Source organism: Tauraco erythrolophus, chromosome 22 (genome assembly GCF_009769465.1).
Source record: "Tauraco erythrolophus isolate bTauEry1 chromosome 22, bTauEry1.pri, whole genome shotgun sequence".
NCBI lineage: Eukaryota > Metazoa > Chordata > Aves > Musophagiformes > Musophagidae > Tauraco > Tauraco erythrolophus.
Window position 1 is genome coordinate 3,720,931 of NC_141486.1, and position 576,716 is coordinate 4,297,646.

Consider the following 576,716-nt stretch of genomic DNA (forward strand, 5'->3'; position numbering starts at 1 on the left):
CCCTTGTAGCCTGCCTGGAAGCTGCAGGGCTGCTGGGACGTTTCTGTGTGGAGGTGGGCAGGTGGTCCCATGGTGGAGTCAGGGAACGGTGAGTCTAAGGACTGGCATCGAGGAACGTGAATGATTGCTTCTGAGGAGCAGAGAGGGTAACTCGCCCCTGCACTTGTCATTTGAGCATGTCTGCTGCTGCTACTCTTGCTGCTATGTCCCATACAACTCGTTTCCTTACTGTGTCAGGACAGGGTGAAAACAACCCCATGCAACCAAACAGTCTGCCTTAAAGCTTACCTACAACCTGCCTTTCAAACCCTCTGGTCTCTTCCTCAGCATTGGGGCAAGAAAACAGGACATCAGCCAGCCAAAGGAATCTGCTTTCTGGTCTCCACCTAGCCAAGTGGCTCTCTGGAACTCCTCCACCCCTCTTATGGTGGTATATATCTAACAACCGCTTCATGCTTCTGTTCTCTCAGAAGAAGGAAAGAGGAGGAGAAGGGATATGCTATGAGGAAGGGACTGTAGGAGACAGTATTAGAATTTTGGCCATATTTGTCAGTATTAAGCTGCCAGGCCAGTGGGTTGGACACCTTTGAAAGACCAGGAGCTTAGCTGCTTGTAATCTTCCAGAAGGAAGGACATTAGCTGCAGCAGACCTCATATTCCCTGTTGTATAGCTCCATCCTCCTGTTTCAGTCCAGGGGGGCACATGTTGTGCCACACCCTTGGGCACTCATTTCATCATAGGGTTCATCACGCTGAATCACTGAGGTGCCCAGTGCATCTAGTGCTGCTGCTACAACTCATCCCATGTAAATCCCAGTGCGGCTTGGGCTGGTCTCCTGCTGCTTCATGCTCCTGCTAGGAAGAACACACATTCCAAAGAGTGTCCTTCCAAGTGTTAAGTCTATCTGTTCCTTGGGACTCTCCTGACTTGTACGATCTACTGGGTAAAGACAGGTTGCAAGGATTTCTTCCTGCTCCTGCTTGATTGAATATTGAGGCACTGAAGCAAGGCAGAAGGGTGAGGGGGTCATTTAGCTCATGGAGATGGATGTAAAAATGGGTAGGAGAACTAGAAATGGAAAACTGATGGAGTTGTACGTGCAAGGAGTCAGGCTCTTGTCACCCACTGTTGGGGTGGTTTCTGTTAGAATAAGCCAGAGATGAATCTCAAGAACTAAAATTTAGAGGCCTGGAGAGGTGATTGTCATAAGAAGATGAGGAGCTCTCTGTTGTGAAGCTCCTAGTTCTTCCTGGAGAAGTCCTGGCTGTGGGAGCTGTGCAGATGACTCTGCCCCCACCACGCAGGGGGGTACAGGAAAGGGAGGTGCTGTGAGGACTCCTTCCATGGAGATAGGCTGAATGTCCTCCGGAGTAGAGAATGTGGGCAACAACACGGCCTGGGCAAAATTTCTGCTTTTGCCTCTTGCCCTCTGATTAATAATGGAAGTAAATAATTGTGAAGAGGTTGCTTCTTTCAGGTCCCTTTGTCCTCCCCTTTTGTGCTGGCAGTTTGTTGATGTGCCATCCAGCCCATCAGAAGAGCTCACAACTTCCAAAGCCTTCCAGACTGCCAACATGTCATGTCCTCAATGCATGAGGCATCTTGGCGTGATCTCCCCGATCTACCCCACCTGGGTTTCGCCCCAGCAGGGAGCCCCAGTTCAGGTCCTGCCTGTATCCTGATGGCAGCTCAGTTTGCAAAATCCCCTTCTCAGTTACACAGCTCAGCACAGAGGTTTTCCCACGTAGGACATTGTCCAGGAGATACAGGTCTGGATAAGCATTATTGCCACTTGCTGCTGTGGGCTCCCACAGTGATCTCAGTGAGCCCTGAGCTCCTCTTCCTGGCCAAGGGAGCCTCTGCTTGTCTAGTAGGAGTCCTCAGTTCGAGGGAGATGACGGCCTCTTGCCAGCACAGCCTCACACCTCAGTGTCACTCCCGCAGTCTAGGGCTGACCCAACTCCCTTTCCCACAGGCAGGCTTTCCATGCTGCTATTTGATTTTTTTTCCAACTTATGTGTTGGCACTATCCATCTTCTCCAACAGGGCTGACAGAACCAGGAGCAGAAGTTCTGCTCTGAGTCATATTAAATCCAATGGCGCTTTTTTTTTTTTCCATTGGGAAAAGATTGCATTGGAGCAAAACTTTGCCCTCTGCTTTTCAGGTGCTGTACTGTGCTCCCAGGGAATGCAGGGAAGGGAGCTGTGGAGCATGGACACCCGTCCACCTCCTGTCCCCTGTGCCCTCACCTTGGGGCAAGGCCAGCTGGATGGCCTTGCAGCATCTACCACTTGTAAGGGCCTTGAATGCCTGGTGGAGTCCCTAGGAAAGACCCTTCATGACTGTGATGGTCATTGGGTGGGAGGTGAGAGGGACATTACCCACCACATCCACCCACCAAGCCAGCGGTGTAGGAGAAAATCAAACAAGAAGCTTCCACGCTCCAGGCCAGTGGTGTAGGACAACATCATCGAGAAGCTTGGGGGAACAGGAGAGGGTACCCATGCTGATTAAATTTAGCTGCTCATAAAGTCCAGATCACATTAGTGCCAAGATCTTCTCTGTCACAGATAGTGAGCCAAGGCTGCACCCTACCTGGGGCCACCAGCCGTCCTCCTGGCTATGGGTGGTGTCCATGGCCATTGGGAGGGAAAGCTGGAGCAGAAAGCAGTGAATGGTGCACGGTGGGGTGGGAAACTCCTATCAGCTGCTACCCCTCTCCCTCCCCACCCTCTCGCAGCTGGGCTGAGCTGGTGTCCTGCTTTTCTTGCATCTTCCGCTGTCCCTCCACCCAGGCTGAGAAAGGAGGATGGCACCAGAGGACTCTTGGAGTCGGGTTCCAGCTACCTCCCTTCCGGTTTCAGTTTCACTTGGTTGTAACTGTCGGTTTGTTCTAGGTTTTACCTGTGTTTAAGAAAAAAAAAAATTAAAAAAAAGGGGAAAAAAAGAAAAAGAGAGAGAGAAAAAGAAAAGCCAACAGCCAACAAAAGTTTCTTGCTGCAACCTATTCAAGTGGGGGAAAAAATAACAAGTGAGGCTTTACAGAGAGGAAGAAAAGAAAAAAAAAACACAAAAAAACCCACATAATCCAAATCCAAGAAGAGCAAAGCCTATTTTTGTGTGTTTGAAAGGAAAACATGGATTCTGCCAGCTGAGTAGAGAGCTAGATCCTTCAGTGTAGATTTCCCTAGAAGTACCGTGAGGTTTTATAACATTGTCTGGTTTTGTTTTCCTTGTGCTTTGTGAGAAGTCCAGGAACTAAGGCGAAGGTATTTTTTCCCCTGGTATATTGTTGTTTGTGGGGGGAGGGAGAGGGGGGTGGACTTTATTATTATGATTATTTTTTTTCCAGATTATTTTTTTAAGTGTGTATTTGTGCTTATTTTTACGTTATCCGACTGTACATACGCATCTAACCAGTATTTCACTGTGCTCTAATTACTGCACTCAGAAGCACTGCACAGTCTGAATCCCGAAGAGCTGCGAGAGACTGGGGGGGTGGGGGGGGGAAGGAGAAAGCTGCTACGTGAGCAGACAGGTGATGCCCAGGAGCGGGAAGCGGGGTGCCGACCGTCCCCTTCCCGCGCTCCAGCCCGTTGTTTCCATTCGAGGCCAAGCTAGAAGACAGGAGGGGACGAGGTTAAGCCAGGCAAGGTCGAGATGCTCCAAGGGGTTTCCAAGCTGGCGATTTGGCCTTTGAGCTTTTTTTGGATGCCATGGAAGTTCCCAGCCTTTCGGCAGCGTCTTGCCCTCCCCTGCCCGATCCCTGGATGCCCCAGTGTGACTTAATGAGTGTGTTTGTATCACTGGGAGAGGACCGTATGCCCAGCTTAGATACGCTCTTGATATCTTCATGGTTGTAGGCTCCATTTTGGTCTCAGTGGTGCAGCTGAGCTGATTTGCTTTGTGTTTCTTTCATGTCATCCCATCCTCTGGGGAAAGCCATCTCCCTGCTGGGGACGCAGAAACCCTCGTGCCTCCAGCTGACCTCATGTCTTGTGTGTACTGGGGCCCTGAGGATGGTCCCCTTCGCTGGAGGACCTTGAGCACTGAGTTCAGTGGGAGCATGACCAAGACATCAGCAGGAGCAGGTCCAGGTGGCCCAAGATGTATGTCCTTGGATCTATGATCCATTTGGGCAATAGCGGTTTGGTGTTGGGCTGTTCCTGCCACCCGGGGAACTGGTGTTCAAAACCCCCGGTCGTTGTAGCAGGAGCAAAGTAGGGCTTGAGGTTTTGTTTCTGTCTTAGTTTGGCAATCTGAATTTTCCCCTTTTCACCTGATCTACACATCCAAGATTCATTAAGAAGAAGAATTGCTTCCTCTGAGGCCCGAAACAAGAGCTTGTGTTGGCTTCACGTGTCAGATGAGGAGTCTTGGTGCTACTTGTTGGTGGTGTTAGTCCTGTTAGGTCGAGCTGCGGAGCTAATGAGTCCAAGTTGTCTTTGGTTCCCATTCTGGTTTGGTCTTTTGGTTTTTCATTCGTTTGGTGAGGCCACAATTCAGCCACCAGTTTCCATCTTCTGAGTGCAAAGAACCAGGGCTTTAACGAAACATTTCACCAGCAATTAAAGAGGGAATTGGAACCGTTGCGGAGTTTGCATTGTACGGCCTCTGTAATTACTTACCTGTCTGCAGATGATAGGCTGAATTTTGCTCCCATCAAGTCAACGGGGGTTTTTGTTGTTGTGGTTGACTTCACTGGGAGCAGGATTGAGCCGTACTATATATATAAATATATATATAAATATATATATGATATATATAATATTATATGTGTAATATTATATATATATATATCAGTGTAATATTTACAAATAAAACTGTGATCTCGTCTAGAGAAAAATGTATTCATATTACCAACTGCTCTTCCATATTTATGTATCATATTGTATCTTTTTATTATTGTTATAATTATTATGATTATTATGGTTATTATTATTATTATTATGGAATCTTTCTTGGCACCTTTTGGAAGCCACGTCAACCAATACTCCAATGAAGTGCTGAGGATCTATTTTCACAAGAATTCTACTGGTCTACTGTATAAAAGAGAAAAGAAAAAAAAAAAAAAGAAACAAGCAAAATACAGTTCAACCCTTAATTCTGTACCTCACGCCTGTACGTTTGCTGCTCCGATTTTGGGTTTTATTTTGCGTTCGTTTGTTTTTAACGGATCTAATTTAAGTCTCCAAGCAATATATAAAGATGTAAATAGTAAAGCTTATTTATTAAGATTGTCATCTTTTTTAATTTATATTTACACAATTGTTCATCTAATTTATTTTTTTTTCAATACAGTTTTTAACAGTTGTCCTTTTTTTGGTTCATGAGGTTTTTTAAAGCATTTTCACAGAATTTCTTTATACAGGTTTTTCTCTTTCTTTTAATAAACAGCAACTTCCTCTGGTCTTTCAAAAACCGGTCATGTTTCACTCAAAAAAAAGTTATGTCAGATTCATCAGAAATATTTTGCCATTGTTGATTCCTATACCCTAAAGTTCTATATTATATAAATATATAATACCTTGTATGCTTAAATATTTAACTGTGTGATTTTGTATATATCTTCATACACATGCTCACACACATATGAGGGTTAATGTCCCCAGATGTTGGGAGAACAGAGAATCAGAAACACAAACAATATAAGCTTGTATTAAAGAGTTCTGAACTGGACCTCTTGCTCTTGCCATGTCTCCTTTGCTTTCGGTCGAGCTGGCCCCGAGCATCGCCAGGTACCCCGGGGTGGGGTGAGCGCAGCTGCGGGGTCCCACATCTGGCTGCACAGCTGCACGGGCCACCCTGTCCAGGTACTCCCGCTGAGCTCCAGCGCCTTGGTTTTGGGCAGGGGTTTGAAAAATCACGGTGTTTTGGCAGAGCCCTGATGGGAGAGGGCTGCGGTGGGTGGAGGGAGGCAGCGCCGGCCGGAGCCACGTGTCAGCCCAAGAGCCCATTTCACCTCCAGCAAGTTTGGTTCTGCCAAGGCGGTTCAGGTCCTGTTTCTCTCGGGGCAGACTGATGCCCAGTGGGAGGTTTTGGTGCGAGAGATGCTTGAAAATGTGAAGGTTGAATGTTTTTAATTTTAAAAAGATTTTTTTTCTTTTAAGTTGTCCATGGTCTCTGCTCACCCATCACGTGCAGAATATGGTCATCCAGAAAATGAGTCCCAATGAGAATATTACCTAGGAGGGAAGGATGGCTGAAAGCGAACTGTGTGCAGCCATGGAGCTGAATGTGCCGATGCACAGAGCCTTGGGACATGCAAGAAAACACAGCTAAAGACAAGGCAGTCTCCAATGGTCGAGAGAGAGCTGGGCTTGCAGTCCCTCCATGCCAGACCAAGGTCTTGTAAGATACACACAGTGAGCCTGTCCCTGCTCAGAGCTGACTCACCTGCAATGAAGATGCTTCTCCTCCTCCTCCTGGAGAGCGCGGTTCTGCAACTCCGTAACATCCTTCTGGTCGGCCCAGTGATAGACATGTCTCAGTTGCATGCCCACAGGTCCAAAAGGGGTGGACTCAAATCACAGGGCTCTTGGTTCTTGCCAATGTGTGAAACAATCTGAATGAGATTAAGAAATTTTTGGTCCTTCATTACCAAAAGCGTGACTTTTTGTTGCCATGGCAGGTGTTTGTGGAGAAGAGAGTGGGCTGGAGGAGCTGCAGCTCCAGCAAAGCCTGCAGCACCCAAGGGCTCAGCCCTGCCTCCCGCTGAGAGCAGCTTCCCTGGGCAATTAAGTTGATGATCATTAGTGGAAAAGTCCTTTGGCCTCGCTCTGGCCCAGTAGCTTTGCAGAGTTTTCTCCCTCTGAGGCTCTGCCTCCCCTTGGTCCCAGCCACGCTGGTCCTGCCGCACTGCTCCACTTTGCTGATGCCATTCCTGTACTGCTGCTGCTCCAGCGGGACCCCCACGCTGGGGCCATGGGGCAGGTCCCATCCCAGCCTGTCACCCACTCGGAGCCTGCTGTGACAGGCAAGGACAGAGACTTTGTGCTTTTGTACTGAGAAATCTGTATTGATTTAGCTTCCAAATGTGAATTGATTCAGCATCGACATCTCCAAAGGCTGAGGACGCACGTGCAGTCAGGATAGGTGCCATTTAGCCCTGACAGTTATTGACCCCTGATCCTAAAGCGTCATTTTTTAACCCAGTTAACTCCCAAACTCATTAATGATTTAACTCCGCAGGAAAGCCCTGATAAGACACGGAGGCTGGGAGCGTGGGCAGAAGACAAGGAGGGGGTGTGTGGGGGCAGGAGTGGGAAATACCAGCTCTGCTTTCCCTGCTATACATTTCCCTTTGCATCTGCTTTAGTTGGCACTGGGCTATATTGCCAGGCAGCTCCATTTGCCATCCCAAGGCGGTCATGGTACTGGCTGGTACCACCTTGGCCCCCTTTAAAAGTGCAGCAGTAATACTACAGCGCATGAACGGTCTGTGGATTGAACAATAACTGAATTCCACACCACACAATCCACGGGACGCTTGGGGACAACAGACTGAAGGATGAGAATAAACTAATTTTTTTAATTTTTTTTTTACAATGACATAAGTGAGTCAGTAAAAAGCTGTTTTACATTTCAACTATCAAAATCCACTGCAATATATTGTGCAGAGAGAGAGAGACACAAAGAGCACGAGGGAGATCGCATTGTGCTTTCTATAGCATCCTTGTCTATGGCCCATGCATTATGAATAGGGTATAAGCACATCACGGACAGCCGTATCATTACAACATGCTGTAGATAAAAAGGCCCATAAACAATGTATTAAATGGGTTGTGTCTATAGCAATAGACAAATCAATTGCCTGTGTATTGAACTGTCTATTAAGCATTAATAAGGACCTCAAGATGGGAGCAGTCCCTAAAGGCAGCTCGCTCCTGCTGGGCTGCCTTTGCTGAGCTCTGCTCCTCCTGCACGTGTGCAATCACCCGAGCGCGATCAATCGCAACGCACCGTGGAAAAAAAAAAACACAAAACCCCACAAACTCACAGTTTTTATGTTCATTTTACGTGTCTGTTTGGAAATCAATCACTAATGAGAGGGAGGGGAAAAAAGAAATCAATGCACGCATTGAGCATGGTCTGAAGCTGCTGTCCTGTGAGATGGTGATAGGGCTCGTGGCCACCAGCAGACGATGCTGACAGCCCCAGCAAGGCAGCGGTGCTGCTCTCAGCCCCTTAGCAGTAACTCTGGTCCCCTTGCTGTGCTGTGACCAGACCAGAGACTCATCACACACTCAAAGTCACCCAGACTGGGCAACCAGCCTCTCCACGAGCTCCACGTGTTGAAGTGACTGCGAGGCCCTGGTGACACCAGCTGCGGTTCCTGTTGGCTGCATTAAATCAAAAGGAGCTGACTGCATTAATTATATATGAAAGCCAGGGAAATTGCTCTGAATTCATACAGCAAAGTCCTCTCCCGGCTGAAAGCCACAGCTTCTCAAAACAAGCACGGCATTGGTAATTGTGGTAATGGGCAAATGGAGCTGTTTTAGCAACTTTGAACAAGTTGGACAAAAAGGCTTAAAAAAAGCCTCTGTAGAAAGACTGGAATATAAAAGAAACTACTCCCAAATATAAATGAAAACTTCTTTCCATGTAAGCAAGGGCATCTGAAGATCAAATGAATGTTCAGGTGCATACGCTGGCAGATACGTGCCCATGTGCTCACTCACTTAAACACACAGACACCCCCCACCCAGCAAACTGTTGTGGTCCAGCACTACCTTTTCTTGGGCTTTTCCATCCCACTTCCTCAGTTTCTTGGTTTCAAAGGCACAAACCTGGGAGATGAAGAAAAGTGACCAGTTCCCAGGCCAGAATTCTCCTTTTTTGCTGCTCATTAACTACCACAACACTACGATGGCCCCAAATTTTCCCTCTGCCCTGAATTGCAATAATGGCTGCCTGCATCATTCAAATCAACAACTGGCCTAAGTTCTCTGATAAAATGCAGCCAAAAGGCCAGAATCTTAAATATTTTTTTAAGTACAAGTGAGGCAATACTGTGTCAAAACAGTTTTAAAGGTCTTGAGAATCTTTTGGCCGATTTCTCTCGGGCCTGGGGAGGATCGTTAGTGGTTAAAAACAGCTTCCACAAAATTAATATATTTTTGCAGTCAGATAAAAAGTTATTCACAACTTTTTGATCACTTTAATCATGATGAATGAACCAGTCCAAACAGGAACACGGTTACGTCTCATCACCCCCTGCCCTGCTTTCTGATGTTACCTGCCAGTTCAGTCATATATAAAATACTCCCTCACTCATATAGCTTTTTAAAGCAGCAGAAGAGCCCCATGCCTGAGCTCGCTGCTTCTCTCCTTTATCATCACCTGGCTCACGGGGATGAGCTGACTGTTTTGCTGGCATTTTTGAAGAAAGAGCTGAAATACGGGACTGGTTCTGGCTGAAATTCAGAGCACAGCACTGTCTTTGGGCAGCCACTTAGTAGCACAGACGTGCTCAAAATAAGCAGGTTCTTTTCAAAACATCACCCTAATTACACGGTCTTTCCCAAGCCGCTGTGTTTCTGCAAGGTGTGAAGGTTCCACAGCGGCTGCTAAACGGGCTTGGAGAGACGAAAGGGTGGGCAGGAGCAGAGAAGGGAAAGGGAATCCTTTTTATTGCACATTTTTTAACACTGCAATGGTCAGACTTTCCACCCAAGCATTTAAAGCCTTCCGACCCCGCAGCACCATATGATGAGCCAAAGCTGAAGCCCACCATACCGGCTCAATCTGTTCCTCAACGCCTTTGCAGCTCCTGGTGCCTGGGAGCTGCTGAGACCCCTTGGGTGCAGCCTTGTTCCGCCCCCCCCAGCCCAACGCTGCGAATGGCACTTGCAAGGCCAGAGCTGCCCAGGGCATGTCCCCCGGCTCCCACGGTGGGACTATGAGCCATGGTCCCTCCTGGCTTAATGTCATGGCCACCAACAGTGGGGGAGGCAGACAGGCCAAGCGTGTTTAGAAAAGAAAAAAACACAGAAACATTTTCCTTTGTGTCTTGCAGGGCACAAATTGATTCATGTTGGTGATGCTCAGCTTCTGGAGAGCTAATCCTGCCTCTGGCCCAGCAGGTACAACGTGCTGTTTATATCCTCCCAGTGTGACAAGATGTGAGCTTGCAAGCCACCGAGGCAGCCACAGGGCAGTGTCATGGCTAAACATCCATGTGGCTGCAAGGCTTTGTCCATCCCAGGCACCCCCCGGTGATGGAGGGGACCTGGACTGGCCATGCTGAGCAGCACCCCCTTGGCTTCTTCCCCAACCTCAGCAGAGCCTGCCCCAGCTGACCAGAGCAAAATAAAAATAAAAATAAAAATAAAAAAAAAAAAAGGAAGAAAAGCAGAAACCAAACAAATAAATAAAGGAGCAAATGCAGCGCCTGACTCCGGAGGCCTCTGCCGTGGGAAGAAGCTGTCCCAAAGCGGTGTGTCATCGGTGGCACAGCAACCCAAACAATCAGCCCCTCTGTGCACCGTGCCAGCTGTGCCCAGCCGGGGGTGCGGCGGTGGGGAACAATGGCCGTGGGGACAATGGGGATTGTTCAGGGCCACTGTGCTCCGCAGGAGGGGCAGTCCCACACGGGGCCCTGCGGCTGTCACCAGCTCTGAGCTGCCAAACAACTGGCAGATTTGGGGTGTCCTTAGGAAAGGCATGTGCCCGCCGCACCGCACAAGGGATGTGGAAAGTGGCACTGAGTAGAAGGAAGAGTGTGAACACACACGGTGAAGTGTGAGTGCCCTCTGCAGAGAAATCACCTCCTGGTGCTGAGCTGGAGGTCATGGGGTGCTGAGGGGGTGCAGGAACGGTGGGGGTCAGGCCAGGCTGTGCAGGGAGCAGCGAACACCATGCACAGACCCAAAACTGCTGACACTGATGCACCCACTGCATGGACACACAGAGATGGCTTCTTCTGACCTGAACTCATCCCAACTCTGGTGACCTCATCCCGGAGCCGTTGGTGCCAGATTACCTGTGTTCCGCTTCATGCCGTCAGGCAAATCATTTCAGATTTGCAAAGGCATGTGGGTAGTTTATCTATTAAAGCTGGCTGATGGCATCTTTTTGTCCCTGTCCCCACTCGCTTTTCATGTTTCATCCACCCCTTGGTGCTCTCCCTGCCAGGACAGTGCTATTGCTCCAGCCCAGCTGGCGGTAGAGCAAAGTCGGGGTACGGGTTGGCAAGAGGAACCAGGGCAGCAGCAACTTGCTTTGGAGCAGGGATCCCTTTTCCCTGAGGGAGCCAGGAGAATGGCAGAGCGTGTGTGTGTGTGCACACGATGGGGCAGGGGTCCCTCTGCCAGCGTTGCTAGGCTGTGACTACAACTGTTTATCTTGAAAGCCAGAGAGTTACATTCTCCAAAGTTTCCAGGGAGAAAATACAGACCCTTCCTTTCAGCTGCGCGCCGGAGGATGTGTAACCTCGACAAATTCCTCGGTTTTGTTTGGCTTGGGTACACCATGCCTGGTAGCATCACTGGCCAGAGGCTCTTCTGGCTTTGATCTGGGAGCTCGGTGTGCTGCTCAGCAGGTTAATAGCTGTCAAACTCCACAGCCTTCCTGCCCAGGAGTCTAGACTCTTCCACCTGCTGTGTACATATTAGCACAGGCGTACTCAAAACTTGCTCCCTACACATACCCGTACACAACAGCCAGCCTCACCAAGGATGCAGAGCGAAGCTCCTCAGCAGCCTCCCAAGGTAAGCAGCAAGGATGAAGCCCCTGGTCTCTGCCACACGGGGCCAGTGGGGACAACCAGCCTGTTCATGTGCTGCTCGGGCTTTGGTCCCAGCAGAAGTGAGGGCCACCGGAGCTGAAGGTCTCCTCTCCATCACCATCATCTTCAGCAAAATGGACCCGTGCTGTGGGCTTTGCCCTTTCCCTCCGAGCTCTGCCAAGGGAGGCTGCTGGGATGGGCATCCCAGGTTCAAAAAACACCATTTTGGGTTTTTGATGCTCACTGTATCAGAGTGAAGAAAAACATCCATATGGCCAGCCAGCCGCCCCATATTTTGGCTGCTGTCTCCTATTCCCAACTCCTAGCACCACACTCATGCTGTCAGGAATCCCACGAGAAGCATTAGCCCCATCACACCTACGACTGCCTCCAGTCCGGCCAGTGGCGTTACGGAAAACACAAGCAATTTGTCCGTCAGCTCAGTCAACACCAGCTTTCACCTTCACTGAAACCGCAGAGCTGCTCCCCGTCGCAGCACACCCTGCACGGGGCTTTCAAGAGAAACGAATCATCTCGGAGCGAAAACAAACAAAAAACAAAATAAAACACCACGTTTGAAAAACACAGGGAAAGGCACAGCTGCAGGCCAGAGTCTTGAGAAAACAAGACGGCTTCAAAGCACCTGGAGCTGCACCGTGAGCAACACCACGCTGCGGGGCCAGGACCCGCCGGGCGCTGCGCGGTTGCTGCCGGTCCTGGCAGTCCCAGCGTGTGCCGCATCCTGCTCAGCGTCTCAGGGGACCTGTCCTGCGGGGCCATGGAGCCACTGCTCGCTCTGCAGCTGCCAGGATGGAAGGATCGGTCCCAGTCAATCCACATCAGTGGCTCCGAAGGGAGGTCTGGGGATTTTTCCACCCCCAGCAGTGCATCTAGTGTCTTGTGGCAGGACGTGAAGCAAGCAGCTCGGTGTACAACACCCGGGCACCGGCTGGGCCACCGGCACATCTGCACTTGATGGGTTTCGCTGTGTTTTGTTTTACCCAACAGGAAGCTGAACAAATATCGTCTCACCTCCTCCAGCGCCAGCGACCCCCATTTCGAGAGCTGGAACATCTGTGCGCTCCGCTCTCACAGCCCTGCTCCAAGCCGGCAGGTGCAGGGGGTGCTGGATGGGTTGCTGAGAGCTGTGCTGGGGCTCAGCAGCTCCGGCCAAGGAAGTGCAAAGTCTACATTCATCTGCAGCAAGTCATGGTCATCTCCTTCATCACCACAACCAAACTCTGTGGCCACCAGCCACCTCCAAAGGGCAAAGGGATGGTTAACGGGCAGCAGCAGTGCTGGGGGCTGAGAGAGGTTTTTAACACCTGTGGCATCATGGTCTCTCCATGGCCCTCGTGCTCGGTGCTGTACAAGCCTCAGTGACACAGCAGCCACAGCCCAGATCCCTCAGTGTCACTGTCTTCTCCTTCTCCATCGGAAAACCAGATTTAGCTTAAAAATAGAGACCTCAGGCACCCTGCAAGGCTTTGGCACTCGCTCCACAGGCTGCTACATCAAGGCAAAGTTTTCTGTGAACTCCAGTGGGACTTTGAGCAGGTACTGGAGATCTTCCCAACGTGCAACACCAACGTGGCTCAAGACAAATGAAGAGCCATAATCAAAGCGGGAGAAAAGAAGAGCAGTTTGGGAGAAACGATGAGAATTATTTGAGCGGGTGCAAGTCAGGCAAATAGGTTTAGCTCAAGAAGACAAAATCTCTGGCTGAACTTCCTCCACATGAAATCCTGCACCTTTGTTTGGTTTCAAAACATTTTCATTTTGAAGCTCACCTCCTGCTTGTTTGCTTTATGTTAAAGGGTTAAACAACCTGAAAAACTAAACAAAATTATTTGCTTTGAGCTGACTAAACTGATTCATTCAGCCCACACTGTTCCCTTTTTCCCCCTTCACGTTGGTCGCTTTGCTTTAAAAAGAAAAAGCAATAGCTTTGGGCTGATCTGATTTTTGTGGTTTTTTTTCATCTCTCTGACCCTCTCGCACTTTTCAGTTTGGCTACCAGGCTGAGAAATGCATTACCCACCGGGATCCCAGGCCAGCCTAACCCACATCTGACAGTAAAAGAAACCAGATTCTCCATGTCTTTTTAGCCCCTGGCTTCCTTCTTGGGCTTTCCCACATGCCTCCAGTTCCCACCGGGGCTGGTGGCCGAGCTGGGTGTTGGGGAGGGAGAGGACCCTACGCAAAGCGGCTGCACTTTCCCCTCCTCTCCATGCGTCCAGCTCCCGGGGTCGGCACTTTCCAGATATGGTCCCTCATCTCAGTCACATCCCGGCATGGGGACAGCCGTTGGTGCCGCCATCTCCGCTCCCAAAATCCTATGAACACCCAAGCAGCGGTGAGACGGAGTCGGGAAGAACCACCACGGAGGCAGCGAAGATGGACTTAATATGAATCTTTAATGCACAGCACGAGCTGCCGGGAGCCTTGCGAACGAAGGCCGCGCACGGAGCCGGTCCGTCGCCTCGGAGCGGGACAAAAGCCCAGCTTTCCTGCAGCGTCCCGCCACCTGCCCGCCATCCCCCGCCGGGACCTTCGCCGGCAGCGCGGTGCCGCCAGCCGCCCGCGTCACCTCCGCCGGGCGTCCTCGGCCACCGCGGCACCAGGGCCTCTTGGCCTCAGCCCCTGCCCGGCGGCAGGGCAGGCAGGGACGGGGTCGCCCTGTGCCCAACAGCTCCCCTCTGCCTGGCCCTGGCCTCCAGCGGGTATCTCCTCCTCCCAGGGGTTTTGGAGAGTGTAGTCCAGGAAATTCAGTAAGAAAATATTAAAAAGGAGAGGCTTTTATGCTGAGTCAAATTAGGTGATTTCTTTTTTTTTCTTCCTCTTGAAAAATTAAAAAAAAAAAAAGGAAAAGAAATTAAAGTCCAACTTGCTGATTTCTTATTTCTCCACCGTCTGTGTGAGAAAGTCCTGTTTGGCCTCGCTGTCCCCTTCCACCCCCTCCAAACACCACCCGACCCCCACCAGCCACTCAGCACATCACGAGTCCTCGACTCCTCGGAGTCCCTTTGCCTCCCACAGCTCCAGGCCCGCACCTTCCCTCACCGCCCCTTGGACTCCCCGTACGTGTTGCGCAGCATGGAGACCATCTTCTCCTCGCACGTCACTTTGGTGTCCTTTAGGATGCTGTACCAGACCATGCCGGGCGGCCGGACTTCTTCGCTGCGGCAGAACAAGTAGGGCATGGTCTCGGTGCGGCTCTGGATATAGGCACTGCGCAGCAGGGTCGAGCAGTGACTGCTGACCTTCTCCAGCCTCCTGAGGATCAGGTGTGCCTTCCTGGAGGGGACAAACAGAGATAGAGACAGAGCAGGGTGGACAACGCTAAGAGGAGACCAGGAGCCAGGACTTCTATGTTCCACCACCAGCTCTGTCTTGCGACAAGGACGGACAAGACCTGTTGCTTAAGAGAATGTCTTTCCCGTTTTAGGTGGAGAGCAGCTCTGTTTCGCCCAAAAGTTCTAGGTGTATCTACTATTTCACAGCACCAGGTCAATGAGGCTGGAGGGACCTCAGGTCTGACCCACTAGAGCAGCTCAGCTGCCCTGGGGACGCTGTCTGCCCCTGGCTAGATGGTCACCACCATCACCGTGTGCTCCTGGCAGGCTCCAGCATGCGTCCGGGCTCCCTTGGACCCTAGTGAGACCCCCAGCACCTTACTGCTCCGGACTGATGAGCCCAGCCCTCCCTTTCCTGTTTTCCCAAGTCTCCAGGAGGCAAATGGCCCAGAAGGACTGACACTAGAAGAGCGAGGAATAAAAGCACAACACATTAAGACAAAACAAAATAAACCCGTAAGAAACCAAGAATCCCCTCGTGGGAGTCGGCAAAGCACTAAATCAAACAAAGGGAGGGGAAGAGGGTTTACTTCAGTGGTCTGAAAGTCTCAAGATCACAGATTATTTCCTCTCCCTCTGGTGCCACAGGAAAGCTCTGGATTTGGGGGCAGAGGATTTCGCAGCTCCTGCAGGAATGTAAATTCCCGATAATGATATGTCAGGGGCAGCGCCGTCAGTCAGCGCGGCGTAAACACGGGGATTATTTGATTATGAAAGCTGAGTGGTGGCTCAGCCTGGGCTGAGAGCTCCCAGCCAGGGGTGGGGAGCGCTGGGAGCCCGACGCGGCCACACGCCCGCAGGCACCCAGGGACGGAATGTCAGGGAGGGCTGGACACAGTCACCCCTGCGCCAGAGCAGAGGGCAGAGACGGTGGCAGGAGGCAAGAGGGCATCTCAGCATCTCCAGCCGGCTCCAGACCTCTCCCTCCGGAGCGGGAAGACTGGATGAAAGGCTGTAGGAAACCACTGCTCCTCTGGGCTGCCGGCGGAAAACTTCCCCGCTCCTCCCCGAGGGTGCCAGGCTCAGGGTTGGCTTTCCAGGGGAAGGGAAGAGCAAGGGGAGCTGGTCCTTCTTGGACACCACATGGCATCCTTGTATCGATTTAATCTATAAGGACAAGCCCGACTAGGCAACTGGAGCCTCGTTAGCTACACATACACACACATACAATAATGACATCATGGGCTGAGCAGTGCCCAGCTCTGACAGAGCATCTCCACTCACGCTACTCTCCATAGCAGCCACCTGACCTTCTACAGCATCTGGTGCTCCCACTGCGCGTCAAGACCCGACACGCTGCCAAAAACAGGTCCTTGGCTGCTGGATGCCTGCCGCTAAGAACTTACAACATTCAAAGATGGCATTAGATGGCATCTAAGGCCATCTTCAGTGAAGACTGATTGATTTGAAGCTCAGCAGCAAATCAAAGTCTGTAGTGACTGTCACTACAGTTAAGAAACTTCAGCAAATCACAGTTACTGGTGCTAGAAGGGACCAAAAGGCACAATCTGTGCCATTTCCTTGCTGGGATCAACCTGCCCTGATGAATATCTGTCAAACCTGTTCTTAAAACCAAGAGTTGGTGGCCCTTCCAGTGTTCACCTGCCCTAATGCTGAGAATTTGTTCCTTAACGTCTCTGCTGATTCTCTCTTCTTTTCCAGGGAAGGCTGAGCAAGCGCAGAGCCCACCATCAGGTCCTAGGACGGACTTTCACGTGAGTTGACAGTGCTCAGGAGGAAAGTGTTTAGCCAGAACAACCTCCTCCTCACCAAGGGTAACAATCAGCTTTCTAAAGCCGCAGCTCCACGGTCACTCTTACTTATCATAAATCAACTCTGCTGCCAAAACGGGGTATTACCCCTTCTCCAGCTTATCCCTGGTCGTTTGCTTATGCTGGGGACAACATGGGGAAGTTGTCCATCTGCAGGCCAACCAAGCAACCCCACGGATTTTCCCCCAGATTGGTTCCCACTCCAGCTCCCCACAAGGTCTTTCCCAGCCATAGCAAGAGGGGAGCACCAAGTGGCCATGAGCAGCCCTTGAGGCAAACCCCAGTGGTGAGTAACCATGACTTGGCCCTAGCAACACAAGAAGGAGACTCCTCAGCACGCACCTATGCACGTCTGCTGGCTGAACTCTTCCTCTCCTCCCTTCTCACCACCTTATCTTTCTCCTCCACTCCATAGCTTTCTTCACCATCTCTCACTTCTCTCCTGCACAACCCGCTTTTTCCTCCATTTTCCTTGGCCTTCTCTACCTTTCCATTTTTACTGCTAGCTCCACCATACTTCCATGATCTTCTGGACTTTGTTAAAAATGACTATGTTGTCCTTTCTTCCTGAGACGTACTCAGGTCTCTTATCCAAGCAAACATTCCTACATGTGAGATGCAGCTCAAGGTTGGCAAGAAGTCCAGGGGTCAAACCATCCAGACCTGATGATGTCTCTCACGTGCTGGAGGCTGTGCTCCTCATGGAGATGATCTCCACACACCTGCAGTTGTACTTGATGCAGTTGGCCCCAGGAAAGTATCGATGTTTATGGGTGGGATGGAGCCCACGATGGGTTGGCCCTATGAGGATGCTGGAAACACACTGCACCGTGGTCAAGGAGGAGACAGGGTGATGGGGAGGGAGGGAATCGGGCCCCTCGCTTTCGGTGTCTGGTGCCAAAGCCCCACTTTTGACGGGTTTCACCGCTTTGAGTCATTTATTTTAGTGGAATAATGAAGTCATGTGTAAATGTTAGATTTAGCTTTCGGCTGTCAGCTGTTCCCTCTTAAAAAAAAAAAAATAAGGAGAAAGAGAGACAGAGCGGGCGAGGGGAGGGGTGAGAAAGAGAGAGAGGCTCTCTGGTGGAGGCTGGGTAATAAATTACAGGAGCAGTTCTTGGGCTGCCAATTTAACACCATAAATCAAGCCTTGGGTATTACCCAAGTGCTCCCTGCGGAGGGCTGGCGGGTCAGAACGACCACCTTTTCAAATACTGGAAACGAAATCTTCCTAAACGCTGACCAACCTCATCCCTGCCAGCAACGGCGATTTATTGCCTTATTACAGGGCAGGAATCGGGAGAGGACAGCAGGGGAGCGAGCGAGGGGGGGGGCACTCGTGGCTGCCTGCGGCCGCACCCCAAGCTCGCAGCCCCCGGAGGGATGAAGCAGTCCTCCTCCTCCTCACCCCACGAGCTTGCAGCCCCCGGAGGGATGAAGCAGCCCTCCTCCTCCTCACCCCACAGCCCGGACAGGGGGGTGCCCCCAGGTTGGCACGAGTCAGCGGTGCCATCCCACCTGCCACGTGCCCACCACCGAGACAGTTGTTTTAAGCTGGCGCCAGCCAGGGACTGATCCTGGTCTCCACTGAAGTGACGGATTTCGGAGGTCACAGCCGCAGTCATAAATGATGAAGAGGGGGATTTAAAAATAGTGAGAGCTCTACGCGGCTGCTTCCCTCTGCGGTACCTCATGGTGGAGGAGAGGAAACGGGAGGGGGAATGGGTGTCTGCTGCCAGGGCACCTTCCGAGGGCTCGTGCATCAACCAGTGCAAGGGAGTGCAGTGCCATGATTGTGCAGGGGACAGGGCACCGAGGTGCCTGGTTGCCAGCCCCAGCTCTGCAAGGACGTTCCCAAGAGCAGGAGATACGTTCCCTCCTGCTCTGCCCAGCCCCGGGGGTGCTGCCACAGGGACATTTGTCCCCCGGGTGCACAGGGAACAGCGATTACTCACCGCGATGGCTGGCGTGGGACGGGAGCACATCCAGAGCCAGCAGAACACTGCCCTGTCTCACCTCGGAGGATGGTGCTAAAGCAGAACGAACCAGCATGAAGAAGAAATGGTACCTGGGCTGGAGGGAAGAATGAGATTCCCAGGACTGCTGCAGGGAGAGGGGGCTGCCTGGCTGCTGTGTTCCCAGCTGGGGCAATTGTGTCATAAATTCAGATTTTTCCACTCTACTGAGAACTGACCTGGGTCTGTCAGACCCGCGGCTGAGAGGACGAGTCCAGGACTCGATGGCCTCTTATCACAGGCTCCCATCAGTACATCGCATTCCTCTTGGGACCAGAGGCAGCTGCTCCGGCGATCGGCGCGGCTGCCTGCCTGCACGGCTCGCTCCAAGGAGCGGCTGCAAGCCCTGGGCTGGTGCCACATCCTGACCCCACTGCTGCTGGTGGCCACAAGTAGGGGCACAGAAAAAAGATTTTAACTTCATTATTCGTCCCCGCCTCCTCCTAAAAGCCAGGCTCTGTTTGCAGTGGGCAAAATAATTGTCCCGAAAATACAGTAAGAGAAAATAACAGGGAAATCTCCCCGTCGCTGTGTCAGGAAGCACTCTTGCTGCACAGATCCAAAGGCTTGAACGCACAGTAGCATTAAACCTTCAGTGGTTTAGACAGATCCTTCTGTTTTGTTGGAACAAATTAACTCTATGAGATTCGCTTGGTGCCTGTAAGAGGAACAGGGGGAGCAGGAATGGGGTTGCTGTTGATAAAGGAGGCTAGCAGGATGAGGCAAGCCAGGTGCCAAGATGCTGCTGACCACAGAAAGTCCTGGTTTAGGGCCACCTATGAGCTAAGTTTGTAATGTCTCCTTAATGTAAACCGTCTGGCTGGGACATCTGGCTGTCAGTGCGTCTTCTTGCAAGCAGCTGTTTGCAGTAACCTGTGGCTTTCATGGAAACTGGGCTCACGAGGACTCCAGTGTGATGTATTTATTACACAGAGGCAATCAACTTCCCTCTTGTCGCTCAGTTTTATGAGTGAACATTTACTGTGAAGCTGAGGCTCATCTGATAAACATTTCAAGGTACGAAAAGGAATGTCCCCCTGGGAAGGAGAACAGTCCGTCAATTAAAATCGTGTTACGAGGTGGCCTCCCTTGGCAAAGCCTCACTCACCTCCCGCTACGTCAGTGCCTCTGTTTCTGTCCAAGCTCCCTGAGAAGCAAGGCTGGACAGCAGAGCTCCGCTCTCGTCACGAGTCTGACACTGACTGCCACCTTTATAGGTGCTTCTCCTTGGCTGTGAGTCATGTATTTCTCAAGTACAGGACAGGGGCATATGAGCACTGCGAGGAGCTCATCCAGCTCAGCAAGGAAGGCAGACAGCGACTGAATCGACCACTGGCTCCAGATGTATAGGATATAGCATATTGGTCAGGCAACATGGGCAATTTAAATGTCATCTTGCAGATCTCATGGCTCCAGGCGGGTATCAGGCTGGAGAGCATCCTTCAGTAAGTGTGTTGGATCTCAAGTAACAGAGGAAATAAGGATGTGTAAGAAGAGGCTGATGGTTCCCAGGGATTTATAGAGAGAGTAGCAATTGAAAAGGACAAACAAGTCTGCAGTGTCATCAAAGGAGGAGGAAGGCAGTGGGAAGGGTGAGAATGGCTCTGTGCCAGAAGCTAACAAAGTACCGAAGAGACTATGACCAAGGTCATCTCTGGAGGAGGGCAAGACCCAGGCCAGCTTGGATTTATGTCCAGGAGGGGAGTAAACTGTTGTGAGGAGCTGTCATCCTGGTATTATGGACAGATCCTCAGCCGTGTCCAACGAGCAGGCGGGGAGACAAAGAACAACTTTTCCAATTACTCAGGGACTGCAAGACCCTGCTCTTTCGCCTTCCTCTGCTTCAGCTTCTCAGAGAACAACATGTTAGATGATGCTGGATGAATTGCCTCTCTAAAAGCTTCGAAGCAGGTCAAGGCTATTTGAATCCTAGAAGAGATCTCAATATGTCCAGAGGGATATGGCTACTTCTGAGTGTTTCTTGCTGAGCATTTCCCAAGGGGCTGGGTGGCAGTCTGGCCTTGCTGGGACACTGCCAGGACACTGCCAGCCCCCTGGATGCAATGTAGGCCATGGACCTGTTATTCCTGAGCAGTCATCTCTCAGAATGTTAGCACCCCTTCCACTGTACACTGGGGTTTGCAGACACAGTCCCTCTGGAAAGTTTGCTTTTTATACTCCCAGGAACAATCCTCTCCCAGCCCTCCTCAGAGCATCAAACATATAGTATAGAGAAAATGTTTCTAGCAAAAAGCTGTACACAGGTAACAGAAGAGGTGCTGTGTGCTCTCTGGCATCCTTCACTTTGTCCCAGGCCTAATTTACACCCTTTGCCCCTCATCCCCCCCAGTCTTTCCAACACACTCAGATCATCTGCAGTATCCCTCGCCTGGTTCAGGCTGGTTGCTAGATGCCCCCCAAGCATTCATCCAAAGACCACCCAGCTGCTAGATGTCCCATAAACATGTCTCCGAAGACCGACTGGGACCTGGCAGTCCCGGGGATGGCAAGACAGCTTGGTGAACACCAGAAGGGAACTCCTCTCAGCTACAAGGAGAAGGCAGTGAGGTTCCCTTCCGCAGTGGCCACGCAGAGGGATGCCCCAGGAGGTGGGGCAAGGGAGGACGCAGGGAAGGGACAGGTACCTGGGCCCCAGCTCGTCCTCACTGCGCCAGACAAAGTCTCCAAACTTCTCGTAGTGGGAGTTGTAGTGGTGCTGGACTCGGAAGAGCATGGAAGCGGAGACCTCCATCAGCGTGTTATATGCTGTCTGCTGCTCCTTCCCACTGGTGTAGCCGTTGTAGAGGTTGTAGATTTTGTCAGCTATCTCTGGAAAGGATCAGGGGGATGGGATCAATGAACAGCCAGAAGGTGCTAAGAGAGGAGGAGCAGGAGGAGCGAAGGCCTTGGCAGGACTGACAGAGGGGCAGGCATCTGGGACAGCTGCCAGCCCCTGGGGCTGCCTGCAGTGGGCTGTGACCTGGGCAACGTTTAGCAATTCCTCAGGCTGATCCTGTGGCGAGTGCCCTGCCAGAGCGGAGCAGCCCTGAAGACTCCAGCAATATTCCGTGAAGGAATGGGAGAAGGAGCGGAGGAGGAGGGCTGCCAGCACAGGCAGACGCAGCCTCAGCCTCCCAGGTAAGGCAGGCAAGCTCTTCCCTAATTCACCCAAACAAAAGCAATTGCAGGGCTATGATGCTGAAGGATAGGAAGAATATGACGCTGTTGATAATGAGATGGTGCTGGACCCAGCAATACAGCACATCAGCATTGTGGGTAACTACCAGAGCAGCTCAGATGTATTAAACAAGAGGGTGCACACTCTGCTGAAGAAAAGGATTTGTTTTGGAAATGAAAAATGCACAAAATGCCATTTCCTTCCCTTTCTTTAGGCTCCTGTATGCTCATTTTTTCCTGGGAATGCTTAGCAATAACATGAAACAAAGCATCAATGAAAACTTTCTTCGGTCTGCTTTTCAGAATAGAAAGCAAAGAAGAAAGAAAACAGATCACCCGCCTTTGATTGAGAGGAATCTTTTTAAATTTAAAAGCAGCAAAGCACTCTGGGTGTGAGAACAAATGAGATATTAGTTTCACAGAATCACAGAATGGTTTGGGTTGGAAGGGACCTCAAAGATCATCCAGTTCCAACCCCCCCTGCCATGGACAGGGACACCCTCCACTACACCAGGTTGCTCAAATCCTCATCCAACCTGGCCTTGAACACTTCCAGGGATGGGGCAGCCACAGCTTCTCTGGACAACCTGTTCCAGTGCCTCACCACCCCCTGAGTGAAAAATTTCTTCCTTAGATCTAATCTAAATCTCCCCTCTTTCAGTTTAAAGCCATTGCCCCTTGTCCTGTCACTACACACCCTTGTCCAAAGCCCCTCTCCAGCTTTCTTGTAGCCCCTTTAGGTACTAGAAGGCTGCTGGAAAGTCTCCCTGGAGCCTTCTCTTCTCCAGGCTGAACAGCCCCAACTCTCTTAGCCTGTCTCCATAGCAGAGGTGCTCCAGCCCACAGATCAGCTTTGTGTCCTCCTCTGGACCCGCTTCAACAGCTCCATGTCCTTCTTGTGTTGGGGACCCCAGAGCTGAACGCAGCACTGCAGGGGGGGATCTCATGAGAGCAGAGGGGCAGAATCCCCTCCCTCGACCTGCTGGCCAATCTGCTCTTGATGTAGCCCAGGACACGGTTGGCTTTCTAGGCTGCCAGTGCACATTGCCGGCTCATGTTGAGCTTCTCATCAACCAACACCCCCAAGTCCTTCTCCTCCGGGCTGCTCTCAATCCATTCTCCACTCAGCCTGTATTTGTGCTTGGGATTGCCCTGACCCATATGCAAAACTGGAAAATGCAAATGTGCAAAAGTAGTTGGACTTTTATCAGTGTTTTTGTTTCAGAAACAAACCAGATGCCACCAGGATCCTTTGAAACACCTGGAGCTGACAGTGCCCACACCACTCACTGCCCTGGCACGGCGAGGGCTGCCTCTCTGGCTTCTGCAAGAAGAGATTGCTCTTGTTCCAGGGGATGTGTGTCAAACGCATGTTATCGGCTCCCACGGCTGTGCACGGGGAAGGGTGCCGTGGCGCTGAGTGGCACAGGACCACGGAGCCACCAGCTGCTCAGCTGAGGGGACTTTGCTACTGGACACTCTTGCAATCTGTCACTCCTCCCCAGATTAACGTCCCTGTGCCTGTGGGTGAACTTACAGGAGCCTTCACGCTGGGAGAGGAGGGACTGGAGGAGCTTTCAGGAGTACAATGAATACAGGAAAAGCAAAATTAGCAGGAAATGTCTCCTGTTGTGGAAAACGAGGCGCCTGAACACTGACCTTCTGCCTTGCTGTCATCTACCAGCGGGCAGGCTGTCCTCAGGGTGACCGTACTCAGCTCTGAGTGTCTCCCTCGTGTATCCACCGCGTAGAGGGTAAATCTGGAAGGCAGGAAGGAAAAGTAAAATAATGTCTCAGTCCCACATCTCCAGGTTGTTATGGGAACTGGCCTTCACAAGAGAAGGGAAAAACATGGTCCAGGCTCCCTTCGGTCAGTTTTGGCATCTCAAGTTGACATGAGACAATCTCGAGCTTAGACCAGGAGAGCACCCAGGGAAAGGAGCCAGGACAGGGGGACAGGCCACCACGTCCCCACGGAGCATCTGCCGCCATCCCTGGGAGCCTCGCGGGGCTGCACCCTGCAGCCACCCGACTGTGGACGGATGCAAACATCCATGGAGCTGCTTTGCCATGCACCAATGCGAGCGTTGTAACGCTGCGGCATCTGCAAGCTGGGCTGCTCTCTGGCCCTCCCGAGAGTGGAGCAGTTAATTCCTGCTGTAAGCGGGCTCTGTGCTGACAAGTGACAGCTCGTACACATCCCATGAACGGCCCTCGAGGTTGTTTCTCCCTCATTTCCTCACCAGGGTGGGGTTGGTGAAGGGGTGGGAATGACAATTTCACACTTGAAGCTAATGGAGAGCATCTGACAGTAAAACATGGCTTTTGTGGCGGATGAAGCATTGAATAAGCAGGCTGCGGCTACATGGGACGTCCCGGGATGCTGAGCTCAGAGTCCTGCTCAGAATATCAAAGCTCCAAAATGAGAATGGTTCTTCGCAGCGGGGGTGACAATCTCCCGTCCACTCTTCCAAAAGGCATCGGCTCATATTTATTCGTGCCGAGCCAGGCATGGAAACTCCAGCTGGCTTTGACAAAGCACAGGAGCTGGCTCCAACCCCTCGGAGGTCTGAGATGCCTGGTGGAGGGGTATCCAGCTCCCGAGAAATAACACAGCCCCGCTCCTTATCCTACGGCAAAACCGAGCAGCTCTTGCAAGTGAGTGCAGAGAGTCCCATAAAAGCAGCTGGAGCTTAAATGGGATTGAGACCCAGATGTTTACTTAAGGAATGGTTCGAACTCCTCAGCACCCTTCCCAGGGACAGAAGCAATGTCTCCCTTTCCCTCACCCCACACTCGAGCACCGCCAGCCACCCCTGCTCACCCCACACGCGGCTGATAAGAGCTGACATTTGCACAGTAGCAATTCCCAGCACAGGACATATTCTCTCCGAGCAATTGGCATTAGGTCTTTAACAATACTTGCTGTCTGAAAGGATGCCAGCAGACTGCCAAGGAACCCACTTGTGTGCAGGGACAACTCCCATTTTCACAACGCTGGGGCATGCAGGGGATGCACACGCTGAGCTCACCCAAGGAGATGCTATTTAATTCTTTGGCATGGCATCATTTTCCTTAATTTACAAGGAACATTGCTCAGAGTGGAAGCATCTCAGGAAGGACGTCCGCACTGTGCAACTTCACAAGTACCACACACAGGCTGTTCTCCCGCTATAATTAAGGGATGGCAACAGAGCAACAGGGTAATATCGAGTTCAGGGCAGGAGTCTAACTGCAGGGCTTTGCATCCTATCCCAGAGGTGCCACCAACCCTCCTCCTCCCTTCAACAGCCAAGTGGTTCAAGGTGAGTAAGGAGGCTCCTGCTCTGAGCAGGTAAGGTACGTGTCTCTGCAGCTTGGCAGCATGAATCCCCCTCTTTCCAAGTCACAGAATCACAGACTCATAGAATGGTTTGGGTTGGAAGGGACCTCAAAGATCATCTAGTTCCAATCCCCCTGCCATGGGCAGGGACACCTGCCACTACACCAGGTTGCTCAAAGCCTCATCCAGCCTGAACACTTCCAGAGATGGGGCAGCCACAACTTCTCTGAGCAACCTGTTCCAGTGCCTCACCATCCTCACTGTAAAAAATTTTTTCCTTACATCCAGTCTAAATCTCCCCTCTTTCAGTTTAAAGTCATTGCCTCTTGTCCTGTCACTACACACCCTTGTCCAAAGCCCCTCTCCAGCTTTCTTGTAGCCCCTTTAGGTACTGGAAGGCTGCTAGAAGGTCTCCCCAGAGCCTTGGACTCATCTTGGACTAGATGACCTTTGAAGGTCCCTTCCAGCCCTAACCATTCTATGATTCTATGATTCTATGATTCTCTTCTCCAGGCTGAACAACCCCAACTCTCTCAGTCTGTCTCCATAGCAGAGGTGCTCCAGCCCTCGGATCATCTTTGTGTCCTCCTCTGGACCCGCTCCAACAGCTCCATGTCCTTCTTGTGTTGGGGACCCCAGAGCTGAACGCAGCACTGCAGGGGGGCAAGAAAGCAACAGCAACTAGGGCACTCAGATTTGGGTGAGGGGACCTCGGCCCCACTGAGATGAGCAACTCTGCAGTGGCAGACCCGGGCAGAGACCCCAGGAGCCCTGCTGCCCGTGCAGGTGCTCAGCAGCAGAAACGCTCTTCTTGTTCATCAGCATAAGCACAACAAGCAGCAAAAGGGCTTGATGAGCAGGTTACTGCTGCGAGCTCCATCTCCGTCCCCATCCTGGGGTCACTCGCTCAGTCACAGCAGCCGTGGTGATGTGTTTTATTTTTGAAATGGGCAAGCACAGCTAATGCACAACCTCTGCTCTGCCCTGAGTGGCTCAGTCAGTAAAGCTCCATTAGCTCCGAGGCAATCAGTGCCAGAGCACTTTCCTTGAAAAACAGCTGAATTTTATCAAAATACAATTGTAATATTTGGCAATTAGTGCCCACATTCACCTATTGCATCGCCAGTGAGGTCAGGAGGAAGCATCTCAGCTTGGCAGGGGGTTAAACACATCCACCCCTTTGGGCGACGTTAAAGACCCATGTTAGGCCTTCGACTGCCCAGCATACATGGAAGCAAAGTCACTCAGCTGCCAAGAGCAAGAGCATCTGTGCTGGTCAGGCTTGGGTTAAAAAATATGTATCAACAAACAAGCTGTTCACTTCATCGTTTTTTTTCAGACGATATAAGAAAAAAACCCCAAAATGTAAATAGAAAAACATCAGAGTCAAAGCGATTTTGATCTGGTCAAAAATTCTTTTTTGAGAAAAAAAATAATTGCTTTACCTCACCTGAAACCAGTCCTCTTTCAAGAACCTTAGAGGAAAATTTTTCATTTCCATTCACTCTGAGCGAGACGTTTTGGAATCAGCACCAATAAATTCAGCTCTGGTGGAAGCTGGCAGCCCCGGCAGTAAGCAGCCCTCTGCACCTCTCTAGCTCCTTCCAGTGAGTGATCTCAGAAGGTTTTAACATTAATTATGGTCCAAAAGATCACCCCGAAGTACAGCAGTATTAATAGCTCTGTTTTATCGATGGTAAACAGAGACATATGGGTGAAGCACCGTGCCCTGGAGAGGCTCAGTGACACGAACAGTTTGGAAACTCGGGAGATGACGGTTTCCAATCTTGTTCTCAAAGCACTTGACCACCCAGCCTCTCTGCGGCAAAACACTTTTACGGCCAGTTAATGGCACTGCGCAGAGCGCTGGCGTTTATTTTTTTCCTTTATTCCCGGAAACAGACAATTAAGAGAAGAGAGTGCAAAGATCTGCAGCTCAGTGTAAACCCAGCACTAACAGGTGGCTCCTGCTCACCACATCCAAGAGAAACCTCCAGCAGATGCAGGCGAGGAGCCATCAGCAGGATGAGACCAGCCTGGGACCCCACAGGGCACGGAGAGGACAGCTGGTGGGAGGAGAGGGACCACCACCACACCAGAGGGATGGGAATGTCTTCACAGCAAATCAAGGGGAAAACCAAAGCGACCACAACCGAGAGAAGGAGCGACTCAGAGCACGTGGCAGGCTGGAGTCCGGCTCTGCTGTGCTACATGGAGATCCTCCTGCCATGCTTACATCTACATACAGTGTTTTGGGCCAAGGACCAAAACAGGCAGCATCTCCACCAACAATGGAGCTGCACCTGATTATGCCAACCCTGATAATTTGTTAAAAAAAAAAGGAGGCCAAAGATGGGTTTTAAGTGTTTTGCTCAAGGCAGAGGATCTCTGGGGTAAAGTCAAAGCCAGAAACAAAACAGTCCCTGACCCACACTCAGTGCATGAAACCACGTCAGACAACCTGGAATGCCATATGGTAGCTACGATCTGGCAGAGCCTCCTTGATAACCTGGAGGTGTTCTGTTCAGCAATAAACTTTCCCCACAACGTTTTCTCATGTTCTCCCTGTGCTTTCCAAAGGTGCTCGGGGCTACCAGCTACTGTCTCACACCTGAGCCTCTTTTTATCCCATGCCTTCTGTAAGACTGTACATGAACACTTGGTTTTCTAGAAACACTAAGATGTATTTTGCCCAAAGAGGTTCCAAAGAGCGTTTCACCGCGGGAAGCACATATGCTCTTGGCCAAGATCAGCCCCTCCATGCCCGGAAACGTGGCCACTTCTTCAGCAAAACACAGCACATGAAGTCCTATAAAGTAATGCCACTTAAATGTTTACTACTAAATTCAAACCTATTGGGACCCGAAGGAACTTTTAGAGAGAGATAGAAAGCAATTAACATGTGGCCTCATGAAATTTCAACACCACCTTCCTCGTAGATACCCCACCCAACGTTGGCTGAAGCCTGGATTTTATCACTAGGCTCGAGATGCTTCTTGAGGGAGGAAGAGAAAGCAGAGGGGGGTGTTAAAGCTCCGGTTCCTGGAATCCAATGATTGCAGAAGATTGTCAATTGCATCAAAAAAAAAAAAAAGTACAAAAATATGTTTCTATCCTTTCTCAATGAAGAGGAAAAAAGAACCCAAACCACAAAGATCTAAAGGCATGAAACTGTAAGGCTGAGAATAAAACCTCAGAACCTGTTATTTATTTACAGACAACGTCAGCTCATGTTTTCTTAACTCCCTCTCATGATGCTCATGATGTTTGAGTGCTTTACTTATGATCCTTATTTGCGGGAAGGGAGATAACGACTTCTGCGTCTGACCTTCCTTAGCTCGGCAGCTCATTTCTCTATATCCTACAGAGATCCCACAGGCGTTTCTGCCCTGTCTTGTGCATGGCTCTTCCCGAAGCCTTTGGGCTTGTGCAGCTGCTCAACGAGCTGCTGTACCACAAATGGGCTGCCTGGGCTGCGGAGAAAAGGGTCCGACAAAGAGTCCAATAAACACTCCTGCAGCTGCCAAACACCCACACTAAGGAACTGGGTGCCTACGAGTAGCTGACTGCATTCAAAAGCAACGGCTGGGTGGCAAACCCGGGCTGTGCTGCGGACATCCCTGCACCACGTCAACGGGGGACAGGGCAGAGATGCTGCTGCAGAGTCCTGCGTCATGCAGAAATATGCTCTCATGCTTTCCGAAGTGGTGCAACCCCAAGATGCTCTTGCCAGTAGGGCTTGGCCTGAGCTTGGCTGGTAAGTCCAGGCTTGGCACCTTGCTCCTGCGGCCACGAGACTGTTTTGCTGCCAGCTCCAGGAGCTCAGTGCAGGGCAGACCTGGCTGGTGTCACACAGACGGTGCAAAGGATTCTCTCCCCTGACAGTGTGGGTGCCACCACCCATGATGCTAAGCACAAGAACTCAAATCCTGACCTGGCAGAGGTTTCATCACCTCGGTGTTATGTGCCTTCATCCTGCCTTCACCCTCTGGTCGGTCACAGCTTATCCGTGCCTTCCGCACAGCCCGGGGTCTCTGGGCTCACACGCAACCAGCGCTGACACATGCACATCACACCCCGGCTTTGCCAGCCCTTCTCGCTTCCTGTTCCAGCTGAAAAACAATTCGGAGGCCTCCGTTTAAAAGCTCTCAATGGACCAGCTCTTGGCAATCCCTGCCTCCCCCCTCCCTGGTGATCTCAACATGGGGACCAGGCACAACGGACCCGGAGCCAGCAGGGCTGGGGCTGTGCCTGGGCTCAGGCATGTGCAGAATAGAGGATCAAGAATGGTGCCACCAGCACACACGGGTGTGAACACACTCCTCGCACCCAGCACTACACACGTCCTCATGCTCAGGGCACCCACGAGCAAACACTGTCCTCTCCCAGTCTTTTAGTACCTTCAGCTCCCAGACACCAAGGTGAGGGGCTCACTGGAGGCAGCCCGGAGGTGGGGCGGCTGAGAGGGTGTGTGTGTTTCTTTGTCCTGACGCTCACAGCAGAGCATCAGTCTGGGGAGCAGCAAGAGACCTTCATCTCAGCATCTCCTGCCTGCTAAAATCATCAATAAATTTACACAAACTGTTTCTCTGAAAGGCTCTTCTCACGAGGTGGAGGAGCCCAGGGGTGCTGCGGGGTGGAGCAGAGCTCTGGGTGTTTTACCCCCAGCCATATGCCATGGGATGAGCGTGGTTCATAGGGTCACTGGGCACTCACCTACCCCTGTCCCCTGGACTCATACATCTGCCAAGCCTCCCGGCCGCTTTCATTGATGGCACTGGAGCAGGAGCAGGGCTCGCCTGCCAGCAGCAGCCTGGGCAAGCACGGAAAGGGGCAGGGAGTGTTCAGTGCAAGCATTCCCAATTCAGAAACCATTACAATTTAAAAAGAAATCAAATGAAATACAAAGCAGTCGTTCACACAAGCTATGGGAAAGCAGCTTGGCTTATTGGCGATCCGTGATTTGAAATAATTAAGAAAGGTAAATGAGAACAACCATCCCCCTTGGACTCTGTGGCAAATACTAAGCAGACAATGGGCAGGGAGTGGTTTCTGGAAGGAGAGGATTTCTTGTTCTGTTTGTTGCACCCTGACTTTGGGTGCTGATTGCTCATGCCGTGCCTGTGTCCAGGGTGCCGGGTAGCAAGGTGGGCTGGTACCCTGGCACAGGACTGATCATGCTTCATCCCTACCAGAGCCCTTACTGGAAGCTTGGGATTTGGGCTGAGCTTTACAGGGCAGTGGATGTCCTCATGCTGTCACCCTGGGGCTGGCACTGTCACAGGTGTTCCAGCAAGCAGATGCTCGTGTTAGGGCATTTGAAGCCTGGCAGGAATGAAGGGCAGGGCTGGGTACACAGGGATGTGCTGTAACCTCTGGCTGTGTCACCACACATGGTGGAAGAGGATTTTTTGAGCAGCCCAGTGCCTGCTGCATGCTGAGGAGAGGCACTGAAGGAGATGACGCCAATCTGCTACCACCACCTAGCGAACTGCTGCTTATGTATCACACCTCTTCTGCAAAAGGACCATTGTCTTCTGTTTTGCATTGCCACCATTTTTGGCTTTGTCCTTCCACAGAGCCTATACTGCAATAAGGAAACAGTGGATGGTGTCATCTTGAACAAAACCATCTTTTAGAAAGCTCTCCTCACAGTTCTAGCACCCAAGAAAAGCACCTTTTCTAACTAGGCCTCTTTCAACCACCGGTGCCAACTGATCTCGTTCCCATCAGTGTGATGGAGGAACAGGTTAGCAGCAACGCTGGTGCCACACCAGCACACTGAAGCTTTGCCATTACATGGATACATGAGGTTGTCAGTAAGCCGTTCTCACAATTCACACCGTTTTTCCCAGGACAGAAAATGCTGTGAGACTAATCATTTTCCTTCAACAGATGCCTCCCAACAATACCAGACCATAGCTGTCAGATGGAGGGAAATAAATGTACCTGCCACAACATGTCTCAAGTGTCTGATACCTTTTGGAAGAGTTTACAACAGTGCTCATCCAATATTCCTGGCAGGAGGAAGAGCACAGGCTGCTCTGCAGAGTAAAAAAATGCTTGTTCAAAGAGACCTCGGGAATCACAGAATCACAGAACATTAGGGATTGGAAGGGACCTCAAAGGATCATCTAGTCCAATCCCCCTGCTGGAGCAGGACCACCTAGATTAGATCACACAAGAACGCGTCCAGGTGAGTTTTGAACGTCTCCAGAGATGGAGACTCCACAACCTCTCTGGGCAGCCTGTTCCAGTGTTCTGGTACCCTTACTGGGAAGAAGTTCTTCCTCATGTTTAAGTGGAATCTCCTATGTTCCAGCTTATATCCATTTTCCCTTGTCCTATCATTGGATGGCAGTGAGAAAAGCCTGGCTCCATCCTCATGACAGTCACCCTTTACATATTTATAAACATTAATGATGTCCCCCCTCAGTCTCCTCTTCTTCAAGCTAAAGAGACCCAGCTCCCTCAGCTTTTCCTCATAAGGGAAATGCTCCACTCCCTTCATCATCTTTGTGGCCCTGCGCTGGACTCTCTCCAGCAGTTCCTTGTCCTTCTTGAACTGAGGGGCCCAGAACTGGACACAATATTCCAGACGTGGCCTCACCAGGGCAGAGTAGAGGGGGAGGAGAACCTCTCTCGACCTACTAACCACACCCCTTCTAATACACCCCAGGATGCCATTGGCCTTCTTGGCCACAAGGGAAAAGGACAGAGACAGATTTCTGAGACAGTGAGGGCAGGAGGAGCAGCTGTGCGGCTGGGGACAGGCTTGCACAGCCATGGGACCACCTCCGCTCTGTGGCAACCCTGGGAAAGTCACTCAAGGTTATCTGCACCACAAGGTTACCCGGAGTTGCAGCTGATGCCATGTCTGTGCTCAAAACCACAGAGTTGAGAGAGTGGTACTTCTCACGGGAGCTGCCAGGGAGGACAGGGCCACTTAATGCTGCTGCGTCACAGGGATGCAGTGTGGGCCAGTGCCACTTTGGTGTCACGGCATCCCACCGCTGTGCTTGTAGAGGTGTTCTGCAGCACCCACTGCACGTACCGCAAACCCCTCGGCTGCCACACACCCCGGTGCGACGGGAGGCACAGAAACTAAAGCAGCATCAGACGCCTTCTTCCCCGGCACACGGAGCTGTCTGAGGTGGTGGCTGTCCCCTGGAAGCTGGGTGGCACTGACGAGATGCCAAGAGGGAGGAGAGGTTCATAGGACAGCACTGAGCATGGCTACAGGCATGGGCAATCCCCAGGGAGCACGACCGAGGCAGCTCGGCTACGGTCATATCAGCTCGAGAGCTGCGGAATGGGAAAATGCCGCCTCATGACTTTTGGCACCGAAATGCTGTCTCCGCATGGCACTGAGGCAGCGTGCCACGCTGCTCCTGGTCTCCCAGGCTTGCCCTCTGCCTCTGAGCTACGAGGCCATGGAGAGCCAAAATCTGCAAGGGGTGAGCACCAGCCCCCAAGCCCCTCGGCAGACGCCGCACGCCTGAGCCGAGCTATGGCGTGGATCCGCTCAGCTCTCACTCCTTACAGCACCTTGTCCATCTTTTTTTGATTCAGATCCAGCTTGAACAAGATCCAAAAAAAGGGCGAAAGGAAATGAAAGAAATTAATTAAAATATTGAGCACTTCTTGCTACTGCCTGGTAGTAGGTAGTCCCATTGCCTCCCTGCTAGGACATTCACCTTCCCAGTCTCAGCTGCAACATCTCAAGATCCCCACTGGAAATGAGGGAAAAACGCCAGCCCCTTGCCCCTTTTGCTGTCTTACAGATTTCCTCCTTTGTCACCCCTGCTCCTTGCAACCACTGGTAAGGAGCAGATAATTCCTCCCTTGTCCCTCACCCTTTATAACGCTTTATTTCCCCAGTGCGTGGCTCATCCTTTCAGGAGCAGCTTTACACCACTGAGGAAGAGCAGAGCAAGCTCCTCTGGCGAGATGGGTCGCTGTGATGCACAAACCTTCTGACGGAGACGAGACGTGGATGAGAGAAGAGCTCCTTGACGTGGCAGCTGGACAGCACACCCAAAAAAAGCTGCCCTGACATGAGATAATGTTAACACAGCCTATGTTGCAACCATGGGGCTTTAGCTTCTTGACCTGCTCCAAGGAGCAAGAAGTCTTGGTGTTTTATTAGCTTGAAGGTGTCCAGTAGACCCTCAGGGTGTCCCACAGCGATGGTCCCTGAACTCTGGGAACAGGACAATGGCAGAAAAAGCAGGATCACTATGGAATCGCTAACTTTGGGGAGGAGGGCTCCATATTTCTTGCCAGTTGTGTCCTTGCTTTTGTCCTGCTGGCTGTGAGGACAAAGACCTGCAGATGTGTTTATAAAGGCAACGCAGCGAGAACTGGCCTGGCTCTTTGCAGTCTTCACTGGCTGTCTCAGGGCTTGGGGCAAGCTGCTCTCCACCTCTGCCTGGCAAGGCCAGAGAAGGTCCCAGGTCACCCAGGACGCGAATTCTAACGTCTTTTGGTGGAGCAAAGAACCAGAAGGAGGTGGTGCTGAGCCTCTACGGGCTGGTGCTCTTGTCTCCAGTGAAGCAAAAGCAGCTCATAGCAGTCTGTTGTGTGCCGGAGTCCTTGTTCTGCTGGGACTCACCAGGAGATCCCAAACAAAGCCCTTGGACAAAGATCAAATAAGTTGCCTCCGACCCACCCCATGCTGCTGGAACAATGTCCCACACGTCCCTCAGGTCCTGCCGCAGCCTTTACCGGCACCACAATGCCCACCAACCCCTCCAGCTCTCCACAACCCCCCAGGGCCTGGCTATCCCCAGGCAGCACCCACATCCTCTCTTCCTCCCACTGCCACACCTTCTGCTCTCCCCTTAGGTCTAGGACAGCCCTGCTCCTCTTCCCTTAGCCACAGACTCCTCGAAGCCTCCAGCTCCACAGAGGTTACATGTTGTGGGGTAAGTCATTACTCTGAGGTTTTGTTTGCCCTCTTCGCACACACCTATGGGTGGGTGGCTTTCAGCCTTATCTGAAAGCATTAGTCCTGCCTGTCGAGTGGATCTCCCAAGAGAGACACATCATTAAAAGGTACTAACTAATACCTTCCTTGGGCTACTCCTGGGATGGCTGCTATCCTCCTCCGTGAAGAGACAGCAGAGCTCGGGGAGGCTGCGGTTGCAGGAGATGAGAAGGCTGCTCAGAAGGAGAGAGGGAATAAATCAAACTCTTTCTCCAGTTGTGCCAGGGAGAAAGGCAAGACGAGCAAGGCCCTGGACCCCTGCAGTGAGCTCCACAATGGAAATGTTCACAGCTAAACATACCAGCTGTTCAACCTACTAATGCTCTGCAAAGCTTGGCCATCGCCAGCCCTGGGGAGATGAAGGGAGAGGAAAGTTGTGACCCTTGGCAAATTTGGAAATATTTGCCCCTCCCAACCTCACAGTCACTCTAAACAAGAACCAGACACTCCACAGTTTGCTACCCCAGGAGAACCCCTTGGTAGGGCTTCTTCTCATCTTCACGGGGACTTGGCTTCCATCTGGGCTGCTGGTTGACTTCCAGTCCAGGCTGGTAGCAACTTCAAAAGACAGTGTCATCTGAGAAGTAGTGGGTGGTCCACGTCGAGTGAGTTGATGGTTGACTGTTCTTATATAAGCCACCACAATAGGGCCTTCCTGCTCGAGAGCCTCAGAAGAAAGGTGAAGGTCTGCATCGACCGCAGGGAGCGGAGCCTGTCCTTGGCCCCGAGGGTGGTCCCTCTGGGGCAAGGAGAGTCACCATAGTAGGTTGGCATGGGGTTCTGCACCCCTATAAGCAGAGGCTGTCCATCTATCAACGTTGGGTTTGGCCCCAGCACCGTTGCTCAGCCCTGGCTTCACCCTCAGCATGAAACAAAGCAAAACAAAGCATGACAACAGTAACAGCACACAAGGGAACAGCTCCGAAGAGGGGGACGCCTCCACTCGCCGTGCTCACAGCGTCCCAGGCAGGATCCAAATGTGCCAGTCTCCGAGTGAGAGGCATCCGTAGCCTGCGCCGGGCTGCGGGAGCAGCAAGGGCAGCCAACGGGTCCCCGCAACGGCCCGCAATGTCGGCACGGGGATGGCGTGGGGAGGACAATGGCAAGGCAGGGATGCTGCGTGCCAGCAAGCCCCGGCAGAAGGACACCAGCCAGAACTGTGGTTGCTGCTGCCTGCTGCCTGCTCCCCCCGAGCCCCGAGGCCCCCGAATCGAGGCGGGATAGGGCGAGGGGCTGGCAGCGGGAGGGAGATTCTCACAGCTCCGACAGGCAGACAGGGAGGGTGGAGGGTAGGACGAGGAGGGGGGGCCTGAAACAAAATAATAAAAACAAAATCCCAGTAAGCACGTTAGAATTCGTTTGAAGTGCAGAGGAGCTTTCAGGCAGGGTTATGTACATCTCTCAGCCCGGCGTGATTTACACATTCCTTGCAAGCAAAGGAATCTTCCCTGATTTGAAGTAAAACAGATGTTTTGGGTTTTTCTTCTCCCTCTCCCACCCCCTTTTAATCATTTCATTATTGAAATGATGGCTCTACAGCCGACCAGCCTGGAGCGAGAGCCCCGCTACCCCCAGCAGGCCTCTGCCAGGAGTGGAGCGCCGCTGCCCCATCTGTCGGGAGAACGTCTCATCACTGCGGCGGCCGTGCTCGCGAGTGTCCGGAGGTGCAGAGCCATTCCGCTGTCCTGCAAATGCTGCTTCGGAAGCATTGCTCCCTGCAGGTTTCTCCCTTTGCTTTTCCCTCTGCGTGGAAGGATTGCAACTCCCAGCACCTTTTCCTCCTCTGCAGCTAGAGCTAACACATGGCTCCTCCATCCCTGCTCCACCAGCCCAGGTCCAGGAGACCTTCTAACATCTGCTACTGGTCCAAGAGGCTTGTTGTGTCGCAGTGGGACTTGCCCTTGCTCCTACACCCTAGCATCACCCCGGCTGTGCTCTACCCTAGCAGTATTGGTTCAGAAGGGCAGGTTGGCTGATGACCATGGGCTGGCAGGAGGGCAGCAGCTGCGCTGCTCACATATCCCAAGGGAAACAACCCAGAGCAGGGGACAATGTTGGGCAGGGAGCTGGAGCTGGGACTGTCTCTTGGTTTGAGCACTGCATGATCTCAACCAAGTTGCTTTGCCCCTATTTTTGTCCCATGTTTTTCACCCAGGAAAGCTGTTTTGGGAAGGAACTTCCTTTTCCCAGAGGGATGCAGAGCACTGAGCGCAGTGAGGGCTTCTGAGTGCTGCCCGATGCCGCAGGCTGCCAGTGCAGCCATGCCCTTGAGTTTACACTCATTACCCACGGCCAGCAGCAAATCCATCCAGCTCCCCATCTTTGTTTTCTTTCTCTTTTTTTACTTTAAACCCTGTTGTTATCCCTCAGTACTTCGTTGGTGGCAGGGTGGGAAGGTTTTTTGTAACGCATCCACGTACCATTGGGACTCACTCCCATTCCCGTCTGGTACAAGAGATTGCACAAGAGAGAGAAACAAACGGGGATGAGGAAACGCGTGTTTATGAGAGGCAGCGCTGTCATCATGAGCAAGAGACCCCCCGCAAGAGAGCCAGGCCTGGGAGCCAGTGGAGAGTTTCCATTCTCTCCTAAAACTCCATTCATGCTTCATTCCACACACCCCCCCCGGAGGCTCCGTGACTGGCGCGGGACTCGCACCCCCCGTGTGCCGCCTTCTAGTTGTCGTCGTGGGGAAGAGAGAGAAGTGGTTGTCTCGTAAAGATAATGAACTGAGAAAGAGCAGTGCCCTTTGCTGTCGCATGAGCTCCATGTTTTCCTCCCACAGCAGCGGAGCGGGTTCTCCCTCTCCACCGAGCACCTCACCTCTACCCGCTGCCCTCGCCCACCCTTGCTGCACATCCTCGCGGGGCTCTTCGTTAACGCCCGTCGCGGAGGCTCGCACAGGCCATCGCCGCGATGAGCATCCTGCCCAGGAGCCCTCCGTATAATCCAAACCACATTGCAGCCTGATCGGATGTGGCCGCTGGTAAATAACCTTGACTGCAGTGGTCTGGAGGAGCGAGGGATCCTGTGTCACCACTGGTAATATGATTTAGGGTCATACATCGCTTGCAGATGACACAACGAGGGTCTCAGCGCGCTGCTCCCTGCCCAGGCACCTTCCCCAGGACGGTCCCTGCCCCACCCCACGTCAGATGGCTCCAAGCTAAAGTCATGCCAGTGACAATTCCTCTTGCACGCAAGGAATGGCGATGGCTGATCTCTGCATTCCCTCATGTGTTGCAGAGCTCCCAGCGACGGGGCTGGGGTCCCCCCGCAAACAGGTGGGCTATTAATAAAACCAAAAGCACTTGCCCATGCACACATACCAGAACCCCCTTGGGTCCCTCTCCCTTCTGCTCCTGCAAGCCCCCTGCCTCCTTCCCCCTCACTCCACACACCTCAATTTCATTATCTCTGATCTTGAGCTGCCTATTACACACTTCTTGCCAACATAAATATTTAATCCCGGTGCATTGCACAGAAAGCCCCTGGTGTTTCCACTTGGAAAACAATTCAGCATGTGGCAGCATGGCAGGTACACCCCGGGGACAGAGGCGAGACCGGGCGGTGGCCTCCAAGAGCTTGGGAGCTGTGGGGGGTGACACAGGTGGGCTTCATGCCATGGGGTGGGCTGCACTGAGGCAGCTCTGCCACAGCAGCGATCAGGCAGGTTTGGAGAGGCAATGGAAGAGCCCCAGGGATGTCACTGGGACGGGGTACACTGCCGAGGAGAACACGGGGTGCAGCATTTTGCTGGGCTGCAGTAGCAGGTTGAGCAAGGGGATTCTGCCCCTCTGCTGTGCTCTCGCGAGACCTCCTGCAGTGCTGCATTCAGCTCTGAGGTCCCCAACACAAGAAGGACATGGAGCTGTTGGAGCGGGTCCAGAGGAGGACACAAGATGATCCGAGGGCTGGAGCACCTCTGCTATGGAGACAGGCTGAGAGAGTTGGGGCTGTTCAGCCTGGAGAAGAGAAGGCTCCGGGGAGACCTTCTAGCACCTTCCAGTGCCTAAAGGGGCTACAAGAAAGCTGGGGAGGGGTTTTGGACAAGGGTGTGTAGTGACAGGACACGGGGAAATGGCTTTAAACTGAAAGAGGGGAGATTTAGATTAGATATAAAGAAGAAATTCTTCTCTGCGAGGGTGTTGAGGCACTGGAACAGATTGCCCAGAGAAGCTGTGGCTGCCCCATCCCTGGAAGTGTTCAAGGCCAGGTTGGATGAGGCTTTGAGCAACCTGGTGTAGTGGCAGGTGTCCCTGCCCATAGCATGGGGGTTAGAACTAGATGAACTTTGAGGTCCCTTCCTGTCACAGCTGGAAGGCTTCAGGCAGCTCCAAGCAGACCAATGTTCTAATGCGAAGGCTTTAGGCTCTACTCTAAGGAAGGCCCACACTCCTCCAAGGCTCAGGAGGAAATGCCTCCCCTTAGGAGTAAACGCCCTGCCTTAAATAGTCAGGAGTCACATGGATTTGCTAGATGGGTCAAGGCTATTGGTCACTTGACCATCCATCTCCCAGAGTGATTGGCTGAATGCTACAGCACCTGTTTCAAGGTAACTTTCCCAGTGTAACGAGCTACAGGTGTTTCTTAGTTAGCCTGCATAGGGAAAGAACTTTCACAGGATGCTGCAGCAGCCAAAAGGTTTCTCCACGATTCCCCCTTTTTGTTTTAAGATTAGTTTAAATCAAGCAGGGAGATTTTTCAGCAATACCATGGGAGATACATCTATCAAACCAGTCATACATTTAGTTATTAATTCTAACATTCTGACTCCGACGGAGACTTGAAATTTAGTCTCTACTCGTGGAAGGAACAGGTTGATGGCCGATGTCATTATTTCCATTAGAAGGGTCATTTGATGGATGATCTCCATTCTGGCCATCGTTCAGATGTTGCCTGTTCTGTTTCTGATGTTGCAGGTCAGGGCGGACGCATCTTGCGGGTAGCCATCGTATCCCAGTATCTGTGGAAACGCAAGCATACCCACGACCACAAGCAATAAGCTCATATGGGCCTTCCCACGTCTTAGTGAGTAGGTCCCGTATCCAGACTTTTGCTCGGGGCAGGTGCGTCTCGCCTGAAGACTGCAACAAAAGAAAGTGATTCAAAATAATGGGATTATTTGAATTTGATGGCACCGTAAGATGGTTAATTGTGTATAACGCTTTTTCTAGGCGACTCTGTGGGGTTTCTCCATGCATTCCCCCTTTTTGTTTTTCTAAAACACGCTTCAAGGTGCCATGAGCGCGTTCAACAATGGCTTGGCCAGTAGGAGAATGCGGAATACCCAAGGTATGATTTACACCCCATAGTTGTAAAAACTGCCCGCGTCTTCTGTGAGACGTAGGCCGGGCCATTATCGGTTTTTATAGAAAAAGGCACGCCCAAGACCGCAAAAGCGAGTTTCCAATGGGCAATGGCATCGCGACTTTTCTCCCCAGTATGAGCAGTTGCCCACATAGCTGAGGAGAAAGTGTCAATAGACACGTGCACATACTTAAACCTGCCAAATTCAGGAACATGCGTTACATCCGTCTGCCAAAGCTGCAGGGCCTTTAGGCCTCTGGGGTTTACCCCCGATGGCAGAGGTGCCGCAAGTCCGTGGCAGTCAGCGCAAGCGCTGACAATGTCCCGAGCCTCAGTGGGCGTTAAGTGGAACTGTTTCTGCAGGGTATGTGCACTTTGATGGAAGAAATTATGCGATGCCTTGGCTTGTGCGATCTTATCGGGCTGAGGTGCTACCCATGCGGGGTTAGCTAGCATGTCAGCCCTGGCGTTGCCTTCCGTTATAAAGCCTGGCAAATTAGTATGACTATGGATATGCAGGACGTAATATGGGTGAACTCGATCTTGAATTGCACACCATAAGGTTTTTAACAGAGAAAACAGAGCCGCATTATTCACTTCTTTCAGAAGTGAACAATCTAAGCGTTGTGTTATATCAGCCACATAAGCAGAATCGGTGACCAAATTCAAAGGTACCTGCGAGAACCGTTGAAAGGCCATGGCAACAGCCCTCAGTTCAACCAACTGGGCTGAGCCTGACTCATGGCCTTCCAGCACCTGCCACTCAGATTCCTCCTTCCAGGTAACAATAGCTTTCCCAGTTTTCCCAGACCCATCAGTGAAGACGGTGGGTCCTTGTACTGGCACTCGGCTATTTTTTGGCCGCAAGGTAAAGCTTGTCGATCTTGCCAATTGCAGCAATTTATGGCTAGGCAGATGGTATGCAATTTGTCCTGAGAAATTTTCCAGCGCACTTTGGAGAGGAGCACTGTTAGTAAGGCTCCACTCAAAGTATTCCTGCTGTACTGGCAGAACAATTATTGCAGGATCTGCTGCCACCAATTGTAGACAGCGCTGACGGCATTTGATTATCAGACAAGCAATTAATTCAAATAACATAGATGCTGTCTTTTTTGGTTGGTGCGGCAAAAAGACCCATTCCAGAATATGCAAGGGGTCAGACCACTGTTTGTTCCATTGGCCAATGATACCTGTTGGATGAGAATCTGGAGTGGTAATAAAAACGGTAATATCAATGGAGGGATCTATTCGGTAAACCTGACGAGCAGAAATGGCCTGTTGAACCTCCTCTAGTGCCCGTCGCGCTTCAGGAGTCAATTTTCGAGGTGAATTCAACTCAGGGTCCCCCTTTAAAATATTGAAGAGCGGCGCAAGTTGCGCCGTGGTTAGCCCTAGATAGGGACGTAACCAATTGATGACGCCCAACAGTTTCTGAGCGTCATTCAAGGTCTTAATAGAACTCGAGAATTGCACCTCTTGGTGTTGTATAGTTTGGTCCAAAATTTTGACTCCTAAATATCTCCAAGGAGGATGCTGTTGAACTTTCTCCGGAGCCACTTGCAATCCATAAGAATGCAGAGCAGTGAGTAGCCGAGGCTGTATCTTCAGCAGCTCGTCCTGGGTGGATGCTGCTACCAGGATATCATCCATGTAATGGTAGCAGTATGCTTCAGGGAACTGCTTACGGATTCCGGACAAAGCTTGAGCAACGTACCATTGACAGATAGTCGGGCTGTTCTTCATGCCCTGAGGTAGGACCTTCCATTGATATCTCTTTGCAGGTTCAGCGTTGTTAACCGCAGGTACAGTAAAGGCAAATTTTGGTTTGTCATTAGGATGTAAGGGGATCGTGAAAAAACAGTCCTTCAAATCAATGATCAAGATTTCCCACCCTGCTGGAATCATGGTGGGTGAGGGCATACCAGGCTGCAATGCCCCCATGCTTTCCATTACTGCATTGATTTTTCGGAGATCTTGTAGCAATCTCCATTTTCCTGATTTCTTCTTAATTACGAAGACAGGCGTATTCCAGGGACTGGTAGAAGGTTCAAGGTGTCCCTGTTGTAATTGTTCCTTAACTAGTTGATGAAGGGCGACTAATTTTTCTTTTGGTAGGGGCCACTGGGGTTGCCAGATGGGTTTGTTTGCTAACCATCGCAAAGGCAACGTAGGATATTGTGCGCCCTTCAGTACAGTGGCCCCCATCAAAAATTTGTCCCGATACGTACTCCCCAGGCTGCCAAGACATCCCGCCCCCAGAGGTTGAGGGGAGCTGTAGTGACATAGGGCCGAATTGTAGCTGTTTGACCCTCTGCGTTCTTTACCACCACAGGTCGTTCGCTTCGATAACTCTGTGTGGTTCCTCCCAGTCCTGCAATGGCTGACCCCGCGGGGGCTAAAGGCCATGTAGGAGGCCATGCGGAGAAGGAGATGATTGTCACATCAGCCCCTGTGTCAATCAAACCTCGGAGCTGAATCCTGGACGGCTGGGCATCTGGCAATATTAAGGTGCAAGTCTTCTGTGGCTTTTGGCTGGAGATATCCGCAGTCCAGTAAACTTGCGGAAGTCCTGTGGAACCAAAAGCCACCACCTTCACGACTCTGTCGTTTTGCCTTAGGGACACTTGATTTGAAGGGTACAAGTTGAGCGATCCGAGTCTTTTCCGGTATTGTGACAGGGGGGGTGGGCGTGGAAATCATCGCACAAATTTGTCCTGTGAAGTCAGCGTCAATAACTCCTGGGTGAACAAAGATCCCTTGAATGGTGGTACTAGATCTGCCCACCAATAATGCACTTAGCCCATGTCCTAGAGGCCCAAACGCATCCAAGGGAACCTTATAGACCTGACAGGATTCTAAGACGACTGTTGTTGCGGTGCATACATCCACCCCGGCTGATCCCTTTGTGCTGGCTGAAAGCTGGCTGAGTAAGCCTGGGTTGGTATCATGCTCTGGGGAAACATTTCTGTCTGAGCGCACATCCCCATTGCGCTCCTGGGGAAGTTTCCCGAACGAGTCAGGGGTCGGCCATTGGCATGGTATAACGATTCACAATATCTCGCAGAATGGCCTGGCTTATCGCATCTTATGCAGCGAGCAGGTCTCCTGTTATCCTTGTTTCTTCTTTGTCTTGTCTGTCTTTGTCTATTGTCCCTCTTAGGTTGTCTTTTCAGTTCCGGGTCAGCATTTTTGGGTTGAATAGGCCGTAGAATTGTGGCCAGAGCAGACTTATAGCTTTCAGATTCTAGCTTAGAGCATGCTTCGATCATTTCTGTTAGTGTAGGCTCCCCTGGCATGGAATTTATGATTTTTCTACATTCTTCATTGGCATTGTCTTTTGCCAGCTGCTTACATAGTAGTTGTCTCAGGTTTTCATCTTCAGACCTGTTTTTCAAGGGCTGCAGCAACTTTCTCTACGAAAGATAAAAGTGTTCTTTCTGCCCCTGATAAATCTTCACATACCGTGTTTTTGGGGCAGCCATATCTATGCCCTTTAATAGAGCTCCCACGCCGATCTTTTGGGCTTGCTCAAGAACTTGGGGGTGCCATGTAGCTTGAAAATCAGGGTCAGCGAAAGCATTGGCTCCCAGTAGAGCATCTGCTGGAGCTCCGTATCTGGGGTCAGTTGGGGGTAATTGCATATTTCCGGCTGCAGCTCTCTCAGCCATTCTTCTCCAATTGGCCTCAAAGACCGTATATTGTACTGGTTGAAATAATACCTGACCTAGATGTTTAATGTCGAATGGGGAGAGTAGGTCAGTATTTAATATCCTGATGATCTGCATGACCTGAGGAGAGTCTAAGCCGTATTGTGCTACCTTGGTTTGCAGGTCTTGGACTACCTTCCAGGCGATGGTTTCGTGTTTGTCAATTCGACCTGAGTTAGGAAGCGCCTTTTGTACTGGGAAGGCTTGGATAAGATCCTCTGTTCGTTCATTACTTCCCTGAACAATCTGCTCAGACCCCTTTTCAGGCAACCCAACTTTTTCTATTAGATCCCAGTCGCCAGCCTCCAGAGCCCACCTCTTGACTTCTTCCCAGAACCGTTTTGAATTTTTTGGACGCACAGTCACCTTGCATTCGGGAAGCGTCCAGGGACGGTTGTGGGCTGGCCATGTTTGTTGTTGTCTGACTGTCGCCACGGCTTCCTGCAGTGATGAAACATTATCAGGCAGGGGTGTGTCCAATGGCTTCTGACAGGATGCAGACGCTGGGCCAACGGGTCGTGTAAAGGCGGAGGCTGTGGCCGGTTGTGGAACAGTCCATGGAGATGCAGTCTGGGTTGCAGAAACTTGTGTCGCACCACTGTCTGTGAAGGTGCCACTGCTGTTGTCAGTGGCATACTTGGCGCCACTTCCGGGGTCGTTGCTGGGCCGGTTGGCACGGCCAGCCCAGGTTGTCCCGGTACAGATTCGGCAGCAGTAACCTGCCGCAACATTCCATCAATGCCGTTAGTTGTTGCGACATTCCTTGCAAGCCTGCCATAACCTGCTGTATTATGAAATGCGTTGTTCGGGGTTGCTCCATTTGTGCCCGTGGCAGATAGCCGGGCGCTATGGATGATGCTGCAGGACATGAAGTTGCGGTAAACCAGGGTGCCATGCCCGGGAACTGTCCTTGTGGTGCCTGGTCTGGTTGAGGGGCCAATGGCGAAGCAGTAGGAAGAACATGTTCTGCTGTAATGGCTGAAGTAGCCGGTTGAGATGCAGAAGAAGCGGAGGCTGTTGGGGCGAAGGGTGGGGGACGCTCCGATGCTTTGTCTTGTCCGGAGGAGTATTCCCGCAAAAAATCACAAGGAGGACACTTGGGTTGGACATAATCTCGCAGGGAGGGGTAAAGCTTCTGTGCAGTCCCCACAACTTTCTCCATATCTGAGGACAGCGGGGGCACAACTGGTGCACTACCCGTGGTCAGTCCCCTTTCAGATAATTCATCGTCTCCTTCAGAAACTTCACTTGTGGATTCATCAGAATCTGGCAATACTTTTTCCTTCCTTTCTACCGTCCATGTCTCCATTACATCATATACAGTTCCCCAAATACGTAGCAGACCAGTCAGGTTCTTTCGTCCAAATACTGTTTCATAGATTAGCTTATCCCCTAGCTGCTTCCACGCTTCTGAGCTAAAGGGGGTGTTGAGGTCGGTCAGGCATTCATGCTCTGCCGCCCAATCTAACAGCTCACAGAGAGCTTCATCACTTATTTTAGCCCCTGCGACTGTCATTGCAGGTTTGAGAATGGAAAACATCATGCTTTCTTTTGTGGAGCTTTGTCCCATCATTCTAATTTGCAGTTCGTCCCTTGGAGCCCCGTGTACGGAAGCACGTACCTTCAGATCTTAGTTGTGGCTGGATCACGTCGGGTCACCAGTTGTCAGCAGCTGGAAGGCTTCAGGCAGCTCCAAGCAGACCAATGTTCTAATGCAAAGGCTTTAGGCTCTACTCTAAGGAAGGCCCACACTCCTCCAAGGCTCAGGAGGAAATGCCTCACCCTTAGGAGTAAACGCCCTGCCTTAAATAGTCAGGAGTCACATGATTTGCTAGATGGGTCAAGGCTATTGGTCACTTGACCATCCATCTCCCAGAGTGATTGGCTGAATGCTACAGCACCTGTTTCAAGGTAACTTTCCCAGTGTAACGAGCTACAGGTGTTTCTTAGTTAGCCTGCATAGGGAAAGAACTTTCACAGGATGCTGCAGCAGCCAAAAGGTTTCTCCACACCTTCCAACCCAAACCATTCTATGATTCTATGACTTTCTGTTCTTTGCAGTGCCCTTGTGGAAAGCCCTCCGTAAAGGGTTGGCTTCACCTGCCAAGCATGGGGCTAACCAGCCGCACAACCACATGCTGCTCCACGCGTGCACCATCACAGGTATCCCCACCAAACACTTCAAAATACACCTGCAGAACCACAGGTTATTTAGAGCAGAATCCAGCCATGATTTCACCTCAGACGGCTACGGGATAAGGGTTATGGGATGGTGGGTATATGGGGCTATTGGGTAGTGCTAAGGTCCATACATTCCATGCACTCAGGCCAGCACCAACAAAGGGCAGCACCCACCAGGACACAGCACCACAAAACATACACAAACCCTAACAAAACCCCAAACCCAGTGGGGAGAAGAACAAGAGGCAGAGAGGACAGAGATGACACTGATAGTGCTGATGCTCCCCCGGGCAGCCTATGGCTCCCAGTAAATACATGACAGCCTGCAGCAGTGCCACAAAGGTTGGAGTTCAGGATCATCCTGAGCAGCTTCAGGTCCCCACCAGTTCCCTACATACTGCCTTGAAGGGTATGAGGCCAACTGGGCAGGTAGGACAGAGGGTCGGATGAGACTGAGTCCTTGTTTCTGTCTCAGTCTACTTACGGGCACAAAGTAGAGAGTGGCACATTGATGCAACTCTTGGGCATTATCCAGACTCACTCTGGGACAACTAAGCTCACAATTAAGCAAGAAGATGCTGTTATTAAGACAGCAACTTCCACTGGAGAACAGACTGCTCAAGCCGAGTACACACATCAGTCCCTGCCCATAAGGACGGGTGCTCCTGCAAGAAGCGGGATGCAGCGTAGGAACAGGACAACTGTGGCAGCTGTAATGGCTTGACATCCTTTCCTTACATCTGCGGTGCCATGTCAAAGGGCACTAAAGAAGGGTGGGTGTCACGGAGAGCAAGAGCCATATCTGAGCATCCCCCACCCTGTGCAAGAAACTGGCATTGGCACATGTAGAGCCTTGGTGTGCAGGATACGTTACCGTCCTGCACCCTGTCACAGAAGGGCTGGAGGACTCTGATGTGCAATGACGCAAACCAGATAAAAAGAAATAAGAAAGTACCCCAGCCCGGTGGCAGGTCCTTCTGATTGGGGTTGTGCAATGAGATTAAGAGTTCAGGCTATTTCCATAACTGAAGGGTGGTGGTTGATGATCAGAAGGAAGGAGAGAATGATGCCAGGGGCTGGCATGCTCCAGACATTGCTCAGGTTGCTGCTGCCCTGCAGTTTCCCCAGCAGAAACCAGGAGGAAAAAAGATGAAAGAAAATCAACAGGCCCTGATTCAGGAGCATGACGGCCCAGAGCTGAGTCAAGGTAAGCATCCGAGTCCACCTTGCTGAACTGACCGGCTGTCCCAGCCAGTGGCCCAGGAGTTTGAGTAAACATCTGCCAGTGGCCTCAGGAGTTTGAGTAAACATCTACCAGCGACCCAGCACCGAGCTCCTGGAATACAGACTCCCTTCGCACCCCTTCCTGTCATGGCAGTGGGTCCCCACACCCAGCTCCACCAGCTCATCTAGTGAAGGCAGGACCCTGCCCCCACCACCGCCTCCATCCACCATCCTCTGAGCAAAACGCAACCCTCACCCCTACTTCCTTTTTTAGAAACATTTAAATTACGACACAAGCTCCGAGGGTTCTCAGTGAAAGCCAGGGTATTTTCTTTCCCCTTTTCATAACAGAAACCACATTGCTCTGTAATCAAATTTATCTCATTCCTGATGAGGGAAGGGAGTGTGTGTGTGAGGTGACCAGGAGCAATGAGGATGTGTGTGCTGGGAGCAACCACTCTGAAGGTACTCAAGGCAAATATCCTTGGTGGTATGAGGTGGCATCAGATTGGGGAGACCAAGCAAAGACCAAGCAGGCCATAGCTCCAACAGGGAGCACCAGCCACGGCAAGTCCCACCTCACCACGTAGAATGCCACCTGTGCAAGCAAGCAGCTGCTTCTCCCATCTTATTATGCTCTTCTCCTCACTGTACAGGAAACCCAGCAAAGGGCGTGGCTCAGTTTTAACAAATGTTTTACAGGTGGGAAAATTCAGGAGGAAGCAGCTACTTCCTCCTGAATTGGAACCTCCTTTGAGGTTACTTGCTAACCTTGAGTGTCCCTGTTTTACACCAACCTACTGTGGTGCAAATTCAGCTGAAGCCAATGGAGCTGCGGCTCTGCCAGTAAAATCTTGAAGATGATGCTCCCAAAATGGAGATGCCTGAATTCACTGGTTCCTTCACAAACACGGCTTCTGCAGCAGGGACTTGGCCACCTAAGCACTAACGTAACTTGAGACACGCAATGAGGACTGTGACCTGTGAGGCTGAGGGGTTTCTAAAGCCTCAGGGCTTAGAACTGAAAAAGGTCTCAAAATGTGGGTGGTCCTGACTTGTCCTGCGACCTTGACGGGCAGAAGGGGTGGCAGAGCTGGAGGGCTCGCGTATGCTGATAAAAGCCAGGGTGGCACTGCCAGGAGGTGGGTGCTTACAGATGTGATGCTCTGCACAAGCCAAAGATAAAAGAGGAAATGTATTTTTTTAAAATACATAGCCAAGCCAAAAAAAAAAAAACGGAAAATGAAGATAACGAAGTGTTCTCTGGGAGACAAGGCTGGTGAGAGACACTCTGGGCTGCTGCTATTACAAGAAAAGGATGGAGTGGGATATGCTGCAGGTGTCCTTTGGAAAAACGAAACAAACAAAATGTTTAATTAGTTTTATGGACTTGCAGGCCATATATGAGATATATGCACATTGTTGGTCTGAGCTGGGACAGATCTTGCAGATAATGGCATCGAAACTACGCCTCTAGAGTAGGAATGAAAAGGATGGGCAGGTAGGATTAGCTTGTGATTTATCCACTTTTTGGGCCAAATATCTCCGGCTTTCGGGACCGGAGGTCCCATCCAGAGTCTGTCTGAGCTGATTTACTCCATGGGCTGTGGGTACGGCTCTAGCTTCAGATAAGACCTGCAGGTGCAGTAGTATCTGAACACCTGGACCCCAGAGCAGTTAGTCACATCCTTCCCCAGGCATATTTATGGATACAGCTGAGCAGCTTTTGGCCACTCCAGGCTAGAATTTGCCTAGCAAAAAGTTGAGTTGTCTGCATATATCAGGTTAAGCTGCTACTGGGTGCAGGGAAGAAGTCAAAGGAGGAGGCAGAAACTTCCCACCCAAACATCAAAGCGTTGGCTAGCGATGCATGAACCCACATGTGGCAAATCTGACCATCATTTGCAGAGACAAAGTCTGCCTGGGCTGTACAAGAGCCATCCAGGCACGAAACAACGTAATGCACAGTGAGGGATAATCACCCTAACAGAGACCTGAGCAGGAAAACATCACCAGCACCATAGCACATAAGGCACCAGCTCCATTCCTGCTGCAGACCAGCCCTGCCAGCCCAGCATCCGTCCGATACCTCCTTGCTCTACTCTTGGCTTGGCAGGGCAGGTGTGAAGTCATGGCACGCCAAGGGAACGCAGTCGTGCCACATTTGGCTTGGGCTGGCTCGCACGCAGCGTGCTCGGATCCCTCTGCATCACGCTTGTCTATAATTTAAATTCCAGGACGAGCATGGGCAGAGCTTGTTTGGGCTGCGTGCACCCCAGCAGGACCTCGAGCAGGACCTGGAGCTGCAGCCATGATGCATCTCTGCCTCTTGGTGTCAAAGCCCTGGTGCTGCTCCCCGCAAGGCGAGTCAGCATCGCTCCTGCTGAGTGCCCGGGATGGAGGTGTGGAGGCAGAAACTTCATCTGGGGTCTGGCAACAGAGAGGGAAACTCCAGCTGGCAAAGCGTCATCGCCCGCTGTCTCTGGTACTGTGCAAGAAAGTCATTTTGCTGTCAGACTGGTTTTACTGGGACAAAAACCCACCAACACGCTAAGAACAAGAACAAGAGAGAGGGGAGAGCGTGGAGACACCAAGCCAGCCAGAAGCATTTTCGAGGGCATGCAACAGCATCCTTGATGTGACCTCGTGGGTTCCTGGGCCCCAGACTGCATGAGGAAATTAGGAAAAGGAGACCCTATTTTTGTGCAGGAGGCATCGCTTCCTCTCCTGACCAAAAAAGCAATTCTCTTAAGTGCTCTGGTGTGGGACTTATGTGAAGCGTGAGCAAGGGCATCCTTTGACTCTGCTCAGCTCCAGCCCACTGACGACCTTCAGGCATGTCACATGGCCTCTCCCTGCCTCAGTTTCCCTGGTTAGGACATGGCCAACAAGAACAAAAACATCTGCCCTTCTCCCGACCCATTTCTCCCATACAAGATAAAAGAAACACTGACTCCAAGCAGTGAATTCCTTGTGTCCTGGAAGGGGAGAGGGTTCAAACCCCACTGTAAGAATCAAATCAACATGACCCTCAGCTTTCCAGCCTCCTCAGGAAAAGGTGCTGTATACCACGGACAACTGACGAACGAAACAAATGACTCCAACGTAGTAGCACGGCGCAGCTTTTGCTGGCTTAGAGGCAAAGCCAAGCCAGCAGCGGCTGTGTTGATACTTATATCACATCTCTTGCACTCACTCTCCCATTAGTCAATGAGATAAGACTTGGCCGGATCTATGTTAGTGGGATTAGGTTTCTACACACTCAGAAATTAGCATACTCCCCAAGTCCATAACCATAAGGGTTGGTGATAGGGATTTGGTGATGGGGAAAGGGCGGAATTGCAAAGGTCCATTTGTCTACTAACCGACAAAGAGGCCAAACTCCTCCTCTCCACCCCATTACCATTTCCAGGAAGAATCCTATATTCGCACACTCCCCCAGCTGCAACACCCTACACGATGACCTGTCATACCTCCTCCTCCTCCTCGCTCCCCTCCGCCAGCCTTCCTCCAGCCACCCCTAAAGAAGCAACGCGAACGGGCCTGGACCCAGCCAGGTCTTGGGCTCGGGTGCCAGGAGTTTTTAGAACAAAACCACCAGGAATGTTATTTCAATCTGGACGTCCTGAGGAAAGGGTGGGGAGGAGTCGGTCACCAGAGGCAACAAAGGCTGTTCTGTTTCTCTTTGTGACACGAGGCATGAGCAAAACCAGAGAATTTGGGGAGGATAACTTGGTCTTTCCAGTGAAAAGGAGAGAGATGCTCACACGCTTGGCAGATATAGGGAAGACGGTTCCACTGAGGTCAGTGGAAAGGTACCTCCTGACTCCAGATCTGTCCCAGGTGGCTGAATACTGGTGGCAGGGACAGACCTGGATCTGGAATGAGGAGTCAGGCACAGATCCAACTTTGAGAAGGGTGATGGCAAATGGCTGGTATAGCAATATTGCAGCAGCACCTGGAGGCCCTGATCTGTCCCAGACAGAGGTAGTGAGAAAGAGCTTAAACCCTGAGCCTACAAGGGAACAGGCACACAGATGAGGACGAAAGGAAGACAAAGTGATCTGCTTACATCACTCAGTAGTGCAAATGGCAAAGTTGGGAAGAGCCTCCAGCACCTTGACTGGCCATGAAGAAAGCATGAATGTCTTTTCCATGGCTTCTATACGTGTACTCTCCTAATGTTGGAAACTGCAACAAGAGCCCAAACTTCCTTCATGCACAGGACTTCATTAATATCAGCAGAAAGACAGACGACCTCCAGCTGAGCCCCTGACCTCCCTGTATAGACCATCTTTCCTGGGGCGATTCCACCCCCACTGTAGTGATCTGCACGTAGCCCAGATGGGCCCAGACAGCTCGGTGCTGGACTGACTTCAGCAAAACCACATCCAAGCCAGCATTTGGGCAGCCTGGTTCTCAAGCAACCCTAAAGTGCTGAGGAAGGATGAGCCTGCATTTAGAGCACAAGCCTGGGATTTAGCAAACACTTGTTCAACTCCTGACTTGCCTTGTTTGAGCTTCCACAAGCCAGAAATGCCTGAGAAGAAACTACAGCCATACACTGCTTGACTTCAGGAAGCTGGAGAGCATGCGGAATAGAAGAGGTGGATTCAATGAAGCAGCACAGCTCCTGTGCACACAGGGGACCCAGCCAAGGGCTGGAACAGATGTGTTTTAACCCATCCCACTGAGCTATTTGGGATCTGCCTCAGATTGCTCCAGCGCTCATTCACGTGTCTTCCTGACGGAAGACCAACAATAACAATTAGTATCATATAAGGAGCAGCGGACTGCTGCCAGCATTAGCACACTCTTGAGCACCAAGGGTTTCCATCCCACTTTTCATCCCAGCTATGCATAAGGCAGAGGTCAGTCAACATTAATCACCCTCGTTCTGCGCCAGCTCCTTTAGCATATTCAGCTTGCTCAACTGCAATCGCTGTCTCGCCGTGCTACGATGGGTTCCCCCTACTCCATGCCTTTGCCTCTTTCCTTAAGCTCACCAAAACAAGGTACGCTCGCTGTTAGCCAGCATGTGATGACAGAGGCCAAGCCTGCCCATGCTGGCGATGGCCTCCAGACCCTGCAGGGGATGACACTGGCCAGGCAGGTCTTGGTGGGTATTGGCTGCGGGTGGGAGCCTTGTGTTGTCATTCTGAGTCTGACTGAATCCCCTTCTATTCGATGGCAGTGCCCGATCTTCATCCCCTAGGAAGGAGTTTCCACTGTTCCAACGCTCCTGAACGCGTCCTCCCAGAGCGTTTGGGCTGGGTCAGGATCACCCTGGGGAAACCCTCTCTGAACCAGCGAAAGGAATGCAAATTCGAGGCTCCTTCTCAGCACATGAACACACTCCAAGGAAAGGCTCTGGAAGGGATCCTGATGACTTCCATATTATTTCCAGTAAATTTTGTGCTGATTCTTGGCACAAACACCGGAAATGAATAGGCTAGGTCAGGAATGTAAATAAAGTGAAACATTGGGATTTAATCTAATCTATAATTATAGTATCTGTGGTGCAGGGAAGAAGTTGGTGTGTGTGTGCACTGCAGCCCCATTGAGGAGCTGGAAGGGTTTTTAATTTCTCTTTCCAAAATTTCCCTTTTTGGCTGAGGGATACTTGGTGTCTCCCCAAGTATCCGAACGAACACGCTGGGCTGGCAAAGCTGCTTTCCAGCAGCCGATCAGGTACAGCTCAGCAAAGAGGCATCCCCAGGCACTCAGGGAATGACGGGGTGAGAAGCTGAGATGGATGAGTTGGGCTGAAGGCTCAGGAAGGCTGTGGGATGCACAGGGGAAGCTCCTGTCTCTGCAGCAAAGAGATCGGTTGGGTTTGTAGAGTGCTGAGCTATGTATGGGCCATGAGCAATGTAAGTGCAGTCTTCGAGGCTGAGTTTGACCTCTGAGACAAGCAGAGTTTTTTCTCTCGAGTGGTGTTTGGTGCATCACGAGTTGCCTGTCACAGCATGGTGCTCCCAAGCTCCCAAACCACCAGTCTGACTGGTGTTAACCACTGTCCTGACTGGCTGATCCATGCAAGACAAGCACTTAACAGATACGTAGACATCTCTCCCTCTGCCTTCCTCACCCCATCCTCTTCCAAATGCACTGAGAGGGAAGCTTGATGGACTGCTCTGGTCTACCTGACCTTGGAGAAGAACAATCCCCTTTCCTTTGATGCATTTTTGCAAGAATGATAAGACTTTTGGGTTTTAACAGCTTAAACCAAACTTGACAGTCTTCAAGGACCATCCTCAGTGTCCCTGTGTGTGCGCACGCGAGCACGTTCACATGACTGCAGCATGGATTCCCACCACTGGCACATGTCTGACACACACCGGCAGGAGTGACCACGCACGTACGTGAGCGTATGGAGCACACCATCTTCGTTGACATGAACTATCTTCCCTCTGAAAACCCTCTGGGCACAGACTGGCAGCTCAATCCCAGTGTACTACAGGCGGGGGAAAGAACAGGGCTGACAGGCAACATGTTTTTGTCAGGCTGAAATTGCAAAGGACAAAGAAATTAGTTCTCCTTTTGTTAGTTTATGTTTTGAAATTACAGAAGTCTCAAAAGCAGTGGAATCAATCAGACTTTGTTTCTTTGTTTGCTTGTAGAGCATTCTTTGGGTTTGTTTTTCATACTCAAGGTGCAGCTTTGATCTCAGGCTGGTAACACTCCAAACAAATGGTCAACAGCAGAGTGTAACTGCCATAGGTACAACAGAAGAAAAGGGACAGGATGTCTGACACATTTACAGAGCAGAAGAGACTTCCACGATCTCATAGTCCCTTCTCTCGCTTTACGTGATACCCTCAGACTCCTGAACAAGCAAAAGCATTTCCTTCTGAAGAGCTCTGATGCTGCAGACTCTGCACTCACCTAATAGAATCATAGAATCATAGAATGGCACAGGCTGGAAGGGACCTTAAAGATCATCTAATCCAACCTCCCTGTCATGGACAGGGATGCCTCTCACTAGACCAGGCTACTCAAGGCTCCGTCCAACCTGGCCTTGAACACCTCCAGGGAGGAGGCATCCACAACCTCTCTGGGCAATTTATTCCAAAGTCTCACCACCTCGTACTGAAGAATTTCTTCCTAAGATCTAATCTAAATCTTTCCTCTTTCAACCTAAACCCATTTCACCTTGTCCTATCAGTGGACACTCTTGTAAAAAGTCCCTCCCCAGCCTTCCTTTAGGTTCCCTTCAGGTATTGGAAGGCAGCTATTAGGTCCCCCCAAAGTCTTCTCTTTTCAAGCCTGGAAAAAAGCACAGGACCCTGCCGAGGGCTACAATCAGGGCTGTAACCAGGCCAGAGCCTTCCAACATAGCTATTTTTCCACAGAAACAAATGAACGAGCAGAAGAAATTCAATTTAAGAAATGACCCCGAGCCCGTGTTTCTGTTGTTGTTACATCTGCGCGGGCTCAGAACAGAGTGTTAGCCTCACATTTCACTGTTCTGGCATTCTTCATGCTGTGTTGCAACTGCATGGACATCTGAGCAGAGGAATATTTAAAGTGTGTGCCTATATAGCACAGGTGCTAGGTAAACACGTGCTGGTTCAGTCCCGGGTTGGAGCACACGTGTGCGTGCGCTGGACACACATGCCACCATGACAGTGCATGTGGACACAGGGAGCGGTGGCTGTGTTGGTCCGTGCAGCAGCAGATGCTGAGGAGGGTGCACTGCAATGTGTGTGCATGCCCATTTTTTGGATGCCCAGGAGTGTGGGTCCACGCCCCACAGGTGCCATCGTGAACACATGCCCATAGACGTCCACTTTGGTGTGCACACCCTGGGAACCGCGTGCCAAGCCCTGCTGAGCATTAGCTGTAGGACGAAGCCAACACTTTGCGTCACCTCAGGGCCTGTCCCTGCAGAAGGACGAGGTCCAAAGCTTCTCAATGTCAGGGGACTGATGCCTGCAGCCATGGCTCCCCACAAAAAGCTACTGCCCCTGTGGGTCCCAGGGGCACCCACAGAGAGGAGGAGCTGCCCGTAGCCACCACCGGGACACGGGGCATCACGGACCTCTGCTTACTCCTTCCACAGCAATGTGCCTCATGACTGTGAAGCAGAAGCCTGGCTTTGACCAAAGGGACAATACAACTCTGGACAAAGCCTTACGTCTTCCACCCAAGGCTCTCCCAGCCCTTTGCAGCCATCAGGAATTAGATCAGAGAGCCCCTAAAGCGACGGGTGAGTGCAATTATCCCTGCCTGGCAGATGAGGAAGATGATTTGGCAGCCCAGGCTAACAAAGAGACAGACCTTCTGGCTCCTGGCTCCGTGTGTTCACCTCAGCAGCAGCCTCCCCATCACACCTGGCAGCTCTTCCCTCTCCCACTGCCCCTGGCAGCAGTAAGCTGGACGGCTGGGAGCTCACAACCAGCTGATTTACAGGCGGCGGGTTATTAGCAAGCTCTGCGGTTGCTCCAGCCTCTCCCTGGCACCTTGTCAGAGCAGCCCAGGTCCCGGAGACACTAATAATTACATTGATGCGTTACGTATATTTAACAGGAAAACATTTAAAATGATTAAATGGCACGAGGTATCACTTGGAGCCTGCTCCTGGACACAGCCCTACTCAAGAGATGCGCAATAACAGCTTCTCCTTCTTCGGAGGCTGTCAATGTACTTAACTGGGGGTGGTGGAGGGGGCGGCAAAGGGAAAGTATTAATCAAGATCTTTAAAAGTTCTCGCTGACAGACCATTTGCCAGCTCTCGCTTTAAATGCTTTTGTGGTCCCATAAAAAGTTTCATTACTCACTACAAAATGTGTTTTAATTATTACAGTCACTCTGACATTAAGCCCTGGGTGTTTCTCTCTTGCTTACTCTGTCTCTCCTCCATCTCCTGGCCTTTTTTCTCTCTTTTTTTCGCTCTTTCTCTCCTGACTCCTGCTGTCCCCCACAAGACAGAGGATGCCCTGGCTAACAAGCCAGGTTGAAAAGCCCAGACCCCCTCCAAACGACACTGAAGGAGAAGTTAATATTTAGATTCTGAAATTATCCCTTTGCTTCAGACACTAATTACTCCACGGAATTCAAACAGAAAATCCAATCCCATGTGCTCACAGGATATCCCAAAATAGTCAAGTAAGTGAACAAAAACATCAGCACAGGCATGGGGAAGCATCCCTGTAGAAGTGACTGGGTGGTGGGGAGGTGGATTTGGTGTGTCTCTGATCTGGTATACGTGCCCTACTGATATAAACAGCAACTTACATAAAAAACACCTGCCTCCCTTTTGACATCTGGCTATTTTGGTCCACCAAGCATCTGGCAACTTGCTTCAGTCTGACCACGTTAGCTCAGCTCATCCATGAGAGACAGCCCTATCCCACCTGGAAGCTCAGCATACTGCAAATTTAAGTTATTCCAGCGGAGTCTCCCACAGACTCCCAGTGCCTCCCATGCCATACCGGCAGACACTGGTTTTCCATTTCCATAGCTGAGCCTAACGCTCAAAGCAACAGAAAGAGCCTCATCAGTTCTCCAGTGTCTGGTGAAACATGGTGCGAACCAAAAAGGTTAATAACAATTAAATAATGACATTGGAGATCCCGCCTTGCCCCCAACACCTCCCCACATGCCTCTCCTTACTTGTACAGACCATCTGGTTCCAGGCACTTGAAAATGACTGAATAGAGGCTGGTTTCAGGGACATCTCCGTGGCTCCTACCCGCTGCCACACATGATGTTGCCAGGCCAGAAAGCAAATCATCCGCAAAGCTCAAGGATTCTCCTGGAGAGCAAAGAGATGAGCAAGACCAAACATCAATAAAAGTGCAAAATTATTGCTGACCATTTAAAAAACTCTACAGGAACACACCTACATCTAGCTGGCTGTGGCTGCCAGGAGTGGCCCCAAGTCTACACGGAGAATATCGCCTTTGGACAAAGGAAGTAGAAAACACACCTGGGCCACCAGCTGTGGAGGGACCCACTGCAGAACCAGGGCCAGTGCTGTCATCCCTTGGAAGCAGACGAGTGCTCAGAGCATACAGGCAATGTGTGGGCTCACTGCAAACACCACATGCAAGACCATCATCCAAGGGTGGGCTCCAGGTCCCCAGAAGAGCTGGAAGCCTGGCTAACCAGGGGTCTGCTGCCCTAATTGTACATTTAGATCTTTAAGGGAACATGGTCTTTTTCAAAAATCACCTGTGTTTCTGCCATGTTAGATTATCAGGAAGGAGACATTTTTAGAACTTCGATGGAACTGATCATGACCCAGCTGACATGGAAAACGCTCCATTTATTAAGCATTTTTGGGTCTGATGATTATCCACTGCTGTGCAACCTGTCTCCTTGCAGCAGGCAGGCTATCAGTTAGCACTCATGGCAGTCAATTCCCATTTTAACCGAAAGCCCCAGGTATCAAGCAGTAAAAAACCAGAGCAGCTGCCCTGGTTGTTCCCCATTCCCACTGATGCGAATCGGAGAAAGGGCTGCTGCAGCTGATGGAGTTATGCTGGTATAAGCAAACCTGGCCCCAGACTGCCGTGGCGGGTACCTAATGTGTGTGTAAATGTCAAGGCACCGCAGCAGAGGGAGGAGGAGAATTTGCTTCTCAGCACTTTTCTTTATTTATTTTTCTAAAAGCAAAAGTGACTGAGGACTACTGAAATGAAACACAAGTTTAGGCTCTTCATATAGACAGGAAGAAGTCACCCAGTGGTACAACCAACCCAGAACATCTCTGCATGATGGGATTACTCAGGTAGAAGAAAAAATCCCCTCCTCCCCAGTCCCTCCAGCCGCTTTTGCGTCTTGTCTCAAAACACACAACTTACTAACAAATGTCCCCCTTGGCTACAGAAAAGAGCAGCAATAAATTCTTTTCCTCCCTAAAGGAATCCAAGCCTTAATTATTCATTTTAATGCTCCCAGCACGACTTGTTCTTTCCAAACTTCTTTCAGGCAGCTCTGTCACCGGTCTCCGCAGCTTAAGCCAGTTCCCAGCCCCGGGTCCGTACCAAACCCCAACTCAACTCAATGGGCAGGTTGGGTTGGCAGCAGTAAAATCACTGCTTGCAAGTCAGGAGGGCTGAATGGCCTTGAGCAAGCCCCTTAGCTCTGGGTTTATGGTTTAAACAACCAACCAAACAAAACCCTGTTGCTCATTTCCAACTTTCATTTCCGCCCCTTTTCACACGACGTGGGGCTGGGTTGGGGAACTCCCTGTCACCAGAAGTCATTGAGAACAAACACTGCCGCCAATTACAAACCAGATGAATCACAAACACATAATGAAGAAGCAGGACCAGATTGTATTGCTAGACCGAGGGCTTTTAAATCTCTTCAGACCTAAAGCAACCCAACTTCTGACCAGGAAGCAGCTTCATGGGGGGACAAATCATCCCATGAGAGCCTGCTGTGGGATCTCACGCAGGGTTGAGAGGCAGTCGATGAGGGGTAGCAAAGAAAACAGCTGGGCAGAGAGACTGTGATGAGCAACTGGGCAAGACCAACTGGAGATTTGGACCGGCAGCACACGGGCACAGTCAGGACATCTGTGCCAGGGAGCAAAAAACATGAGATGGAAGAGAAAACCACAGGGCTGAGACAGGGAGTGCAGATTTGCAGGAGACTGGAAATGGGATGGAAAATGTCCTGAGCAACCAATGATTAAAGTGTGTATTACAATCACACAGGTATCTCTCCTTAAGGCACTCGCTAACTTCTGAGTGTTCGTCTTTCATGGTCTTTCTGGGTAGCTTTGAGGGAAGAGGAGCAGGCTGGCAGTGAGCAATGCCTCAAAACACAGTGGTGGCCATGTCACACGCTGGTCTGGTTTGCCACAGAGTCCAGTCAGACCTGCCTAAGTTGTGGAGTGTGTTTCTGTCCCCCTGTACAGGAGGAAACGAAGCTCTCGGGGTCTGCCAATGCAGTGTCAACTTGGGTTAAGCCAAAACCCTTGCAATTAAATCCCTACAGCAAGAGGATGCTTTGTGTTCAATCTTGAGCCTCAGGGGAACATTTTCCTCTCACTGGCCCTGCTACAGTCAAACAAAAGCAAAGAGCTTGCTATGAAAACAGCAAAACAGACGCTAGCAAAGGTGCTGAAACCTCAGTCCCAAGGCTGGGAGCCTTTCTGCACCTGTATAAGCAGCAGCGAGATTGCTGGTGGTGCCACACTGCACGGACCATGGAGCAAAGATGGGGTCAGGTAAGGGACGTCCCAGGGACAAACCACCTACCCAGAGCTGTTGATGCCCAGTGAACGCTGGGAGCTGCTCTTCCGTGCTCAACCCAGCGTGAAGTGGAGCATGCAGCAACTGCACTCGTTCATCTCACGCAAGAGAAATCTCTCTTCATTCAGTCCGTGGTGCTCTGAGAGCAGCTGAAATGAAACTTCCTAAGCCTTCCCTAGGGCCAGAAAACCAGTTATTCCCTAGATTTAGATTGGGATCTCGCCAGTGGAATGTAACTAAGGCGACAGGTGCATTTGCTGGCATTGCAAGAGGATGATGGACCACTAATGCTGCCCTACCAAGGAAAAGTGGTCTTGGGATGTTGTAGCAATAGAGGAATACTGACCCAAATGCACAAGTGCATGGTGAGAGCTCAGTGTATGGTCCTGCTCGTCTGTGCTTATGAACAAGGCACAGGGAAAGCAGGAGAGAAGACTTCACAGGGAAATAACAAAAAGCACGAGTTTACCATACAAGCAGAGACAGAAAAAGGCCCCACAGAAATCTATGACTCCATGAATACATCAACAGGCAGGCACTCAGATGGAAAATAAATATTTAGGCTAATGGGCAGTAATGGAAAGAGAAAGTAAATTGGGTATGAATAAATGGTCTACTCCTGAGAAGGGCAAATAACCTAACTATCTTTTAAGAAGGAGTTTGATCACTTTATAAAAGGGATTATATGGATAAGTAGCTTGTGATGGAAAGCAAAGGGCTTCTCTTTCCCGTCTGGACCTGTGTTCTCACACACTCTGCCAGCAAATATAAAGAAGGATTTCAGCCTCCCAAAGCAGCCCTGAAGCACAAACCTTCTAGATTGCTGTAGTATCTTTGCTCGCCTTATTAAATTTCAGAAAGAATCCAAAGGTTCTCTGCAGAGTAAATGATAGCTAAGTAGATCATCTCTGTGGAGTAGGAGATATTTTATTGACCAGACAGCCATCTGTGTCCTTCATTAATAGTAATAATAATTGATGTCATGCTAAATAAAGCAATAAGCTGTTACAGATATCAAGGACAAATGACCAGCTCCTGTGAGGATGCCTCACCTGGGTTCACTTCTCAGTAGTAAAAAATCCAGATCAGAGCTTAACATCACTATGGAAAGTGCTGTGCGTGGAGCAAAAGATGGTACCTGCTGCACGCCGATTACAGGTAACAGAGCAATCGTGCTCAGCAAAGGGATGCAATACTCCCAACTGCACACCAAATTCCTGCGAAACTCTCTTCCCCCTCATTTCCATGCCACTGCCCTCCCAGGACTCATCTGCCCCAAACCATCCAATTCCCCAAGCAGCTTTTGGAAATCCATCTCTGCTCTTCTAATGACCGCCGGGCACATGCAGCTCCCTCCAGGTAGCATTTTCCTTCTCTCTCCACTGCTCCCTTCTCTACTGCCTCGTCCCCTTCCACAGACACATCTGTGGAGTTTGGCAAACCTCCTCTTTTTGGTTCTGTAAATACCTATCTTATACTGATTCTGGTGGTGTGGTGAGCCAGAGCTCTCCCTAAACCAGAGGAAAGTAACAGCATGCTTGGAGCTCACAGGGGGGTTAGCCCCATTTTGTGAAGATTTGCAAACTTCTCCTGGCCACACCAAGGCATATAGGTCAACCCACCGGTGACGGCTCTGGAATAGCCACCTGGGAACTCAACTTGATGGTCTGGAGGACACCAACGGACCCAGTTGCCTGTGTGCAAGGCTGAGCTAGTAACCTGCTCTCCAGTGAGCACGTTTCTAGTGGCAGGAGGCTCGGATGGGCAGGAATGGGGATTGAGGAACGAAAATGGATGGGGGCAGGCTCAGACGGCTCACTCGCAGCATCCAACAGTCTTAGTCGGCCTCAGTCCTTCTACTGTGACCCGTGCCAGCACCCAGCAGTTGGGGACAGCAGGCAGGATGAATCACCTGCCAACCATCCTACTGAAGACAACAAGAGTTACAGCATCGAGTTCAACCAGACCAAAGAAGAGAGGGAGGCCAGGAGCCTCCAGGAGGTTAACGGAGCACAAGGAAGCTCTGGGACCCTCACAGGCGTCCCCACACCTTCAGCCCGTGTCCCTGTGCCAAGAGCCGCACGGACAAACCCAGATGGTGCAAACCAAAGTGGAAACGAAGACGAGAGGAGATGTCCCTGCTGTGATTCACCTTCGAGATTCCTAGAAAGAGCACAAAGGGAAAAGTAGGAAGGCACCAACATCTCTGTCTTGACAGCTTCTTTACTAGACTGGATGAAACCAACCCTGCAACATTACCAATCACTTTCTTCTGATTGTGGTTTTCCTCTCTCCGTCTTTCTCCCTTTTGCTTTTTTTCAACCTGTTTTCAATTTACTCTTGTGGCATCTCTGACTGTGACCTCATTCTGGTACTTAAGGAGAGGGGGGAAAAAAAGGGAGAGACTGTCCTTTAAAAAAGAAATGAAAGAAATCATATTTTATTTAGCTTGGTTGGTTTTGAAGCTTTAGCAGAAGAAAGATTAACCTTTTTGCCTAACTTAATGAAAACAAGGAGAAAGCCTGTACGGATAAATAAATATCTGTGTGGGTATGGAGCAGGCACGATCGTGTTACAGGCCCGGTGGAGCTGTAATGGGGAACAGACGTGTTCCTGCGCAGCGGCTCGCAATTCGTGATCCATTTTCAAGGAAAGAAAAACAGAGTAGAATGTCAGAGGCCCAAGTGGGCATAAATGAGGGAGTCCGGGGAAGGCAGATGGGGCCCAGCGAGGACCTCCGTCCCCAGCAGTGACTTCCGAAGCAATGCCAATGAAGCAGATGGAAAAAAGAGACCTTTCTGCACTTTGCTCTTGCCAGGATCTGGTTCCTGAAATGAGGAAACAAATGGTATGCTCAGTGCTCCAAGTTTGTCTTGTTTTGGGGGTCTTCATCCCATCCTCCTCTTCCTCCAGGGCTCTGCCTCCAATGAAGGGCAAGTTCAGAGGAGGGCTGTGAGCAGAAGGCTTGGACTCGGTTTTGGATGGGTAGATGGAGTGCCCAGGCTTGCAGGGTGGTTCCTCCACAAGGAGGTTGTACCTGGGTTTAATGTGCTTCAGATCTGGCGCTTGGTGGGGAAGGCAGCGAAAGGCGGTTTGTCTTGGAGATGGTGGGCTGATTTAAATGAATGTAACATAACTTTAGGTGACAGAGCTGTTCCGATTTACATCAGCAGATGGTCTGTCCTCGCTGCCTAGATCATTAAAAGCAAACAGTCCCTACTGGTCCTGGTGGAAGGATGTCAAAACTCCCTCTCTACCTGGCTTGCCAGATTACAAAAGAAAGAAAAAGCCAAGTTATTACTAAAAAATCTTCTGCCCACATTCTGGGATCATCCATGCATGCCAGCTTCTCGTGTTAGATGGGAGCCTAAGCCCTGTGCCCAAAAAGCCTGCAGCCTCTGAAATACTTTCATATGAGTTTTCTCAAAGACACATCCACTGAGAATCCCTCCGGCTGGGCACAGGTTCTCTAGGCTGCAACTGAAAAGCCAGTGATTACACGGTGCAACTTTGGGCACAGTTTGTGCCTCACTTGCCAACCTGCACAAAGGTGCAAATCGCAGCACTTCTCTGAATGACTTCACCTTGCCTAAGTTATGAATTTTGGGGGAATTTGCTTCCTACATCTACTAGACACATTAATAATGATGAAGAGCTCTCCTCTGGGCTTCCCAGTTCCTCTGCTGAAGGAAGACTGCATTTGTAGATGGCTAAATTTAAGGGGCAATGCTTTAGCTGAGCTAAGAGCAAAAGTTACATTGCAGTGCCACAAAAGTCCCTCAATCACTTCGCTGGTGCTCTCCAGGCTAGAACTTGCTGCATACAAGTGACCACACGGAACTGAAGCATGGGCTATCTTTACTGTTCTTATGAAGAGCAGCCAGTCAAACGGAAAGAAATGGTCTTAATTTGGATAAGCTGCAATGTTCTAAAAACACGATGCACAAGGCTAATCATGAGTGTATTCTTCTTTTAGGGTCATCAATAGGACTCACTGCTCCTTCACCTGAGCTGTCCACAGACTGCTTATCACAGTTCTTTCAAAGTCAATATCTAAGACCTCAGAAGAGTTGTTTCAGCTCATGTAAAATGCATCACCTCCTCTATCTCCCCCAAGGCAGTATGCTGCTGGAAGACAGCGAGAATTAATGCATTTCATTCTGTGCTGTGAGCCCTCCAGTATTTCTCAAGGTTCACTGGGTTGCTAAGGGTCAACCATAGCCAGACACAAGCTGACTCTGCTATGCTAGGAGCCATCCAGGCATGAGCCAGTTCCAATCTCAAAGCCACGTATTCACATTAGCATGGTGGAGAGTCCAAGTGAATTTATCTATTCCCTTGGAGTTTGTTTTGGGCTCTGCAGCATGTTAAAATAGTTACTTGATTTCAAGGCAAAGTGGGAACCTGTTTGTGCTGGGACTTGTGCAGACACAATGCAAATACATGAGCTTTGTCCTCAGATACTTCTTGTCTGGCAGAAGATTTTGTCCATTACCACAGACATAGTTCTCACTCTCATCACCACAGATCTAGTTCCCACTCTCATTCTTGCTTTCCTTTCATTTTTAGCTTCTCTTAAATTAGAGATTTCTAAACAATGGACCAGTGGTCCAGACCACTTGGTGGTCCCAAGGCCCACAGTCAGCAGTCTGTAGCAGATCCAGGGACCGCACAGAGCCGTACGTTCATTGGGAATCCCACCAGTCCTGCTACAGCCCAGAGCCACTCTCTTACAGCATAAACCGATGTGTCAGATACTTCAGTGATAGCAACAAAACCTGTGTCATAACCTCTTTCTTCTTAAATGCAGAAAGCTACTGCACTCTTGCGGTTCCAAGGGAACGAGCTACTGTCTGAAAATGACTCCAAATTTTGGATGCAAAGGTGGCACCAAGGATCTGGGCTTGACCAGTCCAGAGCATTGGGACGTTCCATCTTCTGCCGAGATTAAGATGACTGAACTTGAAAGGGAGCAGCTTTCACCATGAGATATGTCAGAGGACAAATCCTGGGATCCTTCCTAAAGAAAGATCAATGACAAGGCAATTCTGGCCAGTCCATGTGGGCCCTGGTGACATACCTACAACGTGTCTCACTTACAAACACCTAATACACAAACTGCCTCACCTGCCTAGTACATGATGGTCTACGAAGAAAGCAGGGAGACCCACCAAACAGCAGGGTCAGGTCCTTCATTTCCAGCTCTACTGAGCAGTCTCTTACCTTTATTTTCAGCTCTTTATGATCAAATACTCCAGTAGTTTAATGCCCACAGAACCCCACTGGCTTACTTGCAGCCACTGGAGATGCAGCCTCACACATAGGCAAATACCAGAGAGCAGCAGGGGGAGAGAAGGTTTCCTGGAAAGAAACTCAGCATGCAATTAATCGCTAAAACCATAATTATCTCAGCTGATTTGTCAAATCAAATTAATGTAAACCTATGATGAAAAGCCATCAGCTTGTCTGCGCTTCACTTATCCTTGCACTTATTGGGAAGTGGAACTTTTGGACTTCTTAGAATGTCCAATTTCTTCCATACTGCCACTGTTGCCTGACCCTGCTGCCGGTCCCTTCTTACACTTCATGGATCAGTACTGGAAAGTGGACCAAACCACTACCTGTAGTGGCAACCAACTTAAAGAAAATATTCTTTCTTTGGTCCCATTTATTCTAAATCAAGGTAATACGTGTAGATGCTGATGAATTAGCGATAAGACTTTGGACCAGTATATCCCAAAGGGTTGAGCACACACAACTGCAGCCAGATCTGCAGCCTGTTAGCCAACAACACTTGGAAAAATTGGTCCTGATGGAGGCACTCGCATGGAAGCAGATCTCTATTTGGCCCTGACATGCAGTTCTGGACATTTGAGAATGTGGGGGCAGATCCTCAGTTCATAAAATCTCCTGTAGTTCCCTTGAAGTCAATGGAACAATAACAATTTACACTAGTTGAGTTCCTGCATCCTGGCTGTGAGCTATTTGGAACAACTACCCATAATGATTATTACAGATATTTCAGATCACTTGTCTTAAGACAGATAGGAGAATATCCCTGCATAAGAAAACAGACAGTTGATTGCTATGATTTCCAAAGAATTATTGACCCGTATCTTGCAAACTTTACACATGTTTAGCTTTATTCATGTAAGTTGTTCCATTACACTCGTGTGCCAGATAAACTAATGTACATGCTCGCAGGACCAAGGTTAAAACTGGTGCAAACATAGCGAGTTCTAAATATTTTTGTAGATATGTTCAGCTACCTCGAATTCAAACTAGAAAGTGTGTTATTTCACTGTGCCTCTTTTTGTAACTCTCCATTTATTCAAGCAGGTATCACAGAGAAGCCAAACGCGATATCAGAATAAAACTGAGAAAAGAAGCAATTATCTGACCAAACTCAGAAACCAGAAAGCATCCACTCGGTCAGAACTAATGTATGCAAGAGTTGACATCAGTTCTTGAACAAAGAATTACCTGGGTCACTAGAGCATATTCATAACAGCTTTCTTAACGCAGCTAATGAATCATTCACTTATTGATTTCCCCATAATGAAGTTCACATTCTTCTTCACAGTTTTGATTCATTAGAAGACACAAGTCAGTGAAAAGGAGAAAGAGCTGGAATCTCTGGGTCATGAGGAGTCTACTTCAGCATCCATCATCATATCAGCAATCACTCCAGCTTTTCCACTAAGCCTACAAGGCGAGACAGGATCTCCTGCCCCACTGCACAGCCCTGCTGCTCACAAGGACAGAATACAATCTCTAATTTTGTAAATTGAGCTGCTTTTGTCTCCTGGAGGATAAAACATGTGTCAACAAGGCACCTGGCACCCAGAGGCTTCAATGTGCTTCACAAAGGCCATTAATAGCTCCAAGTATGTGGTGGCATTTACATCCCTCAGCCAAGACATGACCTCCCTTACGGTACACACCTGCATCACAGAAGGCTGCAGCGCCGGGAGAGGCGGCAGGCAAAGGAGCAGGGATGCAAAGAAAGGAATTACTTTTTCAAGATAGCAGGCAAAAGGCAAATTTGAGGCTATAACCCAGAGCCCAGTCCAGATCTCCAACCACTAATAGCTGGCTTTCATCTCTGAAAGACTATTAACCCTTTTCACGAGCAAGCAGACTCCAGGCACTGAGGATACCTGCCATAAGCACACAGCAGGACGCTGGTACAGAAGAAATGCCTTCTGCTCTGAATTTTAAGTCACATTTCCTAGAAACCAAGACAAATCAAACCTGGCATCCACAGGAAAGGGGAGTTGTTATTAGCCAGGACAGCTCTGATGGATGCTGTCCCCTGGGAACACATCTCACCAAAAGCTCTCTATGGTGGGAACAGTTGTTTGACTCCCAGATGTCCTTGGCAAAGCAAGGTATCCGGGAACACTTCCCATCCCCAGGATCACTGATCGCTCTACGGTGGTTAGTTGGAGACACGTCATCGCCAGCAACTGTACAATATCTTACCACTCAGACGACAAAACACAGATTCCCAGAACGAGCAGAGAAGGATTAAGCCAAGTGGTAAATGGATTCCAGGGCTGTTCCAGGATCCATGCTGACGAGGGAAGCCAATGCCAGGTAGCCAACCCAGAGCTCATACGGTGAGGTTATCACTTCCCTCCTTTCTTCAAATCCGTAAATAGAACCCAAACATCACTTGGGCCATGTTAGAGAGATAAGGTGAGTTTCTCTCATCCCTTGCAATGCCTGAAATAGAAGCCTTGCTACTCCTTATCCTAAGCATCAAGGGTAGGATGCTGACATTTAGCAGTAGGGAAAACTACCCAAACAATGAACCCTCTCAGGTCTCTCTTCTCTCCTCCCTTCCCTGTCTTCTGGAAAATGCTCATAAAGTGAAGCGGAAAAAAAAACCACAACCAAACCAACCCAAACTCCAACAACCAAAACCCAACCTTCCTAAGGCTGGTGGAAATAACATGTAGAGGAGAAGAGTGAGTCAGGCTCTGCTAACTGCGCACAGGTCAGCAGTCCTGAAGGCAGAGATGATTCACCAAGGCAGCAAGAACTAGAGGGTAGAAGACACCAAAAAGCGGGTGGAGAAAGAAAGTTGTATCTAAGAAGGGGAGGAAATAAGGAATGAAATGGTTCTAGGTTGCATGCACCTGGCTTTTTATCGACCACCACCCAACTGGAACTGATTCGGGAGGAGTCACTTGATAATGGTGAGATTATTCGCTTGGTGCTTTGTCCAGTCTTTCTTATGAGAAGGAGGGGCAAACAGGCTGTAAGACCTTAATCCATCCCCTGCTCCTCCCTCTCTTCTTCCCTGCCTGAGATGCTCAGTGGAGCCTCACCTCCCTGCTTCCTCTGCTTCCAACGCTCCTTTCCCGCACCCATTCCCTTAACTGTGGCAGCATTATGGATTTTGTTTTCCCCATAAAAGATGGTCTTCGAAGAAGATGAGAAAAGGCAGGGCCTGCTTAGGAGCACGGCATGTTGTGGGGAGGCCCTCCTGGGCACCACTGGCACAGAAAGTACGTTGTCCCAAGAGATGGAGAGAAGGATGGGGCTCAGGTGCAGGGGGAGAGCTCTGCCTGTCAGAATGCTCTCCTGCTATTCCTCCATTCATCCTTCCTCCTCAGCCATCCTTCACCCCCTTTTATCAAATACCCCAAAAAAATTCAAACACAAAAAACTTGCTCTGAAAAAACTCTAAATACAAAAATAGAAATCCTCCCTCCCAAGTTCACAATGAGAGCTGTAAAACTTCTTCTGCTTGGAAAATTCTCCCGTTCAGTTTTTTCCTACTGTTTAATCCCCGCTTTGAGTTACACAGAATGAGTAAACACATTTTATAAGGTTCTAATTCATACCTAACCCATACAGTTTATAGCTTAACATAGTAAAATATACGCACACACACTTTTTATACATATATATATACACACACACATATGCATAAACAGCCTTGGTCCCACTCCTGTGAGCCTCCCACCAGCAGGTCTGATCGCTCCGGCATGGGCTGTGCTATGAAGCAGCCTGGTGTGCTTAGGTGTGAGTGAGCTGGCCTGGAGAGTAGTTTCTGCTCCAGATTCCTGCAGCCTCCTTTGTAATAAATAATTAATCAGTCTCATTAAGGGAATGGCAGGACCCACTGCTCCATCCTTGGAAGACTAAGGAACGCCACTGCGTGATCATTCAAGCCATCCTGGCCACTTCTGTGATAACTTGTCACTTGAACGCAGAGACAAAAGCCATTCTTCAAGCTGGTGATTTGAAGGTGCTTCCAGACACACAAAATGTGAGATGTGGGCTTCAGGCCCAATAATGCTATTTTCATTTTCCTCCTCCTCCAAGAAAATAAACCGCGTGTTTATTTCCTGAATGCTCTGGTCTGAGAAAGGGCAAAACTTCCCTCCGGGAGCCAGGTTGCTGGAATGGGAAGGCAGAGGCAAATATTTGCCGAATTTGTCAATGAGCTCTTATTCCATTTTCCTTATTAATATTTATTCAGACATAATGTGAGAGAAACCTGCTCAGACCACAGCAACGTGGAGATTCCACTGTTATTCTCCTCATGCCAGCTACTGGTGGGGAGGGGGAAGAGAAGGAAAAACAGAGACAAAGAGAGAGTGTCAGGGAGTTCACAAGTAATTTAGAGACAGTTGTGGGCTTTCGTCTTGACTTAGCAGAAGACGAGATGCCTTGAGAAAGTCAATGCATCTATGGACCATGTGATGGGTCAAAGAGGTTGGATAGCTCAGTCTTGCTGGTATTCAAGGCACAGGTGTAGCTTTGAGAGAGAAAATGATCTCATTACAGAGTTCTCTTTTTTCTTTTTTTTTTCCTTTTAAAGGAAGGAATCATTAATGACATGGAGCCAAGCAGAATAAACTGTAACCCCAGGTTTTGTAAATTGTGTGAGACGAACCCGATGTACTTCTTCAATGAGACAATTCATTCCCTAGACACGAGAAGCGTGGTACAATCTAATTTATCTGGGTATCAAGAGGCACTATCCATAACACGACATGGGTAATTATGAGGCAAGCATGAAAAGATGGGAATTAGCAGAACAATTATACAGCAGGCAAGGAACTGAGTAACGGACAAATGAAAACAGGCTATGCTGAGAAGAGAGTGATGGGAACTGAGTTATAACTAGCAGAGTTCCTCAATGGTAAGGCTTGTAATCAATCTTATTTCTCCCTGGAAATACAGAGATGACTTTAGCACCAATGAAGCGGAAGTTATTATCAGTGCACAGGAGATCAGAGGATCAGACAAAAGAAATTAAAAGATCTTGAGGGCTATAGAAATACAAGTGGAATGAATTTAATATCTAAAAATGCAAATGAACTTAAAGATGGACAGTAAAATTATTCTTTTGTTAGCCGGAACCTCTGCAGATAGAAACAAAGGAGGAAGAGACATGCCTGGATTCACCAGCTGGTCACAGCACAACGACATGTTGCTGCTGGATGAGAGCTGAAGAAAAGGAAAGGAAATTTTGGATCAGCTTAGAAGGGTCTTCCAGTTGAAATAGAGAAGAATCAAATCTTTTGATAGCGAAAGGCTGAATGTGGTGGCCACTATCTGCCTCGCCTTCAGAGAATGACACAGAGTCTCCAGTCCAGCCTCTTCAAAACGGGGCCAACTTCACAGCCGGACAATGGTTTCTTGGGGCTTCATCCAACCGAGTTTTGAGCATCTCCAGGGACTCCTCCGAGAGCCACACAGCTGGTGTATAAACAATCACTGCCTGGTAGCAGAAATCCCATTGGACTGTGGTGTCCAGGGGGAAAGACCTGGATTGCATTTCGGCAGGGTTCCGCCAGCCCCAGCACTGCTGCTCCCCAAAGCGGTCGGCAGGCACATGGCTGGGAGTGTGTCCCCTGTTGCCCTCCACTGGATAGAAGCAGAATGTCACACTGCTGTGTCACCTCTGGGGACAGCACATCCTACAAGCATCTCCTCTTTCAGCGGGGGTAATAGTCTGTGCTCCGGGAACAGAGCAGCTGGACCCCAGCTCTGTTTTTGCTCTGACTGTGTCTCGTGTAGCAACAGCTGGGGAACATAGGTTTGCTCAAACCACAGCCAGACGATTGTAAATAAAAACGATATTCATATATTAATTAACATCTGGTACTCGTCTAATTACACGATACAATGTGCATGAGTTTTTTTGTTCCCTCCATATTTTATGCATTGAACGAAAACTAAACAAATGTTGCAAAAGCAACACTGCAAAAGAAAAAAAACAAACACTACCCGAGTTTGTACTTATAATACTCACTGACACATCAGTTTAATTAACATGTAAAGGAGGACATGACTAAACCATGATGACGAAGATGGTGGCAACACCAAACTGGAATTAACATCCAGCCTGATCCAACTTGGCCATTTTTCATTAAGTTGGGCTTCTCTTTACGTATATTATCTTTTTTTTTAAAAAAAAAAAAAAAAGTAATAATTGTTACATTGAGCAGTTCAGGGCCTGATTTAGCAAATTATGATTTACCCACTTTCAAAGCCACTTTTAATAAAAATTGGCCCTAAAAATTTCAGCCAGACTGTAAAGCACCATCCCAAAGGGAAGGACCAGATATCACCCTGCACCACACATCTGACAGCGTCTGGTGTCTTCTGTCACACCTCAGGGATGAAAATACAAGAGAATGAGTGGGAAAATAAGTCTAATTAATCCAGAAAAGTCATCACTCAGGTTGTCTGGCGGTAACACGGTACCCCCGTGCGCGTGGCTGTCCCCACGTAGCTGCCAGGGGCGGGTGACACGATGCCCCGTGGCTATCAGGGAGGTGCTGGGGACACCGCGCATCCTCAGGTGGGGGAAAAGCAAATCCGAAGGCTGGGCTGGGCACGCGGTTTCCACGGTTCTGTGATTGCAGGCTATGTTTGAGGTTTTTTGAGACTGGGGTGTTGAGAGGGGAGGCAGGGGGGAGAGTAGAGCCCCTCTTCCTGCCCACCACAGAGGACCCCCAACTGGGGGAAATAAATGCCCAATGTGTGTTGTCCCCGCTGAGAAATCCAAACGGGGCTCCTTACCTGATCAGCCACTTCCTCAAAAAGGCTGGAGGCTTCACTAAACACACAACAACAACAGGAAAAACAGCCCTAGGCTCACAAACTCCTGTCTGAACCCAACAGCCAGAGTGGAGTAAGGGGAGTCTTGGGGCTGGCAGAGGTGAAAGAGCACTGAGTTTTGGGGAGCAGCTCACGCAGAAGCGGGGCTCCCCAGCACTCGCTCCCCAGCGCCTGTCCTGCTCAGGCACTGGTACAAAACCACAGCTCTGATTGATGCTGATGCCATGGAGGGGATATAAAGCAACAGCTGACCTTTTGGGTGGACCGGTCCCCATGCTGGAAGCCTCTTGCCAGCACAGCAGACACGTACAGGTACAACTGTGCTACGAGCACACATTGAGGGTTAATACCACCAGCCAGCAGCTGGTGTCACCCACAGTTTGCTAAGAGGGACCAGAGGCAGGAGAGGATTCCTCTCCTCATCAAAGTCACCCATCCTTCACGCTGACCACCCCAACCGCCCAGCCCTGCCCCAACGCTGTGATCCAGCTCCCCTGGATCGTCTCACTGTAGCATCTCTATGAAGGTGACTGGGCAGAGTCCCAGCATGAACAGCGGTTTTATGGTCATCACACAGACTCCCAGAACCAATACAGACGTTTCTACCCCTTACGGCATCTCTGCATGAGGTCAGATCCATGCTCAGTTACCCGAGAAGAGGACGCCCACGAAGACACCCCCCCAAGCAGAGCAGGTAGCGTGGCCTCAACACGCTGGTCCAGCACTTTCCGTATGTTCCGCTCCTACAACACAGCCAAACTTTAACTGTTTGAGTTGAAATTTTCCACGCTGGGCATCTGCCTCAGGCTGAATTGTTTTGGAAAGTTTCAGATAAAACAAGGCCAGCCAATCCCAACAAGGCAGCTCGGGAAAAATATAGTTTTTCCTCATGTTCAAAAAAGAAAAAAAGTTAAAAAAACAACACCAACTTACAACTTTTGTTGTGAAGCCCCAGTGTTCAGAGCAGGGACTGAAATACATCATTTACCATTTCCAACTGCCTGGTGCCTGCAGCTGCAGAGGAGAGGCAACTCCTGCATGGTAGCTAACCAAGGTAGGTTGGTTAGGCAACTGACGCAATGGTAATGCCGAAAGGGCAGAGGGCCATCAGGGGCTGCAGATGATGCTGTGCTGGGAGTTGGAGAGGGCTCTGCAAGACCTCCCAGGTAAACCTACAGAGAGATCTCACTGCATAGAGAAATGCCTGAATGAAAGGGCTTCACCCATCACCCCTGGAAGTGTTCAAGGCCAGGTTGGATGAGGCTTTGAGCAAGCTGGTGCAGTGGAAGGTGTCCCTGCTGTCATGGTTTGATGTGGAGGGGGGGTTGGTTCTGGTGGCAGGAGAGGGTTTTGGTCCCTGTGACCTCCCCGGTTTGGAACCGGGTTAGGCTTAGTTCTGGCCACCAGATCAGACTGCCATCCCCCTCGGGGTTGAGTCAATAGGGCGCCTCTGCGAATTGCCCTATTTAAGTCAGGACAAAGGGACCGGAAAAGGTGCTTCGCCCAGGATCGAGCAGAGAAGGGAGGAGGGCACTGCCCCCGCTCCCTGGCTCCCGGCCGGGCAGCTGCCTGTGTCGGGCCGGTGCCGCCCACGGAGAATGGCGGCGGCGGAGCCAGCTGGGGAACTCGGGGGCACCCCACTCCCGGGGTGCCCACTGGGCTGAGTTCACCTGGAGAGGACTGAGATCTGAGAGAAACAGCTGCATCGACAGCAGGTCAGTGAGGATGGAGCGGGAGGAGGTGTGCCGGAGCCGAGTTTCCCCCTGCGGCTGATGGTGAGATAGCAGGCGGCCCCCCTGCAACCAGGACGGCCTCGGTGGAGCAGTGACCCACTCGCAGCCCGTGGGGAGAAGATGCCTGAGCCTGAGGATGGTCGTGTTGGGGTGCACGGCAAGGCAGAGAGGCATCTGGAGTCTGAGTGACGACCCACGCTGGAGCGAGTGGCTACAGCTCCCTAAGTACCCGAGACTGTGGTAAAGCCCACACCGGAGCAATCTGTGGGGAAGGATTGTTTCCAGTGGGCTGGACTCACGCTGGAGAAGTTTGTGGATTTTTTCCTCGTGGGTAGGGGATCCATTGGAGCAGGGGAAAAGGGTGTAAGGACTCCTTCTCCTTTAAGAAAGAGGCAGCAGTAACAGCACGGAATGAACTGACCTGCACTCCCCCAGTCCCTGCCCCCTGTGCTGCTGGGGGGAGGAGGTAGAGTCGGAAGGAAAAGGAAGGGGGGGTGGGGGGGGGGGGGGGGGGGGGGGGGGAAGGTGTCAATTTTAAGATCTGGTTTTGTTTCTTTCTGTCCTCTCAAGTAATCGGTTTTTGTTTCCCTTTGTTCCTTCTAAGTATCATTAATAAACTGTTTTGCTTTGAGAAAAGCTCTGCCTGTTTTGCCCAGGACCATGGTTGGTGGGTGCTCCCTCTGTTCTTGCCTCAACCCTCAGTCCCTTTGGTTTTTTTTTTCTTTCCTCTGTACTTACTGGAGAAGGAGAGACTGTGTGAGTTTTAGTTGCTGGATCAGCCTAAAACCACGACACCTGCCCATGGCAGGGGGGTTGGAACTGGATGGTCTTTAAGGTCCCTTCCAACCCAAACCAGTCTATGATTCTATAGTCTCCTGCTGAAACAGGCTGGGGAACATCAGTGACTCCTGTGGGGCAGGATTCAGCTCTTATGAAGAAAAAACAGACAGAAGAAAATAATGAACTCCAGTAACAAAGTGATATAGAGGTGTCCTGCCAATTATGACCTGCATGAACAGGCCTCGCTGCTTTGGTTGTTTTAGTGCACTGAGGTTTCTCTTCTATTATTTTTTTTTAATTGCAAGTGGTAACAACAATCACACACTGTCGTTTGCTCGGCAGGTAACCCCGCTGGCATGGTGTGCAGGCAGAAAGCTGGGCAGCTCTTAGGCTGCAAAAATAAATCACTTTGGCTGGGATTTACCTCCCATTAGCCCTCTGCAAACCAGGCATCTAGTTAGGTTCTTCCTTTAGTCGCCAGAATGTGAGGGTATCTTGACAGTGATTCCTCACATCCTGACAACGACAACACAACGAAGACATGCAAGGGCGGATTTCCTGTAGGGGAAACCTGTGCAGCTCCACTGACCACGGCGGGGGCCTGGCAATACACGTTAGGCAGATGACACTAACGAGGATGTGTCCAGGGCTAAGGACACAATTAAACCATCATGGAAACCACCAGTCTCATAGTCAGACTCTTCTATCGTACATGCTGTCAAGGAAGCACAACTGAGATGTGGATGCAGGCTGAGCTTCAGGAAGGAGGACTGTGAGACGCCATCCGACAGGTCCACATTTCCATCCACGTAGTCTCGACTACTTGATCAAAATCACAGCCAACACAAACCACCAGTACATCTCCTGCAGAGCCACATGGACATTGGTACATGGGAGCTTGTACCCACAGACTAAGAGCCCAGTCAGTGGGCACCAACCGAGATGGAAAGCCCAGGCAACTAGCAATGCTCAAGTCAACTCTTATCTCCAGGGCTGCATGCTTCGACTCTACCTTCCCAAAACAGGAATAGCAAGAGTTCCCCATCCCAGAGACGGTTGGTGAGAAAAAAATTCACAAGATAAAAAATACTGATGGAATAACATCTCAAGTAGAGCAAAAAAAGTCAGACCTTCATCTGCTAGAGTATCCCACTTCCCTTACCCAAATTCTTAACATCATCTAGCACTGAGCAGGGCTTACATCTCACTCCCACTTGGTAGGTAAAAACTTGTCCTGTATCTCTCCCTGCTTTATGTTTCAATAGATGACTCCAGTCTTCAGGAATACTACCCTCTGATCCCTCACTAGCATCAGGAAATATGCCAGGAGGAAGGAACAGAAAGAAATCCGGAGGAGATGACTGTCATGTGAAAATCTGGTGTGAATGGCGCAACCGGTTGCATGTCAGGGGCTTGGGAAGGGGTGGTGGGAGCTGGCAGGGGTGGGCAGTTGCTCAAAGGAAACCACAGAGGACCAAGCACTTGAAAGATTCCATGCATACCTCCTAGATATGTCGACGCGGTTACAAAATCCCTGCCTGGCACTTGGGGTGGCGGCTTGCACTTGGGAAAAAGAAAAAAAAAAGGGGGGGGGAAAGAAGAAAAGGAAAGGAAAAAAAAACCAAAACCCCACACAACCATTCATGGGACACATGGAGGGCTGCAAGACCTCTGTCTTAACGAGACGCCACGCCGCAGGCATCGCTGCCTTGGAATGTGGGCTATGCTTGCGGTCCACGAGGCGACTCGCCGAAGCCTTTGGTCACATTAAGCAACAGTACATGATAATGCTGCAGCACTTGCAGGCTGAGGGAGAAGGAAAACAAAACAGATGACTCTGGATGGAAAGGCACTGCTGTAAACCTGGGAGGGAGAAGAACATTCCTTCTGATACTTTTTTTGGCTGGTTGTGTCCTTCCCTCCCGCCTCCCACCTCTCTCTCCCTTTCCCCCCTCCTCCTCTTGGAGGAATGGTGACAGCGAGTTTTTTACTAATATTTCCATATTAAATAGAAAGGAAGAGTGTGAAAGGCCATGCGGAGCAGTGGCAGCTAGACAGTGGAATCTGCAACTGAAGGGTGGAGTTGGAGCACTGGAGAGGTGCCGGTTATTTATAGGGTATGAGAGAACACAAAAAATGTCTGGCCCCTTTAAGGCCCCTTAATCCAAACAACCAATGGAAAGAAAAAAAAGGAAATTAAAAAAAAAAAAAAGGGAAGGGAAATAAAATTAGGAGAAAAGGCATCTCTGCACCAGACTGCAAAGTGTGAAGGAAGACTGGGCGATGGCCTGGCATGGTCCTGCCTAGTCCCTCCGGCCAGCCCTGCACCCATGGCCCCATCACACTCGGGCAGTGGGACCAGCGCCGGGTGAGGAGCCCTGTGCTCCCCAGGCAGCCCCGAGATGCAGCTGCCTCGAGGGTGGGACGTGGCAGCTGTTTAAACCATGATACAGCAGCGTTGGACGGGAAGCGGAGACGAACGGCGCGTTCAAGAGAAATCAAAAGGGAGAAACTGAGAGCGTTGGGAATACGGGCTGGAAATTCCCTTTCTTAGGTCGGCATTTGTGGAGTAACTGGGGATCTTTGCACTCCAATCTGAGAAGAAGAGTCCATGAGATGGAACCGTTCACTGTCCTCACTCATCTGGGGATACATAAACTGAAGGGTCATCTTGAAGGCTTTCATGGCCAGGTATTTCCGCACAGATGTGGATGCTCTGGGAAGGCTGCTGGTCAGACCCTTGTCACAGCTGGTTTAAGCAGTGTTATTTGGCTCCAGGCCTGGAAGACCATTGCTTCCAGCCCTTTACTAGGATTCCTGACAGATTTTAGCCCGGCTGAGTAGTGTCTTTCCTCTACAAGATGTCCCTTCCTGAAGAGGAGTGAGAGGGACCATGGTGCAAAGAGGGGCCACGCAAACCACAGCAGTTCTGTGCTCTAAGTAAAACTTCTTTTCCTTCTTTACAAAAGAAATGCATGAGGTTACGCCTATCTTTTCTAAGCAGACATAAGGGAATTGTGAAGAGGTCCTGAAGGACACTCAGCACTTGGTGATTTAGTGTACAACAAAGTGGGTGAGTCATCAGCTTCGATGAATATACACCTGGAACAAGGGAAACTGAAGAAGACAATTCTGTGGATAGAAAGGGGTCAGTAAAGAGATTCAAGAGCTCGAGTGGATGACAGTGACACTAAATCCTCAGGTCTTTTCACAAGCCCTGCTCTTATTCCCTAGGATCCTGTTGAACCCATAAGCCTCCACTAATAGGTTTCATTCTCCTCTGCCAGTATCAAATAACAAATGTCAGATCTCATGTGGGAACCACTAACAACATAAAAATAAGATTTATATGGAAAGACGAAGTTCAAAAGAACAGTTACAAAACCCAGAAAGGTTTTGTTTGTACCCAGGCACACACAAACAAAATCAAAGTCAAAACACTGCTGTTGAGGATTGCGATCACCATCGCCTGTGATCTTCTCTCATCATCACAGTAATTTTGAAAGCTGGACACTGGCTACAAATTAATTTGCTGAAACTGAGGAAAATGCTTCCCTGATGTGTAAATAAAAAAAGGCTAAACATGCATTAGGTAATCCCAAACTTCATTTGACCACTTCCAGTTCATGCAAACCGCATGCTAATACTCCCTCTAGCTCTCTCTTCATCTAAGACAGGAGCTCCAGAGCTCTACATCTGCTCCCTACCTTCCACCCTCACGAAAAGGACGACAGCACTATAATGTCAAAATCCTTAACTCCCAGTTGGTGACGCTGGTTTAGTTTTTCTGGTGACCACAGAAATGCCTAAAGCATCGTAGGTCTGGAAAAAATGGAGGCATGGAGAGGTGAAAAGTCTTTGCCACAGAAGGGAGAGGCAAGTCCTCAAGAGGTGTAAATCATCACAGCTCTTCTGATGTCGGCACCCCAGGGAGGCTGCATCGGCATCAAGCAGAGCACTGAGGAAGAGGAGGGCTGAGCCTCTTCCTGCTTGTCACAACACGATTCCAGGAAACTGGGACCTCGGCTCTCCTCCTGCTCTGGACTTCAGCCACCGGCTCATCCTGATCCGAGGATCTGTCAGCACACCTCAACCCTCGAAAACTGGGGCTTGAGCCAAGGCCCTCAAAAGGGAGCAAAGGAAGGATGGGAGACAGAGTCCAAAAGCGTCTTTTTCCGCCCTGAAGGTGAGCCCTTTGGAAGAGGCTCGAGTCCCACTCGCTCGGCCTGGGGACCACCTGCCAGTGGCTGCTTGATATGTGGAGTGAATGAAAACGTTACCCCTGCGCGATGATGTTCCAGCACCTTTCAGCACCAACTTGTCTTTTCCTTCATCTTTTTTTTGTTTTAAATGCAGACTCTCGGGAAAGCAACTTAGCAGACCAAGCTGCAAAGCAGAGACAGAATAGAATTGTCTTTTTTTTTTTTTTTGGCTTCCAATACAAGAATGCAAAGTATTGTCTCTCTGGGAGGAGAATTAAGTATGGGCAAGTGTTTTGGCAAGAGAGCCACAGAGGAGAATGGAAGGCGAGGATGAGGCGGGGGGGAAGAGGACGGGAGGGAGAGCTGGGGGTCAGATCGATGGTTTAGTCTTTTATAAATCTTGGATGGGGAAGAGGCACACAGATGGCTTTGTGTTTTAAAATGATTCTAATAAATCAACTCCGCAATCATAATCAAAATGCCCTTGTCTCACTCTTTCCCCCCTTGTTCCATGGATCGCAGCTGAGCAACGAGGCCGGAGCACAGGTCTGGCGAGGGAATGGCAAGTCCTCGAGACGAGGCCGGACTGCGGCAAACGAGCGTGGGGACGCGTGCGGGCGAGCGTGCGAACCCGCGGGGCTGTGTGCGCGCGTGTGCCCGCAGCTGGGTGCGGGAGTCAGCGAGCGCCCACCACGCCAGGCTGCAGGTGGACAAACGACATCAGCAGGGGAAGGCACGAGCAAGGGGGGCTTTGCGGCACGCAACGGGCAGGCACTTTTCAGGGCAAGCGTGGGCACATCCCCGCAGGAGCTTGGACCGTTTCTAAGCAGGAATGTGCCCACATGTGCAGGAAGAGGGTCCGAGCGTGAGAGCGAGCCTGCAGCTATCCGCAAAGAGAGGAGTTATCCCAATGGTGGGGAAGGAGTGGGAAAAGGCAGGGTCTTGTCTCTCCCAGGAGGGAGCAGACGTGCCGGGGAGGAATGCTGAGTCCCCGTTCCAGTGCTCGGTCTTGGCTGCAAGGAAGGTGCAGCTTCTCCTCCTCCAGCAAGAGCCACTGGGCCTGGATCGCGGGGGGAGCAGAGGCTCTTGTTGTCCGGGTTTTCCGTTTGGAGCTCCACGTGGCACGAAATCCCATCGGTTTCTTTGCCAGAGGGAGCCAGGTGGAGAGAACAATAAAAAGCAGAAGGCGCGGGGCGGGGCGAGATGGTCCAGAGCGGATGCAGAGGATGGAATTAATCAGCTGTCCGGGAGGAATATTAGAGCTCTTCAGCTTGTCGTCAACGCCTTCTCCTCCTTCCCAAAGACAGACACAATGAGAGACCAAGGAACATTTCCTATTGTTACAGGGGATTTGTCCACAAGGTCCAGCCCCATGTGGAAGTCATTACCGGCTGGGAGTGGTAGGTATCTCGCACAGAACACGCAGTTAAATGGGATGGGGGAGGGCAACAGGGAAAAAGTTGGGAGACCAGAGATGATGTGTCCCTGTCTAATTGATTTAGGCACCTCAAGGGAGACTGTCACCATAGCAGCCCGGCTCCAAGTCAAGGGATCGCTATGGGCTGAGGTACGAAGTGTTTTGATTGATATCACCCCTTGGACTGAGTCAAAGTCCTGAGTGCTCCTGTGAGAAGCCATCAAGGGTAGCTCCGCGCCAACAGGAATGGATTATGAATTTCACTGCTGCTACCGAACAGGGAAGGGAGGGACAGTGACGTCAAAGTTTTCTTTTCCCTATCTCCAATCCTCCCTAGATAGAAACTGAAGAGTACAACAGCTGTACGAAGCACAAGGTGAAGAGCTGACCACTGCCCACCTGCAAGTTCTCCCGCTCCAGCAGAACTTGGCCTTCAGGATTATCCATGGAAGGACGTAATTATCCATGGGTGAGAGCCCAGGACTGAGTGATCAGAGAGAGTCAACACCTCCAGGCTCCCAGGGGAAAGCAGATCCTTTTAGACACGTTACATCTAAGCTCAGTCATTTCACGCTAAATCATACTTAAGTCAGCAGCATCTCCAGAAATGGTGATGTCAACGTCCCCAGGACAGTCGGAGGAAAGGGGCACCTCAGAAATCAACGGGAAATCAACACTGTAACTCATTTGCTGCCGTTTCTTGGTCTCCCTGCTCTCAAACTGTTGGGCACTGAATAGATTGAGTCAAACAGATGTTGCTGCAGGTAAAACACAGTCCGGTGTATGACAAAGCTGCCTCCCCAGGTCCCCAAGGTCACTCATGACTTCCCCAGTCGAGAAGGAGCAGATAGAAACAAAGTCAGTCATGCTGACTGGGGTAAAAAACAGCTGTATGAAGCCTAGGTTGGCCATCTGGTCTGAGAGAAACCAGGCAATGCACTGCAAAGAGAAGTGAGAGTGCTGGGGTCCCAGGGAACAAACGATGGGCAATAGGCAGCTCGACATTACCTCGCCAGCAGAGCTGCTATGGAAAGTGGGCCCAGAGGACACTTTTGGGCTGTGTGCTAAACATCACCTGTCCCTATTGGTACCTTTAATGCAGAAATGTTTCTCTCAAGGATCTCAAGCCACATTGAATGAGCAGCCTTTAGGCTCCCAGGAAGAGAAGGTACCACTTTTACCTGGGTGACACTGGAGCAGTCACACAGCTCCTTTAAATGCTTGCCTCTTCTCAATCAGGCTCTCAAAAAACACTCAACATATAAATACACAAATGAGAAGCAATACCAACACTAAAGCTTGTCTAACCATAACCTAACCAGTTGCCTTCCACATAGCAGGGTTTTTCTTTCCCACAGCTGACTTTTGTCAAGTTTCTACCATGGTCAGGGCCATGGCTTGGACAGAGCTGATCTGCAAGGCTGCACCTGGGTAGGAAGAGGAGCTCATCTCTAGAAGACGCAAAACCCAGTCTCATGAAATTGCCTTCGCAAAGCAGTCACATCTAGGGGGAAAGGATTTGAGAGAGAAAGTAGGGCAGGCACATAGTCAATGGGAGAAACAGTGTCTTCTGGGGTTTTCAGAAGCTCCAAGAACGTCAGCTGCAACTAACACACACAACTGTCTCAGACCATCAGTGTCTCAGACCACTGATGGGCACACACAACTGTCTCAGACCACATGTCCTCTAACAGCACCAGGGGAGCTGGAGAGCACCACTGTGGGGGCGGACCAGGAGAAACAAGGACTCTCAGCCACCCTCATGTGTTATAGGACATCTAGGACAACTGCCCCCCCAAGCCTCTCTTGCACTGGAGATTAAGCAGATTTCTCCAAACTTCTGCCTTCACTGCATGGCCCCACCACACCGTATTTCTTGCCTGTATTGAGTTTGGTGCACACAGAAGTCCTCACATAAGCAAGCATGGAGCTACAATGCTGTGCTACTCTTTTTTAAAAAGTAATCAAAATAAAATAAAAACATATGTTATATTTCCATGGAAATTATCACCAGAGAGCTCAAGATGCTCAGCTCATTTATCTCCAAGGAATTTTTTCTCAGTTGAGCAGGACATCCTTCCCCACAGGACAGCGTTCAGTTGGGTACTTTTACCAACATGAACACTGTGGCTTTTTCTTGTAAACAGTGTGAATGTTCTCGTCTATTTATGTCTTACAAGAACTCATTTTTACCAACATTTATGCATCATAACACATAGCCCTGATCCTGCAAAATCTCGACATGGGCACAGCTTTGTGTATGCCTGAGATCTCCTTGGTTTCAATGAGCTATTCAGCAGCAGCTTGCTGAAGAGGCTGAAGCTGTACTTATGCTTTATACATGTGAAAAAATTATTATATAGCAATAGGGTTCAAACAGGAGTTCCCAGATTCATCAGATATTTGAGTCACTTGGTACATGCAGTCTAAAATGGAAACAAGGGGATGTGAAACATAATAAAATGTAATAAAAATATCTTTAAACATTTCAGGTTATTGAAAAAAATCTTTTTGTAAGTTATCTAACTTTTGAAATCATGAACATGTATTCTCGCAAAGTTAGACTTAGAAGTAGCCCATATTTAATTTAAAATTGCATTGTTCGAATTATACCTACAGAATACACACATCTACATGTATAAAACACATTAATGCACTATAAAATATATATTTACATTATTTAAATTAAATTTAACATTAAAATCAGACTCAAACTAAATGTATTTGCTTGCCATATGTCTTTGGAGGACATGCTATCCTCAGTCTGTAATACCAAAGAGTATGAAAATAAAAGCTAGGTATTGAACTCATGTAGTTCTCTCTTTAAACTCTTTTAAATCTTTCTGACATTAGGTACATGTTCTCCACAGAGGTACTGAAGATGATATGAATACGGTACAGATTTGTCCTGCCTGGTGGGGCAAACCCCTCTGCCCAGCACCCATGTCACCAGGGCCCAGCAGGACGAAGCAACCCCAGAGCTGCCTCGTTGGCATCAGCATCATCTCCTCCGACAGCGAAGAGGCAATGGCCACCGTCCCCATCGTCACCAGCCCACGATGCAGTGGCCTCCCAGGGCTTCTCTCCGCACAAACGCCGCTCAGAGCAGCCCATCCGCAGCACCACCTCTCTCCCACCTCCCCTCCCGCCGCTCCCCCCGCGCACCGAGCTTTCCTTCTCCTTGCCTCTCTCTCTCTTTCACTCTCCCACCACAGCTGGTTAAAATTACGCTGGAATTTTGTTTTTCTGTCAAGTGAATTTGGACCTGGTAAATCCCTCCCAGCCATTCCAGTGGCCTCCCAACGAACATCGAGGCTGTGTGTAATACACATGATTTAAGAAAGGTGCTGCTGGAGCTATTTCTGAGCACATGGACCATACAGGGCTCAGGGCAGCCAAGAGGGGCTCCTGCAGCTTGCGGACACCCGGGGAGGGATGGCAGGGTTTCCACATGAGGAATGGGTGGGAGAAGGAGGAGAGGTCTGCAGACATGTCATGTCAGCTGGAGCAGCTCACCTTGTAAGGACAATGAAAAAAAAAAAAAAACCCAAACACAATCCAAACCAAAAACATCCCAGCCTTTTTGTCTTACGAGACCACAGGAGCAAACACGAAAACCCTTGGGTGAGCCAATCCAACGGGGAGCTGTGGTACAGAAGGAGAAGGACACTTTCCTGGCTGACCTGGGGAAGCTAAGGGCTTGCAAAAACATGTAATAGTAAGTCGAGGCTACAAGCATGCACCTGCACACGTGCTCATGCCTGGCTCAGAGAGGGGGGCTCCCAGTTTGTGCCCGGGGGCCCATCAGCTCTCAGTGGTGGTTGACCCACCTCTGCCTCAAGCTGACAAAGCACAGTGCAGGGAAGCTCTGTGTGCATGGGGCAGCGGTGGTGGGACCCAGCCAGGGGATGTGCCCAAGCCCAAGAGCCTCCACCACTCACCTCTGCTGCTTCCCTGGGCAAGGCAAAGGGTCCCAAAATTGGTGCTCCCCTCAAGGGGGAAAGGCTTCACCTCCAATGAACCACAGGATCTCCCAAGAGACCAGGCTGCAGTTATGAGTGGGGGCCGGTCAGGAATATGAGGTCAAAACCCGCTGTCCAGCAAAAATGTCCTTCTGGTTAAAAAGAACAGGTTTAGAAACAGGCATGCAGGTCAAAGAAATGTTGGGTTGGGGAAACAAAGCGAGGCAATCCCTTTGCTAGTGTTGCAAATGCCCCATTACGACATTTTTGGAACGGAACAATGCAACTTTACTTTCCAAAGTGACTTTTTAAAGACAATCACCGATGGTTAAAAATACTAAGTTTTTAAAAGGTCAGGAATAAAGTTTTGCTTTTGCACAACAAAGCCTCTAAATTAACCCTAAGCAGGTTTTATGAGGGGGCAGGGAGGGGAGGTAGGACACTGTAAAGGAGAGATTTTATTTAATGGAATATTTCAAATGATTGTAGGAGGGAAGGAAGGGGAATTGTTCCCTTTTGTCATAATTAAATACATGCATATTGCGTATATATACACACACATATGCATATACACCTCTTCCCTTCAGACCAAATATCCAGGCCATCTCCGGGTTTAATCAGCATCTGTTTGTGCTGGGCATGTAGACATGATCCCTGTCCTGGACAATCCCCGATCCCATTCACTGTGTTATGGACTTGGCCAAGTACGTGAAGGAAAAGCTATTTGGAAGGTGACAACTGAACGGTTGAAGAGCCGTCTACGTAGGCTGGGTTGGACGTGAGCATGAAAGAGAGGAGAGAGATTGTGTGTGCACGTGTGTGTGCCCACAGGCACGTCTATGCCCACCTCCCGGACGGGGCTAGCAACTGGCACTGGAATTACCGCGAGGCGGTGTAAGGAAAGAAATAAAATCAAAGACCGAATCTTGGTACTAGACCACATTTCTCCCCCCACCGCCTCTAACACAGCAATAAAAAATGGTAAATTGACTTTAAGGCATTTTTTCTCTCTCTTAGCCTAGTGTAAGCTTCAGATGATATGAGAAGTTTTTATATACAATCTAGATTTACGGCTTTTTTTTGTTTTTCAGTTAAATGCTGGGTTATGAAAGAAAAGGAAGTCATGTTTTGGTCATAAACAGAAAGCACGCAAACAGAAAATCACGTAGATATTAATTTTGCAAACCTGATGCCTGCGTTTTTATATGTATATAAATATATATATACACACATACAACAAAGAGGTAGAACTAACCCCGTGCTTATACATCATGTTTATACACTATATCTATGTGTACTTATGGAGAATCCACTTACAGTCTTTTTTTAGTGTTTGAAAACATGCCAGTAAAAAGCCAAAATGTCAGTAAACACAGTGGATGCCGTCACTGTTTTCCCTTTTCAGGTTGGTTTCCCTGGTGTACAAAGGTCAGCTCCAGCTCCAGCATAAATTATTACTGCCTATTTAACTCATAACAGCATAGCCAAATAATAACCAACACATGCTGGATGCTTTATGGATGAATAATTCCTATCCCAAAGAACTGGCAATTTAAATAGCTTAGATGTAGCAAAACTGGGAGAAAAGTCTCATTGTCCCTGTTCAGCAAGGGGGCTGAATAGATCCCATGCCCGAGGTATCTCGGAAGGTTTCCTGGACTGAACTGCCACTGCCAGCACCTCGGCACCCACCCTTGCTGGACCCAAGGTGGGAGAAGCTTGTGATGGTCAAAGCTCTGCTAAAACCCAGCAAACCTTTGGATGGTTTGACAGCTGAGCGAGTGTAGAGGAGCAGCACGAGCGCGGATGGACAGGACGCTGTCTGCCCTTTGCAGGACAGGGTTGGGCTTCCACCCATCCCCGCTCTGTGGGACCTGCTCCAGTAAAACACGTGGCTGAGACCCCACCAGCCTCCGTGATGTCCCACGTCTCTCCCACACGTGGTGAGCACGAGCACAAACCCAGACTGTTCCTACGAGCCCATCCTCAGGCTTTGCTGGCTCCGTCCCTGACATGTAAATAATGACATACCATTTCCAGGGCTTTCCAGCCTATTACGCTGCTCTTTGGACCTTGCCTCCCATCAGAACAGAAAACCTGTGTCCCTGCGTGACCCTCCTGGCGCAGCCAAAGCAAACCAACGTGCTATATTTGTTTTTCAAGCCCCGGCCAGGAACGATTCCCGTAAGGCTCAGCCTGGCTTAATGGAGCCGTGTCTGGGCTGTGCCTCTAAGCCTACATTTGGCCACGGGGCCGGAGCTGCTTTTTCGCCTGGCTCGGGTAGGACACAGCGGTGTTTGCTGAAGGTAACTCCAAAGTGGGAAGGAGCAGCAGAAAGCGATGATGGGGCAGGAGAAGGGGAGGAAAAAAAAAGGGAGATGAGGGAAAACGAGGAGGAGGAGCAGCCGGAGGGTGCTCCCAACCTTCCCAATGCATCGCGGTTGTTCGGAGACAAACTTGGCTGGACAGCAGGTTTCCAGTGAGGAGTGCAGCAAGAGGAGAGCCGGGGCTGCAGCCCCGCATGTGCCATCGCCGGGACCTCCTCGCCATGCCCGCATCACGCCGCCGCACTCGCCTCCTCCAGCCACTTGCTGAACCGTGACGGAAGCAGGGATGTTTTTCTTGGAGGAGGCGGCTGCTGCAGTTGTTCGGAGGCTGGCTGCACGGCTGGGGGTGCCACGGAGAGTGGTTCAGTGCCGGGGGGCTGGTGGTGGGACTTGCAGCCCCACTGCTTCACCCCTCTGTGTCACGGCAGCCCTCAGCTCCCTTATGCAAACGGGGCCATCCCCAGACCTGCCACCAGCTGCCGAGCTGCTGCCATGGCCAAACACAGCGTGGTGTGCACCAAAGACACTGCAGGGCTGCATTGCTTTTGCCCACCAGCCCTTTCACCCCATGTCATGCTCTTGGGCCATTGCTAGTCAACCTCCTCCCAAAGGAGCATCCTCAGGGCTGCACACAGCATCACGGCATGAAACATGCAGAAATCACTTCTGGGTCCTTCTTCATCACACGCCTACCCCCAGCCAGCCACTTATTTCAATCGCTCCGAAGAGTGATGAAAGAAATCTTGCCTTAAGATAGATGAGATTCTGAGCTTATTTTATCATAATATAGCCCTGTCCTCCGTGTCTATGAAGCCTCTTTCAGCCTGCATGGGTACCTGCTTTATTGCAGAAGTATTTGGTCCACGGTACAGAGAGTCCTGGATACTACCAGAGTGCCACATGCAGTGTCCTGCACACAGACCCTCCCAATATCAGGGCACAGAGGATTTTTTTTTTTTTCCAGGAGATACCTTTTCCTAGCAGGATTTCCCCACTGTCAGCACTCAGCAGAGGAACGAGCAAGTTCGTCAAAACAACGACCTTTGCAGCCGGTTCCGTACATGGTTGTAGCCTGCACTTAGTGGTCAATAAGATACTAATTGAGAGTTTCACAGCATCAGAGAAGTGCAATTGTCCCCCTACACCGGTGTCTGCAGCCTGGGGCACCAGCAGCCCTGCACACCAGCGCGGAGCAAAGGAGTTAAACTGAGCTCAGTACGCAAAACCTGAGTGGTTCGACGGCTGCCGGACAGGAAAAGCTTTGGAGAGGATGAGGAAAGCACAGCTGTTGGACCCAGATCTTCTACTTAGTGCTGAAACATGTCCAGAGCAAAGCAGGAGAAAGAAAGAGAGAGACTGAATCTGCAAAGCTTGGCTTAAGAGCCAGAGCAGAAGCTGAGCTCACTCAAAATTTGGATGTATTCATATCAGGAAAAGATTCAATTCCATAGGAAGAGAATGGCCATGAAGTTTGGACTCAGAACTAAATTTGTATTGAGATTGTACTGTTTGAATATAAGTTTTTTTTATTGAACTCATAAATGCTGCTGTCCCTGTGCTCAGAGGAAGCACTCATTGCAGCTCACAGGTGGGACCCCGGGGCAGCTGCACCCTCCACACTTGCAACGCAGCCCAGCAGAAATGCAGCTACTTCAACATATGGGGGAAGCAGACGAGCTTCACGTCCAGGACATGGGAGAGTAATCAAATGCCATCGCCCTGTGGCCAGCAGTACTCTGCATTCTCCAAACAAGCAACCTCCGAGCCCAGCAAACCTCATCAAGTCCGGCCAGAAAGATGATGAGACACATCCTCCTCTGAACGTCCTCAAAACCAACAAACAAGCTACCCAGAAAATCACGGAAGAAACATGTCCAAGAGGCCTGGGTGCATCTCAGCCTCCCTCGCTGATGAAGTAGGGGAGATCAGCACCCCAAGATCAACTCTCAACCACAGTGCTGAGGGCTGGTAAAGTCCCACTCACCCCCACCGTGCAGGCACAGTAGGCAGAGGTTTGAAGAGCAGCTCCAGTGCCGTGAGGCTGCTGGGATTCTCCATCCCTGGGCGGTGCAGAAAGAGGCAAATGACTTTTAACAGTAAATTCAAACTGTTTCAACTAAACCAGAACCTCCACCCAGAGGGTATCGACCAAGTCAGTTGTGCGTAAGGAGTCCTTCACCCCCAGGAAGTGTTTCAGGCCAGCCTGGGCACGCGGGATCACAAGTCAAGGCAGCAATTAGGACCACTGAGTCAAATTCCTGACCACGGCCACAGCCACCCGTGGGCAGTGGCTCCAAGGGGGCTGTAGTGCCTACAGCAGCACCTCAGAAATGTCACGTCTGGCCGAGAGTTCCCCCCTGACTCCCCACCAGCACCCAGCAACTATGTCGGCATCTCCCACAGCTTCGCCATAAACAGGACATGAGGCTCCAGCCGGGACACACTGGCAGCTTTCCCAAGCACAGTGTTCAGCAACCTAAAATGACACCCCTGTCACCTACACCCTGGCGGGGTGGCGAGGGGCCACAGGGCACAGCACCAGAGGTGCCGCTCTTGCTCTGAACGCCTGGATGGGCAGGAGCATAGCTAGAGCTGCAACTCCACCTCGGCACTGCCCGTTCCTGTCTACCTGCCTTAGGGACGGAGGAGGTGACGGCCACTCGTGCCCCTTGGGATGGTCAAGAGGCAGCTGATGCTGCACCGCTGCCCAGCGGGCACCATGGCATCCTGCCCGCAGGGCACGGCCGGGTGCGTGCGGTGAATGGCAGGGCTGGGGCTGCCTGAGCGCAGCGCGACCCAGATGGGGCCCCCTCGGCTTCCCGGCCAAGGCAGGACGGAGCAGCTGGGCTTGGCTTCTCCTTGCATGGCAGCTGGGAGGGAGAGCCAAGCGCGGGGAGAGACGGGGAGCGCCTGCGTGCACGGGGGCTGCGGGCGGCCTCCCCTTGGCTAGGGGAAAACAAACCCCCCCCCCCCCCCCAAAAAAAAGAAAGAAGGAATTAGTAATTAGAAGGTGAAATCAGGACATGAAAGAAGCAGAAAATCATCTCAAAGGGTGCTTTTTCTTTTTAAAGGTTTCACCAAGATTTTTGCTTTTCCCCAGGGTGTCCTTTGCAAATCAGGCCTCACTGCAAAGGCTATTGGATACGACTCTGACGTCAGCAGGGAAAAGGTCCCCAGACTCTCATTAGAAAGGGGAAGAAAAGAAGAAAAAAAAAACCCTATCCTTTTTTTTTTCCCCTGACCAATTTAACCTTTTCAGAACAATAAACAGGCTGGTTTCAGGACAAACCCAAACAAGCACAAGGGCTGTGGGCTCTGCTTCCCAGGGACGAGGGAATGCGTGCGGTGGGCAAATGCCAAGGGCTTGAGCTGGCACTGTGGCCAGGCAGCCCCCGCGCTCCCCATCCTGCCCAGCTCAGCACCAGGAGGCTCCTGGGCAGCAGTGCTGTGCCCATGCACAGGGTTGTTTTTGACCCTTTGCTAGACTAGAAACTGACACTCGTTTCAGCACCTGAGCCGGTGTGTTGGCGTTAGAAAGGGGTCCCGTGACGGTGTGGGATACAGGGGAGGCTGCCCTGGACAGGGAGCTGGAGCAGCCAGCGGTACCCAAAGGCAGCCGTGAGTTTTGGTTCCGGCTCCGCTGACGATACAGCCCGCAGTGCTGCACAAACCAGGGAGCGGGGGGAAACGCTGCTCTGCCTTTCCGCAGCACCCGTTCCCCAAACGTGCAGTGCCAAACCGATTTACCGTAACCCTGTCCTGCTGAAGGGGGTCAAAGGGTGAAGTGCCGCGGCTGGGGGTCCCAGCAGCTCCCCAAATGCCCCTTGCAGACCTCCTACCCACTTCAGAGGATGCTTGGATGTGACGTTTTGCATGACCCTTGCACACGGGTGCCGTGCAGCAGTAGCGTATGGTTACCAGCAGCTACACATGCTGGAAGGGGAGATGCTCCTCACTATGAAAGTAAAACATTAGTGTTTAGAGCCCTTGGTTGCCATTTCAGGGAACGACAGAGCTGTAAAAGAGGCCCTACAGGGCCAGGCTTGATCAAGAAGGGTCCCAGCCATAGGGATTGCGCCCAAGTCTCTGGAAAATAAGAAATTTAACTTTTAAGATGGTGAAGGGTCACACCTAAAGGAAACAGGATTATCCAGATTATAAAACCGAGGCTTGTCAGCCTGCAGTGCATGGGTCAGTGCTGATGGAGCCTGGCCTGCGATACGTGGGACGGGCGGTAACCCAAAGGGAACATCTGCTCAGCGCATGGTATTCTGGGCCTGGTTTTCCCAGCCTGGGATGGGCAGGTCTCAGCGAGCAGATCTGGCAGGGCTGCTCATGAGAACTGGGCCGCTGCCCTCCCGCAGGAAGCAAAGGACAAATCGCTTCGAGGTGGGAAAAAAAATGCCGCAAGTGGCAGATCCGGCTGACGGAGGAGGGAGGACCAAAGGGCTGGGCGGTTTCTCCAGCCTCCCCGCTCCATCGGCTGCCCACGCAGCCCCACTGCTCCTCATCCCCTGGGCAGGCTCGCTCTCCTCTGCTGTGTGCCCATGGCTCCCCTTTCCTCTTCCTGGGCATCCTTCTGCCCCGAGCAGCACCTTTCCCTTTGCCCTGTACCATTTCCCATGCTGTCCATGCAATGAGAAGATAACATCCCACTTGACGTAGTGGGACTCTGCTTTAAACCCTGCCCTGCACATCCTAAAGCCACAGCACACCCATCCCATGCACCCTCCCATCCCATTCAAGCATTGGCCCCTATTACACCATAGGGATGCATGGCACTTCTCCCTGCTGCTGGTGTCAGAACCACGCCGGTGCTAGATACCAGTTGCCCCAGCTCAGCTGCGCTGGCGAGCAAGAGGACAAGAGGTTTGGCCAGATCTCCACCCAGCCACAGCCCTCCAGGGTGGGGAGGGAGGAAGCGAAGAGGCTGCTCACTCCTGGCTGCCTGGCCCCAAGCTTGGCTGGCCTGCTGCAGGGGTGTGTGTGCAAACCGGGCTCTTCCCTCCCACTTTTCCTTTCCGTTTTGTGCTTCGCCATCCAGGGCAGTGAACGCGGAGCCCGTCAGCCCAAAAAGCTGGGATTGCTTTCCCATCGCTCCCTTGTCAGCAGCATCGTCACGTCTGTCCTGCGGCGCTGCCACCCACACTCAGGCTGAAGCCTCAGCCCTTCTCTGAGGTTTGACAGGGCTGGACTAGCTTTTGGATGGGCTATAGGGACCTTTCTGGGACAGACAGATGGTAACTCCTTGGGAACAGGGCCAACACCTCTACAGGTCATGTCCTGGACATTTTCTCAGCCACCACAGGACGCAGGGGGAAGTGGAGCTCAGCAGCAGCAGACAGGGAGAGCGGTGTTGTTATTTTGGGGATTAGGATGCAATCTCCTCCAGTTGCCTTTCTCTGCCCCTGCCGTAGTCCCTCCTGGCCTGGCCATGGCTCAGGACCTCCTCAAATCCCCCAGGTTTGCCAAAGGGCATCAAAAGGTGCTGAACTTTGTCAAAGCAGAGGGGACAGAAAACAACAAGAAGGTTCCCGGCTCCTATTGCTTGCCTGATCTCTAGCCTGCATCTTTGCAGACACTCATCCCTGCTTCCCCTGAGCTCTGTTCTCCCCTTTCATCTCCCTGCCCCAGCTAAGCCCCCAGCCCAGCAAGGCCAGTCCAACTCAGACATCACCTTGATTTTACCCCAACAAGACTCCCGGGGGAATGCCCACCCGCCAGCATCGAAAGCGGCTTTGTGCTGCACAGGCTAACACTGCGGGGTGGTGATAAGCATCTCCTCATCCCCATGGAAATGGAGCCATGTTCCTCACATACCTCCACTAATTCAATTTTACACTGTATGAATAGACCTGCCAAATCTTTATTATTCTTTCTTCTTGAGAAGTTCGCAGCAGAGGGGTACGGCAGGCGGAGGGGAGGGGGCCGGCACGAGGGAGGGGTGGGCTCCCTCCTGCCTCTCCTGAGCCTGATCTCTGCAATTCATGGTCATGCTTGGTGTTCTTCCGGCATCTTTCATTACTCTCCTTTCAAAACAGGGGGCTGAGGATGGAAAGGCAGAGAAGTCTGGGGTAAATATGTAATTGCTTAGAAATACCTGGAGCAGGAGGCAGTGAATCTGGGATTTAGGTGAGTGTAAGGGAGAAAATCACCCAGGGAGCATCCTCTGCAGTTCTGCTAACATAGCTTAGCCTGGCCTGGACCACAGCTTGTCCCATTCTTAGTCTCCACTCCTGAGATGCCCCAGTCAGGACCCCCAGCCTCCCCACAGCCCCTACCACACAGGTCTAAGACCTCCCCCACACCAGGAACCCCCCAGCACACCTCGGTCCTGCCCTGCACTGCCCGCAGCCTTGCCAGTGCTCAGCCAGGGTCACGCCTGGTCACCCCAACCCCCTCCAACCCAACCCAGAGCAGTGGGAACACACCACTGCTGCGAGTGCCGGTTCCGTGGCAGGGACCCGGATCCACGGGCAATGCTCAGGAGCAATAAAACCGCTGCAAAAAGTCCTTGTGATGTTCTATAGCTACTTGTGGTTTGCAATAGCATCTGCAGCTAAATTGCTTGGTAAAACCCTGATTGATCATGCAACGTCTTACATAACACAGGGACTGGTTGCAATTGCAACGCGCGGGTGCAAGAAAACCAAAGAGGTATCTTTAAATAGTAGTCATCTTTTAAAGTCCATACGTGAGAAGAACCATTCAGAAGATATGCACAAATACTTGCACAAGCAAATGGGTTTTCCCAGGAGACGTGGTCTGCTGGAGCCCTAGGTCTGGTCTAGCACCCCTGGCTGACACTGGAAAGCAGATGGGAGGTGGCTGTTGAGCCATTGGAATTGGAAATCCAAGGCTTTAATTGCAGCTTTCCTCCTCCCAAGCCCCTTGAACGTGGTCTCCTGCACGTGGTGCAGGACGCACAAGAAAGTAGATCATGATCTAGAACAAAAATCAGGTACTCAGTTTCCAAAGGGAACGTGACTGAGCCCTTTCTCACAGCAATTTATCCCAAATGGAATACGGATTAATGAGTTCTGCTGGCAACAAAATGCAACCATTCAACTGGAGTTGGAAAAAACGTGAACCAAGACACACAAACTACAAGACATCTTGACGAAGCTGCTAGTGAGGGTGTGCAAATCTCGAGTTCCCAGTCAGAGACGAGAGGCAGGAGGGGGATGAAATTAGGAAACTAATACATAAATACCATTGTTAGATATATAAACACACAGAAAATACGGAATTGAGTATTATTTGCAAGATTAAAAAAAAGCTATATGGAAAAACTGATTAGGTCTAACATGCACAAAAAGGCTAAACTTGGGGGCATTTAAAATTTAATTATTTTACGTGTTACTGAAGGTTTGAGGTATTTTATAGCTTCAAATGGCAGGACCTACACTAAGTAATTGTAATATTTGCAGCCAAACCAGCTACTTGAAATGCAAATTAACAACACGTTCAAGTCTGATTTAACTTTCACATTCAATAACTCAGGCTTTTCCTTTCTCTTTGCCCTTTTTTTCTAATTTTCTTGCGAGATTACCCACTAGTTTTCTTTTAAACCTTAAATTACTCTCACGCGTTCTTTACATTAGTTCCACACTGAAGCTATTTGTTTGGGATTAGTTAGACTTACCTAACTCAAGGGGTGCGGGGAGGATTACTGGGAGTTTGCAAAGGGCTCTGACGGTGGAAAGCACTATCTAAATGCTAAGTATTACGAAGTCAGATGAACTATTTACTGATCCCGACAGGTAATACCTCCCCCTCCAAATTGGACGCAGAAATTGAAAGAGCAGAATCCTTTTTTCGGAGAGACAAATAGCGGCAGAAGGCCAAGCCCAGGTCCACAAATAAAAGAAATCCTAAAACATCACTTAAGGTCAAAAAAGGGCTGGGTTTATTCCTGGTATGAATAAGAGCGGAGCAAGCGGCAGGACCCAGAGCGCGGGCAGGGAGGCTGCAGGAGGCAAACCCACACCTTGTGGGATCTCTCCAGCCTTCTGCAGCGCTTCCATCATCCGTTGCACAAACCAAATACCCAAACAGCTCATCTGGCAACAACTTGCAGCCTGGCTCTTAAACAGAGAGGTAGACCGAGTTCCTCTTCTTTACAAAGACGAGTTTTACCGATGCAACGTGACCTTTTGCTGGGCAACGGTATTCGATCGTTTCATCTTACAGTACGGCCTTGAGGTCCTGACAGACACCAGGGTCTTGCTGGGAGAGATTTTATGCACAGACACGAACAGACAACTCTTGCTTCAAATACTGTCACCATCGTAGCCCCACATCAGTTCTGGACAAACACACATGGCAAAAAACCACCCAAATCAACCCATGTCTTCACAAATTTGCCATGACCACATGTATTGAGGTGGGAGGGTTAATGGGAGCATGGCTCCTTCCCTTCCCTGGTGCAGACATTGCACCCTGCACCTAGAACAGAATCCCTCCCAGACATGGCCGGGAGAATCCAGACAGAGATGGAGGAATGAGGGAGAGTGGCACAAGGATGAGGAGAAAACCAGCTGTCTGTACACATGGCAGCTTTTGGTTAAAGTTTTGAGAAGAGCTTTGAGCGAACATGATGAGGGGATAGAGACAGTGCAAGGATCCTTGTTTAAAAGTCTGTTGTAGAGACAATAAAATTTGAAGTACTGGGAAGAAACTCAAGAAACATTCAAGAGGTCAACAACAAAGCTAAAAAGTGATGGAACAACACTTTAGGGTTGAATACTAGACCCAAGGCCTCTCATTCCCAGGTTCTCAGCTCCTGGCGTGGGTAGAGAGGGAGCAGGCACCTGAACTCTACCAGTGAGAGCCTCTATGGCTAGGCACATGCCAGGATAGCCCCACATCACAGGACTGAAAAGCAGGATAAAGACAGATTATTTAGTGTCTTCCTTCATTTTGCTACAGTGACTTTTCCCATTGTGTTGGCACTTGGTCCTCAAGTTGGAGTAAGGGATCACAAATCACCAACATCTCGCAGTTGGTGTGGCCGTAGCAATTTTGGTGTTGGTTTGCTTGCCAGCGCGAACAAAGAGCTTGAACTGCCTCATCGGGGAAGCGTTTAGATCCATTGAAGATTATTGTCTAATAAGAGCCACGAAGGTTGTCAGGCCTGGCTCGAGACTCTGGCTACTCTCTGCTGGATGCTTTGACAAGCCGGCAGAAAGCAGCACCATTTTTGCAACCCAGCTACCTGCAGGGCTTGTGCTCAGGGCCAAAACCAGAGTGGAGAAGCACTGACCAAGAAAACCATGGCAAACGGTTGACGTCTGCTCTGAGGATGAGCTCGTTCCCAAAAACAGGACAAACGCTGCAGTTGCGTTACACAACCTCCCAAGCAGAGGGAAGCAAAGACGAGCTAGGGAAAAAACTGTCTGCAGTCAAATGTAACCGCACAGGGAACCAAAAAGTGATGTCCCAAGTGTATTTTGCACTGTCACCCACAGAAGGCTTGCAGGCTCCTGGCTGGAGCTATTTCTACTCGGCAGCGCAGTGGGGGATCCCTGAGAAGATGTGAAGAAGATCCCAGGCTGCTGCTCTGCACGTGGGATGGGGTGGGGGGAGCTCACTGCGAGGGGCACGAAGATGCAAATGGGGGAAAAGAATCTCAGAAATGGAAATTTGTGCAGAAAGAAAACAGGACAACGAGCTCAGTGGGATGCGAGGGGGACATGCAGGAGGATGGATCAGAGGAGGGTTGTGTGGAGAGCCAGAGGGGTATGACAGTGCGTGAGGAGACAGGCAAAATGGGCAGAGGTCTTACACCTCCCAAATGACCCATCAGACCAGGAGGAGGGTAGGGGGACAGTTATTGGGATTACCTGGTGACTACTGGAGGACTGTGTGTCCAAAAGCTGGTCCTTTCTCCTCTGTTTCCTTCTCCAGGTATATCAATTGGCCTAACAAGAGATACTACTTCCTTTAACAAACCATATCTCACCAAGTGTTTCTCCAAAGCAGAATTCAGCAGGAAAAAGAGAGCACAAGCAAAGTGCATCCTCTCAAACAGCCTCCACCCCACGGCTGCACACTGCCACCCGGACGGGAAACCCTCATCCACAACCGGCGGAAAGAGAGGAGACAGCATCCTCCAGCCCCCACGCTTCACCCACCGGGGACCAACTCATCTATATTGTTCTTTTCCCCAGCCAAAACTATTCCATGAATTTGACCTTAACTTTTGTAACAGTTTGAGGGTGACGAACATGGCATTCTTGACGTAGCTAATGTTTGTGAAAAAAACAAATGAAAAAAAAAATAATCAAACACCCAGCCGCAGACTGCTCTTGGCTTCGCTGTGGTTGATGTCTAGAGGCTGCAGTAGCTGTGGTGAGAATGACGAACTGGGGCGGGCAGTGGCGCTGCCAGGCCGGGCGCCGTGGGCAGGGCTGCGGGGCCAGTGCGGGGCTGGGTGGGCGCCCACCCCGCGGGCACCCCTCCCAGCCCACAGCATCACTGCAAACACTAACAGGATCTTTTCCTGGAACAGGCATCGTGTCTCTCCAGGTCATCACAGTGGTGGGAGCTGCTTGCCTAGAAATTCTTCTGGAAAGGCATGGAGGCTAATTTGTGGGGGTAACAGCTCTGTTCAGCCTTTAATTCCCTCTGGCAGAGCTAAAGTCATGTTTGTCCAGTCTGCCTGACTTCCTACCCGACCTCAGGCAGGTCCCTACATCTGCTCAGATCATGGGTAAGCAGCTGCTGCAAGACACATCATGCCTGGTACAACGGCGATGTCACCCCAGCAGGGACAATCAGCCCCTAACAGAGCCACGACACTGGGTGAAGGACTCTCGGGAAGAGGTGCCTTGAATCAAGACAAGCTTCCTAACTGGGAAGAGAAAAAGTCTTGCTGGAGATCAGCTGCTCAAGACGCATTTTGCTGATCGCTCCTAAGAGCAGAGAGAAGGGGTATGCTCCTCGCTTCTTCTGCAAGCTTTAAGAGCGTGCAGAACAGCATTTGCGAGATAATTTGGTGGTCACAGAGGACTGGGTTTTATTCCTGAATTGAAAACTGGCTATTAAACATCATTTAAAGAACAAAATAAAAATAAAACAGCAATTTCTTTTTTTATTCTCTTCCTATCATCATCATTAACCTTCTATCTGCATAATATGCCTCTGCCAAGGATCTTCAACTGAGTAATAAAATTTTACTACTTAAACCTTATCAGCGCTCTGGAAGGGAGTCGTCTTCTCATTTCAGAGAGAGGGAAACCAAGGCACAAAGAACTCAAATGACCCGCTCAAAGTCACACTGAAAACTATTAGCCGAGCCAGGAATAGATTCCCCAAGTCCCAAAGGCCGGGAAGCAGCGGCTCACAGGTACACAGCTCTTACAGGCCAATTAGTTTTTATGGAAACGTTTAAGGAAACATTTCCTTTCACAGACTCTGCCTGCTAATTTACTCCCAAGCTTTGTCATCCGTGAGTGAGACTGTCTTAGTTTTAGGCTGTCATGGAGCAACTCGGCCCCTTCCCTTGCTTGAGACAAACGCGCTTTCAACAAGTAAAGCTCTGGCAGCACGGAGCGCCTTGCTACATGCTGCTTAAAAAGGGGCTGGAAGACGTTTTCCTGTGGGTCCCTGCCTACTAATTAAGTCTGATTACAGAGACTTCATCAAAGAAGAGGGCTTTGCATGGAGACATGGCCGCGGGGACCGCCGTGGCACGCTTTGCTTCCCAGCACGCTGCTCTGAGTAGGTCTGCTTAGCCTGCTGAGGAAAAGCTGATTTTTCACCTAAATCCTCAATGTCACTACCAAGGTCCTGCCTTTGTGGGAGCCAGGAGAGAAAGGCAGGTAGGGGCAGAAGAGAGAAGGGCAGAAAGGATGGGAGTTGGGCGAGCACGGCGCAGAACAGCAGACCCTTGTTTGCTTTCCATCTCTCTCCGCTGAGAAATGGTTAACGGGTTGCAAGGTTCCCACCCTTCCAGGACTGGAGTCTTTTCCTCCCCTTTCGAGTGCCCCCTGCCTTCCTCCTCCAGCGACTGGGAAGCTGTGACTGCTCCACACCGCTGACACCTCGGCTGCTCTGGAAACCCATGAACTGTTTGAGAAAGGTCAGCTGGCAGCCGCTGCATCCCTTCTCCTGCCTTCCCAGCCCGGATGGCCTTGGGCAGTGCAGGAGCCCCCTCTGTAGGCAAGGACCCACATTTACCAGCATCCCCTGCTTCTTGACATGCTTTTTCGGCGACACCCTTTCTTCGTCCACCCCAATCCAAGCCGTGGGGCCAGAGGGAGAGCGGGACGCGGGTCTCTGTGCCAGCCAGGGACTGGGTCTCTGCTCCACTGCTCGTTAATAGCTGGCCTCATTACATGCAACGTGAACCAAGGCTGGACATCCAGCAGGACAGCAGATTTGCCACCAGAACAGCCGATGTCTTGCCAGCTTGCTGTTGGCAAAATGAAACAAGCACGCCTCTGTACAGCTCTGGGCTTCGGTACATCTCTTAGGTCCAGAGCTGCCCTCTCTCCAACCTCTCCAAGGCAGTCACCTACTTTTCTCTGGTCTCTTGCCAAACTCATGCTCCCCGGAGCTGCACAAGCACTTTCCCAGCCCATGTTACGGAGGCCTCGGTGCACTCCTTTGCAGAACAACAGGAGGAAACCGCCCACCCTCAGTGCTCCTTTTCCATCCTCTCTCCTGCACCTCCACACTGCACATCATCCAGGTGAGGCTCTCCAGCATGGCCACAGCTCCCCCAAACCACAGCCTTAAACCCAGCTTGGTTCAAAATGACCCCGTTTGGTCTATTAGATACGCTGCAAATTCCCCCCCCCAGGCACTTGCTGGGGCCAGCACTGAATTAAGGGCAGGTGAACAACAGACTGGAAGTAGCTGAGGCAAAATTCCTGCCTGGATGCAAACGAGCTCTGTCCTTCCCAAAAGAGGAGCCTTTCTGGGAGTGGGAGGTTAGCAGCTGAGTCAAGGGCTTCTGGCAGCTGTTATCAGCGACTACTCCTACAAAACAGTTTGACCACAGCTTTTGAGAAAATATGTGAACTCGCCTGTGTTTACGGCGCTCTGTCCTCACCAGTTACAGTGCCTCCTCCTCGGAGATGCTCAGCCTGTGTTCACTACATCCTTTTCTGGACGGCCAGCCCTTCCGCACCCCTCCCCTGCAGCCTCACACCCAGTGTGTTCACCAGCAGCCTTGTAAGGATTTGCTGATGCTGAGCAAGAACCCCAGTTTGCATGGTCTCTAGCTGGGAGAAACATCTACTCTTACCCACTCCCAGCCCCCCTCGTACGCAGCTCCAAGATGTGCTATCGCTCACGCAGACACGTACCCCGTGAAAAACAGGGGGGGCAAAGTTAGGAAGGAAGGTGATGAAGATCTAAAGCCAATTTGTAGGCACCCTGAAATAACTTGATTTCTCTAGTGTCCCGGGAGCGCTTCTGTCCGAGACATAACATTATTCATTTTCATTTGGAGAAGTTTCAGCATGGAACAAAAATATCTCAGGCTCAGTAATGAGGCAAGAAATCGTGCTTACGTAGCTGAGCAAGTAACATCACTCAACTTGCCTGTCCTTGCGGTGGGAGAAAAATGACTGGAGAATAAATTGATCCTAATAAATGTAGGATTCTGATCAGGCATACATAACCAGCAGTGCGTCTGTGGGATAAGCAATTGATGAAGTCATTGCTTCAAAGGTGCCTTGATGCAATTAGTCACTTGTAAAACACGTAGCAGAGGAGAAAATCCCGCTCCTTTTGTTAAGAAGCATGAAAATGCTCCGTGGATCCGAGTGATTTATGGGTTACAGTGCAGCAAAATTAGAGCGTGCCGCAATTAGGGTCGTTCTCTCGGACATGAAAGGCTGGGGGAGATGAGTGAAAGGATGGACAGGACGCAGAGGGAGATGGAGGCAAAACGCTAACGCCACGTTTCTGTGCTGTTGGTTTTTAACAGGGATTATTTCCCCTTTGCGCAAACCGTTGCGGGGGGAAAGCCAGCTTCACATGTAAAACTGGTGCCACTGAAGATGAATCAAGTCATTAATCACCAGCGTGAGTATCTGTAATTAGAGCTGCCAGGAGTCACAGGAGCAAGAGTCAAAGGCTCTAACAGAATTATGGACAGAGCTGGATTGTTTTATGACTAATGTTAGCAGATAAAGGGGATCTATCACGTGCTTGAGGAGGACAGCCGATGAGCACGGGGGGCAGGGAGGAAGGCATTTCCCATCCCCAGCCCCGCTGCCTGGCTTCAGTGCCCACCACCCCATCTTCCCACTGCCGTACATGCAGAAAGGAAGGCAGAGGTTTACCCCAGCCCCCTTCTAGTGGGGTACCCCAGGGGGAGAGGATCCCACTAGCAGGCACCTCAGCACCCAGGGCGCAGAATCCACCATGGTCAAAGGGCACCAGCTGACCCGGCTGTGCCAAAGCGGGGTCAGTCCCGGTGCAGCTCAACACGTTCCCCGCGAAGCCAGCAGCTGCCTGCGGCTGGCAGCGGGTGGCAGAAGCCGAGCAGCTGGCCCTCCCGGCGCCCACCTCCCACCTCGCCCAATCAACCAGATGACTCTCTCGCATCCCCCTCCATCACACACCGTCTCTCCGGCTCACACATTCCCTTCTCCAGCCCTGCTCCCAGCAAGCCCAGGCATGCCCCTCTGCACCCACTGCTTGAGCTGTGCCCCAGGATGGAGCAGACCTGTCAGCTTCTTTTAGCCATGGCTCCCACTTGCCTTCGCCCCTGGCAGGATGGGCACCTCAGCCCGGGTTTGACACTCTCTCCATCCACCAAAACGACACCGACATTGTCTAGAGGAACTGGAAATTGAGACCTGAAAGCAATCTGAAGCCAGGTGTGAACTTTTGAGGCTTGTGAGAAGGCGTCACAGTAAGTATTAACTGCACATGAATTTAGACCGCTTGCTCTTAACTGGCTCTTCTGGATTTAGAGTCCACATGCCATTTGGGCCGTTCCTGCTGGGTGCCTCAATTTCCCAGGCTGCACAATGAGACTTACCGATTTCCACAGACAAAAGCACAGGATAAAGGAAAGCCCAGTAGTATATGTGACCGTGTCCAAGCTCTCCTCTCCCAGCACAGCCCCGCTGCTAACACCTGCACCCCTGTCTTCAGTGTCCTTACGAGCATGCACATGTGTGAGTGTGCCAGAGGGGCAGATGGAGAGTGGGGTCCCTCAATCATACCTCAACACTCCGGACCCCACTGTCACCCTGGGCAGGTGCTCAGGGCCAGCACCAGGGAAACAAAGAGTGAGCGTCACTAAAGCCAGCAAATTGACCTAGCTGCAGAAGATCACGGGTGTCTCTGGAGTTGAAATTCAGCTCTTCTCAGTGGGGGCAATGCTCATACTGGTGAGGCCAGTCCCAAGGCCAGCCCAGCCAGGGACGGCAGAATGACTGTAGGAGCTGGGCTGCTATGCAGGAAGAGACATTGCCAGGCTCCGAGCTCCAGCGAGGTATTTCCTATCCCAGCGTCACCTTATTTCATCAGGGTGAGTCACCAGACCACCACGAAAAACCTCAGGACTTTGCTTCTGTAGTCGTGATCAGAAACTTCCTTTATTAAATTAATGACCATCCCCTATCTGTCATCTCACTGTTAATAAAAAGAAACGAGGGCTGGAAGGAGTGCTGCAGACTGGTGCCTGGAGCCAGGCTTGTATCAGCAGAACTCGTGTCCAGGAGCGCCGCAGAGCTGCTCCCAGACACAGCACGCAGGAACAGGAGGACGTATTAACCCACACACCAAACGGGTCTCCAGCATAAACACGGTGGTTCCCCTTCTCCAATATCCCTTGGGATGCTGCTTCAGCGCAGCATTCCTCAACAGTACAGCTCTGAAACACTCATTTGGCCACAGGGACAAGCTCATCTCACCGGCTCTCACTGGACCAACACGACATCCTTCCTCAAATACATCTCTCACATGGGATGGATGAAAGCACGCACTTCCACTGTATGCACACTCACTGCTCTAGATGATCCCCCCTGGGATGTATCAACCCCTTTCCCACGATTGGCATGACACATGTTAGCAAGGAGGAAGACCTTATTTGGTCCAAACAACACCAGTTCAGAACATGAAGCTTTTTCTCTCCCAGGGTTTCTGGAGATACGATGTCTATTTGAAAGAAAGATGTTCTCTCATCTGCAAACAAGCTTCAGCAGCAGGTCAGCATCATCCACCCCTCTCTCTGGCAAAGGAGAGGTCACAGTCCTCTCTGGAAGAGCAGGATTACAGGGGTGGAAGGAGTTCAGAGACAGTCGCTTACAGCAAAGACCAAGTCAACCCAATGCTGAGATAAGACCGCTCCTTGACCCCACCATGCAGGCTCCATCAGTGGGATCCCAGCAGGGAAAAGCTGCAGAATATCCACTCTATCCCCAGTAACCCAAACTAGCCACAGCGGTATTTCCTATTATGTCTCCATAACCTAATCTGACCCCCTCTAGGGTCTCCAGATTCATATCTGAGAAGGTTCACAAGTCCAGTCACCCAATTACAGGGAGGAAAGGTTTAGCCTATCTAAACAGCATGAAATGTAACTTAGACCCAGCTGCCCCCTCGCTCCTAAGAGCCAGATCTCAATCCCCAGCAAGCTGAACAAACTGGGAAGGGGTCACAGGGGAGATGGGGAGGGTCTCTCCCTGCTCTTGTATCATATGAAACCTGCAGGAGGAGCAGCTATTTTAATTGACAAATCCCCTGACTCAAGGTTTAATCCCTCTACGTTTTTGCTTAACTTCTCTCACACCACAGCAACATGGGGAACAGATGACGTGTCCCACCCTGAGCCACTGCCCAACAAGAGGAGCCGCCATCGTCTCAGTGAACAGGGAGCCAGGGGACGATGGTCCTCAGGACACAGAGCGTACACAGGCCAGCCTGGGAGATGCAGGGACAAAGGGCTGGTACCACCATGTGCCATCTTAGACAGATGCACCTGGGGAATGGTGTGGGGTAGAGCAGCCTTGATGCTGGCAGGGCAGAGCAGGCAACGGGCAGGATCACAGCCCAGAACAACTGCAAGGTCCCCAGAGTACCTCCTGCACTGGGCTTGAGAGGTTTCAAATTGGACAGAATAGGCTGTCCCAAGGCAGCCTTCGTGCCTCCTTGGATCCCTTTCCCATCCTCATTTCCTTCCAGAGGAGCGTGGAGGGACGCTGTCTAACTTTTTGGATTGTATTTCAGCCACCTGACAAAGCTCAGTGCATGGGAAACCTCAACAGCAGCCAGAAGAGTGGAAAGCAGATTCCCCACCCCGTTCAGCATCTCATCTCAGGCTTTGGCTAGAACGAAAGGAACATGAAAAATCTCCAGAAAGATCCTAACCTGGCAGGGAATCCCAGTCTGGACATCATTTAGAGCCCATCCAAAGGGAAGACCTATGTTTTTTTGCTCAGCAAGCAGTCCAAGTTTCCTCCCAGAGCAGGGTTGTGTTGCATCCACGGATGCCCCACAGCCTGAATTTTCCAAGTAGCTCAGGGCTGTGTTGCCAAGCGCCAGCTTTGCAAACGCAGACTGAGCTTCCCTCCAAATTCCAGCCACAATTTATTGGGTAGAAAAGCCTGTCTAGTCAATAAAGGCTCCTATGAAAAGGTTCCACTGAACTGCACTCACATGCCATGATCCGTCTGACTGTGTTAGCAGCTTTTGCTTTTGATGCTTTCTGACAAGACGGATTTGTGGCCTTGACTTTTCCAGATCAGGAGAAACTTAATCCTAGAGGGTAAAATTACAGACCAGTAAAAAAAAACAACTCCATGACTGGCCTCATTAACTGCCATTTAAGAAGTTCAGAGCCTTCTTAGCTAGACAGGAGCATCCACAGCTGTCCTTTGCCTTGAGGGAGAGGTAGCTCTGCACAGACAGCACAAAGCCCTTGGCAAACACTGTGCTCTTAAAGTGCATGACGGACTCGTGGCACCATCCAGGCTGCTCCGTCCTCTGCAGTCAGCGGGGAACGGGCAGACAGACCCAGCTCTCCACCTACGAAGTGTTTTGGGAGAAGATAATGCCCAGTTCTGTCCAAAAGGTGTCTGGGCAGATAAAAATAAAAACCTGGAACAACCATATGGAAATGTGAATTAATGAAACATCTCAGCAACTGACTCAATCCTAATTGAGAGCTGAGAACCCTCCACCTCCCTTCTGCTTTCCAGGACACAAAAACGACACCGGTAGGTGGAAATAACTACAGCTGTCCCAGTGGGAGAGAAACCAGTGCTTCACAGTGAGCATAACAGCCAAAATTAAGCACTTGCTTGGTGTGCACAACACATCCCAGGAAGCAGCTTCCAAAAACTTGACCTTCTCTTCAAAGGCTTCTTTTTGAATCATCTTTCCTTTTGCTAACAAGTGAAGCGGATTCAGCACTCAAGAAGGGTACTCTGGGTGTTGAAAACATCTTCACCCGTGTGCTGGTTACAGGGAAGGCAGCAGCAAAGGCAGCTTCCACACAGCAGCCCTGTCCTGCCCGGGCTCCCCGCACACAGGCGTTCACAGATGAAGCTCTGCTGCATTTCCATCCCCAACACATAACCAAGCTAGTCCTCGCCGAGTGGTGGTTGTGATCCGCTAAACACCTGCCCACCGAGAATCCAGCTGAGATCCACCAGGCAGATCACCAAGTAATGAGCAGGTAAAGGCAACCAAGCAGCGAGAACAAGACTGGCAATGGTGGGTCACCAGCTCCTGACCACCATCAGGTTCTCCTCTACTTCAGTGATGTTCAAGGTTCTCTTTCGAACACAAGTCAAATACAGACACCCCCTGAAGGAGCTGCCTATCGCTCTCAGGCTGAGCACTAACCTTCCTGACCACCAGTACCACTGTGCTGAGAGCACAATCTGGTATCATAGATAGGGAGAGAAGAACCACTCTCCTGAGACCAACAGAGGCTGTGGTCTCTTTTCTAAGTCTCAGTTTGTGATCCACCACCTCCAGTGCCTGCGTCTCTTGGTTCAACTTACAAATCAAAAATCGTCTTCAAAAATGGCACCTACGTTAATACAGGTGCTGTAGCTCTCTCTATAGACAGAGCTTTGCCTTCACGGGGCTTTACAGAGGTAGTCAATACCATCACCCCCACGCAAGATCATTAGCATCTTTAGCAACTGGTTTAAACACTCATGCTTTAACATCCTCCACACTTCATTGGCACAAATTAAAACTCTGGATGTTCAGACTCTGGATGGTCACATAATTACCCAACTTCTGGCTGGATCTGAAGCTCGTACAGCTTTCTAAGGGCAGCATCATCTCCTACTACTCTCTCTGGTGTCCAGCCTGTTTGGAAGTCAGGACTCTAAAGATTATTTCCAGGCATGTAATAGCAGCGCAACCTGGTTGGACAGAGACTGCACTGACTCCTTCCTGACAGGCACAGTATTTGTTCTGGCCAGATGATATTTTTTTCTCTTCTTCCCCCAGCCTATCGCTGGTTCTCACATGACAGCAGCAGCACAGCTTGCACAGAGGGTGTACCGGAAGGGACGGTTGCCATAGCTATATCTGTACAGCCCCAGCCACCCAGAACCATGCTCTACAGAACAGAGTTAAGTTATAAATAAGATACTCTCAAGCCTCAATTCGGAGCACAACTTGTGAGTGTACAAAACACTAAGCCTTCCGGTTTGACCTCTTTCACTGTCTTTTACAGACATCATGCACATTCCAAGACTCCTCTGCAGAACAGCATTGCTCCAGAGAGGACTGTAATGCCGGTGTGGTGATAGGCACAGATTTATATAACCATACCCTCAACTTCTGCACATGGTTCTGCCCAGCCTCTTCTCCAGACACCCTCCCCAGCTCATCTGCCAGCTCTTCTCCATCCCACAGTCCCGTATATGCAGGGCTCTAGTGCACTAGAAGACTCTGACCAAGCTGCCAAAATCTGATTCTCCTGCTCTGAGGTCTATGTGATCCCAAACAAGCTCATGCAGCAGGCTGGGTTTCCGTTCTCCTCCTTTCTTTGAAGATTACAAGCTGCTCAGGATGAGGGCTACCTCTTCTTACAAACGTGATTGCTGCCCAGCCACAGAGACCCAGGAGCAGCCAGGATCCCTTGATGCTGTGAGAAATAACAAAGTTTGGGATTGTCTGCTTAGACCTCACCTGTCCTTCTGGGATGCGGCATCTCATGACCCACAGCAGCACTGCTGTATAAAAACAAATGAGTGGTGTACCTTTTTTGTTGTATACTTTATTCCACTAACACCCCACAATATCCCCCACTGCACTGACCCAGATGTTGACACACACTGGGCTGTAGAAGCAGTACCACAGGAAAGGCAGGACATCCCAGTGTAAGAGCCTATGCAGAGCAGGACAGAAGACGAGGGGCTGGGAGAGAGGTAGAACCTCACGATCCTTCCGTGATCTGCTAGCAGCAGCACAGAGCGAGCAGCGCTTTGTGGCAACGTCACATTCACACTCGCTGTCACCCTCAACCATCGTGACAACAAGTGAGGCTTCATTTCTCAGCATCTTCCCAGTTCTACCCACTTTGATGCTGAAGCACAAGCTGGAGGAGATGGCTTCACACTCGAGGGGCACAGTGCTTTGCGTGGGCACCGGGCTGACCACCTCGGTGGTGGGGAATGACCGGGCGGTGCAGCGTAGTTCAGTGGTCAGCACATGGGTCCTGACAGAGGAGTGAGCGCAGGGCAGGGCACAAAGCTGGGGGGTTCCAGGACCTGTAGCCCTCTCTGCCCTCGGAGGCGAGTATCATTCCATGCTGAGGATCTTGTGTTGAGGTTAATTCACTGCCCAGCTCTCATGACCTCAGGAAGGCATTTTATCTGTGTCTTGGGCTTTTTTTTCCTCCATCTACACTGGCCCCCAGGTAGGTCCGACCTCCCAGGTGGGCCCCAGAGATGGTCCAGGTGGTGTTAAACCATGCACAGGTCTGCCTGTTCCCACCCAAGGATTTCACCCTTCATCTTCCAGATGAAGCCTCCCCACCTTAGCTCCTCAGCTTCCGACCCTAAAACCAGGGCAAAGATCCTTCTGTCCTTGCACCCATCACGGGCTGGAGGATGCAGTGCTGCCCATGCAGGGCTGCCTCAGGTGGTGGGGTTCAGTTCCTCCAGGGGACCTTCTAAGCCCGGGCCACCACAACGAGCAACGGTGATACCCCAGGTCTCCCACCCAACTCAGGCAGGGACACGGCCTGGCTACAGCAACCAGAACTGAGACATAAAAAGCACTTTACGCCACGGTCATGTTATCCCCTCGTCCCTCCCCCTCATCCCCTTCGGAGCTTCTTAACTTCAGAAACCTTCCTCCAGAGGAGTGTTGGAGTGACAGAAAACATTTTCCAAGCCTAATATCAGTTCCAGATGTTCACAGCCATTTCAGTTTGTACCTCACCCTGTAAAACACATTTCTCCCTCTCCCTCTCTCAAGTGCAGCGCCTGCTTCGTCCATGACATAATGCGCTGGCGGGCTCAGCCACGCAAACACACACACGCTCGCGCCCTCTGCGAGAGCCCCATGTTCAAACAAAGAGCATCACTCAACTACAAAGTTGTTGCACACATGGAGTTATGAGTAATTTCCACAAGTTTTAATAAACAGTTTGGGATGTAATTGCTCTCCATCTTCTCCGCTGGCTCCCGAGCGCAGAGCCGCTCGCTCCCTGCGCGCTGGTGTTGAAAGTGTGGTTTGTTTCGCGCACAAGTTCACCTCTTATTAGCCTCGGATGGTCCAAGGGCTGTGTTTTTCTAAGCACCAGCAATAAACCTCTTTAAAAAGCACATACAGCCGGGGGCAGCCGACTCACACAAGCTCCCAGCTCCTGCCCCATCCTGCAGCATTGCCGAGGGGATGCACATTATACCAGTCTCAAAACTCCCTCCTTACCCTGATCCAAGAAGAAGAGGAGCAAATACTTTCTGGCTCAAGAGAAAGGCTAGATATTCCAGTTGCAAAGCATGATGGAGGCCAAGCAGTTTTGCAAGGGTGAGAGACTGGAGGCTTTTGGGGGCAGGAGGAAGGCAGAAGGCATGGTAGGCAGGGGCCAGGTACCATCTACCTTGCCATGGAGTTGAAGAGCAGGTTGGCACAGCTCTAGCCCCAGCCAACGCCAGAAATTTGAATAAGAAATGGCTACAACTGCAATAAATCAAACAAACACCCTGTACAAGGACAAACAACCCATACATTTAAACTGAAGAGATCCAAGGGATGAATGGCAGCAGCCTCGAGCCCTCAAACCTTGTGGGATCCATCCATCCCAGCACTGCCACGCTCTACAAATATCCATGGTGCACCTCCCAGCAACGGGAGCAACCTGCTCCTACCTGCCAGCAGCCAGGAGACCGAGGGAGAAGGAAGATCTGGCGATATCCACCACAAATAACCCAAATATCCTATCTCACACCCCCTTCCCTAAGCTTCCCCCTTCTGGGGTTGACATTGATTTTGTGGATGCTGCTCAGATGTGATGGAGATGTGATGCAGCGTGTTGGGTGAGTGATGGTCGTGAGGGGATACCCATGGCAGGATTTTTGGCCAGGTGAAGCATGGCACCAAGAGAAGCCTTTGAGAGCTGTAGCAGTCAGCGTCTCTGCAAACCTACACAAGGTGTTTGCAAGAATCAAGTTATCTGGCATTAGGGGCCTGTAGGGTAAGAAAAGAACGAAGGCAGGAATGTTGTTTGGTTATAAACAACACAGAAACAAAGGAGAGATTTAGGATTGGCTTTTCCCTTTAATTGTTAATGGGGTCATTCTGTCCCAAACAGCCTCCCAGAGCAGGGAGACGGGAAGGCAGCTCCCCACAACGAATTCAATCACCTGTCAAACACATGGCAGTCATAAAAGGAAAATAATAATAATAATCTGTATTTCCTACTCTGGCTGCCAGGCAAAGATCCAGCCACTTCAAAGGAGAAACCCCACGTTTCCCCAGTCTGGCCTCACCTGACCGATGTGTGAGCAATCTGGAATCCCCATCCAAAACAAAACCCCTCCTTTGGTGGCTTGTTTTCTTTCTCCGTTACTGGAGGGTGCCCCTCCAAGATAAAGAACAAGCCTTCTTCCACGCTGCGAAGCTAGAGACATAACGCAGGGGCCATAGCCACATCGTGTAGCTTGAAGTGGATGCTGGCAAGGTGCAGGAGAAAGTTTCTGCGGGACAGGACTGGTGTATGAGCCAGGAAGCAGAGCTCCTTCTCATGGGGGTCTCCACAAACAGCCAGTGCCCCCCAGAACGTGGGGCTCTGGCTCTCTCCCAGAAGGAAAAGTCCAGCTCTTGCAGAACAAAAAATTTTGGATATGGTGTCAAGAGAGGCTGCAGAAGACAAATAGATGGGCCTGAGATGAACAGAGAGGGTGAAAATCTTCCCCGCGGCTGTGAGCTGGCGCAGTTCGCTCTGTGGCAGAGGGTTTGGCTCAGAGGGTCTTACAAAATTAGCGAAGAGAAGAAAAATGCCACCACCACAAGCTGAGAAAGCTTCTGACCAAGACCTAAGGACTGTATGTAACTCCCGATCTGGCTCCAAATGATCTTCCTGAGCTCACCTTCCCAACAGAGAAACACAGACAACACTTGCCAGGATGCCAGGGAAGCCTCTGCAAGCCTGCAGGATCGCAGCGAGGTTCCCCCCTCCAACACCGGCCCTGTCTCCTCCTCCAGCCCGTTCCTTGTCCTCGCAGGCAGCCTGGACACGCGCCTCTCAAAAGCTGACCAGGCTCCACCTTACAGCAAATGAGGTTTTTAATCACCCAAAGCAGCCGTTGCAGAGCCTTGCTCCAATAATGAGTGGGAACACTCTTCTTATGTTCCTGTAGCTGGCAGAGGCTGAAATTCGGTACTGCCAGTGTCTGGGGGAAGTGACCCTTTGCACAAAGGTAAATCTCTGCTTTGGTCAACAACATCAGCTGTCCCTGCCATGTCACCTGAGCTTTTTAACAAACTACATCCAAAATCTTGAAGCAAAAAGCAGTAGGAGGTTCTGCCTGGTTTTCCATGCAGCAGCAGCATCACTCAAAGACCCAAGTGCTTTCTTCTGAAATACATCTTTGATTCACCCAAATCAAACCCCATCCTTCACATCCCTCCACCTTGCCCAGCAGCTCCTGGAGTATGGCTTGAATTGCTGACACAGCCTTTGCAAGGCACAGAGCGCTCAGTCCAAGCCTGAGTTGAGCACCAAACTCCAACTCAAGGAAGTTTCAGGTTCCCCTGGAGATGTTTTGTGCTGCTTAAGTGATCCCTCTAAATATTGCAGGCTTCAAGTTACTTTGACAGGTTTGCAAGGCAACTTAGAGAGTCCTTTCAAAGGCTGGCATGCACTGCAATATTCACTGGAATGGACCAGTAAAGCTCTTGAGTTTTTGAGGGCTGACCTTTCTCCCACACCTACCATCCTGCAGCATTTCAGACTGATCAGACCAGTCGCTTCAGTCAGAAACTCCAACTCACAGCTCTCCTACCCTTTTGGTAGGAGGGCAAATCGTTTCCTTCCACCATGCTGTGTTTTCATATTGCCCCTTCCCCATAAATACCCACATCTGCAGAAGCCTTCAGAAACCTCTCTTGAATGAAGTGGTTTTGATAAATTATGTAACACCTCAGCTCTAGGCATCATTCTCCACAAAAGTAGCATCTCCCAGCCAGGTGAGATGCAAGATGCATCACCACGCAGCCTCTGCACCAAGAGGAGCTTGCCCTCAGCACCCACACCTACCTGTGTAGAGATCCGTGTCCGTGTACTCATCCACCTTCTTGTGATGCAGGACGTAGTCAGACACCTTCGTCCCAATGGCAGGCTGCACGTCCAGCCACTCCAGAGAGACCACTGTGCTGGAGGGCTCCACGCTGGGGGAGAGCCGCAGGCTGGGCAGGAGACAGGACAGAAACCAAAGAAGACGTCAGCTCCCTGCCTGGGGAGGAACCCATCTCTACAAGCAGCACAACCCCTGGCAGGGCTCACGCTCACATAGACTCCCCAGCACAGGGAGCTCAAGGGGAGAACGGGTAGTTGAGCACTGAAGAACTTCCAGTTGAAGGTCAGTTGGGTGCAGCCTGTGCAATGCGTGGCCTTTCCTCCCCCTGCTCCCGTTAGAGCCAAGGTCACGCAACTGCAACCATGCAACCCCAAACATCCTGTCTAAAGGAACCTTCATCTCTTGGGAGAACTACTGACCTTCAGCAACCCTGGGGGAAACGGAGAGCCAGCTGCCCAGGAGCAAAAGAGAAGGGGATGATCCAGCTTGACCTTTGTGCAACTCAACATAGCAGAGTCTGCAGGAGGGGAGGGTCTGGTCTGCGTTGCCAGCAAGCAAAGGTGAGGGAGAGAGAAGGGGTAGGTGTGGCTGCAAATTTACCCAGCTGCAAATGAGCAACACCCTGATGGGTGTGAGCAAAAGCCAAAGCAGGGCAGCTATGCATGAGCTCCTGCCCGGAGCAGGCGGGATGAGGTGAAGGCAGAGCAGCTTTGTGCTCCTGCTGTGCTGGCACAAAGGTGTCCACTGCTCTTTGCACTGGGGTAAATGGCAACACAAAGCACGGGGCTACAGAGAGTCTGTCTCCAAACATATGAGCATGTTTGTGGAACTCAGAGTGGGAAATGAATCTCCTCTGAGGACACTGGCTCACTAAGAAGGTGTTTTTGCTCCTTTTGGATCGCTGGAGCCAGTCTTCCTGCTTTCTCAGCTAATTTCCCATCAGTTTGCTCCTGATTTGCTCTTGCTTGACAAGCCACAATGAATTGCACTGTAATTCCATTTCTTTCAGCGTTTGAAATCCCATTTTACAAGCCCTGCTAATCAGGTGATGAAAATCTATAAGGAAACCTTCCAGGGCCACAGCCAGAGCCAGGATATCCTAAAGGCATCAGTCACACAGTGAGGAGGGCTGGGCTGGGGCTCAAAGGCTCAGCCCGCGGGAAAGGGGCTGGTGTGGGGGGCTGTGACCCGCGGGGGGGGCTCGCACCGATACGTACACAGGCGGAGGGAGAGGGCTGCAGTTTGGGAGTCCGTTCTCATCGAAGGCGTTGAGGTCACACCTGCACCAGTCTTCGATAACATCGCCTTTCCCCGAGCACCAGTATGAGCTCATCAGGGCTCCCTTGAAAGCCTGACGTGAGAACAAAAAGCGTGAACACGTGTGCTAAAGACTCGGTGAGATCCAGCCAGCGGCTCGGCCGCGTGTCCAGTGCTGAGCGCCAGAGGTGCATGTGCACAGAAACTGGGATTGGGAAAGGGATGAGGGGTCTTCTCTAGCTCTGCTACTGACTCTCTGCATAGCCCTGGGAAAGATCCTTCACTTCCCTGTGCATTAGCTCCCATGTAACAAGTAAGGCTGGTTCATCCCCCGGTGCTGCTTTTGCTGTGGGAATGGCAAGGGTCTGCACGATGCCTCGTACAGAGGGGATCTCCTGTGACGGAGGACAGAGCTGCCTGAAGAAGCACAAATAAGCCCATTTGTGACACTGGACATCGTACGTAAGGTATCTTTACACTGTTGCCATGAAACTCCTCCAGGTGCCCGTCCCATAGCGGTTTCTGTCCCCACTAAGAATAAATTCCTACATCCCCAACAACACAGACCACTTTCAACCTTCTCATAGGTTTGTTATTCATATGAGCCGCCCTCTTGCAAGCAAACTACTGCTTTATTCACTTGCACAAGGAATACTCCCAAGCAAAACAGCAGTGTCTGGAAGAAAAAAATAAAGCCCTGTAAAATACTTGCAGGGTGTTCCCCAGCCAGGCAGCCTTCCTTTCACAGGCTGTCCTCAGCTTGACCAGGAGCCCTCCTGACCGCTCCTAATAATGCCAGTGGATCCCCAGAATAACAGCTGTCCATCTGCTGGGATCAGAGGCTGGAACACTTTGACCGAATGCCTGAAGCTCTCCAGGTCTAACCCTGCGACGTCCTCCCTGTGCTCATCTCGCAGCTCAGGGTGCTCCGTGTTGGTCCCCACGCTGCAGGACAGGGCATTTCTCACTCTGTACCCTGCTGTAGTTCAGAGCTGATGGATTCACGGTGATTTCTCCTACTACCTTTGCCTGTCGTGCCTAATTAAACCTCCAGCTTGAAGACGGCGTCTCTCCCTGCACACACACAAGGCCAACGGTTACCCAGACTCTCTGGGAAGCCACCAACGCCCTGCCAGAATAATCCTACCACCAAAACCTCATCCACTAAAACAAACCTCTTTGTAATGCTTTTGACCTTTTAAAAGGCACATTTAGGGGATGAAACACCTTCACGGGTCTTCATCCATGTAGAGCAGCCTCGCTGCCAGCCTCCACGCGCCCGGCTCGCCGCGGCACTATTCCGCCCATTGAAAAGCCGCCTGCGGACGCCTGGCCCCGGCGATACCGCCCGCGCCACCAGGTTACGCCTTCGAGATAAAAACGTGCCCTTTGAGGAGGACAGGGACGGCTCCAGCGGCTGCGGCATTTAGCAGAAAACTCTAGGAAAAGCGCCGTCCTGGGGTGGTTTCTGAAAAGAGGAGGTATAAATAGAGCCTGACGTCAGGGCTCCCATTGTCCGGGGTTTTGTTGCTCTCCCCGAACACCCCGAGCACCTTTTAACAAGGCGTCTCGAGGCTCTCATGGCTGAAACATTTTCTGCTTCCAGGCATTTATGAAATGGGACTGTTTCAGAAGGTTGGAAAAAAAAAAAAGAAAGGAAAAAAAAAAAGAAGGAAAAAACGTGAAAGAGAAAATGTGACGTAATTTTATTTTGTTCTTTAGAATGTAATTGAAGTGCTGGGCTGGGAAAGGCATCGCAAAGTCATTGGAGAGCAGGGAAGACAGGAGTTTATCTGACACGGGGCTAAATGGGTGCAGACACATGGCTGTGGGGAGCAGCGGGTCTGTGCAGGATAGGGACACAAAGTGATGCACGTAGATGGATGTGTGCTCTCCCTGGGAAGCAGCATAAATCCGTAGGCTGTGGGTACATGTGTGCACAGACACGCACTGTGGGTGCAGACGGATGTTGGGCGATCCCTGGAAGAGCTGCACCATCACACTGATGGCACTGCTCCGCCACCACCCTGTCCCCAGCTCCAACCCCCACCACTCTGCCCAGCCCCTCAGCTCCTTCCTGAACATCCCCAACCCAAGGAAGAAATCTCCCCCCGCCTCATCCATGCCCTTTAGCCAAATCAATTCCTTCCTTCTATTTTCTTTTTTCCGATGGTAAGTGCAAGGCTGGATGAGCAATCCCCTCAGCTCTGCCTGCCCGGCCTCGTGCTCGTTTTAATTAGATCCTGCAGGTACTCAGCCGTCATCTGCCTTGTGTCAGCCCTCACACAAACGAGGTTAGCTAATCGATGCGTCCTTCCATTGCGCTCATTAAGGCGCAGCACCTACGCGCGCTGACCGGCTTACCGGGAGCACGGCTTGTCCCTGGAGCTGGCTGCTGCCTCCGGCCCATTTCCAGCAGCCGCCTGATGTCAGGGATGGGCAGGGGTGGCTGGGAAGGCAGGACTCACCTTCCCTCAATTTCCAGTGGGATTTCTAGCCAGTGGTTTCCAGGATTTTCCCACTGGTGCCCGGAAGCGTGAGCTGAAGGGTGGGGAAGTGGCGAGAGCCAACTGACAGGGGGGAAATGGGTGAGATTGTGCAGAGAGAAAGGATGAAGCTCTTTGCATGAGGATGTTCACCCTTGCTTTAGGAGGCTCTATGCTCTCCCTGGAGACATGCACTTGCTCCACAGAAACTCCAGCACAAACGGAGGGTCTCAGAGGAGCTTCAAGGACTCTGTGGTCCTCCCATCCCTAAGGCCAGGTACAGCTTTTGCTGTAGGTCGCACACAACCCTCCCCTCACCTCCCCCAGCCTGGCCCAGGCTCTGGCTGCAGTGGCAGGGGCTGCTCTCAGGCCCTGGCAGAGATCAGTGGTCCAAGCCGCCTTCCCTTGCAAAAGCCATCAATTTAACCAGCCCAGCCCCAAATCCACGCTGCAGGTCTGTGCTCCTCCATAGGTAGCAACCACATGAAAACCTCTCCTTCCCTTCCTCCTCCTGACAGTACGGCTCGGGAGGCACAGGACCGCTCACACAAACCCAGGGGAATGGCAGCTGCCACCTAAACCAGGAGACCAACGGCACAGGAAGACCAAGAGCAACGGACAAAGGACGCAATGAAGGTGCTGAGACCCATCCCATGGGCAGCTGCGGCCTTTGGGAGAGCTGCAGATGCGAACACACAGGGACCTCCCTAGTCTGTGGTGGCCAAGGACAACCTTCCCCTTCTGCCTTGGAGTGGGCACCTCCACATCTCCTGTCCTTCCCTGCTGCCATGCATGGAAACACGCAGCAAACTCTCCTTCCTGTCAGGAGGCAGCACGTACAACAAGACGGCCACCTCCAAAGCAATCATCTCCTCTTCGGACACTGCCATGGTGGCCACACCAAGCTACCAAGTTGGGAAAACTCAACAGGTTCTGGAAGTATGAAGGGCTTCCCAGGAGCAGCCCTGTCTGCTGCAGATGGCAGAGCAGCCCCCAACACACCAGCCTGCGTTTGCCAACCACTCCCTGGGATCTCAACGCCCCTCTGTGCCCTCAGGCAATTTTATCTTTCATTTAAAAGTATCCAAATTGTATTGTTTCCCTGTGAGTCAGCCCATTTAGTTTACGTCCTTCAGTGCCAGAGGGGAAATTTATGAGATGAGAAACTGGCTCGAAACGTTTATTTTCTAGATGACGAGTCATGCCATTAGATATATAGCATTATGAATCATAGGAACAGCATCTAATTTGCTCTTAAAGGTATAATAGGTCTGACTTCCCACACCCATACACACACATATATTGGATTGATAGTTTCCCCCACAGGATGGCTAGTTCATTTGTTTTGACACGAGCAAGACTTACAGGACCATAAAGTCCCATCTTACCATAAGTTAAGCCTATTCATAAAAAAAATATTAGGGAAACGAATGATCAGCTAAGCACATTTATCCTACACTCGATCGCATATGGATCTTTCTCCTGTTGTTATTTGTGCTCAGGGGGAGGCCATTTGGCCCCGTTTTATAGCTTAGACGCTCTGCAACAGAATATAGAAGAACATTTCCTGTGTCCTCTGTTAGACCTGGCTGATGGAAGGAGAAGCATTAAGTTATTTCTGACCATGGGTTTTCTGTTGACATCCCTGGAGAGGTAAGTTAGAGGACATCAGGGAACCTTTCAGATCAGCATTTGCAGGACTCAGCACACACCACAGAGGCTGGTGTTTCCAGATGGAGTACTGGAAAGGGCATGTGTTGGGTGCTCATCTGTGAACATCTGGTCTTTGTGGCTGACAGGGATATGAAAATCTGGCTCAATTATTTCTCTGAGTCTAGGTTTCTTTGTGGTTGGTACACACAGCTCAATTTCTGGAAAAATTAAAAAGGAGATACAGGGCAACAAAAAAATAACCACAAGTGAGCATGTGGGCTGGACAGAGATATGCTGGAGTTATCAGAGAGGACCTAAAAGCTGGCAATTTAGTACATTTTGGGTTCTGCACTAGTTTCCCTGGTCTTTGTTTGTTTGTTTTTCTTCTTCTAAATGTAGAAGGAAGGGAAGAAGAGCAGAAGCAGGCCGGGTCATGCCAGCGGACAGGCTCAGCCCCATGTCCAGGGACACGGCAGCCAATGGAGACATTCAGTCCCTTCCTGTTTGCAGCATGGAGACGGTGCCTGCACACCACCACCTCCTTCCCCCGAGCGCAGGCAGGTGCCACCCGAGGAGGTGCAGCCCTGTCCCACCTAACAGCAAATCCAACTGCCCAGCGATGCTGACCCAGGCAGAAGCCGACACAACCCGGCCGCTGACCAGAGCTCCCAGACGCCGCCATGCTCCAAGCAGTCTGCAGACAGCAATAGCAACACTGACTGGTCGTCGAGGGGAAGAAGACTAAGGGATGCAGGCTCGAGCAAGGATTTCGCAGCCTGAACGGGGTGCTACCATGATGATAGGGTGGCTGGAGAAAAAGCTTTCCATGCCCTTACAGTAAAGCTCAGTGCTTTTCACAGGAGATAAATGCTGCTCCTTAGTCTAGACATCTCTGCGAGGAGGGGGTGGAGGGCAAGAGGAGGAGGAAAACTAAGGATTTCCCAGGCCAGAGACTCTTTCCAGGATCATGCAGTTCGCGTCTGAAAGTCTGCTCCAGGTTCACAGCAAAGGAGGATGAAGTTTCCCTACTGCTGTTGGCAGGTGATCTCATCTTGTGCTGCTCACACCCTCCCTGCCTCCGGCTGCCTGTCCCCCGGGAGTGGGATCACCAGCACTTCATCCAGGGAAGGCACATCAGTGGTTCGCCGGAAAGGTCAGGGTGCTGGAAGGGACCCAGGGTGGGCAGCATCCTGGTTTCTGTTATTTATGGGATCCAAGGGAGCAGCAGAGGACACTGTAAAACCTGGCAGCAGGGGAAATAAAAGCCTTCGTGCTGCAGTGAGAGTCCCGTCCCGGGGAACGGGCTCCGCTTCCACACCTCGGCTACAAAGCTCCCCATTATAGCAGGACCGGGGCGGTTACAATGCAGCTATTCTTCTCCTGGTAACTCGAGTCGGATGTGGGCTAGAGCTGCAGCAGGATGCTCAAGTGCGTGAGGAGGAGGAGGACAAGGGCCAATTAGCAGATATTAAACCAAAGCAAAACCAAACAAAAAAAAAACCCCACACCCCAGACCAAAACAGAAACATTCACCTCAACAATACAAACGCTGTCCCCATTCGCCCTGGCTCCTTTTCGGCTTTGGCAATGGAAAAAGAAATCCCTGGCACCGGCTCCCCACGCCTTCAGGGGCGCCGCGGATGTGCAGGGAAGATCATTGTCCTGCAGCAGCTCTGCCGTTGGGTGCTATGTGGGGACCAAAGTGAGCCCCTGGCCTCGGGGACATCTCTCGCCCTGTCCCCATAGCATCCTGCAGAGCTTCACTCTCCTCCTGCCGGGCCCAGATGGGCAGAGGACATCAGAAGAATCAGCCCGGAGATACAAGGCAATGGGAAGAGCCCAGATGTCTGCTCTCCTGAGCGGGATTCAAGGGGTATGGCCAAACGCTTCCCTAAGAAATGAGTCCCAGACTTCTCCGGCCTCTGCCTCGATCCCTCTGTCCCTCCTCCTCAGGCGCATGTTTCTCCCAGCCCTGCTCAAGCCCAGGACCGATCTCCTCCAGGCACGTCTCTGGTCTCCACTTACAGAGGTTTGCTTCCCTACAGGCTGAACCTGCATGGCCACACAGACCATGTTCACCCAACGGAGTTAAGGGCTCCTCGCCAAGGCACAGTTGTGATTTCAAAGCCAGCAGCAGAGCCCAAACGATGCCTGACAAGGCTATCTCCTGCTGTGGGAGCATGGAGTCTCAGGGCAACAGCACTGGGCTCCTGGGGTGTCTCAGGTGTGCTCTTTTTCATCTGCTCTGCCCTTTGAGGGCAACATGAACACCAAAGGGGAGGTCACAGCACCAGCAATACACTTGGATAGCCCAGCTTCTTGCCCAGGGGCTGGAAAGCCACAATGGTGAGCCCAGTCCGCACAAACAAGGGTGGGTTCCCCGCTGCCCCGAGGGACAGTGATGGAGGTACAATGGACGCGTTTCCCCCTGTTGTGGGCCCTTTAGATGGTCCATGCTGATAATTCAGAATTGGTATAACTGCATAGAAAGGCTCCAAGTACACAACCAGTGCTCAGCTCCATTGCACTGTGCCCTACAACAGTGAGTGAGAAGAGATGACCTTGACCCCAAAACCTGACCAAGAATCACCAACAGAAGACATCCAAACCAGCTATGCTTTGCACTCCTGCTGAAATACAGCCATCGGAGCAGTGAGTGCATGGAGATCAGCTGGACCCAGGAGGAAAAGCCACATCAGTTTGTGCAGCTCCCTCTGAAACTGCCACCACCACTTTGCCATCGTCTGTGCGAGCAGCTAGCCCACTCCGGGAGGAAGAAGGACACGTGCTCCATCATCATCAGTGCATCCTCAGAGGAGCTGAGAGTAAGTAGTTTGGAGGATGGGATGGACGAAAGAGGTGCTTTCCCCTCTCTTTGCCCCAGTTTGCCTTCTGGTCCATGATCGCTCAGTTGCCCATCTAGCTGGGCTTGGGCAGTCACTGGTGCAGCCCTCCACTGGGACACAAGCACAGGCTGGGCACGCTCACTGCCTGCAGCTCCCCAGCTCCTCACTCCCAGCACCCTGGCCGAGGCCACCCTGCAGACACCGAAGTGGCCAGCGGTGGCCGTGCCCTGCTCAGCAAGAGATGGCTTCTTAGGGCCAGCAGGTGCTCGTGGGCAAGGGGTGGAAGGAGAGATGGGGAGCTTTTGCTCCATCCTCGAGGGCTGTGGTCGGAGCCCGTGACCCAGCAGGGGCTCTGCAGTCCTCGGCACTGCTGGCACAACCACACTGTCATCCATGCACGGGCAGTGAACTGGCTCTCACCAAGAGCCCTGCCAGGGTCCCAGCCATGTGCTGAGCTCCTGCCGAGGCCGATGGGGCTGGCAGCATGGGGGTGTGCCCGCCAGCAAGCCTCCACACCACGGGCTGGGTCATGTGTGCTGCGAGGAGGCCGTGGCTGCTGGAAAACGCTGACATTACTCAATTTTCAAATTAAATGACAGTCCTAGGAGTCTTCTAAAAATCCAGGCTCCACGTCCATTTGTCTCCTTAAATACCAACAACAGGGGTTCGAGTCCATTTCCCACTAGAAGCGACACTGATCTCTCCTGCTCCCCTTCCCTGCACCCCCCTTGCCACACCACCCCTTAAGCACTTCTGCAGCTGGCCGAGCTGCTCCGCGGGAACAGTGCTTGTTTCAGGATTTTTGGGGGGGAAAGGAACAGCCTGCAAACGGGAGGGACCACACTGCCGAACACGCCTGCCCCTTTCCTCCCCACCACTGGCCATGGCTGTCCTGTGGCTCCAGCCCTGCACACGTGTGCCCCTGTCAAAGGTGCTCCTGGGTGCACCAAATCTTCCAGGTCTCAATGCTGCTCCCTGGGACAGTGCTGGCAGTGGGAGGGATGGGAGAAGCTGGGCACCCCTGCTCCTCCCAGTGCCTCTCAGGGTTAACTGCCTGGCAAAGAGAAGAGAAAACCCACTCCCTGCGTCCTGCTGCAGCAAGGATGGGGATGGCCTTGGATGGGCTGCAGGGCCGGTGGGGGATGAGAGAGCCCACAGCCAAAACAACGAGACCCAGTTCAGCTCTGTGTGGAGGGGTCAGACAGGACAACGTGCACTGACCTGCCTCCCACTCCAGGACCCTCCGCTGTGGATGGGACAAGGTGATCTGTCTTGGCAATGCTGCTTGCTGCCAGCTCCAGCCCTTAGCATCTGCTCCAGCTGCATCCTCTGTCCTGCAGCCACCCGAATCCCTCACCCTGCCACCTCTAACCCCAGCACCGCTGACCAAGAGCATCCTGGGGTGAAGGGGGAGAAGACTCACACACAGCACCCTTGCACAGACAGGCTCCCTGGGGTGCCCCTCCACCTCTGCGTGAGCAGGTGGAAGAAGGAGAAGGAGGAAGAGGAGGAGGAAGAGGAGGAGGGATGCATGAACGCAGCCCTCTGGAAGATGGCTGGGGCTTCTCTTCTTTGGTTGCTTCATCACAGTTTTGTTTCTTTGCTGGTTTTCCCGGCGCCTCAGCAGAAAGCACAACACGGGTTGTCCTCCAGATGGGGAGAGGGAAAGAGGCTGCTGCTGGTGAAGCACAAGCTCCAGCTCCCCAGGACAAGGAGGCATCCCAAGTGAGCCCAGCAGGGCAGGCAGTGCTGGCAGGGCTAAGGGGGACAGGTGAGGAGGAGGAGGGGACCTTGCAGCCAGGGCCAGAGAGGCAGGATGGCATTGCCACCTGGGTGCTGGGCAAGGAAGGAGAGCTGGTGGGGAGCAGAGTCCATGGAGATGCCCCAGATCCTGCTGGGCTCTGCTTGCTTTTGCTGTTACCCTTTTCCCACTGGCTCACCTGCCTCTTCTACCCCAAGAGAAATTGTCTTCTTGCAGATTGCTGCTGGGAAGTGCATCTTTCTTACCTGAAGGAAACTGACTTTCCCACTGCTTTTCCTGTACCCGTAATGCTGCATCCCAGCACTGCCTTGGACATGCTGGTAACAGAAGGTCAATGCCTACACAAGAATTGCCCAGTGGGAAGAGCAGGCGTGGGTGGGGAAAGGGTGCAAGATGAGGAAAATAGCGGGAGAACGGGCATTTGGGGAAGAGAGCTGCAAAGAGAGAGGAACTGAGGTAGGGAAGTCAGGTACGGCTGCGTGGAAGAACCAGGAGGGCTGACAGATGGGAAAGCAGGAACGAGATCAAGAGGCAGGCAAGGAGCTACAGGCCCCATAAGGGACTTGGGTGCCGGGAGAGCATGAGGGCTCTTTTGCCGTGGATCTGGTAAGGGGATGAAGCATCACTCCTGGTGGTCACACCTCCACGTGCTAAAACTGTTCCCCGACCTGCAGCCCTCTGCGTCCCACCCACAGCTGCTGCACGCTGGCTCGCTCCAGGCATCTTAATCAAGTGCAGGCTCAGCACGAATAAGTGACTTTAAGCAGGTCTGTCAGTTTTGGACTTGAGATTGGGGTCAGAGGCTGCGGAGTGGGGTGGGGGGCGGCAGCGAACCAGGAAAGTGGGAAATCAATCTCCGTAGGATTAACACTGAAGTTCTTGCAGGAGGCAGAGGAGCCCAGCCCCAGGGAAAGGTGACCTCCAGCTTGGCTGGTTCCTCCTGGAGTAACAGTGACCTCCTGTGGCTGCAGGACTGTCCCGAGGGGCTAGTTATTGCCTCCCTCTGCACCACGCTTGGCAAAGCCATGTCGGAGCCCTGCAGGGCTTTGGTCACCCCTGGCACAGCTACGGCTGACATGCCAGAACCAGGAGCAAAAGACCGACCCGACACCTGGCTCCTGACACATCCTGCACACTGGTGTCTGCTGCAGGTGGACACCAGGAATGACCGTGGCCCCGGCTGCTTGTGGTATTGCCTTCACCATCCTGAAGGCAGGGAGACACAGGTGTGTGAGGGCTGCCAGTGGTGGGCAGCAGAATCTGCCAGCTCCAGCACTGACACCATATTGAAGTGTTCCCCATCAAACATGCACACAAAAACACCACCCCGCTCCACGGAACCCAACATTCATGCAAAGACTGAGGAAGGCAGACTTGAGAGGAGACTAAGGCAGGATCACAGTGGTGGAGCTGGTCCACCACGGGCTCACTCACCTCTCTGGTATCGTTGTCCTGGATCAGAGCATACAGAGGCACCACTCGGTTGATCTCCAGCAGAACGGGCGTAGGGCTGAGCTGCTCTTTGCCGGGGCGCCGGCACAAATGGCAAGTGGATGGGCAGCGCCCTTTCTCCTCGCAGTGAATCTCCACACCTGAGATGAGGTGGTCATCAGACAGCATCTGTGCTGTCAGCAGGCCCGAGAGATACGTGATGAAGGGCATGGATTTCAACTCCTTCTTGTTCCCAAGCTCAGTTGTTTCTGGTTTAGGGAGAGAGAAGAAACCAAACAACATTAAATAAATCTCAGCACAGTCATCTTCCCAAACCCAAACTTTGCTGCTGCCAGGATAAACGGAGCTACTGAAGGTGTAAGCCAGGTGGGAGCAGGAAACCAGAAAGGTCAAGGAGAGAAGGAGAAAAACAGGACTTGCAGGTCACTGCTTGGGAGGGGGTAGTGAGAGCATTTCCAGACAATAGAGTGACAGAACTGACCGTGTTCTTTTTTGTAACTTGCATATTCACTTTCTGCACTTCAGAATGAAACAAAACCACCCAAGTATATCTTCCGTCCCAAACACAAACGTCTTCAAAGGGACCAGGTCAAAGAGCTGAGCACCCTCACTCCTGCCCCAACGCCAGCCCTCTCTAGTTCCTGTGGTGCTTAGCTGTCTCTTTTGGGTGACACATTATCCAGAGCACTGAGACAGACCCTAAGGAGGCTGCAAAAAGACCACACTGTGGGATGAAGCCCCTTGGCAGAGGGAGTAAGTGGGTACCAGAACAAACTCACAGCACTGGGAATAGACGGAGGCATTATCAAAATCAAGCTATCAACACTCTGCTTTGAGGAAACATCCAGATCTTTGAAACTCATTGTTGAACTTCCTGGTGGTCTTAAGCACAAGACGACAAACCTGGACAGCCTTACTTTGTTCTGTCTTGGTCCAAACGCTTGCTAAGGACAAGGAAAGTATTGCACCTGGTGATACCCTGAGCAAAGGAGACAGAACGCCCACCTTTGTCCAGTACACTTAAATTTAAACTCTTCATAGATGCTTCTCTTTGCTTGATCCAATAAGGAAGGCCAACCTTCACAGCCTGGTGATGGGCCTACAGAAGAAAAGCAAAGCCTGAATGAGGCTCCCAACACCATGAGCTGGATGGCTGATGCCTCCAGCAACAACTTCCCAGTCCGAAGAAGGAGCTGTAGAGGAACAAGGATTGTCTCAATGCCCTCGGCTTGTAGTGACATGTGGCTGATCTGACAAGGCATCAGTCAATTAGAAATACAAGGAAGCACAGTATGCATTCATAACTGCCAAAGCCCTCCAGGCTAGAGACAGCCCTTCCCTGCTGTCCGGTTGTCAGGGAACACTTGTGTGCACAGGATCAAAGCTGTCATGGGAAGAATGAGCAAATTCCAATCAACTTGTCTTCAGTGGGACAAAAGGAGGGCAGTCCCTAAGATAAATTAAAACAAGGCTGTGAGGAGAATACTCAACATCTAGGAAGACATTGGTGTACGCACACATGGAAAACGAGAGTTGGAGCTGGCTCTTGGAGAGATTATTTCTGGAAGAGCAGCTCCAGGCAACTTCAAGCCTCGTAAAGGAAAGCCATGAAGCCATGATAAACTGAGTGTCTCAGGAAGAATGAAGCTACAAGACCATATCATGAGCCTTGGCTCACTTCTGGGTACAAGGCTCATGATATGGTCTTGTAGCTTCATTCTTCCTGAGACACTCAGTTTATCATGGCTTCATGGAGTGACCTTTTTTTTTAACATTGCTGCTAAACTACACTTAGAAAAGAGAGAAGGAGATGACAATGACTCCTTTCTCCTGAAGGAAACCCAGATGGAGCAAAGCCATTTCAGGAGCAGCAGTCACCAAACGGAGCTGCACAGGGGGAAGAGGAGAAGTCTGCAAATAAAGTGAGATAAAAAACTCTGTGAGCACGCAGCTCCCCTTCCAGAGCTGCCACGTTCTCAGCAACAGAAGATCAACCATGGAGCCTGGTGGCTCTCAGCAGAGCAGACTTCACGGGTGAGGTGGAAGCGGCTGTTTGCATTTAATCCTCTTTGTAACAGTGGAAGCCCCAGACACTTTGGGGAAAAGGATGGCTTTGCTGAATAGCTTCCTGGGGACATAAGGGGTTACTGCAGCCAAGCTTACTGGTTCAGCATGCTGGCAAGGGATCCACGGTGCTCCCTTGTACCAAAAAGGCTCTGGGTACAACTCCAAAGGAGGAAAATGAAATAGGACGCGGCTCAGCAGAGGGAGACGGGCTTCACTGCCAAACTGCCAGCTCTCATCCAGACGAGCACTTGGAAGTCATCAGCACTGGATAGCAATTCATGGTAGCTTTTGAGGAACGAGTTTTGGGGGCTTAAGTACAGTCCTAACAAAATAATCACCGCGTTTCTCCTCTTAAAACCTATCTGAGAGTGCCAGCTGCACACCCTCCAGAGCCAGGGAGAGGCAACAAGGAGGACGGTTGTTTCTCATCTGCTTGCTTGGAGGTGAGGCACCAGCTCCAAGTGCCTTCAGGGCCACTCATCCTAGAAAGCTGGCCATTTCCCTGATGGAGACCGTGCTTCCTTCCCACCCACATCACTCACCACTCGCAGCATCTCCCAGAAGGGTTATTCAGATCTGGGAGGTATCTTCCCCCCAAACACACTCCTTTATTCCAGGGCCTACCATAGCAACTGTAGGCCAGGGAGAAGGGAGCTGGGTCCCTCTATCTCGCTCTGTCCTACCTCTGAGATGAGTTTTGGTTACCTGCTCAGCTGCCTGCACATGAGGAGGGGAGCACAGGGGCCAGCCCGCTCTCCCCACCGCAAACCCAACAGTGAAGTGGAGAAACCCTGGCCAACTTTCCAGAGCACTTGGATTGTTCCTGCAAAGTCTCTGCTTCACTCCTAGGGAAGGGCTTTGCAGGTGATCACTGCTCGAGTGCTCCAAAGGTCCTGTTCCGGCAGGAGGATCAGGCTTGGCTGCATGGGCTGCAGAACAACAGCAGCAGCGAGAACAGAGGGATTCCTTATCAGCCTTTGCATCTAAACATGCTTTCCTAACACTGCCAGCAACTCAGTTGAATCCTGGCAACATCTGTTTGGAAGCACAGCGCCACGGATGTGGTTAGACGCTTCACAGCAACTGGTGGGAGTTATTAGCTTGTTCGTTTGTCTGAAATATGTATTTAAAAAAAAAAACAAAACAACACAACAAAACAAATAAAATAACAGCCTTCCGCCAAGCGTCACGCCTTGTGTAAGAAAGGGAGGATGAGCAGCGCGGGGTGCGCAGAGGTACCGCTCGCCTGTCAGGGTGCCTGGATCTGTCTCTGTGTTCCACCAGGATTTAATAACCCCCCAGCACGGGGTGACTGCCTGCACAGCGTACGGGGATCCCTGCTCGGGATGCGGCAGTTGCAGGTGTGGGGAAATGCTTCCAGTGTTACCAGCAGCACGTCCTAGTGCTTGGACAAGAGGGAAACACCATAACACCACTGCAATAACAATAACAGCAGCATAATACCTAATCCTTTTGTACTGGCGTGCTGTTTTGTCCTGAGAGCTCCCAGGAGGTTTTGCTAGTGGTCCAGCATTTTATATAGCACCTCTTCCAAAAGATCCCAAGTCATTCCAAAACTGGGAATCACTCCGTTTACCACAAGAATGCAGCAACATCAGGGGTAGGATGTTGAAGCTCTTCAACAGCAGAAAAGCTTGGAACAAGGAGAAGAGAAGGCTTCCGGCTGAAGCTGTAGAGGGAAGGTCAGGAACAGACCCAGGTAGGGATTCTCCAGACTCAGCAGGTTAATCCCGCCTACTCACATGGGCCTGATTTAGGACCTGGATTTTGCATTTCATGCAAAGAATCACAGAATCACAGGATGTTAGAGATTGGAAGGGACCTCAAAGGATCATGTAGTCCAATCCCCCTGCCAGAGCAGGACCACCTAGATCAGATCACACAAGAACACGTCCAGGCAGGTTTTGAACATCTCCAGAGAAGGAGACTCCAAGGAAGATGTAACTCTGGTCCACTTTTGCTTTACACCACCCCCCAGCTGAACAGACCTAACACCACCGTGGGCAGGGCAGCGGGGATTTATGGCTAATGCACATCCGCTAGCACAGGCTGCCCGTTTATTACCTGGTGGAATAATACCTTGTTTGTCGGCAAATCCATCGAAAGGGAGTTAGAAAGAAAACCAACAGATGTGTTTGCCTGGGAATTTCTCTTCCAGTGAGGTATTGTCAGAGCAGTAACCAAGAGGTCTATGAAGAGTCTGGACAGGTTTAACGCTGCCCACAGTTAGTGAGGAGCAAACACTGCTCGGGGCTGCGAGGAAGGTGTGAGAGCAATGTCCGAGGGAGCCAGCAGTGCCACTCTGTCACACGCATCACATGTGCCAGAAACGCAGTGCCAGCCCTTGCCACTGCCCAGGAAACGCCGTACCAGCAGCAGCTCAGGCTGGCTGTGCCAAACCACCAAGCAGCCAGCGATGCCCGCGTCCCCGGGGGTCCACGCACGGGCTGGGGCAAGGGAGGGCTCACCCGGGAACCACTGCCCGTCGGTGCCCGGTGACACGGCACCCGTGTGGGAAGCCCGGGTGCAGGCATGACCCTAGCGTGTCTGGGGGGGACTCGGCACACGAGTGCGCACCCCAGAAACGTGCGTGCTGGGGCCTGCGAGCAACCCTCGGTGCGCACCCACGGGGCACCTCGCCGAGCCCCCGGAGCGGCCGGCGGGGGGGTGCCGCGGCCCGGCCCCGGGGCAGTTGCGGCCACGGCGGTCCGTGAGCCCCTGCTGCCCTCTCGTGGCATCGCGGGGGCACGGCTCCGGGGCCGGGCATCCCGCTCCGCCGCTGTCACCCCACCGCCCCTCTGCGGGCACCTCCCGGGCTCACCCCTCGGGGAGCCCCGCACCTCGGCACGCTGCGCCTGGCAGCGTGTAACACAACACCCCTGACTGCCAACGTGACACAATCTCCTGAACGGGACGGTTCGTCACCCCCTTTTCTCCCTCTATTCTGTCCAGAGAGCCCCACGCTGCAGCTGCCTGCCTGCCTCTGCCCCCTGCTGCAAACCCCCTCCCTGCTCCCTGCTTGATGCTCTGACCGCCGCTCCCAGCTGATTAACCAAATCCAATTAATCACAGAACCCTGTGGGCTTTGAGTACCCCAACACCCAAATGCAAGGAGTGGCCAGAGAGCTGCACTGCGGGGCTTGTGGCTCAGCGGCACGCAGGACCCCTGCCCGCCCATGGGAGCCCCCCTGCCCTGGGGATGGTCCCCAAGGCACCGGCAAGGAGCACGCAGAGGCAGAGCATCTCCTCTGCCTGCAGCTTGGCCAGGCAGTAACCTCAGCTTCAGATGAGACATTTATAGACTTGCAAGCCTGTGGTATTAAGAAGAAAAGCCAGGAGGGCTTTTATATAAAAGGGGATGGTGCAGGCATCACCAGTGAGCTCGCTTTGTTGAAGGAAACGGCACTGCAGAGCCCTGCACGGTCCCCTCTGCCACCCCACTGCCTGTGCCAGCTCTCTCAGGAAGAGCAATCAAAACCCTGCTCTGCTCATCCAACCCTCAGCAGCATCTCAGCGCTCACCCTCCTGCCTCTGAGCCACTACAGCCCCACAAGGATGGCTCCATGATCCCCCAAATCACTGCTGCCACCCTTCATGGGCTGCTGTGTAAGACCCATATCAGCAGCTGGCTCCCGCCCTGCTCCAATGCACTCTCACACCCATTTCCCATGGCATATCCAAGACCTACTAAGCCCTCTCAGCTGGACGGCCGTCAGCATGGGGCAGCCCCCTGGGACATGCCACTCTGCTGGTGGTTGGGGTTCACAGCCTCCTCATCCTTCCTCGTCATGGCACAGCCCCCATACTTCAACATACTGAGTAACATCATCGGCCCATCGTCATCACCTCTAAGCAAATCCAGAGTCTCCGTTGTTTTCTCCCCAGGATGCATTAAAAGCTTATTTTCTTATTCCTACTGTTGTCTTTCCCTCATACTGTTCATTTTCAGGTGTGCTCTCACAAAATCTGCCAGACCACCCTGATTCAATGTTAACATCCACTTTTACTCACTGGAAAATACATCAGGGGCCAAAAGAATATTTTCCTGGTGATGCCAGGAGCAGGGAGTAAACCTCGTGTTCCCTCCCCAGGCACAGTAACTTCCTCAGGGAACCTAGAAGACCATAAATCTCACTCATTTTCTTTTGCAACCCTAGTCAGGCTTTGTGTCTGTTCTCTCTACCTTTGAGTGCATCCGCTGCTCACGTTGTTGATCCTGCTGCTCCTGATAGTTAACTGAGCGTAGATCTCTTCCAATTGAACTATTCTATTCTATTCTAAATAGAAAAAAAGTAGAAAAAAAATGCCAAAAACAGGAGGTGGCAAGAATTGCTGCATTATGCTAGTGCTTTCCTCAGTCCTGGTTGGTAGCTGCTGGAGTGGGTGAGCAAGCAACACTGGAAATGTGCTGCAGATTTTGCTGAAAGGTCTGGGCACGGCCCCACAGCTGCTGGCACAGCACCAGCTGTGCCACACTCCCATCCGGCATGAAGGCAGCGAGGCCACAGGCAGGGTTTACCAGAAATGCCTAAATTGAGGGCTTAGCTCCTGCCCAGGCAGCAAACTCCTCCGAGTCTTTGGACCTCGACCTGCATATCAGCCCGCAAACAGGGCTGACTGTGGGACACCACCTGGATGCCACTGCAACCAGCAGTAAACTTGGCAGCACCGGAGCCGCAGCACTGGTGGTGTGGGAAGGACACGGCTCCCCTGGACCTGCCTGCCCAGGCCTGAGCTTCTCCCTACTCCCACAGAGGAAGCCCCAAACACCAGTATTTCCTGATCTGCTGTGCAGCTCCACGAGGTCACAGTAAAACTGATCTCTCGGCCACCCGTAAAGGCATTTCACAGTGGCCACATGAAAGCCAAGCTGGAACAGCACCGGCGTCACTGAGGGCCCTTACAGCAGTGTGACCCCAAGGAACGCCAGGGCAGAGCAGAGCCAGGGTCCAGCAGGGAAACCCTGCATCTGGCTGCCGCTGCCAGCCTGCAGGCAGCGTGAGGGCCCGTCCGACAGGCAGAGAGGCCAGAAATAAAGGCTGGAGGAACTAAGAGGAGGGAAGAGGCAGGAGGGAAATAACTGATTTTGTGATTAATGACTCAGGTCATTAGTCCTGCACGGCTGCAGGAGATGCCATCCTTTGCCACTTCCCAGGCGTAAATGGAAAAGTTGAATGAGGGGGCAACACAAGCTGTCCTCTGATCCAGAGGAAACCTTGTAACTGCTCAATTCCCCATGAACCCATGATTTCCTGCCTGCACCACAGCAGCTGCACCGACTGCAGCCAACAGTGCAGAATTGGGCCCACTGTGGGAAAGGAGTGGATATGGATGAGGACGCACCCTGAGCACGCCCCCGCACGAGCAGCTGCAGCTGCCTGTCTGTTCACCGATGGTGTTTGTGCCCATCACCCCATCAACTGATTACATTTGCTATTCGCTGCCTAAAAATAGTCCTTTTTGTCCCGAGACTCCACGCGCTGCTCCAGCGCAGCTCTTGAAACCAACCGGGTCAGACACGTTATCCAGGGGTGACGCAAAACCCGACCGGGCCCGTCCGAGGGTCAGCGGGGAGAGGGAAGGGGCCGCTCCGGCGGCAGAACTGACCTGGGAAGGCGCACGGAGTGACCTGCGTGTGCTGGAACGGGCGAAACGAAACGAAATAAAGAAAAGCAACGCGCTTGTGTCTCCCTTTTATCTTTTGACTTTCCTCCACACAAACAGCTGCAGCCCCGGCGCAGCGGAGGGAGCCCGGCCGGCCCGGGAGCTCCGCGGGCGCATCCCTGCTCCTGCTCCAGCCCCAGGCCGGGGCGGCCCGGGACCAGCCCGCGGGCCTCCGCCTGCCCGTACCGACCCGCCTGCCCAACAGACGGGACCGCGCGAAGTCGCCCCTCCTCCTCCGGCCCCGGTGCCTGCCCCGGCCCTGGGACTCCATCATCTCCCGGGACTCTTTCTCCCGGACTCCACCATCTCCCAGACTCCATCTCTCGGACTCCAACTCCCGGCAGGCCCCGCGGCCGGTCTCATACGTCACGCCGGCGCGGCGGCGCGAGGCATGCTGGGAGCTCGCGCGCCCCGGGAGCGGCGGGCAGGTAGGGCGCGCCCCGGGCCGGGAGGCGGAGCGGGGGCGGCGGGCGGGACCCCCGGGCAGCCCCTGCGGCGGCCCCGGCGGGCGGGGGAGGGGGCGGCCGGGCCGGGCAGCTCCGCCCAGGCCCCCGGTGGGCCGCGGCTCAGCCTGCGCGGGGCGGGCGCGGCCGGCCGGCGGGTCACCGGAGCCCCTCGGCGGCCGCGCCGGGGGAATCCGCCCCGCCTGAGCCCCGTCGTGCCGCGGCCGCCGCGGGCCCTGCCCGGGCATCTGCTGGAGCTGGCGGAGGCCACGGCGCGGGTGGGGGAGGCGGGAAGGGGCTCGCTCTGCCGTTAGACCGGCCGCTGTTTGGAACCGAGCGTCCCGTCAGCCCGAGCGCCCGGTACAGCCGCGGGTCTCCCGCCTGAGAGGCTGCACGGTGCCCCGGGCCCGGGGCCGAGACGCGGCTTGACCCCATTACCTTAACGCGTCAATGACACAGGCTGAGCAGCACGGTGCAGCGTGGCAGAGGTGAATGAAATACACCAGCATAAAACCTTTGCTGTGTGTTTTCAGTACGCACAGTCGTTCCCAACGAGTGGCAAACCTTCTAGTTCCACGTTCGAACAAACGTATGAAACCTGGAAAATTCCTTTTGGTTCTCTAGAAAGGTGGAGAACAACCACCACGTGTGTTTCGTTTGTGTCCGACGGCACGTGTGAACGCAGGTCTCCAGAGGTGATGCCATGATGCCCTAAAGCGCTGCACCACCTGGTTCCTCTGTTGGTGCACCACAGCTGGAATTCTTGGTTTAATCTCCCTGGGCTCTAGTAAATTGTGTGAGCTCGTAGGCTTGGCAGCAGTAGGTGAGCACCGCGAGGAGACGATTCAGTCATCAATATCTACGGGGCTTCCTTTTTGCTGCCATTACGCTTCTTCCAGTTCTGCGTATAAATTCTGCAAGGGAATAATTCATCGCACCAGGAGCTGCATGCTAGTTTTGGAATGTGCCCACTCTGCGATTAGCTATGACTACTCCATCCTTTCCAAATGGGGAAAAGCTAACTGGGCTTCTTTTTTCCAGGGCTGGCTGATAAATCAGAAATAAATTGCATGTATATGTAACTGCTGGTGATGACATAAATCACGTTTCCTTTTTTCTTTCTGAACAGAATCGGAGCACCTTGGAATAGATGTGAGAACGAGGCTTTGCACTGGCTCAAGTTGCCTCGGAAAGCCATGGCTGCTGCACCTCATCTCAACTTGGATGCTCTCCGAGAGGTCTTGGAGTGCCCCATTTGCACGGAGTCCTTCACCGAGGAGCACCTGAGACCCAAGCTCTTGCACTGCGGGCACACCATCTGCAAAGAGTGCTTGGAGAGACTTCTAGCGAACAGCATTAATGGGATACGGTGCCCCTTTTGCAGGAAAATCACACAGATCACAAGCTTATCTCAGCTGACTGACAATCTTACTGTGCTGAAGATCATAGACACCACGGAAGAACAGGAGGAGGACGAGGAAGAGGATGAACTCGTAAACGAGGTGATAACAAACTTAACCCTGAGTGACCTGCGAGGTGTGCACAGAGATTTCGTCCGTCGTCCAAGGGAGCACATTGTCACCTGGCTGCTCCGGTGCTGGGATGAAGGGGCCGATATCGTGAAATTGGACGGTCGGGAAGCCAAGCTGCTGGGATCCCTCTCCAGGGACGACGTCATTGACAAAGCGATTGCAAGACGGGCACAAGTCCGCAACCTCTGGAGAAGGCTCCTGTCAGGCGTGAGGGAAAGGTATCCCTTTAAGGAAGATCTTACATGTACGTCAGACTTTTGGAAAACTGTGGAGAGAGGTGTCCACTACCTGAGGGAATTAGCCACGCTGGAGTTGATTTACAGCGACTCGGAAAACGAAGATCCCGATGACGTGCAGTGCACACAGAAGATGTGGCAGAAGGTTTTACAGGCCGCACCACTGGCATATTTCACCTCACTGCAAGTAATCAATTTAGGAAAAGACACGCCATCCGTGCGTGTGCTGTCTACCCGGCTCCGGGCATACGAAGAGAGTATAACTGCGGAACGTGACGCGCTGGCCCAGAAACTGTCTGAGAGCGTCCGGGTTTTGGAGAAAATGTCGTTGGAGTTCCAGCAACTTAGACATGATATGTCCTACTCCCCACCTGTACGGAGAAGTATTCCACCTGCTAGGAGCAAGCATGCTTCTGCTCAAGAGAAACGGTATACACCACGGGGCAAGCTGTGGTTTTACCTGAGCGATCTTGGAGAAGACATGAGAAGGTGGGATGGAAAACCTACCTCAGTGCTAGAAGCACGGGTACGTGAGTTGCAAGGAAGACCAATCACAAGTGGAGATCGTTCCGTTTTTTCCAGGGAAGCTGCTGCTCCAGTCTCCCGTGGGCAATTTCCCAGACCGAGTGGGAGAGCTAATCATACCCGTAATCCTTTCCTTGCTCCAGTCTCCAATGAGCAGTTTCCCAGACCAAGCAGGAGAGCTAATCCGTTCCTTAATACTTTTGATTATTACGCACAAGAAGAGAGCGACGGATATGATGACTAGGACTAGAGAGGCCCTGCCTCCAGCCAGGTGGAGGAAGGAAACAATGGAGTTTACTGGACTGTGTGGATTCGACTGGCACATCAGACCCCCGGAAGTATAAGGCTCTAGTGTAAACTGGTGCCCAGTGCACCCTGATGCCATCAAACTTTAGAGGGGCAGAACTCATCTGTAATATCCACATGTATTGACTGCTGTGGATACAGTGTCTGGGCTGGTTTTTACTAAACCCACCAGATACACTAATGAACATAACCCATGTGAAGCACTAGAACAACTCATTCATCAATGTGGACCTCCTCACCAAATACAGACTCACCAAGGAACACGCTTGAGTGGATATCGTGTCCAAACTGGGCTCAGGGGCTAGGGATAGATTAGATATTCCACGCTGTGTACCATCCCCAAGCTAATGGCTTGACTGAAAGAATGAATGGGATGCTGAGGGAACAATTAAAAAAGCTAATGAGTACTAAAACTTCACAACATTGGACTTCACATCTTACTAAAGCAGCTTTTTTGTTAAATAGCCATAACATTCATAATCAAACACCTTATGATCATATTACAACATCTCCATGGTAAGGACTGAAATTCTTCTAGATGCTGTCTCTCTCAAAATATGAACTACAGGGGAAATGGAATTGTTCACACCGATTGGATTGTGTGGTGGGACTACAATCTATTAGTCTAGATGTGAGGATTCATATAGTAACCCCCGAGAACACCGTGTGGTTTTGTACCCCAACTTCTCTTACTTTCCATCCTTTGTTGATACCAGATTCTTGAGTTCCTTTGTTTCAGGTATCTCCAGCGAATGCCTGTGCTTTATCTAGAGGAGACAGCACTGGAACAGTGTGAACTGGTACCGCGAACCCAACATGGAATTGAAGCTTGATCTGAAAAAGTGGAATCCATCGCTGTTCCATCTGTGTGGACAATTACCCCACACTGGGTTATCAAACCTGGAGTAATTAGCTGGAGGAGCTGGAGCAACGTCGTGTGTATTCCAGGGAGGAGATCACACCCTTGTTTTCCTCCCCTGTCACAGGTTGGCTCGTTGTGTGCTACAAGCACACGCCGTGGATATGTTTCTGCAAGATCAGCGTGTAAATACTTAGATTTGGTTAGCTCTGCTGTAACTAACTCATCTCTCTTTCGTATTAAGGGGAGACTTAACAGCTGCAGATCTTTAGACAACGTGCTCCATTGGTGTGCCAACCCCAGTAGCTGTATTGCAGAATTATACTGTACCAAGTGATGTTGATGTCGATGTTCCTCATGGCTGTTTTTTCTGAGTAGGTGATGGCCGTGCGCCAGTGAACATGACAAAATTGATGGACGGTGGACTGCGTCTCCTCTGACCACAAACACTGCTTCCAATTTGAAGGCACGTGTTGCTACAACACAACTGATGAATCAGCCAGTGCAGAGGACGACATTCAACATCTCCAGAACTTATTGCATCAAACAAAACAGTGTGCCGATGGTGCCTGGCTGGCTGAGTGGTTTAACTCCCTGACAGGATTAATGGGATACTGATTCAAAGTACTATGTAGAGATATGTTTATTCCTTTTTCTAGATGTGTTTTACTGCATGCCTCTGTAAATGACTCTTGGCTACAGCCCACAAGCCCAAATGGACACCTCCCGCTTTGCCAGCCCCAGCAGAAGTGGTCTCTTGAGCGAGGGGGTGGAATGTGGGAAAATAACAGAAGATTGGCAAGGAGGATGGTAAACATGCTCAAGTGATCTGCAGCTGGGGTGTAGAAAAATGCATATATCATACTAGTCATTGTTTAGCCTTGCATGTTGGACAAGTAGAACATCTGTGTTTAGATAATGTAGGCCTGTGATAGAACATCTGTGTTTAGATAACGGAGGCATCTTGTCGAACGTGCTTGAGATTCCTGCCTTGCTGTGGGACAGATCAAAGCACGCTGGTGAACTGCGGCTCCTAGAATCCCTGATAAACAGCAGGTTTGGCGATCTTCCAGCATGGACCCAGCTCTGTGGTGCCTGCGTCCCCACTTGCAAAATAAATCTAGACGTTGCTTATTGTATCTGTGGTTCTGTGGTGGTTCCTGCATCCTGCCTGGGTTGGCTCACACACAATCTGTATGGCTGGAGTGATGGGGATCCCAACAGCTAACTGTGTTGGAGCCCACGGTGAGCCCAACTGGGAATGAGTGGCAAAAGCACCCCATTGAGACTGGCCCAGAGGCTCTGTGCATCCTTGGCATGGATTACGTCAGGAGAGGGTACCTCAAGGACCCTAAAGGGTATGGGTGGGCTTTTGGTATAGCTGCCCTGGAGACAGAGGAAACTGAACAGCTGTCCACCTTCCCTGGTCTCTCAGAGAGAGTGAGAGACCCTTCTGTTGTGGGGTTGCTGAGGGTCGAAGAATAACACGTGCCGACAGGTACCACAATGGTGCTTGGGTGGCAGTATGGCACCAACCAAGCAAGACTCCCTGATGCCCATCCATAAGCTGATTTGTTGATGGGAGAGCCAAGGAGTGATTGGCAACAACCACTGACTCTCTAACAGGCCCACAAGGCCACTGTAGAGGTCTAATGGAGAGCGGAGGCTAACAATGGACTGTGCTGGCCTGAATGAGCTCACAGTGGTGGTCGCAACCACCAGATGGCTGGAAACATCCTGTGCCCCCATGCCACTGCCCAGAACGCTATCCTGGCCCTTGAAAAGCCAGTCTTGAGGTGGCATGGCACCCCAAAAAGAATTGAGTCAGACTCATTTCTGACACAACCTCATAGACACCTGGGCCAAAGAGCATGGCACTGACTGGGTGTACTACATCCCCTGTCACGCACCAGCCTCTGGGAAAACCAAACGATACAATGGAATGTTAAAGACTACACCGAGAACAATGGAGAGTGGGACATTCCAACATCTGGATACACATTTAGCAAAAAACACCGGCTCAGTCAACACTAGGTTCACCGACCGTCTGTTGATGAACGCCTGCGCACACAGTGAGTCATTCCTGAAACACGAAAAGGGACGTTTTAATCAGGTTAACCTCTGTGTGTGTGTGTGTGCAATTTGGTTCAGAACCATGTGCCTGTCAGTGTGTGCAATCTGATTCAGAATTCTTTCTCTGCTTCTCTACATGATTTGATTTAACGTCCACCTGTGTACGAACCCCGCTGCGAGTTTCGGGTGACCCTTGCCATTCTTGAACCTTTAACTAAGTCCCTATTTTGATTGTAACAAATTCCATTGAATCGTTCTGTTAAATTGGCTGATGATTAAGCGCTGTTAATAATTACACAAGCTAATCTTGCGATGTATCTCAAAAATATTACTAAATCCTACACTGCTGCTAAGTCGAAGCTGTGTAACAAAACAGTATTCGTGGCAGCGGCGCCCCGCTGCCTGGGGGGCTGGCTGGGCATTGCTCAGTGAATGGTGAGCAACTGTACTGTGCATCACTTGTTTTTTATATTCTTTTATCATTATTATTATTTTCCCTTCCTTTTCTGTCCTATTGAACCATCTTTATCTAAACCCCCAAGTTTTACCTTTTTTTTTTTCTCCTCAATTTTTTCTCCCATCCCACTGGGGAGGGAGGGAGGGAGGAAGCAAATGCCGTGTGGTGTTTAGCTGCCTGTGGGGTTAAACCACAGCAGCTAAGAATTATAGAACACAAGCATCGTGTTGTGGTTTAGATTTAGCTCAGGCAGCAACTAAACGCAACACAGCCACTCGCTCACCCTCCCCCACCTCCAGGGAATGGGGAGAAGAATTAAAGGAGAAAAGGGAAGGAGACCCATGGGTTCAGATAAGAACAATTTAATAATAACAATAATATATGAATATATATATTATAGCAATATATATGATCCAGTGATGCACAGTGTAATTAATTGCTCAACACCCGCTGGCCAGTGCCTGTCCTGTCCTGGTAAACGATTCCAAAACAGTTAAGTCTCGACACCGCAATCCCAGACGAGTGAGAGACCTGAAAAGAGAGAGAGCCCTCCCAAGAGAGTTCCCAGAAAAGCTAAAGTCCTTCTTTCTGGTCAACACTTATCTATACACTGGGCATGATGCTGCATGACATGGAATACTTCATCGGCCAGTTTAGCCCTCAATCCTAACTCTCAGTTCAAATCCGAAGGGCAGCTGTGGCCCCTGTGTCCCGGCCATGCTCCCCTCAGCCCCTTGTGCCCCTGTACACTGGCAAGAACGCAGCAAGCTGAAAAGTCCTTGAGGTCGCAGTGCCAATTATAAACATCAGTGCGCTATCAACGTTCTTCTCATAGCGAGTGCCAGGCTAAAAGCAAAACACAGAGCTCTTCTAGCTGCTAAAAAGAGAAATTAACTCTGTCCCAGCCAAACCAGGACATATCGAATGCCTGATGTCCCTTTAACACCCTTAAAACCTATCTGAGAGTGCCAGCTGCACACCCTGCTTGAGAGCCAGCTCCTCCAAAGCCAGGGAGAGGCAGCGAGGAGGATGGCTGTTCCTCATCTGCTTGCTTGGAGGGTGGACAGCACCAGCTCCAGGTGCCTTCAGGGCCACTCATCCCTAGAAAGCTGGCCATTTCCCTGATGGAGACTGTGCTTCCTTCCCACCCACATCACTCACCACTCGCAGCATCTCCCAGAGGGGTTATTCAGATCTGGGAGGTATCTTCCCCCCAAATACACTCCTTTATTCCAGGGCCTACCATAGCAACTGTAGGCCAGGGAGAAGGGAGCTGGGTCCCTCTATCTCCCTCTGTCCTACCTCTGAGTTTTGGTTACCTGCCTGCACACGAGGAGGGGGCACGGGGGCCAGCCCGCTCTCCCCACCGCAAACCCAACGGTGGAGAAATCCCATGTGCTCTTGGAGGCTCGTTCTGGCTTTCCTCACCTCATCACTGTGCAGTTCGTCAGCTCTTATTAGTATCACCCAGGAGGTGATGTGAGCACGCCCCCGCACGAGCAGCTGCAGCTGCCTGTCTGTTCACCGATGGTGTTTGTGCCCATCACCCCATCAACTGATTACATTTGCTATTCGCTGCCTAAAAATAGTCCTTTTTGTCCCGAGACTCCACGCGCTGCTCCAGCGCAGCTCTTGAAACCAACCGGGTCAGACACGTTTTCCGGGGGTGACGCAAAACCCGACCGGGCCCGTCCGAGGGTCAGCGGGGAGAGGGAAGGGGCCGCTCCAGCGGCAGAACTGACCTGGGAACGCGCACGGAGTGACCTGCGTGTGCTGGAACGGGCGAAACGAAACGAAATAAAGAAAAGCAACGCGCTTGTGTCTCCCTTTTATCTTTTGACTTTCCTCCACACAAACAGCTGCAGCCCCGGCGTGGCGGAGGGAGCCCGGCCGGCCCGGGAGCTCCGCGGGCGCGTCCCTGCTCCTGCTCCAGCCCCTGGCCGGGGCGGCCCGGGACCAGCCCGCGGGCCTCCGCCTGCCCGTACCGACCCGCCTGCCCAACAGACGGGACCGCGCGAAGTCGCCCCTCCTCCTCCGGCCCCGGTGCCTGCCCCGGCCCTGGGACTCCATCTCCTGGACTCCATCATCTCCCAGACTCCATCTCCCGGGACTCCATCTCCCGGACTCCATCTCCCGGAATTCCACGTCCTGGGACTCCACCATCTCCCAAGACTCCTCCATCTCCCGGGACTCCATCTCCCGGGACTCCTACATCTCCCGGACTCCATCTCCCGGGACTGCATCATCTCTCAGACTCCATCTCCCGGGACTCCATCATCTCCCGGACTCCATCTCCTGGGACTCCATCTCCCAGACTCCATCATCTCCCAGACTCCATCTCCCGGGACTCCATCTCCCGGACTCCATTTCCTGGAATTCCATGTCCTGGGACTCCTCCATCTCCCGGGACTCCTACATCTCCCATACTCCATCTCCTGAGACTCCATCATCTCCCGGACCCCATCTCCGGGACTCCATCATCTCCCAGACGCCATCATCTCCCTGGACTCCATCTCTCGGACTCCAACTCCCGGCAGGCCCCGCGGCCCGTCGCATACATCACGCCGGCGCGGCGGCGCGGGGCATGCTGGGAGCTCGCGCGCCCCGGGAGCGGCGGGCAGGTAGGGCGCGCCCCGGGCCGGGAGGCGGAGCGGGGGCGGCGGGCGGGACCCCCGGGCAGCCCCGCGGCGGCCCGGGTAGGCGGGGGAGGCGGCGGCCAGGCCGGGCAGCTCCGCCCAGGCCCCCGGTGGGCCGCGGCTCAGCCTGCGCGGGGCGGGCGCGGCCGGCCGGCGGGTCACCGGAGCCCCTCGGCGGCCGCGCCGGGGGAATCCGCCCCGCCTGAGCCCCGTCGTGCCGCGGCCGCCGCGGGCCCTGCCCGGGCATCTGCTGGAGCTGGCGGAGGCCACGGCGCGGGTGGGGGAGGCGGGAAGGGGCTCGCTCTGCCGTTAGACCGGCCGCTGTTTGGAACCGAGCGTCCCGTCAGCCCGAGCGCCCGGTACAGCCGCGGGTCTCCCGCCTGAGAGGCTGCACGGTGCCCCGGGCCCGGGGCCGAGACGCGGCAGCGTTTGCTCTGAGCAGAGAACAGCCCCGGCCCCTGCGTTGCCGTGCCGGTTTTGTAGCCGTCCCGAAATCCGCTCACAAGCGCTGGGGGAGGAATCGCCGCGAAGGTTTGGCAGCCTGACCCCGTTGCCTTACCGCGTCAGTGAGACAGGCTGAGAATTACCACTGGAACTCGTTGTCTCACCGCCCACTAACCGAAAACTACACAGTGAGGAGAGAAACTCTGGCAGGAAACCTTTTTGACCGTAAGGAAACCAAACTCACATAATTTAGAGTTTTGTAACCAAATCCTCAGCTGAAGGTTTCTCCAAACCCTGCTCTGCGTCAGAGCAGCCTTGGCAGGGGCTGGCACAGAAAACAACTCCCTGGCAAGGAAACTTTCATGAAGGCGCGGCCGAGTGTGAGATAAAAGAGCAGCAGTTCCCGTTACTAAGGCGCATGCTGGTGTTCCGATAAAAGGGGATTATTTATGACAAGAATGTCGTACAAATCATCTTTCTAAAAACCGAGCCTAATTTACAACTAAACAGAATCCCCGCCACCATTGTCCTTTAATGAAAACTCTTGTTTTAAAGGTGGCTTTTCATGTTAGTCTCTGATGCATCTGGTGTCTGTGCTGCTTCCTCGTTCTTCCCTAAGCAAGTCTTTTGACTTATTTCCAAGGAAAATAAGAATAACAGATCTAGTACTCTGTGTTTCATTTTTAAAAATCATTTTAAAATTCAGAATTTTCATCCCTCAGGGGAAGGTTTCTGGTCTGCATGGCAGTCCCCAGGATTCTGCTTCCCCAGCCAAGATACACACGAAAAATAAAGAGAAGTGCATCCAGTGCCAGCGGCAGCAGGTGCCTGCAGTGCCACTGCTCCCTGGTGCTGGGGATGTGACATTCATCCTGCCACCATTGAGGCGAGGATCAGATCCCAGCTTGGTACTTGGAGATTGTGCTACACCACCGAATCCCTTCCTGAAATGTGGGCTCTAACGGACTGTGACCTGCAGCTGGTAAATTAAAATGATTTTTTTTTCTTCTCTGTGTGAACATAAAGAACTTTTCTTCACTGCAGTTTTCTTCTTCCGCTGGAGCAAACGGCAAACTGAAACGCAGTGAACCCTTCTGTCTCAAATGCTGCCGAGGATGAAGCAGGCAAACCCAGCAGGGAAGCGAGAGTGCTGCAAGCGTGCAGCCATTATTCAGCAAAAGCTGTCTGTTCACATCCCTCTGTGACCGTCTGTTCATGTTAAAGACTAACTGCTTCCTTCTCCTCCTCTCCTCCTAGAAGAAACGTTTGCTTCCCCATTTCTCTTAATGGCTGAGCCACACAATAGCAAAGGTATTGAGACCCAGTCTCCTGAATGATAACGTAATGATGTGAAGCCTCTTCTGTTCCTTTTGAACGGATGGCTGCTTTAGCAAGGGAGCTGCTGGGATCTGCGCCCTGCTGTGAGGGATGTGAGGCTGGAGAAACCTGGGTTGAAGCTGAACGGCAACCAGCGTGGTCTAAAACTGAACCAGAACACAAGAGCGAGGTCAATACTGCAAGGCTGTGAAATAAGAGGAAGTTACATGCAATTAAGCTAAGTTCAAGAACTAACCGTGAACAATTGTAGTTCGTATTAACGAACGTTTGGAGTTGTCTGCTAACTGCTCATGCCTGTCAGGATGCTGAAACATGGAGCTGTGTTTAATTTGCATGCCGAAGCATGGTGCAGCGTGGCAGAGGTGAATGAAATACACCAGCATAAAACCTTTGCTGTGTGTTTTCAGTACGCACAGTCGTTCCCAACGAGTGGCAAACCTTCTAGTTCCACGTTCAGGCAAACATATGAAACCCAGAAAATTCCTTTTGGTTCTCTAGAAAGGTGGAAAACAACCACCACGTGTGTTTCGTTTGTGTCCGACGGCACGTGTGAACGCAGGTCTCCAGAGGTGATGCCATGATGCCCTAAAGCGCTGCACCACCTGGTTCCTCTGTTGGTGCACCACAGTTGGAATTCTTGGTTTAATCTCCCTGGGCTCTAGTAAATTGTGTGAGCTCGGAGGCTTGGCAGCAGTAGGTGAGCACCGCGAGGAGACGATTCAGTCATCAATATCTACGGGGCTTCCTTTTTGCTGCCATTACGCTTCTTCCAGTTCTGCTTATAAATTCTGCAAGGGAATAATTCATCACACCAGGAACTGCACGCTAGTTTTGGAATGTGCCCACTCTGTGATTAGCTATGACTACTCCATCCTTTCCAAATGGGGAAAAGCTAACTGGGCTTCTTTTTTCCAGGGCTGGCTGATAAATCAGAAATAAATTGCATGTATATGTAACTGCTGGTGATGACATAAATCACGTTTCCTTTTTTCTTTCTGGACAGAATCGGAGCACCTTGGAATAGATGTGAGAACGAGGCTTTGCACTGGCTCAAGTTGCCTCAGAAAACCATGGCTGCTGCACCTCATCTCAACTCGGATGCTCTCCGAGAGGTCCTGGAGTGCCCCATTTGCATGGAGTCCTTCACCGAGGAGCACCTGAGACCCAAGCTCTTGCACTGCGGGCACACCATCTGCAAACAGTGCTTGGAGAAACTCCTAGCAAACAGCATTAATGGGATACGGTGCCCCTTTTGCAGCAAAATCACACGGATCACAAGCTTAGCCCAGCTGACTGACAATCTTACTGTGCTGAAGATCATAGACACCGCCGGACTGGGGGAAGTGGTGGGTCTTCTCATGTGTAAGGTCTGTGGGAGAAGGTTGCCAAGACACTTTTGCAAGAGTTGTAGCTTGGTTTTATGCGAGCCGTGCAAGGAGACATCGCACATGCCCCAAGGGCACAGAGTCATTGCTATCAAAGAGGCTGCTGAAGAACGTAGGAGGGAATTTGGGACGAGGCTTGCCAGACTTCGGGAGCTCATGGGTGATCTCCAGAAAAGAAAAGCATCTCTGGAGGGTGTTTCGAGAGACCTACAATCTAGATATAAAGCAGTTCTGCAAGATTACAGCAGGGAAGAGCGCAAGATCCAAGAAGAACTGGCCAGGTCACGCAAGTTCTTCACCACTTCTTTGTCTGAAGTGGAGAAGGTAAATAATCAGGTAATGGAGGAGCAAGCTTATCTGCTGAATCTAGCAGAAGTGCAGATAATGTCTCGCTGTGACTATTTCCTTGCCAAAATAAAGCAGGGAGATATAGCTCTCCTGGAGGAGGCAGCAGATGAGGAAGAACCGGAACTAACAAACAGTCTCCCAAGGGAGCTGACTCTTCAAGAGGTTGAACTCCTTAAGGTGAGCCACGTGGGACCACTGCAGATCGGGCAGGTGGTGAAGAAACCCCGGACCGTTAACATGGAGGAATCGCTCATGGAAACTGCAGCATCCTCATCGACATCATTTAGGGAGCCTGACTTGGTGCAAGAAGAGGCCAGCTGCACTCCAAATTCCTCACCAGCCAAGCCAAGGATGCCTGAAGCCGCCACGAGCATCCAGCAGTGTCACTTCATCAAGAAGATGGGCTCCAAGGGCAGCCTGCCAGGGATGTTTAATCTTCCTGTCAGCCTCCACGTCACCCTGCAAGGCGAGGTGCTTGTGGCAGACCGAGGCAATTTCCGCATCCAGGTTTTTACCCGCAAGGGTTTCCTGAAGGAGATCCGCCGGAGCCCTAGTGGAATCGATAGTTTTGTATTGAGTTTCCTTGGAGCAGACTTGCCCAATTTGACTCCCCTTTCTGTCACCATGAACTGCCACGGCCTGATAGGCGTGACTGACAGCTACGATAACTCCGTCAAGGTCTACACCATGGATGGTCACTGTGTGGCGTGTCACCGGAGCCAGCTGAGCAAGCCCTGGGGCATCACTGCCCTGCCCTCGGGGCAGTTCGTGGTGACTGATGTGGAAGGGGGAAAACTCTGGTGCTTCACGGTGGACCGTGGCGTGGGGGTAGTGAAGTACAGTTGCTTATGTAGTGCGGTGCGCCCGAAGTTTGTCACCTGCGATGCCGAAGGGACCATATACTTTACTCAAGGGCTGGGGCTGAACCTGGAAAACCGGCAGTACGAACACCATTTGGAAGGAGGCTTCTCAATAGGCTCTGTCGGCCCAGATGGACAGCTGGGACGCCAGATTAGCCACTTCTTCTCTGAGAATGAGGATTTCAGGTGCATTGCTGGAATGTGTGTCGACGCCAGGGGAGACCTCATTGTTGCTGACAGCAGCCGTAGAGAAATCCTGCATTTTCCTAAAGGAGGTGGCTACAACATCCTAATCCGGGAGGGACTCACGTGCCCAGTCGGTATCGCCATTACTCCCAAAGGGCAGCTGCTGGTGCTGGACTGTTGGGATCATTGCATTAAGATCTACAGTTACCATCTGAGAAGATATTCCACCCCTTAAAGGCATGTCTCTAAGCAAAGCCTCTTTTGGCAGGAGAGGTTCTTCCAGCCTCGTTGCAATCTTATGGGAAGCAGTGTCAAGCATTCAGGAAGACTGTGCCATAACGGAAGGGGGTTTGGCATAGAGGCCCTCATGGTTTGTGTTTAGAAACAAAATAGCTCACGTGGTGGTTTGCTGCTGCTTCTTTTTCATATAAAATCCATACAATAAAAAAAAAACAAGCATGAGGGAAAGGATTGATCCTTCTGGAGTATTGGTTCCTTGCCAAATGACTGGTCACTCCATAAACTTCTCACCTCCTTTTGTCACATCTCCTGTGCTTCCAGCTTCAACCATTGTATCTTTATTTGTGCCATAAACACTGACTGACGGCTCTAAATCACCTTCCCTTGGAGGACTAGAGAGGCAATCCTCTGCTCGCGGTGCTACTCACAAGGAACTGGGTAGCAGTTGTCTGGGCAACTACTAGAGAAAGCAATTTCTGATTGCAGCACTGCATAAAATGAAATAGCCCTCTTAAACTGTGGGGAGATGGAGCTTTACTTTCAGACTGACGAGGGAGGGTTTTCTCTCCCTGTTTGTCTGGTATTCAGTAGATGGCCCCTGTCGTGCCATTTGTGAACCGTGTCTGTTCCATGTGAAGTGAGTACTGTGCAATCATGGGAGACTGAGCTGAGCCAGAAAACTGCCCTCTGATGGCAACAGGGGTTTTATTACTACTAAGGGTTCTGCTGGGTAAAAGGGAGGGGGCTGGAGGATAAAAAACAAAATGGGAAACCTAAGTTTGATATTCACTGTTGTTTTATTATTAAATGTATCCTGGAAACTGTCTTTGGAAGGTATGTCTGGTATCTCAAGCTTCATGAGGGAGGAGGGAAGGGCTGGGGGAATAAGACTGGGAGGTTGTAGTAAATGAGATTAAATGCAGCATGCTCTGTGTTCACCTGCACTTCACTATCCCGCATTCCAGGCCATTCCATGTAGCGACAGGTTTCCACCCATCTGCACTTTGTCTGTGCAGGCTGCTCGCTGCTGGGATGGGGATGGAGGGGAGGAGGCTGCTTCGCTTTTGTTTTTTTAATACGTGGAAGCACGTCCATTGCCTTTTTTCCCTTGCACAGCAAAACACTACATTCCTCAGAATTTTTTTTTTTTTTCACAGCACCAGCAGGCACCAGAGTTCATCTTCATCACGGCTTTGGGCCAAACGAAGCACAAAACTGCAGCTGTGTGAACCAGGGCCCCCACAGTGCTACTCTCCTGGCTGATAAATGTGTACCTCAGTGTGGTGCTGCTCGCCTAGAATAGTTTATTGAAGGAAAGATGCATTTAAATAGGGCACAGTGGTGGCATGTTAATCTGCCACAGATAATAGTTACACTGCAGTGCATTTATTTGTTGCTATCAACAACCTAGTTGCAAATTTGGGGGCACGACAGACAATATAAAGGCTGATTTTATGGTGGTTGCCATGCCACAGCAAATTGCTACTTGTGTTACAGCATGCATGCAACAGGTGATTTTTTTTTTAAGATCCCATATACTTTTCCCTAGTGAAATAGCAAATTAAAACAGGCTTCAGAGCCATTGCTGCTCCATCCAGTTGTTTGGCAGTTACAGGGTTTGCAGAAGAAGCGCTGGGAGCAGATTTAGTGGGATTTGGTGGGTTTTTTTTTTTCTCTCCCTGTTCTGCTCAGCCAAAGCACTGAAGAGGGCCAGCGCAGCAATCACCCAGCTGTGTGATGGAGGTGCCCCTGACCAGGGCAACTTCCTATTTCTCTCATTGCAATTCACTGGAAAAAGCTTTTGGAGAAGGGAGTAGGAGCTCAGGCACTGGCATGGCAGATGGTGCTGAGGGAGCCCAAGGGAACTGAACCCCTTTCGCTCCTGACCTGCTCCGTGTGTTTGCCGAGGCTACCAACTTGCACATAATTATTTCTATTCTCTTTTTTTTTTTTTTTTGGGTGGGAGGGGGCAGTCGCCTACGGTATGGAAAAGCAATTTGGGGAGCCGATCTCATCTAGCATGTATGTTTTTGGGAGATGACGACTATTACTGGGCTGTTCGCAGTTAATTCCATTGTAACTCAAGGCATTTTTTCCAGTATTATGGTAATGGCAGTTCCTCTCCTACTGATCTCTTTTAAACGTTTCTCCTGTTTCTAAGAACTGCTCCAAGCAGGAAGCTACCATGGACTTGAATAATTGAAGCAATATTATCTATGATAATATGTACCTCTGCCAGTTTCTGTTCTGATGGATTTTTTTTTTTTTTTTTGCAATAAACATCACACTAGTAGCAATAACATTTCCTGGAGTGCTTGAAGGGACATAAAAGCTCGTCCAGTAAACTGAGCAGTTGGTTACCCCAACCTGTTCCTGGTTACGCAGTTCAAACAAAGCATCTGTCATCTGTTTCTCACTCGGAGATTCAAGAAAAATAACACTACCCTGCGACGCACTGGTGGGCCAGGACACTGCCATCAGCGCCTGCGGGTGTGCGGCACCCGCGGCAGCTCTTCTGGTCTTGGCTTTCAGGCAGAAAAGGGAAAAAGCAAACCTGCTGTCCCTTGCCCAGGGTACATGTCCCCTGACAAGCCCTGGCAGTGACTGCAAGATGATTTTGCGGAGCTGTATTTCTTGCTGTGGTGCCCCCCCCCCCCAATGTTGTGATCGTCTGCCAAACGAGATGAAACGGAGTAATTAAGGATTGTGATGAAATAGTTTGGCTTCTGCTCTCTACCTGGAGAAAGAGCTTGTCTGGTTATATGTATGTGTTTGGTTTTTAAAGACTGTGTAATAAAGGAAAAATTGATCCAATTAAAAGTGCATTGCAAACGGCTCATTTTCTTATTAAAACCACTTCATCTCCTCCCTTTGGTGGCAGATTGGTTTTTACGGCCAGTGGGGATTAGACTTGGGAACACAATGGCTACGAGGCCCCTTTTATACCGTCGGGTTGCGGAGGATAAATCTGATCTCCTTGGCAGATCTCGTGTAACTTTATCTGATGCTTCCCTACCCGCCTCACAAACAAATACTGGAGTTTCGAACCTTAATGCACGCCGACACTCCCACAAGGGCAATATCTTACTTTTCACCGTAGCTGAAGACACCTGATGTTTTACAGGTCTGGTCCGAATTCCCTGGCACCGAGCGCTCAGGGACGGGATGTGCCCCTGGCTCATTGAGGGGTTTTCTGGCTCAGCTCTGCCCCGTTGCAGAGGTGATTTATTTGCTGGGGCTGGTAGGAGGGCTGCTGTGAGGGTTCACCTATTTATTATTCTGGATAATTTTGATAAACACTGCCAAAAATCATATTAGAAACAGCGTATTTAGGTGGAGCCAAAGGAATGCTAAGCAATTTGCCACTCAGCTTTCCAAGGCATCAGCAGCACGTGCAGGTCCTCCCCTGGTCCTGTAACCCAGCTGGGTTTGCGGAGCTGCGTGAAGGTTTTTACCACTTGGGCTCATCTCAGATGATATGAAGCAGCTCTTTAAACAGATACAAGTTGCTGGTTTATCAGACATACACGATCCTTGCAGAACAACTGCTGTGCTGGTGGTGTTAGCCTTATCCTGCCCTTCTATGAGAAGTTATGTTTCTTACGGAAGTGGCAACTAAAGCACAAACATTTGTTCTGGGCAGCACCCAACAGCCAGGGTGTCTAAGCGATGAGGGGGAGAGCCTGTTCTTAATCAAAGGGGGCAGAGCTACAAAAGTGAAAATAAAGCCAGATGCTTTGAGTCTTTTCTATTGTATAGCTTAAGTGATTTCTCTGGGTCATTACTCAATGCGAGGACTTAAAGTTATTTCATTTTGCACAACTAATTACTCTACTTGCCTGGCAATTTTGGATTACAACGAGCAGTGCGTAAGGTCACTTAGCAGACTGAGTCACAGCACATATTTTAGTCTAAACTAAATTTCATGGCAACCAGCTAGATTGTTTTTCCCTCCTCCGAACAAAATGTCAAAAGCTGAGGTTTTGAAATAAATATAATGACACAAACCGCAAGCAGTAAGAGTGTTACAAAGGTAGGAGAGTGGTTGTTTATGGGAACAGATCTCAAAGACAAGGAAATTCTGTACACTTTACTTCTGACCAAGCAGGTATAAGGGAAAGCCGTTATCTCCTTTAACAGATGCAAAGCTTGTCTTACAGCTTTCTTAATGCACCTGATTGTGCCCAGGAAATGAAAACTAAAGGTTCCCATGGACTAGTTCAGTCTCAATTATGTTACGGCAGTACCAGACCTGAAGGGAGGTGAATGAGACCTTGAGAGGACAGAAGGCATCCTCAGACCCTACGCAGAAGAATATGGACTGCTATTTTAGCAGAGCTCAAGGCTCTATGTTGTAGCTTATATTTTAAGAAGATTTTTGTCTAAACTGCTAAGTTAACAAGAAGGCATGAAAACTGTAACCTCTTAAAGGTAAATAAAATCAACTGCATACGGTCCAAGAGAAGCAGGTGCTGGAGAGGCTGGTGGGCAGAAAGCCTTAGGGAGTGTGATAGGACGTATCAGGGCTGAGCCCCTCCCTGGACTGTTTTAATAAATGATCTGTTACTGAGAGAGAACATCTTTTTTACATCTGTAGCAGCCACTTTCAAAGCTCAGCTTGCTAAGCGCCCAGCATGGCCAGGTAACCTCCGCCAAGGAAGCTGTATCCAGAGATCACAGGAAATGCAAGAAAAACAAACATGTCACCACTGCAGCCATAAAGCACTATTGCAACCCAACAGCTGGGTAGAGAAACCCTCTGAATCTCCTTCACCCTTGCACACCAGCACCCTTCCTGCTCCCCAGCTCTCCCTCTCCCAGGTCCTCAGTGCACGGCAGCCAGCCTGCCTGCTCCTCCATGGCAGCAGGCCACCGACACACCGTTTCTTTTTCCAGCTTTTCCCAGCTGGAGAACAGAAGTCTCCCACGCTGAGGCTCAACTAGTCTGCACTGTGTGAAGGAAAAGAGTTGTCACTCAAATGCTTGACAAGACGAGACCCTCAGCATTACTGCTGATAACGTCTCCATTTTCTCTAAGTGCCGCAGCACTTAGAGGCATTTGTTCTGCAGTTTGTGTATCGCAGTGGGAAGGAGCAAGCTAGAACAGCTCTTGGGGAAATCCCACCAGGGCTGTTGGATTTTGTTATCAGCACAGCTCTTCCCTTTTTCTAACCAAGCTCTCCTCCTCCTCCTCGACCAGCCAGACCGAGGGGCCGCAGAGCAACCAGGTCTGTGATAAACCTTTAGCAGGGACTGAAGCAGTCCCTGGCAGGTGGATTTGCTGGATGGAGGGATCACTCTCTTCCTGTACATCTTGTGAGTGCCTTTGTGGTGGGCTGACCCCATCCTCTACCTCCAGTTTTATCGCTGAGCATGGCATTATACACTGTGGAATAGCCCAACTTGGGTCAGCTATCCTAGTTGTGTCTCCTCCTAACCTCTTGCACACCCCAGCTTATTCACCGCAGGGATGGAGTGGGAAAGAGAGGAAGCCCGGACGCTTTGCAAGCACTGCTCAGCAGCAGCCAACACGCTGGGGTGTTATCAACAGTGGTTTAGTCACCAGTCCAAAGCACAGCACCACAGGGGCTGCCACGAAGCCAGTTCACTCCATCCCAGCCAGACCCAGCACGTTCGTACACACAACAGGAGGTGGCCAAGGGCGTTGTGTTTGCCCCAGCTGCCAAACGAAGATGCTCACACAATTGGTATGACCTTAATGAGGTGCTGTCAGTGTTAAATGCTGCCTTTGACAGAGGAGAAAAACCTATGCAGGCTCCTGTGGCACAGATCAATGGCCAGGTCCTTCTCAAGGTCCCTGCTTGGAGGCCACTCCCATGAGTTAAGGCACTGCTTGGCCAAACAGAGCCAGAGCAAGCAGCCCAAAAACTGGGCTTTAATCACTCTGAATGAAACAAAATTGGAGTTTGGTTTGCTTTGCTCACACGCTAATGCGATTCCGACGGGGAGAGCCTGGGGGATGTTTCCATGTCTGTTCTGGAAGCAGCGAGGTGCTCGGTGTGCCGCAGCCGCGCGGGCAGGCAGCCATGCCTCCGTGCCTCTCCGGCTCTCGTTTGCATGATTCACTCCTGCAAATCCTTAGGAACAAGGGTGAGAGGCTTCTCTGCCTCCTCCCAGCACACACCTTATCTACTTGCAGGACAAAGCCAACATTTGGCATTTCTACAGGCAGAGCAGCCTGCAGACGGTGGGGCGGTGGGTCCAGGCAGTGAGAAGGCACCAACTTTCTGCCGTCCCTGGTGAGAGCTGGAGCCCTTTCTCCTCCATTTGGCTGAAGGAAGCATTCCGCAGACACTGACCCACGTCACGGGCTGCTGTGCCGGTTGCGAGCGCGGCGTTCCGGCTGCTCCAGTCTCGGCAGAGCCAGCACCCGGCCCGGCGCTTTGCAGGGAGTCGGGCTGTCAGCGGCGCGGTCTCCTCTTCGAGTCCGTGTTTTCAATTAGGGCTCAACGCACAGATCGTGAGCTTTATTGGCGGAGGCCTCCTCCCGAGGCCTGCCGATTGATTTATGGAGCGGATTAAAATATTAAAATAATGTTGTGCGACGCTGCAAACACGCCGCAATGTGCATTTCTGTCATGGTTGGTGCCGTGCCAATTAGCTCGAGACTCTCCTCTCCCCCTCCCCTTCTGACCTGCTTTGCTCGCTAACGAATTACAGTTACCCTGCCCTTACTTTTGTATTTGGGAGCGATGATGCATATGGGCGCTCTCTGAGCAGTTCGGAAATGGGCTGGCTAGCAGCGGGGAGGCCGACAGGCCAGAGCTGTTTCCGAGTGGAGAAGGCATCCAGCACTGTCTAGCTGGAGCTATTTATTCCAATCCTCCTTATGTCACTAGCAAAATGAGAGTAAATCAGTGGAGGAGCTGGGAATAAAATCCGTCTACCATAAACAGCAAGCTCTTTCTCTTAGCTAACAGGGGTTTATCCGGGAGAGAGCCCTGGGTTCCTGTGACACCTGCTCTGTCCACAGAGCTGATCTCCCCCGGTATTGGCAAGAGCCCTGAACATCCTCGATGTCCTTCCAAGAGCATTTTCTGACCATCCAAGAGCTAATTACAACACTTGTCCCCTCTGACGGCCTCCAAGTCCAACCTCACTGACCCCACCAGCTACCGAAGTCACAGACGGAGCCACTCGCACAGAACGAGGTCGGAGCCAGCACCCACTGCCCAAATGCCGCACGATCAGAAATTAAATGCTTATCTCCAAGCATTACATGCAAAACCCCCGGGAGATCCCTGGGGTCCCACGAGTGCTGTGGTGCTCCACAGGTGGTGGGGAGGGATGCCCCAACGCCCCTCGCGCCCTGGGACAGCCCTGCGAGCGGCACAAGGTGGGCACGGCTCCAGGGGCGTGGGCAGGAGCCGGATGGGGAGCAAGGGAGCCCGCCTCAGCTGGCTGCATACCATGGACTAAAAAGGAAATTATTTTGCCAGCGAGGCACTGCTCGCCTTCACGCCCTGTGCCTCCGCGGGGCTTTGTGGTCCAGCCCCGGGAAGCACCGCTGTGCCCGGATGGGGGGAAGGTGGGGGCTCAGAAACAGGAGATATTTCACCACCAGGTCAGGCGTTGCCACCATCCATCTCCCCTCTGGCCCTGGCACCACAAACCAGCGGCGATGCTCGTGCCGGGCTCAGACTGCAGCGGCTGCCTCTCATTCCCAGCTGGCATCTCTGCAGAAACCTGTGTCTGGGGTGCCGGTGCTGGGGCCAAGGAGCCACTCCGGGTCCGCTCCCCACCGACGCGTTTGCCTGGGGACTGCAGAGAACGCACCCGAATGATTAACAACATCGTGAATACATAAACGATGCCCCCCCCGGCACCTTCTCCTGCGGAACAGGGGCACTGCTATGGCAAACGTCATTTATCACTATTTAAAACCCAAACAAACGAGTACAGGGTGTTATAAATACGCTTACAAGCGGCGCTGCACTGGGAAGACAGAGGGAAAAAAGGAGCAGAAAGCGGCGGAGGACCCCACCTCCGTCCCCTGCCTGGCACCCAACGAGGCCACTCTGGGCAGTGCCCACAGGGCAGGACACAAGTGACTTTCCGACCTCCATTACCATCAGCCCTACAATGGGCCCTGCGAAACACCACACGTGTTTTTCCACAGAAAAATATCAGGCCCCAGGAATATCCCCAGTTTCTTGGAGGAGAGAGAGATAAATTGGCAAATGGAAGGCTACGGCGATAAGGGAGTTTTTATAAACATAACCTAATTGTATTACTTCAAAGTCCTGAAGTTTATTGCCCTGTTTAATGATGTGTCTCGTTATTTATGGTGTAGCACAATGAGTCTGCTATTGATTTAAAACACTTCCTTAAAGACTATCATTGTCACAAGCAATAAAACGAAGCCGCTCTGAGACAGCTCAATTATGTCACATCTCCATCACCCGACCCCCAGCACCCCCAGCACGCGGGGGCCGCCGCGGCGGGCACGGGCGGTGAAGCAGGTCTCTCTTGACAAAGGCTGGAACCGGAGTGCGGCTGCTGAAGGGCAGGAGCAGGCAGGGGGATGTGCCTGGCTCAGGGATGCTGCCCACAGACACGTGCCACTGGGCACCCAGTTTGGTACAGGTCTCCTGTCTGCGCCCGCTCACCAGCGCGGTGATGGTGTGTGCATGGGGAAGATGGATGGAAAACAGCACGAATGATAACCGGCGTTTGTGCCCCTGCCCGTTCCCGCCGCCCTCCTCACCTTTCTGGTACTGGAGCCAGAGCTGCTGCTGGACCTTCTTGCTGGGGAAGTGGATGGTACAGCTGAACTCGGAGCCGTACAGAGCCTCCGCGATGTAGTGGGAGCCAAACTGCTGGATGAAGGAGAGCAGTTCCTCCCGGCTGCTGTCCTTGGTCAGGATCTTCAGGATGTTTGCAAAGCCTGTGGGAGGGAGGCAGGGGATGGGCAGGTTGGCCAGGCAGGGCTGCTAGCTACAGCCGGGGGAGAAGGAGGCCCAGAAGATCCCCTGCTCAAGACATACACGTCCCTCCATGGGTGCAAAGTGCAGTTCCTCCTCTCTTGCCTCCATAGTCTACATGATCCTTTGGAATCCACAACCTGCTCTTTACCTGGGCTGCCGCTCTCACATCCTTCTATGATTCCTCCCCCTAAGAGATCTCTCAGATCGTTTTACAGGGATGTGCATGTGAGCACACGTGTGAGCACACGTGTGCACACACACCTCCCCCAAGACGCACAGCCTCCCACCAGCTCCAGCCTGTTTTTCAGGCTGCTGGGACATCATGAACGCTCTCCCCAAAGGACGCACTTGGCCTTTGCTTTGCAGTAACCACAACCTGAGCTGTTCTCCTGGTGCAATTTATTACAAATTGCACTGCAGACCATCCCCAGTGTAAATACCTTGCACAACCATAACTATTTTTAAGAAAGCTGGAGACAGCCCAGATGGACGCATGGGGCTGGGCTGATGGCAGCTCCGTGGATGCACAAGGGTTGGGGCAAGTCTTGAGCAACACCGTGCAGCGCCAGTGCAGGCAGCGGGGACTGCTGGCATGGCACAAGGACATGGACCCTTGCTGTTCTATGGGGAGGAAATATCGTGGAGGCATTGGTGACTACATGGTGCCTTGGCATCATTTAGAGCTGGCTGATATCCTCGTTTTGGTTCAGGGGTGGAACTGAAAAAATACTGCAAAAAAATCTGTTGTAACTGTCACCAAAATGAGGTTATCTGGCTGGTTGGTTGGTTGGTTTATTGAAGGAGAAGGTTGGTTTAATAAAAAAGGTAGAAGAATTCATTCTGAGGTGAACTCAAAATATTTTGTTCAGCTCCGAGCAGGTTATTTTGTTCTGGGGCTGTGCAGCCTGTCTGAACTAAATCTTTTTTTTTTTTCTTTCCCCATTTAAGAACAGGTTGATTTTTAAATAAAAAATGCTCGTTTGAAATGAAAAGGCAAAACATTTCAGGTCGCAACAAAATGTTTCAGCATTTCTGAAACAAAATGTGTAGCTATAAAAACGTGGAAGTGAAATGTTTTGACATTTGCAGGATCCTCCTGCCCGCCCCTTCTTCATCTGCAACTCCCTGCTTTATATCACTTGCATTTACAAGCGCTTTGGGTCCTTTTGAAACTGCATTTTTTCAAGAACTTACTGTTTGTCATAAATACACATATACACAGCCACCCCCACGCAAATCCTCCCCCCAGTGTCACTTATTAGCTTGATCCCAGCTCTCACCCCAGCTCTTGGTTTGTGTGCCTGAGCTACACAAACTCCCTGCCTCAGTTTCCCCCCTATAAAAGGAGGAAAATCTCTCTGCCTGCCTCTTTGGCAGCGCTGGGAGTGCGACCTACTGCCCGAGCAGGGCCTGGGGGTGGGAAATGCTGGTGAGATGCTCGGCATGACTGTGCCTTGAGGCAGAAGACCACCACCCACCTGTACGCCCACATAGACGTGCAGTCTCCCCCCTAACAGAAACCCTCACCTGCAGAGAGGGTGATGGAGCTGAGCTTCACCCTGTAGAGGTTGCTCCTGACCCTCCAGTGCTGCACCATGGGGTAGCCCATTGCCTCGTCGTACTTGATGTCTCCTGCAAAGGAAGAGCCAGTGCTCAGCCCCTGCCGACCTGGCGGCTACACTCCGGGAAATGCCTCGTGCTTATGCTCACACTGAGCAATTGCTTTGCTCCATGTCACAGAGGTGACAAACGGGATGGCAGGAGGGGTGGTGACCTCCTCTGGTGGTCACGCCATGGGGTCTCCAGGCTGCTGGCAGGACCAGCACTGCGATGGCTGCGGCTGCCTGGGGCTCACGGGGATGGAGATGCTGCCTTGCCGTGCCGGGGTGGACTCGCACAGCCCGGGCGCTGTTTCTGCCCCAGGAGCACAGGAAGGATGCTGAGAAGGACCCTCAGACACTGGAGGTGCTGATGCTCCTTGGGGACCATGCTGGGATCCAGGGGGGGAGAAGGGGTTCTTGCTCCTGCGCTTGCCCCAGCGGGGGCTGAGCCCGGGGGCTGCTCATACCAGTGAGAAGCTGGAGGTCGGGCAGGGGCTCCGAGAGGACGCCTCGGCACTGCTCCTCCACAGGCAGCGGGATCACCATGAGGCCGTCGGCCAGCTGGGGGAAGTCCTTGATGAAGTTATTCTCCCTGCAGAGAGAAAAAGACAACTGCAAAGCAACGATGCAGGCCACAGCTGGGCAGGGGGGCTGAGCCGCCCCAGCAGCAGGGGGACGGATGACTTGGGAGGGTGAGGGACATCTCCGAGCAGGAGACCTAACATGGGATGGGGGTTTGCAGCCCCCACCACCAGCCGCCCGTGGCTGTGCAGCCCTCCAAGGTGATGCTTAATGAGCTCCCTCGGGACCACGGCTCTCCGGCAACATGGGACCGCTCTCAGCCTGGGGAGCCAGCGACTGGTTTTGGCCCCGATTTTCAAAGTGTGTCATTGGAGAGGGGACAAACAGCAGTGAGGAGAGAGTGAAGGCTGCTGTGTCCCAAAACTGCCCCTTTCCACTGCCTGCAGCACCTTCCCAGGACAGGACCGTGACCAAGCATCAGACCAAGCCTGCTGGGGCTCTCCGCCCTAGGCAGCACCATCGCCCCCATGGCTTTGCCCCCAGATGACCCGCTCTCCAAAAGGAGAAAAAGGTACATTTAGAGATAGGCACCGAAACCAAAAAAAGCCGGCGCGTGCAGCTCACAGCGCGATTTTACCACACATGCAGGATCTTTTCTAACCTTGGCAGGTATAACATTGTATAATAGGCCCCTAATGAATTGTTTCTAGAACAACGATACCGGGGGAAATTATTTGAAATGGTGAACAGACAGGTCTCTGGGAGACAAGCCTCCCCCGGCAAGTGAAATGCCTCGCGCCTGTGCAAAGGGAAACGGGAGGGGGGATTTTAAATATTGATCTTAGAGTCAAAATATAGGCCAGGAGGCTCTGCATTCTCCGGGTGCAGAGACAAAAGGGCAGTGGAGAAGAAAAAAGGGAGGTTCCTGCAAAATCAGGTCAGCCCCAGGAGCTGGGGGGAGGAGGCTCAGGCTGGCACCGCCTGCCCCAGCCGCATTTTTCTGAACAGATTTTCCTTTACACAGCTGCTGGGTTGACCCTCCTTCCCTGGTGTCACCCCTCACAGCCCGTCCCTGAGCAGGGATGCTCTGTCATCCCACGAGCATCTTGCAAGCCAGGACACCTTGGCCACCTCTGAGGGTCCACTGCAGGGAGATGCTGAGCTGCTGGAGCACTTCACCAGGGCCCTCCCACTGCTCCAGGATCAGGACACAGCCACTGCAACCGTGGTGAGCAGGAGGCCATAGACCTGTGCAACCAGCCTGGGGATGCTCGCAGCCCCGCAGCGGGTGAGGAGCACTGGGATGAGCAGCTGCAGGTGGGGACACAGGAGCAGGGCTGAGCGTGGCCACACAGGCAGCCCTGGCACCAGGCAGCAGCCTGCCTTCATGCTGCACCCCCATCGCAAAGCCGCCAGCACCTGATTGCCTCTCAGGAGCTTCACTTTTAGGCACTGCTGGAGAAAAAGTGGTTCGTTTGTTGAGGGCAAAAGCCTCTGGCTCACACATGTGCTCACAAATCTCCTATCGATCCCGCTGGGCACGGGATCCCCGCAGCGGAGCGGTGCTTCGCTGTTCGGAGCCCTGAGCGATGCAAATGGGGAACTGCAATCATTGCTGGAGCTGTGTGGGTGGTAGGAAGCAGGGGCTGCAAAATCAGGCAAGTCAGTAGGGAACATGGGAAGGAGTGTGTCGGTGTCTCTGCTGCTCTGTCTCAGCAGAAAAGGGAGAAAAGCATCAGCGCTACCAAATCCCAAAGCCCCGGCAAGGCGCGATGCCTCACTGGGGAAGCATGATGGAGCACTTGGGACCACGGGGACTGTCCCCTCCCTGATGGGTCAGCCCCACACCCTGCACCCAGGGGTGAGCACAAGGGACAGGTAGGTCATGCCAGAGGCCTGCCCAGCCCCGCAACCCACCTCCGAGAGGACCAGGAGGACAATGACACTGGCTGGTGGCACCTTCCCAAGCGCTCTCCCACCGCCCCGCACAAGGGGACAGACCTGACAGTGCCAAAAGAGCTCAGTCACAGGGGACACACGGCATGGCAGACACCAGAACGCCATGTTAACCCAGCGCCTTGTGCCCAAGCACAGGGCAGAGAAGATGCAAAGAAGCAGCATCTCCTCCTCCCCCATGCAAATGCACCCACACCATCTCACCGACACCCACCTGTACCACGAGCCTGCAGACCGGCTGGCCCTGGGCACAAGCCCAGCTCATCCAGGTGGCAGGACAGTGTCCCTGCAGGCTGGTGGTCCATGCACAGGCACTAAGGAGGGAGAAGCTGGAGGAGACGCACACCAGCACAAGGGGAACCTGCACGCAGCAGCTGCTGCTCTGAGCTGACGCCTCTGTGAAAAGGTATTTACTGAAAAGCCACGCTCTGCGGTGCTGCTCGCTGTAATGCTGTTTGCTTTAACTGCTCCGCAGCCGAAAGGTTGAGGAAAAACAAGGGGCAAGTGTGAGTCAAGACGTGGGCGCAAACACCGGTGTGTGCCCGCAACGTGCTCCCATAACGGGAGAGCGCAGCGGTACAAGGCAAGACTTCAGGAGCTGTTTGATGATGCATTTTTGCTACCAAACCCTTCCTGCATCTCCTCCCTCCCTCCAGCCCCCCGCTCCCTGCCACCCCAAAGCAGGGATGAGCCGAAGCCCTGCGGTGGGGGAAGCACCCTCAGGGAGTAGGGTCTGAGCACGGTGCAGCCCTGCTGCAGGACCCTGCCAGCCTGCACCACGCCGAGCCCTTGCTGCTTCTGCGGGTGCAGGAGGGCAAACCGGGAGGGCAGACGATGGGGACACCGACACCTGCTTGTGTCAGGTGGCTGCTGCCCGTGGCGTGCCCGGGTGGCACAGAGGGCCATGTGTCGTGAAGCCAGAGCTGGCAGAGGGCTGCAGCTCCTCTTCCACTGCACCTTATTAATAACCCTGCGGCTCGCAGCGCTGCTCCCTGTACAGGCACAAAAAAGAGTTTCTGCCAGGCTTTTGTGCTCTCTGGAAGCTCTGAGCAAAGGTTCTGTGTGAGGGGCGGGGACACAGACGAGGGGAGGGATGTGACAGCATTCCTGTGCACATGCCGCCGCACGTGCCACCGTCTGGGGCACGGCCGAGCCACTGGCACCTCCGCATCGGTTCACGCCTGGGTGTCCATGCTGTTTCCAAGAGGCACCGTGGTGCCTTCATGATCTCACGGTTCCTGCCAGCCCTGAAGCTGGGTTTATTCCAATGCGATCAGGAGAGAGCCCAGCAAATCCACCTGCTCCCAGCACCTGCTAGCCCTGCAACATCCTCTGTCTCTTGTTCTCACCCCAGCATCTCCCCGACACTCATGAAGAGGATGCCCGATACTGGCAGGAGCAGCGAGAGCGCTGCCCTCTCCACCACGATGTAGGCTGAATCCACTCGCCGACTCGCAGCACTCTCCTGGTGGGAATCTGAACGTCTCTCGGTGCGTTTTGTGGGTACTGAGTCATTATATAAGGAAATGCCATTTCTCCCTCGCAGCCTCAGTCCCCAGCAGCATCTGCCCCAGAGTGTGCTCCTGCCTTGGGATGGAGCTGACTCCCAGATAAACAAGTCTCAATGCTGGGAAAGGTCAAATGGCCAAAGGCTTTACTGAGCTCTTGTATGGGCAGAGTGGGCTGAGGTGGGGGGCAGTTGCCTGGATTAAACTGAGTTCAAAATCCTGGCTTTCATGGATACTTCGTGTAACCTTGGCCGAGTCATAAAATGCACCACAGGTAACAGACAGCAGCTCCCTCCGTCTCAGGGTGCTGGTGGGGTAAAGGCAATTAACAGCTGCTCAGGTACCAGGAGGAAGACTCAGGCAGCAAGAGCCTGTGTTCTCCTGTCCTGAAACCAGATACGCAAATGAGAAATGTTTTCAGGGAACATGACCTTAAATAATACAGCCAAGGTCAAGCAGTACAGCCGTGGTGTGGTGCAGCGTAGGGCTGCGTTGCTGTGCTCCGCAGTGATGGGACCATCTCAGGCAGTCAACGGGAAGCCTCCAAAAAGGACCAGCATCCCACAACATCCCTGAACGAAAGGGGGTTTTTAGGGAGCAGGAAAGCCCAATGCAGGCATTGCAGAGCAGCCAGAGTGCTGTGGTCCTCCTGGACGAGGCCACGGCTGCCAGGTCCTGGTCCATGGCATGATTCTGCTCAGCCCTGGCACGCCTCGTCCCCTTGCTGAGCACTGAAAGCCAGGGCCAAGCTCGCAGTGGAATTTTGGCCCACAGTAGTGAAACATCAGCTGGTGACTCACATTCATTTCATTTTCCTGTTAGCAACACTGTTGGGTGAAGGAGCTGCTTCTTGTTCTCGACTTGGCCAGCTGTGGCTTTCTCCCTTCGCTCCTGAAGGACATGGCATCAAGGTCAGACTCTGCCTGCTGACCCTTTCGGAGACCCTCCTTGCTCCTGTACATCTCCGACAGCAAATCCAAGCATCAGCTGGCGTGGATCTTGCTGCTTCCATCCGCCACCGAATGCGCACCCTGCATCGCCGCGACCGGGCAAATATATTCATGAAGGGGTAAAAAAAAATAAATAATAAAATGACCCCACAAGTGATTAGCTGATGCCCTGAAGCGTGAGATTTAATTACCCTTATCTGAGCCGGCACAGCTACAAATGTTAATCACATTATCACCCAGCCTGCTTATGTTCAGCAAAGTGACGACACGAGGACTGCGCTTTCTGCTAGGCAAGTCTGAGAGGACGCCTTCTCTGGCAAGAATAATTTATTAATCTTACTTCTTTCTGTCCTGAAATGGCTTGGGAAGAACAAGATGGATTTGAGGTTATTTAGCGCCAGCTTTTGATCCAACTTTTCCTCGGAGGAGCTTTTGCGCTGCGGTGGGTGCGGGCTCGCAAGAGCCCAGCCTGCATCTGACATGGGGACATTCAGAAAAGCTTCTTTTTGGCTTGTCATCACCAAAAAAAAAGTGATCTAGAGTCACTGGAAGACAGAAAAGAGGGTGTCCTGTTTCCACAGCCACTTCGGAGAAGGTAAGCACGCCGTAAATCTCCCCCCACGTGTCTCCATGACCTCAGGCACCAGTGAATTATAAGGGCTTAATGCAAACCCTCTGAAGCAGCAGTTACTTACGCCAAATTTACTGGTCATTAATTTCAGCGAGGCCCCATCCTGTATAATGAGGCAGGATTAAAAATGGTGAGACCAAACAGGTTTTGCAGGGCCCTGGAGCCCCCTCCAGCTCCCCAACTTTCGGCTCTAAACACCATTTGCAACGATGCCCGGCTGGACTGGGCTGCAGGGAGAGGAGAACACTAACACAGAGCTGCCCGTGCCCCCTGGACCTCCCCACTGTGCCCAAGCCATCACCCCATCCCTCCACTGGTCCCAGTGCTGCGGTAATGCTTGTCCCCACACTGCCTGTCCCTCCCCACCGCATCCCCAGCGTGTCCCACTTCAGCGCCAGCAATAAACAGCCTGACAATACTCAATAGCTGCCTCACCCCTCGGTTCAGGGAGAATTAGCATTTAAATTGAGGTGTTTCGGGAAGGTAAATCACACCAGCACGCACGGTGCTCCTCGGGGCCAGCACCATGTACCTACAAGCACAGAGCTCAGCACCATCCCCTCCACATGCCCTTGGACCGAGCCCCAAAACCCTCCATGGGGCTGGGAGCAACCAGGACCCCCCTTCCCACACACCCCACTCTTCCTGTCCCGTGGGGCTGCGCAGTGGTGAAGCCACCTGCTCTGTACTGGGGACGTGTTGAAAAGGGCTCAGCCAACACCAATGAAATGCCGTGGGCTCTGCCTCAGTGGCTCTTTGATCCCGGCACTGGAATACTAATGACGGTGTCATGGCAGTATGGCTGCAGGAGGCCCTTAGGGGCACTGCCAGGGCTCCTCTTCCCTCACCGTGCCCAATCGGGGGACACTGAAGCATGGGAGGGGACAAGGAAAGCCGTGAGATCAGGCAGAGGGTGGTGGCTCTCACCAGAGACCGTGGCTGGGAGCGGGAGCTGCAAATCCCACTAGTGCCTGTGCCATGCAGGGACCCCAGCCATGGCATGACGATGGTGACAGCCAGCAAATGACATCTGGACATGGGACTTTAAGACCTGAGACAGCAGCAACAGCCGGACAGGAGGACATGGGCAGTGGGAGCAGTGCTGGTTCCAGGGATTCCTTCCCAGTGAATAGTTTATTCACTGTAAAACAGGAATTCAGTTGATCCCAAACTATTTGTCAACTCTGCTTGAACCTGTTGCAGAACCTGAGCACAGATGATTTTTTGGTGGTTGTTGCTTTTAAGTACAAAACAGATGAAGATGAATAGAAGCCACCACTGCTCTGCCACCACCTCCGTGCCTCGCGGGGGTCTCGTGCCTCCCTGGGAGCTAAAGACGAGTCTCAACAGAGACTGCACCTGCTCTTCCATTCTCCGTTAGCACACCAGAACATCACACTCACTTCATGGTAATCCAAACATACCGCTGCTGGTGTTTTAGTTCAGCTGTTGAACTGACAACTCAACTCTCTGCACCGCTCATGCCCAAGCTGAGGTCAGCAGCCCTCTGTCTGGCACCCTGGGGGTCGTGTGCTGCCCATCAGCATCGTGCTCCACCAACACTGGATCATTCCAACTTGATTGTCCTACAAATCATCTCCATACATCCCCCAAATGCTAAAGACCTTCTCTGGATACCACCAAGCACTTGGGGAAATCCAGCTAGCGGTGCCCACCACCATGGCAGAAAAAGCACATCCTCCCCTGAAGCTATTTCTAAAGGAATGACACAGGAATCTGCTTTGAGATGGGGAGATGGAGAAGTCGTGAGTGACAGGAGAAGAGATCTCCCTCCTGCGCCCTGGTGAGTCCCGGAGGAGGCAGCTGGTGGGGGGACATGCTGCTGGAGGAGGAGGTTCACCACCGGCACATGGCTCTGGACAGCCAAAGCAACACAGCTCAAGGTGGGGTGCCCATGGCCATGCAGAGGGATCCCAAGAGGCTGCTCCCCAGCCTCTCCCAGCTGCTGGCTCTGGAGATGCCAGGTCCCAGTGACATCTTCGGTGCCCATTTATCACCTTTTGTTATCCTCCCTACCCCGCTGCCCATTATAGAGCTATTTATTTATTCCCGTAAAGCATGTCTCCCATGGGTGAAGCCCTGCGGTAGGCTGTGGATCTTTTTTCCTCCGGTGTGCCTGTTGGGAACAGGCTGAAATGGAGTGCTGAGTAAAAACAAATTTGGAAAGTTATGGTTCCCACAGCAACGCCTGGTGCCGGTGCAGCAGGCAGCACACAGACCCGGATTTATGCCTTAATTACGGAGTCGGGGCTGCAAGAGGAATCCCATGCAAAGCTCTAGTTTTCAGCCCCTTAAACAACTTTGCAAATGTACGGATTATTCCCTTTGGGATTGAAATTTCCTGTGCTTAACCTAAGCTTAAGGGTGATTTCTGCAAGAAGGTTTAAGAAAAGTCAAAAATACCCATTTTAGAGTGAGAGGGTGAGGATGAAAAACCAACACATCCTCAGCTGGAGAAAACGAAGATAGTGACAACCTGTCTCTTGTTTGCCTGTAACTCTGGCACAACTTGCTCCTGGAAGCCCACACTTACAGAGAGCAAATCCCTCAGGAGGTGAATGCATGTGAATTAGGAGACACGACTTGGTGCAGAAGCTGCCATCGCCAACTCTTGAACCCAGATAACATTTCCTCGCTTCACCAGTATCAGAGCCTAAAAAAGAGCCCAGAGTCCACTGACAGTGCCTTCCCTCTGACAGACCAGGACCCAAGCTCTGCGCTTTTACTGCCAGAGACGTCCTCATTTGATGAACTCCTCACATCAATGACAAGCAGCAAGGAAGCTGATGAAATACAACCCAGCATATGTCTGACCCAACACTTTCCATCTTTAAGTTGCTATCTCCTACTACTGTCCTGCTCAAGTCACATCACACAGGTGCATCTTGTCACTTACGTACAACACTTAGGTGCTGGAGTGGGTCCAGAGGAGGCCATGAAGATGATCCAAGGGCTGGAGCACCTCTGCTATGGAGACAGGCTGAGAGAGTTGGGGCTGTTCAGCCTGGAGAAGAGAAGGCTCCGGGGAGACCTTCCAGCTGCCTTCCAGTACCTAAAGGGGCTACAGAAAAGCTGGAGAGAGGCTTTGGACAAGGATGTGTAGTGACAGGACATGAGATAATGGCTTTAAAGAGGAGAGATTCAGATTAGATCTAAGGAAGAAATTCTTCCCTCTGAGGGTGGTGAGGCACTGGAACAGGTTGTCCAGACAAGTTGTGGCTGCCCCATCCCTGCAAGTGTTCAAGGCCAGGTTGGATGAGGCTTTGAGCAACCTGGTGTAGTGGAGGGTTTCCCTGCCCAAGGCAGGGGGGTTGGAACTAGATGATCTTTAAGGTTCCTTCCAACCCAAACCACTCTATTATTGTATGATCATCACCAAGAACAAGCCCTTCCACACACACCTCTCTGCTCCTCTCCTCCTTGCACAAGGGAAAAGCAAACAAAAGCATTTAGCCCAAACCTCTCTCCCTGAATGGCTCTGCGTTAAGCGTTTGGCTGATCTCACCAGTGAGATAGGCAGTGGCTCCACCACTGCCCACAGGCAGACAGGTTTTGATCTCAGCAGCCTTGTCCTGAGCCTGCAACCTGGTGGCAGGGCCAGGAGGACACATCTGAGCCATGTGCCATCCCTCCTCGATGGAAAGGTCCAGGAATTACCCAACAGCTGATGTGGCTGATGAGAAATCTGCCCGTTTGCAAAGGACTGGTGCTGCATAGTGTTTGCCAGGAGGATCTGTGTCTTGCTCCATGTATCTGCTCTTCAAGGTGTCTCCCTCCATTAGCTTCGGCATCGCTAACAGCCAAAGGCTCTGACCTTGCCAGCTTCCATAAGCTCCGCAGCTTTCAGCTTTTCACTGATTTGGATGGGGAAGTGCCGTGCAGACAGTCAGACCTCCTGGAGCTGCTCATGAAGCTTCTGCCCACCAGGCTGTAGCTGCTGCAAGATGATCTGGGGACGGTTTCTCTATGGGACAGTTTTTCTGTGCTGGGCTGGACACCTCCTCTGAATGATCATTTCAACAGTGAGCTAAGCCAAGGCTGCCGGTCCTCTTGCACAGGTTGTTTGGGTGCTGTTTGCAATCATTTCCACAGTGTTGCTCAAGCAGCTCCGTGCCTGGCGCTTCCATCAGCATCATTTGTAACGAGGCAGCAAATACAAAACTCCCACTGACTTCAGAGGAGCCAGGACCGCACGCTGGGACTTCCTAAGGAGCTGGCGCGAGGCTGGTGACTGATTTGCATCCAGTTCCTACGGGATGGGGGCATGGCGACGTGAAGCCAGTGGCCTCTCCACACACCAGCAGCTCTTCCTGGGAAACCCACCCCCCCAGCTGCAACGCCCTGGGAAGCACGAGCACTGCCTTTTAAATAATATTTGTCTTTCCAATGTAAATGCAGACGCAGCTCTCTGCTCAGCACACACGTCCATTCTCTTTTCACAATTTAGGATCTTAAGCTTTTTTTTTTTTCCCCCTCTCCTAAGCTTCATCGTTAACCTTTAAGATGGAGATAAGGCGTAAGAGTTTGGAAGGGAATCAGGAGGGACCTTGGAAATGAGCCAGGAGCAGTGTTAATACCAGTCTGCACATCATATCTCTTTGGTTCTTCTTTCCCCCCAGGGTGATTCGGACTGCTCTTGACTACCACGACGGTATTACAAACTCTAATGAGGTTTGGAAAATAAGAAACCCACTGCGGCGTGTGAGAAACGAACAAAAATTGTTTTGTCTTCTCTCTATTAGTCATTAGAAGCAGAGGAAAAACAGCCACAGGCACTGGCAGGGCTGCAATATCACCACACATCTCATATGCTAGCGCTCCGACAAAGTCATTCCAACGCAGTTAACGCTCCCACTCCCTCCCTGTGCAAGGCATGCTGTACGCCAGCATCCCCACGCAGGGCTCGACCAAGCCTGGGGCAGCCCCAGTGGTGCCCAGTGCCCACCAGCCAGGGCTGCAGCACCCAGGCAGCCCATCCAAGATGCCCACACAGGATGCTCAGCCGGCCCCTGGCTCTGCCCAGCAGCAAACCCGCCAGCACAGACTATGGCAGCTGCTCCGCAGCAAGCTGCTGTGCAGAGCCTGGCATCCCTGAGGGCCAGGGCCAGGCAGGGAAGGCGAAGGCAGCCCCAGGCAGGGCAGCTCTTGGGGACGCATCCGTACGCGGCAGCTCCCCAGCACTGTCAGGCAGCCAGAGCATATGGTGAATTAGCTGGGATTTGCGACCGCATCTGCAAAGCCGTGTTTCTGCCCGTGAAGTTAATTACGGAAGCCACGAAATGATGTGCGCAGCAAGCTGGGGAGGGGTGACAGCACCTGCAGTGAACTCACCCCTTGCCACCCTCCCAGGACAAGGCAGGTGCCCAGAGCCACCCCCACTCCTTGGACAACCTTCCGCTTTGCTTCCCTCCTCCCAGCTCTGCGGGCCACCGCACTCAGACCGTGTGGCTGCCTGATGACACGTGGCAGTGCCATCACACCTTCCAGATGTTCGCCAGCTGGCAAGCGGCACTGCCCCACGGCAAGCCAGGGTGCAGGCACGCAGGCTGCTCTACACGCATCAGGCTCCTTCGGCCCATGCTGGGGGAGAAATGAACTGGCACAAGCACCCTGAGCTTTCATCTCAAGAAAATTGTTATTGAAGGCAACAGCCCGTGGGAGACTCCTTCTTGCCTGGCTGCAGTCTGGGCAGGGTGACAGCAGGACAGCAAGGGAGCATCACTGGGGGACGGTGAGGAGGGCAAGTGACGCTGGATCAGTCCTTACCGCCTGCTCCTGCGTTCCTCTGCACGGCTCCAGCATCCGAACCAGGTCCCATTGCCCAGGGACTGGGTATGGTAGAAGATTTAGGAGATCTCCTGGGTGGTCATACGTGCCCTATGGGTAAGATGTGGCAGGGGATGGCAGGGCTCCCCGTACAGCTTGTCCATCACCTTTGACGGACAGTAGGTTCAACTGATGGGGCCCCAGCCCAAATGTTTAAAATGCATGTTTAAAATGCAACATGCAGAAGGGCAAATCCTCCATCTCTGGAGGGATCACTTGGGATGGGAAAGAGCAAGAGAAGATTTTCTGCTGCACGGAGGACTATATCCAAGCCCTGCTGCTAACTGGGAAGCAGGTATGGCTCGACAGCTGGCATAGCTGCAGAGCGCTCAGATATCCCCATGCCAGTGCCTGCTTGCGACTGCATTGCCTGGAGCAAGGATTCGCATCGCTGAGTCAATGTCAAGCCGATTTAGTCTGTGGATGGGGAATCTCTGTCGACCAACACTGGCACTAGCGAGGAAGAGCAGTGATGGGTTGGTAAGTGTCAGCCTCATCCCCGGAGGTACCGCTGGAGTGGTGTCCATGGTGCAAGTGGCATGAACCCACAGCTCGTGCTAATGGGGACCACCAAGGATATGCCCACAGGATGCTGGAAACCTCCTGCTATCATGGTTTAAAGCTGGGTGGTTACAGTTCGCTGCCTCAAACCCTTCTGCCTCACTCTCTTCTTTCTTTTCAGCTGAACATAACCCTTATTTTCACACGTCCCGAGTAGGTGCAGAGCCCCCGTGCCCCAGGAGTGGCTGCACCCCCGCATCGGAGGAGCAAAGTAGGAGAAGGAATTCCTGTCTGCAAGCCTGTACACAACTGCAAGGCTATAAAGCAAATAAGGACCCCCTGGGATAAAAGGTACTCTATAAATCTGAGCTGTTATTATTATAAAACCAATCTCCACCGCATCTCTTAATAATGCAGATTAACTATGCAATAACACCAGCTATAATTAGTATCATAAAAGTCAGAGATGGGAAAGGCTAGCAGGTCAGCCAGGCGGTCTGCTCCCCACAGCGTGGTGGAAGGCAGGAACCTCCCGGTGCCCTGGGAGCTCAGAAAAGCGAAGGCAGTATTGGGCGCCACGAAGGATGCAGTGACAAGGAGGGGATGGCACAAATCAAAGGCAGGAGTGGAGCAGAGGCCCACTCTTGTTCTGCAAGTGTTGAGACTGACCTCCCATCCTTCCTCTCCTGGGTGGGTCCATGTCCCCTCTCTCAAACCTTTATCCTTTCCTCACGCTCAGGACTGGAGACAAGGATGTCACCATCAGCTTTTCACAAGCTGGACCCTGAAGACCTCACAGAGCCCCTGAGAGCTGTGGGGGGGACATGGATGTCCCCTGAGGGCCACAGGCTGATGGCAGCAGGGCAGGCTCCTTGCAGGAGGGGCCTGTGTCCCAGACCAGCTCCCCAAGGAACGAGCATCCTCTGGAACCTTCACCTCCCATCCCACAAGAAGCTCCCAGCCCCTGCTCTAGGAGACACAACCTTTCCCTGTGCACACATGCAAGCCTTTCCCAGCAGCGTTGCCAAACTGAGATCCCACTGCCGGCTCCCATCCAGCCCAGGAACAAACACTCCTCCTTACTGGTTGACCAACCCAGCCAACGCACGCAGCCCAAGCCCCGACACTCACTGCCTTCCTCCACCTCCCGCTCCCAGAAACCCTGGCATCCTCCTCACCTCCATGGTGCACCCATGTGGCCCTGGCACTTCTCGCCCACCGTCCCCACTGGCACGGCAGCGCTGGCGGTGGGAAGGGCAGGGAGGAGGGCTCCCTGCCCGGGCACAGCACTGCTCTGCCCAATTAGTGCTGCTGGGTGACAGGCTCTGTTTGCGCTGTGTGATTAGCTGTGGAAATGCAAATCTCAACTTCCTCCGCCGCAGCAGCTAACAAGATAATGAATATTTTCATCAGCTGCAGAGAATACAAACATCTGCACAGGCACAAATGCGCTGCCAGGGCCGGGGAGGGGAGCAGGGGCATGAGGTGGGGGAGCAGCTCCCCGACATCCCTCGCCAGCGGGGCAGCTGCCAGAGGAAAGGAAAACTCCGCCACCGCTGGCTGGTCCCTGAGCCCAGAAAAAGCCTGTGGGTGACTCTCCATCACCTTCGGTGGGTGCCAGTACCATCTCCAAGAGCAGTACCTCTGCTCTGGATTGCACCTGTGTCTGCCACAGCGAGTTTGGGGTGCGGAACCGTGGTACCCACATCTCCCAGGGCACTGCGCCGGCTCAGCCCCCTCACTGCCCATCTCCATGGCCCAAGTTCCCCTTGGAAACATCAGCTCACCAATTCGCAGGGCTGCAAAGCCTGCTTCTGGGGCACACACCGAGGTGAAAGCTCCTTGGCTTTTCCTCAGCCTCACGATAAAGGTTGGCAGTTTGGCTGCGCTTTTTAACACCCACTTATTTCTTTGCAGCAGCACATCTTCACACACTGCCTGGCACCGCTGGGGCTCATGGAGGGCTGGGGATGGAGCCCAAGCCCTACGTCACGGATGTGCAATTGGTTTTGGGCTCTGGCTGTGCCAGCTGCTTCCACCGTGCTTCTCCCTCCAGCTGCCCAGGGCTCAGGCACAGGCAGGAGCCATGGGGCTCTCGTGGGAAACGGCCGAACAGTTGAGACCGACCTTGTGTGAGGTTATCCTGCTGCCTGCACAGTCTGGAATGAAACAGAGCAGCTCAGGGGCACATCTGGAGCAGGGATGGGGAAGCAAGAGCAAGAGGCAGGTGTGACAGCTGTGCCCACACTCGCTGAGAATGTCCTGGCCCACTCCTTAAATCCTACCCACACTGGGCACAGAACGGATCTGAAAACCTCTAGCACTTAAAATACTTCTATTACTAACAACTCAATCGGCATATTTTAAAAAACATCTCTTCTGCCCTGGACACCTGCGTTGTCTTGAGGATATCGCTGGCACTAGACGTGCTTTTGTTTTGCTCCAAGAATAAAAAACCACCACCGATCCGGTGCAAAAGCATGTGGCTGCAGACTGTCAGAAACACCAGCTCAAAGCTGCACAATCTGTTCTCCTTCTCGGTGGGATGCTAACTTTGAAACGGAGCGGGGCTGATGCACGCAGGATGCAATAGCAACCTAACTGACAGGGTGCTGTGCTAATTGCATTAGTCATTTGTGCACTGGATTGATAAAATCTCAATGCTTAGCCTGGCCAGCAAAGATGCACTCAAAATACACGGCATATGTCTATGTGAAACTTGTTGTAGGCTCTGAAAAGAGCTCGACAGACTCAAGGAAACAGCCAGGATGTCCCTGACACTAGATTGAGGGGTAGAAAAACCAGGATTGAGTTAACATGGCTCAGTTTTTTGGGAGCTCTTATGGGGATTGAGGAAAAACAGCTCAGATGAGGGCCCTTTTGGGGCTGCAAAGCCATTGCATGTGGCATGGCCACAGCAGGTACCAGGACAGCTCTGCTCTGCAGGCAGCATCCCCAGCTGGGAGCAGGCACAGCTTCCGCAGGGTGTGTATGAGGAACGGGGTGGAGAGCGGAGCATCACATCCCAGATCAGCTCCACAGAGCTGCTAAACCACTAACGACCCCCTTGCCTGCTACTGAGGACCAAGGCCTGCGGCATTAGCCTGGCTTAGAAAGACATCATTGCTTCCAACTAGTGTGTCTGAGGCTTCCGAGCTGTGAACAGGTAATAGAATTGCAGCAACAAATAATAAAAAGAGGAATGAAATGGAAGGCAGCCACTGGAAAAGAGATCCATCTGTTATCCCAGCCTGAAGGGTAATAGGTAAACAAGGCGTTGGGGTACCGGCTGGCGCCGAGCTTGCCGGCACAGGAATAATAAACAGCACAATTATAACTTCTGTGCTCAGAGGTTTCAAAGAGAGGGAAAAATATATGAAAAAATCAATAGTGTTCATTTAACTAGTTACAGACGTTACGTTTGTGATGCCACGGGGGAGGCAGGACATCCTCGCTGGGGCTGGCCTGCAAGCTCCAAGCTGGGTGACACCAGCGAAGCACCCACCAAACCCCCTGCGCCCGGACATGATGCTGCACCCGGCTGAGCACCCATCCTCACCCCCGGCAGCACCCACGGCCAGGGCAGCCATCAGGTGCAGCTCACACGAGGCCTCTCCCCATGCAGGGGGAGCGATGGGGTGGGGACGTTTCCCACAGCAGCCCCCCAGCGAGGATGGTGCCAAGCTGTCAGCATGCCCTGCCGGTTTATTAAGGGCTGAGAAGCGGCGAGAGGAAAGAGTGACAGATTTAAAATTAACTTGCCAAACTCCCCATCAATATTATGACAATTCCCCGCATCGGCTCAGCGACCCGGCGCGCTGCCTGACAGCACAACGCTGCTGCGTGGAGGCAGAGTGGCTGCTGGGCTGGCAGCGCTCAGGGCAAGTGGGTGCCCGTCCCTCCCCGCAGCACCCCGGCCACCTCGGTGCTGTGCTTGGCAGCACCGGCCGGCACTCAGCACCACCTCCAACCCGACCTTTCCCTTCCCCAAGGCTGTCAATAAGCAGCAGCCCTGTTTTACAGGTGGGGATGCGAGGAACAGCATCCTCCAAGGACCATTTGCAGAGTGAAGGGTGCTTCCAATTTGCAGGAAGGTGCTTAGCATGGCACAGCAGCCTTGCATCCACCGGAGCCATCCTCCCTGGTTACAGAGACGGGAAAACACTTGGTGTTCAGCGGGTTTTTTTGCAGTGAGGAACTGCCAACAATAAACCTCTCCCCGCTCCAGCCACCAAACCATTTTGGCTGCTTATCTGCCCCCAACACCCAGAAACAGGCTGGACTCATTGCATCTCTGCTGGGGAGGGGATCAAACAGGGGCCGTGCAGGTGAGTGAGGTGCTTCCCGTGTCTCGGGGCTGTGCCAAGCCGGAGCAAGAGCCAGGATGACAGGCAGAGACAGGGGCAGGGGTGGGAAGGGACCCCAGTTAGGGCAGACAGCTGCTCCCCAGGGAATGCTCTGCTGCATTGCTCTGACATCCTGTTTGCCATGCAGTAATAATCCAGCCAGTGAAGTTGGCTCCGTGGGTAGTAATTTGGGTTTTCTCCATATTAATGACATAAAAGCAACAGTCTGAAACTGCAAACAGCTCTTAAACAAAAATCTCTGTTCCCTCGTGGCAAAGCGATGGCACAAAACAGATAAGGAACGAACAAACAACCCATTTGGAAAATAATCCCCCGGTGATTTGGGGATGGTGCGGAGTTTGGGCTCTGCCCCACCGTGAGGCAACGGGGGGAAAATCACTTTAATCTAGTCTTTAGCGAGCTGGATCCACTGCTGAGCCTCCCGGCTAGACCGAGAGGTGTGAGCGGAATAGATCAGCCCCAATCCCAGCTATTTATGAACACCGCACGGCATCTCGCCAAAGCGAAGAACCTGTTTCAAAAGAGAGAGGGATGCCCAGAAGAAGGTGGCGGCTCTGAATGCGCTTTCAGCTCAACGGTGGAAGGAGGAAGAGGGGGTTTCTGGTGTGTGATGAAAGATCCCTCCTCTGCCCTCCACCAAAGTGCCTGGCGAGGGACCACGCAGCAGAAGCGTGGCTGGAGGAGTGCTGTAATTTAAATGCTTGCAACAAAACAGCAGCAGCAGCAATGACGTGGAACACTCCTCCGAGCAGGAACCTTGATGTTGGCTTGTCCAACAGCTCAGCTGAGCACCCCAACCACCACAGCAATAATCAGCGGTTATTAAGACACCTCAGTACAGAAAAAGCCAACAACAGATCTCCTAACTCATGACGGCTCGAGCTGAGCTGCAGGGCTGCTGTGGTGCTCATGTCCCGCTGCGCTGCGGCTTCCCTGTCACTGATGGATGGGGAAAGGGTCCTTGGCACCAGCATGAAGGGACGTGTGAGCAGAGACAGGCTCCATGCAACACAACGAGGAGTTGCACCAGTGCTGATGCACACATGAAGCACATGTAGTGCAGTATGAACCGTCCTGGCTGCTGCCCATCCCTGTTGTGGGTACATGTGTTGCAGCAGCCCGTATTTGCTTGCTCCATGCTTCCCTTGGGTGTTACCATCTCCTCATGGCAGTGGCATGACGCCACCGAAGTGTTAAGTGCTGCCTGACTCTCCTGGATAAAACAATGCAGAATAAAGGGGAAAACCAAAATCTGAGCCAACACTGACTGGAATCGTAGGCTGGTCTCAGGTCTGGGACCTCCAAGCTGTGCAGCTCTCCCACTTCCTTACCAGCCTGCCGTGCCACGTGCTTACATCAAACATCCTCTTTACTCTGCGTCCTAAAGGTACCCGCTGCACATCCCCATCCTTTTGAGCCAGACAAAAGAGAACCATCAGCCACCATCTCCATCCCAGTGCTGTGCCAAGCCGCAGTGAGGAGGACCACACAGCTGTCAGAGAAGGGCAGAGGCTTTAATCAGTGCTGCAGACCATTGGGTGGCAAAGAGACCACCCCAAGCCCAACAGGATGGAAATACTGCTCTAACTGATAGGTGTTGCCCAGGCCAGGGTGTGAGAGACGGCTTTTCCCAGCACAAAGGCTTCCTCCCAGCACCATGCTGACATGCCTGGCAGATTGAGAATATCCTATTTATTAAAGGCACTGAAGATGCAGCGACATGGGAAGCAGACACCATTCAAAGGACTGTCACATCTGCATAGCTAAAGGATCCCAGCAGTTATAAATCCTTCTAAAATACTCAGCCCCTTGTTCTGATAGCAGGTTCTTGCTCCTACTTTGCAGAAACAGGCTTTTAATCCCTGGTATTAGGCAGCTTCCTGCTATGTTTCAAATGTACCAAATTAAGGGCTTCTCTAACAGCTGGTGTCTTAATGCGCAGAGAGGTTCTTGAATATCTATGAAAATCAGAGGTAAATTACATCTTTTAGTTAATAATTTCTTCTCCATTAACCTCCTTCTCTTCCCTTGTTAGGAGATGATGTAATGGTGCTTCTACGGCGTAACCCTGCGACATGCCAGGCAGCCTGGCTGCGGGGAAGGACGCTGGGCACGGAGACGTGTGCCCTTCTCATCACTGCCCGGCGCTTCTGGAGCCAACAGGCTACATTCAAATGGGAAAGGGCGGCCATGCTGACCTTCCAGGCTGCCGAAAGCATTTCTGGAGGAAAACAAGCTGCCTCCCACCAGGCTCCGAGCTCTGCCCAGCCACAGCATCGCACGCTACAGTGGGCACGCTTCGCGGGTTGCTCTTGTTTCAGACCTGCTTTCTCCTGTTCCTCACGGCTGTTAGAGCTGGGACTAGTCCTCCTGCTGATGCTGAGCACTGAAAACCCTGTTTGTGATGGTGAGGTGGTGCAGAGGATCTGGGTCCCGCTGCGCAGACCCTCACTGGGAAAAGCCTCCCTGCACTGGCACTGCAGGAGCGGTGCCAGCCATGGGAAGAAGGACGGATCACTAACCTGACAACCTGTCAGCTGTGAGCCCCAGGGAGTGCTTTGGGCTCTGACCCCTCGAAGATGCAATCCCAGCACCGCAGGTGTTTTATCCTGAGAGCAAAGAGGCCGAAGCAGCCCCAGCAAGAACCGCTCCTATTCCAGCCTGGGACTGCTGAAACCCACCATCCCCTGGATGCTCCTGGACAGCATGACTTGGAGAAGCCACAAATCCCAGGATAAACCAGACCCACAACCAACCTTGTGTGCTTTCTGGCTGGAATTTAGCCCCAAGGACAGGAGACATGTTTGCTTTCTGGCAGCTACAAAGCAGCCTTTAGACCCCAGCCCTGCCTGAGGCAGCGGAAGGATGGCTTTCCAACCCTCCTGCCTTGCAGTGCAAGCAAAAGGCACGCTACGGACAAGCTGGAGAGGAAATTAAAGCCCCTGAAAAGGAGGTTTGGTACCTTGGGGCTGATGGCACAAGCTGGGGCTGGACCTCATTCAAGGGGAGCCCATCCAGATCTGGCATTTCCAGACGATGGGCCTGAAGAGTTTATGAAGCCCCCAGACCTCCTCGACCCACCAGTTCACGGAAAATTTCAGCTCTGCAGCGCTGGCTCTGTTCTGATGGACCCACTGACACTTGTAACATGGGAGGGAGAGAAAGCAAAGAGGAGCCCACTGGGAAAATTGCCTTCGCATACTGTCAGTTCTCACTTCCAGCAAAGGCTGTGGATTCGTTGGCTCCAAGAGCTCCGCTGGCTGTGGCATTCTGAGTGCCTTTGTGCTGGTGGAGCTCGTAATTCATCTGCCATCAAGAGAGCAGAAGGCCAGAGTTCAGCATGAATTCATGGCTAGGAAGGCTTTGCACTCAGCTGGGGAAAAAGTGCCCAGAAAAACAGCATGGCCAACAGGGATGAGCACCCACAAGTGCAGCGAAAATTGGAGGCAGCAATGAGGTCTTGGTGCCTTAAGATGAAAAATATCCTCTCTGTGCACTGGCAGATGCTGGCCAAGGAAGAGTGGTGTTTGGGTGGGATGTGGGCTGGATCCTCGCTGTGACCAGCGCTGCTGCTTTGAAACTCATAGGCCCACCTTGGTTTACACCAGATCAAAATTCAGAAGAACTGATGAAAATTAAATAAATCAACTCATTTTCCAGCCCTGAATTCAACAACTATCAGCACGCTCTCCTCTGTGAGCGCTGAGAGGCAAAGACTCAGGCAGCCCAGACCCCACTCTCTCCACCCATATCTGACCCTTGACACTCCCCATAGACCCAGGGCAGCCCACAAGCACCCCCTGCTATCTCCTACTTGCACTCTGGTGGGGGATTTACCTTCAGCTTATTGACATTATTTCTTATTATGCTATATTCACAGCTCCTCCCAGTACGGTAACTGGGGGCACTGAATAAAACCAGCTCACGTGGGTTGAAAACACACCAAAGGAAATGCTCTTTCACACTACACACGATCAACGGCGGAACTCTCTGTCGCAGGGTATCGTGGAGATGAAAGACATCAGTGTTCAGAAGAAGATGGGGCAACACCACCGAGAATAGTCCCTCAAAGGCAATTAAACACTCATCTGATGAGACACACAGCAGCCCAAGTTGATCCTATGCTGCTGCATGCAGGAAGGATGAGCAAGTAGGAAAACCACAGATACTTATCCTTTTGCTCTCTTCCCCTAGTGAACGTGTCAGAGATGCTGGCTCTGCATCAAGGGATCTTGGTTCCATCTCACCATCCCCATGTTCCCAAAACTAGGAGCAGAACCGGGCCTTACCTGAAAGTCATCTGGAACACCTGCCCCTGGTTGACGTGCTGGCTCCTGTTGTTATAGCCATGAAGCATCTCCCCAAAGAGGGTGTCGTTGAACTTGGCATCCGACTTCAGGCACTTGGGGCCCTCACAGATGTCAGACAGCATCAGACAGGACTTCCCATCCGGGGCCAGCTTGTACTCCTCCACGCACCTATGGAGCACCATGAGCTGTGTCAGACGGGCCAGGCGCAGAGCACCCTGTCCAGCCCAGCCCAGCTGAGCATCACCAAGGCCCAGGAAGGCGCAGAGGTTGCAGAGACCACATGCTCTGTGGTAGCTCAGTTGGGCAACCAGCAAACGAGCACTTGGCTCCCAACAGCCATCCTTCCTGCAGTAGCACTGCCCTGTCTGCCTGCAGCCACCCTCTCCTGCCTGGGAGCTGCCCCCACGCTGGAGAGCCGAGCTGAGCCCGCTGTGCGTTGGCTGCTCAACCGTCACCGACAGCCCCTGCCACCCATTGCCCTCTGACGTTGCTGTGATGCAGGTACAAAAGTTCCCAGGCAATTGCAAAGAAAAATCAAGGTCCTGCCCTTATTTTCACCCGGCAGTGCCCTCCTGCAAGGAAGCAGCTCCAGCGTGGCTGCTCCTTTGTTCTTTGGTCCCACTTTCAAGCACATTATGGGTAAGAATGCTGGAGAGGGGCTTTTTACAAGGGCATGGAGTGACAGGACATGGGGCAATGGCTCTAAACTGAAAAAGCGGAGATTTAGATGAGATATAAGGAAGAAATTCTTCCCTCTGAGGGTGGTGAGGCACTGGAACAGGTTGCCCAGATAAGCTGTGGCTGCCCCGTCCCTGGAAGTGTTCAAGGCCAGGTTGGATGAGGCTTTGAGCAACCTGGTGTAGTGGAGGGTGTCCCTGCCTATGGCAGGGGGGAGAGAACTAGATGATCCTTAAGGTCCCTTCCAACTCAAACCATTCTATGGCTCTATGATTCTAAAATGCATATGCTCATCTTCAACACAGCAAGGGAAACTGAGGCAGGCAGCAAGGATGTGATTTAGCTACAAACACAGGAGACATCAGTGGCATCTTTTGCATATATGCTCATCCTGCCTCCGCTCCTTCTCTTCTCCTTCCTCTGGCCTCTTCCCCAGCATTGCAGCTCCCAGCTGACAAGAAAACCTCCACTCTCTGCCTGTCCCATCCTCCTGGTAGCCACAGCGCTCTGCTAACATCAATCCAGCTCCATCCAGGCTCGCTCCACTCTCTCATTCCCCTACTGCGTTTTACTGCTTCAAGCGAAACTCCCACCCATCTGTCACACTTTTCCTTGCCTGTTCCCAAAGTGCAGCTTTGCCTTGAAAAAAGATTATTAAAAAAAAAAAAAGGAAACAGTCTCTGTCCTTGGGGACAGAAGATTGAAATGCAGATACCCTGCGTGTGTGCGGACGGAGACCACGTAAGGTGCCAAGATTTTCTAGACCCTCCCCAGAAAGGTTGCTTGTGCCTATATGGATTTCCAACCCCTTTTGCAGGCACGGCGGAGACAACGTGACTCAACTGCTCTGTGCTGCTAAACAATAATAAAAAAAGAATGTGGAGGGGAGAAAACCAACAAACTAGCAAAAAAGATTTAAAAAAAAAAAGACAGAAGCAGAGATGGGCAGAGCTCCCTTGGCTGTTCTTCCCCGGGGCTGCATGAGGTCTCTGCTGCACCTGCAGCATTGGGACTCAATGGATGCTCCTTGAAGGAAGTGTTAGGAATTTGTGGGCATTTCCTTCCCAAAAGGGCTCCTTTTCCCCTCCTTCACCCTGATCTTTCCCACTGGGACGTGAAGTAGGTTCCTCATGTGCCTGAGAGCGTGAACCAGCCGAGGGCTACAATCCACAGAGCCCGGGGCGGGTGACGGCTGGCTGCAGCTGTACAGCATAGAGCCAGAGAATCACTGAGCTCCTTTTAGAACACACTGCAGCGGGGAGATTTTCCTCAGAGCACATGCTAAATTGGGTAGGATTACAGGATCCTGGCCAAAATCAGGGATGAAACTCTATTTTAAGAGTGGCACAGGGGAGGAAAAAAAAAAAAATTAAAAAGTAGTATTTTTTAAACAAATCCTCCACTTTCCCCCTCCAACACGCAATGTGCAATTTTTGGGTCCCTTCCCGGTGAGTCACAGATCAAACCATACTGTCACACAGCGGGGGACAGGAGGAAGGCGCATCTGCTCACATTGCCCTCGCACTCCCATACGCTTTTGCCCGCAGGGAAACCAGGTGCCTCTATTCCCTGCAGGAAGTCGGCTCCACAAACAGCCTTTTTCTTCGACACCCAGCACCCTCGCTGCGTATGCTGGTTTGGGGACAGGTGGCACAGGAGGAGGGTTGGCAGGGATGGCAATGGGCACAGGTTATATAGCTGCTAGCGGGAGATGCAGAAGCGTTGGAGGGGACTCACCCGCAGAACATGAAGATGGTGCTGGACGAGGGGTCGTGGGGCAAAGGGAGGGTCTGCTGGAGACAGAGCTGCTCGCAGCCTCCATTGAAGCCATCTGAGCAGTCGATCCCTTTGGAGTAGTCGTAGCAACCAGTGCCATCCTTCATGGGTCGGAGGTCCTCAGGGCACTGCAGCAAGAGAGAGGACATGGTAAGGTCACCCATGGGTCCCCACCTACCCTGGAGCTGCAGCCCAGTGAGTGCCCTCCCATGAGCCAGAAGGAATTGTGCATCAAGCTGTTGAACTCCGTCTACATCTAAAGAAGATGAGTTTATCCTGAGTGATGGACAGGGCAGCCCCAAAGGCCCTGCCCCACTTCACACAGCCTTTGGGGAAAGGGCAAGGATCACAGGGCAAGGACCAGGTCTGCTGCAAAAGCCACGCTCTCCATCCTCCCTCTGGAGGAGATTGAAATCCCGGAGGTAGAAAAATTATCTAGTAAGGAAGCCTCAAGGCAGCATGGGCCAAAGCATGACAACCAGCTCCGTAACGTGCTGGAGAAACCCCCTGCATTTGTTACCTGTTCCTCTGAGAGGCAGAGAAGTCTGGTGCGACCCAGAAAAATCATCTTGACACCTGGGACCAACCCAGAAAAAACATCTCCATGCTTGGGAGTGACCCAGAAAACAATCCCAACCCATGCCAGGCAGGCCAATGAACATGGCCTTGGCATCATCTCCAAAAGCATCTCATGCTTCCCATGGCAGGAGGCAGCCATGGGCAGGACCAGCCCATGGCGGAGGAAGGACAGGATCACAGCCCAGGCTCATCAGCACAGTTTTCCACAGCCGAGGGAACCATGCTGATTCACACAAGCTGAGGATCTGGCTCTGGGTTTTAATTTCAGTTCCCCAGCTGGCTTTCCTTGTCCCAAAAGATAAAAGCCAGCAGGCAGCAAATGCCATCAATAAACTGTCACCCAGATTAAAGCGCTCTTCTATTCCACTCGCGTTATTTATCCCTTTTCACCAAACACGCACGCACACAAACAACAACAAAAAGGCCAATCCTTGAAAAAATAAATAAATCTTGCCTAGAAGCAGCTCGCAATTAAAAATGCATTATGGAATTTCTTGAAGATGAGTTACTCTGGAGGTTGTACAGGTAGTGATGAAGGCGGGTTATAAATGGCCTCTGTCAAGCAGAAGAAAGGTTATAAAACCGCTATACTTCGTGCTTAAAAAAGAAAATCAATTTTCCGTGTGAGCAAAATGCTGTACATATTAATAAAAGTTCAGGAGACCCTGGACCCTGCGCTTGCTGTCACAGACTGGGTCCCGACAGGAGACGGGCTGCAGAACCCTGCTCACTCTTGGCTGCTCAAGAAGCAAACAGCCCTCAGGGGACATCAGAAAGATGCTTTAGGGGGTCCTGGTCCACTCTGTCCGAGCCATGAGAAGTTTCTTTTCACCTCCTAGAAACCCTCAGCCATTCCAGTACTTCCAGTACCCTAGTCTTCCAGTACTTAAAGGGGGCCTACAGAAAAGCTGGAGAGGGACTTTTTACAAGGGCATGGAGTGATAGGACAAGGGGCAATGGCTTTAAACTGAAAGAAGGGAGATTTAGGTTAGATGTAAGGAAGAAACTTTTCACTCAGAGGGTGGTGAGGCACTGGAACAGGTTGCCCAGAGAAGTTGTGGCTGCCCCATCCCTGGATGTGTTCAAGGCCAGGTTGGATGAGGCTTTGAGCAACCTGGTGTAGTGGAGGGTTTCCCTGCCCATGGCAGGGGAGTTGGAACTAGATGATCTTTGAGGTCTCTTCCAACCCAAACCATGCTTTGATTCTACGATTTTTCGACAGCATCAAAGCTGCTTCTGTCCTGTCTGCAGCAACCGCGATGTCTCGGGCATCCCTGTGCCTGATGTCCTCCAGGAGCCAGCGAAGCGTGGACCATGTGAACCTCAGTACCTTCCCTGAAGGCACCGGATAAGGTGGGAAGGGGCAGCAAGGGATGGCTGAAAGGCATGAGGCTTTTCTAGCCAAAGGATGCTGGCAGCAAAGGGCTCTGGAACAGGATGCTGCCTGTCCCTGCAGAGCAGGCAGGGCGCAGGCAGCCCTGCCTAGGCACGAAGCAGCAGAAGACAGGGGAGCAGGAAGCTTTCTAGCTGCATACACAGAATAAATATGAAGGAGGAGAGGACACTCAGAACAATCTGTGCCTTTCACTGCTGAGCTGCCTGGGAAATAGGATGAGGATAAGTGTGTTTGTGAATCCGTAGATACAACACTTATCTCCTGCGGTCTCCTCCGCGCCTGCCGGCCCCGCTGTAAGAATAAGAGCTGTGCAAATTGGCAGAAGCGCATCTCCCTGGAGGACACGGAGGGCTGACTGCGAACAGCATCGTCTGCTCCACGGCACCGCAGCCGCCTCTCTGCTGCTCTCCCCGCACCGACGGGGATGGGGAGGTCTGGGTCTCTGCCCGAGTCCCCTCTGGAGCTCCCAAGGGACCTTTCAGGGTGCTGAAGGTAACCGGATGGGACCTTAAGTGAGAAGAAGCTACAGGATCACAGCCAGAGGATCAGTCACGGCTTTTCTGAGCTGTCACTTGGGACTCTCATCCTGGCACTGATCCGTGTGCTGAGCTCAGCATCGTCCCCAGCCTGGTGAGGAAGATGATGACTCTTTAGGGGAAGGTACCTTTAGGGAGGTAGGGGAAGGGCTCTTTACATTAGTGATGGGAGATAGAACAAGAGGAAATGGGCATAAGCTTAGTCAGGGGAGATTCAGGTTGGATGTTAGGAAGTATTTCTTCTCTGAAAGGGTTGTCAGCCACTGGAATAAGCTGCCCAGGGAAGTGGTTGAGTCCCCATCCCTGGATGTGTTTAAGAATAGGGTGGATGAGCTACTTGAGGATATGGTTTAATGGGGATTAGGGATGGTTGGACTCGATGATCTCTAAGGTCTTTTCCAACCTAGAAATCTATGAATCTATGAATCTATGAATCTTTCCGCAGGATTGTGTTAGTGGGTCACCAAAGCCCTCCCTCCCTTAGCCCCACTCTGCTCAAGGCCACCCTTGGGATATCCCTCCAGTTTTGGCTTTTAATCACCAGGAAATGTGTTTCCTTTCTGTTTGTAATTATGCACCCTAACGTGCATTAATTACAGCAGGCAAATAGCTCAGCACAAAATTTACAAAAGCAAGCACCCCCTCCCCTCTGCACCCACCCCCGGCACGGAGCCGGCTCTCCAGCCAGCTGTAGTGTTACATCGAGAAGCTCTCCAGGGACAGAAAGCTTTGGGAGCCAACACACAAACACAGGAGGTGTCCCGGCTCGGTGGGGGGAAAAGAGCCCAGGGACAGCGAGCCGGGGCACCGGCGAGCCCTGCAGGTAGTGGCAGCAGCAAAACAAACAGGCAGATGGCAGGAAAGGTAACGGCAGCGTCCTGTGCAGGGGGTTTCACAGGGATGAAGAGGTGGATGGAGCAACTGTCGGGCACAATAAAACTTCACTAGACATCTCCCTGCCCCCGGAGCAGAGGATTTGTGATCACGATGTCCCACCAATAAATCAGAGCAGGGAGAAAACTAAAGCCCATTTGGGTGCAAATGTGTTCTTGCCCACAGGCTGAGCGTGGTCAGAAATGACCCAGGAAAAAGTCAGCTTGTGCTAATCCCGACTCCTCAAGCTGTGCTGAAGGGTTGGTCTGGGCTCCTGGGTGGGCTCACAAAACCAGAGGTTGCTCTGCTTTTGCTGGGCTTTTATAAAGGACCAAATCTGTTATTGCCGACATTGATTTGTCTGGCTCAGGCAGCAGAGAACCAATAATTACGGTGAGTTTTAATCAATCCCCCATCAATTCAGCTGCAGTTCAATTTGCGATTTGCCTCGGCAGTGACACAGGATGGGGGGCTGTGTCAGAAAATGATTAGAAAATCAATAAGCAACTCGGCCAATAACTCTGTCTGGGTGATCACGGGTGACACATCCCTCCCCGATGGGAGGAAAGCTGGTGAAACATGGTGCCCCAGCAACCTCTGGCCAACCACCCCTGTGCAAAGCTCATCTGGATACAGGATGGATCCATTTATCCAGGGAGGCAAAGGGAGCCTACAAACCATTAGTCAACCATTCAAAGAAAAAAGCTGTTTGTGGTTTGCCATGTTAGACCCGCACAGCTTGGGAACTCGCTTTAAAGTCCCAGACCATCCTTCACCCATGGATCTGACAAGTGACAATACCTCAGAGCTTGGAAAGAGGGTTTGGTACTTAAATCCACACTACAGAGAGGAAAAGGGAGGGAGGGGAAGACTCCAGCTCCTAGTCTGCTCCAAAACGCCAGGGAGAAGCTGTTATTCTACAAATGTAATTCCACTGCCTTGCAAATCCACCCTGTTTACACAGGAGTGAATTGGTTTCTCTGTGACCACCAGCCCTGAAAACTGCTCTCAGGATTGCAAAAGAAAACTTAGTTTCTTGTCATCTTCTGCATTAGCACTGATGATACAGCTTCTGCCGGCTAAACACGACCCACAGCTGCAATGCCCCAACCCTGCTGCTACCGGTCGGTTTGGGAAGGCAGAACCACCAGCTCAGCAGGGGTTTGGCTGTCAGCACAACCAGACATCAGCTCATCCCCTCCCAACTGTGCCGGCAGCGCCAGGCAGAGCACTCAGGTCTTGATTTTTATCATTGCAGTCGGCAAATGAACTCCGAGTACACGCAGGGAATTGATATGCTGAATAAGGAAGTGCTATTTTTACTCATTTTTTTGAGAAACAGGCTTTTTTTCCGTTTAAAATGACATTTCTGAGGTGAGATGGAGTGGCAGAGCTGCCAGGACCTGCTGCCACATGCCCACTGCCACCCCTGGGACGCCACCAGTGCCAGCCTCGCCAATGTACGGGGCCGTGGTTTGGAACAAATTGGGATGCCCGTGCCCACCACCATCACCCCAGCACAGTGTGTGACAACATGTGGCTTCCTGCCACCGGATCTCAGCACGGCTCCTCCGCCCACCACCACCATCCTCAGCACGGCCAGAGCAAACGCAACAGGAGGAGGATCGTCTTCAAGGGAAAGGAAGTATCCGCCAAAACCTGTATGAGAGTGTGTCTTAGGAAATAAGTATCTGGACGAGTCCCTTTTTGTGTTAGTGAGCAAAAGCCTCTTTTTTTCCCCCTTTCTCGTTTACAAAGCTCATTAGCAATGAGATGGGTGAGAGGGTCACTGGAAACAAAATCCGAGTCTCATTACTGACATGGATCCCCCAGACGAGAGGACAGCAGCTCTCCGTCTGAGCTGCCTGCCAGGGTTTCTCAGCTCAGCTCCTCTCTTCTGTTATTAAGTTTAAAAAAAGAATATTTAATAAAATGTTTCTGTAGAGAGTAAACTGCCCTTTTTATTATTCTGCTCTGTTTTCCCAACAATAGCAGCCTTTTTGTCAGAGATAAAAGCCCAGACTTCTCCCATGCTGGGGTGTTGGAGGTGATGCTCTGGGTGCAGACGAGCCCGGCTCCTCCAAACCTCATGGGGAAGGTACCATGAACCCCCTGCTCCCAGTGCCACCCTGGGAACCACACCCCCACGTCTGGATGTGTCCAGCAGTGAGACCCAGGCTCCCAATCCTATGCCCAGAGCAGGTTCCCCAGGCTGCATCCCCAGCGCTGCTGGCCTGAGGCTGCGGAACGGGCTGGGGCTGAGCGCTGCAGCGGCACCGACTGCAATGTCCAAAGGCCCTAATGACCCCCCGTTGTTCAGAGGCATCCTTGCTCCTCACCGAGGAACCTCATCAGCTTGAGACAAAAAACATTAATCTGAGGCACTGCTGAGGTACAAGCAAGTGCCAGCATTTTAATGAGCTCCAACCTATGCGCTGGCATGTATTTTATTTGCTTGTTGGAGCTCAGAAATGATACAAATACAGTAAACTCCTCTATGTTCATATATATATAGGGACAACTTTGGCTTATTCTGCCTTCACTTTCTTGGCTCAGAAGGCCCTAGGCGAGCAATGCTCCTCAGCAGCAGCAGGACCAGAGTCTGGCTGCATACAACCCAGTCTCTACGGAGAAAATTTCTCTCTCCTGTTCTAATATTTTGGTAAAACTTGCCAAAAAAACGATCACTAAAGCAGCCCTTAGTTCCAGCATCTTCTCTCCAAGGCCACCCCTGCCTTGACTCCTCGGGGCAGCGATGTCCCCACCACCACCTCGGCTGCGGCAGCCCCCTCCCTGGCACCCTGCTCTGGGGGAGCATCCTTCCCAGAAGGAAACATTACAACTCTTTTCTGAAATAGCAGTCATTATCTTCCCACTCTTTTTCCCCCCTCCCTCCCTTCCCTCTGCTTCCTTTTCCCTTTCAAGATCATCAATCATTATTTAGCCTCAGAAAAATCAAACCCATCTGTCTTCCAGGATCCCGAGCACACACTGATAGCTCACGCTCCTCGGTTCCGTCCCCCCATGACAGCAGACTGGGGGCTCCGTGGAGGAACTGAAGCTCAGGGCAATGAGGCTGTGTCTCCTCGCCTTTGGCCACTGCACAGCTCTCATGTGGACTCTCTTGGGCAAGTCACTGTGTGTATTTTTTGCATCTCAATTCAAAGTGGGATGGCCTTGTTCCAAGCAGCTGGTGGGATGCTATGTACATAGCTGTAAGTGCTCAGAGCTCCTGGAGCAAGGAAATCAAGCTAGTGGAAACCCTCCAGCTACCTTCCTTCCATGAGTCATCAACAGTCTATTTTGGGATACACTGGCATCTCCTGCCCATCACAGCACTTCCCTTCCCAGCCACAGCAGGGGCTGGCACCTCCAAAAACCTTCAGGAAACCAGACACTCAACTCCCACTCCACCTGACATCCAGGGTGCAGTCCAACCACAACACTACACACCAAATCCTATAACCCAAACCAAACACGAAGACCCGACCCAGCTGTGACCACAACACACAACGCACCCAGTCTGCTGGGGAGCAGAGGGCAAGGGCTGGTGCCAGCCAAGCCGCCTGAGAAATGCCACTGAAAAAGCCAACACTGGAGAAAATGCAGCTTTTATCACCCAAACTAGCTCTCCCCAGAGCAGGCAGAGACCTCCAGCTCACCTCAGTGCTCCCTGAGCTATTCCACTTGCTTCTAAATTTGGCCACCACTTGCTGACATGGTGCAAACCCCTTTTGCAGCACTGAAAGCAAAGGCAGGCGGGCAGTGGGCTCCTCACCTGCCCCTCCGCTCCCTGCCATGGCCGGCTACCAATCCCAGCAGCTTTTGCCACTCTTGGCTTCTCTCTCTTCCTTAAATCCCATTTTCATCACAAGTAGTTACCTGGTTTGATGAGATAAATCCGAAACAGCAGGATCCTTGGGAGGGGGGTCTGCTGCCGAGCTCAGGGGGCTTCTGCTTCCAACCATAACATGCGTAAGGAGTCACCTTCTGCTTCAAGGAGCCAGCTAAACTTTAAAGGGATTAGAAGAGATGGTTTCCTTCCTCCCTTGTGTGTGCATCTCCAACATAATTAGCTAGGTGCCTCGTAAGGCAGGGACAGATGAGTTTTTATTTTTCAATGAACAATTGCCTGTCAGAAAAACACAGATTTGATGAAGCTTAAGTGCATTGTGGGATTCCATCAACTACATCTCAAAATTCATTGGGAAATTAGGAGAGCATTTAATTTTGACAAGGCTGAAATGTTTTGGTTTCCACTGCCTAATTTTGTTTTTATTTCAGTCTGTACACTGGGATAACGCAATACATAGCATAAAACTCCAGATGATAATGTTGGAATTAAACGTTTCCCCATTCTTCATAGAAAGGGGATGTTTTGAACTAAAACATTTTGGAATTTTCACATACGTGGGGGATTTCTGCACAGCATTTTGGTTTGGGCTAAAACTCCCAAATACCCAATTTCCCCTCAAGAACACCAGTTCTCAGCATCATCCATTTCATTTTGAAGTACCTCCCGACTCCCGTTGGTCCACAAGCCATCCTTAGGTGACCTGTGCTGCAAGGAGGAGACCTGACCAGTAGCCACTGTTCTGTTCCTTCATTTCTAATCCCATATTCCCCTGAAACAGTTACAGCCTTAAATTAAGTCATTTCTCTGCCCTGCTCTGCAGCAGCTAAGAAACAGCCCATCGTTTCGATGTGGAAGAGAGCAAAAGAGAAGGATTAGCTCCAGAGAGGCCGTGCTAAGGCTTATACACCCGTGTGGACCATGCCAAAATTCTCTTCCTTCTCTAAAGAGGATGGGACTGACACCACACTGCTATCACCATGGGCCACAACTTCACCAAGAGATGCTCTGGTAGATGCTCTCCCTCTGCACATTGCTGAGTCAGACAAATTCCCTCCTGCCTGACACCGTGATCACAGAAAAGAACAGTTCACATTGTCCTTGTACGCAAGCTATACTTTTTTTTTTCTCACTCAAATTAGAAATAAAGCTGTGCTAGAGGAACCCCAGGCTGCGAGCAGGGAGATGGTGATGATCAGCAGGATTCCATATCTGTGCAGAACAGCAGCACCCTCTGCTGGGCTCAGTGGGCTCTCCTGCCTCTTGCCAACATCTCTCCTAAGGTGGGACGGATCCATGCTGTGAGCCCTTCCACATCTATCTGCAACATCTTTGACCTCCATGGCACAAGTCTCCTGACTTAGAAGACTAGCTCACCAACATCTGCAGGCATCACAGGTGTTGCAGAACCATCAGACCCCACCACCTGCACCAGCTAAGTTGCTCACACAGCAAGGAAACAAGGGGCCTAATTCTGCTGCTTCCTCAGTGTGGGACCCCAAGCTGCCTTCCCCACCACTGGCTGGGCACCTCATGCCTTCCTGCATCTCTAGGAGGTCCACACAGTGGTGAGATCCCATCTCGAGAGGCATCGCAGGGCTCAGCCACAGACACACACACACCCCTCCCTTCATCTCCACACCACATGGCTGTACATACCACTGCCTTTTCCCACAGCAATGCCGAGGATGCCCAACAGGCACTGGAAGGGAACCATCCACCTTCTCACCCAGCTCACATGCTAAGACCAAAGCTCAATTTCCTTGGCAAAAAAACCTCACCTCTCTTATTCTCCAGGGCTGCAGTCCTGGCTCACTGGGCTGTCCTGCCATGGGGCAGCAGATGCAAGCAACCCCCCTTCTCCTTGGGCAGATAGGAGCACTGGCATCTGTGACTGAAGCCAATCCAAGAGACAGGTGGGGAAATCTGAATTTAAGCCACATTACAGGTGTTTCCTTCAGTCCCTCAGGGCCAATTCACAGGTTTTCGTCTCAAATTATAAATCACCAACACATGAGGGTCAAATACTTTCCCTTCTTCAGCATCCTCCCTCCTGGCTGAGCAGCTACCGCTGTGCTGGTAGAAGGGAATAGTAATATCCATATTCCTGTATTGGCAATAATCTGATTTACTGATTCCTGCAAGACGGTACAAAACACACACCGGACTCAATGTGCAGAGCAGAGCCACCAGATTTAGAGAAGCTCACTGGGAATTTTGTTTTTTTGGGAAATATCCATGGTTTTCCCAGACCTGACAGCAATTCTAGGATGCAACAGGGAAAAGCAGCACAGAAACAGGTTTTCTAGAGCTTGGGGATTGTTTTGTTGTGTTGCAAGGTAGGGCTTAAAGGAAAGGCTCCAGTTAGCAACACCAAGGTCTTAGCAAGGTTGCAGCTCATACTTAAAATTATGCAAACAAAAAAAGCCTCCGATAAGAAAAAAAAACTGCAGAAAACCTTTATGCACTAATGCCATCTACTGGGTACAGGTAAAACAACAGAAAAGCCACACGAAGAGTGGTAAAAAGGGCCCCAGGGGAAGTGCGGGATGGGGAAGGTGGGGAGCTGTCATCCCTCTGGGTGGGGATCCCACTGCAGAGCCTTTGGAGTCTTCCAAGTGAGACCTGGCAAATGGGATTTAAACTTAAAGCGACGTGCCCGTTTCTCCTTTGTAAGCCCAAGGAGACCAACCTGAGAGAGGCTCCACCACGAGCTGCAAGCAAACAGCTCTCGACATTTTAACCAAGTCCTTTTAAGGCCAAACAATCAGGTAATGGCAGAGCCCACGCTGCTGAGAAGCCCGAAGATAAGTGCATCCCCAGTCCTTGCAGAATTACTGGAAGCTGTATTAAGGGTGCGAAGGCACTGGGAACAGATGATGATTATATATAAAAGGAGTAAGAAATCTTTGAGATTTGTGCTGTTCCCTGGTTGAGCTGCTGGGCTCCGGCTCTGCTGCGTATTAATTGCTTACAAGGCTGCATGTATATTTTATGCTCAGTACCTGCCTGGAACATTTGTTGGATTTAGCCTTGATTGATGAACCACTGATTATATACTTCTGTGGTACTCGGCAAATTAATAAACTGTTGACTGGTAAAGATTAACAACGTGTCACGATTTGCGAAACAGCGTCCAGAGTAAAGCTGAAGCAAACCCAGTGCTAAAATTAGTCCGCGAATGCTCCCTGAACTCTATAAAAAGGGGATAACTTAATTTAATTACATCCCGATATTGCCCATAGCACTTACCAAATTGGCAAATTGAGTTCACTGCAGTTCAGCTTTATAACTAACTGACATCCCTGCAAATTTGCAGCAAAGGACCCCATCCCTGCTTGCACTGGGAGCCTGGCTCATGCCTGGCAAACTCTGGGAGCAGGGGTGGCATGAGGAGGGGATGTATCGCCCAGCGCAGGCACTCGTGCAGAAGGTGCCACAAAGTTGCATGTCAGGGCTGCGGCTAGCTCTGAAACTCAGCGTCCATCACCTGCGACCCCACTCGGTGCCATAAGCATGAGCCAGGGCTGGGGGCTGCCTGCCCACCCATTGAGCTTTCCCCTAGACAACAGCCATAGACCATGGTCAGAAACACAGGACAGTGTCCTCCAGACCACTGCTCACACCCCTGCCATTGCTGGGGACCTACAAGCAGGTGAGGGGTGTAAAACATTGCACGGCATTGGGCGAGCTGGGAGGGATGGAGCCCTGCGGCCCTGGTGTGAATCCAACGGGAAGCAGGGAGAGACGTGTACCTCAGGCAGGATGCAGCAGTCACCTCCAAACTGCCCCTGGGGAGCTCAGCTCTGCTGTGAACTGGGACTGGGGAGCTGGGGGAGCTTCACCCATAACCAGGGGCTGTGGCAAGGGGCAGAGCAGCCTCACAGTCCTACAGCGGGGACAAAAAGGGGTGAAGAGCAGAGGGGGGAGAGACGGGCTTCTCTGCTGCTGTCTCCTGCCCCCATGGGAGGCACGGCCCCGGTAGCCCAGCGTGACGCGGGGGGATGGGGGGGTCCCACAGTCCCCACGTGTCACCTCTCGCCCACAGCTTGCGGGGAGGGGATGAGCTCAAGGAGACCAGCTCCCACCGCTTCTCCTTTCTGCCCCCCTGCCCGCTGTACCATTCGTTCTCGTTACATAAAGCCTCCGTTAGGCATTACAGAAGCGGGGCAGTTATTGTCCCTGAGTGACAGAGTTTTCAATTTCTGCCTCTCCACGTGCCAGCGTGGCAAGTTCTAGGCCTGCAATTTATTGACGATTTCTATCCTAATATATCCTGACTTTTAAAAAGAGGCATCCCTTCCCCGTGGCACGGGGTGATCAGAGCCCCGATTGCTTCTGACAGCATCTGGGAGGCACGTTGGTGTTCAGAGCAGAATAACACCCAGAAAAAGAGGGAAAATCCCGCAAAAGACTAAAAAGGCAGCTGCTCCCTGGAAAAAGGAACAAAGGAAAATGACAATGGGAAAAGAAAGCAGGAAAGGGAGAGGAGTGGTGAGGGAGAGATGGCACCAGGCGCTGCTGGTGACACACCAGGCTGTCATGCTAAATGGCCTTAACAAGCAATCGGAGAAGGGGATAATGAAAATGCCACCCCCGGGATGGCACCGCTCCAGCCTGACCTTTCCCGGCTGCCGTGTATAAACATCTTCAATAAATAAAGAGACGCTTAACTCCCGCCTCTGCTAAGACGGGAAGGATGGGGCGACGGGGGCTCTGCCTGCGGCAAGAGGGCAGGGGCAGAGGGGTTTTGGGAGGCGTTGAAGCAGCGGGCATGTGTCTGCAGGACTGGTGGAGCAGCTGACGAGCTCCGGACCCCCTTGGAGTCAGCACCCGCTGCCTGGCGGGCATACGGCTCTGACAACAGACAGATGAGAAGGGATGCTCCAGGTTTCCCCCATTTCCCAAGGCTGTGCCCCCGTGTTGCACCAGACTCGCACAAGCTCCGCACGCAGGGAAGCGGTGACTTTGCTGTCAAGGTGAGACAGGTTCGAGCCGGGAGAGGTGCGGAGCTCTGCTGCAGCCCACATGGAAGAACGGCAAAACCCCTCTGTGCATCGATAGCTGGGAGTGATTCAAAGCATCTGCCCAAAACTAATGGTCACTAATGTTCAGAAACAAATCAAAACTCTGAGGATGTTGGAGGAGCCCAGAGTGGGAGAGGTTGGGGAGATGCTTCATCTTTCTCCCACGCTGGGAAGCACAAGGCAGGAGAAAAAGTGAGACTGCTTTCAGCCCCTGCTTTCTCGACAAGCAGGAAAATGACCATCAGCCTCCAGCGTTTTTCTTTTGCTCATCTGAGCCGCTGGGCTCATTCCCTGAGGTCCTTAAGGTATATGCCATTTGCCGTAAGGCCCAGGGGTGGGAGGAATCCACCAGCAGCACACACATCCCCTCAACCGCATCCCCGGAGAGGGAGCAGGCAATGTCCCCCTCCGGCTTGTCCCCAAAGCAGATGCCAGCCCAGGGGCCAGCAGCCGCGGTACCTACCACGCAGCCCGTCGAGTCCACCTTGCGATCCGAAATGCACTTGAAGTTGCGGGTACAGCCGCCGTTGTTGCGGGAGCAGTCTCGGACCGGCCCGAAGGACGAGAGCAAGTCATTGATGGTTTCGAAGTAGGTGGACAACATTGCTTCTTCCCTTGGAGAGAAAAGGCACCGTTAGGACTGGCAGGGAGCTGGCAGCACGTGGCACAGGCAGGACAACCCACCAAGAGAGCTGCTCTCCCAGAATCATGGCATTTCAATTAGCAAAACCAAGTCAAAGGAAGCTTCCCAAGAAAATTAAGGATTTGTGATTACACTGTATATAAGAAATTTGCTGTATAACTCACATTCTTGATGAAACCCAACCAGTTATGGGGTTTCAAAGACACTATCTACTGTTTTCATGCAAACTAGCAACTAAGAGATACTTTCTTAGTAGCCTGGAGTTGTGTGTGAATCCAACCCTACAGCAGCCAGCAGTGAATCCACGACAGTGAAACTCCTCCTGAACATTTCAGAGCTGGGCCAAGCCTCCCTGAGCACCCACACCTTATCCATCCCCTGGGGACACTGCCAAAGCTGGAAAGCCATATGAAACTTGGCTTTGCACTTGGGATGTGGAGGCTCATCCCTGCGCTTGGCTCTGGGGGACCTGGAGCAGGGAACACAGGGAGGGATGCGGGCACAGCTCTCCGCTGCGCTGCTCCAGCTCGCAAAGCCCTGGGCACGGCCACGTTGTGTCACGGCTCTCTTAAGCAAGTGAGAAGCATGAACACCTCCGAATTCAGCGGCCACATAAAGCCTTGGGAAGCTGCTCCCAGCCCTGCCTCTCCGAGCTGCGCACACAGCAGATTTTGTCTGTGACAAAGTATTCAGCCACTTTGCTTTTTGCTGGGTTCCCGCAAACAGAACACAGATGCGTGTCGAAAGCTTTAAGCATCTCCAAGGTATCTTTCATCTTCAAAGCACGTTTGATATATTTAACAATACCTGTAAACCATCTCGAGCAACAGATCTGGTCACTCTCTAACCAACAGAGAGACAGAGAGATTTACCCAAGGTCACAGGACAAGTCACTGATGGTGAGGAAGTTGACTTCCACAGGTTATTTATTAGATCTTTATACACAAGTGGCTGCAAATAAACACTGACCCTTCTGACCTTAAAACACCCCCTGAGGCAATGCTGCAGTCACAGGGAGGTTTACTCCCCTTTATCATCGCCTCTGCTCTCCCATCAGCACCTAAAAAGCTGCACAATGACTCAACACCCAGCGCTCCTCTCCCTTTTTTGGCTTTTTTTTAAATTTGAAAACCGTGTGCTTGGCAATGAAACAGTGTTGGAGGAATATTCAGCAGCCCTTGAAGACCACGGCACTGCTGTCTCCAACTAGCACTGCGTTATCTATCAGCGGAGGGTCCCTGCGCACACACCCGCCGTCACACTCACGCACACATCCCTGCCAACACCAAACGCTTGGAAAAAATCATGAGTCAGGCATTCAAAAAAAATATAATGAGATGGGCATAAAAATGATGACATTTTAAAAATAAATCAATCACTGCATGGTGGGTTTGCTCCCTCCCTTAAATTTGCCTTCTGCTTTCTGAGCCTTTAGGGCGCAATCCAGCTTTTCCCTGCAAACTTGAGGGCTAGAAACTACCTAGAGACCAAACCCAAAGAAATAAAACCCTACGCAGTACTGAAGCCACGATTTTGCAGATTCTAGTTTTCCAGGCAATCACAGGATTTCAAAAGCTGAGACTTTCAACAACAAAAACATCATAAAACCAGTAAGAACTGGTAAATTGGCACGTCAGACAGGTGGAGGGCAGCTTCTCCGCTACCGTGGGTCGGGGCAGACGAGTTACTCCAGCACCAGGGTAACTCTGTGCCCACTGCAGTGTCTCCGGCTGCATCGCTGCCCTGCATAGCAAACTCCTGTCTGCACTGCCTGCTTTCACCCCAGTTAATGCTTCCCCATTAATTTTTCCCTCTTGGCGATCATGCTTCCGATATTCCCTCTTTCCTGGCCCATCTCCTAGATTTTCCAGCATATTTGGAGCTGAATCTCCCTCTGTCCTTTCTTGGTCATGTTTCAAATATCTTCAGAGGCCCTTTTCTATTAACACTCTGTTCCCACCAGAATTTGCAGCTCCTCCGAAGTGAGGGAGTGAGAAAGGCAGAATATATTAGATCAGGGTGCGTATTTCTGCTGAAGACACATAGGGAGAGAAAAGGCATATTATTTACTAACCGAAAACGCTGTTTATTAACATAGAGAGAATTATTTAAATAAAAAAAAAAAAAAACAAAAACAAACCATGACAACTCCTCCACTGCCCACCCAGGAACTCAGCCCCATCTGGTCATCCTGGGGCGTTTCTCATCGCAGGTGAACTGCAAGGAGAACCGTGGCCCTGTACTCCCTCTTGGTTTTTCCATTTGGTCAAACAACCAGACATTTGGTCAACCAGACACTTTTCCATTTGGTCAGACAACAACATTTGCAAACAACCAGGCCCTACTGAAGCTCCCACATCCCTGGAGGGAGAAGGCGAGGAGCTACAGCTGCCTTGGGTGGTGAAAAGGAGACCCTGGGGCTGGATCCTCAGCTGGGGTAGCTCTGGAGAGCCGGAGTGCTGCCAGGAGAAGCCGGCTCATCCTGCACAGTGCCGTGCTCCTGGGCTGGGATGCTTTTAATTAAAACCTAGAAGCCCAACTGCCCTTCTGCCCACAGGAGGGCAGAGGATGGGAACAGGAACCTCTCTCTCCGCAGTCATGCCTGGCATAACGGATGACCCCCGACAAAACACGGGCAGGGGCTGCCGAGCTGGAATGAGCCATTAAGCATATTAAAATATTAACCTCGCTGAAGGTGGGGAAGCAGAGCTGGAGGGAAGTGTTCAAATGTCACCCAGGAGAGGAGCAGGGTGATGGTGCTGCCTGCAGACGGAGGGAGGTTGCTCGGCCGGATTGCTCCGGCATCGGCTGTCGTTGGATTAGAGGAGCGGCGTTTCTGCGCGGCGCCCAGACAAGGGCGATGTCAGCAGATGAGAGGGGCTGATGCGATGCTCGGAGCGAGCTGGGAGCAAACTTCGCTTTCGTCTGTCTCCGGAGAGGCCAGCAGAGCCCAGCTCGGTGAGGGCAGGCGCTGCCAAGCCTTTGGCACTGCCAGCCTCAGCGGCTCCTTTTAATGTTAAGGGGCAAAGAGCAATAATTAATTATCCGCCTCCCCCAGTGACAATAGGACAGATGACACCTGGCACAGAGCAGATGACTTCCCACCCACGCAGCTCTGGCAGTGACCCCTGCCAGTCCCACCCTGTCCGCTATCTGAGATCGCAGCCCCCAGCCCCGAAATCCCAGAGCTGGCCGGAGAGCCGGCAGTGCCGCAAAGCAGGGGACACCTGAGGAGCGATGGCAGCGCCTGGCCGCCACTGCATGGTGCCCACCACGGGCAGCCATTGGTCCCCACCGCCAGGGCATGCCGGATTAGACCAGCCCTGATGGATGAATCACTTTGCCTGCAGTAACAAGCTGCCTGCAAAAGAACAGCTCTTTTCTCTTGTTCTCCATCTATCTGTACTGAACTTCACCGAGTGACCCCTGGATGTGTTCTGATGAGGCAGGACGAAGAAGATGAGCTCCGCAGTTCATGCCATGCCCGGAGCACACCGGAGAGCCGGGAGCAGCTGCCAGTGGCCCTGGCCGGACCCAGGCACCAAAGGTGCAAGGACCAGGCAGGGCTCAGCCCCCGCTGTGCTGGGAGGATGGGGCAATTCCCCACTGCCCTGAAGCAGATCCTAGGTCCTGTCAAAACGGGCATTTTGGAGCGAGCGACCTAATTTCTGGTGCTAGAATTGTTCCACAAGCACGTGAATGCCTATGAACACGCACATGCTCTTTCTCTAACTCTCCAGCCCTCCCAAAGACACATACAGACACCCAAATGATACATTTATAAATGAAACACACTCCTCTCCCTGCCAGAAGCCACCAATGACACACAGCCTCAGTAAAAGCCCCTTTTCTAACAACTTCTGTTGCCACGAATGGTCAGTGCAATGCACAGCAGCAGGGCACAGCAGACCAGGCACAGCTCCTGTGGTGCAGACCACAGCACCCATCCTCACCCAGCCTCATGCCACCTCCCATTGCCCGTGCTTGCCTCAATTCCCTTGAAAATACTTTTCTCCACCCTCCAACTTTGTTCCAGGTCTTCATTAACGAAGCAAATTCAGTGACAAATATCGCTGGGGGTTATTTATTCATGAAATACCAACATCATGCAATTCTCAAAGCCTCCAAAGCACTCATCTCAGACTAAGCTCCTGAGCTTCACAGTGGCTCTTCTCTCCAGCTCATCCTGGAAGGGGATTAGTGGGTGTTATCCAACTTAGCTGCCCCTTTTTTTTGCTGCTAACGGTTAAAAACTTCAATGTCTTACAAAGTTAACCATCACAGAGAAAAACAAAGAAAAGGAGATGAGCTGAGGACTAAGCCAGCACTGCTCTACCATCTGCTCCCTGAGCTGTGTATGGAGCAGGATTGGGAGGGAGAAGATTTGAGGTTCATGACAGGGCCCACTAGCAGCAAAAGCCATGATGCTGTGTAACCTGGAGCTTCATCCCAAAGGAGGGACTGGTACAGAGCGAAGATCCAAAACCACCCAGCACAGCCCAGCCAGGATGCTTCCGCTCCTTTTCTCTTCTCCTTCACAGTTCTTTCTCCTGTCCAGCACCTCATGCTGCTTCCTACTTCCATTGGCAAGACCCCACTCAACAGGCAACTTAAGAGTTGATGCACTTGCAAACTGGTACGGAGCAATTTACACCCTGATTCTGAATTTTTCAGCCCAACAGCTTCTTGCCTGAGCAATTTTGACTAGCTCTGGCCACAAAACTTCTGTGCTGCGAGGCTGGAGAAAGGGCTGGTCTCCTCACTGCCAGGAGCCCACCAGAGAGGTGTCTCCCTGTGCATGATTTACCCCCCTTTTCCCATTATGTCCAGCCATGGGTTAAACCTGGATGTCCTCTGCCTTTCACCCTTCTTCCCTGCCCCATCAGGTCATCTCACCCGGAGCTGGCTCTACCCAGAGGGACCCTCAGCCTTTGCCCTGTGGATGCTCATGTGGGAGCCGTGGCTGCTTCCCCCTTCTAGTACCCATTACAGCCCCATCCAGCCCCGAAAGCTCAAGCTGAGCACCCATTCCTCTGGGGCAGTTTCCAGGAGGAGCTGAATGCCCACCTTGGGGGGAAATTGCCTCCAAGGAGACCCTAAACACAACACCAGACCTGCAAAAGCCAAAGTCCCCATTGCATGGCAGGTAGGTTATTTCTTCCCCGGCAAATGCTCTGTCTGAGCATCACCCGTGCTCTCACCCATTCCACTCCTATTTTCCTCCGCTCCTTTTCTCTTCTCCTTCACAGTTCTTTCTCCTCCACTAAACCCTCACCTTCCTCTGCTAATCCAGCCAGCGCTGAGAGTGCCTAACTCCTCCTCGAGTTTCAGAGTAAACCGCTCAAAGATATTAATGGGATTGGTGGAAGTGGGACCTGCACGAGCCTTTTTGCTGTGCAAACGGTTCTGCCTCTGTTTGTCTGCAGCCACGTGGGCTGGAAACTTCTTCACCAGCCACGAATTGTGAATGCTGGGTGGCAGACAGTGAGCTGGGAAAGGTAGGTGCTCTCAGCTGCAAGCCTGACATATCAGATTGGAAGGGGAATTATAGACCGTAGCAGAAGCAAAGTTAACCCAGCCCTTTGTCCTTGGCTTCCCGCACTGCAGCGCTTGGCTGTGCTAAGGCTGGGAAGAGCCCAGGGTGTTCACACAATGCCCAGCAAAATTCATCACAGAAATGGGCACAAAGGGTCTTCCTGCCTGATGGACACATGTACCTCAACACGCCCCAGCTGAGGGTACACTGCAAAACTTTTTTTTCATGTAAGCATTACATATAACCAGTATAAACTCAAATCGCATCTGCAAAGCGCAGCACTCAGAAGTGAATTGTGGGGATGTGACCAGCCCGCGGGGCTGGGACCCTGGCTGCAGGCAGACCCCTCAGAACCCCCACCCGCATCCCAGCCCTTCTCTCAGCTCCTGGCATTCCTGCTCACCTGCAAAGGCAGAGCCATCCCTTCCCCTGGGGGTCTTCCCTCCTGGGGACTCACCACTCGGGACCCCCAGGCATCTCACAAACGTTAGTTTATTCCCACAGCTTCGGTACACGGGGTATTATTTTCTTCATGCTTAAGACGAGGAGCCAGGGCAACAAAAGATCAGGATTAAAGGTGCTCGCCACTGTTGGATGTCCAATCAGAGATGCTTTCAAGATTATTTTTAGTACTTTTAGCACTGTACGCACTCACAGTACAATTCCAATCCGGTCTGACTGCACCACAGGCTCAGCTGGCCTACGTAGAGGGCCATGCAGTTCAACACTCAAGTTATGATAAAGGTATGGTCACCTCAAAAAAGCGATCTCTGATTTAAAGACAACAGAATATGTTTTTTCCAGAATTTCAACTCTTTTCTTCTTTTATTCTGCCGGCAACAAGAGACCGTTCTCTCTGCAACCCTCTCCTGCGTCCACGACACCATTTATCACGTTTGTAGCAAATTCAGCAACCATCTCCCGCAGCACCTAACCATGAGCTATCTCCTGTGCAAGTTCTTCCATGCACTGACCAAGCTGGGATGCTCTGGAAAAGTTAAATCTCCAGCCCCAGCGTTGGACTACCCGACAAGGTGGTGGCAGTTTCCAACTCGGGGACTTCACAGTCTGAAACTTTGGCACGTTTAAGCTCATGTCTTCAACCAGGTTTCTCAGCGTGGTGCCTAAAGATGTGTGTGTACGGAGTTGGTTTATTATTTTACGCAGAAAAACTGAGTTTCTGCCCAGTGCACCCATAGACCCTTTGCAGGCACTTTAACAGTGCTGGGAGGTTTCAAGAAAAACCATCATCCAGGTTGGGAGAAACCATCCTTACTTGAGTGACGTTGGAGAAGGCACTTCAATGGAGCTACACTGACATACCACAACTGATGAGCTGCTTACTATAAATTTTATGGGTAGTCTCACTTCTTGTGGTAATACTAATAAAACACTTGCAAAAAACGCTTCCCAAAAACCTCGAGGTTGAAAGTGTGAAAAAATTCCCTACCATGCTTCAATAATTTGCTAGAGATTCAATAAAACCATCGCTCTGCCAGAGCATTTTGAAGCTCACCTTGGCAACCAGAAGGGCCAGAAATTTAATTACAGCAAAGCAAAGCAAAAACAAACACATCGGAATAAAAGTGAGCTCGGAAAGTCCATCGCACAGAGCACATGTCCCAGGGGATGCCGGGGCTTGCCAGGAACCCCCGCCCTGCTGCAGCCCCCTCAGAGGCAGCATGGCTCTGCCATATGAAGGACCAGGATGTCACAGCCAAGGTAAACAAGATAATTTTAATTCTGAGCATTTTTTCCCATTTCAGGGAAGCATCATGGTTGCAGCTTCAACCCTGTGCAAGCCAAAGGCAAGCGCAGGCAGTGCTGGCTCAGTCTCCCAGGCAACCTCGGCGCCAGAAGGTTTAAGAAAAGGTGCACGAGCCTTAATAGGGACGATAAACCAGGGTCAGTAAGTGTGCTGGAAATTACACGCGTCAGCGCCCGCTTCACCGCGGCTCATAATTAATCCCAAATTCAGCAGGTTGCATTTCACATGCGGTGATGCTATAGCCGGGATACTTCTGTGCGTCAGGCTCCTCGACAGCAAAACGTGGGACAGGATGTGATGAGACGGGACGAGACGAGACGAGAGGAGACGAGACGAGATGAGATGAGACGAGACGAGACGAGACGGGACGAGACGGGATGCGATGTGGGCTTGGAGCACAGCAAGTGCCCTTGGTGGGACAGAAAACCCATCCTCACCTGGGGCTACCAGCCAGAAGGTGAAACGGCACTGCTGAGCCTCCTGTCCCACCCCGGCACGTCATGGCAAAGGGGACGGCGTTGCCCTACATCCCCACCATCCCGGTCTGCTTTTATTTAAGATAAGCAGAGCACTGTCTCCCTGCTGCTATTACCACACCGCTCCTATCATCCCAGCTGATGGTTTCAGCTTTCAAGGAATCCATTTCCTTCTGTTGACTATATCACCAGCCAGAGCCAGACATACCTAATTCAGCTTTATTAACTTTAATAACTAAAGTTATTTACCTATGAAGCATGCAAAGTTATCTGAGATGAGCCTGACCTGCCCCTTTCCCTACGCTGCTCCTCCAAACTTCAGCTTCAAAGAAAAACTTTGCAATGTGAAATTGAAAAATTCAAAAACTGGCAGCGAATCAGAAGCATGGGAAAAGCACAGTTTCAACATCTTAAGACATTAAATAATAAACAAATACAGCATTTAGACCACGAGGAACAGAAAGCTCCAGGCTCAGTGAGGAGCCACCTGGCCCCTCACACCACTGCATTTACCAATAAACGTCTTTTGCTGAAGGGTTCTAGGCAGCTCCAAATATTACTAATTTAAACAGTTAATAGTAGTGGAATCTGCTTGTTCAACATGGAATCAGTAGTAGCAGTACATATTAATTGATAGTAATTGAACACTAATTAACTCACAAAGTAATATGTTTATCTAGCAAAATGGATCACACTATTGGCGCGGGGGTTATCAGTAAAGGCTGCAACGCATAATTAAAAAATACATAAATGAAAATTATCAAATGATTTCTCTATGCTAATTAATATTTTCACTAGCTCAGTTCGCCCAGCAATTCCTTCCATCCCATCCCCTCAAAACATTCATTACCAAATAGTGAACTTGTAAATACATTTCTGGCTTCAATTTAGAAAAAAAAAATAACTGGAGGGTATTTTTCATGCTCAGAGATAACCTGGTGGTAACAAGGAAGGAAAAAATCTGCGCAGGAGAAGAAACTAGAGACCACAAGGAGGGCTCGTGGCTCGCCACGGCCGAGCTGCTCTGAGCCGAGCAGACACTGCTGGAAAGACCTTCTGCAGGCTCCTGTGAAAGGAGGTCTCCAAAAATACTTCTAAGGCCCCTACCAATTAAACACTGACCCCAGCACCACGCAGGTGGATGGCCAGGAGTCCCGTGGGCTTACCCGGAGGGATGGAGAAAAACACATTGTCCTGTAGAAGAGACCGTGGTGGTGGTGGGAGAAAGCTGGTTTCATGTTGATTAAACCCCCAGTTCTGACTCCAGAACCACGTGTCATGACCAAGGGCAGGGACCCAGGAGGACAAGAGAGGCTGGCACGGTGCCAGATCCTCCATGGGGATCATAATTCTGCAGCAGTGCCGCAGAGAAGCGGCGTAGGCTCTGCTACTAGCCCCGCTTTTCTCCTGCAACTGACTGCTTGGGTGTAAGCCAGCCCTTCCTGCAGCCCTGCCACCCAAATCCAGAGAAGCTGCCAAGAACAGTACTCCATCATTAAATTTACAGGGAGCAAAGCCCTCTGTGGGAGATGCCACATCCAGGCTAGCTCTGCCTGGATGGTGGGATTTCCGCTGGGGTCTCCGCCAGCAAAGGCATCCTGCAGAGCATCTGCTCTGCAATGTAGACCCAGACCAAACGTCCAAGGAAAGCCCATGTTAGCAAGGCTGAAGATACGACAGGCATTGCAAAGCTGGTGAGACATTGAGGTCCGTCAGGCATCCCGTGAACAGGAGCCACTGCCACACGACGCAGGTACACGCGTCTGCGCATGCAGAAAAAGTGTAATAAAGGAAATTATAAAGGTTGCAATGTCACGTACTCAAAACCTAAGCAAATGTGAGAACTAAGGTTGCCAAGGCAACCTTAATTCAGTCTCTGGTAATTATGCACTTTGATGAAGGTGTTGATTGCAAGACCACATACAGGAGGGTTATCTGGAAGACCTATCTCTCCCCAGACACCAAAAGTGACGGTGCTGAGCTGTAGCCAGGTGTTTGGGTGCCTGAAACAGTCCAAAAGCTCAGCATTTACGCATCCCAAAACCCACCCCCAAGTACCTATGAACATCTGCAGGCTTCTCTGCACCCTACAACATCATCTGCAGCTTCTCAGCACCTTGTTTTCTCTTCACTGGAGGACCCACAGCTCCTACGTTATCGTAGTCTATTCAGACGCTGTTCTGCATGCACAATTACTCAGCTCCTCATGGGTTGCTGCTTCTTTGCTCAACACCAAAAAGCAGCAGCATTTCGCAACCAATGAAGTGACTAAGTTCCCAGTCTCCCTGTTACCATTTCCATTTACAGACAGGGAGCTAAGGCCCAGGAACAGTAATGTAAAAAACATCCACTACATTACATGCACCAAATCGGAGACATTTAGACTTGATTTTTCAGAGTGCTCAGCATTAAATGACACTTCCCCTGCTCAAAGCACAGCTCTCATTGACTTTGGCTGAAGTTTTTACAGCTTCACATTAATGCAGATCATTCCCAGAGCAGGTACATCGGCTGTGCTGAGCGAGACAAAGGTGAAAAACTGGGAGATGATCACGCTGTTAAAGATGGTTTCATCATGCACATGCATGGAGGGGCTGCCTGAAGCAGCATATGCACAGCAAACCGACCTTGGCACCTCCCAGCTTTGGAGTTTTGCAACTTGATAATTCTGCTAAAGAGGGGCCTAAGTGGGTTTTTTATCTTGGCACGGAGGAGGGGGAAGGCATTCAGTCTGGAAAAGAGAACGTTTTTTAGCAGCAGTTGCAGGACGCAGCGTTTGGCAGGCAGAGCCTTTGCCGGGGCAAAATCACCTGGGCAGGCTCCTACCCACCCGCTCACCGTCCTCTTCCCCTCCTATGGCAGCATAGTCCATTCCTCTCATCCATTCCCCCAGTTCCCTTTCCCCTGCTAGACCCAAACTCGGGATTTTTGGAGAGCTGCTGCCCTCGCGCCCTCAGCCAGCGTTTCAGAGCGGGGATGCTCAGCCGTGCCCGGGCACGGAGGATTGCTGCCGAATCATGCTGCTAAAATCAAATGAGACTTCACGCCGTGTGCAGCCATTTGAGTTTTTCAAAAGCACTTTTAAGCTGGCCAAATTAAGGCGTTTCTTCGCCTGTAAAAGAGAGACCCTCCACAAAACGTCTGCCTCAATCCTCTGCAACAGTTTTGCCTGAGGGAGAAAAAGAAATCTGAGAAAAACAAGCAAACGAGCAAAAGCCTAGACAGAAGGCCTGGGATCTCTCATCTTAAATTATTAAAGACTGAAAACATCATGAGATGGGTCAGGCCACCTGTGATAGTTTGATGGGGGGGTGTTCTGGTGGCAGGGGAGGGGATTTGCTCCCTGTGCCACCAGATCTGAGCCCCATCCCCCCCCCGGGGGAGGCTGAGCCAAATCGGCGCCTCTGCGAATTGCCCTATTTAAGTTGGGACAAAGGGGCGGGAAAAGGGGCTTTTTGCTCAGGAGCGAGGAGAGAGCAGGAGGGCGCTGCCCTCGCTCCTGGCTCCCGGCCAGGCGGCTGCCCGGGCCCGGGCCGGCGCCATGTGCTCAAGATGGCGCCGGGGGAGCCGCATGGGGGGCTCGGGAAGCGCCCCGCTCCCGGGGTGCCCGCCGGGCCGAGCTCCTCCAGAGGAGATTAACATCTAAGAGAAAACAACCACAGCGACCAGGTCAGTTAAGGATGGAGCAGGAGGAGGGGTGCTGGAGCTGAGGCTTCCCTTGCAATCGGTGTGAAGATGGCAGGCGGCCCCCTTGCAGCCAAGCTGCACTCGGCGGAGCAGAGACCCACTCGTGGCCCGTGGAGAAACCCACGTCGGGAAGGAGATGCCTGAGCAGGGGATGCACGACCAGGTACTGTTAATAATGGGGCATGGAATGCACGACGAGGTCGTGGAGGCATCTGGAATCCATGGGACAACCCACGCCGACGCGAGTGGCAGCAGCTCCCTAAGAGGCCGAGACTGGTAAAGCCCGAACTGGTACAATCCATGGGGAAGGATTGCAATCCTGCGGGCAGGACTCACGTTGGAAAAGTTTGGGGACTTTTTTCTTCGTGAGTAGGGGATCCACCAAAGCAAGGGAAAAATGGTGTAAAGGCTCCTCCTCCTTTAAGAAAGGAGCGGCAGTTAACAACACAGATGAACTGACCTGCACTTCCCCATTCCCTGTCCCCCTGCGCCACTGCGGGGGAGGTAGAGCCAGGAACGGAAGAAAATAGGGGGGTGGGGAGGTTGTTGTTTTAAGATCTGGCCTTGTTTTCTCTTTTCCTCCTCTCAAGTAACCGGTTTCGTTCCCTTGTGTCTCCTGTTTAGTAACTGTTAATAAATTGTTTTGTTTTATGAAGAAAGCCTGAGTCATGTTTTGCCCGGGACCATGTTTGGTGGGTGCTCCCTTTCGGTTCTTGTCTCAACCCTCAGTCCAAAAACCACGACACCACCCCAGTACCAGGCAGCGATTGCAGCCCTGCCTGGGCTGGTTCAGATAAAACATGGATCCACGTAGACTCTATGTGACACGGTGAAAATGCCATTAATCACTGCCATGATGAGCTCTGGGCGTCTCCTCGCTAACTCGCCCGTACCCGCTCCTGACACGGACCCCATCAGATGCCGGAGAAGAACTGAGCATCCAGCCACCTTCCCCTTGTCCCTGCCCTTCAAAATCATCAGCCACCAGCAAACCAAGATTTCAGGCCACTGCTCGTTCGTCATCTCAAAGGGATGAGCCTGGGACGAGCTAAAGGATTTTCCCATTTGAAATAGATATATATTCTAGCCCAAAAATATCTTCTAGCTTGGCTGTGGCAGATCCCACCTCTCCACTCTGCTTTCCTTGCCTAGAAATTGGGAATTTGCTTGCTGGAGGGGCCAGAAAGGCAGAGAGGAGCTAGAAGGACCCCAGCCCATGTGCCAGCTCTGTCTCCTGCTCCTGTGCCCCAGCTCCTGGGGCTGCACAGCCTCCCATGCTGCAGCTTGTCCTCCAGTCCTGCGGAGGCGGAGATGCCCCATGGGCACCAGGGACTGACCCGGCACAGGGTATGGCACAGAGGGCTGTGTTTGCCTTCGGTCATCATGAGCGTTTTGCAGTGGTGAGCTTGCAAATCCCAGTTTGAGGCTCAGGCTTCAGCATCTGCTTAGGCACAAATGAGTCACTGGGGTTTTCCTTCCCTTTTATAGCCTTCCAGGGTATTTTGGGCAAGTTTTCTGTTTCTGCTCTTCTGGATCTGACTTTGCAGCAATTCCTGAGAGTCACCAGGAAAAGTTGGACTTTGCAAAGAAACTGGGAGAGGGTTATCGTTTAGCCCGCTGTTTGCCTGCGCCCAGGCACCAGGACCAGCCACATCCCAGACTTGACCACTCTCATTACACAGCGATTGGGATTTTTTTTCCTCAAGAAACGTATGAAGTGCTTAGATGTGATGGTGACAAGGACTTTAGAAATGCCGATAGAATTAGATTAGATAAATAGGACAGGGACAGGGCTGCAGGATCAGACATCCATGCCCTGATTTTTCACACATGCTCCTATCGATCTGCTGGGAACAGACAGCGTCAAGCCTGTGGGAAACCAAGTACCAGGGATCGGCATTCGGAGTGGAGATCCCTGTCCTGATAAGATGCTCACTTCAGATGGGATGGCCCGTGGAGGAGTGAGCTCCATATCGCTTCAGCAGCTCAGCATCCCAGGCAGCTCCAGGGGCAACACTAGGCTCTGCAATGAAGCTCCATCCAGCTGACCATCCCCTAAAAGCTGCTGGCGACCTTTACCAAGCCCTCCACATCCCAGGGATCACCAGACCCCGTCCACCCGCCCTGCACTCTGCAGACCTGGGAAGCGGCACCAGGTGAGCAAGCATCCCGTGGCACGGGGGTGGGTATGGCTGCATGGAGAGAGGGGTAAGAGCCCATGAGAAACATAACTAGAGCTTTTTGGAGAATCAAATCCATTAGCTGCATTTCAGAAAATGCTACTCGCCTGGGTCAGTTACCAGAGATGCACTTATGCATAAGTATACATATATGCATAGCTTTGCTGCTATATATAGCACCTTCTATCAGCAACGCTCACTGGCTTTGAAAACGCAAGGTAAATGTCCGCAGACAGAGGAACTGAGGCACAACTAGATTATTTACAGCTCGTTTCCAGAGTAGTCTTTGAAGTTGGAATCCAATTAATTTTATACCTGGGGAGAGATTTGCATAGGGATTTTCCGTCCATATGGGCAGATTTTTCAAAAGGACTCGGCTCTTATTTAGGTACCCAATGCAGACCGTGTTTTCCAAGGTGCCCAGCATCCATCAGCAGCTCCTCGGAGTACAGCCGGGTTTGTCACAAGGGCAGCACCCTCCTTGGGAAGCCACCGGTCACAGAGCCTTTTCGAGGACACCACCTCCATGGGTCTGGTCTCCAGAGGTGAGGAGCACCTTGATCTGGCGCTGCCTTTGGTAGGGACCCATCTCACACCTGCCTGGAGATGTGGGCACTTGAGGGCAAATAATTGCCTAGCACAGAGAAAGAGAGGGGTTTTCTGCTGGTTTAAATCCCTGAATAAGCTCAGTCCAGGATCAGAGAGATGCCACCGCTGGCACGGAGGAAGCGATGGGCATCGGTGGCTGAGGGAGGACCAGGACCATCCTGTGTGGTGGCCACAACCCACTAGATCACCTTGGCTACGTCTTAAAACTGTTCCCACACTGCCAGGAGGGTTCGTCTTGTATCTGCCCTGCAGAGGAGCCACACGCCCCATGCTCCTCTCACCACCACGTCAGCGAGCGCTGCCTGGACAGACACCAAAGCAGCCACACGCTGTCCCCAACTTGCAAACTCTTTGGAACTCAAAGCTATATTTAGACCTGTGCATGGGACAGGTCTCTTCAATGCACTTCAATGAACCTTTCCTGGTTTGCAGCTTTACGAATACCCCAGTGCAGACACGAGCAAGCCTTTCCCCATCCCCTTTCACACCCCCACCACAAACCACATACCCCGGAGAGCCCCTGGCATGGTGCCTGAAAATCTCTGATCCAGGCAACGGCTGCAAAGCATCCCCTTCAGACTTTTGAGGAGAAGACAGAGCTTCAAACGCACATGAAAGCCCCAGAGGCCAAGCTTTCACAAACAAACAGCACCCACCGGGAGGGAGCGGGCAGTCCTGGCCACAGCAACATCTGCCTGTAATGAGCTGACCCGCGGGCTTCCTCCTGGCTTTCCGATTTACGGGGTAATTGCTGTACGTTTTTAGCCTTGCCTGCAGCCATATCACACAGAAAAGGCTGCCAAGCTCTGTCCAGGGCTGGGTTTGTTCAGAAAAAAGGATAATCAGCATTTAAAAAAAAAAAAAAAAAAAAAAGAGAGAGAGAAAAATCTGGCACCGAATCCTGTTGCATCCAGTTTTGTTCCTGCTGAACCAAATTGGCTGCCATCAAAGCAAATGGCAGATGAAGAAAACATTGACTTTCTGCTTGGGTCGATAAACAAGATAAATTGAGCGGGGAGTTGAACATGGAACAGGGAACATCATCATTTACCTGAGGAAGAGAGAGGGTTAAAGGCAGAGAGGCTGAAGCAGGGTGCATGTCCGTATCTCATGTAAGGGTGTTTCACTCAGGAGCGCAGTGCTGGGAGGCAGGAATCACGCCAGCTCCGCCAAGGCTTGGGATTACACTGTGGGACTGGGTCTTATGTGCTTAAAACAGAAGACCCTGGACCCAAATCCCAAGCAATGACTACAGGGGATTGCATTCCTGCACCTGAGCATCTGCTGGTGCCAACGGCATCTGCCCTGAGTGGGTGCACAGCCTGCGCAGGGCTGAGACCTGACTGCTGCTGGTCCAGGAGTGGCCAGACCAAACCTTCCCTGGGTCTCAGAGACACCAAGGATGGGATTCAGCTCTCCCATCCCAAGATAACCTGACACACGCATAGGACTGGTCACTTTGGGCTTCCTCCAAACTCACTCGGAGAGACAGACTCGTTTTGGGGATGATCCCCCCGACCTAAGGTGGTCAAGGATTGCAGCAGGAGCTGGTTGGTGCCCTGAGCTCCATGGACCGGAGCTCCACTGATTATAAAAGTTAGCCTGAGGGACTAGCTTAGATACTGATCTAGGGATGGTCTAAGCTACTCCTAAGTGCAGTCAAATCAGTCCCAGCCTACGGCCCTTGGGACTACTTAGAGCAGATGCCAAGGAGAGAAGAAGGAGTCTGTTGTTGACCTTCCTGAGGAAAGGGAAGGTCTTGAGCTCACCCGTGGCAATAGATGGCTTAAACACCATTCGCGAGAGAGACAGAAAGCCTTGTTTTTGGAAAAAACTCCTTCCACTTCGCACTGTCTTAGACACCACGCATCTACCATGAGGCACAAACCTGCAAGATGCCAAAACCCCAATGCCCACAGCAGGATTTATTGTACTTGCTGTGCGGTCCAGTCTTTTAGCCTCTTGCCATCGTAGATACCCTGGTCTCGATGTGCAGAGCAGGGTTATTAGTGGTGCGTGCAGGCGGAAATACCGAGGGCTGAGGAGACTCCCAGGGCTGCTCACTAGTCCCAGACTCAGGTTTCCAAAGGAGACATCACTTTGGAAGATCTACTGCTCTGTTTTGTTGGGTTATATTTTTTTATTCACAAGCCTACCTCCTCTCAAAATAACCCACAACCTGAAGCACCTCTGAAGAACAGACTACGGCGTTACACCAACGGCAGCAACATGCTTACACACAAGCACACACTGATTTTGAAGTCTAACTGGGAGCTCCTCTGGCCTCACTCTGATACCAAGCATCCCAGAACAGACATCCTCCCTTTATCTGCAAACCTTTGCTCTGTTGCATTATTAAGTGGAACATAAAGAATATGTGCATTTATTAAAGGCAGAAAAGACTACACCTCCCAGCAGATTCTTCCCTGACATCAGTTATTGGCATTAAGTGTCCCACACCAAAGGCGTTTAGAAGAGCTGTGCCATGGCAGAGGTTGCGAGGGATGCACCGGGGGCCCAAGCCCGCGGGCAGCGATGGGAGCTGCGGGCAGGCGCGCACGGGATGGGAGCATCCCTCCCCTCGGGCCAACCACATCTCAGCCATCAGGTTCGTTTCAGTTGCCAGTGTCACAGTGAAGGATATTCAGTTTGAACCGCAATTCACAGGAGCACAGGACATGGTTGTCGCTACTCCTGCCTGATTAGGTCTGTCAAAACCTATCAGGGGGATGTTTGCCTGGGAACACGCTCTCCAGCTGCACATTTAACAACAGGAGACTAATGAGAGGAGAAGAGGAAGGGGAGAAAAAAAAAAGACAAGAAGAGAATTTGCACACTGCAGGACCACCCTCCGTCTCCTGCCCACAACATTCTACTCACCGCCTTTATTTTAATATCTATCTTAATTAAGGAGATGAAATGCTAATCCAAGGTCTGCCCCGCAGGGCCAAGGAGGATGCTCAGAATATAATTTGCTTCCTGTGAAAGGCACCAGAGACAGACATGCAGAGACATGCGGAGCCCAGGCTCCCACCACAGACCCCACGGACCCCCCTCTGCCAGGGCAGGGAGCGACAGGTGAAGATCTGACAAGTGCCAGGAGCATCCATCAGAGCCCGCAGCAGCTGGTGCCTCTGGGTAGAAGGGGGAGCTGTGAGCATCACATGGGCTCTCGGAGGCGGCAGAGGATGAGGGTCAGGGAGGGCTGATCCCACCCTGACACCCCGCTCCTCTTCCTGGGGTGACCTGGCAGGCTGACCCATTTCACACTGCAGCTGCAGAAAGAGCGATGCTGACCCGATGCCATGTGCAAGGAGAGATGAGGGTCACCCAAAGCCTCTCAGACAAACGCTCTCCCAAATACAGGCCAAGACCCCTCTTTGATTACACACACAAGGGCCCGAACATTCATTTTGCAGCCAACAAGCAGCAGCAGAAGCAAGCCTCTGCGAAGCGACCCTTGGAAAAACAGTCAAGTTTTTGAGGTTTTTGGAGGCAGAGCTCACCAGAGAGGCAAACCTGGGGGTTTACGAGCAAGAAAACAGTCGGTGGTTGTGTTTTTACCATTTCACCCAACCAGGCTTTTCTGTACGTGTTTGCAAAAGCAGAGATCATAACAAAGACTGAGCTTAGCTTGTTTCTCCACGTTTTTCTCTTGACGGAAGGAGCATCGCAAAGCTGAAACACTGCCTGCCCACTGGCCCCAGTGCAATGAATTTGCTTTCAGCATTTGGCCTAATTCACATCAGAAGACAATAAACTGAATTCAGCAATATATGCCTCTCTCTACCCAACCCCAAACTCGGCTGGAAGAAATAAAGGTGACCTCAATACTCCTGAGAGGCTGCTCTGCCACACGAGATGAGCGGAGAGCCTTGCCAGGAATAAAGCCCCGAGCAGGAGCTGGCATTTCGGAATCAGCTGCAGACTCGGATGGTGAATTACTGCACAACCGCGGGCAACTCACAGGATATGTCAACACTCCAGACTCCTCATCTGTAAAACAGGGACAACAACAGCTACCTACCTCCCACCGTGCCGCGCAGTTAATTAATGGTCCTTTGAGTTGTGAAGATGAAAAGCAGCCTGTAACTGCAAAATAGTGGTTTATTATTATTATGAATGAAGCCTCCGCTCATTCCATCAGAGTGCACCTTAAAGCAGTGCTACTGTAGACACTGGGAGCTGTTCCAGCAGCTGCACTACTGCTGGCATTCGCAGGATTTTGACTGTAGACTTGCAAGTAAGAGCTTTGAACACGTCAGGGAAAAAGAAAGAGAGAGAGAACAAACGAATAAGAATTCCATCAAATTTTGTGCTTATCACCTAGAAACGATGCTCCCACCCTCCTGGGGAGCTGGAACTAAACAAACCAGAGACAACAGCATCTCTTCACCTCCCGTCTGTGGCTGTGTTCTACCTTCACGGGCTGCCGTAGCCCTGCACGTGTAACCTCGGGACAGATTGTACTGCAAGGGCACTTAGACAGCAGATTCAGATCACACGGCCGCTTTAGGAAGCGATTAATATATCGTCTTTATCTGACAGGTGGGAGAAACGTAGCAAGAGACACTGAAATCACCTGCTTACAGACACACAGCAAGCTGGGGCAGAACATGAAAAGGCATGAAGAGACTCCCCTGCTCCAGCCAGGGCAGCACCAGCTGTGCCCAGCTGTTGGCACCACTCAAACCATATCCCCATCCTCCCAGGTGCACTGGCAGGAGGGACCACAGGAGCATTCCTCACCTACCCACCCACCCCGAGGGCTCTCGGCCCCTACCAGCCCTCCTTACCCTGCCATGAGCATCAAACCCAGTGGAGCACGTCCACAGGGTCCTCAACACCAACCACAGCCCCTGAGCTGTTTGCAAGCTCAGTCCCTCTCCAGCCACGGACGGTTTTGAGTTGCTAACACCCAGCTAGCACATAGCAAAAGGAAGTTCACATCCTGGCTCGAGTACTTCAGGCAAGTCACCTTTTGGTATGTGTATTATTTAACATTATTTCCTTCACTCCACCTTGCGTATCTAGCCCTCATCTCTCCGAGGCAGAAACCTCCTCCTTCGATGCCCGCGCAGCACCTGGCACTCTGCTCTCCCCACCCTGCAGCCAGCCTCTCCATGCCCTGGCAATGCAACTCCAACCCGGTGGAGCAGCTTGCGTCTCTCCATGCCCCCAGCATCGCTGCTTCTCCTCTCCAGGCCACCTCTGCCATGCCCAGCTGAAGGACTCGGAAGCCTGCAGCGCACGGCGGCCACGCCGCTCCCAATAGGCACCTTTCATGTTTAATTCAGTGGCTAGTTTAGTTAATCTATTTTTTAATAATTCATCCCTTCCATCTTAATTTTGGTAGTTGTTGAAAATCCCTAATAAAACATTTAGGGGCTCTTTTACTGAAGCAATGGCATGATTTACTTGACAGAATCCAGTCTTTGATGTCCTGTCTTAATTCCCTCCCTCCCACCGTGCCCCAATCCTGTTTATCACTGTGCCGGAGGTAAGAGGCTCTTGTTGAGTTTTGTAGCACTTAGACGCTTGGTCAGCGTTAATAATTCAGCTGCCCTGCACGGCTTGGACAAATCACATAGCACACCAGCCTCTTCCTTTTATCAACGATTCCCTCTGCCACCATGGATCTGGGCATCATTCGGGAGCGGTGCAGTGGAAACAGGTGGAGCATCCCAACCAACGCAGGTCGGAAGCTTGAGCAAAGTACCGCAGGTGCCAACTACATTGTTGAGAGAATATACACCCTTTTACAGCGCTTATATTTCATTCTCTACTGCCGGAATGGGGAAACATGCTGGGTTTTTGCATCCATAATTGGGGAAGAACAGATGGTGGAGGCACAGTTGGAAGTAATAGGGCCATTAAAATAATCTATACGGCTTGTAATTCTCCAACACGTGAGAAAGAGGAGGCCCTGCCTTCGCCCGAGGGCCCAGCCTGGCCACTCACCCGGCTGCAATATGGGCAGGACCTTTTTTTTTTTTTGCAGTTGTTGGGATATTGAGGTGGTTTGGAGGGTTTGATGGGTTTTATCATTCCCCTTCTCCCGGGATTCTCCCCTTGAAGTGATTTGAGAAGCCAGCAGCTGAACCACAGCTGCTGCCACTGGCTATTTATTTGACTCCCGCGTGCCATGTGGAGCACATTTTCCCCCCAGATCATCCTGTTAAAGCAACTGCTAGCTTTACATCTATCCTAACGATATAAAAAGAGGAGCAGAAAGTCCCAAGCAGGTAGGGGTGAATCTGTAGTTAACTTAAATTTTAAATGAGGGTTTTGGGAGGAAGAATTACACAAAAAAAACCCCATTGATTCATGAAAATTGATACTTTTCAGGGGAACACACAGATTTTACCATCACCTCTATCACTTTCAAATCTCAAGAGCAAGAAAATCCAAAATCAGAGCAAGAAAATTGCCCAAAAAAGCCCAGGCATTTAGCCAATATGTAGAAATTTATACCCTTGCTCTGCATGATTTAGGCCATGGTTTCAGAGACCTCTAACACCCTCCAAACACCCCAACCGCCACGTTTGGTACCTCTTGATGGGTGAGAGGAGGAGAAAATACAACAAAAACCTCATGAGTCGAGATGAGGACTGGGAGGGATCACTCACCGATTACGGTCACAGGCAAAACAGAACTGACTTGGGGAAAAAATCAACTTAATTTGTTACCAATTGAATCAGAGTAGGATAATGAGAAATAAAACCACATCTTAAAAACACCTTCCTCCCACCCCTCCCTTCTCCCCGGCTCTACCTCCTCTCTCCAAGCAGTGCTGTGAGATGGGGAACGGGGGTTGTGGTCAGTGCATCACATGTCGTTTCTGCCACTCCTTCCTCCTCAGGAGGAGAACTCCTCACACTCTTCACCGGCTCCCATGTGGAGTCCCTGCCATGGGAGACAGTTCTCCACAAGCTTCTTCATGTGAGTCCTTCCCACGGGCTGCAGTTCTTCACAAATGAACTGCTCCCACAGAGCTGACTTCCAGGGAGTCACAGCCTTCTTCAGGCACAGCCACCTGCTCCGACATGGGGTTCTCCACGTGCTGCGGGTGGGTCTCTGCTCCACTGTTAACCTCCCCGGGGTTAGGGGGGCCGCCAGCTGCCTCCCCATGGGCTGCAGGGGAATCTCAGCTCTGGCACAGCTCCTCCCGCTCCATCTTCGCTGGCCTGGGTGACTGCAGAGTTGTTTCTCCCACATCCCACTCCTCTCTCCCCATTGCTGTGCTGGGCCCAACAAACTTTGGCAGCTTCAGCAGGATGAGTCCTGCCCAACAGGTGCTCCAGGGGTGAGGAGCAGCATCCCCTGACCAGGAACCCAAGCGCCCTAGGTTCCCCGGGCACCGTGCTTCCCACAAACACCTCCCCGGGCTGGACACAAGGATTTTCTCAGTCAGAAACCTATCTGTTGGGCTTAGAATTTTCACCGCGATCACACAAGCATGTACCTCCCCAAATCCTTATCCTCCACCCTGAACACACGGGAGCCAGCAGGACGTTACCTTGACAGCTGGCTTTGCTTTATGGAGCTGTAAATACATTTTTTAATAGGCTGGCGGCAAGAAAGATGTGTTTTCAGGCTCGACAACATCCAAAATTAACTGTGATTCATTTCAAAAGGGGCAAAGAGGTGGAGGAAGGGGGAACGTGAGCCTGAAACCCGCAGAATATAAAAGCCTTGAAAGCAACTGCCAAAAAGCCCCTGCACAGCTGCCTTCTGGCCCTCGGAAAGAGATTAAAAACCTGAGCAGCATCAGGCTGAAGCAGACGTCACAGAGGCCACCCTGGGCCATGCTCATGCTCAGATAAGGCTCTTTCTTATTATTACTTTCCCAGAGAAAACCCAGTCTCTGCCAATGCGTGGCTTTGCCCCACTCCTCACATCACCCGGGTTCATCTAAACCAAGGAGAGCAGACGTCAGACGCCGGTGCTCGGGACAGCCAGGGGCTCCCCTGGCATGGTCCCCGGGGATCTCAGAGGGATCCTTGCATGGACGTCAGCATCTCATCCTCCTTCAGCATCTCATCCTCCCTCATGCGCCAGAGCATTAAGCCTGACGTGCCTTCGTTAGCCCTGGCGCTGCTCTCCGACGCCTAATTTGACTAACCCTTTAGTGACTAATTTAATTACCCCGGCCCACAAACTGACAGACAGCTGTTAAAAATGGTTATTGCATTATTAATACGCTCCAGTAATTTCCCATTAAAACTATACTGTTAATAATTTTTTTCTCTGTATTTCTTCCCTCTTAATTAGTCTATTTAAAACTTTGAAGGAATATTCTCTTTATGGTAAATGGAAGCGTCGAGCAAATTACATTTTTGATTGAATACTTCTGTGATAGGCCAGCAAATAAGACCGTTGAGTTGTTAATTATTGTCAGAGTTTCACACGATGCCTGCTAATGAGGCAGTCAATCTTCTCTGCCATTCGTGGAATATTAATGGAGGCCTTTGGTATTGATTTTGTCACTGGGAGAAGGAAGGAACCCCTCCTTCTCGGGTAGTTCCAGGGAGGGAAAGGGGGCTCTGCACTGGGAGGGGACATGGAGGGTACCAGAAACCTTTGGGATGGGCTGAGCCAAGGAAGGCTTTAAGCTGGATGAAGCTTAGGAAGCTCTTGGATGTGCCAACGGGGGCTTGCACAGCTCATGGACCCGGTGGGGGAGCTGGCACATCCCCCCAGGGATCACCCCCATGGGGATCACCCCTATCGCCTGGCATCGATGCACAACAGCCTCACCCAGGCAGGACATCAAGGGGGTGGGTCAGCTCCTGCCAGACACACTGGTCCCTGCCACCTCTCTCTGTGTCTGCCTGTTGACTCTGAAGTGCATCTGATTTGCCTCTTATCTTTCTGTGACAAGAGAATATGTATTGTTTCTTTTAAGGAAAGGGAAATACCTGATCTGTCTGGACTTCAACAGATAATTTGATAGATTGATGTGGGGAAATTATTAGCAAAGTGACCGTGGATAAGGATTCACATGGAATTGCGAGGTGGCTAAGAGACCGTACAAAAGCAGCCTTTGAGTTGTGCTGGAAGATGTCACAGGGAGCTTTCAGTGCTGTTTGGGGATTCATCCTATTTGATATTTGCACTAGTGATGTCATCAGGGGACGGAGGAGTTTGGCAGCAAAGTCTGTCAGTGTCAAAGTCATAGGACTTGATGACTCTGTGGAGCAAGAGCAAGTCTTGCGGGACAGGGAGGCCCATGCCCAGTGCCAGCCCCAATGCCAAAGCCATCTCCCTGCAAACAGTGTCTTGGCCAAGCCAGAAGTGATTTTACTGAAAAAAGACCTGATTTTATAACAGAGGAACTGAGACATACAGAGGCAGCAGCCGCCCAGGAGGTCTATGGATCTACGATATCCCAGCTGTCCTGTTAATGCCACCTCCCCGGTGCAGGCAGGGACCTGCACTTCCCTGAGGGAGAGGTTGCACGCACATGCATGCAATTAAAAGATGATGCACATATCCCTGCTTCAGCCCCAGAAATCGAAGGTGGACACATAGAAACTATGGCACCAATCATTCTTACCCAGCTGGACTGAGTTGAGATAATGAACTACTAATTAACTACTCAACTCAAGGTACCTATCCTGCCTACAAGAGGCAGGCCATTTCCTCCTGGCTGCGAAGGATGCAACAGCGTCCTTGGTGCCGCAGCCCAGGCTGGTGAGCGACAACTGGTGACCCTGACGTGATACATCCGTGAGACCCTGGGAAGCCCCGACTCCCTCGCCGAGCCGAGAGCCCGAGCAAAAGGAGCCCGAGCCAAAAGAGCCGGAGCCAGCACCGGAGCCGGGAGCTCGAGCGAGAGTCCTTCGGAGAAGAAGGTAAAGCCGCAAGCCCCGACGTGGTATTCGCAGGAGGGAAGCGTGCTGGAGTTGGATGAATGGGCCGGGTCTCTGCTCACCCATAAAGCCTTTGTGAAAACAAAAAATGGTAAAACAAAAAGGGGGAATTATGGCACCAATCATTCTTACCCAGCTGGACTGAGTTGAGATAATGAACTACTAATTAACTACTCAACTCAAGGTACCTATCCTGCCTACAAGAGGCAGGCCATTTCCTCCTGGCTGCGGAGGATGCAACAGTGTCCTTGGTGCTGCAGCCCAGGCTGGTGAGCGACAAGAAACTCTTCCACTTGAGCCGTGAAGGCTGTTCAAGTGGCATAGCCCCACCGCGCAAGCATGTCCTCCTCTGCCTTCTGCACCCAGAGCATCTGTGGGGACAGTCCCAACTCTCTGCCTGCCTCTGTCACCCACAGCTGCACAGTTGGAATGACGCCAAGGGACAGGGACAGATGAAGGACAGCAGCCTCCGCAGCAACAGCCACTCATCCAAGCTGGAAGCAGCAGTAGGGTCAGAACCACCGTCTCTAAAGCAAAGGGACAGTAAAGCTGCTGCCACCTCCCCATCTCTGCCTTGAACCTGAGCACCCGTGGTGCTCTCCAAGTAGGCTGCCAAAATACTAGGGAGTCAGATGTTTAGCAGGAAATCTTTTCATGCTCCCATAAATTCTTGCAAAGCCCCAGCTGATGAATCCACAAGGTACACAACAACCAGGGCTTCTCCGGTTGGCACCACTCACCAGATTTCCACTCGATCCCACCCGTTTCTTGGCCCTTTGCGAGGCCAGGCGAGGGGACCGCAGAAATTTCTCTGGTTTCTTTTCCAGCCTGGAGCCGGGCAGCAGATGAACATGGCTGTTATGCAAGTACAGGCAGTGTCCACCCAGCCCGGTCACTCCTGCTGCTTGAGAGCCCATCTGCTGCCCACTGGTCCTTGATAAGCAAGCCAGGCACTATTTTTACTGCAATTAAGTCTTTCAGACTCATACTGAAGACTACATGTTTTTTTTTTTATAAGCCAGGCTTCAACAAAAGAGGAGGTTTCAGTTCATAATTACTTGCCTGTGATGCAGCATATCCTGTTTTTACCAGGGAAAGCAGGGAGGGGAGGTCTGTAACTCTCCCTTAGCTCCAAATGAGATGCCATGAAAAGCCCTTGAGGTCAATGGCAGCTATTTCTGACTCTCCTCCTCTATCAAGATCATGTATCACTATGTTCGGGCACAAATTATGGCTTTCACCACCAAAAACCCCCATGTCATCCCACTGGTTTGGCACCAAGTCAAACTAACAAAAACCCAGGAGGGCTCCTTCACCAGGACCCAGCACCCACTGCCCAGGCAGGAGGGTGGGAAGGGTGTGCTCAGCTTTGCCTACAGTCACATCAGGTAGGGATGATCTGCTCCTGCCTTAAGTCCTCAAAAAGCTCCTATAAGGGAGAGAAGAAGCCAGGTCTCATAACACACCTACTACTGGCTTCTTGGCTCAAATAAGCCAAGTACCACACCCTGCCTCCCCCAGGTCTCCTTTCCCATGAGGAGACCCAGGATGATAACTGGAGCCATCAACAGCTCCCCAGAGAAATGGGGAACATGAGCCACCTGTTCAAAAAGGGCAAGGAAGAACTAAGGAGACAGATATCCTGGAATAGTCCATCCATAATAAATATTGTCTTGGCTTGCAGTGGTGCCCATCCCAACTACTTGGAGCAGGTCTAACAGAGCTCAACAGTCATTGACAACAGTCAGCGTCCTTTGGACTCAAACAGAAGCTAAATACCAACTTACAGGTAAAATGCCACCACAAAGGTTGGCTGCGGGCAGGAGGTGAGCAGAAACCCACAGCTTCCCCAAAGGGAAGCTCCTCCATGGAACAAAAGGAGGAAACTGGGTACCAACACTCTACACCTACCAAGCCCCTACGCAGGGACTTGGTCACGGCCAAGGCAGTGAGCCGGGCTGGCAGCCGCTGCCAGTGCTCGTGGGCAAGAGGCAGTGCGGCCCAGCCCACCTGTCCAGATGTCACCAAGTCCCTGCAGACACTGACGCCTGGGAAAACAGCCTCGGTGCTATCGAGCTTAAAGGTCACACTAAGAAATATGGACAGGCTTTGAGTTAATAACGACAGATTATGGGCTGTCAGCATGGGCACATATGGAATAAAAGGGAGGCTGAGTTCAAGAGTCTCAAGTCTCCATCCCTTCCCACAGGGTTTTCAGAGTACCCCCTGGAGAGGTGGTGCAGAAGAGCTGCTCCACAGCATTTACTTCGGTAGAACGGCCCTAACACATATGAGGGACCTGTTACAGGTCTGGTATGGCTGGTCACAAGCAACGTATTCACCCCTTGGACTCTGTGGGTCAAGGAGCCCTTTACTGAACCATCCACAGCTGTACTGTTAGCCCCAAGCTGTATCCAGCTCCAGAGTATCCACATTTCAGAGTCACCATCTCCAGCTCTGGCCCATCTGTGTTTGATACACACTGATAGAAAAAAAAAAAAAAAGAAATGTGGACTGAGCTGAATAAAGAGACTTCTCACTGCAAAAGCTCAGTGCATATTTACACAGCATCCTGCCTTAATTCTCACCTTCTTCATTTATGTCATTTTAAGCCCTCGGCAGTAGCAGGGAAGTATTAGCTGGTGTTTAATTGCGTGCTGCTGAGTTCAGCAGGGGTCCCGACGATGTGCTGCCACCGGGAGAGAGCTCCATGCCAGGGCTGGGGTGGACACGGCGCAGCAGTGACAGGGGGACAGCCATGGCAGAGCCACCAGCCGGGAAGGGCGAGTGCTGTCTGTACAGCATCAGGAGACGCTACCCCAGCCTGAGCCAGTTTCGCCTTATATATAAGGCGAGAAAACATCAGCCAGGGCTGAACGACCTGGCTATGTGATGCCTGGGACAAACCCCTGCGTGCAACACCAGACCCCCTGTTTGCAGGAGATATGAATACGTTCTCTCCCAAAACCCATCCAGCCACAGTGCCAACAGACTCCAACGTGCCCTATGTGCACCTGGGGGCTCTTCACCCCTCCACGTGCCTCCCCTCCAAAGCCAGCTCGATACCAGCCGCTTTTGGTTCCTCCAGTGGAGAAGAAACACACGCTAGATGAAATATATGTGGACTGTGTGGTCCATCAACATCCCCATCCCTCCCAGCGCTGCCTGCCCTGCCTCCACCCCAGCCACCACCAGCACTGCTCAGCCCCACCAGAACCCGGCCCCGAGTGCGGCGCAGCCTGCGGCGCGGCGCGGCAGCGGGTCCCTAACTGCACCCATCCACGTTATGATAAAAAGCACTCAGTTGCAGCCAATAGCACCTCATTATATCAAAAACACCACAGGAAACGTCTAGAGCTGAATTGATTATGGCACAGTAATTCTTCAGGCAGTGAAAGCAGGGCAATTCCCAAGATGGGATTATTTTTTTGCAAGGCTTCACCTAATTTTCTTGATTTTATTTTCCCTTGCTTGCTCCCCAGGCCTCCTTCCAAACCTCTCCAGCTTTGCAACGCTCTTTGATTTAGTTCCTCAAAACAATATTCTGCTTAATGCACTCTAGCGTACTGCCCAGGAAAGCACCACCGCCCACTGGACCTTGGGGCTTTAAACAAGGAGCAGCAGGAAAAAGTCAAGAAAGCTTTTGCTTTTCAGTCTGTAGTCAGCAGCCAGATTTAAGGAGACTGGAGAAAGACCTGACAGCTGCTTATAAACATCTAAATCAGAAAAGGAGAAGCTGAGTAAGCAGCAAATAAACAGATGAAAAGGGGCAATGATGCAAAAGCTGGGCAGAGCAGAGGCAAAGGGCAGAGGATTTGCAGCTGATGCACAGTCTGGTCCAGCTGCGGTCCCGTCACCCAGCTGTGGCAAAGCACGGAAAGGTTTTCTGAGCCAACGGGCAACACCAGCCAGGGTGCCCCGTGCAACGCTGATGCTGTCTCTAAATCACACACTGAGATTTTTGGGGCTTCTAACCTCATTTTGAGCTGCTTTTGCTCCTTTGCCTGGAGATCAGGGGGCCAGGGAAAGCCTGCAGAGCATCCCTCCTGCATCTGGAAACTGCGGGAGTGAGAAGCACCAGCACAGCACAGGTAAAGTTACTCTGAGCTGCTTGGAAAGTGCTGCACCGATGGCTCCCTCAGCTGCTTCGAGGCTGGCAGGAGGAACAGAGGGCATTTTGCCCTAATAAATCACCCCGAGAGCTGGGATGACATCCCAGAGTGGAGCGAATCCCTCGGGGGCAGCAGCCGTGGTGGTGGGGCACCGTACCAAGTCCAACATCACCCCGGCCCTGGCTGCTCAGAACAGGAGCCGAAACTAATTAAGTTCATTTGTCTTTAGAGAGCGTGGGGGTCCTGGTTCGCCGCCTGCGGCTGCCCCCGTGCCCAGCCCTGATTGCCCACCCGGTTTGGCAGCGGCAGTGCCTGCACGGTCGCTGCCTGCCCTGGGGTGAAAGCTGAACAGGAGCTTTCCCCCTCGCTTTTGCCTGGTTTGCACAGAGCTGCCTTCCCTTGTCCCTCCACAGCAACGACGACGTTCCTCTGCAGCAACATGTGCATCCCCTCCTTCCCTTCAGTGATTGAAAAACCCCTGTAAAAATAAACCTAAGGGTCCATCTTCCCCAACAGCCCTTTCCATGCCTACCAGGGACAGTGTCTTCTCACGGTGCCCTTGAAGCAGAAGGACAAAGCTCCCCTGTTCACGTCCGCCCCCATTCCCATCGTCTCTGCCAAGATGATTTCTCCTCTCTGCGTTGGCTGCGGAGCCCATTGCAGGCCCCTGGTGCGCTCCCAGGAACATTTCGGTTTGGTTGAATTTTATTAGTTTTGTCCTTTGGATGAAGTGATCCAAGGGAGATAAGATGAGAAAGAAGGAGCAGATATGGTCCACACCGGGCAAGCTGAAGGCAACTGAAATCTCCTCAGAGCTGGTTGGTGCCAGCTCTTTCTACTAAGTTGTATTCAGAATTAGCTGAAGAAAAGATATTAAAACCTTCCCAATGTCACTGCCCCACCCAGAAGAGCTGCACACCCCGACAGGACCAGGGCCATCGTCCCACCTTGCCCTGAAGCATCTTAAGGACAAAATTGCTGAGGAGAGCTGAGATAGGGACAGGGACTGAGAGCATCCTTTCCCTGGCACCTAGGAAATCCTATCCCTCCTGCTGCTGTCACCATCCTTGCTCCTCTGCTGTCCCTCTCCTGCTCCCTGCGAGCGCAGCTCCCAGTCCCAGCCCGCCGCCCAGGCAGTCGTGCGTTCCTGGCTGGCACCGTGTGAAGGCAACCTGGGTCAGCTCGCTGTGGAACAGGAGACGGTGGAGCAGACCCCAAATACTCTGCACTCGCTGGGGCTCAAGTACTTGCACTACAAACTGGCCCTGCAGCGCTGGCCTGGCACCGCTGTGTCCATCACCAGCTCCCTCCCCAGCACGGGGGGAAGAAGAGGAGGAGGAGGAGGAGGAGGAGGCAGAGAGCAGAGGTTCCGTGTCCCATGCCTGGTGCAGGTCCCCGCTGCCCCAGCACAGCACTGGGTCCCTGGTCCCTCTCCCACCTGCAAACTTTTTAGTCCCCTTCACAGGCAGGAGATGCACACAAAGGCAATAAAACTCAGATGGGGGGGAAATATGTAATTCAGGAGAAATAGTACAGCCAGGCTGTACGAACAGAGAGGCCGTGGGCTGCGCTTTGAACAGGCAGCTACAAAGCACACTCCGGCCGATGTTTAACAAGAAGCAAAGGCAGGGACAGAAAAACAAATAACACCATCAAACAGGGATGGGAGAGCTCCTTTCATTGAAGAAACCCAAGGTCTGATTTCGTCGCCTTCCATCACCCTTTCAGCTAAGCACACCCATCAGCACCGTGTTTTAGAGCAGCTGCCTCCCCCTCCAAACTCCCTGCACTCACTGCTCGTCTTAGCGCTGGCAGGATCCTGCTCCTTCAACTTTCTATGCTGAGCATGACGTCATAGAGTCTGGAATATCCCTTGGGTCAGTTGGGGTCAGCTGTCCCAGCTGGGTCCCCTCCCAACTCCTTGTGCCCCTCCCGCCTCACTGGTGGGGTGGGGTGAGGAGCAGAAAAGGCCGTGACTGTGTGTGAGCTCTGCTCAGCAATAACGAAACCATCCCGGTGTGACCAACGCTGTTTCCAGCACAAACCCAAACCACAGCCCCGTACCAGCTGCTGTGAAGGGAATTAACCCTACCCCAGCCAAACCAGCACATATATAAACAAAATCAGTTTGCTCGTTGGGTGGATTTTCCCTCCTGGGCTCTGCAGCGCCATGGATGAGAGGATCAGCAACCACTCAGCTGCCAAACTTGTAGTTCTTGCTGGTGCTCCCACCATCACCCCCTACGACGGATTCGAGCCAGGTCCAAATTTACATCCACTATCTCTAAGAGGTTTGATCATTTTCCGTGCAGTGTTACAGCCCAGCATCAAGACCTCAAACAGTTCACACAAAGGACTGGAATGTAAAGAGAGTGAAACTCAGCACTGGTGTAGCAGGAGTTAGGAAAAGCCCCTGCCGAGGCAGGGCTGAGGTGTCCCTCTGCTCTGGGCATGAAAGACCCCACAGCTGGTGATGGATCAGGAGACAGGCTGAGGACGGTGAGGTCCCTGCACCCTCCCTCCCCGAGGTGCTGAGTGACCCGCGTTTCAATTCTGACCAACTACAGATACTCCCTGGGTGATTTTGGCTCAAATTTGGGGATTTCCCCCCCCCCGCTTCCTCTCTGCCCCTATTTCCCCATCTCACCACTCCCTCAATTCCTCTCTCGTTTTGCCACTCATGCCCTTCGGTGGCTGCCGCAAGGTTACGTCTCCATTTAGTCACCCTGTAACCAACTGAGACGTACCTGACTCTTCTAACCTGCTCTCATAAATCAAAGTGGGAGGCAGGGAGTAGACAAAATCCCAGTAAGCAGCCAGGATGATGCTAAGTTGACAGATGCAGGGCAGAGGCTGGTGGCTGCCTCTATGTAAAGTATCTGTCCGTTCCCTGCTGAGGATGAGGCCAAAGGCTGCCGTTATCCTCATGTTAAGCACTGTGAGCTGCTTCTCCACCGCCTTTGCGAAACGACGGCATGTTGGGGTGATAAGAGGCCCAGGCCAGAGCGCTGGGGATGTTATTTGGGGGCTGACGGTGTCCCTGTGACGTGCACGGTGATGAATTGTCCTCTTTGCAGAAACAAGTTGTGCCTGGTGATGCAATGATCAATTTGCTCCATCACGTGAAGCCATCCATTCATCATGGGTACCTGCTGACAGCCGCTCATGGCCACTTTATTGGCACCAATGGAGCAAGAGTCCCTGCAGGCAGCTCCTCGGGGTCCCTGCTGATGAACAGCCTGAAAACGGCATTTCCCCTCTCCCCTGACCTCCTGGCTGAGAGTCCCTCCAGCACCGAGCATCCAGAAATCACAGCCCGCTCTGTTGCAGGAGACACAAAAGGGGGAAAAAAAGACCGAGTTCCCATGGCATCTCCTGCACCAAATGGCAAGAAGAGCTGGCAGGGTGCTCTCTGCCTGCTCCCGCCCATACTCCACCAGCACACTGCCCACGGGCACCAGCCCAGCCCACCTCCTGAGCCTCAGTGGTGTCTGCCTGCAGCAGCACCCATTTTCCTGCGCTCCTGCAGACGAGGCACAACGCTAAAGCACAGGGAAGATGAGCTCTGCTGCTGCTGTGACAGCGTGGCCACAGCAAAGCTGTTTCCCCTCTCCTGGCCCAGGTTCCCTTTGCCTTTCTCATCCACTTCACTTTTCCTCCTTCTCCGCTCTCAGCGAGCCTCACACCGCAGCGCTCGGTGCTAACTTGCAAAATCACAAGTGCCCAAATCACTGCAAAAGCCCTGCAAGGCTGGGGCAGCAGCGATGTCACAAGCTCACAGCACGGCTGAGCCAGAGAAAGTCACAGGCAGGGACCCAGCTCCCGTCCTCGACATGAGATGGGAGATGGATGTGGGCGCAGAGCTGGGGAGCAGAGCTCTCTGCCATTGAGAGAACTGAAAATAAAATAACGAACAAAAAACAAAATAAAAAAAATCCAGTTGATTGTACTTTGGCAAAGAACTCAGAGAGCAAAGGGGCTCACTTGGGAGCAAAACGAAGATGAATCGACAGCGAGTTCAAGAGAATTCATTCTGCCGCTGAACACTTGTCTCTCCATCAGGACATCTCAAAGGCTCGTCAAGCGAAGGCAAGGCTTTTATTTGTTTCTATGGTTGCCATAACGATAGAGCTATATGTCATGTCAGGTGGCAGCCTCTGATTTATAGCCGCTCACCAGAAATTATCAACTTTTCTGCAGAGCAGGTGGCACAGTGAACCAGGACCACCAGGCATCTGTCAGCGCCATGCCCTGGGTTAGCTTTCCTCTTGGTGCCTTACAAGGGCTGTGTCCCAAGGGATGCTTTTATTGTCCTCCGCAGGGGTGCTCGGTGCTGACAGTGGTGGGACCCCAGGGCCGCGGGTGCGGGTCCTCCCCGGGAGCTGCTGATGGGGCAGAGCAGCGTACGCTGCCACAATTATAAGAATTCCTGGTCCCACAGGACAAGTGGTACCTCCTAAAGGGCCAAAAAGAGACGGCAAGGTGTCTAGGTGTCGGGGGAGTTCCTGGCTGCTACATGGGAAGCACCTGTGCCTTGTCGAGACAGGTGCTGCGAGTCACGGTGGTCAGCTGGAGACCACGTGACCTATGGGAGGCTTAAAGACGGGGCACTCCCAAGAGGGAGTGGGGCAGTTCCCTCCTGGAGACTGGAGTGGTAGGAGCCCCTGGAGAGCGGTGAGTTGGAGCTCTCTGTTGGAGATTAGAAGAGCGTTCTGACTGTGAGATACGTTGTGGTTGCAACAGCCGTTTGGTTGCGACCCACTGTGAGAAGATACAGGCAGTCCGCGACATCTAGGGAAGGTCAGCGGAAGGGGTTAAACATTTAATAGCAATTTGTTTAAAAAAAAATAGGGACCACTGTGTTCATCACCAGGTTATGGGAGAAAACCAGATGTCATCACTGTTAGCGTGGCTGCCACCACGCCAGACGTGTGAGTGATGCCATTGCCGTGCGGAGGACCGGGCTCTGGGGTGAGGAGGGCACGCTCGGTACGGTTGCTGATGAATTATACATATAAGATTCATCAGCTCTAAGCCCCCTCGTGTTTAAGTAACCATGCACAGCCCTAAAACCTCCAGCACTGAGTTGTGCATGCAAAGCCCTGTCCCCGCTCATGCCCCAGCACGTGGGAACATGCCCGATGGGATGTTTGCACGGAGACCTTTGGCTCCCGTCTATAGGAAGTTTCTCTAAGGACGTGGCCACGGCAGCAGGCGGGAGCATGGCTCCCCGTTCTCGGCCACCAAAGCACTCACTCAGCGGTGGAACAAATGGAGAGCAGCATCCCTCCGGAGAAGCAGCAAGGAATCAGCATTTCTCCGGAGAGCCACCGAAAGGCAGAGCCCCACCCGTCCCTTCCGCAGCCTGGAGCATCTTCATAAAAACACAAGGCCACGTTTGAACCTTTAACCCTCTGAGTTGTAAAGACTTCATCACTTGTTTTCTCCAAACCAGGCTTTCTGCAATTTCCCTCCATTAAACTCTTCAAGACAAGTGACCCCGGAGCCAAAAGGCATCAGACTAATGAAAGGTCTGGAGGAAGGGAGCACGTTCGTTATTAAAAACACAGATGAAACACAGGACTGAGCTGCCATCACAGCGTTGCAGGACAGCGAACAGGGCATGCCAGGTGCTGAGACGCGGCCGTGTTGCAGCTGGTGTGATACAGCCCAGGAGCTGCCCCTTGGCATGGGGACGTGACTGTATTAGAGCTCGAGCGCTGCAGGACCACTCGCAGGAGCTGCCAGCATGGAGGACGGTGCCACCATGGTCCCACAGCCCGGGAAACAGGTGCCTCCTCCTGCAGAGGGATGGCTGCATTTGACACCTACGCAATGGACAGCACATGTTCACCTCTAATGGCAGGTCTGACATTATAGGTCACCATCTGTACATCTGAACCACCAAAACTGCTGCATTACTGCTCCCTGGAGAAGCTACCAATGCTTGTCTCAGTCCAGAGGGACAAAGCAAAGAGGCTGCAAGACAAACAGCTCTGAAAGCACCTTTCTCATTATGTGAAAGCACCCAAGAACCTCAGGGAAGGTTCCTGGAGACAGGCCAATGTGATGCCCATGAGCACCAAACACAGCAACGTCCCTGCTCACCAACTGCAGGGGACCTGAACAGCCCCACCATTAGCTTCTTCACACCATCATGCTCCGCTCAGGAGGTATCATCTTGGTTTCCACGCACCCCAGGGTGCTCAGGAGCCCGAGCTTGCTGCCTGATCCCTGTTTGAGAAGTATTTTAAGTTCTAGTGCAGAAATAATAGATTGCTTTTTGGTTTTCACTGTATCTGTAAAACATTCCATAATTCGACATCAAATATTTATTATTACGTTTATTAAAGTTTTAATAATTTAGCATCTCCTGTATGTAAGATACAAGCGCCGTGAACTCACCTCCCTTACTCTACCTGGGTCACTCCAATATTTATACCTGGAATTCTCAGTTCAGGTTTCATTTATAAGGGGAGCAGGCAACAGTCTCCATGCCAGAAACTCCCCTCCTCCTAGCTGGCATTCATCCATCCCAACTGAGACTTTTCCGCGAGGATCAGTGCCCAGAGACAATTACTGCACTGGAGCAGAAAGCAAGCTTCCGAGCCTCTACTTTCACTAAGGTACTTTTAATGAAGATGTGAGGAGGCAAGAAAGAAATAATGTTCTCCTGGCATTTTGGCTCGGAAAACGTTAACGTACAACAAGGTGACCCTTCACCTTCTCAGATGAAAGGCAGTAGTCTTCTGCAGACAAGAAAAACAATGCTCCGAGGAGAGCCAAATTGTGATAGATTATGTACCATCAGTCTCTTTTCGTAGGAGAGGGAACAAGCACTAATTAGCAACAAAACCACACTTGGAAGTGAGGACCTCTTGGATGCCAGTCCTGGCTCTGCCGTAGGTTTTGTAGGCACTTGCTCCAAGCACAGCACTGCCAAGACTCATGATGATGGGACAGAAGAATGGAAATCCACCATCCTATTGCTCTGGGATAAGAAAAGACAGAAAGGGCTGGGAGATATCAGGATCCTACTAATGCCCAGGAACATGCTTCTCAACACGGACAAGAATTTGCAGGTCAGGAAATTGTGTCATGAGTCAACAGGAGAAGGCAGCAAGAAGGAAGGGAGGGATGGATCACGGAGCCTCCCTGACACCCAAAAATCAAATATTCAATCTTAATATAATGAGGGAGAGGGGAACACACACTAAATACCTTAGGAGTTAAACAGTTAAACCCTTGTAAACCAGGCACAGGAGGACAATCACCACCATTGCTCTCCTCCGAGGCAGAGGCTGCTGCTCCCTTTCCAGCTAGGGCACAGGACAACCATTCTACCTGGCTCCTTTTCCAAAGGACCTCCCTTTGCTCACCCTCAGCCCAGTCTCCCAGCAAACAGGCTCTCCTTCTACCAAAGCAATTCTCCTCCTGCAAAGCCCTCTTAGGTCCCACTTCTGACCTAGACTACCACAAGTCCAATGACATCTGCTTAAAATACCAGCTAGCCAAAATGGGGGAGCCAGAGAAATATCCAGGTGTTACTGAACTCAAGGAAGGAAAAAAACCACCTTTACTGGTCTAATACTTGGACAAGCAACATTGGCCTTTCACCAGAGTCTGAACCTGGCCCTTCATGAGCACGATAGACTCTCAAGGGCTGTGTGGATGTGGTATACGTATGAGTTTCTGAAAGATGAAAGCACCTCCGTACAGGTAAATGCATCAGTTTAAGCTACGTAATCTGACATTAGATTTAAGTCACTTTAAAATCACCTTGGCACAGGTTCATACCAATTCACCCAACTGGAGTGGCAGACTTCAGAGCTATATACACAGGCCTGGCCTAGACCCATCAGGACCAAAAGAGGCTGGAGCCACTACCACATCAGATTTCTTATTGGAAGAAAATTAATCAAACTCATCGTCATAGAAATCACTGCATCCTCCATAACAATTTAAAGGCAGCGTAGTCACTCAAGCATGAGGAAAACGAGAAATCGGCTTCCTACCTTACATCTGCTGGATCTTCTGTCACCAGAACATCAGTCTTACAGCTGGCAAGAGGATTGATGGAAAGCTCCACCGGGGGCACCACAAAGCTCTTACTGACAGGCAGCCACAGACCTTGACCCAAACTATAGGTGGACCTGGAATGAGGACAAACGTGTCATACAGGAACAGTGTCCACAGCAAACGGTGGCCCTCTATTGCACCTGGCTGCCCGAAAGTCAGTGCAGTGGTGGCACCACGAGGTAACTTAGTCATTTGGTCTTGTCCTGAAAGCCAAATGAGAGGAATAGCTAGAGATGTGACAGGGAGAACATGGGGATGCTCAAGCTCTTCTTTTGAGTCCAGAGGGACTTTCTGTGCACACTGTCCTCGCTTTTACTGAGCAGTGTCGAGCCAAGGACACAAGAGGGAAATCCTGCCCTGTCTGCAGAACATGGACAAATCTTTCAGGTCTGTCAAAGGCAAATGACCCTCATGTTCCCCAGCCAGCACAAGATGACGGGCTGAGAGTGACCAAGAGGCAGCCTTTGCTGACACGTCCTCACCAGCTCTCCCCTGTCGAATGTCCAAGTTCAACACTCCTTTGACTCACCTGAGAATCTTCTCCGGTGCCTGCTCTCCTGTGACCAAGTCGTATCCCCGCTCGAGCGTCGTGTAGGGCCACGGCCTGGGAGGCAGAAAGGGAAAGAGCAGCTGCAGCATGTCACTCGGCAGGGACAACCCAGTCCCAGGTCTCTGGTGCTGGTGATGGCCAGTGGGGAGGAGAACTGGGCTCCCCACCAACGCGGGAGCCAGGACAGAGCAAACACACCGTCATGTCACCACTCACCCTTCGCTGTGTCCCCAGTCGCTGCGCACACACAGGTGGCGATTGACAGGGTCCGGGGCATAGCCTTCATGGCAGCTACACTCTCCTAAAAGAGAAGAGGGGAAGATGAGACGTCCATGCCTCAGAGGCATGTCAGCGACCGCAGAGCTGGGCTCTCCTCCCCTGCTGCCCATCTCGGTTTGTTCATGGCCATTCCTGGTCCCCACCATGGATCTGGAGCACTTCGGACTCTTCTGAAATCTCCAGGAGATGCGGAGGAGGAGAGGAGGAGATATGGAAAGCTGCAAGAATACTGCAGCTCTTCTGGAAAGGGTTACATGATGTATCACCCACAGTAGCTGGGGATGGGATTTCATGATGCGAAAAGTCTGTCCTTGACTTGTGTCCCTGTGCAGCCCTGCAGCTCTCCAGGCTCAGCAAACCTCTGCCTGATGGGCCCCCAAGAACACCTCACATTTCCCATAGACACGTGCTTGCATGGATCTGGGCCCTGCCCTGGTCCACACCCCTGGCAGAGGGGCTGCTCTGGGGCCAGCGGTTCACTCCTCAGCAGGGATCGCGACCTCGCTTGAGGAGAGCCAGCATCCACCTCCATGCACCTCCTGGGTGCAGGGACGCTCCCGACCCATCCTGGCCACATCCCCTTCCCACCTCTGCTCCTGATGCTTGCACGGCGATGGGACAGCAGAGTCTCCTGTAGCCCAAACTCCCGCAGGAGGATGCAGATGCCCCCAACCTCCACCCTGCACGGGCAGTGCCCACACCGTGCCCCATCCCGCAGCTGAGGGGCTCTCGGCCCAGCTCCTCTCCCGCTCCCATGCGCTCTCTGCGTGCCGGCTCACCCTGTTACACCCCTTTGGCAGCAGGAGAAGACATTTCCCGCACCAGAAACCTGACCACGTTTGGCCCACATTGATTCCATGTTTGGTAGAAATATATAACCCGGAGCAAGAAACAGCAAAATCAAAGATTAATTGGATTTGCACGTGGAGTTTCTGTTACAAGCTACTGCCAATGGGTTTTTTTTGCCCCCCTTCTCCCCTCCGCTCCTCAACGTGCCCAACGGCTCGGCAGGCTGAGCTGTAAACAGCGGCGGAGGTGGGACCCCGGGAGGATGCTGGGGGGAAGCGGGGAGGGGCACCCCCACGACAGCAGTAACGCAGACTGGCAGGTACCTGCGAGCTCATCGGGATCCTAAGCAAGTTCTGAAAATGCCTTGCAGGGATTACAGTAAAGAGCTTTATTGTCGGGAGGGAGTGAGGTGGGGGTTCAACTGCTGAGATTTTTCGGGAACAACCGCCTGGAAAAAGGGAGGCAGCAAAAAAAGAAGGGGGGGGGGCGGGGAAGAAAGAGACAGCTAATGATGTGCTAAAATGCAACAGCACCTTCATGAAATATTCACTGCCTTAAACACGTCTAATATTAAAGATTAAATGTCCTGGGATTTGTCCTAGCGACTTCGAAGCACTGATTTATGATCTGTCAAAAGCTGCTAACCTCATGATTCATAACGGGAGCGGCAGGAACATTGCTTCTCCAAAGGGAAAGAGTTGGGAGAGAGACGACGGCACTAGCCCCCGCGCCGGCTCAGCCGTGCCCGGGGGTTGGGGCAGTCTCATTGCAAGAAAACTCAGGTCCTAATGGCTCCATCAGTGATTTTATAAAAAGAAAAGTTATTTTTTCCTTGGGTGCTTAGTACGCAAGTTTCCCCAGCCGCGGCGCGGATCATTAATTCCTGGCGCTTATTACATAACAAATATATGCTCTGCAAACGAGAGACGTCTCAAAGTGCTGGCGAAGCAGAGCTGGGAGTCTTGGGGCACCGGCTCGCACTCAGCTCCTGCCACGGAAATCAGAGCAAGGAGAGAAAAAACACCTCCAGAGGCTGGCATCAAACAGCCCAGCCACCTCCCTCCTTATTGATGGCTGGAGGTGCCAGGGCGGTGAACCCCTTTCCCGCAGGCGCAGGAGAGTTTATTTTGTTCGGCGGTTTGTTTACTGCTCCATCAGTTTGGCATCAGAAGGAGAAACTCTATCAACCTGCAGAAATATTGATTTTATCGACTCCAATCCTGGAGTTTCAACAGCTCCAGCTGGTGCTGGAGGCTTTATTGGGAGGTTTATTGGGAGGTTTGTTTCAGTACGCGAGAGGGCAAATGGTGGCACCAGTTGGGGAGGAGATCCAGGGCGGCAGAGAGGTGGGACACCGGAAAAGCAACCTATGGCATGGAGACCGCGGATGCCTGCCCCTCACCAGGACCAGCTTTCCCCAGATTTTCCAGGGAGATCCGCACCCCCTTGGCAGAATTTTAGCAATCGGCTAGGACAGCTCCCAGGACGGGATTGGCAGAGCGCTGCAGGCTGCTGGAGGAGCAGGGACTCCATCTCTTCAAGCCAGACGGTTTAGGATCTATTTGTGTATCCAGAACCACAAACACGCAATTGGTGGGATTTCCAAAAAACCTCAGCAGAACCTGCTGTGCTCCTACAGTTTTTCATGAGCTTTTGCTCTCTCCCCATCAGCATCCACCCTCTTTCTTTGTTCCCCTGAGCTACTCCATTATTTTCCCCCTGTCTCCATCCTCCCCAGGAACGATGCTGAGCCAGGGAGGACGCTGAGCCAGCCAGGCTGATCCCCACGGACTGAGAAACACACTGTGAAGTCCCCAGAGCAGCAGGAACGGGGGTTGCCATACCCTAACTCCTCTTCAAACCACCCAAAGCCAAAACAACGCCCTTGTTCAGAGCTGCGACATCCCGCGTGCTTCTGAGATGAGCGGAATTACCCGCTCAGCATCACTCAGGCTAAGCCAGGATTCAACCTGATCTTAAAGTCAAAGTCAACCAAATAACCAAGTGATTTGTCAAAGTAACCGCACCTGAAGCCAGATGCAATTTCCACAGGTCCTGCACACGCCTCCGCACAGCGTTCAGCTGCTGCGGGAGGACAAATGGATCAGGATCTACGGATCGCTGTGCCAAGCAGCCTATTTCCGCAGCCACCAACCCGCACCCTTCCCATGGTAAAACCAGTGGCACACGCGGTCCTTCCTTTTCCTTCAGGTTCATAACCCACACATCGGGTCAGATAATTCATGGCAAATTGTGAGCTGTTATAGCAAAAGGAAGGATTGCTGCTCACTCGGTTTTAGCAAGAGTAAGTCCTGGTGCTCGGCTCTGGAGGTCCCATGTTGTATTTCTAGTATGTCGTCAAACAAAATACTGGTAAGGGGGGGAACACCTCCGCCGTTGCAGAGCGAAGATGCAGAAACCAGGAAATGCAACACCGTGGCTCTAGCAAGAGGCTCAGAAAACATGTTATACATGCGACACGTGCAGCTACGTGGAAGAGTGAGGGGAGACCGGAGGCTATGAGAACGCAGCAGCACCCATGGCACCACTCTGCATCCTCCCCTGCTCCCCACTTCCACAAAATCCCATCAAAGACCGCGCTGTCATGGCTAACTTCAGGTGACACAGAGTCTCCATGCTGGTTTCTGCTTGGGGAGGATGAACCTGAACCTCTCTCTGAGCCAGCGGGACACACTCTCAGACACTGCAGGCACGTCTCACCAGCAGCCTCCCTCCTGCTGTGCCCTCATCGCCGTGGAGGCGGCTGGAAGAGGTGCCAGGCAGCGCAGACAGAGGCGCCATGCAGAGCCACACGCAGCACGGCAACGGGCTGCCGCGGGGGTGGGAGTGGGGAGTCTCAGCTGCGGCACCCAGAGAAGCGGCCGTGCAGCTCCAGCCGCTCCATCCCCACACCGCTACAGGCATCGCCCCTGCCTTCAGCTGGGAGGTGAGAAGGAGCTGGAATCCCAGCTGGAGGAACGGCGCAAGCTGAGGACACATGGACTTGGTTTCCACGTGCAGACATGAGCTGTTTCTGCCTGTTTCCGAGCAAAGGGCTTCTCGCATCACCTGGGCTTCACACCGGCTTCAGCGCTGGAGGTGCAGAAGGCCAGGGCTGGAGCAGTCTGCAGCCATTGTTAGCATCCGTGGCTTTTGGCTCAGGGTTGGCCCATGCCAAGGCTCGCTCATCCCTGAAGGAAATGAGTCTGACACAAGCGACATCCGAGCTCATCACGTCCACTGGCACAGGCACGGAGCAAAGCCAAGTACGTGGAGGAAAACAGTCCTCCGGCCCCTGCTGTGTCTCGACCAGCACAGCTGGAGGCTTCAGCTCTCTGTTTTTTTTTATACCTAAGCTGGAAGTTGCAGAACTACTCTTCCATTTTGCCCACCGCACCGTGCTGCTGCTGCTCCTGAAAGGGGAAACAGTCTCATGCTGCACCCACGTCCTCCCCGGCCGTCCCCGCACTCTGCCCGGGTTGCAGCAGAGCCAGGCTGTGGGACAGGCCACCGGCGTGCCAGGGTAATCCTGGCAGCCTTGTCATGAGAGGGGCCATCGCGGCGACAATGCTGCAAGATCCCCCTAACCCACCCACCCAGCGCACAGCGCAACGCAGCAGCGCCCCAAGTCCCTCTGCTCCCAGGGAAGCTGCTTTTTGCTGTTATTGGCATTCTTATTTAAGGAGCCAGAGGGGGGTTGGGAGCGCTGGAGCAGACCTGTGGCTCGTCAACCCTCTCCTGGCACTGTCAGTGTCCGTGATACTCTCCTCTGCAGCAGCACCTCCACCCCTGGCATTTGCCTTCATCCCGGAGGGATGCCCTGCTGTGCTGCGGCAATGTCCCTGCCACGAAAGGACGGTCCTGTGGACAAGTCCCAGCCCCAGTGGGGGTGACAGTTTGTTCCTGGAGGCTGCAGGACTACAAACAAGTGCCTTTTGACCTGTGTGAGCATTATGTGTACGTGCTCACGTCTGCTTCAGGGCTATCTCTCCCACCCCACAAGATGCACAACTCGGACCCGGCTTTCCAGGTCAGCACCCAAGGGTGGACCCTCCTCTCTGGGGACACACACCAGGGGACATGTCCCAGCAAAGCACCCTCAGTGCCAGCAAGCCAGGGAGCTGCAGCACCACTTCCCCAGCCACCCTCTGCTCCACAGCCCCACGGGACCATCCTCCCAGCACAGTCCCCATCCCAGCAGTGGGGCGAGCTCCAGGACAGCTGTCCCTCCAACACCACCTCTTGCTTCTCCTCCTTCCACCCACCGCAGCACGGGAGGAGAAAGGGTCTGCAGAGGGAGGTGGGCACCAGGCAGCAAGCCGAGATTGAGCATTTTTCCGAGAACAGAGGCAGCCGTTGAGCGCGGCGGCTGCCGGCCCCGCCAGCCCTGACTGCGCCAGTGTTCACTGCGGGGCCGCAGCACAAAGCCCCTCTCTTCTGGACTAGCACTCAGCCATCTCCAGGGTTACCCGCCTGCTCCGAGGCAGGAGGACTGGAGGGTCCCCCCTCCTTCCCTGCTGCCAGGATGCAAAGCTTGAACTGCATGGCCCGAATCCCCTCGCCAGGAGCAAAGGTGGCCGCAAACACCATCTCCTCCCCAGGCACTGCTGTCCCAGCCACCAGCTCGGTGCTCGGTGCGGGCTATATCCCCTTGTCACCACTGCTCACAGCAGTAGCTGCTGCCCAGGAGCCCCCGCTGGGGCAGAGGGGATCTGGGTGCTCCCATGTTTGGCTCACGGGCTGCCTCCTGCCACCAGGCAGGACCCCTCATGCTGGCCCCAGCTCTGCTGTCCCCCAACATGTCCCCTCCAAGGTGGTGGTAATGCCCAGGACCACTGGCAGCAGCCCTGAGCACCAGCTGTGCAGCACAAGCCACCAACAGATCAACACTCCTCCCTGCTGCCAGCCCTCCTGCCAAGGGGTGACAACTCTGCTGGGGAACTGCACCATAAATCTGAGCCACTGAGTCCTCCCGCAGATGGAAGTTTCTCTGCCTGCGGTCTGGCCTAAATAAAACCAATAAACCACCAAACTACCTGCTGGCAGCTCTCCCTATGCCGGCCTCAAGCTGGGTGCTGGGGTGCCAATGGGGTGCCCCGGGGCATCTCCCGGGGAGGAGCGTCTCCCAGCCCTGCAGTGCCAAGGGCGAGCTGGCCAGGGATGGGGCTGGACACACGTTTGCACAAGAGCTGGCACCGGCCTTTCCCATCGGGAGAGGAATGGATGAGAGGAAGGTTCAAAAGCCCTGCAGCAAAACCATTCTTCACGGAGCGCGCTGTGCTGCAGCGGGATGGCAGAACCAGGGCCTCTTTTGAGAAAGAGCTTTGGAGAAAAACAGACTTGGGTGAGGACAAAAAAGTGTCTTAACAGTTCATGAAATTCCCAACTCCAATGAACAAGTGAAGCATCTCAGAGCTGCTCCTGGAGTCGGGATGGCCCCTGGCCGAGGCCGAGGCTCCACCAACAACCGAGGTGGCAGCACCAGCTCCCAGTAAAGCTCTCTGAGAACCTTCTCTTCCTGCCCTTGCCATTTGCTGGCCCTGGCCTTCGGAAACAGCACTTTCCAAACCTGGGTCTCTGCTTCATCCTGATGAGAAATGCAGTTTGAGTAAAAGCAGTTTAGCTCTTGAGGAACGACACAGGGAAAGTGGCTCCTGCCCAGCCGACCTGGCACGGAGTATGAAGAGAAAATCTGGAGTTAATTTGACAGTTATCCCTCCTCTCCCCCTGCTGCAAGTCCCCCTCTTCAACCAGATCCATCAGAGCACTTGAGTACAAGCTTAACTTCCAAGGATTGCGTCTGGATTTACGCTCTGCACGGATTTTATTCTCATTATCATCTGCTCAGCCACCGAGGAAGCTCTCCCTGGGCACACACACGCGGCTGACACAAGGAAGCAGCGAGGGTGGCCCAAGGGTGGCCCACAGTGCCACGGATGCCACCTTCTGGGGTGACCACTGTCCCAGAGCTGACCACGGCGGGTGAGAAACCACCCCCTGCAGTGCTGGTGGGCCGGGTGAAGCCGGGGAGACAGGCCCAGGAGCAACTCCATAGAGCAAAACTCATTCCTCTCCTCTCCCCTCCTCTCCGTGGCCTTTAGACGGGCACAGAAATGCCATTACAAGAACATTAGCAGCTGCAGAATTAAACACTCTAATGGCAGAAAATGAGAGTGTAAAGACAGCACAGATAACCTTAACTCAGCCCCCTTGCAGGCACGCATTTTGATTGCTGTTTATGTATAACACTTCGGCCTGGAGCTAAATTACCTTGGGAGTTAACTGCCTCCTGCCCTGCTTGGTGCACGAAGCAAGCTGTGCCGCCACACGAAAAGAAATCGTATATTACACAGTTTTTGACCAAGTTATTAAACTACATACCTTCGAGAGACAGAACCTCATCTTATAAAAGTCTAAGTCAATAAAGACACTAGGATTCTCCAACAGCGAAAACAGCAGAAGTGCACGAGAACAAACAAATATTACCTGATGCGCACAAAAGCTGCGTGATATTAAATTGAACCATCAGAGAAAATGGCTGTTTTCATAAACACAAATACCCCCTCACCAAGGTTGGTCATCTCCTGATTTACATGCTGAGGTCTGCAGCCTCCAAATCCCCTTACCAGGTTGCCTTTTAAAAATGGCTCTGTTTAAAAATGACTTTCATCTGTCTGCTGCCCACAAGACCCCCGTCCTACCTGGACAGGAGCACCAACTGCGGCTCTGGTGACAAAATAGCCCATTTGGAAGATGGTGGAAACCTTTTTTTTTCCTGCCCATTTCCAGAAAAGACTCATCACAACCACGACTCATTTGGTCCCCATGATAGCCCGTGCCTATCGCTTTGGGGGTGCCATCAACTGGGGATGCAAAGGAGAGAATTTCAATGGAGAAGTGCCTGATTTATAGATGGGGGAAAAAAAAAAATCAACGCATTTGCACCTGCTAATCAAGGTAGCTCTCCATCTCATTTATGCCACTGCTCCGGCGAACCTGACAGCACAAAAATCAGAGGCTGCTTTTTCCAGCATTTGGCCCTCGGGGACCGATTCTCCAGCAGGTCTCTTAAACGATGCCCGCGGAATGTGCAAGTGAATCAGTTTTGTGCATACAAAGCAGGTAATTGTGCTCACAAATCAGAATCTGCATATGCTGCTGAAAACAGCTGCTCTCATAAATGCTACCAGTGCCAGTGAGGGAGGCCAGAGAAAATCAAGCACTCCTGCATCTTACGGGGAGGTGTTCCGGTGCGTGGTACCAGCAAAGGCGCTGGCAACGTGCATCACATCTGTCCAAAATACAGAGAGCGAGGAGAGTTGACTGCAAGACCCAGAAGACGACAACAAACCGTCCCTGTTCTCGTTTCAATCAGCACAGTCAGCACCTGCCGAGAGGATAGGGTGTTTGGGCTGAACCTCTTCAGCCAAGGACCACATCCTGACCCTGCCAAGGTACCTGTCCCATCCGATGTGGCGGCTGGGGCAAAGCCACTGTGGCATGTCTGCAAGGGGAAGACCTCAGCAGCATCCATTTATTTATGTAAATTATGTATTTATGCCCCTTTTACAAGGGCATATAGTGATAGGACAAGGGGCAATGGCTTTAAACTGGAAGCGGGGGGATTTCCATTAGATTTAAGGAAGAAATTCTTCCCTCTGAGAGTGTGAAGCACTGGAACACTGGAACAGAGTTGTGGCTGCTCCATCCCTGGAAGTGTTCAACGCCAGGTTGGATGAGGCTTTGAGCAAACTGTTTTAGTGGAAGGTGTCCCTGACCATGGCAGGGGGTTGGAACTAGATGATCTTGAAGGTCCCTTCCAACCCAAACCATTCTAGGATTCTATGTATGTGTGGTCCTGTCAGACCAACTGGTTTGGCTGTCTCCAAGGCAGGTGGGAAGGAGAAAGACAGTATTTTGCTCATGGGCAGATGTTGGTGCTCCTTCTGAAAAGCCCTGATGAGCAAGTGCTTTGCAACGAGGTTTTGAAATTTGTCAGAGGGCAGCAATCATTTAATTAAAGAGTGAGTCACACGGCAGAGACACCAGGGAAGGCAAATTAAGGTCAGGCAAGCAAAATGTATTTTGGCATTTCTTACTGTTTCAGAGCCTCCGTTTTCACTGCGGATTATTATTCATACTGAAGTGGCACTTGGTGGCTGGAGACATGAGTCAGCACATTGTACGGACAGATCTTATATAAAATTCCAGCCTAGAAGAAGTTTTCAGTGCTGGAAAGGGGTAGGTAAGAGCTCTAGTCTCACCAGACGGAGCACACATGACCTGGGGGCCTCTGTCCAAACGTGGGCCAGGAGCCCGTGGCACTGCCACCGAGGATGAGTCCTGCCCACAGTGGTCTGCCTGCCCTTGGAGCAAGGAAACTTTGGGACAAGGCTGTACCCACCCTGCCACGGAGAATGGCTCCAAGGGGAAAGCTGAAGCCAGATTAGCTGTAAACATGCTGGAGGACCTCAAAGCTGGCTCTGCTGCTCTTCACAGGGGAAACCTTCAATGCTTTCATCCTCCAGACAGGACAAACCTCACTCCATCCTCCTTATGGACACTCTGGCCAGCTCAAGAGGACAGAGGGCAGGAGAAACCCCCAGGACCCATAGCTTGGACGCTCACAGAGATGATAAAATCCTTGACCTGAAAAGGTTGAAATCTAGACAGGATTTATGTTCCATAGTAAAATCACAGGCCTGCCTCTTTCATGGTGATAAAAATAAATCACCCTTAAAAATAGAATGACACTAATAAAAATAAATCTAAAAATACATGAGTGCATCACGGAGTTACAATCTCCTCCCAGCCTGGCATGGAAACTTCTCATCACCTACAGGCTGGTCAATGGTGATGAAGTGATGATGAAGTCGTGCCCGGGGCTATATCCTGCGGTAGGGTCTCAAATAGGTTCTTCCAAAGGCCTAATTTTCAGTGGGTGGTTGCTCAGTTCTCACAAAGTTTGGACCTCTTAAGGGGGTCCCAGATTTAGGCTCTGCAAATCAGCAGCCCCACCAGCTGCTCCTGCCCTACCCCTACTGATCCAACTGGCACGGACTGGAGAAAGCTTCTGCTTCATCCACGTGCAAACTCCCAGGCTGGAGAGAGAGGGAAGAAGCCTATCGACAGATATTGGGTGAAGAACCTGAAGGTTCAGGTCAAGGCTGTTCTGCCCTCACCTCCCACCATGGGAACAGCAGGGAAGATGGGAACCAGGGCCAGGAGCTGCAGAGCAGCTGGCGAGGTTCAGATCCAGCACGGTGCTGGAGCAGAGCAGCTTCCGGGCTAACGAGCATCGCTCCCGTCCCCACAAATGTGATCTAACACATCCTGCTCAAGCATGGGGCATCCAGCGAGAGTGACAAGCTGCTGCGGCGAGCTGGGGAGCAGCAGCCGGGCCAGCTGGGGAGGACAGCTGCTCCTCACAGCAGAGGCCATGCAAGGATTAAATCAGCCCTGCTCGGTGCCAAGGACAGCATGGGCTGGCGAGTGGAGCCACGGGGCTCCTCCAACCGGGAAGTCATGGTCTGGCTCCATACGGTCTCCCCGCGGTTTCTGCTGGAGGCAGAGGTTTGGTTTTTTCTCTCCTCCTGCCCTGAAGCAGAGGACAGCTGGATGCGTCTTCCCTCTCCCGCAGAGGTGGCTGCATTTCGCTGATGCCTGAAATGATCCTTCTGCTCAGTGACATCTGGATGAGAAGAGCCTCCTCCTGCACCATCTCCATCTGCCGAGGTGGCTGCTGTCACCTCCCAGCCCTTCCTGGGACAGTAAGTGATGCACAGGGCTCGTCTACATGGGGAATTCATCCAGCGTAACTATTCTGCTGCAGCGATGCCTGGCAGCACCTCCGTGCAGACGAGCCTTGAGGAGCAGGAGTACTAAGAAGAGAACATTGTCTTGACCAGGAAAATGGATTTATGAAACCAAGTTCAGTATTTGCATCTCAGCTAAGCAGGGAGGGATGAAGACAGCATCACCCCACCAGTGATCAACACCTCTACTCATAGAATCATAGAATGGTTTGGGTTGGGAAGGACTTTAAAGACCATCTAGTTCCAATCTCCCTGCCATGGGCAGGGACACCTTCCACTATACCAGGTTGCTCAAAGCCCCATCCAACCTGGCCTTGAACACTTCCAGGGATGGGGCAGCCACAACTCCTCTGGGCAACCTGTTCCAGTGTTCGTTACTCGCAGCCACGAGTCTCATACACAACACACAGTGAAGAAACCCTCCTGGCTACGAGAGAAGTGGCTCACGCAGAGGGCCAGGGCTAACCTGGGAACGGTACTTGTCTGCAAGGAGACGGGGGGGTTGTGTGCTCTTTCGATGCAGAACATGCCAGGAGCAATAGGGCCACTGGTCTCCATGCCACCAGGAATGCATCCCACCTGAGGCGAGGCATTGGGGAGCAGAAGCAATGCTGACTGCTGCAGAGGGCACGGCACACCCTGACATACGAAAAGCCAGCATGGTCCCACACCAGCTGAGATGTCACCTCCCGAGGGCCAGCCATCAGCTGGGGTCACGGACTTACTTCCCACCCACGCAGACCCCTGCCTTCATTCACTAGTTGCACATTTGCTGTTTTCTGTGTTCCTGGCTCACTGCAGACTCCAGATCCCCGTTTGTCACCCAGGAGCACTCAAGCCAGAAGGAAAGGTGACACTTCTTTGTGTGGCCCCACATCTCAGAGTCCCAGCAGGGCTGGCTGCTGCTTCACAGGGGCAGCCTTTGTGTTCAAGCAGAACATGCTCAGCGAAAAGGTTATTTACAGATGAGAAAAGATGGCAGGGTCCACAACTCCATGAGGAAGGGTTGAAGGAGAGATCTGACCTAGGTGACCATCAGGCAGGAGCACTAATGGAGCGCTAAATGGTGCTCTGCAGTGGAACGGTCAAAAAAACAGGGATGGAGATGGGGCAAGCTCATGAGCAGGTTTTCCAGACTGGACAGCAAAATAACACAATTTAGAAGCAGATAAACTCCACATTCCTGCAGTTGTCACACCAAAGAACTGATAGGTCCACCATTTCAAATTCCCATCCTTGTGCCCACCTTCTTTATACTTTGCTGATGGGGTTCACCACTGTGTGATCCTGCTGGTACCTCTCAGCCCTCCTTCAGCTCACCTCTGCGTTAGCCTGAGTGGGCATCAAAATATCCAGAGACAAACCTTCTCCCTCCCATCTCTGAACTTTGCAAGGTCTTCACTCTTCCCCCACCTCCTTACCTGTCTCTTGGTCACACAGTTGTTCACAGGCATCGGTGGTCCTCTGTCCACAGAGGTCTCTCACCCAGGGGGACGTGGCATTGATCTGATAGTACAGGGACAGCTTGGCTGGATTAAGCCAGTCGGAGATGTCCAAGTAGCTGCCCTCACTCACAACAAAGCTGCTGCCTGGAGGGTGGAAAAAAAGTATGTTAGAGGAACTTAAAAGAAAAAAGAAAAAAAAATAATATGCAATTTGATCAAATACCGAAACACTCTACTCTTCAGAAGCTGCTGCGATGCCGAGATCAGCAAAATAATACTGAGTTCACTAATGCTTGAACCCAAAGAACTTCATTTGACCATTCGTCTCCATACGAACATGCCCCAATGAATGTTCCACCAGCTGGGAGACTCCTCTGCCCAGACACTCCCCCACCCCTGCTCAGCATCACGAGATACTGGACTTGATTCCCAGATGTCTGCAGAAATATGGACCAGTGTAATTATTTGGATCCGTCAGATCGGAGCATCACTTCCCCAGCTCACGCAGACGGTGTCCACAGACGCCTGGGTGCCAGGCTCCAGGCAGGGATGGGCAGGGGCAGCACGGGCTGTTCCCACTTCAGTTCTTTGGTCGAAGGTGAGTGAATTGGCCCAACGCACAACTTCTCGTATGAGCAGTCCCATATCAGAGACGCTCCTTCACCCTCTCCCTCCGGAGAGTCAGCAGTGAATTCCTGCCAAAAATCTTTTCTTACAAAATCTTACGTTTCTTTATTTTGTGAAAAGTATTTTTCCCCACTGGCATCTGGGAATATGCATCATCTAATTAGCCAAATAGATTTTCAGTTCAGCCCAATCATTTCCTTATCTAACATCTGAGGCCCAGCATCGCTCGGGGGATTTTGCAGACACAGAGGTCCTCATTAACTCTGATCTTCAATTACATTGATTATAAGACTGCCTCCATAACAGTGCTGCACAGATCAGAGGGGAGCCAAAAAACCTCTGCCATTAAGTGGTGTTTTGCAAAAGTTACCAGGGTAAAAGCCTCTTAAAACAGGGGAGAAGAAACCCTCAAGTAGGAGTGGGCAAGGGGAACTCCAGGTAACGCAGGAACCAGCAGCCATCCTCCCACTAAGCACTAGGACTGGCAAACGTGAACAAAATCCACAACCACTATCTGAAGATTCAAATCTTTCTTAGCAGTCACCCAAGGATGGCAAGTCTATAGATCCATGGTGTATTTTCATGTAACTTCAGGGCTTGTATCACTTAGTAACTGACTGGAACATAATTTTTCTAAGCACTGCTGAAGATCCTAGCTCAAGGAAAGCCAAGAGATTAAAAAAGTGTCACCAGAAAACCGTAGCAGCAACCACCCCACGTGAACCTGCTTGAACACAAACTCCTAATTTCCTTTAGAAGAGCATCACTGATGCTTTAGCAAGAAGAAGCCCTTCTAAACCTCATCCCATGCCACATTATCCATGCAGAGAACAAGTATCCCGGTGAGCAACACCGTTTTCAGGCATCCTGAGATCTCAGCACCATACAAATCTGGGCTCTAATTCCACGTGAATTCAAATCTTCTACACTTACACTGTTTATACACCATGAACATATTCACAGACGCATCTCTACGCTCAAAGCCGATGGAGGCTGCCAAGCTTCCGACTGTTCAAGCAAATGAAAATTAGACATCCAGGATCCAGCTGCTCTGGAGACACAGCAAGGCAGGAGCTGCCTCACCAGGGCTGCAGGATACGTCTCAATCAGACACACGGCAGCAGCAAATCGCCGGGTAAACTCCACGGCACCAGTGGAAAGCATCGAAACACTGACCACAAAGAAGTACCTGAAAGCCACTTAATTTTATTTCTAATGATCATTCTTTTCCAGGAATATTTAAAGATAACTTTAAATACCGACGATAACTAGTGCTGCTTTATTTTACCAAACAGAAATGCATCACACACCCACTGGTGTGACGTAGTAACCTGCCAATCTTGCTTTCTTCCTTATTTTTGTAGTTCCCTAATACAGAGCGAGGCTTGGGAGGCACGTAAGCACGTTTGGAGGCTCAGCTACAGACAACTCCCTCTGCACCCAAAGACTGAATAGCGAAACCACCAGCTCTCCATTAAATCCCTACCTAATGAACCCCACTTCTACTTAAAATACAGCCAGTCAGAAAGTGCCAGAAGTAAATCAGACATTAAAAAGTCATATAAATAATTAGTAATCATAAAGACAAAGGTGACTTGAGCTGGCAGAGCGTCCTGGGCCAGGGGCTGCTACATGAAGGGGACCCCATGGTGGGGGTGGGCGATGGAGGGGTGACCTCAGGAGCTCCCCACCAGCCCCAAATACTGAGCTCCTCCAGGAGAAGGAAGCACATTCATGGCCCTGCTGCCAAATTTTCATTTCCTTCGGAAAACCCAGCCTGCTTGCTGCTGGGAGTACAAAAACCCCAACAAATACCTATTTACGGAAGTACCTCCTAAATCAATACCAAAATGTGATATCCAGCCAGGAGCCAATAACTTCTCTTTCAGCAGAAGTTTGGTGTCCTTGTAAAACCACAAATTTGGGAAGCCTGAAATAATTTGCAGATTGATCGAGTTTTGCCATATTCTGTATACAGAATAACCTTCCCAAATATAATGTAACTGTAACTTAAATAAAAAAGAAAAGTCCTCTATTGGTTTTAGTAAGTCTGATTGAGAAATCATCCTCAATATCAAAAGTCTAAAAAAATATAAGGAGAAGTGAAAACATTTGAATCCAAAATCCCTGAATTCAAGTTCAGTTTAAATTGAAGGTTTTTCTATTTCAGTTAAAAAAAAAAAAAAAAAGAAAAACCTGGGGAAATGAAAGGGTTTAGTTAATTGTAAACACTTTATTTCCTTCCTAGGAGGAAGGAGAGACAACTTCCAGCAAGGAAACTTCTCACATCTTGGAAGCTGAGCGTGTTGCAGCTCAGCTGGGTATGGTTTTGAGAGGTGTTCTCAGACACTCTCATCCCCTTCACTCCCATTGAAAACACAAACAAACATCCCAACCTTGATCCCTTCATAACTTGCCTGAGAAAAAAAATAACAGGAAAAGGCATTTTACAAATATTTTGAAAGCTAAAATTCTGAAGATTTCAAAGCCTTTTCACACAGTTTTTCTCTTTATTTTCAAAGAATCCACACACAGAAAACGCTTTTCAAAAGCCACTAGCATGCACTTATCAAAACCATCTTGAAAAGCTCGGAAAGGGCAGGTCAAATATCAAATCCTTTCAGAAACTACCAAGAACAAACATTTTCTAACCCAGAGCCATTTCAAACATCTTTAGCTTGCCAAGAACATCAGCCAGGTTTGCTTTCACCAACGTGCCGTCTGCCAACAGAGAGAAATCGAGGAGGAGGGAAGGGGGGTGATAGGGAACCCCAGGGGCTCACGCCACCGGGGCAGTGCGGGGTAGACCCCCCTCCAAACCACCCTCTGAAAACCTGTCTTGAGGACCTCAGACCCCACCAAATCGCCCTACACCTGCACCAAGCCTACAGTTTGGTGCACACCTACACTTGCTGCCTGTGGAACCCAGGAGCAGATCCCAGCAGAGACACTTTCCAAAAACACCCAGAGAGACTGCCCACCCCACTGTCCTCTGCTGCTAACCCCGTTCCCTCCCAGAGGTCCTCCTGGACACAAGTTTTGAGCCTCCCACTCATAAGCTCTGTGAAATCCTCCTTAAACAGAGACATGCAGGCCCCAGGGTAAAGCAACCATCAGGATAAAGCACCCATCAACCAAACAAGGGAATACAATGATGAAACGGCAGCTCTCCACCCACCATCACCACCTCCTCCCAGGAATCCCCATTGTAGGACATGTCCTTTGAGCACTGTTGACTTCCCAAGCCAGTCTACGGGATAGAGCAGCATTGCAGTGCCATGGAGAACATTGCTACACAGCTACACCACCACTCCCCGCTCCACAAGGTCCACCAGCACTTCGGGGGATTGATTTTTTTGCGGTTTTGTATGCATTTGTTTTTCACACACCCCCCTTCCTTCTCCAATGCTGATCAAAGCCAGATTAGTTAAGGCAGCATCAAAAGTTCATGTCTCTCATACTGGGGTCTCCTTCAAAGTTCAGTGGAACTACTTAAGCCTTGACAAAAGAGGCTTGAAGTTTTGACATTTCAAAAATCATTTTCCGTAACACAACAGGATAAAACAGCTCAGAAGAAATATCTAACAAGGGAAAAGAACAAAGCATACGAAAGGCAGCTGAAAGGGTTTGGTTTTTCCTTTCACTCTCTCTCTTGTTTTCAAGGGAAGAGATCAAAAACTAATTTTTTTGAAGAATTTCTGTTTCTTTCTCCCTCCGCTCTTTTTGTCTTCTTTGGTCCATTTGCTGTATCTTGGCCAGTGAAACTCCCTTTCATCTAAAATTAGTATTTAGTGTTGGAAATCCAAAGGAGGTCATGTTACACGTTGCTATTAATGCATCCATCCCTATACTATCCTTCAATTATAATCCTGTTATAGAATTATTTTTTTAAATGCTAGAGGAAGGATTATCTCTCTTGCTCCATTGTATAGGTACAAAGAATAACCCCATTTGATTTCTTTAGAGACCTTTTCTTTTACCCTTGTTAAACTTGAAAGAATATTTCCCAAAGAGACAACTCCTCCCCTATCAGCTCTTTCCATTGATCAGCTCTTGCCCTCCTGTCCTGGCCCTAGGGAATGAAATATTCTGCTTCTTAAATTTCTTTCAGAAAATGCAGAAGAGCCAACCAGACGTTGGATTTTCATCCAAGACACACATATATTGACTTAAGGAAGCAAACAGGGCTTGGTGCAGGATTGCTCCCATAGACTAACGCGGTGCTCAGCTTTACCACCCCTCTCCTGCTTAGCACAAAACTAGGTAATTTTGGAATAATTTAAATTCTTCAAAGTTTAATTCTTAATTTTACATTCTAATTTGAATCCAGGGATAGCATCATACCAGGTTAAAATCCAAGCTATCCACTTCATCTTGTTTTTCAAACGGTTCCTCTCTTGAACAAGATGAGATGCTTAAACAGAAAGTTACAATAGCAAGTTTTTAAAACAAGAAAAGCCTACAGACATGCCTTTCGTTTACTCTTCCATCAGCCAATGTGCGTACAGTTGGTATCGCACACAGTGCTTGACTCACGGGTGTTTTTTCAGCACACGAACTACTTGTGCGGCCGTGGGCAGCTCACACCAGCGCTCCCCAACCCGCTGATGATCAAACCCAGAGACCCCCATCCCTCAGAAATACTGTTGATCCTGCCAGAGCTTTTTCACTCTGGCAAAGCAGAAGCAAATTAGTGATACAAATTTATATGTAATTACAGCTCAGACTAGAAGCATCTTTCCTGTGGGAGGAGCAGGGTTACATTTTAATTGTTAAATTGCACTTTCTTGATCATTCTGACAGACTCTTTCTTTGTGGGTTTTTTTGGCAGTCAGTCTTAATTTTGCCAGGGTGAGCTGCTGACAAGCAACGCACATACTTAACATTATATGGCAAGTGATGACTTGGTCACCTTCTCCCAAACCAAGCGAGATGGTGTCTTCCCATCCCTGCCTTGTGGTCAAGCTCATGCTGCAACGAGATCTCCCATGGCGTTATTAGACAATATAATAGCACAGGTGTCAGTAACAGCACATCTCCAACCTTCGTAGGCATCTGGGCCAGCAATGGCTGAGACGGAAATCAGACTCCTAAAGAAAATCTTCTTCTTAATGCTCCATATCTCCCAACTTCCACACTCCAGCCTGAGGCTCCTTCTCAGTGCTCTCGAGATATTGGACAAGGGTTCAGGGAAATCCAGCGTAAATCTAATCACATCGCCAAGTGTATGACAGATGAGTTATGATAAGCTTCAAAAAACATAAAATGCTTGTGAACGGAGATTTTTCAGCCAGCACCAAGACCAAACATCCTCCCAGGATGGCAGAAAACACAACCAAGAGGCAGCACATGCAAAACTAATATGCCACAGGACCGGGGTGAGCTACCACCCACTCCCTGAGAGATTGCACATCAGCAATGCCACTTGTTAGGAGAACAACAGAGTCAAATAGATTCAGACCAGATATAAGGAAGACATTTTTTATGATGAGTATAGTGAAACACTGGCACAGGTTCCCAGAGAGGTGGTGGATGCCCCATCCCTGGAAACACTGATGGTCAGGTTGGACGGGGCTCTCAGTAACCTGATTAAGTTGAAGATAATCCCTGCTCACTGCAGGGTCATTGGACTAGATGGTCTTTAAAGGTCCCTTCCCACCCAAACTATTCTATGATTCCATGAAGTAGCACATTTCCAGCTACACAGGCTCCAAAAACCCTCACTGTGTGAATTCTTGTGCAAAAGCCTAAGCCAGCTCCCTAGAACCAATCCACCACCACGCTGCAATCAGGCAGGACCTCATCCTGCAGATGCAGAAGCCAATGTTTGCATCTCTCCATCTAGGAAGGGAGCAGGTTAGTTGGTCAAAGACGTGCCTTACTGCAGTTTCCCTCACTATCTCGCTAAACTAGAGGGTAAATAGTGCCTTGCACATTTGCCTTCCCGGGCAAACTGAGCTGCCCAGCAGCTGGGCACGCTGGTGGCAGGCACACGGCTGGGGGAGCCGGGCCGGCACCGGGAACAGCCAAGCACCGGATCACAAGCCTGTCAAAGGCACGATAAAAACATGATGTACTTCAGCCTCCAGAATCTTATTAGTTCTTCATGCAAAGAGCGTTCACGCTGTAAAACCGTCTTGGAATCCCTTTGATCCATGCTGATACAGTTTATAAATTGATGTTAATATTTAGAGTTCATGTCTGGTAACGCTGCAGCCATTTGCTCACATTTTCTTGCCAGCCAAAGAGGCGCGGGAACGGGAGCGGGCTGTACGGCAGACACAGAGGTGACCCAGCAATTAAGAGCTGATGGAATTAAATGCAATCTGCAAAGCTGTCCCCCAAACACGGCCACCTCACCAGAAACACGCGGGGTCCGGGGCAGCCAGATCTGGCACCGAGTCTGCAATGGGGAAGTATTTTTTCTGCATAAGCCCTGACTCGGGTCTCTGTACAGCAGAACAGGCACCTCTGGCAGAACAACTCTGAGGGGAGAAAATAGCACAAGGAAATTCTGATTTCAAGCTAGAAAATTCCCTCTATGGATTTCAGTTGGGGCTGATGGGGCTGGGACCAGCTGGAGACCATGGTGGACCCCAACGGCAGCATCGCTCTGAAAACTAAGATACCTTTGAGATCAGATGCCCTTCTCCATCCTTCTGGTATAAACCTGGGGTGCTCCATGTGTAAACTAAAGAGCATCTCCAGCTTTTTCTTGCTGTAAAAAGGAATGAGGAAGCAGTCGGTCTCCCACTTCCCGCTGCTCACTTCTCTGAGACCACATGCACAGCATGTGCTGAGCACCCACGTGAGCGAGTGCCTGAGGACACAAGCTAATGCCTGGTCACCTTTGAGGGCTGCAGAAGATTGAGCAGGAGATGTCAAAAGTAAACAATTTAAAGCGATGCATTTAATTAAAACCAAAATGAGAAGTTTTAGAGAGCCCAACAACTGCAATCTGCAGAGCTCCGGCAATCTTTGCGGAAAATCAACACAAGCTGCTAACAGCAGCAGGGGTTCCAGCGGGGTCTTGGAGGAAACGGTCATGGGAGGAAAGTAGGAAAGAAGCTTCAGGTGAAACAATTACTGATCAGGTGCATGACAATCCCAGAACATCATCGTTCAGACGGGAAGACGCACGATGCTTAAAAGCAAAAATAAAAGAAGGCACGAAGAGCTTCCCCCAACCCTGCCACCCTGTCAGATGCTCAAGTCCAGCAGCAATCTCACCTCCCACTGCTCTCCTGGCTTTGCACGGGTGGGACCGGACCACGTTTGCCTTCCTCCCCCTCCCGCTGCTTGCAGGACAATGTTCATCCGGGGAGGTTCCATCCCAATTTGCAGGAGGGCTGAAGCAGCAGCGCGGGTGGATCAGAGCAGAGCCCACGGCAAGGACAGCACCCACCACGCAGAGCCTCTGCTCCTGACCCCCATAAACCACCCAGTGCATGGTCCAGCGAGGATTCAGACAGGGATTGCCACATCTCCTCTGGCACACATCTCAGGAGAGGAGGGAGGGAGGTAGCGAATGCCCTGAGATGTCTCTGAAGTCACAGAAACCTGCTTTATGCCCTTTACTTTATTCCCACGTATAAAACGAGGCCCTACGAGCCCCCAGCTAAACGTAGCTCCTGCTTCCTTCTGTACGCACGGCAGGATCTCACCTGCCCCTCCCGCCATATCCAGATACAAACATCCACCCACACCGTATATAACCTCTTTGCAGGCTGTAAAACCGGGAAGCTTTAATTGATACTATATTTCAAACTGTTGTGCAGCAAGGACATACTCCAGGCTGAGTCCTCCAGGGTACCTTTCTCCAGCCCTGCCTTCCCTGCAAGCCGCTCCCATCGCTATACTTCTACTTTTTGAATGATTACTTACGAGAAAGAAAAAAAAAAGAACAAAAAACAATCAACTACTGAATGTACAGAGCTGATTGGCTCACATATTCATGAGGAGTTTTATTACTGAGATGGAGGGGTTCTCCTTCCTTTCTTCCCCCCTTTGACACTGCTAAAGGGTCCTTTAAATAATGTTTTGCATTTCCATATCCTCATAAAAGCCACCACGAGCCTTCCTATAAATCCAAGCCATCTCCGAACGATGCCTTCTGCTCAGCGCGGGCAGAGAGGTTGCCCGAAACCACGATGCCCCGGAGAAGCAGAAGGAAGGAGAGGATGCTCCCACCATCCTAAGAGCAGATTCAGAGGCACGGAGCCGCTTCCCGGAGGCAGGAGGACCCTGCCAGTCCCAGCAGCTCCTGCCAGGCTCTCCTGGATGTGGTCTTCTCGTGAAACGGAGGAAGAGCAGCTGTACAAACCAGGCAGTGATTGCTCAGAGGGGAGAGGAGCCGGGGCGGGGGGGGGAACTCCATCAAATGAACAAAAGGAAGAAAATGAATGGAGAGAGAGAAATCAGGGCAACGGAGACAGGCTGGTTATTAATACCGCTGCTGGAATACATTCTCCCAGCCTTTGCTGCCAGTTGGCTTCTGGTCCCAGTCCTTCCCTCCCCATTCCCATCCTGCCACTCCAGCAGGCTCGGGAGCTTCTTCTCTACTGCCGTTGCTTGCTGCAGCGGGGAAAGCTGCTTTCCTCTGAGGTTGGAGACATTTGGTGGGGCTTTTTCTCCCCTCCTTCTTTTCCCAACTTGGCTTTGGCTCCTGGCGCGCTGGAGCTGGCTGGCGTCTATTTAAAGTTTCCTTCAAAGATGAGTTTTCATCTGCTAGGAGAGGGATTTCTTGCAGCCTCTGTCTTTGTTTTTCCTGCAGAGGTGCTGGTAGCTTCTCCACTTCATGATTTTCCTTGGCTACTGGCACCTATTTTAATACCACGTTTCAAAAAGGACCCTGAGGGCACTCTTCTCTCACGCAGGAACATCTCCCATGAATAAACTGTCCCTCCATCTTGCAGAGCCGTCATGCAAAACACAAAAGAGAACAGCTTCAGGAACCAAACTACTTAGAATCATGGAATGGTTTGGGTTGGAAGGGACCTTTAAAGGTCATCTAGTCCAATCCCCCACGCCACAGTGATCAGTGACGTCCTCAACCAGATCAGGTCGCTCAGAGCCCCGTCCGAACTGACCTTGAATGTCACCAGGGATGGGGCATCTACCACCTCTGTGAGCGCATGGAGACGTTTAGGAGACACGGTGCCCACTATCGGGTGCCACGCCAGGGGCAGGTGTAAGACTGAGCAAAGCTCCCAGCCTCAGCCAGGCCAAAGACATCAGCTCTACTGTGGCTTTGCTCACGTGGGGATGCCCACGCCAACCCACCCAGGCCAAAACCAGGTTTAAACCCACCCAGAAGCTCAGCAGGGAGGAGCAAGTCCTCCGTTCTCCATCAGCATACGGCTCTGGGTGGCAAGGCTCCGCAAACAGCCAGCCTTGCTTGGTGTTTCCTGGGTATCAATAAAATTTCCCAACTCGGCTCAGTTCTGTGATGTCTTTAAATGTTTTATATTTTGCTGCCAGTTGGGTGCCGCCTGGGGATTTGTTGTTATTCAAAAAGAAGGGACAACTTTAAGAGCTTTTCTCGTCCCAGGCAAGGGACTCCGCCATCGCATTAAATGATGAGATTTCAGTAAAAGTGATCGCCACTGCAAAATGTCTTGGCTGCTTCTGTGTGAAGAATTTGACTGTTTCTCATAAAAAATATTAAAAAAGTTTTTGCAGTTTGTAATTATATTTTACAGTTTCATTACAAAGCTCATTTTAATTCTTCTCCAAACTGTTTTTACCAGTCCTTTTGCCGCTTTCTCTTTAGAAAAGTCATTAAGTCGGGACTGGAGATCATCCCATTTCCCCCAGTTTCAAGGATATTAATCTGTTTTATTGGTATTTCATTGTCATTTGCATTCGAGTGTTCTCCGTATTTGCATAATTTGCGTTGCCACCCCCTTCCCGGTGACAAGCACAGGCTCAGCTTTTCACTTTCATTCCACAGAGTCATGTTGCATTTTGGTTTATTTTCTTTTTTGAAGACACACTGTCTTCCCTGGGCCTGAACTGCAGGCCAGGAGCAGGATGTCAAGGTCCTATGTCCATGACCACCTTCCTGGCCAACCTTCAGCAAGTACCAAACCAGCTGTGAACTCCCAGTCCAAGCGATGAACTGGACAGTGCCCATCTCAAAGGGACAATGGATTAACACTGGAGCAACCTCATTTCCCAAGCGCAAAAAGAGTTTCTGTTTTCCAGCTACTTGGAATAACGATCTGTGAAGACTTCAGAACATTTATGTGCATCCTGGACAATCCTTAAAGCCTTTTGGAAACAGGTCAAGGCGCAGATAAGTCCCTTGTTTCAAGTTATGTATTTTCATGTCTCCACTGATGTCCAGTTCCTCCAACCTGAGACCACAAAGTAGACGCTCTCCTCCTCTTTCCTTTAAGGACCAAGCTTTGACCATTGGGATGTTCCATGTACCTGGAGATTAGGTTGCAATCTCCAGATTCAGCAGCTAAGAAGCATCCTTAGGGACCAGCGCAGAGGCAGCCTCGCATGCCAGCAACCTGCTGCACCCAACACCCATCCCATAAGCATAATGAGGTGCAGATGCAGAAGCGGGATTAAGGAGGCAGCGAGGGCCAGTGGTGGAGCTGGGGAGAGCATGTGCTCCGTCAGTGTTGCAGTGCAGGTAACATCCTATGAACGCGTATCAAGGCCAAGAAGAAACCACTCTGAATCCCACTTCAAACATGCTGGTGAGTCCCTCCCTGCCGCGGGGTGATGGTTGAAGCCCCTCTCCATCACTCCCTGTTGCTGCCATGCTGCTGCACCTCTTAAACCATCTACCTCTCCCCAAAATATTAATCACCCTCAAGAGCTGCTCTCCATCCTGGCCCCTAAAGTGGAGGCTCTACAGGAGTTGGCCGCACCGGGACACCCCATCAACACACCGGCTCTGTGCAGCACATTTCTGGCAGAGAAAAAGTGCCCCCCCCGCACGCCCCAAGCAGCGAGACGAGCATAGGAGCTGAGGAATTGGAACCGACTGAATAATGGATCCCGTCTGCTGGAAGAAAATGAAATTTGCCCTCGTGTTACCGAAAACTTGCACTCGATGCTCACTGCACATTATAAAGAAAAGGTCAGTGAAACACAACAAACACAAGGAGCCCAGTTGGAGAAAGCAACAAATAGTGACAGCAGCCCGCGTCTAATTTTTCAAAGCATCTCTGCTTTTGCTCAAATCCTAGCAATTTCCCTCAGCACCGCTGCAAGGGGCTGGGACAAGCAGCTTTGCTGCTGCAGGACAGGAGGACGTCTGTCTGTGCAGGCTCCCAGGGCTCGTCAGGGAGTTCGGGAGAAACTCAGGAATGTCCAGACACCATTAGTAGTAGTAGTAATAATAATAATAGGTGCAATTAAGACTATTTCAGCCTCAGGCTCGCAGCAAGACGCACTTTGCTCCTCTGGGAAGGGGGATCCCTGCAGCCGAGTGCAGCCAGGGCAATTCCCAAAGACAAAGACTTGCATGTCCCAAACACACCCAATGAGGCAGAGAGTTCTGACTCCCCGGAGGGTCTTACCGTCCGCGATGAAGTGCTCGGGTACATGAAGTGTCACCTTGACGGTCAGCGGGCAGGAGAGCTGGGAGCCGCACACCACGGCCAGGATGCAGGAGCTGACGGCGATCAAGGTCAGCGCTGTCTTGTTGACGGGGCTCTTCATTGAACCTGGAAGGCAGAAAGAGGGGTAGGTGGCCAAAAGGCAAAGCTGCCTCCCCCCTTCCCTACGTGGATGCAGGAGAGTCCCAAAACCCCAGGGACGGGCAGGTATTGAAAACAAAGACAGTTCAGTAGCACTGGAAGAGCTCTCGAGGTCTGCAAACTCCATCATTCCCATCACACCTCGTTTGGCTGGGTTTTTAACGTTCGTGTTGTTTCACTCACTAAGTTACATCCGTCTTGGGGACTATATTTTCCTAGAGGAGGGAGAAAACCTGCTCAGAGCCCTGTACAGACCCTCTCCCTGGGAACTCCCCATTCCTGGAGCTGTTCACCACCCCTGCCACGCTCCCTCGGCAAAGCCACCATGACTCCTCAGCCTTGGTAAATAAACCAAGGCTAATCTTGCCAAGTCACAAAAAAATAAGCAAGCCAAATCTGAGGGCTGCCTGGGCCATGAAATCGTTTGCTTTCCTTTAACACCAGGAGAAATCTACACCTCTAGATGTTATATAGCACCAATGAGTATTAATTATTTACCCAAATATACATAAATATTCAGTCATCACAGGGCGACTACACCAAACAACAGAGTCAGTTGCTTTTGACAGGCAGAAGATATTACAAAACAAGTTTTATTTTGTCAGGCGCAGAAGCTCACAGTGTCTCCTGCTAAGCAGCTCCACATTTTCCGACACACGAACGCCAGCCACCGAAGCAGGCACGCATCCTGCCCGGCCCCCACACAGCATGTGGGTCACTCCCAAACCACCATCCCTAGACTCGAGGGCCACATGCCTGGCACAAGGGCTAAGGGATGCCAGCACTGAGAAATAATCCTGCGAGGCTGCGGGGATCCCATCGCTCCATGGCTCCGCTCACCTGCATGCTCCACCAGGCTTCACTGGTGGCTTCTGGTTTATTTGGATTTGTTCTGAAGCATCAGGTGAAAGCCAACAAGCCAATGACGAGCACAAGCATCCGCAGGCCTAGGGAGGCCGGCACCAGGTACAACACCGGGAAACCCTCATGGAGCGCTGCGGCATGAAGGTGACCGAATCATTGCCAACTATAGTGAAGCGAGACAGAGCAACCCCCAGACTCCGCAGGGAAGGAGGTAAAGCTGGACAATACAGAGTCATCGGGAGAGACTTGGTTGCCCCAAGAGACTCGGATGCTCTTGTTGGGTGCACACCAGGAGCACACGTGTCCAGATGAGACACCCTCCACTGATGGAGGTGACCGGAAGAAACTGTCCCCTGGCCACCGCTATCGCACGAACAGCTCCCCAGTGCCCAAGAATGGAGCAGCCCTGAAGCCTGCATCCATGGGGCACTGCTGGTCCCCTCCCCACCCATGGGGCACCGCTGGCCCCCTCCTCACCCAGCCCCACTGGAGCTGGGGGCTGCCCCACCACTGCTCTGACTGCACCGCATCCCCCACGGCCACCTGGTCTGACACCTCGCACCAGCGCTCTGCTTTGCTCAAAGCTGACGACAGACACCCCACGGAGCGGCCAGTTCCCTCCTCCGGTGTTTCGGATGCTGATTAAAACTCACTTGGGGAGCTGGCAAAGTCGAACGACTGGCCCAGCCCAGTAGCCCACCCCAGCCGCCACACAGGCTGGCATGGTGCAACTGGTGGGACCTGACGGTGCCCCTGCTCAGGATCCAGGAAAGGACACCTTCTTGGTTTGAAAGTCAACCCAGCCTCTCCCTCCTCACTCCCCAGCCCTCACAATCTTATCAGCGAGGCGAGATTTAAAAAGCACCAGTTTGAAAATTGAAGGGGAAACACATCCAGGGAGTTGGCACTCGCACACCCTGTGATCTGACCGACGCCACTGGTAGAGATGCTGGTGCCAGGGCAGGGACCTCGTGCTCGGGCTGAGCCCACAGCACCACCTGCGTTTTCCAGGCAGGGCAGCATGTCCCACCAAAGCATCACCTGCGGCAGGATGGAGCCTCCACAGTGGACGCTCCAAAAAGCATTTGCAGGACAAGAGAAGCAGCTGATTTGCTGGAAAATACCCCCACCACTGCGACCATCAGGAGGCTGCAAACTGATTGCTTATGAAGCACCTTTCACTTTTCTTATGCACGCATCATCCAGACAGCCTTCCCATCCCTATTTCACAGCTTTATCACCGATCCCCTGCACCCTTCGCCTCGTGATCTCGTTTTTTTTCTTCCCCATCTGTATTCATATCATCAGCGTAAGTTAGCACCTCCTTGGGAGGGAAACTCATCCTCTCGCCGGGCACACTGTGCCTGCCACAAACCCTGTGCTTGCTTGGAGTTACGATGAATGCAAAAGAAAAAAGAGAAGAAAAAAAAAAGAGAACAGAAGGAGAAAAGCCTCCATCAGGGTAACTGGACACAGCCAAGTATACAATAGACCAGAGAACACTGGATTTTACCATTATAAATCACCTTTCAAGCCAGGGTCTTAAAGTGCTTTGCAAACATTAAATCACAAATCCCTCCTGAGTTAGAGGAGTATTATCCTCTTCTCACAAAGAGCCTCAATCACGGGTATGACGGCAGCTCTCACCAGCCTGCAGCCGGAGTGGAGCTGCAGGAATTTGGATCTGGGAGTTCCCATCTCCATCAGTCCACGTAGCTGCTTCCTTCCCCATGACTAAGAGGAGGGAGGCACAGGAGCTTGAAACAGCAAAAAGCCCATTACAGCTCGATGAGTTTGAGCTTGGGTGCCCAAGGAAAGGGACAATGTGCTACGAGTCTCCTGTAACCACCTTTCCCACTCACCTGCCTCATGCTCCCCACTTGTTTCCATCACGGCACTAATTACTGACCTCTAGAACTGCCTGACATTGGTTCTGACCAACTGAACAAAAACCACAGGTCTTCTGCTTCGGCAGGAATTGGATTTCCAGCTCAGCTCTTTATTGCTCACAGCCAGTTTGCTGCCAGGTTTGAAAGGAGGCTGCTGGAAAAGCAGATTCTTCCCTCGTTCTTTGAAGAGAGGGATATGGCTCCTGTTTTCCATCCCATCGCCTGCTCTTCAGACCACTGATGCTCCAGCAGAAGCACTCCTGTGCTGTGTTTAAACACTCATCAGGAAGTAAACAATTTCATGTCTGGCCTCTAGAACCACAAGCAAATGTATTCTTAGCAAGCCACTGCTAAGCAAACCAACCTCAACGGCCTCACCGAGGCTTCATGCTCATGTTCAAGAAGTGAGACAAAATGATCCATTCCTTCCTCAGCCCGCAGAGGGGATCCAAACCCAGCTCAGTAACTCAGGAAGCACCACATAAACCACAGCGTTGCAGGTGGGAGCTCTACTTGGTTGAAACCTGCTCTTTCCTGCTCTCACTGTCATCTCTAGGCTTCCAGGAGTGTTTAAAGTACAGATTCACAAACCCAGGTCCACCAAACAAGCTGGTATCAACCTCCTTGACCAAGAGAGGGAGTTTGTGGGGAAAATGCAAGACCTTCATGGATGGCTGATGGCACTCAGGAGCCCCGAGAGCCTCAGCACCAAACACAAGTCTTCCTTTGGGTCTTGTGGGGTCCAAAAAGCCCAAGAGAAAGATGGTGACCAGGCATGGCTGAGACCAAACTCGCTCTCCAGATTCCTCCACCCTAATAAATCCTTTGCATATTGAGATGACCTCTCTAAACTTTTAATTAAACATGTTTCTGTTGTGTTTTTGATGGTTGCAAGCAAGTGGGCAGGTGCCCGGGTGCTCAACCAGGCTGTTCTGGGGGGAAAGCAATGGCCCATGGGGGTCTCAGGGGAGACAGACCCAGGGAGGCTGGACCCAAGGAGCAGGCAGAGCAGCAGGCAGGACACATGACGGGGATGAAGAATAAGAAGAAATTACTTCTTCCCCAGTGACAAGAAATAACCTCTTCGCACAGCCCATGAGAGCAAAGGAGAGAGAAGTAGAAAGGAAAGGCAAACCGCTGCTTCGGGGCGGAATCGTACCTGAGATGCCTCCTGCTAGTGATCCAATTAACGGCACCTTAGTTAGACTGGAAGACAAGAGGAGCAGCCAGGGCTGTGGTCAGTGGGGCTCCTGCCACCACCACTTTTCCCATCCAGGATTTTTTTCCCCTTTAAACACCGGTGCCAATCAGCCCGGCCCCAGCCTCCCACAGAAGACGTGGGTCCCTCTGCAGACAGCTCCCAAACAGCTCCCCAAGCACCACGTTCCCCTGAAGATTCTGCACCTGCTGCAAGATGAAAATAAATTCAAAGCCACCGGTGTAAACACTCTGCAAACAGCCCCTCCAAACGCACCGTGTCTCCTCTGAAATATCATTTCCTCAAACAGTTAATTACTCGCTGCTTTGTACACTTTTCCTTGCCCACCTAAAGGACAAGGGGGGAAAAAAAAGCCCAACAAAACTCCGAGCTCATTTCTTTTCAATATTGGCTGTGCTGCCTAAATTTAAGAAAAAAAAACACACAAAAAAAAAGGTATGTTCGAACACATATGGATTTATGAGCAACACAAATATCCCGCGCTCTTGGTAATATGATGTTTCTAAATCAGGCTCATAAATACATGCTTGGGAGATTAGTCTATAAAAAAATAAACTTTAATTACCCCATCTTTATCAGCACACAGCCCATGGTGTTAGCCATATGTGGGTGTTAAACGCCAAGTGCTTTGCAATCTTCACCGCCCCCCCAGAGATAATAGCATAATACAGAATGTTTTGCGGCTACTCGGATATTAAAATGTATTTCTACCACCGGAGGAAGGCAGGGCTGGGGAAACCAAGCGGGAGAACGGCGAGTGCCTGAACTGCTTAGCAACGCGTGGCACAGCCACCAGTGCCCAGCCGCTATGCCGTGCCGCGTGCAGAAGTGCCAAGTGCCATGGCGTGCCGAAGTGCCCAGTGCCGTGCCATGCCACATGCCGAAGTGCCCAGCACTGTACCGTGTGCCGAAGTGCCCGGCGCTGGGTGAGCTGCTGCCCTAGCACCCCCAGGAGCTGCGAGCCCACCACAGCCCATGTCGCACCCCCAGCATCCCCGCACCATGCCCAACGCATGCTGCTGCTGCTGCCGGAGTTGGGCACCTCTAATGAGCCTTCTTCGTGTTCTGGCAGAGGCTCGTTATTACAGTACAACAGCGTTTCCAGGACACTCACACACAGAAACACCTCGAGGTGTTTTACAAGCAGGAGATCATGTCGAATCAAATCAAACGCCAATTAAGATGAGCGGCAGTGCTGGCAGGCAGCTCTTGCCATGGAGCAGCCCTGCACCGGGGAGCAGCGCTGCCCGTCTCCCCTCCCCGTCCCACCCCTTCCACATCAGAATGGTCCCTCTTCCTCCAGCACATCAGATACATGAGATGGGATGGGATGGGATGGGACATCCTACTTCCAGCCAGACACAGCTCTCTCACACCATGGTCACCACCAAGCTTTCACGGACCACTCTGTCCCAGAGCCACTTCCCTTAGAAGGGGATGGATGTTGATGCAATGAACCCCCCAGGCAGCATCTGAGCAGCGGGGTGAGAGCTCGAGTAGGGGTTTCATTACACACCCTCTCTACAACGCCTGGCCTCAGCCTCTCCTCCACCACACACCTTCTCCATCACTGCCCTGGACAAACCCCAAGTGCAGGTGCCCACAGCATGTGGAGGTGGGGGTCGGGCTGCAGACCCCATGGCGAGGCCAAGGGGCCGGTGGTTGAGCTCCGGGGTGCATGGCAGCCCGCACCACTCACCCCAAGCAGCTCCAGCAGCCTGAACTGCGGCTCTTTACGTGCTCCTGGAGCTTTAATGCCTCAAGTACTGAATAAATGTATTTACGTCCTATTTATACAGTTGCTGCTGGTGCTCCCCCTTCGCTCTAAAACACCGTGCCTGCAGCTCGCAGGGAGATGCAGCTAGCAAATTTCAATCTTGAGGAGGAGGAGGAAGAGGGGAAGAGGAGGGAAAGGAAAAGACTCGAAGGCTGGGTGAGGAAGGGGCAGTGGAGGGCAGGGGGGAAACAGAGTGGACTGAGGCGGCACAGGTTGAGATGCTCGTCTTTGCTGACCCACCAGCCCCACCGCCACCAAGGTCACCACCACCAGCCCCGTCACCATGGGCAGGGTCACCACCACAGGCAGAGGTTCCCGCCCACCCGTCACTCTGGCATGGCAAAGCGGGCAGGATTTGTGCAAACCCAATTCGCTCTCCTGGCGCCGTTAGGTTTTTTTCGTTTCTCCGGGCATGGACAATTAAAATCAATGAAGTCAGCTTTGCTTTCATGTGCTGAATTGGTTGAGATAAAATCACATTAAAGAAACAGTTACATATTTAAAGGCAAAGATTGCCTGCATTGGAATTCTCTTGCACGCAAATCAATGGAAACACTTCTCCTGGAATTAAGGACAGATTTTCTTTTGTTTTGAACTCCAAATGAGTCCAAATTTCACCATATATAAACACAAAGGCAAATCTGACTGTAGGCTTCATTTTAAGGAGGAGGGAAAGCAATTTTCAATATAGCGTAAGGAAAACATTATTCCTACAGGAAAAGAGAAGAAAAAAAAGTAATCATTATCTCTGAAACAGCTCGTGTTGAGTCACAGCCCAGGGAGGATCACACTCGGCAAGCAAAGGGCTGGTCAGACAGCAGGATTGATTTTGGGAGACCGGGAGGGAGCGGGGATGGAGGCAGGTTGCCAGGGAGGGCTCAGGACCTAGCAGGAGATGCCCTAGCACCCAACAAGCTGTCCATCGCTGCTGGACCTCTGCCGTGCTGCCCATCCCGCTCTCCCGCAGGCAGAACTGGGCAGTTGCCAGGGATGTGGGAACTGGGCTGGGAACTCCAAAGCCAGCCATATAAAAAAAATAAAAAAACCCACAAACCATCCTTTCTCTCTCTCCATTATTTTTGGAACAGATGCAAAACAGCCCAGTAAGGTGGGACTAAAAATCTGTGCTCTGCAACAGCTCCCCGGGGGTTGGGGCACATCCCCTCCGTGCCTCAGTTTCCCCCACAGCCAAGCACTGCGCTGGGGTGAGCTTCACCAGCACAGCGTGACGTCCACCATCCTCTGCCTCCTCCCGCTCCTCCCCCTGCTCCAGCCAGGAGACGAATCCATCACGTCACGGACGCGCCGCGCATCAGTGCCGAAACGCGTCTTCATTTTCCCAGCCCGCGCTAACCCTCGCCCTCCTCCCGCCCGCATCCAGTGCCGGCTTTATGTTCTGCTTCCCGGGAAACAAGAGACTCGTTACCATGCGGAGGGCGACAGCTGAGCGATTAGTGAAATTTGTTACCCACATGCTCTGAACAAAATTAAATTAAAGTGCTGCTTTGCTGTCAAGATAAGGGCCAAGCCGGAGAGATAATTTTTCACTCTCAAACACTCAATTACTCGCTGAGGCTGTATCAGATACAACCCGAAAATAAATAAATAAACAGGAAGACCCACACTGCCTCCAGGAACAGATGTAACCGCTGTTATCTCTAGCGCAGTCCAGGGAAGTTAAAGAGCCTGCGGCTGCCGCAGCACCGCAACCGCTTTCATTGCAGACCCCTCTGCCCCCCAGCTCATGCTGCCTGCGGCAGCCCCTCTCCCCAAAAGCTTTGTACCCCTGGCATGGGCGGGAGCGTGTGCACCCCCGTACCTACAGCCACCAGGGATCTACGGGACCAAAGAAGCTGCTGGAGCGACCCCATCCCAGCATCCCTGCCCAGACGGAGTCAAACAAGGACGGAGAGGGGCTGCGGGTGGGTGGTACGTGCCGGTGCAGCGCCCGCTGGCTCTGCGAGCAGAACGAGCCATCGTGCAAAAGCACCACGTTTGTTCGCTCACTGGAAAAGCAGCATTGTTGGCAGAGCTTGTGAGAGCATGGAAAGGTTGGAATTTCGCGGCGCAGCGTCCCTCATCGCCCTGACACACAGCGGAGGCTGCGCCACGGGGGTGCAGCCCAGGGCTGGATGGACCCCAGCGCTCCATGACATAATGACAAGACTTGTATCACGAAGGTATCTCATCCCTGGGGATTTGGGGATGCATGTCCAGGTCGCATGGGACTCGGGTTGTCCCCTCTGGGGTGCTCTCCCCTGGCCTCACAGAGGGCAGCACAGATCCAGGTGCCCCAGACCAGCCAGGTGTGCACCAGGCACCCACACTGACCCGTCCATCTGTCCCTGCAGCGAGCGGCTCTGCGGCCCCTTCCCAGGGAAGCTGTGCCATGGCCGGTGTGCCACGGGCTGACCGCACACAAGGGGATGGGCAGCAGCCAAGCCGGCACAGGGCTGCCCAAGCACAGACAGACAGACAGCACACGGCACGGACAGACCCATCGCTCCCTCTGACTAGTGCCAGCAACCAAACCCATGTTTGCTTTACTGCCTTTCGTCTCCCATTTGATCCCCGACACCTTCTCCCCCAGTTCGAAGGCTGCCAGAGTGGCGAGCCGAACCCGGAGCAGACCCGGGGGGCGATTCCCCGAGGACCACAGCAGAGACGGGGCAACGCAGCCTTCACTCAGCCCCAGCAGGGCCGGGGAAACCGGCAGAGCTCGGAGAACGGTACCCAAATTTCATTCTGCATTTCGTTTAGTTCCCCATGAAATAATAAGTGTCTGCTGCCTCCGGAGACAGGAGAGGATCAAAGCGAAGCTTCCTCATATGTAACAGACTCCGAATACCTAATATTCCCTTATAAAAGGCCTTGTTTGAAACACCAAATACAGAAGCAGATCAAAGCTCAGCTTCTCGTTTCTCTAAGAGCCCTCAGAAGACTTCACCAGCCGGCACGGCACAGAGATGCGCGCACACACGCGCGCTGACACCAATCCAAGGCACATAATTGGACTCTGCTAATCTGTCTAAACCATCACTGCATGCTATGGAAACAGCCAGGTGTCTTGTTCATGGAGACCTCAGTCGAGGAGCATCCCAAAACCACGTCCTCCCTTCCCTGGGGTGGCGGGGAGCTCTCCTGGGATGGCAACAGGTTGCTGAGATAGGCAGGTACCACCCGCACAAAAGCTACACACGAAATCAGGGGGGGATATTCCCCGCTCCTCTTTTAACGGGCTGCAATAGAGGCGATGCCAGGGGGTGAAGCGATCCCAGGCTGGAGCACGGAGGAGCGGGCTCAGGGTGGTCTGGTTCAGGCTGAGGCAGATGCCAGAGCCTGCTGAAGAGCAGCAGCCAGCTGAGGACACTTGATGAGAGCTCCCAGCTGCATCACTGTGCCGGGCACCTCCAGTACACCTCGACCACCATGGAACCAACAGCATCACTTTGCGCTCACACCCAGCGCTCCGCTTTGTATCCAGATTTCCAGCATCTCTGTACCCGACCTCTCTGTCTGATGGGGAGAGTGAGATCAGCCCAAGACCCAGTCCCAAGGGCTCGCCAGCAGCCATGCAACTCCCAGCAGGTCCCAGGGGCTCACACGCAGGACCCCTGGCAGGTCCCAGGGGCTCAGACATGGGATCCCCAACAGGTCCCAGGGGCTCAGACATGAGATCCCCAACAGGTCCCAGGGGCTCAGACACGGGATCCCCGGCAGGTTCCAGGGGCTCAGACAACGGCCAGGCTGCAGGAGGGGCCAGAGGCTCCCTGGGTCTCCAAGACAAATGAGGTCAGGATGCTCAGCCCCTCGCAGGGTCTCCGTACAATGCCATCACTTTCCCTGCCTCAGTTTCCCCTAGCCCAGGAAGCTGCACAGCATCTGCCCTGCAGACCCGCCACAATGCTGATTTACTCTTTATTTATCTTAGAAACCTTCTCCTAGAAGGGGCTTTAAAAGAGCAAGGATGTTTCCGTGTCACAGAGCAGCTGCTCCGGGGCCAACAAAGCAGACAGAGGCGGGGGAGGCTCACTCCCCTTCCCCCCTCCCCCCCGGCAAGCCGGAGGGGCTCATTAGACTCCCCAAGTCCTTGCCAAAGAGGCCAGCACAGAGCAGAGGGGCCAGCCCACTGCTGCATGGAGCCTAGTACGGCCTTGGAGTTACGATGCTGCTTCTTTTCCCACCTCCCATCTTTCCCTCCCTTTGCTGCTGCGAGCAGCCCGGGGCTGCACAACCAGACCTGGAGCTGAATATATTTTGCTGGGCAGGAGACAATCGCTGCCCCGGAGCAAGAGGGATGGAGCGGGAGCGATGCACCGTGCAAGGTGAGGTTTGTGCATGGGGCTCTGCCTCCCTGTTTCAGGGATTTTTGCTTCTAGGATTTTCCTCTCGAACTCAGAGGGGACCTGGCTGAACACAGCCCACGCTGCTCAGGAGAAGAGAGGAATTGAGCAAGTATCAAAGCTTGATATGGCCCATGATGGGCAGCTGGGGATGCGTATTAGCATCTCCACAAGGCTGGCAGGTTCTCTCTCGTGGAGATGTCAGTGCTGGTGAAAGGTGAGAGCCCTCCACGTACCGCAGTCAGCAGGCGAGGAGGGTCCCACGGTTCTTAGTTCTCCCAGGGGAATGAGGAAGAGGAGAGTCAGCCCCTCAGCAAGCAGAGCCCTGGCGTGAACAAACCTTGCAAGAAAATCTCACTTCTGGAGAATCTCATGGAGTCAGTAACGAGGGTCAGCAGGAAGGAGCAAACCAGTCATCCCCAGCCCCAGCGGAGGGTCCCTCCAGCCTCTGAGCGCAGAGCTCTGCAGGCTTGACAGCCTCTCTCAGGACTTGTCTCACTTGGAAACACAGGACATGAAGTCCAAATCCCAGCTCCCTTGGGACTGCACCCAGCTCTACCATCCAGAACAAGGTCACGCTGACCCATCAGCAAGAAGCAGGGGATGGCGTGGGCACAGACACGGGGCCGTGGTGATGAAAAGGGATGCCTTGCTGAAGACGGATACAAACAGAGCACTCCTTGGCATGAGCCAGCTCCTCAGGGACACTGGCAACCAGCATCGCCTCTCCCAGCTCAAACCCCAGAGACGGGGCTGAGCCCACCAGCAGACAAGGACCAAGCCTCCATAGGAAAGTCTATTCTGCATTATTTCTTATGCTCTCCTCACCTCTAACTTCTCTGGAGACTTTCTGAAGACAGGGGAACATAAGTACAAGGGGATCCCACAAACCTAGAAGCTGGGACAATGCATGTTGTGGCATACTGGGACCACAGAAGGTGATGGCTTGGCCATCCCTGCCTCTGCGCCCAGATTGATCAGATTTACTTCTCTGTGTATTCCAGCATTGAAAACCAGATATCAACATCTCTGCTGCTCCTGAGCTACCAGAATGAGTTCTCTCTTGCTCAGTATTTATCCATTGAAACATCTCTCTAATTTACCTTGCCAAGGCACTGGGAAACCTGCAGTCTTTCTTCTGCAGGAGACAGACAAAGCCCACGGCCACTTAACCAGCTGAATTCAACAAAGCTCAAAGTAAAACCGAACCTATGTGCTACTTAAGTGGAAACATCACATTGCGTTGGCTGGGATCAATGACTCGACACTATCAGTAATTAGGCTCAATCCCGTAAAACCTAATCCAAGGAGAAAAACCCTGAGGAATCTCTCTCCTTGGACCTGGTAACTATCTCACAGCACCTGCAATGACACGCAACCGTGGCGAAATCGATACGGGAACATCATTGTAAGAATTAACTGTATCTGACGACACATCCTTCTCTATTAGAGTTATGATCTCGTCCAATTATGGATCTTTCCTGAACTTGTAATTATGAGTTTGGTTCTGTGACTTCCCACTAAGCTATTGCTTTCCTTCCACGAGGGAGAGAAGAGTCGATGAAAAGATAATGGAAAACTCCTTTCAAGGACACAGCGATGGCAAAATTTAGCTAGACGGGGGGGGAAATACAATGGGGACTTTCTGCAAGACAATTCCCTCGGTTAGGCACTGCCGAACACGAACAAACCGGGTTCTCGCAGCATCGCTCAAACGCTGGCGCAGATCTAACAGCCGGCTCCACGCAACCGCGCCAGGCAGCTCTTCCTCCTGAATTCCCTTCAAAGCTGCCCAGGTGAACAACAGCTTATTCAGAGGAAAAGAAAGGAATTCTTCCCATTTATCTATTCCTTTATATTTACCCTACAAGGAAGCTTAAACAAACAACCCAAAGCCAACGTATACGTCAATAAGAATCTCTTTGTACCCGGCATCAAGCACGAGCGTGTTTCAAGAGCCTGGCAGAGCACTTGACCTCCCAGGGAATGGCGTCAAGGCAGTGGGAGCGCAAAGATTTATCTGCTTGCCATTAAAACACGGTTTTCTCCACCTTGCTCGTGCACCGTCTCCCCCTCCCCTTGTGGTAGCTGAAAAAAAAAAAACAACTTCCGCGACTTTTCCAAAGTACCCAAGGACTTTGACACCCAGCTCAGTGTTTCACAATAACTCATGGAAAAAAACTACTTTAGCATGTGGGAATTTTTCCTCCTGCATCAGTGACTTTTTGGGACCCTTTCTTTTGTCTCTGTTTGCAATGCAACCAATTTCTTCCTTCTCTCACGCATCATTTTCCCCTTAACGCAGCTACGTTCGTACTGCAGGCAACTTGAACTCCTGCTTTCCATCAAAAGCTCATTTTAAACTCGGTGAGAATTTCTCGTGGTTCTGAAACACACGGAAATTAAAAAAAAGAGACAAAAATGGAACGCCCTGCCTTTCGGCAGGAACAAACGCGATACACCCCTGTGCACGCGTGTGCTTTTTCCCATGCGTGACCATCAAGCTGATCAGAGGTGCCGAGGTAATTTCACGTTCAAATAACCACGTTGTGAGCATTTATCAGAATGCCTAATCACTGAAACAACTGGGGCCGCGCGTGCCGCGGTGGGCACCGGCGTGTATCCGGCATGCTGCACTCCGCCGCTGCCCGGCTTAATGCAGGAACAAACGGAGGGAGCAGCCCCACTGTGCAATTTTCAAATTGCTTCCCGATGTAGTTATTTCCCAACAGTGATTTTTCAAATGCAGCCACAAGGCTCACCCTGTCCCCCGCCAAAGAGCTTAGTCCGAGGGTCCCGAACAAAAACGATCCAGCATGATGTGACCGGAGGAAACGTGGATGCTGATTTGAAACTGCGTCTGATGTTTCAGTTTCTCAGCTCCTCTAAGTCACAAAAATGCCTGAAGGGACTCTGGTCTACAAATCCCTGCCCCAATCCTCATTTTGAATTTTTTCCTTTTAATTGCCTTTGTGCCGAGAGGAAGACCAGGAAATTTCCGTCCAACAGACGCTTTGCATGGGAAATAAAGGGCAGAAAACAGAAGTTTGGAGCAAGGAATTGCCAAGGTGACCATCCCCAACAGCTGCACGTGATGGTGACAGACACAGTCACCACGCACTAGTGTGGCTTTAGGGAAGTGTCAGAGCATGGGTAATGGAACTGGTACTAGAAACCATCAAAGAAACCCAGAACCTCAGCAACATCACTGGGAAATGCTATTTATAGCTCCCGCATGGCGCTGCATCACACAACCGGCACATCTTGGGATATCCTTACCACTACAGACTGGTATCGTGATCCTTACCTAGACTCCTGCAGTATCAGACAGCATCACCCATTGAAACAGTCAAGATGCTCAACCATTTTTTCCTCTTACACCCGCGTGCATCACCACTGCCTGGGTCATTTCGTACCTTTGCTTCGTCTCCGGCTCCGATATTGCTCAGTGTAGAAGGTTAGCTGTGTTTCATCATCCGCCTCTGAGCCAGAGTTTCCTTTGGCACGTCCAAACCCGATCCCACCTGCAAGCAATAGAGAGGAAAAAATCAGCTGGGACGCGTGGCAGCAGGAGGGAGCTGGGAGAAACTTGGCAGAGCTACCGGATTTGGCTGGCATCTACCGCTCCCAGCCCAGGTGCTCTGCTCAGGGTCACTAGAAGCAACCAGGGACTTTTTTGCCACCTGTGATTTCATTGATTCCTTATTGCCCTCACCAAGAATCAAGACCAATTGTGAAGCGAATGTAAAAAGATTCTCTCTACCCCCAGGAACGTATTTTGCAAATTTATTGCAATGTATTTACAAAGAAAACCTCTGAACGTAGAAGTTGCCCTCCTCGAGGACACCTACATGGTGAAGAACAGTGAAATTTAGGTGTTTGCTTCAAAGAAAACCCAGCAGCATGGGGCGGGGGATACAGCACTCGGGGGCACTCAGGACCCCGCTGCACGGCGAGGGTCCAGCTTCCGTTACTCAGCACCCACTTTGGCTCACCTGCTCCACCAGCTCGCCGTGACGGCCAGCAGCACGTGTCCCGGCAGCGGCTGGTACCGACAACCGTGGCCAGGAGCCGGGCCAGCCCACGGGTCACCCCCAGCATCTCCCTCCTGGGGCTGGAGACGGCGCAGGGTACTGGAGGAGCCCGGGTCGCTCGGCTGCCAGACCCACTTGGGAGTGATGGACACTTAAAAAGTGACACAGGCTCTAACTGGCAGAAGTCCTTCAATCTTTGCAGAGTTTAAAGCAAAGAGGCCTCTGGGGGTTGACAGTGGCCCTTTAAACTGCCATTAAAATATTTTACTGTTTTTAAAAAATCCTTTATTCTAGGCAGAAGCACAATTTCCTCATTTCTTGGCAAGAGAACAGAAAACGAGCGGTGCCTTCTGCCCTCCGAAATCCTTAATCACTGTGATGAGAGGTAGCTGGCAGGAGCCAGAGGGACGCCAGGAGCTTGGCACGTGGCTCCTGCCCCGTCTGTGGCCACGCAGTGCCCACAGCGGAGTCTTAACAAGGGGGTAGGAAGAGGCTCCGCCAGCTCCTTTCCTCCTGAAAGCAGCAGGAGGGGTCAGCGCTCGCAGACAACAGCGCTTAGTGCTTGGACATGGGATCTGGGGGTTACAGACTTGCACCCCAAACCACAACCCACCATCAGCCCCTCCTCAGACCCCCGTATCACAGCGAACATCTGATGTCATGATACACCCGCACCCAGGGACTGGGGTTTTGAAGGCCACAGCAGAGTGGTAAAACCAATAAGGCTTATTCGCATCAGCAAGGAAAATCTTAATTAACCTGGGCTTCTACTCAGGCCCTTGGGTGACCAGCCAGGGCTGCAGCTCTGCTGCACATCCCCTTCTGAGGGGTCGGCAACGAGCCGGCAATGTGTGCTGGCAGCCCACAAAGCCAACCCTGTCCTGGGCTGGGCCCAAAGCAGCATGGCCAGCAGGTCCAGGGAGGGGATTCAAGAAGAGAAGGCTCCGGGGAGACCTTCTAGCAGCCTTCCAGTACCCTAAAGGAGCTACAAGGAAGCTGGAGAGGGGTTTTGGACAAGGGTGTGTAGTGACAGGACAAGGGGCAATGGCTTTAAACTGAAAGACGGGAGATTTAGATGAGATAGACGGAAGAAATTTTTTACAATCAGGATGGTGAAGCACTGGAACAGATTGCCCAGAGAAGTCGTGGCTGCCCCATCCCTGGAAGCATTCAAGGCCAGGTTGGATGAGGCTTTGAGCAACCTGGTGTAGTGGAAGATGGCTGGGGGTTGAAACTAGATGATCTTGAAGGTCCCTTCCAACCCAAACCATTCTATGGTTCTATGATTCTCCACTGAGTACGGGCTGCCCTGTGCTCTTACGGTGCTGGCGGTGCCCAGGGCTGGGAGACAGACACCAGCCACAGGAGGGTTTTTCCCCTCCAGGAGCCCAGCAGAGCAACCTCCTCTGCCCAGGTGAGGGACCTGGACACTGCCTGCACTGGCATGTCCCTCTGCCACCTTCCCATCTTCCAGATCTGGTCCTTTTTGCACAGGCAGATGGCCGGGGACGGACAGAAGCAGCGACCTCAGAGATCCCCGGTGCTCGCTTCGCTCTCACACCCCACCGAGGGGAGCAGGCAGCCGGTGCAGGCAGCGGGCAGCAGCCGCTCCACCAGCCACCGTCCCAGCCTCCTCCGGCCGCTCCGTGTTTGTTTGCCGGCTGTGTCTCCGTGATGGATGGCGCTGACATGTTAAATTACTCAGGCTGGATGTCTTCAGAGAGCTGGTGACAGCGATATTGCATTTTCTGATTACCCAGCACTGCGCAGGATGTATAAATACAGGAGTCGGGAGACCTGGCGCAGGTCCCCAGCCCACAGCGGAAACGTCTCCTCTGACCCAACACGAAGTGGCAGAGGTCAGCCTGGAAACACGAGCCCGTGGCACAGGAACGGCTGAGAGGGATGCACTTCCATTTCTTTATTTTCTCAGGAATGCTCGAAGGTAGCTCAGCTGTGGTTCTGGGCATCCCGGAGCCCAGTTGAGGCAACCTGTAGGATGCAGGAGCGCTGATCCTCAACTGATCCTGCCGTGAACTTGATTTCATGTTTAATCAGTCCCAAAATCTTGCCGAAACAATCCTATGAGATGTTCGTGCTTGGGGCAATATGCACACACCGGCTCCGCCAGCCAGTCTCAGTGGCAAGGTGCTCATTGGGGCATGGGGCTGAGGATGCTGGTGGCAGAGCCAAGGATGCTGACAATGGAGCCAAGGATGCTGACGATGGGGCTGAGGACACTCACATGCAGCTGCTGATAAGGATGACAAGGGAGAGCACCCAATAAAAGCCCACCAGCCCTGCTCAGTCACCACTCCTTTTCTCTTTAAAAAGCAGGAGAAAAAAATGCCAAGGAACAGAAAAAATGATCCTCATCACTGCAGCCGATGGCAAAGCGGAGCAAGACACTTAAAAGAGAGAGGAGAGAGGAAGCAGCAACTTCACAGGTCTAGGTACCCGTAATGCACCGGCAACTCTGCAGCAGCTCCCTTGAGGAGCTACACCCCCTTTACACCTAGTTTACTCCTGCTACTTAGATTTGAGAATAAAACCAAAGCTCCCCCTCCTCGCGATGGGGCAGGAGGTGGAGGGGAGGCCCGCGGGAGAGGAGGGGGGAGCCCAAGGAAGATGCTCTGGCTTCTAATCCTGTTTGCAGATTTACAAGCTCGTTAATCCGTTCAAATAGATCACAGCTCAGCCACGCGCTGGGGCAGGGCGCTCGTTTGGAGCCCGGCATTAATTTAGCGGGGAGCAGGGGGGAGCAAGGCAGGGTGCCAAGGCAAACACCTCTCATTGCGGTGTAATTAAAGACAGTAGAGTTAATGCTAAACTGAGACTAAGGAAATAAAATTTGGGAATTAGAGGCTCTGTTATCCCCAAAGACTTTTTCGTTAGTCAAAGCCATGTGTGTTTTTTAAAGGCGTGTTTCTGTCACTAAAATAAAAAAAAGCGCAAACCTGGTATTTTAAATGCCTTCCCCAAAGCCAGGAGGTTACAGAGTGTCTCAGGGGAGCAAAATGGATGTGAAACAAATCAGAAATAAGACAGAATAAAGTAATAGGAACTCTTTAGATAACTCCTGTTTGAGGTCGGGTTGACCTCAGATACTTAATCCCTCCAAGCTGGGTGTTAGAATAGAAGTGGGTGCTCGTATTTGTCCCCAACAGTGTCACCCTGGGTGACACTCATGTCTGTGCATCCCCCTGCCCCATTGCCAACGCAAAAGGATTTTCTGCATCCCTCCCCTCCCAAAAAAGGGCCAAACCCTGTACATACCCCAGCACTCAAGACCCAAGACCTCCCTGCTTGGCTGTGATCGGTTCACTCCACCTCCACCCTCGCTCGCCCCATGCAACACCGTCTCCCGGGTGCTCAACAAGCCCCTCTGCTCCCAGGCTTCCCAGTAAAAACCAGCTGACGACTCCCCCTTCGCCACCTCCCTGGAACCACTGCGAGGCTCGTGCACTGAGGGCTGACAGGGCGATGTGGAGCCATGCAATTAGCTGAGTGGAAATTTTCAGTTTAATTAATTTGCTCCCAAAAAGCCCACCAGTGCACCAGCCAACAGGAGAAAAAAAAAAAACAAACGCCACCAAACACAAACAAAAAAAACGTAGCCAGAGAAAGGTAAATTAGATACAGGTTTAGGGAGGGGGGAAAAAACATGCAAATGTTTTCTTTTGAAATTTATCAACACAAAAAAAAAAAGCATAAAGAAAAAAAATCCTTAAAAAACGAGGCGCTTTGCTCAGGTCTGTCACTGCAGCAGGGATGCACACACACCACCTTCAACTGATGGAAATTCTTCCTCATCATCCATCGCCTCTTTTCTTTCTGCCTATGCCCAAAAAACCACACCAGGGCTGGTGGTGCCAAAGCCAGGTGCCAGCCCCACCACTTCCACCGTGGAAATCTAGGATCAGCTCACAGAGTGCAGCCTCCACACAGCTGCGAAGGGTTTTATTTTCACCAAGGACCAACTCTCAGAGCTGGACATGATGCTCTGACCCAGATGAGGTGAAAGCTCCCGGGTGAACCCCCAAAAAACCCCGCCAGGAGAACGCGATGGCACGGTGGGACAGAGCAGTGTCTCTGCTCTCTGGGCAACTTGGGGTACCCCAGGGCACAGCCAGGACCTCTAAACCACCAGAAGCCGCTGCCCTGCTCAACTATGCATCCCAATTCAGCCAGAGGGATCTATTAATCACTTATTTATCCTCAAAGCCAGAGTGCTTTTAAAGGGCTGCCCCAGGAGAGGGCACCAGACCCCCTCTCTGTGCAAACCGGCCTCCCCCAAGGCCACCTCCCAGCCCTGCACCCTGACACCCCAGCCTCTCACCCCGACACCTCAGTCCCGCACCCCGACACCCCAGCCCCACACCCCGACATCCCAGCCAGCCCTCAGGGCGGGGGTGCAGGGTGGTCCATCAGCCAACCCCACAGCCTCGAGCTCGGCTCCGCTGCCTCTCCCAGGGCATCGCTTCCTGGTTTAAGTCGCACTCTGACACAGACAGGTTGGGATGCTCCGGATACCAGCCTGGGCTGAGTTTTGGGAAGCAGTAAACCCAGCCCCTCTGGGATGCAGCATACTTCCCTCCAGTGCCGCCAGTCCTCGGTGGAGATATCCACCTTCCAGCCCAGCCCTCCTGCCCCTCGGCTCTCACCATCCTCCCTTGCCCTCTATTATTTATAAACTCTAAACACACTTCACTTGTTAAAAGTGTTTGGGGAGAAAGTTCATATGAAAAAGGCATGACACAAGACAAAGTTCTCCGGTGCTGTAAATGGAGAGGGTGGTGTGATTCCATCCATCCTCTTGGCAAAATCCGACCTTTGCCAGAGCCCTTAGAAACTCTCAGCGCAGAATCAGGTTTAATGACCAGCAATAGGCAGCAGCTTAAAGGCATTTGGTGCAGGAATCAAGCAAGGTGAAGCTGACCCCAGATTTATTTGTGTTGGGTTGGTTGTTTTCTGGTTTGGTTTCTCCCATCCTCGTGCAGGAGCAGCACTCGGAGCCCTTCCAGAGCCTTTGCGTAAAGGAGAAAATCCTTTCACTCAGCAGGGCTCCTGCAGGGAGAGCGCTCCAGCTGCAGGGCTCTGATGAGGTTAAGCATTAATTAAATCGAACCACGAGAAAATAATTACACACGTGCATCCGTCAGGCCGGCTTGTCACTACCCAGTAACAAAGTTGGATGCAAACTCCATCAGCGGAACTGTCACGCGGCCTTTAGAAGGAAATAAATGCATCCCAAATGGACAATTTCATTCAGGGGGAGGGGAAGAAAAAAAAAAACCAACCCCACGGATTGTAAAGGATTAATGAAGCGAAGGGTTTGTGTTTGCAATGGATGTAAAATGCAAACATCGTGAGCTGTGATATCATCGTTTAGCCTTACCGTTCGATAGCAGCCCCACCGCCCGCCTGCCCGAGAGATAACTGTAAAAACAAAACCTCCGACACGAGAGAGGAGCAGGGAAAGGTGGGGATACGGTCTCAGCAACAGCACCCGGCCACGGCTTTGGCCAGCGCCAAGAAATTTAAATTAAAAGAAACGGAGGATGGGATGGGGCTTTGGGGAGGGAGATGTGCACTGGAGACACTGGAACTGGCTTGATTTTTGGGGCTGTTGACTGATTTTTGATGATTGTTTTTCTAGGGTGGGCTGGTGAGGGCTCACATGAGCAGAAACACCCAAAGTCACCGTCCCCTCCCGAAGCCCCCGGGTTATGTCACGCCTCAGGCAACCGAGGGCAGCCCCAGCTCCGCATCATCTCCAGAGCACACACAGCCATCCATTGAGGAGCTGCTGGGAGGGACAGAGAGCCAGGGAAACCACGGGAGAGTGGGCACCGACATCGTGGGGACCCATCCTGCTCCAGGCGCAGACAAGGGAACTGCCACGGCAGCACTTCCCGGCTAATCCGGGCCCTTCCAGCCACCCTCTTCACCTCCACTGGAGCTGAGCCCCGCAGCACTGGGATGCAGCAGGACATCCCCACCCATCTCGCAGCACCTTTGGGTCCATTGTGACCAGCTGAGGACCAGAGCAGCTCGAGGTGCCGGTGCCCAGCTCATCCTCCTCACCTCCTCTCACCCACATCCTGCCCCCAAAGCCGCTCCCCAGCCCCACTACTCGAGCACCTGCCCGGTGCAGGTTTGCTGGACTGGACACCCCACCATACCTGAGATACAAACCCAGTATCCCGGGAGACAGACAGACAGCAAGACACAGTGTCAGGCATGGCAGGGAGATCTGTGGCCAGGCAGCTGGGCACGCAGGCTCCCGAGGGATCCCTTCCCTGCCGCTGGCACAGGGAATGACACAAGAGCCTCAAGGGAGACAATTTGTTTTGTCCAACATGGGTCTGGCTGAGTCTGCTGCTGGGGACCCGCTGGGCAGCCCTGCCTGAACCGCACGTGGCTGAGGACTGATGGTGCTGGTGGCTGTGGTGGGAAGGGAGGGATGGAGGGTGACCTTGCCGAGCACCACGAGCGGGTTGCCAAGCAGGGCACAGCAGCTGGAGGAAAAATTCAGCTCCCCATCCCAAGCAGAGATTCTGGGCACAAGTCAGGCTCCAACTTTTCTATGGAGGAAACACAAGCCTGGGCAGAAACAAAGGGCAATCAAGGGCTCTTCTGCCCTGGTATCCACTGACTATTCCCATGGCCTCTGATGGGTAGAGGGTCTGGGGGCAGCAGTGATGGGGCGAGGGCTAGGAAGAGGTCCCGGTGCCCTGGCGTGTGCTCTGGCACAGACAGAGGTTTGTGGGGAGGCTGGGGAGCACCAACCCGGGGAGGTGGGAGATGGCGGGTGTTTGTCCCCAGAGGTGAGGGACTGGCCAGGCTGGCTGGGAGCCACACTGCACTGCCATGCTGCCAGGGGCTCTGCCAGCAACCAGGCATCGTGTCTCCTCCTAAGACTAGCTGAAAGGATTAATTGATTCATTCCATTAGTGACCAAAAAAACTCTTGCCTTCAGGCAGTTTAAAAGTGAAATAAAACAACAATAAACAAAAAAAAAAATGAGGTTGGAGCAAGGAGTCAGGGAACCTTCAGCAGACAGTCACTGTGGACCCCAAAGCACCCACACACATGCACGCTAAAATCCAGATATACTATTTGAGTAACTACTAGAAAACAAACCAAATAATTTAAACCAGTTAAAGAGTCAGAACATTTTCTTCACACTAAGTGAATAATTTATGGGCAGAGCTATAATAAAAAAAGCCCTCTCCAGGCCCGTATTGCAGGAAAATGCATCCAGAATAAAAGATCACATTTCAGACTCATAAATAAATGAAAAACAAAATAAACAGTAAACAGAAAGAAAAGCATTTCCTTCCCGGTTCCTGGCACTGCCAGAAAGCCGCAGTGTCCAGGGCAGACTGTGGCCAAGGGACCTCCCTGCCCATCATCCCTGGAGGGACCCTGACGCCTCCTCCTCCTCCTCCCCAGCTGGAAACCTGGACCCAAACCCTCCACCCAGCCTCGGCACTCACCACTTATCCCACAGCCGTTACCGTTTTAAGCAGCGATAGCAAGAGGAGGAGGCGGTTTCCCTGTCGAGAGGCATCGCAAGGACTGATCCTGCTCACGAGGCTGCTCCAGCCACCCTCCTCCTGCTGCTCCGCAGTGGCTGGCAACGGCCATCAAGGCTCCAAAGAAAACCCAGCATCCCCCCAGCGCACTTCTGCACGGCGCAGCCTTTAGGGCCACGAAACGCTGCTCCCACCCTCCGTGTGGTCCCAAAAACAATAGTCCAAAAAAACCCAAGCACTGGGAAAGTGCAATGAAGAGAGGTCCCCGTGATGCGAGTCATAGCCAAAATGAACTTTACCCCTTCCTCTAAAATTAAAAATTGCCAAGAAACCACGTTTCACTCCCACCACACAGTGAGCCGGGGCAGCTGGCAGGGACTCCAGCATTGCAGCAAACCTGGATAATGAGGTGACCCCATTCCCAAGCACCTCCACTGGACCATCCAGAGGACACTGTGTGAGGTTTGCACCTCTTCACCCGGTCACAGAGGAGCTCCAGGGTCCCCATGCTCAGCAGTGAGGGTGAGGAGCTCCTGCCCTCCTCCCCAGTTGAAATCCTCTGGCCATGGCCAAATCCAGGGCACCGGAGGAAGAGCTGGTGACCACGGCAGCCTACCTCGGGGCCGGCTCCGGCGTTTCCGTCTCCCCATGGACGTGCTGCGCAGCGCGGGCTGGAGCTGCCCGATCTCAATGGGCGTGTTGGTGCGGAAGCTCTCCTTGAACTTCTGCATCAGGGACTCCACTGTCTCCTGCGTCACCTCGGGAGCTGCAACAGCGGCAAAAGGACTGTGGTTAAAAGCGGACTGGGATACCACATCCCCACTGCTCGTACAACCCCCTCCTAGCAGAGCACAGCAGGAGCTGGAGCTGGGACCTGGGGCAGGAGCTCTGACAAGACCCTCCAAAGCCACCCACAGGGACCCATCCAGCACTTTCTAAGTTTTACCAAAGCCACAAACATTAGAAAATTGTGAGTTTACAGAAATTGCATTTTTCATGCTGTTTTCCAGCGTTTCGGATTATTCCTTGCCTCTTTCTCTCACGTGCACTTGGAAGCATCATGCCCTTACCCAGGTTACAGCCTGGAGGGTTCCAAACACACAGGAACTCCCCAGCACTGAGCTCCCTTTGCGTTGGGTTTAACTCTGCCCCGGGAGCTCAGGGTGAACCCCTGCCTTGGCAGCATTTAGCGGGGTCGGGTACTCCCCAGCAGGCAAATTTGGGGTTACGGAGCGCTGGGCAGGGCTGGGGTGAGAGCTGGGTGAACGGCATACAGCTGGTCTGGGCACATTCTGAGCCATGGCAGGAACCCCTGGGGTCTCCCAGAGGCTGTACTCAAGCACTGGGCAGCAGTACCCAAGCTCAGGAAACAGCTTGTTGCAGCCCCCCACGGCACATCGCAGCTTGCTGGTATTTAAGCAACTCCTCTCCTTGCTCTCACACCCCCGCCCCCAGAATTGTCCTACAAAACTCACCACCCACCCGCACAACGGGCGGTTACGGGAAATCATGAAACTGCTCGCAAAGATGAAAATCCCGGATCAAAAGGTTTGTCCTCCTGCACTCCACAGAGGTCTCGCAGGTTTATCAAACGGTTTGGCCTCTGTCAGCTCCTTGAATAAACTCATCAGCAGAACATAACCTCTGTCCTGTCCCCATTTTGAGAGTCATCAAGTCCCTCCGATCGGCTCCTGAAGCCCCCACTGCCCGCAGCGTGCCCGTGTGGGGCTGGCAGGGATCACTGGCATCCCACACAGATAAGGCAGCACCTTGGAGCTCCCCAGCCAACCAGGAGCTGCAGGCTGACACATCTCTCAGGTCCAGAGACACATCAGATCCGTACGGAGCTCCTCGGGCACCCGGCGAGCTCAGGGTGTGGAACTGCTCCAGACTACGGACTCTCATTCCCTCCGCTGCGTGGTGCAGGGGCCATTTCAGCGCGGAATGAGAAGCTGGCCAGGCAGGACAAGGCATTTGTAATCCTAGACAAGAATTTGACTTAAATGTGGAGTCTGCAGCAGGCTCCTCCAGCAGCCACCCACGCTGCAGCGCCACACCAGCCCATGGAGCATCCTCTCTTCCTTCTCCCCAGATCCCAAAGGCGATGTCCTTGGCCTCCCCAGGGACAAGAGGCTTTAGACCACCCCAGAGTGCTTTTTTACCCCTGAAATCTGCCAGGGCCATTGGGATGGGAGTGCCGGAGGAGAGCAGACAGGCTGCTGTACCCATGGACACATAGTGCGCTGTGGGCAGGCGCGTCGGGAGGGCTTGGGAGAGGATCCAGCCAGCCAGTGCTGCCACATCGGCGATGGAGGGACAAGGATCAAACGCGCTGCCTGCATACACACCAAAGGTGGGAATCGTTTTGGGAGACCTCCGGAGAGAGGGTGGCCTAAGGGACCAGCTATGTTACACCTCCCACTCATTGAGCACCAGGCTCCCCCGGGCACCAGAGATCAAAGGCAGAGCTCCCCAAAGCCCCTCTGTTTATGGCTGGCGCAACCGGATCCGGGGCTGCCGGATGCCGCAGCATCGACAAGGGGAAAGCAGCAACATTGCAGGGAAAAAAAAAATAAATCAAGAGCAGGGAAAGGTCTCCAAAGAGCATCTAGTCCCAGCCCTGACACCCAAATCCCTCTTGCAGGTCTCCAGGAAAGGACGCTGTGGCAGCACCGGTGCGGCTCAGCACCCCGCTGCCACGTTGGCAGGGGGATGCCCGTCCCCGCAGCTCCTTCGCCCGGGAGCAAGTGTAGCGGGGCCTCCCCAGGAACAGATGGCGAGTTGTTTGAACCTCAGGGCCGTGCAATACAAAACGGGCACAAAGTGGAGCACGGAGCTCGGGAGCTGCGCAGCTGAGGCTTATTTACTGAAAGGAGGCCAGAAGGAGAGGGCGGGAGGGGAGGAGGAGGGGGCTGTGCCTTCGGCGAGCAACGGAACGCGGGGAGCTTGCGGCTCCTTCGCAGTGCCTGCTCGGCTGATGGGGGCAATCAGTGCCGTGGTGATTGTAGCCCATCTGGCCACCGCGGTCACCACGTCCATCCAGAGGCATCCGCTCGCATGCTCAGCGGTGGAGCGAACGCCAAAAGCAGGGGGGGAGTGTTACCTTCGCGGAGAGAGAGTCCCTGCAGTCACCAGCGCTTTGTAAGGATGTTATAAATACTTATTCCAGGAAGGGGAGCAAAAAGCTGATGCATCTCACTGCTCCGTGCAGCTCGTGCGCCCCAGCACAGTGTCAGCCTCTCCGTGCCCCTGAGCTCCGGGGTTTGGAGCAATGAGGGGAGAAAAAAAAGAAAAGAAGAAAAGAAAAAAAAAATAGAAAAAATCCTTGTCGATGTGATCTCAGCAAGTGGAGTTCCACATGGCCAGCATGGAGCAAACCCTTGCTGACAAATGAAAGGTAGCTGGGCTTCATCTGACCGAGCAGCAGGGGTCAAGGATGAAGGAAGGACCCTTCACGCGCTGCCAACCGTGACAAAAGGGACAGAGAAGAAACCAACACACCGTAAAGTAACGAGGCAGGGCACTCACTGAGACTGTGGGGACCCTGTTGACTATGGGGCGTCCACCACATCCATAAAAGAGACACAGTCCACTGCAAGCTGCCACCCAGGTGTGCCCACAGTCAGTCATCCGAGCCTGGACAGCCAGGGCAGGATCCCGCCACCCGGCCCGATGCCTCCACGGGCATCACAACCCCACAGCAAACATGAGTTCGGCTGCGTGTGTCAAACACGGGCTCAGCCGGCGGCTCCCGGCGCTGCCACACAACCCGCACGTCGCTCCCATCCCCAGCATGACACAGCCGCGTTGCCAGTGCCCAGCACCGGCTCCTCCCAACACGGCACAGTTTTAGAGGCGACAGGATCATCCTTTCCTAGGGAGAAGCTTGTCAAACCGCCTTCTCTCCCAGCCCTGGTTTCCAGGAGATAAATCCACCAGGGCTACTGAGCTCATGTCTTCATCACCGCATTGAGGGTTTCTCCAGCCGGGCAGAGGTGGGGAGACCCACCACGAGGTTTGGCACAACGCTGTGATCTCAATCTCCCCCGTCCTACAGCGAGGGCTTCGGCAGCATAACAGCCCCAGGAAGGAGCTGAAGCAGAGGGAGCACGAGGCTCCGCAGCCTCCGCAAAATCAGCTTCCATCTCCGGCAGCGATCTGAGGACGCAGCTGAAGGTCACCGTACCTTCGTAAAGCACAGTACATGTTCCCGACACACACCTCCCTCCTGTCCACCCCCATACGCTATTTTGAAAGTGATTTGCTCTCCTTATGGCTCCCCTCTTCGTTTGCCCGTCCCCCACGAAACAATTCACACCGATAGCTTTTCTTCCTTCCTTCCTTCTTGCTGGCACAAATCGTGGTGGGAAAATATGTTGTTTCGCTTAAAAATTACAACAACAACAACAAAGTCATCAACTGAATAATATGAGCGATGTTTGGGTAAAAGAAAAAAAAAAAAACAGAGATGGGAAGCAGCAGCACTCGTTCCAGCCCTCACACAACTCCCGGTGCAGCCAGGAGAGCTGTACCTGTCCCAGACCCACAGGCCGGGTATGGGTGGCTGTTCTGGGGAGATACCAAAACTAATATCTCACCAGCTTCAGTGGCCAGGAGGGATTCTCCAAAACACAGTCCCAGGCTCGGATCAGCACAACCACCCACAACCCTTATTTGAGAGACGCACTCATTGCACATCTCCACCTCCACCGGTTGCACTCGAGTGGTGTCTCCACCATCCCAGGACATCCTCGAGGGTCCAGCACAAGGGATAAGGAACTGTAAAACCCCTTCAACTGTGCAACCTGCTTTCTGCCAGCAGAGACTGGGAAGGTGAGATGGAGCTGGTGGCAATGGAAGTACCCCAAAGCCCTTGGAAACAAGCCCTCAACCTTGCTGAGATATCTTAGGGTCTTCAGATGTGGCCTTGGAGGACCCCAATTGAGCAACTGGGCCACACACTGGAGAACTGCCCTCAGCCTAAGCCAAGGCTCCTGCAGCCCACCATACATCCATCCAGAACCTAGCAGCCCTGCTGGACACTGTGTCAGACACCAGTGGAGCAGGGGAAGGGCAGCATCTCCTCACCAAACCAGGCTCAATGCCTCATACTGCCCTGGAGCAGTTAGGCCAGCTGGTCAGCCCCAGGGCTCAGGTTTTGCAGCGTATTAGAACAGAGTGGTGAGGCTTAAGGTCTGCAAAGGTGCCACCTTCCCCGAGTCTCCCAGACTTTGGTGTTTGCCTTAAAGTTTCAGTCCCTGGAGCCATGACGGTCCCTGTGCTCCTCACACAACATCCGCACTCCTACAGCTGCAAGGAGAAGACTGGGAAGGCAACAGCAGCTTCTATCAGAGCTTCTCGTGCTAGTTATTGAGTAAAAATACATTTTAATAAATGCAGTTTTTTAAGCACCTGATTTTCCCATCCCTCTCTGATTTCTGAGTGTCAGAGGGCAAGTTATCGATTCCTCAACATTACCAGTGGTTAAAATGCTCCTGGAGTTTTGGAGAGAGAAGTAACTTGCAGAGCAGCTGCTCACCTGCGCATGCTGCTTCGCTGGAATAAAAGCGTTTTGCAAGAACACGTCAAACTCAATCAAGGATTAAATGGAAAAGTTTGGGCATAATTGGAAGTCGAGGCTGGTGGGATTTTTACCTCCTGACCTGTGCACGCATTCATGACGACACCCGTGGCCACGTGGAGGACGCAGCCCCCTCATCTCAGACACCAGCTCTTCTCCATGCCCATCTCCTGTCCTCTCACTGCTGCTTCCAGGATTTTACAAGTAATCCCCTTTTTCTAGGCACAGGGGAGGGTGCTCTCCTGGGAATCACTAACACTGGCTCAAAAGGTCTAACGCGTCATCGCATCCGTAACACACGATGTCAACACCAGCTATGTGTAACATGGTTTAATAACAGTATCACTGTTCCCTCCAAATCAAGCCCCTGAGTTTCAACAAGCGCATTTTGATGTTTCTGGATCAGTATTTTGGAAATTTCTATTCTACAAAGTATTTCAAAAATCAACTTTCCAATTCTACTTGGGATGAGCATAAATTTCACAATACTGGAAGTTTTCCACATGGTGGAAAGCCTGTTTTCTCACCAGCTCTAAATAATGGGTGTTTGTTGCTTTTCCAAGCATGAAATAAGCAACGGTGTTTGTTCTGAAGCTGGGATGTGGACTGATTTTCAACAGTGCCACCCTGAAGGTACTAAGCTCCAGAAAGCAGAGAGCTTTACTAGCATAAAATTAGCTAATTACACCGATGCCTACGTGATGACGGTGGTAGAGTTTGTACAACAGCTTCACACACTGGGAAGAAAACACATCTGAAGAGCAACGTCCTGCCACAGAGCGTGGTGGATACGACAAAGACGTGAAACACAGAGAACTTTAGCTCTCCATCTCTTTCTCCAGCCACCGAACACCTCCACCACCTCTTGAGCAAGAGTCCCCATCGGTCCCCTGCTCTCCATTAGTCCACGTCATATGTCACAGGAAGGCACACCATGTCCAAGAATGCCAGAACACGACCAACTCAGGAGATAGATACAGATATCTATAGCTGATTTAAAAAAAAAAAAAAAATATTTACTTTAAAAAATCAAAACTAAGCACAAATACCCACACACCCCCATACATCAGGGGACCATCCACCTCCTCCAGTGCACACATCTTCAGGTCATCCTTAGGAGAACCCACCAGGAGGAATGACACCTGTGGCACCACACGCTTTGCCAGAGCTGGCCCCCAGCCCAGCCCGCCAACACAGCACAAGGGATGATCCATCTCTCTCCGTGATGCTCTTTTACGCAAAGGAGTTTTCAAATGCAGCAACACAGGGATATGGGAAGCTGGGAGCATTTTGGAAACAACCTTCTTTCCATCTCGACTTTTTCTTTCTTTTCTCTACCAGCCTCTTTTGTTGAGTTTTAAAATAGAAAACATATACATTTTTTTCACATAGGTATTAATAACTTAATAGATTATTATATACATTAATAAATCTCTTGCTATAAAAATAGATTTTTATACGTAAAAGTCTGATTTTAATTGCAAATTGGGTGGAGGGGGGTAGCAGAAGAAAGATAAAGTTTTATTTAAGATATCTCCTTTGAAGGAAACTGAACAAATGTACTTTCCTCCTTCATATATTCATGAGATGACTGCCTCCCTACCCCGTTCTCCACCACCCTCGGCTCCGGGCTCTGAGCCAGCACAGTACTTATCTGGTACGAGGCAGAGAAAAAAAAACCCTGATAGAATCAGAAGTTTTCAGTAGTTTAACAAATCTGGAGTAAAAAAAAAAAGTCTCCATTGGTTTTTAATAAAGCTTGGGGCATGTGACGGGGAAGGGGGAGACACCGGGGGAGGCATGGGAGGAGGATGGAGACCTGCAGTGGCTTAGTGTCCCGCAATGGGGACCCCGGGGAGCACCAGGGCACCCCACAACCCCTCTGACCAGGTACCCACTCTTTGCTTTCCCTCTTTGTTGCAAAGCTTTGCTGCAGGAGATAAGAAGATAATACCTGCAGCTCCTGTCTTTGCTGCAGCCCGGTGAGCTGCTCCTCAAACCCACAGGACCTGGGGGAATGCCCAGCCCGCCGGGAAGGGGCATCCAGAGCCAGAGCCCACAGCAGCACCCTCCCAGCACCAGCTGCCCTGACCCTTCTTCATCCTCTCTCCAGTCACGGCGTTCAATCGCTTCCCAGCTAATTGCCTCCACTCATGTGTGCAAACTAACCGTTTACTGGAAAATGCCACGGAATGTTAATTTCATTCGGAATTGGGTAATTGCAAAGCACTTCCATTTTTTTTTATTATAGGAAATGAATAAGCATTGTATTAATAGCATCGTTTCCAACTCCGACCCACAATCGCGGCCCCACCGGCAGCGGCTGCGAGTTATTTGTCACCCCGCACCTTCCCTGCCTCCCTCCCTTCCCTTCCCCCCGCCACGCTCCCGACTTCCCGTGCTGGTAATTGAGATAATGCGAGATAATTATAAACACATCGCGAAGGATCAAACGCTTAAGAGCCGCGGTCCAACACTCCCCGCCTCTGCCTCGCGCTTTGCACCGCGAGCATCCGTCAAAAGCAGATGGGTCTCTGCGCTCCTTGGGCTGTCAGCAGCTGCGTTTGGCCATCCCAGGAGCTGGTTCTGATGAGGAAACCCTCGGCTCTTCCATGGGGCAAAGACTTTTCTAGTGTATCCCTCCCCTGACATGCACAGGGCATTTATCTCTTTAACCCATTTCTCCTTCTGCAATGAAAAGTCTTTGGCCATGGGATGCTGCCCCATGAAGCCTACCTCATCTCCTCCTTCCCCAGCACTGAGAAGGTCCAGGCCACCAGAGACTCTGCTTCTCACCTTCTCCACTCTAATAAAACTCTTAACTTACCTCTTTTTATGAGACACCACAACTTCTTCGCTTATAAGGTGAGCAGAGAGGAGCGGGGAAGATTGGCAGACCCTCGGCAGCAGCTAATGCTCTTCAACTTATAAAATAATTGAAAAGTTAAATAAGACGACTCTGGAGGAAGCTTCTCGATTTGGTGCTAATGGGCGCACAGAGCAGCCCAGGCTAATGTTGCGTGGAGGAGAGCCAGCAGCTCGAGAGCACAGCGCTGACCTCCAGCTCCCTCCCTCTACCCCACATCTCCTACAGCTCCACAAAACCAGGGGAAAAACTGCTCCGGGAGCCAGCTGGGGTGGAGACACACCAAGGGCAGGAGAAAGCCCCATCCCCACCTGCCTGAGGAACCTCCACTGGAGGATGAACCTGGAGGCAGCAGCACTTTGGCATCGGTAAAGTAGGAGGGGAGTGAGTGTGAGCAAGTGCCAGCACCCCCAGGGATGGGCATGGGCAGGGCTCCAGGAACAGCAACGGCCGGCAAATGCAGGTGGGAAGGGTGGCACTGTGGCCCCTCTCCAGTCTCAACCACTGCTCAACTCCCTGCTCGGCAGCACAGTGCAGAACGGATTTGCTAGTTGGAAACTCCATTTCCATTGCCCAACAGGCAGGTGATACCCTTTCCTGGTACCAGCAACTACACGCCACATGCCAGGGAGAGCAAGGGAGTAACGTTACCCTGGAGAAAAAGGGCAAACCACCAAAAACCCACATAGCAACGGGGCCAGGAAGTTTCAGTCATGCAGGCATGGCACAATCGCCACCAAAAGGACCAACCATCATCCATACCGGGAAGCACATGGATGCAGGCAGTGGGCAGGAAAGGAGTTGAGAACCAGTTTGTTGGCTCAGGAGAAGACCTGGATCTTAGGGAACACCTGGAGAGCCCCGGCTATCAAAAGCAAACGACTTCCAAGTCACGCGGGCAAAGCGAGGCCGAGCACAGCCAGACCCTGCAGGACCCGGTGGGTGAGTCACAGCAGACGCTGTAACTCAGCGGGGCCATCAGAAAGGATTGATTTGAAGCACCTCGTTAATAAGTTTCCTCTCCCGACGGTCCTTCAGGTAGGTCACTGCCTAATGATGAATGGGTCTGGAAGGTGCCTGCAGACCTAATATCAGTGCAAGTGCCCGGCCTCGATCCATCTTCCTTAGGAGCCAGCTGACAAAACTAACTGTCTCGGCGCTGTAGCCAGGTAAAACACAACCGATAAGAAGAGGACATGCAAACAGAGCGAAGAGCTGGTGCTGCAGCTGCCCTCCCTGCTCCCCTCCCCATAAAACCCACAAGCGCGGGATGGACCGATGGCGAGAACATCTTGCACACGTCAACCGGCGCAGCGGCAATGCCGCTAAAACCCAAGGTGGAGAAGTGCTGAGCATCGTGGACTGAGAGGAACCCATCACTCTGATGCAGGTGACAGCATCTGGAGCAGCCTCATCTCCAAGTCACGCATCCCAGAGACCGCCTGAGTGCTCACCAGCGTCTATATATTACCAGCAGAAATAAAAACATTGTGGGGTTGTTCTCCTTCATCCCAGACCCCATGTCCTCTTCTCCTGGTCAGCCTGACTTCAGAAACCAGTGGCAAGTTTTTCCTCCATGCCGACACCATGGAAGGACAGCCCTGGGCAGAGCTGAAGTTCTCCCAGGTCCTCTGCATGGGACACAAGGTAGTTGCAAGATGCAACGCAGCACAGAAACCCAAGACAGGGGAGGACACTTGAGACCCCTCAAGGGCTCCCAAGGGGAATATACAGCCAAGATATTTTTTTTTTTTTTAGATTTTGCATCAGGAAAAAAATAAATTTAAAAACAAAAGTCATCTTGAAGCTAATCTTGGCCAACAACGGCCTACAACCCAGCTACACCTTAAATAATGTAGTGCCTTATCAAACATTCATAGTGATGCACAAAGTGATGAACAGCGTGTGCCTGGCATTTATACAAACACAGCTCCTGACGGCTTGTTTTCCTTGGACAGCCAAAACTTCACAGCTCATCTTCTGTGATTTCACCTGGACAAAAAGCCCTCTGGACACCTGGGGAATCAGGGCAACCGCACACAAAGCCGCCACAACATCTCTGCCAGGCACCAGCGGCCCCACAGAACCCAACAAAAGCCCACATTAAAAGAGCTGTTGCTGAGTTGAGGAGCCACAAGTCACTCAGCTGTTGGCAGCAGGGGATGACCAAGGGCATTTCTTCTCACATGGGATGTTGTGTAGCGTTGGGGTGAGCCTCGCAAAGCAGGGACGCTCCAGCAGGACTTCACGAAACCACGATCCCTTCGGAACACTCAGCAAAATACTGACATACCAAAACACACCTTTTCTCTTCCATTTCCTACGGCATCATCAGAAGCCACTTTTCCATCTGCTTCTTCCCTCCTCTGTCTGACGAAATTAATGAGTGGGGATGTAGCAAAGGCAAAGGGAGGGGAGAAAAACAAGAAAACCATATCAGGAAATCCAACCTACCAGTCTTTTCTCAGCCGTGGGCCAGGAGGAGCCTTGACCAGTCCAAGGGATGTTTAAGCCTTAATTAAGTTATTAAGCACATGGCAACACCGCATCTCCCTTGGCCAGCGGGGATGCAGGACCAGAAGAGGCCACCAACCTCTGGGAAATTCCTCATCCCTTCTGACCTGCTGCTGGGAAGCAGGAGGGACAACGTACAAGAGTCTCATTTGGGGAGACCTCCTTGGCGTGGTCCTGTGCATCCATGATGGTGCCTTAGGCCACTTTCTTGGGGGGTGTTAGAGAGGGGGAGCATGTCCTGCAGGACCATCAGGCCAAGAGACCACCATTCCCTCCCCTATGTTGGTGAGGACAACCCAAATTTGGGATGGAGGCAGCCAGTTCAATGTGATGGAGTGACTGAAACAAACCTACAACTCCAGCCTGGCAGCTCTCTGTTCAGAGCTCAAAAAGCAATTAATATATTAATTATGACTGTGTTTATCTCTCTGGAAAGCAAAGCTTTCCCCTGGCAGATACAGACATTTCCAAATCAATGTGAAAGTCAGAGCTGGTGTCACCATAAAAGTGAAGGACCCAATGGCGTATCCATTGTAACCTCTGCAACTGGGGCCCCTATTCTCTTCATTAATGCACTCAAATCAGTTGGAATTAAGCGTGTTTGACTTAAAGACATGCTTAATTTCTCTAATAACTAGAGACACCAGCTAAGCACATGCTTAAATGCTTTCCTGAACTGGGACCTCATTTATTTTGATTTCTTTCAAGTTGAAATTTGCAGCCGGATTTTTCAGCCAGGAATAGTGGCTGCAAAAAAAACCCACTTTCCATGGGCAGGCTGCACAAATATACATTTTCAAAGGTCTCCATAAATTACACAAGGAGTTGGCAGGGATTAGAGTTGGGAAAAGCTGATCACGTACAAAGAGGGTCATGATCCCATCAGGTCACTGGAAAGAAGACGGAGCCCCAAGACACATCCGACGCCGGCCTGACGTACTGTCCCATTTTAGCTTCCAGCCCCAGCAAACGTTAAGCCATCGTTTTATTTATTAAAGGCTCAGAAAGCCTCTGGTTAATGCTTGGATTGCGGGTGGCACTGAGCCCGCCCGAGCGAACGGCAGCTGCAGACGGTGGCTCCCAGCCCCGGCACAGCGGCACAGGCACCGCCGATAGCACAGTGCGGCATCGCAGTGACCTCCCTGCCGGCAGCCGGCCACGAGCCCAGCCAGGTGTGGACATCCTCTCAAGGATGGCAACATCAGGCTGGTTCTCCCCTCTCCTGTTGCCCACAGGCTCTCCCTTCTCCATCACAGAGAACACCATCCCCTGCCTGTTACGAGGGCATCGCCTCTGACTCGCCCTGGCTTTAAATCTCACCTCCACGACGCTGCAGATCTCATGGATTTGTTAGGAATAACACCTCTGCGGCACAGCTTGGCTACCTGTCCTCCTCTTCCGCATCTTGGCCCCCAGAAACATCCCTTTCCCAGCCCTGGCAGCATGAGCTCGGGCTGGAGCACTGCCCTCCCTCTCCCACTGAGAGATGAAGATGACAACTGGCCACCAACACAGCTGCTCTAGTGCGGTGGGTGGCACAGGAAGCTCCTTCTCCTCATCACCAGGACCCTTCCCCTGCCTGCCACTTGCTGTTATCTCAGACCTGAGCCATTTGTCTCCCCTGCCAAAAAGCCTTCTCCTGCAGCTGTCCTGGACCACACCACCTGGAGCGGTTTAGCTGGGAGGCTGTTGGGACCACAGCCCCTTTCCTTAGCAGTTCTCAACGTTTCTTTGTGCTGCCCAGTCTGCTGCTTGGCTTGGTCCCCTCTCCAACTCACAGATGAGGACTGGACCATTGAGTGACATGACCAGGGTTACCAAAACAGTCGGTGGCAGAGTGGAGCTGGATCTACCTCCCCAGGTTCTTGCTAGCTGCCAGACCATCTTTCAGGCATGCTCAAAAGCCTCTCACTACAGAGAAAAGCATCCATGGATTAAGAAAGAGAAACTTCAGAGGTTAACACAGCAGGTGAGAAGAAAGTCCAGGAGATATGAATTCAAGATGACTGCACAAGCACACCTTTGATATGCCTACAGTATTAATCATCGGTACCATCGGTAATAAGTCCTGTCTCCTGTCTACTCTTGGAGGCCATACCCAGACTGCATAGCCTGTGAAGCCAGCATGCAGGCCCGCTTGAAAAGTTCTTTTTTTGAACATGAAAGAAACTGAGAAAATAAAGATGGATTCTTTGTTGCAAGACTGGAATTGCAGATACTCCATTTTCAAGTCTGACATCTATTTTTTGCTCAGCTTTCACCAGGTAGAAGTTTTGCTTCTCCCTGATCCTTAGGAGATCCAATTTGGCAAAATCTTCTTGTCAGGGAACTTGTGGGTAACCTCACATCCGGGCTTGCTGGACTTTTATCTGCCTTCATTTACTAACTCCATCTCTGTGCATCCAATGAGTCCCACCTGGGAACACAGCAGTGCTGCCTGCGATGGACGGGGGCCAAACCCCTCAGGTAGCACTTGATGGACAGAGGCAAAGGGCTCCTGCTGCTGTAGGATGAAACCACATTGGTAAAGAAGAGAGCCAGGTATACTGAAAGATAAAAACAACTTAGGAATTCCCAAAGGGCTGGAGCTTGAGGCCATCTGCTCAGGAAAGGCAGGGGAGCAGAAACCATCAGCAGCGTGGACTGGAAACTACCTGGAGAAGTGAGGACACTGACAGCACCTGCACAAATTTACCCAAATCCCCTTAATCACAGAACGCTGCGTACACACGAGGACACAGGAGTCTCCCCAGCAAAGGCCAAGACCCCAGGAACTGCACCCCACACCAGCAGATTCCACTTGACACCATGCACACCCACAGGGCACGAAACCTCTGGAGACCTAATTGCCAGGGATAACTCAAACCCGTGAGGAGGTGGCACAGTCCCCTTTCCACACCAGCACAAAGGGATCCTTTTGGCTAACTAGAACTGCCTGGCTGTTGCCTCCTTGCTCACTCCATTCCTTCTTCTCCCTCAGGAGGACAACTTGGGAGCACTGGTTGATGAGAAGCTCAACATGAGCTGGCGATGTGCACTTGCAGCCCAGAAAGCCAACCGTGTCCTGGGCTGCATCCAAAGCAGCGTGGCCAGCAGGTCCAGGGAGGGGATTCTGCCCCTCTACTCTGCTCTCGGGAGACCCCCCCCTGCAGTGCTGCGTTCAGCTCTGGCGCCCCCAGCATAAGGAGGACATGGAGCTGTTGGAGCAGGTCCAGAGGAGGCCACACAGCTGATCCGAGGGCTGGAGCACCTCTGCTATGGAGACAGACTGAGAGAGTTGGGGTTGTTCAGCCTGGAGAAGAGAAGGCTCCGGGGAGACCTTCTAGCAGCCTTCCAGTGCCTAAAGGGGCTACAAGAAAGCTGGAGAGGGGTTTTGGACAAGGGTGTGTAGTGACAGGACAAGGGGCAATGGCTTTAAACTGAAAGAGGGGAGATTTAGATTGGATTTAAGGAAGAAATTCTTCCCTCTGAGGGTGGGGAGGCACTGGACCAGGTTGCCCAGAGAAGCTGTGGCTGCCCCATCCCTTGAAATGTTCAAGGCCAGGTTGGATGAGGCTTTGAGCAACCTGGTGTAGTGGAAGGTGTCCCTGTCCATGGCAGGGGGGTTGGAACTGCATGATCTTGAAGGTCTCTTCCAACTCAAACCATTCTATGATTTCATTTTATTATACTCATTTAAAAAATACTACTTTTCTTCTTAAACTGCCTTGGATTTTTCTTCTGTCTGAATTCATCTGGGTTCTGTGCAATGTCACCAGGTCAGTTTGTGCTCCTGCTGCAATTCTAATTGTGTCAGCTTTCCGTTTTCCAGGAAGTTGGGAGATTTTTCTTTTTCTTTCCTTCTTTTTTTTTTTTCCCTTTTTTATTTTCCCTTTTTTTTTCCCCCAAGTCAAAAATTATTTTGCATAACAGTAATAATGTTAATGGCCCTGCACAGCACATCCAGATTACAGCTGCAGCTAGGGAGAAATAAACATCTCATCTTTGCCCTGCTGTTTATCTCCCCACAGCAGAGCCCTGTATCAGGTCAGAACCTGTAATTTCATTAACTTTATCACTCAGACACGCTTGTTGCTCGATGTCATTATTCAGCACATCGCTCCCGCAGTTTGTTTGTGCTGGGCTTCACTTCGGATACTCCGGCACCGCGCGGGAGCAGCCCTCCCCACCGTATTGCTGCTGAGTGCTGCAGGAGATTTGGGGGGAAAGTTTGGCTCGCCGATTCGTGCTCTGCAAAACAGACATTTGTGCTGCTCACCCTCCTGGGCAGGGACTTCTCTCCCATTTTGCGAGGCTGTACGCAGCAGAGTCATCCAGTGCAATTCCCTGCCCAACCTGAGATATCCAGAAGCTCCACGTGGGGGATAAAAAACCCCACACTCTTCCTCGTGAAAAGGTCAAGGGAGCCCAAGAGCCGCACGGTGCGGGGTGCACCGATCCCAACGGATGGAAAGTGCCCGCCACCAGCACGACCTGGTACCTGCATATCAATCATGTTGGGGAAAGCACAGAGCGCAGGCAGGTGGAGGGCAAGCCGAGACGCTCCATCTTCATCGGATTTGCCATCCCTGGTAATTAACACCGGGAAGTGACACTTGAAAGAGCCTCTAGTGACAGCCCCAGCGCTGATACCGTTTGGAGTCCGCTGACAAGTCCCAGCTGATGTCTTATCATGATGCTACGCTGCGAGAGCGGCCAGGAGAGCTTTTCCCTTGGCGCTGATGGACTGCTCGGGATGTGGGCACAGCTCCTCGCCCAGCTCTGGTGATAGCACCAAAACCTGGCGGCTCCAGCCATGCAGCCGGGCACCCGGGGCAAGGCCAACCCCATCCTCGAGCTAGGACCATGCTCCAGCTGGGTTTCCCTTGCCGCATCCATCTTCAATCCAGCTGTAAAACCGTGGTCGAGCAGAACTGATTTTCCAGCCCTTGGGGATCTCCATGTACGCAGTGTCTGCTCACACCAACTGCAGTTTCTCCACCTCACCTGCCACACCCCCGCAGGAATTGCGGCTGCATCTGCCACTTGCTGGCAGGTCGCGGCGCCCATGCATGCAGCACGTCCAACGCCTCCCGAATCACCGCGTTTCCCAAATGCATGCAAACCGAGTCAGAGCACAAAGCCCACAGCACATATATTTATCTTTCTAGTCTAGAAATCCTAGATCCGACCTACAGACACCCCATCATCCTTGGCAATCCAAGCCCTGATCAGCTTCAGCAGAGAGGAGGAACGAGCATGTACCATAGCCTGACTCCTTAGGCAAAGCCTCATCCAAGAGGAAAAAGTGCCCATCTGGGAGGAAACACAGGATGAACTGGCACGGTTTGGAAGGATCAGACCAGGCAAGGCACAAACCTGCCTCGATCCAAGGATCAAAGCCCAACGGCATCGCGAGCTGAGCTGGTGGGAGCGTTTTGAACATATCGCACAGCCTGGGGTGGGTCCCGGCCCCGCAGGCAGCTTGCAGCTGCGGCTTGGGGGGATTTTTCAGTCAGTATAAGAAGTTCTTTATTGCCAATTCCTGAAGCCCTCGGATAGTTTAATATTCTGCCCTAGATCTTGTTTACTATTATGTTTTGAAGAGAACTGAAATGCAGTTACTGCTGTCTTCCCCACTCACACAACTCTAAATAATTTATGGAAAAGCAAAACAAAGAAGAGAGTATGAAAGAATAAAAAAGGTGGCTCAGTTACGATATATGAAGGCTTTCATTTGTTCATGAGGGTTGGGGAAACATCTCTTAACACCACGGGCCGGTAACAGCCAGCCATACACAAAGCGAGATGCCACCAGGGACGCTCAGACCAGCACTTGAGGATGGCAGGTGGACCCCCAGGCACCTCCGTGTGTGTTTGAGCAATGATAACCATCACCGCTGCAATAACCTTGTTTACAAGAGGGAAGAGTAAAAAGCACTTTAAGTGTGGAAGAAACACAACCTCAGCCACCACTTAATGACTGTGGCAAGCGCAGGGACCTGCTTTCCAGACATGATGCATCATCTGGGTTCTCCCTGGCTCCCTTGCTGTGGTCTCCTCTGCGGAGCCGAGGAAAGTTTTCATCCCCATCCCTGTCCCCCAGCACCACCAACGTGGGCGCTCCAACAGAGACCACTCTGTCTGTATGGGAATCCCACACACTCATCAGAAGAAGGGAGGGATGGTCCAGCGTCACCCCAAGAGCCCATTCCCCGCGCAGAGTGAGCCAGTGCATCTGTTCCTGGCTCCCGCTGGAGTCACTCAGCAATTAGCACTAATGTACTTTGCTTTTGTTTTTTCAAACGCATTTCACTGTGTGTTGCAGGTGAACAATATTAAATGGCTTCTAATGACATTTCAATAAGCAGAGGTGGGTGTTGCAGCTTCTGAGAGACAGACTTTAAAAACGCAGGCAATCAGGCGTGCATTAGCCGAAACACTCTGGGGAAAGCACTGCTCTTCGTGCAGGAGCAACATCCCCCCGAGTCACGCAGCTGTACCCATGCAGCCGGCAGTCCCTCTGTCCCTGTGCGCGGGCAGCGCCCAGACCCTGCCTGGCCCTCTCGGTGACAGTTCTCCAAACGCAGAGAGCAGAACAAGGTTCAGCAGCACAAGTTCTATTTGCAGTTAAGAGAACAACTAAACAAAGGGCAGTCAGTCTAGACTGCTTTATATAGGCTCTCCCACTGGCCTCCGCCTAGAGCTCCTGAGTGCCTTCCAGTAGGGCAGAGACACAACCAGCGTCTGTCACCCATGGCTTGGTCTCTCCTCCTCTCCCAGAGGAAGCCATACAGGCTGATAGCAGGTAAGCTGCCTCCCCAGCTGCTCAGCCTGCAGAAGTGCTGCCAAGCCCTTTCCATATGGGCTCCCCTCTGCTCCCTCGTACCTGGTAGAGACACCAACAGGTACCATCATGTACACCGTGAACGCAGAGGACCTGCCTGCTTGTCCTATTGCATCCAGCCTTTGGCTACTCACTGTGCCAATGCCGGAGTGCTTTACACAGAGGGACCCCATCACTACTTTCTTTCTGAGCTGGGCAGAGCAAACTCCAAAGGGACCAGAGCTCCTCCAAATCCCAGCCCACCACCTTTGGGGAAGGCACAAAGCACCCGCAGCACCTTGTCTGCTCAGGAATGGGCATCCCAGCCCAGCACTGGCTGCTCAGCTCCCCAGGGCTACTCACGGGGGATTTACACCTCATAACAGCACTGTCATCTGATATTATACCTTACAAGCAGGCAGCACCACAGGGACAGGCAGCAGCCAGAACCCACACTTACAGAATTGCATAGGCTTCTTTCTGATCTGACCTACAGGTGCTATATAGCACCCTACCCGCCATGCCAAACACCCTGGGCAGGTAACAGTTCACATTCAAGGTCTGCATCTCTCCATCGGACCCACACGGATTCAGCTCTGAGCCTCTTCCCGCAAAGACAATCTTCTCATCTGTGGCTTCCGACTCCGTGCAGGGCTCCCACGCGCTGGCCCTAAATCCACAGCCCTGATGATTTTGCTGGCGGGTGACTGCAGGATCATTTGTCTGATTGCTCAGAGAATAAAGCACAGGGGATGTTTTGCCACTAGTGGAAAATACGGCTTTATGGAGCAGCTCTCCGAGGAGCACGAGGGCTCAGCACGCCGACACAGGCACTCACTACAGCTGATGCCCTACTCGACAGGCAGGCAGTGAACATTTCTGCCACCTGGAGAGTAAGGACCAGCCTGACTGATGCCCAGTGCTAGCACTCACTCACAGCAAGAAGTCAGGATAAATCCCAGCACCCCCATCCTGTTGACGAGACGAGTTCCAGCAGAAACGACTCCTCTGCTCTGTCCCATGCAAGGCGCTGCACAAAGCCATGGAAAAAAAAGCGACCCCCTGCCCTGGGACAAAGCCAGCTCTGCTCCACCAGCCTGGCAGCCCCTAACCTGCCAGGGGTTCCACTGCAGTCTCTGTCCTTGCTAGGACCAGATACACCACCGAGCCTGAAAGCACGGCCGTCAGCCTCCCACCTCATCACACTAGGCACGCTCGCACTGAAACAGGAGACTGGTTTTGTAAGAGAATGTTGGCAAAGGAGACGGGTCAAATCCTATGAATCCACATTCACGGGAGCTCCCAACACTCAGTTCACACTCTCCTACAGCACCTAAACCACCAGCAAAGCACAGTCAGGGAGTGCTGCAAGACCAGGAGAGCTGGTCCTCGAGGCTGGCAATGACAGTCGAGCACTCACAGCTACTGTGCCTCAGTTTCCCCAATACCATCTAAAGGTGATTCCTCTCTCAAGAAGAGCAGCTCCAGGACAAGGTCTGCAACCCACCTTGTAGATGACCCCTGAGGGCCAAAGCCTAGAGAGTCAAGCACTAGGCACAGGGTCTATGTAAGGATGAGCCATCCTCCCTGGGTGGCTCTGTCCAAGACAGACACCTCAGTGAAGCACAGAGAGGGGGAAAGAGGAGAGAGAAAAGCCACGAACCTTTCTTCTCGTAGTCAGGCTTCTCCTCCCCGCCCCGACCCAGGCTCTCCAGCGTCCGTGTCACCTGGCTGCCAAACTCATCCTCCCTGGTGCTGGGCTCTGCCCGCCGCGGCGTCTCCTCCTCCTCCTCATCCTCATAGTCGTCCAGGATGGGTGTCTCACGGATGGGCACCCCGATGACCGAGTTGTGGGCCTGGAGGCGGGAGTTGCGGAAGCTCTCGCGGGCCTGGGGGCCCAGCAGCACCGAGGGGATGTAGTGGATCTCGTGGGTGGCCTCTGTGCTGGCACTCTTCTGCGGGATGCGGCGACGCTTGTGCCAGCGGCGCTGCGCGTACAGAGCCACCGTGAAGACCAAGAGAAGCAGGAGCAGCGCGATCAGCCCACCCTGCGGAGAAGAGCAAAGGGCACGTGTCAGGAGATGCATGGGGCATGCGGATGGGTCAGGAGATGCACAAGGCACAGGGATGGGTCAGGGGATGCATGGGACACACGGAAAGCTCCGGGGTTGCACGGGGCACACAGATGGCTCCAGGGATGAAGGAGGCGCAGGGATGGTTCAGGGGATGCTGTGGCCAGCACCCATGGACCCTCTCCCTCTTCCACCCCCAGAGCACCCTGACATCAATGCTCCATGCACTGCACACGGTGGGTGCACAGAGCAGCCATCCCTGGGGCGGGATGTCCCGGGCAAGAGCAGCAGGGCACTGGAGGTGGCTTTTGGCTGGAGACAGCACAGTGACACCCCCAGCTCAGCTCTGCCCGTGTTATTTTGCCCACTCTCCCAAGGACTTTGTTCTTACCACAGACCCCGTGGGTCCCCCAGCCCCACCAGGCGCATGGGGGCTGAGCTGGGCAAGTCTCTCTCCCCTTCCTGCCCTGCACAGGGAGATGGGAAAGGAGGGACCACGTCCCACCACTTAGGAGAAAAAAAAAAATCATTAAAACAATGCAGCCACTGACACGGGAGCAGGAAAGCCCCAGCAGAGACAGAGGACATTTCACACAAACAACAGTGCGGCAAACGACACCGTGCAACCACTGCTCCTGAGGCACAGCCACTCCGGCTCCGTCATTGCTGGTTGTCATTTGCTTATGGCTCCAACTAGACTTCAGCTGCAGACCTGGGGGCACCACACATCATATTCCAGATCGAGACCTCCTCTGCCAAGCCATCCTCTTTCCCTCACCTCCAAACTTTCTTCAGTGCAGCTCCCAACTATGTTACCACCCAAAATAATTAAAAAAAAAATCTTTACTGAAAAGAAAATAAGCTTCCTAAATATCGATAGGTCCAGGGAAGTGGCCTCTCTTCCCGAGGGAGCCAGCCCTACCACTGGCTGCTCTGGAGCTTAATTCCACCCCAGTTGCTCAGCCCCATGCAGGCGAGAGCTCTGCAGGTACCAACTTCCAGCCTCTTCATCTCCACAGCACCGGAGCAATTTCATCCCATGGCAGCCAAGTAAAGCAGGGCATGGAAATCAGGAGTGGTGAGAGCAACTGGGGCTTAGCAGCACGACGTGGAGCAGGCGGGGGAGGGCAGGCGTTGCTTTGGGACAGCGGATGCCACAGCCCTGAGCTCCACAGAACGTGCAAAAACAACATGAACACACGCGAATGTTTCATCCACATTCGACACAACGCACCGCGCTGTGCCCGGAGCACGGCTCCGACTCGTAAACAGGATCGGCTGTAAAAAGGCGGCGGGGAAAATCGCAGCTCATGGGATGTGTTAGCTGGGCGAGAGGCCTCGGGAGCAAGAACAGAGGGGAGACGCTTCCCTGGTGCACCCCAGCACCATGACCTGCTGCAGAGAGGAGCCTGGCATCTCCCATCAGGTACCCCCACCTCTCCCCCCAAACTGGCAGCAATGGGAGAAGGGCTCAGCGATTCTGGAGGACACTGCTCAGCTTGACTTCCCTAATTTAGGTGACTAGTGCCATCAGGAAAGGCGGTTTAGGGTCCAGGAGATGCTTGGGATCTCCATGTGAGAGAAGGGCAGGGCTCGCTGAGCTGACTGGGTTCATGCCCCACAGCACTGGAGGACCTGAAGGACCAGTGGGATGAGGATCCTACCTGGCCTTCCTCATTCAGAAGAAAGAATCAGCATGGACACCTCAACCTGGAAGAGCAGAAATGTGTTTCCTCAAGTTTGTGCAGCACCTGATGCACAGAGACCTCGGAGCATCACAGGAGCTCCCAGTGTGAGCCACCTGCATGCCCTGGCACCACACTGGGGCCATTCTCTTGGAAGTCTGGTTTGCTGGAGAGAAACCACAGCACATCAGACCTTCCAAAAGGGAGGCCCAGTGACAAGGACACTGCAGGGCCATGAACTTCAACACAACAAACCATACCGCAAAATCATCTGGTTTGTATGCTGGTGTCCTTCTGGCAAAGGGAGGGCTCTCGCCTTACAGAAGGGTTTCAGAACAACGTGGACATGACTACTGGGAAAAACCTTCTCCACGGCCTCACCAACCAAATCCTCGAGTTGCCCGGCTGGATGTCGCTCATGCCTGGGTGCTCTCTGCAAACTGTACCCACAGGCACAGGGGCACCTGCCCACCCTGGTAAAGCAAAACTGGAGACAACCCAGAGCCTTGGAAAACTCCAGGGTGACCAGGAAAGCCCTGCACGAGGAGCAGGTTTGCTGGCTGGACCCCAGGAAGGGGTATGGGTATCTGCCAGGGCCGTGTACCAGCCTGGCTGGGATCACCTCGCAACTGCCCCCAGGGAATGGCTTGAAGCTGATAAACCTGTCAACTTATTAAATTAAAGATCTCTCTGCTCGGGAGAAATTAAAAAAAGGCATAAAGGCACAGAGGGCACCAGCGTGCCGTTCTGCCCCCGCTTCGGGAATGACTTCCAAGGGCTCCCAGCCCAGCCCATCTGCAGGTCCCCCATCCTTTGGGGACAAGCTGGAGGTCTCTGCTCCACCAGCCTCTGAGACAAGGGCCCCTCTCTGCTCGGGAAAGGCCAGGGGCGCCCGTGCCAGCCCCCCGGATGAGCACTCCTGGGCTCACCGCGGGCAGCTTGGCTTCAACACGCTCCTTCAGTCCCTGACCCCGCGCCGGCAGCTGCTTGTTTAACCGCACCATGCACGCTGGGAGAGCTTCCCAGGGAAAAGGGAAAAAGAAAAAAAGAGTCAAACTTCGGAGGCATTCAAGCCAGCCTCATTTTAATCTATTTTTCATGTTAAATTATCCAACTGAGGGAGCGGGAGAGAGAAAGGGGAAGGAAGGGATAATGTGAGAAATGTTTTATTTGACAACGTGTCATTCGGAAACTGATTATTTCTGTCTCCGAGCTTTTTAATATTCCCAAACAATGGCCAAGCCGCGTGGGGATTTGGTATTCTAAGGCTGGATTTATAATACTCTGTTCTGCAGTGATAAGAACACGGGCCTTTAATCCTCTGAGCTGTGAACATGCGTATTCTCCCACATAATGTCCTTCCCGCCACGCTCTCGCATGCCCCACGCCGGCCGAGCGGGAGCTGGGGGGCACTGGCGGATTGCTGAGACCCACAGGAGAGGAAGAGGGACAGGAAAAGGATGGGAGAGAAGAGGGCTGGTGGGGACAACCCATGCGTGTGCAGAACTGCAGGGCATGTGGCACTGGAGCAAACCTCTGCTGAAGCTGGAAAGCAGCAAGAGTGGGACTTACTGGAAGCACCAAAGGAAAGAAATCGATGGAAGAAGCCACCTCGAAGCCCAAGAGACTGGGTGCTCATATAAATTATATAAATTATGCCAAGCTGCCAACCCGCAGAGCAATCACTCTTTGGGCATCCATCCGAGATGCTGAACCATTTCTGAGCAGCAAGAAGATGGATGCGCTGCTTTGAACACGAGCCACCACTCTGCCCTACTGAAGCGGTGAAAGGTGAGGAAGAGTCCGGCTGCTCCTCTGGGGTCTGGACAAACCTCCTCACAACAGTCTCCGGCCTCTCCCGACTCTGCCTGGTTAGCTCTGCTCCCCAACGTGGGGTGGACATGGGGTGGTTCCCCGCAGGAACCCTCCAGCTTTGCAGTCAAACCCAGCGCAGCCACAGCGACGCAGCCCGGCCGTTACAAAAGCAAAGCCCTAACCCTCTGCCAGCCACCACACCAAAAAGGGCTGAAGTCACAGCAGAAGGGCCTAGGCTGGAGGAGCATCATCATTTGGGCTGCGTAGACCTGTTACACCAAAGCATCCGTTCCATGGGTCAAAGCAAAATCAGTGCAAATCAGTGCAGCGTTCAGCCCAGCGCTGACCGGAACCCCTTCTGCTGCTTCCTCAGAACACCGAGACAAAGTTTTGCCCTGGGAGAAAATATCCTTATTTCTTTCCTAACTTTGAAGCCACTATTGCTCCCACACGACATCCAAAACCAGTTATTGTTCCCCGCTGCTGGGTGAAGCAGGACTCTGGCAGCCCGGGGCCGTCGCTCCAAGGACAGTCCTCGAGGACAGCCGGGCTCTGCCTAGTACAAACCCTGCACAAAGACCCCCCCCATAGCACCCTGCAGCTTCAGAGAGCTGGAGTGAGTGGGACCCCAATGCCAGAGCATGACATCACCCTGTGCCATCCCAGCAGGAGAACCACGATAAGCAAGTGGGTACCGGCAATAATCACACAATCCTCAGAGCTCTTCGCACTGGGCACTTTTTCCTTTCTTCCCTTTTTTGGCCGTGAAGGTAATTAAACACTAGAACAATTTACCAAGGGTTGTAGTGGATTATCCATCACTGTCAATTTTTTTATTTATTTCTTTAAAATCAAGCCTGGGTGCTTTTAGAAAAGTTATGCTTTATTTCAAATGAGAAATAAAGGCTCCAGGAAGTTCCTGCACCCTGTGCAACACTGGAGCACAGAGCAGATGATCCCACAGTCCCTCTTCATCTTCCACTCACCCAACTTTGTCCTCCCCACGTTTCTTAACGAGTCCCAGCATTCAGCTCTACAGCATCTTCTCTCTCTTTTAAACACTTCATTCCCTCCCAGGTCAACCCAGACACAGAAAGCACCACCAGACACAAGCTAGCAGGTAACGCACGTCCACCTAATGCAGACCAAAGGAGGAGATGCCACCAGCAAGGACCAAGCCTCGGACCTCCGCAGCTCAGCACACAAACCCCTCCTGGCTCATCTCTGCCCAGGGCTGTAATAAAGCAGTGCTCAATAAGCAGGTGGAGCAAACATTTGCATTAGGTTTTAGCCATGCTGTAATTTGAGCTAACGGATTTCTAATTAATTTAACTAAAAGCGATGGCCAACGGCAGCACAGAGACCCTATAAATGCCACTTCACCAGGCAGAGGCTTGCTCCTGGGCACAGATCCTCTGAGGCCACATCCCCAGGTGAACCACGACCAGAGCTGGGATTATCCACGTTAGCCTTTATAACGGTGACTGTTAATTGGCAATCAACCTGCTCCACCAAACCCTCTGCTGCAGCTGAACTTGGAGAAGACACTCATCAGTGCCCAGGCCAGCTGGGGCAGCCCCGGGTCTGTTCATCCTCTCCCTCCCAGCTCTATCAGCAGGTCCCTTTGCCAGGACAACCGCTGCACCAGGACTCCCACGCCCCAACTGAGCTGCGCTCAGGACAACTTTGGAAGAAAAATAAGATATTTAACATGTTAAGTTGCACAGCATCTGCATCTTCCCATTCCAGATGGGACCTCCACACCACACCAGCCTCTCCCTAGGACTCCTTTGCCTTATTGCTCTTTCTCTCTTTGCTGCACCTCTCAATTTAAATATTTCTTCTGCAAATCTTAATTAACATGCTGTTTGCACCTTCTTTCAGATCATTAACGATGAAAAATAAGGCTGATCTCTGCAGACATCTCTCGGAGTCTTCCCTCTCCCCGCTCTGCCGTTTATCATGACCTGCTCTGCACCGTGCTGCTTCCTCACCCTCCCGTGGCGCAGGACAGACCTGCAGACGGCACACGGTCCCGTCGGCTTTAAAGGAAGAGCAGGGATGGGGAAAAGATGTTATATAGTGTGTTCTTCCCTAGAGTGGGGGGCTAACATCAGCCTCCGGCTGTTGTCCCAGTAATGGGGGAGTTTGGGCTGTTTCCTGCAGGATCGAGGTTTCCACACCCCCGTCTGCCTCTCCGTCCTCCCCCTCTTGTATCCATCCACACCAGCCCACGTCAACCCAGTCTGAAAAGGCAGAAAAGGTCTCAGAAATACTGACATCCCTTCAGCTTTGTGATAGAGAGAAAGGCAAGAGAAAGAGGCCCCAGCTCACCCCATCCACTATCGCAGACGGTACAGGAGGGCAGGGGGTTGTCAGAGCGCAGCCAACGCACATGGGAGGGAGAGGACAGGATGCTTCGCAAGAAGCAGCCGCATCCACAAGAGGAAACCAGGGCTCACGGATAGAAATGGAGCAGCAGCACCTGGAGCTCGGGAAAGAGCTGGAACCTGCCTCGGGAGATGCTCCTGTGGGCACAGACCTGACCAAGCCTCTACCAGCAGAAGGGAAGACACAACATATGCCAAGGATGGAAGGATGCTGACTCTCCTGCACCCACAGTGGATGGCACGAGAAGTTGTGAGGTTGATGTGCAGTGAGGACCACTCCAGAAGAAACACAGCTGCAAGAAGCACGATGCTCCCAGGAGAGCTGGGACACCTTGGTCACTGGAGAACACCTGCCCAAAACACGGAGCAGTGCTGGCACGCCTCGGGGCTATGGGGGTCCTGCCAACTCCCTTCTCTTCCAGCTGCCCTTCCTAACAGCTGGCAGCTTCTGGCTGGAGGACACATTGCCCCCACCCCTGTTCATGAATCACAGCCATCCTCTGACAGCAGCCACCAGGGGGGGGCCCAAATGGGCCCATAGGCAGGTGAGCATCAGGCAGGGAAACTGAGGCACAGCATGAGGCGGCGACCAGGGACAGAAAGCAAGCCAGCACAAAGACTAGAGAGGAGGAGATGGATCCAGTCCTGAGCTTAACCTGACCTCACCTCTCCATAAAAGACAGCCACGATACAGGGCAAATCTACTAAGAAATACAGCATTTCCTCCCTGCACGCTTCAAATCCCCATTCGAGCATCGCCTCGCCAAGGTGCTTAACCACATGCTTAACTTTAAATACGTGTTTAATTCCCATTACAGTCCATGAGACTAAAGCACACGCCTCAGCGCTTTGCTGAGCAGGGATGCTTGAATTGGGGCCCAAAGAGAATTGTATTAGGTCTCTCTTTTCCCCTCTTTCCATGGCTCTTACAACATCACCGATCTCCAGCGACGATGGGACACTGTCTCCCGTTATTGCAACCATGTCACCCCACCCTGCCCAGGGCCAACAGCGCCTACCAACCACCCTCTCAAAAAGGGCTTATACTGGTGCAAGGGAGTGCAGCATCAAGCCCAGGGGTTTAAAAGGAAGGATTCCCACAGAATTGCTCCGTCAGGCCCAGGCAGATCCTCAAAGACGGCTGCTCTGCTTGCCATGCCGTACATACATGCATCTGGCATAAATTAATAACATATACGGTCCTGCAAAGTACAACACACGCACAAGAGATGAGAGTTACAGTTGCTGTGGGAACCATAACTTTAAAATCTCTGACTCTTCCATGTTAAAAAAAAATAACAAGTCAGACAAAAAGTCACATTTCCATATAATTTTATCTTTTCTTTGAGCCACGCTGAATTTTGTTTTGCTGTTTCATCCAAGAAGGGAAACAAAAAGGAGGAGTGAACCTGCCAATCAGCCTTTCTGCGCCGTTCCGACATGCAGGGTGATGTTCCAGTAAATGTTTATTTGAATGGTCTCCCAGGCGCCGGCTGTGTGCAAGCACCAAAATACACAAACCTCAATCACATCGAACATGCCTGCGTATCCCGAGCTGCACATCTTGCTAGGATAACAATTCAAAATGACTCCTAATCCATTTTTATGATGTTAAAAAAAAAAAGGCAGGCGGCATTTATTTGCAGTGAACGGAAAGGGGAGGGCTGGAGGTGATTTTATTAAGCACCTGACTGCTAACTCTTTCTAAAGCCAGAGCGTAGATTGCATAAATTGCGATTTTAATGCACGCTGAACGGTTCACCTAAATCGGCTGCCCCGCTAACCCGGAGCTTGCCCTCAGAGAGGGAAGATTTTAAAATGCATAAGGTCTCATGTCATGTTTCCCTAATGTGAAAAGGCCGAGAGCAAAGCTGACACAAAACCAAAACCTCTGCTTCTTTTTCACCAAGGAGTTTCGGTGATGGAGCCCCATCCCTCCTCCCCACCGCGCCTGCCAGAGGTGCCTCCACGTGTTCCTCCCGCTCCGCTCATTTACACCCGGTGCTGGAATTGCATTTTAGCAGTATTCCAAACAGGAGGAAAAATCCACTCTTGTTAAGAATAAGCAACTTCTAAAAAAAGTCATGGCACCCGCAATAAGCCTCTCCCAGGGCATGAGGTCTCAGAGGCTCAGAGTGCCCAGGGTGGTGCCAGCACACGAAGCACCTCACCAGTAAGCATGGGGCTAAGGGTGAGTCCCTCAAAACACCAGCAAGTGCAGAGCTCCCATCTGTGCAGTGTCCCACTGTGCACCCTCCTCTCCAGACCGGAGTCCAAACCCCAACCACCCATGGGGACCTGGCTCCGGCAAGGAGCATCCCAAGGGTTGCATCCCAGCAAAGGGCACATGGGAATCCACTCAATATGAAGGAGGACCGAAGAGACCATGATCCTAATACCTTCCCACATGGAAGAGAAGAGCAATGAAGCCCTCCAAGGCTCAGTCCAGGCATGGTTTCTCTGAAATCACCAGCAAGAGCAGTTTGGCCATGGCTGTTTTGCCAGATGCTAGTGGGGAGCATGTCCCTGTCCCACCTCTCCTCCCTCTGGAGCTTCCTGTCTTCAAGCAGAGATGGTCACCTGGGGGATGCTCTTCATCAGACACCTCCAACAGACCTGCAGAACTGCACCTTGTGCCCGCACACCCCTGGGATGGACAGCTGGTCCCACAGGAGCCCAAAACCACCCTGCACTTCACTCCTCCCGTTCCAGGGCCAGACAGTGCTGCCCAGGGGCACATCTCACGGGGTTTGTCCACCCTTTCTTGCCCTGAGCTGCGGACGAAGCTCTGCTCGTGCCCCATCCAACAGCAGAGCATCCGGCACGGTGTGCTTGGCTGTGCCAAGTCACATCACGCTCTGTGTTTCTGGAGCCACTCGTATCACATTCCTGCTTCAGCAACTGCCCATCAGATGACACAAACACCTCCACAGCTCCTGCCCGAGCTGGTGCCTTCTCCTCCAGAAAATAAAAAAGCAGAATATTCATTTTAGTATCTGATGGAGAAGCCAACCTGCTGCTCAGCCGGCCCCAAGGGACGGCACAGGACGGCATTAGCCACAGCAAAAGGTGCTTAAGGTGGCACAAGGAAGGAAGGATGCAGTTAACTGCACTAATTAAAAAAAGAGACAGAACTCAGAGAAGCTGCACATCTTTTAGGAGCTTTTTCCTCAACCCCAGGCTGATTTCAGACCCCCTCAGGGACCACCCCCAAACCTCAGCACCTCCACCGCCCAGTGCCCCCCCGCCCAAAACACAGCGCAGGTCCTGCCTTCGCTCCCGCTCCATGCTGACCTGCTTTGTTCGGACAGCGAGGGCACAAGAGCATCTCCCAGAGCAGGGGCAGGTGGCTCCGTGGCATACCCACCCTCAGCTGGGGACCTCCCGAAATCACAGCCACTGCAGTACACCCCACCAAACAAAGCTTTAACAAGTGCTCCAGCAAGGTCTGAAATTACTGGGATTATTACAGTATCTACCAGCAGAGCATCTGCTAGCAAATGATGAAATATAATTAAGAGTAAAGAACGCTCGTCAGACAAATGAGTAACACGTACCGCTGTTGCAAAACTACCTTTCTTGGTTTTTTTAATAATTGTGTTTATCCACTTCCTTACTAATTTACAAAAAATGCAGTTAATTCTCAGTGGATCTCACAACCATTAGTGTGAATTAATGCTGTTCCCACTGTATATTCTGCATATATTAAAAAAAAATAAAATGAATCTAATAAGAGACGCGCATCTCCGGATGAGGGAACACGAACACAATTCACATCGTGCCCCCGGCTTCCAAGTGCTGCTGAGCGACATGGTACAACATCCTCTGCGCTCAATTAAGCGCCCAGCTTCTGGGGGCTGCCAGATCTTGGACAGGCATCCAAAAAAGGTGGTGAAACACAGAGGAAAATTCACCGCAGTGTTAAGGAACAGGGACTTTCTGGAGTAGCCCAACACCTGCAAGCCCCGTTGATGGAGCGGGTCTCCCCGGCGTGGGTGCATGCAGCTGCTCTGCGCAGGCTGGAGAGACTGGAGAAGGGGTTCAGGGTTTATTTATGGGCATCTGTAAACAATTTATGGAACAAGGAGTTGATGGGAAGGTGCTATTGCACACACAAGGACGGAGGGAAAGAGCTCTTCTTGTTGCTGGGATTATTTTAAAGGTTTATTACTGAGCCCGTATCTGGCAGCTGCTTTGGGAACGATTCAGTTTATTGCGTAAAAAAAAAAAACTTACCGTATTTAAAGTGCAACTATTTCAGCATAATGAACATCTTCCTGAAAAGCAGCAACACAAACACCTACTTTCCAGGGCGGGAGGGAGGGTACACAAACACAATAACAGGGATAAAAGCTCCACGCACGTGTCTACATAGTGTCTGGCATCTTTGCAATTCTGGCATCGTAACTCACACCACCGGAGCCACATGCAGCCCTGCCATGCCACAGAGCCTCTACCGGTACCCGGGGCACTGCACCCCAGGGAAAGAAAAAAGAGTTTATCAATTTGCACATAGGCCATCTGAAAAACGCACCGACCCTCCTGAGCATCGCAGAGCAGAAAAATCCCAGGCTTTGATGTAAAGGAAAGATCAAAAAGCTCAGCAAGTCCACAAACCTCCTCCTCCTCCCCCGAAACACCACAGCTATTCCCATCGGGTTATTATGACTCCAGTTAAGCACAGCACTTAACCACACACTTAACTCCCATTAACTTCACCAGGACTTTGCACGTACATAAAATTTATCAAGCGTTTCAGGGCTTTTTTGTCTTCTTGCCCAAGAACACAGAGCTCCCGAGACCCAGCCCTCAGTGCGATGCCTCCAAACGTCCCTGGGGCTTGGCGCAGTGGAAAAGCAAATCCATGGGAACAGTAGTTTTGCTGCCGTACAGCTCCCATGCTCAAGGCTTACACACCCATGGGTCCACGTTCCGTGGCACGTCAGACCAAGCTGAGCCATCTCGCTGCAGCCCTGCTACTCCTCCGCCCAGTCCTCCCGCTGCAGAGATCGAAAGCCGACAATACAAGAGGATGGGAATGCACCAGCTTTCGTTCTCTTGCTTGTTTTCAGGTGGCTCTGAAGGGCACGAGGCCAGCATCTCCCTGATGCAATCAGGGAACACAGGGTATCCCGCTGCCGGGCTGGGATGGGGAAAAGTCAAGTTTGCTTCTGTCAAGGGGCCCTTTGCACCCCTGGGGTGCAGCCAGAGCAACCTCAGCTCCGGAGAGCTCAGCACACCCAGGGGACAGTCCTCATCCCGAAGCACTTGCAGCTCAAGTCATCTGCAATTCAGGTTCCTCTTTTTTCTGTATGGATACAGGACATCAAAGATGATGGGAGGAGAGTAAAGGAGGGAGAAACCAGGGCTTCTACATCTCTTCCCCGCAGGATGCTACAGGAGGGAGGCTCACAGGTACCCAAGATGTTGGCACTTCCAAAAGAACAGGTACCTGCACATTTTTACTTTTCACTTACTGTGACTTTTTACAAGGGAGTGCAGTGATAGACAATGGATTTAAGCTGAAAGAGGGGAGATTTAGATCAGATATAAGAAAGAAATTTTTTACAATGAGAGTGGTGAGGCCCTGTGACAGGTTGCCCAGAGAAGCTGTGGTTGTCCCATCCCTGGCAGTGTTCAAGGCCAGTTGGATGGGGCTTTGAGCAACCTGGTGTAGGGGAAGGTGTCCCTGCCCATGGCAGGGGGGTTGGAACTAGATGGTCTTTGAGGTCCCTTCCAACTCAAACCATTCTATGATACTATGATTTTGAGGGAGGACCAGCGATTTGGGGCAGACCAGCCCAGCCCTCCTCAACAGCTTGAATTTCAAGCCTGTGACTATTTCTGATCCCACCACCAAGCTAACCCGCGCCCTTGGTAGAGCAGGGCTTGGGAAGAGGGAACCTGGATGGACTCCCTGGGGCCCACCCCAGCGCAGCCCGCCCCGAGGCAGGGCTCGGACCTGCATCCCTGCTATCCAAAGAGACCTTTGCAGAGCCATGAGCTTTTGCTTTTGCTCCCACGGAGCAAGAAGCAGTCCTCACACCCAGCTCTAATTACAGCCATGTCCTTGCAAAAAGGAGACAGACCTTTAATTAAGAGAAGCTGGCAGCAGAGCAGACAGAGCCCAGCGGGCATCAGCGAAGGCTGAGAGGAGCAGGAAGGTCTGAGGGAGCTGGTGGGCTCCTCAGTGCGCCCATCAGGGTGCTGGGTTTTCTCTCCCTGCATCCTCGCAGGCAGGATCAATGCCATCCCCTGCAGGACAGGTCACCGGCTGCCACCCCTTCCAGCTCTGCTTGGGCTGCAGGACACTGCACAGCCCCCTGAATCAGAGCCCACCCACCATGGACATCTCTGTGCCAGCTCAGCAGCCTGCCTGGTGCTGCAGGAAAGCCTGGGTGACACCGGGAGCAGAGTAAGCAGGAGTAGGGGTACAGAATGGTTTTATTCCAGGCACACAGCTCACAATGGCCCTGAGCATCCTACACCCAGGCAAGACATGCCCACTCAGTCCTGGAGACCCCTATCTCCTGACTCCATGCCCCAGCTGCACCTCTTGCGCACAGAAAGCAGCCAGCATCACAGTGATATCACCCGTATGCCATCACGATGACGTGTCAAACTGCCCGGCACACACCGCTCTAGAGGGACTGAGACAATTTGGGACACGCGTTCCCCAGCCTTGCTCTCAGTAGAGGGTTTAGAGCACGTCCGAGCAGGACGTGAGGACAGAGGAACCAGAGCTGCCTCCCAGATGGAGGGAGGACAGACAGGCTCTGCTACCACAGCTGGTTCACCACAGCTGCGCTGCGCCGCGCCATCAGGGTCCATGGTGGGAACACTGCAGCCCCCCTGCCCCCATCCCCATCCAACAGCGGCGGAGAAAGTGCACATTTGGAAACGGGAGAGAATTCATTTCAATTACATGTGCCTGGTGCTCCAAATGAAACCAATTAATTCTCTCCATCTGAAAGCTGATTAGCCAGGATATCTGGGTAAATGGATAATAACAGGCTAATAACCCCCTCCCGCCCCCGTGCGCGCGCCGATGCCACCGTGAGGGTTCTGACACGGTGTCACCAATGTAATTGCAGCATCTGTGAGTAATCGTGGCGCGAATTCAGCCGCCGATGGCAGGCGGCACCGTCCCCAGAGCGGGGAACTGGGCAGAGATGGCCACTCTGGGGCCAGCTTGACCCCCAGAACCCCCCCAGCCCTCTGCTCTCCATGGCAGTATCGACTGCAGCACGAGCCCCGTGGCACGGGGGTCGCTGCTCTCTGCCCACCCACCGCCAAGTGGCACCAGTGGGGGCTTGTTAGGGCCAACCACAGCTGTACAAGTCGGGTGTTGGCTTCAAAGGGGGCTCCGTACAAAGAAAGCTGCTTGCCTCTCAATCCCCAAAATCCCCTTCATCCCTCTCCGGCCCTGCAGCCCGACCCTCCAGGTCCCTGCCGAGGGGCAGCCGCTGGCTGAGGAGCCACTGGCAGGAATTTTCCAGCTCCACTCTCTTCCCCACCCGTTTGAAAGTGTTAATTAGCTAAAAAAGACTTTCCAATAGGGTATTTTTGGTTTAAGAGTGATCTCCCAGCCAAGTTGCGCGTGGAGAGAAACAAAGATCTCAATCCTGCTGCCGTTTTCTAATCAAATTTCCTTTTACTAATTTGACAGGCCTGTTTTGAAAATCTAAATTTAAAGCTAAAATAAAGTTAGATTCCACAGCTAAACAGGAATTGAGATGAAATATTTCAAAAAGAGCTAATAAAGCCCTTCTACCCACACTTCTGGGCTCACGAAGCGCCACTCTGCTCCTTATTTGCCGCTCCTGATGCGGACGGTGGGTGTTGTTGCCCCCTCCCGATGCACACGCACTCCCCAACAGTTTGTTTTTAACTTCTCAGAGGCAGAAGAACCACCTCCTGCTCCATCACCAGCTCCAGCACAGCTCGCCCTGCCACAGCGCCCGATCCGCCGGCCGGGCTGACTCCCCGAGCGCACTTCTCATCTCAATTAAGTCCATACAACGCTCCCGGCTCCAGAGGAGGCCTGGCCTCCTGCAGAAAAAACAGCTTTGCCTGAGGGGAATGCATGAACGGGAGATGAAGATCCAGCCGTATGTTCCTACAGAAGCTCACCAGGGCAACACAGCAAAGGCGGGCGGCGAGGAGAGGAGAGCAGAGCCCGCGGGGAAAGAGAATCTGCACGGGATCCTCCATCAAACCCTCCCCTGGCTCCAAACAAAAAGAACCTCTTGGTCCCCAGGCTGACATCCTCAGCATCCGACCTCCTTTTGGGCTTTCCTCACAAAAAAGTAACTTCCAACAGGACAAAGGAAGCCAAAAAAAGAAGCGTCCTGAGTATTTTGTACAGACAGAGTGCTGGAAACTTGGTTCAACCTTTCCGCTCTATGCCTGCGCGGTCCTTGTACAAGTCCCTGACTCAGGGAGCCCAGGACACCCAGCCAGGATGCAAAACACCGAGATGAAGGCAACCTTCCAGTCCATGCTTGGAGAGCACCTGAATGCCAGACCTGGTGATATCGATGCCCCACGTGCTGCCACAGCAGAGCGGTACCCAGGAGGACAAGGCAGCCACTGAGCTCTTTGGTGGCCACCACCCCACACAACGGCACCCTGCGCCAGGACACCATTCACCATGGAGACGTGGTCTTCCTCCCCTCACTCCCACTGCACAGCCCCATCCCAGCCTTCCCTGGAGTTTTGTGGCCCGGCTTTCCATGCCAGCAGGGATCTTCCAGGATGGCAGATGCCTCTGCAGGGCTAATCCACCCACCCAAGCCCCGGATCTGAAACACTGCCCACTGAAACAGAGGAAACCCTCTTTCCGAGACAGGCAAACATTCTCCATCAAGGAGTTTTCAAACAAGTTCTCTCCTGGCAGCCTCAGCAGAGTGCTGGGATGGGCTCCAGCACACAAACAGGACCTCAGGAGCCCAAACGGGCCAGAGTCACTACATGAAAGAAAACAATTAAGAACACAGGGCCCAGCCAGGGCTCCATGTCCTCTCCTGTATCCCCGTTTCACACAGCAGAACACCCTTCCCTCTGCCCTACCAAGTCCTGCTTCCACCACTGCCCCTCTCCCTAACTCATCCTAGAGTCCTGAGTCACCTCCAGCCACCAGCAGAGCTTGGCCATGCCAAAGCAGACATGCCAGTCCCCTCCCATCCCTCAGAGATGCTCATCCCTCCAGAGAAGAGGAGGCAGGGCTGCCCGCACACAGCAACGCAGAGCCTGTCACAAGCCCTAAAGCTGTTCCTTCCCATCACCAGGTGCAAAAATTGTTTTAACATTCCCAGCAACAGCTCAGGGCTCCCTTTCCAAAGGACACTCAAGATAAAAATCTATGTGACAGCCAAGCAATTGCAGCAGGCAATTTAATGCGATAGCCCTGGATAGCACAAGGCGAGGAAAAGCCTGTCCCAAGAGCATCTGGTGAGTAAAGTTACACACTCGGTGACTGCATCCCTGCCTGGCCCGTAAACGTTCACCAGGGAACGAGGCCAGTCTGTTAAGGTAGGGGGTAAATACCCCCTTTGGGTATTTAAAGCATGGGTGCACCCCCAAAAAGGAGGGCTGGTGGGGTCAGCAGCAGGAGCAGATGCTCCAGGGAGGTTTATCGCAGAGCCCCGAGTCACAGCACCACACACCCACCACGGATGGGTCTTGCCAGAACAGGATCTCAAGGTTTAGGGAATCTGGAGATAGTTTCCCACGACTTCTCATTTCCACCCTTGTTTTCCTCCTCCTCCTCCTCATACACCTCGGTGATGCTCTTTAACAGCACAACCAAGCTCAAAGGATCCTCCCCAGCCAACAACTCAATCCTTAACTTCTGCTACGAGCAGTTACTCTGTGCCACAAAGCAGTTTCCACCCTTACACCAGAGAGGGGACACGTAGCACCAGTAGGGAACAAAGGACCCCACAACATTCACAAGCCGCAAACACACAAGGACAAAACCAGCAAGCCCGACAGCCCCACATGAGGGTTAAGAACCTGCACAGGGCTTCAGCTTCCCACTCTTCTCCCTGGTGTCCACTCCACCATGCTGTCCATGCTCTCTGGGCTCCCGCAGGGCAAGTTGACCCCCGCAGCAGCACGACGCTGAGCACCAGCTCTGCCCTGCACACAGCAGATCTCCTGCTATATGGTGACCTGCCACCACCCATCAGAACCAGCTCAGGGCAGGGGGACAGCAGCTTCTACAGCAATCTCAAGTGAGTCCTTACTCCTAGCTAGGGCTGCCAGACATGATACCAAGTGATCCATCACAAGGACCTTCCTATGCACTGAGATCCCATGGGACAAAGGCTAACAGCACACCTAGGAGGCTGCCTGGAGTCACCCCTTGCCCAAAGCACTGCCAAAGCTCATGGCTCTCTGCTCGCCCAGGCACAGGGAGGGCACCCAGGGTGGGACAGGTTGCTGCATGGCCGGGGAGATGCTGTGTTCAGCTCCCAGCTCCTGCTACAGCTCTAGCTGGCCTGAAAATCCCTAAATCCCGGCAACCCTGTGTCCTTTCAGCAACCCAAGAACAGACCTACCCCTGTTTTGTGAGACTGGGACAAGGATAAATCCATAAATCCAAGGACAGATCTGTGCTGGGGATCACAGAAGAGCAGCTCGGTTACTTATCCAAGACCAGGTGTCCCCCCTGGTCAGGGGGGTTTATTTTAAAACCAGATGCCAAACGTGTCTTGCACAAACCAAAAAAGAGCCCCAGGGAATGACAGCCCGGACCGAGGGCCTCAGCAAGGGCAGAGGTCTCCACCAGCCCTGCTGCAGGTCCAAATGTCCTGGTCCCTGCAAGGACTGGCTGCTGGAGCAAGAGGAATGGATGTGGCTACCTGGAGCACAGGCATGTCATGTTTTTCATGGGACAACTTGGAAAGAAAAACACAAGTGCTTAGAACCCTCGTCTTAAAAAGCAGATTTTCGTCCTTCACACGCACATGTGTCCACAACCTCTGGCCAAGGAGCTGCAGGCAATGCTGGGGCAGGAGGAGGATGCCAACCTGTGGCCCTGCTCCAGATGGTAGTAAGATACTTGAAGCTAAATCCTCCGCACAAAACATCTACAGGAAAAAGATTTCCATCGCTCACTCCAAACCACCTGCTTATTTAAATCAGTCCAAACATCGCAAAAGTTATTTCAAATATTAGGCTGTTGCAAAGTGGGGCTGCAGGCAGCCTGCTGGAAGGGAGGGGTGTTTTGGTGGGGGTTGTAGGGCTGCTCCTCCTGGAATCAGCTGCAGTCCAAGCCCCAATCCATGTCTGATAGCGCAGGCTGGAACAACTGCCCGGGGGTACAGGGGAGTCTTGCAGAACAGGATGGAGAAACATCCACCACCAGTGACAAAGGGTTATTGATCCTGCCCGGGGGCAAAGAGATGAATTTAATGACCTCTCCAAATCCCTTCCACTCCAGAGATCCTATAGAAAAGTAATCCTCATCCTGTGAAATCCTTGAGAAAGCCAGCATCACTGGAGTAGCCCAACTGATGCCAGTGTTATCGACAGGGTAGGCACGCCTGGGAGGTCTGGGGTACTGAACAAGCAACTCTCCCTCAAAAAAAAATCCACCTTCCAAAGCAAAACCACTTCAGCATGAACCAGAAAAACTTGTTGAAGAAAACAACAATGAAAAACTAGCACAAGCCAACACTCCACAACACTCACGGCTACACTCGTGCAGCCTGGGGCGTGCAGGTGAAGCTTCCACCCACACCCACGTCTCACCAACCTCCAAACCACAGGGACTGAAGGCGCTTTCCAGGGAGGTTCAGGGTAGTGAAAGACACAGATGGGTGCAAAGACAGCAAAGGGTCATTTGTTTATCCACTTCATGTTCGAGTTCTCAATGTTTGCCGTGTCAGCATGCTTTCCAGAACAGATCATTGTTTGCACCTGAAACTTCTCAGAAAAAAACACGTACAATTAGCAATTCTCCCACCAATTAGGAAAGGAAGAAGGAAGTCCAAGGCAAAATTTAAGTCTGTATAAAATGGAAGAGAACAAAGAACTAGCTATATATGAATGCAGTTAAATTGAAAAATAAAGAAGTCACGGTTCCTATTTCTGTACATTACATCCTTCAGATCCCAGCTCAGTAAAAAAAAATACATATATGAAGTTTACATTTCACACATACAGAGCCATACAACATGCATAAAGTGCTTTTGGTCATCCATCAGGTCTCCTTATTTGCCTGAAGAGTCCTGGTGGGACACCCAGATCCGCAATGCCAAAGCTGGCATGGGAGCTCGCATTGACTGTGCTATGGAGAAGGTCAGGGAGGCATATGGGATGCACACCAGGTGCTGGAAGAAAACGACGATCTCCTCCTCATCCTCCTCAGCAATTTCTAGGGCCTCGTGCACAGTGAGCCAGGTCTCCCTGGTCCAAGGGGACAAGAGGAACAAGGGCATTTTTCTCTGCCATCAAACAAGAAGTGAGGCTGGCGCGCACCCTCTGTTGTAAGACAGCTTCGAGGCTATGGGGTTACGTGTTCGGGGCTCATCTCAGCCTCGAGCCGCAGCCCCAGAGCCTTTCCCTGGGACAGTCACACTGCTGTCACCCTGCAGAGCCCCACACCGGGGTCGGCCCTTTCAGCTGGTGAGACGTACCAAGACGCATGAGCAGCCATGGAGGAGACAACCCACCTTTCCAATCGAGGTGGCCCCATAGAGAAGGTAAGCTGGTTCCAAAATCAGGGGAGTGTTGCTCCCAGCCCTCCAGCTTCTCGGTGTATTCACCCCTCCTCGTGACGTACCCCTTCTCCTGCACCCAGCCTTGTCTCCCTCCTACATTCACACAGAGCCTGAAACCCCTTCCCAAAGTGAGCTCTTGTTTTACTGAGCATCATGATGATCTACAAGGGGGGATGGCAAGAGACCCCTTTCACCTCCCTTCTCTGCAGAAACCCCTCTCTGCCTCTTCATCTCCTCATTTTTGGCTCTTCATCCCTCCCCACGTGAAACAACCTTGCTGAGTGTGATGGGAAGTGCCCAAAGGACCAAAGAACAACTCCTGAAGAATGACTTGGTACCGGTTACCAGCTGCTCTCCTAACCAACATCCCAGTGCTGCTGCCTGTTACCTGAAGGACATGGGAAGCCACAAACCAGACGTGGAGAACAGAAGGAGAAATATCTGCCGATTGCCAGCTTCTCAGCCCTGGGAACCAGCAGAGCTTGATGACAGAAACAGCTCTGGCCCCACAGAGGGGGGCCCTCTCAAAAGGGGGAGCAGGGGGTGAGCAGAACCCTCCCTTATAATGTAGGGGCTCTACCCACTCTGGGAGAGGACCAGCTTTTTGACGACATATTGCTCCTCTCCATATTTCAAGCAACAACTCCACCATACTTCCCAATTCCAGCTGCCTAAGCGTTTTTTGCAGATATTTCCTCTTTCTTTGCAATCATTTGGCTAATAAGATGAGCGGGTTGGGCTCATTTATTTTGGACACTGTTCTTGGGTCATTAGCGGAAAGGCTAATCATTGCATTGGCAGAAAATATCACTTCTGCTTCAGAGATGGCTGCATAGCATGGGGAGGGGGAGAGAGAGCAGGAGCTTGACAGAGCCTTTTAAAAAAAAATACAAAAACCAAGTTACACGCCTTTAGCAGTGGAATTTTCTTCTGCTGCTTCCCAAGGTACCCAGTGCTAGGATGAAGCGGGCAGACTTCAACGCCCGAGGCTGCTCGGCAGAGCTCGTACTCTCTCCCATGCATGTGCCACCTCTGAGGATCCGGAGATGGTCCGAGGGTGTCGGCAGCAGCCCGACCTCGCCACCTCCCTCACTGAGCCACAGCAACGTGCCTCGGCGATGCCGAGCCCTCTGGGGAAGGATCTCCCCCTTCCTCAGCCGCAGGCAAAGCCGGGTGGGCCACCGAGAGCCCAAAGCACAGGAGCCCTTTCTGGGATGGTTTGGGGTTAGAAGAACACATCAGAGGCAATACCTGCGCTCTGTTCGCAGCACCTGAGCACCAAAAACTACTAAAGCTACCTACAGAGAGTCATTGGAGACATTTAACCAACAATTTGTATGCAGTGGTGAAGGCTGGATTGTCAGTGGGGATGCTGAACATTTGCAGGCGTTTGCAGAGCTGAAGCCTGAATTTCCAGGAGAGATGGCAAAGCTGAGCCCTTTCCGCTTCTCCCTCCAGAGAGGGGAAAGCAGAAGCAAAAGACAAAGTCCTTACAACACAGCCGTGCCGAAACACAGTGGCACCGTCGAGCAAAGCTGCTCCCCAGGCTCAGCCACTGCAAAACCACTTCTCACTAAGAGCCCAGGGAAAAAAGGTCCGTGCAGCCACCCTCCGTGCTGCTACGGCAGAGCGTGGGGACGCAGAGCTGCTGCCCGCTTCCGTCTTGCACTGCAACAGAAGCAGCTGCTGCCTTCACCAACTGACCCAGCAAGGGCAGAAACCAGGTGCTGGGAGGGAACAGCTGGACCCAGCACGGGCCGTCCACTCCTCCACCAGCCCGGCAGCCAGCACACCTACACCTCCCGCTCCACTCCTCCGGCTTCACTGGGCCCCAGATGTCCTGGCCGCGGGCGCTGCCAGTGATGCCATGACCTTGGCCGCTCTCAGCAGCATCCTTGGGGCAAGCACAGGCTGGGCCACCCGCCTCCCCGGGGAGGCTCTCAGTAGCCACTCGTGCTTCCTTCCTGCTCTCTCCAGCTCCAGCGCGCTTGCGGAGTGAGCACTGCAAAGTGGTTATATGGGGAGGGAGCTGGGAAGGGCAATGGTGCAGCAAAGGCTGTGGCCAGCAGGGATACCAGAAATTTGTCCCCCACCTCTCCCCAGGTGCTCCAGCTTGCCTCGAGCCACACTATGCCGAGGATCTTCCCAGTATCCCCATGGGACCATCGCACTGTGCTCTACCAGCAAAGCCCTCCCGGCAGTGCTGCAGAGCTGGGGACAGAACAGGGAGCTCAGCCTTGCTCCGCAGGGCTCCTTACCCAGAGAAAGGGAAGATGATGATTTGGGAGCTAATTTAGAGCTTGGATTTCCTAAGCCTTTTCAGACACCGAGGTTATTGGCAGGCAGCATCCCGGCCCCTGCCAGTCTCAGCAGCTGTACAATGTCCTTCCCTTGGCAAGGGCAGTGGTGGGGAAAAAATAACACACAAAAAACAAGGGACATGTGATGGAGAGCTTGGCTGAAGGCTCCCTCCTCCCGCCGACCTGCATGCCAAGGAGGAAGAGCATGAGGGGAAAAAAAACTGAAAAGTGGTCATTTAAAAAGGAAAGGAAAAAAACCCACATCACTTGTTTTGCTAAGGGAGACGAGGTTGAGTCGAGAGGATGGAGCTGTGTGGCAGGAGGTGAGCGGACGTAAGCCGGGGCCATCGCCCTGCCCATATGCCCCGGTCAGCACAGGGGAAGCAGGGCTGCCACTGCCTCCTACACCCCACGCTGCTGTACTGAGCCCCCAAAAGCACCATTGGGGTCTCCCGGGGAGGCATCGCACCCACCCCAGCGAACAGGGATAGATGAGCACTGCGGGGTGCACAGCTCTGCTGACCAGCTTCAGCGCACAGGGGAGGAAAAAGAGAGATTTTTTTCCTCAAAATTCCCTGACCCAAAAAAGCACAGTGGCTGGCAGAGGGGCACGAGCCTGCTCTCTCCTCCCCGGCACACACACAGTGCCCAGGAGGTGATGGCTGTGCCAAGGGGACTGCAGTGGGAAGGAGCTCACCAGTGCCCACGGGGCACGGAGGGGAAACCCTCCGCCACCAGAGGAGCATCGCGGCCGGAAGCAGCGGCCTCCCGGGGAAAGGCGGGTGGATGGGTCCAATGTTTAATGGCTTTTTTCAAAAGGGGAAGAAAGGAAGTAGACTGATGGGGAGAGCCAGGGGACAACCCCAGCACAGCACACACACATGGACCCCCCCCATCCCACTGACAGCTCTGCCCAGCTGCAGGGCAGCACTGACGTTAACCCAGGTGTGCTCACCCAGGGAGGGAGGTGTGACCCCCACCCAGCCACTGCAGCAGAACGGGCAGTGGAAAAGCACTCCGGCATGGAAAGGGAGCACAGCAAGAGACCGTTTGTCAGCAGAGACACCCAGATGACATGGTCAGCTGAAGTGTGACCGCTTTAAAACAGTGGTTGGCAAAGAGACACACAGCGCATGACTTCATCATTAGAGCCGCTCTTCCCATCGCTGTGCATAGTGTTGGGGAGCTGGGCACCACAAACCTCCACAGGCTCAGCTGCCCCATGCAACGGATGGAAACACCAAGCCAGCCTCAGGAGCAGAGCAACCTGCCCACGTGTACATAGTGCTCCCTCCACAAAGACCTGCTTGGTTGCCAAGACCAGGATCTCCATATGGCAGTGCCCTGTAGAGCACAAGTGGCCCAAAGCCGATGTGGGTCATCTCCACCCACAACTACCTCCTGCCATGTGGCACCAGCCGTGAAGCCAAGGCGCACACAGGCAAGGACACATACCCTTCAGGGGTCTGCAGCTGCCAAGGTCAATGTCTCACCCCAACCCATCTCAGCTAGGGAAGGGCACTTCCATGCCACTGGAAACAGCTCATCCTACACCATTGCCAGGCAGAGCCTTCCCTGGAGGGGTCTGGGGGTGAGCTGGGGAGGGGTACGAGGTCCAGGGTGGGGCATACAGAGACTGTGGTAACACAATCCAAAGCAGTCAGTATCCTAAGGTAGGAGCAGCTTGGTTGAAAAATACCTCCATGTCCATGTCCCTGCCTCACTCCAGCCTCTCCCCACCATCCCTGCAGCCTGTCGCAGGCTGTCGAAAAGCTCACGCAGACCCCCAGCTCCCCACTGTAGGGAGGGCAGAAGGAACACAAGGCAGGCAAGAGCCATGCTACCTCCTGCCTCCCAGAGAGCACAGGGTGGAAGAGGGAGAAGAAGCAGGTCGCTTCACTCCTCTGGTCTGGCAAGGTTATTTCCCAGCTCCCAGGACCACGCAGCAGCTGCTAGAACAACCCGGCTGACAACTCCTCCTCCCCTCGGCCCCCAACAAGGCAGTTCAAGCATGGCAGAGGCAGTTCAAGTACATGGAAAGGAAGAGGAGGATCAAAAATAGCTTCACACTACAGCTAGAGCTGCTGTGCTCATTGTGGCACAAGCCACGAGCATCCCGGGGGATGCAGGAAAGGGCGGTCCCAAAACAGTGCTGAGGATGCCTCGAGACAAGGTCAAGGCAGCCCCCAAAGAAGGAGCTGAGGTCTGTCAGCCCAACCAGCACCTCCAGGTAACTGGTTCTCAAGATGTTTGGTGTGAAGCAGGACCGGTGACCAGCTGTATGCGTCACCCATGCTCCGAGAGCTACAGGCAGTGACAGCACCAGCCCTTCCAGGGATCAAGTGAGGAAGGCTAAAGCCCTAAAGGAATTGAATTTGGCAAGGGATATAAAAAGCAACAAGAAATGCTTCTATAGGTATGTAGGGGACAAAAGGAAGTCCAAGGAGAACATAGGCCCCCTCCGGAAGGATACTGGTGCTCTGGTTACCCGGGACATAGAGAAGGCTGAGGTACTCAATGAATTTTTTGCCTCAGTCTTCACTGGTAAAGCCTCTTGTCTTACCACCCAAGCTGTGGAAAGAACTAGCAGGGACTGTGAGGATGAACCACCGCCCACTGTACTTGAAGACCAGGTTCGAGAACATCTGAGGAACTTGAAGGTGCACAAGTCCATGGGACCTGATGAGATCCATCCGCGGGTCCTGAAGGAACTGGCGGATGAAGTTGCCAAGCCACTGGCTATTGTATTTGAGAAGTCGTGGCGGTCTGGCGAGGTCCCCGATGACTGGAAGAGAGGGAACATAACCCCCATTTTTAAAAAGGGGAACAAGGAGGACCCGGGCAACTACAGACCGGTCAGCCTCACCTCTGTGCCTGGCAAGGTCATGGAGCAGATTCTCCTGGGAACCATGCTAAGGCACATGGAGAGCAAGGAGGTGGTGGGTGACAGCCAACATGGCTTCACCAAAGGCAGATCGTGCCTGACCAACTTGGTGGCCTTTTACGATGGGGTGACAACATCGGTGGACAAGGGTCGACCAACGGATGTCATCTACCTGGACTTGTGCAAAGCTTTTGACACTGTCCCGCACGACATTCTTCTCTCTAAACTAGAGAGTCATGGGTTTGATGGATGGACCACTCGGTGGATAAGGAATTGGCTCAATGGCCGCACTCAGAGAGTAGTGGTCAACGGCTCAATGTCCAAGTGGAGACCGGTCACGAGTGGCGTCCCTCAGGGGTCCGTGTTGGGCCCGGCCCTCTTCAACATCTTTGTCGGTGACGTGGACAGTGGCATGGAGTGCACCCTCAGCAAGTTCGCCGATGACACCAAGCTGTGTGGTGCCGTCGACACGCTGGAAGGGAGGGATGCCATCCAGAGGGACCTCGACAGGCTGGAGAGGTGGGCCCGTACCAACCTCATGAAGTTTAACCAGGCCAAATGCAAGGTCCTACATCTGGGTCGTGGCAATCCCAGGCATAAATACAGACTGGGTGGTGAATGGATCGACAGCAGCCCTGAGGAGAAGGACTTGGGAGTACTGGTGGACGAGAAGCTCAATATGAGCCGGCAATGTGCTCTTGCGGCCCAGAAGGCCAACCGCGTCCTGGGCTGCATCAAGAGGAGCGTGGCCAGCAGGTCGAGGGAGGTGATTCTCCCCCTCTACTCTGCCCTCGTGAGACCTCACTTGGAGTACTGCGTCCAGTTCTGGAGTCCCCAACATAAGAAGGACATGGACCAGTTGGAGAGGGTCCAGAGGAGGGCCACGAAGATGATAAGAGGGCTGGAGCACCTTTCCTATGAGGACAGGCTGAAAGAGTTGGGGCTGTTCAGCCTGGAGAAGAGGAGGCTCCGGGGTGACCTTATAGCGGTCTTCCAGTACCTCAAGGGGGCCTACAGGAAAGATGGGGAGAGGCTGTTCAGGAGGGCCAGTTATGATAGGACAAGGGGTAACGGTTTTAAAATAGAGGGAGGTAGGTTCAGGTTGGATATTAGGAAAAAATTTTTTACCATGAGAGTGGTAGAACACTGGAACAGGTTGCCCAGAGAGGTGGTGGATGCTCCATCCCTGGAGACGTTCAAGGCCAGGTTGGACAAGGCCCTGAGCAACCTGATCTAGTTGGAGATATCCCTGTTCCTTGCAGGGGGGTTGGACTAGATGACCTTTGAAGGTCCCTTCCAGCCCTAACCATTCTATGATTCTATGATTCCTCACAGGGCACCCAAGATGGGCACAAAAGCCTTCGTTGGCTACTTACACTCTTGCCAGCCGGGGAGGGCACAGCCACGGCCACGGCACAGCCACGGCCACATCCACCCCCGTAACCTCAGCCTAAGGACACAAACCTCACTTGATAACCGATTCCTCAGCCACGAAGTGAAGAGGCATCTCACAGCTCATCAGCTGGATGCTGGGGGGGCAAGAGGAATCCTTGGCACTAACTCAAGGAACAGGTGGACATACTTGGAGCTGTTGCCTCATTTCTGCTTGTTCCTATGAGCCTTGCAGCAATCAGTGCTTTTGTTTGCAGTTTGCAAACAAGCCTCTTCCTCACCTAACGCCGCACCATGGAGGGCTGGCAGCACACCACTCCGTCCGCACAGTGCTCTCCAAAACCAGCACCCCAATAGCCATCCCCCATCACCTCCCAATGGCACGAGGCTGTGTGCAGCTGGAAAACCATTTTTGAGGGGGTTGCAGATGTGCCTGAATCCACAGGGTTCTGAGAGGGTACGGGGAACAGTGTCTAAACAGCCACGCAGCCCGAGCCCTCACCACAAGAACGGGTGGTGGGAACCACCCTGCCCTCGCCATCCCTGAGGTCCCAGACACCCCTGGGATGCAGGGTGGGAGCAGGTCCCAGTATCTTGCTCCACTGGTGCCCCGCAAAGCCCTCGCCTGTCTCGCCAAGCCGCATCCCGGTGCACGAGCTGGTCGGCGAGTACAAATCATTAATTTCTGCGGCAGAGGAAGTCTGACAGGCCCGGTGCTGGCATGAATAATGATGGATCTCTGGGAGAGGCCAAGCAAAACCTCCAGCTTAATCCCACCGAGTCAGTCCCTTCGGATATTAACCAGTGCCCTCCGTCCAGTCCTTTCCCCCATTGCAGTTTCACGTGGCCGCTGCAGCTCCCAGCACCCTTTATTTCTGCCTTCTCAAACCCACCTCCCCACCACAGACCTCTGCAGAACGAAGCTCCCAAAACGCTCCAACATTTGCAGAAGCAGCAGCAAATTCAACACTGGTGCTGCTCTCCGCTCCCCCAGCAATCGCTGCCGTCACCACCTGGGTTTCACTCTGAGCTCGTGAGTTCAGTGCAATGAGGAAAACCACGGCAAGGAGGGCAGGAAAGCTTAATGCCTACGGGGCTGATGATGATGGGTTCGTAACCAGGGATGCCTCCGGGAAGGGAAGTGGAGATCCCTGACATTGCTAAAGCATCAGCTGGTTTTGCTGCCATCTTCCCACGGGCAGGTTTCTCACCTCCCCATCTGAAAAAAAATAAAAATAAGTGGGCTCCTCCGTCCTGAGGACCTAGAGAGAAAGGAGGTAGAAGGGCAAACAACCAGGTTCCCTGTTAGATAGAGAGCAACTCAACAAATAAAGTGCTAAATCCCTAAAAAACGAGCATTTCCCAGCAGACCCAGGGCTGATGCTCTGCTCGCTCCCTCTCCAGCCACTGTCGTAACGAATCCAGCCCAGCCCCGGGGAGCTCCCACTCAGGGCAAAGCCTAGCCGGTCTGAACAGCTCCCTTCAAAAATAATTATTTTCCTGCAGTTTTGATAATTGGATTTTAAAAATAAGGACAATTACTTTTTTTTTTTGCCTCACCCCTCTCCCTTTGCCTTTGCTGCACATCGTGAACATAAGGCTGCTGCTCCAAGCTGGCAGAGACCTTTTGAAGGCTGAAAGGGAGCTCGGTCCCTCTTGTCTGGGAGGACGGAGGCTGGAGGGAGGAGGCAGAGCGGGAGCAGTGACAGGTAAAAATAACCACACTTGGCCTGATGTTGCTCCCAATTAAGCCAGCGGGAATTTTGCCCAACTTCCTACAGCAGCAAGATCCAGACGCGCACATAAAAAAAAAGTTCTCTGCTATATGAGCAGCCTGATGATGATCAGAGAAAAAAAAAAAAAAATCACGTACACATGAGCTTCTTCCCCCTATTTCATGCTGGCAGTATTTGAGCATCCCCTTCACCGGGGCCAGACGCTGCAGGGGCTGGGGATGCGCAATGGGTGACCACCAGACCCTCCCGGCCAACCCATCTCCTCCGGTTTAGGCACAGTTACTCCACAGAGAGCTTGGCAAGGGTTTTCGAGGAACGGTTTATCTGCTTAGATTGTTTCACATCAGCTGAAATTAAAGCGTAAGTGGTTTCAGGGAGGATATAGGAAGTGTTGAGAAGTAGAAACATTTCATTCTGACACCTTCCTGAACAAAAAGCGCTCTGCCTTTTCACAGTGTAATGCTGCCTTGGGAAACTAAGGAGTCCAATTTATTTTTAAATCAGGGAGAGTGGGGTGGAAAAGGAGCCCAAACTGAAAGCAAATGCCATATTTTTTGGGACAAATATTATATTGCATTTCATCCTGTCGTTAATACTTACTCCCATCTTCGGGATCTGCCAATCAAACAAAAATTCAGTCTTTTGTGGTGCTGTAACGTAAAATCTTTCACAGCCACCTTTAAGCTATTCTGCGTCAGGATCATCACAGTTCACCTTCACATGAGCCACCGTCTGATACCGACAACATTTAACTGACGCAAACGTTTCTAACTCACAGTCAAACAAGAATAACTACCAAGAGGAACGAGATCCTCAGATAACACAAGATTTGAAGGAAAAAAGTAACATACTTTGCTCCTTGTCTGAAGAACAGGCTCTCCCTTGCAGCTGAAATGGAAAGAGCAAACCCCAGGGTGAGGAACATCACCCAGGTGTCCACGTCCCCAGGGTCAGAGCCCACACTGAACCAACTGAAAGCCAAAGATGATGCTGAGTGTCCCTTGCCGTGCCCCAGTATGGCCCAGCCTCACCGGCAAGGGGACAGCACCCTACACCCTGCCAGCATCCCCGTCACCCGGTGATGAGCACCCAAGACAGGCGGTGTGGGGTCTACAGCCCGGGAAAACACTCTCCATCACAAATAATTACCCTGGAGCCAGGAGGCAGCCACCCCCAGCCACCACTGCACCTCCCACACAACTCAGCATCTACCAGAGTTTTCCTGGATGAAAGTTCTGTGACAATTTTAATGCCACACGTAGTTCTGAGCCTGGCAGTTTAAAGCAATTAGATCCAGGCTGGTAGCTGCAACGCATTTCTGTGTTTACGTCAACGTTTCAAAGGCACCGATCAAACGCTCCCGGCGCTTTACACACAGGATTAGCACGTTGCTGCTCCCACATGGAACTGCTCTCTCCAGGAGCCCCGCGGCTTGGCGAGACCTCCGGCACCAGGATACCCGACCTGCGTGGGACAGGGATGCTCCTTCCTCCCCACGCGTGCTGCAAAGCAGGAGCCGAGGCAGAGGTTTCCCACCAAAGCCCGACTTCTCCATCTGCTTGGCCCACGTTGAGAGAAAAACGCACCGAGAAAAGGTCAAGCTACCAGCTACATCCCGTGGTGCCAAACACACGCGTGTTTCTCCCAGACAGATGGCAGGAAGGGGAAGAGTGAGGAGGAAGAGGAAGGAAACAAGTTCCTTCCTAAACAAGAATCTGAAATCAGCAAACTCCCCGTGCAGCCGTCACCAGCAGCATGGAGGGACCTGTCACAGGGCCGAGGCAGACAGACATGACAACTCGCCGCATGTCCCACCTCGAGCAGGAGCTAACACTGCCCCAGGGCTCCTCACCTCATTCCCAAAACCTTCCTTCTCCAGCTTTTCTCCATCTCACCACTTCAGCATCCCCATTCCAGCTCTGGCACCCCCTGACTACACCAGCCACCTTTCTGAAGTATACAATGAAACATAAAATGGTTTGGGTTGGAAGGGACCTCAAAGATTATCAAGTTCCAACCCCCCTGCCATGGGCAGGGACACCCTCCACTACACCAGGTTGCCCAAAGCCTCATCCAACCTGGCCTCGAACACTTCCAGGGATGGGGCATCCACAACTTCTCTGGGCAGCCTGTTCCAGTGCCTCACCACCTAAGTAACGGAATTCTTTTCCCCCTCCAGCCATTCTCTTTTCTCAGTGCATGGAAGCTGGGAATTTTCTATGGCTGCAGACCCCTTCCACACGTTCAATGCCTCCTGCAAACAGTCCACCCTTCCCAAACACTTCCTGAGGACGCTTTTCCCCCAGCACCGACTTGGATCACTCTGGGGATGACACGAGAAAGTCAGTTCGCAGCTCGGTTTGGATAAACTACGAGTATTTATTCAGCTTCGCTTTATCAGAGATGCAAATCAAACACTCCAGTTACATATTTTAACACAGCGAGGAGAAAAGAAAAAGTCTGCTAGATAGAAAGTCATAAAGCATCTGATGTATTCACAGGGGCTAAGGTAGGAAACAGAGATTAGTGAAAAATTATTAACATAACAGGTGTCATTGTCACTAAAGTGACACTTTTAAGACAAATCCCCCCAAAATGAATTCCCTAAACACAAGAGCACATCGTTAACTACATTTAGTCGCTGGTTTGTATCGTCTCTGCAAAGGAGAAGAGGGGGAGGTTGAACAAAGGAGGCTGCTTCTCCCAGCCTACAAAAGTTGGTTAACAGACATGTTATGGACATGAAACTTGAGGCCAAAGGACACCCTCATCCTGGGGAAAGAAGAGATGTCATCACCAGCATCAGGACAAGAGGACCAGGAGGTTTGCTTCCAGTTTCACCCACCAGCAACCCCCACCCCGGTTCAAGCACATGCACACGACTTGATCTCCATCTCCAAGGTGCCTGGACAGCACCTGGCAGGTCACGGTTACATGGGTGAAGTTCAGCTTCCAGCCATGCTGAGCTCCAGCCCCCGAATCGACGGGGTCTGCAAGCACTCGGCCCCACCACCTCAGGCCAGTAGACCCAGCAAAGGTCCCACCAGCCCCTTGGGCCACCCCAAAGCAGCTCAGGGCCACCTTCAGCACACAGCAGAGGAACGCTGATGGGACACTGCTCAGGGCAAGGTGCCAACGACGCGGTCTGTCACCGGCACGGAACCCATGGTTCCCACCCGCCTCCCGGGGACCTGGGGTGCTCGGCCCATCTGCACCTTGGGGTGGGTACCTCCTTTTCCTCTCCCCACACACGAGGTGCGGAGATGGGATTCTCACACAGGGACACACCGAGCCCAACTCCTGGAGTTGTGGGGCTTTTCTTGGTGGTTTTGTTTTTGATTTTTTAGTAAAAAGAGCTCATCGGAGATCAATTTAGCTTTTTAATACCTTTCAGATAAGGAAATCTGCTGCAGCAGCAATTCTCTCCCTACCTTAATTAATTCCTAAACATATCACAAGCTGGAAGCGCATGTTTTATGAATCTGGTTGACCTCCTGGTGCAGAAATGATGACACAGATGTTGTGCCTTCTTCACTACCTCATTACTCATGCTACACCATTTTTTTCCCCCCCAGTTGAGCTGACTGACAGGAGCCCCAGTGCTGCCATCAGCAAGACACTGCAAGGAGCCAGAGTAAGGCTCAAGCAACGTTTTGCATCCGTCAGAGCATCCGGCTCGAACGGAGCACCCAGCTATCCCGCAGGACATGCCGCCATGCAAGCTGCAAGCATGTCCTCAGGAGGGAAGTACATCCATTGGGAGGTTCTGCACCAAGAAGGACAAAATGCAGTGGGGTCAGAAAATGAGGTGCCACTCAAACGACAGCCAAGCAGAGGGGAACGCTGGAGCCAAAGGAGCCCACGCATGGACACGTTTGAAGCCCAGGGGACCTGGAGCGATCCCTCGGAGAGCTGCTTGATGAGGAGGATGGAATCGCCGCAGCTCTGCAAAGGGTTTCAGCCTCCCATACACACTGACATAAGCCCAGTTGCACTGGTATGCCATCATACCCATCTATGGGAAGGAGAATAAACTCTGCTGGCATGAGAAGCCATGTTCGTCGGGACCCACCGGCGCAGTGCATGGGGCGCACAGGACCCCTCCCTGGCCCCACTTCAGAGCAGGACACTAAATCAGAGCGCAACGCTTACGAGCAGAGTTTATACCCATCTCAGAAGTGGCCAGAGCACAGCACCGATGGCTGATCGCTAGGGAAACATCAGGATGCACAAGGACAAGAAAAAAGGAAACTGGTATAAATAAGAGCCAAAAAAATCCACTGGGAGACCTAGAAACCAGCAGCAAACTCGTCTACTGCCAGTAACGGCCGGCAGAAAGTAGGCATTAAAAATAAAAAATAATAAAATAAAAGCGAAGCAGCCTGATGAGGTCTGGTCACCTTTTATTCCAGACACTGAAATGTTCTCTTGCAGGGCAATGGAATGAGATGAAACAAGGCTTTTGCTTGTTACCGTTCTCAAAAAAACCCACCTTATTTCTGCCAGAACGGAGGCGATGCGCAGCAGGGCCACACACCCACACCACACGGGCACGGCCCCGGCTCGGAGCTCCCACAGCCGGGGCTTTCACCAGCATCACTCACACCAAGATCAAGGGAGCAAAATCCATCCCTTGGCCAGCGGGATGGGGTGCACCTTTGCATCCTCTTCCCAACCCACGTCCCAGGTACCCACAGGGCTGGGAGGAGCTGCTGGGTGTGATGGTCCTACCAAAGGTGTGTTAGTGGGTCAACGCACGGGTAAAACGTGCCTGTGCTACCTGTGCCCACACCTCCACCTCCCCAGAGCCCGGCAAATAAGCCCCCATCTACAGCGAACGCTGCTGGACGGGTCTCAGGTCTGAATTCACCACGATACAGAGCACTAATTAAACAGGGACACAAGACGGTGGCGAACAACAACAAAAAAAATAAGTATCTCTTATGTTTTGTTAAATTCAACAATTTACAAGGCTAGAATAATTAGTGGTTTAAAATGTTTTGACACAAACAGTCCAAATAATCATGATAAATCATATCAGGCATATGCCCAGACCCTCAAAGTGACAGATGACAAACAGAGCAGTGACAAGATGCTCCATCACATGGGGAATCATTGAGTTAATGGAAGAACTACTGCTTCTGAAATCCACTCCAGTCCTATTGTGGGGAACATTCCAATTTATCAAAGCCAAATGAACATTAATTGCTGCAGCCTGGTAAGTTTCCGAGCTGCTGTGACCTTCATTGAATTTTAATCCCAAACAGATAAGATTTACTTCCACACAAGAGGAAACAACACAATTAAACCCAAATGATAGCTAAGATTACGGGGAAAAACACAACAGGTGTAATGACAAAAATATTGATTCCTTTCTACTTGACGCTGCACAAAAAAAAAGGTAAATAAATAAAATCTAGCATTTGCATATTTGTTTTTTCCCCTTCCTCCCTTCTTTTCATTTGGGAGACAAATTTCAGATGCTCATGCCAAGAGGAAAGGGGTGGCAGACAGTAATGGAGACTGAATTCCCTTTAACTGCAGTAATTAATGTTATGTCTCATTGGGGAGAGATTAAGAAAAAATAGTGAGAAAAAAAAACAATAAAAATCAAGTATTAGTTTGCTGTCAAAGATGCCCTTGAGCTGGGGGAGGGAGGTGTGACGATAGCCACAGCCCATGGCTTTTGCAGGGGCAGTTGGTGGCCCCAGAGACCGGGGGTCATGGCCACCAGTGGCCCCTTTCCTGCAGCACTGGAAGCAAACCCACCCCAAACCAGAAAGCCACACACCGACAGCCAAAACCACTGGAAGAAGCAGCAAACCCCGAATTTCCAGCCCGGCCAGAGCCCCCACACAGCGCAGAGGGCTCGGCTTTCCAGGCAGAGCAGGAGAGACCGAATCAAACATCTACAGAAATCCAAACCAACATTCCCATCAGAGATGGGAACTCGGCTCAGAGATGTCTCGCTGCCCGACAAAGCTTTGCCACAGCACTCCCGGAGTGGGGGACGAGCGAGATCCCCCAAGTAAACCTTCCCCAGCTTCCATAACTCAGCTGGAGGATGAGGAGACAGGTATAAGTAAATGTTACAGTCACTTAAAGGTGATGGACGGAAGCACTTTCCCATGTCTCCTCCCGTCCCCCGCAGTGAGATGCCAGGTGGATGATGAACAGGGAGCACCAAGGCAGCACTGGGGTGGGCTGGAATTCCTCCTGCACAGCAGAAATGGTGTTTTAGTCTATCGAGAGCACACAGGAGCCAGGAGCCGTCGGGCTTCACGGCAGGAAGCAGGAAGAAAGGTATTTGAGGAACTGGAAAGGATGATCCAGGGATGTCCAGCTGCATCTCAAGGCTGGGGAAGGGATACAGATACAGGAGGGGAGGAGAGGAGGGCTGGAGTGATGGGGGCTCTCTGGGATGCCATTTAGCTGGGGGCAGGGGGGAAAGCAAAGGCGTGAGAAAGCAGCCTGAGCAGAGACCAGGGACTTGGATTAAACATTTCACCCAAGAAAACGACTTTCGCCTCATTTTACTTTAGCTACAGAACTCCACATGGTCTTGAGGCAAGGGGGAAACCCAACAAAACATACATTTATCTTCTGTCAGTCGCTCAGAACTTGGCTCGGGTTCACTTAAAAAGTCAATGAATCTTCCAGAAAAAGCGGAAAACTGGGCAAAGTTTCAAGTCTGTGCTGCAATCCCGACCCAGGGAAGAGACACTCAGGGCTTCTGCCTCCCCAGGGACACGTGTGCAGCCCAAACCTCGTCCCGGACCCACAGCCCTGCCTGGGACCTCAGCTCCTGTCAAGAGGAGCACCAGGATTTGTAAAGAGACTGAGATTATAGCTCATTCTGTGCAGGAGGAACATTTGTTCCTCTCCTGCTTTTGCAGAAGGGAAGGAGAAGCTCAGGGCACGAGTCAAATCTCGCAGCAAAGCCAGGGATGCTCCCATGCTATCAGCTTCAGTGAGATGCAGCAAAGCAGCTCACCCAGGATTAGAGCCCAAAAACATTGCTGCTGCGACACGCAGGGTGATGCCTTCAGCTCCAGCCCACCAGCATCGCCACTCTGGTGCTGCAAGGTACAGCGGAGGAAGGCTCTGGGCAGGAATTGCTCAAAGGAAACTTCCTCTCTCTAAAGCATCAATCCATCACAGTCATCGCGTTGTTTTTCAGAAAGATCAGCTTCAGCAAGGTCTGAGGGCCAGGACTGGATCTCTCCCTACTGAAGAAAAACTGTGTTTCACACAGCTGCACCGGCCACCAGGCTCCAGTGTCCCCCCGCAGCCACGGGGCCCTCCTCCACGGTGCAGGTTTGCCCACGACAGCCGAGCAATCCCGCATTCAAACCAGGGATCGAGCTTCTCACACCCCAGACCTGGGATTTGCTGTCTTCACTCCTTGCTCTGTCTCTCACTTCTATTTTCAGGCTCATTTTCCAAGTATACCAGTTATACTTTTTTTTTCCCCACCAAAACTCCATCACACTGACATTTTTAGCAGGACATAAGAAACGTTCGTTACCCAACCCCGTAAGCTGCAGTCCCCAATTCCTCTCCCTCCTGCCATCCTGCTGTCATACTGCATCTTATCTTGCCCAACAGCCTTAACACAAAGCCTCTCTCCGTGTTCACATGCACTCAGTGCCCAATATAAAGCCTCATCAACAAGGGCTGAGACACTCAAAAAAATAAGATTTAAGTTGTAAAAGCCAAATAGCTGCTTGTTCAGAGCAGCCATCACCTCTGTCCCTTCTTCCAAAACGAAGAACAGAACGCACGTAGATCACATACAGCTCTCAAGATAGGAACAGATGCACCTTTTGCAGAGGGTTGCTGTAATGGGATCCCCAACCCTATAAAAGATTTTCTTTGGGCAAATAGGTGACATGCATATACACAGGATCTACAAGCCTAACTTCTTTTTTTCTTTTTCTTTCATTGCCAGGATCATCTGTCTCAATGGGAGTTAAGTCCCATTTTACAGATGGAGCTCTAAAGCACGGAGGGATGATGGACCAGATCCAAATATGTAGGCAACCACCTCGTAAGATACTGAAATAAGCATTTTTAAAGGCAACAGAGCACATACACAATACGTTAAGAAAAGGTCACATAAATACCCGAGATGGAGATATTCATAGCATCTGGATCATCTTTTCACTTTTAGGTCTGGCTTGTCCTTTGCAAGAGAAGGGTATCACACCATAGCCCATACTGTTTCATAGGCAAAATTCAGTTTCAGAAACCTTCAAGAAGAAATGACCAAGCCCAAAATCTCACCTTGGCACATGCTCAAACACAAGACCAAGGAGAAACACTCCACTAACACACCTCGCCAGCTGCCCGCAGAGGCAGGAGGAACCATGAGCCTCCTTGTCACCATCCCAACAGCTTCTTCCCTATGATACGTCATTTTATTTCATTTTCTTAAAAGACCGGTCACTGTTGTTTTTTTCTCCCTGGACCACTCAAACACATCTGATCCTCTCTGGAGGCCTGACCAAGAAGGAACATGGACAACTGCAAACCAGCCTGCTCCTAATCGTCACCCTCCCACCGATCTGGTCTCCAGCCGCTGTCCCCTCCCACACTGTCTTTTGTCCCCTCAGATGCCATTGGCAGCTTCCACTCACCATGACCGAGATATGAAGAATGTGCATCTGCTCCTCCACTATCTCCGAAGGCTCCTGGAGGCTGGGGGGGGTGGCTCGGGAGAGCTGCTCAGCGCTGCTCATGGAGACGTGGAAGTAGAGGGTGCCATTCTCCAGCCACTGCTGCTTCCAGTGCACCAGCGAAATGTCAGCCACAGTCCCCGACATCTCTGCAGGAACAAAACATGCAACTGAGCAACAGATTTCTCCACAGTGCTAAAAGGTGGTATTCTGAGCAGTCCTGAATATTAGGACTTCTGAGTCTCATCCCTAGTATTGCTTCCAGTATTCTAGTATTGAGATCCAACCCCCTGCAGTACTGTGTTCAGTTCTGGACATGGATAGAAGGACATGGACCTGTTGGAGCGGGTCCAGAGAAGGCCACAAAGGTGATCCGGGGTCTGGAGCACCTCTGCTATGGAGCCAGGCTGAGAGAGTTTTAGGCTGCCCAGGGAGGTGGTTGAGTCCCCATCCCTGGGTGTGTTTAAGAATAGGGTGGATGATCTACTTAGGGATATGGTTTAATGGGGATTAGGGACAGTTGGACTCGATGATCTCCAAGGTCTTTTCCAACCTAGAAATCTATGAAATCTATGAGTTGGGGCTGTTCAGCCTGGAGAAGAAAAGGCTCCAGGGGAGACCTTCTAGCAGCCTTCCAGTACCTAAAGGAGCTACAAGAAAGCTGGAGAGGGGCTTTGGACAAGGGTGTGGAGTGACAGGACACAGGGCAATGGCTTCAAACTGAAAAAGGGGAGATTTAAAGTAGATACACGGAAGAAATTTTTTACAATGAAGGTGGTGAGGCACTGTACCAGGTTGCCCAGAGAAGCTGTGGCTGCCCGTTGAATTTGAAATGGATCTCTGCAAAGAACAGATTTGGTAGTTTGGCAGACGAATCAAAACCAAAAAAAAAAAATTAAAAAAAAATACTAGCACAAAATAAGCCAAAATATTTCTCCTTCCACCACCTCCTTTTTCATTTGGTTTTCTGTTTTGTTTTGGTTTTTTCCCCATTTGCAATACAAGCAATGGGAAGCGAGTCAGGTCCTCTTCATCACCGGGCCCACAGCTTCAGCAATCACTCGCTTTGTGGGAGACCCAAATTCAATTTCCTCCTGTTTGGGGACAGCAAACGGCTATCACAGACCGAGACCTGCAGTCTGTTTGGTGCGTCTGCTCCGGAAAGGCTGACAGCACAGTTCCCCTGGCACCACGGTGGGAATGGAGACAAGATCCTCCCCGCACCTCGTCCGCAGTGCATCACCCACGAGAGGGTCAGCAGGGAGCACAGGGCTGGTTCCCCTGCAGGCAAAGCGGCCAGGGAACAGCGGTGGCATTTTGCATTGCATTTTCCTGAACCCAGCTGGGGAAAAGCACATCCAGTTCCAGCTCCTGGGGGAGACAAAGGAAGGAACAAGCTCGGCTGAGGCTGTCCCAAGGGGTTATCCACACCTTCCAGGACATGACGCTTCAAGACACTTGGGTGCTGGCTCATGAGCAGCCACACAGGCTACAAGACCAGGTGCTTCCACTTCTACAGACCCAAGTCTCAACCCAGGGGAAAAAAAAAGACACACATAAAACTCTTGATCCTTCAGGAAAAATTTTTCTTACCCCTGAAATCAAGACATTTCCCAGCAGCAAGCTCATGGCTTTCCATTGTGGATTAAGACAGAGCTGACCACTCCCTGCTCCCAGAGAGGTCCCCATCACACCCCTGGTCCTGCAGGACTCCCCTCGCTGCACAGCCCAGCTGAGGGTAGGGACAAGTTCACCTCGTTACTGCCAACTCCCTGATTCAGCACCTCCCTAATTACCCACTGACACACCTGAGCCCACTGAACTGCCTCCTGAACCTAATCACAGGGCTGTGACCATCATCATCATCACTGCCACCCCAGCATAGCACCGAGCATTGTCCCACACCTCTGTGCACATCTGAGCACCCAAAGGAGAAAAACCAAACTGCTGCTGACCACACATGGGATCCATCCCCAGCCTGTGCTTGCACTTTGGAGGGGACACACAAACTCCCTTGTCATACATCTGTCATTGCAATGAGATCACTCCTAATAATCCCTCTTCTCCTTTAACAGAAATAGCTGTTTGCTGGAGCAAATCAGCAGCAAGAGGTGTTCCTGCACTATTTACCCCGTAAATCAAGCCAGCCCTGTGGCTCACGCTGCATGACAGCAGCCTGCACCCGACCTGAGAACCTAATGAAACAAGCTTTGTGCCTCTCACCTCCGAGGAGGCTAAAGCAGAAGGTTTCTCACAGTGGTAAAAGTAAAAACAAAACAAGAGGAATATCAGGGCTGCTTAATTGCAGTCATCTTCCCAGCAATACTTCAAAGGTTTGTACTAAAAAGCATCTCCTTGCCTAATTAAAATTGCAACAAATGCTACTTTTAGGACTAAAAGCAGTAACCCAGCACAGCAGCATCAGGAGACAGGACTCTGGTTATGCAAAGCCATCTGAGTTCTGTTCAGAGGGACAGTCACCCCTGGGAGAGGACGATTTACAGTATTGCACACTCCTCCCATGCATCCCCTGCGGCAGACTTCCCCCAAAGTAGCTCAGGAAAGGAGGTTCTATCACCCAGACCCAATGTAGGTGCCACCAGCACCCCACTGCTATGGTTCCCAAAGGCTACATCGTATTAGGGAAGCAGAGGAAAACACCCGCAGGGTCAACCTTTCTCCAAATTTTTTCCCTTGCGCACACATTTTTGCATGGGATGTTTAAAAGGATCACAGAGAACATTTCTGGGGAGTTGTGAGATATAGGCAATTTTTTGGATTTTAGCCTAGACTGAAGATAAGCCTGTTTCATTTTCAAAAGGTCTCTTCCAAAAGTAGAAACTTCAATTTAGCATTCATTTCACAATTTTAAGCAAACCCAGCAGCGAGGCAATTTCTGACGAAAGCTGACTTGCCAAGCCTGGGCAGCATTTATGATATATTCGTAAATACCTGTGTGCTCTTCACCCCTGCAGCCCGTGGTGCTGGCAACTCGGCCGTTACTCCCAGCATCGCCAGGACACCATGAGCCTTCCATCAGATTGCAAAAAATAAAAGCCTTTTCAAGCCCTGTTAGCTGCTGAACCCTTCAATATCCAAACACAGGGAAGTTTCTTGGCCTCGTGGACTTGACATGAATATTATACCACCTGTGTTTCACTGGACACGCATTGTCACTCCGCTATCTACACAGTAGTTACAGCAGCGATAGCCCGTCCATCACAAAGGATGCAATAGTCTGCAGCAAGATTGCCTGTTATCAGAGCTTTCAAATGCTTTTGGAGCAAATTAAGGGCATTCCTGCATCAAAACAGAACGAGCTCCAGTTAAGATTTTAAATGGGGAGCAATGGAAAAGCACTTGTAGTCTATAGCTATTTAAAATCTCAGCATCCAGCAGACAGGCAATTCTCAGACTGGATTCAAATACAGCTTCGTGGGTAAAACACCAAGTAAAACCACCAAACAGACCACAAAACATCTGCCATGCCACCTTCCTACCTGCTCACCACGCCTGGCAGAGAAGGGACGATGAGGGTACTCCTTCCCCACAGCAGCCAGCACCCTTCTCCTCATCCAAGACCCATGGGTGATGATGATCCTCTGCCACAGAGCAGAGGGTCTGAGGAGCCCCTTCCCCCTGTGACTCCTCCCCGGCCCCTACTGCAGCCCCAACTCTCCCCACCTGTGCCCCATCTCCCATCACGCAGATCAGCTGTGCCCAAGGGCAGCTCTGCACCCCCACGCCCTGCCAGCCTTGGCATCACCTAACCATGGGCTGAATTTAAGAAAAGGGCACACAGAGCACTTTCTTCTTTTTTTGCTCTTCCTCTGGGTCTCATAAAACTGTAATTTCCATGTTTTCCTTGGAAATGGAACCAGCCATCCAAACAAAACCCTTCCCAGGGCTCAGACCCCAAACTTGGTCTCGTGCCCATCAGAAGGTCACCTGCCCAGGGGGAGGCAGGGGACAGCAATGACCACAGCAACATCCCTTCCAACTGATTCTCTAATTCCATTTTTCCCTTCGCTGTCGCTACAATCCTCGCACACAAACACTTCACTGAAGTCTTCAACTCGTATTACAATCAAACTGAAAAGCAAAAAGGGCCTAAATGCATTTGGTTTGGAACCAAGACGATTCCCATAAAAGCAGATTATGCTGACATGATGAATATAAAATGAAACAGCAGATATTAAAGTTAGAGAATTGTTACTCCATGCCTCGGGGCTCCTGGCCACCCTACCCACCTCCTCCCTCCCTTCCACCCCCTCCCACGCTGTTTGACGGAAGGCAGAGCGCAGGCAGCGATCGCCTTTTCCTCTCCGCCTGCTCCGAGGCAGCTTCCCAGGCTTCAAATATTCCATAGCCTCCCCCAGTTCCCCCCCCCCGACCTTATGCAATGCTTCACCGTTCATCAGTTATTCGGGAGGTTGCAGCCCGGCTTTATCTGTCACGGCGTTTTACAAAGCCTGTTTTGTATTTAATTGGCTTGTTCTCGCTAATCTGCCATGATTATTGTATTTTTATTTAATTCTTGAAGGTCGTTATTAAAATAAGCCACTTTGCTTACAGCGGTTCATCCCTGCACGGTTCCCCACCCCCAGATAACCAAATCCTCCTGGTGCTTCCCAGCGCTGCTCGGACCTGCCAGACACCTCCACAATCAGGACCAAACCCTTGGGGTGACAGGTGGGAAGCCTGTGAGTCATTTCCACATATGGATCCCGGCTTCTCCTGCCTTTTTCCTCACCACCTGCTTCATCCCAGCAGGACCCACAGCCAGGTTCCACCGGCTCACCTGCACAACTTAAATCTGTTGGCAGGGGGAAAGCTGGAGATCTCTTTAGCCATCACGTTTCCTTTCACAGCAGGCTCAGAAACACCATCCCAGCTCGCACAAAAAGCCAGTGCCAACAACCGCGTCCTCCTCTTCCTCCCCGTGCATCACCTCTAATCCCGCAGCCCCATTTCTCCTGCTGTCAGCCCAGGGGCTCGGCTGAGTTAATGTTCTCCAGAGGCACCAACCTCCGGCGAAGTGTTAGTTTATAGATCCTTCGGCGCGAGCTACCACTTATGCTAATAAACCAAATTTATGCAGAAAGTCATAAACAGAGAGCTCTCCCCAGTGCCCTTGCCAGCACAGGATTGCTCCCTGCGGAATAGATTATCGCTCTCCGTGCAGACTAACTCCAAAATGGCTCTAGTAATGGGGCTTCCCCCATGCTCCCCGGGGGACTACTCTGCAGTCAAACAGGCCCTAAGAGTTCCAAGGGTTTGGGTCTTTTGGTGTCAATGTGGTGGGTGTTTTTATCCCAATCATTAGCTCGGTTCATTTATTATTTTTTTTCCCTTCTGCTCATTTTTTAACATGTTCCTTCCCTTCTCCATCTACTTCCCTGCCCCCCCAGTACTCCCTAGGGCAACACAAACACAGCTGCAGATCGTAAAAAGTAATGGAGAAGCTCAGAAGTTTAAGAAGGGGGGAAAAAAAAAAGACGACAAGCTTCCCCTGATCATCTCTTTTTCAAAGCTCCTGTGGGGAACACAGGGCTGCAGCTGCGGGGCGTTCCAGGAGTGGCTTCAGCATGGTGCATGTCTGCTGGGATGCAGCGCATGTCCAGGGATGGTGCGGGGTGGAGAAGGGCTGCAGGGAGCCTTGGTTTTGGAGTGGCTCATGGGGCACCCTACCAAGGCTGTTTGCAAAGCACCTCTGTAGTTCCTTGGCCAAAAATCCTGCCCAGAGACTTTCCAGAGAACACTGAGAAGGACTTTGCATGGACTGTGCCCATGCAGGGGTGACTCCCGGGCTGAACGCATCGATGCTTCCAGCAACGGCGAGGAGCCACCAAGCACCCCAGCAGCTCTTCCCACATGAACACCAGCACTTCTGGTTTCTCCAAGAGCTGGATGCCTACCACGTACATCCCAGCTTGTAGGCTTGAAGATTTATACCCGTTTACCAGTAAAACTCTCCCCACAGGCTGTGATTTGGTGGGAGCAACGTTTGTGGGTACAGCCACACCCACAATACATGGGTACATGGCACCCCTTCACTTGGTGCTCTTCCCAAGCCCCTTCACCTTTGCAGGAAAATGGATCCTCGTCCTACACGTGGCACAAAGCAGGACACGCACAGCCCATGGCGGCTGAGAGGGCGGTGAGGGATAAATGCATTGAGCTGGTAAATTCAGCCACTGGCATCTGAAGTCAGACAGTGAGTCCTGCCACAGTAATGGCTCTCCTTGCTGCCATCACGTTCCACCATCAGGCTATTAGAGCTATGCAGCTGCGCCAGCTGTGCCAAGGGTGGCCCACGGCATCTGCCCAGCTTCAACAGGCACCAACGCCAGCCCTCACGCTTCCCTGCCCAACCCTCTGCCCCAGCTCCTGACCTCCTGGGGCAGCCTCTGCGATTTGCCATGAGCTGGTGTTACACTCACAGGCCCCGTGATGGCACTGGATTTAGTCCGGTTAACATCAGGAACCGTGAACTCAGCCAGGACATTTGGATTCTTCTCATCCTCCCACCAACCTTATTCATAAACATGGGTTTTGTTGTTTGGTTTGTTGGTGATTTTTTAAAGAGAATATTTCAGGTAGATGTAATTATTGTGAAATGCAGCAAGAGGTCAGCAGAATGCATCATCACACAGATGGTCCAGATGAGACAGGGAGAGCAGGGAGGACAGAGACAGCCTCTGCCACCGCTCAGCCCCGGGAAATATTTCGAGACAACTGGAGGGTCAGGCTGCTCCAGTACAGCTCTCGCTCCTGGCTCTGGAGCCCTTTGCACCGTCCCTGCATCCCTTTGGCTTTTCTAATCGCAGCTTCAGGGTCCCTGTGCCCGTCAGTGAGCAGCTATCGATGTGCCTGCACTGCCTACAGATCACAATCTGACTCCACGCACCTTGAGGAAGCTCAGCGCACGCTCCACATTCTTCCAGCTGCTTTGATTGCAATTCAGTCCCTAGTACATTACCCTTGTTTAGAATGCCAGGGCTTCAGCGCGGCACCTCGGGCGCTCTAAAATTATTACAGGGCCCTTTTGACTTTCAATTCCCTTCCATTCAATTCCATTTTTATTTGTCAGCAGAGACTCCCGTTGCCCAGCGGTGGAAGCCGACCGCGCGAGCAGACGTCGCCGCCGCACGTTGAGCCGATCCTATCGAAACCGCTAGCACGCAGCCCAACGTGACGGGTCATCTCGGTTCGAAGGAGAAGCGCCGGGTTCGGAAGAGCCGCTGGCAGAGCGCTCCTGAGTGCAGCTTCCTCGGAGAGACGAGACATCCAGGCTCGGAGCAGCACCAGGGGGGCTCAGACGCAGCCCCTCGACATTTCCATCCACCTCACTGATGCAGCCTTCATCCAAAAAAAAAGTCAAAGGAAAGCGGCTTAAAGTGCCAAAGCCCCTCCTGCGTACCCTGCAGAGATGAAGGCGCAGGCCTGCAGGGAGGATGAGTGTGAAAGCAGGGCTTGAAAGAGCCTTGACGCAGAGGTTTTCCTTAGCAGCCCTCTCCCCTTCCTCCATCCCCAGTTAAGGCACAGGAGTTTGCTTTGGAAGCGTTTGGGGGTTCTACTGAAAAGTTGAAGCTTTTCTCACCCCGGAGAGACACAGGGTTGACTTTTGAAAGAGCATGTGAAGGTGTGAGGAAGAAGGAAGAGCCAAGTCGTTCCTCTTGTCGTAGAAGAACAAGCTGCTGGTTGATGCAAGTTGCTGCTGCAGAGATGCACAAGGAAAGCTTCAACGGTCTCCTGATCCCCAATTAATCCAGATCCTCAAAGCCAACAAGAGACAGACCTGATAAATGAGGAGGGAAAAGTCTATCTAAAAGGCACAAGCACCAGTTTTTGATGGTCCAACTATTAATCCCTGTTAAAGAAATTAGTGACTTTGAGGAAGCTTTTCTGCAGGCAACGGGCACACCAAACTGCCAGTCCTGGCCCATCGTTGTTGTAAGGATGGATTAAACGAGACAGGTTTTTATGAAGGCAGTAGGGATGTCCTGGCTCAGAAAATACAGCGATTTTTCAGCAGATCTGCTGCATCAGGGCAGGCAGTTCTGCTCAGCCCTGAGCCCCACAGAGTCCTGGTCTGCCCAGCTCCAGGTGCCAGCCTGCACCCACTGCCACACAGGACATCTTTCCATCCTTGCAGATGATTCCAGCACACCTGAAAACCCTGGCTTGGCTCCTGCAGGACCACTACAGGCATTAGAGGGTGTATTCCCACCGCGCTTGGGCAAGAAAAACAAAACCCCTCTTTAATCCTCAAACCCAGGCACAGCTTGGCTGAGCCGAGGTGCCGGCGCTCAGGGTGCCATCGCCTGCGGCTGCGGATGGCTGCCTGCGTGGTGACACCGGAGCTTCGCTTGGAGCCTGAATGGACCTGAAGTGTCTAATGACACAACCGGAGGCTCCTGAGCGAGAGATGAGAGCTGCTGCGTGCGATAACCACTCGCTGCTTTTTTTGCAGCAGCTGACGGAGGCAGGCGAGCAGCGGGCAAGGCGCGGGCGAGCAGTGGGCAATGCGTGGGCATTGGAAGCACACGGTCCCGGAGCAGGTAGCAAACACTGGCACATAGAGGTGGAGCCAGGTGGGTTCTGCTGATATTTTAACCCAAGTCCCACCGCAAAAGAGAGCCGGTGCTCGGCTGTCCACGTCCCTCCTGCTTTCTTTCCCTTGGCACAGGCGCGAGGCCAGGGTGGTGATGCCTCATTCCAGGACAGCCAGCAGCACCTCAAAGGCAGACGCCATGGTAGCGGAGCGGTCCCAGGAGTCATTAAGGCTCATGCAAAGAGAAAACATTAAATTTTTTGAAAACTACCCCTACGGCCTCTTCCCTGTGCAGGTGACAGCGGCGACTGCAACTTTACCTTTGGCTCCGAGTTTCTGTGGGAGCTGAGGGCTGCGAGCAGGGGAGGGATGGGGCCCGCAGCAGGGAGCCCGCTGCTCGTAGCTGCGAGCTGCGGCAGCAGCAGAAGGGCAAAGTGACCTACCCAGGTGACAGGAAGAGCACTGCAAAGCCAGGCGGGCTTCACAACAAAGCAGAGCACTACTGTCGTGTTACAGCATCCGCCATCCCGCACCGCGCACGGTGAGCAGCGAGCGCGCCGTGCCGGCCTCGAGGGGCGAGCACCGCTCACAGCTTGATTAAAACTAGCCAAGTGCTTTATAACCTCTATGCATTTTTAAATGTCTCTCTTTGGGAAACATACCTCTTCAAATTATAAGGTAGTCTGATAGCTCAGGGCACTGCTCGAACTGGGAAGCAAAGTAATTTTTCTAGCACGGTTCCTCCACGGACCTCCCCTCCCAATAAGCTCTTGAGCACTGGGGGGGCCCAGCAGAAACTCCTCATGTGCTGGGGTGGGATGGGGAGAGGAGGAGAAGTAAGTAGGGAAGGAGAGAGGGGGTCTCGCCACTTTCTAGAGAGACAAACACTAGGACGAATATACCTCCGGAGAGATGGACGTCCTTTTCCAAGGAGAAGGAATCAATGGTGCAAAGGAGAGGAGCTGGCGGCTGGCTGGGCATTTTCAGGAAAAAAATAGGTAGTGGAGAACTTGGGTTTTTCAGCCTATGTGTCACCTGGAGCAGCAGGCAGGTGCATCAAAAGCCAAGCAGCCTGAAAATTCTGAGCATACTCTCACCCCAAAAGGCAAAAACATCAGTTAATGGGAATGAACATTTGCTGGAGCCCCTCCTTATGGATCGTGATGGGGCTCCTACACTAACAGGGTCCCTTCCCTTGCTGTCAAGGCAGTCATCCACCATGGTTAAAGAGGATTAAGGGAGAGGCTTAAGTGGATTAAGGGAACCTCTGGGAGAGGCTCTTGAGTGCTCACTCCCCGGAAAGTCTCCAATGATAGGACAGGGGGCACTGGCTTTAAACTGAAAGAGGGGAGATTTAGATGAGATCTAAGGAAGAAATTCTTCCCTCTGAGGGTGGGGAAGCACTGGAACAGGTTGCCCAGAGAAGTTGTGGCTGCCCCATCCCTGCAAGTGTTCAAGGCCAAGTTGGATGAGGCTTTGGGAAACCTGGTGTAGTGGAGGGTGTCCCTGCCCATGGCAGGGGGGTTGGAACTAGATGATCTTTGGTGTCCCTCCTAACCCAAACCATTCTATGACCCCCAAAGTCTCCCAGGTACCACTCAAGCACCCAGGTTCTGTCTTGGCTACTCATAAACCTCAAATTCAGCTTTTACTTACAGAAACAAGTTCTTGCAACCTCACAGAAAATTCATGTCTCTCAGAGTCCAGCATTACACCTTAACCTGGGAGCCACCTGCACATTTATCCAGCCCTAAGGGATGCCATCAGCCCAGGACACACTGACAGCTTCCCGTGGGCCCAGCATCTCCAGGTTTCTGCAGGAAAGGAGAGAAGCACAGCAAGGGCTATGTCAGAACAGCGTGCAGCTGCCCAAGGATGCCATCTGGGGATGCCAGACCCCCTCCGAGCAGGACAGACCACCTGGGCAGCTCAACCCTGGAGCACGGGGCTGTGGTGGGCACATAACAAGCTGTCAGGCTGCCAGAAGCAAAAGGGTTTACTGAGACGTGGCTGTGAAAATCTTCACCTCTCTGTGGACCAACTAGCACTGAAATGAACCGGACTCAAGGCAGCTGATCTCAGAGCACAGAGAAGGCGCTGGAGGGCTCAGACAGTGGTATTGTAAGACGAGGAAACATTAAACTCCAAAACAATAAAAGCAACGAAATTTATTAAGGCTTCTCGGAGCCTGTGGGCAAAATAATTTTTTCCCTGTTTAAAAGTGAGTAAGGCAAAAGAGAAGAGAAGCTAAGCAATTTGTCAGAGATTGGAAGTGACAAAGTGGCAGAGACCGCAGCCCGGAGCAGCAACGTCCTCGTAGACACGATCCCCACCCCGGCTCGGCACAGGCAGGGTCCCTTCTCCAGCAGTGCAAGTGGAGATGCCAGCGTGATGGCCATGGCTGGCAGCAAGTGTCTCACCTCCTGAAATAACAGAGCAATCCTGGGTCACTAGAAAACTCCGGGGTGCTGCTGGAAGGGGCCAGGCAGTACAACACCCCTGTCACCGCGCCGGGGTGCCAGCCCTCGTGCGAGGGTCAGGGAAAGGCCCGTGATGGTGCCGGGTGTGATGCTGCAGGATGCCAGCCTCAGTCAGGCACCGGGACATCTTCGGCCATTGCGCTCGCCCAGAGCTTCCCCCGGCTCTGGCGGTCACTGGGGCCTGTCGGTGCCACATCTCCCCAAGAGGCAGAGGACAGCCAGCTCTACTGTCACTGCAGCCCTATGCTTCATGAGGCTCTTGCTGCCCCCTCATCCTTCCCTCCCATCGTAACAACGGGGCTACCACCCCGTTCCAGCCTTTCATCCTTATTTTCCCCTTTCTTTCTTCCCAACAAATTCAGATTGCTTCCCATCCCCTGCCACAGTAGGAGAGACTAATCCATGTCTCCATTAACAGTGGACCTGGTGGCCCCATCGGTATCGCACCATTAGATCCAAAAGCAGCATGGGTTCACATTTGTGTCCCCATTTGCTGTCCCAACAGAGTCTTGGGGAAAGCTGTACAGCACCTGCCCAAAAAGGGCCACCTACATTGAGAAAGGAGAGCCACGGAGCGTTTCCACACTTGATCTGCACACACAAAGGTCATGGGAGAGAGGCGGAGGGGGACGAATCCTTGCAGCCTCATTAGAGGGAAAGAAACTGTTTCTGCAAATAATAATTGATTTCTAAATTTATCCCCTAATTAAATAGGTTCCCTGGATGAATCTGCATGCAAGCTGCAAGGTGATGATTTAGTGCCTGGCTTCCTACGGGAACGCATCAACACATGTTTGCAAATTGTCCCTCTCCTGGATTCAAAGGTTGAGTGATTGTCTCCCCATGCCAGCGCAACCGGAGCAGACGGGTCCCTCTTGCCACCCGGAGATCTCAGCAAGTGGAGCCGCGTGGAGCCGAGCTGAGCCTTCCTCAGCACCGGGTTTATCATATCCTCATGCAGAAGAGAAGGGTGTTTCTCACGTGGCGTGTCACTGTCCCTGTGCTCCAACCCAGCAAGGGCTGTCCCACAGACCAGAGCAGGGGACCCATCACGTCCAGAGCACACAACCCGCTCCCTGCCAAGGCAGGAAGATTTTTTTGGCAGCAGCTGTAAAACTACAGCCGAACTGCGAACGCAATGCCTAAATTCTGCACGTAGCAACGGCGAGAATGAGAAACATTATCTCCGAAACATGCTCTTGCTTCCTACATCAATTCCACGGCTGTTCCTGTCTAGTCACTTTGGCTTTTTCCTACAGACACCATCAGCTAATAAAACCTCCAGAGACGGATCCTGGGATAAAACCAGGCTACAAGCTCTGCAAAAATTAAACACATTTTTCACTCTTCTGCGGAGAGCTCCTGTTGGAAACCAGAGAGCCCTGATACTCTCAGACAAGCATCAAAGGACCTCAGACGTGAGAACACCGCGTTAGCTTGAAAAGGCACCGGCGCCGAGCAGCCCTGCCATGTTAAAGCCCACGTTAATTAACTCCTGCTGCCCGTGACCGTAAGCACGGGGCCCATGTCCCATCCATACGCAGCGCTGGCACAAAGCTGTCCTCTCCCAAGAAGGGACTTGCCCCCATCTCCACACCATCTTCTGCTTGTCAGCAGCAACAACACCTTCCATCTCCTCCTCTTCCCTCCCTGCCAACTTTCCCCCTCCCAGTACTGTTTGAGTCCACCTTCCTTTAGGGCTCCAGCTCTTTGATGTTGAGGCTTTGGGATCTACAGACATAGATCATCCTTCATGATGCCCCACACGTTGGGGTCCTGCTCCTGGCACATGGTGCGTGCAAGGATGAGCTGTAAGTGCAGCATAGAGATCCTTCACGGTGCCCATCTCTGCTGCACTGGGCAGAGACTGAGGAGCCCTCTGTTCAACCGTTGGCTCTGCCACTCACCCTAGAGAAATCCATAAATATAAAAGATATTTATGAAGCTGCTTGTCTCTGTTGGGGCTTTTGGAAGGCAGAGACACAGCCTGCATGTCCAACTCACACCACGCTGAAACCAAACAAATAGAGAAGCTGCTCCCATCAAGATCTAACTGGCTTTTCTGAGGTTTCAAACCTTATCCTGGTCTGCGGTGGAAAAACAACAAATCGTTTAGAAGGTTCCCCATGAGATGGAGGGGAAAATAACCTTTCCCCCTATCCCTCCCAGAAACAGTGAATGTAGATTGCAGCCAAAGGGTGAAAGACAAGCACCTGGCATGATCCCGCCAAGCTCATGGCCATTTGGTGTGCCAGGGTGACTGCAGCACACATGGGCACCTACTCACCCTGTCACGCACTCTTCTTCAAAGAAATGCCAAAAGATGGAATTTTCTCCCCGACACACACACCAAAAAGTACTGAAAACTGGAGCATCTCCACGGTATTTTTTGATTTCTCAACACTTCTGGATGAAAACTGTCTTGTTAAGTGAGTTCTCAATCAAAAAATCACTACCACAGACCAAGCTCAGGTCCTAACCTACTTCTGCACTTAAAAATAAAAAATCTATTAGGTGGCTAAATACTTCAGGAACTTCGTCCCTTCATCTCCCCGCTTCAGTTCTCCGTCTGTAGTAGAGCATCCTCCTTTATAAATTGCCCCTGAGAGCCTCAGATCTCTTCTAAAAGAAAACAGTACTATTCACAGGACAGGGAAGAGATGCAAGAAAGCTAATTAGTCCTCGTGCAGAGGAGTCTGGAACATACAGCATTTAAATGAAGCCTGATTTTCAGATCGCGGTGCTAAAATCTTCGCATTGCGTCACTGGCTTTCTCTTCCAGAGGCGCCTTTTTCGCTCACCTTGAGCATTTTTAAAGGCAAAGAAAATTCCTTTAGGTACCAAAGCAAATTCATAATCTAGCCCTCCACCACTTACCAACTTGAGCACATTAAAACTCTGTTAAAAGCAGAGCAAGATGAGTCCTTAAGGCCCTGTTCCCCAAGGATGTGTGCACATAAAGCAAGGAAAATGTGTGGTTATTAGAGTTTAGCTTTATTGTTTTCATAAAACACACTGAAGATTGTGTTTATGATTCTGGAGAAAATAAAACCCTCTCTCCAATTGTTAAAATAATGAACACAAGATACTCCAGTGACTTCTAAACAATCAAACACTTTGGACTTGCACAGCACCCTCTACTCAGATTTCAGAAAAGTCTGTACAAGAACGAAAATAAGCCTGGATGAGTGTGGGATCAATCCAGCATCTCACCTCTCAGCAAGAGAAGCAGAACAATTTCTACAGTCATGGGAAGGGAACTGTTCAAAACTCATTGCGAAACTCCGTAAGAGCCAGTTTTGCTGGTTTTCAGTAACATTCCAGTCTCCGAATGATCCAATCCCATCTGAAAACCAGGCTTGAGGATGACAATCATTTAAACACTCAAAACCAAACCAAACCATAAGATGTTGGCCGGCACTTTCTCTCTGATCCCTGCATAGGTCACTTGCAAACCCTTCTCCAACGTAACGTTTGCACCTTTAGAGGGCTTTTTCCTGCCCCACATCCCTATCACCCTGAAGGTCTTCTGCATCTGGCTGCAAGGAGACACTTCTATCCATCACTGCATCCCATCAAACAGCATTGCCCAAGGAACCCAACAGCCTCCATCGCTTCTGCTCCTCTATCTCCAGCCCGGAGGAAGGAAAACCCAAAGGGTTTTTTTTCCCCCCTCCTTTAAATACTACAAAGACTATGTGAGGTTATGAATTATTGAATGGAGCTGTCTCTTCAGCTTAACATGATCATGATGGAAGCGAAACGTAGACCACAGAGAGGCCATGTCCCCAGCACGGGAGCAGGGCAAGGAGCCAAGGGGCACGACCAAGCAGGACCCTTACCCAACTGCTTAGTGCCTCTGCCCACCCGTCAGACCTTGACACCTGCCTGGCACCGCTCGCATGGCTGGGATTGGATTAATCTCGGAAGAAGCCAAGGAAAATACAGCAATGTCCTGGGAAGGGAGGGACGCTCAAGTGACCCTTTTATATCCCTGCACCCCTCTTTGAAAACCTGGGCTGAACCAGGACCTGAGACCCTCTTGGCCACGTCCACTGGTTAACCCAGGTGGGCTGACCTGGCAGAAGCAGGTCTTCTTTGGTGCTCCAGCACAAGGGAACAGACCAGGAGTAGGGCTGGAAAAAGCCAACGAGGATGGAGATGCTAAGAAGGTGGTGGCAGAACCTTGTCTTCAGAGAGCTTTGCAGAGGCTTTCTGGAAGGTATTACTGTCAGCTCTAAACCAACCTATTAGTATGAGCCTTTGGGACTTGTAATAAAAACCAAGTTGGTTTGTTTTTTTTTTCCCAGAGTCAGGTTAGATAGAAGATGTCTGAAAATTAAAGGATCAGTCTAAAAAAAGATTTCAATTCCATCCCTCCCTTTGCATACATTTACTCGCAGGTTCCTCAGAGACGGAGGTCAGCTCCGGAGCAGCGGTGCCACAGCTGCATTCATCCCCAGAACTGGCATGGCATGCCAAAGCATTTTCTGCTACTCGGACCCACCTTGCTGATTAACAGCTTCATTCCAAGAAGCACATAACAAGACTGAATTGAGACTTAACCAATTGGAAAGAAACATCAAATTCGATAATCACAGCCAGATCTTCAGGCTGAGGCAGCACCGAGTGTCCAAACAAATGACAGTCTCTGTGCATCCTGCCCCACCAATATGTCCTCAAATTGATGAGGACAGAGGAGTTCCCAGGGCGCCGCTTTTCCCTCTCCTGCAAACTTCTGTGAGCCTCCTTCTGAAAAAGGACACAACCAAAACCAACACACTGCCCTAAAGAGATTTGATTTTCACAAACAGAAGCCCTTCTATTTGGAAAAAGCTGAGAATCGAGTTCTCCTGCAAGAAATCTGCCACCGTGGCTGCCCTTGCTCACCCCATCCCACTCAATGTTGCTACCTGTTCTTGGGGTTAAGATCCTCATTGAAACACCAGAAATGAAAACCAGTGTCTTCCCAGAGAAGCTTGCAGGGGTCCCACGAGCTCCAGTCCTGCCCTTTGCCTCCATAAAACGCAACTCATGCCCAGCCTGCAGTGGCTGCTGGGCTGCTCACCGCCTGCCCTCAGAACCCAGCCTTTTATTTTTTTAACTCTGGATGTTAATGGAAAGAAATCTCTGGATCCATTCGAAATGAATTATACTACAGTAATTGCAGCTGCTATAGGGCAGTATTAGGTCAAACTGCCCTTTTCTGTGCTGCGTCTCCAACACTAGAGATGATGAATGGGCTCATTTTCAGCAGAGCTGGATGCTCGTGGCTCCAGGTGAAGCCCGTGCAAACCGCAGATGCTCACCGCTCCGATGCCGCATCACCGGTGCCTGCCAAGCGCTTCCTTTAATAAAACATCCAAACTCACACTATATAAACACAACTTTGGCTCGCACTGCTTGCTACTTGTTGTCATGGTCCCGCAGGTCCTCAGCACGTGCCACCCCCAAGGCTGGCTGTCCTCTCCGGGCTGCATTTGATTGCTTAAGAAATCTATGCTGCTCTCCCTGAAGAAGGACCTTTTAAGCCCAAAACAGAGATTCTCCCCCTCCATTCTAACTCTATGTTAATTATTCAGATAGGGTGGGATTGAAGAAACTAATTACCAATGTAAAGTTACTCTCCTGAAGGCTGATAAGGGAAGTAATTAGGATGGTCAAGCATGGATTACAGAGCTCTAAATCTCTCTCTCGTCAAGATAATGCTGCTGCCCAACGTCACAAACGATAAAGGAGGCCGTAGGCAAACACAAAGCAGTTGTGGGGACTGAACAACGGGTTGGACCGTCACAGAGCACAGACCCTTCATGATGCAGCACAAAGGGATCCCTTCTCCAGCAGCTCCAGACAGCGACCAGCCTCCAACACGCAACCCCAAGGACCTCAACAGGCACCCTGCCCTGGACTGGGTGACAGGTCATACTTGCACCCGTGTTGCTTGCCTTCCAGGGTGGGTTCACCTTGGCTGGCTGCCATACACCCACCAAGCCACACTTATATTTCTTTGCTCCCAACTCTTTTACCTCCAGTGCAGTGGGGATGAGGAACGGGGGTTGCCACATAACCCCAATGCAGTTTCACATCAGTGAGATGATATGTTCCTTCAAGTCAACACACCCAACACCTTCCCCGCTCCGGACACAGCACTTTTGGCTGCTTTGCCTTCATCTAGTCTCTTTTCACCTCCCCAGACATCAGCTCAGACAAGGAGCATGCTCAAGCAGTAGACAGAAGATGACAGCTATTCCATTGGGCTGTCATGGGACACGCGTCCCCTTGACGCGAGGCCAAGGGTGACACTTCAAGGTGTCACGGCAGCGCGTGACTGCCCTGGGAACGTGGCTGCTTCAAGTGAAAGCCCAGGGCCTGGGAAATCCCAAGAGGATCAACCCCGCGCACATCTCCAGCCACCTTCCATCCCACGTCTGTCAGCTCCAGCTTGTTTGTCCATATGGAAGAGGCCTCCCGGGCGAGATACAGCAGTGGCAGCTCAGGGGATCTGGACCAAAGCACGACACTCACGAGGACCCATGCGAGCCATCTCCTGCTTCACGGCTACTGGAACAGAGACTCCCGTTGCCACGTCCCCTCGCCCCGCCGGCTGCAGACCCCCGCAGCTCCCTGCATCTGCGTGAGACACAGCAGAAGCGAGGGTGAGCGCGGGCAGAGCAGCCAGCACCACTGAAATAAATCTTCATATAGACAGCAGCTGCCCGAGCTCCCTGGCCAGCAAGCGTGGCCGCTCGGCTCCGGCTCCTTCCCAGCTGCGGGAATGCCGGATCCAGGGTCACATCTGTCACAGCTGCGCACACCTCGCCCGCATCCCTCACACATGCAGATTATTTTCCTATAACAATTTCAGGCACCCTGTGCTAGAGCATTTATAACTAATACATATTCTAATGTTCGCGTTCACCTGAGACACATGAAACTTTCCTGGCTCATTTGTCAGAATTTTTTTTTTTTTTTTAAATACCTTCTTCCCCTCAGGCCAGTCAAATCAGTCCAGTTAATGTTCATTTCCACGGACATGGAAAGTCATCTCAAGGTCATTTTTGGGTTATTTTCTGGTTTCAAGTCTGGAGGATTTTGCAGGATTTGCAATTCAAGTTTCTGATTATCTCCTACACATGGAAAGGAAAAGGAACCAGCTGAGGAGAGACAGTGATGAAGCACCTCATTGACACCCAGGTAATTAAGGAGAAACAAACATGTTTGTTGGCTGAAACAAGGGGGGAAATGATGCAAACCACTTTATTTTAGCAAGGAAGAGAGGAGGGAGGAAAGAAAAAGCAGCAGCTAATGGGTTTCTGCCAGAAGAGCGAGCTTTGCCTAAGCCAAAACCTTGCTGGGGTGTTTGCATCTCAGCGGGAAGGTTGTCGGGTGCCACGGGGAGGCTTTTGTCACTTTTGATCAGAAAGACAGCGGAAAAAAAAAAAGAAACCCACTAGATTGCAAAACACCACCTTTGCAATGCACAAGATGGGTGGATCGATACGGCTCCATTCTTGAAGGTGGAAAAAAACATATATATGTATTTCTATATGAAAACTATATATATATATATTCAGAACCCTCCGAAGCATTGAAGCCTGGAGATCTGCCCTGGGACTGCCCTATCTGCTCTTGGCCAGCCTCAGCATTAATGTCCAGGCAATTATTCCCTTGGGGAACCAGTGACTTGCACGGCCAAGACGCACACATGCTGGACGGCACCAGCGTGGCACAGCAAGAACCAGCTTTCCCAGTGCACTCCAGCACTTGGCTCCCAAAGCAAGCCCAAAGCAGGCACGCCAATCCGCGCTCCGAACGTGTTTATTAGATGTTTTTAATATTACGGTGGCAGACAGAACGATGCAATCAAGCCTGAGTCACACGTCTCCCCGCGTCTGTGGGGACCATGGGTACAAGCCTGTTTTTGTTTCTTTCCCAGGGAATGATCAAGATACAGGACTCGCAGCTCAAATCACACACGCTCTCCAGGGGCAGGCGACAGTAATTAGTTTGTGTGCACTTGGAGGCATTTTCGGTTTCAAGCCCTGCTTGGGGAGCCTGGCAGGAATACTCAAGCTGCCGGAGTAGCGAGCGCTCCAGAGAGACCCAGTCCTGATGGTGGGTGCTGAGCAGGTACAATGGTGGCCTCAGGCTCTCCAAAACTGGCCTTATCCCACCAATTATTTGCTACCTAAAAAGCACTGTACTCAAGGCGGTTTTGTTTTCCCATGGGCAAGCACCTCCCAGAGAAGGAACAGCTATGAGAAATAGCTTATTTATTCTCCCTAAAACAAGCAAATCCTATTATTCCGGGAGTGCTTCATCCCGCTCCCCCAGCCCCAGCAGATCATGTCCCCACCCAAGGCAGAGCTCACCTGGTCCAAGGTACCATCACCACCTCCCATAGCCTGAAGACACGGGGCAGGGGGCAAACCCACAGACCCCAACAGCACCCAGGGCTCAGAACACGGTGAGGAACATCAGCAAGGGCCGCGCTGGACCACTGGACCCTCAACCTCAGTTTCAGCTCTACTCTAAACTAGACTCAGACTGCCTCGGAGGGGTTTGGGCATGGCAGTCCAGTGCTACAGAACCTTCTATCAACAGCAAGTCCTTTCCCCTGGTAGTGCAGGAAACCTTGAAAACCATGGGACACACTCGGATGCAGCCGTGGGCGAGCACACGGGCTGCCCGGAGCAGCAACCCGCACACCTCCAGCTGCTCAGGTCAGGTGCTTGCACGATGCTAATCCTGTAACGGTACAGCTGAAGTCAGGACTATTTTTCTGCTGACTGCGAAATCGGGGGGGGGGGGGGGGGGGAAGGGAAAAAAAAAGAGATAAATTCATTGCTATGTACATTTGTCCAGATATAGCACTACCAAAGGCAGATTGGACATCAGGGCACAGCCATGAGATTAAGTCCTTTTTCTGTTTGCTGAAAGCATTAAGGAAAAAAAAAAACAACCACCCTTAAAATGTTTTGCTGCGAACTTCGTTTGACAATTAGTTCTGAAATAGTAAATGCTTGAAACAAAGCAAAAAAAGTTAAATTTTAGAAAAAGATCATTAAGTCACTGTTGGGATGAACCTATTTTAAAAAATAAAAAATAAAAAAAACCCGCTTGAGTCAGAAACATCCTGGCTTGGCATCAGGATCAGCCTCATCCCTGGGAATGACTCTGGGACACCACAAAGGAGAGCGAGAGGGAAACCCACCTGAGCTTGGCCACTGGATCGAACGGTGCTGCCCTCGCCCTTCCTGGAGCACGACTCTGACCCCTCCACGTCCCTACGTCGGCATCGATCCGGCAGCATTTTCACACCAAGATCCGGGCAAAGCGAACGCTAACAGCGAGCGCCAGCCACGCACAGCAGCCCCGTCACCCGCAGGTCAGGATGGATGAGGTGGGTGCCCTGCCCAGGGCGAGGGGACACGGAGGGCTCCCCACTACTCCATGCCCATCGGCTACGGTGCTTGGCAATCAAAATCAAACCACAGGACAGCTCTTGGCAAAGCCAGGGTAGAAATGCTGGTGGAGAATATTAAGGGAGAAAAGAAAAAGTTAACATTTACATCTGAATCCACCTTCCATGTGTTGTTTAAGGGGGTTGACTGCTGCCAGCCCTGCTGGGAGGGGGTCCCAGCTCCTCACCACCGCTGCCAGGCTGCGGAGCCGAGGCGAGCCCGTTGGCCCCACACACAGCTGCCAGCCAGTTCCTCAGCTGGGCCAAACACCCAGTGCTGAGCCAGAATCGGCCCCTTCTCTTCCCACCAGCGACCACAGGAGAAACCCTAAAGCTGCTGGTGACCACATTCACCACCAAGCACAGCTGGCCGAGAGCCAGGGAACCCTCTGCAGGCATCACTCCACTGTCTCCTGCTCCTTCTGAATTGACCTTTTGCTAACAGGCCTCCAGGCACTCTCTCCTGCCCTGCTTTTTTAAGGCAAAGTCACAAAATAACCCCAAACTAAGACTTCCACTTGCAGTAAACCCCGGGGCTGCGTCTCCCCCCACGGCGCTGGCTCGGAGCAAGGGCTGCAAGAACAGCTGCACCCCAACACGAGGAGGGTAAGAGGTTCCTCGTTTGCATGGAGCTGTGCTGCTGCAGGGAAGAGAGAGCAGCGGGGAGATAAGTACTCACTTCTGCACACGGTGCAGAGAAGGATTAGATACTTACAAATATTTTATCCTAGCTAAAGTAATTGCACCACTTGTTCTTATGAGTCAGAGCTATTTATTTTCATGCTTGAGGGCATCGGTTGATCACACCAGCTGAGGTCAGGCAGATATTCCCATTGCTCCTGTAAGCGTTTTGCATATTGCAGGGAAGCGCGTTAGCACAAGTTACTGCCGCCTGGCACTGCCCTCGTCCTGGCCTGCTTCGGTCCCCACCAGCAAGAACAACGTCTCCACCTTAAGCCCCCCCAGTACGAGCCAGGAAACAGTCCTTGCTCTCACCAGTTTAACTTCTGCTACTGGAGAAGTACATCCCATGCTCCTGCCTTGGGTGGAAGATGCTGAGGCTTTCGGTACCTTCGGATACCCACATCCAGCTGTGCTCCATCCTCCAGCCAGCGACCAGGCAGAGGGGCCAGCGGGAAGAGCATCCACATGGGAAGAGATGGTACCGGTCGTACAGGAGGTGAAAATAAAAACAACTGCTTTTGACCCTGAGTATAAGAATCAAACCGGGGTCACCAAAGCTCATTTCGGCAGCCAGCGACTCCGTGGCCTTTGGCAGGAGCAGACATGGATAACCGCTCGTTCCCAAGCACTTTGGGATGCACAGCTCTAATTGCGTCACCACTGAGAACCCTCCCAAAAACCAACACTTGGCCAACATGAATAAATAAAAACGAGGCAGCACCTCCATGGCAGGGGCAGAGGAACACAACAAAACAGCCACAAGTATTGGACCAGGAAAATCCACCTCCCCGCCCTCCCTCCCAGTGCTAACTGTCCAGCTCCACTAACTCAGGAGCATTTAGTAAAGGTCTTGGAAAGAAACGGCCCTTGATCTCCGAGCACTGAGCATGAAATGAAGCGGCAGAGGCCAATACTAACCAAATAAAAGGTTCCCTTCACACAAACAACAGGTCGGCAGCTCCTGGAGCGAAACGCGTGCACGTGCCGGTGGCCCCTCAGGCAGGAGGGTCTGCAAGGTGCTTCTCCATCGCCCGTGCAAGCAGAGCCAAAGGGCATCTCATCCCACACATCCAGCTTGAAATACCTCCGGGGGCTGTGGCAGCACAGGATCGCTCCCCTGCCCCCTTCCTTTCGCCCCCCGCAGCTGTTCTGCCAAGCAGCACCATTCTGGCCCCCCCAGCCTCGCTCAGATGCTTCCCAAAAGCTGGAGATCTCACACGGCCTCATCTGCGCTTCACTGATCACCCTCCGTAATTACACCGCTGCCGCAGCAGCTCCGTAACTTTAATTATAAGACAATTTCTGTTCTAATCCCTAGTTTTGACTCGCTACCGCAGACCCCCCCCCCCCCCCCGCCCCCCCCCATCCTCTCATCTGGCCATTTCAGAAGTGAAGTCATGCAGGTAAGAAGGAGTTTGAACAATTAGGTGTAACGATAATACGGACATCACTTTCATACAGATGTCTGAGCAGCGCTTCAAGGGCAGGACCGCAAAGCCACCTCGCTCTCTGAAGCTCTGCAATTTCTTATGTCATCAGAAATGGCATCAGGATCCTTTTCTTGTTTACTTGCTTGTTTACTTTTCAAACAAATAATTTTATTTTCGTCATGCCCATCACTGCTGGCACCTCACCTTCCAGCAGAGCCCACTGCAAAGACGATGCACCAGCAAACTGCACGTGTGGCTGCAAACCCACTCATACCTCCGTGCCCAGAGCATCTTTGCGAGGGTACAAGGAGAGCATCAGGACAGTAAAACCCTCCAACCCAGAAGCCAGAAACCCCAGGTTTCACACTCAGACCTTCAGCTCAACTCACTCGACGTCACCTCTCCTGTCACTGGGGAGAATATTTTTTTCCTGACATGCTTTGTTATTCAGAGGTAGAAGATTCCATAAATGCTGAATTATTATCATCAAATTACAACACTCAGAACATTGTCTCCCCTTGGGATTCATGCTGCAGGAGGAGTGAGCACAGCATAGGCACCTGGAGCTAAAATGCGCCGCGTTTTGTTCCCTTTGAGACAGCAGGGATGGATGCTGCTTCGCTGTTTTCTCTCTTCCTCAGCTGCCCTGGAACAGTCTCCCTCTCTTTGCTGGAAAGAACTGAACTATATTTGAAAGGTAATTCTGGAGCAAATGGGAACAGAAGTGTCAGAGTTGTCATGATGAGATTTTTTGGAATTTCCTTTCCGTTTCAGGAGAGGGGAGTGGGGGAAATCAAGACGTTTTGCCTTTCGTTATTTTCAGAACGGGACGGCTCCTGCCGCTGCCTCCAGCTTCTGCTGGGCTCCCCGTGGGCTCCCGGCTGGGGGGCTCCGCCAAAGCCCCTGAAACAGAGCCAGCCAGCCCCACGCGTGTGGTGTTCTCTCATTTTCACTTTCAGAAATAAAAATAGAGCAGATTCCAGCTGGGATCACTTACAGCACAGGACAAGAGGGCACCTTGATGAGGTTCCTACAGGCGGAGCCATCACTCAGCCTCTTCCTGGACTCACCGGTGATGTCCAGCACTAACAGGCATCTGGCACCACATCTGGGGCACACGTCTCCTCCCAAACACACAGAAAAGCCTATCCACGTCGCTGGGACTTCTCAAGATTAGGGCACACAAGCACAGCTCTGGCACTGTAAGCAGGGCTTGCCTCTCCCTGCACAAACCCCGGCACATCTCCCACGGAGAGCCTGGAGAAGGACCAGCACCCATCTCCCCATTCCCGCCCACTTTAAGCCTTCATTAGGACATCTTAAAGCCCCTCAAATGTCACCTTTTCAGGAAAGGAGACCGTGGAACTTGTCTTGTTCCTCCTCCTGCAGAGTTTTGCGCAGCAGAACCCTGGCTAGCATGGGCACTGGAAATGTTAGCCTCATCGGTTCTGCTGGGAAATGGGGCTGCCCGTGCCCGCAGAGCACCCCGCCAGCACCTCTGCTCCCTGTACATCAGCCCAGCTCGGGCAGGACATCCCAGTTCATCCCAGAGACCCCCAGCAGTCTGCCCCAGAGGGGTCTGGGCACTGCACCTGGGGCAGCCTGCCCTCCCGCCTCTCCCCCAGCTCAGGGTGCAGCCTGGCTCCCTCCCCGCAACACGCTCCTGCTGTCACATCCACGGCTTCTCCCTGGGAATGATGACAGCAGATGATACAAGACCTTGAATTTAATTGCAGTGGGGGAAAAAAAAAATAAAAGAAAAAACGTTCAGAGTGATAAAGAACCCCTTTCACCAGCCACATTATTTGTGGCTCTTTTCTAGAGAATTTTAGAGTTTGCTTGGGGGTTGGTTTGTGTTTTGCAATTCAAGGCTGCAGCTTGCACAGAAATGGGCATACGGCCGGGTGGCCCACGAGCATCCTGCCGGGACAGCACCGGAGGTGTCTGGCATTGTAACCACCGCTGTGCAACAAGGGCAAACATCTCACCTTCTCCATTACCCACCGGACCCTCACTTCCCAAAGCCACACACCCCTGCATATCATAAAGGAGCAGTTTCAGACCCTCACACACAAGACAGACCACTGGCAGATGCTTCATGGAGATGGGAGAACATTTAAAATTAAAAATCCCACACCTTCACAAGCTGTATGGTTCCACCTGCCATCACACTCGCTGGTTTGCTTGTAGCAGAAGACCTGGCCAGCGCTTTCCAAAGCTCTTTGGGGGCTGCTTCTTCTGTGGACATCGCGCTACCAGAGAACGGGCACGGCCATGCAGAGGTCATTAACAAACGGATTATTTGGGCATTGCAGGGAAGGGTCTTACTGGTGGAGGGGGAGAAAGAGGGGAGGAGGCGCAAGGCCGGCCTCGCTGGAGGACAAGTAGCGATTAAATATTTATAGATTTTAATGCATCGATTTGTTAAGTCAGGAAACAGCCCTGTAAGAGTTTGAAGATGCTTTTCAAGGCAATTCTCAATCAGCGACCCAGGAGCAGCGAAGAGGAGCTCGCTGAGAGACAGAAACCACTCCAGGGGAAGGTCTTGAAAGCCTCTTCTCTCCTCCTCGCCCTGTGGGGACCCTTACAGCCAGGACGGGATCCGGGGAGCTCAAAGAGCCCTGCAAGGGATTTATGTCCAAGACTTTCTAATTAAGTTTCTCCCGTAAGGGATTTATTTTTGAACAGTATTTTTGCAGGAGAAAATGAAGTGACACTGCCTAAGGAGAAACAAAACTGCTGGACTTCATGCTGTCCATAAAAGAAAGACTCCGCGCCCGGGAAAGGCGCTGCCCACATCAGCCTCTGCATCACCATCCCTACACCAGCTCCTCACCTTGCTTTGGGAAAAACTCCAATAATTGTAAAACAATCAAAAATGAGAGTGGGAGTGGCAAAAGGTCCCCCGTTACAGGAGGACACAGCTCCGTGGTGCTCCTCTCACACATTAAGGTGGCACCTACCCCTGCCTGGGCTGGGACAGACCTTCTGGGTGGCACCATTTCGCTTCTGGAAACGTTTCAGTGCCACCAAAGCTGCTGAGCCAGCGCTGCACGCCTTCGTTGGGCTGATGTCAGTGAACCGGCCTCCCCCATCTCTCATTTCTGATGGTGCAGAGCTGGAAGCAGGACAGCTGCCCAGCAGAATCCAAAACCTCCTGTGATCCAGCCGTGAAAAAATTACATTTCAAAGTAAAATGGCAGTTTTAATTCTAATTCAGCCAACTGGAGGGTACAAATTAAGTGTTCTCCCCCGTTCCCCCCCCCCCCTCTTTCTTCAATGAAATATTTTCTGAAGGGAAAACTGTGAGGAAAGTTTTGGAAGCTCTTCTCTGGCTGGGAAGCATCAAGCGGTCCCAGGGTTGCAAAGACAACATCCCACAGTCCATTGAATCCATTAGCTTACTTATCAATATGAGATTAATTATTCCGGCTCACAGGATATTTGGTTATTTCTTACTGCTCCAACCACCACATTGGGAAGAGCTGAGATGCTCTGGCCTTGGCTCACTGGCTCAGCTGCTCCTCGTGGTCACTGCCAGCTTTTAAGACACGAGCAAATGCCTCCTCTGGGCTCACAAACAAAACAGTAAAAAAAACCAAACCCATTTCATCCGCTGATGCCAGAGCCAACTCCCCATCCAGGGAGGAGAGGGGCTGCAGGGGCTGCTAATCTCCGCTGATGACCCCATGAGTAGAAGCAAGAGCACTTTGAGTTTGGGTTTCTACTGCTAAAGTTTATCAGGAAAGGGAGAAGGGGGATGGAAAAGGGAGGCAGGGAGCACACAAACAGGGGAATACAAGAAATCGCACACATTTTGTTCCCAAACCCTCCAAACGTGACTCACTTTGCTCTATTGTGACAAACTGAAACGCCTCTGAGGAGTTCATTTCACGTCTCATCCATTCGCTGAATAATGGGAAAATCCCTCTTTGTTTCTCCAAGATATCAGCACGCACGACGTGCCACGTACACCCGCTTCCATTAGACGTAATGGAACAAGATTGTCCCAGAAGTTGTTTTCAATTGCTTGAGTGCATCCTTCATTTAGGGAAACAAGAATATATGAGCTGCTCTACCCCAGCTGATGGGAGGACGCAATCTTTAAGCTGAAGTCAGGGCCATTTGTTTCCCAGCTTTGGCATGGGAAGAGGGTCGGCCCTTCCTCTCCCCAGCTCCAGGACTGGGTTAACCAAGAGGCTTGGCCATCCTCCTGAGGAAACCCGGACTCCCGCCAGCATAAAGCCATGTGTGAACCTGGAGGTCAAGCTGTCCTACAGCAAAGAGTCCCTTTCTCCCTACATTTCCAGCTCGGGTGCTCCTATCAGGCACCGAAGCCGTGAGACCCTCCGCCACGTGCCATGTGATGCCGAGCAAGGATGCTGCAGGATGCACCAGGGATGCCTGTGCTTCCCAAGACATTGACCTGGTTTCCCAGCACATCCCACTGTGCTGTTCTGCAGCACGTAACGGTGACAGTTGTACAGTCAGAGGCTCAGGAACACGCCGAGACCTCAACACATGAGACCTCAACACATAACAAAAAAGCCTGCTTATCTGCCAAGGAAAGCAGATCCCCCAGGAATGCATGTTCTAGCTGCCTGCCTACAATTTGCTTTGACTTCTTGGGACAAAAGAAAGTTTGAAAGCCTTGGAGACAAACCAGGCTCCCATAAAGACACTGTCTGTGATAACGATGTTGTTAGCATTGCTGACATTGCTTCTGCGTTCAGAAGGAACCGATGGCGCTTAGTAGGGGGGAGAAGGAGGGATCACAGCAGCCAGGTTTTGAGTTTTGTTTTTTTAATTGACTGCCACGTTGAAATAGTTCTTCTTCCCAACACAAAAAAAAAAAAAAAAAAAATAGAAACACACAAAAAAAACCCACAACAAAGCAAACAGCATCTTGAGCTGACCGCTTCATTTCCAGCAAAGCACTGGCTTGAAACCTCCATGACACCAGTGCTTAAAGCACGTGCCTGAGCCACGTTGCTGAATCGGGGCCAATGCTCCCAGAACAAATTCACACAAATACTTGTTCCATGCTTGCAGGACATGACAGCGATTACCCTCAGCCATGCTGCGCACTGGGGACTTCAGGCCTTTCAAGTTTAACAAGTTTTAGGTTTTCCCCTTGGAGAAAGCATGCGAAGTGAGCACACACAGAACGACAAAATGTGCTCCCCACCCAAAGCACAGAACCACTTTCAAGCTGTTCTTTCCCAGTGAATATTTATTTTCTTTTCAGATTTACCTCCCCAGCTCTACAGGGAAAGAACAGAACGACTCCTGACAGCAGCCAAACCAGCAAGCATGTCATGGTTTAACCCCATCCAGCAACTCAGCCCCACGCAGCCGCTCACTCCCTCCCCCAGGGTGGGATGGGAGAGTGAATCAAAGAGTAAAGGTGAGAAAACTCATGGGTTGAGATACAGGCAGTTTAACAGGTAAAGCAAAAGCCGCGCACGCAGCAAAGCAAAACAAGGAATTCCTTCACTCCTTCCCATCCGCAGGCAGGTGTTCAGCCATCTCCAGGAGAGCAGGGCTCAGCATACGTAATAGTGACTTGGGAAGACAAATGCCATCACTCCCAACGTACTCCCTTCCTCCAACTTTATGTGCTGAGCATGACATCATAGGGTCTGGAATATCCCTTGGGTCAGTTGGGGTCAGCTGTCCCAGCTGGGTCCCCTCCCAACTCCTTGTGCACCCCCAACCTCGCTGGCAGGGTGGGGTGAGGAGCAGAAAAGGCCGTGACTGTGTGTGAGCCCTGCTCAGCAGTAACCAAACCATCCCAGTGTGACCAACGCTGTTTCCAGCACAAATACAAAACCCAGCCCTGTACCAGCTACTGTGAAGGGAATTAACTCTACCCCAGCCAGAACCAGCACAAAGCACCGCTGGCCGGCACTGGGGACAGCGGGCAGCGGAGTGATGCTCTCAAAGGGAGGTGGATCCCAGGGCACTGCCCTGGCCAGCATCAGCTCCCTGCTGTCCCCGTGCCCAGAAGCTTATCTCAGCCCTACCCTAACCTCCAGATTGATGAGCTCCGGCCCACGCCGCATCATGCTTTATTCCCTTCGAGCTGGCACCCGGCCCTCCCTCCACGGCTCCTCCTGGCTCAGTTCCAACAGCAATAGGTTTTATTATTACGCCTTGCTGCCCTAATTCTCTCCGCACTCAATTTTCCGTTGACACGTTGACCCCCCGCTGCGTTTGCTGGCTCCGGGCAGGCAGCCGGCAGTGCTCCGGCACCTGCCCACAGGAAACCAGAGTTGAGGGGCAGGAGAGGAACGGTCCCAGTCCAGCCAGCACCCACCCTCCTGGACACGGCCCTGTGGGAGAAGGAAGCCAAGGAAGCTTCCGAAGGGAGTGGAAAGACACGGAAGGGGAGCTGGTGAACAACAGGAAAGTCAAGGAGAGCAAAGAAAGATGCAGCTCATTCCTGGAGTTTCCCCCCAAAATAAGAAGAGCACTAGGAAGTGGATTGCTCCAAGGAGAAGACTCACCTCGAAGGCAGCATTACAGCTGGAAGTATGACAGCAGTCCATCTGCCTCGGGCTGCAAGGCAGGTGGGGCAGGAGCCTGATGTTACCCTCGATCTGCCTTCAGCCCTGGACTTCCCACCCCTCCATTTGGGAGAGGGATACGGACACACATTACAGCAGCCCCTGGCCCAGCCGGTGCTGGCCATCCCCAGAAGCCACCTCAGCTGCTCCTGCTGGCTTTGCCATGCCGTCCCAGCCCACTCCATCACTGATTTTGTTCTCAAGGGAATGCAAATACCCACCGAGGAGCAGCTCTGCAAGGGGTGAGAGCAAGGGGATCGGTGCCAGCACAGCCTGGGGGCTCCAAGGAGGAGGAGGAGGAGGAAGAGGAGGAGGAGGAGGAAGAGGAGGAGGAGGAGGAGAGCGCTGACTCGCAGCTGCCTGCCGAACACAATTCAGAGATGGAGAATGGCCTGTGATTACAATTTGAAGGGCTTCTATGCACTGAAAGGGAACGGATTCAATTGTGCCGCAACTCCTGAGAAGCTGTCAGCAATCACGGAGTCCTCCCCACTACAATCATCAGAGGCAGGGTGCGGGCGAGAGGAGGGAAAAAGTATAGCTTAGGTGATGGCAAGGTACAGCAGCACGGCTCGTTCTGCCGCTGCCATCTCCTTCCCCATCAGCATCCGCCACAAGAGGGAGGGAGGCTCGGGGAGAGCGGGGGGACAGAGGAGATGCTGGTTTGAAAAACCCTGCTCTGGTGAATGCTGGATGCCCCCAAGACCTGCCAAGGCACAAATCTCCAAGACTGGAGGAGTAGAGGACACTGCAGGGGATGAATCTGCGTTGCACACTTTGTGACTGCTCGCTCTCCTGAGCTCCCCAGCCTGCACTGCATCCACCAGCTGCCACTGGCTGCAGGCAGCGTGAGGGCAGCCAGCTGTCCCACGCAGCCATCCTCTCCATCCCAGGCACCTTCTGCAGCCCAGCTTCCTTCCCTGGCTGCAGGTAACTTGGGTAAAACCTCAGCTCAGCCTCCATCCCTATGCACATCCGATGGCAATGGCTCCCGCAGCCCAGCCTGGCACTCGGAGCTGCCAGCTTTCACTCTGCGAATTCAAGATCCGAGCTGCCGAACGCCACTTCTAACACCTCGCTGCAAACCTCAGAACAGGCAAAGAAAACTTGAACGCAGACAAACTGGAAGCAAAGACCCCCCCTTCCCTGTCCGTCCCCATGCACCCCATTCATGGGGAGCGTAAATACTCACAGGGTGCGTTTGTAGGGGAAGGTGATGAAGCAGATGCTGCAGAGCTGGTGGGCACCAAAGACAACTGTCATGCCAATCCTGCCCGTGCCCAGCACCAGCTGCGTGCAGCCCCCGGCACCCCAGCAGCAGCTTGGAGTTGCCCACTGCCGCTCATGCACAAAACTCAATTTGCAGAGCTGGAAAGCAATCCCGAGAACATTTCAGGGTTTGGGGGCAGCAAGAGATTGGGAGTTCATTTTAAAAGGAAAACACAGATCTCCGAAAGCTGCTTGAAATCAGCAAAACACATTATGAGCACATTGGTAGGTAGAAGCTATCCTATTATCCAAGGAGATCATAATTACCTCATTTGCCTATTAAAAGGACACTGTGACAATATTTAAGTTAGAATGCTTTGGTTATTTGCTAAAAATTATGTGGTAGCAATCAAGTGAAAATTTAGGCTGCAACACAGCCATAGCAGCATTGCTGGTGATTTGTGTAACCAATAACAATTATTTTTAATATATTAGTCAATATGCTTAAATAGGCTTTTTTATATACACATACATGTACATATAGATGCATTGATGGGCAACATGGTCTCAATTTTCCTCCCTCTGAAAATTGCAACCTTTGAAGCATCTTTGTTCGTTGGCACGGCACGAGCTGTGCCACCACAGCAGGAGGGTATCTCCGACAGCCTGACCCACACCCTGCCAACGGGATGCAAAAGATAAAGTCTCCCACCAGCCAACAGCAACCTGCATGATCAGAGGAAGAATCCACCGAATCCTATGGGAAAGAAGATTGGGGGCGAGAGGATGGGGACAGCATGATTTTCCCTTCTCTACAAGCCCACCTTGGGGTCAATAGCTCTTCCACCAGAAGATTGCTGGAGAAAATGTCCTGGAGTCTTTCTTGAAAGGCTTCTGTAGGTCTGCTCTCAGGCTTTAACCTCTCTTTTTAATATCCGACCCACCCTGTCGTGCAGGGGGTGAGGTTTCTTTTCTTCCAAACAATAAAAAAAGGAGGAAAAAAAAAAAAAAAAGAGAAAGACTCATACATTTTTACTTGGCATTGCCCTCAGAAAATGGAAATCTGATTACTTATTCCTTGCAATCCCAAAATACCCTGCCAGGCCAGACACAGTAAACAAATCCTCACTTCTAGAGATACCCTCTCCATTATAAGCGCATGATGGGACCAGCAACCCATTGACCCGAGGACACTGGGAGCACTGGCTGCAACCCCTTCGGTCTGTGTCGCTGCCTCCCGAGTGGTCCCAGGAGGGATTAGTACGAGAGCCCAGCAGGATGATGCATTTCCCCAGCTGAGAGCAGCCTTTGGGAGCACAGACACCAAAAACTCAATTTCCTTCTCTGCTGCGGCATTTAACCTTGCGGAAAAGAGCAAGAGGATGGGGGGAAGGAGGAGGGATGCAGGGGAGGACAGATGTTTCTATTCAGAGACATCCCTCTCGTGTCCTACCCTTCCTGAGAAGTCCGGGAAGAAGCTTGGTTTATTTGTAGGAAGCAGAAAAAAAGAGTAATATTATGGCCTGTTGTAGCCTTCCGGCAGCTGGAGTACAGGAAGGAGCTGCCACGTGAGCAGCTCTACCAGAAACTGGCTGTTCCCAAAGCCAGAGGCAGGCAGGGAGGACCACAGCAATCGCCCGGCACGACTCCTCCCTCACCCAACAGCGTCCAGCTAACTTCATTTGGGGATTTGTGCTTCATTTCCAGCCTGAATTTATCTAATTGCAGCTTCCAGCTGCTGCATACAGTTATGCCCACTGCAAGGTGGGAGGCTTTGCTCTGAATAGCCTTATTTTCCCCCAAAACAGAGAGCTGGTCAACGATGCAATTCTTGCCCAAGCTTTCACATCAGGGAAAGCCACATGCCTTCTTTTACTATCCAAGAAAGAAAACAACAACAACAGCAGCAGCAACAGCAGCAGCAACAGCAGCAGCAACAGCAGCAGCAACAACAACTGCCAAGCGCAGTGCTGGGCTGTGCACCAGCCTCCTTCCTTCTTGGGCACAGAAGGACCAACCTAAGACCATTCTGTGAGAGCAGATGGCCCATCCACAGCTCTCTCCACCTTACAGGGGTCAGCATCTCCAGGAAAAAATACCCCCCTGACATCAAATGAGCAGGAACTATCAGAAAAGCTGCACCAGAGCCATATGGTGAGGTTTCTCAGAAGTCGTAGCTACTTAGTGAAACTTGGGCATCCCGGCTGCCGAGCTCATTTCAGTCCTTCACATCTGAAAAGGCTTCTTAGCTCAGGTACTGAGTTGTACCAAGCATTAATATAATTCCCATAATATCCACCAAGTTGCAGATGCTTTTCCTAAAAGCTGTGCAAACAGTAGAACAGCTGCAGTATTATTTTTTTGATCATTATTTCATTTTTTAAAAGACCACAGCTCCAGGACCGCAGAGCTAAATAGCAAACTGCAGGAGAGCAGGAACTTCGCTCTGAGTCTAATTAGGGGTCAGCCAATCTAGAAACGAGCAAAGTATAATCTGAACAGGTCGAGGTGATGTAACTTCCTTAAGAGATGGTGGAAAAGAGGCATGCTAAGCAACCTGGCAGTATTATCTACAAAAAAAAAAAAAAGCCTTTAAAATAGATGAAGGTGATTTAGAGGGTCTAATTTCAGCGGATTTTCAGAGAGCTTATGATAAAAGTGCTTCATAAAAGATTAAGGAAAATAAATGGTTGCCCAGTAAGGGGCACAGCCAGGCAGGGATTACAGCTGGCAGGGCGAAAGGAAACAAAGGCAGCGCTTCCCAAATTGAAAAGAGGTTTGCGGGGGCCAACTGCGTTAGGGGAACGCTGCAAGAAGCCGAGAGCGAGTGGCGGTTTGCGGAGGATCACGGGGAGCTTCGGTGCGCTGCGGTTACGGGAGTCGAGCACCTCCGGCTGGATTCATCACCAACCACGGGAGGTGGATGGTGAAATTCTGTTTCGGTGAGTAAATGAACACGTTCTGCACAAGGAATTGCTCGCCGGAGGAAGGTGGACGTACCGAATAACCACGCTGATCCTATATTTTAGTTGATTTGCCTCCAATACTGCCAATAGAGGAGACTCCAAAGGTGGATGACGAAGCCACATCCCTGCGGCAGGATGGATTGAGAGCTCTGGCTGTCACTGGACCAGGAGAGAAGAGCCAGATGTGCCTCAGCTGGCAGAGAGATGGCAAAGGAGATTGTGAAGCCTGATCACGTCCCTGCTTCTGATAACAGCTGAGCTGGCAGGGTGGCACCCACAGGGCTCCAAACATGGTGACTGTGCCATGCCACGGCAGCGGAGATGCTGATGGTGGGGCTGCCCACATGCACATGGGAAGAAAAAAGCTACTTAGGGAACACCTGAAATCTAATTAACAATCTTTAACACCTCTCCAAAGAAAGGCAAGAGAGCACAGAAAGGCATAGAATTCACATCGGGTTCTGAATTTGGGGAAATAGGAGCCCACAGTGCCCAGATCTTGCCCACCCAGACCCTTTGCCTCCATCTCCCAGCTGGAGGTCAGCCACGCTGGCTCTTCTCACCACCCCGACACCCACCACCAGCCAACCCTCTGCTCCCCTCCTTGTGCCAGGAAAGCCCTGGAGAGGTCTGAAATATGGCATTTTACAGCTTTTCAATGCTTTTCCCCCCCCTCCACCTGCTGCCTTAGCAGAAAAATAGGGCTCACACTGACTCTGAGGGCTGCTCTTCCCAGGAACTGCCCACGAGAACACTGCCCACATACACACTCCTTCTCCAAACTGGACAAGGAGGCTCCGGCCACGCACACATGTATTTGCCTGCAAGCACCAAGCTGCAAAAGTTTACAGAGAGCATCTGCAGGCAGGATCGTGTGCGCAGCCCATCTTCGAGGCAGTCCCAGAAGCCTCTCAGCAAATATTTGACATATATTTTGGGGAGGTGGTTGGGTGGGGGTGTGGAGGGCGTGTGTGCTGCCAGCTCATGCAAGCAAATTAAATTGAAGAGAAGCTGGTTCCTTGCTTTTCATTAACAACCCTCCAAGGGAGGGAGGGGGGAAAAAATAAAAAAAAATGTAATTCCCAAGTCTAAGGTAAAAAGGAAAAAAAAAAAACCACAACAGTTTTCTTCATGCGAAGCTAACAGCAAGGAAATCAATCAGACCCTGCTCCCCCGTGACAGGGGAGGACGCATCATTGAACAACACTCATCGCTCCCCGTTGGTGATTCCTCATCTCACCCGTGCCAGGAAAGCTGCACCGAGCAGCAGCCCCGGGGCCACAGCTGGCGACACAGCCTTCGTGCCCACGTGCCTCCCACGTGCCTCCGTGCCCCGTCCCACAGCCCTCCGGGCATCACAACAGACCCAAGTGACGCACCTCACTAACAACACCACGAGAGACAAATCAGTTCTCCGGCAATTTAAGACCTTGCAATGTTTTTGAGGGACCCAGGGGGGTGCCACATTAGCAGCGTCTACGCACCTAATGAGAAGCTGCTCAGCTAAAACTTCTGGAGAAATCCAGAGACAGAAAGTGTCCAGCTTCCCAGGGATTTTTCAGTAGGGAGCACTAATGACATCAATTGGAAAGCCAGTTGAGCTTCATACACCCACTATCTTATGGCACTTCTTCGTCAGCATCTCTAGCAGCATCTAGCAGTAGGAGCACACTTCCACCAAACCCCAAGCAATGCACTTCATTCCTACCTACAGAAAAACATCAGGGCTGAGATGCCCCATCCCCGGCACAGTCATTTGGCCAAGGAGCGACCATACACACACCGACAACTCTCCTCCATGAGCCCCACGGGCTGCACGGCACCAGAGATGTCTTGCTCAAACATCATGGCCCCAGAACAGTGAAGATTGAGCTATTTAACTTTGGAGACAGTGGTGCCACATCTCCACATGTAAAACGAGTGCCTCTTTAAAAGCACTTGCAAATAAATTCAAATAAATTCCCAGGTAACCCCCTCAAATTGGACAAACTGCTGCAGAGAGAAGGAATTTTCGCCCCACGCACTGTCCCTGCTGCCGGTGCGTCCCCACGGCTCTGCGGCAGGGACGTTTCTAAACAAAGCATAGAGGTTATAGGGGAAAAAAGTGTTAGCATTTAGTCTGAACGTGGACTTGAGAGTCTGCTTTATACCCCAGGAGCATCTCTGGGTACCAGCATGGAGCCTTGCAGAGGGCACTGAGAAGAGACAGTCACTTACTGGATCTCACTGGAAGAAGGAGAACCTCAACAACAGGAGCAACCCAGCAGCGAGCGGGTCACACCGCAACATCCCCAGCCCATGCTCCATCCCAACAAAAACACAAGTGACATTCGAAAGGGAACGCGCTTGACATCTCCCTGCATCCCCCTCTCAGCCAGAGCCAGCAAACTATGGATCGGTCAAATTTACGCCTCCATGCGTGTCCAGCATCTATTCTCTCTGCAAAGTCTGCTCAGGAAAGCCCCTTCAAATGGGATTTCTCCCCACTGGGGGTTTTTCCTCCGGTACGAATCTATTTGAAAAGAAGATAAAGCATCTGCAGTTTGACTGAAGTTTTATTCAGAGGAAGCTCTGGCTCAGAAATAATTGCTCTTTGCTGTAATTGGTGAGATGCAGGAAGGGACTAGATACAAGTGGAGTCTGGTGCAATTTTGGGAGATTTGTTACGCTTAGCTCGCTTCTATCAATTTCAGTGGCTCAGACGCTTATGACCTGTTGCTCAGCTTATTGTGAAAATGGCTTTTATTTACTGCACTTCCATTAAAAGATGAAATCCATGCATAGGGCTCACAGGGCAGAAAATCACAGTTTACGTCTCAGCTTATCTCCCTTCAGCGGCCTCAGCTCATTTTCGCCCTGGCTCGCTCCCAGCTGCTATAAAAAAAGTATTTCCGAGCACCGTTTCGAGTAGCCAAGGCCCCTCCAGCCCACAGGGCAGGAGCTGCATCCAGATTTTAAGGGAGCGCCCAGAGCTGCAGCCGCTGCGTCAGCCGGGGTGGGGAGGACAAGAGGGACGGGGAGGCTCTCAGCTCCCAGGGCACAGGACACCAGCAGTCTTTTTGCAGCAAACACAGACCCTGCTGTGCTCACAACCACCCTCCAAGCCTTAGCCAGCGCCGCTCTGCCACGGGCTACCAGCTCCTGCAGCCTCAGGAGATGGGATGAGCCAAGCGCACGTCCCACGCTGTGCTCCTGGACGGCAGGTTCCTGCTCTCCTGCATCTCCAGAGCTTCCCCTGCCACAGCTCCAAGCCCCACTCATGGCAGAGCGGACACCATCAATGCAGAGGCAGGCTCAGCACCTCCTGCACCAGCTCCCTTCCCGTTCTGCCCACAACCCCGCTCCTCCATGGAGCCACACAGGCAGCGGTGGGACGGAGGTGCCTCCTCCCGTGCCGGCTCTCGCTTCACGCCGCAGACAGCACCAGCCACATGAAATGGTGCCGGGGAGGGAGGATGGGCGCGCAGGCAGCCCGAGCCCTCCTGTCCCCAGAGAGGCCATCTGAACACCAGACACGCCATCTCCAAGGGCAGCTGGAGATGGTCCCCAGCACCAGCGTGGAGTTGCTAAGGTTACCTCCTCGGCTGTCTAATTAGAGAAGCCGTCGCTCTCTTGCAGAGATCAGGAGACGTGCGCACATGGGGTAGAGGAGAGGAATTTCCAACCACGCACATCATTTTTAGCACACTAAAGCGGAGAGAAACCCCCAACTCCCAACAGAACAGCACGTTACAGCCATCAGATGCAACAGCAGCATCCTGCTGTCCCGCTGCCCAGCCGCAGGGAGAGCTGTTGACTGGAGAGGTGCACAGGGCAGCAGATGCCCCGCTTGGAGACGCAGCAGATCCTGGTCTGTCGAGTCCACTCACCCACCATCCCTTCCACTTCTGGCTTTACACTTCCACTGGTCTCCTTCCCTCTGCGCTCTCTGCCCCGTCACGCAGGAAGAGCAGCAGGAAAGGAGCCGAGAGGAGCTGGCTGGCCGTTCACCCCTCCCTCCCTCCCTCCCTCCCACCTCTGCAGAGGGATTTTACACCACCTCGGTAACACAAACAGGGAGCCCCTCCAGGCTTTTGCAAACAGTGGGTGAGGAAGAGGTACAGGGAGCTGTGCTCACTCCGTCAAGATCACTTGATGAGTAAAAATAGCTGAGCCAAGAAGAGAATCCCAGTATGACACAAAGCCCTGTATTTTCCACCAGATGAACCCACATGTTCATGCATGCTTCCTTTAGCTGCAGTACAGCAAAGATCATGGGGGGAACCCTTCCTCCCCACCTCCAACACAGCTATGAGACTGTTTCCACCTCCTGAAACAGGATCTCAAATCCCATCTACAAATCCAGGAATCAAGCTGGGAGCACAGAACAAGACACAATAAGAAATACACCACCTTGAAGAGGTTTAGAACAGCCTCTCCTTCTCTCAGGAGACACCCAAGCATGGCACACACGTCCCACATAGAGCCACCTCTGAGCACCTTCCTGCCCACCTCCATCCCGGCTCCAAGAGTGGAGCACCCTCCCCCATGACACAGAGATGATAAGACCATTCCCATCCATAGTTAACACTCAGATTCGGGAGCGCTGGGCAGAGGGACCTCAGGACTGTCCCATCCAGCACCATGCATCAGCTGGCACCCTTGGGAGAAACCACAGAAACCACACAGTCTCCGCAGCCAGGCCTTCGAGGAACAGGAGTCACGTTATTCCTGGACAGCAGCGCTGCCAGGGTGGGACTTCGCTGCTTCAGAAAAGTTTAAGAGCGGCAGGATAAAAAAAGCAGATGCAGCCAAAAACACAGAGAGATCCCTGGAGCTGAAGCACTTGCCAAGTTTCTCCCTAACGCTTTGAGACACCCACTCATCCTCCCCAAGGGCTTGTCAGACTCACACGGCAAAAAATACACGCTCCACACCTACCCGGGCCCAAAAGAAAAGACCCTGAAATAAATCTGGAATCCAGGGCTGGCAGGAAGACAAAGTCGGGGGTGGAAGAGGAATTTTTGGTGTCTATTTTCTAACGAAGGAATTGCCTGACAGCTTTTCTGCAGTAGACCAGGGCCCATGGCCCGGCAACTCACAGAGCCCCTCAGCCATCGCAATAGCTGCTTTTAATTATAGGGCAGGTGCTCAGAGGCCCCTGGGTATCTGAGAGAGCTTAACGGGAATAAAAACCCAAAACCATGAGCCGGTGCGTTTCAGTGGTCACGGGATAGAAAATCCCAAGAGAAGGCGGTCGGTGAGTGACCGACGATGCCGTTTGCTGAGCGGAGCCGCAGACAGCCGGTGAGAGGGACGTCCCTTAGCACAGCACAGGACACATTCTTGTACACCGCATCTTCTCGGGGTGCGAGATGCTGCTCCATGCAGGAGGCAGCACTTGAGCAGCCGGGGCTCAGCCCAGGGATCACAGCTCAAACCGGTGAGATGCAGCACTGGGATGGGGGAACGAGGCCCCGGAACGGGCTGTGATGGAGCCAAAGCTGCCACGAGCCCCCAGACCCACCGGGCCATCCCCCTGCCTGGTACTGGTGTGTGGCAGCCAGCCCCCGCCCCCCAGCCCCACTTCCCCGGTGCCCGAGGGTGAGCCAAAATGGCACAAACAGATGAGCTCCGGGGAACGGAGGAAGAGCAGGAGCATCTCAGCGTCGGTGCCAGAGGTGGCCAGCTCCAGACTCCCCCTTCACTCCTCAGCGAATCCATTACACAGATGTTTGCTAAACAACTGTGAAAAATGCGTTTTCACAGCCCAACTCCAACCGCAGCCAACACTGCTGGGGTCAGCAGCAGCGAGGGCATCGCTCGGGCAGCGAGGACGGGACTGGCACGTGATGCTCCATCAGCATCTCCTCTCACAACTCCTCCTGCTACTTCATCACTTGCCTGGGGGAATGCGACAGGGCAGGGGCACCCACGGCTCCCTGCACACCCAGTATATTCCAGTGATACCAACAGGAGCCGCTCACTTGGCCACACTGGACACAGGTTCACCAACATGACAGCCAAAGCACGCAGCACCTGAGAGCACCTTCACCAATCTTCGGGATCAGTCACATCTGATCTCGGCCAGGAAAGGTCTTGTCAAGATCTGTCTTTCGTGCAAACTTTATTTTTCTTTTTTTTTTTTTTTTAACGTGTCAGTTTAAGGTTGTAAAAATACTTTCATCTGCAGAACAGTGTCACAACTCCCCTTCAGCATTTTCATAACAATGCTGCAATTTCGGCTTCAAAACGTCTTTCCGAACTTATTGTTCACACATCCGCCGAACTTTAAAGCTCAGAACTGAGGGGCTGCAATGAAACTGGAACAAGCCGCTCTTTGAATAAAGAGGAGTTTTCCTTTCATCTAGTGCTAATTAACAGAAGCATCCGTCCCTCTGCACCGGCCCCTGGTCAACACTCAGCACTCAAAGAAAAATCTCCCTTCTCCCCCGCCGCAGTCCATCCGCACACGGCACAACGCAGCGTTCCCATCCACTGAGGGACCTCGGACAGGCCAATCCTATGGAGATGCAGGAGGGAGATGCAAGAGCCCCTCAGGAGCTGCTGCGGGACCTTTTCATCTTGGTCAGGATACACAGATCCTTTTTGCAGCTACATGCACCCAAGCACCCCATGGGAATGCAGGAGCAAACCTCCAGGGGATGCTCCAGGGACCTGCACCCTGTCCCTCACTGGCCACCGCAGTGGTAGCTGCTCGGCAGGGTGAATCTTGGTACCTCCCGTAAGATCATTCTCCCGGCCCAACCTTTCCCTTTAACTCGGTTCATGCCAGGAATAAAAATCTCCCCGGGCAGCTCCCGAACTGCTGCAAATATTTGCATAGAGTTGGAAGGACGAGAGCACGGAGAAGGCTGGGGAAACGCCGCGCGGTCATTACCGGCCAAATCAAAGCTGCAGCTTGTTCTCCAACCGGGTCCAGATCTCCTCTCCTCTCGCCCAGGTCTCACCTGCCCTCCAGCTGCCACAGTCGAGGAGAGAAGCACGGTTACAAATAACAGCTTTCCTTCAATCTAAATTCTTCCCCCACTCAACAACAGCAAAAGGAGAAGAATATTAACACCTGCTGGTTTGCCCGTAGGTGCCTTCGGAGCAGTCTGGTAGAGCGAGGATCAGAACAAGCAGTGATTAAAATCTGTAGTCCCACATCCACAGAAAACCTTTGCCTTTTGAGCCACGGCCAGGGCAAAAACACCATCCTCCTCCCCAGCCCAAAGCCCCTGCGCTAGCGGGGATGGGGAGCTGCTGTCCACATCAGCTCCCCGTGGAGAGAGGCTGTGGGGTGATTTGGGCCACTCTTCCCAGGGAGGTGACCACAGAGCTGCTTCACAAGCGGGCCAGACATCCATGGATAAATTTGCACTAAAGTCTACTAAGTACTGGGTTTATATGACTCAGGGCACACCCCAAACCGGCAGAGCAGCTTGCCAAGGAGCTAAGAGCAATGGGGAACATGGTTTTGGGAGGCAACACAGCTGGGAGATGCCACAGGATAAACATGGATGTGTAGCTCTGCAAAGTGAAGGCTCTCAGGAGGCTCAACTTGTCTTCAGCATCCCCTCCCAACACCACGTGTCCCACCTCAGCGCCAGCTCCAGGCTGCCACGCCGCCTCAGCTGGGAGAGTGCTGCAAACAAGATTTTTTTCCCTCCCGTTTGGCGTTTAAGTGGCTCATTGCAACACGCTGTAAAACCCTTCATCGGCAAGGAGGGAAAAGGTTTTACAACAGCCTTTAAAGCGAACCCAGGCAGCAGAGAAAGCCTCCCCTGGCATGCACAGTTTTGGGCAGCGCACGCTCCCGGGGAGCAGAAGCGGAGGCCGGCGGCACCCCTGCACCTCCGGCTCACGGAGCTTGCACCGTGCCCAAACTCCAGCTCTTGTCCCCGTTCCCATGTGACGCTGGGCCACAGCACATTAAGGGAACAGCTTGTCAGCTTAGCAGCGAAGGCAGCTGCTACAAAAGCAGAATAAAAGTGAGTACAAGGAGGAGCAGCGTGTCTGTCGTGCAAACCGCTGCTCCGGCGAGACCCCAAGCTGGCTATGAGCAGCCTCTACAGGCAGCGTCCCCGACCTCCCTCCTGGCTGCCGTGCCACCGGATAATGGATTTCCTCCTCCGACACAGCAGACACCGGGAACACAGTAAGGACAACCGTGCTGCTTGTCTGGGAGAGCAAAGAACAGAGGAGGAGGAAGCGGCAAGCACTGGGATGTGATAAGATGTGAAGCAACGTAATGGAGCTTGTGTCTTCAAGCAGCTCCGGTTTCTTGAATTGCATGAAAAAGACAAGGCTGTTGCTATTTAATTAAATACATTTCCAGCCCCTCTGATCACACTCAGAAAAATTAAAGTGAGAAACACATGGCTGTTGATCCAGTACAAGGCATGAAACTGCAACAACTGCAGTAAGAAGGACCACAAATCTCCATTGCTTCTTTGAAATTCAATCAATATTGAAGGCTCTTAACAGCCGGGATTCATGAACTACGTCAGCAACACCATGTCCCATTCCTGGTGGCCTGAGGAACTATCTTGATGGGGTCCAGGGAAGGAGACAAAGCCAAAGGAGCTGCAGGTGGCAACATCCATGCTCCTTGGGGACGAGCATGAGAAGAAGGCTCGGAGCCTCCGATGGAAGAGCAAATGGACAAAAAGGCTGGCGTGCTTTTGAGGGGTCCCTGCTCCATCCCAGGGCCACTCACTGCAATTCCCATACTCAAACAGGACAAAATAAACTCCCTTGCTGGTGTGTTGTCTCCTTCATCGAGGAGCCCAGGCTGGCAGCACCTCAGCCCCAGTGGCACCATGTGTTTAACGGGACCACGTTTACGTGGCTGCTTTTGATTTTACAGTTTGTTTATAGCATACATTTGAGGAGCTACACAGGATGGGAAAATATATCCCATAAACAAACTGCTCAACAAAACAGGCTAAGTGTGTACCACTTAAAACAAAAATAGACTGGAGCTAACCTCCGCTGCTCCAGCATGCGCCTCTGATGACAGCTTCGATCAGTGCCCCTTATCCCACTCGTAGCTTGGATATTTTAGGCTCTGCCACCATTGACAGCAGCTTCAGATGCCTCTCACCACCCCCACCGCTCCAGGTAAGCTGGGGGCAGACAAAAATAATCCCAGTCAGAGCTGGAGACCACCAAGGCGACGGAGGCAGGGGCTGCCTCGCCCCTCCCTGTGCCCACCCTGTGGGCGGTGGGACACAGCAGCAGCCCAGATGTTGCCAAAGGCTGCGGGAGGTGGACACGCCATCAGCGGGCTCAGGGACTGTTCTCTGAAGGGACAGAAGGGGACACTGGGTGACAAAAGACTGGCACACTATTTGGGGCAGACATTTACAGTCTCCCTCCCCAGAGCTGCCCCGGCAGCAGTCCCCTTCCCAGAGCAATCCCTCAAGCACTCAAATGTTATTATCCCCTTCCTCGGGGCCGCACGGAGGGCACGTTCCCCTGCAAACGCTCTTTCTGCCAAGATCCAAAGCTGTTGAAGCTGCGCAAAAAGTAATTCCCACCCACTCCTACTGCCCCAGGAAGAATATTTCTTCACTGGTTTTGCGTAACAAAGAGCTACAAGGTTTTCCTTTTTCTCCCGAGAAACTCAGGCTTAGAGGAAAGCACCCGGCACAGCACTAGTCCGAGATCAGGCTTCCTAAAGTTCCCCTGCGAGGGGGAGCAGGGGGGACACGCGCTACCGCCGAGATTAGACCGCAGCCTTTACCGATAGCATCGTCACCCCAGCAGGCTGCAGCGCTCCGGGTTTGTAAAGCTCCTTGGGAATCCTTCAAGATGAAAGGTACAGTACGATATGGATGTATTATATCCACAGGCTTTGTTACAGCACACATTTCCTAGCACGGTTTTATTGCTGGAACACAAAGTGCAGCCGAAGCCCGGGGGCTCTCCAGGTGACGAATGCTCCCCTGCAGCCCTCCCTCCGCTCCACTCCGCACGGGATGAGAGACGCCGAAGCCCCTGATGTGAACATGGCAGACAGAGCATCCAGCGCCCTTCTAGCAACGGCGGGCGAGGACCCGCCTGCACAGGTAAGGTCACCGTCATCACTGCTGGATGTGCCTTCAGCCTGCAACGCGCCTCGCTCCCAAACACACCTGCGGGGTCCCCAAAATGCCTCTGCTGTGATCAGCTCCTCTTCCGCTGGTCCCACCGCACAGCCTCCTGTCCCAAAGGCTGCCACCAGTAAGAGCCTGGAGGCTCCCATGGGTTCAGCTCTGGGGTCCTCAACATCAGAAGGACATGGAGCTGTTGGAGCGGGTCCAGGGGAGGACACAAAGATGATCTGAGGGCTGGAGCACCTCTGCTATGAAGACAGGCTGAGAGAGTTGGGGCTGTTCAGCCTGGAGAAGAGAAGGCTCCAGGGAGATCTTCTAGCAGCCTTCCCGTACCTAAAGGGGCTACAAGAAAGATGGAGAGGGGCTTTGGACAAGGGTGTATAGTGACAGGACAAGGGGTAATGGCTTTAAAGAGGGAAGATTTAGATTAGATCTAAGGAAGAAATTCTTCCTTCTGAGGGTGATGAGGCACTGGAACAGGTTGCCCAGAGAAGTTGTGGCTGCCCCATCCCTGGAAGTGTTCAAGGCCAGGTTGGATGGGGCTTTGAGCAACCTGATCGAGGGGAAGGTGTCCCTGCCCATGGCAGGGGGGTTGGAACTAGATGATCTTTAAGGTTCCTTCCAAACCAAACTACTCAATGATTCTAAGGGCTGAGCCTACCAGCGTGGTACCCAGTGCTGGCAAACCCTGGGACCCTGAGCTGCCCACCTTGAGCACCTCCTCCAGACAGAAGATGATGGGAGACATTTACCCCATCCAGTGGGTGGCCCTGGGGCTGGGGGATCCCAGATCTCACCAGAGCCTGAACCAGCAAAGCCATGAGCACATGGCTTTGCTGGTTCACATCTCCATGAGCACATCTCCAAGAGCGCTGCTTTGACTCAGGCTCTCTCTCCTGCAAACTCCTGTCTGTTCCTGTGAGGGAGGGAACAAAATGTTTCTGCTTTTTTTGGAAGCCTAATTGATGCTTGAAATACTACAAATGACTCTGTGGACACAGCTTGACCACGAGTTTGTCCAGTTTGGATGGCACAGAAGAGAGGGAGGGTAACATGCGTCCACCTTTTGCATCACCTTCCCAGCACCTCACCCCTCCTGGACATCTCCCTTTGTCCACATTTCCTAAGACATTAGAGGTGGAGGAACAAGGATTGTGATGCCAACAAGAAGTTTTTCAGGGAAACCTGGGAGGAATTCCCTGGGCACGTTACAGGGCAGGAAAAAGAGTACAAACCCCTCTAATTCAAACAGATGAGAGATACAAAGAACAAGGAAGAAGTGTGCCGGGGATAAAAGGAAAAGGGATGTATCAGGATGTCCCAACCAGCTCCAAAGCTCTCCAGGGCCACCACCCACAGCTGAACCTGCCATGCAGGTGACTGCTCAGACTCAGCAAGCCAAGACAAAGGGTTTTCCATCTCCCTTCACCCCCCCAGAGCAGCCTGTGCGAGGCAGCACTCAGTAACGGAGACTGACGTGGGAACAACTGGTAGTCTCTGCCCTGGGAGCCCCTTCACCCCAGAAAACCCATCCAAGAGGGAAGTTGCCCCAGAGAGCAGATCTTGCCCTGGATGTGCATTGCATGAGTCATTAATAAGGTCAGTAGCATCAACTTTTACCCCAGCTCCCATCACACCCCCAGGCAGCAAGAGCAACAGCAACATGGAAGCACGAGCAGAGGCAGAGGCTCTCCAGCCCCAGCAGACAGACCTGGTGTTCCCTGGCCAGGCCAGACAAGCAGCAGGTCCTGGTCCTGGGCTGCAGTGAACGTACTCTGCTCCAGCCCTTCTCCCTGCTCCCGCGCACGACTCGCCCCGCGTTTGCCATCACAGCACACTGCTGACACAGGAGCGCGCATCAAGAAGCTGATGTTACCGAGCAGCTGACTAGAGGCAAAAGAAAAAGAAATTCCTACGCTGTTGCCAACTCCTATTTTCTGTTGCTTGATCCCGTATTTTAGGGATGCGCTGTGCTCCCTGCAACACCAGTCGCTCAAGAACCAGCAAGAGTAGCAAGGGAAGGATATGGGCTGTGAACAGCCTCAGGACAGTTGCAGCTGCGGGCATGCTCGGCACTGTCAGCTCATGTTGGGCAAGGACCTCAGTGGCCATCAGCCCCCCAGTGTCGCAGGTCACTGGTTGTCGCAGACGGCTGGTCTCACGTTCTTCAGGAATCACAACCCAGAAGGTTGTTGTGATTCCCCTCGTATATCGGAAGGTCTTGTTTCGCTCCAAAGGTCTATACCGCAATCAAAGGCTTCTAACAGAGAGCTTCAAGACACTGCTCTCCAGGGGCTCCTACCACGCCAGTCTCCAGGAGGGAACTGCCCCACTCCCTCTTGGGAGTGCCCCGCCTTTAAGCCTCCATGGGTCACGTGGTCTCCGGCTGACCAACGTGACTCAGCACCTGTCTTGATGAGGCACAGGTGCTTTCTGTTTAGCCCATGTAGCAGCCAGAAACTCCCCCGACAATTCCCCCTTTCTTTTTTTGAAAAAACGCCTAAGCCTTAGGAATTCCATCATTCTGATTCCGTTTTTCATCGCCGTTTGTCAAAAACCATGGGGAAGTCATTCTTATATTTTTTTATCATACCACGTTGGCGGTGGATATATCCATTGTTCTGATGATGTTGGATACATACACCCTGGCTGTTCTGGCTGCTTTTCCAGCTGCTTTAACATTCCCTCTGCAGTCTTTTCTGGACTGGTCTGCGGCTGCTGCAGTGTTCCCGCAAAGGGTTGTCGTAACATACCCTCAGGGGTCTTTTCTGGACTGGTCTGCGGCTGTTGCAGCGTTCCCGCAAAGGGCTTGCCTGGACCATAAGACATCTGTGCACGCTTTCTCTTTCTGCTATTTCCCGGCCGGCCATTTGATTTGCAGTTTTTGGCAAGATGACCTATTCTCCCACAAATATAACATCTTTGTTTAGTTAGAGCAGTGGCCAATGTGGTCATCTCGCTTTCTACGGGCCCGACTTTGGCACATGCAATCACCATTTCTTCTAGGGAGGGGTCCCCCGGCAGTACTTCAATAACTCTCCGACAATCGGGGTTGGCATTATCTTTTGCCAGCTGTTTTGTCAACAGTGCCCGTAGTTTATTGTCATATATTTGTTTTTCTATTGCCCCTTGTAATCTCTCTACAAATTGTAGAAAAGGCTCCTTGACCCCTTGTTTGATCGTGGAGTACCTTGCCTTGGGCTCCACCATTTCTGTTGTGCGCATGAGGGCCTGCATCCCTATTTGTTTGACCTGCTCAAGAATCTGGGGATGCCACTGCGCCTGGATTGTCGGATTACTAAAGACGTGACCTGTCCCCATTAATACGTCTGTGCCTACAGCGTAGCAGGGGTCACCCTGGGGCAAGTGGATGTTCTCTAATGCCTGATGGTCGGCCAGCTGTCTCCAGACATTCATGAAAACGGAGCGCTGTACTGGCTGGAACATCACCTGAGCCACATGTTGGAAGTCATATGGCACTAGTACTTCTAAGTTCAGTAACCGTAATAACTGTGTTACTGCTGGAGAATTCGCTCCGTACCGTGCTACCACTTTCTGCATATCTTGAATTACTTTCCAGGACCAGCCCAAGTGTTGATTGGGCTGGTTGGAACCCAGGAGGGCCAGTTCTACGGGAAATACACCGGGCCCTCCTCCCATTTCTGTTGCAGTCGAATCTTTATTATCAACTGGTACCCCTAGAGCTTGGACCAAGTCCCAGTCTCCACCCTCTACTGCTTTTATCCGAACCTCATCCCAGAAACGGACTGGGTCATGAGGCTGAGCTGTTGCTGTGGGGGCTCCCAGGGGGTCTGGTTCAACTAAACGGGTGGGTTTTGGTGACTTTTTCCTCAGTCGAGAAACCGGTGGTAGCTCCCCAGCTGAGCTGTTACTCGCCTCAGAGGTTTCTTCTATAATTTCTTTTGCTGCAGGGGGGTCATGGCCTGTTGCAGCATCTCCACTACAGCTGCTAACTGCTGGGATACACCTTGCAGCATTGTCACGGCCTGGCGTACTAATAACGGCTGCATTGCTCGTACCTGTGCCATATATGTTGCCAGATATGAAGTTGCCGGGGGTGGGGCCATTAGATCAAGCGGCGGAGCCGTAGGCGTGACACATCCTGAGGAGGAAGGGGGGGCTGCTGGGGCAAAGGGTGGGGGACGCTCCAATATCTCCTGCAGGGTGGGGCAGAGTCCCTGCATAGTCCCCGCAACTTTGTTGATCTCCGTGAACAGTGAGGATATATCTAATTCGCTGTCCACACTGTCTGGGGCCAGTCCTCCCTCAGACAGTTCGTTGTTTCCTTCATACCCTTCGCTCGCTGATGCATAATCTGTTAATTCATCTTCCTCCTCTTCTGCCAACCCCTTTTGAATTATATTATCCAGGGCCCCCCACGTACGCAGCAGGTCGATATCGATTAAGTCCTTTTTTCCAAGGACTACTTCACAAAGTAGCTTATCTCCCAAACTTTTCCAAAGTTCTAGGTTAAAGGTGAAAGTAAGGCTAACTAGGTCTTCATGTCCCGCTGCCCAGTTAAGTAAATTATATAAGTCTTCATTACTTATATTGACCCCCCACAGCCATTCCCGCAGATTTAAGGAAGGTGAAGGTCTGGTTTTCCTTCACGAAGTTTTGTCCCATTTTTAGCTCCCAACGGCTCACCTTGTTCCAGGTGTCTAGGTCGGTCCACAGCTTCTGCCGCTTCTCAAGCTTTGCTGGGTTTTGTATCTTTTGTCTACTCGCATTTCGACGAATCACATCGGGGTCACCAATTGCCGCAGGTCACTGGTTGTCGCAGACCGCTGGTCTCGTGTTCTTCAGGAATCACAACCCAGAAGGTTGTTGTGATTCCCCTCGTATATCAGAAGGTCTTGTTTCGCTCCAAAGGTCTATACCGCAATCAAAGGCTTCTAACAGAGAGCTTCAAGACACTGCTCTCCAGGGGCTCCTACCACACCAGTCTCCAGGAGGGAACTGCCCCACTCCCTCTCGGGAGTGCCCCGCCTTTAAGCCTCCATGGGTCACGTGGTCTCCGGCTGACCAACGTGACTCAGCACCTGTCTTGATGAGGCACAGGTGCTTTCTGTTTAGCCCATGTAGCAGCCAGAAACTCCCCCGACACCCCGGGCCAGCCAGGGAGCCCAGCTCACGCAGCAGAGCCAGCTGCAGGCAAGGCCACCTCGCTCCCCTCCAGTGAGATATAAAGGAGGGGAAAAAGGGAAAAGAACTGAAGCCTCAAAGGTGTTGGCACAGCTGAGCTCTTTGAGGATGCTCATGGCCACAGCAGGGCTGGGGGCAAACCTGGTGTCTCCAGACTCTGCACCCCAGTCAGGCAGTTCCAGGGCAGTAGGTTTTCAGGAGAGAGGTTTCTCATTCACAGTTAGGGTGCTTGCAGCCAGGGCAGCCCCTCTCTGCAGGCATATCTCACACAGCCAAGGAAAGAAAGGGATCTGGGGCTGGAGAAGAGAAGGCTCCGGGGAGATCTTCTAGCAGCCTTCCAGTACCTAAAGGGGCTACGAGAAAGCTGGAGAGGGACTTCTGACAAGGGCAAGGGGCAATGGTTTTACACTGAAAGAGGGGAGATTTTGATTAGACGCAAGGAAGAAATTCTTCCCTCTGGGGGTGGTGAGGCACTGGAACAGGTTGCCCAGAGGAGTTGTGGATGCTCCATCCCTGGAAGCGTTCAAGGCCAGGTTGCATGAGGCTTTGAGCAACCTGGTGTAGTGGAAGGTGTCCCTGCCCATGGCAGGGGGGTTAGAACTAGATGATCTTTGAGGTTCCTTCCAACCCAAACCATTCTATGATTCTATGATTCTAAAATCACCATGCTGTCCCCAAAGGGCAGGTGCCCTCCGCCACTCAAGGACGGGCAAGCCTCAGCTCCTCACTGCATCTTGTCAGTGTAGCCGGCGACATAATTTCTGTTCCATTCTCACGCAGCAGAAGAGCAGACGACGGTGCACACGAGGTGCCCGGCCCGGCAGGTCCCCTCTCTGGCACAGTGAGTCTCCTCTCCCCACGCAGAGATAACTGTAACCTTCACCAGGTCACCTCCACGCAGACCGTGCTGCGGGCGGCCAAGCAGGCTGGCCCTTGCCTCCCTCTCCCACCAGGATCGCTCCCATGCATATGCCTGGGAGCAACACCATCAGCTCCGTAATCTTCCTAAATACAGCAGTTACCGGGTGACTGGGAAAAAATCTCTTTTACTGCTGATGCTGCTGATGGAAAATTTCTCCCCTTTCACCGCTGCTTTCAAAGCCAGTCGTGGTTTCATACAGACTTTGTCTTGCATGGAGATGGGAGAAGTGGAAGCACTGAGGGAGCAGTGCAAGACTGGTGGGGAACAGATAATGAGAAACAGAGGGGAACTCGTACTCCTGTCTTCCTCCTCGCCCACAGGCAGAGCCCTGGCTCCAAATCTTATCTGCCCCATCTTCTCGCAAGCAGTCACAGCCCAACCTCCTCCTGCAAGGAATCCCTCCTTCCTCCCTGCACCACAGCAGGAGACGCACGTTGGATGCAGTCAAGAGCAGGGCTTCTTGCACAGCATACAGGGAAGATGTCCAAAGGCATTGATGGGCCAAAATAATTTATTCTGTGATTTTTTTTCCCCCTCAACCTGCCTCCTTCCCAGGGGACATGCATCAAGCCTCTCCCAGCCAGTGCAGATGCAGGCAGCCAAGATCATTGCTTGTCCCCTCCGCATGCCATTCTGCTTCTTCAATATCATTAAGTGTCTCCATACTGTCTGGACACTGGAAACCTTAACCACATTAGCTGAGACCCAAGCAGCGGCACAAGCATTCAATTTTTTTAAGTGGCACCATTTCTTAAGCTGGTTACGCACGAGACACATCTCTGCTCGACGCCGGCACCCACTGCGCAGGTAGCAACAGGGGCAGGACTGAGAAGCAGCAAGGGAAGACCAGCTGAGGCTCACCATTCCCCATTTCGGGTGGCTGCAACCACAGAAGGACATTCCCAACACGAGCTCTCCTGTGGGCATTACAGATGATGAAAAGCTTCAATCACGGCATTTCTATTTTCCTCCCTTCTCCTTTCAGTCTCCAACCCCAGCCTACCCTCACACTCCACAAGGCATTTGATGCCATGGTAGGTATTTCTCAAGCCACCTATGACTGCTAACATATATGTCGAGGTAGCATAAGATCAATACCTCACCGTTCCCACAAGTGGCATCAATCCGTCCTCCTGACCCAGCCAGTCCCGCGCCTGAACTCCTGTTACAGCAGGAAAGCCCAAGGGCTCAGCCCAGTTTCACAGAGCCAACATCGCACATCACCGAGGCAGTACCAAGGCTTATCCATCACACTTTTAGGGCTTAGAAAGGAAAAGGCAGCAAGTTTTGGAGGTAACGTCCATCTGCGTGGTGGCACTCGGAAGCCACTTGCCTCCCCAGCCCCCAAGGAAGAATGCAAACTCCTCACCTAACTCTGAAGAAAAGCATGTTTTTTCCTCCAGCAAAAAAAGCAATAAAGATCTCTGGCACACCGGCATAATGGAAAAACTGCCGCTGTCGCCTGGGATGAAGGGGGGAGCAGAGGGGACCCCCAGTAGCCAGCCTCCTCCCACTCCTCCAGCCTGACAGCTCAGCTGCGGAAAACCAGCTCCTCTCTCTATAGTTAATCTTCTGTTGCCACTAGCTGGTCAACGCGGGTACTCTTGGAAAGCAGCAACTCCCCGAGTACAGCCTGCCACTCCATTACAGACTCCCAGTTTTAACTGGGATTTTCACCCCAGAAAACCTCCGAGATGAAGCGAAATCCCTGCAAGTCCACACCCCGCTGTGCTGGACGAGCCACGTCCAACTTTGCCCTTGGGGAGGGAAGCGGCCACCTGAGGAGTGACCCGTTTTCACGGGCATTTTGTGCCTCCAGCCTTTCCGGGTGCCACAGAGCTCACCTCTCCTGCAACCATGGCTGGCAGGTCTCGGGCTCAGGACCCACGTCCCCAGTGCAACCTCAGCCCCAGCCAGGCTCTTCTTGCTTCCAACTACAAGAACACAACGGCCTGGAAAGCTTAAGTAACGATACAGCTTCAGGCAAGGAGGGGAGGAAATCACTACCCAAAGGTTTTCTCTCTTTCCTACACCCTCCCCAGGCAGCCCCTACCACTGGGGCCCTGGCCCAGACCCCACGGCCATGCACGGCTGTGGATGGGCACGAAGGGGAAGGAAAGCATCCCCGGCTGTCAGGTCTGCATCCCCCCTGCTCCCCATCCCAAGGAGCCCATCAACACATCTCATCTTCACTGTACCACCTTGCTGGGGCTTTTTGGCTCCCTCCACTTGCCTCATGGAAGATGCAACTCTTTACATTTTGGACTGCCTTGGGAACAGCCAGAAAAAGAAAAATAAACTAAAAAAAAAACCCAAAATTTGATTAACTAAACCTCTGGCCATATGTGCAGTGCAGCTCTTCAAGTCTAGCAGGAGGTAGTAAACAGAAAAGTGAGGTGTTGAAACCAAACTTTGGTCATCTGCTTCTCTCTGCAGAGACAACCCAGTTCTTAGACACCATGGCCCAAGCAGCAGGTCTCACACCTGCTGTGCTCTCCTTCTGCTACCCACGCGATGCTGCTCCAGATCTCACAGACCAACTCAAAGCAAAGGATGGTGATTCTGAACAGCGGCATCAAAAATCTTCAGTCACACCCACACTGTCCGGGTAACCCTCCAGCCTCTCCACTCCGCTCTGCCAAAATGGGAGATGTCCATGAAAGCAAAGGTGGCAAAACCCTGCTCAAGTGTTTGCAGAAAAAGTCATAAATTCAAACAATCCACAGGGAACCAAGTGCTTTCCTTTATTTTAATGCGTTCTCACCCTAAAGAGAAGAAGCTCAAGTGTACAAGATGGCTTCAGGAAAAGTTGAGAAAGAAGATAAAAGTGGCACTGAACTGTGGATGGAGATGGAGAAGCTGCTCAGCTCCGAGAAGTGGGGGATAATCACCAGCCACGCACAGGGGACGCAGTGGGACACCAGTAATGCAGATGCACGAGCACCTTTTGTGACAACCACCGAAACGGCACCTTGTAGCACCACAGCCGCCCGTCAAACAGCATTCATTAGAGCCATTTGTGAGAAGCGTGTAGTAAACCGTTCTTACGTAAGCCACTACCCGGTAAGAGCAGCGGTGAAAATCCCTCTGCATCTTTCCTTCTCTCTCCTCTATATATATCTGCTCACACATAGACAAAGCTCATCTAAATTAGCTCGGAAGCGAACTGCTTCGTTCCCTGAATTGCACTTCAAGCAGGCTACGCCGCTCGCGGAGCAGCTATTGTACAGAACACATGGCTGCTGACTAAATCAAGACACATACCTCAGAGAGACCTCATTGTACAAGAATAAAGTCAATGATAGGCTGCACCATTTGCCAGCATAACACTAGAAGAATTAGAGGGGGGGGGGGGAAATACCGCAAAGCGTCAGTTGTATCCAAGGTGAAGGAAAGGGCAGGATGCTTTTTCAGGAAAGGAGATGCACAGCAATTCCTAACGCACTGGTGGCAAAGTTACGTTTGTCATTTCCTGCCACCACTGTGCTTTGCTGGGTAATTTTATTGTAACGTAACCAGGGGGTAGGGGGAGAAACATCCTTCTTATCTCCAACACAAAAGAGATAAAATAAACCGAGGTGTAAGAAATACAGAAACTGAGACACCCACTGAAGAAGGGACACTGGGCAAACTAGAGCTGCCGATGGGTGTGTGGGCAGCAGGTTCCCCTCTGCAGCCCAGGAAGGCTGCCATGAGGAAAAAAAGTTTTCCACCTCCGTCGGGAGAGGACGAAACCGTTCCCTCCCAGCATCCCCACCCGCGTGCAGCAGGCTGTGTGCAGGCTGGACCCATCCCACGCGGGGCTCCCAGCAGAGCTGCTGCCCGCCCAGCAGCTCCGGGCTCCCACCACCCTCCAGCAGGTTCCCGTGTGCTTCCCGTGGCACCCACGGCTCACGCAGGCAAGCAAGCAGCTGGTCCTGCTGCTCCTGAGCCGTGGGGCCGAGGTCAGGATTTTCTAGTGCTGCTTTCTCCTTCCATCTCTGTCGTGCAGCAGCTCCTGCAGACCAGGCTTCCTCGGCAGGCAGGGATGCAACCCTGCAAGCTCTCACTACTTAAGTGAATAAAATCTCATGCTGTCAGCGAACAGAAGTTGCTTCCTCTCTACAAGGAGGAATCCTTTAAAGGAAAAGGACACAGAGCACTGCGTGTGCTTTGTACCAGCCACCGGCTCAGAGCATCTGTCTCCTCAGCCCATTTTAACTTGGTCTGCCCTTAAAAAGAACCAGCAGAAGTTTCACACTGCTGCAGAAAAGGCTGTGGCACCCGCCAGCCTTTAGCTACAGATGCCCCATCCTCCTCTAACGCAAAGGAGAAACAAGAGGCGCAGGAACCACTCCAGTGTCGGGAGACTTATTAAGCTGAGAGTTACTGAGCAGGCCTAGGACTACAGACTGCCTGCCTTAGCCACAGCACTTAGCCAAACTCATCACCACCGAGCAAGGCAACGTTTTATTTCGCACTTCCTGGCCTGGAAAGACTTTTGAGCCCAGCAGAAGAAGGTGGCTTCAATTTCTTCTCAACTTATTTCACTTCAGAGTCCATAGCACCCGCACCAGGACTCATCTCTGCCTGCTTTATGCTTTGCTTTTTTTTTTTTCTTTTCAAAACTCTCTCCAGGATGCCAGTCAGGGTGGCTGTCCAGAGGTGTGTGCTTTCAGAGGTCTTCCTCCCACATCCTCACCACCACGAGGTCAGAACGCGGTGTTTGCCAGCAGCAAGAGCCTGGACTCTAAGACATTTTGGAGCCCTCAATGTATCTGCAATGAGCAGAACGTCAGCTCTTACATGTCCTCCTGAGCTCAGGCCCAGCCAGCCACTAAATATGTTCAGAAACGCGCATAAATACACGCAAGCATCAGAAATCAGCTAACGATAAGGGCTACGGAAGATTTGGGCAAAGAGAAGCCAGAGCTTAAAGCAATCCCTGCCCCCTGTCATTCCAAAGCCATTCAACCAGCCTCCCACACATAATGTGATTCTCACCTCCAAGAGCCCACTGCGAGGCAGCAGCATCTCCCAGGTTCCCAACCACTGATGAACTTAGAAAAGGACGTGGTGGGGAAAAAACACTACAGAGAACTCCAGCACTACTTCCTGTGCTAGAGAAACAAGCCAGCAGAAATCCTCTAAAGCACTCTCCCAGAAAAGAGTTAACTGCGAGCGAGACTCAGTTACCACACCAGGAGACTTGAAGAAATGCAACATATTTGAAATATCAGAGCATCCACAGCAATTCATGAGCTAGACCTTGGGGAAGGACAAGTGTTTTACCTTCTCTGGAGGCAATGTGCTGATTAATTTCAGGACAGTGATGAAGCCATCCCACCATGGGCAAAGCTTCCATTTATCTTTCAATCTGTCTGATGCCTGTGGGTTCACAGGAACAGGAGGGGATGTTTTGGGGTCTTTTGTCCATGAAGGAGCACAAAAAAACCCACAGTTTTGCAAGAGACATGCTACATATTCAAGAGTACACGCATAACCTATATCCCAGAGAATTTTTTAGACCCAAGACATGGTCTCTTTATCTGCAGTCACCCACAGAAACAGGATTCGCTATACAAGATCATGTCTCTGATCTATCAAGACAAATTTCTCTCCTCCAACTTGAGCGATTACCTAAGCTACACACAGAGGGGTTTCTTTGCTTTCTGATATATTTAGATCAGTGCGCAATTCGCACCCAGTCCCTGAAGAAACTGTACTCTAATCTGAAAATTCAACTCGGTGAACCATGAAACTTCTTGTTACTTTTAATCACTACAAGGTAAAAGTCATTCCTACTGCATCAAACCTTCGATTTTTCACTTTTATTACTTGAAACAGAGTATCTGGTTTGTTTGGGATTTTTGTGGTTGACCAACCGCGTCTAAGGAAGCCACACTGCAAAGCCAGAACCCAAGAGGCTCAAGAAGTATCATCAACTTATTTATTATAGGCTCTTGCTACAAGAAAGCTTCACCAAAGGTAAAATGACAGGACCGGGAGACACAGCCCGTCATTTTCCTACCCTGGCACACGGCGCTAGTGAAAGGTAGTCACTTCCACAAGGTATGGGAAGGGACTTGCCACAGATGCCCACCAGGTCAGCCCGCACCCGGGCACACCTCGACATCCCTCATGCACACAGGGCGATGTGCTGGAAGCCACAACTCAGCGATGTCAGGCAGTATCTCAGACCCGAAGTCATGCAGGTACTCGAATTATCCGAGGTTCAGACACGGAAAAGCAAGAAAGCTGGTAGATAAAGAACAGATCAACAAAAAACCTTCGGTGACCTGGCAGAGTAAACACCGCGCTGCCCATACGGCATTCTGAACAGGTCCCTTGGAGGGTCCCCGGGCTGATTAGAGCACAAAAAAGGATAAAAGTGACGAGAGGCAGTTCGAGCACCCCATCCGAGACACCAGGATCAGGGACCAAGACGAACGTACGACAACAGAATTATTTCCAGTCCCATCCCCCTTCCCACGACAGCCGAGAGGGAAGGAAAGTCCGCAGGCGTTCGCCACAGACCAGGCGCTGGAGTTGTGCGTGAAGCGAGAGCGAGCTTCGAGAATTAAGACGAAGCATTTATAAAATTAAGCTCTGGCTAGAAAAACAGCCTCTGCCGTTCTCCCAGAGCTCGGCGGTCCCTCCTCCGGGGCTGAGCGTTCAAGTTGGAGCACAAGAGGCAGCACCCATCACTTTATAGCCTGAGCACAGACGCTTTACTCCCAGGGTTTTTAAAAGGCAGCAGCCCCCAGGCCCTGCTAAAAAATCCCTCCCCAGCAGCGAAAAAAAAACAACAAAAATCCCCCCCAAAACCGCACGGCGCAGCAAGGGCAGCGTTAGAGCGCTCCAAAACACAACCAGGCTGCCCACGATAAGGGGCGGGAGCGGAACAGAAATCCCACCGCAGCAGGGTGACAGCCCGGAGCCGGCTGCCCGCACCGGGATGCTCCGCGACCCGGGGAGGTGCGGGCCGGGGGCGGAGGGGGGGATGGAATATCGGCGGGACGGGACGGGACGCGGCGGGGGAAGCGGGGCGGGCACCTACCGAGGGTGAAGAAGGGCAGCTCGGTGTTGTCCAGGTCGTCCTGCACGGCGACGCGGCCGGGCAGCTCGCTGCGGACGAAGAGCAGCAAGCGGGAGTCGGCGGCGGCGGCGGGCGGCGGGGCGCCGCTCCAGCTGATATCGTTCTCGCGGAGCACCGGCAGCGTGGACACCGTCACCGTCTTCACTCGGCACGGACCGGGGGGCTCCCGCGACGCCGCCGCGCCGGGCCCGCCGCCCAGCATCACCGGCGGCAGCAGCAGCAGCAGCAGCAGCAGCAGCAGCGGGGGCGGCGCGGCGGAGCGGGGGCGGCGCGGCGGAGCGGCCATGCCGGGCCGGAGCCAGGCGCAGGGGAGCCGCGGCGAGGCGAGGCAAGGGGAGGCGAGCGGAGCCAGGCGCACTGAGCCGCCCCAGCCCGCCGCCGCCGCCGCCGCCCGGCTCCGCCTCCCGGCCCGCCCCGCCGCCGCCCCCCGCCCGCTGCCGCCGCCGAATCGCCGTTCCGGGGACCCTCTGCCGCTCCCCGGCGGCCGACGGACCCTGCCCGCTGCCCGCGGGGGCAGAGCGGCGGTCGGGCAGCGCCCCGGGCTGAACCCGCCCCGGGCTGCCCTGGCACGGCGCTCGCCCTGGGACTGCAACGCCATTCACGGCCCCGGCCCCGCGCTACCTGTGCCGGCCCCTCCGCTTCTCCGGCGTCCGGCTCGGCACCGGCCCATCGGCCCTCACGGCCCTGGTGCCCTCTTCCCCATCCTCCGCTCCTCCGGCCTGCGCTCCCCCTCTGCTGCCAGGGTGCTCCTGCATCGCCGCTGCCCTTATCCACGAAATCCCGGTTTCCCTTCCACGTCTTCCCCGTCTGGCAATGGGATCTCGCTCATCGCCACCCATACCTGCAGGCTACTCCTTCCTTTTAGTAACTGCCGGAGTACAACAGCACAGAAATACGTTTCCCATGAGATTTTACTAGTTATTGACCTTTCATAAGTGAACAGGTACCTCCAAGTGGTTGGGGCACACGAAATTGGCATGCAGTGGCAAAGGAGACAAACTGGTGACTTATAGTAAAGATTTTAGACCTGGTCTTTAGCAGCCAGCATTTAAACAGGAGCCAGAAGAATAAATGATGCTGAGGTCTGATCACATATTCCTATATCTGTCCATCGCACGGATGCCCCGGTGCCACCTGAGGGCGGGCGTTCATGCTTGAAGACAAACCAGATGAGCTCTGCCGCCGTGGTTTTGGCTCACGCTCTGTCTTGAGCCGTGATGGAGCCAAATGGCTCTTCCAACGGGGAAGCTGGAATGATGACGGTTGGGTTGGAGGCAAACCGTGTCCCTGCGGGCAAAAGGGACGGGGTTAACCCCAGCCCCAGAGCCTCGTGAACTCCTGCACACGTCGGGCATGACTAACCGAGATGAGGAGAGGCAGCCTACGGTGGTTGAGTCAGTGACTCACAACAACAATTTCCTAGTGACTGCTAATCTACCTGATTTTATTTGTAGATGTACACATAAAAGAAGATGTCAAAACCCTAACAAAGCACACTTAAAGCTCAAGCTTATATTATTTCCACAAACTAATTAAGATCAAATCATCACATGCCTATTGAGGCAAAACAGCCTTCTGAGATACCTAGGTCATCAAAACCACAACAAGGGCAGAATGGCAAAGAACGTGAAATCCAGCAAACAAACAGCTCAAGCCCTGTTCCTGGGGGGCCAGTCCCTGCTCCAGGAGCAGCCGCAGCTCCAGTTCACAGCCGTAACAAGCTGCACCCCCCGCTGTAAGAGTGCCGGTGGGAGCACAGTGCCTGTTTCCAGCTACAGGAGTAAACCAGTGCTGGTTCTGACTGAGATAGGGTTAATTCTCTTCATAGTAGCTGGTACAGAGCTGTGTTCTGGATTTGTGCTGGAAACAGCGTTGGTCTCACTGGGATGGTTTGGTTACTGCTGAGCAGGGCTCACACACAGTCACGGCCTTTTCTGCTCCTCACCCCACCCCACCAGTGAGGCTAGGGGGGCACAAGGAGTTGAGAGGGGACCCAGCTAAGACCGCTGACCTCAACAGACCCAAGGGATATTCTGGACCCTATGATGTCATGCTCAGCATATAAAGCTGGGGGAAAAGGAAGAAGGGGATGTTGGGAGTAATGACATTTGTCTTCCCACGTTGCCATTACACATGCTGGAGCCCTGCTGTCCTGGAGATGGCTGAACACCTGCCTGCGGATGGGAAGGAGTGAAGGAATTCCTTGTTTTGCTTTGCTACGTGTGCGGCTTTTGCTTTACCTGTTAAACTGCCTTGATCTCAACTCATGAGTTTTCTCACCTTTACCCTTCCCATTCTCTCCCCCATCCCACTGCAGAGGAGGGAGCAAGCGGTTGCATGGGGCTGAGTTGCTAGATGGAGTTAAACCATGACAAAACCAAAAAGTGTCACCAGCAAACAGGCAACTAGTTACAAACCGTTTAACGTGGGGCCCTGGCTGCCCCAGCTCTGCTTAACCGGGAGAGACAAAGTTTCCAGTCATGCTGGAAAAAAAATCAAGCAAAAATGCAGTCCTAAATGCCAGTCTTGTTTGGGAAATCTGTAACAGTAGAAAAAAGAGTTTCCCCTCCTTTTTCTTTTTTTTTTTAACGGGGAAAGAGGATAGATTTTGGACTGGCTTAGGCTGTTGTCAGTATATGAACTACTTTCCAGGCATTAGCAGGGTATGTGCTGATTTCTTTTTCCTAGTTTTCAAAATTCTTGCAGGCAAAAGGAGCAAAGAAACAATCACGCACAGAGACACAAAATGACACACCAGTAGGCAGTATGTCTGAAAAGCAGTACATTTAGAAGTACATTTTTTGTATTTTTTAGAACTGGAAATCCTGAAAAAGAAAAATATCTCTGTTTAAGGCCACATCCCCATTACTTAGGACTCCTTGTAGCTGCTTGCTGCACAACAGTGTGTGTGCCATAAGTAAGGGCTTTTTTTGCTGTCGAGTACAGGAGGATTTTGGCAAGAAGTTGTCCTTGGGGTGGGATACCTACTGCTATCACAGCCCTGGGCAGTGCACTTCGGGTTTGGGGGTTTCTTCTTTTGTTTTGTTGTGGATCCGGCTGACTTGAGGAGAGGACACATGTTCTAAGTGTATCCAGATTTTCTCTGATCTAGCATGTGCCATTGAGCGATGAGGTGAATGTTTTTCAGGCTTTAGAGCTGGAAAGCAACGATCAGGAGGCATGGGTTCAAACTGCTGACTGTCTGACTCCGGGCAAGTCCTGAGATATTAGAAAATAAAGCTGGGAGGAACCTCGAGGGGTTGTCTATGCCTCTGCCCAGAGATCCTGAGCAGCTCTACATACATCATTCAATCCCATTTTGCCTCACTGTATTCGTAAAGTACTGCTGACAACTGTCTTCTTAGAAGCACACCGAGATTTTGCAAGTCCTCCCATACAAATGTGGGCACAACGATAAAGGGGAACGTTCTGCAAACTGCAGCCTTTAAATGGGCACATTCAGCTTCAATTTAGCTTAAATCCTTCCCAGTGTAAATGCAAATCTCTGTTCTTCTTTTGGGGAGAAAAGAATTCCACCTGCTTTTTAGTTCCAGAGGATTGAGCTAAACACAAAACTGTTTGAAAACCATGAATAATAATTGCAAAGGGAAATACCTTAGTCCTGGGTTACAATTGAGTTAATGGGTTTCTATTACCCCCGCCCCAGCAGCATTCAACAGAAAAGTAAATGGCATGAACAGGGTAAAGCTCACTGAGCAAGTTTCACTTGCTAGCAAAATATTCTAGGAACACTTACAGAAGTTTGCTTAAACTTGCTAATTCTGGGATACTTTAAGTCCATACAAACCGTGGATTTTCAAGGCAATTGCACAGCCCATAACCCAGATTTCTATTTCTAAACGAGGTCCATTTTTAATATCTTTTTCTTACGCTTCCTGGATTCAGCCTTTCTTCAGGCAAGTCGGTGACTCCCTGGCCGTTGATTTCAATAGCATCGGGGCCAAGAAATCAGCAAAAACTGCCGTTCCTAGCGAAAACTCAAGGATGAAAATGGAAATCAGCGCTGAAAATGAAAATGCGCTGACAAGGCCCATCTGGGCAGGGTGCGCTGGGGCGGGTAGGGGATCTGATGGGTTGTCAGGAGACACCAGCTCCGTTCTCACCTCGGCTGCTGACTATGTGGTTTAGGGGCAAATCCCTTCTGTTTTCCATCCTGGGGGTTCGTATCCTCTTTCGCATACAGAAACTCAAGAAAATAAATAGTTGTTACCATAATAGATAGAAAGAGCTGCTGAGGGCTCTGGAAATCGTATCTGTAACAGCCCCAGGCATGAGGATTTCGGTACAAAAGCACAGACTTTCTCGGCGTGAGCTGGGAGTTTCTCCGCTACTGAGTGGCCGCGGTGGGCTGTTATCGGGTGGAGCAGCCTCTAGAAGTAGGCAGAGCATATGTTGTGTGCCATCTGAACTGGGAACTTTGGCTACGCTGAACCATGCCTACCTTATGTCTGCAGCTGCCTACATTCATTTCACCTGAGGGGATTTTTTTTTTTTTTTTTGCAGGAACTTCAAGACACTTTGCAATTTATTTCTTATTCCCCAGCAGAGCAGCTCAGCTCCGGGGTCATTTTCTTCTGTATGACAATACTCCAAGTGAGATTCAGGCAACCCCATGATTTTGTGCCCCTGTGGAGAACTTTGTGCAGACATTTTGCTGGAAAATGCTTAAAATATCTGCACTAAGTTTAAAAAGGATGGAGAGGGGAACAAAAAAAAAAAGTCATTCTGATTTAAAGGGTCACAGATGAAGCATTCTTCAACTTCCAATCCTCTGAGCTGGATTTCTGGACACGCAGAACTAATGCATCTTTTATCGGCTGGCACAGAGGAGGAGGTTATTGCAAAGATATCAATAGCAGCTTTCTGAAGTGGTTTTCAATTGGCCCTATTACCAAAGATATGTACATACAGCAGCAATCATTAAAATGCACTATGTATTTACAATATAGAGAACAATTTATGTCTGTAATGCGTATCACAAATCCTGCTGCTAGCAAGTGGAGGAGAAAGTCAGTCATACAGCCATGATGTAATCAGAGGCTTATATTTCACCCTGCAAGAGTCACATCAGCATCAATAACTCCACTAAAGAAGTGCAAAGGTGGGGTTTTTTTTTATATTCAGAAGGAAACACCACAAAACTAATTCTGTTTCTAAGCTGCAGTGTACGAATGCTGGTCCACAGCCATGTGGTATCCGACCATGGTCAACGACCACACTGCTCAAGCTGTGCTTTTGTCAGCTCTCACCAGCAAAGCAGAAGACAGGCTGGGTCAGCAATTCGGAGAAACGCCTCCTGGGAGAGCGCGCAAGAGGACGCAGAAAGTGCCCTTCGCGATTCAGCAGGTGACATTCTTGCTTCTAGGTGAATAGCAAGGCAACAGGCCCCTCGCTGGGCTCAAACCTGCAGGACATGCTGCCTTTCTGACATGGCATAAAACGAGGAGCTTCCTGACCACTTCCAGATAAACACCCTGAGGGGACACTGCCAAAGCTGGGAAGCTAAAGCCAATAGTCAGGAGCAGCTGAATTTCCTCATTCCTTTTCAAATATGAGTTGTTGGTTCCTACATTTTACTGGACAGTTGTGCTACACCACTCTGCGCTGGGAAGCAGCCGCTGGGCTCAGTTCTGAAGGGCCTGAAGCAGTAACGGGGCTGCAGGATTTGTAGAGCCAGGAACAGCTGGTAAGTGTTGTGGGTGGAGGTGCAGGCTAAACGGTTACATTACAAATAACAGCCTCGACTTACCCAGGGGGAAGGTTGTGGTCAGGTGCCCATCATGATGGCATCAGGGCATTTTCCAGTTTCTTTCCTCTGAGTAGCATCATCCTGCACTACCTACCTCTCTGTAGCTCACGAGGATTTTAGCCAGATGTTACCTGTGTACAGTATGAGCAGCACCTTCCATCACTCCTAGGACCAAAGCCACATTGCAAAAGGACCTTGCACATCCCAAGGCAAGCCCTTCCCAAGGTGCCCTGCTACAAAACCCCTCCCCAAACAGCCCTGTTGCTGGAGGGAGGCACAGACCAGCCTCACTAATGAGTACACTTAAGGAGGAAGGACAGGTTGGATGAGGCTCTGAGAAACCTGGTCTAGGGAAAGGTGTCCCTGACCATGGCAGGGGGGTTGGAACTAGATGGTCTTGAAGGCTCTTTCCAGCCCAAATCATTCTATGAAAGGAGAATCCCACAAACCACTGGAAAGCAGCCTGTTGCTCAAGCCGAAGTCCAGGGAATGAAGCCGTCCTTTCCTCTCCATCAGTACCACGTAGCCACTCCATCACTGCCTGCCCTTTGACACTTTCATGAGCAACAACAGCTTCCAGCATGGCTCCTCTCTTTCCCAAGATTAAAGAAACTTTAAATGCATGGAACTCTTGCACTCTACTTAATTAATCAGTTTTTGCATTACAAGTGAAACTTCTTTGATGCATGAAATATTAAGGAGCAGCAAAGGGAGGGGAAGGAGAAGGGGGAGTGATGGGGGAAGGTATTGGCTTTCACTGCTTAGGGAATGGGTGGGCTGAGGGCCCCAGAGGCTAAACCACAGCTGGTGCATCTGCAGCAGGACAGCCTGACCAGAGACAGATGCCAGCGAGCAAAGGATTTTCCCTGCACTTCTTGCCTCTCAAGCAGATGGTTTTTACTCCACATTCAAGCCCTACACGCTCATCAAGGTTTGCTCACACAGGCACAGGAAGGGGACAGTGCCTGATTAAACTTTAATGAAAAATAATCTCTGGTTGATTCATTGTTTTTTATCTCGTGATGGCTGAAAGAAAGTGAAGCAAAATGAGCCTTTGGTGAAAAGAAACAGCTCCATTCTGGAAAAGCCAGCTGGGCTTTTAGTGAGATGAGGCTCTCCCAAAGGATGTGAGAGTGGTTATCTGTGTTAACGGGTTTGCAAGTGCCATTTCCACGCTGAACTATGAAGGAGAGAAAGCAGAAATCCACACACGTCAGTGTGGGTATTACAGCAGCCCTTGATAGTGCACAGCAAGAATTCAGTGCCACCGTACCAGGTGCGTACAACATCGGAGAGCCACTCTGCTCTAAAAAAACCCCACAAAAACACAACCACAAAAACCTTTTTCTCCCAAACCACCACACTCCAGAGCCACCCATCAGCTCTGCCCAAGCATCCAAAGCAGAACCCAGAGTCTCTTTGCTTTCCCACCTGCTCTTTGCGAACCAACTCATTTGAGAGCTGGGTTGGCTTCTGAGAAAGCATCTGTCAGACCAGACCCGCTTGTGCAGAACCACCAGCCCCCCCAGAGCATCACCGTGGGCCTGGCCACTGCCCAGCCCCAGCCAAGCAGCCAGGTAACAGGTTCTTCATAAACAAATGGTGATGGTGTAGCCTGCATTAGCTGTATAAAGGGTAATAAATGAATAAATAGGTTAATTATATCCACCACAGAATTTAATTAGACCATCTCTGTTCACTCTGCTTCAGCCAGAATCTCAATTATAAATCTTTATTTTCAAGGTTTTACAGCTTGGACATAAAAATTTGCTCTGGGCTTAAACATGACACACAAGGTCTTCTGTTCAGGGACTGCTCCAGGTTTTTTTAACCAATCTTTTTTAAAAAGGTCAGGTTGGGGGACCAGATGGCTTGAGGGGAAGGTAATGAAGACACAGGGCTGTTCTGAAAGAGGTGGCTGGCTGAAATTGTGGGCAGCTTAACAAAGCTGAGGCTTTATTAGAGGCTGCTGGGTGAAGCCGTGCTGGACTCACCATTCCAACAGGCAGGGCTCCTCCTTGCCCAGCAAAACCGGGGCTCCTGCTAATTGGCATCCCTGCACCCTGGCAGTGGAGACCAGGGACCACAGCAGCAGGGGAGAGGGGTCCCCCAGCCCCCCGGCAGCCGGGGCAGGGCCAGGCAGGGGAAACACACCTGGATCCTGCACTGGGAATGTGCTCCAGGGCTCTCAGGTGCACGCTCACTGCCTCCCCCAGCACAGCCAGACCTCCCCCTCCCCCTCCCCCTCCTCCTCCAAGTCCTGCTCCCAGGGGAGGAGGCCAGCTGAGCAACATGGAGTAGCTGGAAAAACAGAAAGTGAATTAGAAAACATTGCCCCTTTTTTTAAATTGTTATGATTTTGAAGGTAATTTAGGACCCACCTTCTGCTTTCTGGAGTTGACAGTATTGAAATCCAGTACTTCTGTCTTGTTAAACGCGCTCTGAAATATTCTGATCATTTTAAAATGTCGATAGTGTTACAGGAAAAAAAAACAAAAACAAAACAGAAAACATGTTTACCAGCAGCAGAAGCATCTACAGTCTCAGGTCACATCCTCATGCAATCTGAGGTATGTTTTTTATTCCCTCATCGAGTTAATTAGTTGATTTGCTTTTTGTGCCCTCTGCCAAAACTCCACGTCCCTGCAAGTGCAAGCACAGATTACCAGCAGGGACCAGCTCTCCGCAGCCAGCCCCACTGCCAAGGCTCCTCACCCTGAACATGGGGACTGTCCCTGGGCTGTCCCCCTGCCTGGCAAGAATGGGTCGTCCTGTCCATAGGCTCAGCATATGTTTTCAGGAGCACTGCAGATGCCTGTTTATTTTCTACAAGCTTTGGCCACCCTGGCACATCAGTGTGTTTTGCAAAGATTTTGTTTTTTCCAAACCATCCCCTCCCCAGTATGTTCTTCTGCACATACTACGTGTCCTAAATACACACTCACTTGGTAAACCAGAACACATCTATTGGGTAAGTCAGACTCCAGTACTGCTGAATACATATTTAACCAGCAGATCACAACAGTTTATTGTCTGGTTGGTGCACCATAGAATTTAACCCTTTGGAAACATTGGCATGCATCAGGCAGCCAAATTACTGCTCCGGAGGCTATGATATATAGCACAAATTACCGGTAATAAAGAAAAAGATATATGGGAAGTATTAATCAAATCATAAATTTCTTAAATCTCTATGGCCGTCCATAAATCAAATTTGGCTGTATGTTTCTGGCCCTTATTCAATGTATAATATGAAGTAGAGATGACCTACATGTACAGAGCAGAGTTGGGGTTTTTTGGTGGCCAGTTGGAAAACGCTGGGTAAATAATTAAAGCCAGCAAACCCTTTTCTAAAAAGATCATGTCCACATATTTCAAGCTGCACCACTGAAAATCTGCACACTTCTTGGAAGTTAGAAGGTGTATATTTCCACACCAAGAGTTAAACCAGTGCCAGAACAGACATGACTGGACCAGGCTGGACATGGCACAACTTGGATTAGCTTTAGCTTCACAGGGCAGAGACAAGTCTTTCCTACACAGACAACTATCTTAGCCAGACTTACCAGCCATCCTGATTTTTGAGGTGTTTACCCCATTTTGTGTACAAAGCAGTTGTGAACCTCAGAACAGAATATATTTCTGGGAGCCCAGCAGTCACCAGCCCCATCACTGCTGAGGTTCAGATGGATCTTAAAGAGGTCACACTCCATCCAGGCTGATCTAAAAGAAATACACAACTAAGGGAGCAGAATATCTGTCTTGTGCCCTATCCTTATTTCCATTAAAAATTATCACTCAGAATCATCCCTTTCCACCTAAGCCCTCACCCAGCTCACACTGACCCTTGGTTTTGGCCCACTTAGAGGCACGATTGCCCAGCTCCTGCACCTATTAACCTTCTGCTGGTTTTATGTGCAGGGAGGAAGCCTTTGATAAGACTTTTTCCCTCCCTAACCCTCACCTGAGCCCTACACCAGCTCTTGCCTCAGGACCTTTGCTGCCCCACTCAAAACTGGATTAACTGGCTTGCCGTTGGACAGGCTGCCTGGCCTTTGAACATCTCGGATGTTTTGGTCTGAGGTCTTAACAAAATAAGAGTGACAAGTGCTCAGAGTGAGCCTGCTCCACAGCCCAAACATCAATATGTATTTATCAGAGGGAGCAGCAGGCTTTAGAAGTTTGATTTCTTTTTGACTGTCCACAAGAGACATGAAACAAGAAGATTAAATGCCAGGAATAAACACCTATAAATAAAACTGACTATTTAAATCCACCAAAGCCAGGACATTTGTCATGAATTCTCCTGCTCAGCGCCAGCACAGCAGTGTTGCTGATTTTTGTTTACAGCTGCACAGGACAACAGAGCATCTCCCTTCACTTTGAACCTGCCCTTAGACACTAAGTACCAAAGTCCTGCCTTGGCCAAGAGAATATAGCTGTGGGTTATTGCCTACTCCCTCCTTTCTCCAAAGGAAAGAGCAAACACCCACTGAAAAAGCCCCTCTGCTCAAAACCTCTGACAAAGCTTAACCTGAGCCTAATGCGAAAGGGTTAAAACACGGAACCCCGGGATGCTCTGTCTCTCAGGCAGGCTGGGTGCTGGCAGCGGATGCCCTCTGTTGGCATCTTCTAGAAATATGATGATACACAGATCCGTACGATTCGCCCACTGTTCACCCCGCGCCGCGTGGAACAGCCCTTAGCGCTGGCTCTGATCTACCAGCACAAAGTCAGCGGCAGCCCCTGTCCCAGAGCACCCAGTCCCTTGGTCACAGAAGCGTCCCTGGGCACCACAGGGAATGTCTGCACACCCTTTGCAGCGCAGCCATGCAAACAGCACAGAGCAGAGAGCTGCACAGGCTCCTACCTCGCTCCTGCTCTGGCTGGGAGCTGCAGGGAGATGCTCGTGGCTGACTTTACCATGGTACATATGGTTCTTCTCGGTAGATGCAGTGGCAGAGGCTCGGTGGTGCTGGAGCAGCAGCTCCAGGAGGAGCATCTGAGTTGCAGAGGAGCGAAGGGAGCACAAGAAAAACAGCAATGCGCAAGCAGAGCCTTGCAGCAAGCGTAAACACTCAGTTTGCAGACAATGAGTTTCTCCTCTAAAGCCCTTCCAGCACATACATGAAACACCCAAACACTCAGCAATCACCTTTCACAGCTGTTGCTGCTGCCACACAGGCCAAGAGGTTGAGAAACTGCTCTCCTGGGACTGAGCCTTCTCCTCCCTGGTGCACCCCAGACAGCAAGGTCAGCTGGTGCCTCCTGGTAGACCTCATGGCCTAAGGAAGATAAGCACAACAGAAGGGTCCTGGTCAGACAGACAGTCTGCAGGGAGAGCTCATGGCACTAGGATAAACCTCAACGCAGCCAGAGGTCACCATGTTGAAGGCCACATGCCTCTCCATGGAGAAAGGCTGTGCATGAAGAAATGGTCTGGAGGGCTCAGCTCCACCATGCATCATTGACTCACAAGGAAGAACCCACCCAGGGGTCCCTGCCCTGACTCAGCCCCACCTCATGGCTTGCAGTGCCACTGACTTTGCCTTGCCTGCTGCCCCCCTGCTCCCCCCAGCCCTCTGAGGTGCTCTGGTCAACAACCAGTAACACGAGTGGCACTTCTAGCCCAAATATCCAGGTGCCACAAGGGCTGGTGCTCCCTCAGGGCCAGGAGCTGCTGGGGCCCCCATCCCATCCCACTATACCTGGGCAGGGCAGTGGGGCCAGTTGCTGAGAGCCCACAGCATCAGGGAGCTTTGTAGGGACAAGGCAGGTCCAGCATCCATGCAGGAAGCCAGCTGGTGGAGCAGGACACAGAGGAGCAACAAAGCCATGAAACGTCTAGAGACAGGCTCATACACAGCCCAAGAGAATCTCAACTTCTGGGTCTGGGTTTAAATACAGCCCATGATGGCTGGGGCAGGTGAGGCTGGTCAGGACGTTACAGCCCACTAGCTCTCCCAGCCCTGACACCACGGGGAGGGCACACATGCATCTCCTTGGCAGATGATGTCCATAATTCAGTCCTCCAGTAAAGAAGGAGACCAGTCATTCCCAAGGACCGATCATTCCAATAACAAGGCATGGCCAGGCTTCCGAAGTGTCACCTGTGGCTTTGCTTAGTCCTGGGGCTCAGAGTAGCACCATCCTCTGAATTTGAGGGTCCCACCAACATGACAAGTGGTGTTGCTCCTTGACCTTCACCCCAACAGTGGGTTCCTCTTTTTAAGCTGTAGGTGCTAAATATCCCCTTCTCCCAGGTGCAGGAGGAAGGGACCTTTCAGGATGCGATTAGAGATGACGTCTCCGGTTGCTGGGTTTTGCCTCAGAAACTGCTAAAAGCTAAAAACAAGATGCACAAAGAGGGCTCCATCTTAAAGATGGCCTTTCATGGCAGTTCAAAGGTGCGATGCCACTATTCGCCCCATCCTCAAAAGTTGTCTCAATAAAACACAAACACAACATTTTTCGTGAATGACTCGTGACTGTTTTATTGCCAAAGAAAGCAAAAGCAAACTCTGAACCCAAGGAGATCATAAACAATAAATGATGATTATTCCAGTTACAGTCTCCTCTGTACTTCTCTCTGAGGAGACTTTGTAACAGAGGTTATATATGGCAAGAGTGAATTTACTCTTGGAGAGCATCTAAGTACCTTTTTCCTAAAATGAGTTGTAATCTTGTTTTAATGGTAGATAAAAAACAAGGCGCAGACATGGCTTGTCTGTATGTATGGGGGGGAGTCTTGTAAATCCAATTTTGGTATATCAGGGATAATCTAAACAGCTGGTAATAAGAAACGTGCATAATCTAAAGTAAAGCCTGTGAAGCCAGTGCAAATATTTAAGTCACTTATTCAAAAGAAACCATAGCAAGATCCACCTTAAGAAAGGTGTATCAAAGAATATCAAATTATGACATCTGAATAAAATCACACTATCCTGCCCCGTGACACAAATTTAGCCGATCTCTCAATTGCCAGGAAAAGATTTCTAACCAATCTGGTGTTTAATGGAGAGGCTCTCAATATTGTGAATTATAAAAGCATTCTGATATCCCCTTAGATCAGCTCAAACATGGAAATAAAATTTTGCGGTGGTGTTTTATGGCTTCTTCTCATCAGTGAAAATACGGCTGAGCAGAGCCCACACCGCAGCTGCCCCGGGACAGACACGTGGCTTTTAGCTCAATTCAGGATTTTCAGACCCCATCTGATCCCATTGCTTTGTGGAAAGGGTAACATGATGTTGGATATAAAATTAACTGCTGTCATCCCTTCGCTAGCGATGGGGGAAGGACCCGGTAATGTCTTCGGCTCATGAATATGTAATCTGCTGAATGCCTATGCAGAACACTTCTAATTGCCTTTGTTCTTGCGGTGGGAAATTCTCAGAGCATCTTAAGAGTTTTTCTTTTATTCAGTCAAATTTCGGAACCATTCTTTTGGCTTCATCAGGGTTTAATAGTAACTGAAATTCTGTTTCCAATAAGTCCAAACAACCTTACTTTTATGTAGAAAAGTCTTCCAGCTCTCAAAACAGTCTTCTTAATTTAATTAATTCTTAAAGAGTGCCTTTAAACTTGAGCAGTCATTAAAGAAGTTATTGTCCTTTTTTCTTAATGACGTTTAGTGAGGTGCCTCCTGACAGATATCTAATTCCCCAATTAATATGAATACTCTTATGCTTCAGCTACTGCTGTAGGAGTAACCGGCTGCAGCAGCAGCATCTGACCTTGCTGCGTTGTACATAAAGCATCTCACCAGCCACGGAGCAAACGCAGCGGGGACGTTATTTTGTGAATGTCTGTACACGGATGCACGATACTTGCAACTGCACATCTCAAGAGCAGCTTGTCATCTCAAACGTTTACGGAGTCAACCAAGCTTTACAGCAACAAGAGGAAACACGAGTCGAACAGGAGTAACTAACATCCTCCGGAGACTGTTTTACAGTCCTCGGTTTGTTTTTGTTTGAAGTCTTGAAAGTGTTTATAGACAAAATTACTTTCTGTAAGAATAATATATCACCTCTTTTTGGCTGATTTAAAGGAGATATTTTTTTCCTACTTAAAAAACTAGAAAGAAACAAGCCTGATTTTAATCATATGCCTTATGGATCTGGTAACACATTCCTACATTCCTCTTTTTCCTAAATTTGCTGAAAGGTTTATATTTTTTTTGCAATAAAACTCATATCTCTGCTAAAATGCTGTCCCATCCGCTTTTTTTTTTCTTTTTGCTGAAACACTCTTGTTAGCTGTTGTGCGCTGACCAAATGGTTTCTGGCTTTACAATCTGTCACCAGTCCTACATTTACAGCTTGCAATTAATGGCTTTGATTAAATATTTTGTGGAAAACTGCATGTTCCAATAGCCCATCCCTGTATATTTTCCAAAACATAGCAAAAAAGATAAGAGCATTGAAAAGTAAACCACAATTGACGTTATAAAAATGGCCTTTAGAGTCTGGATAAATATATACAGTGTTTCATAGCCATGGATGTTATCCCTTTTGATACCAAGGTTTGCCCTTGGGTGACAGAAAGCAGAACCTTTCCTGGATTTCCTTAAATGAGACTGAAAGTCTTTGGTAAAGCGTGTGTAGAACATGGGCTGATATTCACAGCTAGCATGCTGGATATTTTTAAAATATCATATTTTTGATGACTTAGCATATGTTAGGAAAGCACACATTAATGGTGCTATAAGCCATTTTTTTGTCAGTATGGATATTATCCCCTTAATTAATGTAGAAACCCCCATGCTCTTCTCTCTTCCTCTTACAGGGGCTCTGAGTCTTGCCGGAGGTTTCTCCTGCTTTCCACCATACTCCCAGATGAGAGCAAGGTCCGCCTCACACTCACTAGCCTACTAGCCTACAGGAGAAGGTCCCTACAAGCCATAAAGTCTTTCCTTTCTGCATTTCACGCCACTGTAGAGTGATTACAAATGCTCCCAGTGGATTTTACTGGGGAGTGCCAGCAGCTGGGGTCAAGATTTAAGAATGGTGCAATCTGCTGGATGAGCAGAGATGGCCAAATGTCACCAGGAGATCAGAGCTTCTCAGAATGAATGGAGGCACTCGCTGACATCTCCGGCACAACCACGGATGGGAGGGAAGGAGAAAAGCACGTTGCCCTGTAGCCTCCTTCTCTGCTGTAGCTCGAGTAGAGCAGATGTCAACCAACCCGGGCTCCTTCCCCCTGCCTTCGCCAAGGCTCCCGGGCTTGGCAGCTGTCCGAGGACACAGACAATAGGAGGCTGACTGTCTGCACACCATTTCGCACTCGCTTGACATGACTCATTTTCTGCTGCCTGGCTTTTGGAAGCAACACGGGGCTGCCTGGCGCTGGTCCTGCCAGTGGACCGAGGAGCAAGGAAAGGCTGGGCCCTCTCTCTGCGCCTCTCCTGGGCTTCTGCTCATCTCTCGGTAGCTGCTATATGCTCCTATTCCTCTACGAAACAGTGATTCTGCAAAGCAAAAAATGTTATTTCCCCTAGATGCTCATCGAAGAGGGTCTCCAGGATGGATCAGCTCTATGCAGACTGCTTGCACCCAAAGGCTTCTTTCTTCAGACTTTGGAGGTCCATGTGGGATGGTTCGACAGGACTTTTCCCTGCTATCTGCCAGGCTCTAGTGGAGATGCTACTTTTGGGCTTGCTGCCAGACTGTTGTATGTCTTCTCTTGTGCCTCTTCACCTCCTGACCCAGAAAAGCAGGGGGATGTGGCAGTCATGAGTGGTGCTTGAGGATCTCTTTCCTTAAAAATGAAAAATGAGACCCCAAAAAGCAGCAGATGAACCCAAGGCCAAGGGTTTCTTCTTGTCTGCTCAAACCTCCCCGTCCTCCCTGTCTGGTGCTGCTGGGCAGCCAGCAGCAGCCAGGATGCTGACCAGGGTGAGGACTCAGTTATCCCACCCCGGCAGACTGCCACCGTGTCACCTCCCAGGTGACCATGGCTCTGGCACTTCCCCCTCCTCCTGTCAGCCCTGCATAGGCAGCAGGAGCCATTTAACAAGAGGGAAAATATTTAATTTAATGTTTTCCCAGCCTGTCTGCTGTCCCGTTGCAGTGCAGTGCAGGGGGCCATGCAGGGCAGTTTGCAGTGACGCGGATCCTGGGTATATCCTGAGCTTTTTTACACCCACCCACTGAGTCTCAGATAAGTCCAAGAATCTCTTCTTCCAGGGCTCCTCTGATCTGCCCTTCCCAGGCACTGACCTTGGCTAAAGCTTTCATTCCAATCCAAGACCCAGGCATAAAAGAAATTGCCATGAATTTCTCCATCCAAAACTGGTTCTACGGGCAAGCCTTGCATTACCCAAGCTGATGTTCCACTTTCCTTCTTTTCCAGGCTTTTTTCCTTGGAAATAATTTCTTCTAGCTCTCTCATTCTTGTTGCTACCCCCTGATCTCTGTCCCATTTCCCCACCTCTTCCTTCCCTTTCGGTGACCCCTCTGGCCATGGAGCTCTGCTGTGGTGTCACCAGTCTCTAGGATCAATGCATGTCTCCTGCATCATCTACCTGTTTATACAACCTGGGATGCTGTTTGCCATTTTTGTAGCAGCTTGATGTCACTGACACATGTTCACTTAGTGGAACAAAATAAACCTTAGAACTTTTTCTGCTGAACTGAAGCCTGGCTCATCTGCGCAGTCCATCATCTCTAGGTATATTACTTTCTGGCTCCTCCAGCTGAATCTCAACCTCTTATTTTTTCAGTCCATTTCTCCAGTTTGTCACAGAGGTATTTGAAAAAGGGTGTCCTTGAGAAATCCATGATCACTGAGACTCCTCTCCTTGATGCCTCCCAGATACCTGTAAATAGTGTATTCGTATCTTTTTATCAGGATTTTTCATGGACTGATGTTAAACTGGTGGGTCTGTAGTTCTCCACTTCTGCCCATGTTCCCAATACTTTTAAAAAGTTAAGCATTTTTTTGTCCCTTTCCAATCTTCTGGTGCTTCCAGAGATAACCACTAATGACTCTGAGATTGCCACAACCAGTTCTGCAAGTATCCATGGCTTACATTCACCAGGTTTGGAATAATCTTCCCAGAAGGGTTTTCCTCCTTGCCTCTGTCAGTCAGCAGCTGGCTTATCACCAGGAACAGAAGGGATTATATCCCTTGTAAGCATTTTATCTGCTTATCTATGGTTGTTCATTATCTGTCTATCACTCTCTGAATCCTCCGGAGCCCTTGCCCTCTGTGGTTGTTTTGTGGCACCAAGTTCTACAAGTCAGACCCTTACTCCCATCAAAATTTTAGTGCAATCAGAGCCAGACTTTTCTTGCAGTAAAGGATGAGCAGCATGAGTCACAAGTAACAACAAGGGAAATTTCAGCTAGATACAAGGAAAAACTTTTGTAACGAGAGGCGTTGAGTAGGGCTTGGATGAAGCCTCAACACTGGAAGTGTTCATGGCTCAGCTGGACCAGCCCTGAGCAGCCAAGTCCTACTTTGATTGACCTGACATAGACTTGGCCTTCACAGGATCCATGTCATTAGCATGGTTTGAGCACCAGGCGCTCAATGGTCCTGGATAATCTCCTGCTCTTCTGAGATCTCTTCCCCTTGTAAGAGGTTTTAACCATATATCCCTCCTGGCCAGGCTAAACCATCTCATCGAGCAGGAGATGTTCTTCAGGAAGGTTTGGGTTTTGAGATTTTGACTTTACTCTAATATAAAGAAAAAAAAAAAAAAGGAGAGGGTGGGGAGAGAAAGTGAGAGAGAAAAGAAAATCTCGTTTTATTGAAAACTCCAGTCCGGCTGTCGCTGCTGGAAAGGGATCTCCCACAATGGAGCCTGCTTTCTCCTGAAGTGAACTGCTTTCAACTTGCTCAACAATAGGAGATCAAAACCCGAGTAAGAAGCGATTTCTAAGTATCTGAGTATCTTAATGGGAAATTCTCCAACAATTCCTCATCTACTTTTATCTGCAATTATATATTAACATTCCAGACCAGAGTATTTTCCAGGTGCAAACGTGAAACAGTACAAGGTCTTGTCATCTAGTTTTGCTATTCCCTGACACATTTTCTTTTTTTTTCCCCCCTTATCAGCATGATCAGGGACCTGATGAAGAACATAAGGGAGAGAAATGCCCAGGAAGGGCTGCGAAGGGAGATAATAAGAGGATCTTTGCACTCCAGCACTACTAGCCTGGGCTGTTATTGACAGAGCCTCCAAGATGCTCGAAGATAGCCTTGCTGCAAGTTACATTACCTTGAGATTTATTTCAGTGCCACAGAAAAGTGAGGGGGGTGAGGGCAGAGGGAGGCAGGACTGAAAATGTTGCTGTGAGTAGAGTGATTATAACCAGCATTTCTTTCTAATGCAAAAATCTCTAGCCCGACAAAAGGATCCGTCTCTGGGAGAGGTTTTTCACCATCCGATCCCCCGTCCCTTTGCATCAGAGCATTGCAAAATGTACTTGGAAGAGCAGCGAGTTCGTTTTAACCGATAGCATTCAGTGCTTTTTACTGTGCTATTCATCCATATGACAAAGCTGAGAGGGGAGCCCATACTTCTTCCTGACTTTTTATTGCTTTTCAGCCCAGTGGGAACCAGCCGACATGAAAAAAAAAAGTGGTTTAACCGTAAAATATGTTTAAGCTCTTTTTTTTTTTTGGCGTGCCAGGAAAAAGGAGGTGGGGTGAGTAGCACTGGCAAAACAGTCAGAAAATAACAGTCATGAAATTAAACCACAAAGGAGCCAAAATGCTGATGCATGTGAGCCTGATCCTACACAGAAAGGGTGAGGTTTGAAGGTGGTGATTGGTGACAGCCTTTGGATGCTGGGACCACCACATTATGCAGCAGGATCGTTTTGGAGTGACTAAATAGAAGCTGCAAGGAGAGACCATGGGCTGCAAGTAGGATTGAGGGATTCCTGGCAGAAAGCTTATGGACCAGTGCTCGCCCTGGGAAATGACAGCGTGTGTTGGGGTCCTCCACGAAGAGACTGGGTTTTCCATCTGAACAGGCTGGTGTTTAGGACTGCACTCTGCTTGCAGCCTTGGTCTTGCTCAATGTGACTCTTTTTCTCAAGTCCAAGAAGTGATTTTTTTCAACCTGTATTTAAAGTTTGAATTTTTCTAAATTAGAAAAGAAAAAGAGCCCTCTGCTTAGCAGAGGTATTGCTCATGCAGAGCACACTGGAAAGGAAAAGTTTAAGAGACAAAAGTAAAACAGTATTTACGTGATCCCAGATGTTTCCTTTTTTTGTTGATTTGAAACTAAACCTGCAGATTGACCCGAAACACAAGCATTTAATTAACTCTTCGAAAAAAATCTTTACGTTTTATCAAATAATTAAAAAAAATATTAAAATCACTTCTGATTTGGGAATACTGTTGTGTGAAGAACACGGTGGTTTTCAGCTGTTTCTGATCAGAACAACATCAAAAGTTTTGCATGACTGCAAAGTCCTTTCTCTGTGCCACCCTGCCACCACCTTCAAAACCACCTTTAATGGGGAACCCCAAGCACTGAAATCTGCCCCTAGAAGAGATCAACACGAGGCTTTCACAACAAGCACCTGCTCCCAGGTCCAAACAACACAGCTCCCCACCAGCTCCACACTCTGCTAGAGAGTCTTTTAAGAGTTTCTTTTTCTCATAACCTCTCCTGATGAAGTGATTCTCTCCAGCTGAGCCTGTCTGGTTTCAATCTTGCTTGTGCAAGACAAACATATTAACTCCTTCCCCACCGAGAACCTGGACAGGGTCCCCTGGTGTGCAGGTCAGGATTTGCTAACACACGTGTGGTCCGTGCTGTGTTTGCTTAAGGTGGACTCATGGCACTTTGTACTGAAAAGAAGCTGATGCTTCTGCCACCTCCAGCTCCTGTAATTCTCAAATTATTGGAAGGCAGGCTAAAGATGGTGAGAGAGAGGATAGAAATAGCTGCAAGTGCAGATGCAGGAGGAAGAAACAAAACACCTAGAAAGAAAATTGGTTGCCTTTGAAATCTGAAAACACAGATTAATAATGAGCCACACCTACATGGGGTACGAAATCCTGGTGCCCTGCCAGGCAACAGCCTCAGACTCTCACCTGTTCTGGGCAGTGAAATCAAGAGTCTGTCTATACCCAACGTCACAAAGGCTTTACATTTGTTAACATGGGGAGTGTAAGAGGCGCATTAGGGCACTTGGGTCCTCAGCAAAGGTTAGTCATCTTCCTCATAGTCTTCCTTGCTGGCTTCCACAGCCCCTGCTGAAACTGCTCGTGCTCCAGCTGCACCAATGCACAAGCTGGATGGTCTAAAACCAGCTCAGACCAATCTACAACAGCTGTGGTCCTCCCCATGGACTGCAGTACAGACCGATGCTGGACTGATGCCACTGAGTGGGCTTCTCCATGGTCTCTCTCCTCTGGCTAGCTGGTTGCTCATAGTTCCAGAGACTGAATGCCAGGCAGGCAACAACTGCTGCGTGCCTGCTGGTCCATGAAGGTGTTGGGATTTAACATGGGAAAGGAAGGTCGATCAGCACCACACAGATTCCTCCTTCCTTGGGAGGTGGGTGGGCAAGAGTGTCTTGTCTGCTGAGTCCGTAATGAGGAAATGCTCACCCAGTTTAAAGCAAGACCTCCCTATACTGGTCAAAAAGCCCAGTGCGAAGCATGCCAGCTGGTGGGACATCAGGTGAAACGTGGCAGAGAAAAAGGATGAATGTCTTTGACTTAGAATATAGGAGGGACTGGGCAGAGGAGATGGTCTCGTCCAGCCTGATGGTCTACGAACCAGCTCTAGTGAAAGTCTCACTCACAGAGTTTCTTTTTTGGCAGAAGTCCAGGTTATCATTCCCTGGAGCTGTCTGCAAAAGTGTTATAGGACTTAATGCAAATGCAGTTGATGGAGTTTTATAGAAAATTAACAAGAAGAGATGCTGTTTGTATGTCGCTCATGGGTTACTCCAGTGGGTTGATACTTACAGAAAGTTTGAGACTTACAGAAAGTTTTCATCCTGATTCAGGAAAGAAAAAAATTCATGCTGAGTAATTGCAGCCAGAAAAGACTTGCAAGTCTTGGTTTTCTTTCTCAAAACCTGGTACTCCATATGTGAGTTGACTGGAGTGCTCTTGAGCTGGAGGTCCTGTCCTCTGTGACCCACAGGAGGGATTCAAATACCCTAATTGTGGATGACCCACCCTGTGAAGGTGTCTCTGGAGGCCCTGGAGGTGACTGCTGAAGGAATTCAGCAGTTTCCTGTGTTTTGGCAAAAGTTTTGCAAAATTCCGTCAGCATTTTCCAGTGATTTTTACTTTTTTCCTCTCAAGGCTCCCAACCACCTTGTGATACCAGACTGCAGGGTGGGTGTCCAGCCATTCCTGACCCTACCATGAGTAGGAATTAGGCTGGGAGCTGGCGATTTCCTATGACTCAGTTTCTTTTCCTCATCTGTCTTCGGTAAGACAAGTTATATAGAATCATAGAATCATAGAATCATAGAATGGTTAGGGCTGGAAGGGACCTTCAAGGTCATCTAGTCCAACCCCCCTGCAACAAACAGGGATATCTCCAACTAGATCAGGTTGCTCAGGGCCTCGTCCAACCTGGCCTTGAACGTCTCCAGGGATGGAGCATCCAGCACCTCTCTGGGCAACCTGTTCCAGTGTTCTACCACTCTCATGGTAAAAATTTTTTCCTAATATCCAACCTGAACCTACCTCCCTCTATTTAAAACCGTTACCCCTTGTCCTATCACAACTGGCCCTCCTGAACAGCCTCTCCCCATCTTTCTTGTAGGCCCCCTTGAGGTACTGGAAGACCGCTATAAGGTCACCCCGGAGCCTCCTCTTCTCCAGGCTGAACAGCCCCAACTCTTTCAGCCTGTCCTCATAGGAAAGGTGCTCCAGCCCTCTTATCATCTTCGTGGCCCTCCTCTGGACCCTCTCCAACTGGTCCATGTCCTTCTTATGTTGGGGACTCCAGAACTGGACACAATACTCCAAGTGAGGTCTCACGAGGGCAGAGTAGAGGGGAAGAATCACCTCCTTCGACCTGCTGGCCACGCTCCTCTTGATGCAGCCCAGGACGCGGTTGGCCTTCTGGGCCGCAAGAGGACATTGCCGGCTCATATTGAGCTTCTCGTCCACCAGTACTCCCAAGTCCTTCTCCTCAGGGCTGCTCACGATCCATTCTCCGCCCAGTCTGTATTTGTGCCTGGGATTGCCACGACCCAGATGTAGGACCTTGCATTTGGCCTGGTTAAACTTCATGAGGTTGGTACGGGCCCACCTCTCCAGCCTGTCGAGGTCCCTCTGGATGGCATCTCTCCCTTCCAGCGTGTCGACGGCACCACACAGCTTGGTGTCATCGGCGAACTTGCTGAGGGTGCACTCCATGCCACTGTCCACGTCACCGACAAAGATGTTGAAGAGGGCCGGGCCCAACACAGACCCCTGAGGGACGCCACTCGTGACCGGTCTCCACTTGGACATCGAGCTGTTGACCACTACTCTCTGAGTGCGGCCATTGAGCCAATTCCTTATCCACCGAGTGGTCCATCCATCAAACCCATGCCTCTCTAGTTTAGAGAGAAGAATGTCGTGCGGGACAGTGTCAAAAGCTTTGCACAAGTCCAGGTAGATGACATCCGTTGGTTGACCCTTGTCCACCGATGTTGTCACCCCGTCGTAAAAGGCCACCAAGTTGGTCAGGCACGATCTGCCTTTGGTGAAGCCATGTTGGCTGTCACCAACCACCTCCTTGCTCTCCATGTGCCTTAGCATGGTTCCCAGGAGAATCTGCTCCATGACCTTGCCAGGCACAGAGGTGAGGCTGACCGGCCTGTAGTTGCCCGGGTCCTCCTTGTTCCCCTTTTTAAAAATGGGGGTTATGTTCCCTCTCTTCCAGTCATCGGGGACCTCGCCAGACCGCCACGACTTCTCAAATACAATAGCCAGTGGCTTGGCAACTTCATCCGCCAGTTCCTTCAGGACCCGCGGATGGATCTCATCAGGTCCCATGGACTTGTGCACCTTCAAGTTCCTCAGATGCTCTCAAACCTGCTCTTCAAGTACAGTGGGCGGTGGTTCATCCTCACAGTCCCTGCTAGTTCTTTCCACAGCTTGGGTGGTAAGACAAGAGGCTTTACCAGTGAAGACTGAGGCAAAAAATTCATTGAGTACCTCAGCCTTCTCTATGTCCCGGGTAACCAGAGCACCAGTATCCTTCCGGAGGGGGCCTACATTCTCTTTGGACTTCCTTTTATCCCCTACATACCTATAGAAGCATTTCTTGTTGCTTTTTATATCCCTTGCCAAATTCAATTCCTTCAGGGCTTTAGCCTTCCTTACTTGATCCCTGGTCACTCGTACAGCTTCTCTGTATTCCTCCCAGGCTATCTGTCTCCGCTTCCACCCTCTATAGGCTAACCTCTTCATTTTCAGTTGGTCCAGGAGCTCCTTGCTCATCCACACAGGCCTCCTGGTCTTATTGCCCGACTTGTTCTTCATCGGGATGCACCTCTGCTGAGCTTGGAGGAGGTGCTCCTTGAATGTGGACCAACTTTCCTGGGCCCCTCCTCCCTCCAGGGCCGCCTCCCACGGCACTTTGCCCATCAGGTTCTTGAAGAGGCCGAAGTCCGCCTTCTTGAAGTCTAGGGTACAGAGCTTGCTGAATGGTTTCCTTGCTGCCCCATGGATCTTGAACTCCACCGTGTCGTGGTCACTGCAGCCAAGGCTGTCCTTAAGTTTCACCTCACCCACCAGTCCCTCCCTGTTGGTGAGCACAAGGTCGAGCATGGCACCCCTCCTTGTCGGCTCCTCTATCATCTGCAGGAGGAAGTTGTCATCCACGCATTCCAGGAACCTCCTGGACTGCCTGTGCCCTGCTGTATTGTCTCTCCAACAGATGTCAGGGTGGTTGAAGTCCCCCATGAGGACCAGGGCTTGTGACCGCGAGGCTGCTCCTATCTGGCTATAAAGCGCCTCATCTGCTCTGTCCTCCTGGCCAGGTGGCCTGTAACAGACCCCTACCGTAACATCCCCTATCCGTCCCCGTCCTCTAATCTTGACCCATAAGCTCTCTGTCAGCTCGTCCTCCGACCCCAGGCGAAGCTCCACGCACTCCAGCCGGTTGCTGACGTAGAGAGCGACACCCCCTCCTCGTCTCCCCTTCCTGTCCTTTCTAAAAAGCTTATACCCCTCCATGTTGACACTCCAGTCATAGGAGTCATCCCACCACGTCTCCGTGATGCCAATAAGGTCGTAGCCCTGCTCATGTGCACGCATCTCTAGCTCATCCTGTTTATTTCCCATGCTGCGTGCGTTGGTGTACATACACTTTAGCTGGGCTCCCAACAAAGCCGACTCGCTGGCTGGAGCGACAGGGTTTCTCTTGGGTGGCAGCATAAGTTCAAATGAACATACCTGTGATCCTTCCTCAGCCTCTGGACCCTCGGTGCTGGCACTGGTGCCATGCTGACAGCGGTGGGCTGAACCGTGCTCCCCCTTCCCCAGCAATACTAGTCTAAAGCTCTATGCACAAGTCTGGCAAGCCTTTGTCCAAGCACCTTCTTCCCTTTCTCAGTTAGGTGCACGCCATCTGCCCCTAGCAACCCAGGCTTCTCAAAATTTACCCATGGTCAAAATACCCAAAGCCCTGGCTGTAGCACCAGTCCCTGAGCCATGAGTTAACCTGCCAGATACGTTTGGCCCTTGCAGGTCCCTGCCCCTCGACTGGAAGCACTGATGAGAACACTATCTGTGCCCCAGAGTCCTTGACTGCTGCACCCAGAGCCCTGAAGTCCCTTTTGATGTTTTTCAGATTGCTGACAGCTGTATCATTGGTACCCACATGAAACACCAGTAGTGGGTAATAGTCTGTGGGCCGTATGAGGCTTAGGTATTCTCTTGGTAACATCCCTGATACGAGCACCCGGGAGACAGCATACCTCACGAGACAGCGCATCGGGTCGGCAGATGGGTGCCTCCGTACCTCTTAGGAGGGAGTCACCCACTACCACCACACGCCTTTATTTCTTGGTGGCGCTAGTTACCACCCTTGTTGGTTGAGCTGCCTCGTCTTTCACCAGTACCTCCCCCGAGGTGTTAGGTTTTACTTCTTCGGTCTGCAGGGTGATAACTGATGCCCAAAACCAAGTGCTAAGAAGCTGTCCTGTGTAGTGAAACGGAGTACAAGACAGCAAACGTGGAAAATGTTTGGAGATAGCCTTGATGTTGAAGCCATTTTGAATAATCGAAGGGGCTGTTTTGGGGAAAGACAGGTTGTTTCTGAAAGATAACTTTTTAATGGCACGGTGTCCCTTCAGCTGTGCTGCTGCCTTCCATTAGCAACCAGGAGGGTTAGGAGAACCCATCCAAGGTCTGCAGCTGAGAGGGAATTATTGATTTGTTTATTTTTTTACAAACTGTCATCAGAAAGCATTTGGTTCTTGTTAACAGACTGCTGTGGCAGTGTGTTTGTGGGGAGGGGGGCTGCGGTCTGTGCCAGTCACGGATGGGGCTGTTCTGTTTTCCATTCCAGAATTGCACAAACCCAAATACAGAAATTACCCTTGATGCACGCGCGGAGGGAAGGGCTACTCTGCGCTTAAGTGATGTTGAGTGACGGGGCCTTCTGCTGACAGCCACAGGCGTTGCGTTCTGCCCAACATTGCCCACAGTGCAAGTGGGACCATCCAGGGATACTTTTTCTCTTTGGGGAAAAAAAAATCAAACAACTCTCCCTTCCCCAGTTTGGAGAATAACAGTAAATGAAGAGTAAATTGGTCAGAGATGATCTATTTTGGCTTGGAAAACTGCACAGAAACTTTCTTCCTAATGTCTTTTCCCTGATGCAGGCAGCTCTCTTCCAGCCTGCTTCCTAATGACCAGCATTAGTTTGCATTAGATGGATTTGAGATGATTTCTTTCTGCCTGGCTGCTGAGCCTGCTAACAATTGGAATGAAGTTTGGCTCCCTGTACCCCATCTGGCACTGGCAGCTCCCCCGTTTGTCTCTGCTGCCTTCTCAGCTGTTCTCCCTCTCTCGCATCCTACAGTGATGCCGTGGTACCTGTGGCATTGGCCCAAGAGAGCCGGGCTAGGACCCGTGTGGGGACAACCAGGGAGGTGTAGGGGTGACTGGAGAGGTGTCCCTGGGATGACAGCTCGAGCCCAAACCTTGGCCCCCACCCTCGCTGTCCCCTCCGGCATCTCACTGGTGTTATCACCTGGATTAAGACAGAAGGAAAGGGAAGTTGGAGGTTTTTCGGAATGTAGCAGACTATGGTGAGGTCCGGCCATTCTCCTGGTCAGCACAGGGTCATGGAGGTGAAGCCTTTTCTTTAGTTTTCTAGAGATACTGAAAATATGAGAAATAAGGTAAGTCAGAACCAGCTCCCTCCTGGGGGAGAAGTTAATTGGGAGGAGGGGAAGGAATCTTTTGGGGATGCCAACGACAGAGAGACCACGACTACATGGGGATGGGGGGAAAGGCAGTTTGTCCCATTTGCCAAGCGGCTAACTCATGTTAAAATCCTAACTCAGGAGCAGCCAGCTCTCTTCTGCACACATTTGCCCGTAAGAGACAACATCAGGGTTCATACTGACCATCCACCAAGGTATCCTGTCACTGCAGGATCTTAAAACATGTCAGGTAATGCATATTTCAAACCACCCATCCTTTTTCTAGCAGTGGAGACAAGGCTGGAGGGTCTGGGAGAGAAACGGCACCAGTTTCATGTCCTTCTCAGTGCTTCTTTGGAAACGTTTGATTTCTGCATCCTTGAGGTGACTCTCGGTTGCTGTCAGATCTGTGTGACGGCTGGGAACAGCATGGATGGCTGTAAAGAGGTGTCACATCAGAGCAGCAGTGATTCTTCTTTCTTCCCATTCCCACTCCTCATCCTAGGCACTGGGCTAATGACACCGCCAGGTACCGAGCAAGAGAGAAGTGAGCCTGTTGTTTTTACAGTGAAAATGAATGAAAAGTGCCTGCTGGGTCACATAAACCTGTCAAAAGAACAGCTGGGGCTTCCTGCGAGAGGGATAATAGTTAAGAAACTTGAAATTCTGAGAAAAAGGTATTATGAATCCTCAGTAATATTTACAGTGCTAGTCCCTATTCCCTATATTTCCACTTGTTTATCTCTCTTTTCCAGGGCAATTATTTCCAGGAGCAGAGGAGCAGAGCCCTGAGTGCATCCTCATGGCAGGTAGACAAGCCAAGGCCAAAGTGAGGGTCTGACAGAGCCCAGGGGCATCTGGCATCTCTGGCCCAGGGGGTCTGTCACCCTCTTGGGGGGTCAGCAGGGTGTCCTCCCATGCTGAGAAGTGGAGCTGCATGCTCATGGCTTAGCAACGTGTCCTATATCATGTGAGTGTGCGAAGCCAGCAGAACATCTGGGCAGCTGTGCTCAAGCAATGCAGGCCCGAATGCTATTTAAGCTTTATATTAGGGACTTATTAGACCTCAGGTGGTGCAGACACCTACAGGGGCTGTTGCATATGGGGTTAAAGGGTGGCTGAGCACTGGCAGCCATGCGCATGCAGCCCAAAGCAAAGCACTCCCCTTTAAGATGCTCATCCACACCGCTTCTCCCTTGAGGGCTCCTTGCGAAGACAGGGATGTGTGACTGCCAAGGGAGAGCAGCAGGTCCCTGGATGGGAGAGGGGCCGTGATGTGGGGAAGGAAATATGCAGAGAGGGGAGGAAAAGCAAATAGTAGTTTGTGCTGGGCAGGTGCCAAGTGAAGATGTAAGAGCAGATCAAACACAGCTGGGTTAATGAGAATACCATTCCCCTGGCCTCACCAAAGTGGGGAGAGCAGGGACAGGCTGGACGGCAGGCGCTGAATGATATTCTGTAATTAGCTGGCAAATAGAATATGATATTTAGTGTAATTGCTTGGAAGAATGTCTCGCAGCCCCGATACATGCATTACGCACTGGGCGCTGCATCCCAGCTGCTACAGCAACTTTGCTTCCCTTTGTTTCCCCTTGCCTGTCATTTCTAATCACATCGTTCCCAAATTTGATTGCATCATCTCTGAGCTTTAGTTGCTAGGGTAACGCCACAAAGTCATTCTATGCATGAGATGAACACGTAACCCCCTTGGAGGACCAGTAATTTGACCATCCCTTTGTGACCCCCAACTCAGATTTCTTTGTCCCTTCTAAACCAGATCCCACCATGTATAAACTGGTGAGAGGCTCATCACTCATTTCAATGGGAGCAAGAGCGATACGGGGAACTCTCAGTCAAAGGTTAGACAAAAAGACCCTAACAAATTGAGCGACTCAACATCACAAGTGGGGCCACCAGCAAAACCACAATGCTTTTTAAAGAACAGGGCTGGGGTGGTGCCCATTACACAAAGTACCTATCCCATAACTTACCATGGCCTTTCCCTGGCGTAAACACAGACAGATCCGTGGTCTGTGGGATTTCTGCAGGAGAGGGGGATACATATGCATTTGTGAGGAGGTACGGGAGCCCCGCGGGCTGGCTCAGCTGCCTCCAGGTGTGCAGTTCCAAGACTGCCGTGTCTCTGCAGCAACACGGAGCTGCACGTTTCGGCACGTGGTGACATACATGGTCTAATACAGCAGTCCTGGTGATAGTGGTGAAGGTGTCATGGAAGAGGCTTCAACAAGGGCTACCAGAGCATGCAGCCAGTGCTGGTGCAGTGTGTATGTGCCGGTTGGCAGAGCAACCCCCAGCTCCAGCCTTCCTCTCCTCTTTGCCATTGATCCCTGGCCTAGGAAGATTCAGCTGGTGCGTACATCGGTGCACGCTACAGTCAAAAGTTTGCTCTGGATGTGTAGAGGAGCCTCTAAGCAATGAAAGCCCATGGGTGGGACGTGTGCAGGGAGCAGAGCATCTGATAGAGCTGCTCTGACCCCTTCGTGCATCCTGGCTGCAGGAGGCTTTGGCATCACCTCCCACCCAAACATTTCAAATGCTTTCCCCTCCAGCACAGGATGAAGCTCTACACTGCAGCACGTCCAGCAGAGCACTGTCCCCAGCCCGCTGCAGGCTGCCATCCTGCTCTCCATGCCATGGCAGAGGTGGGCTGCAGCAAGGCTCATCCTTGCAGCGGAGCCAGCTTTTCTTTTTTTCACCCCACCACCTCCCTTGTGTCTATAGGAGCCAGCCCCCAACTGCACAAGGCAGAGAGATGAAAAGATATTGTTTTTCAGGTGGAATAGCTTCCAAAACGGTACATTTGCAGTCAAAGTGCTGTTTGGAATGCATATGAACCACCGCCTGCAGCAATGAGAAACAAAGCCATTAAAGTTTAGATAGCTGTGTTTTTCTTTTTAACCAAATGAGTCGGTCTCCCCTCTAGCTCTGAGCAGGAGAAGGGGAGAAAGTTGGGCACAGCGAGTTCAGAAAGCCTTAAGCCCACCGGGATCCTGCTGCCAGGGAAGTTCAAGCAGACTGCTCAGTTTAACTGTGCCTGGAAAAAGTATTTAAACTGAAGTTGGTGCTTTGATAGTTCCTTGGGTGGAATTTTTGTTTCCCTGGATTTTAATTTTTTTTTTAAAGGAAGAATAGATTTCAGGACACTTACTGCATCTCTCTTCCCTCTCCACATCCAGAAGGCCTTATGTTGCCATTCCTTCCTCTGCTTCCCTGCCTGGGGGAGGTTGAGGGCCAACCAGTTTCCCAATCTGGAAGCTGGGCTTGGGACACTGCAGGTTTTACATCGAGCTTCCCTGTTAATAAAAACAGGCTGGTGGGAAAGGATGACCCAGGGAACCAGCCTGCTGTGTGTGCTGAGCCTACGCAGTGCGTGTGTGTGTGCACAGGGGTGTGCTCCCTGCCAGGCTGCAGCCTCCTTGCTATGCATGCCCAGCGCCCAGGCACGCACCACATTTCAACAAGACCTCTACCTGCTGCTGCACCATGGCCCAGCCTATTCCTCTAGCACTTTCTCTCTCCATCCCAGCCTGTTTCCAAGGTTCCTAGCCCTGTAGCATCTATAAGATTATGTATCCATCATCCTGGGCTGCTTCTCTGAGAGCACAGGAGGCTCAGCACGCCAGCCCCAGACCCTTCAGCACCCACCTAATTTAAAGTTAAGGCTCAGGCCCTTGTGCTGAACCAGGCAGTGAACGCTCGGCCACTTGTAGGAAAAAGACCTCAAATACGTGGAAAATTACAAAATTACATTCCTACCTCTATTTATTGTTTTTCCATGCCATATGGAAATTTATGTAAACACAACGATGAGAAACAGGCCCTGGAGCTCTGGTGAGCTCGCCAATATGCCACTACTGCTCAAAACGTTGGCCATTGTTGACGTTTTAGGAGAATAGAGTGAGAGAAATGAATTCTGGCTCCAAGAGTTGTCCAGAGACATGGCTGTTTTGTTTTTTTTTCCAACACAATGCCTATTGTTGTCATTAAAAAACATCCCAGGCTCCCCCAGCTGCTCCAGGGTAGCTGGCTCTTCAGCCCAGTCCAGAGTCAAGCTCAGGAAACCAGGGCTCATCCCGTGCATTTGGCTATGGAGTGGACTCTTTTGCAAGCAAATGCCCCTTACCAGATTTTGCACATGAAAGATGTGGATTTGCAGACATGCTGCGCACAGGCAGGTTTAATCTCATGGTGTCCTGAGGAGTGTGTCCCTTTTGACCAGCTGGCAGAGGTTTGGGGCTCTACCACTTCCACTCCCCAAAAGTATAAGGTTTGATCCCATATGTGCTTCCCAAATGACACCAATGCTTTTCTGAAGGCGAAGGTGGAAGCAGGAGGCAGCAGAGAAAGCTTACCAGCCCATAGATATTATAGCCATCTCCATGGGATTTTTAAGCTTTGGAGTGATGTAAACTTTTCCTTTTTGGATCTCACATCTGGGGAAATTGGAAACATCATCGCGAGTTAGGTACCATTATTTGAGTTGGATGGAGCTGGGCTGGAACAAAGGTTCGTATCCATAGTGTGAGCTTTTGTGGTTTTTTACATATACATACAGTTTCGGATATGTATATATAAAATATATGTGTAAGTGGGTATATATGTATGTAATTTATTTATATCCACTTAGTTTTAAAAAGTGGTTGACTTACAGAATCACATCTTCATTTAGTTTTCTTTGTTTTTCTAAGATTCAGCAGTCTTTTTTTATGAGATGAGGATTTTTTTATTAGTATTATTTCTTGCCACAGCTTTGGGAGGAAAATTGGAATCTATAGAAGACAGGGAGAAGTTTGAGCAAAGTTTTCCTGGAAAAAAGTAAACGCTGCTCCTGTGAATTAAACCTGGGGAAAAACCTCTCAGCTATGCAATTTCCTTGCTTGTTATTAATTATTGGAAGCTCAAACATTTTTGGCATAAACATTACCATTTGTGCTTTGAACATGTATAATGTTTTATACGTGCTGAATGTTGTTATTATTTCAAAAGATTTATGTCTTGAGTAAATTAAGATTTGGATAATTGCATTCTGTCTACCAAAATCCATCCGGCGGCTTCACTGGAGTGTGGAATCTGCCTTCGCTCCCTGGCCTGCACCACTTTGCTGTGCTACGATGTGTGATGGAACATCTGCTCCCCGTTACCTGCAGGAGCAGGGATGTGTTTCAGTGGAAGGGTCAGAGTTAGTGAGGTAATGCCACTCGACAGAGATCTGCTCACAGCAGGGAAAGGCAAGAGTCTTGAGGCCATAGCTGATGGAATAGGTGGGAAAGGATTTGCTTTTCCATGGACGCTCACTGCTTTGGAAGTTCAAGCCAGTTTTGTGTTGAGTGAGGAAAGAGTTTCAAAAGAAGCTCCAAATTTTGTGTGCCCAACGTTTGGCTCCTCGGCAGCTTCTGTCATGCCTGGACTGCAGGGAAAACATACCCTCATGTTCCCTGGGAAGATAAGGGGAATCTTCATGCTGGGGTGCAGAGTGACTGTGAAGTCGGATGATGGTGGTGGCCTCCCATTGTGTGCTAAGAGATGCTGAGATCAACAGGGGCACTCAGACTCCTCACGGTGTTTCTCTTCAAGATGCCCATCAAAGTCAGTACTTTGCACTAGGTATATGTAGATATATGATATACATAGATATATGCAAGATGGTCATGGTTTGCTGGCCCAGATGTTGGTCATGCTCTGGTCCAAGCCCTTCCTGTGTTTTGGTGGTGGGCTCTGTAACACTGTGAGTGGATGGCAATTCATGGTTACGTCTGCATTGTAGAACCACAGAATTATAGAACTATAGAATGGTTTGGGTTGGAAGGGACCTTAAAGGTCATCTAGTTCCAAATCCCTTGCCATGAGCAGGGACACCTTCCACTACACCGGGTTGCTCAAAGCCCCATCCAATCTGGCCTTGAACGCTTCCAGGGATGGGGCAGCCACAACGTCTCTGGGCAACCTGTTCCAGTGCCTCAGCACCCTCAATGTAAAAAAATTCTTCCTTAGATCTAATCGAAATCTCCCCATTTTCAGTTTAAAGCCATAGGTAGGTGGATTGATGCACTCAAATGTGTGCTGTCCATTCAGGGTGGCACTGGTGGGAAATGAGCACAGGGCTTTGTGATAGGGGTCTGAAATGGTTCTCCTCCAACAAGAAGGTGGGAGGTGTGGACCATATCAAGCTCTGATGAGTAGGCTGAGTTGTTTGGTGCATACAAGGCCCTTAACCCCAAAAACATTTTGAGCTGGCCCTGAAAGATCACTTTTCACTTGCCTTAGGCTTCTCCTAGCTCTGCAGTGGGCATTGTCTCTGACAGAGACAAGGCAAGGAGTGCCCATCAGTATGCCTGAAGGATCCCCTGAAGTGTCTGCAAAATGGGTGCGGCTGGTGTAAAAATCTACAGAAAAGCTTCCATTGAGAAAGATTCCTTTCCCCAGAGTTATTTCACTTGTGGTACGAGTGGAAACAGCAAGTTCCCACTTCAGTCAATAGCGCTTGGAAGGGAGCTGATGTTCAGCAAATGCTGAGACACCTTCAACTTCTCCAGTGCTTTCTCAGCAGAAATAATAGGTGTTGCTCAGTGCTGTGCTGTGAACCCTGAGCTCTCCTAAACAGAGTGGTTGAAGGAAGGAGAGCAATGATGTGTTTGTCCTTTAGCTCTGAGTAGGTTGGGAGCAGGAGTAGGAAGGTGGAAAATGGGATTTGATTTTTTTTAAATTATTTTATTTTTACTATTGCTGCTTGGGTCCAAAGCTGGAGCTGTAAGAGGAGAGACATGATTCTACTGATAAAAGCATTAAGAATAGGCCTTCAAGGGCTCTCCAGTGGGACAGGACGAACATGAGTCATCAGTCATGGTAGTGAATAGGGATATTAACATACTTTTGACTAGCATTTGCTAGTATGAATGCAAACTAGAATAAATCTGACAAATCCAGCAGTTATCAAGCCTCCTGTGCTCCAATGCATTACTGGTACGCATAGCTCAGTAGTTCTGCTGTGACACATTTCTTGTTCGTATGCAGAATATGTGCAGATCAGTGTGTCTGTATACATGGGGCTCACCAGGCAGGACTTTTTTGCAGAGCCACATCGTTGCACAAACAAGGGGCATTTTTCCAGCTTCCATTGTTTTTCAGCTCGCTGTGACAGGCACTTAGAAGCGGGCTGTCGATGTGTCGAAGCTGCATTGCAGCAGGCATCTGGACAGCACAGCTCTGAGAGGGGTGACGTGTCCAGATGTGCAGGACACACTGTGCCTGTGCTGTGGAGGTGATCTGGGCATTTGGATTTCTGTTGTCCCTTCTGCAAGTGAGTGACCAGGCAGAAAACCAAAGTCCTTAAATTCACCCCAGACAAGTTCTCAGGTGGAGAAAGAAGACACATCTTACCATTCCCAAATATATGGTAGCCCTGGCATGAGCCTGTCTTGGGGTGCAGGTTATCTGGCACACCACTGTATCAGGTTGAAAGCCTATGGGACTAGAAATTAAAAAAAAGGAGATATGGATAACACAACCACACAGAAGTTAGTGGTTATGTTACAAGTTAGTCATCGGGACTAACAGTTTTTCCCAGTAAGTTCTGCAGTTTTTCGGGGTAGGAAACACGACCTCACTATACACGCAGAAACTTGCTATTTTATACCTTACTGCCAGCATGGATCTTAATCAACCAGAAAAACTCAAAATGGCAAACAAACAAGAAACAGCTTTGCTATCTGAGGTTCATTAGCTCCTAGCGACCTTTTAAATCTGCAAGAAACCAAAGAGAAATGTTCAGAAAACGGGAGGGCTTTCAAGTCATCTTGCCAGTAATTTCCACCTATTCCCCAGTTCTCCCTCAATAACGAATGGCATTTCTTGATTGTTTGCCCAAGGTTTGCATTTATCTGAGCAAATGTAGGCTGGAGCTTTGACCCACGATATATAGGGAATGGGAGGTAGAGTCTTGCTGAAGGAATGGCACATAGTTTGTGTATTGCAAGGCTATTTGAAGCTGACTCTCAAGGGCATCATCATCCTCATTTGGGAGGCTGGAAAGGTGACCAAAGGGCATCGTATTTCATGCTTGGCACAAACACACACCAGGGAGTCATCAGCTCTGTGCACTGCACAAGGTTAGATGTAAGTTCATGAGGAGGAGCTAAGAGCCAGCACGGACCTGGGCTCTGGGATGCATCCAGCACTGGGAAAGGAAAGACGGATAAAAGCTGAATGTAGATGACACATTCTTTGGCGTGCCGGCATCATGCTCCTGGACCATGGGAACCAGCGAGCAGAAAGCGGTGACCGAGAGCATCACTTCATGAATACAGACAGGCCAGGCATCAGGGTGCTTCTCCATGACAGGCTCTCTGGGCCAGCTCCTCAGCAGGTATGAACTGACCTCACTTTTGGCCTACCTGAGGCTACTCCTCTGCACCTGTACCTGGAGTTTTCCTTCCTGGGGGACTTTGAAATGTTGGGCTTTCTTGACTAACTGGAGCAAAGGCAGCAGCTGGATCCCTTCATGAAACAGAGCATCTGTCCTCTCATCAGTCCTCTTCAGCTTAAAGTCTAGTCACCTTCTCCAGGTAGAATGACAAGAGGACCATTGCTGGAGTGGAATGGGAAGGACTGTTTTAACTGTAAGTAGAGCCATTTAAGTCCATCTTGTATCTTCCCAGAGAGCGCTGTTCTGTTGGGATCATAGCTGAGGAACTACTGATTGTAGATGGAGAACAGAGAAAGGCAGACAAAGCATCAGCAAGAGATGAAACATTCAGAGTAGGCAGAATAAGGGGGCCCTGAGGGCATCTGTGGAAAATATCTTGTGTTTTACTGACTTGTTTTGATGGAAAAAAAGATTTTTCAAAGAAGAGATATAAGACTTCACATGTGTATTTACAAGACTGTAGTCCTCCCTGACAACCTCTATGAACTCCCTCCATTGAAGAAAGAAGTGGAAGAACTTCAAAAATGAGAAACTAAAAGATGAAAGCATAGGCTTGAGAATGGAAACTCCCTTTCCTCCTGCCAAAAGAGAGCTTGCGGTGGGACCTGTCCTCTTGGCCTGAACGTAGCCCCTTCTGACATCACTGCGAGTTACCGGGACCCAGTAGGACTGGAACCCAGTTTCATCCAAGCACTGAGGTCCACTGGCAGCAGGGAGGAAGAGGAGCCCAGCGCTGAAGAGCGATGAAGCTAGAAAAGGTCTCTGTCACATAGGAGCAGCTGGGAAGGATAATTTGCCATCTGTGCTAAGTGGTTTCACCCCAGTGCTGTTGGTCACACCAGAATGCAGAATAGCAAAGAGACATCATATTTATTGTGGGGAGGGGAGGGAAAGGGGGGAGAGAAACCATCTGTGGAAGGGAATCAAGCCAGTATGTGGCCTTGAAGAGGCACATCCAGAGGGGGCTGAGCTAGAAAGCACCTGGCACATATCTGGCACCTGAGACCGTGCAACAGAGATGCTGAGAGCAGCTGTGGGAAGCACATGGCTGAGGCTGTGAAGGGACAGCCTGATGGCATCAGGGAGCTGGAAAGGAGGGGGTGTGCTGACTGCGCTTTGGTTCTATGGCCAAACCATCAGGGTTCTCAGTGGGGGGGGGTCTGCAACGCCCTGCTGCTGTGTGGAATGGGCTACTGTGATGGAAAGAGAAGGCTTCAGGGGATGAAGAGTTTGGTGAAAGGTGTGTAGGAGCTGGAAAGGAAAAGAGTGCAGAAAACCCACTCCCACGTCCCATCACCAAGAAGGTCAGGTTCCTGTTGTGTTAGATGCTGGCTCAGGTGCGTGGCAGGGGAGGTCTCAGAGAGTGGACTCCACCCCCCTGCATGTTCATCTGTCACTGATGTTTGCACAGGCTCTCTCGCATACTCAGTGTGTAATTACTTTCCGTTTGAGTAATTCAAACAGGGAGAATAAAGTAGAACCTGCTTTCGCACTGAGTCACTCGTATGTCTTTGCGAGGTGATGCACTTTGAAGTTGCCTGTATATTCATATGGGAATGAATCCTAATCGTCCTTAATTTTTAGGTCCACCGTTCAGTGCCTCTCTTCATCAGCCTCCCGGTCTGGAAGACCAGTGAGCAAAGGATCTTCCGAGCAGAGGTTAATGCACGGCAGTGTCGGAGGCAGAATCCTTGCCAGGACAAACCACCTTTTTCTCCCAGCTCTGACAGCCCTGAAACAAACCAAAGGGGAAACTAAGAAGTGTTGATAGGCTTCTCTTCTCCTGGACTGTTAATTCAAATCTGGCTCCAGGCCATTAGTGTTTTCACACTATTACCTTCTAATGGCTTCTTGCTCTTGGCTCAGCTCTTACTCGGTAAGTCGCAGCTGTGTGCATTGTTAGCTATAGCCTCCCAGTTAGCCTCTTGCTGGGAATCTCAGTCAAGATGATGACTTGTGTCCGTGTTATGAAAATAGTTCATGTGTAGCAGCTGCTGTCAGATACTGCTCCTTCCACCACTCACTCAACACGTGTTATGAGCTCTTTTCCTACCACCATGGATGAGATCAGCTGTTCCAACAGAAGGTGCACTTGTAATCCATACCCCCTCGCTGTGCCGGCTGGGTCACACGGAGCTGCTGATGAACCCATGGCTGATTTTGCTGAGGGAGCTGCATCTTTTAGCCCAAATGCTGGAGACTTGCAATGGTCTGCAACACATTGGCGCAACACCCAGAGCTGCAGTTTTCTCTTGGGATTTCATACCTTACTAAAGGGGATGAAGTACCCAGCAGACTATACTGTGAGGGGGTGAACGTGCCTGTGCCCATGCTCTCTGGTCAGATACAGGAATGTTGCTGAGAAAGACGCCACGACAAAGCCACGTTAGATACCTGTTGCCAAGTTTGACTCTTTTCCATGGTGCTGGACTAGAAGACTCAATGCTCTCCAGTCCTTTATTTCTCCACCCCAGTCCATCAAGACTAGATTTTTTTTGAAAGTTTATCGTCCAAACCATTACCGATGCAGGAAAATCCCATGGCCCCTTACACCAGAGGTCGAACTAGGTTGTCCCTTTGGCCTTAAGATCTATATTTCAATTAGAAGATCACATCAGAGAGTTATGTAGGGCAGTACAGCCTAACCATTTCTAGGACCAGATACATGAGAATGGATAAGCATCAATGTTTACACAGCGTTCACATATAGCTGCAGGACAGGTGGATTAGGACTCAGCCTTGCTGTCTCTTTTCTATGCTTATTCTGAGGATAACACAGGAGATTTCAATGTGCAGGTCCAGCTGACTGACGTGAAATTAATTTAAAATTCAAAAACTAAATTGGAAAAAAAAAAGAAGCCTCTAAGAGTTCCATGGCAAATCAATTACCCAGCATGCGAAGGTGAAGCCGAAAACACTGCTCCACAAAAAGGGCAAAATTCCCTGCAATTTTCATCTATTCCTCCTGCAATTTCCCTCCTGTCCCTTGTGATGTTTTAAGAGATGGATGACTTACTTTCTCCAGTTTTAGATATGCTTATTGGGTCTGGAGGGTGGAAAGACCAAGAGAGAAAAGACCATTCCAAAAAAATGTAATTAAGGTGATATTACTATGTGAATTACACATTATACTTTGTTTAGAGCCATTATTGGCTGGAATGGCTCTGAAATTGAATTGTGCTGCAGATTCCCAGCCGATTTCACCCACACTCACTCACGGTCAGGGATTGCATTAGACCTGGGGAAGAGGAAAGTGTGGATGGAGGAGGGGATCCAGCTGAGGAGGAGGAGGAGTCTTGTAAAAAATTTCTTCCCGTGCAGAAGCTTTCATCAGACAAAGAACCCACATTAAAAATTACTCTTCATCCCTCTGAGCCAAATTGCCTCAATGCATGCACCACTAGCTGATATTCAGGGCTGGCCGGCTGTGGGGACACTGAGGACGTCTTGCTGCCCTTAATCATATCTCCTCCACTGAAACGGTCATTTGTGGTGGAGGAGTTCAAGGTGTATTTGCTCGCCACAGCCTGGCTGAGGAAGGGGAAGATGATGTACAGCCATTAAAAGCACCGACTTTCCGTCGATACTGCTCTGAGATGGGTTTGAACCTGTGACCGCAGAGCAAACAGCTCATCAATCTCATCTCTCCTCAATTCCATGCCCTGACGTCCTTCTGGAGCTGCAGAGATGGGCCAAAGGGTAACAGCATCCCCACTGACAGCTTGCTTCCCCGAGCGTGCTCCCAGGTCTCTCAGCTTTGCTCTTTTGGGACATGAGGCTTTCACAGCCCCTGCCTTCGGCTGCTTGGAAGCTGCGTGGTGGTGGTAAGGAGAGGACATTTGGCAGGGTCATGGTAGGGTGTAGGGACACCAGGGCATGAGCGACGTGGGGGAGTCTGATGAGGGAGAACAAGGGCATGGAGGAGACAGCAAGAAATAAGGGCTGGTATCAGCCTCTGTGGTCTCTCTTCAAGGCAACAGCTTCACAGAGATAGGGAAAAGGAGGGATGATGGGAACAGTTTCTCATGAGGAGGAGCATGAAGGGGCTCAAAGGCCAAAACATCTTGCTATAGCTCCTGTGAGGACACACAGCTCCTTGGAGGCAGTGAAGGTTCTTGTCTGCTTCTTGGGGATGGCATGCAGAGCACAGGGGCCAGCTCACCACGACGGTGTCACCTACACAAGGTGGCAATCGCCGCTGTGGGGGGGGTGGGGAGATGGCTGGTGTTCCTGTCCTTTGGGAATTTTGGCTTGCAAGAGTCAGCACTTCCATCCATCCTTTGCACACCTCGAGTGTTCTGGTGCCTCGAGTTCGCAGATGTTGACAGAGGTAAAGATAGTGCATGGCACATGGCTGCAGTGAGCGATTCGCCACGTGGGCAGCAGGACAGAGGAAGCCAAGTTTCCCGCGGTGCTGTCGTTCGTGGCCTCTCTGATGTCTAATAATGCTCCTGCCTCTTTCCTCTGCTTGGCCACCTATTTCTTATGCAACCTGTAGGGACGGGATAGCTTTGAGATACCTGCTCTATTACATTGATTGAAGCTGGCAGAAGGTTCAGAAGCCACGGGGAGGGGAGAGATGAGAGACAGAACCGCTCCATCCAGCACAGCCACAGTAATTCAGAAAATAAAAAATATTTGAGGTGCAGCTGTGCAGGAGAGACCCACAGCTGAGGGGTGGGGAAAGGTAAGTAAGAAGACATACAGCTGTTATGCATTCACATTTGCATCCTCATTCCACAATTCTTTGTTTCAGCATTCAGATTTTCTGTTTCTTGGTTCCCTTTTGCACTGAGACATCACCCCTTCGCATATCGCACTCAGTTCCTCCACTGTGGTCTGAGATCGGCTGTATGGGTGCGTGGGGGTGACAAGGGTGCTGCTCATCGGGGGGAGATATTTGCTGGGTGATTGGACATGGTGTGGCCCTGGCAGCTGGCAGATGCGCTCTGTGAGGGCTGTGCCAGGGAGAGGCTTTGGAAGAGCTGCCACCTGCCAAGGAGGCGAGGGAAAATAATTCTTGCCTCTTCTTTCCTTAAACCATCTCCCATCTGAATAAAGTGGGGGAATTAGAAGGGGATTATCTACCGGCAGGAGAAGTGTAATTCATTTCTGCCACTGTCCACGTGTCAGGTTCGATTTTAATTTCAGATAATGTCAAAGCCAGATTAAAGCCCTATCGTCTAGGTAGGAAAAAAGACCCCTCCTTCCCACCCAGCTCCTTGAGCTTCCAGAACAGTGCCTGCCATCACTCCCTGCTCTCCCTACAAACACACTTGTGTCTTGGCACACTGCGAAGGCTCCTGCGTGGGAGGTTGGACCCCCTTCGCCATCTCCTCCCCAGATCCTGTCCCTGGGCAGCACGGCCCCCCTATCCCCCATTCATCACGCCCAGGGTGCTTGCATGGTGCCAGGGTCCTTTATTTAGGGACATGGGTGGCACAGATGTACTCTTGTTCATGGACACTTGGGAAACGGGCTTCCAGTGTGGGAGGGTGTGTGAAAAGCAGGGGGAGGTGAGGGACAGTTGGGTTAACCATTGAAGAACAAGGTGGAAACAGTATTGGTAGAGCTCCCCGTTGTGCCTGGATGTCCCTGGGATGCGTGCCCTTCCTGGGATGCATGCAGAGTAAGAAAGGGGTTTTGATTTCTGGGGTTTATTCCTGGCTTTTCCAGAGACACACAGAAATTACCAACATCACTTAGAATGGCATCATCAAATGAAAGAGGCCCCTAAATTGGACACCTGTATCTGTACTTGACAGCTAATGAGCAGCAGCGTGCACGGAGGGTGTTTCACCTCTCTGGGAAGTCATTACTTTGGCGGTTTGACGTTATCCCTCCCTCGGCCTCTCCCTTGCACCCGTTGGGTTGAGTCAGCTCTGCTGAGCTCCAAGAGTCTGCTCCGACTTGCACTCCTGCCAGGTTTGCAGATCGATGTGTTGGAGCCTACAAAAACGGAGGCATTTGGCTGGAGTAAGGATGCTCTTAACTGCTCTGAGATCTTTGGATGGAAGGAGTGGAGGTGCCTGCTTACATCTCCTTCCCGGAGTGAAAGCAGACAAGGGTAATTCCTGCTTCTGCTCATACAACATTTAAATCCAAGTGCTTCTGACAAACAAGGGGGAAGATCGACTTTATTAAAAATAAAAAAAAATCTCTTAAGATCTGATCAGGCACTGATAACTCCTCCTGGGTTTTACTCGTGTTTTGTTCTATTTCTCAGTTATTACAGACAGCTGCAGTGAAGAAATGCTGCTCTGATATTGATACAATCGGCCTGCCATGGAGCTGTGTGTATGCAGGTGGATGGGTGATTTTGATGTTTATCATGACAATTAATGTGCTAGTGGACTCTTATTACATCTATATCGAATCAGAGACAGAGTCGATCCAAGCAACTAGCCAGGTTTTCCTACTGGAAAAAAAAATATTGCAAATATGATTAAAAAATAATAAAAATAAAGGAATGGACCTGATGCTTAACGTGCCTCATCCCTTTGTTTGCTCTCTCCATTGTTCCCCAGCTGAAATTCAACTCTGCTCAGCAACTGTGCTATGTGTACCAGCACGGCCCCACCTGGAGCAGGACCCTGATGTGGGGGAAGGAGTCCAGGCTCCTGCTCCCGGCCTTGACTCCAGTGTCAGTCAGTTCTCTCTACGCTTCGGTACAGAGCACAGGGATAATTGTTCCTGCATCCTTGGAGATGTGGAGTGGCAGAGAGCTCAGCCCGTATTGTAACACCATCGTCTAGGTTTAACAAAATTCAGGTTTTGGAAAACCAGAGACATGGATGTAAATCGTCTGCATTTTGGTGCACTGTACCACGTCTGCAGTGAGTTGTTAACACAGAAGAGGGCCCGTGGGAAAGGGCCGTTTTGCTTTACCAAAGTACCGATGTGCACCATGACTTCCATCTCACGTTGTGGCTATGCTGGACAACACCCAGGGAGGAACTCACATCACCCAAATGGCATGAAGAGCCATGAAGCAAAGACGAGTGATGTGAATAAGGTCAAATTTGGTTCGTCTTGCCCAGCTAGTACAGGATTTGCATTCCTTACTGCAGGATCCCAAAGAAACCTGGAATCCAGCTCACCTTTTTTTCGCACTTATCATGTTCTGCCCATGAGTACCAGCAAAATCATGTCTTTCTGCTCAGCTCTGCCTTCCCTGGCTGCTACATCTCCTAGAGCAACGTGCTGTGGGAGCACAGAGGTCCAGCCTGCACAACAAATGGAGAATGTGAATGCTTCCTGCAGAAGATAAGGTCTATGCCTCAGAGCTATGCATAAATCCAAGATTTTGGGGATTACCAGGGGCTGATGTGCTGCATAGCCCAAAAGCCTAGGTTTCAAAAGAGCTGCTGGTGGCTCTTTGGATGCTTCTGTAATGCTAGAGAGAAGCTGGATCTGCTTCCTATGTTCCCAGAGATGAGTGGGCCCAGGCTCCTCCTGAATCTTTACAAGTCCTGGGCATCACATGCGAGCACCCCTGCAGAGCCCGAGGCACAGGTTCCCTTGTGTCCCGACACATGCAGTAAGTGAGTGGACCCCACACCATGTCCTGTGCTGCTGGAGACTGTTCTGGGGCTCCAGAGAACTCGACATATCCCTTCGAACCGAGAGCTGGGGACGTGGGCCTTGGCATCCCCTGGGAGGCCGAGAGACGGCACCAGTGGGTGTTTTGGAGATGCCCGGCCATGACGCAGTCACAGCTGGTCGATCACCCGGGACGCACAGCTCCAGCAAGGAGAAGAGCCCGACGTCGGCTGAGTGAGTCCAGTGATGAGCAACTCATAGATCTGATTTCTGTGTCTGAAAAAAATCTCTCATGTACCATAAATCTGGCAGCTCTCTGGGAAACAAAACAAAACTAAATGAATCCCCTGCTTTGTTTGCATTTAAACTCCATCTTGCCTCTCCAGCAAAACCCTCCTGTCTCACGGGCACGGGCGATGGGGGGAAACTGAGGCACGGCCAAGCTCCCAACCTCTAGCCCTGCCCTCTGTTATCATTAACTTGCACAGATGCGAGAGCAGCGATACACACAGGAGCTCTGGGAAACGTTCCTATTGATCGGAAATGAATAATTATCACCCGCTCTCTGTTCCAGGGCCTCGCAGTGAGTGGAAGAGCGGAAGCACTAAGCGGGATTAATAACTACTTTTCATTACTTTTAATGCAAACTATTGATTTTAAAGTGTTGTAGGGTATGACAGTTTATTACAATAAGACAATAAAACAGACTATATGAAATAATTGAGAATAATCTCTTCCCTTTTCCTGCACAACGCGAGGATATTATGTTCTGTGCATGTGGAGACATTTATGGCAAACTCTATCCAGCAATGGCAGCTTAAGCACTCTATAAAACAGCACTTTGGAGCTGGAGTATTATAAATAATAGGCAATAAAACTGGTAAATGGGGCTTTAATTTGATTCCATTATGTCACCGAATGACAGGAAGGAGGGGGCAGAGCAGCAGCGGGGGGATGCGACGCCAGTTTGGGAGCCCTGGATGCGCAGCGGCAGAGCAGACCGCGGTGGTGCCGGGGGGTCAGGTCGTGCCAAACCCCAGCCCGGGAGTGGGCTTGATCCTGGCAAGTGACGGGCAGGGGAGTCCCCGCAGGGACTCCCAGCACAGGAGATGGCAGCAGGGACACTGCTGTCACAGCACTTCAGGCCTCCAGAGGATGGTCGGGTCCCCGTCGTGCCAGGTACTGCCCAAATGTTTGCGGTACCATCCCAAAACCTCCCCGCTGCTGCTGGATCTCTGGCTGCTGGCGCTCTCTGTTTCCATGCTTCCTGCCCCAAACTGGCCGGTGTTGCCCAGCCAGCATGGTGCATCCCAGTCCCGTTTCCAGTAAGCAATGCTCGGCGGTGGAGGCAGCGAGAAGCAGCCCTGGGGAAGATGCCTGCACGTGTTTTACTACTCGTAGCAGAAACTCTCCTGACTAAGAGCCGCTGCCTGCCGAGGAGCCGGAGTACGCCTGATTATCACGGCTCAAATCAAATACACCCCGATGAGTGCTTAGCCGGAAGGACTGCTGTGAAGAGATGGGCTTTATTCCTCAGCACGCTGGAAACTCCGCGCAGAGACTCCTCGCTGGGTGTTCTCTGCGAGGAGGATCTCTGCAAACCCCCGGGAGAAGCCGCTGAGCACCCTCACCGCTTCCCAGCGGGGTTGCCCATGGCACACAGGGGTGGTACTCGGGATGGGGTGGGTGGTGCAGGGAACCGTAACAGACCACACAGCCTTTGGCTCAAGGCCACCTGGTCCCATCAAATGCTGAGAGAAAGCCGTTATCAACCCATGGCTTTACAGGGCCCAGCGATACGTGACATGAGCTGGGAGTCTCAGCCCAGTGGTTTCTGCTGTAAAGCTCTTTGCGCTAATTGGGCCCCTCCTCGTCAAGGCTGTGGAGTGAACGCATCAAAGAGACCAAGAGCCAAATGTGGAGAAGAGGTTGAGGAAGCCCTGGAGATCTTCAAGCACCATAATGTATGGTTTTTCTCCAGTCCATCAGTCCACGTACCCAGCTCTCATGCTGTCTGTACACCCTCTGCCGATCGTCACCCCTTACACTCTGCCTAAAAACACCTTCCAAGCCCCAGAAAAGAGGATCAAAGGCTCTGGTAAAGAGAAGCTCCTGGGCACATCTTGATACATGGATGGGTCTTTCCCCCTCCCTCAGGTCGTTATCCTATGGACCCCAGAAGCAACAGAAATGTTGGCCCTGGGAGAGGGGAGGTGAAGACAGGCATCCTATATCCCTAAGGATTAGCTCTGTGTCCGGAGCGTGAAATGAGGCTGGTCAGGACCTACAGGGACCTTCCATGGCCCAGTGGGATCATGCTAAGTTGCTGTGCACTGGCCCAATTAATGTGAAATTGGAAAGGACTGGAGAGCAGTGAACAGCCAGAACCTCAAAACCACTAGTGGGGTGGTCACACCTGGCCCCAACTCACTTGTGCAGACTTGGAGCTGGGATGCTTCCAGACGCGTTTTGCATCCTGAAGAGCCTCCACCAGGAAGCCCTTCCCTGGGGATGTGCTGCACAAGCTCCTCTCCTCTCCTTCCCCCTCGCTCCACCAGACAGGACACTTACCAGATGCGTCTGCAGTGGCCCCAGCCCCCCCATACGCATCATTACTGCTGTGAAATTTTTGCAAAGCTGGGAAGAAGTGAGCCAGTGGCACTTCTTCGCTTTGTTTTCACTTCCAGAAACCCAGCTCTTTCCAGCTTCTTCTGTAGAGAATCTCAGCGTCCCTGGGGTTTTTCTAGCCTCTTGCCTAAGCATATAATCAGGCAAGACTGGTTTTTAGAAAGGGAATTACACACACAATAGAGAAGAGCCTCATCGGAACTATCGCAATCTCTTAGGAGCTGCACGCTGCCCGAAATAAGGAGCACTAGGGGAAACACTGAACCAACTTTGCTGCACGTGCTGTGTGGGCACAGAGGAGGTTTGGGCTCTGGATTTTACTGAGCTTTTCTTTTGATCCATGCATTCCTATTCCATTAGGATGTGCGTGTCTCACTCCCACGGCCCTCGATGCTGATGATATGGCAGCAGTGAGCATCGACCCCGGGGGGTGAGAAGAAACACCCACTGCTTTGTGCCCCCAACCGGTACCTGGGCACGGAGGTCTGTGCCAGAGGAGATGGACGCTGAAGAGGACAGGGAGCAAAAGTAGCAGGAAAGAAAGAGTCACTGGCTGGGATCCGTTGTGGGAAAGACCTTGCAAGGAGCAAGGGGAGGTTGGAGATGGAAGAGGGACCTGCCAAAACAAGAAGAGCCTGCAGGCAGCCCCACACGCTGAACGCAGGAGAGCACAGTTCATTTCTGACTCAGCTCTGGGGAACTGACGTCCAGGATTAATTGGGGTCTGTGGGAAAGGGGAGAAGATGAGGCCAGGCAGGAGAAAGGGCTGGTTTTTTGGGGGAGGTGGAAGGGATTCATGATGGTCTGTGCATGGAGGTGGCTGTTGCCTCCACAGCCCACTGGAAGCCCTCCTAGGTGGCTGCAGGAGGCTGTGGTGAGGATGGGCAACCGGACCTGTTCCTCCTGGGTGTGAGGTTGGCTGGCAGCATTGCCACGGCAACTGGTAGCATCCCAGGAGGAGGAAGAGAAGGAATGAAGAGCAGGCCAGCGTGCCCCACCGTGGGGTTTGAACAGGAGGAAGTTTTGCACCAGGAGAGAAAACAGCAGCATGAATCCATGGGGAGTGTGGGTGCGTGGTGCCTGCAGTCCCCTGGCTGCAGAGGAGTCCAGGTCCAGCTCTCCTCCCTTCCACATACCCTAGTGAACAACCCCACTTCAGCTTCCTTTGGACCCAAACATCTTAATATGGGGAAATTGCTTTAATCTCTTAATGGAAAACCCGTATTTAGGTCCTGAAAAGGCTTTTCCACACCTTTTTGCTAGTGCAGCTCTGATGATACACCTGGGGGAAATAAGCACTCATCTGTAATTACATGGCTAATGAGGGGTATTGATTAATGAGGCAGTTGGAGACAGGGCCAGGCACACTCTGGGGCTGAGCACAGACCCCAGCATGTGCCAAAGACCAGAGAGGGGCCAGGGTGGGGAAGGGGAGTTGCATAAAATGGATCACTGGAAGGTGAGGCAGAGAGAGAAGATTCTGCCAGGAGACTCAGCCAGGCTCCCTAGCTGAGAAACAGGGCTGTGAAGGCAGTGAGAAGTAGGTGTGAGTGGTTTTCTGCCTGCCTCAGGATGGGGCTGGGGATGGAAAGCTGGCGTGGTGAGGAGGAAGGGATATTTCTGCATTTAATGTCTCTCCCTGCGTGCTGGCTTCAGGCCACCCGGGCTGAACACTCACAGTTTGTGCTGAACTGTTGGAGAACTGAAAGGGCCTGAGGCTGTGCTGCCTGGTCCCTGGCATCTTCCATTTCAAATGCTCTCGAAGTGATGGATTTGATGCTTCCCCTTTTATTTATTACGTTTAAAGCCGTTTTGCCAGGGGGGTACCTCAAGAGAATAGGCAAACTTATTTTCCTGTGGATGCCAGGAGCTGGGCTGTGGCACAGGCAGCACACAGGAGCCCAGCAGCAGCCAGCTGTGCACGGTTCTGCTCCTGTCAGGCAGGGGTGGGATGGGACTGGGGACAGAGGGTCTGCCTGCCTCTGGCCTGGCTGAGGAGCAGGAGGTGGCAGCGAGTGGGGGGTGTCATTTGCTGTGCTCTCCTCCTGACCACCGGGCACTTATTATCAATACAACGCAGCTGTAAATGTTGTCTCAGCAGCGGGGACCAGGGAGATGAGAGTGCAGCTCAGCTGAGTGTGTTATTGGATTATCAACTGATTAGAGCTGTTAAGAGTCTGCTCTTGAATAATCAACATGGTGCTTTTTTGGCTGCTGTGTGTGAGAGGGAGGGGGAAGGAGGCAGAGCAGCCAGCTTGGCTGCTGGGGATTCTCCAGGGAGACCTGGGTGTTGCCATCAGCAAGCCCTGCTCAGCAGGGGGCTGTGGTACCCACCTTGCCCAGGCCTGGGCTCTGCAAGCTCCTTGCTGATGGGATGTAGAGGGGTTCCTCTTCTTTCCTTGGCACAGGTTTCAGACCATAGGATTTTCTGCCAGAAGGACTAGGATTTGGAGCATCATGACCATGTAGGGGGATGCCCATGTAGCCTGGTGGTGTGCTGATACTTGTAGTGGGCTTGATCCACCATGATCTAGGGCAAGTGTGTAGAGCACTGGAGAAGACAGCTGGCTGCTCATTGTCTTGGAGGAGGGACATCCAGGTCTTGTATGTGGAGATGGATAATGTGGGGATGTGGGTGTCCCAGTGCTTGCAAAAGGCACTCACTGGGCAGGGGGACTTCTCCAGTGAGGTAAGTGCTGGTGAGCGAAAGCTTAGCAGGAGCTTGCAGTGATCTGCTGTAGTGATTCCTCTTGAGCCAAGCAAGACAGAGGCCCAGGGATGGAGCAGAGCTGGCAAAGATTGGGCTGGGAACATTTTAACTGAAGAAGACAGAGCATTCCCTTTCCTCTGCACTGACGCAGCAGTGTTTGGGTGACAGAGCAGCAGCAATGTGCCTGCTGGCCCTTCTTTCTCTTTCGCTTCCCATTATTTAAATTTTTCAGGGTTGGTTTGGCTTGTTGCTGGGTCACAACTTCCCCTAGAGAAGCTTCCTACAGCCACCTTGCGGTAGGAGTCATCTTGCTCTCCTTTGATGTATATTTTTTGCTCCCTGGAGTGGAGTCCTGGTGATCTCTGGCCTGGAGAGCACAATTCACCACCAACTTCATGGACCACGCTTTTCCCTTCAGTCACAGTGATCCTGTCCCACTAAAATCAATGGCATGGCACCTGTGTGAGCCATGAATCTGGAGAGATTCATGGAGAATCTGAGGTTGCAAAGACTGACAAACCAGAGGCGTATCAACCGTTCCTGAAACTCAGGGGTACTCAGTGATGAGGATGGAGGTGATGCCTTGCTCACTCTCTCCCTGTGCCTCCAAGATCAGTATCCTCCTTTCAGAGACCTGTAGGGGTCACAGTTGGGTGTACATCAGGCTGTGATCCCGTTGTTGGGGAAGGCAATCGGAGCATCCCACTGCTCCTTTCCTGCTAAACCAGGGGTCGGAAAACCAGCAAACAAGAAAACTAGCAAAAAACAGAAAACAAGTGCCCATAGTTCACTGCCCCAAACCCCATTCAGGCGGGCTCCAACCCCTCCTCTACTCTCTCTGCCACTAAGTTCTAGGAGATGTTTCCCATGGGGTGTATTTCTTGACTTAACAGAACAGTGAAACCAAACAAGTTCCAGGCTGGAAAGAGCTGGTCTCAAGATCATGCACAAAAGAGGTGTGAGAAAAATAGATTTTACCAAGAGAGTGGGATAATAGAGAAGGAAGAGAAGAAGCCATGCATTAGATAACATGATTTATACATGCAAAGTGTAATCAAGGGAAGGGAGAGTATCCTAATTAGTAACTTGCAACCTGTCGAAGAAGGCTCAGGCTGAAGACTTCTTTGTCCAGCATCATGTAAATGTTAGTGGTTCATCAAGACTGGTGCAAAGCAGTTTGCTTACTGTTTACCTAACCTGATCTTACTCAAAACTGGGTAGTATGGACCTCAAAAAGCAAAATCCAGGTGGCAGAACTGGAGGAACTTCAAGATGTGGGATTTGAGTCTTGGTAGAACTCCAGTGAAGTGAGATGGATGAGGCAGCTCTTGAAACCCTGACCTGATTTCATCTGGGATCAGTACTCATCTCTGTAGCTCACTTACAGTGCCATGCTTGTCCATCTTAGTACAGTTCTCTAAGTAGGGATTAACATACATCCAGTTCTCTAAGTAGGGATTTTCTGGCACTATTGCACCAAACAGCCGCCTTCCTCCTACTGGATGACTGAAAGTCTCCTTCAGATGAGTGTGATCTAGCCTCCAACATGAGAAGCAGCAGAAACAACGTCACCCATCTTCATTCTGCAAGGTCCCTTTGCAGACACTCACCCACAGCAGAACCTGGGCATAGCCAGGGTCCCCTCCCCACACCTGCACTGCACAGGGCCCGGGGAGGCAAAATCGGATCCGGCTGTGACGCTCAGGAAGATGGACCCTTTCCATTATAGGATAATTAAATTGCTTGTAATTATGTTCTTGACAGTGAAAAGCAGGAAGTAAATGATCCCAACATTCTGCGCTCCCTCCCTCTTCCCAGGACCCCCCCACCAGCCCCTCCCCTCTAAATGCTGAATTATTTTACAGTTGATAGTTCCTTAGATTTGCCGACCTTTAAAAGCTGAACACTACATGCCTGTTGAATTTTAATCAATTTATTTTTTTCAACTGGAAATGTCAGACTTCTGTACGGAATTACTTGGTGCCGGCTGATGTGACAAAGACTCAAAGTTCAGCATCTGAAGCCGCGGAGGAGCAGTGAGTTGCGTGCATTAGCACAGATAATTTGCAGGATGTGAAAATGAGAGCAGGAGTGAGGGAGCATATATTTTTCATTAGCTTTGGTTTAGAGGGTTCGGGGACCTGCATTTATTTCATCCAGGGAACTCTGGCCTCATTAAATCCAGACCGTGGCTGGTAATGACTGGAAGTAAGAAGCCGTGGAGGCGACTAAAGGGCAGGAGGTAAAGTGAGTTCTTCACCAGAGCACGGAGTGAACCTCGGTGGACACCAGGACAGTGGAGAGCAGCAACCTCTGCCGTGCCCGCTCCGTGCTACCGAGCACAGCGGAGGAGCTGCGAGTTTCCCAAACCATTCGCCAGCCTCCGCTGGTCCGGCTCATTAGTGCGCTGCATCGCCCACCTTGCCCTGGTCCTGAAGGCCCTGGGCTGTAACCTGCAGAGCCCAGCAAAGGTTTCACCTGCAGTGCTAGTCTTTCTCCACTCAAGTGAGGAGATTATTAACCTTCTCATTAGCAATGAGCTTGGCTGGCATTACCTGGAAGGATTAAACATTCCTCAACTGGAGCAAAAAAAACATCTGCAAAGAAGAGGAGGTTTACTTTTAAGCGCAGTCCTGCAGACTGATTCTTGCTGCTGGGGAAGCCCATGGCAGTGAGTACACACCAGTGACGATCCTTGTTGTCTGTACTGGGATTTTCTGGCTTTCATGCTAACTTTAACATCACATTTCTGAGCAGTAGCTACAGCCAGGGCAATGCTGGGGGCTGCTCTGCCTCCTTTTCAATAGGGAATTTCTCTACCGTCAGTGGTAAGACACTCCACATCAGTCCTGTTCTACATCACCTACTTCCCTACAATCAGTTGTTTCAGGCATAAGTTATCACCTTCTGGTTTTCTTCTGTCAGCAGCCTCTGGGGTTTCCCTGCAATGCTGTAGTCTGTTCCAATCCTGGGCCATGACAACCCTACAAACATGTTTCTGTCCTATTAAAATTTAATTCCTTCTTTGGAATAGAGACTTCTCATCACACACAACCGGATGGATAAATGTTTGCTAAGGTGACAAGGATTGAGTATATTTAATCTTCCTTCCTTCTCTTTAAAAAACTGTGCCTGTCGTTGCCTCTTGGCACAGGTACATTAAAATCAATAATGAACCTTACAAGTGGATCTGCGATAAAATATGGTCTATCCTTCTCCATTGAACTGTAATAAGCAGCTTTTTCAAAACCATGCACATACCTATGTGCAGCAAAAATAATGCGGTGACCGGGTGTTGGTTCAAGGAAAGTTCCAGGAGGCTTAGTAGGTTGAGGTGTACCTCAAATCCAAGTATTCTTCTAGTGGCACAAACTATGTGTAGTTAGATGTGTAACTTTTGGAAACCGGCCAATGGAAAGGGTTGTTCTTTATGTGTCCTGATTTTACACCCTCTCTAAGACTCTTTGCAGGTTCAAGTAACCTGCGGTCTGATGTAGCACCACAGATCCTTTGTTATGCCCTCATTTCCCTGAAATGGATTTTAATTGAGAAAGCTCATGGGTTGATATCAGTCCTTTCTGGGGGGAATAAACCAGGTTAGATGAATTTCTAACTGGGACACATCTAATAGGCAGAGACATGAAGAAGGCAGTCATGGTGGTGAGGTGCACAGAACTGCCACCCAAAGAGTGCCCGAGCTATGATTTACACCAGCCTGGCTCTGAACCAGGCTGAAGCAAAGACTTGAATCTGCATTTGCCATGTCTTAGGTGACTGTGCTGATCATCAATATACTGATTCGTCTCAGGGAACCTGTTCATTGTGCTCCCCCCTCCCAGTTCAGCCCATAACATTTTGAGATCTCATTTTTGCCTTGAGGAGGATGAAACATTTCTGTGCGTTTTGAGTTTTGCAAGAACGGGAATGATTCCTGCTGTGTAGCTTTTTTATTTAGCTTAAAGGTCCTGCTTCTCAAATCCTCCCATATGAAAAGCCCTTGGAGAAGACAGTAAGCCTATGGAAAGCAGCCCAGCCCAGGCTTACTAACTATTCATCAGTATTCCCTTTAAAGAAGGGAAATGTTATTATCCTCTTTGCCAAAAGGGAGTGTGAACACATCTGCTCCTCCACCCACCCTCCTGGCACCCCCTCCCAGAGCAAACTGCCACACTCACCCTGTCACTGCTCAACAGCCCATTACAAATGGCTGTGTTTAACTGAGGTCTTGCTCTTCATTTACAGCCCTCTCAGTCGCTCCGATGGGTTCCTTCCCTGGCCTTTTACAGCCTCCGTTTGTTTCAGGTTAAGAAAATATCAAGCTCATTTGGAAGTTCCTTGCCCCTCCTTGCTTTGCCGCAGCCATTAGTGGTCCTCTCCCTGCCGCAGGAAGCTGACATTTACATCGTGAGCTAGGGAGGAGATAATAGTGGTTGAGTTGGACTTCGCTAATCACCAGTTACGTCCACCTTCAGAAATGAGATCAGGTGCCCTGAACTTATTTTCCTCATTTCCTCTCTCTCACATTCTCATCTCCCCCTATGCAGTCCTTCACCCTCCCACCCCATCACCACTTACTGCGGTGGTAAGGTGTCGTTCGATGAAATACAGGTTAAAAAAAATCACTGTAATTTTAGAGACAAGATTGGACTTGCGTGAATTTACTCTTCTTCATACACAACCATCCCTCCCAACTCTCCCCTTTCGAGCCCAGTGGGGAAGACACTAAAGCCCGTGGCAGAGCTAGTGATGAGAAGTGTCCGAGTATGTGGTCAGCTCTGCTCATGCTGGAGATCCTGGGACACACTGGCCTTCAGGGATGAAGTAAATTCAGCAAAGAAAGCAGGTTCTGCCCATTGCATTTTTCTAGTCCAAACACAGCAGCAGGCCACGAGAAGGAGCTGCTGTTTCCTGTGACTGGTGAGTCTCATGCATATGGGCTGTTTGACAGGGGGTGGATTTGGCGGCATCGAGAAGTCCTGCTCACCCCTAATTTTCCATGATTCTGCAAGGCTGACATTTAAGGATCAGATCAAGACTGGGAACAGTGGCTTCTGTGGGGCTCTACTAATCACAAGCTTCATTCAGATTTGAAAATGAGTTTTGACCAGGGCTATTGATTTCTCTCCTTGCTTTGCTTTTTCAGTGTGTATGCATATGTGTGTTTGCAATTTTAACCTGAAAGATTGGAAGGCACGACTCCCTCCTCTTCCTGACTTGTGCGCACCTCCCCTTTGAAGCCCCGACATGGGACTTCATTAAAAAAAAGCAAACTGCAGCAGTCAGGAAGTGCAAGGGGAGGAGAAGTGAGAGGAACTGATGAGGACAGCAAGTGTTTGAAAGCTGAAGAAGAAGAGGAGGAGCTGTGGCAGATGTTGCCAGCTGTTGCGCAGTGCGTGGGTGTCGCATCAGCCCGCCCCTACAGAGCAGAACAACCCACAAATTAAGTCATTGTGCTGGGGCCCTGCTGCTGTCCTTTTCTATTTTAGTTGATACCTCTCCCCAGCCCTCTTTCCATCCTGTTCTCGAAGACTTCATCCACCAACATTGGTTCTGACTGCTCCATTCTCTGCTCTGGCCCCTGCTGCTGTGTCTGATGGCCATCAGCCAGCTGGGAAAAACTGGGAAAGGGCAGCTGGGGAAAGCCATCTTTATTCATATGACTGAAGATCTCTAAAAACATCCAATCAATCCAGTCTATGTGTTTCAAATATATATATAAAAAAAAAATCCGCTTCATTTTAGGGTCTCTCTTTTCCCTCCTGAAATTTGCTTGTTTTCCTCGAACGACACTTTGCTCTATCATCAGAAAGGGAGTGCTGATGTATATTCTTCCTTCTCCATCTTACGCTGCTGCCTGTGTAGACTTGTCTTCTACCAGCCTCCAGAAGGTTTTCTCTGAGGTGTCAGAATTTTCTGAAGCTCCCCTGGGCAGAAGTAGCTCATCCCCTTCGTCCCAGCGCCTATCATACCAAAAAATCACACTAATCCCTCTGATGCCTTCCTTCTCCTTCTTCTCCCATTTGACCAAAGAAATTTAGTAAAAATGTAAAAAGGAGGTATTTGTACAGCCCAAAATAAAAGGTTAGTTGTCCATCTAACCTTACATATACCTCTTATTTAAGTTCCTTATGCCATCTTCATTCTTCTCCTCACCTAGTATTTCCCTCCCAGGGCCTCCCCCTTATTCTGTATCTAACACTGGCACCTTTTGAGAGTGGACCAGTGAAACGTAATGTAGGAAGCTGTTGTCTGTAGGACAGTCGCTTCGTTTTGCACAGACAGAGACCTTTTCTCTTTTTATCTGTGCTGGTTCCTCCGTGACCCCTCTGCCCCAATCTTTATTCCCACCTCTGCTCCCAAAAGTCAGAAGAAGGTGGTGAAATCCCCTCAGCCCTTGTAGCTAGAAAGGTGGGACCCCCCCCCCCCGCAAGCTCTCCAGCAACCTTTCCACCGCATGCAAATTTTCGTAGCGGGTCAATAAAAGGATCTCGAGGCCAAATGGAAAGCGAGCAGCTGCTCAAATTGCTTGAGGGGAAAGAAACTCATTCAAAGAGTGGTTTTTTTATTCTTATTATTTTAAACATTCAAATGAATGACCCAATCAATTTCAGGCCTCTTTGTTCTGTGAACCCTTCCCAGGAATCCCTGTGTGCTCCAGCTGTGGGACTGGCAGCTCTGCCCTGGATAAGCAGAGCACTGCTGCAAGCGGTGCTGCTCACCTGGGTTCCCCAGCTCCTCCGAGGCTGCCATCTCCTGCTCCGCTGTCCCTCCCAGGCCAACACGTTCAGAGGGTTTCGGCAGGAGGAGCATTTCCCTGCAAACCCCTCTGTGCTGGGTGCAAGGGAAAGAGCCCTGGGAAATTTGCCTTCGCTCTTGTGAGAATCAAGCAGAAGGATGAATCCTTATCACACTCACGAGGCTGTAAAAAAAAAATTTACGGGGAGAGGTAGAAACAAGCATGTCAGCAGAGAGGTTTCTCCTCAGCCCATGCATAACAGAGTGAGCCCATGTCGTATTTGAGTGCTGCTGTGTCTAATATTGGCTTTGCATAATGTGATTAATTGATGGGTTTTCAGAGCTTGTGACTAGCACTGGACTGGACTTCAGTGTGTTTCCACTTTGAAGACTCTAACTAGAGACCCTCAGCTTCATTTTAGTGATCAATACTCTGACAAGAGCACGGCTAAGCCAGCTGCACACCTCTTGCAAAGCCACATGTGCCGTGCTTCGTCTTTATTCTCCTTCTTAGCTCCTTGACCATTGACCCCTCCAGCAGCAATCAGCCTCTCTGGCCCTGTCATTATCCCTGCTGTAATGATGAAATAATAGCTTGCAGATTCAAGCTGCCATCAGGATTGTCCTGAGTGCAAATGGCCGGGTGCGCTATCCAAGCGAGGGAAAGTGCCAGGGGATGTATCCACTGACTGCAAGAGCATCCGCAGTTCCAGTGGTCCGGCTCAGATGTCCTTCCTCAATGGCATTTCTGCACAGCCATGGTGGGCAGAGCTGCGGGCAGGCTGGGTTTCACATGCCATGTGTGTCTGTAAGAGTGCAGGTCCGTTTGCTTCCTCACCACTACACAAAAAATGTCACCCTGAGTGTGTTTATTGAGTTTTTTTGATGATGGTGCTAGATCCTCATCAGGAGACAAAGTCTTTCTTTAGACTCATGCACTGCCCTTGGAAAAACTACTTTTTCTCTCTGTGCATCTCTTAACTCTCTTATCTTTTTTTTTCCGTCTCTCTTATCAGTGCTGACTGGAAACTTGGTAAGACTGAGGTTGTCTCCTAGAAGTATCTGCACACCACCTTGCACGAACAGATATCCAGGTCCCACATTAGCAGCGTGGGTATCTGAATGCCTGAGCTGAAAGAACTGGGCACCGCAGGGCATCACACTCCATGCTGGTCAGGACCCTTCTACTGAGTTCAGTGTCTGGAGGGACCTTGTTTCCACCCTTTTCCAGCCTCCTCAGAGCCAGCATCTGCTGTGAAATTCAGAGTAACTCGGCTGCCCATCCGCCTCTTGTTTGTTTGTTATTTTAATCTCCCTCCCTGGTCCACAGTGTGAAGAGAAAGGGCTGATTGACAGCTTAACGGTTTCAAATCAATAGAAAGAGCACTTGGAGATTAAAGCAATTTAAACAAGGTGTTTATGTGGTTTGGAGCTAAAACTGCACTTGAAGGAAACAAGCAAAGGAGCTGAAGGAAGTGGGTCAGCCACGAAACACGAGGAAACTGCACGAGCAGAGGTAAGATTACAACAAAAGGCTGGGATGGCTTTTTCATCAAAAAGAGATCACTGCTTTCCATAAAGGAGCCTAATCTCGAAATTGCTTCAGCCTCCGACTGATTGTTCCATCGATTAAAACATGCTGGCCCTGCCCCTCCTTCCATCCCGATGCTCCCCAATCTCTGGCACACCTCTCTCAGTCTCCGATCCGCTCCCTGTTGTCCCGGGCTGGAGGGCCAATCCTTCCCTGTGATGCACCATCTCTTCTTAAAAGAGGTCCGTCCCCTGACTGCACTTGGTTTGCTGGGCTGGAGAAGACAGGCAAAGCCCAGCAGTGCTGTGACTCCTGCCTCTACCTGATGAAGTACCTCGGGGGCAACTCTGAAGCCATCTCAGAGATCCCATTACATTTTTAATCAATGCAAAGGCCCTGTCCCCTTGCTAAATTACTTGATCTCCTCCCCTTCCCAGGCTTTTAGGTAATTGCTGTAGATGAGCACTACTGCATATCAAGGATAGCTGAGCCAGGGCTATTGATCAATCCAAATGTGCTGTTGGCAGATGGCTTAGAAGAGCTTTGCTGACTTACCCCAGGGGCAGATCAGGTTTTCTAGCCGAATCAAGCAAGTTTTATGTTCTTCCTCTTTTGCATAGCCCTAACGAGGTGGTAATTCAACCCTTCCTTCCCTGGACACCCACGGTAGGATGGCAGTAATTTGTCTCAGGACATGCCAATCTTTCTCCAGTGACCATAGAAAAAGTCCAGACAATTGGTTTATTCTAAGTACTTGAATTCTGGCCAGCTGAAGTCTGGGGGAGTAATTCCACTGCATTTCCCATGAGGCAGCATCACCATGCCAGGCACATGGGTCAGTTTTCTCAACGCTGACTGAGGATCTAACCCTGTGTGAAGGCAATCCTGAAGAAGATGCACAGACAACCTGGTCCAAAGAGCTGGAATTGGAGAGAGAGCAGCTGCAAGAGGGAAGCTCCATGTAAAGGACAGGAAAATTTGGTTTGCCTATAATTATCATATTAAAATCTTCTATAAACCTGCAGGTGTAGATTAACAAAAATCCCTCGCCTCCAACCCAAACACCAAAGTTGACAGCTTTTTGGGCCACTTCAGAAGATAGGAAGTCCTCAGGACAACTTTACAGCAACCAGACCGCCACAGAGCAACTCCCAATTTCTATCAGCCTCGGGGAGGAAATGTCAGGTCCCAATGCTTCAGCAAGGACTCGGGAGCAGAGTGGGTGGTAAATTACTGTTTACTTTCTGTCTCAACAGAAACATGCAGCGGGATTCTGCCTCTTTGGTTTCACAAGAAGAGCATCAAGTAGAAACACCTGCTCCTTCGGTGGGGAAACCGAGCGTGTGTCAAAGGCCATCCACAGCTCATGTACCCTGTTTCTAAGAGTTTATTATTTTCTTGGTGATAAGTGTCCAGCTGACATAGTAATTCAGATGGCACCACAAGAGCTGTCACAGCTCCGTGCAATTAGAGTGTGCCTCACAAAGGCACGCTCCATCTTCCTGGGCGCCGTGGTGCTTGCAGTGATGTCGAGTGTTGTTTGGTTCATCAGCTCAATGTCAAGGCTTTCAGCTCTTCTGCCCCATGCACTAGGCAGTACCTGCTCCAACAGACAGTCAGAACAGCTCCTGGGCTTTCCAGGAGCACGTGTAGGTCCATGTAATCTCGGTGTGGGACACAACTCAGATAACTGCACATGGATGCAAGAGGTCAGAATCGTCCTGCTGCTGGTACAGAGGGATTAACTGTACAGGTTTGTGAGTCCGGTTGCTGACCTCCAAGGCAGGGATCATCATAATAACTTGTCAGAGCATCGTTTTGGATATGTTTTACTCAAAATCCTGCCTGGTGTTTGACCCACGTCTTTTGAAACGGATGGTTTGCTCTGCAGGGAGGGGATGGTGGCCTGTATGTGAAGGGGCAGGACTTCTGGAGATAGTTAATTATAAGGAGCTTTGTCAAACAGGGAGGCCAGAGGTCTGAGCGGGGCGTTGGTTGCCATGTAGAGTCCAGAGACACCCAGGCACTGACACGGATTCACACGCTGCAAAACACAGCCTTACCACAGCCTGACACTGGTGGATGGTCTCCAGTTGAAGCAGTGCCAACCTGGGCTCCGGCCACGCAGGGTCCAGCCCTGCAGCCCCTCTGTGCTGTGCAGATGGGGCTTAGCTGGGGGCTCCGGAGCACACACGCACGGACCGTGTGGATTTACACCACCGGATCAATCTGACGAGGGGAGCCTGTGACTAGATCTGCTCATCCGCAGCAACAGGCACTGGGAGCTGGAGGAAGCACTAACCAAATTGGCCTGGGAGAGCACGAGATACGCTCCTGGAAAGCTGGCTTTGCCCCAGACACCCTGCTTTTAATTTGCTAGCAGGTGTCAGCCACGCAGGCTGCTCAGGGGACAGGGGAATTTGCAAGGAGACAGTGAAAATTTGGGATTCAGTATAAGCAAAAGCTTCTACAAAACCACCAGCCTCCCGTGGGCTACTTCCCCTGCCAGGGGCTGGGGAACAGGCTATAAATGGGGATAGAAAAGCATCATGTTTCCAGCTTTTACCCCCCCTCCCCTGGACATGGGCATTGTAAATCCTGGGTCTGTGCCATTCCTCCCTGACCACCTCAGAGCTCATGCTCGACATAAATTATCCACCAGCTGACAGATTCAGCAGTGATGGATTAGTTGAGCTGGAGAAAGGCCATTTGGACCCCAGGATGCTGGCAAGGCTGGTGGGAGAGTCCAACGGCCAGCAGCAGGAGCACACGGAGATGAGAGGGGTGTGTGCCTCTTGTAATCTCAGAGGAGCCAGAAAATCCAGGGAAGCAAGAAGGGAGGTGTGAACCATGGGCTGGATAAAACACATTTTACTTCAGGTCCTAAGCTAGCTGCTCCTGTGTAAGGTCTTTTTGGAGGCTTGAAGGCTGATCTCTCACCTAAGCCCAGGAAATGCTCTCCAGCACATTGCCACTGCTTGGCATCCACCTGGGGTTCCGTGTGGATACAGGGTGGCAGAGCAAGTTTTCAGCCACACAAAGGAGGAAGTAACTCACACTGCACTGCTGCAATACCGGGAATGCTTTTCCCCACATCCCGCCTGCTGTCAAAAGCTTCCACGTGGAGACGGCAAAGCTGTCGGGAGATGCAAGAGTGACTGCACGAGTTGGGAGCAACGTTAGGGAGATGTGTGAGGGCAAAGCAAGGTTGGCTCTGATACCTCCTGGTGCAGCATCGGCGGATGTGTTTGCATTGCCAGCCACTAACCGGTGCCAGTTTACACCAGCTGAGCGCTCGGGCCATGGGTTTTGTGTGCTGATGGCATACAGAATATTCGGCATTTCACTGTGTTCTGCTTGTAAAAAGAAAAAAGGATTGCACTAGAGCTATAGGAAGGACGTCTTCATCAAACATGCTGAATAAATATTGTGCCTTATTTATGAGGTTTTAATTCTCCACCAAATTAGAACCTGACTAAAACATGAATCTATTCCCCAGTTCCTCACACAACATGGAAAAAAATGCCAATTTAAATCCAGATTAATCCAGTTTTTGAAGGTAAAGGCAGGTGGAAAAGGCACTGAGTTCCCACACGTTGCTAATTCTTCAGAACGTAACAAACCAAACTGTCCCCATTTAGCTGCTGGGGTGGCAGGTGCAGCTCGGCACCTGAAGGTGCAGATGAACCATGAACTAAGGAGATATGTCACCCAAGAAAGAGTCTCATTTACTCAAAGTGTGCTTGCCACATCCATGACTTCTTTTCTGCACCCAGGATGCCCTTCTATGATAGCATTCCTCACCTAAACATGAGGAGTTATTTGTGTAGGCAGTAGGGGCATGACATTTGGAATCAAATGCCATGGTTCTCCCTGGGAAAAAGGACTTTGAAGGGAGCTCCAGATTTCCCAGCTCATCTGATCTCATGGATTCTGTGAATATCTACAGGGTGAAATGACTTGCATGGAGGCCTCTGGCTGCTCCTGATGCTGTTTCATCCATGGAAATGCTGTTCCCTCTAGCTTGCTTTTAAGAAGCCCGGCAAATATTGCCTGATGAGGAACTGACTCCCCATGGGAAAGTACTGTGCTGAATACCCATCGCTTTCCTCTCAAACCATGAGGCTCAGTCTTTGATGTCAACTGCGAAAGAGCCTCAGCAGGAAGAGACACTATCAGTTGAAGGACACCAACTGCCACCAAAACTGTCCTGCCATTCTTCTTGCCTGCTCCTGCCAGATCCATTGGAGATGGAAGGGACCTGCCCATGGGAATGGTGTGGCTGCAGCATTTCAGGGTGCAGGCAGAGTGTATTCCCTTAAGCCAATAAGCAAGTGGGCTCTCAGGTCCTGCGAGGAAACACACAACACTGCTCAGTAAACTGAATAAGACCATGTTCATTGATGTGCCTCACTGCACCGGTGAACACCTGCATACATTATGGTGGCTGCTAGCAGGCAGTTCCAAGGGTAATGGCAATAACCCAGTCTAATACAACTCCCCAGTAGTGTGAAAGGTGATGGGAGATGATGGGGAAATTTCTTTCCTAAGGCTATTCTTTCTCTGCATTCTGAAGTTTGAAATTTCCATTCCTCCATTCACAGGTATAATGACATGCTTTTAATGGCTGTAAAATTACAGAGCTCTTTTTTAACTCCAACTACAGCATATCACTCTCTGACCTTCTGCAGTAGTGAATTAAATGAACTGACTATACAGTATATCAGGTGTGGTGGGTTTTTTTTGCTTTTAACCTGTATTAAATTTGCCTAACCATTAATCTAATGGAATAAGACCATAGTTTTCATATTAGGAGATAAGGCAAGAAGAGCAATAAATTGCTTTTCACTATAAGGCATGTAATTCTAAAATAGTCCTACCATTAACATTCCTCTGCAGGCTAAATACCTTCTGAGAATCCTGGTTACATGGGGTAGTCAGAGACAAGCCCCATTTAGGCCTTCAGTCGCCTTTGTTTCCTTTCAATTTTTCAATCTCAATTAAACATTGACATCTTCTCAGTGTGAAATGATCCCAAACATACTGTGCTAGAGTCTAAGTATACCCAGGCTAAATTTGGCCAAATCTTTTCTTCAACAGCTGGGAGAGATGGGCAGTGGCTCGTTACCTAATGCAGAAAACTCAAATCCCAATTCCCAAAGATCAAATTTCTTTCTGTTCGCTGAAGTGGTAGTTGTACTGTGACTGTCTACTCAACATCCTCATGTGAAAGCCCCTTCATTATCATAATTTTGATGATCTAATATGATCTAATCAGTAAAGATTTACTTCGAGTTGTATATGTTGCTAGACTATCTTTACAAATCAAGATCCCAGGTACTATCCTGGATGTTTCACCACTCTGCATATCAAAACCAGAACTCCCAACAGGTTTCAGGAAGCAGAAAATTACCCTATCTCCTTGTTGGTGAGTATCACATTGGAAAGACCATTCCTGAGATAATATTAACTAAGTTCATCATCCCCTTCCTTGGATGCTATAATCTTTGCTGATCCCAGGCCTCTCATATCCTATCTCCTGATCTCTTACCCGCTGGCCACTGCTCTGCCTCAGAGCAGCAAACACCAGCCTTCAAGACAATCAGAGCTCAGAAAATCATCTTTGAACTGGGAAAGTCCAGAACGGTTGCTACAATAATACTACCCTGTGATTATGGAGAAAGAGCAATCTTAAAAGGCAGGGGAGAGAGTATCTTTAGCTATGTTTCACAGATGGCAAGCGCAGGGAAGGGAAATGTTTTATTTGAAGTCATACCTCAAGGCAGAGACAGAGGCAGAAAAGGAACCCAGGAGTCCTGACTTTTAGTTCCATTATAGAATGTAAGTAGAAACCAACCGAGTGCTTACAAGCCTCTCCAGGTATAGGAAACACCAAGGCTGCTCCAACAGAACTGGCTACTGGCCAGCCAGAGGAAGAGAGCACATATGGGGTCCAGCTGAAATAAATATCATCTCATGGGAGTTTCAAAATTAATTGTCTCTTTTATGGCCAAGTAAGCTAGCAAAAATCTCAGGCCACATCCCTTTCCTGCAGCTGAGCAGGCTGTGAAGTCCAAACCAAGTCTCATAAAAACCGCTTGAGCCTCCAGAGACTTTCTTTCTGGTTTGTGCTTCACAAAAGCTCTCCCTTCTTGCATGAATCAGAATTATAGAATTATTTAGGTCGGAAAAGACCTTGAAGATCAAGTCCAACCATTAACCTAGCACTGCTAAGTCCACTGCTAAACCATGTCCCTAAGCACCAAATCTACACGTCTTTGAAATACCTCCAGGGATGGTGACTGAACCACTTCCCTGGGCAGCCTGTTCCAGTGCTTGACAGCCCTTTCGGTGAAGAAATTTTCCCTAATATCCAATCTAAACCTTCCCTGGCGCAGCTTGAGGCTGTTTCCTCTTGTCCTATCACTTGTTACTTGGGAGAAAAGACCAACATCCACCTCGCTGCAGTCTCCTTGTAGGTAGTTGTAGAAAGCGATGTGTCCCCTCAGCCTCCTTTTCTCCAGGCTAAAAAAGCCCAGTTCCCTCAGCCGCTCCTCAAAGGACTTGTGCTCCAGACCTTTCACTAGTTTCGTTGCCTTTCATTGCCTTTCTTTGGGCACTCCTTCTTTGGAGATTGCTTCTTTTTTTTGTATGAACTCAGTGGCATTGGCAAGGCAAACCACCAAGATGAGATTTGCTGGGGCTGCAAGCCTTCTGTGAGGGTAAATGCAAACATGCTTTCCCAACGCTCTCCGTGCATACACCTTCCACCTCGGCACAGTCAGCTCCAGCACCAAAAATTAGACTCTTTGAAGACCTGAACACTAGGCAGGCTTTGAGAAGCTCTATCAAGAAACTTGCTGGCCTGTAACAGATGTGACCAAGAACATGACACATACCCATGGCTTCATTTCTTTGTCCATCTCTCCCATTTGCTTTTCAGTACTTTGACTTTGTTCATTGATTTCCTGTCTTTCTTCCAATATCCCTTTTTCTCCTTCTCTTTCTCCCTCTCCCCTCCTCTCCTGGGCTAAGCCATAACATCACTTTGCCCGGCAGTTTGGCAAGGGCAGCTGTACAAATGGAATAAGGTGGGGTGAAGGAATCTGAGCTATTTTTTAGTGGCATAATTATAGGCCTTGGGGACCTGGGCTTAATGCTGGGGTCCCTCACTCAGCAGAGCAGCTGCTCCAGTTCAGGGGGAGGCTGTGGGTACCAGAGTGAATGTCCGACATGAGTGATGGTAGAGTCAGGATAAGATCCAGAAAAACAGCAGGCAGGATACAGATGATCTCCCTGGAGCCAGTTGCTCCCATAAATATGTGTCAGCCCTTGCTTAATGTGGGGCCCTGCGGCCTGTGTTTGCAAAAGGTGATGCCAAAATGAAACTCTAGTCACTGCAGAGAAGCAAGCCTTTACGGCAGAGAGATGTGCAGAGGGGCAAGAGAGCACACACGGAGCTGAGGTCTGTGTAGCAGGGGAAGGAGCTACAATACCGTCTCGAGGAAGCAAATATCCCACATGCAACACCCTTGGGGATCAGTCTAGTCTTCTAGCATAACGATCACTCAAACCCAGTGCTCCTGTCGCTAGCCTGGAAGACAACCTCTTGCCCCCCTCCCTTCTGGTATGTCTTAGCTCTACGCAAGGTGTAACCTTGGTAGCAGAGACACATTGCGCTTAGGCTATCCAGTGCTTGGCAAGGAGATGCTATGATGCAGCTCCTAGGATAAAAATGCTACTGAAGACAGACCTCCGACTGGCAATGAAGACATGCCCCTATTCTTTTCCCTTTCACCATTTTCAGGGCTGCAAGTAGCAAATCAAACCTTTTCCTGAGTGTGGAAATGCAACCTGTGGAGTTTGGTGATAGAAAAGGCAGAGCAGGGCGCTGCTTCCGCCGTTTGTTTCTGGTTTGTTCCTCTGAAAATGCCTTGAGTGTTTTTATTCTTACACTTCTGTCGAAGGCGGCAGACAAGTCAGGGCTGTTTTTCTGCTGAGAGAGAGGAAGGGAAATAAAAATAATAACCATGTGCCTTCACTGTGTCTTGGAGCCTTGGGAGGGAGTACAGAACAAAGGAGGATCTGGGACCTGATCTGTTGACAGCCCATGTGAATTCAGACGACATTGAACATTTTAAATATCAAATATAGTCTCAAGTAGTCTGATGAAGCCTGATACTTCCACTGTCAAACACTGATATCACAAGCCAAAGTCCTCCCTCTGCACAGGTTTGGGCTGTGTTTTGGAAATGAGTAATCACTGGGTGTTACTGATCTTTTCAAGGTCCCTAATCCAAATGCTTTGGCACCTCTGGAAACAACACACTGAGAATTTGCTTCGTCTGGCAACACTGATACCTACAGCAGTGAGCTGTTCCATCTTTTGTAGACAAGGGAGACAAACAGATTCCTCTGGGATGCAATTCATTCTGTGCTGATGTCTAAAACAGGTGAAATGAATCATGCCCTTGACAGGCCTCTTGCCTCCATGGACTGGAAAGGCAGCCTAGTGCAATGAAGCCAGACAAGCACTATGGACATCCAGAACGAAGAGAGGAGACTCTCCAGGCATTTCATGGGAGACACTTCAAAGTGAAAGCAATCAGAAGGGGTTATTAGGGAAGTTTTACACGTATTTGTACAAGTAGGCTGGTCCATCTCCCTCTTCTTTAGCTATTAAACAACACTTGTGGTGCTGGATGCAGAGGACTAGGCTCCCAGCACATCACCTTTTCTTGTGGGAAACGTTCTTCCCTTAAATGGTACCACTTTTGGCCAGGGCTCCAGGTCTCCTCCATCCCATCTTCACAGGGACCTTGACAGAGACACTTGGCTGCTCTTCCACTAACCTCATGATGGAGCCAGAGCAGCGTGCGGACGTTGCCCTGTGTGCCAGGGGAGACTACCTGCCAGGGAAGGGGCGTGAGCATCCATGCAGCTCACTGTAATTTCTCTAATGGCTTTCTTTGGCTTGATAGATATTGAAGGAAGCTTGTTGCCGGGGCAATTTCCATGGAGAGATAATAAGAGATCATTTTCAAGTGAGCGAAACTTTAATGGCACATTCTGGTAATGAGGCAGCAAGGAGAGTAATGACCGGAGACCTCAGAGTGCGAGCACATCATGAGAGGGGGGGAGAACTCTTCGTTCACTGCTTGAGGTAGACGTGTGACACCTGATCCTTGTCCCCTTGAAGTCGGCCTGGAGTTTTGCTGCTGACTACAGGGAGAGGAAGATCAAGACCTAAGTGTTGGTAATGGGGCAGGGTGGCTGTGTAGAGGTGTTCCCAGTAAGTTCACTGGGGAAGCAGGAAGACCCTGGTAGGGCTCAGACATCAAATGCTGCAACATTCTCGTTCAGGAGAAGGTAATTTGGAAACAAAAACTGAAGGAGAGCTGGATACTCCTGTTACCGCTGAATCCAAAAGGAAGTATTTTAGCCCGTGTGTGTTGAGGGACCGTGTTCCTAGATGGAAGGGAAGGGTGTATAACAGAGGGTAAAGATCCTGTTTTAAGCTCTGTGTCCTGTGATGGGCATCTTCAGAAATCTGTAGGAAGCAGATCTGAAATTCTGGGTCGTAGCCCCAGAAAGTTGGTAGGCAGAGATCAAGGGCACATGGATACGGAAAGCCAATGATAATGGAAGACTAAGAAAAGCACTCATCCCCTTCAGCTTTTATATGCAGGGAAGGACTATATCTACTTTCCTGCCAATTGTGTGAAAGTAAATGTGGAAACCAGTAGCCCTTATAAACTTAAAAGCCAGTTCTGAATTAGGAGAGCAAACTGTGCCCATGCTGGACCAGCGCAAAGGCACAGAGTGCAGAAGACCAAGGAGAAACTACATGGGACCAAAGATACCTAAGGTCCAGGATTGTGTTTCCTTGGCAGTTCTGAATCTCAGCTAAACATCTGCAAGTTTGCTCAGGAATTAAACTACAAGAGAGGCTGTGGATGCCCTGCCTCCGCCTGGAGGTGTGAAGTACCTTCATGCCTCCCAGTTCCCTGAATTCATCTCTGCAGCTTGGTTTTGGCCCTGCTCTTAAGGAGGGCTCTCAATCAGCTACTTCTTAAGGGCAGCCAAAGCCAGTTGTTGTTTACCTCCTCTCAAAAGGAGGAAGGTGAAGGGTCTGCTTTCCTCCAGCCTCGTTAACAGTTGTTCCATTAATCACAGCTTTCTCTTCAAAACCAGAGACAATCTGTCCAATTAACATTAAAGCGCTGGCAGTCGCTTGCGACGGTGGGGAACTTTGCAAGCGGCGCTTTGACAACCGTCACTATCAAGTCTAACATTTTTAAAGCTGCTCCCAAACAAAGCAGCCTGGTCGCACCTCATTAATGCCCTGCGCTCCCCGTTCACAGAGCAGTAGAGCCAGCCTCTTTTTATTCACTTTTATGATGAATCTCAGCAGAGCCCGGGTCTCAAAATTCTTCTCCCATAGACTTCTGTCTTTGTCCATCACATCCCACCACCCTGGGTTGACAAGTCCTCTCTCCTGCAATATGTTCCCCAACCAGACTTTAACACTAGACTGCACCTGAGTGAACTGAACTCCATGGAGCTGTAGGTCAGAAAGAAAGGGCACGTTGATGCATAGGTCCAGCAGAAAAGGTGATTAATAATGTCTTGTAGGGGTCATGCCATATAAGCAGAGAATTGTACAAGTAGTAAGGTGTGGAGAAAAAGTTACCCAGTTAAATACAAGCCTCTTTGTCTAACCTTGACTTCAGATTTCAAAGTGAATTTTGAAGGAAAGAACAATTAAATACGCAGAGATAAAGGGGAAATGAGATAAGATGCAACATGGGTTTACGAAATGTAGATTGTGTCAGACGAACATGATAGCTTTGTTTTGATAAGATACCTGATTTTTCTAGGCAAAGGAAATGCTCCTTTATCTAGACTTCAGTAAGGTATCTGATAGGTGCCATGTGGGAAATTATTAGTGAAGCTGGAGGAAAGGAGGATTAGTAAACTGTAAGGTGAAGTGCAACTCTCTGGAGGGAATTTACCAAAAGAGTTTCTCACAGAACAGTTTTGGAACTGATCTTTTCTTCGTGTGGAGAATCTTGGCAGTGAAAGCAGGATCCTGAGGCTAAAATCGCCCAGTGACACAGAACTGGAAATTTTGGCAATGCAGAGGAGAATGAGAATAAAAGTCTGAAAGTGACTTCCTTTCTTCTTTCCTTTACTTATGTAGAGTGTCAGAGTTTATCTCCCTGCCTGGGTTGAGTTACTGGATTAGGAATCCCTCCTCCCCTTCCGTGGGATCACTGTGTTGGCAGGCTGTTGGTGAACCTCCGAGTGTCTGGATTTGTTCCCTCCTGAAAAGGTCAATGCCCAGCACTTCAGGGCCGTGGCACCACGACCTTTTCAAAGCATGGACAGATGAAAGTGGCTCTGTGGAGAAAGGCCAGGGCAGGAGAGCAGCTGGCAGCCTTTTTCTAGGAGTCTGTTTTCGTGGCAGAACATACAAGTCTCACAAACACAGACACGTTTATAGCTGGCTCCTCAGCTGCTCTGAACGGGTTTACCGCCAGTGACTTCTGTGGTGCTGCAGTGCTTCAACCAGCCTTCCTCCCAAGTCAACCCTCTCCTCCTATTTACATGATGCTTTTCTAGTTCCTCTGCACGCTGCGAGACCACCCGACTTATTTTCTCATGCTCCAAGGGTCTGGCTTTCCTCTCTCTGATGCTTAGAGAGTCTTACCCCCAAGCAGGAGGGGTAAAAAATGGAGCCATGTCTGTCTTCTCCACCTGGGCCATCCAGTCTTATTATCCACCCTGCACACAAGCCAACCCTGCACAAGGCTGTAAAGCAGAGGGACAGGCTGTAAGTGCCACTGCTGGGGAGTACAAAGAGGTTGGAACTGAACTTGCAGGTGATGCACAGTGCTGTCCCTCCCAAAAAGAGGCTTTGCTAACATATTTCCATGAAATGAAGTCAAAAGCCAAATTATATTGGCATTTCAGAGCCTGTATACGTCTCACTCTGTCACAATAAGAATCACCTCCTCCTTGTATCAGTATTGTGAATACATGTTGCAGGAGTATGGCTCAGAAAAAAGAAAATTATTTAGCCCGGGGTCCTAGCAGATACATTTTCCATGTGATTTTTGGATGTCTTGGTTTCAAGATGAGACATGAAAGTATCTGCCAACTGTCTGAACTCAGTGAAACACTTTTCTCACCACCCCACAGTTTTAGAGCAAGGCTCATGCTCAAATGCACAGCAGAACTGGGCCCAGCTCTGGAGCTATTACAAAGAGGAGGAGAATAGATAAAGCAGATCCCATGTCCTCTAGAGAACATAGTTGGTTAAAATCACCTTACTGGCCAAATGAGATGAAGCATGGAGTAGGTTTAATTTGTGCATTCTGTTCTTGTTAATACCAGTATCTAATTAAGGCATCTGGTGACAACTTAATGGGCAGAGAAAGAAAAAATCAAGAAGGCTTTATTGGATTTTTCTTTAAACTCCAGCTCTCTAGATTTGAATGAATCCATCATTGGAGACAGAGCCTTGTTTGTCTGAATCTAGCACTGGTTTAGCTTTATTGTCTGGGAACTATCCCTTAAAATTAAATTCGTCATTCTTATGAGGATGATAGCTTGAGGGACACAGTAACCTTTACGATGTGATGATCGAAGTTGTTCACTTCAAGAGCCCATGAAGATTGTTGGGAGCTAGAAGTGATGGATACTGGACTGGGATTTGGTGACATAGCAGGTGGAAATGGAGTTTGTCTTTGGTGGGGCTCCTCTCATATCCGCTTTTCCACATCTGATTTCATTGTGGGGTTATTAATATTTATGTTTTAAAAAAAAGAAAATTTAGGAGAGCCTGAAGTCTTATTTGTATGTGTGTGCAACGTCTCATACAAGAAGATCCCTATCCCTGCCTAGGAACTTTATGTGATCCTAAATAAAAGATGAGTGGTTTATCAATTGCAGAGTGGTTTGTTTTGTTTGTTATGTGCTGCACATTCCCTTTCCTTCTGCTGCTGGCTTGCAGAAGAGACCACCATGTTGTTCACAGCCTCTTGCAGAGGAAAAGCCCTTTGGTTTTTTCCTCCTGTTATCTTTTAATATGGAAAACATCAAGACTGTGCATATCAATATTGCAAGCCCAGGCTCTTCAGATTGCGTCTACACTACAACCCAAAAGTGTAACACCGGCTTGTGCAGACAGATCCGAGTTCGCTGCAAACTCAGGGAGGGACCCAATGTTTCCAGGACAATTCAACCACGGCAAATCTTCACCCTCACAAAAGGTTGTACGAGTCCAGCAAGGACACGAGTATAGCCCTGACTAAACAGCTTTGTGTAAAACGACACTAAGTTGTTTTCAAGCTCATCTATATGTGATTGATCTCCTGTAACAGGACACGTGCAATTAACCAGCAGCTCTGCTATTAATAACTAGCTCTGTGCATGTAGATAAAATGAACTGAGATCTCTGTGGATTATTGCCTTTCTCCATCTGACACTTCTTCAGATGAATGACATGGAACAAAAAAAGGGAATTTTAAGAGTATATAATTGAGTGTGTATTAGGGTTTATGAAGAGATTCCTACAATAACTGTCATGTTCCACCTGACGGAGTAGCTGTTATGTGAACATGCCAAAGTACCACTTTCCTTGCTGTGATCTTTGTTCTCACTTGCATTAGCTTAAAATCTCCTTTAGCTGGTGCCTCTGAATGCAGCCTGAGTAATGACTTGAGTGCAAAACAGGGACAGGAATAAAGAATGAGGTGAACACTTACTGTCAGAAGCCTCAAATTGGGCACCACAGTGAAAGGAGGTCCACTGTTTCAGAGGCAGAGAACTTCTGCTGCTTCCACCAGTGTCAGCTTCTCTGGAAATCGGGACACATCAATTCACCTCCTGTTGGAAACCGAAGATCCAGGCGCCACTGTCAAACCTCTGCTCCAAAGCGAACAGCTACATCAGGCAGAGGAAGCACAGGGAATAACATGAAGGCACGGAGGGATGAAGTGACTTGCTTTCTGTGTCACAGTGGGTTGGTGGCAGAGCTGGGAAAGGGGACTCTGTGTCCTGGACAGCCATGTTGGGCACCCCAGATCCCTGGCTGGAGCATCCTGGCTGGGTCGTGCTGTTGTGTGAATGCCAGTGTGAGGAAATGAGATTTCTCAGAAATGGAATCTTATCTACAGTCTTAAACACAGTTTTATTTTGTAGTGGATGCAGCAGGACGGAAACTGAAGCCTTATGTGCCAGTTATTTGCCTTTGCTGAGGGTATGCTGGGAGACCTGTGTGACACCGGGATAGCACTGCGGTCCTGCTGCCGTGATACCAAACGGCAGTGAAAACGGGGGGGTCTCCAGGGCCGTCCTGTGCCGCTGGAAGAAGTGGAAGATTTGCTTTCACACTCTTCAAGGCCATATTGTGTGTCACTGGCTGCTCCGACCTTCTCCCACAGAGATATTTGCTGCGCTGAGCTACACGTTAACAGAATATCTTGGCTTCGATGAGTCGAAATCCTGTTGGGATTTGGTGGTGGGGTGATCTCCAGCTTACAGGTGCAGCTTACAGTTGATCAGGCTTCCCCGCAGCCTTTGCACCCCAGCTCTCCCTCCCCATCACCAGCCCAGCCCTTCTTCTGTTGCTGCCCTGGATCTTTCCCTCTTATTTTCTTTCCCTGTCCTCCCTTTCTTTTTCCCCCTCCGTCTTTCCATTTGGCTTGTCACGTACACACACAACCCTTCCAGAGCCGCAGACCTGGAATGTGGTGGGGCTGAGGGATGTCCCGTCACCTTCTGCCCCTCCACGTCCCCCCTGCCCTATTCCCCACCGATCCACTGCAAAGGACAGGTAGCCTCAGCCAGAAAGACGGATGCCACAATTCCCCTTTTCAACAGCTCTTCCCTTTGCTTCTTCCTGATGGAAATCGTAGGCAAGAAAAATCTATTATTACTCTCCAAATCATATCAAATATTTATCAGGGTAATTCTCTAGTTATCACCACCGATTGCAAGCCTTAGTCACGTAGTAAATCTTGTTAGTGTCATCTCTGGGAACGTGTCTCGTCTGTCTCCTCAGCCGAGTGCTGAATAAACCAGGTTGCCCCAGGGGAATGTGGCTTACGGGAGGCAGCGGAGAAAGGGAAGGCGGAGGCAATCAAAGACGGGCACAGACTTCCCAAATCCCCTTTCTCCCAGGACATGAGATGGGGTCTGTTCAGGATGGGGCTAAGGGGAGAGCAAGCAGGTTGCATGTGGGAGGGGAAGGTCTGCTGGGCCACACTAGCTGATGCCTCCCTGATGTGCCAGGTGCTGCACAGATCAGCTCATTCCTAACCAGAAACTGTCTGAAAAAGGCCAGGCTCCAAAAGAGAGGTGTATCAACTCCCCAAGGAGACAGATGAAGTGAGTTACTCAGGGCTGTATGGGAAGTCGGTAGCAGAAGCCAGAACAGCGATCAAGGTCTCTGGCTCTTAGGCTAGCGGCCCAATGACGTGATTACTCCTTTTGGAGCAGTGTGGCTGGTTTGAAACAACACTGTCCTGGGGGTCCTGTAAGTCAGGGCAACCTTGACATCTCTGCTAGCTGTGCCAAGGACTCTCCCCTTCCACCCGCTGTGTAAAGGACTAGAAAATGCAGCCACTCTAGCTAGGCTTTTTTGTTGTTGTTGGCATCAAAATGTTTCCAGATTGTACCTATTTTTAAACTCTTTATTGTGTCAGATCTGGACATCTTGGAGACTTCAGCTCTTCCCTCTGTCTACCCCTGTGCACATAACTTATTGCTGCAAAGGGAAGAAATGAGCAGCAAATTTCCTCTGCCAGAACCAATCAATCTGGCACCTGTCATCAGCATCACAGCAGCTATAAAATATTTAATTTCTTAATGATGAATTGGCAGATTGTTTAAAAAAGACAACAAGGAAACAAAGAAAAGGAAATAGACACTCACAATCTGCAGTCACACTCTTTGCCAGGCTCAGCCTTTGGAGCTGATAGCAGGAATGTGTTTTTCTATCCAAGCTACTTGACAGCGCTGTCTATTAATAAAGCCCTGCTAGTTGTTTTAGGGATGTTCCTCCTCAGACAGTCATTGGACCCCTGACTTGCCATTCCAGGGTCTCACCACCGAACCCTGATGAGACTCAGCCTCCAAAGGAGGACTTTTTTCAGAAAACAGAAAACAGCTTCTCAATGGCACAGATCTTCCCTCCCTCAAGTGCTGATACACTGGTATAAATAAGGAAAAAGAATGACCAGGCTTGGTCAGAGCACAAGTGCATCCAGCCAAGTATTGTCTCTCCAGCAGTGACCAACAGTGTGTGCTTTGGGAAATACGTAGGAATAGGTCCATCATACAGTGCTATTTCTTTAGCAGCCTCCAGCAATCTGCAGTCCAGGGAGATCTTTTGGTTTCTAGCTCTGACTGGATTTTTCTTCCACGAGCTTGCCTAGTCATTTTTTAAAGTTATGCAAACTTTGAGCATCCACAAAATCTTCACTCAAATAGTCCCATAGTTCCCCTTGTGTGAAGCTGTATATCTTATTTTGTTTTCAGCATATCACCTATTAATTTAACTCGATGTTCCCAGCTCTTGCATTAAAAAGACAGTGAAAAATCATTCTCTCTTCACCTTCCATCCCTTGGACATGTTTGGCTCACAAAACAGAGAGCGGCAGAGATGCCTGAGCTAATGGAGACTGGAATTGGTAAGTCTGCAGTGGACAGTCTGATTTCCATTCCAACTTGTGTGCCCATGGATACCTTCTGCCTCTGGTACCTGCAGTCGTGAGCTTGGAGGGGAGCCAGAGTCCTTACCTGTATTAAAGTCTGTTTCCAAATGGACAAGGTGATGCCAGTGGCAGTCACTGATTCAGCTGATGCCACTGTGGTGGAAAGGGGATGGCAAAGAAAGCAAGACCCTCTGCTGAAGTTATACGAATTACTTACAAAACTGAAAAACTGCATCCCTGTCCCCATGTCAATTTATATCCATCCCTCTTGCACCTCAGTAAATCCTGTAAATACACACGCAAGCAAACTGCCTGACCGAAGATCTCCTTTTACTGTAGCCTCTTCTGGTGGGCTTTATTGCAAATACAGTGATATTTGGACTTTTTTTCTCTTTGATTAACTTCTAAGTCCTGTTCTTGGGACCTTTTAATTATAAGAATCATAAGATTTCACTAAAGCAAATAATACAAACTTCTAGCCATCACAGAAAAAAATGAAAACTAGAGTTCTAAAGGCTTGCAAAACCCTCCTAAAACCCGGGGAAATGATAAGGAAGTGAAGATTTTTCACTTATCACCACTTATTATTTTTAAGTTGGTCTTATGATTTGAAGCAGTGACGTTCCTCAGTGGCGTGATCAAACCTACACTATTCATCTGGGCTGGGGGAGCGCGCTGGGAAGTTTGGCAGACGTAAGTGGGTAGCTGGCAGCTCGCCTGCGGTGCCTTCGTGCTTCCTCCTCTGCCTCTCCTGGCAGAGCGTGGGCAGGGAGGGCTCCAGCAGACATTCTCGGTGGGATCGGCCGGTTGTGGTGGGATGGCAGTGTCCAGCAGATAGCGAAGGTCATGCAGCATCTTAGCTCAGTTTACCAGGAGATATCTGAAGAGCCCTCAAGCTCTGTTTGCTCTGGTCATTTGTTTTAGCCCTCCTGCAGACATTCTGTGTAAATATGTGAAACAAAAGCTCCCACTTGTACAGGAAGGGCTTAATCTGCTTTCAAGAGGGGTCAGTGCAATTAATAGCAGAGCCCATCACTGCAGGGAGGTGGTACGTGATGGTAAAGTGCCACTTCAGCCCTCCTCGGCTTCCCTCTGGCGTGGGTCTGCTCTAGGGCAAAACAGGGTTTCCCCCAGCTCCTGTGCAAAGTCTCCGAACCACAGAAGGATGTTTCCGTAAGCACCGAGGCACATCGTGCTCCTCAGGGCTGGTTGCTTTGGCACAGGGATAAGATGAAATCAAAGGACAGTAGTTTCGTATCAGACAGCTCATTTTCCTGTTAACTCTGGATCTCTCTCTTCTGCAGATGGTGTTTAAAGAGAAGTTTGCTCCATTGATCCTGCTTAATATCTCTTTGGAAGTTTTGAATGGAAAACATCCTGATTGTCTCTAATCAAAGTTGTTTTTTCTCTGCCTTTGGGCCAAAGCACTGTGACAGGCTTGGCCCTGGCAGGAGTACCGGATGCTGAGCACACACAGGGCTGCCTCTCCAGGCATGGGGAGAACCCGAAAACCAGTCTGTTCCCGCTGTGCCACCGGCTGGAGGTTTTTTGGGTATACAAGGGGTAATTAGAAAGCAGCAATCCAGCAACTCTGAGCTGCTTGGCTGCTGATTGCAGCACAGCAAGTCTGAAGAGGCATCTCTTTCCATCTATTAAAATAGACACCACTGCCAGCAAAAAAATTGGGAAGTGTGACTCAAAGTGGGGGAAGGAAGAGGGATAGGGCTGGTCGGTAGCTAGACACTCACATCAGGAGAGCATCTAAGCAAAACCGTTTGCACCCTACCGTCATCAACGTGCTTTCAAATTAAACATATGCTTAAGTAGAGAAGGGACTGAGAGTATAGTTGACTGTAGGAAGTTTTTGGCTTGCAGTGATAGAAGGCACATGTTAAGGGTGTCCATGCAATGGACAGTGTCAGAGTCCTCTCTACCACAGTGTTTTTCCATAAATATTTAACAAAGAGCGTAAGGTTAAAGAGATCCTGCTTTTCTTTCTCTCATTACCCAAAATCAGCCCAGGACACTGTTCTGAAGGTATCCCTCCGCCCCTGATTCCTTGCCAGGCATGCCTGGCTGGAAACCTTCCTCCAGATGGAGCAGGCTAGGAACGGTGAGGAAATGCAAAGAGGAAAGAAATGAAAATGTATGAACGCCTCTAATTTTGCTTATGTTTTTGCTGTCATTTAGACTGCTATAAAATGAATATAAAATATTGTGATTCTACTCTAATGAGTTTTTTAATCCATTTACGCTGGCATAAATTTCCTCTGAGTAGAAATTTTTGTCAGAATCTGGTTGGAGCAGATTCTTTATTTTATTATTTGATTGCGAAGAACCTACTTTCTCCCAAATATCTTTTTTTCATGAAAAAGTAATAACTGAACATGGCCAGCCAGAGCCACACATTGCAGTGACGGTGGTCCAGCTAGAGAGCTGTAGTGTGAGAGGGAGCCAGGAATATATTGGGTGCTGCGGTGGGAGCTTCGCCGAAGCTAATTATAACACTTTCAGCCTAAATAATTTGATTGCTTGTGAGCTGGATTAAAAAGTCAAAATTTATGTGAAAAAAGTTATAACAGAAGAAGGTTTTTGGCTGAGTTTCTCCACGGGAACACCGTCCCCCACCATCCCACCTCCTCTGCCACACTGCGAGCAGCCTCTGTGCTCCTCCCTGCCCTCACCTAACAACAGGCCTTATTTTCCTCTTTTCCACCCCAGAAAAGCTGTTTCAGGCCATGGCTAGTTCAGCAGTTTGTTCCACAGCCCAGAGCCCCGGTGTGCCCAGCCGGCGGTGTGCCCAGCCGGCGGCGTGCCCTGCATTGTTCACTCCCGCTGCCCTCAGACTGCTCCGCTTTCCTCCCGGTGTTTTAAAGTTTTTTTTACTTTGTCTGTTTTCTTTGTATTTTCTTGGTGAGTGCAAGAGCCAGAAGCAAGGACTGGGAAGCCAGGAGTACCCTCATGCTGCCACCATGCCTCTCCTCGCAGAGGTGGTGCTCACAGCATCTGCTGGACCTGGCTGCAGCCCCCTTTGCGCGGCACAAGCAGAACAAACGCGGAAAAGCTTTTCCTCTCGTTGCTCTCCAGCCGTTCCCTTCTGGTCTGTCCTCCTGAGGGCTTAGTGCTCTACTGGGGCAGTCTCTGCCCCAGGACGTGGTGTGGGCAAGCGGTTGGGCAGAGCTGTGAGGGCTTTAGGCTCCAGCTCCAGAACAGGGGCACTGGAGGGGAAATCGGGGCCTCGTGACATGCACATCTTCCCCTCTGCGTGTCTCAGGCTGGACCACAAGCTGGTCTGACAGTAAATGTGGATCCATCCTCTTCTACCTGCCCTGCAGGGCTTCTGCCCTGAAAAGTTGGGATTTCCTTGCAATCGGTCATTCTTTCCTTGCCATCGGTCATTCTTCCCTTGCAATTTCTCATTTTTCCCATGCAATAGCTCATTTTTTTCTTCGTGGAATAGGTTGGGGCTTAGTTAGGCTCCAGGGCTTGCTTGCATATCTTGCTGCTTGTCTGAGGCCCAGGGGGAAGCTCAGGCCGGAGCTGCGGAGGGCAAGAAGAATCGCCAAAGCTTTGGGCTGGAAAGCTGGCATCAAAGCAACAGGAGAAAACGTGAGAACTGAAGGAGAGTTTCCCTTGGAATCACGCCTTGGAAGGGACCAGGGGAATGGGAAGCGGCAACAAAGCTCTGCAGGAACAGTGACAGCACTGTGAAGGGAGAGGACTCATGCTGACCGCAGAGGAGACACAAACAGGTCTCGCTCTCGAGAGACATGGCTGCAGCATCCCAAGGTGCCTTGTCCCACCAGGGAGGCAGACAGCAGCCAGAAAAAGGGAACACAGTGACGCCAGCGACCTCAAGTGCTGCCAGGCATGTGCCCTGCCCTCCCCATGCTGCCCATGGTGAGGGGCAAATCTGTCCCCAGCTCCGCTGCTGGACATCCCCTTCCCAGGTCCCCTGAGGTGGCAGGAGACCATGTTGCACTTGCCAGTCACTGTTGCCATCGCTGATGGGGGCACTTTGTAGCTGTCACCGTAGGTGCTGTCAAGGCATCGTGACGCCGTTTGCCGGCGCTGTTAATGAGTACTCTCGCCCATGGCTTCGCTTAACAATCGTGGCACAGCATCTGCTGACAGGAGCTGAGGACCCACCACGGCTGGAGAAGGGTTTGTTAAGCTGCAAGAAGGGCCTGGTGAGAAATGTCCAGGATGGGCAATTTTCCAGGGGAAATACAGGGCAAAATCCCCATTTTCCACTCCATGGCTTGTTTCCTGGGAGATCCTTTGATATTCCCCTCTGAGAGCTTCGTAGCCTGCAACGGCCCTGTGGGATGTGGGGTGATTTCAGTCCTGTGCTGAAAGGCATCGAAATTGCTGAACATTTTGGTCGCCCACGGAGCATCACAGCATGGGGGGCTCCCCTGCGTCTGCCCCTGCGTGTGCGTGGGCATGTGGCAGCGGTGGCCGCAGGACTTTCCGCTTCTGGGTGGACAGTGCCGGGGGCTGGAACATGCCACCTCTAGGGACACCCAGGGACACTGAGCTTTTGCTTGCCAGTTCCTCTGCCTCCTGGCCCCTGCGAGTTTTGCCAGCCCGGAGTGTCTCTGCAGCGCGTACTTAAAGCACTTGATGGCACTGCAGGAACACAAAACCGCCTCCATCTCCTCTGCAACTCAGATGGATTTTTAACCCCTCCGTGGAGGCGAAGCTGCTGCAGGTGCGGTGGCTTTCCAAGGACAAGGTGTGGAAGGAGGTTTGGGGGAAGGTGATGCCCACCTAGAGCACAGCCTTGAGTCCCAGCTGCTGGCTGCCGCTGCAGGGGCACCCCATCTTCTTGGGACCAGAGGAGACACGAGCGCATATAATGCCACAACATGGGCCTGAGCGTGCGCCCATGAGCTGGCGACTTCCAAAACGCACAGTGGATGCTTTGTGCAGTGGTTCCTCACTGCGTGGGGGGGGTGTCTCTGCTCTTGGCATGCCTGAGACCAGTCCCCCCCCAAAGAGGCCGGCTGTGCTTAGCCAGACAGCAAGACAGGTAGGTCTGGGCTAATTTGGGCAGGAACACCTGTAAGGCAACGTGCCCCGAATGCATCTGCCTGGGTGCACTGAGGAAAGCTGCCCCGTGCCCCGGGCTCGCTCAGAACCCGTCTCTGCCACCTCGTCCGGCCTCACCTCCTGAGCTCACCCAGGCAGAGAGATGGTCTTGGAATACATGCTGGTCGGAATCGAGCCCCGATGGAGATCTTGCATGATAATATCCTGCTGCCTGGCAGCTGGGTTTTGGAAGAGAGTGAACAAGATCCTCTAGTCAAAAACCAGGGAGAGCAGTAGAGACGAACAGAAAGGCTGCAACAGCATTTACATATAGCACATGCTTTTTCCTGAAGTAATCCCTACAGGAGAGAAACTCTGTAAAATATCTGGATGTGACAATCTGGTATTTATCTGTCTTTATCTACAGAGAAGTAAAGAGGTATAAACCCAGCAAGTTCAGCCCAAATTATTGCCAGATCCTGTGGGTATGGAAAAACAGCATGATCCCTTTCATAGAGGTTGTCTTGAATTATCTGGTGGATGGCTTCTCCTCCTGTTGTCCCGGTAGGAAGAAGTTCTCTCTAGGACTTTTCCATAAGCAACAAGACGTATATCCAGGAGAGAAAGCACGAAATCAGGAGGGGGGAAAAAAACCTCTTTCAAGAGAGAAGAAGGATAGAGGGGGTCTGGTTCCTGCAGGTCTCATCCGTCTCTGGATGGAGCACTCTTTGCTTGATATCTCCCTGTTATAAATGCAGCTGATTGATTTTCTTTCTGTTTCTTCTTTTGCACTTGTTTATTTTAAAAAGATAGATTTATTTTTTTAAACCTAAAGCAAAATGCTCTGATGTCTCCACCCACCCTCCTGGCACTAAGCGCTGATGGTTATTTCGGTGGTTATAATTTGATTTCCGCCTCTCCTGCTGGGCTGATGTGAGAGAAACACTATTTAGAGAAGTGGATTTTTAGTTTATTATTTTTTTCTGGAGCAGGGGAGGCAGAGGCTGGGCGTGGTGTGGGAAGAGGAAAGAGAATCAGCAAGAATGCACTTTCATTTTCTAGGCCATTTTTTTACAAGCTTGCAATCTCTGATGGACAAAAATCACAGTATAGCTCAACTAATCAATCGCTTTCTGAAGAATGGAGAATGCCTCATCTTTTTAAGTAATTTTGTGTTATTTTAGGTCTGCTGTGGTGACTCATCGTAGCTGCTCTATGTCAATTATTTCACTTTTGTGGCCTGAACTGTGATAATCTCCAGTTTGCAAGTGGGGAAACTGAGGCACGGAGTAGTAAATTGGCTCTTTCCCCTTCAGATCGCCTGTGCAGCCAAGAGCAGTGTATGGCACAGGCACTAAGGGCTGATTTCCAAGACCAGGCTATAGTCAGCACACACAACCCAGACCACATCTTCCGCAGCACTCAGCTCCCAATTAAACTTAGACAAAATGAGGTTTTTGCTACTGCTGAGCAGCCAGCCCTTCTTCAGTGATAATACTGAGAAGCAGATTTTCAGAATAGTTCAGCTACTTGCCAGTTCTTGGAGTTTCTTAAGAAAAAAGCTCCTGCTTTTGGTAAAGAATGTTTTTGGATTTTTTGCCAAAAATCTGACCCTTCTTTTCTAGGCACAGAATGAAAAACTTTTTTATCCTTTTTTTCTAGTTTTTAAATGAGTAGCATCCCTCTTTCCCCTTTTTTCTTTGATTTTTCTGGCTTCTAGAAACAAGGCTAATGATTGCTTCCGTGCCTATCTGAAGATAATAGCTTCGCTAAATAACTTTTCCTCTTTTAAAATATATATCAAGATTGACTGCTGCAGTTTACATTTCCTGCTGTGGAGACAAACACTTTAATTAAAATGGAAGGGAGAAAAGAAAAATCACACAGAAGAAGAAAAAGCCTCTGTGAAAAGAATCCTAAAAGACTTGAGAGAAGTAGAAAAAGGCAAATGAAGCCCTTTGGCAGCCCGAATGTATTTTTCATGAATGAGTGCATATATGCACAGAGGCTTTTGGGACTATTTTGCTCAATGCGAGGAGGGAGGTGTGGGTGAAAGCCCTGGCTGGATGAAGAAACCGAGTTGCATTTCTGTCAAGCAACGAGACACTTTTTCTCAAATTGCTTGTCCTCCCCCTCCTACAGCTCCTGCTCCAGTCTGCGTGCAGGACGGATGCAGTAGCTTGGTTTCAGATGATCATGTCTTGACAATGAGAAAGAAACTGGATCTTCTACCTACCTTGGCCCTGCCTCTTCAGAGCAGAATGTTAAATTAATCCCCTGTGGTTGCTATATTTGATAATAGGGCTCCTTCTACCTGCTCTCCCTCCCTTGGCTTTCAGGGGGCAGTGGTGCCCCAGCTGGGTGGCAGTGAGCAGAGGGATCTGCTTGGATGCATTCTTCAGCCTTAGGGAGGCTTTTTTGCAGGCCAAGGGGAAGAGAGTGGATTGAAAGCACCGCAAAGCACTTATCCCGCCAAACTGGGATTTGGTTCTAACTCATTGAGGATAATTAGATGATCACCATCAGACAGGTAAGCTGAGCTCTCCCTTTCTGCACCATCCCTCTAAGGGAGGAGCATATTATTCTGTTTTTTTCACCAGCTTGAACCAACAAACACGTCTTTGAGCTGTAATGCTGTCCCTGTATAATTCAGGCTGTCAGTCAAACTCAGACACCTAAACACTACAAACTCCATGGCTTACGAGACAGATCACAGGACTTTGTTGCTTGGCAGTCAGAGCAGCACTTTGTGGGCTCTCATTTACCTGGTTGGAGGAACAAATTGTGGGGCTGTGAGAAGGAAACGTCCCTGGGAAAGTGGTTAGGTACCTCCAGTGCTTACTGCGTATGGTAGCTGTGACCATGGGTCCTGTGCAGCTGGTGGGATGAGCTGCACTGATCCTGGTCACTGTTTCTGGTTCAGAGTTATGCTGGCAGGGAGTTACTCTGAGCACTTAACTGCTGCCTCGACCAGCCAGAGCACCCAGCAAAGCAGTGAGAGAAGGGCTTGACCCAACACAACCGCTCTGCTCTGTTCGCATTTCCTTATGAGTCTTATGGGTCAGCAGACAGAGCATGGGGGGTTCAATGCTGTAGGGACAGAGGCATGGCATCGGGAAGCCTGGGCTTGCTGGACAGGCTCCAAGCCCTGTCTGTCTTTGCAAAAGTGCCAGGCAAAAGCTTATCAGCCATATTTTTGACTGGTGTCATCTCCACTGTTTTGCAGGATGTGCATAGGGACAGCACGAATGCCAGAGCTGTAGCAGAGGGATGACTCTGCCTTCCTCCAGTGGAAAAAGCTGGTGATCTGAGTCTGTGTGCGTAAGAAAGCCTCAATGCCTGCTGAGTCCTGCTCTCTCCCAGCCAGCACTCACTGCCGTGTCCCCATGTCTTAGAGCCTTGCTGGGTAGGGTTCTACAGAAGGAGGCCACTGATGTCTTCACTGGAGAGACCTCAAAAATGGGAAGTGACAGAAGAGGAAGGGGAGGAGATTTGTTTCTGTAAATCAGACACAGGCAGCCCTAGGTGTGTATATGGACTGAGATGGGGGCCTCACACGTTGCCCAACACATGGTCATCAGCAACGGGAGCACAGGCCGCAATCACGGTGTCCCCCTTAGCTGTGCATTGACCACTCCAGCAGTTGTGTTTCCCAAACGCTGAGCCCCCTTCTGTAAACAGCCTCGCCACACGCAGCTCTTCTGTGCACAGGCTTAGCACTCACCTTTGTCACTAGCAGAGCTGGGCTTCTCCAGAGAGGCTTAACTGTGCCTGGTTTGGGTGTGTTTTTGTAAAATTAAGTCATCTTGGATGTCTTTGGGGGTATGGAGAGTAGCAAAGCATCTAAAAGCTGACTTGCTTCCCAAAGCGTAAAAATCTTTTCGTTGTTTTGCCCAATTGTAAAGTGAATTTTCCCCTTTGCTCACCCAATATGCTGCCTCTGCAGCAAGGGCAAACAAGGAATAACTTCTTTCAAAAGTGTTAATACTTGCAAACACCCAGGCAAGGGCCTGCATCCTGTGTGATATGTGTGCACAGGGCTGAGGGAGGCTGGAACAGGGTTAATGTGTTTCTGTGATACACAAACTAAATATCCCATTTTGGGGGGGAGCTCCAGCAGTCACTCTCTGATAAATGCTCTTGTGATCTTTGCAGGATCAGGGTCCAGAGGTGGGTGCTTACCTGTGCTCTGTGTGTGTAGCAGCCCAGAACTAATCAGCTAATGAAAGCTCCTGCACCGTGTGTGTAGGAGGTCCAGGAGAGACCCACTAACACAGTGCCTGTATGAGCGTATGTAACTGTGATCTCCCTCCAGGAGTAAAAGACACCCAATTCTAATGCCATGCCATCATTGAAAGGCTGGTTGGGTGTCACAGCAAAAATCACTCCTGCTGAATGACCGAGGTGTGACCACTGTCATTTTTGTTAGATGGGTGCAAAAGATGGAGGACTTTTTCCCGTCTGCTTCTGCACTCCCAGGTTCACCCCGTGGAGCTGGGAGCTCGGGATGAGCTGAGCTCATGCTCTGAATCAGCAGAGAGCCTTCCTCAAGGTAAGGAACAGTTCAGACAAGCCATCATCCATGTTACTGAACTGTTTTTGGGTAATCTTTTCTCTGGCATGAACCTCTTGATTTCAGCTTGGGGAGCAGCCCTGGTCAGGACTCGAGGATTTCTCCTGCATGTGCATTGCTTCTTACTGCTGCAAGCCTTTGTTGTCCCCAGAAAAGGCTTTTGTCCCCTGGGTGTGTTCCCAAGCACAGCGGCACGGCTTGCAGCTGCATCCTGCTACCTGTCTGTAGGAAAAAGGATCACTTCGTGCAACAAGGGCTGTTTGAAGGGCCTCAAAGTCCCCTGTCCCCTGCGAGCAGGATGTCCCCCCTTTGCTATGAGGAGAAAGGAGCGAGGGAGCCCGTTGCTGTCGGCGTGGGACTCCACAGCTCGCTCCAGCTGCGGGCACAGCCAGGAAGGCTGCTGGTGCCAGGAAAGGGGAGCCAGGCTTTGGGGCCAAGCCAGTGCCGTGAGGAGCGTGCCGAGGTGCTACGGGCACCGTGTCATTTTACAGATTGATGTGAGTGCTGGAGCACTGTCAGGCTTGAGCTTGCAAGCGAGCGTCCTTAGCTGGGGAAAAGGATGCTGCGCTTACCAGGGTTCATCACCAGAAGGCTCCGTTTAATTTTGTTTAGCGAGGGGCTGACTCAGATACAGCCACTTGGAGGCTCCAGACTCTGAAACAGGGTCTGCTCGTCTGCGTTGAGTGATTTCCCTTTTCTTCTTCCCTTTTCTGACCTCTGCGCTAGTGTCAATGTGGGCTGGTGGCTGGGGACAATTTATTACTGTGGAAAGAACAGGCAATCACCCTCCCCGGATAAAATCTGGATGAGAAACAGCGCCCCCCCGCCACTAAGGTGTGAGTCCTTGGGAACTTGGAGGACTGTGTTCTGCCTGGCAGTGACTTGAGGGCAGGGCGGACTGGAAAGTTGTGGAATGACACAATATCAGTGAGGCTGGAGAGGCCTTAGCTAGGCTGCAGCAGCGATCCCTTGGTGCTGATGGTCACTTCCAGAGTGCCTTGTGGACATCCTACAGTGCTATTCTTTGCCTGTCTCTATTTGGAGGAACTAATGAGGCTTAGTTGAGACCAATGATTTTCTAAAACTCCAGTGGCTCAAGGTTTTGACAGTGTGACCTAATTTTATCATTAGCTCTCCAGAGATCTGTTTCTACCTAAATTTCTTTGTGTAAAGGAGCACTTTATGTGCTCTTGAGGGGCAGGGGGTGCTGTCCATGGGACAGAAGTGGTCAGGAGACAGGACAACATGGTCAGGAGCTCAAAACCTTACATTTGTAGACCTCTTTAAGAGGCCTCCTGAACTATCACTGGTTCTCAGGCCACAGTTTGAGAGCCTTTGAGAAGGGCTAGTAGGAAATGAAGCTTATTTCTTTCACAGGAAGCATCTTGGTGCTTTCCAGAAACGTCTGTTCTTGGAAGATTTGTTACCCATTTCTCATTTGGGGAATTTTGTGAAGAGATGAATCTGTGTCTCCGTGGCTGCTGATGGGTGGAGACTGGCAGCCTGGGCTTCATGTGCAGATACACAGGAAGGGAAATGGAGCAGAATTCAGCTAACCCTTGCACAATGGCATCTTGACACCATTACAAGTCAGCCAACAGGCCAGCAGAGTGATGCAATACAGACACGTGCATAAAAGGTCCTCTGAAGCACAATCAGACAGGAAAAGATGTGCTGTTGAACTGATCAATGTGCAGCGAGGCTTTGTCCTGGATTCATGAGCTTTGTCATGAAGTGAATGAATAAATGAAATTAGAAACATAACTGGAATGCTACCCCTCTCTCCTCTTGTGGATAAACAATGAAAGGATGAATAAGCATTCCCCAAATATGTACAGAAAGAGGAATGACCAAAACAGAAGAGGAACTGGGGGGGGCCAAAACTGGAGGGAAATGAGATTTTGCTCTCACTGCTGCTCAGAAGGTGGATTAGAAACCACAGTAAAGACTGTATTTAAAAGCTGTGGGTCATTTCTGGGAAGTACTTGAGGCTATCGCAGTGGCTTTCCAAAGCTCTTCATTATGCAGCCTGCTTCAGTTGCCCTAGTCCTTGCATCTGATACTGCTGTGACTGGTCCTCTCATCCCTAAACTGCTGCCTCTCTGAGTCTCTCTTCGTAGGTTTGAATCTCGCTGGAAGCCTTTCCTGATCAGCAAATCTTTATACTCCCTCATGGACAGGCCTGGTAGAAGAGGACTTGAAAAAATTCTGTAGTTCTGTAAACTGCCTTTTGGGCTGCAGAGCTCAGGCATTGCAATGCTCTGTCCTTGTAATTGTCGTGTCTAGGAGGGACACTGCGCAGCTGGAGAGCCTTCCCTTTATGGGGCAGCCTTGAGTCCTGCAGAGGAGATGGAGATGGAACTGGGCACCAGAGCTCACCAGGGGAAGTCTGGACTGACTGGATGGAATGCCTTTGAAAAAAGTTCATAGGCTGTGACCTATAGGTGGTGCAGGAAGAGGGCAGTGCTCCCGGCTCTACTTGTGCCAAGACGGATGGAGAGGGGAAGGCTGACACCAATGCTCTTGTGGATGGGGCAGGAACCATTGTGGAAGTTACCAAATGCCAACAGAGAAAAGATACTGAATGGGTCAGCGGTAAACTGTCAGTAAAATTGTGAGGGATCTCTAGTTAGCCAGAGGACAAAGGATGCTAAAGAAATGGAAAGAAAGTCAAGTGTAGACACCCAGCAGACCAGTAACTAGGAGGGTGAATCTCTGCTTAAGGCACGCAGTGTACTGTAGAGAGGAAGAATGAGAGGTCACAGAACACTTACTCTACTGAATTAGAGGAAAGGAGAAAGACCCAAATGAAAGTGCCAACAGCTGCCACAGTCTACTTTGCTTTCTGATCTCTCTGAATGTGGGCAGGAAAGAACTGAGGGAGGCATCCTGTTTTCCAAGCTCTGGACTCTCATACTTGGGATGGAGTTAGAGCAAGAGAAAATAGATGGGACAGGGTAATACTGAGAAGAGAGACCAGGGTATGACGGAAGTTAAAGGGAGGGAGCTGGGATCCAGCAGCTTAAGTTCATCAGTACAAGAGCTGCTTGAAAGAGCGTGTCTAAAAGGGAAAGAAAGAGAAACCTACTGAGAGATGAGCTGAACAGCGAAAGGAGCGAAAGGCAGAGAAGGCTGTGAAGTTGAGCACTAAGAGAGAGAACTTCAAGTAGCTGCAGAAACCAAGGTTCTCAAACCGTCGCCTCTCTCGCACACCTGCTCCTCCAACACCCATCTCCAGCCCAGCCTTCATACTGGCCAGAGGATCCAGGTCCTGATGATCATTGTGATGGTGCTGTGCAATCTTTAGTTAACTTTAAGCCTGCCAGGCACTACTAGGATGTTTATAATCTGCAACAAATGCAGGAGAATCTTGAAGACCTGGTGTGGCAAAATAACCTTGTCCAAGGTCACTCTTGGCTGGGACCGAGATTAGATGCCAAGTCCCTGACTGCTGAAGCAACGCTGTTAAAAAAAAAGACGTTTCCCTGCTAAAATATTTGGAAAGTTCAAAGTGGGACAATCCAGGCGAGGTGCTTGGTTGGGCTTGGGGGAGCGGAGAGCAAGTTCAGCTGCTTGCGAGCATGGTGGTGCTGCTCGGTCACAAGGCTTCCAAGGCAGTGTTTGATTTCGTGCATGGCCACCTTAGCTTTACGTGAGCAGAAGAAAGTTTTCTAGCATGCAGGCCAGGGCAGGAATTTAATGTGTGGATGAGAAGAGAGGGATCACACAAGAGCCACCAGCAGGGAATGCACACAAGGAGGCATGTGGAAGAGACAGAGATGCAGAGATCTTGTATAGGCACCGTCATGGATGTGGATTTGTTAAAAATTGTGCTGATTTCTTCCATTCGAAGCTTTTTGATTTCCATGGAGCTCTGTGTTTTATCAAGCCAGAGCTTGTATGTTCATGAGCTCTCATCTTTTGCAACACCTTTTCCTAAGATGCTCCTTGTTTCAGTTTTGGGAGTGCAGCCCATGTACCTGTCCTGTTTTATTTACATACTTTTTTGCTAAATTGGGTGCAGAAGAAACTACTGGTCCCAGTTGCAAAGGTGTTGCTGGTGTCAGTATTGTAAAAGTATGAATCTGAAATCCTAAACAGATGCTCTCTCTTTTTCTTTCCCAGAGGTATGCCACCACAGGAATCATTGCTTTGAGCTTAGCCCTCCATATGTGCCAAGAGGTCAATATTGCAGGCTTTGGTTAACCTGGCAACCATGACAATACTATGCCAATACATTATTAAAATATGGGTTGCCTACACAAAAAAAGAGGTAGAAAATGCCTGTGCTTCAAACTAAGGTGTTTTCCATAGGGGAACCTACCAGATAAAGCAGAACCTATCAGACAAAGCTGGGAGCCAAGCAGCTGAGAGGTCTGGTAGCTATCGCTGGTGATACCGACGGAAATTCCTGCTAGCACATGCCAGGGGAATGTTCTTGGGACGTGGTTTGTTCCCAGAGAACAGCTTGGACAAGGATGCTGGCACCTTCAGGGGGCCTTTCATCTGTCCTCTTTTGGTGATGAAGGTCCTGTGCAGTGGAAGTCCTGCAAGGGGCTGCAGACGAAGTTGGATTGGGCAGGTTTCAGTGCATTTTGGGCAGGATGAGGGGAAATGTAAGGCTTTCACTTCGCCTCTCTTTTTCCTGCAGCTCTTTCAGCATAATATCACTGCTGAGAGGAACTGGCTGCTAAAAATTGTTGCTGAGGGCGAGTGCTGACATAGCCAGCCCTTCCTTCCAGGCACAGAACTGCTGAGAGAGGGCTATTGTGCTTTCTGTCTCCTCCAGACACCCCCGATGGGTTTTGCCCTTTTTCCATGTTGTTTTGAGCGGGTCACTGTATGTCCTGTCGAATGTTGGGTGGGAGATGAATCCCTGAGATTCGGAGCACTTGCCCTTTCCTCCGTTAGCCTCTGGTTTCCACCGCTGACTGCTGTGGTGGACAGTGGAGTGTTGCACAACCCTTCTGCCTTGGGTAATCCCCTCTTGTTTTGCAAACACCCATCCTGTGCTCATCAGTTATTTGTGAAAAGCACCAAACTGAGACGCTAAGCCTGTCTTCAGCCCCTGAGAGAGGGAGGGGTGAGGGTGCGATACCTGCCACGGGGTTTCAGACTCCTTTCTAAGCAGATTGGAGTAAGAGAGAGTCATACCCATCACTTTGGAAAAGGGCCAGATTGAACACTTAGAGATTTTGGTGTCTTTCTATTTGTTGGGAAATATTAATGCCTGCAGGAAACAAGAAAAGTAGTTTCTTTTATCGTTCTGTTTGACCATAAGTGCACTTCTGGTTTCAAGGAGTTGTCACTGTCTTGTGGGAGGGGATTTCTGATCAGAACAGGTGAGAACTACCTTAGCATCTCCTCTGAGATCTTCTCATGGCTTTATGATCCCATGCAGTTCCCCCCTTTTTTTTCCCCCTCAGCATGCTGTCCAGAGATTTCCATGTCTCTTCCAACTTGTTCTAAGCATGGAGCCACTCTGCCAAGTCTACTTTGTGTGCTGAAGATCTTTCACATTTAGGAAGCCCCCTTAAACCCCTACTTCTCTGTGGCTGGCTCATGTCCACATTCCACCTGTGAGACCACACCTTCTCATCCTCTACTGCTTCCTTCCAGGATGCAGCTATGTCATACTTCCCCTTCTTTACTTCCCTCGTTGCTACTTTCTTCCTGGCCTGTTATCATCATAGGTTCACCTCAGTTCCTACCTCACCAAAATGCTGCCTCTACTAGAAGAAAGAACCTACAGTGATGAACTTGCAAACTGATGGCTATGCTGGTACGAGCACTTTGCTCTACCTCTTCAGGCAGGTGCTCAATGAGAAGATGACTCCTCCAGAATAGCTATTTGACGGCAAATTCTAAGAGTGAGGTTAGCTTAATTTACATCAGGCCACATGTAGCTTACACAGCAGCAGCATTTGGGGTGTGTGAGCGTTAGTACAGTACCGTATAACTGCTATTTCCGTGGGAGATTAAACTCCTTTTCCTCCCATTTCCTTCCTCCCTCCCCTTCGCTGTGGTCAGGCTTTCAGGGCACTTCCTGAGCTATTTGTGCCACTCCTTTTCCTGGGTAACTTCTCTTGTAGTATCTCAGCCTTGCCTCCTGAAAGCTTTCCACAATGCCCTGTCTCTCATCATTTGCAAAGTGTTAATGCTCTTCACTTTGCTCTTACTGCTAATCCCTTTTGTCCAGCCTGGTTCCTCCTCCATTAGAACTGAAATGGTGTTGTCCTGGTTGGTGCATCCAATTCATGGCCAAGGAAATGCTGACAAAACTCCCCCAAAGCTGCCTGGGAGACTGGTGGAAGAACTGGAGGCCCTGGTCCAGCTCAGTTTGAGGAAGCTCGTGTTGAAGGCTGAAAGGGGGTGATCTAATCTTGCAAACATGCAAACAGGACTGAACTGAGCTTGAGAGAAAAAAGGAATTAATTCATTGCTCTTTATCAGCTGAATACTGACTTTGGGCTTTACTCTGTAAACAAATTACTCTCTAAGTAACATATAACGGTTGCACAGTTTCTGCAGATTCCAAAAATACATTGTTCCAAATGCATGCATTTGGATCTGGCTTGACCACTCGTTTAGAATTTATTGCTTTGTAAGTAGTGGAACTGGGCTCTCAACTATGTGGACAATTAATATTCTATGTTCTTCTCCAGGTAGAGTAAAATGCCATAAAAATCTTAATGTTTAAATGCTGATGTAGAAAGTGTGCTAGGAACTAACCCCAGGAGATGGTTTACATTTTCTTTCTAGGTGATACTTACACAAGAACTTCACCACGGCTTACAGGAGCTATGTCTGCAGTTTCTGCCGCAGTGGTTACAACATTTTCCTGTCATGTGGCGTCAAGTCGTGGTAGTGAAACCATAAACATGAGGCTCAAGAGTCTTAGCACTGGTCACTGCCTGTGGCAGTGCTCTCGGCACTTGCAGCAAGCAGCTCTGCGACAGTTTTTTTGCTCTTATGGTTAAGAGCTGGTTGATTTTCCTTCAAAACTGTGTTCTGCCATCTCTCCAGGTAACCACAATTCATTAGAGCTGCCTCTTGTTTCAAACTTTCCCAGAGTGTTGGAGAAATGTGGTAGGGGCTTAGTATTGAACCATGCTTTGGTGGTGGCACTGAATCCCCAAATCAACCTTTCTTGTGTCCAGCTTAAAAAACCTGAGATCTGCAGTCCTCCATGCCTAAGCTTTCATGCTTGATAGTCTGAGTAAAGCCTTGCCCTACAGCAGACTCATTATTATCAAGAGAACTGGGGGAAAGGAGGTGGAATAAGTAGGATAAGGCAAAGCCACAGTAATACAAAACACATGTAAATTAGGCTACGAGATACCATAATAAGGATGTAATGGAGGGGGAAAGAAAAAGAAAACGAGTCCTATTGTTGCTTCAGTAGCAAAAGCCAGCATTGGTCTGAGGTGGTAAATCCACCTTTCTCGGGACTGTGGAAAGGCAATTACAGCCCTAAACACAGCTCGCGCCACACCCAGGCACCGCGAGCATCCTCGCATCAGCGGCGACAGTGAATCCCTGGCTCTGCGGCCAGCTCAGGGGCGACCATGGTTCATCCGAGGCAGAAGGACAGGGAGATGCCAGGGCTGTTCGGTGCCAGCCTGGCTGTCTCCGGGGTACAAGGGACCTCCCCCGTCACTGACTGGCTGTCCACAAATGCTTGGCAAGTGAGTCTGGATGCCTTCACCATCTGTGTGAAATCTTTCCAACCATTTAGATTAAACACTGACTTCACTAAAATGTATGGCTCCTAACTGTCCTGACATGGTCCATATGGAGTAGCTGCCACAGATAGTGACTATCCTGACACTGATTAATCACTTCTTGTTGTGTATTTGTCCCTGGTTAATTGACACAGCTCTTCCCTAATAGCTTTTCAGTAGTTCTGGGGTATTCATATGACCTTGGCTTTGGGGAATAGTCTATCTGATGACACACATTACCTGCTTCGATGTAGGCTTGGCTGCTTTTTATCAAACTAACTTGGATATTAACTTTTGGGGTTTTTTTTCTTTCCTCTGTGTACACCAGTGTCTACCCTTTTCTACAATGGGAAACACCTTATCTATGCTGATTGTGTTTGGTTTAGGTGGCACCATTAGCAGTGGGCTGGGGTTTGGTCTGTGCTATATAGCATGTAGATACTGACTGTGGTTCCACCTCTATGTCCTTAGCTGTCACAGTCACAGGCATGACAAGCAATCTGCATTACAGATGCTCCCTGCTTTGAAACTAGCAGTTAAACGATCTGTGACTCGAGTCAATCATTGCTCAGACAGCAGCGAAGCTGTCTAACATGCCAAACTAAATGCAGAGTTTCTCTCTCAAACCGAACATTGTTCTTTTTTTCAAAAGTACGAGATCCAGAAGCAAAGGCAATAGATCTTCCCGGCTGATCTTCCATCAAGTGTGAGATTATTACACCCAGTCCTTATGGAGAAGCATCACAGGTGAGAGATACAGGCATCAAGGCACTCTGGTAAGGACCCGTTCTGATGAGACTGGTTTCTCAGCTCCTTCACCAGCCTTGGTGCAGGGTGCGTGTGGTTCAGCGCTGGCTCGATCCAGCGTCTGCCAGGTCAGCAGGGATTGCTGTGGAAAGCGGTGACTCACCAGTCCCAGGGAGCAAGGTATTTGTGGAATTTGCAGCAAAAGGATCTTAAAACCGTTTTCAGATTTTCTTTCCCTCATTTTTCTTTGTGATTTGTATAAATTATTTTCCCCAGCAGAATGGCAGGGAAAATTCAACACATCGTTACATTTTTGAGATATTTTCTTTTGTTTTTCCTATACACTCAGACGACCCTTCAGACTTGGACAGATGACTGACTTGCTGAGTATAAGGACTGGCCATGTGTCAGCTGAACCTTGAGGACTCAGTAACTGTCTGCACCCTGAGCCTGGACCACAGCCACAATGTGACAGGATTTAATCTTCGTTCACCACAGGTGACTGCTAAACCGAGTTGTATTAGCAGATACTGTGCTAGTTAGTTGGGAAGACACATACGACCAGCGCTGCAACCCATCTGAGAGCAATACTGAGTCAGCTGGTGTAGCCTGACCACATGCTTGAGCTTCTCAAGTACTTTTGGAAGTTCTTGTGGTGCTCCCCATCTCTAGATCCACAAACACTGCGTTGTGTTAGTGCCAGCATCTCAGGAATGCTCTCTCCCATCTGATCCATGACTCAGAACCGAATAGTTGTTACAGATAGTCCTTTCTCTTAAATAAGACCTGGCTTGTTTAATCTTGAAGTAGTTCTTACCATGTTCCTCAACCTTCTTTTGCAGATAGACTTGGGTCAGGATAATTACTGAGGCAAATATATCCTCTCTTCTGGGTTATGGCTGTTGATCTACATGTCATACTGAGTTAGCTGTGACCTTGAAATCACCATAGATATAGACAGCCCTGTCTGTTTTCATGGCTATCACCAGTTGTTTTAAGAGTTTAGATAACTTTTCTTTTTGGCTCACAATAATTCACAAATTTTCTTTCGATATAAGCAGGTACAAGATATTTTGTCAATCCAGCTACATTGTGGCCATCTTATGCTGTGTAATACCTTCCTTAAGATCACAGAGGTTGAGTATATGCCGGCTGCTGTTGTGTTACTTATAGTAACATTCAGGACAAAGATTACTTGAGCATGTGTTTTTAGAAACAGATTTTCTGTACCATCTCCTTTCTAAGAGGTCTTTGATGATCCCACTAGTAAAATGCCAGTACAGTGAATCATGTTTCATTTTAGATGTTATTGTCACTTTAAAGGATTCCAAATAATACTTTTGTTTCTTGTGAACCGATAGAGGCAATTACATAGACATTATGGCTTTCTACATTCATTGCGCATTGTTGTATGCAAGCTGAAGAATATGAAGTTAACTAGCATCGACTTTCTAAACTGGTGGCTGAGTTTGATTTCCCAGTTTGCATGTTTTCTGCTGGTGCCCCATCCCTTGCAGTTTCTATGTGGTTTGTCCTTGAAGAAATGACAATGTGTATTATGAAACTGTCTCTTGTGATAGAAGCAGGACATTCTTTAAACATCCTCCAAGCTGTACTTTCCACTTGACTCCTAAGCATGGCTGTTGGACAGATTTTGTGATGCTCCCCGAACTCTCCAGCATCTTCAGTGAGGCTCCATTGAAATGGTAATTTCTAGAGCATACTTGAGGCTCATCTCAGCTTTAGATAAAAATTAAATGTGGCTTGCTTCATTCTGCATATTGAATACTAAAAGATGCACTCATTTGTCCTCTCTGCAAACACATGATGCTCTGCCAATTTCCTTAATCCAGGCACAGGAATAGTCGGCAATTGTTTCCATTCACTTTTGATTCTATCTGAAAAAGGAAATACCTGCAATCACGAGAGGCTTTTCAGAACAGGGATTTTGTAGAACTTGCCCAATTTCAACAAACTTTTTGTCTGCTGGCTTAATGGGCACTATCTGGCTGCACATCAGGGTGTCGGTTTTAGCTCCCATTGTGCTGCCAAGTGTTTTTTATAGCAGCCATCATCTGTTATTTTAGGATTTCCCCATCTCTCAGTGGCCCTCTACTGACCTGCCAAAGAAGTCCAATTCCCCCTTGCCATATTTTAAACTTTTCTTTGTAAGTAGATTGGTCACCTGCCTGATATTGCAGCTTATATTTAATTTCAGTTTTCACAGATTTTCATATGTAGTCATTCCCTGTTTCATCCACTTCTAGACTAGTATCCCATCCTCGTCACACAGTTTTCAACTTCTGTGTCTATGTGGTGTTAATAATACCCAGCAGCCCTACAGCTGGATCCCCAGAGACACTTCTGAGTTATCTCCAGAAAGACAGGAGTAGATACATGAATGCACTACCATTTATCAGAGTAAATGAAAGCAGAGAGCTTTATTAGAAGTCTCACAGCTGATTTAAATTAATATTGCCAACTATGATGTTTTACAAAGCGTCTTCCAGAAAAAATAGCCATGTCTTCACTGTAAATTAAGGACGGTATTGAGATGTACTCACTTTTGCAGCAAGGCATTGAACACAGTCAGGCATTACCAGGGCAGACAGCAGCTCTCAGCCCAGGTCCTGGGCTCTGACCACTCTGTGAGTCTCCAATATTTACTCCTTGTGCCTGGCTATGTGCAGCTTGTTCCTGCAACAATTGCAACATGGAGGTCCAGCCAGGTTTGTGTTCCTAAGAGCTCAGCCATAGATACATCCGTTGTTACCTGGCAGAAGAAAATATCTGCCACAGCTGAGATACATCTGCCTCTGCTACTCGCCAGTGAGGTGTAGCTGGTACCATGGCAGAGGTACAAAGGCAGAGAGTCATTCACTCTATCTGGTGCATTTGAATTATGGGGTGTGAAGCATGACCTTCCAGAAATTGGACTTAGAATTGCACAGAAGTTTCCCATTTTGCTAATTTGATATGAGCTAATCTGAGGCAATCAAGTCAAGTGACACACGGATACAACCCATATTCCTCTTTAATTTCTGGTCCAAACTATGCTTTTCACTACTTCCTTTTTTCTTGCTTTTTTTAAAAACTTTTTTTACAAATAATCGCTAGAAAAGCAACTCAGAACACGTCTAGAAACCAGGCAGCTTACCAGTTTCACTTCCTTCCTTTTCTCTGCAACTCAGTGACGTGCAGTGCGAAGCAGGAGTGGTGAAACATAATGCTTGGCATTTCAGGAGATTTCTCACTTCAGGTCTTTGAGTGATACCCATGCTGCTTTCTCCTACATGCCTGGCCTCCTGAAGATGCCCAGGAGAGAAACTCTTTCCCTGTGGACTCTTGTGGTGCTGCTGCAGCTGGCATTTGTCCCGTCACAGCTCCTCAATCGCTGTTTGGAGGTATGTGATCTCTAAATGAGCACGAAATCCTTCTCTTTCTCGGGTGCAACTTTTCTCTCTGCTTGGGAGATTTGTGCATTAAGTCTGTTGTGTGTTAGTTTTCTCAAGAAAGCCCATCTTTCTTCCGAGGTTGTTACCAAGGCAATTGAAGTATTTGAAATAAATGCTGGTCTCAAAAACATCTGAAAACTAGAACCAGCAACATGAACCATTTCTTCTTGCTGACTTTCTATGCCTCTGAGGTTACTGCAGTACAGTTAATTTAATAGATTATGTTTCCCTTCAGGAAGAGATCCAAGCCTTGTCTATAATTTCTGCAAAATTCAGTATTTTGGCCTGATTTGTTCTGTAGAGTGATTTCACCAGTACCCCAAGTACCCGGCACTTATCAACTGCCTTCTGCAAACCTTTGCCGACAATTATTACTTACAGAATAACTTTTTGAATAAAACTACCTGCTTATCTGCAGTGTAACAAAGCTGAGACCTGATCCTGGACACACAATGTATCTCGAGTGTTTGTTTTGCTGGCTCTCTCTCCAAGGTTGCTGCCGTTTCACTCATAGCCTCAAGGAACACTGTCCTGCGGTTTTGCACCTGCTTCAATCAGCAAGAAATGTAGCTCTTCCTGAGGAGTAGGACTGGTTCTATTAGAAGTGGGAAGGATGCTTAGGATATATAAGATTATTTCCCGAGACACAGGGCAGCTCATTTAGAAATTAACTACAAGGTATAGTTGTTCTGCTCCCACTTTCCTGATGGTGAAATTTTCTGGCGCTTCATGAAGAGCAGGTGTTGACCATGATCGAATCTTCCACTGTTACAGATCATCCCTCACAAAGCTTTCAGATGCATGGGGCTGAACGTCTCTGGAGTTCCTGCTGAAGTCCCAAACACCACCCAGAAGTTGGATCTCAGTTTCAACAATCTGACATCACTGGGGTCAAATTATTTTTCATCAGTGCCTGAACTGCAGCTTCTGGATCTTTCAAGGTAATGAGCTCTTTTATGTGGATACCAGTTAATCTTGCTCCAACAGCTGGGCAGCCCTGGTTGCTTATTTTGGAGTCTGTTGATCTAGGCTGTTCATTATTTTTGTTCTGTCTGTCTGCACTTGCTCATGGTCAAGTGATGTGCAGCTTTTAGTCCAGTTAGAGTGCACGCCTTCTGTGCAGGGCTTGGTCTGTCAGTCTGATCTTGTAGTTGGGATGTGAGAAGGAGGAGGAAGATGTTTTACTTCTCTCTGAAAAAGAAAAATGTCAGACTTTTCACTGTTACAAAAACTCCGAAGTGGAACATCTTGGGTGAGCTTTTTTTTAATCACAGTTAAAAAAAATAAAACGACGGTACATTCATTTTCTAAAAGGCTGTTTTAAAATATCAACATATTCTCATTTCCCTTCTCCTCACATATGTGGGGGGGAGATGGGGAGGCTTATTAGCAAATTTGAATTGATGTATAATTTCCATTGACTTGGGACAACAGTTTCTCTGGGTAAATTGTTTCACTGAAAAATGGCACTCAGTCCCATCACAGTTACAGCTCTTAAGTGGCTGAGTGGCAGAGCAGGTTTGCTGTAAGGCACTGGCTGGATCATAAAACTAATTTCACTTGAATTCATTGTGGGATGGATTTGAGTCTCAAATTCTGGATCTTCCTGTATGAAACCATGTTTAGGTAGCCACCTTTTTCCCCTCTTCCTTTTCTCCTTTAGAGCTAACATGATCTAGAGTCTTTTCCCTCAGATATCAGCAAAACTGCTGGCAGAGTTGTGAGCTTTACCACTGCTACGTCATGCTGGTGCCAATGGGACTGCCCAGATGTGGCTGAGGTGGCGGTCTGAAGGCTGTGAGGGTGCAAGATGGAAGGTAGTGCTGTAGCTAGTTGTGTCTGCCATCAGTGATGGTCATTGTGATGTTACTTTGGCCTAAACAGAAAGCTAAAACGCTTCTTTCGTGCTACCTGCATGAATTCTTCACCTTCACTGTGGCTCGAGCTCTCTTGCTTTGTAACTGAACTTCAGATTTAGAAAGGGAGGAGAAGGTGAGAGAAGGTCTCCTGCTATGGAAGGGTTCTCTTTGCACATCCAGGAGTGCTGGCTCTGCCCAGAGAGTGAAGCCAAACCGACCCTCAGCACGTCGATGAGCCTGAGAATGTTGCACCAGCACTTAGTGCAGTAGCATTAGTGAACACGTAATGAAAGAGACAGTGTTTCATGGACATTTATTCTCTTTTCCTGCCGAACAGGTGCCAACTCCTTACAATAGAAGATAACTCTTTTATGGATCTTCATAAACTTTCCACCTTAATTTTAACTGCCAATTCCCTCCAGTATCTGGGGACAGCAGCCTTCTATGGCTTAACGTCTCTGAAAAAACTAGTATTGGTGGAAACCAGCATAGCCTCTCTGACTGACCTACCCGTTGGACACTTGCATACGCTGCAGGAGCTGAATTTGGGCCACAACCACATTGCTTCATTGAAGCTTCCCAACTATTTCACCAACCTGACCTCTCTCAGGCACCTGAGCTTTCTCTCTAACAAGATCACACATATCTCCAAAGGAGATCTTGATGCCCTGAGGGAAGCAAACAGGCTCAACCTCACACTGGTACTTTCCTTAAATAATATAAAATACATACAGCCAGAGTCTTTCTCAAAGATTCACCTTGGTGAGCTGGTTCTAAGGTCTTCTTTTGAGAACTTCAATGTGATGCACACTTCTCTTCAAGGCCTGACTGGTTTGCAGGTCAACAGACTAATAGTTGGAGAATTCAACGACATTGAGAAACTTGTGAACTTTCAGAGTGGACTCTTGAGTGGACTGTGTCAGGTACAGATGCAAGAGTTTGTTTTAATCTCTTTCAGGAGATTTGACAATAACACAGACACTCTTTTTAACTGCATAGGCAATGTCTCCAGTATTCGGTTGGTGGACCTCCAACTTGAAGAGGTGTCAGAGGTTCCTATGTCCTCTCAAGTGAAACAATTGGAATGCCAACGATGCAAGTTTAAGGAAGTGCCTGCTGAGAAGCTGTCTCTTTTCAAGGAGCTGAGAGTGCTTCGTGTTATCAAGAGTAAACACCTCAATAGCTTCCACCAGAAATTTCAGAATCTAAGTAACCTGGAGGTCGTAGATTTGAGTGAGAATCGCCTCTCCTTCACTGGCTGCTGTTCCCCTCAGTTTCGTGCATGTCCAAATTTGAAACACTTGAACCTAAGCTTCAATTCTGACATCAGTGTGACTGGAGATTTCATTAATGTGAAGAATTTGTTATATTTGGACTTTCAGCACACAAAGTTATTTGGTCCTGGCTCCTACCCTGTCTTTCTGTCCCTTCACAAACTCATTTACCTTGACATTTCCCATACTAGAATTCATATTAAATCCCAGTGTACATTTTGTGGCTTGAACTCTTTGCAAGTGCTCAAGATGGCAGGCAACTCCTTCGAGAACAATAAACTGGCTAACAACTTCAAAACCCTAAGTCTCCTCCACACCTTGGATATTTCAAGTTGCAAATTAGTACAGGTGGATCAAAGTACGTTTGATGCCCTCTCTGAACTAAAAGAGCTAAACATCAGCAACAATAAGCTACTGAGCTTTGATCCTGTCGTCTACAAGCCACTCCAAGCCCTCACATTCCTGGATTTCAGCAACAACCAGCTGAGTGTTCTGTTGGACTCAGCCCTGGAAATCCTGCCTGATAGTCTGATCCTGTTAGACATCTCTCAAAACCTGTTCGAATGCTCTTGCGTATACCTGAACTTTCTGAAATGGATCAAGGAAAATCAGGAGCTACTGCACAACAAGGAGTTGATGATATGTCACATGCCTGCATACATGAAGAACGTGAGCTTGTCGAGCTTTGATCTATCCTCCTGCCAAGTCAGTGCAAGCACAGTGACATTTTCAGTGATGACGTTGCTCACTGCAGTGGTGTTCCTCTTCCTGATTTACAAGTACTACTTCCAGTTATACTACTCGTTGGTGCTGCTCATTGGGTGTAAACACTCTGCAGAAAGGGGTGACATCTATGATGCATTTGTTATCCACTCCAGCAAAGATCAAGAATGGGTGATGAAAGAGCTGGTGGAACCCTTGGAAGGAGGAACACCTCCCTTTCAGCTTTGTCTTTACTACAGGGATTTCCTACCAGGGGTACCCATTGTCACAAATATCATCCAAGAGGGTTTTCTGAGTAGCAGAAATGTCATTGCAGTCATCTCTACTGACTTTCTGGAGAGCAAGTGGTGTAGCTTTGAGTTTGACATTGCCCAGTCCTGGCAGCTTGTTGAAGGAAAGGCTGGAATCATCATGATTGTACTAGAAGAGGTGAATAAGGCCTTGCTGAGGCAGAGGCTGGGGCTGTCCCGATACCTGAGGAGGAACACCTATCTGGAGTGGAAAAACAAGGAAATTAATAGGCATATCTTCTGGAGGCAGCTGACAGGAGTCCTGCTGGAAGGCAAAAACGGAATCATGAGGAAGTAAAGCTCATGTGAAGAGAAACAGAGATCACTTCTCTCCTGTCTCCCATCCTGGCCTCAGCTGATGGCTGGTGCTCTCAAGCCGGTTCTTCTGTGGCTGTTCAGAGTTGGAGGAAGTGGATGGAGGCACTGCAAAAGCACTACAGAAATATCTGCCTTGCTGTTCACCCTTTCTTAAGAGAACTTGCAAGCTAAGGAGTGACAACAGCTAGAAGAGCTGCACATGTCTGAGCTCCTTTTTGTAGCTGTCAGCAAAAGCTGGTCCAGCAATCCACGCAGGTCTGGTGTGTTGGTGAAAACATGGACTGCTCTTATTGTCATTTGTCTGCCTCTGAAACTGGATTTGGGTCGTGGGGTCATTTACCCAGTGGAGCTTTCAGGTCTGTTGCTTTGAAAGGACCCCAGGATCTCCAGGGGAGAGCAAAGGTACAACATTCTTGTCTCTAAAAATGGTGAGAAACAGAAACAAGATTTGGATCCTGAAAGCCTTGGGTCCTCCTCCTTAGGCACCATGACTCAGGGGAAAAAACCTACAGGGGGAAATGGGCTGCCCTACAGTCACAGATAGCCTGGCAGCTACTCAGTGAAGCTGAGCAGTTATGTCATCTGTGTGGGGAAAGGTTGCTGTTAGTGGGAAAATTCCCCAACATGTTTATTTCGGTTTTCTTTAGACCAAGACCAAATACTGAAACTCCCAAATATTTCCGTCACCTGGAACTCTTATTTATATCCAGATTATTTAGCATTAGGGTTTGAGGTTTTCTTGTGGGATTTAAAAATCGGTGGGACCAGAAGAAGCCATAGAAATGTTTAACATCTTTAACACCATTTCTTTGATCCAACTGCTTCTCTTCGTCCACTGTTTCTGGATAGACTGTACAGGACTGCCCTGCAAGATTGAGCCTGAGCAAAGTGTTTTGATGTTTACAGCCAGTTCTAGAATAAGCTTTTCCACTCTCCAGACCAGCCTTAATTCACTGTTGGAAGGTGCTGTAGGAGCCTCCAGCCCATGGGTTGAAATGGACTTCAGATATATTTGGACCTAGCAATGAGGCTGATGGTCCCTCTTCCTTCCCCTATCATGCTGTGGCAACCTCTGGTTCCGGTGGGCATCTCACCATGCGTGGTCAGCCTTTCCCACGGTTCAGCGGCTATGTTGAACAGGACGGTCACTGAGTGGGAGAATTTTGCCTTTGTTTCGCTGAGAACATACCTGATATTTTGCAGGGAGAAGAGAGAGGAGAAAAGCCTGGGTTAGCTCAACTAAATGTATCCCAGCACTGCCCTGAAAAAGAGAAGGAAAGTCTAAATGCCACTGAACCACATTACAGAGCACTCCACCCATGTGTCGAAGAGCGAACACTGCTGAAGTATTGCTCTCTGTTTACGGAAGGCTTTGGTTGGGATTAATCACTGAATTAGTCTAGTTTTAAACTTGCAAATCCTTCTATAATCAATGATGTTCTACAGAGAAAAAACAGAAGCAATTGAGTGGTGAATCAGATCTGGTATTTATTCAGAAGAAAGGGCCTGATCCATCTCAATTTTTCCTAAGCACCAGTCAGCCACATCTCCGTGGAAGCTAGTGATGAGATCAACATCAGACACTATTTGAAAAAGAGGGAGAGCTCGTTCCAGGGCTTGTGCTGGAACAAGCTGAATCACAGCTCCCTCTCTATGTGCTGTGTCAGTAGTATGTAGGGATAACACTACCAAAAACACCCACAACCCTCTCTGAGGTTTTTGTGATCTATGAGATGAAGCTGTAGATCCATGCTGTATTCACTTGCCCAGAGAGTTTGTTTTGCATCTGCTGAGTACTGGTGCAGCAGTTTCCAAAGTGGAGTGCTCCTTACCTCTGCTGTGATCGACGGGTCTTGAGTGCTGCATCCTGCCAGCAGAGTTGCTGGAGCTGGGGAGGGGGTGCAGTAAACCAGGGCACAGCTCGAGGTTTCCTGGATCAAGGCCAAAGGAGAGCACGGAGAACAAAGCAAATATTAGCCCGGATTTCAGCAGCTACAAGTTAAATTGGAAAACAAAAGAAGAAAAATTAAATGGGGTAGGTGTTACTGCTCCTGAATTGAGCAGCACTGAAGCAGCATTTCTCCCTCGCTCTTTCTGTGGCTCCTCTATGAACAATTCAGTGTATATATATTTCTGGCACAAAGCAGTGAGTCCTATGATTCTTGATTGTAATTATAATAATGAGTTTCAGAAAGCCTTCAAGTGGTTCTGGGCATTATAATAAGGGTTTAGGACACTATTGTTTAAAAAGCAAGTGTTAGTTGAATATCAAAGCAACTTTTGGAGGAGAGCTGGGGTGATGCTGAGAGGAGGCTCCCCCTGTACAATGTAAAGAGAAACCAGTCACTTGTTTTTCTTTTCCTATTCAGAGTCTTCACAGCAGAGATGGCTACGTGGGGTGCCCCAAGCTTTCGTACTGCCGGAGAGAAAGCACAAAAGCCATCGCAGCTTCTGGAAGGGGTGAGGGGAGTGAGACAGAGACTAGAGGCTGATGCATTCATAAAACAAGGGAGTTAGGAAGAGATTCATCCTCTGCAAGCCCTACAGTCACTGTCACTCCTGCTCCTCTCCACGCATTTAGAGATTTCTCTTGGCCTCAGCAGTAGTTGGTGCTTTGAAGACATAAAATGATTTTTTTTACTGCTGAGATGTTCAGCAACTGAACTGGGATTATTTATTTTTTGCTGCATGGCACAACGAGGCTCAGGGGAACAGTCTGACTGGTGACACGAAAGCCCCTTGAGGGGACCTGGGTGCCAGGGACAACCTGGCTGTAAATGTCCATCCACACTGCCACAGGATCTGCTGGGTGAGCCGCTCTCAGCCCTCCCCGAGGGCTCATTAACCTGCCTTGGCAGTGCCCGTCCTCTGTACTTTGTGGTTTATGAGTCCAGGAGGGAAAAGGCTATGTAAACAATTAAATTTTCACCATTTACCCAGCAGAGAAAAGGTAGATCTGTTTTTGGAAGACGCAAAACTTTTCACAGTACTATAAATGGGGAAAATATAATGATTCAAACAGAAACACACACTCATATTTGCCTTTGTAATAGGAAGCAAATTTCCGAAAGAAAACTCTCAAAGTTCTCATGTTTCCAAACCTGCTGGCATGCATTGTTGTTTGGAAGCGTTGACTGTGCAGCAGGTAGCTTTGATATTGTTTACTTGTTTGGGTGACTACATGAACAGCCAACCAAACATCCATGCACGTCTGCATTCATCTCTCATCTAAATAGCTGAACATATTCCAGTTATTAAAGCATCTGTTTTACTCAGGTCATAAAAACAGATGGAGACGAAGCTCCAAAGAGCTGTTGCATCCAAACTATTTCATTTCATTTGTAATGGGAATGTGCCCTGATTTCACAATGTACATCGTTTGACCCATGCTAAATACCAGCACAGCTGAAGCTCCGGTTTGACTGGCATTGCAGAGGGTGAGGTCTCCGAGACAGACCATCATCATGCGCCGGCATCGTCGCCAAGATGCGGTGTGCAGTCAGGGCTCTGAGCGGAGCGAGCTCTCATTAGCGTGATTGCATTTGTGGTCTCCACACTGCAGCAGAGACATTATGTAAAAGCTGAAAACTAAATCATTTGCATTGACTCTTGCCTGGATCTGGCTGGCTGCAGGAACGGCTCTGCGGGAGTGCTCCCTTCGCCTCCCCAAGAACCAGCATAGACTTCCCGTGTCAGTTAAAAAATCAACAAGAAAGAGCAGCTGGTTTCTCTGGGCTGACTTATACTTGACAGGAACAGGTTGAAACTTTTTTGGAAGAGTGTTTGTCCTTTGGGAAATGCAATTTTGTAGGTGGTTTATGTAATTTAATGAGGTAGCGTAGTGAATATATGGAAATTGTCATAGCAGGGTTTCTGGTTTAGTATTGCATAGCGTTGTAATCTTGGAGCAGAAGCTTTGCATGGAAACAGTGATTTTTCGCAGTGTTTTGGAGGGGTTGGAAAAAAAGGATTTCAACTAAAAGTTAAATTGCTCCACAAGATCATTTTAAAAAATGTCTATTTAGGCTTTTGCTGTTGTTTCTCAGAACACATTTTCATTCTGAAATTTCTATTTACATAATCTGACTAGCCTCCCAAAACACACTGAAAATGTAAAAATGTTTCCACCCACCCAAATTAAAAACCACAGATTTTGTTCTGTGGGAAAACTCGGGAATTTTCATTTTTGTACCATGCTGAAAAGCAGAACTTTTCACAAAATGGAAATTCCACTTCCATGACAGCTCTTACCCTGACCATCTGAAAGTTAAACCTTCCCCTGCCTTTATCACACGTGAGCAGTAAAAAACCACTGAAGATTCCCCAGAATGAATTTCACAAAGTGCCTTTTGCAAAACATCTTGAATAGGTGCAGTCAGTCGATATGAACGGCCTGAGACTGAGAGCAATTGAACATGGTAGGAAAGAAGCAATTCCTTATAAGGTGTTCTTTGCCATCACAGCCCCGGCTGAGAATCGGGACAAACGACAGCAAAATGTGATTTGTGGGAGAAGAGCCCATCTGCCAGCGCCAACCTTCCTCAGCTTCAAGGTCATATGGAGGGCAAAGCCAACAATCCGCCAGCCTCAACCTCCCTGTGCTGCTGCGGACACGGAGAGAAATAATAATTGAGGACAGTGCTGTTAAAAGCCTTGAAAACCAAGAAAAAGGAATAGGAAGAATGGGAAAGAGATTGGTGCGGCATCTCAGAGGAAGTGGCCACAATTTAGCAGCTGGGTGAACTTTAGTTACTGGAAGTGGTTTGGTCCCAGGGTGTCCAGCACTGACAGCCTAAAGCACCTAAAAGGCAGAAGTTTTGTGGTGAGTCTGCAGATGCTGCTTTTTCGCGTAATGGTGATAGGAAAATATTTTTAAATCAGCATCTATAAGTTGCTGTTAAATCAGGATTTGAATACAGGTGCCTGTTCAGAGAGAGACTAAGGCAGCAGTGGTGAGTGGTGTGTTTTTCCATCACTCCTGAGAAGAGGGAGGTCATTTTGCTCTGTTCAGCTGAGAAGAGCCCAGATTCAGGACCTGTGAGGTCCTCACCCTGGTGCTTTCTTGCTGGAAGAGCCTGTTCGCCCTCTCGAAACATCATCTTGAGGCATCCGGAATGAAATAGTGCTATGCATGCTTTTGCAAGCTAGTTTAGATTGGAGTAGCATTCAGTACCTCTATCAGTGCTGTTCCTATGCATGTGGAAGAGGGGGACTGAGTCACCATTTAGTTATATTTAAATGTGGATGAAACTCTGGCCTTGATATCTGTTATGTACATGCCTTCATGTGTTCATTAGGGGAGACTTAAACCCATTCTGCAATGCTCTATATAGCTTCAGTCTGTAAAGTGTGATTTTAGCTACTATTGTCACTGGATGCCCTATCAGAGGAGCATGACAGCACTTCCCTTAACATTCCCTTGCATTGCTTCCCCCCCCACAGCCTCCCCTTTTAGCAAATGAAATATCTGCACCTGAAAGCACGTCTATATGTACCAGCTGCCCAAATTACATCTTTGGGCCGCTTCAGCTTTAGCAATGGCATTAACATGTCCTCTGTCCTTGCAGCACCCTCACGGCCCGTGTGACAGACCTGGGTCTATTCAGGATGGATGGAAATGAGCATCGTGTGGGTACCAACCTTGTTCTGCAGGAGATGCGGTGGGGCTGACAGCCCTTGGGGCTCCAGCTCAGGCAGGTGGCTAGAATTAAAGCACGTCAGCATCTCTGGAGGGCCACAGCCCTGGAGAGCAAAAACAGCCCAGTCCAGCCCTCCCTTTGTGCCTGCCAGGCTACACAATGTATAGAGGGAGTGAACAAGTACATAGAAAAATCCTCCAGGTCACTGCTTGTTATTCTTAACTCTGTTTATAGTCATTACTCAATTACAGGACACAAGTTACGGGAGGAGACAGTCCCAAGGCAGTACACATCTGCTTGCCGATTCTAACCCCTGTATCTGAGCCCTCCCGTTAACAGGACATACCCCCTTCCCCCGGCCTGTCTGAGCCCCCCTCTCACACGGGTCTCTGTGCTGTGAACTGATGGGCAAAGCGTGGGCTCCCCTTCCCCAAAGGCTGTAGGCACCCGCAGCACCCCGTCTTCAGCACCATCCCTCGCTGAGCCGCAGCTGAGGTGGTGCCCGAAGCAGAGCGTTAAGGAGAGGGTTGAAAGGGTCACGAAAGTAAAGTCTTGACCATGTCTACAAACCAGATGTGTAGCAGGGAGAAGGTATACAGCCCCCACTCTTCCAAATTCCTCCCACAGGAGCTGCTCAAAGCCCATCCCTTACCAGCAGTGGGACAAGTCCTCAGCCGAGGCGGAACCCCTGCTGCAGGGCTCAGCCCTCACCCCTCCAGCTGGAGGATTTCCGACACAGCGGCAGCTCGGGGATCAGAGAACAGCTGCAGCCTCCCCTGCCCCAGCTCCTCCCTCCCTTATCGCCACATCTGGAGTACTAAGCAAATAACAATGGGGTATTGTTAGGCAAAAGAGATTTAATTGCAGCCTGTACTTCTGAGAGGGTAAAATGGGCTTTTCTCCAAATCTAATCTCCAGTCTTTATCTTTTCTTCTTCCCCGCTCTCATGCTTTCCCTCTCCATGAAGTTCCTCTTTTCTCTCTCTCAGCTCCTAGCCAGGAGCTAGTGATCAACCCAAAATGTACGAAAGAAGAGAGAGATGCCCTTTCTTTTTTTAACTTTTTTTTTAAACTCTTAATCCTTTGGAGAGTTTTGGTCCACAAGAAAGATTAGCAGTAATTCCCCTGCCATCGCCTGCTTCCAAAGCTCTGACAATTCAGTCTCCCGAGATCCCCTAAACTCACTGCTGAATACATTAGCCAGAGGACACGGAGTGAGCTTGAGGACACTGTTATCCCGTGTCCCCTCGCTGCGGCCTGGCAGTCCAGTTCAATGCACCTGGCCCCTGGGTGAGCACCTCCTCTCTCAGTAAACCAAGAAAAACCCAAACTTGCCCAATGTGGCAGCAAAAGACATGCCTGAGAGTCGCTCTCCTTTCCTGTCTCACCAGCTTTGTCTGAGTGATGGAGCTGGTGGGAGGTGTTATCCCCTCCCCTGTCCAGAGATGCAGTCTCTCCCTTTTCTGAGCAGTGAGTTCTGCTGGGAAAGGCACGCTGCGATCTCTGCCTGGCTTTGGATGTTGCTGAGCCTCTTTAGATGAGAAATGCTGCCCGTTGTCTTTGTCCTGCCTAATTTTCTCCGTTGGTAAAATGGGGACCACAACCTGCTGGCTCGTATTTACCGGAGTGAAGCGCTAAGGGGGAGGTGGGGTCTGGACCAGAGCCCGGGAAAGCTGCACTTTCTATTCCTCAACTCCATTTACCCCATCTTGGGGTTTTGAAATCCTTCTCTACAGCTCTCCCCATGCCAGCAAACATGTGGCCGGAGCCAGATCCTTCCATCCCCTTTCCCATCACTGCTTCTGCTCGCGGACACTTAAGTTTTACTTTCTTTAAGGGAAATCAGTGCACTGACGGTAGCACAAGAAAAACCAATATTTGGCTCCCAGGATCCTCTTTGCAATTCTGCCTCACCAGTACAGCCCTCCCTGCCGAGGTGTTTCTTTTTGCCGTCCCTTCACTGACACTGTAGTTGTTAAAACAGGCTGTTAATAAGAAAACTCACAGTCTTTCCCCTCTCTGCTCCTCCTGAGACTGTGGCCCACGTCCTTCCGACCTGCACAGAGTCAGCAAGTTTCAGTTCCCCGCCGCTTACCCCCCGGTGCTGAGCTGGGCCAGCCTCACTCTACGCTTTGCCAGTTTTCCCCATCTCTCACTGCCGCTGGCAGCGGCGGAGGGCAGGTGGGTGCAGCATTCACCCCCCAACCTCGGACAGAAACTGCCTGGGCTGCGTTATTCTGAGCCCTGATGGCAATACAAGGATGCCTGACTGCTAAAAAGTGCCACAGCTGGAGGTCCTCTGTGCGCTGGGCATGGAGATGCCCTTCTGTCATCCTCGGAGTTGCCAGGGGGAGCGAAGGGCGAAAAGATGCTGGGACTGGAGCCTAAGAAAAATCTGGGGAGTTGCTTGCCCTCCATGATAGCTGTTCCTCTTGGAAAAAAGGGAATGTTTTATAAAAGGCTCATGAAAGCAAAGTATATCATGATTTCAGCGTGAGCAGACAGCAAGTGAGATAGGAGCATCCCCTCAGATTTGCCTGCCGGAGGTTATTTACCTCGGGAAGCTGCTGAATAAAAGATATAAAAATACAGGAGAAAGTAGTATTATTTGCTCCTTTCAAAGCTTGACGGGAGGCAGAAAAACATTATAAGGGGTATCTTTGAGTCTTGCCAGCCTGGATTTGTCAGGGCAGAGTTTTCACGGAGCGCTCTCCGGGTGACCCAGTTTCCGAGACACAGGCACACACACGTTCACGGACACACACTCCGAGCCACAATCCACAACTTTAATAACTGTGTGACATACAAAGGAGATTTTGATGCAAAGTGGAGCTGACAGAGAAATGGAAGGAAGTATCTATTTTTTTGCCTTTCTCCCCCCTCCTCCAGTACCACACCAGGATTACAGTCAAGGTGGTTCCAACCTTCAGCAAGGACTGATGTTTTTGTGGGTTCTGCTTTTAATGACATTTAACAAGAAGCAGTAGCTCAGGGGAAGGGGAAACGAGGGTTTTCTTTTCTTTTCAGGAAGAATTTACTAGGCCTGTCAGGACTAAATGCATGAAGCAAATGCATATGGGACAGCAAAGGGGGCTTAATAGCTTTGCTGCTGGTAACCACAAAACAGCTCTGAGACAGGGTTTGCCAGCCCTGTCATGCATCTGATGAAACATCTGTGTGTGTCAAAGTGTGCATCTGAGGGTATGTCACAGCAGTGTGGTCACACTGGGGTTTCACCATCATCTATGGTTTTCAGGCTGTGGGTATGGTGTGGGTGACGTGAAGGTATAGTTATATAGCAGTAATCTCTGTTTGTCTCTGAAAACTTCCCCTCAAGGATCAGGTGGTGGATGCTCCAGTCGAGGTGATGGATGTCACTTCCCTCACCATGATTTTATCAGTTTTCTATAGGATCCCCATATTAGCCTGGGTGGATTTGGCAAGATCCCAGGGCAGGTGCTGGCTGGAGAGATGCTCCAGGGTGGGTAACCAGCTCAGGATTGACCTGGAATGAGTCCAGGCATTCCAAAAAGCTTACAGTCTTCCCTAAGTCATGCCAGGCTGTTGGACTGACTGCAGGCAGGCTGATTCCATGTCCTTAAAGCAAAACGTAGAGACTAGTTGCTTTTATATTGCACCAAACTAAAAATGAAACATCCTCATAAAATCTGGGTCTTAGGAAGGAACTATACATCGCAGAGGAAGGAACAAGAAAAACAGCCAAGGGGATGAATGCTGGGCCAAATTCTGTCCTTTCTTGAGATTTCCCAGGACTTGTTCATGACAGCGACAGTCCTTGGAGCAGTGATTTGGTTTGGACCTCCACTTAGAAAACATTCTTTAACCATAGATAAGCTGGTGATGCCTTGTTTCCCTCCAGGACACTGTAAGTGGGTAGACTCAAACTTCTGAAAACAGAGCAATGGAGAAATGGGGAAGACAACACTAGTGCGGAGCTGTTGCAGCCCTCATTGTGTGAGCTTGCAGAAGGCAGTGGGCAGAGCTCAGTAGAGATGGTGCCAAATAAAGAGGAAAATAAAAGGAGAAGGTGCTTTTGTCTGCGCTATGTGGTGGTGATGCAATTCCCATGTGCATTTCTGTCATGTGAACTTTAGCAGATGGTAGACACATTTGCTAGACTAAGTTGGGAGACCTTGTCAGAAATCCCCCCACATCTCGAGGCTTCCAGTCTGCTCCATTGGAGACATCCAGCTGCTGAGGCTCTGGCAGGGACCTTCTCCTCCTGGGGACTGACAGCTCTTTTGTGAAGGGACCTGGCAGGAGATGCACAGATCATTCAGCAGGAGCATCTGCTGGCACCCTGGTGAGATTAGCAAGCTAGAGAAAATAAGTCCTCCCATGCCAAACAGGTCATACAACTGCAGCAGGGTGGTGGCAACTTGCTGTAAGAAAAATTTTGTGGTTTTGACTAATTTGGGGGAAAACCGTTTGTCTTACGGTGTGGGGAATTTTTAATTAGCAAGTGTGGGTCTGCGGTGGGGAAAAGACAGTCCTTGGCGGTGGGTGCAGAGCCACGTCAGTGAGCGTATGACACATGGGATACGTTTGTGTGTTGGGGAAATGCAGCTTTGAGCTTCTATTTCTCTGCCCAGCCCCTGTTCGGGTGGGGAGACCTCTACCCCCACCCCTCCAGCTGGAGGGGAGAGCACCCATGAGGCCAGAGACTCCGTCCCCCATGGGACGAACTGGCCGAGAGCTCCTCGGTCGCCATCGGAGCTGAGCTCAGAGCAGATGCTCCAGGCCACTGAACGGGCTGCTCTCCTCTGGCTTCGTGCGACGGGGCGGTGATAGCTGCGTAGTCCTTGCTACCCTTTGCATCTGATATCCAAACAGAGCGCGAGGAGATGACAGCAACACGTGTCCCCCTGACACCCGGAGAATATAACGATATTGCTGTGAAAATGAGGCTGCTGCCGCACAGCTAAACTCTGAACCCTTCCCTCTGCGAAGGAGCTATGATTAGAATCTCATCTCGCTCTATATTGCACAGCACCTGCAGAAGAAAATCCCACCCAGCAGCACGTAACTATTTTTAAAGGCTTTTTTTCTAATGTGCTGAGAGATGGGGCTGGTGAGAATCCTGTTGGTGCCGTGGATTTCTTTCAAACCCCTTGCAGAAGAGGATGGAGCTAGACTTGGGGAAGGTGGCTCAGAATGAAGGAAGTGGAAGAATTATTTTGCCAAGTCTGAAGCTTGTGCCAGCTCTTCGCACTGGAAAGATGAGTTTCAACATCTTCCGCGTCTAATTTTTTTTTAAATTTGCCGTACCCAAGTCAGCGAGATGCCTCCAGAAACCTGCTGCGTGAGACTTGTGTGCTTTGGCTGCATGTCTGGACACACAGGAAGGACACAAGGGTCTATTTCGTGGGAAATGCAGGCAGGAGCACATCCCAGCGATGCTCTGCTCTCCTGCTCAGGGCTGCATGTCGGGTCGGTGCCTGTAGCTGCTGGGCACCGCAGTCCGAGGTGGGGAAAGCCACTGCGAACGGGCAGGGAAGACCAAGGGGCCAAAAGAATCCTGCCCTTGGGATGTGGGACATGATGACCTGTGAATTTCGGGCTGGCAGTGCCAAAATGGCAGTGGACATTTTGTAGGTGAATAGATCTACCAACAAGCCTCAGTAGCGTCTGGGAATGGCGAGTGAGGATAAGGGCGGACAGTTTGAAGCAAAGCCCCACTTTCCACTTGATATGCTGCTCGTGGATGGAGTTTTACGGTGTTCAAACATAATTCACTCTCTGACTGCAACCAGAGAAATGTATTACATTTATCTTAATAAAACAAGTGGCTTTGCAAGCAGTGTAACGTAGGAAGCCTGGTTTCCTACGGCGTCTCCCGTGTGGGTTCTCTGGTGTCTCACAGAACGACTGAGCTCGCATCACATCCTGGGAGTGAGATGGAAAGTGGAAGGATGATGGGAAGAAGTGCTAATTTGAGTATATTACAAAGCTTCTTAGAACTTACTTCCTCTGAGATGTCTCTTCTTCCATCGAATCTGATTGCAGGCCAGCAGGTTTAGAAAGCTCTTACGCAGGGCCTGTGGGCCATCTATCCCCATCACATACACCTTGTTTCCTTGGAAAACTCTGTTAAAAAAAAAACAAAACAGATCTGACCTGAAATCCCTACAAATCATTTGTCATTATATCCCACGAGTTTGACCCACATAGCTGTGCTTTTCATGGCTGACATTTACCACCAGGGCTCTGTAGTTTCGATGGAGATCAGCATTAACCTGAGAAAAAGGTCCTGCCTAGTATGTCCAGTGACCATACAGATTGTGGATGGAGCATGCAGCATTAAATAGATGTACCCAGCCACAAAACCACTTCCCTTTTTTTATAATACAGGCCAACAGAGATTTGAAAAATGTTCCATTTCTGTATAGAAAGACTATTTTTAAAATTGAACAGTTAGTCCTCTATTGACTTTCAATTTCCATCCTCTTACATTTCCATAGCAACTCTGGCCATTTATGCATTTAACTTTCCTCTTTCATATCATTTCAAGTGGTCTCAAGTGCTGTGAAAGGGTTAAACCAGTGTTTCAAATGTCTCCTAGTTTTTAAGCAATTACTTGAAAACACATATATATTTTTTAGGCTAAATTGACAAGTTTATGGTTTAATGAAAACTGGCTCTGCAATATTTGCCCTGAAAACCCCTTCAGGGTGATAACAAGAATGAGTCACAACCTCTCTCCTCTCACCTTGCCTTCTGTTATTACTGTGTTCAGAATTCTCATACGGAATCCAAACTTGCAGCTGCGATAGCTGTGACAAATAGCTGGATATTGGGTACGTTTACACTTTGGCAACTCTGGATCTTTTTTTCTTTATTTGCATGTTTACTGGGGAACTGTGAGAAAGTAAGTGCACTTCACAACTTTTTGTGCTTCTGGGCTTGGGGCAGAGATGCGAGTTCACCATGACCATCTAGAGTGAAGAGTTAGCGTTCCCACCAACAAGCTGGAGGGTGTTTGGTGGGAATGTAGTAACCCCCTCTGAGACCTTGGGGTCAGAGAGGGCTTGGGTAGGTGCAGGAAGCCTTGGTGCAGGAAGTTGGGCAGCCTTGGGCACCATGGTGATTCTCCATGCGTGACACTGGAGAGCCCCGCCAAGTAGGCATTGTTGACTGAGCTCCTTGGAGAGCAGATTAGTTTTGAAGTCTTGGATAATGGCTATATGGGGCACCGGGAAGACAGCTTTTAGGCAGTAATCCTCTTCTAAGTCCACACTTACCATTTCCTCCCTGTAGGTTTCATAGCTGGAAGCTCTGGTGGGGCTTTCATCCTGGCAACCTCTTGACGTTCAGTTTACATTGCCAATGCAGCTTGTCCTTTCCACCCCTCCTCATCCTGTTGATTATTCCCATCACTTACTGGGGAAGGATGTCCCCAGGAAAACAAATGGGTGACTTGCAGCACAGAGAAATATGGGATATATTTCCCTCGAGACCTGGTGACACACTCAAGTGAAGCACGAAGGAGAACATGCAGCTTTGGGTAGACTTTTTCACTATGACTGTGTTCACCTTGGGCACTGATAACCCACAGTCGCTCTGCAGCAAGGACAAACCTAACTGACCAAGGTGCTTAAGTGCCAAAGGCATTTTAAAATTTTTAATGGGCCTGGGACTCTAAATCTCATTGACTTTCAAATCGACTGCGCAGATCAATGCACAATGTCCTGACAAGGCAAGATGGTTTCCTACAAAATGTCCTCCCACACATCAGCCAGTCCACTTTTACACTGCTCCAGCACCTTGGGATTCCGTTCTAATCTTCTCCTACTGGGAGCTGCCTCGTGAATCCTAGAGCCAGACCTTCAGGTGTTTTTGTGCAAAGATACATGTAAGCAAATGATGGAACCGATGCAACTATTTAAGAGCTTAACTCCCTGCTTAGATGGATCTGAAAATCCTATGAAAGTGCTTCTTTGCACCTTAAGTGTCTGAACACCTTTGAAAATGCATTCTTGGATCACTTAGGGATGGAAGGCCAGAGGATTTGTGCTCCTAACTCACTACTCCCTAAAGATATATCTGGTTTTGTTTGCGTTGTGCTGATGGCCCATGTCTCATTCCATCACTTGTGGTGTTCCTTGGTGAAGAACTCTAAATAATTCCTCCTCGTCCCTTACTCTTGACACCTTCCTGAGTATTTGCAGGCCGTTATTAAATCACGGTTTTACTCATCCTTTATCTGACCTGTACATAATTAGTTCCTTTAATCTTTCCTCATAGGTCAATCCTTCTAAATCCTTAATCATCTCTATCTCCTTTTCCTGGAGCCCCTCCAATTTGCTGACAGGTGGGTTTTTTTCCTTTTATTTTGCATCAAGAAACAGCATACCCCACAAGTTCCGAGTGCTTTGCAGACTGACTGAAGGCAGCGTGGGGCTGTGGGTTTCCCCGTGGGATTGCCTCTGGCACAGCCTGGTGAACAACAAATTGTGTAGGAAGGGACCAAACCACCTCCTGCTAATAGCAATTTGGCTCTGCTAGCAAGGACTGGCTCTCCACACCTGGCTCTTTGCTGTCACAAAACCTGCATTCCTTTCCAGCTGAGTGCTTTTGGTGACAGAAAGAAGAGTAAGATTTCCAAGTGTCTCAAGTTCACTGTCCAAGCTCAGAAGTTGAGCTGCTTTAGCTGGTCTTGGCTGTGTCCATTTCCTCCAGCTAAGGATGCTCAGGGCTGGCAGGTAGGTACTCTGAAAAAGGGGCAAGGAACGAGTGTCCTGGCAGCTGGAGGTGCTGGGATGGGGGAAGGCAAGAACCAGCACTGGCAGCTGGTAGGAGAGAAAGACTCTTTTATTGCTTGCACTAGTGCTAGACACGGAGGAGAGGTGTTGCGTCATGCATTCCACCAAAAGGAGCTCTTTCTTCACCACTTTTGTGTCCCTGTTAGACAGGTTATCAGCACTGCTATCCTGACAGCCCTTTGCAATGCAGAAGAGCTGTAGGAGTCTAGCGCTTCTGTCCACGTGGACCACACCACCAGGCTGATTCCCTTGACTGTTTGTCCCACACCCCTGAGACCTCCCACTGCCGGAGCTCCCATCTACCTGCTCTTGCCAGGGAAGGATGCTGCTAGGTTCCCACTGCTGCTGCATCCCAAACACAGACAGCCTGTGCCCGGCTCCGTATTCCTGCCCAGAATAGCGTGGCCTCTTTTGCTTTGCTCATAAGAATACTATTCCTGCACTTTAATTTATTTATTTTTTTTACATTACGTTTGTCCTCAGTCCTTCCCTCTGAGGATTTGACAACCTTTCTCAGCTGATATTGCGTCACCTTCACACTAACCTTGGCAGGTAACAGCAGGATGGGAAAGCTGAAGCAGCACAGAAGGGATGGAAGGCAGAGCCCTGGCCCTCCAGGCTGCCTTGGTGCTCCTGGCCCCTCTGCTGTCTGAAAGCAAGGGCCCCACAAGGTGCAGACTTTCTGGGGGAACATGATGGAGTAGTGACCACTTGGCATCTATTTAGGCTTGAGTGTTCTATCCTAAATGAACACTTGTAGTTTTTTCTCCAGGAAGCCCAGCTCCTTCTTTCTCCCAAGCAGGTGCATCAGGGTGCTCCCTGTCACACACTTTACCTAAAGACAAAGGCCACCTTCCTCTCCTTTCCTTTTATTAATCATAATTTGCCTCCGGATTGGACTGATTGCAAAAGAAAATAAAGCCATGAGAGGGTGGTAGAATTTTTCAGCTAAAAGCTGTCTTGTGGCTCCCAAACCATCAAACACCTGACAAAACCTGCATCTTAAGATATTTGTCGTCCTGCAATGAGTTTGCTTTCCCTTTTTCCACCCATCCTAGCAAAACCTTGCAAGTGGTGCATGATAGTCATCCTGACTCCTCGGGGATGACAGGGAGTTTGACCTGGTCTGGCACTGCACAAACACGGTGAGATCTGCCTGGTTACGTGGAAACAAACCATTTTTGTGCTGTGATATTCACATGTGCTTTCTGGTGACCATTATGTGCTCCAGGTTTGGTGTGATGGTATAAGCAAAGGATCGGGCTGTGGCTCTCAGTGGACGTGGACTGGTGGAGTTAAACAGTTGAGACTGTCTCTCAAATGTGCCTAGAGGCACCCGCCTGTGCATAACGAGGATGTAAAGCTGCATGTTTATGCAAGTACTTCTGGAGATCATGGGGAAGGCTGCTGACAGAGAAGTTTTTACTTGACAAGGATGTGAAATATCTTATCAATGCAACAAGGGTCACCCTGAGCCCAAGCAATGGCTGGGAGCAACGTGACCTTAGAAAGCAGATTAGCAAAGTGGACGGAGTATGGCCATGCCGTTCCTGTGCCCCTCCCAAGGGCTAAAAGCACAGTCCATAGCCCTCTGGGAGCCCAGAGCTGGGTACCTGACCTTCACCTTCCCCTGGCACCAGCAGCAGACAAGCAAGCTCGGTGATACCTCTAGTGCAACGCTTCGCTGGGGATTTCTGAGCCTGTTCCCTAAAGTTGAACGTGCCTGGTAAAAAGACCTCCAGGTCTTTTCCAGTCCAGGAGCCTTGGAGGGAGCCATCCTGCATCCTCTCCCCGTTTGTGATGTAAGGGGAGATGAGGACTGTCTGTGTCATATCCTTGCAATGGCTTTTATGAAGCCCCATACAGCTATCTCCTGCTGTTTGGAATTGCCACAACCACTTCCAGCCCCCTCTGAGCTCTGATGTTTCCAGATGGGAATATTAGGCTCCCCAGGAGTGCAACTGTAAATATCTGCAGAAATGCCACCCGAGCGCTGCAGTGTGGGAGTGTCACAATCACCGGAGCTGCCTTGTTTCTGTGCAGTTGTCTTTGTTCATGAAAGGGCCTGAGACTTCCCGAGGGCTCAAAATCAGCGTTGTTTTGCAGCAGCTTTATTTTCAAGGCTCACACTCCATAGCAAGAAAAACAAGAAAGTGGAAGTAATTAGCGCGTGGCTGGAAAGAGACAGAGCCATTCTCTCTGCCATTGGTGTCTCAAGTAGCCATGGTCACTCTACTCGACCAGGTTGTTTTGCAGTTGCATGCATATAAGTCCTTGGATGTTGGGAATGTCTTCTGTGATGCAAACAGCATTCAGCACTCGGACTAGTCTAATTGTCAGTGGAACCTTTGCCATAATAGTAATAATAAGCTTATCAGTGCCTCTTTTCTGCTAATAAAAGCAGAATCGTTGTGCCCTTCCTGAGATGTTTTTCTGCATATTTTCTCTCGGAGGAGAAGCATAGGTGTGTTGCTTATTCCACCCAGAATGGAGTCTGGTGGCAGCTTGCTGAAAGTGAATCCACTTTTTAAACAGCAAAACCAGTCGTACCATTAACTGACGTCCCGTGTCACTGAGCAAGTGTGCTCTGTGGTTTCCCTCTCCCTCGTGCTCTCCTCGCCGCTGCAACGGCTGTCTGTTGCCAATAGTTTCTCAGAAAGGGAAATCCCAGCCTGTAGTCAACTTGGTTGCAAAACTCCCAGTGACTTCAAATCTGAATACTGTGTCGCCAGTGTTTTAAGGAGCTCAGCAGGGAGAGCCAGAAGCAGATGCCGCACTCTAGGAGTCGTTTATTTGGAAGCATCCAAACTATCTTGTTTTGTTTCACTTGCGGTGTTGTTCCGCAGAGCTCCTCCAACAGAGCATGCAGACCTCGACACCCTCCCTTTGGTTTTGTTGCTGGTTTTGGGTTGTTTTTTCTTTTGTTTACTTCCTCTGGGTTTAGCAGGTATCAGTTTGGAAGCAAAGGGACCCTACTGCAATAAGGGACTCGGTTAAAGAAACTTCTGTGGAGAAGCTATAACTGGTTCCATATTTGGGGAGGGAGATAACAAAGCACGAACTGAAAGGTCAGCTTCTTCTGTATGCACTGATTCACCTATCCACAAGAAATTTAGAGACCCAAATGGGAACTCACATGACTTTTCTTATGGGCAACATGTCTCAAAATAGCCTTTTTCCAAATAACCTTTCATATAACCGCAACTTCTGTAGAGCTCCCAGTTCTGCCACTGTGGTCTTGACAGTAAAAATATCAGCAGCAGCTCTGGCTTTATAAAAACAAAGGCCACCACTGAGTTCCTCAGATCCCTGAGCCCTTCAGTGGGGGACAGCAGTGATGACCCTGGGATCTCCCCACCTCCCTGGAACAACTCCCTCTCCTAAAATACTTTCAAATAAATAGCTAAGAAGCGAGGAACTCAGAGCCTGGGAAATCTGATAAGAATTTGTCCCCTGCTCTGGGGACATATGTGCAAATAGCACCTGAGATTACCAGCCACCGCCGGGCAAGGCTGTTCTCCCTCAGCCTGGCACAATCCCAAGAAGAGCTGAAGGGATCCCGGCAGGGAGCTCCGCGGCTGCGGGAAGCCCTGGGAGCTGTCCCGCGTCCGCGCACGGCGCTGGAGATGGGCTTTAAAGTCACCATCCCTTTCAAAACGCGACTTGGAAAACTCACCCCCCCTCGACCCCGTCGGCTGAAGCGAGACACTTTCACGCCTTTGAGAAAATGGTTTATAATATATACATGAGACAAAAATAAAGACTATTCTCTCGTCTGCCTTTTTTTTTCTTTTTCCCCTTTTCTTTATTTACCAAAAGTACCTCCAAGGCTAATGGCATTTTCTTTGGCCGCTGGGAGCAGAGAAAGATTGAAGTCTGAAATATGAAAGCTTTTCTCTTGGTTTTTAAAAACTTTGGATCACTCTAGTTAACTCTCAGTTCAAAGCAGAACTAGAAACTGAAAGGCTGGCTCTGTTTTTCTATTAGAAATGAGCAATAAATGATTTCTCATTCCGGAAAGAAACATAGAGGCTTAAAATTCCTTGTCCTGGATGAAAAGTCAAAATCACTAAGACTTTAGTGAGCTGACAAAAAAAAGTCTGCAATACTTCATTTTGATGATATCAAAGTGTTTCATGTGTGACCTCTTTTTCATTTAAAAAAAGTTTTTATTATAATCAGTTTTAATTTCAAAACAAAGTGACTTTGAATAAAAAGTTAAAACAGGTTGTCTCAGTCTCAATTTTTTCCCGACAGAAGAAATTCATCAAACTGGCTCTCTTTCTGTGAAGCATTTCAATTGAGATGAATCAGCCTTTTTCAAACTGTAATAGATGTCTGAACAAGATATTCCTGCCCAGCTCTTGCCGTTGCAGAAATAGTGAGTTTCTTGGGACAGACGCGCAGGATGACAGGCAGAGGACAGAAATTTTGGGCAAAATTAGGTTGGGGTTCAAAAGAGCTAAGTCTTAAGGAGCCATATCCAAAGGTGACAAGGATTTCAGCCTTTCCTAGATTTTGGGGACTTGGTGGTCCTAATCAATCCTAAAGCTGAGGGATGCATTAGTGCTGCTGATCGTACAAAAGCGGTGGGATTCCCAGCTTGCCTGCGCCGGTGTAAGCAGGAAATTTGTTGTGAATGGCCTTTGACATGTTGTTTTGTTTTTCCCTCTCAGGATATCAAAGTCCAGAAACAGCAATGTTGGGCAAACTAATTAAATTCCTTTTAGCCTGTGAAAAACTTCGATATTTTTCTTTGAGCTGTCTGGATTTCCTCCTTGCTTTCTCAAAGCTGGTTTGCTTGGCTCAGGCAGCAGCTGCTGAAGGAAAATGCCAGTATCTGAGAGAAGGAAGGAGCAGTTTACTAAACCTTGGTGCTTCTGTGAGGAGTCATTCTGCTCCTGTGCCTTACTCCCCTTTTCAACAACAGAGGGTAATAGGGATGTATAAGCAAAATTACATTTTAAGTGTTAGGAGGACCATAGAAATTTTCTTCCCTACCAGCTGATTGTATCATCACGTTATTTTTAAAAGTCTTAAGCACAGAGTGACTTGGCTAGGAGCCACTCCAAGGATTCAGTGCTAGACAGAGACTTGCTCCAATCTTTGCTTTTCTTCTGACCTTAATTTTCTCCATGATCATGAGCAGTTCATGTAATCTCCCTATGGCATAGGTTCTCCAGGAGTGGAACGAGTGTTTAGTTATAGAGGAGAGATGGAAGAAATACCTGTGAAGTTAACCTGTCCAGCCAAATGGTGGCCAAAGATGAATGAAGTTTATCACTCCAGAACCAAGTGTTCTCTGGAGGTATAGCTTGAACTTCTAGTAGGAACTCATTCTATTATCCTCTTTTTCAAGTTTCCAATGTCCCAGGATTTCCTAGATCTGGTGGATCACCTTTAGCTTTTCATGAGCTTGAGCCCTGGCAAAGTGGACAAGTAGGGAAAGAGGGCATTTCATCCAGGTGTTTCATCCTGACCATGACAGGGTGCTCTTCTTCACAGTGTCTGCAAGGGGGACCTGGATCTGGGGTCAATACATTCATTTTTAGCTCTAGTTGAATTTACGGACGATCTAAGAGAAGTGATCAAAAAAATAAAAGAGAGATGAAAGAACTCCAAAAGATTTGATGGGGAATAAGTTTCCATTTAAGAGAAGAGCTATGCTAGTTATAGTGTGGAGGGTGGTCTCTGGAGAGGTAAAAGAGAAAGGAAAGGAAAAAGGAGGATACTTAAGAGACTAGGCCTTAGCCCAAGCTATGGAAAAAGCGAATTTCCCAGTACAGACAAATAATAGGGATGAGGATCCAGGGAGCATAGCAGCTGGATCTGGAGAAATTCAGCCTGGCAAGCCCACACCAGCGAAGAGAAAACAAATTATTCCCCTCTAGTCCTCACTTCCTCCTTGCCCAAAGTTTAAAGTTTACCTGTTAATTCCCTTATCAGAAGTTTGTGCTGAGAACTCTTATCTGGATTTTACAGGCAGCTCCTGACACCAGGCCAAATCGGAGGAAAGCATTTCATTCTTCTCCAGTTGTTAAATGAAAGCAACATTTTAAGCCAACAATGTTATTCTCCTTAACGGGAAGGGACTGTTAATGATGGGAACACATGCGTTTGGCTTTCCGAGGAGACTCGCCAGCTATCCCAGCTTATGACCTAGTGCAGCTTAGCGAGACTAAATGGCTTTTTAAAGCCGAACAGAATGAGCCTTAATTGAGGCATTAAAAAGGAAGTTCATTTGATGCTGCTGGGACACGCGGCCATGGACTCACTGGGGAAGGTGGGAGCAGAGCCCCGCCGGACAAGTGCGATGGCTCGAGAGCGTCTGGGTTTGTCCGTGGTTTTTCTGTCGTTCCCTCCAGCTCTACCCATTTTTCTCTTTCAAATGTAATTGAAAGTCATTCTTTTAACTTTATTTATTTATCGGCTTGAAATTCCAGGCGCCTTCATCTCAGCATTCATTTCCTTGCCCTTTAATGTGGATCTGACTCAATTCCCCATCTCCTTCAAAGCTGTTTATTAGTTCTGCGACATTTCCCCCCCCACCTTCTCTTTCCCTGATTTCTCCTTCTTCAGCCTCCGTGGAGACAAGCAGCCCAGCAGCTCAGGGCCAGGCTTGGCTGGAGACGCCCGGCCGTGCTGCTGGGGAGACCTCGGCTGTGAAAGTGGTGGCATCACCCTGAGCCTGCCATCATGTAGTCGAGAGCAAAATCAGCCCCAAAACTTGCTCTTACCAGGTTGTGTTGCTGATGAAATCACCATTGCGCTGCATGATGGAGGATCCCGCCATTCACCTCTCTTCACAAGGTTTGGGGGGCTCTCTCCCCCCAGGTTAAGGTGGAAACTGTGTCCCTCTTCCCCTTCTATCAGTTGTAGCGTGCCTTCTTCTAAAATGAGTGATTTTTGTGCCCTTTTTTGCTCTTACTTAGCAACCCTTCAGCATCTGAACACACAAGGCTTCTTGCCACGAAGGGCAAGCAATTCAGCAGTGGAGGCAGAAGAGGAGCAGACTGCAGAGAACTCCAAACAAAACACAAAAAAGTCCTTTATCTCCAGCTTCTTTTACACGGATGGATGATGTTAATTCCCTTCTCTCCCAGCTGGGGAAACTGAGGCTTGGAGCAAGGAGGTGATCTGCTTGGTGTAGCTGGGATTGCAACCCGGGTGTATTTTCCGTTAAATACCTTTGCCTCTCCCAGCAGGACCTGGGGTCCAACTACAGAGCTCCAAGGGATTATTTCTGCAAAGCTCCGAGCTCTGGTCCTGCGTGGCTTTGCCCAGGCACAGAGCTGAAGCTGCCTGCAGAGAAAATAAAGAAACTGCTTTGGATTTGTCTTGCTGGGAGTTGAGTTGCTTTTTTGCCTTGTCACCAAGATGTGGCGATTAAAGAGATCAGCTGTGGGGCTTGTGGCACGGCGAGGGGACCCAGACACTTTGTGAGCTGTCACCTCACACTGTCGGGGTGAGTCTGGTGCAGAGGAGAGCTGTGATAAGGCAGCTGTGTGATGGGCCATTGTGCCTAAGGCACTGTGAAAGAGCCCATCGACCTCTTCTTACTGATGAAAATGGCTCCTTTATTTTGTTTCATTTTGATTTATTTAATTTTGGTTTATTTTATTTTAAATTTATTTTCTTTTATTTATTTTTTTTTCTTTCCCCCCAAGCCTCTTTTCATCCCCTTATCTTTACTGGTAGTTAATAGATTAATGCATGTCTCGGGAAGATAAATGCATTTTCAGATCTTCAGAAGGCAAAGCAGCCTCTGAAACCAGTGTTTACAACCTTCTTGGCTGGTGACAAGGCAGGCAGCATGACATGACCTTTGTCTCAGCCTCCAAGTTCGAGTTGAGATGCAGATCCTTGTCCCCGGGAGCAGAGGGGGTACCAGAGCTCCCAGTAGCATGGCTGGACCAGTCAGTCATGAGGTTTTTGGGTTTACCTCTGTGTTCTCTGCCAGAGAAAACTCCCTCACCTCTGCCTACTCGCTTTCTGCAGACATTGAATGAGCATTTTGGGATGGAGGAGGAAAGAGAGAGGGAGCATGGAGTCACGGAGAGACAACAAGCCAAAACTCTCCAGGATTCAGGGCTATACAGATATTGATACTCAGCCTTAAACTGGGCACACCAGTTAGAAGACATCCAGCTCCCATTGTGCAGTGCCAGTGCTGTTCTCCACCGAAGGCCAGATCACACCAGTTATTGCACTCCTTGAAGTTCTGAAGTATGGTCTAGGTCAGTCCTGGCCATCCCTGAACATCCCATTATCCACTAGGACAGTCCCCCAAGGGTCCATGATTCTCACTTTAGCCTGACTTTTCCCAGCACACTTGGGCTACATGGGTGGGCCACATTCAAAATACTGAGTTTTATAGATTACTCAAGTCCCAAGGTGGCCTTGAAATATCCATCCCTGTGTTTGTGCTTTGCTCCAGGCTCCTTCCCTATCCAACAGGAGCCACAGTTTGGCACCCCTGGCTGCCGGCTCACCTGATGCTGCAGCGAGGAGGAGGAGGGCTAGGGGCTACAGGTTGAGCAGGGTTGTGTATACAGAGCTGAAGCAATGGCCCCAGGGTGGGACAAAATATAACTCTGAGCAGTTTGCAGGCATTTCGAAGCTCGTCCCTGCGAATTAGGGGCTGAGTGAAGTCATTAAACCCTAATCAAAAGCAGCTGATCAGGAATCAGTGGGAGATCTTCCAATTGGGAGATCAGTGGGAGATCTTCCAGCTGGGGCTGGCGGAGCCGCAGTGCTGGGGAAGGGGGATGGCAGTAAGGAATTCACAGCAGTGTAATGTCTTCTGCTGCAGAGACACTCCAAGGGACCTGTGCCAGTGCAGAGGGGCACGTGGAAGGTCTGGGGACCTCAAAAGTATTTAGGGGACCTCAGAAAATATCTCGCTACTTAGGAGTTCCCTATAATTTCAGAAATGAAACCAGCTGTGGCTTTGTGGATATTCTGCTGACTCATGGCGATGGAGGTCTCACAAAGGCAGTCTTCTCTGCCCTTTGGAGGAGATCCGCTCTCACGTATAGTTGTCAGCAGACATCCATTACCTCACATATCTTTACATCTGAGAGTCTCCAAATGCTTTACGGATTTCTTAGGTAAATATCAGCATCTTGACTTTATTGGAAACTGAGTGACATGCAAGAAGTGCCCTGACATCCCAGACTTTGCACAGGCTTTGTCTGCAGTCTGGTGAAGATTTAACTGCAGTTAAAATAGCAGTTTATGCCCTGGATGTGAAAATCATTCTTGGCTGTGTTGTGATGCCCAGCAAGAGGGGCCACACTCTGCTGATGTTTTCCTCTTCTGCTAAGTCGTGTTCATAGCCGAGATGACAACCAGGCTCTGTGGTCGGTCGCTCATAGACAGTTAATAACTTCCCACTATCCCTAGACACTAATCTTCTGCTGGGACCATGATGTCTGCATTGCGTGGTCTCCTAAATTCAGCCATGGTCGTGGTTTCCCACCATACCCTTCTAGGCATAAAGACCTTCTAGACCCCTGAAGTCAGCAGGCAGTCGTATCCCATGAAAGCAGACAGTGTGTGGTGGGGACAATTAAGGCGTGTGAAGGTGCCTGGACCCCTGGACATTGAGTCGCTGGAACAAAATGCCACTTTGTGCTCTTTTCTATTTTATGATAAAAAACCTCAAGGATGTGGTAGTCTCCTCTCACTGTTAAAAGCGTCTGGGGAAGAGCAGAGGTATTCTGCTGCTTTTGGAAACTTCTCTGCTTCCCGCTCCAGAGAAACATCTCTCTCCATCTCTCTCCATAAATCTTATTGTACCTATAAAATTCTTTCCTGTTCTTTAGCTTCTGCTTGACTCCCTCTAACGTGACTGTACACCATCACATTCAGGCTGCGCTATAAAAAGAATAAAGTGCATTGTGTCAGATGGAGCACAGCTGTAAATCCTTGCCAGGTTGGAGTCGACACAAATTGAATACTATCCTGGTTCTTCGGAGGGTTTGCCGCCTACCTTTTAAATTTGCCAGGGATGAGATGCAATTTAGCTTAAGTAACTAAAGTGAAAAGGTCCACAATGTTGTTGTAGGGCATTAGCTGCTGAGATTCAGGTCTGTAAGAGAAGGGGCACTTCTCTGTCCAAAAACATGAGTCAGAAATGCATATGAATGCAATCAGGAAGGCTGAGTTCACATTTGCAGATATGATATATTTAAAACCCAAGAGACAGGTTTTTCTGGAAAGCCCACCTCCTCACTAGACAGCAAAGTGACAGCGATGTCTGATACAACTCCCCCGTGCCTGAAATATTGCTGCTCGTCTGCTCCCCCATTCTGTGTGCGCGTTGTAGGGGAAAGAGATGTTCATGGCGGCTTTTCACCTACGTTGAGATAAAGATTTTTAATCCAGGTTGTAATCTAAACTAATTCCTGTTTTATTGCATAGCCCTGCAAATAAACACGTTGGCATAATCGAGGAGCGTGGTAACTTGGGATTAGGAGGATCTCTTGCACTGGCTTTGTGACCAGTGGATTTTGCTGTGGAGCTACTGTGTGAGAAACCTCCTGAGAATGGAGCTGGGCAATATGCGCTGTTGGGCCATTTAGAACTCACTACTGTTCCCACAGATCTGGCCTGTCCTCTTCCAAATCCAGGAGGACAGCAAATCTTCATCCCTGCTGTTGGGGCTGAGGGATTTCCAGAGGTCTGAGGAATTCTTAAATGGCATCACTTGCTCGGTATCCTCCACGGCCAAGGCTGATAAAGGGCTCTTCAAACTAGCACACTGAGCGACAGGATTGAGGAGGTTAAGTACTACCAGAGCACCTAAGTTCTCCCAGAGCTTTTCTTTCTGACACATCTTCCCTTCCCCATGTGTTGATTTCCAGCAGCCAGAGGATGATTTGCCACCCCCTGCAATGCGTGTCGTAATCTTCTGGTTTAAAATTACCCACGTGTTGTCACAAGGATGGCATCTTTTGTGACAGCTGGTGGCACTCTCCTCCCTCCCTTGGAAGCTTGTTTCCCCACAAGGTTTTGTGTCCTGATCTACCATCCTGTCCATCTGCTCCTTTCCTCCTCCTTGTGACTGTGCAGAGCTATTGATTTCTGCCTTGCTCGTTTTTCAGATTTGGGGAAGAGGAGAGATGCCTCAAGGGAAGGTCAGGGTAAACTGGCGATTTGTCTCCGCCTTGGCTTCTGCATTCCTTACTCCATTGCATCCTTGTCCTTGTTAAGATTTTTCTGCCAAATGCCATTTTTACCCTCCTCACAGGTCCCAGGAGAGCTGTTATTTATGGCTGGTGGAACAAAACCAAGCGACACAAGCTGGTTCCCAGCCTGCAGGAGGAAATCCATCAGTGGGGACTTTAGAGAAATCTTTTGGTTAATTATGGGATCACTCATGTTCATTCCACTCTCTTGCCCCTCCCGGCCTCCCCTTGCCTCATATCAGTGAGAAGTCCAGGAGGTACCCCATTCTCTGCTGGCCACTGATGGTTTACTCAAACCATTTCTAGATGTTCTCTCTTCATATTCCCGCTGGTGCAAACCCTTCTTCACTGCTCAGAATACTTAATACTTGGGAGGAGAGGGCAAAGGGCCATCCGCTTCACAGTCAGTTTGGGGACGATAAATATTACACTATTAATATTTCTGCAAAAGGACACGCTGTGTCCCTGATTTCTATCTTCTTCTACCCTCCTATGTAATCAGGATTTTCTTTTACTAAAAAGCAAAACAAACATCCTGAAGGTTTCGCTGAATGAGCATGAGAATAATTTTTAGCAAATCCTTTCCTATTTACTCTGTATCTTCTACAATATATGCCTCAAAGAGGTTTTTTCCAGAAAAAGACAGTAGTGTCAGGAAATGCATCTTTGAAGTAGACTGAAATTTGTCCTTCGTGGCTCTAATCCTGGTAAGACACCTACTAGTGATAATGCATGGATGAAAACAACCTTTGGATGAATCTCTGCACAGGACTGAATCCAGGATCTCTCACCCTGGCAGACCTTGTTTATCAGGGTCTGGTAGTTATGAGATGGAGAAGCAGGTATCTTTGGACCTCTTGGAGACACGAAAATGGACCATGCTGGATGGAGTAAGGACGTTTGGCTCTCTGAGGTGTTGACATCTCCTCAGTGGTGATATGAGACATCAGGAATGGAAATGCGTTTCTTTAGAAGAGGGAAAACCTGCGAGCTCAGACTCTACAATAATTCACCTGGTTGTGTGCCTGGCCCTGAGCCCCAGGAACCCTTCCCAGCTCTGCTTTGCATTTTGTGAATTGTTTCTGGAAATTACCAGTTTTCATTAACATGTCGCAGCGTGATGAATGAGGACAACCAGCGAGGATATCTGACTCCACCGAGGCTCTGTGAGTCAGCTACCCCATGTCTAGCTGCTATGTTTCTGCCTTAAAATCCTCAATATTCTCCACTCAGCTCACCTTCCTGCTCTTTCCTGGTCTCCAGATCCATTAGTCTGTCTGGGCTGGTACCCATTAAACTGCTGAACATGGGCTCCTCCAAGAAATCTAATCAGTGCTGCAGCTATTAAAGGCAGAAATAGTAAGAAATCGAGTCACCAGCGCAGGCAGTCTGGCACTTGGATTAAGAGAGAAGTTTTGTGAGGTGTTGTCATCGTTTGTGGAGAACCGCAGAAGTTGCTGGGGACAATATTTGATTGCTGTGACAGTGGTTATTAATAAACCGTTTGCTTGTGAGAAGCAGCAGTATTCCTGGGTTCAGCAGGATGAGTTTTACAAGGTGTCCAGTACTGGTGGTCTCTGTGCCACCTCCCAAATGCTTTGGGGGAATATTGCCTCCTCCCACCCACAAGTGAGGAAACTGAGGCACAGGGCTTGGAACCGTTGCTCCAGCGATGATACAGGCACTGCCTAAGGCACGGAGATCTGCAGATGCATTCAGGAGATTGTCCTTCGACCAATATACATTTTATGCTGGCACATGTGTTTCATTTTATTTTTGTAGGATTGCCAGGGTGTCTTCCTGCTGCCGCTGATGGTACTGAAAAAAAAAACACCCACAAAAATCCCAAAATTCCAACTCCTTGAGACCTTTTGTATTTTAGTGCCCTGGATGGGATATGTTACACCAGGAGGTTTGGGTTTGTACACAGCCCAGGTACTCGCTGGCCCGGGCACATCACTTGGGCAAGTCATGCACACCCGCCAGCCCAGCTCCTGTTTTAAAGTGTAAGTGAGGCTGCAGGCAGGAGCCAGGCAGAGAGGGCTTGATTCCTTGTGCCTTAAACAAAAATAATCCTGCTGAGCCAACTATGATTAGAAGCCTGCTCCTACAGCTCAGAACAAGCAGAGCCCAGTGAGGTTTCCTGAGCTGAGGGCAATAATTTTATAATTACTCGGTCTGATGGGAAGGCAGAGTGGAATCAGCCTTTTACCCTGAATTTTCACGAATGCTCAGAAGTTTACACTGGATTGTTTTAGCCAAGAAACTTGTGGTTGTTCCATGCCACCCTTATTCCTGTTTGGACACAGATTAGATTAAATTAGACCCCACCTTTTCTTAACTTTATTTCCATGCATATTTGTTCAGATCAGCTGTTAAATTCCTTGGAATGAGACATTTCAGAAAGGGATGATTTTTCTTCACATTGCATGAAAGAGAGCATCTTAACTGATGTCTCTGAAGGCAAGAAAAGCAGTTTTATAAATCCCAACTATGCCTCTCTGGACAGCTATCCTAGAAAGCAGCTCTTCTACCAACTTCTGCCCCTGGGGAAAAAAAATTTGCTTTCTCAGTTTAATTTGCTCTCGGTTCAGCAAGCAAACTGTGGAAATTTGGCCAAGAGTTTTATTGCCATATCTAAGTCATTAAAAAAATCAAAAAATATATTAAAAAAGCTATTCACCCTTTTAACTGATATAGCTCATACTGGCCAAACTTTTAAGTGTACATTTGGCCTTTATCTGGGAGTGCTTAAAAAATATAATAATGGAGTGTTGAAATGAAGATGTTGGACAATAGGTGTGCTCCTTGCTCTGAAAGCTCCTAGGTAAGAATTTGCTCACTGGTGACATCCCATCCATCAGAGATGCCGAGGTTTTGTCACAGTTCCCAGTCGAACAAATTGTCCCATAAATCAGAAAAGGTGGAGTCAGTCAAGACACGGGATCTGGCTGCATTTATTGTAAAACTAGGAGCCACATGCTGAAAATTTCTGTTTTCTGTGCCCTCATGTTAATTTAAAAAGAAAACAAGGCAGTTAATTCTCATTTTGGATGGGAAGAAATCTGTTGAGTGTATTGAAGTGACTGGAGATTCCCCCCCAAACCTATTTGGCATGTGCACATGCTTTAGTTATTTCACACTTAGCCTTTGGGAATTATTGGTATAAATCCCTTTGCACTGTGTGGAAATACATAAGGCTGGAAGCCTGGAGACACGTTTCACTGACCTCCCAGATGGTGTGAGTTACCTCCTGCCTGTCTGGCTTCTTTCACAGCACATAGCCACAGCCCTAAGAGACTCTTACTGGAAAGGATGCTAATTGCTGTGACTGTTAATTTTTTTTATTTTTAAGCACAAGGTGGGGTTTTTTTTGTATTCAGAGTTTTTCTTAAACCCCTGAGACAGGACTGCTTACAGCTAATGGACTGCTAAAAGCCCTCATCTCCAGCCAGAAAAGGAGTTTTGAAAGATGTACTGAGGGCTGAGAGATCAGATGGGCCCGGAGAACCTGGGGCTGGATTTCCAGGTGCTTAAAAACCACCATTAAAGCAAGTTCTCAGACGTGACCAGTCTGAATCCAGCATGAAAATTAACTGTTATTTTAGAAGCCTTAATGAGGGCTGGAAACCTGCCTAAAACGGCTACTATTTGGTGAGTGGTTCTGGACTTTTTAATTGGTGTTCATTCAAGACTTTTCATTCTTTGGGGAGTTTGCTTTGAATGCGTATGAGACGTTGAAATTTGGAACTTTCCTCTGGAACAGAAGTTGTCACATTTTTAGATTCAGAACAGCCAAGAGTTTCATCCGGCCCATTTGTAATCCCTTCATTTAGATGGAATGAAGCGTTTCGTTCTGATAAGGTCAAAGCATGAAAATATGAATATATTAAAATACGTGTCAAAATGAAGGTAATCAAAATGAGAACTGGAGCAAACACTGTTGAAATAATTCACTCGTCCTTTTTTCCCCGCACTATAAATTTCAGTGCTGTGGACATATCCTTATGAAATGTTTTCATGGGAAAACTCTTGTTTTGCTAGTAGATAGCTACCCTGACCGAAATAATCAGATTTTGATCAAGTCTTGGAAAAATACAGGCTTTGGGAGGGTGATGCTTGAGATTCTCTAGCTCTATCATCAAGCACCTCCCTGTCTCCGTGTCCTGGCACCACTGTCGCTGCCGGTGTGGCTCAGAGGTCCCTGGTGACCCTTAAGTTTAGGGTTTGTGTTAGGGGCTGCACAGGTGCTGCCTGAGATATGCTGAGATTTAATCCATAACTTTCCCCTGGCATCTCCATAGAGATCTTCTGGCATCCTTAAGCTCCGTCCCGAAAGTTGTGTTTGCTGCCACCTCCCTGGTAGGATAAGACGGTCGTTCAAGAGGAGGGAACACAATTGCAAATGAACAGCTGAGAATTGATCCAGGCTATAATCATTTTATAGTATTTTAATCTTGGGTCTCTCCCTCCCGATTCCACAGCAGTCAATCATTCTCCGTAGAGTTGGCCGCCTCTTCTCCTCTCTCCGCTTTGCCCTTTTTGGTTTGAATTCCATCTATATGCATTTCCCAGGAAAACATAAACACCGTGTTCCCTTCCGTGCCTGCTCCCCAGCTGCTGCTTCCCAATCACTTGCAGCGTTTCTATGCCACTGTTTTCTCCCACCACGGAGAGGAATCTATATAACCTGACTCGTAAAGGGAAAGAGATGGGATTTGACTCATGAAGGGAAAGAGATGGTAGGTAGGTGAAAAAAAGATGGATGCCCCCTCCCCGAAAAACAAAGAAATATGGGCAGAAAATGAAAGAGATTTAAAGCAGCCATCAATCGGTCGCTGTTCCAGCTTTAAGAGCTGTTAAAACAACATAATAAAAGGCAATAAACAAGGGATTTATGACCTACCTGCTGGAAATAGCTTGCTGCATCTACTGTGTGGGGTGAACACAGTGTGCAAGGTTTGGGGGCGGGGGGAGATCCATGCCTGCCTGGTGTGCGCGTGTGGCAGAGCCAGCAGCCCTTTACGGGGCTCTGCACGTGCCCACGGCTCTGCCTTCCAGTTTTTCCCTTCTTCTTCGTCTCCTCCCCTACCCCTCAGCCCTCTGAAGCCCCGTATTTATGGGCTTGGCATTTTGTGTCTTAAAGACTTGATTTTGTTCAGTTTGACTAGTAAGCCCCAGACGATTTGTTGCAATCGATGGCAGCAGGCTGGAATTTTAAGGGCCAGGTAGTTTACCACGGGGGTTGGACCCTGGAGCTAAATCTTGAAGGCAGGGAAGGTGAAAATATGCAATACTGCCTATGGCAGCATTGAGAAAGGCTTGTAAACTGCTGGTACGTATTTAAATCGCAGGAAAATCACCAGGGGGGAATAAATCTACAAAACCAAAACCAAATCGAGAAGAAGAAAGTGAATGACTAAACACGGAGATTTCTAATGCCTTCTTTAAGGCTGAAGCTGTCTTTTTAAGGAAAAAACAATCTTCTCTCCTGCCCAAAAGCCACGGAGGGTTGAAACTGCAGACGTTAGCACAAAAACATGGTTAGGCAGCATGTGTCTGGGCTATCGTGCCGGCGGTAGCCCTGTGTGGTTTAAGGACCACTGGCTCAGGAGAGCTGCAGCTCAGGAGATCTGATGAGACTAAACAGCTGGAAGATGGATGGAACAGAGGATGTTCAGAAGGCTGGAGCACCTCTCCTATGAAGAAAGGCTGGGATAGTTGGGGTTGTTTAGCCTGGAGAAGAGAAAGCTCTGGGGAGACCTTATTGTGGTCTTTCACAAGGAGGTCTACAAGAAAGATGAGGAAAAATTTTTAGCAGGACCTGTTGCAATAAGGCAGAGGGCAATGGTTTTAAACTAAAAGAAGGTAGATTTACACTAGATACAAGGAAGACATTTTTTACAATGAGGGTGGTGAAACACTGAAACAGGTTGCCTGGGGAGATGGTAGATTCCCCGTCCCTGGAAACATTCAAGCTCAGGTAGGAGGGGGAGCAACCTGAGATCAGGAGCAACCTGATCCAGTTGACGTTCCTGCTCACTGCAGGGGTGTTAGAATAGATGGCCCTTAAAGGGCCCTTCCGACCCAAACTATTCTATCACTCTGTGATTCTATGGTCCTCTGGGCATGGGGAATGGGCATCTACCCTAGAAACACACTTGCTAGAGAAAGTGTCCCGTCTTTCCCAGTCCTGGATGGGAGGGCAGGGTGTGCTGGGTGTTGCTCTGCTTTGTCTCGAAACCCTGGCACAAAGCCTTCCCTTGTAATTCATTTTCCCCTCTTTCTTCCTCAGAAAGAGTTTTAACCTCCTGCCTGTCACTCTTGCTTTCCGGCCACGAGTTACACGCTTTTGTTTTGCAAAGTGCAGTAAATCTTAATGGTGACATGAGAAGCTCTGGCATATCTGATGCTGTTTGTTCTTTTGGAGGAAGGTGGGGAGCAAAGCGAGCGGGCTGAGACGGGTAAATCAATCTACTTTATAAAAAGAGAGATGCAGCATGGCGCAATGCCGTAATCCAATGGAGCCAGTGCGCTGGAGAGCCAGATCTGGGACGGAGAGAGGAGGGGTGGTGGGGCTGCAGTAATCCTGTGTCCCTCCTAAATCCCCAGCATGGAAAAAAGCCCTTGTTAGCAAATAAGGATGGGGGAGTGGTAGCAACAAGCTAAATAAATGCCCTGAAATTCAGCTGTAATAAAAAGCTGGGAACCTGCACTGGAACCCTTTCCTAAACACTTGCGGACAAGATTGTTCTAATTATAAAAGCCCAGTCAGAGGGATCAGCAGGCGTGAAAATATGGATGAATTCAGCTGCTCGAATGCTAATCTGTGGCAGAGGTAGCAACTGCCTGGTCCCTCATCCTGCCTTGAAAGGTTTCGGATGCTATTTATTTGGAAAGGGCTCCTGTTAACGAAAGGGGAGAGGGGCACAAAGACCGAGAGAAGAAATGGCTTCAGTGTGTTCACCCTGTGAAGGGGACAGCTGGCTTTGGAACAGGTTGCCCAGGGAAGTGGTGGAGTCACCATGCCTGGAAGTGTTCAAAAAGTGTGTAGATTTAGCACTTCAGGACATGGATTAGTGGGCATGGTGGTACCGGGTTGAAGGTTGGACTTGATGATCTGAGAGGTCCTTTCCAACCTTAATGATTCCATGATTCTATGATAGTCTCAGGGCTTTCTCCAACACGAAAAGGAGCTTCTTTTGGGTGGTTCGGACTGTGGGGACATGCAGGAGCTTGTCTGTGCAGGATCCTCTCCCATGTCTGCGTGTGCATGTGTAACAGCTCTTGGGCATCTCAGCGGAGTTCTGGACTATGTCCATCCATTCCCCTCCCTTCACCCCAGTCCTCCCTCAAAATGGTTCCTGCCTCCATAAATGAAGTGAAAGGAAAAGTTAAATGTTTGAGAGGTGCAGATTTGAAAACTGTCAGGAAAGGATGTAGACACCTCAGAAGGAAAACCAGCAATTTCTCTTCATTGCAATTTCAAGGGTCAGGTCCTCCCTAAGCCATGTCTCTGAAAATATTTAAGATTGATTAAATAATAAACCATGGCTTCTTTCAAACTGTAGAAATTTTAGGGTTGGCTTTCTAAAACTTCTTTTGGAGACTTCAAAGGTCAAAAAGTTCCTTCTTCAGAAGAGCCATAAAGAAATGGCACAGTGTGAGTGGTTAGAAACTGCCAGAAAATCCCCCTTTTCTCCTCTAACCAAGAGACTATCAAAAAAAATCATCAGAGTTGGTAACAGTTTTGGAAGTTTGAGTGAGGAGCTGTTTCAGACCTGTGGACACTTTACGCTTGGAGAAAGCTCTGCTGATGGCTGTGGAAAGAGGGTTCTCCTTGCTCTCCTGAAGGAGATTCCCACCCCAGGTCAATATTTCAGCTTGCAGTTCCCCCCGCTGTTTCCTCCTCTGCTGCTGCCTCTGGGGATTTCCCTCATTCCAATTTTTCACTTCATTTGCAAAAAATAAAAGCAAACCAAAACCTACTCCTGTCCCAACCGTTTCTTCTAGTCCACCTGCAGCAGCCCAATTTTGAGGCAAGAAGCATAGGGTTAATGGAAATTCTGTGAATTTACAAACAAGCATTCAGAGGGGAGAATGTGCCTATTTATCTCCTAATACAGTGGTTAAAAAAAAAGTCTTTCTTTAATTGCATGTGGAATCTATTCTAACGATTTACCCAGGAGAGTGTTAAAATGTCAAGGCTTTTTCATTAGTAATATATCCCCAAACAAAATCTTTGTTAAGATAGGTTAAGGCAGTAAATAGACCATTAATTTACAGGAACATAATTAGTACCTTGCAGTTATTCATGAAAATACTAGGATTTCTTTTGTCGTTATTCAATGGCAAGATTTAAAACAAATATAGAATCAGCAGGTCAAAAAACACAGAGGCCAAAAAACATCAAATGTATTGATTGAAGTTTCAACAATAACCTTAACTCTGCCCCAGTGCCCAAAACAACATAATTTATGCAAACAAAATACATTCTCCACGTGGTAAATAATGAACACAGAAAACAGCATCTAGGGTGTTGAGCAAATATCAATACATAGCTGTAAAATAGCCTGTTTTAAGAGCTAGAGACTATATCCCACACATAAAACTGGAAACAGTATTTGAGGCATTTCTCTTCCTAAGAGAGTGTTGATAATACTCAGGTTTCCAATGAAAGTATTTCATTTTTTATTATTTATTTAATTGACACTATTATCTTTGCAACCTTAGCGTCATTTCATTTAGAGGACCTGAAATAAAATGTTCTGTAAGGTTCTCTACTTTAGATTCTCAAAATGAAAAAAAAGTTTTAATTTGAAAACATGTCTCGATTCAAAGTTATTTTTGATTATTTTTAATTTTATGTTATTAAAATGAAGAGAATTTCAGTTGACTTCAGAGTGACTGAAAAACAAATGTAATCAAGTTTTTTTCTATCTCCTTAGTAGAAAGCTTGGTTTCACATGGTCTCAAAATCAAGTTTGAGCGAAGTTTACCTTTTTCACGCGTATTACTGCAACTTGCAAAGCAAAAAAGAATATTCAGGGGTCAGGAGCTGTGCTCATAGGATAGTAAGGCTATAAATCATGGGCATTGCTCAACAGGTAAAATATCAAACCATATGAGACAGCAGTTAATGTTGCAGTTATAAACAATAGTGAATTATCAAACTGAAAAAAAGAAGCAGTAATAAGGTTATTGTGTGCTGGACTAAGAAGTTCAAAGTTCAGCTTCATCATGAGATGAATGTGTCACTGCTTCCCAGACTAGACCTTTGTGTAGCAGCTAAAGTGAAAACAGAACAAATAAAGTCTCACTGAAATGAATGTAAAAAGAGCCGTTTTAATTTCTTAAATTAACCTCCCTTGTTTGTTACTGCTAATAATGCTGACGTGCAGCACAAATGGATAGAAAATACTGTGTTTTCTTTATGGGCATTTTGCCAGGTAGTTCCTCTTTTAGATACAAACATGATCTTTTTAAAAAAAATTGGAAAAACAAAACAGAACATTTCTAGAAAAAGGTCTTGGGAAACTAAATATTCAAAAAAATGGAATAATTTCCCCATTATCTGCTTGAATTGCTCTTCCAATGGCATTTAGGAAGAGCCCAAACTTAATCTACTCTCGTTAAGGCTTGTAACTCCCCGTTTTGCTATTGAATGAGAAACCAAAAGCGGGACGTAAGAATTAGGGAAACTGAGGCAGGGAGTGATTTGTTTCTGGCTGAAGGGTGCGGGATGGCCTCAGTGGTGGCATTTGCCAGCCACTCCCTTTCACTGCCCTGGGACCGACGAGAGACCGGCTTGGAGACACCCGGCAGCGTTGGGGTTGCTGGGATGCAAATCCTGGCTCTGCCTTGCCTTTGTTACCGCTGATCCAGACACGCTGACAGCAGGACAGACTCCTACTGGGACAGTGCTACAGCTTGACCCTGCAGATGGTAAGGATCTCACAAAGCGTCCCTGTCGTAAAGCTCTGCTGCAGGGTAGAGAATTTTAATAAGGACAGAAAAAAGTGGCGAGAGACAGGGAGAAAAGGATACCTTGCAAAGCAACTGACCTTATTTGCTCGGAGTGTGTGACTATATCACACAGCTAAAAATAGGTAAGTGATTTGCTTTGATGCTGTAAGATTTTGCTGATACCACTTTTGTTACACATATAAATATAGAGATTTAATATAATATTTCCCTTACTGCAGTGTCTTCTGTTAAGGCAGTGCTGAAGTCTCCAGAGCTGCCATCCCTGTCTGCTGCTGTAAGCTGGGAGCTACAAGCAGAGACTCCTTGGCTCTGCAACTAGGATGCTGCTGGCCTTTGGGAAAATGCACCAGAAATTTCTTCCAGGAGGGATGTTGAGTGTTGGGCATTGTCTGTTCCTGGTTCTCTGAGACAGTCACTCCAAAATCAGTGGGAATTTCCCCGCTTATTTCCCCAGTCTCCCCTGTCGTTATAATGGGGAGGATAAAACCGATTTTCCTCTGGAGGATCTCGAGCAAATTGGCCAGGTGATGCATGGGAACGGCTGTTAGATGCCCGGGGTGGGCACTAAGAACCCACAGAGATGATTAAGAGGAGGCCAGTCACTGGTGGGGCATCCCAGATGTCGATGCTGGGACCAGTACTGTCTCACATCTTCATTAATGAGCAGGACGATGGCAGAGTGCCTTCAGCAAGGACGCAGAAGATACAAACTGTAAGGAGCAGATGATAGACCAGACAGTTGCGGTAACATTCAGAGGGACCTTGATGGGCTGAAGACAAAGGCCAGCAGGAATCCCATGAAGTTAAATAGGGGAGGAATAACCCCTCCCCTGAGGACAAACAATCCCAGGCACCAGCACATGCTGGAGAGCAGCTTTGCAGAGAAGGACTTGGGAGTTCTGCAGGGCACCATGTTGACCATGAGCCACCAACGTGTCCTTGTGGCAAAGCCACGGGCCCCTGCGGACAGCGGGCAGAGCGTGGCCAGCAGGCAGAGGGAGGACCCCCTGTCCTGCCGCTGTGCCCAGCCCTGGTGGGACACATCTGGCTGGTGGACCTGGGGCAGCCTGCTCCAGCCGGCCCTGCTGGAGCAGCAGCTGGATGAGGTGACGGTGCCCACCAGGCTCGGTGGTTCGGTGAGTCGATTCTATGGAGATTGGAGAGAAAGGAAAAGCCTGGACTCCGCCGTGAGCTCCCCCGCAGGGCTCTGCCTTGGCTCTCCCCATACCTGAATGTTTTCTTCTTCTTCTGACCGAGCTGAGAGCGTCGGCTTGGCTAAGCGTCTGCTTGAATTGTACAAATGGAGAGAATTATTTAGTATTAAACAATTATTCTGTTGCATAAAACTCTTGTATTTGTTTACTGAGGAGCCTATGCTGGATGCAAACCTCCAGACAGAACTGTCAGGGAGCAGGAGAAAAGAGACGGCGGTTTATTTAAATTCAGAGCGGAGTGTCACGCCAGTGCCCATCTTTTTCTTTTTGATTTGCCCCGTGCTTTCCCTTTCCCTCATTCCTCTCCACGTTTCCTTTTATTTGATAAACTCTCGGCTTGCACGCAGAGCTACCAGACTCGCCACTTTCTGGATGGATTCTGAGGCTTATCTGTAGATGGGGAAACTGAGGAAATGACCACGCTCTGAGGGCTTTGGTTTCTCAGGCTCCAGACATACCTCTGGCTATCTGGGAAAGTCCGAGAGGACGCTGCTGCTCTCCCACATCTCCTAACTGACTCCTTACCTTTGGAAAAGAGCAACACATGCTCAGATGAATGGTGTCCCTTGCAGAGAGCTGTATAAATAAAGGCTCCGGCCGGGGGATGCCAAGAGCTGGCACGGCAGGACTGCCACTCTGTCAGCATAACCCCACTCCTGACAGGCCCTGTTTTGTTGAAACAATTCCCTACGATGGACCGAGTTTATCTCCGAGTCACTGGATTTACACCGGAGATCTAAACAGCCTGGTAAATCTGCCACCAAAGCACCGGGGTAGCATTTATCTGAACGTTCCTCTGCGTGCTGGGGGTTCTCCGTGCACCACTCAGCCTGGCCGTGACTCTGTCGGTGCAGCAGGCAGTGTGTTCGGCTCAGGGGGACTCTCAGCCACCATAAAACGTACAATTAACCCCCTTCCTACTTCAAACTGTCTCATCAGGCTCCCAAGCCAGGCAAACGTTACACCTGTGAAGAGATGAACATGCTGGTTTCAGCCTGCAGCTGCAAGGCAGCTACCCCAGGAAAACCAGTGTTTAAAAATCAGAGCTTTTCTGTCCTCGCTGCGGTCAGCCCGTGCCCGCCGGCCATCGCGTGCCGACAGATAAGTCACCTGTTGCATCCCCTCGCCTGCCGTCAGCATCCCCGGACCCGTTCCGGGGGGACGGAGCATCTCGCTGCGGTGCCGGTGCCGAGCAGATACAAAAGCACTAAATTAATTAGCATAGAGCCTTTCGGTCAAGCAGCTCAAAGCCTTTTAGAGACTTTAATTGAGCCTCGGAGTTAATGAAGCCTCACTAACGTGGCTGCTGGATAAAGGAATGTTTATTATCCCATTCTACAGAGGTTGTACCGAAAGCTGGGCAGGTTACTGTGCGGGTTCAGTTAGGGTTGTTTTCCCCTCCAAAACTAATCGCGAAGCACAAAATGTCCTGTCTTATCAGAAGAAATATTTCAGAGAGGTTTTTCTGGAATACAGTTTTTTCCTTCCCCGGTTTCCTAAAGAAATCGCAAAGAAACTTTGGGATCAAAATTAATCCTTTGCCTCTGCAGAAATTTTTCATGCAAACTAAGCCAAATCTCCTAACTCCTTGGAAGCTCCAATACCCTGAGAGGAGAGATGCTCTGCGTTCAGAGGTGCCTCACCAGCCTCTCAGAGCTGTCAAGTCAATGCTGCATCAAATATGTGAACTAAACGACTTCCAAAAACCACGCAGTGAACTGATGGGTCCCCTGTCCCCCCAGCAGTCCCCACATCCCAAGCTTGTCCTTCTCCAGCACAACCAGGGCGTCCAGGGGCCTCGTGTGTGTGAGGGCCTGATCCTGCAAAGTGTGTCATGCTGATGGTGGTGAAGATCCCTCCTTCCTCAACCATGTACCTGTAATTTCTTGTGGTTTGCTGCTTCCCTCCAGCCCTTGCTGGACCCACTGACCTCAAACCATTTCCATCACCAGCTTTCAAAAGCACCCTTGTTCTTCATGGTGAAAGCTTGTTTAAAACTTATCCTCTCTGTATTTTTAGCTGCGGCTGCTGCAGCCTGACCCCCACACACGGTGCTTGCCGAGCTGAGCAGCTCCGTGCACCCTGCCTGCCTCCATCCCTGGTTTTCCCTGGGACTTTGCTGAAAAATTTCCTCTTGGCAGTCCTGCTGCCCGTGTCTAGTGGGCATGGGGTAAAGAGAACCCAGGCTGCCCAGTTTTTCAGGTGGGAGCCTGTGGAAGCCTATATTTAATCAATAAAATGGATAAAGTGAGTAAGACATGTGTCCTGCTCCTCTTTTCCTGCCTGATTTGAAGAGTGACCCTTGCCAGGCTCCCGGTGGCTCATTTTCCAGTGTGAGATTGAGCAGAAGAGAGCAGTGGAATGCCATGGGGTGGGCTGGTGCAAGCCGAGGGCTTTGCCTTTGAGTTTAAAGAAGTGTGCAAACTACCCTGGCCTAGAAAATATGCAGATATCACAGGGAAAGTCCTTTGCAGAAAGAAGTCTTTGTTTTCCCATGTGGACTAAACCAGCTGCATGGACACAGCTCCTCGGGTTCTCCCTGGGGCCCGAGAAGGTCCCAGCACCACCATCACGAGCATCAGTCCTGTGCGGGGGCTGAGGGTTTGGCAGAGCGAGAGAGCGCGGCTCAAAAATGAGTTTTCCTCCACCTCGGTGGAGACTCAACCTTGCCTTTGGTAACACGCTGCCTTAGGATCAGCCCTCCCATTCTCCACCTGCTCCTCCCGCTGCGCATTTCCTTGAGGGTTTCGAGGAAATCCTTTGGACCCGTTAAAAAAAATAATATATATAGCTACGCATATATGTATAGAAACAAAGCCTGTGATGGTTTCTAATTTTTGCAGGAGCTGGCACGCTGCACCCTCACCCCCCGGCACTATAAGGAAGCCGAGCCGCAGAGGGTTTTGGGGGGGCCGAATCCGGCGGCGTTAGGACCCGGTTTTCCGGCGATCCCCGCGCGCGGCAGGGGGCGTCCCCGCTCCACGGGAGCCGCGCGGCCGCGGGCGGGAATGGGGGGGGGGGGGGGGTCGTCTCGTTCCCTTTGACGGCATTTTCAAACGCTGCTCGTTCTGCAGCTCCAGGAAAGCTGCGGGGACTCCGCCAGAAGAGCTGCCGTAGGAATTGCGCTGCCGCTCCACATAGGGACGGGGATTCGGATGAAGTGCAGACTCGGGCGCCTTTCGGCAGCAGGTTCAGTGCTTCCCTCCCAGCGCTGGCGCTGTGTGCAGCAGGATTTTCCCGGGAATAGTTGTGGATGGCACTTGGGGGTGGTGTTTTGAAATGTGTAGGGTAAGTTTGCATCAGCGTGCGGTGAGTTAGCAAGTGGAATAGAGCTGAACCTAGGTTTTATGTCTTGGGAAATTCCCAGGGGTTATTTCACTCCAAAGTAGAATAAACATTTTTTTCCTTTTCTTCCTTCTGTAAACCCAGAATAATCCGAAGACAAATAGTGCATTTAGAATAATTATCGTCAGTGTTGAGCTCTTTTGGCTTTAGTAGTTGGTAAGCTCACTTTGACACTTCCATCTTGACTTTTAGAGTCTTTTAAAAGTGATAACGTGGTAAGAGTCCAAAAAAGAAAGCCAAAATAAATGGCAAAGTAGAACTGTATCATTTGAATTTATTATTTTTTTTTTAAAGCAATAAAATATAAGTGGAATTGTCATACTCCCGCAAGCCACTTTGCATTCATTGAATAGCATCCGCTGCCTGAAAAAATCTTCTGCGGAGTACCTTTTGACCCAGCTGTGCTCAGATTTTCATTTGCAATGGAAAAAGCAGCTGGCATATGTAATCTGCAGGTCAGGATGAATTGCAATTTATAATACTACTTATAACTTGAGGTGTATTTATATGTAAATATTTGCATATAAACATGCGTGTATTTATAGGTGAATTTATAGTTTGATTTTCTCAGCTGCTCAATTACGATTCGACAGATGTGACATCTGTGGGATGTCCTGCTGGCCTGCAGGTTCATTTATTTCAGCCCATTCCCTGGAATATGGCAGTGCTGGGCGAAGGGGAGCCGTGGGAGGCAGAGGGATGCAAGGGGCCTGCAGGGATGCTGTGTGCGACGCAGAGGTCCAGCAGTCCTCGCTCAGCCCTGGTTGCTTCCTTCAGGTCTGTGGGGCGTCTCACGGCAGAAAGAGTGATGCCAATGGGCAAATAAGTTGGTCTGAGACGTGCAGATAAGGCTGGAAAAGGGGCTGCCTGAGCCTTCCCAAGGAGTGGTTCTTTGCAGGAGTTTTGAGGCGCTGGCGCTGCTGGCAGGAGATATGAAAACCTTGAAAATGAACCAAATGAAGCCCTGTCCCCTAATACCTGTGAGCTTAATTTTATCGAGGAAGTTTCTTGCACCCGAGGGCAGTAATAAAGGCTCCCTGAAGGGTGGGAATGCACAGGGGAGGCAGCTGCCCAGGGGTGGGGTCCTCTCGCTCTTTCATACCAGCCAGCTCCGGCTCCATCAGCAGCCTCGCTCTCCCCTTCCCAGTACTCCCCAGCACTGGAGAGGCACATAGTGTACCCCGACTCCCGTCATCAGTGCGTGCTTCCAAAGTCAGGTTGGAAATGAGAATTTCTCTCTGCTACACACGTGCTTAGCAGCGTGCTCCTGCTTGGGCAGCTGGGGATTTGGTCCCGCACATCCAGTGGGAGTGCACCTTTCCCTGTGGTGTAGGTTTGGTGCATCCTCAGTGATTCAGTGTGATTACTGCTTTATTTAGCCCCGTTAAACCCCAGCTCCTTGGCTGGGCGGGTGTGCTGAGCTGTCGGTGAGGTGGCCAAGGGGAGCTATGTCATGTGTTGGTGATTCTGGGGAGTTTCCCTTTGAATGCCTCAAGATGTGTGAGAAGGAAGGATTTCCTTTTTCACTAAATGCTCAGCTTTTCACCTTACAATGCCATTAATTCTTAGGGAGGCTGTTGCTGCTGGATGCTTCCTTGGGGAAAGCTGACCGGGACCTCAGTGCCGTCACCAGCAGCAACCCCACCGGCTGCTCAGGGACTTCCCTGGGACTGCAGCTCCCTCCTCTCTCCTCGTTCCTTTGCTCTGTCTCCAGTACTTCTCTTGCTCAGACTGAAGTCACCAGGGCTTTGATACTGAGAAACCTGGAATTGAGCACCTTGCCTCTTCCCTTGAGTCCCCAGCGAGGGGGGAACATGAACTCCAATGGAATAAAACTGCCAAGGATTCACTTGTTGCAAGCAGCAAACGAGGAGGCAGGATGAGGAAGGAGGAGATAAAATCTGGACTGAGAAAAGAGGTTGGGCTTTGCTAAGCTTCTGTGGCATGGAGAAGTCTACCTGCGGTGACTCAGCTGCTGATAAACTTTTTAGCTTGCGTGCCGTGGTTCCGTACTGCTGTGCTTTCCCTAAGCTCCTTCACAGCCAACAGGACGGGTGGAATTTGAGGGTTCTGCTGTTTTTTCAGGCTGCCTGCGAATTAATTGAGCACTCGTGAAATAAGCTACTGTCTTGTAGTGTATTTTCAGCTCCTCCAGGATAAGCAACATGGGGCCCGATTAGGAGGAATGGCTGGGAAGGGCTGTGCTGGTGTGAAATGCAGGCTCCAAGGTCCGAAGCTCGTGGGGCACGCTACACGATTCCATGACTTTTTTATCAGAAAAGGTTTCTCATGTCTAAGGTCAAATTTCAGTTAAAGTAGAAGAGAGAAAAAGAGAGCAGAACTGCCAAAAAGCTCTGAAGGGAGATGTTCACCTGGTACATGAGAGAACCTGCTTCGAAACCTTGGTCTTAATTAGAAGAGGAAAGGAAACGAATCTGAATCTTTCACAACTCGGCCTATCCCTCTTTATCACCAGTACACTGGAGAAGTAGCAAGGATAACTCTCCTTTAAGAGTTATGTGAAAATTAAAAAGGTCTCATTATATTCCACACTGGAAACAAATAAATATTATTATTGTTAATAGTATTACTTTACGCATCTCTCACAGGAGAAACAATTCGCTTCTAACTATAGTCCAAGGCTCCTTTTACTGGAATAAGATTGGGAATCTCAGGGTCATGCCAGCCTCAGCTCGTGATGCTTTGCTGTTCCCCAGAGCCCATCATGGTCTCTGCGTGGTGCGATGTCCTTCGTCTCAGCCTGCGCTGGTGGGACGGACGGCTCTGAGCTGCTCACACATTCCCTTTGTTTCCATGGGAGGTGGAAAAAGCCCCTAACTGTCCTTGACCTACCTCGAGAGGGGGGAGTTAGGAAACATAATTAATTTCACTTTCAAAAGAGCTTTCAGTTCCCAAGAAGAAAAATGCTTGAGAAGTGCAAATCATGATTAATCATTATTATTACTTCTAGAAACTCCCACTTCAGCTTGGTTGGAAAACAGAGGGTATTTAGCAACGCCTGTGAAGGATAGCGTGGCCTGACTCTCCCCTTAGCCCACGGGGCTGCAGTCACGTCTGCGGAGTTACACCCGATTAGCATCGATGCAAGTGGGAAGAGGATCAGACCCCCCAGTCGCTTTGCTCTGTTCTGACGGATAGTGCTAAATCGCTGCCGGTCTCTCTCCCTGAGACACGCGGGAGACAGCTCAGTACTCGCTGTTCCTCTCTCTCTCCCTTGTGGAGGGGTTGGAAGGTTTAATTCAATCATATTCCTAAATTGAAAATAAAAGTGCGGTAAAAAAAAAGCACAGATGTCTGTGAAAAGAATTTTGTCTTCAGCGAGTTTTGATCTGGATCCTGAAAGAGCAAGACAAAATCTTGTGATTGACACCCTTGCTCTGCACGAGGTGCCTTGGAGGCAGCTTCAGAGCGAAAGGTTTCCTTTGCTGGAGGGGGTGTGGAGAAAGTCTAGATTTCTCAGTTTTTTGCTGGTTTTTTTTCCCCTATCCACTGTATAAAGATGTGAGAACCTCTGAAGTTTTATTTTTCCGGAGACAGCAGTCCAGTGCAGCGGAAAGCCAAGGATTTACAAATCAGCGCTGTTGTCCCTCCCGACCAGATTCCCCTCTCAGAAAGATGCTTCTGCCCCAGAGGGAATTCTGCCCTGAGAGATCCCAAAGCATCCAGACCCCTCGCAGCCTCTGTGGGGTGCACGAGTCTGAAAAATGAGGGCAGGATGAGTCCAAGTGACTCCCCCAAGGTCTGCCAAGAACCCCTCGCTCCTGTCTCCCGGGATGCTCCTCCAAGAACCAGGCTACTGCAGCTGCTGGGAGATTTTTATTTTTATTCCCCCATGAGTCTGCTTGAAATCACAGGCACTTTGGCTTTTGCTATAAATCAGAGACATCTCGTTCCAGTGATGCCGACACTTCCCTGGGTGGATACGTTGCTCCCGCTCGGGCTGGCCTGGGTGCTGGGTCAGCAGTGGTGCGCTTTGCAAAATGCCCTGACCCTGGCCTGAGTTTTCACCTCCAGACGGTTTTATTCAGTCCCGTTCTCCGGCATGGTGGAAGCACTGGAAACCCCGAGACCTTCCCTTGCCACCAAGCTCTGGCTCCGGGGAGGAGAAAGGAGGGATGCTGTGCCGGCAGCTCACCCTGTTCATATATCACTGAGAAAACGCCGCCGACAAACAGCGAGATTCATTTTGGTGCCAGCCGACCATAAATTTATTTGCTTGTTAATGCAGCTTCCCCCAGTTCATGTTTTCCCTAACTAGGAGCATCAAAATGTCAACCTGCCCTCAAGGGTATATCAGCCTCCCGAACTGGAGTCGGTAACGAGATTACGGTCCGTGCTGTTCAGAAGCACCGTCTCTCCTCCATGTGCTCTCTCAGTCACACTCGCACTTATTTTTTTATTATATCTTTTTTTCTCCCACCGATGTATTTTTTCCCTTCCTCTCAATTCCTCTCTTCCTCAGTTCTCAATTAAGCAAATGTGAGCTGACACACATGCACAGCGTCACCTCCCTGTCCCCTCTTTGCATCTCCCCCTGCTTCTTCCGCGGGCTGCCCAGTCAGTCGGCATCGGCCATGGGACAGGGATGATTCCTGCTGGGGTTATGCTCCCCACGGAAAATCTTTGACTTTCCCCTGGTGAATGTGAAATAAGACAAAGAGCTGCTTGAGATGGAATAAATATGCAAACATGTGGTAGGTGGGAGAAGGGCAGGTTTATGGCTGGAGGGAGAAGAGGACATCTCCACCCAACTCGCTGGGGCTTGAGGATGGTGAGCGCTGGAAGGAGACCTTCTGGATGGAGAGATCTGACCAGGGTAAGGCAGGGAAACCAAAAACAGGCCCTTGGTCATGTGAAACACCTTCGAATCTAGAAGAGGAAGGCTCAGTGCTGGGGAGATACCTCCTTTTGAAGAGATTTGAGAGCAGAGACAGGAGCGAAGGGTGCTCAGGACTCAGCGACAGCCCCGTCCAGCTTGGCAGGAGGGAACGGGAGTTCGGATGCTTTGGCGGTCCGAAGGGCACACGCTTGGAGGGATAAAGCTCCCAACTCTGCCTCAACAAACCTGCTCAGTTTCCCTGCCTGAGGAGGAGAGGGGCTGTTTGCTTCTCATCACACTCCACTTTTGGGTTTGATGTCAAACCCCTTTTTATTAACCTGTAGCCACCCGCTGTGGCAGTGAGCCCTGCGTGTGATTAATGGCCCCTGAAATATTATTGGGTTTGAAGGGCTGCTTGTTTGAAATTTGCGCAGGATGGAGTGAGCTGGGTATTTTTTTGCAGCCTGGTGGCCGTTTCACACTGCGATTGCCACAAATAGATAAAAAGGCTGTGGGTGGCGGTCAGTGGCATGGGAGCAGGATTCCTACACCAAGGATCAGAGCTTGCAACTATCTGTACCTTAATCTTTGCAATGTTTGCTCTTCCTAAACGTCTGCAAAGACACCTGGGGTATGTCTGTTGGGGTTGACTCACTAAGCAAAGAGCAAGGCCAGACCCCTTTGGAGGGGTTGCCCTTCTGCAGCCGATGGGCCTGGGGACACATGGACTGTAATTCCTGAATAGGTGACTCAGAGGGACAGGAGAAGAGTGTGGCTAAAAAGTTATTAAACTTTTCTTGAAGTAGAAATGTAAACCCATTCTTTTTCTAAGAATTTATTTTCCTGACTTTTTAATAAAATATTTGACCTTCCAAGATGAAGGAATGAAGTTTTTTTCCCCCTCAAAAATAACTTGACATTTTTCATGGAAGAAGGTGTCTTCCGTCCAGATCTCATTTGGTCTTATACCTGCAAAGTACACTCATACCACTAACTCTCTGCTTTTCTGTGCATGAAATTCACCCATGAAATGAGAGAATTATGAAATTAACTGTCTTGAGAACTCAGCTTGACTCGGCTCAGTCTAATAAGATGAAGGTACATGGCAAGCACCTATATATATTTTTTTTAAAACTATCTGTGCGGTGCAGCTGGGCTCAAACCTGGAGAACCCTTATGTTGCATCTCTTACTTCTCTAACCCCTCTCCAAGCAGCAGTCGTGATGAAAGAGGACATGTATCACAATAACTCCTTTTTTGTAACCCCAGATCTCTGGCTTGGAAAAGCAGCACGGCCCAGGCATTCGTGCACGAGAGCAGGATCCAGCGTTCCCCACTGGCTGTGCTCTGAAGATTGAGTTTTGGTGTCTGGTCCCCAGGCGATACATGGCTGTTAGAGCTCCTCACCGTGAGATATCTAGTGCTGTTGCTGAAGCTAAAGCTGCAGTTGCTGCTGCGTGAGGATTTCTGGGCCACTTTTCAAGCTCTACCAGTGATGTGCATCGTCCTGAACCAGCCTTTAGCATTTCCTCCTGCCTTTGTTTCCTCTTGCTCCTTTCTGCCTGTTTAAGCTGTAATCTCTCCTGGACAGATGTGATCTCTGTCCAATGCTTGGCGAAAGGAGGCCCTTAATTCCTAATCTTGTCCTGTCAGGCTGTATTTTTTCCCTTTCTCCTGCATCTCCAAAAGACCCTGACCACATTCTACCTTCCTGAAACATAGCTGATGCCTCTGGCCACCACACACCATCCCCTTCCTAATGACTTCCTAGGTCTGAAAACTCTAAAGGCAATATAATATGAAGAGATGATATTAAAGTAACTTTGGCAATGGGGTGTCCTAAACTGATTGCTGATTTTGGCTGCCACCATGACCTTAGGAGCATCGTCTGCCTTTCTTCTAGCTCCTTACTAGAAACTGAGTAAGAAACAAGATGAGTTTTCTGCACTGGGATTTGGAGAGAGGAGGAAAAAGAAAACAGATGCTGCATCTAAGCTGGGATTTCCTTGAGTAAATAAATTACAAAATTATGTTAAAGCGTCTTTTTAGTTGCATATAAAAACTAGGAAATTAATATCTCCTCCGTAATTGCTGCAAAGGGCCTAAACCAGCCATTTCTATTTGCAGTTTCATATTTCAATAAACTTTTATTTATTTCCATTTGAGTGAACGTTCCTGTTCATGAATATTTTGAGGGATTCAGAGCACTGTCCAAAACCAATGCTGATTTTTTACTAGGGTGAAGCCACATTCCTCCTCAATCTATACTGATACTCCTCCCTCCATGCCCATGGGAAAGCAGCAGGATAACTATAATAAACATCTTCCGATACAATTGCTTTAGGTCAAACACAAAATTAACTTTCTGATTAAATCCAAGTTTTGCAACTTACTTAACTAAATTAGGAAATGGAGGAAATTGCTTGCACACCTTGTTCTTAAAGCTCAAAGCCAGGAAATGAGAAAGCTACATGGTGCTTTTTTTTTTAATCCAGAGTTGAAATAAGAACTTGTTCTTTCAGATTTTTCAGAGGGAAAGAGTTTAGACTAGCAAGAAATCAGCTCAGTCGGGGGTGTGAGAGAGACCCAGTTTTAGATTCCTGCTGTGAATCATGCAGTGGATGTTACCTGGCTTCTCTTATCCTGTAAAGTTTCTGGTCCTTCTTCTGAGTTTTGAGCAGTAATTCCACCTTGAGAACATTTGCTCTTGAACCCGAAACACGTCTGCAGAAAAATCTTGGTTTAATAAACGTCTCAATGAATATAAGTGATTACAGACTGACCTATTTGATCATTCAGGCTGTGCTGTGAAATGTTGGACCCATGAACTTAGTGTTTCCCTTCAGACTTGTTATGCAAGCACCATCGAGTGCGTTTTACATGCAAGAAACTGCCCCCCACTCATGCCTTCGGAGACAGTCCCTTTTTTCCCATTTAAAAAAAAATATTATTACTTCTAAGGTTGTCTTGAATTGGATCTACAGGACTCTAAATGTCCCCAGTGCTGATACAGAATTATGAAAACTTGAATTTGCTAAACTGCCCTATCCCATGGGAGGCACTTTAGCATCGAGAGGGATAAATACATGATTCAATTCCCATCACCCAGCAAAGCTGCAGGAAGCCGCTCTCTGGCTGGGATCAGCCTGCTGCTGCAGAGCAGCTCTCGTTCGCTCAAACCACCTTCTCAGAGCTTTGCCCAGCTTTCCTTGCCAATTAAACCAACACATTTCACTTTGCAAGGGAGCAGGATTACCAGCAAGCGACTACCTCGTGGAGGCTCGGTAACTCGATTGCTTCAGAGAATGTGCCCCATGTTGCTGACTTTTGATAGAAGGTTGATTTTTTTGTGTGGTGGAGACCTGTTTCTTGGGAATCTGGAGTGTGACTGGCTCGAGAGCAATAGGATGGGAAAGTGCTGAGAGATGGGTCTGTGAGAGGAGCTGTTCTGTGTGCTTTTTATTTTTTAGGTGATGGTGCGTGACTCCTTGATGGTTGTTCCTGCTTTGCTCCGAGCAGGCTGCGGTGAGGCTGAAGCTTGTTGTCTGCTGCCGGGGAGCGGAGGGGAGCAGGGGCTGCTGGAGCAAGCTCGGTCCATATGTCCGCAGGCATCCTGGAGACTGGTGCAATATGGAGCGGTTCAGTGTTTGATGAATGTTGTCATTAGTGTTCGTGGCACTTATGGGCTTCCATTTATCCTGAGCAACAGTGATTTATGTTCGGGGCATATATCCAGGTAAAAAGTATTTTAAAAACTAGAGGAGGGGCTCTCAAAGAGCTTTAGCCTCTTCCTCTCCTCTCTTTCACCGTAAACTAATTACAGTTAAAAATACGCAGGGGTGGCACAGTGTGGGGGAGCCTTCCTCCACTCCATGCCTGGCCTCACTGCCCCAGTGCTACAACAGGCAGTTCCTTCATTTCAGAAGACCCTTTTTCCCAAAAAATAAAGGCTTTTAAAGGTTTCTGACATTTCTTCTTTTCCTCAGCCTGCGTCTCCATCTCTCCGCTCTGCCTTGCTTGCTGCTGAGGGTGCATCGTTCCCAGCTGCCGGCTCGAGCCGGGGTGATGGTGCAGGGCTGTGCTCCCAAAGGGCTGCAGCCCGGCTGGCGTGGAGGTGGGCTCGGGAACTCGTTACACTGCTTGAGAGTGGAAAATGCAGGAGGGAAAAAGAGGTGGGGGACAGGTTTGATTGTTTGGTAAAAAACAGGTTTCTGTCCTGCCTAGCCTTGATTGGATTTAGCTGGACAAAAAGAAAACTCAAAGCCAATACTTTCATTATGACTCCAGGAAAAGTTGGCTTACCTGCTTTTATTATATATTGAATAACATTTTGAAGCTGGTAAATGCCAGGCATTCAAAAACAAAGTTTTTATTGAGCCCAAGTGGCTTTTTTTCACCTTCTTTCTGTTCCATTTTAAGAAAAATAGACCATTTCTGTCCTGATTTGGATGGGGAAGCTGATCTCAATCTTTCACAGAATAGGAACTCAGCTTTCTGATGAGCTCTGCCTGCGTATGGACTCCCCAGTCAGCAGTTTAATGCCATTCCATTCATTTACACCAGTGTAAATCAGGAGTAATTGTCCTGAAATCAATGTCACCGTGATTGACCAGATTTTCAGGAGAGCTCAGCTCCCAGCTAAACCCCTGCGATACGTGGCCAGATGTATTTATTTATTTCATTTAGAGAGCTCTGTGGATACCTATCCCCTGTGAAATTGGGCACTGAGCGACAATATTGAATGCTGATTGCAGCTTGTCAGAAAATGAGGGAGGGGAGAAAAAGCAATATTTGCAAAATGCTTTGAGAAAGAGTTGGTTGTGTTTTGAGTTTTTTTTCTTCTCCTTTTCGAAGATCGTTCTGTTTTTTCTCCGTTAACTTCCATCCTCCTCCCCCTTCCAAGAAAGTGTGTGTGCTTCCAGCTTTCTATCCCTGATTCTCTCTCCCTGCGTCCGACTGTGAGATTGCATCTCAGCACAAAATGTACATGAGACCCCCCCATGGACTGAGGAGGCTGCAGAAAAAGGAGAACTTCCCCAAAGGAGATGTGTTGCCTCTACATCTACTAGGGTAACAATTGACCTCTTCATGTGTGAGCCTTTCTCCCTAGCTCAAGGTTGAAGCATGTCTTGGGACATGTGACCTTTAAAGGTTTCGAGTTTGTTTTCCTCAAACCAGACCATCAGGGGTGGCTCTGTGCCAGAGGCGAAGGTTTGGGATGGACCCTGTCTGCCTGGTATTGACAGGGTCATACACTTTGCCCGAACGTGCCATGGTTAGATTCCTCTTTGCAGCTCTGTCATCATCTCTAGATGTTACCCTTGAAGCCTGTTCCACACCATAGTGCGAAGGAGACCCAAGCAACAAGATGAGTGCATAGGTGCAGCCAGCAAAGGGAGTTACATGGCACCCTGTGTGGGGCACTGAGAGGAACCCTTGGGGGCTTGCCTGAAGGCAGGATCCATCAGTTTGACCTCCTGGGCACATGGTGCTCTTTTCAGCAAGGTGGCTTTGCTGCCAGCTCACTTGCATGTGGTGAGGCATTCCCATGCTGTTGTGTGAAGTAGCACATTGCTGACAGCCTTGCGTGTGCAGAAGGGCTGGTTGCAGGCCTGAGGGTCCATCCCGAGTAAGAAATGTGTTAATTGCTTCTTCACTAACCTAATTGCTATTTTTCCCCCTTTCCCTTTTGCTTTGGCTTGTGAATGAATGGCAAACACCTCTGTGATTCAGGTTTTGTGGATGAGGATGTGCAGGGAGAGGGCGGGGGAATGGGATGGAGGGCAGCATCCTCGGGGAAGGAGGACGACGTGTGTGTGTTGAACCACATGTTCTCATTTTGATTCGCATTGAGTATGAAAGGCAAGCAGAAACCCAATTAGTAACCTCTGAACTAGCCCCGTGTTATCTCCGGGAACACATGCCATCTGCCAGCTCCTCCACCACCCCACAGACCCCTCCCTCTTCCCAGCTAAACGAAACAGGTGGTGGAGCTGGTTTCTGGGCTGGAGACACCACATGGGGACCAATATTTAATAAAAAAAAAACATAGCCACCTCCCACCCCCCCCAAATCAGCCCCCAGCCCGTGGTTATCTGCAGCCTCCTCTCTCTCCACCCGTTGCTCGCTCATCCTGCAGACTGGCTCGGCTCAGACGCTCTTTCGGCTTTGCTGCCCCTGGAAGTGTTGAGAGCAGCTCGGAGCATGGATGAGGAGATCTTTCGACTGCTGATGGCCGGGCTGGCAGGGCTCTGCTCATGACATGGGCTGCTGTCAGTGCTTTGCTGTCTGCTGTGGTCAGAGGAAGCTGCTCCCAGCCAGAAACAGGGAGATTTCCAGGGAGAATGCAGCAAAAAACTTGCAGTTCTGGCATCTAAACTTGCAGGATCTGGGTATTGCTGTGATGAAACCCAGAGGTGAGGGAAGGGGAGGGACAGGCAGAGTTGGTCTCAATACGTGACCTGGCAAGAGAAGGCTTGTTCTCCAGTGCTGACCTTGCTTTTGGAGTGGATACTGTCACCGGGATGTTTGCATGGCTGATATTTTGTATAGCACAGGTCTGGGTAGGGGTCGTAAAAGGCTGTGCCTGGGCTGTCCTCCCTGGCGTGGCATGGAAGAAAAGGAAGAAATGGAAACGTCACGACTTGGCTGCGATGACCTGGGTGCTGCAAATGGCTGGAGCTCCATACCAGCCTCCAGTTGAGCTCCAGGTTCGTAAGCTGCTCTTGGAGGCTCAGGGCATGGACAGAGTGGTTGGTGACATCAACAGCTCTCATGGGAGAAGAGAATCACCAGTGCAGATGCAGTGCTGGAAAAGATAAGGCATTGCTCTCTCCACCAAGCTGCCTTGTGGGACAGTGAGAAGGCCACATATCCCAACTCGGTCCTTTCCACGAATGGCCAAGGTTTGGCTGTGCTGCTTTTCTTTCCCAGCAGCCTGGATAATTGTGTGTTTACAGTAAAATTGACAGATGGGAGTTTCAGCGTTTCACGGAGGCAGATGGTATCAGAGGAGGGTGGGAAAAGTCTGGCAAGGAAATGCCAACTGGCTCTCCTTGTGCCAAAGCTGCAACATATGCCTGCCTTATGCAAAGCAGCCCCGTTTTCCTCCAGAAAGTTCAGGGAAGGAGAGCTGTGAATCAATAACCTGGGTCTCCTGTCAAATGCTGCATGTGCTGATGGTCTCTGTCTTTCCCAGCTGGAGAAGTAGCTTGTATGTAAATATGGGAAGGGGAAAGTCGTTTAGAATCTGGGCTTTGGCTCCAGCTGTGCCTGTGGTCTAGGTGGAGTTGGAATGCTGTTGATTCCTTGGTAGATTTGGGATGGTTAATGACAAGCCTTGGAGTCTTTTTCTCTCCTCCTTTCTTTTGCTCATGACAGCAGCTATGGAGCCAGGACCTCGATTACGCTGAGGGTGGTTTTTTCCTGCGCATGACAAATGGTGGGGAGAACAGAGGAAGTTCTGCCTCTGTACAAAGCCAGCTTCAGATACTGGTGTGTGATGGCTTAAAGGAACACCAGAAGCGGGTTTGCTTTGGATGTGGTGTGGGGTCATGCTTGCCTACCAATATCCCGCTCCCGTACCCTCGCGCTCTCGCTGCAGGGGTTGGGCTGTGTCGAGGAGTCCATGAACATGGCACGTTTGTAGCTTTAGCCTTGGCTCAGTTTGTAGACCTAGAGATTTTCTCCCTTAATCCTCCAGTGGCCACTATCAACCCCTCTCCTTCCCTCTCTTCTTGCCTCTATAAAGGGAAAATCTCCCAGTCCTCTGGGTACAGGGATAGTTTTCTATTTCGTATTATGCACTAGCTCATGCGAGGGATACCAGTCAAAGCACCAGTGTAGCCACTTCTAGGTCACAGTGGGGGCTAAGCATCAGGCAAAGGACATTTTGTGCAAAGCACTCTTCAAATTCAAATTGCTGAGCCCTCCTTGCCACCGAAAATGTAGTAAAGAAAGTTAGAAACTTTATTGGGGCACGGACATCAGCATCAGCTTTTTAAAAACTGCAAAGGGAGATTTATTAGTCATGAATGACCAGGACTGGGTTTTAAACCTCCTCTGAAAGCAGTTTTCTCCACCGAGGCTGCTAGCCCAGTGTTGAGCTTGCTGTGAGACTCCAGGTTTTCAACATCTTTCCGGGTTTACAATGTCTTCTTCAGAGCCCCTGATATTAAATTGTCAACAAGGAGGCCGGTAGGTGAGGAGGACTCCACATTTATGAGGAAGAATAGTAGATTTGGGAATTATCAGGCTACTCAAACAGAAGATAAATCACAGAAAGAGGCGTCTATTTCTCTATTAGGGACAGACCACACTCCCAACAGTTGCAGCTGCATACGGGCGGAATGGTGGGCGCACTGCAGTGCCAGGGCTTGCAGCCTGATCCTGCACTGTGCCGGGGGAGCAGCACGAGCTGCTGGGCTCTCTCAGCTCCCAACAGGTCCAATGCATCCCACTGAAGTTTTCAGGCCAGTCATAAATAGTTTAAGCTCACTGCTGAATTCTTCAACAGGGAGTTCAAGGGATGCTGTTGCAGAAGGAAGATTGAGGTGAATTAATTAAAAGCTGCCAAGGAAGAGGAGTCAGCAGCCGGGGTAATTGAGGATTCAGCCCTTGCTTCCCCCATGGGACTATTCCCTATAGGCACTTTGCTGTGCCTAAAACCTGGGGTTTATTACCCAGCTTGCAGGATGCATTTGAGTTTCTGCATCCCACCTTGGTGGCAGGCATTTGAAATGGAGAGAAAAATGGTCAACCTGAACGTGCCCCTTTCTTTCACCAAGTATAATTAATGGCAGTTAAATGAGCCGCCTCTGTTTGTTACAGATCTGGGCCCCTCTGACGCGAGGATCAGGGAAGCTTTGGAGGTGGGAGGCGAGGAGAGAGAGGGTGATGGTGCAGGTTTGCTCTCCCTTTCTTTCCTGCTCACCCATTTTTATTCAGAGGGGCTCATGGGGGGGCCCCGGGCAAGCGGTTGGGATACAGTGTGCCTGGATGCTGCAAAGAGCACGGTGCTCCCCAGGGAGCAGCCAAGTGTCCTTGTCCTTTTCTTCACACGGGGAGGCAGGTCTGGCAAAACATGACAGGGTGACACCTCTTTTCCAAGCTCTAGTCGTAGTTAAGGGGTTTTAACAAAGTGTGAGCATCAAGATCCCCTCTGCAGAGGAAAACAGATCAGTCTGTTCCTGCAGAGACCCCCCCAGTACAAGACGGGCTGGAGGGGGATACAGCCCCGCAGACAGCCTGGGGAACAGCAGGTGAGGTGTCAAAAACTCTGTTACGCTTTCCTTGGAGCATCTCAAAGAGACCAAGGCCTCTCCGAGGGGCAGCAATCCTGCAGCATCACCTGCTGCCCGTGTTCCTGCCGTACAGCAAATTCCCTCCGGCGTTTCAGCTGCCCTTAGGCTCTACTGGCAGCTGCTGAGCCGCAAAGCCCGGCAGCGCTCTCGAGCGCTTTTATCCTGCGCAGAAGGAGCCGGGCAGGGAAGGCGTGGGAGCAGGGGGGAGCAGGGGAAGGGGAGCTGGGGGAGAGCAGGAGACTCTCCAGATCACACTTGCCTTACAAGGCCAGAGTCATCCCTGATGAAACTCTGCGGCAGCCAGTGCAGAATAACGCCCGTGACCAGCAGCTGTTTCTCAGTGCTGGGAGATGGATATTTCCAGCCAAACAGCTACAGCCCGGGCACTTGTGTCTCCCCTGGCTGCTTTTGGCACCCATTGCTTACAGCACCCCCGGTGTGGCCGTCGTACATCTGGGCAGAACGACCACCCAGAAACAGCGACACTTGCTCACATTGCTTATCAGGACAGCAGCAATCCTGAATTTGCTGGGGATGCCGTGTGTATCCCATGATGGAGCAGCACAGGCAGGGGGGCGTAGAGGCACCAGACCCCAAGCCGCGGCTGCGGAGGCTGGGTAATGTCCCTGCAGGGTGGCACGTGCCTCTGCTCAGCTCCTGGCTCCAAAGGCCTGCTTTCCCACAGCCCCAGTGGTGGATCTGTCAGTCTGATCTGCTGCTACCCCTTCTGTTGTCTGTCCTCTCACCTTTTTTTTCACCTCTTGCTTTTTTCCCCCCTCTTTTTTATTCTCGTTTTATTGTCCTTATCTAGTAAGGTCCCTATTACCTGTTTTATCTGCAAAAGCATCTAATCTCTGACAGCACCTGGCGTTTGGCTGGACGTGGACGGAACACATCAGCTCCATTTTTTGCATTACTCATTTTTTCATGTGAGATTTTAAACTGCCTTTCTGCTCTTGGATCCCTCTCGCTTCTTTTTCAACTTTGCAGCGATGCTTTTGCAGCTCCTCTCCCGCAGGAAGCGGCCGTGCACGGAGGACGAGGGACCAGATTGTATATGTGTTGGTCACACTCCCTGTCAGTTTGAATAAATGTCAGCCCTCGGAGGCTGGATGAGCTAGCCAAGGGGCTCGGGAGGCCACTGGCTACGCACGTTACACCTGAAGGGAGGAGGACAGGGAGTGAATCCTTCCCCTGCACTCTCTGAAGCCAGGATGCCAGTCCTTGCTGCTCAGTGACCTTGGGGAAGGTGTTGGCATTTCTCCTTCAGGCTGTCAGTGCTTTGGGAACAAGAACAGTCTCTCGTTACATACGTACAGATAAATACATCATTTAGCATAGTGGTGGGCATCTTTACTGCTGTTATAGTAACAACCTGTCTCCCCTGCTCCTGTCCCCATCTGAGGAGAAAGAAGTGCTTCTGTCTCTGGGTGCGAATAGTAGGATGAAGTCTGCTGTTGGAATTCGATTCGAGAAAGGACTCAGTCTTTTCCTTTTTTTCTTTAAAAATGAGTTTGGTGCTGGTTGCCAATGGCAGGCTAAATCCTGGTGAGTGGTGATGGCTCTCTGTTCATATGGTAGATACCTGTCAGGTGTGAGCAGCCCAGACTATCCTCATGAACCACCTGCGTACCGTGTCTCAGCCTTTGTCCCTCTTTAGCAAAGACATCTCTAATACATGAGCCAGGAAGAAGCACCTCCTGCTCATTCCTTGTGCCACCATGTCTGGGTCCTCCCACCAAGCAGCTCCTCAATTTCCCCATGTACAAAATGATAATATTGGTCTATTATCAAGGTTGCTCAGGAGTGAGCTTGCTAGATAGACCTTGGGTTGGACCCAAACAACTACTCTCTCTATTTCTGACCCCACCATGAACGCAGCACAGTGAGAGCAGGACCGAAAGACGCCGGAGCCCCCGTTCAGGGCTGCAGCTGCAGCAGCTGCCAGGAAGCCAGGCAGGAGTAAATCTGCCACTGGCAGAGGTGAAGGGTGCACGAGAGAAGGGCACTATTGTTTCTTTCCCAAAAGGGGAGAAGAAAGGGAAGAGATGCAAAATTCACTGAGTGACTCCCAACAGCTCGAAGCGGGGTTCTGTACACCTTACAGCACGGGAGCTGTGAGAGAGAGCGGAGCGAGGAGGAGACAAAAAGGATCTGAAATCTGTGGGGTGACCGAGTCTGTGAATTGACGGACCAGGAAACCTTGCCCTGAACTGGATGGACCTGCTCCGACAGGCAGAAGTTCTGCCCTGATGCACATAGGACCGAGAGGTCCATGTGTCAGGAGTTCTGGAAACACCGAAATGCAGGAAGGGTAAGCAAAGAGGGAGGGAGGGAGAAATACGTGAGCGAAGGAGGTGGGCAGGCAGCCCTGCTGTGGAGGAAGGTTAAAGTCATATTGATCTGTACAAGGAAAACATATTCTCGCCGCTTCTCATCCCTCTTTCAGATGATCCTGCATCAAATAAAAGAAGGGCTGTTTTCCAAGCCTGGCTTTAGAGATCTTTCCAATGATATAGCAGGTAAACAGCCGCTTGCTGACAGTGAAGGTGCCAGAGTGATTTTTTGATGATATAAACTGGGCTGGGAGGGAGGAGGAAGAGGAGAGGTTGCTGAACATGATAAAACGTGGAGGAAGGTGACAGGCAGGGCTGGAGCCAAGGGACACCAGGCTGATGGGAGATATGGCATCTGAGCACAAGACGAACGCTGGGAGGAATGTGTGACTGGGAAGAGAAGGGTCAATGCCAGGAACTGGATCTGGATTAAATAGGGGATAGGCATCCGGACTGCTGTGCCTCTGAAAGGTTAGTTGTTTAGGAGCTTGCTGAGTAGTCATCAGGCACCCTTAAAAATAACCAGGACCCCAGTGCATTGCTGTTGACCTGTTTCCCATCACATATTGGAAGAAGACTGATTTTTCAGCTGGATGTTCATGCCTGAGGAGACAAATGCTCATTGCTCTCCTGGCACTTGAGATCCAGCCAGAGAGGGAACCACGGCAGGAGTTGCGTGGGTGACTGCTCACAGCAATGGAGGACAGTACCAGTAGTGCCGATACCTCATGGGGACTGGAGTAGGTGCTCCTTGGAAGACAAGGAATAACTCTAACATCATTCCAGCCCCAGACTTTGGGAATAGGAGATTGCTTCTGATGATTCTGAATATGTGTGGCAGCACCTGTGTCCTATGGCCATAGCAGGCTGAGTGGTGGAAGGGAGCTGCTTTAAGTATTGTGGCTCAACATCAAATGCCATCAACCCATCAGAAACCCAGATGCATGACGTGTCCCAGAAGATGGCTTTCATGTAATTGTTTTCTAATTGCAGCTCAATCACACACAAATGAGGAAAAGCACTAGGAGAAGGAAAAACTTTCAGCAGAAGTGGTGGAAGAAGGTGAAATGATTCCCAACTGAAATGCAAGAGCTCAGGCAGGAAAAATAAAGTTTAAAGAACGTTTGTGGTCCAAGATTTTAGGTCCAGGCCAGGATCCTCAGCTGAGAACAAACATCTTCATTTCAGGAACAGACACGAACCGTGTTAAAAACTTTCTACCACTTGCAGTTTTGGAGTGTTTTATTCCTCACGTAATATGCATGTGTTGGGTGTATGGTAAATGGGACAGAAACAGAACCGAATCCCCATCCCATGAGGACAAGGCTGTATCTCCTCTCCGCAGTGTGGCTTGTTCCCAAGACTGCCGTGGTGGGCAACGAACTTGTGAGAGGCACATTAGGAGACAAGGAGGGGTTTTCTGTGGGGTCCTGGACTCCACAAACCCTTCAGTTTCCTAAAGTGTTTGGGCAATTTTCTCCCGCATCCCTTGCCTCAGCACTCCCAGCTGTTTGATGGAGCTGAGTGCTTCTCTCCATACAGCACTCTGAGATATTCTCATGAAAGGCTGTGTATAACTGTGAAGTATTATTATTGCACACCTTTTGGAAAGTGCCTTGAGACGTCTTGGAATGATAAGGTGCTATAAGGCGGAGAAGTTGTGCAGAGATAAATTCACTGTGAAATGTGTTTTGCTAGAGACATTTATGTAGCATATCATCTTATCAAGGAACTTTGCCCAAGAAACAAATTCTCATGCCTGTATAAAGAGACTATAATTGAACTGTTGACTCACAGTTTTGGGAAAAGACAGAGCAGGGGAAAATTCCAGGGCCTCTAGGACCCCAAGGAGGAATATAATTAAGAAAGACATAATTGGAACCTAAAGCAACCCCATCCACTCAGAGTGAGTGCTGAAACAGCAAGCCAGAATAGCTGGGCTGAGGCTGAATTGCAAAGCAGATGGCTGAGGATTTGTAGGTCAGTAGCTCTTGGATCTGCTGGGCCAAGATGGGGTCAGGGTACCATATGGATGAAGGGCAAAAAAGACAACATATCTGAGCAAGCCATGCACCCTGCTTACCCAGAAAGGCTCTGATCGCTCAGAAACAAGACAAACTCTCATGCAATTTTTCACATATTCTCAACAAGTCAGTGAGCCCCAGGCTTCTTCAGTGGTGCTGGGGCCAGTATATGCTTCAGTTATTTGAGATCACACAGCCAAGAAGGAAACAGAGCCCACGAGCGATACGTATGGACTTTACCTCTGCCCCTTGCCCCTGCTTTGGGTTAGCCTATGCTTGGTCCTGCCAGCTTTTGCAATAGACCTGGTTATAAACTGATTTTCCTCCTTGATGAGGATCTTTATGAGCTTCAATTTATTTTTTTCCCCATCTGTCACTGAGATGAGCAAATCTTGAAAGAAATTATCAGGAAGCAGGAGGGAAAACCTTGTCTTTATCTCTTAACCACCGATTTATGGCTTACTGATTAAGGCATAGCCTTAGGATGGGGTGAGTGCCATGTTGAGGACCCTGTTGTGGATTACAAGAAACCTGTGGGTTTCTTGTTGTTAACTAAGCTCACCAGATTAGCCAGAGCATCGACAAATTTGTGATCAGTTGTAGCTCTCTACACTAAGCCAGAAGAGGTGGCAGAGCAGATGTAAGACTCCTGCTCAGAAGTTGAGCCCGTGATCCCATGTTGCTGCAGCTGATCTCTATTTTCCTTAAACTCTATAGACAGCGTCTTCAGAACTTAATTTGATTTGATTGATTTTTTGAAACTTGAGACACTTCTAAACTAATTTTCAGTATATTACTCCTGTCAACTCTTAAAGATTTTGTCAGTAAGAATTTGCTGAACAGACACAGTAATTTTGTTTCTCATTTTGGCAGATCACCCCTAAAGAGGAAAGTGGGGAGGCGGGGGTGTTATTATAGCTGCATTTATTAAAATATACATTGCAATTACCCTGCTCCTATTTATGGGACATTTCAGAGCCATTTCTGAGAGCAGCCACTGGGAGCTCAAGGTGAACGTGTGTGTAAAGCTACTATATAAAGCCTCACAATTTGCTCATTAACCCACTCCCAGAGTGATTTTTAGCTTTGAGAGAGGTCCACATTAGAGGTTGGCTTCTGAGAGCCTTTGAACCTAAGGTCCACCTCATACTGGCTGCACCATCAGACAGCAGGAGAGCAGCACTCTGTAGGACTGGCCCTGCACAAGGGCTGGGGAAGAGAGTCTGTAACACGGCCTGCAACACTGCTGTCTGGGGACTCCTGCAAAATGTCATTCTCACTGCTGCTAACCAAGTGTGAAATGCTACCAAGTGGCTTAGTTGTTTTCCCAGTATTGATGACAAAACGAACAAGAAGTCAAGGTGAAATGGGACACACGGTCCATAGGGAGCAAGAGAAGTGAGGAGGAAGTTGTTCCATGAGAAGTGTTTGTAACTATAAAAACTGTGAGCGATATCATATTAAATGAGGTAAATTAGCACATTTTTGAGGGGCTGGATTAGTCTTCGGCTGGGTTAGAGAGCTGAGCTGCTTGTTGAACAGTCTAGTGAGCTCCAGGGGTAGGCAAAGGGATGTGCACAGCCGGGACAGAGGCAGGATGTCCGGGACAAGCACGAGAAGGGGTTTATAACCATCCCTTTTTGACATCTGTGAGTTGTTAGGGCAGCTCAGCTTTCTCTATGAAGCCTGTCCCAAGCAGGAGAAGCAGAAACATCACCTTGTTGAAAGGCAGCCACTGCTGGGGCAGAACCTGACAGCTCTCTACCCATGGACCAGCTGTACAACCAGGAGATGTAAAGCATCTCACTGTCGTCCCGGACAAGATAATTAGGTTCTCTTTGATTACTTTCTTCCCTCCTTCACCTTTTTTTATACACGGATGCACTCCCTTGTTTATGAGCTTAATTGCACAGCAGAGGCAGGCATGGGAGAGCTGATACATCCAGTGGTCTCCACGACACGGCCTGCATTACTGTGCGTGTGTTTTGCTCTGTTGTGGTTGCTGGTAGCTCACCACTCGGTCCTGTGCTCAGTGTGCCGTGGAGCTGTATCTCTTAGGCTCTCTTAGGATGGTGACATTAAAAGTCCATCACTGAGCAGCTAGAGGGGAACAGCATTAGGGATATAAAACATGTCCACCGTTGGGCTGGAATGTTAAAATTGAGTGAGGAGAGTAACTCAGTGCTGCAAGTCTGGGTTTTCAGCAATCCCCATTTGATGGAAGGCTTAATGAAGGCGACTTTTCAGGGATGCTTATTTCTCCTGGACGTCTCAATGCGACCTTTCCTTCCGCTGTTTTTGTTGCTTTTGAGCTGGGGAGTTTAACTCTTAACCTTTTGTCTCGTGCTTCCAGATCACCCACACCAGCAGGGTGTTGAGGGGAAAGATTTATATTTAAAAAATGGACAAAATCCTCCAAGCTTTAAGCTCAGCTGTTAAGGTTTTCTCTTCAATGGCATGTTCATCCTGCCTTGTTTCCTGCTGTTTTGCTTTACTATCTCTCAGGGAAAGACTTTCAACAAAAAAAACTCAATATGCTGATTGGCTTGGACCATTCATGTAAACTGGAATCTTGAAAATTACAGAGAAAGAAAAAAAGAAAAAAAAGAAAAGAAAAGAAAAGAAAAAGAAAAGAAAAGAAAAGAAAAGAAAAGAAAAAAGAAAAGAAAAGAAAAGAAAAAAGAAAAGAAAAGAAAAGAAAAGAAAAGAAAAGAAAAGAAAAGAAAAGAAAAGAAAAGAAAAAGAAAAGAAAAGAAAAGAAAAGAAAAGAAAAGAAAAGAAAAAAGAAAAGAAAAGAAAAGAAAAGAAAAAAGAAAAAAGAAAAGAAAAGAAAGAAAAGAAAAAGAAAAGAAAAGAAAAGAAAAGAAAAGAAAAGAAAGAAAAAGAAAAGAAAAGAAAAGAAAAAGAAAGAAAGAAAAAGAAAAGAAAAGAAAAAAAGAAAAGAAAAGAAAAGAAAAGAAAAGAAAAAGAAAAGAAAAGAAAAGAAAAGAAAAGAAAAGAAAAGAAAAGAAAAGAAGAAAAGAAAAGAAAAGAAAAGAAAAGAAAGAAAAGAAAAGAAAAGAAAAGAAAGAAAAGAAAAGAAAAGAAAAGAAAAGAAAAGAAAAGAAAAGAAAAGAAAAGAAAGAAAAGAAAAGAAAAGAAAAGAAAAGAAAAGAAAGAAAAGAAAAGAAAAGAAAAGAATTTTTTTTCTTTTTTTCTCTTTTGAAATAAAAAATCGGATGACGATGAGGCACAGCGAGGAGCTTCCCATCATCTGGGCTGGAAGATCTGCACAGTGCTTCTCTCTTCTCTCTTCCACCACTTGCATCTCTCATTAGTTATCACCATGGAGCTGGTCAATATTGAAATGAAACTACCGGGGATTGAGAGTGGAATTGTTGAAGAGCATTCTGTACAAATGACATTTTCCTCATTTTGCAGACAGGCAGGAGGAGTCGGGGTGGGGGAAGGCAGGAAGAGATGGAGGCTGGGAGGAGATGCGTGATAAGATATTTGCTTTGTTAGAGAACTTTACAGAATTTCCAAACTTAACAAGCTACCCCACGTACCCCTGATGTGCTTGTGGGTGACATTTGTTGCTGCTGCTGGAGTATTTCTCTGAGCAGTTTCCAGCCCACTAGTGGGGTTTGCTGCTTTCTCTGTTTCTTGAAAGCTGTCACAAGCAGCCAGAGCAGATAAATATATGTAGATAGGTTGGGCATGTTTGTATTGATTTAGTAAACACAGGTATTTAAGGTGCATCTGTGCTCATGTAGGTTCATTGTATTTTTATTGTGTCAAGGGTGGAGACACTGTGCCTGTCTGCAGTAACGCTTTCCACATCTTTCAGTTTGCTGACTCCCTAAATTTTTCCCCAAGGGAGACATAGCCCCTGCGCAGCAGATGCGAGCTCTGTCACAACAGACTTGATCTCTGTAGTTACCACTCGTGGATCCGTTAGTGAAACCATGGAGGGCCTCTGAGGATTCACAAGCTCCAGATTGAAAACCACCAGACTACAGATTTATGGGCACATCACTTTCCTGCGGAAGTCTCTTCACAGGGAGGGGAAAGGGGTAATTTCGTGGGCTGAGGACAGCTCCTGAGCAGTGAGGTCCTGTCTCTCACAGGCATGTCCAGATGGGCTTTACAGCATAAGCTGGACCCTAAAGCTATGAAACATATAGTTGCTTCCTATATGCTGCCTCCCCCCACCAAAGGAAACTGAAATGTAAGTGGAACATTTTCAGGACAGAAGCTGTAATTTCTTTTTCTGTAAAAACATACTTATTTTTACAAGTCAAGACCAAGATGATTCCATTAAAAAATCCCAAACATTTAAAATATTTTTTAAATTAAAATTCTGAATATAAAATGTACAGGGCTGTCGGAAACAAAGGCACAGAAGCATTTGTCAGGCTTTTCCAAACAGCAACAGAAATCCAACCACAACCGGAATGCTGCCCTGATCCAGCCTTGCTTTCCAAACCACGTGCACTGCCAGCACAGCCCAAGCAATACATAGCTTCTGCCTCAACTGTTTTCAACTCTCTTACAAGGTGTTGACTCCGAACTTTTCATCTATTAATTGGGAAGCTACAACTGAAATACAGTGATGTTGATCCCTAGAAACCAAGTGGCAGACCCCTCCGTGCTCTGTGCTGTACGAACTGAGGCCAGACCTCTGATCTCAGTTGAACAATTAAATGCCATTTCTCAGCTTCCTGAGTGCCTTTGCGGAGCGGCGCCGCCTCGCTGCTCTTCGCAGGGGCACCGAGTGGCGCACACCTATCTCGCCCATACTAAACGACAGCCCGTGACCCAAATATCTGCTATAATATTAGTCCCTTGCCTGCTGCTTATTACCTGGTGCTATTGGCGATGGAAGGAAGGGATTTCGTTTTAAGCACAAGGATATTTTCATCTCTGGCATCATTATGCTGACCTCACCGGAGCTGGAGCAGCTCTGAACTTGGCCTGGCTTGTGCCGCTTTGAAGCTGACGTTCTGCCCGGCCTCCCTCCGCCTGCGCATCCTGTGTCCCCAGTGAGGGCTCCTCCAGCATATGCTGCTTCCCAGCGTGATGCTTGCACAATGCAATTATTTAAGCTGTCTCCTCCAGTGCTTAGTTTTCCATTGTTCCATCTTTATTTTGCTTCCAAGGGGCTACTTCCTCCCTGTTTTGGTTTGGTTTGTTTTCTCCTCTCAAGAAATCGGGTGTATACAACGGTTCGATCTCGTCCCTAGGCTGCATTTGAAGGATATTGTGTATTTTCAGAATCCTCAGCTGTGTTTATGCTCCAGGCTCCAAACCTCTCTCTCTCCCTTCGAAAAGAGGGAGCAAATCCTCCCTTTGCCTCCTGCCCTGCAGAGCCACTGGCTCAGGGGTGGGTTGTTCTAAATAACCATTAACCTCCCCAAAATGTGGGTCACTTTCTATTGCAATGACAGATCTTTCTCTCCGTCTTTTTCTGCACCCTTTTCTACGTTCATGCTTGTTACAAACATGCCTGTACACAAGTCCTTGTGTGTGCTTTGCTGTTGGGCAAACAACACCACGAGAGGAGAGATGCTTTGTGGACTACAGAAAACAAAACCAGGGTGATTGTGGCCACCAGAAAATCTCCAGGTTACTCCCAGTCAAAGCCCTTGTCAGCTGCATCAGAACAGGACACAATGCAGGTCTATAACCTCTCCTGGCAGATCACACGTAGGCAAAAAGCTGTAGGTTGGTCCTCTGTGATCCAAAGGGTGAGGCAAATTGTTTAAGGACATCTGACATTGTTTTTTGGAGGGATAAGGGTCTATGGAAAAGTCCATGCTATTGGATAATCAGCAGCTCCTGCACACAAAGCCAATTCCTATTACCAGATGTGGGTAGCTTAGCTGCTGTTCTCCTTCCCTGGAGAAACGTGCTCAGTCCCTGCCCGTACAGAGGGTCAGTGATTTGGGGACCCATTGGGATCAGCTACTCTCTTTGTCCAAGGACACCTAAAGATGGGTTTCATTGGTACCTTGTCCCCTGGCTGACTGGTTGTTTGAAGATCTGGGGTGTTGCTATGGTTTCCACAAGACTCTTGTTTGCATCAATCCACAGTAAGACAGCGAATCCCTTAGGATCACATCAGAGCAAGAAGACCTTGTGCCAACAGGTTGTTTATTTGAGGTTAAATCTACCCTCAGTCATCTGCTTTGGTGGATTTTGGATCAGACAGTTAACTGATAGCCCGGGAGGCCATCAGGAGCTAAGTCACCTTCCTGTCTGCTCCCTGGGGTACCTACAGGCTCTGGGACAAGCCCGTTTCCTGTGTTCCTTTCCTCCTCCCGGGTCCTGCTGCTCCCTAAAGATGACAGGCAGCCATTGCAGCACTCGGAGCGAATCCCAGCCCTCGGATTAATTCTCTCTCACATCTTGAGAGGAGTATGACAGCAGCAAACTCTCCGAGTGAATCCTAGCCCTGTATTAATTCGCTCCCAGGTCCAGCTCTCTGATCTGCTGTCATCTGAAAGTGATACTAATGCCAGGTTTCCATATCCAGCGTCCCGCTGTGCCTCCCGCTGCAGTCAGTGTCATGCTGGGAGAGATCAGCTCCGCTTGAGAAGGGTAAACCAAGTGCTTGATTTCAAACAGCATCAAATAAGTCAAGAGAGAATATGTGGCAGGGGAAGAGGGAGGGAGCGAAGGAATGAATGGTTGGGAACACATTCCCTTGAAAGGGATGAGCAGAGAAGAATGCAGATGGGCTTATTTCTATCACCGATCTCTGTCCATCTTTGCTACCTACACCCCTTCTTTATTCCTCCAGTTGTCCCAGTTCTCTCTTGCAAAACCAATTTCCTTGCCCCACTTGAACCTAACCAGGCTCTTTGCACTGTGGACATGGTCTAATAACCCCAATGTATACAACCATCTCAGTTCTGAAGAATGAGGCTGAGGCTGTTTGCCTCAAAGCTTAGTGGGCTACCAGCTACCGAGCCAGTTTCGTGCTCAACTGCCCACAACGCTGCAAGGCACAGGACTTGCCAGGGAGATGTAAGGTTCAGTTCACCATCAAAGTAACAGGCAGTGGACAGGTTGAGGTGGGCTGTTCAGCTCTCTCGCCAGTTGACAGCTTCTGACAGCCAAACCATCTTTCTCTTCATCATGTACTGCCTGTCCAGGCAAGGGGGAGGAAGGTGAATGCTGATTTAATTTGACACTCCAAGAAAAGAATAAAGATGCCTCAATACAGACATCATCTTTCCTTCACAAAGTTCCCGGAATATTTTACCAGCCAGCAATGCTGTAGTATTTTCGTGAAGGTCAGTAAAAATTACTTAAGGAAGCCAAGAAAAAAACATTCATAACAAGCAACAGTCACTTCTAAAAAGAGCAAGAAAGAACTTTCAGCAGATCCGGAGTGATTTGTAGTAATACCTGCTTTGGGCTGTGTTTTTTTCCTCGTGTTTTATTTATTCTGTATCTAAGATACCTTCAGAAACCTAATTTCCAGAGATTTTTCCCCAGCACTTTTGGAGAATCAAAGATCAAGATCCTTCATCTTGAAGGAGTCTCAGACTGGGAAATCTTACAATAATAGCCTCCAAACCCTCTTGCCATTTCTGACAGTGCTGGCTACAGATGTGCAACACATCCCACTGCAGAGGGGAAGCACCGAGTCAGGAGTAGGTCCATCAAACAAAGACTGAAGATCTCTGCCGGGTGGACCTTGAGTTCCTCCCTCCCCTTGCGAGGTCTTGGCAATTACCACCACGACCAAGTGGGAAATGTGGTTGTGTGTGAGCACTGCTCATATGCTTCAGTGTGAGGTCTGAGGGCTCAGTATGAGATGCTGGAGGACAGACGGACAGACAGGTGCCTGGGGTCTGGGCAGGGAAAGGGACTGAGGGTAAGACTCCGGTTCCTCATGGAAGTCGTCACGGCATGTACATGCTTTACATTCCTCCATCTTTCTGGGGAAAATGAGAACCTGCAGGACAGGGGCAATAAAAACCCCACATTTCTGAAATGCTCAGGGTTTGGGTTTGCTAACATCCACACTGAACAGTTCTTCACTCCTGAAAGAAACCTCCTGCAATCCTCCACGAAGGCAGCGTGCGGCAAGAGAGCGGTCTGTCCCTGCTCCGTCCGGTGTTTATGGCAGCGTGGCTCTCTCCGCTGGCTGCTACCTTATGCTGTGCCACTTCATCTGCCCTGATGTTCTTTTTCCTAAATGGTAGGAAATCAGTACTGGCCCAGAATTTATTTGACTTTAATGTCCCTTTATGACCCCATCTGCTAATCTCTATTGCACAGATAAAGAGAGGTAACCCAGGCACCATTACCCGTGATGTGGAGAATTTTCTGCAGTTCAATTATAATCTCTTTTTTTTCCCCTTGATCAATAGAATCTCTCTGTGTCTCTCTTCCTTAAAACTTGTTCTCACAATTCTGCCCCTCCCTCTCTCAAGATGAGGTTAGGTACTTTTGTGATGTCTTCTTGGTCCGTGATTTTGTTGAAGTCAAAGCAGTTAGTGTCGGAGCAGAAGGCTGAGCAACGTGCAACGTTGCATGTTGTTCAACACATTGCTGGGAAACGCGCAGAGGAGCTGTGCAGGTGAGACACAAGAAGGGAATGAACTAGATTAGCACATGGAAAGGACTCTGAGTTCTGCACAGACCTACCTTTCTGGATTGTTTTCAACCTTTTTTTCTCTAGAAATGCCAACATGATGAGTAGCAAAAGATGCTGCTGAACTGAATTCTTCTTCCCGTTGCCTTTAGAAGCATTTGAAGGAAGGCATCTGGCTGTGGTCACGCCGCCCCTTCAAAAGGCTGTACTCATTTGTCTGCAGCTTCTTTGAAAGGTGAGTAATTCTCAATGCATTTTTCTTGGGCACCACTTACCCTGCCAAGGAGATCTTTTGTGTGGGCTTGTGACCTTTAGGACAGCAGTGTCCTCCATACATCTTCAGTGCCTGTGTTGTCTTTGTCATGTGGTTGTTTGCAAGGATGAAACAGCTTTGATTTCAAAGTTTGCTCTCCAAGAAAAAATTTATTTCTTCTCTGATTTTTTTTTGATCAGAAATTTCTTCATTTTTAGTTTAATTTAACTTAAACCAAAAGGATAGAAAATAAAAAAAAGTAGATCTCTCAGTAATGGTGAAGCTAGCCTTAAAAAGGACATCAAAATGACATAGCCCTGACTTATGGATTTTATTAATAATAATAGCTACTGTTAGAATAGATCATAATTACTTGGAGATGCTAACTAGACCTCCTTAGAGCACAATCTTCTCAAGTCTGTCTTTATAAAGAAGAGATGCCTGGCCCATTAACAAGATTGGTTGCACCTGAACTCAATTAGGCAATTAATAGCTGACTAGAGGTGGGACTAAACCCATATCCCCAAATTGGAGCTGAGTCTATCAGAAGCCAATCTGAATGGCTGCTGTGTGCCTTGGTTGTGTGTTACACGTCTGAATGAAAAGCCAGTATCTACATGACTCCAGACTTGTGGAAATACAGTCCCAATCCAAGAGGTTCTGTTGCATATGTAGGAAGACAGAAGGTGGTTGAGCTTGTCTTCTTCTGGTAAGATAAATGATTTATCCCAAAGCTATCTCTACCAAAAGACTTCCGAGGGCAGTCTGAAATGCCGGCACTCTGTGAGTGACCACTTACAGAAACTAGGCTGGTTTTATTTTCCTGTGGATACGTCTAGAAATAAAATGCATGTGTATTTCTGCAGCTGTCCTACAAGCCTGCTTTATAACGCAGCAACTTTCTAGCACAGACAGCCCAAGACACCCACGTACTGATCTCTCTCCTCAGGCATCTCATCCGATTTCATTGTAGGATTAACTTCTTTGCCATAAGACTTGCCTATAGTGTTTGTTTCTTCAGTGCTACTGTGAGGTTTTTCTCAGCAAAAGCAGCAAAACAATGACTTACTGTGTATTCTTAGGTGTTTTAATGATCCTATCTCCATATCTGTTAAAATTTACAATACAGCAGAGCTCTGAGTGGCATACAGTTGTCAAGCCAAGAGAAAACCATGCGACTAGGAAGCAGATCAATGTTGACATTGTGGAGGCACCTCTGGAAAGAATTAATCGAGTCTGATCTTTGCATACCCTCTCAGTATGGATTTTCATTAGACGTGGTGCTGTTTCCACACAGAGTCCAAGGTGCTCTCCTCAAGGTCAGCCCACTGATGTTGATGAACGCTATATAGACTGCAGGCTTCTTCAGGCAGAGACCTTGGTTGTTTCAGAGCGCAGTGACATTGTCTAGTGGGGCTATGGCATCCGGGCAGGGCACTGTAGTACCCAGCCTGGGTGTGAAAGTCTAAAAGAGCCTTTGAATGCATGAGAAACGGCTGTGTGGATGGAGAAGGGTTTGTATTTGATCTGTGAATAAATTCCTTGGAAAAATAAATTCCTCTTTCAATCAGAGGATAAGGGAACCATCAGGCCCCTGGTTCTGCCTAATTCAGGTCCATTAGGTGGACTTGACCTCCAGTAGATCACCTGAGCTAAGATCTAGGTTGCCTTCATCTCATCAGTTGGCCAACTCAGGCTAGCCACGCTATATCACTACTTGTCACCGTTTCTTTTGGCTGATAGCACAGATATATGTAAAGGCACAGTGTGTCTGCAGCTCCAGCACTCCTAAGGTAAAATCAAGCCTTCATTAGTTTTGTTATTAGTAGCTGTTAGTTGTAATTAGGCTTAATGATATGTCCACAGTGAAGCACAGAACAGTCATATTCCTTAGGCAGAACTTAAAACATCCTAATAGGAGAATGCACAATGGATCATATTTTACATATGTTGTATTTCAAGACAATGCCAGAATAGGCATCACAAGTTTGGGATCTAAGAGGTAATCCTATTAATTAACAAAACTAATGCTATCTAGTAAATGGATTCTGAATTTGTAATAAATAATTAGTGATCACAACAATTTCTTAATAGGCTATTAAGTGACTTGGGGTGGAATTCTCAGCAGCTGACATGTAAGGATCTGAAACAAAGAGCTGTCTTTTTTCAAATAAATAATGGTCTAATTAATATTGAAGAGAACAGCCTGCTTTCACTATTTCTTGTGGCTTTAAGAACAGAACAGGCTTATAAAATAGAAACCTATCCAGCTTATACTGATTGCTGCCAGAAACCAATTTTTCAAGAACTGCCATTGAGAATCATTAATTATCTGCATGTCTCATTCGCTCTGAATCAGTGACAAACTTTGTGAGATTTTGGATGGTTTTAAGTAATGCATGAATACGAGATGTAGTATGCTTCTTGTTTGAGCAGCTACTGTCCTAGCACAACCCTTGAATTAAAGGATTGTGGGAAAGAAATAAAAGGAGCTGGGATGCTACAGACCTCGGAGCAGAACCCACCTGGGGAGGAACATGCGGGTCGGTGTAGGCTCACGCGGGTCTGCCCTGATCCTGCGGTCAGAATCTCGTGCCTGGGAAAGCTGCTGTGACAGCAGCACAGAGGCCTTGCGAGGAAACGTTGCAGTTGTACAAGGAGAGCAGATCATTTCTCTCTTAGACAAGTTGATACTAAGATGCAATACACATTTTTTTGAAACTAAACAGACAAGTAGCATGCGCTTCCGTTTGAAATCTAATCAAGATGCTTGGAGGTGTTTTTTTCCCCTTTTAATTCAACACAAACTGCTGCTTTTCTTCTTTCTTTTTTTTTTTGGTTTTTTTTTGATGCTTCACTGGCATAATTAAAACCCAAATGCGTTGGACTAGTGAGCAGGACAACCAGAAATCTGAGGGTCACTGACCAGGCTAGTTTCACTGTACAGACTGAATAAACTGTCCAAGGCCACGTGCCTATGAACAAATCTCTCAGTGGCAATTTTTTATGTTTACAGCTCTGTCCTAATACGGCTACCTGGCCTCCAGATGCAAGATATCTTATTTCTGGCCAGCTCAAGCAGGCATAAAAGAATTTAGGTCTTCCATGTCATGGTTTTAGCTGGTGGGGTTTCTTATCTCTCTCAAACAAAGCATATACTGCTGTTCCAAGCAGAATTTGTTCTGTATTTAATAGGCACAAGTGTCACAGTGGATCAGACAGCAAACACTGAGCAGCGCTCAGCATTTGGAGAGACAGATCAGGAGGGTGTTGAGTCCATCAGAGTCGTGCTTTTACATTGGCACAGCTATGTTGGTCAGGGAAGCAGTTGGTTTTTAATTCACATCGTTCCTTTGCCTTCATAGTGATGTAAAAAAATGTGCTTGCCTTTGATTTCACAAGGACCATACTTTCACTCATAATTTCACTCAAAAGAGGAATGTTATTCTGCTCCAGTTGGATGCCGGATCCTCTTTAACTTTCAGACCTTGTCTTAAGCTGCCACATTTTCATGAATATACTGGCACCATCTGAATGCTCACGAATAAGGGATAACATGACTATGCATAGCAGACGAGGTCAAAAACCCGGAGCTTTGCTTATGGTGATTTTTTTCGGTTATTATTTTTGCACCCTGCAGCTGTTGATCTTGCTAATGCGCCGCTTAGCAGCCAAGCTTTGTTCCCTCTAGGTTAATGAACTATGCAAGAAATCATGGGCCAGTGGCTGCTTTTAAAGCTAATAGGGATAGTCCATAAAGAAGAAATGCCCTAGACCACTAGATCTGGAGACCTAGCAGTGGTGTTGTCAAAGATGATGGAGAGAAAAAGGGGATGAAACAGTCTTGTTTCACCCTTGGTGCACTTCTACCTCTTGGACACGTGCTGAAGTAAATCTTAAGAGTTATTGCACATGCTGTGGGAGTGACAAGGATTTGTGGCCTGGTAAAATATACCACTTTTCACTCAGAAAGCCTTGTATCCCCTTAGAGGTCACCTGCTTCACATGACAAAGCATAGCACATGGAGACACTCTCCGCACACTCTTTTAGGTGATCCTCAACCACAGAGTTTGGTTAACATGGCTTCAAGTCAAGGAAGGGTGTTAGGTTTGGGAACCACCTTACTTACCAGTATCTTGGAGAACAGGCAGTGTGAGCTGCCCTCAGTTCTGCATGAAAACATGCCATGAGGGGACTTATGGATAGTCAATATGAGTCTGTAGCCTGCTGCAGGAGTGCTCACTGAGAGGGATGGCTGGGTACATACTGGACGGTATCTTTTCCTCTAGTAGGGAGCTACAGCTTTGCAGCAGCCGGCGCTTTGCTGCCAGCAGACTGTCTCATTCTCATTCAAGAGCCGAAACCACGGTTGCTGCCAATGCACAACTATTGCAGGGGCTTCAAGAAGAGATGCTGTTTCCCCTGAAGCCCCTTCTCAAACACGTTAGCCCTCTGCTTCGTGGAGCCAGCTCTCTATCCTCTCTCGCTTTTTCTTTGTTGGCTTTGGGATTTCTCATGGACCCTCTGCTCCCCCTTCCAAGCACCTCTTGGTTATTAAAATGCAGCTCAGGATAGTTTCACTTTGCCTGGTACATTATCATTCCTCGTTAGAGACCCCTCCAGGGCCTGTGATACGCCTGTACTGACTTTATAATTACAAAGTCAATTTCTAAACAGACATTTGCAAATAAGTCAATTTAAATACCGAGATTTGCAAACAATAATTAAGCAGTAGCGTCTTTTTTAATATCTATATATAATTAATGCCCATGGGCTTTTCATTTTACCTTGCGACTGTGTAGCTTGCAATTGTTTGTTGAGCTAAACCATTCTCAGAAAGCAAAGCAAATCACTGATGGGTTTTAAAGCTGTTTAAGAAAATGCCTGGTGTCCTCCTACCTCATTCCATACCCACTCCATGAGCCATTCCTTACACAGCCTCCAGTCCATCCCAGCAGCTATAAAGAAATAGTGTCAGGTGCCTCACATGCGAGCAGCTGAGCTGGGGAGCTTTCCCCTTCAGCATAAGGGTGGTGACCTGATCTGCCAAAAACCATCCAAAACCACAGCAGACTGGGTTAAAGAAGCCTTAAAACAGCAAAGCAGCACAAGCAGCCTGCAAGCACAAGGGAAAAAAACACTCTGGAGAAGGAGATGAAGTAGTCTACCTGAGGTTTCCTCCAAGGATGTGAAGTGAGAGGGCTCATGCTGGGAGCAGAGTGTTGAGAGAGGAACAATGGGCCTCATCCTGGAATGCATCCAGGAGAAGGAGGGACGTTTCTCCCCTTCTTTGAAATGGGTCCTCCCGTGGTCCCATGTCACCACACTGTGGTCTCTGTCCATGGCCTGTCGCAGCTCTCCTTCCCTGTTCCTCTTCTCTCCCTAGATGGAGAAGAGGGTATGGCAGGACTCCCATATCTCACCAACTTGGGATCACCAAAGCACTAACAGCACCATGGAAACCAGGTTTTGAGACCATGAGAGGATAAGGCATGAATAGCTCAACGTGGACATAGAAGGGTGGAACGGGGTTGCATTCCTTGTTAGGGAGCTCCTTGATTTTCACTCTGATGGCTCTGCCTCTTTCAGATGCTCTCTGTAGAGGCTACAGCACTCTCCTTCGTGTAAGCTTTGTTATCCCCAAGGCTATTTCGAGCTCTCCAGAGAAAGCTTACCCGTTCTTCCGGCTCCCTCTTTCCTCCAAATCTCCTCTGTGTCTCTACATGCTTTTTAATCTATCCAATGACCTCGATAAGATCTTAACTCCTATCTGACCCTCACTGATGTCTGGTTTTCCATTTCTGCAAGATGCTGTTGCTTCTCTCAGCATGCAAAGGCTGTTGACTAGAGGCCCTATTGCAGTCACAAGCAATTTGGATTTCCACAGCACAGACCATGCTGACCACTCTTCCAAGCCTCTATCCCTCGTACCACCTGATACATGTCACCTTCAGCTTTCTTTTGCCACAGATTGTTTCTCATGCCCTGGCTTAACCGCCTTCCTTCCAGTTCTCACGCAGGAGATTGTTTGCTTGGTCTTTTCCTCCAGCCCACTTGACCCTGTACTGTAGCTTCCTTTCTGGCTCAGGGGTCGCCGACACCCCTGTGCCCCTTCATGGCAGGTGGACCCTGAATCGGTGGCATGTGCTGTGTTAAGATTTACTTCCTTACAAAACGTCCTCCTTAGCAAGCACAGCTGCCTACAGAGTGAGACTCCACATGGCACTTGACAAACATGCCTGACCTGCAGCATGCTTCAGCTTTGACATTGTACATGATTCCGTTGTATCAAATTCAAAAATTTCTGGGTAATAAACAGGGTTTCAACTTCTAGTCTTCTCCTTAGCAGAGACATTTTATGTTCATGTGACATGTGCGCACATATATATTTGGTGTAGACTTATACCAGCTGCAGAATCTGTGAAGATAGACCACAGCCTTGTGATTTCCTACCCTGTCCTCTCTGAGTTGTCTCAACAGGTAATAGGTATGTGGTCAGAACACCAGGCCTCCCTGGGGGTTTTTGGAGAAGAATACATCTCCACAGGGCCTTGCCTAGAAAATATTAGAAAAGGCTGAGTGCAAAGTCTTTGCATGTGTGTCATGGTGCATTAAAGATGGATTGTTTCCTGGTTTGCACTTGTGCTCAGTAATTTCAAAGGGCTTACCTCATTTTATTTTTGTGTTGGTTCCACATTTTTGAGCGTGCTCTCATCGTAGCTCATCAAACTTTAGCCAGCTGGGGCCAAAAATATCCCTGGCATAATGAGTTCGTTCATCCAAGCCCCAAACTTTCATTTCCCAATGCAAATAGACATTCACGATCAGCGTATTTAAGGAAACATGGTCCTCAGTATCATCTTGGGTGACATTGCTGAAAGCAGACTTCCTTGCACCCTGGCACTCTGCATCCAATTGCTATAAATAGCAATTATACATCCCTTCTTTTCCCTTTTTATGGGTGTGCGAGGACAATAACTTCAAGCGCTTGCTGCTATTCAGCACAAAAACAAATAACAGACCACTCCGGCTGTGATGCATTTCAATGGCGTAACTTAGGCATGCCACTGTTATATTAAGTTATAAATATCTATCACTCGACAATGCCAGTGCTTTTCGACAGGGAAGGGAGGACTAAAAAAAAAAAGAAAAAGTGCCCAAACCCTGAATCGTGGTTGCTATAGCAATTAACAATGGCGTCCTTCTTCAGGAGCCAGAGATGCTGACGCAGCTAAAACAAATGTTTGTGTATGGCCGTGGCGGGGATGGTGACGGATTAGGGACTGCTGGCCTTGAGCCTCGGTGTAATCCAATTCTAAATAAATCATAAATCTAAGTGCAGACTGGCAAGCTGGATGGAATACCAATGTGAGGAGGGTGAGAGCAGGGCAGTTTCAGTTTCTGTTAGGGGCGGAGGTGAGGAGGGAGTAATAGTGGGATGGGTGTAAAAAATCCAGATGGAGAGGTTTGTGATCTGGATTTTTTTTGGCAAAGGACACAGCTAGCCTATAGGCACAACCTCTCACTGGTCCCCTATGGGATTCTCTCCTGTAGGGGCCGTTGTATAAGCACCGTGGTCCTTTTTGTTTCAGGGCTGAAGAGAAACGTTAAAGGCTGAAGGAAGGAGAAAGATGTGTGAAGGGAGTTTGTAGGGTCCCTTCCATCACTGGATGTCGTCTATGTAATCCATCACCGTCCACCTCAGCCCAGTCTATGCTGTTACCAGAAGGTTTGTGAGTCCTCTGGGTCCAGGCCTTACGAAATCAGGCCAAGATCCCCACGGCAGCTCTTGTTGTCATACAGGGCAGGACCGCACGTTCTGTGCTTACTGTTGGGCTAATGGAAACCTCTGCCCCGTGGACAAATAAAACAAACAGAAAACTGACAGTGATCTGATATCTTGTAGCCTCCTTGACACATGGATTCAGCCTTGATTATGGAGTGAAAAATTGAAAACGAGGACAGCTCAGACAACAACATGTCTCAGAAGTTAATGAGCCCCCTTTGCCTCCAACACCTGATAATTACATCTTGTCAATTAAATGAACTCTCTCCCTGTCCAAGTTCTTATAAATTAACCTCAAAGTGATGCGTCTTCGTGACTGCCAAAGCTTCCTTATGCCAAAATCTGCATGAGCTTCCAAGTCCTGGCAATTACGGAGAGTCTTAGGCCTGGATATAACTAAAGGATTTAGTCCCAGTGTCATAGAATCATAGACTTGTTGGGGTGGGAGGGACCTTAAAGATCATCTAGTTCCACCCTTCATGGGTACGTACACCTTCCACTGGATCAGGTTGCTCAAAGCCTCATCCATCTGGTCTGAAATGCTTCCGGGATGGGGCAGCCATAGCTTCTCTGGGCAATCTATTCTCGTGCCTCACCACCCTCACAGTGAGAATTTCTTCCTTAGATCGAACAGAAATCTCCCCTCTTTCAGTTTAAAGCCATTGCCCCTTGTCCTGGCACTACATGCCTTTTGTCCAAAGCCCCTCGTCAGCTTTCGTGTAGCCCCTTTAGGTACTGGAAGGCTGCTAGAAGTTCTTCCTGAAGCCGTCTCTTCTCCAGGCTGAACATCCCCAACTCTCTCAGCCTGTCTCCATAGCAGAGGTGCTCCAGCCCTAGGATCATCTTTGTGCCTCCCCTGGACCCACTCCAACAGCTCCATAGCCTTCTGATGTTGGGGGCTCCAAGCTGAACGCAGCACTGCAGGGGGCATCTCATGAGAGCAGAGGGGTGGAATCCCCTCCCTGGACCTGCTGACCACGCTGCTTTTGATATAGACCAGGATAGAGTTGGCTTTCTGGTTGCCAGCACACATTGCTGACTCATGTTGAGCTTCTTATCAACGAACACCCTCAGTCCTTCTCCTCAGGGCTGCTCTCATCCATTCTCTGCCCAGCCTGTGCTTGTGCTTGGGATTGCCCTGACCCACATGCAAGATCTTGTACTGGGCAGTGTCACGGCAGCCAAACTCCTAGGTTACTGGCATAAGCAGAGTATGTGGCCCTGAGTTCAGCTCCTCATCTCCCTGTGAAATGAGAACAAAAGACTTAGAAGATGGCAGGCAGTCAGCTGCCAGCATGGGAATGACATATACAGAGATGTTTCTTAGGTTTTGCCCTTTGCTTGGGCTTCTCACTGCAATATGGGACTTCCTTGACTCAAGTCACAGCTTTCATGTGACTGCTTAGAGATGAGAGACTTCAGCAATGTGGTGGAGTGATAGACTGCTTTCGAGGGGGATTCATGCCATTATAGACAAATGGTTATAGTATAAGGGAGAAGAGACACCTGTCACTATGCTGAGGCCTATTACCATATTTTGCAATTACAGTTTGGGTACAGAGGTGCTCTGAGTTATGTGTTCAATTTCTTGATGAGATCACGTGTGCCCAGAGGTATGGAAGACAGATGAGTTGCTGTCTCCTCCTCCACTCAAATGTATCTTATGATATTTCTAAGGCTCCCAGTACTACCTTGTTTCATTGCCTCCAGCCTGGAGAAAAGCCATGCATAAAATGGGGCTCCTGGTCTAATCCAGTTTGCTGCACATACAAGCCTTAGTCAGCTAGAGAAGACATGCTGAGCGTAGGGGGAGGGAGTGCAGATAGAGATCCCACCCCAGCAGGGTGAGCATTACAAAACCAGACAACTGCTCCATTTTCTTTTTATTCTCCCCTTCCCTTAAGTAACCGAGTGCAACCAATGCAGCCTAAAGCTGGGTTTTTATAAGCTTGCAATAAATCCAACCAGCTTTTCTAAAGCACAGCAGGCAGCTGATGCAATCACATAATTCAGCCCAAACTCATCGGACAATGGCTGGGAAGGCTGAGGATGTATTTTCCTCTTAAACCCACACAGGCATGTATTCCCACTTGCGCAGATGCACGCCATTTCAATTAAGGTAATTAGCAGTGACCAAGGGCAACTGCAAAGCTCCAATTAAACCAGCACAAAGGCTAACATGATCCACAGTGTCATGGAGCAGGTTGGAACATGTATCCCTGACAGCTGCTATCTGCCAGATTAAAGGGTTTATACACTCTCTGTTGTCCCCTTCCAGACCTCCTACAATCTCTTCTCCTTCAATAAGTCCAAATGCTAATCTCCAGTCTTTGTATCTCCTTGTTAATTCACCCTTGTCAGGGGAAGATGTTAGCTTCCTTCTGTCTTTCTGTCCCATTTAAACTGTAGCCTGCAGCTGCAGTGCCCTATTCCCATTCATCTCCTTAGGGATAGCCCAGGAGTGGGATTTAGGCTTTGGTGACCTTTTCCTGGCCGTGGCCGGTGTTAGACTGTGTTTGCTGTTTGCACTGGCGGGCTGTGATAGGGATGGAAATAGACTGTAGAAGACAGGCAAGGGAGGACACTGTTTCTCTGCTCAGGCACGGTGATTTTCTGCTGGGATGATTTGGGATGGCCCCTACTTTGAGGGAAGTGTGTGGAGAAGGGGCTGCCTCAAGCCCTCCAGCAGATAACCACAGCCATTTGGAGGAAAAGAGGTTGCTCTTTGTGAAATCTGCTCTAGACTTCTACACCTGCGAAGAGTGGGGACCTCCTTTGCCTGGAGAAAGAGCTGAGCTTGCAGTTGCAAGATGGTGATTTAGACTCTGCTAGAAAACACCCAAGAGGATGGTGTGTAGTTGAGCTGGACCATTTGCTGTTGAGAGACAGGCTGAAGGGAGGTTCCTAGCAGTGGTGTCTGACCTCTGCCCTTGACTAATATCCTATTCCACAGTCTCAGACTGCCTAGATATAGGCAAGGCTCTCGCAGCCCCTTCTCAGTGGCTTGACCCACGTGTTCGGACTCCATCTTATCCATAGTTAGTAGCTGGCAGCCCTGAAACACTCCAGATAGATAAGTTGTTGCTTGCAGCCTACAAACCACTATTATTGGGATGTGTCATTAACAGGACGTTGCATCAAAGCAAGGACAGAGATTGGCACAGATTGTCTCTTTCAGACAGAGATTGGAGAGTACTCTGGAAGGAGGGACACCTAATGACGGGGGAAGACTGCAATGGGGACAGGACTGCACCTGGATGTCCCAGCTGGTAGTTCAGATCTAGCAGACCCTGGTAATTGGTTGCAGTGATTAACTTTTGGCAGCTGTTCAGTGGTCTGAGCTACATGGTCAAGTCAGATCCTGAGACAGTCTCACTTTGGTTCCTAGTGGAAACCTACTTCTATAGCAAAAGCCACTAGTACAGTTAGTTAGTACTAATTGGTGTCCTCGTTAGCAGTTTCCTTAAAGATGGGTGTTCCAATTAAGGGTCGATAGGCAGTTGGGGTAAGAAGCTTGCTGCCTACTTGGAGGATGTGTAGGAATTTCAAGGTTAGAGCCCAGAAACCTTTCACATATTCTCTTAAAATAACATTCTCTGGTTTGGGTATGGTTGTGAAAGCAGAACATCAGAGGATGTATTTGATACAGATGTCTTTAATACATCTTTCTGTGGCTCTCGCACCTTTTGGCTGTGCTTAGCTTTTCCTTAGTGTTTCAGGTTTCTTGTGTGTTAGCACAGAGGAAAAAACCCATGAAATCCCTTTCTTAATTTTTTACTTGGTCCCAAGTAACACAGACAAAGGGGCTGTCATGAGCTGCTAGAATGGAAATTAATTTTAAAAGCATCCTCATTTATCACTTTTATAGTAAAAAATGTGGTAGAAACTTCCTGCACAAGAATTATCAGAAGGTACTTGCAAAAGGGTAATGACATCAAAGTGCTCAAAGAAATTCCAGGCAAAAAAAGCCAGGGCCCTACTGTAAAACCTGGAGTATTTGCCTTTAGTGTGGGATTTGCCTCTCACAGTTTGAACCACCCCAAAATCAGGCATTAAGAGCATGATGGTAATCTGACCTCCATTTGTAGTCAGCTGAGACACGTATGTTGAGAGGGCAGCTCTCCACATCAGCATGTGGTGTCTGAGGTAGATGGGATGGGTAGTTCCTCCCATGAGAGCTACAGAAATTTCTTGATTCACAACAGCATCGATAGCAGGAGTAATAATATTGTTGACAAACGTGTCTGGTGGGCAACCTGGTGTAGTGGAGGGTTTCCCTGACCATGGCAGAGGGGTAGGAACTAGATAATCTTTGAGGTCCTTCCCAACCCAAACCGTTCTATGGAAATGGAGATGAATGCAGGAGTCACGTTGGTCCAACCTAACAAGTGTTGCAAAGCCATCCCAAGGGCTCCAGCTGGACACAGTGTGAAGGACGTAACCATGAACTGGGAAGAGCAAACACTTGCCAACATACATGCACTGTCTGCAGGGATCAGGAGCAGCCCATGAGCCACTTTGTTCTGCAACAAGTGGCCACCCACAGAGATGATGCTGTGATTTCGGGACAGTTTATCTCCAACTGAGCCAGGAGCCTCATTTCACATGTCTGATCTAGACTGCCACTCCAGAGGAGCTCATTAAATGGAGCATAAGAGATTTTCTTCTTCCTTTACTTCCTTGCTTACTTTTTTCCTCCTGTGTGGAATGAGTTAAAGACCCCTCATCTATTCTTTCTATTAGAATCTTATCTCATTCCTGTTGTCCCCCTCCTCTCACACACTCCTTCCTTCCTCACACGCATCTACTTGCTCCCTCCAGGAAGCCAGCTAATTATTTCCTGAATGCCCTCAGTGTTATTTTGCCTTGAGAACCTCTCCTGCTGGGACTTCTCACACGCTTATGATTCTCTGTGCGACAAAAGGTTTCTCAGTTTAGCTTTGAATGGGTATTTCTTTAATTTCTACATTTAGTCCTTTTGCCTCATCATCTGCACTTGGGCTGAGAATAGAAACTTCACTTGACATTATCTAAACCATTATCAATTAAATCCCTTCTTAACTGCCTTTTTTTCCCTAAGCTGTGTAAGATTTTGGGTTTTTCCTCTCCTCCTCCATTCCTGTAGATAAAGCCCTTTGCCCTTCTGCATTAACTTTCCAAACACAACACACTTTTTTACTGCTGTTGTTTTGTGTTGTGTTTTTTTTGTTTGTTTAATACCACTGCAGTGATCAGACAAGAACACAGGATTCCAGTTTATTTCACACCTGAAAGTCAGTGCACCCTCTTTGAACTTGTGCAGACATCAGCGTATTTGCTGTGTGTAATGGAGGTTCTCCAGTTGGGCATGGAGATTGTACTGTTGCTGAGTCAGCAGAGTAGCGTTGGTCAACAGATGAGTCTGGGTCCCGTGGCTTTAAATGACCTACAAACACACACAGAGTGTACAATCTGCAAAGAGTCAAACAAATCCAGCACAGCTGTGCTCCTTCGTACAGAGAAATCAAAGGGAGCGCTTCCCATGGCCACTGTGCTAGAGCTGTTTTGAACCCAGGCTGGTGAACGGTGACTCATGAGTTTACCCAAATATTTTCAGACAATGTTTCACATGTTCCCTGGATGCAGCAACTGCATCTAGAGGGTATGTGAAGATGACAAAGAAAAGCAAAAATATCTATATTTGGGTGAATGGTTGGACTCGATGACCTTGAAGGTCTCTTCCAACCAGATGATTCTATGATTGCAGTGTGCTTTCATTTGCTACCCCATAGCCTGCACCTCCACTGCACTGACATCAAAATTACTCCTCTCTACATGTAGAACAGAATGTGAGGGATATAATCCTCTGAGCAAGACTGAATATGATCCACTGAAGTGGACTGTAGTGGGGAACCCCTTGACTGGCCATCATGCACACATGCATGGGCCAGCCAGTCATGGCAGCTATAGCTCCAACATGAGACTTTCTAGCTTACAGTCAAAGCATCCAGCTCAGAGTAAAGAGCTAGTGTGGTGGAGGAATGCCAGAGGTAATGCAGAGCAGGTGATTAAGATCATAAACACCTCTAGCAAGATGTCTCTAAGGGGACAGTGTTTGGGGTGAAACAGTGACAAATACAGGGAAACTGGGATTTATTACCTCTTATGGAACAATTTTTTCTCCTTTTGACTTTCTTAGGATATTTTTCCCCACCGAAGCAGAATTCGTGCAGAATTATAGTCCTATGAGTAAAGACATAGAGGTCACATCTTTTTGACCACATATACTTGTCACAACTGGAGGCACGCCAAGTTAAAAGCATAAGCTACTGAGACTTAACCTAATCATAATAATTCTTCAACAGTTCATAAACTATCGAACAAACACAGAGGGGTTAAAAAGTACCAGGAATTTATGACTTGGCATATTTTTTAATATGAACCACCCCCAACTTTGCAGAACCAAAGGACTGGAGAAAATGGCAGTAGGCAGCTGAAATCCAAACCTGCAGCTCTCTGGAAGTTCATCTTTTGGAGAGCACCAGAAGAATTGTTAATTGGTTGCTGTTTCACCTTTTTTCTTTGTTGGATCAGCTGTTAATTCAAGGCCTGTGGCCATGTCATAACCACTTTTATCGAGCTGTTTCAAAAGCAAGTCCCAATGAACCTTTTTGTCATTCAAGCAAGGAAGGAGACTGCCTCCCAGCTCTGCAAAGGCTGCTCAACCGAGCCTCAGAGCACCCTGAAATCTATCAGTGCTAATTAGTGCCTACTTAAAGGCTCCCAGGCTGCCGTTCCTGGTTTGAAATGCAGAGTGGCATGTGAAAGCCCTTATGTTTGGCTCCTGACAGAAGCAAAAGCAAACAACAGGCCCTGCTGTGACCTTCATTTACGAGACTCATTTACTGCACTGAAGGCATCAACTTCTTGGAAATCAAATGGGCAAATTAGTTTTGAACCCTACTGGTTAAGATGGACTTCTCACTGGGGCAGTGCTCCTGCCTGGCTGGTTAAGTGTTTCCTTAATCTTTGTGTCTATGGAGTTTCTTCAGGGAGGTTGAGTAGATGAGTTGCTGCCAGGAGGAGACCTGGGAGTAAGGAGGTAGCACACAGCAGGCAGCAATCCAGCTGCCTCTGGTCTCTGACACCAGGTGGGTACCAGCTGCCATGTAACTAAAACTCACTATTTTTATCTAGTATTAACCGTTTTGTTTAAGTAAAGGCAGACTCCTGTGCTCTGACCCATTATTGCACTGCCTTTTCACCACAACACGAGAGCTCTGTCCAGTGATGCTTTAAATGATGTACCCCACGTCTCTTCCTATGATTCATGCTCATCTCCATAAACCCAGCTTTGTCGCTGTCTTTGGGAGAAGGGGTCTCTAATTCATCCCTGTTCTCAGCTCCATAGGACTCCAAGACCATCTGTCTGTTTTCAGTCAAGTCTACCCAAATTCCCTGCCCAGTGGGCATGAAGCCACCCTAGGATCCTTTCCTCCCGAAGTTCAGCCAGTCATAATTGCTCCCTGTGTAGGCCAGTTATTGGAAAATGTGGGTAGAGAATTGGGAGCCTTAGCAAACAAAAATGACAGCATCTTGCCCAGGAATAATAACATGTTTAATTTGTCACCCGTGGGATCTTTTAGTCCTTATGGCAAGAAATACCAGAGAAATACTTCCTCTTCCCCGTCTGCCCCACTGCCATCCGTTCTTTTCTCTGCATTTCTCTCTTAATCTTCCTGAGACTCAAGTGCCTATCTCATTATGAGATATTTATATTTTCCATTCTGCTGGCATATGGTTTTGTGAGCCTTCTCAAGTCTTTCAAGGGGAATCTGAATTGTTGAATGCCTCTCTCCTCTTGCCAACCTGTGTCTGAGCTCCGGCACTGGAGGCTTGGAGACAGTGCCTGTCCTCTGGGACCTCTCTCCTGTCTCCTGGTGACCCACAATTCACTCGGGGCAGTGCCAATGAGGAGAAGCAGTGAAGACATCAAACCATTTAGTGCAGCCCAGACTTCCCCTTGCTTACCAGCAAGCAGGGAAGCTGGTGGCTAAACAACCCCATGTCTGTTTGAGCAATAAGTGAGCATTTATCATTAGTAAAAGTAACCAAATACTTGACCTGGAGAAGAATATAGGAAGGAGGAGTGTCAAGAGGAACAAAAAGTGGAAACTCAGCAGAGAGGAAAGCTTTTCCTCATTGACACCTCAGTGTGAATATTTGAGATATTACTTGTCTTTAATTCCCACACCTTCATAAAACCGCACAGCGCTGCTACGTCCAGAGATGCCCCAAGGCTGTGCAGCAATGCCACTCTCAGTTTGCTGCTGAGAGGTGAGGGAACTTCATCCAGGCTGTGGTGCAAATGTGTATAATGCACTAAATCTGTTAGAAAACCAGACTTCTCAGTTGCTTTTTGATGAGCTCCACAAAGCTGGGAGCAGACCCACGAACCACCAGAGCTGGAGGGTGGCTGTTCAGATCACAACCTCACTCCAGGACCATCGAGCAGCTCTTGTATTGTCTGGCCGAAGAGCCTGCCAGCTGTGAGACTCCTGAGCTCTCTCTGTCCTCCCAGGATCTGACACGGATGGTGGCAGTGACATCACGTAGTCACGGTCACAACTAGGACTCCCTGTATCAGATCAGGATCCTGCTGTGTAAGATATTATACAAAGAATGAAAAAAGTCTGCTCAAATATGATGAAGGTTCATTTAAAAATAGCTCTTCGTTATGTTCCTTGTTTCTTCAAACTCCTTTGTTTTGGAGGGGTCTGAAATGCTCATGTGTTGATATGGATAAGGAAGGGTTAGGTGGGTACTGCTTCATTTTGTTTGCTGTTTGTGTTAATATTTATTTAGTGAGTGAAAAAGTAGACTTACTAATCTTTTATACTTGAAAACATATACTGCTCAGATGGTAGAGGGTCACATAGTAACAGGGAGAGCCCAGACCCTGGGCGTGTTACTAAGTAGACGAGACAGATTCAAGATAGCATCTTGCAGGCAAGGAACAGAAGGGCTGAGGAATGAAACTCACATCCTCTTATACACTTGCAGTCCTCTACAGGTCCCTGTGATGTTCTGCAGGACCTATGTACCTAAATAAAAACCAGACCCTTTGTGAATCTGGGTGAAAACAAGAAGGGGAGGATATGGCAGGAGTGGGTAAGCAAGGCAGATGGTGACCGTGACGAACAACTGCCACAGCTACCCAACGGTTCTTCCTCTGGTTTATACTGTGGGAAATGGGCATCACCTGGCTACCAGAGTGGCACAAACCAGGCAGCATTACTGCAAGCTGCTTTGAAGCAACTCTGCCAGTGAATCCCCACACTCATGGGTAGGGACATTTTACTGGTGCAGGAGAAAGAATTGTACTTCACAGACTGCACAGTCCACAGCCAGTGGTGTAGCTAATTCATTTGAGGAACACTCTCAAACTTTACTAACCTTTAACTTCAGATCTCTAAGTCAGCAGGACCTTCTCCACCATGTAGCACAGTACTCTCCTGCTGGGTACATGGCCAGGTGAGTAAGAAGCCCATGATGGACCTTTCCTTCTTGACTTGCAGGCTGGGGATGCTCTAAGAGCGAGCGGGGTTTCCGCCAGCAGGAGGCTTCATAGCCAAACCATCTTGATCCTATCAAGCTAGGAACAGAGGTCTGGATGGGTGATGTGAGGAAGACAAGGTCACTGTCAGACTGAGCCTAGACTCCTCTCAGGAGCACTCTGTAGTCCTGGTTTTCAGCTATTGGCAGAAGTGACCTGGAAGGTGGCAGCATTGTTTCTAAGGTTGCACTCAGGACAGAAAGAGCTCAGGTTTTGGAGAAGACTATTGCCACTGAGAATCACAGCAAGAAAGCTGATGAGATGAATTGATTTCATATCTGTGAATAACATCTCTGTAAATATTGCCAGATGCTTTCCAGAAACCCTGCTGACATGGCAGTGAGGTTAAGGGATCCAGCTCCCCCCATCACTTCTGTTCCCAACCTAAGCCCAGAGGCCAGGTGGAACCTTGGGACCCTTCCTGCTCTTCCAGCCCCCCTCCTCTCAGTGCACATGCAGGATCACTGTGGTTGCATGTGTGTGGGAGGATTCATAGCACCAAACACTGAGCTCTGGTGTATGCACACGATGAATTATGACACAGACCCCAAAGTGCCTCTCACAAGCTGTCCCTTCCTACATGGAGACCTGGGCTAAGCCAGGAGAGAGCAGGAGGGAAGCAGATGGCAGCCTGGCAGAGTGATTAAAGCCCTAGATATCTGTTTTAATGAATTGCCCACCCAGCAGATTAAATATTGCAATAGTCAGTCCTATTCTATGCTGTCAGTAATCTCAGCCTATTTACGGCACTGGGGAAATGCTGTGCTCTTCCCTCTGCTGCACATTGTCAGTGCAGGCTGAATTACAAATCGGGATGGAAAAGAGACCTGTGGATTTTGTCTGTCACCTGGAGTAGGAGTCACTGAGTGCCACAGCTTAGGTAAACTGCCTTGGAAGTGTGAAGGAAATAGGCAATGGCTGAGCTTCTGACTCATGAAGATACAGCTGTGTCCTGTGCAGATTTAGACCTGAAGAGAGGTGTGATTTTTATTCACTTTTCTCTGCTTTCACATCTCTTCTGTTCCCCTCTTCCCTTTCACCCTATTTCGGTATCTCCAGCTAGACCTTTCTGTGTGAGAGCTGATTTGGAAGTGCAAAATCAAAGCCTTTCTGGGTGTCCCGCTTCTCCCTCCCTCCTTTGCTCTTGACTGAGATATTGGCAGAGGAGCTGATTTGGATTTGCTCTGTTAACAGGACTCCTGTCAGTATATTTTATATAGTTAGGCAGGCTTAACAAGCCCGAGAAGAGCTGTGTGAGTTCTGGTGCCAAACCCTACTACGTTCATCACCCATATGGTGGAGGCTACGCCGGAGTTGCGGTGCTTTCCCTGCCTCACTTTTTCTCTCAATACTTCCCAGCTGCGGGGCTGACAACCATCTTTTCCCAGAGGAGATGAACGTTTTGCTGTCATCAGGAAGGGAGCAAGGCCACCCTGTGCTCTGCTGCTTTTGAGCTTGGGTAAGAAGGATGGTTACCTACTTCCCTCATCCCTGTAGAGGTACTACTTGAGTAGATGCTGGTAGAGCAGGACATACACTCATGCAGGTCTTTTGCAGAAGAGGGGCACATTTTCCTGAACAGGGTCCTGACAAGGAATCTCTGAGCAATTTTAAACATAGGTGCAATGGGTTTGAAGGTATCACTGAGCCTGAAATATGGGGAGAAACTTTACCCTAGGGCATCTTCCTGGCAGAATTCAGTGTTTAAAGCAGAAGTCTCTGTGACTGGAGTGAAAAATGGAGCTAAGATTTTAATCCAGGATTTCCTAGAGAGAAATATGTGCTGTGCTCCGTGCGGTTCATAGCGAGGGAGTGCAGCCTGTCCAGAGTGCCTCGGATTTACTGCACGTGCAGAGGGACGAGCACATCAACCCACGTTTCATTCACCTGTACCGCTCGGGAGGGTCTGGTGGGCGCATCAGGGTTTCTGGGTGACCCTCAGACCCATCGGGGCTACAGCATCTCTTCCACTGAGCAAAAAATTAGAGAACAGGCCATGCACATCCTTCCCTGGAGATTATTTTTAGAACAGATCAACCTTCCCAACTAAATGTTTGTCAAATCCGATGCCTTTCTTCAAAAACTCCAGGTGCCAACAAAAGCATTGGGAGGTTTTTTTTGGCTGGAAGCAAGCACAGAAAGCTTAGATGGTTGTTTGAGGCCAGCTGTGCTGTTTTTCCATTCATTCATAACTGTTGCGAACAGCAAGACCAGTTGGAGAATACAGGAGGAACCAGTGCCTGGGTCCATTCCCTGCACCTCAGCTGCATGTCTAGGGAAAGCTTGGGAAAGTTTCCATGCCGTGGTTATATTTGCCACCCCTGGGTTCTGAACTTTTGTGCATGTTGGTAATAATATCCCATTACTAAACTGCAATTTATGTGTGCATCATTTGCATTATTGAACAGCTGTTAGCCTCTCTAAACTGCCTGCCTGCCATATTGCATAGATAATAATATCTAATCCATATTAATTATAAATACACAAATTGTCTCCTAAATAAGGCAAAGTTTTGTGAGCCATACAAACCAATGGGTCCAAGAAACGTTAGTGTTACGCCTGCCACCTCATCCTCTGGCTGTCATGTCATGAATAAAGAAGAGCCCACAGCACAAGTTAAGACTGGCATCTGAGCTTTAATAGCCTGCGGCCACTGCCATAAACCCTCCGGCTACGATTTCATCACATCTCACAAGCTAAACTGCACTGGGTCGACAAGAAACCTCTATGGAGAAATTGCTGCAGGAGGTGGGACTGCGATTATCATGCACTACCTGGTGTTTGTCGGCAGCGGATCTGCGCTGGACTAACCCCACCTTGTGGTGTCGGTGGGGTCCGGCTGACCTGGTTTGGACGAAAACACCGATTTCCACCCTGGTTTGATTTGAAGCCCCGTAAAGCTTTGCCTGCTAGAGGTATAAGTCTAAAATCAGCCCTTGCAGTTGGCTTGCTTTCCTCCGTTGGCTTTCTCACATCTCTCAGAAAAAGCCTATGGATGCCCCAGCTTCTACAAACCAGGCTGGAAATTTCTGGTATAAAACCCAATGTCTGCTTTCTATCCATGTGTGGTCATTCATTCTCTTCCACCTCTTTATTGAGGAATTAGGTGTTGCTCCTATTATTTTCCATTTTGATTACTTACTGTCTTCTCCCCGGTCTCCCTTCACAATTTCAGCTGGGCACGTTTTTTCTTTCTTCCTCACTGTGCAACAGTGCCATGGAATACAGCTGTCAAAAAGGTCCCATGTTTCTTTCCAGAGGTGGCTGCATTTCCATGTAATGACTGAAAACTTTCTAGGGCATTTTCTGCTCTTTTTGGATAGCATATGAACGGGACAATATCTGAAAAGCAAAAGCAACATAAACGGCAAAATTCTCAGCTTTTCATTCTGCAGAGTTATAGAGATAATATAAGGCCTCTATACCATTTCCCCTCCAGGCATATTAGTATAAATGCCAATGAGATCTTACCTGCAGGTAGACCAGTATAATTCTAAAGTATCCAGCAGAAATGAGGCTCTGGTTGGAAAAACAACCTCATCACAATAATACTTAAGCTGGGGATAGCAATTTTTGTTTTCATGATGGCTACAAATGACTGTTTGCCCTTCCCCCTGCAAATTGATGTCTTTTTTTTAACAGCATTGATTTCCTTTAACATTTCAACCAAAAAAAGAAGAGTAATTTCTGGAGAGTCAAGCCACTGAAAGACCCTAATTGTTTGCAAAACAGATGATCACAGGATTCAGGGAACATTCTTACAGATTTCATTTCATTATAGATGCCCATTCTTACAGATTTCAAGAGGCAGATTATCAAGCAGAATGAAGCCATCACGGATACTTAGAAAATGTTTAAGATCTAGACAGTTCAGCCAAGATTCCTGCCAAAGAACCCCAAACCCATGATTGCTCTGTAGATATAGATATAGCAGTATAATGCAACCTCAGTTTCTCAAAAAATCATGAGGACAGGGATAACAATTGCAGATTGCTCAGACTCTTATGCAGACTGTGGTTAAGTCTGAAGTTTTAAGCTACTCTCATGAAAATTTTTATTTAATAAATTCTGACTCTTCCCTCACCCCACGCAAACACATTCAAGGTACAAGGCATAGAATTCATTTGGGAATGATATTACAGAGAGAGGTGGTGTCTATGCCTCCAAGGCTCCATCCTGACATCAGATCCATGGATGCGACTGCTCTTTGCCTCTCCTTTCCTCCCCCTCATTCCAAAAACACCTACAGGAAAGCTCAGCACAGCCTTCCCTGCTGTTCCCAGCCAGCCAAAATGCCTCTCCCTGGGAGCCTGGAGCCTGGATTAGGGCTTTGGGGGGAACACAGCAGCGATGCTGCACATTGTATTGAAGTAGGTCTGGAGGAAAGCTGTGGGGCAAGTGGCAGATTAATTAGTGCAGAGGGAAATCTCTAGCTGGGACTTGGAAAATTAGATCAGGAGGATCACTGGGAAAATGCAGTAGGGAACAACCTTACCATGGAAAAAAAGAGAAGGAAAAAAGAGCCAGGTGTATTCTGGCGCTGGTTCCTGCGTTGCGTGTGCGATAATGAGCAGGAGACACCATCTCTGAAACCTCTTCAGATTGTCCCTGCGTCTCTCAGAGTGTGTGCATGGCTGGAGAGAAGGTGCAAAAATAACCAGGATGGCGGCTGTGTTTGGTGCTGTATTTTTCTCCTTAAAAAGGAGTTTGACTCCTGTCTGCCTTGTCTGGGGACCAGTAGAGGGAGACAAGCCTCTGAGCTTAATTCATGCATCTTTTCTCCTCTCCAACAAGTTCTTACTTTTTTTTTCTCCGTTATTATTATTTAGGTTGAAATATTGTTTTTATGAAAAATAGCTATAAATGACCCTCACCTTGCAGTTACAGAGAAGATTAGATTAAAAATGCTGCAGGGAGATTTGGGTGAGCGAACACATGGCAACAATCCTCCTGTGGCAATAACACAAGGAGCAAATTGGCCCAGGAAGGGGCTGGAACGCTGCGGAGCACGCGCTTTTCTGCATGGGAAAGTCCCCATCACCGCTTGCATCCGTGCGTGTATATAGGCTTACCAGGAGTCTGCATTTGATGGTGGATGCGCAGGCATCAAGTTTCTCGGGATCTGGTGTAAAACTGCAAATTGGATCTGTAAAACACCCTTTTTTCCTGGCTCACGGCAGCTATAGCGTAGTCGGAGCAAGAGCGAGGTGCTGTGAAGGGGCACATTCCTGCAATAAAACTTCCAGGAGCTGGGTAATAACTACAAGGCTGAGGATAACCCTGGGGAGGCATGAGATGTCCTGGCTCAGTTTCCATCCAAAGTGATGTGTTAGGTTTTTCTTTTCCTTTTTTTTTTTACATTCTCTGTGCTCCTAAAGAAGCAGAGGGGGGTGTGGGAGAGACCCGCACCGCGCTGCGTGCGTGGGCGTTGCACGGCTTCCGCAGTGCGCATGGGCGAAGCGTGTTTCCCCGTGTAGACACGAGCGACTCGTCTGCACGGACAGATGGGAGCCTGAGACTGGGACTTGCAGAGAGAAGGTGCTTTGCAGCATGTCCAAGAGCTCTGTGTGCGTGGAGGCGGTGCAGAGATGGTTCTTAGTCCTCAGTATGTCCAAAAGGGCCTTCTCTGAGTGTTGGTCAGGGTGGCCACAAGCAGCTGGAAGCTCCTGAGCACACACGTGTGGGATGTGCATCCTCTGCATGTCCGTGCACATCATCCTCCTGTATCTTCAGACGAAACTCTTTGCGAGCATGTGATGGTGGCATCCACAGGCAGCTGTGTATGTATGTGTGTGTCCATGTGAAGTCCCTCTGAGCTTCTGCTCATTTGTGTGAGCTGGGGAGTAGCAGCTTTCAGATTGGGTATCACATGTGGATTTTGACTGTGTTGCCTCCAAGTCCTCAGCAGAAATTCGAGCAGATAAGGCTGGGGAGCAGTTGGGAGTCCAACACAACCAGGGACAACAAAGGATGAAAGGAACCAAGCAAATGAAACAAGCTTTCTGAAGTCCTTGCAGAAACAGCCCTTCACTATATTTAGTGAACCTCACGACTCCATGAGAAAAAACTGTCGTCACTGTAAGCAAAAGAGAAGAAGTTGCCCTGAATGAAAATAATTCTGAGAACAGCGTCAAGGAAGAGTGAGTAGGAATGCAGGATGGAGAGGAAAACATTTTAAAGGATCTCTGTGCCTGTTGCCCACTAAAACAAGCCCATGTTTTCTCAGCCCCTTCAAGGGGTGTTAGATCTGGCCCCATGTCCCACATGGGCTCCTGGCTCTGTGCCCCTCCATGCTTTGGGGAACGTGGATGCACCCCGGGCTGCCGCACAGAGCAGCTGGGTAGCGGGGCCATGCCTTAACTGTATGCTGCTATAGGTGACCAGTTGCAGCCCAGGCTTTCCTGCAGCTCGGAGAGGTTTTACATCTGTGCAGCTTCAGCCTCTGAGGATGCTGTCCTCACCCTGCACTTCTGGGAGGGGAGCGAGAGGAGAAGGGGGTGCTTGGGAGATTCTGCCAGGAGCAGCCCTCAGCTATAGGCAGGAGCATAAAATCCAGCCTTGGTTTGGCTGCTTTCAAGGGTGCAAATTGGATGAGATGAACCCTGGCAAATGCCTACTTCATCTTTATCTCCTCGTCAGGGGTGTTTGCATAGCAGCCTGAGGGCTTCTGCTACCTTGAACATTGTATTATCAATTATCCTAATTAAAGGTTGGCACCTGCCTGACACCATGTATTTTTCATTAATTTTTAACCTTTTTCTTGCCAGGCCCTAGAGCCAACGCTCACAGAACCTTTCCTTTAAAACATAGCAAAACAGAAAAAAAAAAAAAAAGAAGAAAAAGGAAAAACCAGCAAGGTTAATGCCAGTTTGATTGGTGGCTGGCTGCAGAGTCTGAAGGTTGCTCTCCATCAGTGCGCACACAGCGAGGCCCCATGTTTGCATGAACAGTATTAAGTACAAAGGAGGTGGCCAGGCCCTCACCTTGTGGGTTTAATCACTTCTGTGCCTGAGTGCCAAGCAGGGCCTTGGCAGCCACATCTCCCTCCTTCCAGCACGCAGCATCTCACCCGCTCGGCATCACGTCCAGCATGACAATGCAGAATGAGCTGGAAGCAGCACAGATAAGCTGTCATTATATAAGTATAGAAGTAACCATAAGCTTAAATTTGTTTTCCATAAGCATGTAGATGGCCAACTTCAGTCACGCCAGTGTTTGCAGAGAGTTAAAACAAAAGGGGCAGCAAAATTGTCAGAGGAAGCTCGTTTCAAAATGGCTAATAACGACAATAAGACTTTCGATTTATCTATAATCTTTTCAGTAGTAGTTATCATTGTAGTATCTTGCCACCTCCCACGCGTTAATGGGTTTATCTGTACGAGCCCACTATGCACGGGAAGGATTATCACCCCCTCTCCCGACAGATGGGGAGGGAATGCTCCGGGAAGGTAAGATCACGAATGGCAACCACAGCCAGGCAGGAAGGGAAGACCCGGGAGCCCTGACTCCACAGCATGACTTAGAGTTTCTCAATGCTTTCCAGGTCAAAGTCTGCTTATTCAAAGTGCAAAGGTTTTGCTGCCTCTCCTCAGCTGCAAACAGGAGTAAAAAAACGTGCCATGATAAGCTTATATAGATGCAGAGCGAGTATGTTTGTGTTTAGGCGGGCGTGTTTGTGAGCGCGTTTGCTTGTGTGTGTATGCATCTGGAGAGGCTGATGAAGATTACTCTGGAGCATTAGGTTGTTGGCTCTGCTCTAGATTGTAATCATATTTTCCGCACTTTGGAGGCCCCGAACTGTTTATCGTGACCCTCCTGGGAGTTGCGACGTGGCGACTGAGCAAACCGATGCAATCTGTGCATTGCGCAGGGAAGCTGTGTGTAGCTGTTCCCAAGGACCGTGGCTTTACAGCAGGAATCAGGAGGTGTTTTTAACACTTTCTCGGAGTATTTGAGGCCTCTGAGACGTTGGGCATGCATTGCAGAGCAAAATCTAAATTTCAGCCCCAGCATCTTGGGGAGCTGCTTGTATTTGCCACGCAGCTGTTGTTTTGGGTGTGTGTGATGCAGCCCTGGATAGACATCTAGACCTCCGAAAATATCTGTTCAGGAAGAGGTTTTCCACAGAAGCTATAAAACATTCATAACACCTCCATTGTGCTGTAAATCCTTAGCAGGAGTTGATAACAGTGCATGAATTTTTAATGTAACATTTATAAATGGTTATTAAAACTATCCTTAAAGTAAAGTGTCAGTTTATTTTTAATTAACTGTTGGT

General features: G+C 50.4%; 4 protein-coding genes across 7 annotated transcripts; 3 read left to right on the forward strand and 1 right to left on the reverse strand.

The window, feature by feature from the left end:
- Positions 1–14,792: 14,792 nt before the first annotated feature.
- ASTN2 (astrotactin 2) lies at positions 14,793–385,388 on the reverse strand. Of its 2 annotated transcripts, XM_086625403.1 has the most exons (25): positions 385,060–385,388; positions 362,089–362,098; positions 352,725–352,776; positions 328,458–328,645; positions 292,477–292,861; positions 273,664–273,813; positions 264,889–264,996; positions 251,201–251,347; positions 239,010–239,177; positions 226,922–227,006; positions 226,685–226,759; positions 226,092–226,229; positions 189,654–189,804; positions 176,888–177,054; positions 174,452–174,640; positions 154,348–154,472; positions 153,807–153,911; positions 152,060–152,239; positions 121,694–121,959; positions 111,473–111,606; positions 110,216–110,364; positions 56,405–56,546; positions 23,713–23,813; positions 21,522–21,705; positions 14,793–15,030 (listed from the first exon to the last, which is right to left on the reverse strand). In XM_086625403.1, the coding sequence occupies exons 1-25, from the start codon at positions 385,386–385,388 to the stop codon at positions 14,793–14,795; spliced, it is 3,966 nt and encodes a 1,321-aa protein (XP_086481529.1). The 2 variants fall into 2 exon arrangements, with proteins under 2 accessions (XP_086481529.1, XP_086481530.1); XM_086625404.1 differs by lacking the exons at positions 352,725–352,776; positions 362,089–362,098 and having other exon boundaries at positions 385,064–385,388.
- LOC147527210 (uncharacterized) lies at positions 129,871–134,294 on the forward strand. The gene is made up of 2 exons (XM_086625407.1): positions 129,871–129,891; positions 131,036–134,294. Exon 2 carries the CDS (start codon positions 131,103–131,105, stop codon positions 132,441–132,443), a length of 1,341 nt encoding a protein of 446 aa, XP_086481533.1. The 5' UTR covers positions 129,871–129,891; positions 131,036–131,102; the 3' UTR covers positions 132,444–134,294.
- LOC104381024 (E3 ubiquitin-protein ligase TRIM32) lies at positions 138,495–144,377 on the forward strand. Of its 3 annotated transcripts, none has more exons than XM_086625405.1 (2): positions 138,495–138,515; positions 141,316–144,377. In XM_086625405.1, the coding sequence occupies exon 2, from the start codon at positions 141,383–141,385 to the stop codon at positions 143,324–143,326; it is 1,944 nt and encodes a 647-aa protein (XP_086481531.1). In that variant the 5' UTR covers positions 138,495–138,515; positions 141,316–141,382; the 3' UTR covers positions 143,327–144,377. The 3 variants fall into 3 exon arrangements, 1 of the variants encoding a protein (XP_086481531.1); XR_015222800.1 differs by lacking the exon at positions 138,495–138,515 and adding an exon at positions 139,025–139,956 and having other exon boundaries at positions 141,316–141,351; XR_015222801.1 differs by lacking the exon at positions 138,495–138,515 and adding an exon at positions 140,749–141,009 and having other exon boundaries at positions 141,316–141,349.
- A 93,500-nt stretch (positions 385,389–478,888) lies between the features above and the next one.
- Positions 478,889–483,543, forward strand: TLR4 (toll like receptor 4). The gene is given in 4 exon segments (XM_009978945.2): positions 478,889–479,037; positions 479,863–480,029; positions 481,285–483,512; positions 483,515–483,543. Coding segments are annotated over 4 exon segments (2,535 nt in total). The 5' UTR covers positions 478,889–478,926.
- The last annotated feature ends 93,173 nt before the right edge of the window (positions 483,544–576,716 follow it).

Coding starts and splice junctions, on each gene's coding strand:
- ASTN2 (XM_086625403.1), bottom strand. CDS start 385,388: ATGGCCGCTCCGCCGCGCCGCCCCCGCTCCGCCGCGCCGCCCCCGCTG. Junction 328,646..352,724: donor CACCCTGAGCTGGGGGAGAG/GCGGGAGGGCAG, acceptor TTGTTCCTGCAG/AGATGTCGGGGACTGTGGCT. Junction 177,055..189,653: donor TGGACTCGACGGGCTGCGTG/GTAGGTACCGCG, acceptor CTCTTGCTGCAG/TGCCCTGAGGACCTCCGACC.
- LOC147527210 (XM_086625407.1), top strand. CDS start 131,103: ATGGCTGCTGCACCTCATCTCAACTTGGATGCTCTCCGAGAGGTCTTG.
- LOC104381024 (XM_086625405.1), top strand. CDS start 141,383: ATGGCTGCTGCACCTCATCTCAACTCGGATGCTCTCCGAGAGGTCCTG.